The sequence below is a fragment of the Nycticebus coucang genome, chromosome 7 (assembly GCF_027406575.1).
Source record: "Nycticebus coucang isolate mNycCou1 chromosome 7, mNycCou1.pri, whole genome shotgun sequence".
Lineage (NCBI taxonomy): Eukaryota > Metazoa > Chordata > Mammalia > Primates > Lorisidae > Nycticebus > Nycticebus coucang.
This window is the reverse complement of record NC_069786.1, coordinates 125,800,379-126,287,965: the sequence shown is the minus strand read 5'-3', so window position 1 is coordinate 126,287,965 and position 487,587 is coordinate 125,800,379. Positions and strand designations below refer to the sequence as shown.

At 40.4% G+C, this 487,587-nt stretch overlaps 1 protein-coding gene and 2 non-coding genes across 5 annotated transcripts; 2 read left to right on the top strand and 1 right to left on the bottom strand.

Moving 5' to 3' along the window:
* The first annotated feature begins 10,461 nt into the window (after positions 1-10,461).
* Positions 10,462-283,283, top strand: PID1 (phosphotyrosine interaction domain containing 1). 3 transcript variants are annotated; one of them, XM_053597382.1, is made up of 3 exons: positions 10,462-10,482; positions 133,891-134,037; positions 282,621-283,283. In XM_053597382.1, exons 2-3 carry the CDS (start codon positions 133,903-133,905, stop codon positions 283,095-283,097), a joined length of 612 nt encoding a protein of 203 aa, XP_053453357.1. In that variant the 5' UTR covers positions 10,462-10,482; positions 133,891-133,902; the 3' UTR covers positions 283,098-283,283. The 3 variants fall into 3 exon arrangements, with proteins under 3 accessions (XP_053453357.1, XP_053453356.1, XP_053453358.1); XM_053597381.1 differs by lacking the exon at positions 10,462-10,482 and adding an exon at positions 20,242-20,565; XM_053597383.1 differs by lacking the exon at positions 10,462-10,482 and adding an exon at positions 25,487-25,605.
* LOC128590936 (U6 spliceosomal RNA) lies at positions 122,204-122,310 on the bottom strand. The gene has a single exon (XR_008381396.1). It is a non-coding gene; the product is annotated as a U6 spliceosomal RNA (small nuclear RNA).
* A 126,707-nt stretch (positions 283,284-409,990) lies between the features above and the next one.
* Positions 409,991-410,094, top strand: LOC128590980 (U6 spliceosomal RNA). The gene has a single exon (XR_008381437.1). It is a non-coding gene; the product is annotated as a U6 spliceosomal RNA (small nuclear RNA).
* Positions 410,095-487,587: the final 77,493 nt, after the last annotated feature.

Sequence of the window (487,587 nt, the reverse complement as noted above, 5' to 3'; positions counted from 1 at the left end):
TCATTTAATTCTGCTCTAATTTTGGTTATTTCTTTTCTTCTACTGGGTTTGGGGTTGGAATGTTCTTCCTTTTCCAGGTGCTTGAGATGTCCCATTAAGTTGTTAACTTCCTCTCTTTCCGTTCTCTTGAGGAAGGCTTGCAGTGCTATAAATTTCCCTCTTAGGACTGCCTTTGCAGTGTCCCAGAGGTTCTGATAATTCATGTCTTCATTATCATTTTGTTCCAAAAATTTGGCAATTTCCTTCATAATCTCATCTCTGACCCAACTATCATTCAGCATAAGTTTATTTAACTTCCATGTTTTTGTATGAGTGTGCAGATTCCTATTGTTACTGAGTTCAACTTTTATTCCATGGTGGTCTGAGAAGATGCAAGGAATAATTTCTATTCTTTTGAATTTACTGAGGTTAGACTTGTGACTAAGATGTGATCGATTTTGGAGTATGTTCCGTGGGCTGATGAGAAGTATATGTATTCAGTTTTGTTGGGATGAAATGTTCTGTAGATGTCTGCTAAATCCAATGTTGGTGGTTAGGTTTAAATGTAAATTTTTTTACTCAGCTTCTCATTGGAGGATCGATCCAAGACTGCCAAAGGAGTGTTGAAATCTCCAACTATTATGAAGCTGGAGGAAAGCAAGTTACTCATGTCTATTAGAGTTTCTCTTATAAATTGAGGTGCATTTTTGTTAGGTGCACAGATATTAATAATTGATATCTCATCATATTGAGTATTACCCTTAACAAATATGAAGTGAGCATTCTTATCCTTCCTTACTTTTGTTGGTTTAAAGCCTATTGTATCTGCAAATAGAATTGCAACACCTGCTTTTTTCTGATTATCATTTGCCTGAAATATGGATGACCATCCTTTCACCCTGAGTCTATATTTGTCATTTAAGGTAAGATGTGACTCTTGTATGCAGCAAATATCTGGCCTGAGTTTTTGTATCCAATCAGCTAACCTGTGCCTCTTTAGAGGAGAGTTTAAGGCATTCACATTAATGGCGAATATTGATAAGTCCAGTAAAATTTTGGGTATCGAGTTTTTTGAAAGTCCAGTAGACATTTTTAATCCTTTCACCCCTGTGGAAGTTGGAGTTTGATCAAAAGTTTCTGAGTGAGTTTACTGTTGTGGTAGAGGATTGGGCTGGTCATTATGGAGTATAGGTCTGAGAATATCCTGAAGAGCTGGTTTGGTTATGGCAAATTTCTTCAACATATGAATGTCATTAAAGTATTTAATTTCTCCATCATAAATGAAACTCAGTTTAGCTGGATACAGGTACCGGGGTTGAAAGTTATTTTGCTTTAGGAGATTAAAAGTTGATGCCATCTCTTCTGGCTTGAAATGTTTCAGCAGAGAGATCTGCAGTCATTCTAATATTCTTCCCTTTGTAGGTAATGGATTTCTTATGCCTGGCTGCTTTCAGAATTTTCTCCTTATATTAACTTTAGTGAAGTTAATTATGATAGCCTGGGGGATGTCTTATTGGGATTGAGTTGTGCTGGGGTTCTGAAATTGTCTGCTATCTGAATTTCAGAATCTCTTGGCATGTCTGGAAAATTCTCTTTCATAATTTCGTGGAGAAGGGCCTCTGTGCCCAGCGAGGTCACTTCATCAGTTTCAGGGATTCCAATGAAGGAGATATTAGCCTTCTTCAAATTATCCCAGAGCTCTCTGAGAGAATGGTCTGCTTTTGCTCTCCATTTGTCTCCCTCTTTGAGAGTTTGGGAGTGTTCAAAGGCTTTTTCTTCGATGTCAGAAATCCTTTCTTCTGCTTGCTCCACTCTGTTACTGAGGGATTCTACTGTAATTTTCATATCTTTGAGGCCTACAAATTCTTGCTTCAGTGTGTCAAAATCTTTAGAGGTTTTGTCTTTAAATTCATTAAATTCTTGAGACAACTTTTGAATTTCTCCTCGAATTTCTAATTCCAACTTTTGAATTGCTCCTCGAATTTCTAATTCTAAATTTTCCTTCATTTTATTAATCTTGTTTGCAATCCAAATTCTGAATTCGATTTCTGACATCTCGGCCAGCTGTTTATGAATGGGATCTTTAGTTACATCTGCCATATCTTTCCTTGGGGGGATCGATCTATTCTGGTTATTCATGTTACCAGAGTTTTTACACTGATTCTGCCCCATGATTGTTTTAACGTTTGATTTTTTCTCCTGGAGCTTTGTCGAGGCCCTGTACATGCTATGGCCTGAGAAACTGGGGCCCTGTTTGGTGTGGTGGGGCTAAGTGGTTCTGTCTTGTTTTCAGTGAAACAGTTACTCTGTGTTGAAGTCTCAGTTGTGGAGAAATACCAGCAATTCAGTCACCCCACCCCCCACAGGCAACAATTGGAAAAGGAAAATCAAACCTTCCTACAACCACACACCCAGGGCAGCACCTGAATTGTCCTCGGGCGATTGGCTCAGTTCAAAAGGTCCAAATCAGTTGTCTCAGTCAGCACCTGTTTCAGGTGGGAGAGTTTCAAAGGTCTCTGGCAACTGGATCGCAGGGGTCTGATGACTACTCTGATATGGCTTGCTCCAGTGCTGCGTGGAGTCAGGAGGAGCCACTCAGCAAATAGATTAGTCTGGGAAGGTTGATGCCTCCTTCCCCACCTTGGAACTCTATTACACCCAGTTACTGATAGTCCTGCAGGGCTTTGACTCAGTTGCCTGTAGTGAATAGATAGTCCAGGAGTTTGCACCTCCCTGAATCACAAGGAAATCTATTTCTCCCTCAGCCAGGCTGCTGTGCTCTGCCTCTATCTATCAGGGGGAAGTGGGGCCTGACAACTTCAGGCCCTTGATGGAGGCTGAGGGTGTTCACTCAGTTCCAGCCCCGCCCCTGATTGATGTTACTGACAGAACAGAACAGAACTACTTTGCAGGAATTTGTTTCTGTCCCTTCTAAATTCCCCTGCAGAAGAGAAGCTGTTTTGAGTTCCCAGAGCCTGCGCCTCAGGCCCTGTCTTTGCTCCTGCAGGTTTTTATTCAGTTACCTGTCAGTTCTAGCCACCTGTCTTCCTATGTCTATAGGCTGACGATCCCCTGAGGGCCGGGTATATCTTAGGCTCAGTAAAGCGGTCCTCTTGGTCAGCCCCACCCTGGGAACTTCCCGGGTCTGCGAGTGCATTTCTAGTCCCTGTGCTCCACTCAGGCTGCTACTGCCCCTGTTCTCACGGGGCCTGTGTTTCCGTCCCAGATCTGTTCCGTGGTGGTTGCCACCTGAGTAGATGCCTGGCCTCCTCTGGTTGCCCAGGGAGACAGGTGGTGTGGCTTCAGAATATCCAGGCGTGAGCCCTATTGTTGCTAAAAGACAGCTGCTGCTCTGTGCCTTGGGGCGCCACTGCTCCAGTGTGGTTCCCTCTCAGCTGACTGTCCTCTCCTCACTCCCATGCCCCAGAGTCAGCACTGACCAGCTGCAATTTAGACACTGTCCACACCCCTCTAGAAATCACCCAGGAATCTGGACTCCTGGGGGACAGGCCTCTAGACCTCAGAGTGAGAGTGAAGGGGAATGCTGGGAGCTCAGAGTTGCAGGTAGAGAATATATACAGTTTTATATAGTTTTATGCCTGGCAGGAGAATGACATGGCACCCTAGTAGGGGAGGTAGGTCCAGTTTTTAGAAAGTCTCTCCCATGGAGTGTAGTGGGAGGACCTGTGAACTCTGCTCGTTTGTTTGTGGGGCACTCTGAGCCATTCTCATGCGGGAGGGGACTCCTGTCTGCCTGGTGATGGATTTTGTACCTTTTGTTTGTATCCTTGTGGTCGCAGCTCGCCTTAGCAGGGTTGATGTGCGTTCTTCAACTTTCTCTCTTGGTGCAGCTCTAATCTACCAGGTTACTTGCTAAATTTCTGTCCTTTAACTCTCCTTCTGGATGGGAGCCTCTGTGGAAAGCTGGCTTTAGTCAGCCATCTTGTCACCATCCCCAAGACTGAACATCTTTTTACATCTTTGGGGTCATTTGCATTTCTTTTTCTGTGGACTTTTTGTTCAGGTATCCAGTTAAGTTTTCTCTGGGTTGCTGCTCTTTTTGTCCATATTATAAGTATGTACAGTGAGAAATACGAACATTTTCCTGGGGTTGATTTTCACTTATGTTGTACAGTTTTTATTTTTCAATACATATTTTTCTTATAAAGTTTTTTGCTGTGAAAAACTTTTTAAAGATTTATATCTTGTCAAAATTTCTTTCTATTTTCTGAGTTTCGAATCACAGAACATTTTTTCTATAGTGACATTCATCTATATTTTCTTCTATACTCACATATACTTTGTTTTACACATTTAAATATCTCATGCATTTTAAATTTATCTTGATGCATTGGAAAGAAATAAATCTAGTTTTGATTTTTATTCACATGGCTATTCAATTATCCCGGTACCATACTATTTCAAAAACGTCCATAGTCTCCCCACTGATTTAAGATACTATCTTTATTATACACTAAATTTCTCTATACTTTGTGTCTGTTTCTGGAATTATTATTTTGTTCTACTGTCATTTTTGTCTACTTAAGAGTCATTGCTGTGGGGCTTTATAATATATTTTATTTTTCTATTTTTTTTAAAGGTAGGAACAACATCAGTTTAATTGTCTAACTTTGAGTTTATTTGCTTAAAAATCAATCTCTTTCCTTAAAATAGTGGAATCTTACCATGAAGTACAGATAAGTATTACCTATGAGTCAGAATTTAAAATATGCTATTCTAAGAAAAGTTATAACTTGCAGGCTTACAATACTATATAGTTACAAAGGTCTTTCAATAATCATAGAATGGATTTTTTAAAAATTATAGCTGTGTACATTAATGCAATTATGGGATACAATGTGCTGGTTTTCTATACAATTTGAAATGTTTTCATCAAACTGGTTAACACAGCTTTATGGCATTTTCTTAGTTATTGTGTTAAGACATTTATATTGTACACCTAGTAAGTTTCACATGTACTCTTGTAAGATGCACCATAGGTGTGATCCCACCAATTACTCTCCCTCCACCCATCCTCCCCCATCCCCTCCCCTCCCTATCCCCTTCTTCTTGGGCTATAATTGGGTTATAGCTTTCATAAGAAAGCTATAAATTGGTTACATGGTAAGACTGAGTACATTGGATACTTTTTCTTCCATTCTTGAGATACTTTGCTAAGAAGAGTATGTTCCAGCTCCATTTTATAATATATTTTAATAACGGCAAAGGCTAGACTGCTCTCTCTGCCTTGTACTTTCTCAGAGTTTTACTCTTAGTATTTTCTTTTTTTTTTACTCAAATGATACTTTATTATCTAATGAATACCAGGATGAAAAGTGTAATCCTAAACACTAAATTTCTTGTCCACCATTAATGGAATGAAATTTATTTCTTAAAGAGAAATAAATACAGGTTAAAATGTACCCCCCCAAATTTATTGAAATTGGTACTAGAATTAAAAAGCAATATGGCTATATATTTTTTTAAAACTGAGAATTTACATTTCTCAATAAAAGAAGTATCTGCAACACATTATTGAATGAGAAATTAAGTATCAGGAGACAAGCTGATAATTGAATGTACAAGAGAAAGACAAATGTAACTATTACAAAACTAAGTATTTACTAACTCTATGATAAAAATGTAAGTTTAATATTTAAGGAAAAAGCAAAAAAATTATATTGAAATAATAGTAGTAATGGTGTGTATTATATCAGTAAATATAAATAATAAAAGCAAGAAATCAACATAAGTAAACAGAAACCAAAAAGATACCTTACTTTCAATAGAGAATTATTTTATACTAAAATAATCAGAATAACTAGTCAATAACTATAGTATTGCAACTGCCTGATCCAAGTAATATACCCACAAAATTCATGTCTTATAAGATGTCAAAAACATATGGAGAAAAATGACACAAATGTGATAGAAGTGGGGGATTTTGATAGTAAAAGTCATTCTGAAAGATCAAATAAGGGAAAAGTCATTCTGAAAGATCAAACAGAGAAACGAAATAATTACAAAATAAGAATAAAACTCATGTTAAACTTTATGTTCTCAAAAGCTAGAATATATTTATTCTGAAGTATATATGAAACACTTCCAAAATAGGCAATATACTTACATATATATATAATGAATTACAATTTGTTATAATATACAGTAATAAAAACTCCGATTATAGTGCAATAAAAATAGAAACAAATAATATGAACTTTAAATATCTTGACAACCTGTGCAACAAAAATGCTTTACAAATATGTTTTATAGACTTACAAAGAACATTCTAGTAAAGACGTATGAGACTCATAAAACACACAATCAGAAAACAAGTATGACCTTAAAGGCTTTTGGCATTCAATAGTAAAAATGTATATGAAACTATTTTTCATACAGAGGAATTTTAAAACAATTAAATTGCTCCACGCAGTAAAGAAATGTTCTTGTCAGAGGATGAGAGTAAAGGAGGTAAACAATGGAACCAACAATACTCTGACTATTCTAATCAATAAATAACTCAATTGAAATTAGAAGGTGGAAGGAGAACAGGATAGAAAGGTTAGAGATTTAAAATATGTATGTATGAAGTAGACAATTACATTGAAAAGAGGATGTGAGCAGATAACTTACAAAAGAAGGAATACAACTGAAATACATGTATTTCTGAATATAACAGAAAATTATTCAATTTTACTTATAAGAAATACAAATGAAAATGATAAAGCATTTTGCTTTTCAAGTTGTTAGTAGGCTAATGGAAATGCCCAGTGCTCAGTGTTGATTTTCTCCCATCTTGTTGTTGACTATATATTTTCATAATCCTTTTTGGAGACAATTAGGCAATATGTACCAAGAATCATAACGTATGCATGTGTTTTGCGTAATACTCAGGGAGTGTTTTCTAAGATTTGAATACATTGAGAAATGATAGGATGAGTCTTCTTGCACTCCTTCCTGGGTTTATGTTAAGGTAGTTGCAGAAATTGCTCAAGTGGAAAGGGATTCTGTACAGTCACTCAGGAACTGGCTGAGAGAACACTTTGGGGTCAGTGCCAAACCACGGAAAGAGAGTGAGATCAGACAATGATAGAAGAAAGCCCATTGCCGAGACCCAACCCAGGGATGTGGTGGGCAGGTCTGAGGAACAGAGGTGCCTTGAGAACCACGCATTCAGCCGGTTTCCTTACCTGGGCCTTTATGGACAGCAGTCTGAAGCCTGTGCTTTGCTGACTGACCAGCTTGCAGACTGGCTTTTTAGTTGTATGACTGTGTATAATCTTATTGTGCTTTAATTTTCTCTTTCATAAGTAGACACAAAAATAGTGCCTGAAGTTGTTGACAGGACCAATGAGATTATAGACCTTATGTGTGCATAGCTCAACACCAGGTACATTTCAACCACTAAATAAACATTGGCTCTTATCCATTGCAATGGCTCTGCCAGAGACTCTGGAGGTCTTGCCCTAGTGTACCACCTAACTAGCCATGTGAGTTTGGACATATCAGCTAATCTCACAGGCAGTTGGACTGGATTAGATGATCTCTCATGTAACTCCAGTCTTAGAAATGTTCTTAGGAAATAGTCCTGTGTAGACAAATGATTAAAAACTTACACTAGTGGAGATAGACACACCTACGTATAAATCCCAGCTATGTCTATCGCTAGCAATGTGACTAGGGGCGTGTTTTTTAATCCCTCTGTGCCTCAGTTTCTCATTTGTAAAATGAGTCTAACATGAGTATCTACCTCCTAGGGTTGTTGTGAAGATTATAAAAGATGGTAGAAATAAGGTTCGCTCAGAGTGGCTGGCAAAGATAAGGTTGCTATTGATATGGTTTGGACATGGTAAGAATTACATTATCTCGGTTTTTGGCAATTGGTAGGAATGTTAGAAATATATTAATATTAGACATTCTAATTTCAGATAGTCTGTCCACATGAACTATAATTTGTACTTGGAATTCAAATACTATTTCACAGTAACATTTCTTGCTGCTTAGGTGGGTTTAGAATTCTGAACTTTTATTTTTGGCTCAGGAAATAAGGTTAATGTGCTTAGAGATTATTCACTGTGCATTTAAATCATGGCTAGAGGAGGAGTGGATGGATGCTGGGCAGCAATGAAAGTCAAGGGTGAAATTTTGGGAAATACTGCAGGATAAATGGAAATGGACTCACTAGTGGAAATTGTCAGGTAGAGTTTTATTGAAGTGGGATTGTGTATTTGGAATTAGACAGTTCTAGGGAAACTTGTTGGGAATGATACTACCATAACTAGCAGTGATTAATGGTCTTGGCAACAAAGGATTCTTACTTTATTGTATGAGATTTCCAGTTTTAACCCCTCATCTGCCTTACACCAAGATATTAGGATATAAAACAACGTCCAATTCCACTCTTCTTACCCCTCCCTACCCTTTCTGACTCTTTCACACCATATTTGGTGATGGGGATAAACAAAGGGCAAATTCCATAGCCACTCTTATTCTAAAAATAGATTTGAATAATGTTGAAAAATTTGATTTGGTCATGAGTTTTAAAAAAATTCCATTAGTGTTATTGATGTATCACATTATGTGCTTTTAATGGGTTCATTAGCCGAAGAACAGAATAATAAAATATTAGGGGTTGAACAAAGCATAGAGGTAAAGCAATGCAAATAATTTATTTTACAGTTGAAGAAAATGAGACTAAGAGCTGACGTGCCTTTCTCAGAGTCACTAGGCCAGTTAGTGGCAGGGTGTGACTGGTACCCAGTCGTGAACTCTGAAAGTGTTGTTGTTCTCAGGGATGTTCATGATGGCAGCACAGGGTTCTGATGATCCAGGGAGCAAGAGTGTTAATGAAGTTTATGAATTCATGTGAAATATATTGGGGGTAAAAAGTCAAGGGCTCTCTGCTAATACACTCTTGCCACTATTAATGAACATTTGGGTAGGTGGAGGAGAACGTCAAAGTTGTGGAATAAGGGCTATAAGCCCTGAAGCTTAATACTGAAAAGCTCAGCCAGGTGTGGTGGATCATAGTTGCTGTAATACTAGCATTTCAGGATTGCTTGAGCCCAGGAGTTTGAGACCCAGTCTGAGCAACAGAGCAAGATCCTATTTTAATAATTTCTTCTTTTTTTTTTATTAGCCAGATGCAGTAGAGCACACCTGTGGTCCTACCTACTCAAAAGACTAAGACAGGAGAATCACTGAGCCTAGAAGTTTAAGGCTGCCGTGAACTCTGATCACAGCAACACACTCTAGCCTGGGTGACATAGCGAGAGCTGCTCTCTCTCAAAAAAGAAAAATTGAAAAGCTCAATAACTCATCAGAGACTAAACCCATCAAAACATTGCTACTATATCCCTTAATTTAACACAATGTTCAAAAATCTTATTTCCAGTTGCATTGAAAAATTATATATCAGAGAAAAGGAGATGGAAAATGTGACTCACTCTAGGACGGTAGTCCAAGAAAAGCAAAGGTAGATGGCATGCTGTCTGCAGCAGTCTCAATGGGAACATAGAATGCCCCAAGTTTAACGTATTGCCAGTGACAGAAAATGTCATCTTACATGAAAATACTCAACATTTATAGAAGTCCCAGAATGTTGCATTTATTTACAGATGTAGTGGGGCCAGCCATTTCTGTGATTATAGTTTCGTGTGTAGAGTGTTTGAAATTGTGATTGAACCCAGGTTTGTCTGACTCTGAAGCCTGAGCTATAACCTATTAGAAAGTTGAGATAATTATACAACAAGTGAGAGACACAATTAAAACTCACATGCTGAACCATCAGCTAGATATGATTGTTATAATTATTTGGTAGATTCCCTGCTTTTGATATTTCTTCTGAGACTTTAAGGTAATTTTTGCTATTTCTTCCTCTATTTATTACTATCCTCATTCCTATACCTATGCAAGTAAAAACAAAAACAAAAACATAGCTACGAATGAAGGCCTAGGTAGAGATCTGGAGAGAGATAGGTGGTGTGTGTGTGTGTGTGTGTGTGTGTGTATCAGGTGGGCTGGAGGGGGTGCAGGGGAATCCTTGAAACCTGAACGCTTTTGAAAGTGGTGCTTTTCAACCATTGTTCAGACTAGGGAGAAAGATGTTAGAGAGTGGCTTTTATGATATAGTAAGAATGCATTTTGCTTCATGATAACTTACAAACACACGGAGCCAAAACAAATACCCATGGAGCAACACTCACCTTCATTATGCAGGGCACACTTTGGTTTGTTCTGTTTTTCTCTTTTCTATCCAATTAAATATTTTTTTTTTTCACAATGCTGATTATGACACACTGAACCGATTTCACAAACTGTTAAACATGGGTTGAAAATGAGTTAGGGGAAGTAGAGAAACCTGAGTGGTCAGATGGAATGGGGGAGGTTGAAGTACGCTCCCTCTTTGGGGTATCTGTTTCTTTGCTGAACAACCAGGCAAGCCTTGTTCTAAACAGACTTCCCAGCAACCAGGACCAGGCGGACCTTAATTGAGACCCTGTGGTATGTTCAATTTTGGTTTTGACTTTTTTTTTTTTTTCCACATAGAGTATGGGCTTGGTATTAGCTATAAGAAATAAATATAGAAACATTTTGGAAAAGATGAGCAGATAATATTGGAAAAATATTGTTATAAGTTAAAATTATGGAACTATGTTCATCGATGGACCAGGTCTCCAGAAGTAAACTGTTAAGGCCTAGAATGGGATTGCACTTTTCCATCTTGGGGGTGAGCTCTGCCAAGAGTAGCTATTCTGTTTGTCCCGTTCACGTTCACCCTCTGTGAGCTTCGATCAATGAGAATTTATACACACAGAGAATGTAGCAAGGAGGAAAAAGGGAAGAGTATAAAATTGGAGTTATAGTATAATCTAAACTATGTGCATAAATATTTATATGAATTATTTCTGTTTGTTTATCAAAACATCTAGAAAGAAATATACCAAAATGTTAAAAAATGATTTCCTTTGTTTGACCAGATTATGCAAAATATTTATTTTCTTCTCGATAATATTCTATATTTTCCAAGGTTTTAAAATTCAGGATGTATTACTTTTTATAACCAGGGACAAAACTATGAGTTGACTTTTTGTTAATGGATGTTAATGCTTCATTGCTCTTATGAGAAGAGGAAATTCTCATAATTCATCTTAAAACATCTCTTAGTATCTTTGGAGGTTTGTACTGGTAATAGTTTGGGGATGGCAGCTACCACACAGCCCCTAGTGTTCGCAAAATTGGTCTCAGACCCTAAGGACTTGGAGGCTGTAACTGGGGAGCATCTCACAATTTCTCTGCTTATGTCAAGAGTGAGCACCAGAAAAATTCTCTTTCATAACTCAAATCTAAAATGTTCTCATCACATAGAGAGCATCCCCTAAAACGTCTATTAGTGACACTAACTCTTTTCTATCTGTTCCTTCTACTATTTCCTTTGATGATCTTGAAAATTAATGTATTTCACAGTAAGGAAATAACTCAGATAGATGTTTGCTTTCACAAGAAAAATCCCCAAGCAGTACAATGTTTTCAAAAACACAGAAAAGGACAATGTTAGAGGAATATCACCATAAAAATTTAAATTTCTGGATGCTTCCAGAAATATCCCCTGTGAAATATTGAGTGAGTCCCGGGTGCTGGTTACTGAGTGGGGGACGGGAGCAATAACTGTGATGTCCAGAACAGGAGTTGGTGATGCCACTCCAGCCATAAGGGCTGACACCTATGCTGTCTGAGCAAGAGGCAAGGTCTTCCACTAAATCCACATTGCACCTCCTGTAACTTCCAAGTGCCCTTGTGTCTCAGGGCAGATTCTTTGGGAGGCAGTCTCTGAGGCAGAGGGGTATGTGCAGGAGGTTATTTGGAAAGTTCTCTGGGGAGCCACACCTATAAGCCAGGGGTGGGAGCAACACTGGGCAGAGGATGAAGCTAAAGAGAGATGAGGCTGTAAAAAGGCCCTGGCTGGCCCTAGAGGCACCTCTGGAGCTGGCATGGCTCCCCAGAAGTGTCCTTCATTGAGACAGGCCTTTGTATCCCAGAATCAACCAGTCACTAGACAGAAACAGACCCCAGGGAGGGGACATAAATGTGGGCATGTCAACTTCCTTTTGCTGAGGGCAAAGCATTCCTGGATGGGATTCAGCCAGGCACTGTTGACAGTCAACATTCAGAGCTGAGGGAGCAGTGAGGAGGCACCCGTGCGACCCAGTGCCGACCACAGTCTACCCCTGCGGGGCTCAAGATCCACATTCTACATCCAGGAAGTTCATCCATCAGGGGGTGGTGCCTCCAGATTTCCAAAAGGTATTTTTTCTCAAAGAAGCTTGCAAGAGAAAGATTAATGAGATCAAGTACAGCTTCATCCATGCACTGACACGTGTTATTGCTCCTCATTCCAGATTCCATGCAACCTCGGCTGGCAACTCAGCTGGTTGTGTGTGTGTTAACTTGGTGAAACAACCCAGACCACCATACCTGAAAGGAGCTCAACTCCTGGCCACAATGTCCTTCTCACCTCATGGCTGCTACATTTATCTATTTACTCTTACAACTGAGCAGGGGAGTTCTGAGAGATACGTCAGGGTATCCCATGAATGGCAAAATAGATCCTTCCCTGCCCCCATCATGTAAAAGCAGCCTTGCAACCTCTTGACATTGCAGGTCAATGACTTCTGTGAAAGACTAGTCCTCTTCTTAACCACTGACCTCTTGGACTGTGAAATGAGAAGTAACTGAGCATAGCCACCATTTACAATTTTTTAAAATGAATTAATTTGAAATACAATTCACATAAAATGAAATGCATGTGTATTAAGTGTCCAGTTTGAGTAGTTTTGGCTCACCACCATCACAATCAAGAAAGAGGATATTTTTATCATTTCAGAAAGCTGCTCTTATCTGTTTATGTTCAATTACCCTCTGTACCCTCCATCCCACCTGCAATCCTAAGAAATTATGAATCTTCTCTCACTATGTGTCATAGACTAGCTTTGCCCCTTCTAGAATTTACCATTAGTGAAACTATACATCACAGAGCTTTTCATGTCTAACTTCTTTGGCTCTCAGAGTAATGAGTTCAAGGTTCACCTGTGTTGTTACATGGAACAGTACTTTGTTCTTATGGCTGAGAACTATTCCACTATAAGGATATACCACAATATGTTCAGCCATTTACCTGTTGATTATTCTTTAAGTTTCCAAGCTGTCTTATGATTAATAAAGCTGCTGTAAATCCTATGTTTTTATGTGGACATTTCACTTTTCTCAGGTAAATACCTAGATGTACAATTGCTGGGTAGTATGATAAGCAAATGTTCAACTATAAAAAACCACTGAACTATTTTCTGAAATGGCTGTGCCATATATTATTCTAAGCAGCAATGCTGAAAAGCCCCCGTCAGCGGGATGCAGCTCTTATTTTCTCTCATTTTCTAGATTCTTAGATGGTTGGCATCCTTTCTTTTCCAAATATGCTATAATTCTTCTACTGATTTTTCTGTATGCAGCAATTTTGATAGTTTGGTGTTTATTATTATTTCACTAAAAGTATTTTACAATTTCTTTTAAATTTCTTTTTTTTTTTTTTGATCAGGAGTTATCTTTACAGTATGGTATTTAATTTCCAAGTATCTGTGGATTTTTCAAGGTGTCTCTGTTATTGATGTCTCGGTTAAATCTGTTGTGGTCAGAGAACATACTCTGTATGATTATAATTCTTCTTCTTTTTTTTAATGACACTTTAACTTTCTGGAGGTCCTAGCCAGAATAATCAGGCAAAAGAAATAAATTAAGGGCATCCAAATTGGGAAAGAAGAAGCCAAATTATTGCTTTTTGTTGATGATATGATCTTATACCTAGAAACCCCCAAAGATTCTATCAAAAGACTGCTGGAATTGATAAACAAATTCAGCAAAGTCTTAAGGTACACAGTCAATGTACACAAATCAGTATCACTCCTATATGCCAATTAATAGTCAAACTGAGAATCAAATATTGGTAAAAGACTCAGTACCATTTATAATAGCTACAAAGAAAATAACATACCTATTACATACTTAATCAAGAAGATGAAAATTCTCTACAAAGAGAACTATGAAACATTGAGAGAAGAAATTTCAGAGGATACAAACAGATGGAAAACATATTATGCTTATGTATCAGTATAATCAACATTGTTAAAATATCCACACTACCCAAAGTGATTTATAGATTGAATGCAATCCCCATCAAAATACCAATGTCATATTTCATACATCTAGAAAAAAATAATTCTATGCTTTGTTTGGAACCAGAAAAAAGCCCCAAATCCAAGGAAATCTTAAGTAAAAGAAGAAAATCACACTACCAGATTTTAGAGTATCCTACAAAGCTATTGTAGTCAAAACAGCATGCTACTGTCACAAAAACAGAGGCATAGAACAATGGAACAGAACAGAGGACTCAGATGTAAAACCATCCATGTACAGCCAACAGATCTTTGACAAAGCCAACAACAACAAAAAATCACTCTAATTCTTTTAAAGTTACTGAGACTTGAGCTATGGAGCAGTATTTGGTCTGTACTGGGGAATGTTCATGTGCACTTAAAATAAATGTGTATCTGTTTTTGTTGTGGCAATGCTATGTAAAAATCAAGTATGTTTAAAATAGTTATCTTATAAAGCAGAATTTGATGATGGAATGGGCCTCTTCTGTGGGTTCACAGGTCAGAGAATCTGGGAATTCAGAATTTCCAAGGGCATCAGCCTGAGCTCTCAACCTAAGCCTCAGGGTCTCACTCCTTACCAGTAAGGGTTCTGAACTTGCCATAGCACTTTTTGGAGTGGTGAATTCAAGCTTGTCTGGTGCTCCATTCTCTGGATAACTAATTCCTGGGCTCAATCCTCAGCTTCCTTCACCATTTAGCTGTAGAGGCAAAAGCCTCTGTACATGTTGCAAGGGATCACCCTGGCTTTCATGCCTCACCTCAGTGAGCAGCAGCTTTTCTTTGTTTTTCTCCAATGCATCTGTAGCACTGGGCAACAGCCATCTGATCCCCCCATTCTTATAATGACTATCCCTACCCCCACGCCCAGTCTCTCTAGTGCCTGGGGACATTACACCCATCAGCACATTCCCTTCCATTTGTGTCTGTGTCAGTTCACCACTGGTGAAAGTTTTAACAATTGCCCTGCTACCTTACTACTAAGGTAAGTAATCAATACTCCATCTGCTGCCATCCAGAGGGTGGTCTGGTTCCAAAATCCCTATTGAAGAGTCTTTAAGTAAGAGTAAGAAGAGAGAGAAGCAGGTTTGAATGAAAAGAGACCTTGAACTGTGAGGCTGCTGCAGCTGAGCTTTGGATGACACAATAGGAAGTCCTAGAGCAGCTCTGCAATTGTCATCCCTCGAAGCCTTTGCACTCCCACATTGACCAGCCTTTGGAACTGGACTGCATCAAAGGAAGCAATGTTGTCCGCACTTTAAGAGGTCATTGATGATTTTCTGCTCTTTTTCTCTCCCACTTACAACACGACCAATAAAAATAGATCACAGAATATATAGCCATAGTTCCTGCAATACTTTACCTGCAATTCAGAGTTTGTTGAGGTGAAGATTTGATTTCTTCTTATCTTTCTCCTAATTCTTATCCATAAGGCCACTGACTTTATGTCATTCCCTTATGATTTTATGATGGAGTAGTCCCACGGGTGTCTGAAGAAGGTGGTATAGCCAGGAATACCATGTTTAGCAGTGTAGGTTGTGGACTGCAGAATTGTACATGGAGGGTCCAGTTATGCAAAGGCCAATGTAGATCAAAAAGCATCTTTCTTATTATGCAGATTTTTTTCTAGATAACCTAATTTCTGTAAGTTTTGCTCGACATATTTTCTACAGGTTTTAGGATAAGTAATTCTTGGCTTTGATAATGGAAGTGGGAAGAAAGAGAAATAAATAGAAGCAAGAAAGATTGGTTTTGTGTGAAATTGGCTCAGACGTAGAAGTGATGAGGCGGGAAGATTGCATAAGGTGTAGCTTCACACAAGTTCCCAAGGGAATGTATTTGGGATCATACAGATAGTGAGTTGGTTAGGAATACAGCTGAGGATAAGAAGAACCCTTAGAGACTAGTCCACTAGAGAATAATAGTATAGAGTTGCCGCTTTCTGGGTTAACTATGATGAAAGTAGATCTAAGTACTACCCTGGGAGTCAACTCCCCAGACTCTAACTGAAACTCTAACTTTTGTCCCGGCCTCCCTCTGTGTGGTGCTTATCTTAAGGAGGCCTGTGTAGGCGTCTTCATGGGCTGATCTCATGTTCCAATAAGACGAGAGCAGAAGCTGCAGGGTCTTTAGTTCAGAAGTGCCACCATGTCACATCTGCTGCATTGTATTAGTGAATAAGTCACGAGTCCAGCATAGATTCAAGGAGTGTGGACATATTCCATATCATGGGAGAAGAAGGCCAGTTACAGTGCAAGGGGGCCAGACTTCTTGGAGGAGGGGAGATTTTTGCTGCTTATATTTGAAAATAATCTATCACATGGCTAAGGTTGTGAGGGTATCAGGAATTTGTGATTAAGGGAGTCAAACACATATATGAACAGTCTGGAATGATTTAAAATAAAGTTTGCAAAGTTGAACTGTGAAAATTTCCTTTTAAGGGAGGAAAAGTGTCATCTTAGCATCTCCCCACCCCAAATCCTATCTCTATGTGGAGACAAAAGCCAGAAGCTCTGTCACTACAGGAAGGCTTGATGAATTTTAGACTTTTCTGTATTGGTTATCGACACCTCTTTTGGTGATTTTTGAAATAAGGATACTGATATAAGGGATATCTAGTGCTCCCTGCGCTAAGTATGCAACCATAGTAATTTCTGTTGGCCATTTGCTTAAATTACACTTGTAAGTGAGCTTTAATATGGTTTGTCACTTTTATTTGACAAACTAAATTAGATAATTGAAGTCTACAGATATTACAAATGGAAATAACATAACCACAGGAAGCGTGGGTCACTTTGTGAGAATTTGATCATTTCAACAATACAAAAAGAGGGAGAAACAGGATGGATCTGAAAAGTAACGTTTCCTATACACCTACCACCTGCCGGGCATGCTATGCCTATTAGCTCATTCACTGCTCCCAACAATCCCAAGTGTCAGGTAATATTACTCTTTTGAAAGGTAAAACATCTGAGCTTCAGCAAGAAAAAGTGACTTGTGAGAAGTTGTCACCCGGATACGCAGTTTTAAGGCCAGAATTCAACCTGGATCTGTTCATTATTTTAGCTTCTTCCTAATATCTGTTGAGATGGATATATATTTCTTACATCTATTCAAATTAAACACATTTTAGCCTACTTTCTGTTCAGCAGCAACACAAATTCATAATTATGCTCTTTAATGCCTGCATAATATACTAATATTTCCTTAATATGCTGGACCAGTATTTAATTCACTATTATCCTGATTTGGATTTGGAGGTTCGAATGTTAGGGTTCAGAACCATGAACTATATTAAATCTTGCTTCATACAATTTCTAGGGATGGTTGTAATTATTTTTCTGGACCAAATGTTAGTTCATAACTCATCTGGGCTCTCCCAATCTTTTTTTGTTTTTGTCATTTTCTTTGAAATGGAATCTGCCTAGATAATGGTAGGAAACTAAGCACGTGAAATTAGGCACACGCTTATGTATCTAATATTTCTATTTATACCACGAAGACACCTCTTGTTTATTTTAAGAGTAGTTCCTTGCTTGGACCAAACCTGTTTACCTATGTAAGGCAGCATTTTCAGATGCACCAGGAAGGGTGAGGTTCCAGTGTCACGCACCGAAGAGGGCTGGGAGAGGCCAGAATGCAGGTCCCATCTCCAGCCAGTAGATGTCTCTATTTCATTCACCTCCATGGCAGATTCCTCCTGAATGGGAAGACTTGGGAGCAAAACACATGGGTGGGAGGTTGTTCCATCCCTTTTGTCACCTCCCACCAGCCTCCACCTGCCCCTTTCCCCTCGCTTCCCGATTCGTGGCATAAAGGTAATGGAAACGGGAGTGCCATTTGAGTTTAAACGTGTTCTCGACTTTCCGAATCTGTTTGCAAAGTGGAAACAGTAACTGCAAGCAATCTCTGCAGAGCCAAAGCCTTTTCTCTTTAAATAGCACCGTGCTCTGAACTAAGAGCTGTATTACTGAGTCATAACAATTAATTACATTCGGAGGTGAGAAGACAGGATTTAACGCTCTAATGCGATTTGAATTTAGGCCGTTATCTCATCCCACTGCTATTTAAAACAAAATCACTTTTCCACAGAAGCATCTGCAACTAAGGAAGGTTTCAAAGCTTAAATCTGAAGACATCCCTGGCAACTGAATATTCCTGCTCTAGCTTCCCGAGGGGTTTAATATGCATATTTGGATTTTCTAGATTTTTGTTATGAAGTGCATTTTTTTCCCACTTTGGGGTTTGATAAAAGAGAACGAGGGGGCTGGGAAGGTCTATTATTTTTGTCAGGAATTTTGTAGGTGTGGGAGGTGTGCAGGATGAGTTATCGGAATAGGAAAAGTACCTCTAAATAGAGAGAGAACACATCACCGGCATCCCAGGCGCACAGCCATGTAGGACTGACCTCCCAACACCTCATGAGAAGGATTTATTGATGGGTCCAAGTGAGGAGCAGGAGAAGGAGCTGAGACCGTCCCCAGAGGTGTTTAGGCAGAAGTGGGAGGGTCTTGTGGACAACCTAGTCGGAGACCAGCCCTTCAGAAGCAGTTCCGTGGGTCTGCCAGAGGCTCTTGGAGGCCCGGAGGTCCTGGGCCTGCCTGGGTGGCTGGCACCAACGTAGGGACCCAGCGGGAACTGCGTGAAGCCCCACGTCTGAACCGCTACTGTGGCTTCCCTCCATGTGCTCCCCAAGCCTTGGGAGATGGGGGCCTCTGTCCCTTGGAGAGTCGTTGGGAGGGGCTGTTGAGCTGGGAGCTGGATTCTGGATGCTTCCAAATCTGGAAATCACTGTCTCCACGTGGGATGAGGAACATGGGCAGATCCTCCTCCCAGACACCGAGGGTGCGTAGCTCAGGACCCAGTCTCGGTATGAAATGCTCTCAGTATCCTCTCCTGGCAGCCCTCGTGTTCTGGGGACCTTGGGCTCCCCACGAAGACGTCGTTCTGTGTGCCCCTGTCCCTGTCCTTCAGTCTTGTACTTTCTTTCCATCATGTCCTGCCAACTCCCCTCTGTCCCAGCGCAGGCAGCTGTGCTTTCCACCCTCAGAGCCCGCGGAGACGCGAGGCGAGAAGTGCCACCCTGGAGTCATCTAAGTGTGCGTGCTCTCAGCCACTCACGGACCCGAACCCCACAAAACTCATTTGTTTCATCCACACAGTGGAAATATCAGTACTTCTCTTGCCGAGTTGTCAAGAGGATAGGAAGAGCCGCGCTGTTTGGAAAGGTTCTTGTTTCACGGTGGTGGCCAGGTACCTTTGGGTTTTCCCAGCCTCCTGCGGCACCTGGCAGATCTCAGGGTGAATAAGTGGCGCGGAGCATAGCATCTGAGTGGTCTGCCCGGCCTGTCAGGGGCACCCCGACCCTGCGCACGTTTTAGGTCGCGCCCCAGACTTCCCCGGGGCCCTTGGCGAAACTCGCCTCGCCCCTTTTGCCGCACATCAGCCGTGTTTTATTTTCTTTTCCACCACCTCCTGATAATAGCATGGGCTTGTTCATATGTTTTCTCAAGCATAACTGTCTTCCCTTAACCAGGACGCAAGCTCCGGCAAGGACGAACGTGTGCTCTGCGCCACGGCCCCTCAGAACCCAGCATAGGGGCTGGAGCGTAATAGGTGCTCAGTTAAGTGGAGTGGGAAGAATGAATGGGGGTTTCTCTCCAGCTCAGTGCCCGGAACAGCACCAGCGCTCGGAGATGACTGCTGAAGGGAAGCACCGGACCCCGGGGTTACGGTGTCTTTCGTTGGGAAGGGTCCCCTCACCCGCGTCTCTAAGGACCCTCCCGCGTCTCTAGGACCCTCCCTCCGCAGCCAGTCTGTCCCCTTTCCAAGACCCCTATACCAACAGGGACTTCGAAAGGACCAGGGACGGCGGTTCTGGCCTCCCCACCCACCCCTTTTTGGGATCTGGGGGTTGCCGCGCCGCGACCCCAGCTCCCCGATGCCCCCGGGCGCCGGTCCCCGCGCGGGCGCCCGCCCCGGGCATGCTCAGAGCGCGCAGGTCCGCGCGGCAGCGGCGGGGGAGGAGGAGAGGAAGGAGGAGGGAGCGGCCACCGCCGCCGCCGCCGCCGCCGCCGTGCGCTCGCCGGGCCGGGCGGAGCTGCGCAGTCCTCTCGCAGCTGCGCCAGGACAGCCGGCGCGCGGCCGTGCCCACAAGTTGCCGGCGGCCGAGCTCCGCGCCGCCGCCTCCTGCTCGCAGCCCCCTACGCCGACCCCGCGGTGGTGGAGGGCGCCAGGACGCACATACTGAGGACGCCGACCCCAGATGTAAAGCGGGACAGCGGTGCCTGGTCACCTGGCGCGATCTACAGAGTCTGGCCAGCCTCTCTCTGCCAAACCCCAGAGCTGAAAGATGTGGCAGCCGGCCACAGAGCGCCTGCAGGTAAGGGGCACCCGGGAGACTGGGGGCCAGCCTGGAGGAGGAGGTTCCCGGGCTGGAGCAGCCAAGGTGGTGCCTCTGCCCACTTGCGGAGATGTGCCTCCCTAAAACCCATCCTGTAAGACGAATGTATGGGACCAGGATGCTGTTGACTTAACCCACAGCCAGGCATCTGGCAGGGTTAAAGGGGCTGATGAAACTGAGGAACGCAGGAATTTTGGTGGTACAACTTTTGGCTTGGGCATATTTGGCTGCGTGTTGATGTATACAGTATTGGACTTACTGCCCGGCCAATGAATTCCACTGATACAATTTACTGGTCTGAGGGTAGGGTTTTTGAATCCAGATTTTTTTTCCCTTTCTGTCTCCAAGAAAGACAGAACAAATGATTTGTGAAAGCATCCATTTGCCAATATAATTTGGAAGTATCAAGCTTGGTTTGGCTTGGTCGTGGTATGCTACTTATTTTATTTTTCCTTATTCACTAGATCTCCGTCTTTATCTCTCCCCTCAATCCAAGCTTCTCCAGATATTTGAAAATCAAAAGTTAAGGTTATCCAGGACTAGTTATGTCTGGGGTCATCCCTTTGGAAGTTTTTTACTGCTGCCTGGAGAAATGCCAAACTGCCGTTGATTTGGACTATGAAAGTGGGGAGATGGGGGAGGGGGCCAAACAGAGAAAGAGGGGTGTTTCCCAAAGGAGCTCATTCAGTAACACTTTGGGCCCTGGAGTTGCCCTGGCTGCAGGGTTTGGTGACAGCCTTTTGTTGGCATATATTCTCAAGAGTGACAGCAGCTACTCTGCCAGTTAAAATCCAAATCCACAGAATCCTGCAGTTTCTAACTTTTGGCAGGCTCAGAGCCACATTGTTTTATAGTAAACTTTGAAAAAGTGTTTAAGTGGTAAAATACAGCACCATTGGAAGCTGAGCGTGTCTGAAGACTTAAGACAGTCAAGCCAGGAGCCCTGGCCGACTTGGAGGTTTCTCAATGAACATTTAAAGCCCCAAACACAGTCAGTCCCTCAGATGCTGGGAGAGGCTAACCTTTGCCTAGGAGTCCTTATACTGAGGATTAATCTGCAGAAGGCATTGCGATTAGCAGAAACAGATGCCCCATAGTGCCTTTCCAAGTCTCCCTAGGCTGCGACTTTTGGGCAGTGTATTCGCTTTAATAGACCCTGTGACACCAAGCCAGTTCCCCAGGGTCTCACACAGAATAAACCAGAAAACTTGGATTTAGCCTTGCAGATGGGAAGGTGGATGACCAGCCTCTTAACCTCCCCCCACCCCAATCTTATTAAGAGAACATCAACGTTGGGCTCTGAATGATTGGCAGAAGGTGATCTAAAGGTATTTTGGCAGTGGCCCCAGATATCAGTGGTGCGTTTGATTCCTCTCTCAATTCAAGGCATGAGTTCTGTTCTAAAGGAGCAGAATGATTGGGAGAAGTTGTCAGGTTCCCCATCTCCTCATGCAGGGAGTAACTTCTGGAAATCTTTAAAGAGGTGTCATCAAAGTTCCTAGAGGTGGCTCTCATGGCCTGGTGATCTGCTCCTCTGAAGAGTTTCCGGATTTCTGTCTGGTGAAGTTATTCCTGCTGGCCTGTTTCACTTAGGGAGTCGTGTTTTCTGCAGAGCACGTGTCCCTTGTAAGGCAGGCGCTCTCTGCTTACACTCCCTACGGGGAGTGTTCCTTGCTAGAAAAGTCTCCTCACTCTTCTGTGAGATGTGCACAGGAGCGTTTGGGCATGGGTCTGGCTGATTGCAGTTTGTGTTTGCAGTGTGTTTATTTTATTTTATTTCAGGGTGTTATGTTGAAAGAGCCTGGTTTTAGGCTTTCAAAAGCTCAGGTAAACAAGGCTTTATCACTAAGATAAAGTTACTGTCAGACGGTACTTCCCAAGGGCTCGACTTCACGTTTCCCAAATTTAGTCAGTGGACCTGGTTGTCTTTTAAAAGTACGTGGATCTCAAGCCTTGATATTATAAAAGTGAGACAAATGGGGAATAATCTTCGTATTCATGGCTTCTTCCGAATAGCTCAACTCTTCTTTAACATACAATTTGTATGTTGTTACTTTTAGCTTCTGAAGGAGAGAGATATTGGGGGGTGGGGTGGCGAAGGAGCTGCTTATAATCATGTATTTCTGTTCCTTGTGATTATCTTTGTCATGGTTTTGCTGTCTGGGACTTTTTTTTTTTTTCTTTTTTTTGTAGAGACAGAGTCTCACTGTACCACCCTCGGGTAGAGTGCCGTGGCGTCACACGGCTCACAGCAACCTCTAACTCTTGGGCTTCCACGATTCTCTTGCCTCAGCCTCCCGAGAAGCTGGGACTACAGGCGCCCGCCACAACGCCCGGCTATTTTTTTGTTGCAGTTTGGCCGGGGCTGGGTTTGAACCCGCCACCCTCAGCATATGGGGCCGGCCCCCTACTCACTGAGCCACAGGCGCTGTCTGGGATTTTTTTCTTCCCATTTTTGCTCTTGAGGGATCATGCAGCTCCTTAGGAACTAAAGAGGCTGTTTTTACCCTTCCAGGTTCTGTGGCCATGGAGATAGTCATGGCAATCAAATTGGGTGGGGAAATAGAGGATGAGCCCTATCCCCTCTCTTTACAAATCTTTTTAGCCTTCTCATACAACCTCATTACACTTTTTTTCTCATTCCTTTTTTTTTTTTTGCAGTTTTTGGCTGGGGCTGGGTTTGAACCCACTACCTCCGGCTTATGGGGCTGGTGCCCTACTCTGTTAGCCATAGGCGCCAGCCACCCTTTTCTCATTCCTTTTTAATACAAACATTATAATTTGATGAGCCAGAGTGAAGAAAATGCTTCAAGGAGACATTCCCAGAGTTTCCCAATAGGGCTAAGGTGTAGATTTACTGTATAAATACCTAGAAATAAAAGAGGCTAGGGAAGAGAGGAACTAGATCCTTTCCTAATTGATTTTATAGTTGATATTAGAGGATGCCAATTTGAAAGGTGTGTGGTCCTAGGAGTGAGGCAGAACTTTGCTCAGAGCAGTCACTCTCTAACTAAGGGACTTGTGAGGGCAGCAACCGACTTCCTTGCTCAGGCAGTGGTATCTTCGATCAGGTTTGATTATCATCATTACCCACTTCTGTGCCCCCCCAAAACATAATGCTGATATTTTCTGATTTGAGGTTTAGCTATTTGACTCAAATCCAGTACAGAAGGGACCTAGTGCCCCGAGCAGGACTGAGCTGGGTAATTTCTCATTCAGTCGCACCAACTGTGGCAAGTTCATCTGCTCCCTTGAATGTTAAAACTTCTGTTGGGTCCCTCTGGAGCCCTTGCTAGGAGCTTTTGCCATTAAAAATATAATGGGATCAAAAGGGATGTGGAGCTTTAATTTACCACCTTAGCTTTTAAAAACGAATAAATATGAATTCTTGTTTTTTCACCTTTTCCTCTGCACAGTGGACTTTTTTCTTTTTTTTTCCTGGAGAAACTTAGGAGAGTTATACATTTTATAAGAAGCAGATTTGAAACAGACTTTTTTCCAGAAAAGTTAAAGGGGAATTTTCAGTAGAAAAAGGCAAATATCAGTTTTTGAAGACAGAGATGACATTACTTCTGGCCTTGATATTTTAAAATTTGCACTGGTTTCTGGATTGACTTAATTGTTGTGCCAGGTGGGTCTCCTCTGAGTGACAGACCCCTCCATACTAGAGAGTGGTTTGACTTTGCCCTAAGGAACATATATTTTCTCGGAGCGGATGTCTTCAGGGAGGTACAGATACATTTTTCTGGTAGTCTCAAGATTGAGTTCAAAATGAGAGAGGCCAAATACATCCTCGACTGTGGTGTACTTATTATGCTAACAGAGTGGAATATGATAGTAGACATGTAGAGGCATCAAATTCTAGCAAATTCTAACTGGGGAGTCTCCAGCTGACATCTTGTCTCATAAGGCATTCTGTGAAAGTTCCACAATTTAATCAATTGCCTGCTTCCTTGGCCATTACAATTTCTTCACAGAAGGTTCAGAAAATTCAGAACTTTTTAGGCGGCGCCTGTGGCTCAGTCGGTAGGGCGCTGGCCCCATATACCGAGGGTGGCGGGTTCAAACCCGGCCCCAGCCAAACTGCAACCAAAAAATAGCCAGGCGTTGTGGCGGGCGCCTGTAGTCCCAGCTGCTCGGGAGGCTGAGGCAAGAGAATCGCTTAAGCCCAGGAGTTGGAGGTTGCTGTGAGCTGTGTGAGGCCACGGCACTCTACCGAGGGCCATAAAGTGAGACTCTGTCTCTACAAAAAAAAAAAAAAAAAAAAAAGAAAATTCAGAACTTTTTAATTTATTAATCTGGATTTTGGTGTCTCAGCCTGAGCTGTTTTTTGGCTCTACCATCACTTACATGGGTACTTCTGAAAGAGGGAGTTGAAGAAGGGTAGGGAGGAAATTGGATCCTGAAGAACTTTTCTTTGGGTTTCTTTTTAAACTTTTGGCTGCTAGATAAAGAAGTTGAAATTTTTAACTAAATGCTATTTGGGGATTTTAGGCAGTAAAGTTCTCCTTCCCCAGGAGCACCTTGCCCTTACTCTGCCTTGCAGACCTTCTCTTGACTGGGAGTGTGGATTATTCTAGATTTTTTTCTCTATTATTATGCAACATCACTTATGTCCTAAAAAGTGTGACCAAGGAACCTTCTGAAACATCAGCTGGCGGCCATTAAGGTTGGCCTATCAGGAAAGACTGAAAATCCTGGCAAGTCTGACTTTCCTGGCTGACCAGATTGACAAAGGGAACACAGAACAAGAAGGGGGAGGTAAGAACAACCTGCTTTTCTGCAGCAGACGCCGTTATGTGTGGCACTGCGCTGTGAGTTTTATTGGAATTCTCTAACTCATTTCCTTCCCACAACCACTTTTATCCTTATTTTATAGATAGAGAAATGAAGGCCAGAAAGTTGAAATGACTTAACCAGGGTCAGACGGCGAGAAAGAAACTGAGCAGGGATTGGAACTAGGTGGTTTGGCTCCTCACTTTGCGTCCTACACACTTCCCCGTAGTGCAGAAGCATCAGGTAAAGCTTGAAGCCCTATTCACGTTGGTGCTATTGTTAGTAATAAATACTACAGAATTAGAACAATGGGTGTCTTGTGGGCTCAGAGAGGCTGCTGTCATAGTTCTTGTTGAAACAGTATATTGACCAGGGGCTACCCTGTTTTTGGTGACCCAAATCTCTGGGGGAAATAAGTTCCTCCTGTGTCACAGTGAAGCTGAAATTCACAAGTGTCATTTATGAGTCTCTCCAACTACAGTGCATGGCATTTATTCAAACTGGAGACCTTGAAAGCTGGTAATCAGGCCTGATTCCGTAGGCAGTCATTCCAAGTTTAGACAAAAAAACAGGGGGATGGAGGGAGGAGGTTGGGACGTTTCAGAGCAGTTGCTTATAAACAAGCAGCAGCTCTTCCTACAGAGGCACCGGTATCTCACGAAAGCCACACTAGATTTTGCTGTCATTTTCCTCTCTAGTAGTTGAGCAGCACGAAGCATTGGACCTTATCATTCATAAAGAGAACTTGGAGTTAGCGTTAATTTAAAGACTTAGACTCTCTTAAAAGTAAAATAATGTCTGACATCATTGGGTCTGTCTCCAATTTTGCCAGCAAAATATCTACCAAGTGATTTGCAAAATGCTAGTTTTGGGAACAACTCCGTCCCCTTAGTTACTCATTGCCTAATGCCTGTTTAATGTTGACGGTACTGAGTTACCTTCAAGTGTTAGGCAACGTTCACTTTTTGTTTGATGTTCCAGATTAGGTCTCTCCTGCCTTCCCTCTGCCCTGACTCCTTTCCGCCATGTAAATTGGCCTTGGAGGGGACTCTGGGAGAGTCAGCCTGAAAGCTTCCAGCCCCCTAGAGATCAGACCGCCTCCTGTGGGGGTACTTCACTCTGAATAGCAGCAGTCAGGGACTTGTTAGTGGTTGGCAAATAAAACCAACCCCGAAATGCTCACTGGCCGCAGTGTGCTTCTCTCAGCCCCTGCGGCACTCGTGTAAACGGAGGCTTTATACCTGTATAAGTAGAGCAAGAAGGAATAGGTGACATGTTTGTGCAGAGGCCTCCTTAAAGTCTGGTGGGATTAGTTTACTATCAGTTTGTGTTAAACTAAAAAAAAAAATCTTTTGATCTCAATTTAGCTGCTAATCAGTGATCGAGCTTCCCAGAATTTACCGGGTCCAACCTCTGAGGTCAAGGACCACACAAGGAAGGTGTCAGGGAAGAGGCACAGACTTGCTTTGTGCCTTCGGCATAACCTCGACACTTGCAATGTCTGAGCGAGCTCTTCCACTTGAAACTGATGCCCGTGGATGTCGAAGCTTGCCAACGTCGTCTTTTTCATATTTGAAGGCCCATGACTCCTCTGCCCTCCTGTGTTTTGACTAAGGTCTTACTTTGATAAGCGAGATTCCAGTAAAGGCCTTGGTAGCCAGGTTGTGTCCAGAATCGGAAATCACTTGGATAAAAAAAAACTGAAAAGAAAGCCAAATATTCTCTTTATAAATAATTTTGACTCGATTGCTTACTAACAATGTTCTATTTGGTTTTGTGACTCCTCTGAGCTTTGCTTTCCTCATCTATAAAATGAAGAGAAATTTTGGTAAACGGTAGGTACTCAAGAAACAGGATCAATTCTTAATGCCATCCGGGTTGGTCATTCTCGGAACAGAGTTTTGAGTTTATGTCTGAACTCCTGTTTTCTTTCGGCAATCTTTATTGTACATCCACTGTGTTCCGACGCTCTCTATTCCTTGTGGTGTAGGTATCCCCCAAATTTCAAATACTGGGACAGAACGCAGGCGTCCCAGTGTGGAATGCTCTTTTGATAATGAGTGCAGATTTATCTACTGTGATTTGAGAAAATTAAAACAGAGAAAAACTAAACTATTGCTTCTTTTTTCCTTTGTATCCTTCTGGTCAACATCCTAGAAGAAGGTGGCAAAGCCCCCGAGTGTAATATGTGCTTTGTTGTTAAAGGGAAGTCCTCTGGACAATATGGTAAATGAGCTTCAGAACGGAAGATAGTTCACTTGGAAATTCAACTTACGGGCTTCGGTGTGAAACAAAGTCATTTTAGGGTGGATCCTGTGAAACTTTTCTAGACACTTCAAGATCAAGGGAGGATTAGGATTTAGGATTTGGTCCTCAAAACAATCCATGTTGTCAGAGTTTTTTAGGGTGTCTGGTTAGCAGCCTCTGTGGTTTGCCTCCTTCCCACTAGGAAAACGTGTAGGTTGACAAAAGAGCGTATTTCAAATTGACCTCCAGTAAGCCTCATGGTATGTCACGTTGGTTATTTGTGTCTGGAATTTTGTTTTGTTTTTAAATTGGGAACTATGTAAATTCTTTTAATGAAGAACCTATTCCTGTGGCCTCCTCCTTAAGATGAAAAGATAAATGTCATTAGATGTCATAACACTTGCTTGCTTGGGCAAGCTCTCTTTCTCGGTACTGTAGCCACAGTGGTATGATCGTTTTCAGTCCTTATGACAGGAGGACAGGCGTCTGACTTACTGAAGAATTGCTCTTTCGGTTTTTATGTCTTGGAGTGAAGGGTCATTCTAGTTCTAACATGCTGTTTTTCTTTTCATCTTCTTCTTCAGAAGGGAGTAGTACCTTGTGTGTGGGAGCAGGTGGGGTGTGGGAGTTATCAGGAGAAAGAGGCTCCTTAATTGTCATCCTTCCTCAAGACTGTGCCCATCCTGATCCTTTCATAACAAGTCTTTTCTCATAGGGCTGTTATAATTGCAAGTCTGAGGATAAACACACAGGTTCCATAGACCACCACATGCTTCGGTGCCTTTGTATCAGGAATGGACTGGCCTTCCCTGAGCTGTGAGTGGGATCGTGATGAATAAGCCACCTAGACTGTGGGACAGTGGCAGTATCTCTTTCCTCTCTTAAGTCTTCTAAGGTTCTTTCCTAGGGACTGAGCTGGAGGCTTAAGACCTGCTACTGATGGGCAGCTATTAACTTTGGGGTTTAAATTCTTACTAGCTTAGTGTATTACCAATAGTTTCCCAGGGCTGTGGTAACAAAGTGCCACAAACTGGTGGCTTCCACAATAGAAATTTGTTGTTCTCATGGTTTTGGAGGCTGGAAGTCAAAAGAAGGTGTTAGAGGGGCTGATTCCTTCTGGGGGTGACACAGCACGCGTTCTGTGACTCCCTGCTAGCATCAGGTGGCTTCCTGGCAGGCTTTGGCTTTCCTTGGCTTGTGGCAGCGTCACTCAAGCATCCCTGTGGTGTCCTCCCTGTGTCCAATCTTCCCCCTTTTATAGGGACAGCAGTCATATCAGATGAGGGGCCCCCTTTGTGCAACGTGACCTCGTCTTCACTAATTACGTGTGCATGAGCCTGTCTCCAAATAAGGTCACATTCTGAGGTATGGGGCTTTAGGGCTTCAGCATATGAATTTGTAGATGGATACAGTTCAATGCGTAACATCCATAATTAGTGTAGAATTTTCTTTCGGGTGTCTTCCATGTACCAATATATGTGTTCCTATTTGACCAATCACAAAATAATAATAATAGAAAGAAAGCAGCGAGAATTTTTTTTTCTAAATGGCAGTACAGATGTGAAATGGGGTGCTGTATCTACTAAGTATCATGACTACCATTTTATTCTTGATTGTAAAAAGTTACAGACTATTATCTGCTTAGGAAAACAGTTTACGTTTCAAGTAGTAGAGAGGTTAATAATCTTATCTCTTTCCCATTCCCAGTTCTACCCATGAAGGAAAGTCATATGATCTACCTAATGGTTATTTTTCCACCACTTTACTCAGGCTTTTGCAAACATATTCAAATATATAAACTTATATTTGGGGTTTTTCTTCATGTATTTAAATAATATAATCCTACAATGTCTATATACTACCCTGCTACTTTCCTCCCTGCTACTTTACAGTGTTTTATGGGTATCCTTCTGGTCAATACGTGTAGCTCCAATTCATTCTACTTAGTACCTGCGTAGGCTTTTGTGGTGGAGCCGGACTGTAATATGTTAATTACTCTCCTATGAGGGAGTATTTGGGTGGTGTTCATGTTCATATTCTTTTGTTTTTACCCTATAAATAATACTGTTACAAGTTTTCGTGCATATCCCTAATTATTTGTGCTTGTATTACTTTGGCCTGAATGGCTAAAACTGGAATGGCTGCGTCAAAGAGCATGCATGTTTTAAATTTCAGTAGCTGTCAGTAAGGGCCTTCATTGAGAGTTCTACTTTCTGATCAAAAATTTGTGGGTACAATGTAGGGGTGTGTGGCACATCTTTTGGGTGCTGGGTCTAACTACAAGATTACCTAACAAATTCAAATATTGTGACTTGGTTGTTTATACTCTCATATTAACCTGAAATAAAAAAAATAAAAATAAAATGTAAAAAAAAAATATGTGATTTTGACAAAGGTGCAAAGAAGATAGTTCACTGATGTCTTAGTCTGCCTAGGTTGCTAAACTGGGTAGCTTGTATAAACAACAGAAACTTATTTCTCATAGCTCTAGAGGCTTGAAGTCTAAGATCAAGGTGCAGGTACATTCAGCTGCTGGTGAGGACCTGGTCCCTGGTTGATAGAAATGGCACATCTTATGGCCAGGCACAGTGGCTCATGCCTGTAATCCTAGCACTCTGGGAGGCCAAGGTGGGTGGATCATTTGAGCTCAGGAATTTGAGACTACCCTCAGTGAGAGTGCGACCCTGTCTCTACTAAAAAAACAAAAAGAAAAACAAAACCCCCCAAAATACAGAAAAACTAGCTGGGTATTGTAGCAAGAACCTATAGTCCCAGCTACTTGGGAGGCTGAGGCAAGAGGATCACATGAGCCCAAGAGTATGAGGTTGCTATGAGCTATGATGACACCATGGCACTCTACCCAGGGTGACAGACTGAGAAATAAAATAAAGAAGACAAATGGTTCCTTTTTGCTGTGTCCTCATAGTTTAAGGGGTGGATGAGCTCCCTTGGGCTTAGTTTATAGGGGAACTAACACCATTCATGAAGGGCTCACTCCCATAACCTTGTCACCTCCTGAAGAGTCTACCTCCTCATACCATCACCTTGGGAGTTAGGATTTCAATAGATGAATTTGAAATTCATAAATATCCAGGGGGAGTAAATGTCCAGACCATAGCAACTGGAGAAAGGGTAATAGTGTCTTAAACAAATGATGTTGGAGCAATCAAATATTTATATGCAAAACAACAGCAACAACATCAACAACCCAAAATATTTCAATCCATACCTCCTCCTATGCACAAAAATTAACTTAAATGGATCCTTGACCTAAATACAGAGAGTACCAAAAAATACATGCACATTTTAAGAAAGGAAAAGAAATATGTATTAAAATTATAATATCCAATATGTACTGATAATAAAAGATGAATGGAAGTTATGTTTGGGTACCTGCTATGGTTGCAGAAGTCAGATGTGACTTGAATATTACAATTTTAATAGAATTTTTTTCTTTCTTTAAAATATCTATTCATTTTTTGGTACCCTCTGTATATAACCTAAAAATCTAAAACTTCTAGACAAGAACAAAAAAGAATATTTATAGCTTTGTGTGCATCTTTAAAACATTACTACAGTCGAGATAATGAACATATTCATCACATCCAAAAGTTTATTTGGGTTGAGCACAGATATCTCATAGCAACGAAAGGAACACAATCAGTAGGGAAAAAATTGGACTTCATAAAAATGAAAAACTTGTGCTTTTGTAATGATACTGTTATGAGAATGAAAAAAATAAGACACAGGGTTGGGGAAAATACTTGCCAATTATATATGTAGTAAAGGACTTGAATCCAGGATATATAAAGAACCTGTTAAAACTCAATAATAAGATAAAAAACTCAATAAAAAAAAAACAGGCAAATGATTTGAGCAAAGAAGATATATGAATGGCAAATAAGCACATGAAAAGATGTTTAATATTATTAGTCACTAGAGAAATGCAAATTAAAGCCATAATGAGATGTATCACTACACAACTATTCAAATAGCTAAGATGAAAAAGACTATGACAATGGCAAATGTTGGTGAGGGTGTGGAGGAACTGGAACTCTCAGCTACTGTTGACGGAAAGGGAAAAAAATGACTGAATGCAGGTTAGTACTGCAGGCCTGCAGATGTGCTGGAGGAAGGGAGTGGTAAGGGGCTTGATGGAAGGTGGGGTGTGATGGGTGTGTTCAACATCTCGCTTTGGTTGTGGTTTCATGGGTTTATACATGTGTCAAAACATATCAAATTGTGTAGTTTATTATGTTAAATAGACCTCTATAAAGCTGTTAAATAATGCATATGTGAAATACTCATTATATGCCAGGTACAGTGCTAACTAAATAATAACTAGTTCCTGCCCTTACTCCTGAGAATTCTTTGTAGCATTCATTTTCTTTTAACCAGGAATTGAAATTCTAACCCAGAATATAAATAATGAACTCTATAACTTTTCTTAGAGTTCTCTTTTTTCCTTTTAAAACATTTCTTTATTTAGTTCTTGAAATGATGTTTTTCACCCATCTCGTTTTGCCTAAGGATCTTTATGAAACCAGTGCTTGAGCAAGAGAACAAATCTAAAACAAGGGGTGGGCTCCGCGCCTGTGGCTCAAGCAGCTAAGGCGCCAGCCACATACACCTGAGCTAGTGGGTTCGAATCCAGCCCCGGCCTGCCAAACAAAAATGATGGCTGCAACCAAAAAATAACTGGGTGTTGTGGCAGGTGCCTGTAATCCCAGCTACTTGGGAGGTGGAGGCAGGAGAATCGCTTAAGCCCAGGAGTTGGAGGTTGCTGTGAGCTGTGATGCCACAGCACTCTACCAGGGTGATAGCTTGAGGCTCTGTCTCAAAAAACAAAACAAAAAATAAGGGGTGAAGTTCAAATTGGCACCTTATTGATCCTTCCTTATCCTGGAGGGCCCTGTTTCTCATTCATGCTCCCAGTTTGTACATTTCTCACCTCTTTCTAACATGTTGATTTTCTAGCTGACCATCCTAGCTGGCTCAGTCTTTTTTTTTTAGCTCTTTATCCCAGTGCCCAGTTCCAGCCCCCAGTAGACTCAGGAAATGTTGCTGTAAAGAGGATGAATTTCTGGGATGGTGGCCCTCTGACCGGCTGGGCCATCTTCTTGTTATTCTTCCTTCCGTGACAGCACAGAGGGAATACATCACGTAAAACCATTACTGGGCCTTGGTTTTAGTTTGTGGAGCAAAGTAATATGCCTAGCAGATGTGGGGCCTGGTTCATTGTGAAACAACTGTTTTACTCAGGAATACGGCAACTAGAAAAATTGGACAGGAGCAAACAACTTTACCAATGGCCACTGACCCTTCAGTGAAAGAGTTTTGGGAAACATTCACAAAAACGACTTTAATATTGTGGTTTAAAAATGTTTTTCTCATCAAGGAGGAAAATTTAAGGCATTCAGTTCAGCCTCTTTGAAGGTCAAGGCCAAGCAAGGTAAGACTTTGTTTGATGCATATGTGAAGAGACCGTGGCATATTGTCCAATCTGGGGTTCTCTTTGGTGATGGCTGTGATTCACTGGATCAGCAGGCATGCACCGAGAGGTCTTCATAAATGGCCTTTGTAAGACGGCAAGTAAAATGCCAAAATTCTGTTCCTAACTGTATTCACTTCTAGGGGGAAGGAAAGAAATGAAATAGATTGAAGTGATGGATGGCAGAGGGACAAGAAATCCAGGCAGAAGGAAGATTGGGGTGTCAAGGAGGAAAAGATGCCCATCCAGAGAAACAGGAAGGAATGGAAGGTGCGGAAGTTCACAAAAGCAGTTAGCATCATCCCTGGGACATCCGTGTGCTCCACAAGAGTGAGCGCTCACATATTAAATGCAGCTGTGGCTATTCATATATTATTACTTTGAGCAGAGCCATCACATGTTAACACCTGCTGAGGGGCTGAATGCTTTGGTGGGTTATCTGGTTCTGTTGAGAAAACAATGTCCTTCAGAGGAAGAGTCTGGAAATGCTGAGGGATAATTAGAGCGGATACAGAGCCACAGGGGTAAGGCAGTTTGGGGCAAATGGGGAGTGATTAGAATGTTTCTTTAGGTTGTAGGTCAGGCCACCCATAACCCATGCAGACTATTGAATAGTGGGAAGACCATCATTTTGTTGTTGTTTTGTTTTGTTTAGGATGGGGTCTTACTCTCGCTCAGGCTGGTCTTGAACCCTGGCCTCAAGCAGTCCTGCCTCAGCCTCCTTCCAGAGTGCTTGGATTACAGTCATGAGCCACTGTGCCTGGCCGGGTTTTTTAATGTGACACCCATGGATGCAAATCTTGGTTGCTTCACTTCCTGGGGCCTCTGATTTATGTCTTGTATTTGTATTTTCCCAGTTTGCCAATTGGGATAGTAACATTTAGCTTTTGTGTTTTGTGTTCATCGAGATGGGGACTACAGAGAGGTTAGCATAGTCTCTGGTGTGTCTTTGAGAGTCGTTAATACTAGTTTTTCCCCTTATTTCCCATCCCAGGGTAAACTAGGAATAAAAGCACAGAACTTTAGAGCTGAATGGGTGATAAAATTGGCATTTCCCAAAGTGTGTTCCCTGAGTTCAGAGAGTTGCTCTTCCGAGCCTTGTTACCAAGAGTGCAGTCCTTGAATAATTTTGGAAAGCCTCCGGTGAAACAAAGTGAGTCTGATTTCTTAGTGCAGGACTTCTTGTAGCCTTGAAATTCTAGTCCCCTGGGGTATCTCAGTGACAGGAGAAGAAAGTCCTGGCTCCTCCGTCAACCCCTGTTTCACTACCCAGGGCACTTCTGTACAGAACTTGAGCTCCTTTAAGTTAACAAACGATGGGGCTGAGGTTTGGCTCCTGCTTGCAGAAATATTTCCTTTGGCTCCTTCACTGTATATAAAAACTTCACAAATTAGTTTCCAGGATTTAAAAATTAGAAGAATTTATAAGAATATCTAGACTTCTTGGTTCGTTTGAAAAAATGGGAGGGTCAGCCCATAGAGGGCCTGGATTTTCATTTGGCGACAGTCGGGCAGCTGCTGTACCGTTTGGAAGGCATGTGGCCTCCAGCTTTCCCTGGGCCTTGCTGGGCACGTCTCAGTGATTCACTCAGCCTGCTGGGCCCTGTGGGAGTTCAGTGCTTTCATTTGGACAATGAGAAAGCTGAATCCCCATTTCACCTGGTGTTAGAATCAGGACCAGGTCCTTAGTCTTCTGACGCTTAAAGGGCGAGGTGATAACTAATTTTGTAACTGAGTTTATTGGTTTGTACCATTCATTGCTCTCCAAGCACATAGCCCACTTCAGGGGCCAGTTCCCCTCCCTTTCTAGGAGCTTCGTGATGAGTCCATGTGGTTGGAGTGGAGGGGCTCTGTCAGGCCTTCTTTTCTGGGCATACTGATGCACAGGCGCTAGAAGTGTTGCTGCTCATCCCATTTTCTAATCTAGAGCATCTGGGAGGGATTCCAAGCAGAAGTGGGAGGCTTCTTCTACTTTTAACTAAATGCAGAGATCACTGTTTCCTACATCTCCCACGCCAGGCAACTAGAACTTCTCATTGTTACGGTATTGGCTGATTTTTACTGCCAAATATTGGAACCAATTACTTGCCGAAAGCGGGGAAGTTTAGAGGATGGAGAATACTTTTTAATTTAATGGATTTGAACATATTCCTCACAGATTGTCAGTCAATGAACTATTCAAAGGCTGTTGCAGAAAACCCAACTGAAAGATAGCCATAATGATGGTAATACCTTTATATTTAGAGAATCTCCTTTCCCCTACAAGTGCCCAAAGCCCTTTGCAGACATTTTCTGATCCTTGTGGGAGCAGATCTGCAGCTGCCTTCACTTACCTTTCCCAGATGTGTCATCGTTCTGCTTAAGGCTGCCTGTTTCCTGCACAGTTATGGGATTCTGGTTATTTTCAGTATTAAAAGTAACTTGGAATTAACTCACACAGTGGCTTGAGCTATCAAATAATGAATTCGACCTCCTACCTTCAGCCCATCTACTTGGTTCATGAAAGTGCACATGGTGTGTGCATCCTGGTTCCTGAGGTTTCCATCAACCATCTGAGTTGAGTGAGCTGGTTTATCATAAATTTGAAACAGTTGCCTATTACTCCTCCATCTGTCCCCCTTTGAATACAAGGTGAACTTTATAGATAACTATTCCACATAAGGGGTGCCCAACCTTATTGTTTTTCTATATGTTGCTTATTGGAAGAATAAAAGTTGTCTTAGGCCACACATTAAATACACAGACAAACAAAACAAAGGTCCGTGCATATGTTTTTTGTGATATGTGATACTATAGATAATAAAAAAAAGTCCTCACAAAATTAGCATGTGGCCTATAGTGGGACACCCCTGCAAATTAGACTGAGATTTAGGACACACTGTCTCTCTCTCATCTAATACTTTTTTCCTGAAGCACCTTTTAAAACCAGAAATTCACCTGAAACAATTTCTATGGCACAAACTTATTTTTGCAGTAGGAAAAAAAAAAAAGGCAATTATGTTGCTCACAGAATACAAACGTTCTGGCCAAGCTACAAGCTCACAAAATACAAATATACATTAGACCCCTATATATTGATAGTTCGAAAAGATTGGCTTTTGGTTAGTAAAGGGAAAAAATCAAACGCTATTGTAGTAGTTTTCAATAAATGATAAAAATGTCCATTAAAATATTGAAACAAGACCAGCACAACCCCCCTCAAATACCAGTTATATAATGAAGAGAGGGATTTAGTTGTATTTGAAAATGAAGATTGAGGTTGTAATAGAGTGTAACTTTTAGTTCAGAGCTTCCTGGCAGCCCCAGTGAGAAGAGAAACATGATGAGTTACTTAGCCCTCATTACCTAATGGAAGAATGTACATCAGCTTTCTGGGGCACCAGACTTTTTTCTAACTTGAGACCCTAGAATTTATCATGTGGTTCTTTATATGGGGTGTTGTAACTCAGACTATTGTGTAATAGCTTTGGTTGTTGTTTTTGCCAACATTGTCCTTGAAGTTGAAAAAATAAACAATTCAATAGGAATGCTAAGATTGTTTGTGTAGAAAGTAGACATCTGTGGTTTTCTTTTTCTTTCTTTCTTTTTTTTTTTCTACTCAGCTTCCTTTCCCATCTTCTGGTAGCAGCACCCTAATTTTGCTTTGGGAAACTATTCTTCCTCCATTCCAGTGGGGAGATTCCATTCAGTTTTGGGGGGTGGTGTCTGCTAACCAATGTGCTGTCTTTTAGCCAGGGAGCCAGTGTGTAGCCCAAAGTAGATTAATTAGACGCTTCCCCCCAGAATCCTGAGCAGGGTGACAAAGAGGCTGAACGTACCCAGAGCTGATGATTCTGTCAACTGTTTTCTGAAGACAGTCTGTGGTGCTTCTGCATAGACCCAGGAGATTCTCCATCCCTCTCCTTTCTGACCTTGGTTCTTTTACCCTCCGTTTAACTTAGTGTCAGCCAATGTGTATATATATATATATATATTTTTTTTTTTTTTTCTGCTTAAGTGAGTTGGTATCTATCACTTGCGACCACAGGACTCTGATATACAGGCACAATTTTCCTTGAACCCAACCATGATGTGTGGAGGAAAGCAAACGTTTGGGGAAAAGTAAGGAAGCCCTGCTTAGACTCTCTGAGATACTAGAAACCCAAGGAGGCACATACGTCCTGACACATGGTTACACTTTCTTTGTGAAAAGTGTGTATGCTTAGCTGGAGATTGAATAAATGTTGCAAATATTTTTTTATTTGGAATTTCTCCTATGTACACATCTTCACTCCATTAAATGACTTCAAGCAAAGATAATCCTAATTTTACCATAATCCTGGCCCACAGCTTCCATGTTCTGGCCCATGTTTGGAAAAACATCTTTGTCCTTGTTGTTTATAAGGGTGTAGCCCAGCTATTGGCATCTGCTATAAATCTTAAGGTTTTTATAACTTGGATGTCACTCTCACCTTCCTGCCAAATCTCTGCACTGAAAAAGCAAAGTGTCATTTTAAGTAATGATGCTTTTACCACATCCAAAACAAATAAAGTAATTTTAGTACACGTTATAAAATGAATTCATCTTATCTCTGTGCTTGAAGTGGAAGGGGTGTCAGGGATATAAACAGCTGTTTTGGCCAAACAACCAAAAAGGCATTGTCTCCGGCTGTCTGAGCTTCCTTTCTCAAGAAACATTTGTAGTTGTTGGTTAAAAATGTGAATGGCTCTGTAAGTTCACTCTAGGACAGTGTGGAATCTCTAGTCCAGAAAGTTAAATACCTCCAGTTTGGCAGTCCTGACCTGCTGGGTAGAGAATGTAGTTCCCCAGTCTTCAAGACCTGCTTTGCTACTTTGATTTAACACAAGGCGGAAATCTTCACAAGAAAGCCCTCTGGATCCAGGAAAGTTCATCTGGCATTAGTTAGTTTGGCATCCCCGCCCCCTTCCCCACCCACCTCCTTGTCTTTTCTCTAGAGGCTTGATGCTTTGTAGAAAATGAATGGCTTTGCAAAAGTGCAAATTTGGGGAAATGTTGTGCAACCAAAGAAAATTCAAATGAGTATTCCTCTTGGGGAAATTATATTTAGATATTCAGGTATAGAGTACAGCCAATGTCTGTTTTAGGAAGTTGACAGACCCAATGCTACAGCTTGGTGGTTTTCTGGAAGCAGGGTAATCTAGGGAATGAAGAATACAGAGTTAAAAAAAAAAACTCTACTAATTTATGTTTCCCTCTGTCTGCTGTGTCAGTGGTAAATAGCACAGGCTCAGTGCTGATCTCTTCACTCCTGGGCCCAGAGAACTGGCATTTTTCTCCATAACATAATTCAATGCCCTTGTCCAATAGGGCCTGACCTATGAGATATGTTTGCTATGAACTGGAGAGGGTGTGTGCTGGCAGGTACCCCAGAGCAGAGCAAGCATTTAGTGAAAACTTGGAGGGCATCTTCGGGAAATAAACATTTGTTTGCATCTACAGGGATTCTAACCTTCCAGGTAAGGTGGAATTGCTCTTTGACTTGAGACCAATCTGTGTCTCCGCACCAGGCCCCACTTTTTATTTTTACTTTCTTCCTTTCTCCCTTTTCTTCTCCTCCTTTCCCAGCAATAAATGAGAGTGAGGTTCTTTCCATTTCTGAGTTTCTTTGAACTCTCTTGCTAGCTACTGAGTCTTTTAGTCATTTTTTAATGTTTTTTCCCAAGGGGTGATCACCATCTTCCTTTCTCAGTGGGTAGGAAGTTACAAATGAATGGAACAAAAACAAATTTGGCTATTGTTTCAAGCTGTTTTTTTTCTTTCATTTCATTTCTTTCTTTCCTTTTTGGCTTATGATAAAAGGGCATTATCTTTGCATTAGATGGTCCTCAAAACTCATTTCCTGGGTTATAGATGAAGAGAACAAATGGATTTGTTTTGATACAAGGACTGGAAGAAATTGATAATAGTGCTGATTTCTTGTCAAATGCACTGAAAGTCTGCCTTGGAACTTAGCAGATGCCTGCCTTGGTTAAGTTAAGGAACTGATGTTATTTATTTCAATCGTTGGCCCCTTTGTAGAAAATTTAACTTTCATTTGAAGCTGTTTATGCTACTAGTAAATAAGAAAATATGTGATGGAACAAATTATTTTTCTTCTCTTGAATTTATTTGGGCATATCAACCTCAGGGGAATTTTATGTACTGTAACAATTTCATAAGTGTTAACTTTTTTAAAAACACACATTACAAAGCTGAAGCTGGCTTTAGAAATTTAAAACTTGGTTAAGGTTGGCAAAGCAAAGGGTGACATCATGGCTATGTTAGAGCTTACACCTTTGGAGATTTGGGGTAGAATACTGACAGTGAAACCTCAACCAAAATTCCTAGGTTACCTGTATTGATTGTGTCTCAGAACTCAAGAGGGTCGTGAACTATTTTAAACCCTCTGTTAACCTTCCAGGCAGTACACATTTCCCAAAGACTGAAAAAATATACAGTGCCTTGCAAATATGTCAACTACTTTTGAAATCTTGGGTACTTGATGAAGAGAAATATTTATTTGAAATCATTGTTGATTCATCGTGGCTTTTGGACTTCATTTTCATTTAGTGAGCACCAACAGACTATGTGTGTGGGGGGGCAATATTTTGGATTTTAAAAGGATCGTGATCCTTGGAAGAGTTGGACACTGTCAGATTAATCAATGCAGATCGCAGTGTGGTAAAAATACTCCGAGGCTGCTTTACATCTTCATTTCCCACAGGCTTTACTTTGAACGTGTTTCTTGACCTTTTGTTTTTGGCTGAGGAGATGAAGTAGGTTCTAAAGTGGATATAAAGACGTGGTCCCCGTGCTTGAGAAGGTTTCAGTCAGTGAAATGAGAAGTACACTGTGGTCATCATGGAGGCAATTTCCATCCTAAGACTCTGTGAAAGGCAGAAATGAGGGCCTTCGTAATCATTCCCTTTTTCTTAGGAAAACAAAAGCTTTCCCTCAAGTCCTATGCAGGAGGCTACTGAGCTCTCAGGCATGAGGATTGTGGCATGTGCCGTATGTGTCTTTTTGGTTGGCTCTCCTAACAGAAGGGGCACATTTTTGCTCCCAAGCAATTCAGGGTTCAGTTAGTCAGGACAGTGGGAAAAATGGCAGGCAACACTCGGGCCATCTCTACCTCAGGTGCTGAATTAAAAACAATGGCCGATGTGGAAGGGACACAGTATCCCCAGACTCCATGAGTGTCTTTCTTTGTCTTAGAACCTTTGTGCTTTCTCCCTGTAGTTGGGTGCAGTAACGTTGAAACTCACACAGTCCTCTGATTTAAATAGCTAGCTGATAGTAGATCTGATCTGGTATCAGGTGGTTCTCTAGCTCATCTTCAAATGAGAGCATTTTGTCCAATGGCATGAATTGAAAATTGCTTAGAGTCCTGAGCAAGAAAGAATTCTTTGTGATTAAAAAAAGTCATGGGGCGGCGCCTGGGGCTCAGTGAGTAGGGCGCCAGCCCCATATACCGAGGGTGGCGGGTTCAAACCCAGCCCTGGCCAAACTGCAACAAAAAAATAGCCGGGCGTTGTGGCGGGCGCCTGTAGTCCCAGCTACTCGGGAGGCTGAGGCAAGAGAATCGCTTAAGCCCAGGAGTTGGAGGTTGCTGTGAGCTGTGTGACGCCACGGCACTCTACCCGAGGGCGGTACAGTGAGACTCTGTTTCTACAAAAGAAAAAAAAGTCACATCTGAGTACTCAGAAGTTTAGAAATCTTACGTTTGTTTGGACAGATGCTATTTGACTAACTTTTTATTTGGGAAACCATCGTTCAGTTTATACCTCTTTTCCTTTTTTTCGTTTTTTCTTCAGTCTTTTGCACATTGGCTATGAGCAGATTGCACGGAAGAAGGCCAAATGAATGAAAATGTTAGTGATTAAATGGAGCCCTCCCTTCTCCCTTCTGTGGTTAGTATTTGTAGAGAAGTTGCCCTGATGCTTCGGTTCAACTTCATAAACCATGTTCTTTGTCTCTCTCCACATCCCTCTATCCACCCCAGACTATGCTGCACACTGTGTGTTGTGATGCCTGATGCTTCTGCTAATATTTTTCTACTTTGAAATACCCTTTTTCATGACCACCCTGCTCTGCCTGGGGAATTGCCCTCTTCTCATAGCAGGTAACGTTGCTGCTGTTCTGCTGAAGTCTTCGCTGCTCTCCATTTGCAATGAGTCATCCTTTCTCGGTGTCCACAGATTGTTCTTCTAAGTTATACCATGGATCCCATCCTGGTTTTTATTTTAATTACAATTATATGTGGACTTTATTTCTCTGAAGCATACAGGGTGAGGGCCGAGCCTTTGGTCCTCACTGAGTGTCCGTCCCACTGCACCTGGTATAAAGCCAGGAATAGAAGGCAAGTTTGGTTAGCCTCCTTATATGGTGCCTCAGTAAACTAATGATATAAAATATAACTCATTTTTGGCCATTTCTATAGAAGGAATGAGGAGAGGTAAAATGGCTTAATGAGGATACAAAGTGTAGAGTTTGAGTTTTCCATTGAGAGAGAGAGAAAGTTTTCCTTTTTTTATTTTTATTTTCGAGACATAGTCATGCTCTGTTAGCCTGGGCTAGAGTGCATTGGTCACTGCAACCTCAAACTCCTAGGCTTAAGCGAACTTCCTGCTTTGGCCTCCTGGCTTGGCCTCACCAAATGCTAGGATTACAGGTGTGAGCCAGCACACCCAGGCCCGTATTTATCTTTAGAGCCAGCTGTTAATGGGGAAAGCACACACTTCTATATGCCTGTATTAAACTCTGAAATGTGTCCTGGATTTCCTTGGCTTTTAAATAAAAATATTATATATTTCATCTAGATTGTACCCAAGTCATTGCTTGCTTACTATTAGGGGATGTTATCTTCGTTATGTGTAATTTCAGGAATGAAAGAGATGTCAACAGTTTGAGTTATTTGTAATAGATGGCAACTAACTGAAAGTATAAAATTGAACTTTCTTGTGTAATAAAAGCTTCCTTCTGGTGAGCTTCTAGACTGGGCAGGAATTTCTAGGCTTCTTTTCCTTGTATAAGATTAAATGAGCTTCAGTTTAGTATCATCAAGAAACAGAGAGATCTCCAGAATTCCTAAGTAGGGAAGTGCTCAGAGGAAAAAAAAGGCATCAGTTCACCAAGACACAGAAGCCGGCTTGGCTTTCATTGGTCAAATATGGTACAACTCAACATAAATAATAACTGCTACAGATTATAGCCCATTGAATGAGAGTCTGTGAGTTCAGACTAGCGTAAACTTATTTAAACAAACAAGCAAACAAACAAAAAAATAAGTAGATGAGAAAAGAAAGCTCTTCATTACCATAAGACGTTAGCTACTAAATAAAGCAGGAATGATAGAGTTAGAAAATCACCATTTTGCAATCATCATAGTAATAATTGATCTAAGCAAGAATCGTTAGTGAATACCAGACCTACTGTGTGAGCGTTTGATGTGGAATAGGCTATTTACAGAATCTCAAACTATCTCCCCACAAATTATGAGTCAACAAAGGGAAAATAGTAACTCTTCCCAGTGGAGAAGTTAGGCGTACATCACATTAGACAAATGATCAAAGGTGGCATCACCCAAAATGGGACAAATTACGAACATATGCCTCCTGATGTGATATACGGAGAAGGATTCCTGCCCCAGGAGCAACATAGTCTGCAAAAAAACTGGCTCATGGTCTTTAAAAATATCAATACCATGAAAGACAAAGTAAGGCTGAGAAATTGTTCCAGATTAAACAGACATTATGACCAAATACGGTTCAGAGTTATGAGTCAGATCCTGGATCAGGATTAAAATTGCTATAGAGAACTTCATTGAGGTAGTTGGTGGTGTATAATTTTACTATGGTTATGCAAGAGAATATTCTTGTTCTTAGGAAACATGTACTGAGGTATTTAGGAGTGAAGGGGAAGGATGTCTGTATCTTACTCTCAAATGCAAGTGGGAGGAGGGAAAGGAAAGGGAAGAGGAGGAGGAAGCAGAGAAGGTGAAGGGAGAGAAGGAAAGGGAGAAAGTGAATGGATGAGAAGGACAATTTTTTGCAAGAAAATCTGCTCGAGTGTTGATGGTTGGTAGAGTTGATGAAACTATAACTACTTTCCCTGTGTTTTGGTAAGTTTTAAATTACTTTTAAATAGAACGGTAAAGCAGAATGCATTATGTATACACATTTACAGACGTCACTAATCATTGTTTTGGGGGAGCAGTGGCCCCTGAACGGCCCATGTCTCGGGGCAGGGGTTGTCCTACTTTGTTTAGGCCAGTGCCGGGCAAAAGTAGGTAATTCCTAATATTTGTTTGACGATGGTGTGAACCTCAGGGTCTAGAATTCCTTTGAGCTATAGCATCTTTATCTTCCTACAATTGCAAATGCCAATTGCAACAACATACTCTGCTATTTCCAAGTTCCCTTGCACTGGTTATGGTCCCATAACAAGTTAGTTGTACCCAGGAAGATGTGAGGAGAGGGATCTTAAAGGCAAGATGCCACCTTCTTCTTTTATTCTGGCAGGACTACGAATGTGATTCCGACTTTAGAGGCCCCTTTAAACCATTTGGGGGGAACCATGTGCTAAGAACCATGGAACAAAAGGAGGAAAGCTGGTTGAGTCCCTGATAACCGTGGAGCTGCCGTACTGGGCCTAGCTGCTTACTGGAGACTTCATTTATGTGGGAGAGAAATAAACATCCATCTTCTCTAAAGCGTTGTTACTCTGCATTCATCTGCAGCCAAAGCCCATCCTCAGCAATACACTGTACTTCATAAATATCATTGCTGTTGAATTTTTGTTCCTTTCTGGAACTTTATATTCTGCTGGACTCCTGTGCATGCTAACTGGAGAAGCTGTCTGGCTTTGCTTATTTGTTTTCGCTTTCTGTTTTCCCCAAGTAGAATTTTTCTTCTTGTGATACGGATTCTCTTTCTGTCCTTGAGCCGGTGGGTCACACCCGTGGCTTTGGGTATTTTTCACACTGAGGATACCTTCCTTTTTTTCTTGGTCATGGCAAACCTTCTCCATTTTGCAAAGTGCTAAATTGGTTTGAAAGATTGTGAGAACCAGCTTTTTGAGGAGATTTCCTTGTCCTGACTAGCCCCCTGGGAGACCGGGTGTGCAGAGGTCAGCCCTTGGGAAGAATCAGAAAATAGGAAAATTTAACTCTTTGCAGTGGCCAGAAATGTTTTACTTCCGTTGTAGTAAAGGAAGTAAAACTTTTTAAAAAGCTTCTTTTGCCTGGTGAGTTTTGTGAGGCAAATCTTCGTGCTTTTTGGAATCCACTCATGTTTTTACTTGTTCAGCAATGGTTCTTCCTTTGAAACTATTTATTGTCACTAAGGTTTGCGGCCCAGTCAGTCCCACAGATAATGAATGGGTGTGTGTGCCCACAGCTTAACATAAACAGAGTAGCTGACTTCCCGAGCTTGTTAGTCCTTAGACTGGTATGTAAGGAAGGGAGCTTAACTCCTCAATTATGCGTATGTGTTTCTGTGCAGTGAAATACAGGAACCTGAAAATGGGCCTTGGCAGGGACATTGCGTAGTGTTCCGTTATTTCCTTTAAAGTATTTATTTTTTAAATGTTACATGAATGAAGATTGTAACTTGCATGATTTCCATAGTAATGTTGTTTTCATGGCCTGAATGCTGGCAGCTCTGTAGTTTGAAGCGTGATTTCTCTCCGGTGGGCTGTCTACATTGGTTCCCTGGCCAGTACAAATTTGGAAGATAATTGATAGTTACTTAAATGTAAAGGATTGTGTATGAAATGCTATGGGTGAGGTCTTCCAGCTCTTTAAACTGTAGCTAGCGTTGAAATGATTTTTTTTTTTTCTTCTGGGTAGATGCCCAGTAATGGGACTGCAGGATCAAATGGGAGGTCTAGTTCAAGCTATGGTCCATGTATACCATGGAGTACTATTCAGGCACTAAAAAAGATGGTGATTTTACATCTTTTGTATTAACCTGGATGGAGTTGAAACACATTCTTTTTAATAAAGCATCACAAGAATGGAGAAGCAAGAATCCAATGTACTCCGTTCTGATTTGAGGACAGTTGATGCTAATACGTGGTGGGGGAATGGCTGAGGGGAGAGGGGGTGGGGAGGTCACAGTGTGTGACACACCTCTTGGGGACGGGGCACAATTGTAAGAGGGAATTTAACAAATGCAAGCAGTATAACCTGGTTCTTTGTACCCTCAATGATTCCTCAGCAATTAAAAACAAAACAGGGTGGCGCCTGTGGCTCAGTGGGTAGGGCCCTGGACCCATATACCAAGGGTGGCAGATTTGAACCCAGCCCTGGCCAAACAACTAGCAACAACAACAACAACAACAACAACAACAAAATAGCTGGGCGTTGTGGCAGGCGCCTGTAGTCCCAGCTACTCAGGAGACTGAGGAAAGAGAGTCGCCTAAGCCCAGGAGTTGGAGGTTGCTGTGAGCTGTGATACCATGGCACTCTACCAAGGGCGATAAAGTGAGACTCTGCCTCTTAAAATAAACAAACAAGTTCTAGCCAGCCTACACAGGAGTCAGTGATTGCTATTCTATGCAAATTTTATTTTTATTTCTATAGAAAAAGAGAATAAGTAACTTTCATTTGTTCAGGCTAATGAAAGAGGTCCCTGTCACAATTTGATTAGCAAAACAAAATGAATGAAACACCAAAGACAGCCAACAGTCAAACAAACTAAAAGCAGAATGTAGAGGGATGCTTTGTAAAATATGACTTAAATATTAAGGATTCCCTTGGCCTTGGCCTGTTATGATGGTAACAGTGCAGGAACAGGAATCGGGAAATTTTCGTGAAAGTTTGAGCCCTACTAGGTGCTTCCTTTATGACTTTGGGCAAGGTACACAAATTTCTGAGTATAATGAGTCTAATGAAATCTACCTCCTGGAGGTCTTCTGAATGTGAAATGGGATCATAATGGTGGCTTATGTCTATAATCCCAACACTTTGGGAGGTCGAGGTGGGAAGATCTCTTGAGGCCAGGACTTTGACACCAGCCTGGGCTACATAGTGAGGCCCCTATCTCTATTAAAAAACAAAACAAAACAAAAATTAATTGAACTTGTAGATGTGGTAACACACACCTATAGTCAGAACTATTTGGGAGGCTGAGGCAGGAGGATCATGTGAGCCCAAGAGTTTGAGGTTGCAGTGAGCTATGATGACACTGCTGCACTCCAGCCTGGGTAACAGAGTGAGACCTTGTGTCCAGGGAAAGGAAAAAAGAAAGACATTATATATGTAAAAGTATTTCAGAAACTATAAAATATGCTCAAGTACTTTTTAGCAGTCAGCTAATAGAAGCAGTGGCAAGCCCTCCTCAGGCCGCTAATGCTGATTTTCCTGTAAGTAGCATTGTAATTTGTATTCTAGGTATAGTGATTGTTAAGAATTTGTCAAAATTTATTATGTAATGTGCACAGATCTATTCTGATTAAGATGAGTAGCATTTGCATATCTTTGCAATGTTATTGATAGTCGGTGAAAGGGAAAGTAGGCAAGGTAATACAAGTTGCTTGTCCCCCCTTTGACCTTGGGAATGAGGGGTAAGAAGTACTTGAACATCTATCGACTGCATCTTTTACCAGGAGGCTTGGAGTGTTACAAGAAGCATCACTTTCATCTTGGCCCTGTTGGAGAATAGAGGCATGTGTCCAAGAGGCAAGCTTTATAAAGTCGTGTGCTCCAAAGAGAACACAGGGAAAGCAGAGCGCAAGAGACTTAGTCATGCAGAAGAGTTTCACACAACAGGTGGGCTTTTATGAATGTTGTCAAGGAGAAGATGCAAATGCCTTAATTAGTTTGGACAGCTCTTTTAAGTGTAAAGAAAAACATGCCTGCTGGTGGAGATGAGCGTTGTTACATGACAGACCTGTGTGTGGGATTTTGATCTTAGGCAGTTGAAAAGCAAGTAACATTCCCTGTATGTTACCTGAGTCTTCTGCGTATGGCGTTTTGAAGTTCTCCTGTACGGTTGCCCTATTTCTCTGAGTACCGAAATGGCTAATGTCATGGCAGATGTCAGCCTAATGTTGCCAGAAGTAAAGCATAAATTGAGGAGGATTTCGTAGAAACCTTCTGATGGGAATTCAGAGAGTGCAGTCTGGGACGCGAAGCCCTCATAAGGAGGTGAGAAGAGAGGAGTGTGTGATTTTACTGTTACAAAAACAAGGAGTTGCTTTTGCAGATGAAGCCACATGTGGAGGTTGTGAGGATAAAAGTGATGTTTTATGTTTGAAATCAATGCATTATTTGGAGAATACAAAATAAAACCCAAGATAATTGGTCTTCTTGTGAGAGGTTGCATAATTTTGATTGAGTTAAATGAAGAAAAATTAAAGGATTTGGATGGATGGAGTCTCTTAGTTTTTTGTTTTGTTTTGTTTTAATATATGAAGTGGTCTGCGGAGTTGGGTCTGCGGAGTTGGAATTTCGGGAACAAGGATCATGAATATTTATTGATGAAAACAGTCAGCTTCTTAGTAAAGTATCTCAAGAATGGAAGAAAAAGCATCCAGTGTACTCAGCCCTACTATGAAACTAATTTATGGCTTTCACATGAAAGCTATAACCCAGTATTAACCTAAGAATATGGGGAAAGGGGAGAGGGAGGGAAGGAAGGAGGGAGGATGGACGGAGGGAGGGTGATTGGTGGAATTACACCTGTGGTGCATCTTACAAGGCTACATGTGAAACTTAGTAAATGTAGAATGTAAATGTCTTAACACAATAACTAAGAAAATGCCAGGAAGGCTATGTTAACCCGTGTGATGAAAATATGTCAAATGGTCTATAAAACCAGTGTATGGTGCCCCATGATCGCATTAATGTACACAGCTATGATTTAATAATAAAAAATAAATAAAAAAAAAGAAAGAAAACATTCAGCTTGGTAGCTTTGAGGGGGCTCCCTGTAGACAGTCTCTATTCGGGATTCTAGTTTTCACAGCTGGTTACAGTTGTTTGGATGATGATAAGAATCAGTGATACTTGGTCCTGTATTTGGAAAAAGTGATGCCAGACTGCTTAAATGTTTGGAAAAGGGCTACTGAACATGGGATTCTTTTGGACTATGCTGAAAGCTTGACATAGGAGCCTGGTTTCTCTGCCTTACATTAAAATCCCAAGTCTCATCAAAATTGTGGTTAAATGAGGTCGTACTAATTTTCTGTTGAGAACTCAAAAGTGACATATTTTGTTTACACAATTCTGGTTTTTGCTTTATTCTTATGTTTGTGTTTTAAATGAGTAATTTAGTTCCAGAGAAAGTACATGTGGGGCTTTCTGCCAAGACCCAGTGCCAAACATGAATTTTGCGATTAAAGTATCCAATATTAATATTTGCTTGACAAAAACCAAGTTAGGATTTTTCTTTCTGTAATTTTAGACGATTTGAAAAGAAAGTATCATAACCAGAATGTATGAGCTAGGAAAAGCTGAGAGGTACTGACTTGGGCTTTGACTGGTGTAGATGTGACCTTGATTTTGTAAAAATAAAAGATTTTCATTCCTCTTGGTATTGGAGGAATGCAGATAAAGGTGATTGAGATTAATACTAAGCCTCCTTATTTTTTGTTTTCTTTGATTATTTCCCTTGGGTGGTGGAATTTGCTGTGAGGCAAATATTTTGTTCCATTCTTGTTTTTTATCTCTGGGCTTAATATTCAAATGTCACATATCTGTAGAATGTTAGCTACGGAAATTTAAAAAAGGTGGTATTAATTTGTTAATTTGACAAATGTTTCTTGAGTACCTTCTTTGAGCAGATACTACACTGGGCATTGTCTTTGTCTTCTGGTTGCTCACAGACTTGAGGATGCAATGGACATACACGGTGTGGTTATAGGAGGATGGAATCAGGATTGTAAAAGATAGAGATGGGGGAGTTATGAGCTCTGTCTTGGAGGGACAGTTGAGAGAGGAGAGGAAGTGAGCTACTCAAGGATGAACGGGCACTTGCTGGGTGGAGGAGGTTACTCTTGGCTTAGGGAAGAATTTGCACAGAGCTATGAACTCAAGCTTGACCAGGTAAGAGTGAATCTACCACGTGAGGCTGGGAGGTAAGAGAAGAATGGGGCAAAGAATGTGGATGTGGAGGCTGCACAGTTTGGAAGGTCTTTATTGGGTATTTCTGAGCATGGATTTCATCTTTTAAGCATCGAGAAACCACTGGGGCTTATGTGAGAGAAGGGGCTCAGATATATTCGTTTTAGGGAGATCATTCTGGGGGTGGTATTAAAAGCAGGGAAACTTTTTAGGACTCGATTGGAAATGGTGCAGGCAAAAGGGGATGGACATATCATGCAAAGCAGTGACTGTTGGGATTAAGGAGCTGGCAGAGATTTTGAATGAGATTTAAGAGAATGGATTGATAGCTGAGTACAGAGGAGAAAAATGAGGTTCCTAGTCTGGGCAGCTGAGTTGGACACGATGCCACGTATGGAGTCAGCCACGTTTTGTAGTAAAAGGAGCAGATTTCAGGTGGCTGTGGCATAGATTCGGCACAGAATCATGGGGTTTGCTTTCTTTTTTTCTTATTTTTTTTTTTATTAAATCATAACCGTATACATTGATATGATCATGGGGCATCATACACTCACTTCATAGACCATTTGACACATTTTCATCACAATGGTTAACATAGCCTTCCTGGCATTATCTCAGTTACTATGCCAAAACATTTATATTCTACATTTCACAAGTTTCGCAAATACCTCTGTAAGATGCACCTCAGGTATGATCCCACCAATCCCCCTCCCTCTACCCACCACCCCCCTCCCTCCCCTCCCTTTCCCACTTCTCCCTATTGTTAGGTTGTAACTGGGTTATAGCTTTCATGTGAGAGCCCCAAATTAGTTTCATAGTAGGGCTGAGTACATTGGGTACTTTTTCTTCTATTCTTGAGATACTTTACTAAGAAAAATATGTTCCAGCTCCATCCATGTAAACATGAAAGAGGTAAAGTCTCCATCTTTCTTTAAGGCTGCATAATATTCCATGGTGTACATATACCTGAGTGGTGTGAGTTTTGATTTTAGCTGACCTCTAATTAGGCAGAAAAGGAAAACTATATTTTAGTTGTCGAATTAAAGGTATTTTCTACTTCAAAATAACTATGTGAAAGCTCTGTGCCTGGTATTGTGTTTAAAGGGTACCTGGTGTTATTAGTATTTTACAGGGGAGAAAAAGAATCTGAGGTTAACAAATTTGCTAAAAATAGTGAAGATGGGATCGTATCAGTTATGTGCGCTAATATAATTCAGAGATTTGATTTTCTTTCTTTTTTTTTTTTTATTAAATCATAACTGTATACAATGATATGATTATGGGGCATCATACACTCACTTCATAAACCATTTGACACATTTTTATCACAGTGGTTAACATATCCTTTCCGGCGTTATCTCAGTTACTGTGCCAAAACATTTACATTCTACATTTACCAAGTTTCGCAAATACCCCTGTAATATGCACCACAGGTGTGATCCCACCAATTCCCCTCCCTCTACCCACCCCCCCCTTTCCCACTTCCCCCTATTGTTAAGTTGTAGCTGGGTTATAGCTTTCATGTGAGAGTCCCAAATTAGTTTCATAGTAGGGCTGTGTACATTGGGTATTTTTTCTTCCATTCTTGGGATACTTTACTAAGAAGAATATGTTCCAGCTCCATCCATGTAAACATGAAAGAGGTAAAGTCTCCATCTTTCTTTAAGGCTGCATAGTATTCCATGGTATACATATACCACAATTTATTAATCCATTCGTGGATCGATGGGCACTTGGACTTTTTCCATGACTTAGCTATTATGATAGAGATTTGATTTTCTAAATGGATAACTGTTATAGGAAGGTAGCTGAAAACAAAAGATTGTATCGTATGAATTGTAAAGTATTTGGTGTTTTAGGTTGGTCATTAAAACTTTGCTGTCCATATGGGAAAATAAATTTTGATTTATATAAGATGTGCTTTTTGTACTTAAAAGCTTACCACCTTTCAGGAAAAGATATAGTTTGAATAGCCTTCAGAATTATAAAGGAAGAATTGGACACTGAAAAAATTTGTGCTCATATAAAGAATACTTTTGCATTCTGTTTTATTTGTGCAATAGTCAGTTTCCTATGGCTAAGTAAACAGCATTTTATTGTCTTTTATGATTAAAATAAATTTTTCTCTTAGATTGGGGGAAAAACTGAAATAGACCCAAACTACCAAAGTATAAGAGTCAAGCCTTCATGTGCAAAGGTGCTTAGTTAGTCACTCCTTTTTAAAACACAAATCAACAGCTGTGCTATTGCAGAATGACAAGAGAATCCAGAGTCCTAAAATGCTTCGTCCACCGTGATCGGTGTGAAATAAAAATATTCTGGCAAGAAAATGAAACATATAGACAAGAGGAAAAGGAGGCAGTAAGATCAGACCCCAAGAAGACACAGATGTCAGAATAGCAAATTCTTTAAAGAAGCTACTACACATACATATTATGTACAAGGAACTAAAGATTTTGTCATGAGGAGTGTTAGCAAAGTATCTCAGGAGTGGAAGAAAAAGTATCCAATGTACTCAGCCCTACTATGAAGCTAAATTATAGGTTTCACATGAAGGCTATAACCCAACTATAGCACAAGACTATGAGGAAAGGGCCAAGGAAGGGGGAGGGAGGGGGGAGGTTTTGGTGGAGGGAGGGTAATGGGTGGGGCCACACCTACAGTGCATCTTAGAAGGGTACAGGCGAAACTTACTAAAGGCAGAATACAAATGTCTACATACAGTAACTAAGAAAATGCCATGAAGGCTACGTTGAACAGTTTGATGAGAATATTTCAGATTGTATATGAAACCAGCACATTGTACCCCTTGATTGCACTAATGTACACAGCTATGATTTAACAATAAAAATAAATAAATAAAAAAAAAAAAAAAGAAAATTTCAACAGAGAAACTGAAAGTATACAAAAGAACCAAATAGAACATATAGAATTAAAAAGCAAAATATCTAAAATGGAAAATTCTGCAATATGGCCTTAACAGCAGATTGAAGAAGAAAGAAGAAAGGGCCAGGGAACTTGAAAAGGGATCAATAGAAATCAATCCAGTTGAAGAAATAAAAATGAAAAGAGTTAACGGAGCCCCATACGGCACACATGAAGCAGTAATGTGATTGGAGTCCCAGGAGACTAGAAAGAGTCTGGCACAGGGAACAATGTTTTTAACAAATGATGGATTTAAAAAATTTGAAAAATTTTAACTTAAAGAGCTAGGAACATCTATGAACCCCAATAGACAGAACTCCTCCAAAAGGATAATTAGGCAAATCATAGTCAAAATGCTAAAAATCAAAATGATGAGGAAATCATGAAAATAGCAAGAGAAAAGCAATCCATTCCACACCAAAAAGAAAAGATATGAATGGTCACTAATTTGTCAGAAATAGTGGAAAGCAAGAGGCAGTGGGAATGATTTGTTTTAAGTGCTGAAAGAAAAGAACAATCTGTCAACCCAGAACTGTATACCCAGGGAGACGTACCAGAGCCATGAAAACAGAGTTTTCTCTTTACTTAGTTTGGGAACCTCTTAGTAAACAGATTTACATACTATGTGGCTTGTTAGTAATTGAGAAATTCTATGAAAATGATATCACATTATTTCCCAATTTATAAGTGTTTTTGGACTATAACTTGTTTATTCATAGAACATCTCAGAGGATTAGCTTTATTTGTAAAACACGTCTGGAAATACTAAGCTTCAGAAATGGAATTGACTGTTATTTATCCTTCATTTTTATTTTCGTGATCTCGCCAACATGAAGTGATTTTGGAAAATAATTAACAGTGTTTCTGTTTGGGTCTGCAGTAAAGAAAATGTGAAGTCTTACCTACATTGCTTTTTCTTTTTTCCAATAACACTTTTGGAGTTGAATGGCTTTGGATTATTGCCAGGTGAAATATTTTCCAGCAGGGCTAAATTGTTCAGTTTTGCCTTGTTGGGACTGTTTAGACCCAGATGAAAATAGAACTTCTGCCTAGAGTTTTCAATGCATATTCAATGAATACCACAGTGCCAAGAATATAGTTTGAGTCGGATTACTATAAAATCATTATCTTTTGTGTCTTACTTGTAGTTTAAACATGACATCTTGCAAATTAATGCTACAAAAAGCAAGTTGTAAAAGTATTCCAGAAATATCATGCATTGTAAATGACTTGAGCCATCTAATTAATATAAAATTTTAACTTCTTGAAGTAATTCAGTCAAGGACTAAGTGACTTAAATTTCACAACCTTCACTCTGTATATTAGAATATGGAGCTTAAGAGATTATTATTCAAAAGATTATTTTGCACTTTTTTATTTATTTATTTATTTATTTATTTTTATTAAACCATAGCTGTGTACATTAGTATGATCGTGGGGCACCATACACTTGGTTCATAGATCGTTTGACACGTTTTCATCACATTAGTTAACATAGCTTTTGCAGCATTTTCTTAGTTATTTTGCTAAGACCTTTACATTCCACATTTACTAGGATTCACATATACCCTTGTAAGATGCACCGTTTTGTTTATTGTCTTCATTGCCTGTTGCTAATAGCTCCCTAGAGTCTAAAGTATTTCCTTTCTGAGGCTGAGTTTGAACTCTCTGCGTGGCCCACAGTAAGCTTTGCAACCTCCCCTTTCATTAGCATTGAGGGCCAGAGGGCGTCGCACTTTGCCTTCTAGCTTGTAGCTGTTAAGAACCAAGTGGACATTTGTCTCTGTTTTTCCCTCTCTCATTTCTTCCAGGCATTTGTGAGTTGGAGTCCCTTTTCCTTCCAAACCGAAGACTCCTAACCAACCACTGTAAGCTTCTTTTTCAGCAGTGGTTCTCTTAATTGGTGGTCCCAAGATCTTCAGCAAATGTCCCTTGGAAACTTGTTATAAATGTAAATTCTTGGCTCCTCCCACCAACTTATTAAATCTGAAACTCTGGGAGTGGGGCCCAGAAATCTGTGCTTTCACAAGCTTTCCCAGAGATTTGAAGCTTGATGAAGTTTGGGAACCTGTTCTCTACAGTAAGGAAAAACTTGTGAATAGTTTTTTTCCCACCCTATTTGTTATTTAACAAGACAGGTGAAGCAGAATCTGAGAGTTCTTGGTGCCGGTGGTGGTGGTAGTGGGGTGTTGAACAAGCCACTTTTCCAGTTAAGTGAAGTATTTTAAATAATAACATGAATAATAAATAGTAGTCATAATTAAGAAATATGAAGCCTAATATTTACTGAACATTTTTCTGTGAGCCAAGTTCTTTGCATGCTTTGTCTGAATAAATCCTTTATGGTATTCCCGGGGTTGGTAACGATATTGTTGCTGTTTGACAGTGAGGAAACAGGCTTGGGGGGAGCTGGCCAAGGTCAACTTGTTTAATACTGGAGCCAGGATTACAACGCTGGTCTGACTAATAATATAGTGCAGATGGCACGGCCCACTTGGTAATACTGCCTGAGACTTCAGACAATGTCTTCTCCCAGCCCTGCTCTTATCTCCCCTGTGAATCCAGAGACTTGTTTCTTTTTAAAAATGTGAGAAGTAGAACTAAAGTTCTTGTCTTCAGAGGTAAGCTTCTGTCTTACTTACCTGGCTTATCTCCCCTCTCAAATTAACATTCAGGTTAATTCAGGGTTACATTCAGTGTTACCTTCATCAAGAGAGAGAATGCAATAGTGTGTTCCCTGTGCAAAGAAATATTCATGGCCTCTTCCCTTTCAAAAATTTATCTCTTTCTGGAAGTAATGATTTCACTAACCTTTTATCTTTGGGCTCTGGTCTGTGGTTTTCTAAGCTTTCCAAGATCAACTGAGCAAGGATGTGGTTTGGCATTTTAAGCAGCTAATACAGAATAAAATTGGATGATTTTGAAAGCAATTAATGCTTGAATGAAGTCCTCATTCTACTGAGTTATGGTTCCCCCTCTTTTAAAAATCTTTATTGGATGATTAGAGTCAGCATTTTAAATTCCCTCATGATAATTAAGGGGTTGATTTTACCTCCAAGATATTTGTGTTTGCTTGACTAATAAGAAAATATGATGTTTTAAAGAAGTAAGAAAAACCATATTAAATGGAGAGAGAAAGACTCCCTACATTGAAATTTCATGTGATCATATTTTCGCATAAAAGTGAAAACTTTAAAGTTACCTTCAAAGTTTCTAATTGGTTTGATGCTAGCATGAGATTCCACCATGAGATTCCATTTAGCAGAGGAGAGTAAAAGAAGGACATTAATTAAAATTGAAATGGTTAATTTCATTATGTGTTAAGTCAGTATAAATTAGTTCCAATGTCAGTATAAATTAACTCCAGTGTTCGTAATTCCATAGACCTCCTTTCTATGGTTTCCTTCAATACTTGAGAGTTTATGAGTCATGGCTAAGCATTCAGAAAAGGATTTGTATGTGCATGTAAATATGTGTGACGGGAGTGAAGGGCATGAGGATGTGTAATCACTGAAGGAATGTCACTTATATTCCAACTAAGCAAAGTATGTGTTGAAATAATGAAAGTTTCTCCTTCATCTCTCTCTCCACATCCATTCCCCTCTTTCTCTCTTGCAGTGCACACAGTTGGAAACGAAGGAACAGCTTTGCACTTGCCTGAGATTCAAAGATTTTTCTTTTTGCTATTGCACAGTGATTTGTTTTCTTTTTTGCAAATTTGCTATGTTTTCCATGAAAACAGTGTGCTATCTAGAGAATAATGTTTATTAGGGGACACTCTTAAATGAATGGAAATGGTAAGTGGAATGTTCATATGGCGTTTGTTTTCCTTTTCTTCCTGTCCACCCAAGTAAATCAGGATGGTAGTGCTCTCTCTCTGAATGTGTTGACTGCCTCACTCTGCATCACTGAGAAGTGGGGGTGACTGCTTATTTTTTCCCTAAGTCCTTCAACATAGTCACAGAATAAATAAAAGTTTAGTTTGGGTTTCTAGTTTTATTTGCTGGTTGCAAAAGCACGCTCTAATTCCCCAGGTGGATAATTTTCTTGATTGCACATGACCTATCATGTAGTTCTTCTATTTATTTTAATTTCTTCATATTAGAGTGAGATTTTGCAGAATTTCAAAAATAGTGAGCTCATCCTGTGTATCAGGGGTCAGCATCTGTGTGTGTGTGTGTGTGTGTGTGTAAATGGCCAGGCAGGAAGCATTTTAGACTTTGTGGAGCACACTACTGTGATCTAGTGTGAAAGGGCTGTAAACAGTACATGAGCAAATGGGGGTGTGGCTGTATTTAATAATTCTTTATTTATAAAAATAGGCAGTGGGCTGATTTTGCATGGGCTGAAGGTTGCCCACCCTGCTCTGTGTTAATGACTGTAGACAGATCTGTCCTCTCTTACCCACCTTCCTCCCTTTCAGTCTACTGGTCCGTTCCTTCTCCCTGAAGAGGGTCATGTATTTTCTTTTTTTCTTTTTTTTTTTTTTAATTTTTTTATTAAATCATAACTGTATACAATGATATGATTATGGGGCAGCGCCTGTGGCTCAAGGGGTCATGTATTTTCTTCGCCCCCGTCTTTGCTCGCGCTGTGCTCTCCTCTCCATTTTTGCTGCCTTATGTGTTCTATCTTTTGCTGTTCCTTAAAGTTTTTTTTATAGAACGTGAAGGTGACTTGGTGCGAACTCTTTTCCCACTGATAACCAAGGTCTATTCAGGTGGTGACTGTCTGCACTGGGCTTCTCTGTTCTCTGCTACCTTTCCAGGAAGGTCCCTCCTGAAGTCACACTCCCAGTAGACAAAGGTGACCTCTGATAAAGGAGGCTCTTTTTCAATTAAGGGGCAAAGCAGTGGCTTTGCTTCCTGCCACCACAGGGGCAGCTCTGGTGAAAATGGCCTTCCCAACTCTCAAAATCCTCTACAAGTTTTCTGACCCACCATCATGAGGTGCCCTCTGCTGGTCTCTTCCTCTTCCTTCTGTTCCTGGCTTTTCTTTGGGGTCAGGGAGACCTCTGTGCTCAACAGAGATCCTCTTTCTTAAAAATGTATACCCCAGTTGACCTTATGAGTGACCGCTAAATGTAACATGATTTTCTCAAAAGCTGAGAGTCATTACTAACATGATCCTAGAGTTAATCATTTGCAGACTTGATGCTCATCTGGCCTCCGTGGTCATCTTTGGGGTAAAGAGTTGCCTCTAGCTCTGATGGAGTCTTGTTTCAAGATAATATTCATGCCTTTTTCTCCAAAATATAGGCTTTGGTTTTCCACTCCATTGAAGAACTACTGAAGAAGAAGTGTCTTCGTGTATTTTGCCAACTTTGCCACAAGCTGCATCTTTTGTCCAGCTGGCATTCGTCCCCCCACTTTTTTTTCTTGCCTTGAAATGCCTGGAAACTGTTATTGCTGATTCTCTTTCCGTGGAGGTCTTTTGGCCTATGTCTCCTTGCTTCAAACTGAAATGCTGCTTAGTCAGTTTCCTTGAATGATTTTAATCTCTTGTCACTCCAGCCCATCCATTCAAAGTAGCTAATAGGCCCACAATGTCACTGCATGGGCTCTTCCCCTTCCCTGCCCAAGGACAATGATAATACTTGTCAGTTATTGCAACAGTGGAAGAAAATGTCAAAGCTGGTGTTCTAGTGGCTATTTCAGGGATTAATTTCAGCATTTCTAGAAAGAAGTGCTCAAAGTCATAAAAAAAATCAATGGAAATAAATCTTAGACAAATTTCTAATGCAAAAAAGTCATCCGTCTGGCCCTCTGTTGACTCCATCGTGTCCTTTCCACCCTCCTGTGTCTCCCTGGAAGCCGCTGCCCTCTGAGGTCTTCATCAACAGACTTCAGGCTCCTCCTGTTCTTTTTCTCCCCTGATAACTTTCAGGACCACAGCCTGAAGGTAGTTCCTCAGCTCTGCCTGAGGCTTCAGATAGAGTAGTGGTAGTTTTGATTGATTTCTCCTCCTGAACTGGGACTTTCTTTTATTTTTATCCAGTAGAAAAACTCATTGTGTCTGAGAGCTCCTCATGCCACGGATGTCAGACTTTTGATGGCTTTGAGGGGTGGTGGGGACAGCTACACCTGTGGGAGCTAAGTGGTGAAGAGGAGCAGAGAGCAGGGAAGGCTGAGGAGGAGGGTGCGGGGCGGCACCTGTGGCTCAGAGGAGTAGGGTGCTGGCCCTATATACTGGAGGTGGCGGGTTCAAACCCAGCCCCGGCCAAAAACTGCAAAAAAAAAAAAAAAAGAGGGTGTGGAGGGTGGGAAAGAGAAGCAAAGACTGGGGAGGGCCAAGAGGAAGGAAGAGAAGCTGTTGATCAGAGGCTGAAATTACAGTATCATAACTGGTGTTTCAACTTAAAATAAAATATGATGTTCTGGATTATCAGAATGCAGACAACTGAACGTGGAGTCACCAGGGATGGAAGAATAAGAGTTAATATTTATGGAGGGTTGTTATGCCAGGCAGTATGCTAGGTGTTTTGAAACCTCAATCTGGTAAGGTGACAGTGACCTTTCAAAATACCCTGTTTCCCCCAAAATAAGACATCCTCCAAAAATAAGACCTACTTACAGGAAAGATAAGATGTCCCCCGAAATTAAAACCTAGCGCATCTTTGGGAGCACACCTTAAAAAAAGACATTGTCTTATTTTCGGGGAAACAGGGTACGCTTTATTTTATTTTATTTTATTTTATTTATTTTTTTTTTGATTTCCTTTATTTATTTATTTTTATTGTTGGGGATTCATTCAGGGTACGTTTTTGTTTGAAGGTAACGTGGCCATCAGAAATCCCAGGGTTGCCTGCTGGTCCTGTTAGCTTTAATCAAGGAGATAAGTTTAATCAAGGAGATAAGTTTGTCTGGTAAGCCAAGTGGCCCCCTAAATTGTTCTCCCCCTGATGCCCAAAGGCAGGGGTCCTCAAACTCCGGCCCGTGGGCCACATGCGGCGGTGTGATTGTATTTGTTCCCATTTTGTTTTTTTACTTCAAAATAAGATATGTGCAGTGTGCATAGGAATTTGTTCATAGTTTTTTTTTTTAAACTATAGTCTGGCCCTCCAACAGTCTGAGGGACAGTGAACTGGCCCCCTGTTTAAAAAGTTTGAGGACCCCTGCCCAAAGGCTTTGGTTTCCCACTCCTTTGAACATAAGGAATTTACATTTGTTGACTTTCTTTTGCTGCTGTAATAGATTATCAGGAATTTAGTGGCTTCAAACAACACAGATTTACTGTCAGACCGCTGGTGGTCAGAAGTTCCAAATGGGTCTCACAGATTCTAACAGAAGGGGAGAAGCTGCTTTCTGGTCCTTTTCAGCTTCTAGAAGCTACCCACGTTCCTTGGCTCAGGGTCCCTTCATATACTCAAAGGCTGTCAAGTCTATTTTTGTGGGGCTTCACGAGGAAACTGACTATCCTGCCTCCCTCTTCCACATTTAAAGCGCCCTTAATTAAATTGGAACCACCTGGATAATTCAGGCGCTACCCCCGCCTCATTTTAAGGGGTAACAACCTTAATTGCCCAGCTTCCTGCACCTGAATTCTAGCCGTCTACTTTTTGTGTTTCTTCCAGGGCCCTCCATGGTTTTAGGTTCTATTCGTATTCTCCACCTTTATTACTTTTCTGGCCTCAATGTCTCTAAGTCTGCTTTGTCTTTCAAAGTTAAATTCAAGTCTTACTCTTTCCTTAAATCTTCGGCAACTCTGGCCAACATGCTTCCTTCGCAATAAGGACTTTTAAAAAAGATATCCCAATATGAGGTACCATTGTTGATAGTTACATGTTGGTTGACTGATGGACTAAAAGTTAATTCTGCAAAAATAAATGCTGAGAAGTGGAGGTTCCTTATTGTACAATGACCATAAAAAAAAATCCATCACACTGGTACTTTCAGTCACCTGGATTTCAGAGCCTCTATTCTTTCTTATACCTCTTCTTTCAGCTTGGTCGCCATCTCTGTCAGCCTTACCTTTACCCTGCCCAGGCACCTCTACAACTATTAAGTGGTTTTTTGAACCCTCATGATGGCATGCCGGTTGGCCTTTACCTTCTGAAAGTCTCTATATCATAAAATTTATTTTTATTCTGTTGTTCTCTGTGAACATCTAAAATCTCATATTCCAGCTTTGTACAAGTAATCTGATTAAAATAATTCACATTGTGTTATGAAAGACTTACAGGCAATTTTAACCATGTTAGCCTTTTGTTTTGTAGCAAAGATCTTATTAAAAAAATTAAGCTGAGGAATTTATGTGGTTTATGAAGAAATCCATTGCTTTTTCCTCTTGCCCTTTCTGCTCATAAGAGTGTTTTGGCACTTCCTATCTAAACAGCCCGAGATGAGCTTTTCTGAGAAATGGAACACACATTTGCTTTCATGGCCATATTATGATGTTGAAAAGCAGACTTGGGAAAAATATTCTCTGATCTCACCTCAGGGGGATTTTCTGTTGGTTTCATTTGCATTTCGTATTTCACATATTTTCCTCAGCAGTTTCTTTTCCTGTAAGTGTGAGTACACACACATAGGTATGTATATAAGAATATATATGCAAATTTATATGATTTCGGTAAAGGGGAGATGGATGAGGTTGAATTAGGAAGGGGACCTAGGAGGTATTACTTCCTATCTTCTTCTTTTTTTTTTTAATATATATATTTTTTTATTAAATCATAGCTGTGTACATTGATATAATCATGGGGCATCATTCACTAGCTTCACAGACCGTTTACCAAGTTTCACATATACCCCTGTAAGATGCACCGCAGGTGTAATCCCACCAATCCCCCTCTACCCGCCTCCCCCCTCCCTTTCCTCCTTCCCCCTGTTCTTAGGTTGTAACTGGGTTATAGCTTTCATGTGAAAACCCTAAATTAGTTTCATAGTAGGGCTGAGTACATTGGGTACTTTTTCTTCCATTCTTGAGATACTTTACTAAGAAGAATATGTTCCAGCTCCATCCATGTAAACATGAAAGAGGTAAAGTCTCCATCTTTCTTTAAGGCTGCATAATATTCCATGGTGTACATATACCACAATTTATTAGGCCATTCGTGGATCGATGGGCACTTGGGCTTCTTCCATGACTTAGCAATTACGAATTGGGCTGCAGTAAACATTCTGGTACAAATATCTTTGTTATGATGTGATTTTTGGTCTTCTGGGTATATGCCCAGTAGAGGGATTACAGGATTGAATGGCAGATCTATTTTTAGATCTCTAAGTGTTCTCCATATCTCTTTCCAAAAGGAATGTATTAATTTGCATTCCCACCAGCAGTGCAAAAGTGTTCCCTTTTCTCCACATCCGTGCCAACATCTCTCTGGTCTTGGGATTTTGTGATATAGGCTAGTCTCACTGGAGTTAGATGGTATCTCAAAGTAGTTTTGATGTGCATTTCTGTGATGATTAAAGATGATGAGCATTTTTTCATATGTCTGAAGGCCACGCGCCTGTCTTCTTCAGAGAAGTTTCTCTTCAAATCCCTTGCCCAGCCTGCGATGGGATCCCTTGTTCTATTCTTGCTAATGCGTTTGAGTTCTCTGTGGATTCTGGTTATTAAACCTTTATCAGAGACGTAACCTGCAAATATCTTCTCCCATTCTGAGGGCTGTCTGCTTGCTTTATTTACTGTGTTCTTGGCTGTGCAGAAGCTTTTTGATCAAGCTCTCTGAGAGCTCTGGGATAATTCGAAGAAGGCGAATATCTGAATCATTGGAGTTCCAGAAACAGATGAAGTGGCCTCGCTGGGCACAGAGGCCCTTCTGCATGAAATTATGAAAGAGAATTTTCCAGACATGCCTAGAGATTCTGAAATTCAGATAGCGGACAGCTTCAGAACCCCAGCACGACTCAACTCCAATAAGACATCCCCCAGGCATATCATAATTAACTTCACCAAAGTTAATATGAAGGAGAAAATCCTCAAAGCTGCCAGGAGAAAGAAAACCATTACCTTCAAAGGGAAGAATATGAGAATGACTGCAGATTTCTCTGCTGAAACTTTTCAAGCCAGAAGAGGGTGGTCACCGACTTTTAATCTCCTAAAGCAAAATAACTTTCAACCCCGGATCTTGTATCCAGCTAAACTGAGTTTCATTTATGATGGAGAAATTAAATACTTTAATGACATTCATATGTTGAAGAAATTTGCCATAACCAAACCAGCTCTTCAGGATATTCTCAGACCTATCCTCCATAATGACCAACCCAATCCGATACCATAAAAGTAAACTCACTCAGAAACTTCGGATCAAACTCCAATTTCCACACTGGCGAAAGGATTAAAAATGCCCATTGGACTTTTGAAAAACTCGATACCCAAAACTTCACCAGACTTATCAATATTCTCCATTAATGTGAATGGCTTAAACTGTCCTCTAAAGAGGCATAGGTTAGCTGACTGGATACAAAAACTCAGGCCAGATATTTGTTGCATACAAGAGTCGCATCTTAACTTAAAAGACAAATACAGTCTCAGGGTGAAAGGATGGTCATCCGTATTTCAGGCAAATGGTAACCAGAAAAAAGCAGGTGTTGCAATTTTATTTGCAGATACAATAGGCTTTAAGCCAACAAGAGTAAGGAAGGACAAGAATGGTCACTTCATATTTGTTAAGGGTAATACTCAATATAATGAGATCTCAATTATTAATATCTATGCACCCAACCAGAATGCACCTCAATTTATAAGAGAAACTCTAACAGACATGAGCAACTTGATTTCCTCCAGCTCCGTAATAGTTGGAGATTTCAACACTCCTTTGGCAGTGTTGGATTGATCCTCCAACAAGAAGCTGAGCAAAGAAATCTTAGATTTAAACCTAACTTCCTATCTTCTGATTTCCTTCTCTATGTACGTGGGTGAATGTCCCCTCCAAAATTCAGGTGTTTACACTTAATGGCCAATGTGATGGTATTTAGAGGGGAGCTGTTATGAGGTGATCAGGTCATAAGGGGTCCTCCCCTGGTGAATGGGAAGGCGGGCCTTGCAGAAGAGGCTTGGAGCAGTGTTCACCTTGCCCTGTTATGTTCCGCTAAGTGAGGACACAGTGTCTGTTCCTACCTCACCAGAGAACCAAAGCTCCCAATACCTTAATTTTGGACTTTCTATCCTGCAGAACTGTGAGAAAAATAAATTTCTGCTCTTTATGAATGAACTAGTTTGTGGTATTTTGTTAGAGCAGCACAAAGGGCTAAGGCAAGGAGGGTAAAGAAGAGATGTGGGAGATGGGTTCTGTGAGATGGTGTCGCACATCTGAAAGGAGGAGACACATTGGTGGTGGTGTGAGTGACAAAAGCCTTCCTGAGGAGAGGTCCGACCACAGTATGCTGCCCTGATGTGGTGCTCCAAGTCGCTCCAAAGCCACACACGTTTGGATGTGTTTCTGGCTGTGCAACTTCACGGGCAGGTGTCTCAGAGTCCCTGAGCTCCGTCCTCTACATTTGTGACATGGGGCTCATGATACTTGCTTTGAAGAGTTAGAGAAAATGTGGGTTAAATGCCTGGTGGATTTTAAGTAAGTGGCAGACTTTGTTTCTATGTGACATATTCACATGTCGATATATTTCTGGGATGACTTTGTGGAAAAAGAGATTTGCTTCAAGGAAAACAGGGACATCTGATCGTGGAAGTTATTGTAGAGGGCCCCACTGGGTTCTTCAATGAAGATGAATTCCCCAAAGGTGTGCGTTCCTCGGGTTAGGGGCGTGTGCTCTATGCGGAGCAGACCTGGACAGCTCCTCAGTTAGTGTCAGGGGGTGCACTGGCTGCTGGGGACGGCGATGCTGGCTGGGATCTCGGTGGCCTCTCAGTGTTCAGGTGGACAGAGCTGGCTGAGGGGCACACGTGCTGCCCTTTGCTCCTGAGCCTTGGTGGTTGGGCTTCCCCTGGAACACTGGTTGGGGTGAGAACTTAGCACCTCATATGGTTTTCCCCTTATTGTCAAAAGGATAAGCGGAATCTCCTAATTTCCATGATTGTCTTATGAGGAGGCATTGAGGAGACTTTTCAGTTTAATAAACATTGCTAAGTGTTACATGAAACAAATCAAGAGGAATGAGTAGGGTAGACTATATACTTATTACTTATTTTGTGTATATAATACATACACTTAATATTCAAACATATACTCTATAAATGTAGTTTATACATGTGTGTATAAAATATATTTTTTTGTAAATTATAGTGCATTGTATTTTGAAAAACATATTGTATTTTGAAATTATAGTGCATTGCATTTTGTGATTTGATACAAACAATGAAAAAGAAAACCCTAATGTTTTGTTATCCCCAGTAACTCAGACAAACCTTCACAAACAGATATTACAAAAGCCCCCCAAAGCAGCAATAAATTCCTCTTGTTTTAAATCCCATTAGAGTTCAAGCTTGTGAACCAAATGCTGAAATTGTATAGCCGACTTGAGGGGGCTTCATACTAAGGGGCTTATAGAGTTATTTACAGAAAAATCTTCCCACTGCAAATTAGATAAACAAGCTTTGGATCTGAGTGGTGTTTAATCTGAGTGTGTAGTAAGGGCCAAGAAGGGTTCATATTGCAAAACACAGGACTTACTGAAGAATCTCAGTACTTTAAAACCCAACTGGTCTCTGCTTTACTGATCAAAGTTTATTGTTCTTATCGGTCAGTCAGTCACACTCTTTCTTCTTTCTGAAGATGGAGTACAATATGGCACCAGCTTTTGGCACCAAATTGCAATTCCAACACCTTTAATTTACCCATGGATACATCTAGAACTCTTTGATGATGTATTAGAAACAATTAGTCTCTTAGATTGGCACCCCTTCTCAGGCCAACTTTCAACCCTGCAGTTAGAGAAGTACATAAGCAATGAATTAAAATGTCAGAAAACTATCAAACTGGGACAGTTGTTTTATTTCATAAAGTCTTAGCAGAGCTTTCTCCCAGCATGCCTTATGTCTTCATAAAAGTCTTAACATGTACCATATGTGTAAATAGAGGAGCGAAATAAAACTTAATAGATCACCTGAGTCTTAATAGATTCAATAGATTGAATACAACATCTGCTGTAAGTCAAGTTCAAATGTACTTTTTGTAGGATCAGCATGTGATGATGTAGGATAGGTGGAGCAAAGATGGCTTCTTACTTTTGAAAATTTGAAGGCAAAACCAGGAAAGGCGGGCAAGAGGCAAAATTCAGGTGGTGGAGAAGAGACACACATCTCTAAGGCTGTAGATGTCTTAAATTTGCGTTGTCTCTGTGTTGAAACTTTTTATTTCTTTTTGAGACAGAGTCTCACTCTGTTGCCCCAGGCTAGAGTGCCGTGGTGTCAGCCTAGCTCACAGCAACCTCAAACTCCTGGGTGCAAGTGATCCTCCTGCCTCAGCCTCCTGAGTAGCTGGGACTACAGGTGCCTGCCACAATGCCTGGCTAATTTTTCTATTTTTAGTAGAGATGGGGGTCTCACTTTTGCGCTGGCTGGTTTCAAATTCCTGAACTTAAGGGATTCTCCTGCCTCAGCCTCCCAAAGTGCTAGGATTATATGAATGAGCTACCACACCTGGCTGTTGGAACATTTTGATATAAAGGAAATTATTCAATTGTTTTTAATCACTACATAGTGATTGCAATGTTGCTTTTAAACTTTCCCTTTGTTTGGGATAATGCAGGAACATCCAACCACCTTACAAATTGGGCTAAAAATAAATGTGATGCATAGCTTCAAAAAATGCAGTGTGGGGTGAAGTCTCCGAGGCCACAATGACTTTAAGGTTAGATTGCTGGCAGCATTCTAGATAAAGTGGTGCCTTGGCAGGAAGTCTGCATTCCAGAGCAAAGGGGGGCTTTACCGGTGGTCTTCCCTCATTCACTCACCAATTGTTCCCCACCTCCCACTATGACTCACAATCATTAACTAACTGATAGACTCAGAGATGAAATTGGGAAGATTGAAAAAGGAAGTCAGCAGACCACATCGCTATTATCCATTTTGATGAGACTCTAAACCGTAGTCCTTCAGGTGTCAGCATTCTTTGAGAATAAGGTATTATGTCTAACTAAATAATGTAAAGAACCAATAGGGATATATGCTCTCCTCAAGGAGAGTTGTATTTTTCACAGACTTCAAAACTCCTATTTTGCTTAAGCAAAAGATATTTCTTAAGGTGGGATTTCAGACACCAAAGAATTGTATTTTTGTGGATAAAGGGATCTTTCCAATAACCTCTAAGATCATTTCAGGAAAACTACTACCAATATGGTTTTAGCAGATAGCTTTTTGTTTAAAACTGAAAGAGTGTTAAATAATCTATCCACATTATGTTTCTAGATGTTTATAAATTACACCTATATACACAAAAAAGGAGTCCATGTTCATTAAAGAACATCTTGAAGGCAGAAAACATACCCATATTCTTACACTCAAAGGTGTTTGTTAAAACCCTTCAGTATATAGCAATTCAGCCTGTAATTTCTCACCCCTGCTTAAATTTTCTTTTTCAGCTAATAAAGATCAATTTGTATTAAAAACATAAATGTATGCATTTTCAAGATATATATACATATAAATGCACAGGTTAAGTAGTAAGTGTAAAATTTAATTAATCAAATTCTTTTGTGATTATGTTATCTACTGAAATATATGTAGTTTTGATATGACAGTGAATGTAAATATAAATTGTTATTGGCAGTTGGTTCGTTTTGGATCTAATGATTCCAGTGACTTGGATTAACTGAGATCTTAGCATATTTACTTTACAGAGCCTCCCTTTGTGAATTAACAACCGTGGCTCATACCTGTATCCCTAGCACTTTGGGAGGCTGAGGCGGGTGGATTGCTTGAGCTCATGAGTTTGAGACCATCCTGAGCAAGAGAGCGATCCCATTTCTACTAAAACAGATAAACTAGCCAGGCATTGTGGTGGGCGCCTATAGTCCCAATTACTGGGGAAGCTGAGACAGGAGGATAACTTGAGCCCAAGAGTTTGAGGTTTCTGTGAGCTATGTTGACAACATGACACAGCAGTCTACCCAGGGTGACAGAGTGAGACTCTGTCTCAAAAGAAAAACAAACAACCAACCAATTGTACAACCATGTGACTGTACCTAATAAAAACCTGATAATGGTGGTATAAACGAACAGGGATAAAATTCCTCATTTTTAGAAAAGTCTGTAGAGATGAGTAATTTCCTGTGTTGGTTTTGTTAGCTCCCCAAGTATTCCATCACAACTGCAGGTTCTTTCTGTCGTTCTATCCTATGGAATTTGATGTGCTGAGCTTTGCATTTGCGTTTTGCTTGCAGAATGGCTGGTGCACCTCTAGTCTCACTACAACTGTCCCTCTGTATCCTTGGGGAATTGGTTCAGGACATTCCACCAATGCCAAAATGTACAGATGCTCAAGTGTCTGATATAAAATGGTATTGTATTTGCATATAAACTATTCACAGCCTCTTGTATTCCTTACATCATTTCTAGATTACTTTTAACATCTATTACGATGTAAATGCTATGTAAATAGTATACTGTATTGTTTAGGGAATAGTACAAGTAAAAAAGGGTGTCCGTGTTCAATACAGATATAATTCCCCTCCAATATTTTCAGTCTCTTATTGTTTGAACCCACTGATATAGGATAAAAATGAAGGGCTGAATGTGTTTATGTTCAAGGGTGAAGAAGTGGCAAGGTGCAGTACCCTTATGAAGAAAATCTGTCCCCAGTAGTATTTTGTTTGCGTCCTATTGGCCAGAGCTACGTGGCAAGGGTGCCAAGCCTGTTCAGCTTTTCTGCCTCTGAAGGAAGGCGAGGTTAGGGGAATGAATAACTGCTGCCCCTGACAAGGTCTGTAACTTTGTCAGTTGTAATTACGGACCTGCTGCCAGTGAAAATGTAGATGGGCATGGAATGAAGTGGTTTGACCCAATGGTGTCTGATAGAATTCCTGTGGGGATGAAAATGTCTGATAAACGGCATTGGTATGATAGTTACTGGCCATAGGTGGTTACAGAGCACTTGAAATGTGGCTTTTGTGTCTGAAGGACTGAATTTATCATAAATTTAAATAGTCATGTGTGGTGGCTACCATATTGGGCAACACTTATTTGAATAATTGTGGGGATCAAGATTGACATTTGGGTAAGTCATTTTATTTTTATTTTATATATAAAAAGAAACAACAACAAACTTCAACATAGATACTTCCTTCACGTATGTGTCTTTATTTTGTTATTCATTTTTGCTTTAAAAAGTCAACCTGCACATCAATTTCTTTGCCCAAGCATGGATTTCTTTGGAAGAAGATATCTACTCTGGAGATTGCTCTTTTATAGTTATGAAAATTTGACACTACTACCAATTAAAACAAACATCTAAACACTTCATTTTCTTCTATAGTACTGTTTGGGTGCTGTTACAATGACAGTGGGGAAAAATTATTTTTAAAAGGGATTATACTGTAACAGTTTACCTCCTTCCTGTCTGTAGTTATATAAGCTGCAACTGCATTTTTCCTCTGTGAAATGGTCCCAACCTCTGGTATGTGTGAGTTTATCTTGGATTTGATTTTATTTCTGGCAAGTTTCATGAGAAGAAATAGAAGAAGATCAGGAACTTTCAGTATTGTGAGCCTTTCCAGGCTCTGATTTCCTAGTACACTTGGGTGCTGGTGAACATTCTGGCAGGGTTCTTTGGCCAAAGCTCTGATGGAATGCACTTGGCCAAGCTGGAAGAGGACAGATCTCAAATGTGCATTTAATAGGAAACATCACTGGAGCTAGGAGGTCTAGCATCTTGGGTGGTGTCACGAGGATTTGGGAGGTGTCATCTTGTGCTAAGTTTTGTCAAGAGACGTTACATCAACATGTCAGATTAGAATCTTCATGTTATTTTAGGTTCAATAACGTGTCCCTTGATTTATGTGATTATTCTGAGCATAAAGAATAAAATTCTCTAATGGGAAATTCTGTGTCTTTTCTTTTTTTTTTTTTTAGAGACAGAGTCTCACTTTGTTGCCCTCAGTAGAGTGTTGTGGCATCACAGCTCACAGCAACCTCCAACTCTTGGGCTTAGGTGATTTTCTTGCCTCAGCCTCCCAAGCAGTTGGGACTACAGGCGCCTGCCATGATGCCTGGCTATTTTTTTGTTGCAGTTTGGCTGGGACTAGGTGCGAACCCACCACCCTCAGTATATGGGACCAGCGCTTTACTCACTGAGCCACGGCGCCACCCCAAATCTCATGTCTTTAAAAGTAACTATTAAACTAATTTAGAAAGTTGGGCATGAGAAGTGCTTACTTTTTGACCAGGCTGCAGACCTAGGTGGGATATGGACGTTGCCCCTGAAGTACCACACCTGTAGTACTTGAAGAACTATGAAGAGTTGGCTCATCAATTAAAATAAGGACTAAGACTCACACCAGCATCCTGGCTGGAAGCAGATGACACACTCAAAGGATCAACTGGCGTGACTTCAAGAAGAGCCTATGCCCAGAAGTGTGGACAGGATTAAGGGAGCTGGCAGGAGGTAATGGAGCACCAAAGGCAGCATCCGTGGCAGGTCTGGCAGAGCCCAGTGGAGTCCTGGCTTTGGAAGAGAGGCCACCACACGGGAACTTTGTCCTTGGGTGCAGGAGAGACAGCCATTGCGAAAACTCTGGCCCGGAAAGAAGGGTGGGAAAGCAAATAATACCCTTAGATCTTTCTCCAGTTGTTTCTTTTTCATGCCTGTCATTTAGGGCCACTTCCTTCCTTCAGAAGCCTGAGAGCAAGTGACAAATGCAATGACTCTTGAGGGTTAAGGAGAATAAGCAACACATCTCTGTAATTTATCCAGCGCTGCTCTGTGCGTACAGGTTGCCGTATGCTTCTGCATACATCAAGTAATTCCATCCTCACTACAGTCTCCATTTTACTGACAAGAAGACCAAAGCTCAGGGAAGTGATGCAAATCTCCCTGAATCTAACAGCTGGTCAGTGACCAAGTCATTAGCCTGAACTGTTCTCCTGTAGCCAAGCTCTTAAATTCCATGCTATGAGAAGGACATGGAGGTGTGTCAAAATTAGAAAGAATATGGACTTCAACCTTATGGTAACAATCATAGTCGTAGTAACCAGAAGGATACCTCTGCCTTGCATTTTACTTGAGCCTTGCAATATTTTTAGGAATTCAAAAGGGTAGCTATTACTATTCTCACTTGACTGATGAAAAATACCAAAGGTGTTGGCCAAGAAACTCCTTACAAAAGTATTTCTCATAGCTGGCATTTGAATATAGGTTTTGATTCCAATTCCATTGGTCAGTCAAATATAACACATTGCTAATTAGAAAATGCTGGCAATGGGACGGTTTAATTAAAGTAAAAAACCAAAACAAAATAGAAAGCAAAAGTCATGTGACGTAGATATTCTGCTGAAAGATGGATGTCTATTTTACCTTACAGATCACTGTTTTTCATTTTACTCATTTTGACAGTGATCATTCATTGTAAAAGAAGTAGATAAATAATGCATAACTCAAAAACAAGAGGAAGGAAAATGTTTAAATAAATGGGTACAAGTTCTTTAAAAAAGTGAACTTAAAACTTATGTGATTTACCCAATGCCAAAATTAATTCTAAGTAAGCTACAGAGTTAGACGTGCTTGCTTAATTTATGGAGAGACATCAAGGAGATGACATGAAAAATGCAGAGAATATGTTTGACTTTGTTAGGTGTTCTGTTTACTGGATGTTGGGTACAGCATAGGGCTCACCACAGCATTGGCTGGAGGTTATTATCCCTTCACAGGTGGGAAGAGCAAGGCCCAGAAATTTGTCTAGAGCCCCATGGCAGACAGTGGTGCAGTCTAGTTGGAACCTTCCTTGTTGGGGTTCCAGTCTCAGAACAGCTAACCCCTGTAAGGACCTAGGCTCATTTCCACCCTGACCCTTAGAAAACACAGTGAAAGAGGAAATTAGCACTCTATTTTATAGTACTTACTCACTTTCCATAAAATGAGTAATAATGTAGCTGTAAACAAATAATAAAAGAGACTGGGAAAATATTTGCATCAAATCTGATGATCAAAAGGTCACATTTTATGATGAATAAATATTTTAATGGATGGATAAGAACCACCATGTTGATAAATGGACAAGTGCTACGGATGAACATTAGAATATGCCTAGTGAGCACATTCGAAAAAATTAAGCTTGTTAATAACAAAAGAAATGCACATTAAAATGATAGTGAAGTGGCATCTTATATGCTTCAAGTAAATAAAAGGTTTTTATTTGTTTATTTTGTTCTTTTAAGCCTATGCTGGGGAAATTATTAGGCCCTTGACGTGGTGGCCATGGAATTTGTACGGCCTCTTTGGAAAAGCAATTTGGCAGCAATTATAGCGAATCATAAAATTTCTGCACACTATTACCCAGCAATCCTGCTTCTGAGACTTTATCCTGAGGCAATTATTAAACAGAAAATGAAAGCCATGTGTAAGGAAATGCTCATTGCCGTAATATTTATAAGAGTAAAAAATTGAAAGCCGCATAAAGGTTCCATAACAGGGAAGTAAGTCAGTAAATTATGGGTCTGTGTATTAGTCAGGGTCCTCCAGGCCCTGTGTGTGTGTGTGTGTGTGTGTGTGTGTGTGTGTGTACGTGCGTGTTTGTGTTTGTGTATGGAGATTTATTATAAGGAATTGGCTTTGTGGTTATGGAGGCTGAGAAGTCCAGACCCAGGAAAGCTGACAGTGTAGGTCCCTTTGGAGTCCTAGTCTGGGGTCAGGAGAGACTGAAGTTTCTGATGGAGGGCATAATTCTTTCTTATTCAACCTTATATTCTATTCAGGTTTCGCCAGGTTGAGTAAGGCTCACCCACACTAGGGAGGCCAACCTGCTTTGCTCAGAGTACTGACTCAAATGTTCTCATCCAGAAACACCCTCGCAGACATGCCTAGAAATAACATTAAACCAAATATCTGAGCACTCCATGGCCCAGTCAAAATGACACGTAAAAGTAACCATTACAGTCTGTGTAGCCATCAAATTAATTATGAAAGCCATATAGTAATAGGAAAATGGTAATGATATTAATTGAAAAAGGAAAGAAAAATTATATGATGCCTTTAATCACAAAAATAAAAGTCCACATGGATTTGCATTTAAGAGTAAATACATAAAAATAAAAATGATAGGTGTAACAGGATGAGTGGTTCCAGCTTATCTCAGACCCGCTGTGTGTAGCCTGTGGTCGGGGTGGGGGAGCAGGTGAAGTGCGGATGTGTGAATGGGAGTGTCCCAAGATCGGGCTGAATAGAACTTGGAGCCAAGTGAGGAAAAGTTGTCCTTAGATACATTGGAAAGCCACCGAAAGTATCATAGCTAAATTCATGTTTGGGGAATTCTGATAGCATTGAGGACTTCCCAGTGAGAGAGGAGCACTTAGAAAGACTTTGTGATGGTGTAGGCAGGAGGTGGTGGGAGCCTCAGCTAGGTGTGGAGGCAAGGGGGTGGGGAGGGATGAAAGCAGTAGAGGACTGTGGGAGGGGGACCCCAGTGTTCTTCAAGTGCTCAGATGTGTGCGTGTGGGAGGGGGAGGACAGGAAGAGGACTGCTACACTCCTAGCTTGGATGGGGGTGCACTTGAGAGGAAAAGGGAGAAAGGCAAGATGCTGGGACCCAGTTGGTACTGTTGGAATAAGGTTCTAATGAGGCTGTGTTTGTTCCAGGAGACAGTTGGGATATGGATCTTGTGCTCAGGAGAGAGGAAGTGCTGAAAGAACTTGGGCTTGTTGGCTCATGGGCATAGCTGAAGTTGGAAGAGTAACAGATGCCCAGGTGAGGGCATTTCAGGCAAAAAGGGCAGAGCCTTGGGAGTTCCAGGCCCCGAAGCTCAGAGATGTAGAGAGGCGTTGATGAATGGCTGGAGAAGGAGCAGCTCAGGCTAGATGTGGACATGGACTGAGGGGAGAATGTCAGGAAGTAGGAGGTGGATAGGGCTTCAGATCCAGTGGCCTTAGGTGGGCCATTGTACCTTGGACAGTCCAGGTCACAATGGAGCAGGGGACAGGGTCAAAATGGGGGGAAGAAACCAGAGACTGTGGTGAAAAGCCAGAGGAAGGTGATTCTCAGGACTTCAAAAGGTTCAAAATAGGGTGACTCCTGTCCCACTTTGCCTGTGATTGAGAACATTTCCAGGACATGGCACTTTCATTGCTCAAATCAGGAAAATCCTGAGCAAATTGTGACAGGCTGGTCACCCCACTCAATGACGAGTAAGCTGAATTATCTGTTCTCTAAGATTAGAGACTGAAGCTGGGCCGGGTACCAGATGTAGGTGCCTGGGCAGTTGACTAGCAAGGGACAGCGTCTACCCTGAGCTGCCAATTTAGTGGGACAGAGAGTTTGGGAATGTTTTTGAATATATTTTTGGGTTGAAGCAAGCTGATGAGATTTGGGGAAAATGAGCTGCGCATTTTTAAAAAGGCTTTCTTAGCTAAAAAAAAAATCAAGACAGAGTAGCAGAATAAAACTGTAGCAAGTGAAGTGGAGGTATAAACACTAAATATAATAGCTTCCTTACTGAGCTTTCTAATTACTGTTTTATTTATTTAGTTTTATTTTCACATGAAAGAAAGTAAAGACCTATAAAAACACCTCATTAATTTGCACTACTGGGGAGGTGGAGTGCTATTTGATTCATGGAGACACTGAGTTTAAAGACATAGAATGCTAATAGCCCCATCATCCTAGAAGAGACCCGAGTCATGTAGTGGAGCTGACCAAACTCGTGGAATCAGTTCAGACATCTTTGGCAAGCTGGCCCTGCCCACCACCACCCCTGGGTGTTGGAGCTGCCACTCCGGGTCTGGTGCCCTGGCACGGGCTCCCTGTTGCATTGCCAGTTGGTTGGCTACACAGCATGGGTCCCCAGAGTCCTGATGTCCAACCTGTGTAGGCCTGGGGCTGGCTGCAGGCTCTCTGTGACTCATTTTCCTCATTAGTTGCACAAGCCTTTTGCCAGAATTAAAGACAATGTTTGTGAAGTAAGCATGTCCCTCTGTTTGGGGCTCTTATACCTGGCTGTGTGCTACTTGGTAATTCTGGACATGTCACCTAACCTTCCTGTCTTTAAAAGACGTCTAAAGGTGTTGAAAGTTGATCAGGAATAATCAGGAATAGGGGGTGCTTAGCCCAGCATCTGTCCCATATTTTTATTATTAATTCTTTTCCAACCGCTTACTTGCCTTGAGACCTTAGGTAAGTCTGGGAAGTCTCTTGCCCCCAATTTCCTTATCTATAAAAAAGGCCCCTGAACTAGATGATCTCCATAAGGTCTTGTCCAGTTTTTGAATATTATGTTTTCTTTACCATTGAGTGAAGCTTGGACTGAGGATTAACATGTGTGTTAACGTGATAGTAGAGAAGCTGACGTCAAGAGAAGGATTCAACTTCATGTACCTGACAGAATGTAGTTGAGAAGAAAAGCTTGAAGAGAATGTACAAAGAACAGAGTGTGGGTCAAGGTTAGTCTGTCTCTGTGCAGATCTGTGCAGAGGGTCTTTGTTGAGTAAATCAATTAATTGGGCACATTTTGGGCTGCCTGCATCCCAGTTATTCCTTTTCATTTGTTACTGTGCTCCATCTTCCCTATCCCTGTCCTCGGCCTTTGGAATTTGGCCATCTGTCCTCGGCCTTTGGAATTTGGCCATCTGTCTGCTGAATTCCAGGTTTCCCAGTGGCCTCGGGGCTCGGCTTATCTGCTTTCTCTTGCATTCTGGACATCTGCCTATTTACTTCCTATTTACTTACCTGTCCTTTAAGACCTGTCTGGACCATCCTGCCTTTGGTAGACCTTTCTGTTCCCCAGGTCTTAGTGACCCTGACTTTGGCCTCTACTCTGCCCTGTCTGTTCACTGCCAAAGCCTCAGTTTAGCTCCACTATTGATCTCTGCAGTATGTGCAGCGAGAGTTACCCTATGATTACAGCTTGTACTACTCAGCAGCAGATGGACGTGGGATGAATGGGAACAAAGGAAAAGAAAAGAAGTGAAGATTGTCAGTGATTTTCTTTTATTTTTTATATTTCTTTTACTGTCATAATCCCCCCTCCCCCCCGCCAAGAATCAAAATTGTGGAGAAATTCACTTACTGTGTTGAATCATTTTAACCACCTGTTATATTCTGGATGTTGTCTCCGGTTCTCTTTTGGCTACTGAAAAAGAATTAGTACTTTAGTGGGGAAGAAAAATAATAACCAGTTCATCAAAATAAAGGGCTATTTTAAAGATATGTACAAAGACTCGGGGATACCCAGCAGAGGAGACAGCTGGTTGTCGGGAGTGAGGTGTGGGGAGCGTTTCCAGCAGGAGTGACTGTCGGGCCAAATCTTGACGGGCATTGGAGGTGGAAAATACAACATAGAGAAGGGCTTGGAGGGATGAAAGACATGGGTAGAAAATGGACTGGTTGGGGGCAGCTGGAAGGTGTGTGCTAAGAAGCAGAAGATAAATCTGGAAAGATAAAGCTGGGACCATGTTTACGTTTAGACCTCTCTTGGAATCCTGTGAAAAGCAGGTTGTCTGAAGGTGATGAGGGATTTTTGCAAACTCTGAATGGACTGAGTTTACATGAATGAGGTTTTACTATGAAGAACTTGGGAAATAACTATTGTTAGATTCACACTGGCTTTTTTGTATTATATGAAGATCTTTAGAGATATTGCTTGTAAGACTAGCAAACCTGGCTCCTTTTCATCAATTATCAACCAGACACCAACCTTCTCTAGCTGGCCTGGTATTAGGGATGGCCTTATGCTCTCCGTGAAGCCTCCATGTCATCAGGTGAAGCCACCTGCACCCCTCCCTCTCACCCACTCTCCCCCACTTTCTGACTCTGAGTGAGATTAACAAATCTCATTTGCTTCAGAGCCAGGGCCAGGGAGAAGCTTTGAACGGATCCTTTCTGAATGTATTTTTTCTTGATGCTGCCTTTTATCCAGAAAGGCACTATCATTAATTAAAGCAAAGTCAACAAAGCAAATCCGAAACAGCTGAGCCTCATATTTTAAAAGTCCCACAAACCTCATCAGCATAAAATAAATTAAATTTGAGCTTACCTAGTCCACCCATTCATTTTGCTGGAGTGTTTCATGCTCTGCCTTACTGTCTGGAAGGCATCTCCTGGAGCCATCCCAGAGCCCCAAAGGGTTGCCCTGCCATCCAGGACAGAACTTCACTCTGTCCCCAGGAGGCTGCTCCAGCTTAGAAGCTAAGGGAAAGTAAAGCACACTTGTGGCCAGCCTATTCCAGCAGCTTGGAGTATGATCTCTGAGCCACAGTTATATATTGGGTTTATCTATGTATTTATTTAAGTTGCATCTCTTTGTAGCTGAGATCTTAAGTTATATCCCAATAGAAATTCTAAATTAAAAAGAAGTCGTTGATTAACAAAATCTTCCTTCTCTTTACTTTTTATTTTTTGAAATGATAGCTCTGAGGTGCCTTTTTCAGAAGAGAATTTTGAAAATTAAAGGAACAAAGGCAACATCAGTATCATGTACAGCTCTGGGTGGGTTATTTCCTTCTGTGTACCAGTTTCCTTATTTGAGAAATGGCTTGCCAGGTTCTTTTATCAGTTTTGTTTCTTGTTTATTTTATCCTCATAGGAGAGGAATATGTAATAAATGGTTTGTAAAAAGCAGTTTAAAATGTCCACAGCAGCAACAGTTGTAATATTTTACTTGTTGAGAGTGTGCAACTTGAGGATTACCTGCACGTTTTAAAAGATTGAAATCTAAGGCCTTACTCTACTGATCCTTTCCTTCATAGCATCTCCTTTGTTTTCCTGTTCTGTCCTCCGAGGTGTGGTCATTTGGCCTCCGGCCATAGTATATTCTTCTTCCTCCGAGTCCCTGTCTGTGTTCTTTCTCCCCCATTGTTTTGGGGAGGAGGAACTGTAAGCCACAGAGGTGGTGGATGTTGGGGTTGAGGAGCAAACTGGCAGTGTCGTGCTGTGAACTGGAGGGAGAAGCCTTCCAATGAATTTGCCTGTCCACATATACATAACAGCCAATGCACATGTCCACTGGGCATTGCTGTTAACCCCGGGTGGGGGGGGAGGGGGCACATGCATCGGCGGCTACGTAGAAGCTGACATTCAAATAATCCCTCCTTACCTTCAGATTGTTTTTATTTGCTCTTAGCCGTTTAGAAAACCTACCTTTGCATTTTGCTCTTCTTCTACCTAAGAGTCTGCAATGAGGGCCACCAGACCAAGTTTAAAGGCGTCCCTTTCCAGAGCCTTTCTTCTTAAAAGCCAACGGTCCACCTGTCATACTTGAAAGGAGATGGATCACTGAGGGGGACATCCTGCCCACAGGAAAAGCGAGACTCTTCTGGCCTCGGGGTTTTCTGTGACCTCAGATCACAGAGGTGATTCTGGTGTCTCATGAAGAATTTGGGTTTTGACTATATTTTTAAAGTATCTTTTCATTACCTAGAAACTGTAATAGTAAGTACACATGGGGGACTATGTTATGCATTACAGTTTTATCAAGTTGGCCAGTGCCTTTATCAAGACCACCAGTGCCTTAACTGGAGACCACAAATAGATGTTGAAATCTTTTATTTATTTTGATTTTATAATAAAATTTCTCCTGCTATGTCCTATCTTTGGACATATTTGAATTTATGATAAGATGTGTCCCTGATTAGACATGAACTTGACACAGTTCAGTTTTTAATTCAAGCATGCACCTGTCCTCATGCATAACTTCCCTTTGGAACATCCTGCCATAGGCACCTTTGAGCAGTGAATTGAATGCTCAGAAGGCCCAGGTGTACCCGAGCACGCCCCAATCTGCTCATGGTCAAGTGGTTTTCTAGGAATGAAGAAGCATGCTGAAATCTAGTGTGTCTGACTAAGTAAGCATTTAACACTTTGAGGGAGAACTACCCTAAGCAGTGCCAAGAGATGAATAAAATATTGGGGAAAATGTGGTGACTGAAAGAGCATCTGTTTTGTTAATACACAATGCACTTTCACAGTCAATGTGGAAAAGATAAGCAATCCAATAGAAAAATGGGCAAAAACTCAAATAGGGTAACAGAAAGAAAGTATAAACTTAAGATAAATGTGCAAAAAAGATGTTCAGCTGAATTTAGTTAAGGAATTATAACAATAGTAACAATAGTAAGAATCTCCCCCAGCTCCCACCTTGCTTCTACCGTATACCCAACCATCAGTATGTGGCGGTTAAAACGTCCAGTGACATTGGACAAGGAGTAATAGCGACTTTCGGATGTTGTTATTTGGAGGAGTGCAAATTGCTGCAGCCCTTTGGATAGTTTGGTGATATGTATAAATAAAAAAAAAAAGCACACTCTTTTTACACAATGGCTTCCCTTCTGCAAATTTATTTCCATAGTTGTTGAAGACATGTACTTTTGCACAGCGTTTATAATAATAACAGTAAACCTAAATTGTTAAAAATAACCTTAATCTTCATATGTGATTAGTGAAATTGTGGTACCATAATTTAATGCAACATGAGAGAGGCTAGGGAAAGGGGAGAGAGTGAACACGAGATAGTTATTGTCTGTTAGGGAAAAATGTTCAGTATGTAGGGAGAAAAGCTATAAAATAGTACCTATGATAGGATCACATTTATATACGTAAGAAAATGGAAAGAAAAAATCATCTAGTGCTTACAAGTGCATTAAAAGTTTCTGGAAAAGAGATGCAAAACAAAACCAAAACTAAAATAAAAAATAACAAAAAGAAAAAAAAAAAAAAACCATGCCGATGGAAGCTGACTGGGATTTGATCTTGAGCTCTAGGGCATAAGGAGATCATTTATATTTCACTACTATGTGCCCTTCTGTATTAATTCGATTTTCTTTTTACCATTGTCTTTTACGATGAATAGTTAGATATTTGGTGATAACAAAACTAATTAATAAAAAAGCACTTCATTCTTTCTCAGTGATTTTCCAATAATGCCCCCATCCTGCCTCATAAATGATTCTGGTATTCTGTTTCTTAAAATCTAAATACTTATAGATTTGTTTTTAATTGATCAAAGTTTCAATATCCTTAGGATATACTTATGCTGATGATGTTTAATGGACTTTTAAACTATGAAGCTCAGCTGTTTCAGATTTGCTTTATTGAGTTTGCTTTAAGTGTGTGTGTGTGTGTCGACTTTGCTTTAAGTATATATATGTGTGTGTGTGTATTTTTGAGACAGAGTCTCTCTCTGTTGCCCAGGCTGGCGTGTCGTGGTGTCAGCTTAGCTCACAGCAACCTCACGCTCTTGGCTGGGTCCGAGTGATCCTCCTGTCTCAGCGTTCCACTTCCCTGACTTGCCCTGACAGCTCACTGGAATCTCAGCAGCAGGATAGGTCAGGGTGGAAGAAAACCAGGCCTACTCCAAGTGGGGAACCCTACATTTCAGGTTCTCAGTCAAGAGCAGTGGTTATGAAGATGGACTCCCGATTCGGATGATTAGGGTGTAGATCTTTGCTCTTCTACCTGGTAGAGTTAACGCTGTCAGGCAGGTTAGTTAGCCCCTTACAGCCTCAGTTTCTCAAGACCAGCCACGTAGAGTTGTATGAATGAAAAGTTATACTACTCATAGCACACTCAGAAGGGAATCTGGAATGTCATCCTAATTACATCAGATATTGTTACTCTTTCATTTATTGTGGGCAGGCATGCCCACCTCCCCTCTGTGTTTCAGTTTCTTATGATTTAAGAGAGCTGGACAGGATAAAACGGAAGGTCTTCTTCCAGTCCAAGTTTTAATGATTTAATGCATAGTATTTCTGGCATGTTCTGTATTAAAACCCACGTGGTTTGAAGATTATGTACAGTTGCATGTGGTGTTTGATGGTGAATTTACTGCTTTATCTTTTTTTAAAACCAATGGTTCTTAGCTAGCTTAAATGAAGAAGCACATTGTGTATTTTGTTTCGTATACATCCACACCAAGTCAGTAGCATGTATTGTGGTGAGAACTCAGACAAGAAGGAAAATATGTTTATCTTGAGAGGCTCAAAGATATAATGACTTCCAGAAATTTGTGGGGAAGAAACTGCTCATAAAATGAACTGTGCCAATAGACATATTATTGCCTGAGAAGGTGATTAGAGGAGGAATTAAGAGTAATGTGTTCTTCTTGAAAGGGGCCCTAGAGCTCAAAATAGGGAAATTGTCCTCTGAGTCAACACATACTTTAACATTCTAGAGTCTTTTAAGTTTTTCCTTTGTATTTGGTTCAGCTCCTCTGAAATTAATTTTTCTAACTGAGGAAAGGTGACCTTTGATGCAGATGGATGGTGTAGGTAGATGTATAACTTGAAAGAAATGGCACAAGACATGGCCAGAGGGCCTGGGGCCGTTGAATTAGGCTCATGTTGGATTGCGGGCAGGTGTGCAGGGCAGAGGAGGGCCACCGTCTGTGTGCTGGGCCCCAGGCTCCACTTATTTATAATTTTCACAGATACCTTGGAAGTTGGGCATTTTACCTGTGAAGAAGGAAGGCTTAGAGGAGTTCATTTACTTGCCCAAACAGACAAAGAAGTCACAGAGCTTAGACTGGAGCCTGGGCCTCCCTTACTCCTTATCTCACATATATATTTTTTCCTTCCCTTGAGTCCCCTTGGGCAAATGTGTCTTATTTTGTGAACCACAGATTATATCTTTAATCTTCTTTCCTGGCATCATTCGTTTGTGTTGTTGGTTACAAAGGGGATTGGACTTGAGAATGAGTTTGGAGAGCCAGCTCAGAGTCATGGGAGGGGGTGGTGAGAGTGTGGACTCACGGTGGGTTGTCTGGAATATAGGGGAGAGGAAAATGGCTGGAATGTGGGGTAAGAGCTCCTGTGTTCAGATTCTGTCTCTTCCATTCGCCTTCCTGTGCTTTGGGGTGTGTGACTGGTCCTCAGTTTTCTCATGTGTAAAATGGGAATAGTATCACCTGTCTTACAGTGCTGCGGGGAAAGTAAAAGCTGAAAGCCAAGTTCTCAGTGTAGTTTGTGGCATAAGTACTTGTGTCCCCACCTTGCATTATAAACCTTCAGATGGCAGGAATGACCACAAGGTCCAGCCCTTGTACAAGGAAGCTTTTGCCGTACCTCTGTGGCCTATTCCTGTCGGCCTTTTAGCATGGGAGTAAGTCTAAAATGGATATTGGAGAGGACACTTCTCCGTATCCAGCTCCCCTTAGTAGGCCTGTGTCAGAACGCAGAGGGCTGCTGCCAACTTGTCTTCATTTCTCGGTGACATTCTCGTAGGAGTGTCAGGAGGAGCAGAGAAAAATAAAGAAATTGTACAACATGTGACAGCTACAACATCTCTCTGTAATGACTTACTACTTAATCTCCAGGTGAACTTCAAAAAGGGAATAATAGCTTTCTCTGGAAGAAACTTCTGGATGCATGATTCAAGGGCATGGAGGACAAATCTATCTTAAACAGGATGTAAGAAGCACATTATTAATAGGGCAAGGAGACTAAATAGATAGAACCCTCAACTGGGTATTTCATCTTTCTTTTCTTTTCTCTCCCTACCCCTGGAAAAGTCAAATTCTAAGACCTAATTTTAAAACCACTTAAGTAAGTTAGGGATGTTATTCATGAGACCAGTCTGATACCTTCTATATTTATGAAACTATAAACTTAAAATTGATTTCAGAGGAATGACTTTGAGACTCACTCCAATTCTTATTCACTGCCGAAATCTGCAGTTATTTTCAGAATGGTGTCCAACCTCAAGTTGAGTAACAAGTTGAATTAACTAGAACATACAATTTTCTTAATGTTCTGATTAACCCAAGTTGCTAGTGGTGCCAAACATTTCACTGCATGTTGCTATTGGAAGGGCTGCAGAATGCGAAGTTGCGCTGTGATAACCTCACTCTTCTAGAACACGACCGGGGTTTGACCAGAGCAGGTAAGAAGGCCCTCTGCGACTCAGATGGCTACCACCAAGGCCGTGGATGCGACTCAGATGGCTACCACCAAGGCCGTGGATGCGACTCAGATGGCTACCATCAAGGCCGTGGGTGCGACTCAGATGGCTCCCACCAAGGCCGTGGGTGCGACTCAGATGGCTACCACCAAGGCTGTGGACACCCTCCTGTGGAAGAGATAGCTCACAAATGCATTTAGGCCAGTGTGCCCAGAATAGCTGCTGTCCATAAATATGTTGAATAAATCAACGCGTGAAGGACAGAAGGAACAGAAATGCTAGATTATGCAGGACGCTCTGCTTCTCAGGGACTTACTTAAGTGAGGGGTTACTGTAATTCTACATCTAGCAAACTCTCCTTTGCTCAACTTTCTGACTCAGGGATAACTTATTTTTTTCATGCTACTTGCCAGCCTCTCATATTTGTTTGTACATTGTTTTAGGTATAGTCTCTTTTATATAATAATTTTACTGTTCCCCAATTGATCTCCCTTTCTTACTTTGGAGGGGAGACTGTGACATTGCCATGATAAATACTTCTTCATTACAAGGCAGCTTTATTTGGAAAGGGGCTTTAGAAAATACTAGTTAATGTAGTTTTCAGCAATGGCTGTCTGCAGCCACAGAAAGCTTGATTAAACTTTAATTAAAGTATACTTAATTAAATCCTATTGGCTGAAAATAAATGGAAAAAGTGATTAACGCTTCATAACTTGTTTTTGCTAAGCTTTCACCAAAATTTCCCTAAGCTTTTAAGCGTGGTGCCAGGGACCATTGCTACTGGAAGATACCAGAGTTTGTCTGGAGTCTTGCATACAAGGTTCACTGCTGACTTCCAGCACCATATTGGCACATAGCATTCAGTCCCTTTTTTCACTTTTCCAACAAAATATGTGCATATAATGAAATAAATTATAGGACAGAAAAGTACACTCTTTGAATTTTAACTTTACTGTGTTGCAAAGGATACTGAGAAAAGTCCATGAAGTCTTCTGATTTCTCCCCTCTAGGGTTTTTTTTTTTTTTTTTAATTAATGTAAGGGTACATAGGATTAGGTTACACTGTTTGCATTTATAAGGTAGAGTCCAGGCTGTAGTTGATTCCTGTATCCAGGAGATGTACCATCTACCACATCTTTCCTTCCAGTCTGGAATTAATCTACCCCCTTCTCCTTCATATATTTTAAATGTTATTTAAGTTGAGTTTATTCTATTTCTGGTACTAAATTTCCTCAGGGGTCATCTCAAGTGAAAGAAAAAAACAATATGCAAAAATTTAGGGGAGGGGACTTTATCAAAGTAATTACTTTGTTCTTGGGAGATATTTCATGGTTAGAAAAAGTGATTGTGTGGGAGGATTTTCAAAATTTGTATTTATTTTCCCCAGTAGTAACCTTTCCTTGCTGGACCTGTCATGGTAGCCTGCATTCTGATCCCAAGTGTCTGAATTCTGAATGTTCTGGAGGATCATAACTTCTGTCCCTTAAGTGACTGACAGATTAAAAACTAAACTAATCTGAATTGGCATGGAGGACATAGCACACATGGATAACATGCGATCATAATTAAAGATAAACTTCCCTAGGAGAGAAAAATGAATAGCATTCTACTAACATTTGAAGTAAGGACATCTTACAGATGATGATGAATCATTATTTTTAAAAGCCAAAGGATCCCAGGCTAGGTTCGAGTAATTAACGGGCCCTAATATATAAAACAGGTAAAAAGCCATGGATGTTCACTTTTCTGAGTCACAATACAAAGTTGTGTTCTGGACAATTGGTGGCTCTCTTCCATGCGGTGATTCAGGGACCCAGGCTTCCTCTAGTAGAAAGACAGCATGAGCTGGTAGAGCTGCTTCGTTAGAGTCTTTCCTCTTAAAAGGCATGTGTTCCTTCCTCTCACGTGCCTCTGGCTAGAACTCAGTCATCAATTTGCACCTGATGCCAAGCACCCAGGAAGATGAGGGTTTGCACGTGGTGGCCAGCAAGCCACGTGCGTCTTGTGGCTGCATTTCCTTTGGCAGCACAGTGCTTACAGAATTTGAAAATTGTAGCAAGTGCCAAAAAATCAGATTTCACATAATATATGACCTTGTTAAAAAATGTGACAGTCTGATAGTATTGATTCCATATTCCCGCTTGGTATTCTTGTCTAGAAATGAGCAGCAACTCTGCCTTTAAAGGGAGCATGTGTTCTTCTGTTTGCCACAGTTCCAGCTACTCCTTATCACCCCCAATCCCCATTCCCCAGCTGTGAAAGCCAAGTCTTATTTACTGTGTATCATCTTACACTGGTCTTTTCTCTGATTTTCATTGCCTGCAGGACTCCAGGATTGGAAACCAGAGCACCCAGTCTTTCTCTCTCTGTTTCCGCCTCTCCACTCCCCCCTCCTTTCCCATCTCTCTCTCTCTCTCTCTCTTTCCGCCTCTCCACTCCCCCCTCCTTTCCCATCTCTCTCTCCCTCACTGTTTCCACGTCTCCAGTCCCCCTTCCTTTCCCATCTCTCTCTCCCTCTCTCTGTTTCTGCCTCTCCACTCCCCCCTCCTTTCCCATCTCTCTCTGTTTCCGCCTCTCCACTCCCCCCTCCTTTCCCATCTCTCTCTCTCTGTTTCCGCCTCTCCACTCCACCCTCCTTTCCCATCTCTCTCTCCCTCTCTCTGTTTCCGCCTCTCCACTCCCCCCTCCTTTCCCATCTCTCTCTCTCTCTCTCTCTTTCCGCCTCTCCACTCCCCCCTCCTTTCCCATCTCTCTCTCCCTCTCTCTGTTTCTGCCTCTCCACTCCCCTCTCCTTTCCCATCTCTCTCTCCCTCTCTCTGTTTCTGCCTCTCCACTCCCCCCTCCTTTCCCATCTCTCTCTCTGTTTCCGCCTCTCCACTCCCCCCTCCTTTCCCATCTCTCTCTCCCTCTCTGTTTCCGCCTCTCCGCTCCCCCCTCCTTTCCCATCTCTCTCTCCCTCTCTCTGTTTCCGCCTCTCCACTCCCCCCTCCTTTCCCATCTCTCTCTCTCTCTCTCTCTTTCCGCCTCTCCACTCCCCCCTCCTTTCCCATCTCTCTCTCCCTCACTGTTTCCACGTCTCCAGTCCCCCTTCCTTTCCCATCTCTCTCTCCCTCTCTCTGTTTCTGCCTCTCCACTCCCCCCTCCTTTCCCATCTCTCTCTCCCTCTCTGTTTCCGCCTCTCCGCTCCCCCCTCCTTTCCCATCTCTCTCTCCCTATCTCTGTTTCCGCCTCTCCACTCCCCCCCTTTCCCATCTCTCTCTCCCTCTCTCTGTTTCCGCCTCTCCACTCCCCCCTCCTTTCCCATCTCTCTCTCCCTCTCTCTGTTTCCGCCTCTCCGCTCCCCCCTCCTTTCCCATCTCTCTCTCCCTCTCTCTGTTTCCGCCTCTCCGCTCCCCCCTCCTTTCCCATCTCTCTCTCCCTCTCTCTGTTTCCGCCTCTCCGCTCCCCCCTCCTTTCCCATCTCTCTCTCCCTCTCTCTGTTTCCGCCTTTCCGCTCCCCCCTCCTTTCCCATCTCTCTCTCCCTCTCTCTGTTTCCGCCTCTCCACTCCCCCCTCCTTTCCCATCTCTCTCTCCCTCTCTCTGTTTCCGCCTCTCCACTCCCCCCTCCTTTCCCATCTCTCTCTCCCTCTCTCTGTTTCCACCTCTCCACTCCCCCCTCCTTTCCCATCTCTCTCTCCCTCTCTGTTTCCGCCTCTCCGCTCCCCCCTCCTTTCCCATCTCTCTCTCCCTCTCTCTGTTTCCGCCTCTCCACTCCCCCCTCCTTTCCCATCTCTCTCTCCCTCTCTGTTTCCGCCTCTCCGCTCCCCCCTCCTTTCCCATCTCTCTCTCCCTCTCTCTGTTTCCGCCTCTCCGCTCCCCCCTCCTTTCCCATCTCTCTCTCCCTCTCTCTGTTTCCACCTCTCCACTCCCCCCTCCTTTCCCATCTCTCTCTCCCTCTCTCTGTTTCCACCTCTCCTCTCTTCCTTTCCTTTCCCATCTCTCTCTCTCTCTCAGTCTCTCTCTCCCCGCTGTCCTCCCCATCTCTTTCTCCTTCTCAGTCTCTTTCTCTCTGTTTCTCTCTTTCCCTCCCCTTACTCCTTCCTCTTTTCCTGTCTCCCTGCTCCCTCCCTCTCCCATTATACCCGCAGGAGTTAAGGGACACATTTGCTTTGCCAGTAGGAGCCAAGAAATGGTATTTGGGTTGGTTAGGAAATGTTTCCACGAGTGTACAGAATTATAAATTCTATTAGAAAGAAAAAAAAGAAAGATAGGGAGGAAGGTAGGAGGGAAGGTGGAAACAAAGGAAGCTGAGCAGTGGAGGGGACACGTGCATTCTATGCTTTTGAAAGAAAAGCTCCTGGGTCTCTGCATAAAAACCCAGCTGTCTTTTGCAAAAATATGTTTTATAAACCCTATTCTATTCTATCTAAGATTTGTAATTGCAAATGAGATCATTATCCTCTAAAACCAAAGGGTCGGAATATATGTTTCTCTCTGTGACAGTTGTTACTTGGATTATATACATATCCAGGATAAACCAGACGGGAAGTGTTTAAAGAGGCAAGAGAAAGTGGTGATCGGAGGAAAACATCCTTCCCTATTGATTGCAGGGACTGTTGGCAGTGCCTGGTGAGGCTACTGCCCTAGTCAAGCGCTGAGATATTGGGTGGCAGCTGGACACTTGCCCTCCTACTCTGCATGTAAGTGATGGAGACGGTGGGAGTGCGGAGGTAACCACAGACCTGGTGGCTGAACACATAGGAAGGAAGATCCAGGGAATAGATGGGAAGAGTCAGTGAAGCCATCTTCCTATGACCCTGGAGCCTGGGCAGAGTGAAGGGATTACTTGATTAAAGAGAGGAAAAAAAAAAAATCAGGTGCTGGCGCTTGGAATTTTGGTCTAGTCATGGCTAGAGTTGTACAATGGAGAACAGAACCAGGGAACGGAGCATCTCCAGCTGAGGTGAGTCACCAGGTCGATCTTCTCAGCTGGTGTTTGGGAGTGGCAAAGGCAGGTTGGCATTTCCTAAGCCCCGTGGTCACAGCCCCATCATAGCAGGTGAGTGATTAGCACTGTTGTCACTGGGCATCATTACACTTAAGGTATGTGAGACTGTAAAGGTGGTGATTTCTAATCCTTTAATTTCTAATCCTTGAGGAAAGCTTTAAAAATACAGATTCTGAAGTGTCATCTTGAATCTGTTGTATGAGAATTCCAAGGCAGCAGGCAGAGAAATGTGAATTTTCGTCAGGTCATTATTACACAGTCAGCTTGGTACAGGCCTGACAACGCCTCTGGGAAGTGATTTGCCTAAATCTGAATAGCTAATAAGTAGTGGAACAAGGATTCCAACCAACCTACATCATTCACACCAGGTCGAGGTCATCTGACTAGACCCAGGGTCAACACTACGTAATGTCAGATGATAATCAAAGAAAGCAATGGAAGAAATTCACATTTGTTGAATTTCTATTGTGCTTGAGCACTTTTCTTACCCTTTTATTTCATCCTGTGCTAATACCATGAGGGGAGTCTTTTCCAGTCCTTTAGGTTTCTGCACTGCCATTCCTACTCTAAATGGAAAGTCTCGTAAAACTTGGCTTTAAAGCTTGTTTGTTGATTAAATTGATAATTGTATTAGCAAGAGGAAAAGCAAAAGTGAATGGAACAGGAGGCTTCTATTTCATGCCAAAGGAGAGGCAAACTGTTGGTTCACCAAGCCAAAACCCACATGTGGTCATGCGTCACCTTGCTTGTCTAAGAGTGGTCCCTGGAGAGCAGTATTCACATCACCTGGGAGATTTATAGAAATGTAACTATTAGTCTACTTGCCTAGAATCTGCATCTTATCCAAATCTGTAGGTGATTCATACACACATAAAGTTTGAGAAGCGCTGATCTACCCAACAGCTGTTAGAAGCCAGATACCTGATGGGGAAATAAACAGGCTTGGGGTGTCGCCTCTGCCAGTCCAAATAGATGAAGAGCTGGTTGCCAGTGCACAAGCCCGAGCCCCAGCCCAGCAGATGGTTTGTAGGTACAACCCTGGACACTCATATATAACATGAAATGGTCGAGTTGGTCACCTCTGTAGAGTTGTTAGTATATTTATTAACTTATATGATGTCAGGGTTAAAGAGCTACAATTGGATTCATTTAGCTTAGAGCACACACATGTACAGCAGGGCACTTCTGATGTACTAGTGCTCAGCCAAGGATTTTGCGATAGTGAGGAAAGAGGTTGATTATACACACTCTGTGGGGAGAATTTAGGGGACTTGACAAGTGATGGGGTCTATTTAACTTAAGTAAGTTTCTTCTGTCCTGATCATTGTTTTCCTTCATTTATACCCTTTCCTGATGACTCCTGGGTAGAATCTAGGAAACGTGGACTTGCTAGCAAACCATATTAACCAGTGGTCTTTGTAATTGTTAGAATCTTTGTTTTTTTGTTTTTGTTTGTCTTCTTCTTCTTTTTTTTTTTTTTTTGTACTTATACAAAGGTTTTGTTTGTCTGCTTTCCTTAAGCAATTATTGTTGATTTGCTTTTGTGAGGAATGTCCCCAGAGAGAACATTTTATTGCAGATGAGTCCAAGCAATAAAACTCACCTTGACAAATGGCTTTCTGTATACTTACACACACATATATACATATATGTACATATAGATACATATTTTTTGTCTGAGTAAGAAAATTCTACATTTCACCCAAAGCACACAGGATCTATTTCTGCATCAGCCAGATAATGAGACAGTAATTGGTGTGTAAGCCGTTCATTCTCTAAGTTTTCTCACGGGGCATAATTTGTCTCTTATTTGTCAGGGATGGGTTCTGCAAAACAACACGCTCATTCATGATGGGCAGAGCAAATGTACTAAAACATTATCATAGCTGGGATTAATGGTCCACTATGGATTTATGTCAAGAATGTTAATGATTTGTTTATGAATAAGCGGGCCTGTCGCATGGAGAAACAGGAGCCTGCAGAACTGCTGAATGGACAGTTTGCTTGCAGAGGTTTCTTGCAGGAAATACATACTCTTGCCAGGCTTTTTGCATCTCTTAAGTAGCTTCTGTGAATTGACTCTGGCATTTGAAATGGTGGCGTCTACCTCACAAAATCCTTGTTATTGCTGATCTCGTAACTTTGCATTTTATTGATGTAATATTTTAAAAAGACTATAATTTTAGGATTTAATTTTTTTTGATAAAAGGTTGTGAGAAAATAATAAATTTCCACTGAGCAGAGTCCTCCCTACTCTACCTACCAGATTTTGTGTTTTTGAAGTACATGTTAGCTTGTGAAAGCACAGATTTGCAATAGATTTTAACTGGTATATAGAAATGAATGACGGCTAAGTAGAGTTTAGGAAATGAAAAATAAATCCAGATTGTATAATGATTCATAAATGTACATAGATACATAGATAGATGTAAATATATCCAGGAGAACCTCCATAGTTGACCAGCACCTACATTGTCCACCTCCTTAAGGCGACCTAATTTTCATAGACCAGACATGCACCACATGTATGTTTCAATCAGTCCAGTAGGCCTAGTTCCTTATGTTGACCACCTCCTGTATTCACCAGTTTGTTATATTCCCTTGGGTGGTCAACTTACAGAGGCTCCTCTGTGTTATGCATGTGTGTGTATATGTGATTGTGTGTTACAACTTGGTGGTTTAAATGTTCAGGATGCTTTTTAATGTGTCTTCTAGCTGCTTTTTAAACATGTGCCTTTTTAGAAATGATGATGTTGGCTTTCTCTTAAAAAGAAATTTAAAGTTAAATGTTATTCTGTTTATGTAGAAAAGATTACTTTCTTCTTTTTACTTTGGGGTAGAATTAGTATAAGTCAAGTTTTTCTTGAATTGTATCCAAAAGTTCTTATTAACATAAATACCAAAGTCACTTTGTGTAAAGTTCTGGTTGTAGTTATAATCTGAGAAGTTCATACCACAGATCTGACGTAGAGGATGGTTAACATTTAGGCACCTAAATAATAAAAAAAGTATGACATTTGTTTAATAAAAATGACATCTCTATTTGCTGGTTGGAGACCATCCACAATGATTCACACACTTGATCCATGCCACGGTCCTCATCATTTGGTGTTACACAGCCACAGAGTCGAGCCTTGAGTCAGGACCACTTGGTCCAAATCCTATGTTTGTGCTGTTGTACAGACACCACAGAGCCAAAGCCTGAGCAGCAGTATCCCAGCGTTCCTCTCTCCTTGACGGAATTGTCCTCATAATCGTCCATGTGGGTAGACGTACATATCAAATGCTATTGAAACACAATAGTGGGTACAGGTGGCCTTCTAGGGAACTCCTTGACAGGATGTGAAAATTTCACATGAATTTTATGCATCTTGGGATTTAGCTGATTCTTCAAGGGATAATCTTTGCAGAGATCATTTTGCTGCATATCTTATTATTAAATTGGTGCATGTCTAATCATAGTGGAGTGGATTAATATGTGTTGTTTTTTCACCATCATCTCTTTTTGTGTGTGTGTAATAAACATGATTCTTAAATTAAGAAACAGATGTTTCTAAGTATTTATTTAAAAGTTGTTCTCACTTCTCACTGATCGTGCTCTATTCTATAAACTATCCTCCTCCCCTGTAGTAAATTCCATTTTAGTACTATAACAGACCTCAATGAAGCCCATTTGATCTCATTGGTCTCATAGGTTTAAATAGATCCAGTGGTATGAACATTAGGCCATTATAGTGAGGTCTAGTTATCATTCAACAAACAGTTGTTTTTGTAATAGAGTTGTCAGTAGAGACAGATTAAAATTAAATCCTAAGGGTATGTGTTGGTCATCTGCCACGCCTAGGACGCTAGTCTCCATGCTTGGAGAAGATAATATATACAAAGCCTGAGCCAGGGGCTCCAGGGGCTGGGTATGACCACCTGTGAACAGGTGCATAGGTTGTGATCATGATTCACCTGTGTGCATGACTTCATATTCCATGGCTCACATTTCTATCCTTTGTTGACACAGTAAACATCAAGATGAGAGCATTTTGCTAGAAATGATGTTAAATTACAGTGGCATAGCCACTGTCTGTGGCATAGAATGCATATGTAATTATGTTACTTATTTTCTTACACAGTAAACCCTCACCGATGTCATTGACAGGTTCAATGACATATACCAAAACAATTTTTTTTGGAAACTCACTTTAAGCAAAATGACATATACCAAAACAATTTTTTTTCTCATCAGTGTTAAAATGAAATGGAGTTGAAGGAAAGACTGAGGACCTGCTATCTATCTTTTGCTTGAAGTTGCAGTTTCCTTTGTTAAAAAATACAAAATTACCGCTACATAGGAGGAATAAGTTCTAGTATTCTATATCACTGTGGGATGATTATACTTAACAATAATATATAGTTTCAAATAGGTAGAGGAGGTTAGTGAATGTTCCCAGTACAAAGAAATGATAAATGTTTGAGATGATGGACATGTTAATTACCCTGATCTATCTATCTATCTATCTATCTATCTATCTATCTATCTATCTATCTATCTATCTATCTATCATGTATTGAAACATCACTATGTACCCCATAGGTATGTACAGTTATTATTTGTTAATTGAAAAATATAGTAAAATAATTCTTAAAAAGGTAGCCATTTCCAAGACTTTAAGTGAGGACTCAGTGTACCATACTCATGTATTTTGGTGTAAGGATTTCCTTCTCCAGCCCCTTCATAGATGGGATTATAATAAGATTCATTCTGCAGATGAGAGCTGAAAACCCTTCCCATTACTTTGTAGCCCTACCTTCTGTATCAGGAATTTTTTTGTTTTTGTTTTTGAGATAGGGTCTAACTCTGTTGCCCAGGCTAGAGTACGGTGGCGTCACCATAGCTCACTGCATTGTAAACTTCTGAGCTCAAACAATTCTCCTGCCTTAGCCTCTTGAGGAGCTGACAGTACAGGCACTCGCCACCACACCTGGCTAAGTTTTCTGTTTTGTTTTTTTTTTTTTTTTTTGTGTGTGTGTGTGTGTGTGGAGATGGTGTCCTTCTGTGTTGCTCAGCTGGTCTTAAAACTCCTGGGCAAACCAACCCTTGCCTCTCAGCCTTCCAGAGAGCTAGGATTTTATGTGTGAGCTGCCACGCCTGGCCTGCATCAGGAATTTCTTACCTGATGTCTGTCACCTCAGAGACACCCGTGATTCAGTAGAAACACCAAGAGTTTTTGTTAAAAATGGAGATGACTTTTTCCTACTCAAGAATCTTCTTTTGTAACCAGCACCTCAGAGGATCCTGACACATAATGGGCTTTGTTAAATGGACTTCATGGAGGGGGTGATGAGAAACACCTGAAATTTTCTAAATTTTGTTCCGATTCCTAGAGACACCTGAAATCCAAAAGGAGTTTATGAACTACCATTCTTGCAGCTGCACGAAGGACGTTGATTGTAACCATATACTTGTAAGGCATGGAGCTCAAGAGGCAAATGGATTGAATTCACCAAACCATTTGCAATATGTGATAAAAGCTTATTACGATTGTAACACTATGAGAATAAACCATGTTTGCTATAGACAAATAAAAAGAAATGCTTTTGAAATACTATTTTATACACTCTGTCAATACTATTTTAAAATGATGACAATAGTTGATGACTGGGTGACATGTACAGGGATGTTAAATTTTCACAGAATTATATTACTTATACTTTACCCAAATCTGGTGTAGTGGAATCTGAAGACCCCTTATAAACATTAGAACAGGCAACTGGGAAAACTCTTTGAGGCAATTAGCCACCCAGCGCACTGTTCCCGGAAGTTTTGAGTTCATGTCCAACCCCTCATCTACCCTTCATTTTCATGGGAATGGGGTAGTAAGAAGGTACTAATAACTGGGCCTAGACCCAGATTAAATGATCATGTTATCAAAGTAATTAATCTGCATTCTAAGAAAAATACTTTGAGGTTCAATGAGAGAAGTGAATAAAAGGCCAATTGCTGTCTGCTCTGGGTTCATAGCTGATTCAGTTCTCTAAAACTTCTTTACAAAAAGGACTTTTTGCAGAGTACTTATAAAAACCTCATCTGCTTCAGACACATTTTTTCATGCTTCCAGACACTCAAATTAGTAGGTAGTTTTTCTTTAGGGATTAGGTGTGCTTTTTTCTTGAAGAAGTGTTTGACAATTGTTTCCCAGAATTGTCAGAGTTCTCTCTATGAGTGAAGAAACAAATAATTTAGGTACTAACTTCACTTTTATTTCTTTTTACATAATAGCAGGTGGCAGGGAAAAAGTCCAGGCCTAAAAAAATATCGTGGGAGCTTTGGTAATGTGGTTTTCATGAGTTGAGACAGGAAGAGGTTTCATCCACACAGCTAGAAAAAAATTGAAGGAAAAATGAATATGATTTATCACGAGGGAAATGCCAATAAAAGTTACGGAGAGATTCCACCTCGTACCTATTAGGATGACTACTGATCAGAAAATAAGTGTTGGTGAGGATGTGGAGAAATTAAAAACCCATTGGTAGGAGTGTAAAATGATACGACTACTATGAAAACCGTAAGACGGTTCCTCAAAAAATTAAAAACAGATTTACCAGATGATTCAGCAATTCTCTTTGGGGTCTATATCCAAAAGAATTGAAGGCATAGTCTCAAGGAGGTGTGTGTCTGCCCACGTTCATAGCAGTATTTTCGCAGTAGCTAAAACATGGAAGCAATCCAGGTATCAATTGAGAGATGAAAAAGCAAGCAGGATATGATAGACCATACAATGAGATCGATCAGCTTTAAGTTGGAAGGAGATTTGACACATCTACATCAATGGATAGACCTTGGGGACATTATGCGCAGTGAAATACACCAGACACAGAAGAACAAATACTGTATGACTCCATTTTTTTCTGAAGTTCTCACAGTGTATGTGACAAGCTCACACAGCATGTGTGTGTCTGTGAAGTTCTCACAGACAGATACGCAATAGGGCTTCAAACCAGCACCTCGACAGCTAAGGAAACGGATACCGCGGCCTCAGACGCAGGCGGGCCCCTTCACGGTATCTCTGTGGTACGGGCCCCAGAGTAATGTGAATTCAGCTCTCTACTATTTTCTCAGTACCTTTTTGGTAAAAAGAAAAAAATAGGTGGTACACGTCTCCCAAACAGTTCTCTGTATGTATTCATTTTACCCTTCAGTTCCTGTAAAGAAGGGTGAGGAAGGCTGAAGTGCCTTCCTGAGAAGGAAGCATAAAAACTCCTTCCATGGCCACCACCTCCCTTTCCTGGAGTGGGGGGAGTGTGGCAGCAGAGCGACCGCTCGGCCAAATGGCTTCCCAAACGAGCCAAATTGCCTTCTCCAAATTCCCCTAGTGGCAGAATCTCTGTTCCCTGTCAGAGTAGGGAGATGAGGGCCTAAGTTTCAAGTTGACCTCCTGAAAGTGTTGATGATGTAAAATATGATTATTAAAAATTATTTGAAAAATGTGTGTGTATGTGCACACACATATATTGCCTATGTAGGAACATTCTGGTGTTGGTCAAAATTAAATCTCTTTCGTCAAACGATACGTGTTTTATTGTCCAGGTAGGCTTTGACTCACAGGAGTCAATACTCCAAAATAGTATTGGAAGACTGTTGGAATTGATTGTCATTAAGAGAAAATATCAACTTTTGTGTATATATTTTTAATTAGATGTTTCCCATTTGTCTCAATAGTAATGAATAGTAATAAACATGTGTTAGAAGTCTGCCGTGAGCTGGGCTCTGTTCCATGGTACCAAGAGGAACATGGTGGAGAGAGAGAGTTTGTGCTCTCAGGGGCTGATATTGCCATGGTCGGGGCATAAAGTACACGTGCTAACAAACTGAAAACATAACAGCGTATAGTATAACACAGTAGTAGAGCATTAGGCAGCGCTAGTGCTGTGTAGAAGATAAAATAAACAGCGTGATACTTGGGGCTGCTTTGGCTCAGGAGAAGGAAGATCTCTTCAAGAAGAAGCTCATTGAAATATGAATAATGATAAGAAGGTTTTTTCGGCAAATTTGGGGTTGGTATGTTTCAGGCAGAAGGAACCACACTGGCAAAGGCCTTAGATCAGGAGCAATCTTGGTCACAGTGTCTAGGACATTATGAAAAAACAGGACAGAGGCTGAGATGATGTTGCAAGAGCCAGGAGATAAATCGTGTCAGCCATGGTAGGGGGTTTGGAATTTTATCCCACGAGTTATGGGAAAGTTATGGGAAACAGGGATGGTTTTTTTTTTTTTTTTTTTGTAGAGACAGAGTCTCACTGTACCGCCCTCAGGTAGAGTGCCGTGGCGTCACATGGCTCACAGCAACCTCTAACTCTTGGGCTTACGTGATTCTCTTGCCTCAGCCTCCCGAGCAGCTGGGACTACAGGCGCCCACCACAGCGCCCGACTATTTTATTTTTGTTGCAGTTTGGCCGGGGCTGGGTTTGAACCCGACACCCTCGGCATATGGGGCCAGCGCCCTACTCACTGAGCCACAGGCGCCGCCCCAGGGATGGGTTTTAACACAAAGTTGCTATTATATGATCCACTTGTTCAGAAAGAGCGTGTCTGACTTTTATCTTGGAGGATGGTTGCAGTGAACAGGAGTGGAGGCAGGGAGGCCAGTTATGAGGCTGTCACACCAAGCCTGGAGGAGAGGGGATGGCGAGAGCAGGGAAGATAGTGAACAGTGGTTGGATTTGGGGTATGTTTTGAATACAGACCCAATAGGAATTATCCACAGATAGGCTGTAGCCTCTCAGAGAAAGAAATTAAGAGTGTCACCTTAATTGAGTCAGGCATCTAATTAAAAACGTGAAGAGGACAAGTGTAGGTACAAACGTGGGTTATAGGAGAGAGGAGAGCTCATCTAGGCATCTGTGTTTGAGAGTTATTGCAATCTAGCTGAGATTTAAAGCCATAGAGCAGAACGAGGTTACCCAGCAAAGTGTGTGAGCAGAGAACAGAACACCGGTGCTGGGTCCTCCTGTACCAGACTTTGGGATGCTGGATTATTGTATCAACTGCTTCCGAGGACAGTTGTTGAGAACAGATTATTGCCTTACAGTTGGTGACTGTATTGCACATATGACTCCCTATTAAATTATGAAATCTTCATGCAAAAACCTCAAGCGTTTTGCTTTGCGTCTTGCTAGCACAATGGAAAACATAATAAATTCGGAAAAGACTCCTACATAGTTTCCCGGAAATATTTGTTGGAAGAGCTGATTGCTTTCTTGATGTGCCAATGTTTTATAGCCTCCTGTTACTTTAAATCTGAAAGCTGTCAGCAATGTTTTTTTTTTTTTAGTTGCTTGGATTTTCACCAAGGATTCAGAAAAATCTCATTTCAGTCGTTCGTTTTGCTATCACTGGTTCGTAACTCTGGGTTTTGAGCCAGAATACTAATATTAAATTAGTTGAGTATTTAGAGCATGTGTTTTTGTGTTGTTAATAAAAGAGTTAGATATATTTTAAATGGTTCTAACACTATCATAAAAGGAAAAGTACAGTGATCCAATAAATATCCAATCTATTATTTGAAGAATTAAAAAAATGTCCAGTGTAGGCCACACATTGGTGTCATCAGCCTTCCACATGGTGAATTTCAGAAATAAAAACAAGATGGATTATATTTGTTGACTTCTGTTGGGGTTTAGTAAGAAGTTTTTACTTTATTATGGTATCAACTTATAATTGCTTACCATCCAATCTATGCTTAACACTAAACATATATTATTTCTATAAATGTAATTATGTTGCATATGAAATGTATGATGGGAAATTTTATCTTTACCATAAAAAAAGAAATACAAGATTTATAGTGTGCAATTACATAGGACAGGCAGCAAACAATCCTGAATCATTATTATTAAGTGATGCCGTGTTCTTATTATGTACCTTTTCTGAGTTTGTTAGAGTTGGATTAGAATGTTATTAATATCTAGTGATTTTTCTTTTTTTTTTTTTGTAGAGACAGAGTCTCACTTTATGGCCCTTAATAGAGGGCCATACAGCTCACAGCAACCTCCAACTCCTGGGCTTAAGCAATTCTCTTGCCTCAGCCTCCCGAGTAGCTGGGACTACAGGCGCCTGCCACAACGCCCAGCTATTTTTTGGTTGCAGTTTGGCCGGGGTCGGGTTTGAACCCACCACCCTCGGTATATGGGGCCGGTGCCCTACCGACTGAGCCACAGGCACCGCCCCAATATCTAGTGATTTTTCACTGGATAGAAGATGTGATTACCAGTGAGTGCTTTCAAACAAAAAAACTAATGTCTAAAAATGTTTTTTTCTTTCATTACCTTTTTGTTACATTTCTTTTGTTACTTTTTATGGCAAAGGTTCTACATATTATCAGAGGTTACCAATTTTAATTTGATTTATATCAATTAAATCAACTTTATTTATTTGTTTTTATTTATTTATTTATTTATTTTGAGACAAGAGTTTCACTTTGTCAGCTTTGGTAGAGTGCGGTGGCGTCATAGCTCACAGCAACCTCAAACTCTTGGGCTCAAGCGATTCTTGTGCTTCTGCCTCCCAAGTAGCTAGGATTGCAGGCGCCTGCCACAATGCCCTGTCTTGCTCTGGCTCAGGCTGGTCTTGAACCTGTGAGCTCAGGCAGTCCACCTGCCTTGGCCTACCGGTGTGTTAGGAATACAGGCGTGAGCCACAACCTTATTATTTATGTCATTCAAATTCTTCATGTGTCTTATTTTCTACTTCATTTCTCAGTTTCTGAAAGTGGTTTTTTTAGTATCTTGTACTATTATTATGTTTTCCCTTTATACTCTAATGTGTTTTGTGTTTTATACTTCGCTTGTATGGTATTTGGCACATAAACTTGTTACAGTTTAATTGAAAATTTTGTCCTTCCTCAATATACAATGATACACAAGTCTTCCTTGTGTCCTACAATTGATACTATTACTTTTGGCCTATTTTCCTGTCCATTTATGTTTTACTTATTTGAATAGTGGCACATCAATTGTTCCTTACTTTAATGTTCTAATAGTGAACCTTCAATTAAAGATAGATTTACATCAGCCTGAGGCAAAATGCACAATGTGCATTCTTTGTAATCTTTACAAAACTTAAGGGAATATTCACTTTATTATTAGTTTCATTATGCTGATAAATGAAGTGAAACCCAAAGTGGCATAAATATGACTTGCACAGGATCAAATAGTTAACAATTAATGGAGCTACGGATTTAAATCAGGTCTGTCTGACCTCAAAGTCAGTCCAGTCTCATCTCTGCAGGTAGTTTTACCAGTAGTGTGGCAATGACTCAAATGTGGCCAAGTCTGAGAAACTTTAAAAAAAATCTGATTCATTTACATGCATTGTTATAATTGACATACTTGGAACTATTTTGACCATCTTATTTTGAGTTTTGTGTTTCTCATACTTCTTTATAGTGTATATTTAATAAATTACATTTGTTTTCTCTAGTGATCTGGTAAGTATAGTAGCCTTTTACCTTTGAGGGTATAGATTTTTTGGTTATCTTTGAAGAATGCTTTGGAAAAATTTTATTTATTAAAGTTAACAATGAAACTAAATTTTTGCTTTAAGTATAAAATGGGATTCAGCAAACTCCTATTTTTTTCTCCCTCTGTGCTTTCCAGTCTCTGAAAATATAACCTAAGAATTTTATACCCTGATTATTTATTGTTTCTTATTTTGGGGTTATGTATTTCTCTCTCCAGAAATAATTTTGACTCTTGTGTCAGTGTTTTATTTACAGTATTAGTAACTGTTAGATTTCATGTGTGTGTGTGTGATGTTTAGGTGGTTTAGTGACCAGTCTTCCTGAAGCTCACTTTTATATTCCCTAGATTTTCAGTGTTGAGACTTCTCTCAATTTGCATCTTTCAGCACATTGATAGGAAAAGAAGGAAATATAGGTGATATATATTCTGAGCACTTGCAAGTTTTCACCAAAATTCTGTAATAACTCTAGCTGAAAACATAAAAAGTCATACTCTAGGGCTATTCATTATGACACCATACTAGCAAAAACCTAGGAATATCTTGAAATCGGTGAGGACGGGACCAGTTTAATAAATTATTGGACACCCATGCTCTGGGCACTGTGCAGTTATGAAAAAAGTCCTGAAGAATTATCTTTAGGACATATTGCCAAGCTCAAATAAAACAACGTAGGAAAGATTGTGTACAGTATCCAGTTGTTTAAAGAAAAATGGTGAAGTATGAATGGATAAATGAAAAAAATGGAATATATGTATGTATTGCAGTATTTATGTACATATGCATGTGTTATGTGTATGTATGTGTATTTGTGTGCACTTATATTTTCCATTCATATGTGCGTATATACGTACAGGTTAAACTAAATCACTAAAAAATGGGGCTATACGGGAGGAAGGAAGGGGCTGGGTCGAAGGGTAGAGGAGACATGGAGAGAAACTAGAATTTTCTAAATCTAGAAAAGTTTTATGGAACCATGTGTTTTACATCGTTATAGATAAAATTAATAATATAGTAATATGTGCTCTTTAAAAATTGAAAGTGAAGTTCAAACATGGAGGCAACCCTAAATTAAGCTGATAATTTAATCTCATGGATAAGAATTATTTCAAATAACTATAAAACATTCACTAACTGTCATTAGTGAGATACTACCTAACAACAAAGAAAAAAATCTGCAAAGCTGTCTTAAACTGGTTTTAGTTATCATTTGCTTTTAGTAATCTTTTTGTGGTAATGATATTGGCATTGTTATTCTGAATTGATTTTGTGTGTGGGGTATGTATGTATAAATATACATGCACATTTGCATATGTACATATTTATATATATGAATAATCATTTTTTGGTTCTAATACATTCTATTATACAATACTCTATCATCTATTTCTTATTAGCTTTATCCTATGTGTAAATACACACTTAATATTTTTATAGTAGGCTATGTATCCTTTTATATCAGCGGTTCTCAACCTGTGGGTATACGTATTGAAGGGTTGCAGCATTAAGGTTGAGAACCACTGTATGATATTATATGTATTCCATATGCATTATAGAATAACAAATTAGTGATTATTTTAATGTTATTAAGGAACCTAGCGTTTAGTAATATAAAACCCCGTATTTCTAAATTTGAGTTAGAACTAGCTCTGTATGTATTGTAATCAATCATGTTGTCATTTTAATTCATCTTCTCCTCAATTTTAAAATTCTGCTTTTTAGAGAATATTATTATCTTATATACTGTTGAACTTGCAGAACGATTTTCTAAAACTTGTTATGTTCCTACAGTAAACAGGTGAAAGCTTGCCTCTTTGTTCACATCTTTAGAATGACATTTCCCTTCTCTTGTTCTAGAAAAATTCTTAAAGGCTCTGTGTTGGTTTCTTCTTTTCTTTCTTAAAGAGAAATACCTAAATTCATAAAGTTCAAACTAGTAATAAATCTTAGGTCTTCTGTTGCTTCCATCCAATTAGTTAGGTTGTTTTTATTTGATCCGTGACTTTTTTTTCTCTTCTGACCTTGAGATTAACTAGCCATCTGAAAATGATTTTTTTACAACTCAGAAGGTTTAATATACCTTTGGAATAGTTGTGGGTCAGCTTTAAGCCCAGAACCACAAATTAAATTTAATTCTCTTCTAGAATTTTCATTAGGCTTTCTGAACCATAACTTGGTGGCTAGGGAGTGGAGATTATTCTTTTTTTTTTTTTTTCTTTTTTTTTATTGTTGGGGATTCATTGAGGGTACAATAAGCCAGTTACACTGATTGCAATTGTTAGGTAAAGTCCCTCTTGCAATCATGTCTTGCCCCCATAAAGTGTGACACACACTAAGGCCCCACCCCCCTCCCTCCCTCGGAGATTATTCTTGTTATACGTGGGGTAGTAAGTCCTCGTTGATGGCATCCCCATTCTGCAGCTTCAATACCTCTTTGCAATATCACTCGGCCTCTTGGGAAGCCATTTTGAAAATAACATGGCTTCCCTTTCATTCTGTGAAGCCAGTGTTTAATGTGGCTGGGAGCAAATTGTAGTTGACATCAGTTTTACTTATTTTTCTTTCTGCAAAAACTACTCAGGAAGGTAGTTTTATTTTTCCAACAGGGCTACATATTGTTTTCATTAAGTACATGCTATGTATTTATTACATGTCAATTCAGTTTCCCACATCCACACATACCCTCACTCACAAACACCCGCACACATACCCACGTGACAGGACAGATTTAAAAAAATAAAAAGCCCTCTTCTGTAATACCCCAAGGTCTTGACTCACAAGAGTATCAATATTATCATTTGTATTTACATGTGATCTGTATTGTAGACTAACAACGTATGCTGCTGTTTTATTGCTACTTTTCCCATTGGGAAATAGAGTTTAATTCCACCTCACTGGAGTGTGGCCTGGCTTCTATGATTTGACTCCAAGGAGGTGGCAGAAGTGGATTTCTGAGACATTTGAGGCTGGATCAGAGCAAGTTTTATAGCAGCAGTAGTAGCAGCAACTTCTGCTGGCTCAGTCTTTTGGAATAGGCTCTCTGGAAGCTCTGAGCCACCATGAAAGAAGTCTGGTTACCCCAAGACCATCCTGGAGAAGCCATAGTCAAGGACTCTGATTGAGAATCTGAGCTAAGTGTTATAACCATCCCTGCAAAGGCACTAGACCCGTGAATGAAGCCACATTGATCGGCTAGGTCACAAGTACCTTGTAGAGCAAAAGAGTCACCCTGCTGAGCCCTGCCAGATTCCTGACCCACTCAAGGATGCTATTTTAAGCCATTGAATTTTGAAGTAATTTTTTGTACAGTAAGAGATAACCAAAATGTTACATATGCTAATATATATGAATCTCTTAAGTGCCGTTTGAATGTGACTAAACATACTATTGAGGAAGCAGGATGGAATTAGGAGCTGGGAGATTTAAGCTATCATTTTGTTCCTAACAATGTGTGTGGCTATGAGCAAATTCCTCTACTTCTCTCAGTTTTTTTTCTAGATATATGAGAACTGATATAATAATACTAACAAAAATAGCAACAACAGCAACAACAGCAAATTTCAATGCAATAAAAGCAAACATTTATTGAATGTGATTGTGCCAGGCACTGATTTTAGTGCATTATCTAATTCAGTCACAAGGCCATACTTGTAAATTGTAGGCATTATTATGATCGTTACCAATTTATACATAGGCAAACAAGCTTAGGGAGCTCAGGAACCTGCTCCTGTATGTTCTATAAGATACCATTCTTGTTAACCTCTATCTTCTACTGTTCTGTGCCAGAGATTCTTCAAGTGATTGCTTATGGATTAGAATTTCCTCTCTGTGATAGCTCAATAATAATTTATTTTTTTTATTGTACCAAAATAAACTCCAAGTATGATTTATCTCAGTAGCTGATACATTGGGATGGTAGAAAGAACCAAAAATGTCGAAAGGTTCTTCTTTTGGTCTACAAGTCAGGTTGTGGGGACGTCACACTCAAAGTGTGGGGTGTACTTAACAAGTGCAAGCCTACCAGTTACAGCAGCTGACACATATCCCAAAGAAATGGATCTTGGCAGAGAGGGGTAAAAAAAGGTGATCGAAGAAAAATTGTTGGACTGTGTTGTATGTTAAAAGAACTATGTCTTCATTTCAATTACTAGAAAAAAAATGAATTGTCCTACATTTTAGAAATTTTTTTGTTTTACTTTTTTATAGCCCCTATTTCTCCTAATTGTTCTTTCCTTTTGCACTTGTAGTTATACCTAATGTGTGTTCATTTTCATTGAAAGAAAGAAGGAAGGAAGGGGTAGGGGAGGGATGGGGGAAGACAAAGGAAGCAGGCAGAAATGAATCCAGAAAATCACTACTGTTCATTAAGTGCCTTTAATTTGTGTGCACACACATACTATTTCAGGTTTAAATTTTTAAGCACTTAACACTTTATATTGATTTGGTTTTCCAGAGCCACATGGGTAGTCAAAGATGGAACTGGATTTTGAATTCATTTTCTAACCCTGTCTGTGATAATGAAAGTCCTCACTAAAGCTTACTCTTTGGTTGATGAGATTTATTTTACTTAAATTTGACTTACCAATTCTTTCAAAAATCTTAATCCAATTTAAGAGTGCTGATTCACATTATTGCATTGCATTCCCTGATGCTTTCAACCTATTAATTTTGGTTGAAGTATTAAGTGCGTCTAAATATAATCTCATGAATGAACTTGCTGAGTGGATTGAAAAATACCCCTAAGCCTTTTAGGGCTTAGTTGCAGGGTGTGTATTAGCTGTTGAACTCAGACTTATTCACTGAGATGATCTCTTTTAGGCACTGATGGATGTCTCATTCCATGTTATTTACTGGGAACCACTTTGTGAATGGAGCTGGGCTCTATGCTGTGCCAAAGGAGCCAGGAGAGAGGAACCTGCTTACATAAGAATTTCATTCAATTCTCTTGAGAAGGGATATTCCCATCCTTAGAAGCTCCCTCTTCTCAGAGCCATGGGGTGTGCAGCTGTGTTGCTGGTACCTTCAACAGTGAACAGTTTCTTCTAGCATGATTGGTCTCTACCGGAGGCAATTTGCCTCCTCCCAGAGATATTTGACATTGTCTGGAGACAACTGGGAGATTCAACTGTCATTTAGTGGATAATGGCCAGGGATGCTGCTATCACCCCCAAACTCCAGGACAGTCCCCATTATAAGAAATTGTATGACCCAAGAGACAGCAGGGCCAAGGCTGAGAAACCCCGTTATGCTTTCTGAGCTTTTCTTTTTTATTATTGCCTTCCTAAAGATCCTTTGCATAATTTTTTCCTTATTAAAACGCTTGTCAGTGAACTTTTAATATATTGTATAATAGAATGGTTTGGTACTGTAGTTATATCTGTGGTTTACACATAAAAAGAGTAAGGTTTTTTTTCAGACACCTAGAACCAGTTGTTGCCCCTTTGGGGGTGATAGGGGCCCCGGTGACAGTGCACGTACCAGTGGGTCACCCTGGGAAGTGAGAAGCTTGTAAATAACCCTGTGAGTAACAAATAGTTGAATTAGACACACACACACACGTACCCAAGAAGAGGCAACATGCTGGGGAATTAATGGGGATGCTAGGAAACAAAATGTCTGTCCAATGTATCAGCAACCAACTCTGAGGTGTAGCTGTAGTGGGGCAGATTAAACAGATTCTCACTTAACTGTTTCTCCCGTCACTCAACAGGAAAACCCCCTCCCCTGGACAAGCCCTCCACAAAAATAATGTGCAGACAGGAACGTGGTATTCATATCCTATCTCTATATACCCATCTCCTGTGTAGTTGACCAGTTAATGACCATTTTCTTATTGTATCCCAGCAATACTGAGCAATACCTGTTACATGTCTGGCTATGTCCCGAATCCCCGAGTGCCACTGGGACAGAGAGACATGGCCTTGTGTCTGCACCATAGCGTGCAGCCCAGGGCTGGTCCAACTCTATCATCTGCATAATGCCATTTCCAGTGTGTTCCACTGCCTCCAGAATGGTTATGTCAGTGTATGTTCACTGAAATGTTTACTCTCTTTTGTTATTTAATTGACGTACCTTATTAGGTAATCCATTTATTTCAAAAGAAATATTTATGCCATTGTCTTCTATGGGGAACCGATGACTTTTGCCATAACTAGAAAGACACAATAAAAATAGATATAGTGGGAACACTTTCATGAGCTAGTATTGCTTTCCAGGCTCTCTGAGTTTGGAGTCAGCACTGGTGGAGCTGAAAAGGGAGACAGGTATGTGAGGAAGGTGTGTGTGTATCCTGGATGAGGATGTGTGTAATTCTGTATCTGGATACTACGTAAAATCTTTTGTGAATTTTTTTATGTAGCACACAGATACAGAATTACACACATCCTCATCTCACCTAAATACTCTCATTTGATTTCTCTTTCACATGGGCATCAGGGATAGGGTCTCAGTTTGACGCCGGTATACGCCGCATACCTTTCTCCCATACGCATTCCCCTTCCCAGCTCTCCTACACTTCCAGGGTAAGCCCAGTTAACTTGGTGCCCCTCCCTCATCGGCCCCTCAACTGTCCTGGCCATGCACCTCGTCAACAGCTGACTATGAGCTGTCTGAGGCTACATGCTTCCCTTTGCATTTCTAGAGCCCAGCACCACACCAGACACAGAGCAGTGGTGTTACCTGTCACTCGTGTAGCTCCACAGCTGCGAGAACCCACACAGCCACACCAGCTGCCGCTGCATAATGCTAAATGAGATACGAGTTAATAGATAAGGGAAGACTTTAGCAGGTTCTTCTCCTGATTTAGGGGTAATTCGAGCAGTTCCGTTTTTTTCGGGTTTTCCCTGGATGTATTTATTCTCGTTGTTCAAAGGAGCATTTAAGGAACTGTTACCAGTAATTGTCATTGAAAAAAATTAATATAGAATAAAAATAGAGTTTACATAAATATTTTAAAGCATGCTTGCTAAAGACCAAGGAGATTCAAGAAGCAATTAGTTCATGGAATCATCTCCTGCTATAGCGTAAGGATATAACAATGAGTATTTCTTCAGTAGAAGTGTGTGCTGAATAGCGTCGCCGCCCTTTCTTCCTTCCATCCATCCCTGCCAATCCTTCTTTCACCTTCCCTCCCCTTCTCTCTCACCCTCCCCTCCTTTTTCTTCCTGCTCTCTCCTCCTTTCTCTTCTCCTTTCCTTTCCCTTTCTTCAGGGGAGAAGTTAATACCTCCCCAGGTCTCTATTCATGTGGATGTTTTCTTTATGGGTCACGGCCCTGTTAGAACATCTCTGGCCCCCAGGACATGCGTGGAAGCCAGCCGCACAGCAGCTCAGCAGGAAGGGTTCCGAGTCAACTTCCCAGCATCTCTGTGTCACAGACGAAGAACCCTAGAGACAGCCAATGACTTACCTTAGTCACACCCCTCGTGATTCCCAGGATGTGTATTTTGTAACACGTAATTTGTATCATGTATCAGAATGGAGGAGGTCACTATGAAGAGCATCTAAGGATAGGGATGTGAAGGATAAGAATATTCCTGGTAGTGGCAGGGTACCAGTCTGTCCTCAGTAACTATTTTTGAGTCATTTTAGTGGCGGGCTGGGGCAGAAGCCTGATTAGTGTGGGCTTACAGGACTGTGGGATGAGGGGAACTGCAGAGGAAAGTAAAGAAACTTGAAAAGTGAGTTTCGCTTTAGAGGGCAGGAAAAAAATGAGAAAATAACTATTGTGGAGGGGAGACTGGGAAGGGTGGGTTCAGGAGAGGTGAAGCCTGGGAAAGTTAGAGCATGTTGTATGTATATGGAAATGATCCCATAGGGAGAGAGACACAAATGAAATAAGGGGTGGGGGAAAAAGTGATGTAGTGGTGTCCCTGAGTCTACAGGAGGGTGCAGGGTCTGCTGAAGGGACTGATTCCCATGTGCTTGCCAATTGCCATGTACATGGGACATCTGCAGAGCATGGGGTAAGGCAGCTTCTCAGAGGCCGGGTGCTGAGGGTGCGAGCTGACAGAGGCTGCCTCTGGTGTGCATCCTCAGAGGAACAGGTGGTGTGTATCAGTTTCCCAGAGCTGCTATAACAAGGCACCACACACTGGGTGGCTGCTTTAGTCAGGGTTCTCTGGGGAAACAGAACCAAAAGAAACAAACAAAAAAAAATGTATACAGAGGAGGCCAAAAAAGTATACATACTTTAAGACAGGAAAAAACTGAATTAAATTTGTAATACTCAAGTCATGTTTGACTTCTGCAATTACAGGAAGTGCTCAGTGTGACTTGTATTCCTGTTTTGTTATGGGTATATATTGAGTATTACAATTTTAATACATACAGTTTTTTTCTTTCTTAAAATTATATATCTTTTGATGGCATCCTCTGTATATAACACACATACATGTGCGCACGCACGCACACACACACACACACAGATTTAAGAGATTTACCATAAGGAATTGGCTCTGTGATTATGGAGGCTGAGAAGTCCCAAGACCTGCAGGTGACAAGCTGAGTGCTGAGATAGCCAGTGATGTGATTCAAGTCTGAATCCACAGTCCTGAGAAGCAGGAAGGCTGACGAGGCAAGTTCTAGTCTGAAAGTCAGCTGACTGGCATTGGGAGGTTACCGGCAACTAACTTGGCCTTCCTTGGCTGGCAGACATGACTCCCATCTTTGCCTCTGTCTTCTCGTGATGTGCTCCTGTCTGTGTCTGTGTCCAGATCTCTGTGTACTTGTAAGGACAGCAGTCATTGGATTAGTGCCCACTCCAATCCAGTATAACTTCACCTTAACTGGATTATATCTGTGAAGACCCTATTTGCAAATAAGGTCACACTCACAGATTTCCTGATGAGGACTTCAGACACTATCAGAGATATAATGTAGCCTAACAGGAAGCAAGAGTGAGACAGCGGAGAGAAGGTATCAAATACTGGTGTAAAGGAGTGTATTAAGGAAGTGCAGGGAGCCCACCAAGCAGCCTGAACCGTCCACTTCATGGTCGTGAATTGCACAGGAGAATTGTGTATTACTAAGTCCAAGACACCAGTTTGAGAAGGCTGTACTAGGCTTAGCAGCCTGGTTGTGAACATTTCTGCCCCCATATGTGGCTCTGTGAATGCGTCCATGACTCGAGCAGAAAGTGGGCTTGACCAGGCTTGGTTTTCCGAAAGAGTTGATGAGGTAGTCATCACATGAAAGCTATAACCCAGTTACAACCTAAGAATAGGGGGAAGGGGGAAAGGGAGGGGAGGGAGGGGGGAGGTGGGTAGAGGGAAGGGAATTGGTGGGATTATACCAGGGGTACATCTTACAAGGGTATATGTGAAACTTGGTAAATGGTCTGTAAAGCTAGTGAATGATGCCCCATAAAAAAAAAATAAAATAAAATAAAAAAAAGAAGTGTCTGAAAGGGAGTTGTTAGGATGATTAATTTTGAAAATTAAGCTGAGTGAGAAACGCCAAAGGACATGACAGGTAAGTCACAGGGAGCAGGTGGCAAACGGACAAATGGGCTCAAGTGTCTGGATGTAGATGGTGGGAGTCCACGGTATTCATGGCAGTCAGCTGAAAAAGTAGGAGATTATGGTAGAGAGTTAGATGCTTAAAATGGAATTGTTGTAGATGCCTTGAAGTGCCCAAGATTTTAAGTAAATTTTCCTTTTAGGACTCACTGTTTCTCTAGGGAGGCTTTTTGAAAAAAACAAACAAACTATTTTTTAGAGCAGTTTTAGAGTCTCAACAAAATTGAATGGAAAGTACAGGGAGTTCCTATAACTCCCTACTGGTCCCCTCCCAGCTTTCCTGTTATCAGTATTTCCCCACCAGGGTGGGAAAGTGTGTTACAATTAATGAACCTGCACTGACTCATCTTTATCACCCAAAGTCCATTGTTTTACCTTAGGGTTTGTTCCTGCTGTGATATATTCTGTGGGTTTTAACACATTTGCATTGATATGTGCCCACCATCAGTGCATTGTACCAAGCAGCTTCCCTGCCCTAACAATCCTCCGGGCTCCATTCCCTCCTTTCAAGCCCCTGACAACCACCAATATTTTTAGTGCCTCCATAGTTTTGCTTTTTCCTGAATGTCACATAGTCAGAATCATATACTGTGCACAGCTCCTCAGATTGCTGTCTTCACTTAGTAATATGCATTTAAGTTTCTCTTTATTACTTTTCACTATGCCACTCATTGTTCTTGCCGCAGGCAGATTCAGAGTGTTATTAATTTTTGTTACAAAAAAGTAATCTGTTCACAGCCGTGGTGCTTTCTTAAGTCTTCATCACTTAGAAGAGAAACATCTCTGATAGTGGTAATGTCCACAAAGAGAAATAAAACAGAATGTCATTTCTGAGCTGTTCTGTTGCAGTTCAGTGGTTCAGAACCTCTAAATGTAAAATTAAGATACCAAGGATATTGAAGTTATACATTTGAATCTTCTGATTATCCATAGACATGCCTTACTCAGAGGGATATTTGGAGACAAGGTATCTCCGTGTAACCTCCTTCCTTCACTGCCACCGTTTGTTATGTATGAAGGTAGCAAGTCAGATTTCAGAAGATATGTGCTGATGGGTAGTTTTGATCTTGTCACACGCTTCTTTCAGACTCTCATTGACTTCCCAGGGATTGCAGAATGTAGTATACAGTTTTTCATGACATGACCTGTGTCTATTTTTTTCCAGCATCAACTTCTGCTATTTACCTTTTTGTATTGTGCATTTCAGCCAAACTAGGCTACCTGCTGGTTCTCAAATGCAGGCATTGCTTCTTGCCTCCTCCTGGGGCCTCATCTGTTCACATCCTGTTATTGCACCTAACCTTCAAGGTCCTGTTCCGAGGATTCCTTATTAGTGAGGCTTCCCTTTAGTTCTGTGGCTTGCAAACATTATCGCATAGAGAGTCACCTGGAGGGCTTGCTAGAAGCCCCATTTCCAGAGTTCCTGATTCTGTGGGTCTGAGGTGGGAGTTGGGAAGCATGTGGCCATGGTGTCCCCAGGTGGTGCTGATGCTGTGAGTCTAGAATCCACTCTTTGAGAACTACCATGCTAAAGGTTAAAAATCTTGTTCTTAGCTACACTGACATTTTTTGACACCACCCCCCCACTGCAACCTCTGGCAAAACTTCATTCTGTCGCACTGAAAACATAATATAAAGGCATACTTATTAAATAATCATTTATTTATCTAATGCCTTCTGCATGTACAAAGATTTGCACTTTAGATGGATTACTAATTTCTAGCAAGCTATACTATTTACACCACTTGAAATTACATTGAACATAGTTGAATCTTTGATGAGTCGACAGGTACCTCTGCTTATGTATTGCCTAGGGCATGTCATTATAAACATCAATCACTTTTGGTACTCTAGAAAAAATTGGGTCATTTGAACCGTATTAAGGAAGTGCAGGGAGTCCGCCAAGCAGCCTGAACCATCCACTTCATGGTCGTGAATTGCACAGGAGAATTGTGTATTACTAAGTCCAAGACACCAGTTTGAGAAGGCTGTACTAGGCTTAGCAGCCTGGTTGTGAACATTTCTGCCCCCTATGCGGCTCTGTGAATGCGTCTATGACTCGAGCAGAAAGTGGGCTTGACCAGGCTTGGTTTGTCCCTAGAGAAACAGTAAGTCCTAAAAGGAAAATTTACTTAAAATCTTGGGCACTTTGAGGCATCCTATCTACAAAATTTGGTCCTTTATCAGAGGAACCACTCCTGATAAAGCAGAGGTTAAAAATATGAAGGAGACTTCAGATTTGGGACATATATACCAAGTGCATGTGGTTGCAATTATTGGCATTTATTTGAACTACGGGGAAATTTAGCCAGTCTCCTTGACATGGCTGTGGTGTGTGATGCTGATTTGGGCTTGTGCTGGGTGGGGGGGGGGTGTATCTTAAGAGGGGCTCCACTGAGGACAAGAAGGACAAGGTGAGTGTGGGCAGATTGGACTGTTTCTGAGCAAAGGTCCATGAGGCCAAGGATACTCTAGCGTCTTTTTTCACTTTGTGCTGCTCAGTTTAGGGCTGAATCCAGGACAAACAAATGACCTACACGCAGCTGCCTTTGCTTAAATCAGCTCAGCAGACTGTGTTCTCAAACAGCCGGATAAAATCTGGCATTTACTTTGTATCTAGTGATCTTTGCTTTTAGGAAGGTTTTTTTTTTTCTTTTTCTCCCCCCCTTTTTAATAAAAAGCTGGAAATCTTGCATGATTGAATTTTATTACAATATTGCATTAAAGGGAAAATATAATTTCCAATGGGTTAATAATGAGATGGTTCAGTTTTTAAAATAATTGCTACCATCTCTTTATAAATGGTATAACAATTTAGGGATGTCTATTACTTAAAACTTCCTCTCATGTACTTTTTTCCCCCCCAAACCTTGTCTTTCTTTTTGATGTTTCCTACTCATCACTCCATTTTAAAAGTTTGGCTTTACCATTTTGAATGTGAAGCATTTTCTTGATGAGATGAAAGAAAAGCAACCAGAGCAGCCCTGACTTCTGCTGCTGTCCTTAGGAGGGGATAGGCGTGAACAGGCTCTTTTTTCTGTAGCCTCGGTGGGGACTGATGGAGCCATCGGGGCCCACTGGGGCCCCAGTCTGTAGGTGCTATCTGCGAGGACCTGCCATTCTTTGGCCGGTTCCCTACTCTTTGGCCTGGGCTTGTGGGAAACCTTCCTTGTATGAGGGAGGAGGGGTTCAGTGCTGAGGATGAGATCATAGGTGGTGAGATTTGCTAATGGTCTTGGGACCAAGAGGGGAGTGAAATTTTTACCCTCTCTTTTCAAACACATGCAGATCAGAGTATTGCGTAGTGAGTGAGCCAGCTGCTGATTCCATGTAATTTTTTTGGGACAGAGTTTTCTCATTTGACCTTTTCAGAGAAGTTCTAGTTTGGGACTGTAGAGCTTTACTCTCTGGAAAGTAAGATGGAGCCTGACCCTGGGGTCACTCTGCTCACTGCGTGGGCTGCCCACAGCCACTCGTCCCTCCGCCTCCTGACTTGTGCCCAGTGCACATGGACAGTCCTAATTCCTCTTTCACATCTTTTTCTGATTCCTCCACCTGTGAATTTTTTAGAACCCACATAGTCTCAACCACCTAGTCTGGGTCTATGATGGTATTCAACACTGAGATGGTAAAAATTAATTTCAATTTGTGTAATTTAAGATGCATCTATGAATAATAAAACACATTTAATTGGATATAATTAATAAACATACCCAAGAAACGAATGCACTATTTTCATCATGACATATTATAGAAGATGAACCATAAAAGTTAGGGCATAGTCGCAAGGAGGATTAGAATTCCTGACAAAGAAAGGTCTACAATCAGTATGGAAGGTGGGGAGATAATTTTTTTTTTTCTTAAAAGAAACCAATTGAAGAAAATAAGATAAAAAAAAATCTTGTATACAAGATGCCTTTTGAGAGCCATGAGCTTATTATTTTTTGCTAAACAGCTGCAAATACCAGCCGTGAGAGGCACACATAGAGCGGCCTCCCTGCCGTGATGGTTTGTTTGTTGCAGTTTGTCCCTGCCTAGAGGAAGAGGAGAGAGAGCCCCGAGGGGGAAATTGTAATTTAAATATGTTCACCTCAAATGTTCCAGCTGCTACCTTTTTTCCTCCACTTCTGATAAAATAGAAATGTATTAATATACATTAATCTGATTAAAATAATTGGTAGCTATTTAGATTAAGTGGACATGCAGCCTACGAAGGAAAGAGGAGAGAACACATAACTCTATTGCTAATTTGGGCTTCTGAGTTGACACTGGGGCTGATAAAATACCCTGGAAAGAGGAGCTGTTTCTCGGGAAGGACCCTGGACAAGGCCAAGGTCATTTGGGGGTATTGACTTTAAGTTGTATGCCTGTGGGCTAAATTATTTAGACACTTTGTTCATCAGTTTGACCTCTGCAAAGTGGGTTTAATTGCAGTTTCTAGCTCAGGGGGTTGTTGTGAGCATGTTCTGGGTCATTACACCACACACAGCTCAGTGAATGTTAGCCATGATGATGTCAATGACGAGGACCATGTCAGAGGCCTAAGGGGGTAGTTCTTCTCCTAGCTTCTCTGATCAATAATCCTTTTATATCCTCTCTTTATGAGAAGTCAGAAACAACAATCTGAAAAATTCACCCATGGATAAATATTTCCCTGATAGAAATAAATCAGCTGCTGAGATGAGAGGGATGGAAAGACGTGTCCATATTCAAGTGGGTGCAATAAAGAGGGGAAGAAAAGACATGTGATAAAGAATTAAGGGAATAAGAAAAGCAAACAGAAAAAAAAAAAAGCCAAATGAAGATGAGAAGAAAAGAACAACAAATTATGGAGTTACGATTCACTTTATGATTCTGGCTAACTTCTAAGCCTCGCTGCATTTCTTCAAGTGGTCAGGAACTGTGCTACCTGCCTGCTCATTTTACCCTGTTAATCCTTACTCAATTCCATGGAGTGTAGTTATGGTTCTTATCCCCATTTACAGATGAGCAAACTGGGGCTTGGAGGTTAAGCGATCCTCCAAGGTCATGCATTGGAACCAGGATTGACATACAGGCAGTCCTCTCTCTTGTGGAAGAAGCTTCTTATATTAATTCTTGACCTACTAGCAGATTTGTTCTGGCTCACAATAGATTTTTTTCCCTTCTTTTTTTTAAATGCATGATTAAGGAGAAAGTGCATGAAAATGTCTGTCCTATAAATAAAATATTTGGGAGCTTAGGGCTTATGCAGTGCCTTTTTCTTTTTCATGGTAGGGTTGAATAAAACATTAATGGCAACAAGCTACATAGTCGGTAGAGACATCCATCAACAATTGCTAAGAAGCAGGCATGACTAATCTGCAGACTGTATGTTATGAGAAAATATCTTATATTACTAAGTGTCATCAGTGCTATGAGTATACTAGTTTTCAAAAATTGCCAGAATGTAGGGTTTTGAATCTGGGGGCCTGGTTACCTAATAAAATCAACATATAGCACAAACAGTACAGGGAATGTGCACTGAATCCAGGAACTAAAAATCATATGCCCCCTGGGCAAAGTCAGCGGGGTGTGCGACTCCGAACTGACGTGAGCAGGGGAGGTTGGAGCCAAATGGAACTAATTAATGGATGCTTGGATGTGGACTTGAGGTTTGTTTACCAAGTCCATTCACTGGTGAGGAGTCAAGTTTCCATATCCTTCTTGTTTGTAATTTAATTTACTAATTGTTTTTTTTTTTTAAACGTTGTGGAAACTTTGGCCTAAACTGCAGAAATCCAAATTTTATGAGCATGTTGAATGCAGCTAAGGAAATATAAAGTTGTTCTACATTTACATGCTAGATATGCACCTGTTTTGAATTTGTAGCTTTGATAGATGTTACTTTATGGAATGAGTGCAGAGAGCCTGTTTTGGACCTGAGGTGGATCATGGGAGGCAGATGGGGACGGTGAAGTCTATTTTAAAGGATTCCCAGACATCCTCTCACTCTGGAAGTCCACATAGAGTCAATAGCAGATTTTATGGGAGAAATTGCACCAAACTCTGCCAACCTATCTTTGTGGTTACAAACACAGCAAAGTTCGTTTGGACTTTACAAATGTCTTTTCTTCAACTCTCTGAATTATAGTATTGAGTCAATATTTGATTAAATGTGGTGAATGGAAGCAATGAAAGAAAGAGTCTTATTTGTTTTAGAGTAAAAGATAATGTGATTAGCATGGTGTATGTATGAGAATTCCTCATTTACACCTCTCCCTCACCCCTCTTTATTTTGTACACTATGGTAGGGGTGGGATAGTTTGCCCACCACAGGTATTTGAAAATATTTTCACTTGATCTCTAGTCTGAACTGCTCTTCTCAGGGCTGGATCTTTATTTTATTTATTTTATTTTTATTAAATCATAGCTGTGTACATTAATGCAATTATGGGGTACAATATGCTGGTTTTATATACAATTTGAAATACTTTCATGAAACTGGTTAACATAGTCACATTATTTTAATGTGTTTAAGTATCTTCCTGCTTCTTGGAAATATGATAATATTGTTCATGGCTTGGGATAGTTTTTATTTACAAGCTAATTGATTCATAAGCAAGAACAGGCTTGCTTAAAATAAAAATTACATTTGACAAGCCATAAATGATCTCATTACCTTAATTAAGGAATCAGTGGTTTAAGAACTTGTTTACCTGTATTTACTTGAGTTTTTTAGTACACAACACAATCAAAAACAATGAACAAAAATTGGTTCAGACTGTGGGTTGTGAATAGGCAATGGACCTGCTATATGATTTAGAAGTTTTGAGTAGTGTCTATAAGCATGTTATTTACTTCTGTTATCACATATCACCCCCAAAATTAGTTGCTCATAACAACAGCATTTATTCTGTTCACAAGTCTCTAATTTGAACAGGGCTGTGTGGGCCAGCAGGAACAGCTCAATTGGTGCTAAAGGATCCAGTTTGATATGGCCTGTTCACTGGCAAGTTGATGTTGATTGTTAGCCAGGAGCTGGGCTGGGCTGGGCTGTTTCCTCTTCACATGCACCTTTCCTTAGGGCTGTTTGAGCTTCCTTACAACATGGCGGCTGGATGCTAAGACTTAATGCTCCAAGAAACAGAAGTGGAAGCTGCCAGTCCCTTAAGGGTTTAACTAGAAGAGACATAAATATCTCCTCTTGAGGTAGAAGTATCAAACAAGTTGTAGTCATCATTAATCTACCAGAGGCCAAACTAGACTAATTACCTTTGCCTCTGTAAGTTGTTTACTTTCACATCCTTTGGTATTTCTTTTCCTGTACTGCCTTCTTTCTTTTCTTTCCTCCCTTCCTTCCTCCCTCCCTCCCTCCCTCCTTCCTTCCTCCCTCCCTCCCTCCTTCCTTCCTTTCTTTCTCTCTTTCTCTCTCTCTGTTTCATTTTTCAGTGGGAGCAAAAATTAGTTCTTAAGTGTGATGGGGGAAAATATCTTAGATATTATAATGGGAATATCTCTTATCATGGAACATGAACAGATAACACAACATACCTGGCTGTGGGCAAAGGCAATTAGGATGAAAAAAAGAGTCTAAAAAGCCTCTTTGGAGGGAGTGATAACATAAAAAGTTTGAAAAAAACTGCTTTACTTCCAGGCCCTCTGGAAGTAGGGGGCCCTCTCTTCCATAAAGCCTATCCCAACCCAATCCCAGCAGTCAAACCTCATCATTCCATTTTTATACACTCATGCCAATTTCATCTGTATGTCTACAGTGTATTTAAACTGGTCACATTATGTCTTTCTACCTTACCTGCCCTTGACCCCCTTACGTGCATATAACATGTCCTTGTGAAATGCCTATAATCACTATGTAGTGAATTGAATTAAAATGGATTAAGAGAAAATTAAGTTTTCTCTTAGTTGGAGTCTTCCAGATACAGACCCTGAGATAAGGAATTTAGTGCAAGTAAACTTTTGTGCAGTACAGAAAACCCCAGTTGGAACTAGGGAAGTGGGACAGGGATGGGACACTCAGGTTTTAGGTGACATCATACTGGGAAGTAAGTGGAGCTGAATCCTGTGCAGAAATTCTCAGAAATGTAAACAAAGCAAAACACCCTCCACAACTCAGAAGGAAACCACTGGCAGGGCCAGGGAGTTGGGGTATTTATACTTTAACTCCACCACTCACTTATTGAGGACTCCTGGCATTGTGATTCTATCCCAGTTTCCTTCTGTGGATTTGCAAGAAGCCTCAGAACTCATAGTAGTGGGATAAAAGAAGGTCACCAATAGCACATGGGGACCAAGGCTTCCCTGTGACTAAAATAGTCCAAAAAAGGTGATGAACAGTCTTGGTTTGAAATAGTGAACTCTTAACCTTCTCAATATCCATATCTCTGGCTGAAGTTCAGTTCCATGAAGATGGAAAACATGCATTTCTAATTCAACTGTGGATTCAGCACAGTGCCTGCCTGAGTCATCAACTAAGAGGATTAGTGAACAAATGGCTGAATAAACCAGCACTGGGATTTAAGAGGTGTGTTCTTTACTGTATTTCAAGTCAAGGGAGGTCAGAGCAGGTAAGATGTGAGTCAGTAATGAGACTTGACAAGTGTCAGGTGCTGTTTGCCTTCATGAACTCTGAGAAAACAAACAGACTGCCCACACTGTAGAGTTGTGCCTGGTAGTTCCCTGACCTGTGTGTTGGATCTTTGGCATTTCAATGACTTTGCAGCCTTGAGTCAGGTCCACTGAATTCAGACATTTCCCAGGTAGGGTCTTCCCACTTACCAATACCTAGTCTTGAGGCTTTTAGCATCATGTTGGGTTCAGGTGAGGTGAAAAGAAATACTGATGGGCAGTGGCTAGTGGCATGTTCAAATGGGCATGGAGAATCTACATGGTGAGGACCTTTCTTTTCTGTTACGGGCTGTCCTCTCCCCCCACCCCCCAAAATATGTTGACGTACTAACTCTCTAACCTGTGTCTCAGAATGTGATCTTATTTGGAGATAGCGTCAGTATAGAGGTAATTAAGTATCATTAGGGAGGGTCCTAAACCAAAATGACTGATCTCCTTTCAAAGAAGAGAATTTGGGGGCAGCATCTGTGGCTCAAGGCGTTGGGCGCCGGCCCCATATACTGGGGGTGGTGGGTTCAAGCCTGGGGCCCCGGCAAAAAAACTGCAAAAAAGAAAAAAAAGAAAGAAAACAGAGAGAGGGAAAGAATTTGGGTGCAGGGACAGACGTGCACAGAGGAAGGATGTTGTAGAGGCATGCAGGTTGAAGTACCACAGGACAGGAATGATGCCGCCACAAGCCACAGAATGCTGAGGGTCACTGGCAACAACGGAAGCTGAAAGAGGCAGGGAATACTTCCCTGGAGCCGTCAAACCATGATTTCAGACTTAAATCTATCCTCTGGAAACTTCAGACAGAATGGACACAATGTAGAGGTGTATGACACCTTTTGGGTGCAGGACATAACTACAAGAGGGACTCTGTCTAAAAAATTTAAATATCATGATTTGGTTGTTTGTACTCTCACATTAACCTGAAATTTAAAAAAAAAGAAACTTCAGACAATAAATCTGTTGTTTCACACCACCCAGTTTTTGGTACTTGGTTACAGCAACTCTAGGAAAGTAGTACACACTCTCTCTCGTTTTGACAAGTCCCTCTTCCAAATAGTTGTCCTCCTGTCCTTTCCTTTCTTCTTCCTACTTCTTTTTTTCTCACTGATGCTTCATTGATTAATATTTCATAGTTACCTTTGGGTTTCCTTTGGTTAGAAAGGACATTCTACTCTTAATATTAGCAGGAGAGCCGAGAGGCAGAGGGGTCCTTCTGCAGGTGGAAGTGCCATTGGCTGTTACTCAGAAGAGAGCTGTTTTCAGGTCTTTGCCAGTATCCTGTGGGAACAAACTCTTTCTGCTGTTGTGGTTTGGTGGCTAAACTAGGAAAGGGCCTGTACCTCCTGCCTGAGGTGCCCCAGTGGTCCTGAGGGCATAGAGCTCTTTCTAAGGAAATTCACAGTATTCCAGTAGACCCAAGTGTGACCATTAGTCATGGTCCACATTGTGGAGAGTTATCAGCAACCTCCTAATGAGTTTGGGTATTTGGTTGTGAATTTAGACCAGAGAATGCTGCTAAGATGGTCTCCGGGACAGGGCAGTCTGGCTGATGGTGACTGTAGTGGTACATAGGCCAGAACAAAAGGGAGAGAGGCACAGTGGGAGCCATCTGTTTAGTCTGAAGGCATTATTTTCAAATTCCAGTAATGTTAGCTTTCTTCTCTCACATATTCATTTGTTTATTATTAAATGTTCTTTTAGTGACTACTATGTGCCAGGCATTTTCTTAGGGCCTGGGAATACAAAGAGACAACATATAAACAGTGAATTTAGATGTTACAGGTGCCATGAAAATACTAATTATCGTACAAGGCATGGTTCAGGCGTAAAGCGGGGGGAAGGGTTAGTTTCAGGGCAGGAAGTTGGGAGGTTCAGAAAGACCTTTGTAGATGTGAGGATAATGTCAACAAAAGAGTAGAGCTGCTGTCTCCCCTGATATGGACAATTTTTACCATTTTGTTTAACCTTCCTATAGATGACATATATAACAAGTAAATTATGTCCTCTCTAGATGGATTTTGCAGCATAGGGCTCTCCATTGAGCTCTCATCAGAGCTTGCCACAGCTCTGGCGTGTCACCTTCTTGACCATTTGAAGCCCTGGGCTAGAATTATTTTTAGTTTTCTTCCAGACTGCCAAGGTGATGTTCAATCCTGCATCAACCAAAACGCAATCCTGTAGAGAAATTTTGCCTAGCAAAAGTGAAATGGAAACAAAAGCAAATGTTCATGAACATAAATACATGCGTGTTTATAACATATATGTGCTACATTCTGATGAGCAGGACATTTATTCCCTGATACCATCAAGCCACACATGTGAATTGGGCTGTGAGGGGCCCTGGGGCTACACTCAAGGACTGAACCAAGTAACTTGGGGCAACATTAGAAACAGTCCTTGGAATCTTAAACTCATAGCATTTGGTCTGGTTTCCAACTCTTAACCTCGTTTTGTCTTTCTTCTTTCATTCTTTTGAAAGTGTATTTACTCTGTTTTGATTCTCTTCCCTGTGCCCTTGCTTATTACCCTGGGGAAGACAAGTGCTCAGGGCTATTTCTCACAGTGCACCTGTTTTGCTCAGTTTTCCAAGGCTACCTGTGTGTTCTGGAGCTCTCCAGTATGTTCATGTGCTGAAGAATGAAAAGGAAACGTGCTTCTTGAGACGTACCTCCTCTACTGTTTAATTACAAAAAACATACATTAAACTTTTCATAAAATGAAAGCATATTGGTATTATAAATGGTATAAAATACAAATTCACAAAAAGAGAAAGAAAAGGAAAGAGAGAAAAGCGTTATATGCAATTTCATGACCTCTAAATAGCTACTGTTAATATTAATACTTTCATATATGTGCTTCCAGAATTTCAAAGTGGGTTTTTTTATATTTATATGGCAGACAACAGGGAGAAAAAAGAATAAAGAATCATGGTGTGTATACATGTGCCCATTACTCTAGTAGATCTTTAACGTGCATTCTTGTGGGAAATATGGCAGGATGTTAGAGCTTCTGGTCCCTAATGTCAGAATGCCTCAGAATGAGTCTGCACTGCTTTTAAAGTGAATGATTGGAAGGTAATGAGGTCATCTTTGTAAGGTGTCAGGTACTAGATGAGAGGTGTGGATTTCATATTTATGTGTAGGTACATGCTGTCTCTCTCTCACACACACACACATACAAACACACACTCACAGACATTTATATCAATTTTACAGAACAGGTACTATTGACCCAGTATTTTGGCCACGAAGGCTCAGAAAGCATATACAACTTGGCCAAAGCCAAATATTCAGGTACATGATTGAACTTAGAATTTTCTGATTCAAAAGCCATTGATTCCATTATGTGCCTCATACCATTATTACAAAATCAGCTCCATCATTTCTAAAAGATGAGGTAGCATCTACATTGGAAGCTATAGACAAGGTATGTAAATGATCTAGAATGTAATATTTCTTCAAGAAGAGAGCAGGTCATCAGATGTCTGGGGTTGTGGACTTAGTTGTCTTTGAAGCCTATAGCTTTGGGTGACCTTGGACACATTGCTTCGCTCCTCTAGACTTTAGTTTCTTTAACTGTGAAGTGAGGAAATTGGTCTAAGTCACCTGGACGATTTTCCTTGTTCTTAATGTTCTATAATTCTGAGTAGTTCCTCCTGTAGAGAATTGCAGGGTTTGTGTTTCCACATTTATTTGTCATGGAGGACTAGGGATTACATATCTGTAAGTGGAGGTGACTGAGATGGGAGATAGGAAGCTCACTGCAACCAGAGAGTAGTCAGCATCATGGACCTATGAGCCCGCAGGGCCTCCACAGCCTGGGGAGATGTCCAGGGAACGAGCCCCAGCTACTTCTCCTCCTCTAACATTCTTTTCTACTCTGCTAGAAGTCACATAGCCCCTGCATACTTTCCTGTTTGTCGTGCCAGCAAGCAGGCAGCTTTTCCTTTTTAAAGTTAATCTTTACCCCATGTGCCAAGATTTACATCATTTGGTAGCCTTGTTTAAGATACTATATAAATAAAGCTAGATAGTTCAGCACTGGCTGCAGCCTTCGCTGCTCTAGTTATCCCAATCCCATCTTTGTCTTTTGTGTGTTTTATGACTCTTGTGTGTCTTATTTCCTCATTCCCACCATTCCCACTCTGTTCTTTCTCCTTCTCTGTGTTTATTTGTGAAAAGCATGATGAAGACATAAATATCTGGGTTGTAAAGGGGTGAGGTTTGTTAGAAAGAACCTTGGTAAATGACAGATAATGCTGCTGTGTACTTCAGAATATTTTATTTGTGTCTTCTAAACACAGAGCATTTCTCAATGCATTTAGTTTTTTACTGATTAGAAATATGAATTTCACTACTGGTTTTTGCCTAAGATATAGAAAGTTGGAAAGAGCATAAATTAATTTTATCAATAAGAAAATTCCAGATAATTTACAAACTAATAAATTCTCTTGAATGCATCAAACAGCTGGGGTCATGGTAAGTCAAGCTAGCCTGAAATGAAAAGAGACTACATATAAATTCTGACTTGCCCCTGGTGAATCTTAGGGTTGGCCTAAAATACAAGGGATTAAGGAAAAGCTAAAATTTTATACAAAAATTTAAAGGTCACTTGTGGGCTAGCATGAGAGTGTAGAATCCTTGGAGATAATTCAACTCACAGGTTCTTCTAAACACACTACTACTGTGGTGCAAGAGAGACTTTAAGAGCCAGAATAGACACCAGAGTAAGCCTCCTTCGATGGTACAGTCCCGTAAGAGAGGCATGTACCACACATGAAGTTTTACCTGGACGCTTCTTCCCTAAGGAACAGAGTTCACAGCAGGGGTTAGGTGGAAAATCTTGTTGCTCTGAGGGCAGAGGTGAATGTCTGTTACAACTTGTGGAGGAAGAAAGAATGAAAAAATCCTCTTCATTGGGGAAAAGGCAGGAAACCACCTTCATCAAGAACATTAGAGGTTCCCCATAGCTGGAGCAAAGTTGGGATTACTGAGAAAGCCCCACTCACAAGAGTGAAGGACACCAGACCTGTTTAAGACTGAGGAAGAACAGAAGAGAAGAATCCTTCCATGTCCCCTTCAGCCCCAAACCCCAGGCTAGAAACCACCTTGTATCAAGCAACTGCAGTCAGCCTTTGAGAACAAAGCAGGAGCGAGGAAAGAGTTTCTTGGAGTCACAGCCATACAGCCTGAAAACTGAGGGTAGAGCAGGAATAATAAGGCAATGATGGAATATTACCTTTCAGCAAAGAAGACCCCACCCCAAGGACAAACTAATGATAGATAAACTGTACAGCAGTACAACCCAAATTAAACCCAGTTCTAGACCAGATTGCATTGACATCTGACATTAGTTAACCTGAGCAGCAAAGAGATGTGATCATTTTTATGTATAAATATTATTTACCTGAACTTCTGTTGTATGCAATGTTCAGCATTCAACCAAAATATATGGGACATATACACATAAAAAAAGAACAAAGAAATCCATTGTGAAGAGACAGAGCTATCAATAGATCCAGACTCAGGTATGGCATTAAAAAAATTATTTGATTAACAGATATATTTTAAATATGGAACGCTTCACGAATTTGCATGTCATCCTTGCGCAGGGGCCATGCTAATCTTCTCTGTATCGTTCCAATTTTAGTATATGTGCTGCCGAAGCAAGCACTATTTGGTTAATATTTTAAATGCTCTAGTGAAAATCATGCAAACCAGATATGGAGAATGTCAGTGAGAAGATAAAACCTGTAAGAGATAGTTAAATATATCTGCTAGGAAAACAATAACAAAAGGAACAATAATAACAAAGTAAAAGAGATGAAAAGGGCCTTTAATGATTTTATTAGTAGATTCAACACAGCCAAGGGAAAAAAATGAGTGAAGTTGAATAGAAGTCAGTAGAAGTCCTGCATGGGCTCACATACATGTAATTGAAATTCCAGAAGAAGAGAGAGAATGAGGTAGCAGAAATATTGACAAGATAAAGACTGAAGAGTTTCCAAAAATAATGAGTGATATCAAACCAGAGATCTACAGATCTAAGAATCTCAGAGAACAAGATAAATACTGAAAAATGCTATGCTACTCTGAGGTCTAGACTCATATTCAAATAGTCGAAATGTTTGATGAGCCTTCTCCCTCCCTGCCACTTTCTCCTCCCTCCCTTCCTTTTCCTTCCTTCATTTCTTCAATTTATATCAGTATTACCTACTGATATTTCTTTTAGTCTAGGGTCCTAATCCATTATAGTCATTATTTATTACTGTTATTCACGTTGTCTAATGTTGCCTACCTTGAGAGGTATTTTAAGTCACTTTCACTGTTCGTTTGACAAATCCCTGTCATTTTAAGAGCACTTTCTTAGTTTCTGGCTCAATAAGCTACCCAAGGCTCATCTGATGCTTGTCTTGCCCTAGTTCTAGAATTAGCCACTTATTCAAAGAAAAAGACACTGTTCATTTTATAGTGACTCACATCAATTCAAGAGGTAGATTCTAAAGTCAGCATGGAGGGGTTAAAATTTTGTAGAGCCAACATTTTACTTGGGAATCTCTTAGGAAGGCAGGTATCTATTTCTTATTGTGTTCAATTGAGCAACTTTTCTCTAGCATTGAGCATTAAATGAAGCACTACAGATGAAAGGGCCATGTTCTGTGAAACATTTTTTCTCTGAAAAATGACTTTAATGAGTTGTGCTTGACATGCAATAAACTATGCATACTTAAAGTGCACATTTTGATGTTTAGATGTCTGTATATAGTCACAAAACCATCACCATAAAGCTGTCTTCATGTACCTCCCTCTCTTCCCTGTATTCCCCATCTATCCCCAGGCAACTACTGATTTGCTTTCCCTAGAATTTCATATAAATGAAATCATACAGTATGTTCTCTTTTTGGTTTTTGTTCTCAGGATAATTGTTTGATAATTCATATGCATTGTAGTGTGTATCAATAATTTATACCTTTTTACTTTGTTGCATAGCATTCCATTATATGGATATACTATCATGTGTTTATCCATTCACTTCATGAGAAACATTTGGGCTATTTCTAGTTGTTTGCTATTAAAAATATAATTGTTATAAACATTCGTATACAAGTCTTTTGGGGGCATGTGCTTTCATTGACTACTTTTCATTGCTAGACTACAGAAAAATGATACAGATGTGTAGATTTATCTTGTGATCTTCAACTTTGCTAAACCTGTTCATTAATTACAGTAACTTTGAAAAATTGTCTAGCCAGATGTTGTGGTGTGTGCCTTTAGTCCCAGCTAGTCAGGAGACTGGGACAGGAGGATCGCTTGAGTCCAGGGGTTCTGGGCTGTAGCGCACTATGCTGATCACGTGTCTGAACTAAGTTCGGTATCAATATGGTGACCTCCCGGGAACAGGGGGCCACCAGGTTGCCTAAGAAGAGGTGAATCAGCCTAGGTTGGAAACGGAGGAGGTCAAAACTCCCGTGCTGATCAGTAGTGGGATCACACCTGTGAATAGCCACTGCACTCCAGCCTGGGCAACATAGTGAGATCCTGGTTTTCTTTTAAAAAAAAATTGTCTAAAAATACTGTTGGATTTTCTATATAGATGATCACATTTTCTGTGAATAAAGGTAGTTTTATTTTTCCTTTCCAATATGGAGCCTTTTAATTTCTCTTTCTTTCCTAATTGTACTGGCTAAAGCTGTCAGTGTAATACTGAATATACATATAGACAGAGGGAGTTTTATTTTTTATTTTTTTATTTATTACTATTTCTTTTTTTTTTAAATTAAATCATAGCTGTGTACATTAATGCAATCATGGGGTACAATGTGTTGGTTTTATCTACAATTTGAAATATTTTCATCAAACTGGTTAACATAGCCTTCATGGCATTTTCTTAGTTATTGTGTTCAGACATTTATATTCTGCATTTAGTAAGTTTCACCTGTACCCTTCTAAGATGCACCATAAGTGTGGTCCTACCAATTACCCTCCCTCCACCCATCCTCTCCCTCCCCTCCCCTCCCTTGCCTCTTTCCCCATAGTCTTGTGCTGTAATAGGGTTATAGCTTTCATATGAAAGCTATAAATTAGTTTCATAGTAGGGCTGAGTACATTGGATACTTTTTCTTCCATTCTTGAGATACTTTGCTAAGAAGAATATTTTCCAGCTCCATCTATGTAAACGTGAAAGAGGTAAAGTCTCCATCTTTCTTTAAGGCTGCGTAATATTCCATGATGTACATATACCACAACTATCTAACTCCAGTAAGATTAGCCTACATCACAAAATCCCAAAACCAGAGATGTTGCGTGAATGTGGAGAAAAGGGAACACTTCTACATTGCTGGTGGGAATGCAAACTAATATGGTTCTTTTGGAGAGATGTTTGGAGAATACTTAGAGATCTAAAAATAGACTTGCCTTTTGATCCTAAATTCCTCTACTAGGTATATAACCAGAAGACCAAAAATCATACTATAACAAGGATATTTGTGCCAGAATGTTTATTGCAGCCCAATTCATAGTTGCTAAGTCGTGGAAGAAGCCCAAATGCCTATTTATTACTATTTCTTGAGACGGTATTTCTCATTGCCCAGGTTAGATTACAGTGGCATTATCATAGTTCATGATAACCTCAAGCTCCTGGGGTCAAGCAATCTTCCTGCTTCAGTCTCCCAAGTGGCTACAGGCATTTGCCACCATACCTGATTAATTTTTTATTTTATTTTTTGTAGAGACAGCATCTCACTCTGTTGCGCGGGCTGGTCTTGAACTCCTGGGCTTAAGGGATCTTCCCAGGGTGCTGGGTTTACTACACCCTGTTGGAATAGAGCTTTATTGTTTATTATAATTTCTTTTTCAATCCTGGATAGGTTTGATTAACTGGTTAATGACTTCATTATGGGTCTTATTTTCTTGCCTTTTTGCCTGTCTGCTGATTTTTGATTAGATGTCAGACAATTTGAATTTTACCTTTTAAGATTTGCAGGTGGGACTAATTAGAGCAACATTTAGTCAAGTCCTAATTATTTCTCACTACTAAGACTAGACTCTCTTGTGTACTCTACCCACCACACCAGGATGCATGAGTTTTTCCAGTCTGGTTGATGTGAACAGGCCCTCTGTCACCGGCCCTGTGCACTCGGAGCTCTCATGCCTTCTAGTAGTTCTTTCCTGGCGTTGATTGGTATCCCTTCATGCACATGCTGATCAGTGCACAGTCGAATATTTAAGGGTACCCTCTGAAGATTTATAGAATTCTCTCTGTGCAATTCTCTCTTCTTGTGTGTCTCTCTGTCTCCTTAGCTCAGGGAGTCTGCTGTGACCTGCTTGCATCTTTTCTCCATGCACAGCAGTCTGAAAACCCTAAAGCTGTGAGCTGAGCAGTCATAATGTTTGCCTCATTTGTTTCCCATCTTTGAGGGAGGCTGGTACTCAGTGCCTCACAAACTGTTGATGCCCAAGTTTATTTGGCTGTTCTAAGTAGGAAGTTCACTCTGGTCCCTAATTCATCTTGATTGAAAGATCAAACAGTGTTGATCTTTAGCAGGTGGATTATATTTAGTGCAACAAGATATACTACAGGGGAAATGGGGGAGCAGCTTCTTCAGAGAAGAGCAGACTCCTAAGTGCTTATTCCTGGCTCATACTCATTGAGTGGAATGACAGATGGACATAATGGCCTGTTTGTATTATTCTCCATTATTCACTGATTCACAATGTCTTAGCTGAATTTTTATAATTTAAATACAGATTTGACTTAATTTAGCTATGCTTGAAATTTTTTATGAGTAGGTAAATTTTTTGTGCTGTGCTTGAACACACTGGGGGTCGCAAATAAAAGTACCCACAAGGGTCAAGCGGATGATAGATAGGAATGAATCTGGTGAGGTGTAAACTGACTACAGAAATAGCCACTGGTGTTTAGTATGGAAGAGAAAGCTCTTGGTGGCAGGAGAGAACAAGGTCAATTGCAGAGGAACGTCTCTCACTTAGTGGGGACAGCTACAAGGATGAACTGGCTGGAGCTAACTGTTGCTGTGAGGCAATGCACATTAATTTTGCAGATCTTGTGATTTCTCAAAAGCAGAGGACATGCAGATTTTAAACATATTTTTTCAGTTTTTGCATATTACTTCCAATTTTCATCATAAAGCAGTGTGTGAATCAAATACAACGTATCTGTAGGCCAGATATGCCTTTGGACAGATAGCTTGCAACTCAGGTTTCACACTAGATTACTAACTCTTCACAGTTAGAAAAGCAGGAAGGATAACTATTTACATATAGAAAATAGTTTAGAAGAAGAAAGAAACTAGTTAAGCTAGGCATTCAGCACATCTGTATGTGTGCGTGTATTTCAGATGAACACACACGGGCACATGCACATGTATGCTTACCCCCCCCTCCCCCGCCCTCGCCCCCGCCCCCCAGTGCGTAAGCCTCTCCCAAGCCTGGGGGCTTTTGCCTACTCCCCAGACATGGAGTTATTTTTGTGCCTCTCCCACATAATCACTTGAGAGAATCTGTGATATTCAGAAAAAGTGCTTCCATGATCAAGGCTGTATGAATAAATACAACTGTGTAAACGTTGAGTATTTTCAGTTAGTTTAACAATAGCCATCTCTTTAATGGACACAGAGAGCCTTTTAAATTTCTGAGTGTCAGGATGTAGGCCCTTAAACTTACGCTAGGACTATTTTTAATAAGACAATTGCTGGGATGATTTGTAGGAAGTAGGTAAATGTCAAATCCTAGATTGACATTAACTGCATAAATACATTCTTGAAATCAAATAGTTTAATTTTGTGTATGATTGCCAGATTTGGGGAGTTTTACATTAAAAAAAAAAAAAGAAATAGACAAACTCTTTGCATTAAAAATATTTAAATAAAAGCTTAATTTCATTAAGTAAAATTTTCTTTTACTATTCATATAACTACTCTTAATTATATACAAATTATTTGCTGTTTATTAAACAGAAAAAGTTTTTTGCTTTTGTGTTATTTTTGTGAAAATATTGGAACAAATACTTAAAAGCAGAAATGTAAGAATTTATGTTAAAAAAATAAAATGATAAGCAAGATATTTTATTAAAGGTCCAAAAGAGTATCACCATTTTTTTTTTGCCTTCATAGTTGCGGCCTAAGTATACCTCATTGCGGTGCATCTTACAAGGGTATATGTGAATCCTAGTAAATGTGGAATGTAAACGTCTTAGCAAAATAACTAAGAAAATGCTACAAAAGCTATGTTAACTAATGTGATGAAAATGTGTCAAACGATCTATGAACCAAGTGTATGGTGCCCCACGATCATACTAATGTACACAGCTATGGTTTAATAAAAAAAAAATAATAAAAATAAATGCTATAAAAGATAAATAAACAAGTGAATTCAATGAATTCTTATGTACTCCCTAAGTAATAAAATGAAGTGTGATTATGAATGGGATCGCAAAGCCCTACTGATTTTTATGCACTTGTACAAATTAACATTTGTTTGGAGTACTGAAATTTTCCCTTAGTCTGATTCACCCACTTGTTCCTTGCGGCTCTGTTAGGATGAACATTTGCAATATTTCTGAAGCTTGATTAGGGCATTACTGAATCAGTAATTTGCAAGTTAAAACTGACCATTATAGTCAGCGTTCAAAATGTGAGGGTGTTCCAAAGAATAAAATCTTAATGCCTTCCCTCTGATTTAAGTGAGGATGGCCTTTCAGTTATCTTATAAAAAGAGGAAGCAGGATTTGCCTTCCAAAGATGCCTTATATTTTGGATACAAAATCAATACAGAGGTGAGATATGCCCAATTTGAATTGGTAAAATATGTAAATCCTCGCTTGCTAAACTGTCAGAGATTAATGTCTGAATAGGAGTAGAAAGCAAAGCCAACTGTAAAATTATACAGGGCATAGTGATTACCCCGTCCGCATAATGGGGCTTGATTTAGAGGCTCTATTTTGAGATCATGCAGAAAGCGCCACACGCAGAAAGCCGAGCATTGTTTAATTTGTTCAGGGAAGTGCCCTAATTTTCTATAACACTATTCACTTCCCTTCTTTAAGAATGAATAACACATTTTCTTTATGGAACTCTGTGCATCTTTGATTTGGGAGCAGTAGCTTTTCCAAGCTCCTCTGTTCAATCCTTCTTCTGTTGCCTTTTTACCTACTATAATGCTACTGGATTATGCTAATTTCTATTATCTTCATTGCACTTGTTTGCCCATGCAAAGTACAAGTGATATCATTTTTGACATGGTTAACACAGCGTATTAAGATTGACAGGTGAGATAACTGAGGCCCAGGACGTACAAGGCCAGGAAGCTCTGACACAGCTGGATACAGCATCTGGGTCTTTGTTGTCCAATGAGAGCACCTGCCACCTGAGTGAAGTGTCATTGCAAGTCCACTATTTGGCTATCTCTTGAGCCCAGGAATTCATCTCGTTTTGGCAGTAGCTCAGAGGCCTTTACCTTAGATATGAATGACCTGGGGACTATCATACCTACGTTAGATTATTAGTTGGTGCTTTATCATTAAAGTTCAGTCTATCGAAGTCAGTATAATATTCACTTAAAAAAAGATACTGGTACTATGCATTTCTGCAGTTTAAAATTGATGAAGTCCTTTAAATTTTTTGGTTAATGACTCCCTTTTATTTTCACACTTGACTTTTCATTTCAAAGCAATTTGTGTTGTAAGGCCCTCTTAGTTGCAAGGATCTGACATCTAACTCAAGCTTGCTAAAGTATGAAGGGGAATACGCTGGTTCATAGTCTAGGTGGCCCAGGGATGGAGCTGAGCTCGACACTGGCAAGGCTGTGTTTCTCCATTCTCATCTTTCTTTGCTTCTGTGTGGTCTCATTCTCAAAAGGACCATCTGGGGGACTCATATTACCCCTCTAGAAACCTCATATGTTGGTCTCCAGAAAAGTCTTTTTGGCCCTTCTTGAGTTTCCTCTGACCCAGGGCTTTTGGGCAGGGACATGAGATGCTTGAGATGATCAGTTTATGTCACCAATTCTTTGTGTCATGTCAGGGGGCAGGGATTCTGACCGACAACCTCATTCCACACAGCGGTGTATAATAGTATAGAAGTTTCCCCAAGGAGGAGGGTGGAAGAATGTTCTTATCAGAGACAGCTATAACTAGCACACTTACTGCCAGATTTTCCAAGAGCAACTCAGAGTGACATAAAATGTTCATTTGCCATAAAAACATGTATCCTTATGGATTCCGTAATGCATCAAGTAATCCACATTTTATGTCCCTCTTTTGCCTTCATCCTTTCAAAGTGGGCAAAAAGGACAAAACCATTAAAAGAAAAAGATTTCCTTTTAAAGGAATCATTTTCTCTATTTCACTTCAAATATTGTCTTAGCCTCTCTTTGGCTCTCCTAAAGACCTTCTCACATGGATTTGTAGTTATCATTTGATTCCTCAGTCTGCACCAACTGTGATAAACCCTTTTGCGCAGAGACTATGTGATTTCTGTTCCAGCTGTGCTTACCATAGGACTTGGCCAGACACAGATGTTTAGAGAAGGTGCGCGGAAAGAATCGGTGGGCGGGTCTGTGACACCTGCCTGCCTGGCTGCAGAAACCAAGCCTCAGAAGACTTGGGAAGCTGAGGTCACACAGCACATTGTTTTGTATTAGAAATTTGAACTTTGTTATCTTTCTATCCCCGACTTAGGCTTAAAAAAAATCTATTTATCTAATCAAGGAGGCAGCATGTGAGATAGTCCCAACTTTCAGTCCCGTGTCTGAAATTAGTAGCTGTGGTTTTTGGTTCTATGGTGGGGACAGGAAGGCAATCTTAGAATTTCCGGCAGTGTGGCTATTCCACCCCCCTGAGAGGAGGGCAGCTTCTAGAACTTGCTGTGTGGCAGAAGTCAGACTGAGATCACCTAGTCCTTCCTGCACCTCTCGTAGCACCTGAACCGAATGACAGGCAGGGCGACTCCCCCACTGCTTGTACCTTGGCCTCTGTTCTCTCCTCATCCTCCTCTTCCACTGGCCCTAGTTTCTCTCTCAGGGAGACAAAGCAACTTCAGCTCCCACTCTCCATGATCCGCTCCCCCCACCTTGCCAACTCCAAACCCACACCCTCTGTTGGACGGGGATTAATTAGGAGCAAAGACACAAATTTCCAGATGAATGTAAAGGCTTACCCTTACTTTTACTTCTTAAATACAAATCTCTCTGATAAAAGTAAGTCTCCTTCTCATTAAAAAAAAGTTGACCTCAGAGCTGGCAATTTTGTATTCTGTAAGGTGGCAGTTTAATCAAGGTTTAACCAGAGAGACAGAACTGGTAGGGTATCTATAGTCAGAGGTATATTGAAGGAATTCTTTTATGCAGCTGACTAGGAAAGACTGAAGCGGCAGGCAGGAAGGGTCGGCTCGAGCTCTCAGTGACGGGCTGAAGCTGACGTCCACAGGGAGTGTCTTCTCCAGGGAAGCCTGAGCTCACCCATTAAGTGAGGGCTTCCCACTGACTGAATCAAGCTCGCCCAGATTATCTATGATAATCCCCCTTACTTCAAATTGCTGATTATGGACTTTAATGACATCTACAAATACCTCTATCATGACAGGTAGACTAGCGTTTGATTTGTTTGATTGCATAACTGGGTGTAGCAGCTTAGCTGAGCAGACACATAAACTGCCCGTGTGGCCTGTTGGAGGGCTAGTGGACACTTGGTGGACTTGCAAACTACAAGCTTTGTGCTCCTACAAATTCCAAAGCCTCTACTGCCTTGTAGATTTTTTAAAGAATTGATTTTGGTGATTTAAACTTAGGTGAATGTACTTATGTGCGTGCTACTGTTTACTTCTTTCCGTCCTGTGTTGATTTCATAAACTGTAGGTGGTCTAGTAAGATCCACTTGGATGAGGTAGTAGCAGATAAAGTGTATGAACCCTGAATTAGACGTGATTATTTTTATATTTGTAATTTGTATTTTTCTTTCATTGCTAACTTCATTCTTTCCATATGTATTTATGAGACCCCTGTAACATGCTAGAAACTATTTTAGGCTCTCAGGGTACTTCCTTGAATAAAATAATGGCTTCTATTCCCATGGCTCTTCCATTAATTTGGGAGACAATAAAATAGTAGTGGTAAGTAGTGATACGTGATAAGAATAATAAAGCAGAGAAGGGGACTAGACAGTGAGGAATGTGTGTACACAGAGCTAGTCACATGCCTTGTGATGCCCAGTGCTGTGTCAAAATGCAGGGACCCCTCTCCAAAAATCAGGAAGAAAAAGTGCCCCTCAAGGAACTAAGACTTAAAACCTTTTCCTTTTTTCTTGAATCATTTTCTGGAGAAGTCATGGTGTTTTTAAAATTACCATTATTTGCTATTTAGTGCTGTTCTAAGCAAAGAAAAATTAAAAAATTAGATTCTGAGCTGGATTTATATTGTGCAGTGCTCACTTTAAATGCAAATGTGAGAATAAAATCATGGAAATTACACAATTTGCATTTTCTAGTTCATACTGTATTTTGTTTTTAATCAGAACAGCACAATGGCTTCACGAAATGAGCTTACCTGTCATCCTTTCACCTCTTGATGCCTGCGTGTTCTCCCAGCACTTCACCTTCAACTTCCTGGTGACAAGGGAGGAACGAGAAGAGCTGTGGTTGCCCTGACTTTCCCCTTTTTTCTAAGTCATCCTTTTCAGCCCACGTGGCTTCTCATGTAGGGAGTAATACCAGTGGGAAAGGGTGTGATAGGATTCCTTGATCATCCATGTGCAGTGAACACAGCTGAATTCTTTGTGCATTTGAAGCATGTTGCGGTTCCAAAATGTGGCCCTGAGGCTGGGCATGCCCCTGCTTACTGGGTCGTAGGCTTAATGTGCTTATCTCATATTCAACTTTGTTTCTTGTTGAATTCCTGCATATTTTGAATCCATCAGGATTCTGTGCTTGTGGGGCATCAGTAAGGCTCTGTGAAATGGGTGCTAAGGATGGGGATGCCCTACTCAGGCACGTGCTCCACTGTACCACCCAATGCCACTCACAAAGCACGGTTCAAGGATAAAAATTATTATTTCAAGATGAGGACATTAAACCAAATATCTTCAACCAAGCATGGAGCCCTTTTGAGGGTGGGACTGTCCTGAGCATAGGACCCTGTGTGATTGCACAGTCTGCACGCCCATGGAGCCAGGTGTGCGTCTATGTTTGTGTGTCTGTGTGCTGTTTGTGTGTCTGTGTGCTGTCTTAGATATTGATAAGAAGGATTGTCTCATGAAGTGACCTTTGATCAGGGTCCTCAAGAAGGCAAGGAAGCAAGGCTTGCGGGTCCCTGGGCAGGAGCAGTGTGTTCAGAGCTCCTTAGGCACCTGTGTCCTGGGCTTATTCTTGGAAGAGCAAGGAGGCTACTACAGATGGATGCTTAAGTGAGAGGGTCAGGGATATGGGATGAAATCTAATGGGCATGCATGACGTCAAAGGCCAAAGCCAGGTCTTGGAGGTTTCCTATGAGGAAATGGGAAGATGTGGCAGAGTTTGGGCATGGATGCAGCATGGCACAATTACATTGTAGAAGGATCTCTCTGCCCACTGTGGAAATACTCTGTAAGGAGATGAGTTTGGAAGTGATGGGATTTACTTTGTGTATTGTTATAACAAACCAAGCAAGGAGGGGTCTTGGGCTGGATGATAAAGATAGCAGTGACTAACTATGGTTGGACCTGGGTGTCTTTCAAAACTAGTGCCAACAAGAGTTGCGTGTGGAATGGATATTTACCCAGAGTAAAATGGTCCATTGAAAAGAGGTGAATTTCCCAGGGTTCTATAGCCAGTTCGGGAAAGAGCTGAAGAGATGCAGAGAACAGAACGCTTATGTCCTTGTTCGTCTGTTCCATTCCTTCCACAATATGTTTTCCCGAAATAACTTCTATAACATTCTCTTCCAAACATCTTTACTTGTGTGGCTGAATCCACTTAGATTACCCTGTCATAATTTCATCTGTGTATAGCACCTTGGACGAGCAGCTCAGAACATAAGGTCCTGGGTGAGCTGACTGTACCACTAGTCTAGATTTTCATGGTCCCTGCATGGGGACTGACTGTCTCCCACAGTTATAGCTCCCTAGCTGCCACCCTCCATTTCATGGCCTCACCTACTAAAACAGAGTTAATAAAACAAACCCTTTTTTCCTGGGTTTTATGTACAATTGCACCATAGACAGGAGCACAAGATTTAACTACATTCGACTTATTTTTTTGCTTTTCAGCACTTTCAGACCATGCTGAAGTCTAAATTGAATGTCCTAACACTGAAAAAGGAGCCTCTCCCAGCTGTCATCTTCCACGAGCCAGAGGCTATTGAACTATGCACCACCACACCGCTGATGAAGACGAGGACCCACAGTGGCTGCAAGGTATGGGGCACGTGGCTGGTAGGGGTTCTCATGGTGGGACAGGGCAAAAGGGTGTGTGGCTTCGAGACCTGTGTTTTACGATGGTAACCATTTTTAAGAATGAAAATATGAAATGGCTAACAAAATAAGCTCATTGAATGATAGTAGTATGAATTCATATGCAGTTTTATTTTTCTTGATGACATTTCATTCTTTATCATTTCAGGGCGCACATTAGAGATACAAGTTTTAGTAGGTGCGAATCAAACAGTATTCTTCCTGTATTTTCTATAGCTCTATGGAGCTTCAGGTATCACAAGGGAAGTTTTATCCTTAATACTGATTCCTCCCATTGTACTTGTGGTCTGAGTAAAACATACCTTAAAGAATGAAAAAACAACAACCAACCTCCCTCCCCCAACAGTTGTATTCTCGGAGTCCTTTGGGGGTAATTTTGCATTTTTGCTTTTTGCTTTGCATTAGCTATCAAAGTTGATACTAACATTCACTTCTCAGAATCCATAAAAAAGCATTTTTCATTTATGTAAACTGTAATGCCAACATAGAAACAAAGCTGGAAACGGAATGTATAATTTTGGTAAGATTTTTGGTTGTTTCTCACATGATACTCATTTTTGCTTGAGTTGATGAATATAGTAATAAGTTTAGAGGTCATAAAAAAAGATGTTTTATTCATATTTTGTTGTCAGAAATTTGTTTCAAGTAGAGAATAAAACAAGGGGCAAAGAAAACGCATGTTTGTGTCTGGGTTTATTTTGTGACCTGGAAGGTACACGCCTTTCCTTACTGCTTCCTGGACTCCCCCCTTTCCTCCTTACTCAGTGTGAGGGGAGCGGATCTTGCATAGCTGTGGTTGGAGTGGAGCCTCCAGCAATCTGGGTGTTGGTGGTATGCACGAAACCTCACACGTGTTCATTCATTCCACACATACCCACTCACTGGGTGCTCAGCACCAACCAGACACTGGGTCACAGTGTGAGGAAGACCCACCGGCGTGTTAGGGAATTCTACTGTCCCCAGTTGAGGGGACATGGAGGAGAAAATGCAGGTGGCCACACATTGATTGGTGAGGAAGCTGGTTTGTGAAGATCTTCTAGGAGAATCTTCCAGGCAGAAAGAACAGGGCATGCTAATTCTCTGAGGTGGGGATGGTCGCTCGCCATATGTTTTAGAACGGGAAGGAATGGAACATGTACCTGAGAAGTAGAGAAAGTTGAGTTGAGTGGTGGCGTCAGGGAGGGGAGAGCTCTGTGGTCATGGCAAGGAGTTAGACTTTGTTCTAATTATGATGAGGAACCATTGGTGGGATTGGGTGATTGAGCCAGATGACTCCATTTGAAAAAGTGATTGTGCATGTTCTTCTCAGTAAAGTATCACGTGAATTGAAAAGCAGTAGCCAACATACTCAATACTAATATGAAGCAAGTAGACAAACTAACACCAACCCACACAGGAGAAAAACTCAATTCAGTTCAAGCTGGGAGCAGAGAGGAGGAGGGAGGGAGGTGGTGCCATCTAACAAGCAGAATGGATGGTATGTGCCACAGCTCTTGGCACAACTACAACAGGCACCTTACCCAACAAATGCACACACTGTTACCTAATCATTTGTACCCTCATAATAGTCTGAGGTTTTGTTTTTTTTTTTTGAGACAGAGTCTCACTATGTCACCCTCAGTAGAGTGCTGTGGCGTCACACAGCTCACAGCAACCTCAAACTCTTGGGCTTAGGCAATTCTCTTGCCTCAGCCACTCGAATAGCTGGGATTACGGGTGCCTGCCACAATGCCCAGCTATTTTTGGGTTGCAGTTATCATTGTTGTTTAGCAGGCCCAGGCCAGGCTCGAGCCCACCAGCCTCCATGTATGTGGCCAGTGCCATAACCACTGACCTATGAGTGTCACCCTTAATCTGAAAATTTTTAAAAAAGTGATTCTAAATGATTTTAAAAGTGATTCTAAACTTCTCTGATAAGTTCAACTTCCGCCTTTCTAAGAGCAGTTGCCAGTGACTCAGCTGTAACTGGAGAGAGTAATTCGACAGGACTGGCCTCAGACTCGTTGTATGTATTTAGTGCCTTTGGTGAACTGATGATATAAAGGAATTATAAAAACACTGGTTACATTTGAAAGTGACCTGAGATCAAATTCTTTATACATTCTTTAGAAGATTAGCTAATGCTATTTTGAATTCTGTTTCTATTAGGGAAGATGGTGCCTCAAAGCAAGATGAAGTCAGTAGGGACAAGTATTAGGAAGAGAGCTGAGCATGATACAGTCTACAGAGGTTGTTTAAAATGGAAAGAAAAACCACACAGTTACAGAATAAAGGGACCCAGAGATCTAACAATTTAATCCAGATATAAAGAAGTGTGTGTGTGTGAGAGAGAAAATATTTGCTGGAGTAAAAACCATCACTTGTCTGAAAAGGAGTATAGGGTTCATGTTTCATGGTCCAGATTTTTCTGGGTACTGCCTTAGGTTGTGTTCATTTATTTTACTTCTTAAAAGGATGTGGAAAAAATAGTAGGAATTCAGAAGACCGTGCCAAAGAGAGCAAGGGTTGCACTGGTGTCAGTACACATGTGAGTGAGACAAAGGGAAATCGGCAATGATTTCAGTTGCATACAAGGAAGAACTTCTGCATTCAAGGTGAAAAACACATTCCATCGGGTTATACAAAATTTATGAACTCTCCTTCCCTAGAAATCATGAAGAGGCAATTCCAGGCATAGATAATCATAACCCTGGAGTCAGGGATCTGAGCCAATATCCCTTGAGGTCCTTTCCAGCAATGTCATTCTATGTGAAGGAAGTAAACTTGCACCGTGTAATTCTCCAAATTGTATACTATCATCTTTATACACATAAGTTTTAACTGTAAATGGGCTGGAGTTAACATTCTTTAATTCTCAAGGACAGTATTAGGTTTGTGTTCAGAATCATATTCTTTTGTTAAAAATGTTAGAATTTTGAACCTTGACATTTTTGTTTGAAATCCCCCACCACCTCTGGTTTCTTCTGATCATCTTCAAGAACAAAGTCCAGTGTTTCCGCGCTGAGTCCTGCGAGTAACGTAGGTCACAAGATGCCAGCTGCAGAAGGCACTCTCTCCGGCTCATGCCTCCTGGGAATAATGAGCACAATGTAGCCCGTGCCCAGCTGCAGGGCCCGTGCGCAGGACCCTCCGTCTTCACACAGTGGTAGTTCTTTTTTCCTAACTGCTCTAATAACTTTGGGTTCGGGGAGGGAAAGAAATGGGGAAGGGGGAACAAAGGAAAGGGGGAGTTGAAAGTGGGTTACGGCGAGTACCCCGGAGACCCTCGCTCCTCTCAGATTTCCCATTTGCCTCTGATCTGTATTCTCCGTGGGTCCTGACGGGGCTGCCTGGCCAGGCTATTCATGTTTCGGGCAGCTGGGTCTTTGTGTGTTCTTCTCTATTGCTGCCACTTTTTTTCTGGAGTGGAGTTATTTAACCAAACAACCCACTGCATACCATTAGGACTCTTGTTGGAGCTTCAGATGCTGTGTTCGATTTTTGCAGCAACACTGCTGGCTGGTTGCACCTCTCTCCTCCTGTCTAGCAGGGTGGAATTATGGGCGGCTTCTGCTTATTAGCAAATATGTACTGCGTGAGTAATCACCACAGACTTACTGTGTGCATGGAGCCGTGGACAAAGAAATCTAAGTAGGTGTTGTGGGTGACACAACATACAACCAACTGGAAGGAATAAGACAAGTGCCCAAATCAATAAACCAAGTGCTTCTGAAATGTGTGTGAGTGCAGCATCCCCTGGCAGGCACTTCCTGGACCTTTTTCCTGGAGATTTTCATTCAAGCACTCAGTTTAGGGGTGAGGCAGAGGAGCCTACACTTGAAAATACGTCCTGTAATTTACAGGAAGGTGAACCATGTTTGGAACTCAAAGATCGGTGCCACAGAGAGCAATGAGTGACATGAATGGGTACATCCCCTGGCAGGAGGGGGATGTGGTAGAAAGTGGTATTGGGGGCCTGACTTGCACTTGTGTGGTCAGAATGCATTTGCTACAAGCAAGCCCAGGGGACTGACTTCTAAGAACCAGGCTCCTGTGTGCGTCCTCATCGTCCATGGGGAGCCGTCCTGTTTTGTATTGATTCATTTCCAGCCCACTCACTCACGTTCTCAAAACCCTCACGAAACAGTGATAATAAATGATGATAACAATAAAAGACAGTAAACCAAACAAACTAACTAATGATACTGAAATGGTGATACCAAAGAACATATGTTTATTAATACATTAAGCACTTTCTGTGGTATAGAAACGTTTCATCCTCATTTCAATTCAATAGTTTACGGCCATGAGTAGCCCCAGTTTACAGATGGGATAGTTGAGGCATATAAAGTTCATCAGCCTGTCACAGGGAACCCAGGGAGTAATTGGCAGAGCCTACATTTGAACTTCAGCCTTCTGATTCTACAGTCTCTGCTCCCCTCACTAAATTCCACTGCTTGTTAATGACCCCTGAGTGGTTGTTTCCCTATTTATGGTTCTTGAAATGGGCTGTGATTTTGAGCAAATCATTTCTTTTTCACAGGCTTCAGATTTTGGACCCTTGATAATGCAGAATCAAGGTCAGTTGATCTCATAGACTCTTTTATCCAAATGTCCAAGCCTCAAGGATTTTCCTTGTTTAATTGGACTAGAATTTTATCTTTTCTTCCAGATTCCAGAAAGCATGGGGAAAGTGCACTAAAGATATCATATAATTTTACTCCAGGTATATCACTCTGTTTCTCAAATTTAGTTTACAGAGGAAAAAAGTCTACAATGAAAAGTCATATGCTTTATGATAATTATATTATAACAAAAAGTCACACGCCTCATAAAAACTATGTATGTGAGAGAAGAACAGAATGCCAGCAAGGTCCCATATGGCTGTGTGGATACTGTACAAATCCCATTCCATAGAGACCGCCTCCAGTTTCACAGTGCTTACAGTTTTAGAGCAAAGTAGTAACAATGCTGAAATAAATAGCTGATGCAAATTGGGGGTTTCTCAAGGATCCTATATCTTTAATTTAAAAATGAAGTTTGTGATTGATGGGAATTAGGGCTTTCTCTAAGTTGCAGAAGAAAAGTGACCCAGAGAAGAAATCCCACAGGAAGGTGTGTAGGAAGAGGTACAAAAAGGATCATTAGTAGTTATTGCCATGGGTCCCTTCTTGGGCCTGAATCTGTCTACCTTGATTTGGAATTGATCTGGTTGTCTTTTCATTGTACCCTCTTCAGACCATTGGTGGGGCCCGAGTCTGAGGCAGATCTTGCAAGGTGGGCTTGAGGTGGATGCTTCTTTTGACCAACAGGGTAATTCAGCTTATGGCCAACCGAGGTAACTTACTTTCTGGTATTTCCTTCTGCTCCCTTCCTTTTTGTCCCCTCCCTGCTCAAGCTCAGGATACCCTTGTCTCCATTCTGTAGCCTGTTTGTTTTATTATTTTATTTTTTAAAGACTAGTTGAGTGCAGTAGTGAGAAGGGAGGACAGAGCAGAACAAGAAGTTCAGTCTATAACTACGAACGGTGAGCCTCCCCCACAGAGGGGCATGCCCAGCTGTGTGCTCACACATAAAGCTCTGCGTTCCCAAATCTCACCTCTTTCCTGAGGGAGGTACTCTGCCTGGTGCAGTGTGAGGCCCCATCTAAGGCTTTTGCTGTTGTCTTCCCATTTGTGAGGACAGAAACCATCAAACAAACTAGTATCGAAGAAGGGGTTCATGAGTCTTAAACCATAACAATTTTCACATTGTTCTTCTTGAGATTCTTTGCATTCAGGAGGAGCAATAGTAGTCCCTAAGATGTCAGGAGGATGTGGTTGATTTACAGTTTCATGGGACAGAGAAGAGACATTTCTGAGCTGAAGGCTTTGCAGGTAATCCTTAAATCCTACCAGTGGCGCTTGTGTGAAGTGGCTGGTCTTAGGAGGGAATTCCAGCAATCCAACTTACCTTATAAAAGGGCTCATGATTTGCATTTAAGTATATTCAAAATTAGCATCACATGTGTCTGATCTCTACACTTAAATCCATGTTTATTTGAACAGTTACGTATTGAAGTATAAAAAGTCATGTTTTCTCATTTTAGACAAAAGTCCATTTTTTGCCCACTGACAGAGGTGGAAATGTTGATTCTTATGTTATCCTCACCACATGCATCTATGTGGCCTTGCCAGTCACTTTGGGCATTGCTGGAATCCTATTATGCCAATTATGCAGATTTTTTTCTTTTTAAAGTAAGTTTCTTATTTCAGTATCAGGACAGAATGAAAATAATGTAAATAATGGTAGTACACAAAATAATAGTAACATATAAAGTAGGTAAAGTAAGCCCATGCTCTTTATAGGTAATTTTTCGCCAAATTCAGAGTGGGTACTATCTAATTACTTTCCCTTTATTCCTTCTTAGACTTTCATTTCTGCTCGTCTCCTCACATGTAGGAAGCTAAAAATTAATATGAGCTAACATCTGTTGTTTAAGTGACAACGTTGTATTTTTCTGCAATTTTTATTCTTCGTAAATGTGTAAATTTTCACTCTTCTTTCCTTCTACCCTCACCCCTGTTTTCCCCCTCTTCTTTCTTCATTTTCTTTTTTGATTTCTTTTTTCATGCACCAGAATATATTATACACGCTCAAGAAGTTCCAGGAGTTTATAGGAAAACAAACATAAACAATAGTTTGGCTGCTTTAGTTTGAAATAACAGAACTAACTTGAATTGACTTAAATTGTTGGCATGTATATTTGCTCTCCACTCTGTAAATTCTAGCAGGAGGGTGAGCTTCAGATATGCTCCAGGGGTTCATCTGCAATCCTGCTCCATAAAATTTTGCTTCTCTCACTTCTGCTTGCCTCCACATCCAGCCCTGTTCTTAGAACAGCTTCTCTTACGTTAACAACAATTGGCTTTAGGGTTGTAGGCCACACTTCTACACAACACCGCAGCTGTGGGAGATAGGTTTGGTCCCAGCACACCAAGCAGTTATTGCAGGATTTACCCTTCCTGGATGGGATGTGGTCATGTACTCAACTCCAAGGCTGTTGTTTGTAGAATATGTTTGAATATGTTGGTCACCTTGGCTTAGTTGGGGTGTTCTATTTTCAGAACTGGGAGGGAGCTTGTTTCCCTAGAGCCTCAAATTCCCCCAGAAGAAATCAGAGATGTGTTGGAAAGAGGGAAAGAGATGCTAATGAGGCATAAATAAGATAGGTTTCCTGACTTTAGACAAACAAACACTGTACTGAAAAACAAAACAAAAGGCAGTCGGCGAAGGTGCAGCGTCCTCAGGTTGCAGAACAAGGGATGTCTTCTCCTTTCCTGTTACTGTCCAGTCTGATCCTGGCCTGGAATACTTACGCAGGAGTTTTGTTTTGTTTTGTTTTCCTTTTTTCCATCGGTGATTTTAGCCTAAGTTTGGTGAGCTCAGGCCAGGTCCCTAGGGCCTTCATTGCAGGCCGTTGTTCAACTTGGCCTTCTGTGCTTAGGAGCTTTTGTCTTACTGGTGAGAACGTTAGGAATAGAGGAAAAAAAGCAGAATTTCAGGACAGATAATGAGCGAAAGCTTGTGAAATATGAGATATCTGTGGGGCCACCAGCGGGCAAACCCACAAAGAGCCTTGCTCTATGGATTTGGAGCTTTACAGACATCTGGTCACTTGAGGGAAATGGGTCTCTGAGAGGAGGAAGGACAGACAGGCACTCCTGCACACAAACCTGCACAAATAAGCACACACCCACCCCTGCTGTTTGGAGGGCAGAATCATTGGAAAAGGGACATTATGGCGACCCGAGGAAGCTCCTCCCAGCTGCATCACGGTCACTACTCTCAGCCCTGTTCCTCCCACCTCATCCCCTCAAGGAGTTTCTCAGTCTCAGAGGACTTGGGAGAAAATGGATGTGACTTCAGGGACAGCTGAAGCTCCAGTGTGTTGTTTTAGCACTGGTCACAGGCTTCTTGTGCTACTGCTATGGTAACTGGCATGGAAAAATATTTTATCTGTGGTTTCAATGTAAACTTATTGGCCACAAATCCTGACTCGTGACTGTGAATTCCACAGTATGGTCTTTTCCCTGACAGCCCTGGTGGCTTCAGCAAAGCTCTTTGTCTTTCATGAAGTCACTTTTGTTATTTGTTGCCTGAGATCTTTTCATGCTGGGAATTTCCTTCACATCAGCTGATGAAGGGTTTGGAGTGAAGATGATCATTCTGCCTGATTTGTCTAGCCGTCCGCATGGAATTGACACTCAGTTTCTGCTGGTCAAGTTGAATCACAGAGTTCTTTAATTGTCCTCATATCAAAATTGAGTACATAGGATTCATGCTTCTCCATTCTTGTGATGATTTACTAAAAATAATGTCTTCCACTTCCATCCAGGTTAATACAAAGGATGTGAAGTCTCCATTTTTTTTTTTTTTAATAGTTGAATAGCATTCCATGGTGTACATATACCACAGCTTGTTAATCCATTCTGGGTTGGTGGGCATTTAGGCTGTTTCCACATTTTGGTGATTGTAAGTTGAGCTGCAATAAACAGTCTAATACAAGTGTCCTTATGATAAAAGGATTTTTTCCCTTCTGGGTAGATGCCCAGTAATGGGATTGCAGGATCAAATGGGAGGTCTAGCTTGAGTGCCTTGAGGTTTCTCTATACTTCCTTCCAGAAAGGTTGTACTAGTTTGCAGTCCCACCAGCAGTGTAAGTGTTCCCTTCTCTCCACATCCACGCCAGCATCTGTAGTTTTGAGATTTTGTGATGTGGGCCATTCTCACTGGGGTTAGATGGTATCTCAGGGTGGTTTTGATTTGCATTTCTCTAATAGATAGGGATGATGAGCATTTTTTCATATGTTAGCCATTCGTCTGTCTTTTTTAGAGAAGGTTCTATTCATGTCTCTTGCCCATTGCTATATGGGATTGTTGGCTTTTTTCATGTGGATTAATTTGAGTTCTCTTTAGACCCTAGTTATCAAGCTTTTGTCTGATTAAAATATGCAAATATCCTTTCCCATTGTGTAGGTTGTCTATTTGCTTTGGTTGTTGTCTCTTTAGCTGTACAGAAACTTTTCAGTTTAATGAAGTCCCATTTGTTTATTTTTGTTGTTGTTTCAATTGCAATGGCAGTCTTCTTCATGAAGTCTTTCCCCAGGCCACCTTCCAGTGTTTTTCCTATGCTTTGTTGGAGGATTTTTATTGTTTCATGCCTTAAATTTAAGTCCTTTATCCATCTTGAATCAATTTTTGTAAGTGGGGAAAGGTGTGGGTCCAGTTTCAGTCTTTTACATGTGGATATCCAGTTCTCCCAACACCATTTACTGAATAGAGAGTCTTTCCCCCAAAGTATATTCTTGTTTGGTTTATCAAAGATTAAGTGGTTGTAACGTGTTAGTTTCATTTCCTGGTTTTCTATTAGATTCCAAGTGTCTATGTCTCTATTTTTGTGCCAGTACCATGCTGTCTTGACCACTATGGCTTTGTAGTACAGACTAAAATCTGGTATGGTGATGCCTCTGGCTTTACTTTTGTTACTAAGTACTGCCTTAGCTATACGGGTTTTTTTCTGGTTCCGTACAAAATGCTGAATCATTTTTTCCAAATCTTGAAAGTTCGATGTTGGTATTTTAATAGGAATGGCATTGAATAGGTAGATTGCTTTGGGAAGTATAGACATTTTAACAATGTTGATTCTTCCAATCCATGAGCATGGTGTGTTCTTCCATTTGTTAATATCCTGTGCTATTTCCTTTCTGAGGATTTCATAATTTTCTTTACAGAGGTCCTTCACTTCCTTCATTAGGTATATTCTTAGGTATTTCATTTTCTTTGAAACTATGGTGAAGGGAGTTGTGCCCTTAATTAGCTTCTCATCTTCACTGTTATTGGCATATACAGATGCTCCTGACTTGCGGACATTGATTTTATAGAGACATTACTGTATTTTTTGATGACTTCTAGGAGTCTTGTGGTTGAGTCTTTGGGGTTCTCTAAGTATAAGATCATGTCGTCAGCAAAGAGGGAGAGTTTGACCTCCTCTGCTCCCATTTGGATTCCCCTTATTTCCTTGTCTTGCCTAATTGTATTGGCTAGAACTTCCAGCACTATGTTGAATAGTAAAGGTGATAGAGGACAACCTTGTCTGGTTCCAGTTCTAAGAGGAAAAGCTTTCAGTTTTACTCCATTCAGTAAAATATTAGCTGTGCATTTGTCATAAATAGCTTCAATCAGTTTTAGAAATGTGCCACCTATGCCTATACTCTTCAGTGTTCTAATTAGAAAAGGATGCTGGATTTTATCGAATGCTTTTTCTGCATCTATTGAGAGGATCATATGATCTTTATTTTTGCCTCTGTTAATATGGTGGATAGCGTTTATGGACTTGCGTATGTTCATCCAGCCTTGCATCCCTGGGATGAAACCTACTTGATCATGATGTATGACTTTTTGATGATAAGCTGTAATCTATTGGCTAGGATTTTATTGAGAATTTTTGCATCTATATTCATGAGTGAAATTGGTCTGAAATTCTCCTTTTTAGTTGGGTCTTTTCCTGGTTTTGGTATCAGGGTGATGTTTGCTTCATAGAACATGTTGGGGAAGATTCCTTTTTCATTGATTTTTTGGAATAATTTCGGCAGTAGAGGAGTAAGCTCTTCCTTGAAGGTTTGATAGAATTCTGGAGTGAAGCCATCTGGACCAGGGCATTTTTTGGTTGGAAGATTTTTTATTGTTTCTTTAATCTCAGTGCTTGAAATTGGTCTGTTCAGGAGCTCTATTTCTTCCTGGCTAAGTCTAGGGAGAGGGTGTGATTCCAAATATTGATCCATTTCCTTCACATTGTCAAATTTCTGGGCATAGAGTTTCTGGTAGTATTCAGAGATGGTCTCTTATATCTCTGTGGGATCAGTTGTTATTTACCCTTATCATTTCTGATTGAGGTTACTAGAGATTTTACTTTTCTATTTCTCATTAGTCTGGCCAATGGTTTACCTATTTTATTTATTTTTTCAAAAAACCAACTCCTTATTTCATTAATTTTCTGAATGATTCTTTTGTTTTCCATTTCATTGATCTCTGATTTGATTTTGGATATTTCTTTTCTTCTACTGGTTTAGGCTTAGATTGTTCTTCTTTTTCTAATTCCGTAAGATGGCTTGTGAGTTTGTTTATGTGTTCTCTTTCTGTTTTTTGAATGTAGGCATCTAAAGCAATAAATGTTCCTCTCAAAACTACTTTTGCAGTATCCCACAGGTTTTGGTAGCTTGTGTTCTATTCACCTTTTACATTAGAAGCATCTGTCCCAACAGAACTAAGTGTTAGAACAAGTCTATGGGCTACTCTAAGACTAATATACTTTATTGTTCTCTAAATGGAAAAATGAGCATTAAATAAAAAAGCATTAGACAACATAGACTGTGGGTGTAATCTCATATAAACATGGACTTTCTTTGCCAGTGATTTTTCCCCTGAACTTTTAAATTTTATCAAAGTAATACTTGCAGTGATTAAAAACCTCAAATAATAATGAAAAATGAAACAAAGTGTTTTTAGCTGTCACCTTCATTCCTTCTGCACACTCAGTCCTGCTTCAACTAGTGACCATAATTATGTATTTTGGCAGCTTCCTCTTATGTTTACCTTCTTATTTCCAAATAGATGCTGTATCCCATTTTAGATATTATCTTTTGGCTTTCTATTTTGGTAGATGAAGATTTAGACCTAAAATAACCCTATTCACTTTCTTTCCTCCATCTTCCTAATATGGTTAACTTCTGAAAGTTTAGTGAAATCAGTGTCTATGTAATAACTAAAGGGCCCATCATTGCGTTATATCTTTTATTTCCTTTCTTGTTCAATTAAATAAACGGTATTATTTTTAGAGTTGTGTAGTTTTATCTGTACCTACACCTAATTCTGTCCAGTGCTCCCTTAGATTTGGCTCATACCCGTCAACATTTACTTAACTACTCAGTCATAGGAAATAGTGTCTTCTGGTTTATTTCCTCCTGTGGAGTTCCTTCCCCTGGATTTGTCTGTCCTCCTGAGTAGATGCTTTGTCTTTATGCCACCTGCACTTCCTTTACTCCAGAACTTCTCTCTGTTGCTCTTCCCTTTTGCATAATTCTCTGTTTTCTTCCCCTTTTTTTGTTTGTTCCTTTATAATGCTCGGGTGCTTCTCCCAGAGTAAAAATACTGTTCCTTCTATGTCTGAAAATTTCATTTGTTTTTTGTTTCTGAGACAGGGTCTCATTCTGTCACTCAGACTGGAGTAGGGTAGCATGATCATAGCTCATTGCAATCTCCAACTCCTGGGCTCAAGCAGTCTTCCTGCTCTAGCCTCCTAAGTAGCTGGGACTATAGGTGTGAGCCATCACAGCTGGCTAATTTTTCTGTGTTTTGTAGAGATGAGGTCTTAATAAGTTGCCTGGGCTGGTCTCAAACTCCTCAGGCTCAAGGCCAACTACCACCTTGGCCTCTCAAAGTGCTGGGATTCCTGGCATATGACATCATTTCTAGCCTCTGAAAATTTCCTTATGTTAGCCCTATCTTTTTTGAACATTTGGCTGGGTATAAAAAGGTTAGAAATAATTTCTACTTGAAACTGTGAAGGCACTGTACATTGACTTCCATAGTGCCATGTTACTTTTGAAGAATCTGATCCCATTTGATTCAGATACTAAGGATTTTTTTGCGTGTGGCTTGTCCCCCATATATATCTTTTAGGACCTTTTCGGTCTTTGTCACTGAAATTTCAGTTACATACCTTCATATGGCATTTTCCGTATTCATTCAGTTAATGGTTGTGGGTGTTTTTAATTTGGAGACGCTTGTTTCTTGATAGTTTGGGCAACCTGGAGTAAAATCCTGACTTTTTCTCCTAATTTGGGAACCACTTGAAAAACACAGAGAAAAGATACAGATAGATTTGGTCAAAATATTAATTTTGTAAAACTTACTTTGGAAGATGTTGCTTACATGCGTAGATTTAGTGAACTTTCTAGAATTTCCAAATTTTGATGAAACTTCTCATATGCTACTGTGTCCTCTTCTCTTTATTTTTTTCCATTTTGTTTAGAACTTAAAATTTTCCATTATAATCAATTTAGTGGGCTTTTGGAAGGACATACGTATTTAAAGTCAACTTATAATCTATATCCAGAACTCTTGGCTGAATTGTTAAACCCTCTCTAAATTGCTAATTTTAGCCATTTGAACTTTCCTTTTTTGTGTGTCTTTATCTAAGTTGGAAACAGTGACACTTAAGTTACTTTTAGGTTTAGAGAAATATTTATAAAGTACTTTGAACTTTTCACAGGAGCAGTGCTATATAAATAAAATACTGCAATTCAAATACAGCTCCTCTTGGCTTGAATGTAAAGGTCAATGAACTATAGACAAAGGGGTGGCAGAGAATATGGCAAAAACGTGGTAATAAGTAACTCAGGGCCATAAAAATATTCATAATATGCTCTCTTAATAGGAGCAGTGGTTTCTTATTACATCTCTGGGTGTTTCATCTCCTGACTACCCAGCACGTAGAATATAAAAACCACTGTAACAACAGGTGCAGATGTGTTCCTTGGTGTTCTGGCTGTTCATTTCTTTGTTTTTATTGAAAATATCATACATTCATTTCTTGGCAAGGGAAATGATGTCTGGGCTTCTGTGCGTACTGAGTTCTCTAAATGAGACATTAGTCAGATTGGCGTTTATGAGTCACCAGGCATCTTCAAAAGCCAAATCCAGGAATTATAAAATTATTTACTCAGGAAGTAATGAGGATAAATGCAATTTATCATCTAGGGAACCCGGAAAGTTACCTTGTGAGCTAGAGATGCTACTGAAATTAGTGCCCCTCTTCCTACATCAATGCATCAATTGATTAATACTTTCTCTTTGAAAATTATTTTTGGGACACCTATGGGCAGTGCTAGAATTCTCTCTCATCTGTCACCATGCAGCATGCCATAATATTTGTTAGGGCAGGAGGGGTGCCATCTATTATCACAAAGGCATTTATCTATTAGTTTTTTCAGGGGCTGGTGCAAAACAGGTGCTTACTTTCTTATCAGAGAACTCACCAGTTCGTTCAAAGTCCAATATATTCTATCCCCAACATATGTGACTTTATTTTGTACCTTCTGGGGTGTACATAGTATGCTTTGGAGATGAAGGCCTTGGAGTACTGTGCTAAGCATGCAGACTTCAGTGTGGCTTTGCAGAAGAGGATGCCACGCTCATTGGTTGTGGATAAAAGTCCCTTCTATTCTGTTCTCCTTTATTCATTCTCTTTCTAGGGGTTTCCTAAAGCCTTTTTCTCCTTAGCCCTTCCTTATAACCTGTTAAGAGCATCTGGTTTGAGAGTAAGGAGAGCTCCAGGGGAAGAGTGCTTCAGGACCCTCAACATTAATCTTCAGTACGATAAACAGACCTTGGTCTTGATGAAAAGAAAAAAACACATCTGTTCTACATGTATATAGCAAAACCCGGTGCACTCATTATTATTATGCCAACAGAATCTTGGACCCTTTTTAGCAAGGGTCACTTCCCAGAAGGGCAGGAAGGGAGATGACTCACCCTGCCACGTGTGTACCAGTGTCATTCTGAGATAAAGAGAGTCCTTGGAAGGGGACATATAGATTCATTAGGAGAATGAAAAATTTATTTGTTAGTGATCAGAACAATCCTCTGATGAGACCCTACACATTGTTTTCTCTTTTTAAATTACATACCCCTTTAAGTGAAGTAAACTCTACTGATCATTATTAATATGTAAGTTAAATCTATGTATTGGTTACCAATTATGTGTGTCTCAAAAACAACCATAAACAGACATTTTAGAAGCATGTGCTAAGTTGTAAATAAATGATCTTCTGCGTACATCTTGGTAACTGTGATGACTTTATAGTGCGGTTACTTTAGCAAAGGCGCAAAGGCTCTATAATGATGGCAGCTGGAGAACCAACTTTCACCAGGCTTTGATCTGTTATCATGGTTTGGCTGACTCCTTGTCAGATCTGATTGGATCATCAGTTTTCATCCCAGAACAAGATAGAAAAAATCACATGCCAGGAGAAGGGGGTATCGCAGTGCCTCCGTTTTCTTGTTGTGGGTGTGTGTGTTGTTGTTATTATCTTAAGTCTGTCAGGTATTCACAGGAATCTCAGCTGGATTTTGTTAAACAGGATCACCTAATCCATAAATCATTGAACTGGGCAAATGGGAGCCGTAGTGCTGAATACACTGATCCTGTGAGGTGTCCCTGTCAACCCCTCTGCCACTGTAGGACTCCCACCCTGCCTTAGGGTATTTCTAATTCTGTACATGACACCGATTATATGACAAATGGTCTGGCGGAGGGTGCTGATACATATTACTGAGTGTAAGTAATGCTGAATTTATTTAATTTTCTTGAAGGTAAGAATAAATGTAAGTAGAAATTGTAACACAGTCTGTCCCCAGCATAAGCTACTTTATTATGTACCTTCTGGGGTGCACGGAATGTACCGTGGCACTGAAGGCCTGAGGACATGGAGCTGCTCTGTGGTCATGCAGAGGAGCTGCCAAGACCATCCATTGACATCTGCGACTGTCTCAGGGGAAGGTGATGGGCCTTCATCAGATGTTCTCATCTAGACCAAAATCGTCTCCCGGACCCCACGTGGTGGGTGAGAAGTCACATTATTAGCCAGTGAAGAGAAAAGCAGACTTAGCTTCCTTTGTTTGGGGTGAACTCTTCCCCCTTACGACTCAGGAGAGATGAGAAAAGATGTCCTAATCATTGGTATGGCTGTTAAAGATGTTAGAATGAAATGTAGAGTGTGTGGCTTTGGCCGTGGTCTAGGATTGATTGACAAGTAGCACTTGGTATGGTAGCCAAGGTTGTTCATGAGTTAGGCAGAGCAGACGCTTGTTAATCAAGGTTTCTGTATAGGGAGAAGAGGCTTTCTCAGTGTTAGAGTGTTTTGACTTCGGAGGTTTTGTTTTTTGTTTTTTAACTTTTTTTCCCCTTTGTTCAATAGTTCACAGCACACATTCCTGGAGGAGAAAGATGCTGAGGTCAGCACTGTTTGAAATACAGAAAATGTTGAACTCTAGGAGAGAAGCACAATGTATTTTCATCATAATTGTAGGATTCCTTGCTTAGCTCATTAATCCGTAGTGGTTTGTCTTTAGGTTTCAGCATTTGATTTATTAATAATTGTACCATCTCTGTGAAGAAAGTAGCATTTGGGATGCTGTATCCTCTCTTCTTTCTTTTAAGTGTGTCTAAAGATAGGCTAAGGGCCTTGACAATGATGGTGGAGCAAACTTAAGAGAACGTGTTTTCCAAGGGAGTGTTTGGTTGAGGGAAGCTACCCTTCTCTCATTTCTTGGCCTCACCCTTTTCTTTTTTATTTCTTCCTTTCCTTCGGTGCCTTTTTTCTCCCGCCACTTCTTCCTGCCCTGTGGTCCTTTCCTGCCCACTTTCTATTTTATGCTCCTACACTCTCTGTCTCATCGGTCCAGCTGAAGCACTGCAGAGCACCGATGTGAATTTGGCCCAAGAAGTGGAATGTACCAGCTTGCGAGGTTCCTCCTGTGATGGAGCTGGGTGTGGGGTCATCTCCTGCGGAGGTTTGTGGAATCCCAAAGGGAAATCAGGGATGTTGGGAATGTGGGAGGGGGCAGTAGACAATTCTGTTTATACCACATAGCACACTCTCTCTGCGGATGCCTTCCCCATCACACATGGCGAGAGGACGAGGTAGAACATTATACCTTGGTCCATAGGTAGGATGTCTTGTTTCTTCTCCAATCTTGGTTCCAATCTTGATCTCCCAAGAATGACATGGGCCTTCTAGTGAGCACTAAGAGGATATGCAGGGAACACTGAGAGAGGCTCTTGGCACCCATATTGAAGAGCCTGAGGGTTCTATGAACACAGTTTTACAGCAGCTATGCTAGGTTTTGTACTTGGGCACAGGAAGATCACCCCAGTTTTCTTCCTCCTTCTGAAGTCTGGGGAGGGCAGAGAATGCTCTCTGATTTGGCTGTGAAGTGTCAGGCCATTTGCTGTCAGTCACCCTCTACGGTTCTGGGAACTTGTTTGCCTTTCTCCAGGAATGTGATTTCTCATTTTTGCTGGCCAGGGTCCAGTGTTTTCTGTGGACTTTAATGTGCATTGTTTTCGTCTGTCCCTCTTCAGACAGCTGTACAAAGCAAAAGCCTTGTCTGCTGTATGTAGAGAAGAGTCAATAGGTTGACTTCTGTTCGAACAACATCTCTTCCTTGCTATATTCCTATTTCACAAACAGAATAAGGGAGAGTTTATCCAGTGAGCTTTCTGTGGCCTTGATATGTGTCTGTGTGTGTATGTGCCTGTGTGTAAAATAAATTAGCCAAGCCGAGAGCTTCATTTGTAGAAAGCACAAGTCTCAGTGCTGCTTTATAGAGCTTAAATTACCTGCATAATCGAGGTAGACACGTTTGGTATAAATTCACCAATTCTGTGCCCTTCTGAAAGAGTACATTTGCCTTTGTTTTTGTGAATCTTTCAGCACCTGCAGGCTGATTCACTTCCCCATGTATTGCTTGCCTTCAGGCCTTTGCCCATTTCTCTGCCTTGAGTCAGAAAATACTATATTTAAACCATTAACTTCTAGTTGGAAACCTCAGACTGGATTTAGTGTCCTTCATTTGAAATGTAGTCAGTCTTAAAAGCTGGTCCTCTTGTAAGAGATAAATGTCATCTTTACGATGAGAAATTAACTTAAATATCTTTTATGGTAAAGAATGATAAAGGGATACATGAGGATGGATTATTTTCCACATTCAGGACCTGAAGTTCTTTTTATTAAAACCCATGTGTCACAATTAAGCTGCTTACTCCCAGGAATATGCACAGTGCGTTCAACAGAAATCATTCTGTCCTCTCTACTCTTTTGTTCCTGGGATCCTCTCAAATGTACTAAGCAGAACCGCTATTTATGAGGAATCAGAAAAGGGCATTGCCTTGGGCAGTTTATTTTACTTGAAATTGATGACATGCAGAGATTTCGTGATTAAAAAAAGGTTCATAAACTTAATTCATTAAATCTCTTAAATGTATAAAAATTTTTAAAAATGTTCCTCATCTCCCCTTTACATTTTCCCCTCCCAGTCATGAGCAACAGAAAGCTTAGTGGTAGAAGATGCCCACTTGTCTCAAGGGATTTGAACTTTTCTGCACCTGGACTTTAGTTTGTGGCTTATTTCTCCAAGAGAAACGTGTTTACTGTAAAGACACACATGCGTGTTGGGCTGGGCTGTGTGAACTTGTTCCTTAATGTTCCCCATCACTGCTATCGTCCATTACTGCTGAGATTAGTTTTAAGTTGAGGGTAGGCTGAGAATTTTGAGAGAATGTTTGAATTTTCTTAGCAGGTCAAATAGCACTAAAAATTTTCTTTGTCAATTTGTGTCTCTGAGGTTCAGTAGATTTAAATCCAAGAAAGTGTCAATTTTTAATTGATTTTTTCAATGGAGAGTAAATAGTTCATTATACTTAATTTACATAAAGAGATAGAAGGAACTATTTTTGTATGTAGGTAATTTTTTTTAGGGGCATTAATATAAGGCTATGTTTAAGAGGGAGGAAAATTGCATCGTAAAATGATTCTCCTTGCTAGTGACCAGTGGAATATAAGAAAACCTTGTGCTTGTTATCTCTTGTTGCCTAAGAAAGGAAGCCAAAGTCAGTGGCTGAAAGCAACAAACATTTATCATATCACATTTTGTGTGGTTCAGCAATCTGAGGGTAGCTAAGCTGGCTGCCTCTGCCTGGGGGTATCTCGTGAGGTTGCTATCAAGCATTGGGCTGGGGCATTGGTCTCCTAGAAAAGCTCTACTCAGGAAAGTCCCACTTCTAAGCTCACTTCATGGTTGTTGACAGTATTCGGGTCTTTGTAAGTTGTTGGACTGTTGGCTTCAGAGATTTCTCGGTTCCTTACTCCAAGAACCTCTCCATAGGGCACTCACAGCACAGCAGCTGGCTTTCATCCCATCAAGAAAGCAGGAAAGAGCAAAAGAGGGAGACAAGACAGAAAACAGGCTTTTTGTAACGTAAACTTGGAAATGACATCTTCGAAGCAAGTCCCAACCAGACCTAGCCTATAGTCCAGGGGAGAGTAAAAAAGCATTAATTTAGGATATGACATTGATTGGGAGTCGTCTTAGAACCCGCTGCTACATTTGCAGATCTGATCTCATTCCATTTATTAATCAACAAACCTAAATTGAGTGCATTGCTATAAGAATAAACCAAGTCCTGCATTTCGCATGGCTGACTGTTCTCTCCTCTTTCACATACCCTATCATTAACTTCAAGTCTTTCTTGCTGCACTGGGTCTTCTTGACATGAGATGCTTTTATGCCGTACATCAGTCCCCATGCCCCACCCTCAGTTCAGTGCTGTTTTGGATGACTGGACACACTGGAGATTGCTCTTTCTACGTCCCTATGTTTTGCTGTAATTATATCCCAAGCCTTTTTTTATAGTACTTTGCATGAGTGCTGCGCAGAGTGGATGCCACCCCTTTTCCTAAGATCTATTGGGTATAAGTTTGCAGATCTCACAGTTTGCACTCCTAGGCTACAACATACCACTGCATTTCTGTAAGGGGAGCCCCCCTCATCCCGTAGGGTTTGGTAGGGAGGTGTCAATGTATTTTCTGATTGACTAACCCCGTTAGGAACCACATTAATAAAAGGGTTCTGTCCAAGTCACAAAAAGTAGATATTGGCACTTTATAGCTACCTAGTCACTGCTAGAGGCATTGGCTAAATTACTTTTCTGTGCAACAAAGACAAAAATAGGCAGTTGACTTGGACACTGACCCTCTGTAAGCCACTGAAAATTCTCTAGGTAACGCATGTGATTTATCCACCATTCCTGTGTGCTTGTGATTTCACTGTGAGCATCAAAGGAAAGATTATTTCTGAAGTCAGTCATATATATGTGAAACTCTTTGCATTATTTTTCCCAATGTTCCCTGACGGCCCAGTGATCTAGCTAGTTAATTTGTTTGATTATATCTCATCCGGCCCAAGTGGACAGTGAAGGCTTTCTTGTACTCTTGCTGACAGTTATGGATGAAAGAATTAGAATTGTGTGCTTTGTGTTATTTTGTTTCTTTTTCTGCTGAGAAATAGTGCCTCTTCTGAGACGAGAAATTTCAGGTGGGCGGCCAATGCAGGGAGTTTTCTCCTTTCTTTAATGACTGGGTGGAGGATCTGTGTCCAGGTAACTCACTAGGCTCAACAGCTGGAAGATCTGTGTGTAGGTAACTCACTAGGCTCACACAGCTGGAAGATCTGTGTCCAGGTAACTCGCTAGGCTCGTACAGCTGGAAGATCTGTGTGTAGGTAACTCGCTAGGCTCACACAGCTGGAAGATCTGTGTGTAGGTAACTCGCTAGGCTCACACAGCTGGAAGATCTGTGTGTAGGTAACTCGCTAGGCTCACACAGCTGGAAGATCTGTGTCTGGGTAACTCGCTAGGCTGACACAGCTGGAAGATCTGTGTCTGGGTAACTCGCTAGGCTCACACAGCTGGAAGATCTGTGTGTAGATAACTCGCTAGGCTGACACAGCTGGAAGATCTGTGTCTGGGTAACTCGCTAGGCTCACACACCTGGAAGATCTGTGTGAAGGTAACTCGCTAGGCTCACAGAGCTGAAAGATCTGTGTCTGGGTAACTCGCTAGGCTCACACAGCTGGAAGATCTGTGTCTGGGTAACTCGCTAGGCTCACACAGCTGGAAGATCTGTGTCTGGGTAACTCGCTAGGCTCACACAGCTGGAAGATCTGTGTCTGGGTAACTCGCTAGGCTCACACAGCTGGAAGATCTGTGTGTAGGTAACTCGCTAGGCTCACACAGCTGGAAGATCTGTGTGTAGGTAACTCGCTAGGCTCACACAGCTGGAAGATCTGTGTCTGGGTAACTCACTAGGCTCACACAGCTGGAAGATGTGTGTGTAGGTAACTCGCTAGGCTTATACTGCTGAGAGGCCGTAGTCAAGGGTTTTATTGACCTAGTTAACTTGGAATTGTTTCCTGGCTACCCGGCTTTTGGGTCAGAAGCAAATCCTAATTCTGCCTTTCAGTAGTTGAGCAAATTACCATTTGAGTGTCTCTTACAAATCCGTGAAGTGGGATTAATATTCAATTGTCAAGGTTGTTGCAAAGTCTAATATTGACAGGTGATGGTACTCAGTGAAATAATAGCTGTTTTCTCACTTTTATTTATTTATTTTTGTATTTTTAATTTTTTTGAGACACAGTCTCAAGCTGTGGCCCTGGGTAGAGTGCTGGGGCATCACAGCTCAGAGCAACCTTAAGCAATTCTCATGCTTCAGCCTCCCAAGTAGCTGGGACCACAGGTGCCTGCCACATTGCCCAGCTATTTATTTATTTATTTATTTTTGCAGTTGTCATTGTTGTTTTAGCTGGCCCAGGCTGTGTTTGAACCCTCCAGCCTTGGTGTATGTGGCCGGTGCCCTACCCACTGAGCTACAGGCACATCCTACTTTTAGTTATTTTTTTTAATTCCCTCAACTCAAATGCTTTTTAAACAGTTTTTTTTTAATTGCTTGTTTTATTCATGGACCCTTGGATACATATATCATAAAATTTGCCCTTTAAGCACCTTAAATTTTATTATTCCTTGGCCTTTAGTACATTCAGAAGGCTATGTAACCATCACTACAATCTACTTACAGGCCATTTTCATCAACCTAGAGACCTCATATTAAGCAGTCATCCCCATTCCTTTCCCCCAATCTTCTTCTCATCCTTATGAATCTGCCTGTTCTGTATATTTCATATAAATGGAATCATACGCTATGTGGCCTTTTATGTCTGGCTTTTCTCACTTATAATTTTTTAAGGTTTCTAACTTTTGTTTTACACTGGCATTTCAGCAGTGTGTGCCATCATGGGAAGAATTCAAGAGGACAAATACTCTGCTCTCCGTATGGTGGGCAAGAGCAGTGTCATCTCAGGGAGGACAAATCACAGGAGCCATGCTAATCCTAAGAAAAGGGACTCATGGGGACTGTGCCAGTCAAGTTCATTGCTAAACTAGCTTCTATGCAGCAAAGCCCTCCCCGTCTGCCCTCCATTTTCCCCCACCTTGCATCTTTCCCCCTTCCTTCTTTTCCTGGTCTTATCTTTGCCTTCTATCTCTCTTTCTTTCCTCCTGTGCTTTATTTTCCCCTTTCATTTTTTTTCTCTGTTTTTTCGTTCTTTTTTTGTGCTCCCTTTGTGTACTAAAAATTTCTATTTTGGGGGGATCTATCCCAAGTACATAGTAAAAGTGATGTACCTTTGAGATCAGGTATGAGATGGGTGAACAAAAGAAGGGCAGATCTCTCGGAGAGAATACTCCCTAGCCAGTAAATTGTGTTTAATAAAGTATCGAATGATATGGGTATATTTATTTTTATTTATTTATTTTTGAATACAAGATTACAGTGTATATTTAAGAATGGCTTCTAGAGACATCAGAACATTTTATAGACTCATTAACTTTCATAACACCTTTTATGTAGGAAAGAATTATGCCCATTTTTTAAACAAGGAAGTATTAACTGAGGGATATGGGTATATTTAGAGATAACACAGACTTTTTTACAAATACTGCTTTCACATAGTTATAAGATTTTTATAAATCAATTAGTTTCACATGTTGTCTATTTACATCTTTATGCAGGAAAACTTGAAATTATGAGGTATTAATTATCATGGTATGGGACATTTAGTTGTGGCTTTTATTTTTCTTAGTGCTTTTTATAGCTTTAAAAATTTTAACAATTCACATACATTACCTGTTTGAATCAGATTAAAAGGGCAATGCAAGCATTTATTGAGAGTATGCAAGCGGAAGAGTCCAGTCCTTGGCAATGAAGCCAGAGACATGTCTTTAGTATAAAGGAAGATCATTTGTTACTTGTGATGGCATGATCGCACCCCTCACCCCTAGCCCTGGGGGACATCTGGCAATGTCTGAAGCCATTTTTGGTTGCCACACAAGGGAGGTGACACTGGCATCTAATGGGAAGAGGCCAAGGAAACTGCTAAACTTTCCAGAATTCTTAGGATGCTCCCTCCTCTCCCCATTTAAGAGTTAGCCAGCTCCAGTGTCAGTGGTGCTTAGGCTGAGAAACTTGGTCTTTGGCTAATTTAAATATCTTAAATTAGCTCTTTGGCTAGTGTCAATGGAAGAGATCAGCCAATTGACTCATCTTTAATGGGCATGGAAGGTTAACTTACTTTCAAGTAACCTGTAACAGGGTGCTGACCTAATTACCTAATGATCTAAGATGGAATCAAACTGTTTTGTACTTGTTTACGTGCTACCGCACATAATTTTTATCTGGATTTTGTATGTCAGAGACGTTGGTATGTTGAAGCTAATTTAGGTCCCAGAATCCCATGGTAGAAATTAACACAGGTAATTGCCTTAGAAGGAGTACTCAAGTCACAAGGCATGAAGAGAGTTCTGGCTGAGGGAATAGTGCCACCTACTGAATCGTGTTTGTTGTCTACAGGTTCTAATTCATGCAGGTTTATGCCTGGAAGTGTTCCTTTCGTTTATTGATCTTGCACATCTCCTTAAGTAGTTACTGCCAGAACCTTAAACAATATTTAGTTATTATTGGATCAAGGTAATTAGAAACAGCTGTGAACAATTGCATGCCGCCCAGCTCCAGAAATACCAAGAGAAATTGCACCTGAAGACCTCGGATTGATTAATACAGATTGTGTCTGGCCGTTAAAACGAATCTGTCTCCAGATAGAATGCTACAAGCCATTCACATCCTACCAAGATAACCAGGAAGATTAAGAACACATTAAATGCGAGCATTTCTAAATGTCACCAAGTTAAAAAAAAAAATTAAAGCACATAGTGTTGGTTGCAATGTTGTCAGCGTTTTATGTTTTTTCTGAATTTCAGCTTTAAGCTTTACTCTCCTTATATTTTTAAAAACACATTCAAAATCCTCTCATTTTTTTGCCCAGGTATTTTTTAAAACTTTCTACATCCAGTGTATATATTATAACTGATATATCTGTTTGAGAATGACTGCATTTTTAGATAATTTGAAATATCATTTTGAATTACCTACTGAATTGAATGGGCCAGGTTATTTGTTGCCATGGTGAATCTCTTTATTGAGATTAAAGAGTTTGCCTCGTAAAATTATATGCCTCTGTGTAATATGTTAATTCATGCTCCTAATCAAACATTTAATTACACAATGAGCCTGCCTTAATTTGTAACCTGAATCTAAAAGCTAATTCACACAAAATTCAAACTGGTGTTTGTCAGAGAAAAACTAAAAACTTCTGGCCTTTGCACCTTTGTTTCAGACTCAGCAGTACATGCCAGGAGGAAGCGTGAGCGTTTACGGTGTTTTTTAAGGCCAGGAAAGTGCAGTGACAGTGACACCAATAGCTGGATGCCTCATGTTTATTTATTTGCAATCGAGTGGCTCAAAAGCCAATTTTATAATGTTCACGGTTCACTTAATCTTTTGAGAATTGTGATCACCCATCACATGAGGGGTACAGAGGAACCAGAGCTTGGAGGGGGGACCCTCTACTTGATGTCATACATGGGAAGCAGATAGTTGTGGTTCTCAGAAGAATCACTGGAGCCATGATCCTAAGAAGACGGAACAGTGCCTTATTTGGCTATTAATAATCCTTTATCCTCTGAGATAAGCATATCCTTTCTTTCCTACAGCCAATATTAAGTCTTCCATCCCATAGAAGAGAGCAGTCTATGTCCCTTTTAGAGGAGATGGTCCTACTAATTGTCATTCAGTCAATGAAAACAGGCCACCATCTGATGTTCCTGTTAACAAAGTGAATATTTAAGAGATTGGATTCAGGAACTATAAACACTGTCAATGCTTTGCTCTTTGCTAAGTTAGAAGAACCCTCTAACTTAGCATTTAATCCTCCTCTAGTGTTTGCTCCCAGATGGGAAGATGGTGTTGGTGGATCATAACGAGCCTTCTGCCCACTCTTACATCAGTGTGGCTCAACAGTGACCCAGCAAGATTTTGAGATAGATGAATATTTTGCCCTCCTTTCCACCTAGCCTGAATCTTGTCACCTCTTCCAGAAAACAGTGAGCCCTTTGAAGAGCTGAATGTTGCTTGGTTGACCACTGTCAGTTATTTAAAACTACTGAGTCCTGAGATCTTGGCTGTTAATCATAAATAGGATTAATTAGTGAAATTCATGTCTATTATGCATATTTCATAATAAAATTTGGGGAAATGGACATTTTGCCTAAACTATGAAGCATTTCTAAAATCTAGCTGAAGTGGTAATTTTTGTGTGTGAAGAGAGGATTCTTTACCCTTATCACTTGATTTTTTTTCATGTAGAAACATCTAGTTTTTACTTAAAGTTTGTCCCCAGAGTTCATGGGTTGAACTGTCACCTGGCAAAATTAATATGCGGACGTCCTCACCCTCAGTACCTCAGAATGTGACCTTATTTGGAAACAGGGTCATTGTAGATCTAATTACTTAAGATGAGGTCTCATTGGAGTGGAGTGGGTCGCTGATCAGAACCATGGTTCTCTTTATAAACAGGGGGAAATGTGGCCAGAGACACACACAGGGAGAGGCTTTGTGAAGGTGGGTGTTCTGCTCCCACAAGCCAAGGAACTGTCCAAGCTAAGAGTGAGGTCTACGGTAGGCCCTTCCCTAATAGGGGCTGCTGACACCTTGGCTTGTAGCCTCTCGAATTGTGAGACAAGAAACTTCATTCTGGCAGACCCCAGTAAACTCACACATCAGACATTGCAGGCATTGCCGTTTGTGGTTGAGTTTAGCTAACATTTATAAGCTTCTGCTTTCTGCCAGTATCTGAGCTAGGTGTTGATGATGCAGCGTGAATCAAGGACTCCAGGAACACAGTCCAGGGGGAGAGGTGGACAGGCATGGATTGGGAATTTTTTTTTTGAGACAGAGCCTCAAGCTGTCACCTTGGGTTAGTGCTGTGGTGTCATAGCTCACAGCAACCTCCAACTTGTGGGCTTAAGCGATTCTCTTGCCTCATCCTCCCAAGTAGCTGGGACTACAGGCACCCACCACAATGCCTGGCTATTTTTTGGTTGTAGTTGTCATTGTTGTTTGGCAGGCCTGGGCTGGATTTGAACCTACCAGCTCTGGTATATGTGGCAGGCGCCGAGCCATGGACTGGGAATTTTGATATCTAAGTTCATAGTCACCAACTTCAACTAGGCCCATAAAACCACCTGACAAGCCTACTAGCTCAACCATGTTCCACAATGACTGTTCAAATCACCACTTTCCACGTCACCACTCAGCAAATGACTTTCTACTACTTTTAATGTGGTAGTTCTTAAAGATGATTTTTTTGGGAAAGACTTTTATATACATATATTTTTTTTCCTCCTAGAAAAGAAAATTAGGACTTTCCTAAAGGGCAGACTTTCCTTTTTTTGCCATCGACACCCCACAGGCATCACTTTGTTCCACACTTCTTGTCTGTCAGACACATCGTGGGGACTCACCCACTCTGCGGGGACATGAGGATGAGTGTGTGTCTGCAGTTCCAGATGGGCTGGGGGCCTCCCAGCTATCGAGACAAACCCTTATCGTGCCCTTGTGACACAGGGAGTTATTCACAGCTGTGATTCACGGGTTTAGTTATAACCAAAATTCAAGTGCATTATGTTTAACAGCTTTGAACGCCAATTGGGAAAAATGAACTGACATTTATCCTGGTGGTAAACCTGAACAGAGACAGGGTTGCTGCTGGCTACTTAAGAGCAAAGTGTCCTTGAGAAATGTTTCCTTCTTTGTGTGATTGCTTTAGTTTCTGGGTGGAGCCGGTCCTAGTTTCTCTGCTGTAATTTGTATGAGCCATGTTGCTGGTAGGTTGCCATGGTTACTTGAGCCCATGGGGCAGCAGGACAGATTTTCATTGTAATGAGTTTGAACACCGCAATCGGGCCAGCCGTGGGTGCTGCTGTTCCGAGAAGCCGCCTCCCTCGTTAGCTCACACGGTCAGTGCACAGGGTCAGTGAGCTGGGGAACATTTTGTTTGCTTCCCTGTGCTCATCTTAGGGAAGAGACCGTAGCTAATTTGGGGTGAAAGAGCCAAATAAGATTGTTGCTAGAAATGTGCTTCGTAATAATACTTCTGCATAAACTACTATTCCAAGAAAGGGATAAGAAACGCTTTCTAAGTAACTGGGATTCAATTTAACTTAGTTATCCAGAACCCAAAATACTATCCAGTTGAGGAGAATTACCAGGCAATGAAATAAAAATTAAAATACTTACAACCACAGTGACATTTAAGTTTTGGTGTGTAGAAGTACCTGGGATTGTCAATGTGGGGTTTTCAATAAATGAATTTCCTGGGGAGCTGTTACAGCCTAGCAGGAAAATGGGACAAGCATGTGGAAGTTGGGGGCATTTGGGTTCAAATCCTGGTTCTGTATTTACCACGCTTTATATCTCAGAGCAAATCGCTCACCTTCTCTAAGCCTCAATTTATGCACCTTTTAAAATTAAATTATGACATAAATGCCTATTTTACAGGGTATTTGCAAAGATTGTAGATGAGGAACATAAACGCCTTGAGAAATTATAATAGACACTCAATGCATGGCAGTAATTATTACTTATTTGATCTTTAATTTTTGTGCATTTAAGTTTTAAAATAAATGGAAATAAAGAAAATTTCACCATTCTTACTATAGTGTTTGTATAATATTCATTAAATAGCTTGGATTTTCCAAGTATTGTCATCCTGGGGTAAATCCACTATATTCAAGTAAAAAGATTCTTTGGCTTTGAACAGATCATTTCCCCCTTATCAAAGGGGGACAAGTTGCTTCTTCTAGCAATAAAAGTAATAAATAAATGCCTTTGCACATTTCAACTTGAAACTCTCGGAACTTTGTCTAGTTATACCAACATTGGAGAGCCTTTCCCTAATTACTGAAATGCACCAGCTAGTTGAAAGGAGAAAAAGCAGTGTCCCTATTCTGACCAAGTTTTAGAAATATGTTTCTCTTTTCATTTTTAGAGGAAGCTTAAAGGGCATGCATTTTCTAAATTGGATTATACGTGGAGTGAATGCCCCGTGGTGAGGTTATAAATGGTGAGTCTTCTTCACTGCCTCTTTGGAAATAACCTTTTCTGTTGAGAGTATTTGAAGTTTGGGATATTGTGGCATAAAAATCCCAAACCATTTACCTTTTGTTGGAGGCTTACTTAGTAATTAACCTCCGAAAAAAGTGCAACATTGATGTCCTAGGGGAGTGGAAGATGCAGAGAGAGCCTTGCCGTCTCATTGCACACAGAGGCATCTAGTCTCATCAGCTGCACCTGCACATCGGAATCATGTGTCCTCAGAGGAGGATGACCAACCTGCAGCGGGGCTGGACAAAGGGAAGCCAAAGAACAGGGATTTAGCAAGTTTTCTTGTCTTCCCTAGCATTGTCTGAGAGTGAGCATGAGACAGGCAGGCAGAGAAGCTTAGACCTGGACACTGTCTCTGGCCTACAGGGGTTTTCCAGCCAAATATTTGATTATATCTTTTCATGAGCTAGAACAGAGGTTACCAAGAGGAAGCGGTGTGCTTTTGTTCCCCATGGAACATCTCGTGATGTCTGGAGACATTTCTGGCCATCACAACTGGTGATGTATAATGGTATCTGGTGGGTAGAGGCCAGTGATGCTGCCAAACCACCTTGGATGTGTGGGGAGCCCTCCTACAGAGAATGAGGCTGCTCAAAATGGCAGTGATGTCAGTGGTGTCAAGGTGGAGAACCCTGGGCACTTGGTCTAGAACAAAACACACCTTCCGGCTGTCCCATGGTTCTTTTATCTGAGCCTTTCCTGCTCACATTGTCACGTCTGGTAGGTTTTTTGGCATTTTAGAGGTCTTGATTCAAAAGAGATGCCACAGCTGGTGACTGATAAGGTATAGCCGCCATTGGAAATAAACTTACAGTCTTGCTGATACATAAATCTCTTTAAAATTCAAGTCAATTTTAAGTCTGGTCAATTAAAGATCCCTGGAAGAAATGTACGGATAATAATAAGTAGGTACAATTTGTATGCACATTTTATAGAAAGAAAACAGAGAGGTCATATCCTAACCAACAAAGCAGCAAAGGAGTCACCAAATCCTTTCTCTCCCAGAAACACAGCTCAATCACATTTCTTAGTGGACAAGTGGGTGCTCTGCATGGCTGAGATCTGACAAGTGAAGTGTGGGCAGAGAGGTGTATTCCTCATCTGAGTCTGGCCCAGTAAGCACACAGATGATCACGTGTTCTCTCTCTCCTCTGACATCCATGGGGATGGAACTTCAGGGCCCTGGAGGAGGGTGGAGCCACATGCGAGGAGGAGCCGTGGTCCTTGACCTGCTGCATGGAGGAATGATGCCTGACGGGGAAGCTTAGACCTAAAGTGTGTAAGCGAAAAGTGAACTGTGTTAAGCCACTAGGATGTTGAGGCAATAGTTAAAGAAGTTAGCTTGTTCTAATAAAGCAATAAAAGAGATAAACGTGGACATGAGGGGACATGGCTTGTGGCCATCTTTCTGGGATTATGTGAGAAATTCACTTTGACCAGATGTGGAAAGGCACAAAATTTTATGAAATTAGTGATGCTTGTGAATATGCTATGTGAATATTTGCATACACTCTCTTCAGAACCCTGTTTACGAACTGAAGTGTGCATTAAAATCCCTTTATCAGAACTTTACACGATGGTGGAATGCTTATTTATATCATAGGTGGTCATTTTAGTGATTTCAGGTTCCTAAACCCTACGTGAAGAGTCATAAATTCACATATTATCTCCAAAATGCTAAGTGTTGCAAGTTAAGTCTGGGCTTTCCCTGAGAAATGTGGACTATACGGGCTGGGTTTTCTTTGCCAGACCTTTCCCAGTTGGTTGCACATCTCAGGAGCCAAAGCTTATTACTTTCCAAATTGTAATTTAAACTTGTTAAATTGCCTCCAGACCCATCTTTTTCATGTAGCACAGTGAGAAAAACTCAGTGCCTTGGCTCCAAATGCATTTTTCTTTTGTTCCTCCCTTTCCAAAATTCTGTCTCCTTTGGGGCTGTATCCTCATCATTGTATAGAAATTTGGGGCAGGAGCATCTTTTTATGAAAACTTTTCTTAGTGTATGTGTGTATGTATTGTAAGATATTTGCTGTTGTATCTGGCAGGTGGTGTGGCTCTTTCCGAGAGTCTTTTCAACTCGTGATGCAGTCACATTTTAAGATCTTTGTGGGATGGCTTTAAAGCTATGTAGAGAATTGACCTGGTAAACACATTAGAAGTACCTAATTCCTAATTGCTCCCTAAATAGTACCTGAAGAATGTACAGACTATAGTCATTTCAGAAGCTAAGCAGGGACTTTGTTGCTGAGAAACAGAAAGTTCCAATTTGGCTCCACAGGCTCAATTTTCTCTAGTACAGAAACTTTCCTTGATACAGCTGCCTGTGCTCCCTGCAATCCACGTGGGAACATGCATCTCAAGTATGGCAACACTTACTGTTCCATATTTTAAAATTTAGGGAATATGACGACTTTCTGAAAAACTGTATCTTCTCAATAATTTCACTTGATTTTCATGGATATGAAGCTCTAATATGTGTATACATATATTTTTAGGGCACAGGAGGGGAAGGAAAGAGGAAATCACTTACACACTTCACAATAGTAGAACCTGTATTTTGGACAGTTTTTTTCTTGATGTTTTCTTTATGTTCCCAGAGTCAGGTTCTGCAACATCATCTCACCACATTAGATTTGGGTTTTCTGTTGTCTTATTAATTAGTTAATAGAGAAGAACTTTTAAGTGAATTGAGAACTGGGCCAGAAATGAAAACAGCTTCCTTTTGTTGTCTGTATTAGTCAGGGTGGAATGGTGTGTCACGGTAACGAACATCCCCAAATGTCAGTCACCAGAAAGGATGCAGGTGCATTTCTCATCATACTGCTTGCTCCTTGCTGGAGTGCTCCAATCCAGGGCATCCTCACTCTGAGACTCAGGATGATAAATGCTCCTCCATAGGGAATTCCCCAGAACACAGCAACCAGCAGGAAAAGTGCAGAGGAGCATGCATGGATTCTTCAGTGTTAAAGCAAGAAAGAGACATGTCACTTTTGCTCAATGTTTTGGCCACAGCAAGTCTTACAACCAAAGCTAACTTCAAAGAGTGAAGTCTGATCATCCTGAATGCCAGAAACAGGTGCTGGATATTGGTACACATTAGTGATATGTATTTCACTGTCCCATCCTCACAGATAGACCCTCCCCTATATAGACCATTAGCCCTAAGTCCAAAGACAAAATTGGCCCCTAGAGGCAAGAAGTGGAATTAAAGATAGTTTCAGAATTGTAGCTTGGAGCAAGAGACACACAACGAAAAAGTGCTTCTGCTGGTTGAGCACGTAGTGGAAAGGGACTCGGGGCCTTTCCCCTCCCCTCCCCTGCAGACTCAGTTAATAACTGGCACAATATTGTAGCTGAACCCTAATTCATTAACTTAGTCATCTCATTTTAAAACACATAGCGAATGCAACTTAGACTGGATTTTGTTTTTAAAAATTTCTCTTTTTGAGGGAAGGAGGGAGGAGGGTGGGGCCTTGGTGTGTGTCACACTTTATGGGGGCAAGACATGATTGCCAGAGGGACTTTACCTAACAATTGCAATCAGTGTAACCTGGCTTATTGTACCCTCAATGAATCCCCAACAACAACAACAACAAAAAAAAATTTCTCTTTTTTTCTAAACAGCAAATCGAGTATTAGTGAGAAATAACATCCACAGATGTAAGATAAAGTCACTGACTCTCATTTTCAGGCTCTATTGACCAGACTAAAGGCAAATATGAAGTGTGAAAAAAAGACTGTCCAATTCAATTAGAAAGAATTAAAGGGGATACTCTCAGAATTTATTGCCACAGATATCACCTCAGTTCTTTGTTGCTTGTAACTGTTAACAGCGCTAAGGCAATCTCATATGAGTGCTGTTTTCCTTTTCTCCTTATTTGCTACAATTTCTCTCTCTCTCTCTCTTTTTTTTTTTACCCAAAATAAGTCAAATGCCAGTTGCCTCAGAGAAATTAAAAGAAACAACAGAGCAATGAAATGGAGCCATCCCAAGCTGTGGGAGTCAAGACAGATGGACAGATTTTGATGAAGAAAATAGATTGGCTGTTATCCATCTAATACAGCCACCAACAAAAACAAAACTCCAGATCTCTCTTTTGAAACTCCTTGTTAGGTCAAAAAGAAAATAATAAAATTAATTCAGCATGACGCCTGAAGAGTAAACATTTCATTCTACTTTGTTTTTGCCTCAGGTTTTAATTTATCAAACATGTGCAGAAAAGATCTCCTGTGCTACCTTCTAGTCTCGCTGAGTTTTAAGATACAGCTGAGCCTCACAGCAATCTGACCTGAAGACACCATACCCCAGAGGAGGTTCATTGCTTGGCATTAGCCTATTTTGTGCACTAAAATATTGAAGAAAATATTTGCACATCATATATCTGATAAGGGACATGTGTCCAGCATATATGAAGAAATCTTACAACTCAATAATAAAAAAGCCAGATGACCCAATTAAAAAATGGGCAAATGATTTAAATAAACATTTTCCAAAGAAAATACATAACTGGTCAATAAGCACATAAAAGGATGCTCAATATCATTAGTCACTAGGAAAGTGAAATTGAAATCTGCTGTGAAATCCTCCTTCACAACCACTTGGATGTCTAGAATGACACTGCTGCTGGGATTGTAAAGGGATTCTTCTACTTTGGAAAACACATTGGCAGTTCCCTCAAAAGTTAAGAGTTACCGTATCACCAGGCAATTCTACGACTAGGAATATATATTCAAGAAAGAAAGAGATTCAAGACAAATGAAAATACATGCCTGCACCAAAACTCATGTATACACAGACTTACCCTGACACTGTTTGTAATAGCCCCAAAGTGCAAAAAGCACTATGTTGAAATCTAGCCCCAAAGTGCAAAAATCACTATCAGTTGATATCTATCAACTGTTAAATACATATCAAGGGCTAAATATCCATAAAGTGAAATGTTATTATAGACAAATGTGGCATGGATGCAGGCTTCAACAGGGTTGAATTTTGACCAGGTCACAGTAAGCGAAAGAAGCCGGTCACAGAAGACCATGTTATGATTTCATTTATCTGAAATGCCCCACATAGGCTCATCCACAGAGACAGACAGTAGATTAGTGGCGGTTGCCTTAGGCTGGGGTGGGGCAGGATGGTGGCGAGGAATTACTGCTAATGATTATGTGCTTTCTTTTGGGAGTAATACAATTATTCTAAATTTGAATTATGATGATGGTTGCACCCTGAATAAATAGAATGTTATTGTATATTTTAAATCCATGAATTGCATATTATGTGAATTTTATCTCCTAAGAACTATTTTTTTTTTTTTAATTAAGGTGGATTATACCAGGTCAAATACTGACACATAACCCTGCCTGGGAGGGTTTGCTGGCTCCACGGTCTGAATATAGTGCTGTGCCGTGGATCCTCTGCCAAGGACTGGTGACAGCTCTGAATTATTGGATGGTCACCTTATCAGCGCCTCTCTCTGCCTCCTTTCTACACTGCCTACACTGAGATATCTTGTTTCTTGCTTCAGGGCAGAAGTTTGGCTAAAGGTTCATCATATTTGCTAATGAACTTGCTTGAACTGTGTCATGCGGTCTTCACCCCTGATAACCTCTCGTGTCTGTGGCGGGCTTGTGTTCCTTCTGTATGCTCCCCAGATGCCGGCTGCCAACGTTAGCCGTGAAGACTGCCTGTGTGGTGGGACCCTGCGGCTTTGTCTACTCTACGTGACTAGGTCTGTGCTGCATTCCTTGTCATGGTCATTCAGAGTTCTCCAAGCACTTTGGCCTTAGGGAAAGTTGTAAAACCCTTTTGGAGAGAACAGTAATTCCTGCTTGGGATTCCAGTGGGAAACCACTCAGCTCTTGCCGGGGGCCACTGTGCTGTCTGTGCAGAGCTGGTGGACTTTCCCCTCGCAGAGCCCCACGTGATGTGACTGTTAAAGCCATGAGGCTGAAGATCGTATGGGCTACATTTAACGTAAATATTGGAGGCATAGAATATATTTTTGTTGAGTGAATTAGTAATTATGTAAAAAAATATCTCTCTGCCACTTTTTACAAAAGAGATCTGAATTCTTATCACCTATATAATCTTTGTTGTTGTTGGTTAAGACAGAGTTTCAACCTATGGCCCGAGTCAAGGGCTGTGGTGTCATCACAGCTCACAGAAACCTCACACTCCTGGGCTCCAGGGATCCTCCTGCCTCAGCCTCCCAGCTGGGACTACAGGTGGGCACCAGGATGCCTAGCTGTGAGCGTGTGTGTGTGTGTAGAGATGGGATCTCACTCTTGCTCATATAAGCCTGGAATGTCCAAGCTCAACAATTCTCCTGCCTCACCCTCCCAGAGTGCTGGAATTACAGGTGTGACTTACTGCACCTGTCCTTTGCCTTTTTATTGCATGTAGGTCCTCGTCAGATGAGATAATGCCTACCTCCACTGGGGAGGCTGTTTGCTTAGTCAGCCAATTCAAATGATTATCTCCTCCAGAAACACCCTCACATATACACCTGGAAATCATGTTTAATTAGTTATCTAGTTGTCCTGTGGCCCAGTCAATGCTTGAAATTAACCATCGCATCCTGCTGCTTCCCATTTGGGTTAAGGCCACTGGTTTATCCTGTATATACTATTTCTTTGTCACCTTGCCTTGTCCCCAAGTGTCCTCTCCAGATATTTTGCTAAACCAAAGGAAATAAGAGTGTCTTCCACGAGTGATGGCTTTAAACAAGGAATAGATAGCATAAGCATTTGAATTATTTTCACCCGCTGACTATGGCTATTTTAAGGAACTAACTTTTAAGTTATTTACACTCATTAGGCACTGTCCTGATCAAGTAATACATTGTTACTCTAGAGATGAAAGGTATGGTGAAAGCACCTAGAGTTTGTAATTTTATTTTATTTTTTTTCTTTTTTTTTTTATTAAATCATAACTGTATACAATGATATGATTATGGGGCATCATACACTCACTTCATAAACCATTTGACACATTTTTATCACAGTGGTTAACATAGCCTTTCCGGCGTTATCTCAGTTACTGTGCCAAAACATTTACATTCTACATTTACCAAGTTTCGCAAATACCCCTGTAATATGCACCACAGGTGTGATCCCACCGATTCCCCTCCCTCTACCCACCCCCCCCTCTTTCCCACTTCCCCCTATTGTTAAGTTGTAGCTGGGTTATAGCTTTCATGTGAGAGTCCCAAATTAGTTTCATAGTAGGGCTGTGTACATTGGGTATTTTTTCTTCCATTCTTGGGATACTTTACTAAGAAGAATATGTTCCAGCTCCATCCATGTAAACATGAAAGAGGTGAAGTCTCCATCTTTCTTTAAGGCTGCATAGTATTCCATGGTATACATATACCACAATTTATTAATCCATTCGTGGATCGATGGGCACTTGGGCTTTTTCCATGACTTAGCTATTATGAATTGGGCTGCAATAAACATTCTGGTACAAATATCTTTGTTATGTTGTGCTTTTTGGTCTTCTGGGTATATGCCCAGCAGAGGAATTACAGGATTGAATGGCAGATCTATTTTTAGATCTCTGAGTGTTCTCCATATATCTTTCCAAAAGGAATGTATTAATTTGCATTCCCACCAGCAGTGCAGAAGTGTTCCCTTTTCTCCGCATCCACGCCAACATCTCTGGTCTTGAGATTTTGTGATATAGGCTAGTCTCATTGGAGTTAGATGATATCTCAAAGTAGTTTTGATTTGCATTTCTCTGATGATTAAAGATGATGAGCATTTTTTCATATGTCTGAAGGCCGTGCACCTGTCTTCTTCAGAGAAGTTTCTCTTCAAATCCCTTGCCCAGCCTGCGATGGGATCCCTTGTTTTTTTCTTGCTGATGCGTTTGAGTTCTCTGTGGATTCTGGTTATTAAACCTTTGTCAGAGATACACCCTGCAAATATCTTCTCCCATTCTGAGGGCTGTCTGCTTGCTCTGCTTACTGTGTTCTTAGCTGTGCAGAAGCTTTTTAGTTTGATCAAGTCCCAGTAGTGTATTTTTGAAGCTGCTTCAATTGCCCGGGGGGTTCTCCTCATTAAATACTCACCCAGACCAATTTCTTCAAGGGTTTTCCCTGCATTCTCCTCTAGTATTTTTATAGTTTCATGTCTTAAGTTTAAATCTTTAATCCAATGAGAGTCTATCTTAGTTAATGGTGAAAGGTGTGGGTCCAATTTCAGTCTTCTGCAGGTTGCCAGCCAGTTCACCCAGCACCATTTGTTAAATAGGGAATCTTTTCCCCACTGAATGTTTTTAATTGGCTTGTCAAAAATCAAATAGTGGTAAGTAGCTGGATTCATCTCTTGGTTCTCTATTCTGTTCCAGATATCTACTTCTCTGTTTTTGTGCCAATACCATGCTGTTTTGATCACTATCGATTTGTAGTAAAGTCTGAGGTCTGGTAGTGTGATTCCTCCTGTTTTGTTTTTATTTCTGAGTAATGTCTTGGCTATTCGAGGTTTTTTCTGATTCCATATAAAACGAAGTAATGTTTTTTCAAGATCTTTAAAATATGACAGTGGAGCTTTAATAGGGAGTGCGTTGAAATTATATATTGCTTTGGGTAGTATGGACATTTTGATAATGTTGATTCTTCCTAGCAATGAGCATGGTATGTTTTTCCATTTGTTAACATTTTCAGCTATTTCTTTTCTTAGAGTTTCATAGTTCTCTTTATAGAGATCTTTCACGTCTTTTGTTTGGTAAATTCCCAAATATTTCATCTTCTTTGGCACTACTGTGTATGGGATAGAGTCCTTAACTGCTTTTTCAATTTGACTGTTGTTGGTGTATATAAAGGCTACCGATTTATGAATGTTGATTTTGTAACCTGAGACGCTGCTGTATTCCTTGATCACTTCTAGGAGTTTTGTAGTAGAGTCCCTAGTGTTTTCCAGATACACAATCATATCATCTGCGAAGAGCGAGAGTTTGATCTCTTCTGACCCTATATGGATACCCTTGATCGCCTTTTCTTCCCTAATTGAGGTGGCTAAAACTTCCATTACAATGTTGAAAAGCAATGGAGACAATGGGCAGCCTTGTCTGGTTCCTGATCTGAGTGGAAATGATTCCAATTTAACTCCATTCAATATGATATTGGCTGTGGGTTTGCTGTAGATAGCCTCTATCAGTTTAAGAAAAGTCCCTTCTAGACCAGTTTTCTTGAGTGTTCTGATCATGAAGGGATGCTGGATATTATCAAAAGCTTTTTCTGCATCAATTGAGAGAATCATATGGTCTTTGTTTTTTAATTTGTTTATGTGCTGAATTACATTTATAGATTTACGTATATTGAACCAGCCTTGAGACCCTGGGATAAAACCAACTTGGTCATGATGTATAATTTGTTTGATGTGTTGCTGGATTCTGTTTGTTAGGATCTTGTTGAATATTTTTGCATCTATATTCATTAGTGATATTGGTCTATAATTTTCTTTTCTTGTTGGGTCTTTTCCTGGTTTGGGGATCAGGGTGATGTTTGCTTCATAGAACGTGTTGGGTAGTCTTCCTTCTTTTTCTACATTTTGGAACAGGTTGAGTAATATAGGTACTAATTCCTCTTTAAAGGTTTGGTAGAATTCTGACGTGAAACCATCTGGTCCCGGGCTTTTCTTTTTAGGGAGGTTTTGTATAGTTGATGCTATTTCTGAACTTGATATGGGTCTGTTCAACATTTCCACTTGATTCTGGTTAAGTGTTAGAAGGTGGCGTGCTTCCAATTATCGGTCTATTTCCTTCATATTTTCATATTTCTGAGAATAAAGTTTCTTGTAATATTCATTAAGGATGTTTTGGATTTCTGATGAGTCTGTGGTTATTTCGTCTTTGTTGTTTCTGATTGATGATATTAGAGATTTTACTCTTTTTTTCCTGATTAGGTTGGCCAGAGGTTTATCTATTTTATTGACCTTTTCAAAAAACCAGCTTTTTGATTTATTGATCTGTTGTATTATTCTTTTGTTTTCAATTTCATTTAATTCTGCTCTAATTTTGGTTATTTCTTTTCTTCTACTGGGTTTGGGGTTGGAATGTTCTTCCTTTTCCAGTTGCGTGAGATGTCCCATTAAGTTGTTAACTTCCTCTCTTTCCGTTCTCTTGAGGAAGGCTTGCAGTGCTATAAATTTCCCTCTTAGAACTGCCTTTGCAGTGTCCCAGAGGTTCTGATAGTTTGTGTCTTCATTGTCGTTTTGTTCCAAAAAATTGGTGATTTCTTTCTTAATCTCATCTCTGACCCAGCTATCATTCAGCATAAGGTTATTTAACTTCCATGTTTTTGTATGGGTATGCAGATTCCTGTTGTTACTCAATTCAAGTTTTATTCCATGATGGTCCGAGAAGATGCATGGAATAATTTCTATTCCTTTAAATTTACTGAGGTTAGACTTGTGACCTAAAATGTGATCAATTTTGGAGTAAGTTCCGTGGGCTGATGAGAAGTATGTGTATTCAGTTTTGTTGGGATGAAATGTTCTGTAGATGTCTGCTAAATCTAAATATTGGATGGTTAGGTTTAAATCTAAGATTTCTTTGCTCAGCTTCTTTCTGGAGGATCGATCCAACACTGCCAAGGGAGTGTTGAAATCTCCAACGATTATGGAGCTGGAGGAAATCAAGTTACTCATGTCTGTTAGAGTTTCTCTTATAAATTGAGGTGCATTCTGGTTGGGTGCATAGATATTAATAATTGAGATCTCGTCATATTGAGTATTACCCTTAACAAATATGAAGTGACCATTCTTGTCCTTCCTTACTTTTGATGGTTTAAAGCCTACTGTATCTGCAAATAAAATTGCAACACCTGCTTTTTTCTGATTACCATTTGCCTGAAATATGGATGACCATCCTTTCACCCTGAGTCTGTATTTGTCTTTTAAGTTGAGATGTGACTCTTGTATGCAACAAATATCTGGCTTGAGTTTTTGTATCCAGTCAGCTAACCTATGCCTCTTTAGAGGACAGTTTAAGCCATTCACATTGATGGAGAGTATTGATAAGTCTGGTGGAATTTTGGGTATCGAGTTTTTCAAAGGTCCAGTGGACATTTTTAATCCTTTCGCCAGTGTGGAAGTTGGAGTTTGATCCGAAGTTTCTGAGTGAGTTTACTTTTGTGGTATAGGATTGGGTTGGTCATTGTGGAGGATAGGTCTGAGAACATCCTGAAGAGCTGGTTTACTTATGGCAAATTTTTTCAACATATGAATGTCATTGAAGTATTTAATTTCTCCATCGTAGATGAAACTCAGTTTAGCTGGATACAAGATCCTGGGTTGAAAGTTTTTTTGCTTTAGGAGATTAAAAGTTGATGACCAGCCTCTTCTTGCTTGAAAAGTTTCAGCAGAGAGATCTGCAGTTATTCTAATATTCTTACCTTTGTACGTTATAGTTTTCTTTCGCCGGGCTGCTTTGAGAATCTTCTCTTTCATGTTAACTTTAGTGAAGCTAATTATGATATGTCTGGGAGATGGCTTATTGGGGTTGAATCGTGCTGGGGTTCTGAAGCTGTCTGCTATCTGAATTTCAGATTCTCTAGGCATGTCTGGAAAATTTTCTTTCATAATTTCATGTAGAAGGGCCTCTGTGCCCTTGGCAACCACTTCATCGTTCTCCGAAATTTCTATAACCCTTATGTTGTTTTTTTTCGAATTATCTGAGAGATCTCTGAGTGAGTGATCCGTTTTTGCTCTCCATTTCTCTTCCTCTTTGAGAGATTGGGAGCGTTCGAAGACTTTATCTTCAATGTCAGAAATCCTTTCTTCTGCTTGCTCCATTCTGTTACTGAGGGATTCTACTGTATTTTTCATATCTTTGAGGGCTGTAAGTTCTTGTTTCAGTGTGTCTAAGTCTTTGGTGGTTTTGTCTTTAAATTCGTTAAATTCTTGAGACAATTTTTGAATTTCTCCTCGAATTCCTAATTCCATTTTATTAATCTTGTCTGCAAACCAAATTCTGAATTCGACTTCTGACATCTCAGCCAGTTGTTTATGAATGGGATCTTCAATCACATCTGCCGTATCTTTTCTTGGGGAGGTTGATCTATTCTGGTTATTCATGTTACCAGAGTTTTTCCGCTGATTCTGCCCCATGGTTTACTCCCTTTGGTTTTTCCCCTGGGGTTTTATCGAGGGCCCGTACAGTGTTGTGGCCTGAGAAACTGGGGCCCTGTCTGGTGTGGTGGAGCAAAGTGGTTCTGTCTTGTTTTCAGCTGGTTTCTGTTCGATCCTATTGCAACTTCTACTCTGGCTTGAAGTCTCAGCTGTGTGGAAAAATCAGCAATTAAGTCACCCCGCCTGCCCACCTCTGGCCCCAGTTGGAAAAGGAGAATCAAACCTTCCTACAATCGTACACCCAGGGCACCGCCTGAAAAGTCCTCAGTCTATTAGCCCAGATCAAAAGGTCCGAATCAACTGTCTCAATCGGCACTTGTCTCGGGTGGAAGGGTTCAAGAGGTCTCTGGGAACTGGATCACAGGGGCCTGGTGACTCCTCTGACACAGCTCACCCCAGTGCAGCGTGGAGTCAGGAGGAGCCACCCAGCAAACAGAGCAGTCTGGGAAGGTTGACGTCTCCTTCCCCACTTTGCCCCTCCGTCGGACCCAGTCACTGGTATCTCTGCAGATGGCTAACCCAGTTGCCTGCAGTGAACAGACACTCCAGGGGTTTGCACCTGCCTGAATCGCGAGGAAGTCTGCCAGGCCTCCGCAGACTGCCGCTATCTAGCAGGAGGAGATGGGGCCTGACATCTTTGAGTGTTTGATGCAGGTGATGGGAAGGAGGTGTTCACTCAGGCTTAGCCCCGTCCCTGATGGATGCTGCTAATAGAACAGAACAGAACAGACAACTTTGTGAGGTTCTGTCTCTGTTCCTGTCGTCGCCTACAGAAGACGGGCTGTTTTGAGTTCAAACGTCTTTGCTGCTGGAGAATTGCGTCTGAACACCTCTCTGGGTCGGCCCCGCCCTGGAAGCTTCCCGGGTTTGTGAGCCGTGTCGGTGGCCTCCTCTGGTTGTCCAGGGAGACAGGGGGTGTGGCCTCAGAATATCCAGAAGTGAGCGTTCTGCCGTTAAAGAAAAAACGGCTGTTGATCTACCTCCAGGGAACTGCTGCTCTGGTGTGGGCACTCAGGCGACCCTTTTCTCCTCTGTCCCGCGCCCCAGAGTCAGCACTGAGCGGCCGCAGTTTGTGCTGGGTCCACACCCCTTAAGAGATCTCCCAAGAATCAGAACTCTTGGGGGATGGGCCCCCAGACCCCGATTGGGAGTGCGGGTGGGAAGCTAGAGTTTCATTCAGTTTTACGCAATACTACGGTCCGGGGAGGGCTCCTGCACTGCACCGCAGGGAAGTGCCGCCAAGGCTTGATTTCCCCTCAGCAGAGTGCCCTCTCCTCGCTCACGTATCCCAGAGTCAGTGCTGACCTGACGCAGCTCAGGCACTGTGCACTCCCCTCGAGAAATCACCCAAGGAGCCGAACTCCTGGGGGATAGGCCCTCAGACCCCGAGTGAGAGTAGGGGCTCTCAGCTCTCAGCGGGGAAGCTAGAGTCTTATTCAGTCTTGTGCCGGGGGAGGGTTGGTGCACTGCACCGCAGGGAAGTGTCGCGAGGCGTGACTCCCCCTCAGCCCGGTGCCCTCTCCTCACTTGCGCGCCTCAGAGTCAATGCTGACCAGTCGCAACTCGGGGACTGTCCACTCCCCTTGAGAAATCACCCAAGGATCCAAAGTCCTGGGGGACAGGCCTCCAGACCTCAGTGGGCGGGAGGGGAGCGCTGGGGATTCAGGGTTGCCGGCAAAGGATTCCCAAAGTTTTATTCAGCCCTATGTCCGGCAGGAGAACGCCACAGCACCCCAGTAGGGGAGGTAGGTCCAGTTTTTAGAAGGTCTCTCCCATGGAGTGTAGTGGGAGGGCCTTTAATTTCTGCCCGCTTGTTCAATTGTGGGGCTCTTGAGCCGGTCTCATGGGGGAGGGGGACTCCCGTCCGCTTGGTGGTGGATTTTGTACCTTTTGTTTGCGTCCTTGTGATCACAACTTGCCTCAGCGGTGTTGATGTGCGTTCTTCAGCCTTCTCTCTTGGTGAGGCTCAAGTGCACCAGGATACTTACTAAATTCCTGTCCCTTAACTCTCCTTCTGGACGGGAGCCTTTGTTGAAAGCTGGTTTCAGTCCGCCATCTTGTCTCGAGTTTGTAATTTTAGACAAATTAATTTTTCTTAAGCCATAGTTTTTTGATTGTGAAACAGAAAAGATAACACTTTATAGGGTATTAAGGGATGATGTGGTCTGTGGAAAATGCTTTGTTATCGATGGCAATGTGCAAATAATATCACTATTTCAAGAGCATTTTTACAGTAGTTCTATTTTTTTAGAAAATAACTGTAGGTCTTCCCTGAGGTCCCTGTTCGATGGCATTTTTAGTAGCTGAAATCTTGAAAATGATATTCTCTAGAATTGAAAAGGCAGTTTTGTGGAATAACTTAGAAAGCAACTTGAGACATAGTCTGCCCAGCTGGAATATTTTTGAGTAGGTGAGATTCACAAAATTGGCTAAAGACTATTGAACTCCTGAGATGGAGCAGATTTCTTTTCATAATTATACTGATCAGGTTCTTGGTTTTGCTCTTTGGATATATTTAACTTTTAATTCTTTTATGTTTAATATTTTCCCCAAGAATAATATGTGAACATTATTGGAATAGCAGCAAGCACACAAGTGGCTTTTGAGTCCTGTCTCATTCCTGCCAGGTAGACAGTGGTTTCTTTCCCCCAGTAACCTGCCTCTGTTACTCTTACAAATTGTCACACTGGCATCTCAAAATGTGGGATCCATAGGCTTGTCTTTCCCCTTTCTAGAAGAAAGACTGTGATGTAGAGCTATTGAATGGCTCACCCTGGGTCTCAGAGCTGGCTGGTGATTGAGCCAGGACTTTTCCCCCTTATGTTACTAAGGTTACCATCTTGATAGTCTTCTGACACATAGGAAAGTGAATGGTAGAGATGAAAAACACTGTCACACCTAGAAAAAAGGGTGTGGGGGGGGTTATACTCTAGTGCTTCTCTGAAGTAATATCGTTTATTACTCCCAATCCTGAGTAGCCGGGACTTTCCAGATAAGCCGTCACTTTGCTTTGCTTTTCGTTATTCTGTGTTTATATTGAGAGGACAAATAAAAAATGTGATGGCTTGTTGAATTAGAGGGAAAACAGAAAAAGAAATTGAACAAGTATCTTTTTCCTTCTCACTGATTCACCATTTCCTGATTTACTCCGTAAGCATTTATTGAGTACTTACTGTGCTCTGCTTTAGTCACCAAGGATGCAAGAGTAAAGAACACAGTGACTGCGCCAGCCTCATGGAGTTTCCTGTCTATCAAGAGATTCACACAGGCAGTACATCATACACCATCGACTTACTGACTGCACTGAGGACAAACGATTGAAAGGAAAGGACAGAGCACTATGAGCCCCTATATTAGGACATCCTGAAAGAGTTCAGAAGTCCAGGGAAATCTCCCGAACAAGAACCCTTTAGCTAAGCCTTGAAGTATGGCAGGAGTGTGGCAGGTGGTGGAGGCTTGGAGGCTGGTGGTGAAGGCTTGGGGGTAGGGAGGGCGGGATGATCCTAGGCAGAGGCAAGAGAGTGAACAAAGATCCCAAGGCAGCAAGGATCTTGTTGTGTTTTAGAAACGGAGAGGTTTGAAGTGAGAGGGCCAGTGGAAGGATGTGATAGGGACAGGCAGGTAAGAGTCATTGGTGATCTTTGGTTTTGGTCAGGGAAGAGCCTTGGAGATTATGCAGAAGATTTTGACCTATATCCTGCAGTGGTAGCAAATTATTAGGAGCGCTGAAAGGATAGGAACATCTGGCTTCAGAGAAAGGAAGACTGACTTGATTGGAGGTGAAGCCTGAGGAGAGGAAGTTTCAAATGGTAACTTCCCAGATGGGGGCATGGGAGACTGGTGTCATTGAAATGATTGCATTTACTGATGATGGATGACTAGAAGGAGAAGAGGTTTTTTGTTTGTTTATTCATTTTGTTTCCTGGGGCTGGAACCACAAGAGTTATCTTATACTAAGTTTGATATGTGAATCATTAAAAGAGAGATATCTATCTTGGTTGTATTGACCCAAAGCTCAGAATAGAGAACTGAGCTGAAATGATGCAGATATGATCTGTCCGCTTATAGATGATGTGTCAAACCGTGTGGGAGGATGAAGTCGTCAGAGGGAAAAAACAGACAAGAAGAGAAGTGGGCCAAGGATGAGCCTCAGGGAGAAGTTATTGGCCTCCTAAAATGTGCATTTCAGGAGATCATCTCTGGCAAGGCTTAGGGTAAGGGCTGCAAGGTTGAAGGCTGTGTATAGAGATCAGGAGGAACCCAACATAGGAAACTAACAGAAAGTAACCCGGGGTGGGGTGGGGGGTGGAGAAGGCGAAAAACCAGGAAGGAGAGTGTGATGTTGTGGAGGGCACCGAAGATGTGTGTGGACAGTGCAGAGGGCATGGCTGGTGTGGTGCCACTGGGGTGAGGGATGGCCCAACTCCAGCTGGGAAATTAAAGCATAAAGACTCAGGATCTGATTTCACCTGGACAACTCAACTCAGTGGCTCATTACTAACCTGTGTGGGATTCTCCCTTCTGATCAAAATGAGTTCTTTTCTTTTTTTTTTTTTTCCTTCTGAATTTCCCTGGGAAGCCAGTTGGAAGGTAGAATGAAACATGTGAGGCAATTAAAAAGTGAACTCAGCTGACTCGCCTCTGGATTGGGGGCCAGCAGAAAACCCACAGAAGTAACTGTGAGTAAATACTGTTTCTGGTTTGTTAAGTGTAAGGGCTTAACAAAATAAAAATACTGAAAATAGCTTCTCTAGCATGATTTGATGATGTAGGGCATGCCTGGTGTGTCATTATTGTGAATTGATGTTCCTGTGGTTTCCCAGGAGATAGACTTGCGTGCTGGCTGTGAAGAGGGCAGAGTCTTAAAAAAAAAAAGAAAGAAAAGAAAACAAACCATTAGGTGAAAGATTTTAAAAGCACAGATTAGGAAGTTGTATTTCCTCTGCTTAAATTATTCTTTGAAATGTATACTAGACAGTAAATTGTTGAAAATGCTGACATTTCTGGTTGGTGTTACAGAATTTCCATTAATTGTTATTTAGGTGCTATAGACCTGAATGAGAAATGCAGCTTTTTGTTTTGGTTGATTGATTGAGTCCTTCATGTAAAAGAGCAGTGTATAATTGGAAAATTGAATCTGAAGTTGGCTATATATGCTAGGTGTTCTGTTATTCTTTTAAAACATTAAGATAACTGTAAATTTAAACTCTGATTTTTTTCATCGCTCAATAATACCATGTGAAAGATAGTATGAAAGGAAACAAAAAATACTACCATTCAAGGTAAATTAGGTCTATCGTTGAGTGAATAGTTAGGATGTTTGGTTTCTATAGCGCCAATGAAAGAGGACAGAAAATCCATGGTGCAGGATTCTGGAGATTCATGAGACATGGATTTTGGTTTCAGGGAGCTCATAGTTGAGTAGCGGAAGGCAAGTGCATTCTACAAATAATTGTAGAACAAGGAGGTGACTTCTATTACAAAATTACAAAATGAGTCTTAGGAACTCAGGAGGAATATGGAATATTGTGGGGCATGATTCACAGAGGAAATAATCACGTGAGTTGACACACATCAAAGTGGGTACATAGTGAAGACTTGGGGAAGGGGTTACTTGGTATATTTAGAGTGAAGCTGAATTTCATGGAGTGGAGGGAAATTTGATTTTGCCAGGGCAGGAAGAACCCACACTGAGAACAGCCTGTGTGCCAAGCTAAGGATTGCCAAGCTAGCCTGTCCAAGAATTGCAAGCAGCTGATTGGTAGGTATTTTATGTATTACAAGGGTGGGAGCAGAGCCGGAAGCAAGATTGCTGGTGAAAATACTCTAATATCACAGGGTCCAGCTGCAGGAAACATTCCAGTGACAAGACGGCTGTACCTCTGAGATAGAGCAGAAGTAAACCTGAAGAGGGGGAAAGAAATCTGGGTTCTAGTTTCAAGTCTGTGAGTGTATTCATCAAAACTCTCCAGAGAAACAAAACCAATAGGGTGAGTGTGTGTGTGTGTGTGTGAGCATGCGTGTGTGTATAGAGATTTTCAGAAATTGGTTCACATAGTTGTAGAGACTGGTAAGTCCACAATTTGCAAGGTAGGTCAGCAGGCTGAAGATCCAGGGAAGAGAGTTTGAGTCCTAAGGCTAGCAGAATTTCCTCTTCCTCCTGAGAAATCAGTGTTTTTCTGTGAAGGCCTTCAGCTGCTTTGATGAGGCTCAACCATGCTCTGGAGGCTCATCTGTATCACTCCAAATCTACTGACGTAAATGTTAATCCTATCTGAAGAACAACTTTACAGAAATGCCTGTTGTACCAAGTAGCCAGGGACTGTGGCTTCGGCAAGTTGGCATATAACATTAACCATTACCCTTCTGTGTCTGTCCCTGCTTGGCTAGTTTCTCTGAGGCTTACTGAGAACCAGAGTTTAAGCAAGAGACCCAGAAGGCCTGGCTTTGAATCCTACCCCACCGTTGGCCATGTGATCTTGCGCAGATGACTTAGCCTCTCTGCCTCAGTCTTCCCTTCTATGTAATGTGAAACTTAGAAATCCAGAGAGTGCCAAAGTATGTGTACACTTTTTAAGAAAGGAAAAGCTGTGTTAAAATTTTAATTCTCAGTACATACCAATAAAATGTGTTACCTTGTATATTGTGCCTCATATCTGTTATAATTGCAGAAGTCAAATATGACTTAAGTATTACAATTTTAATACAGTTTTTTCCTTTCTTAAAATGTGTGTACATTTTTTTGATACCATCTGAATATATGAAATAACCATGACAGTAGCTAGGAAGGCCTAGGTGACCTTGAACTTTCAGTGTCAGGGTGTCCTCTGAGTTTCCTCACGTATAAAAGGATGGCATTGGGCTATGTAACACCTAAGATCCATTCCAAATATGCACCAGAATGTTTAATTCTTTCTTTGTCACAGAGGGAAAGCATGTTGCTTATTTACTTTAGGACTGTAGAATTTGAGATCTGCAAGGCAGATCTACATCCCCACATTTGTAAAGTAGATGAGGAAGCTGGGTGACTTGCAGAATTCAAACTAATAGGTCACCCAGCTTCCTACATTGTTCTCATTTTAGAATCCCATCATGGGTAGTCAATATGTTCCCCCAACGTTAGTTAACCAAATCAAATTTCCATAGTTTAAATCATGTTTGAAGCATCCTAGGAGCCTTTCCTATTTAAAAGAACTCTCACATGAGATCTGGTGGAAAGTCAGATATGAATATGCATTATTGAATTTTTATGAACTATATAAAGATGGATTTTGTTGTTGTTGTTGCAGTTTGGCCGGGGCTGGGTTTGAACTCGCCACCTTCGGCATATGGGGCTGGCGCCCTACTCACTGAGCCACAGGCGCCGCCCATAAAGATGGATTTTTGATATGAGGTTCACCTGAACAGAGAAAAACTTCCAAGACCAAGGGCAAAGTGAAAATATTGTTCATGTTATGAGGCTGAATTAACTGAAGCTGGGAAGGCAGCAGTGACATTTTGTAGTTCAATCGCTCCCACTCAGGTGTGAGCCTTACAGAGAAAGAGTGGCTCATTTTTCTTAAAAAAAAAAAATTAGAAACACATTGCCCTGAGGTATATATATGTATTTCTATATACCTCCTAAATAGAACTTCTTTCCTGTGACGTTCACTGATGCAGCTGACTGTATTCCTAAGAATGGGTAGAAGTTTTAGTTGTGAATTCTCATGTTAGGGGAAGTTACTTGACAAAATAATCATCAGAAGCATTTTCTTGTTAGCAGAGAAACTATGAAAATGGCCATCAAGTTCAGAAATAGCATCAACTATACAAAACCTCCCTAAAAAGAAAAGCCCGGGACCAGATGGTTTCACGTCAGAATTCTACCAAACCTTTAAAGAGGAATTAGTACCTATATTACTCAACCTGTTCCAAAATGTAGAAAAAGAAGGAAGACTACCCAACACGTTCTATGAAGCAAACATCACCCTGATCCCCAAACCAGGAAAAGACCCAACAAGAAAAGAAAATTATAGACCAATATCACTAATGAATATAGATGCAAAAATATTCAACAAGATCCTAACAAACAGAATCCAGCAACACATCAAACAAATTATACATCATGACCAAGTTGGTTTTATCCCAGGGTCTCAAGGCTGGTTCAATATACGTAAATCTATAAATGTAATTCAGCACATAAACAAATTAAAAAACAAAGACCATATGATTCTCTCAATTGATGCAGAAAAAGCTTTTGATAATATCCAGCATCCCTTCATGATCAGAACACTCAAGAAAACTGGTCTAGAAGGGACTTTTCTTAAACTGATAGAGGCTATCTACAGCAAACCCACAGCCAATATCATATTGAATGGAGTTAAATTGGAATCATTTCCACTCAGATCAGGAACCAGACAAGGCTGCCCATTGTCTCCATTGCTTTTCAACATTGTAATGGAAGTTTTAGCCACCTCAATTAGGGAAGAAAAGGCGATCAAGGGTATCCATATAGGGTCAGAAGAGATCAAACTCTCGCTCTTCGCAGATGATATGATTGTATATCTGGAAAACACTAGGGACTCTACTACAAAACTCCTAGAAGTGATCAAGGAATACAGCAGCGTCTCAGGTTACAAAATCAACATTCATAAATCGGTAGCCTTTATATACACCAACAACAGTCAAGTTGAAAAAGCAGTTAAGGACTCTATCCCATTCACAGTAGTGCCAAAGAAGATGAAATATTTGGGAACTTACCTAACAAAAGACGTGAAAGATCTCTATAAAGAGAACTATGAAACTCTAAGAAAAGAAATAGCTGAAAATGTTAACAAATGGAAAAACATACCATGCTCATGGCTGGGAAGAATCAACATTATCAAAATGTCCATACTACCCAAAGCAATATATAATTTCAACGCACTCCCTATTAAAGCTCCACTGTCATATTTTAAAGATCTTGAAAAAACATTACTTCGTTTTATATGGAATCAGAAAAAACCTCGAATAGCCAAGGCATTACTCAGAAATAAAAACAAAACAGGAGGAATCACACTACCAGACCTCAGACTTTACTACAAATCGATAGTGATCAAAACAGCATGGTATTGGCACAAAAACAGAGAAGTAGATATCTGGAACAGAATAGAGAACCAAGAGATGAATCCAGCTACTTACCGCTATTTGATTTTTGACAAGCCAATTAAAAACATTCAGTGGGGAAAAGATTCCCTATTTAACAAATGGTGCTGGGTGAACTGGCTGGCAACCTGCAGAAGACTGAAATTGGACCCACACCTTTCATCATTAACTAAGATAGACTCTCATTGGATTAAAGATTTAAACTTAAGACATGAAACTATAAAAATACTAGAGGAGAATGCAGGGAAAACCCTTGAAGAAATTGGTCTGGGTGAGTATTTCATGAGGAGGACCCCCCGGGCAATTGAAGCATCTTCAAAAATACACTACTGGGACTTGATCAAACTAAAAAGCTTCTGCACAGCTAAGAACACAGTAAGCAGAGCAAGCAGACAGCCCTCAGAATGGGAGAAGATATTTGCAGGGTATATCTCTGACAAAGGTTTAATAACCAGAATCCACAGAGAACTCAAACGCATCAGCAAGAAGAAAACAAGGGATCCCATCACAGGCTGGGCAAGGGATTTGAAGAGAAACTTCTCTGAAGAAGACAGGCGCAAGGCCTTCAGACATATGAAAAAATGCTCATCATCTTTAATCATCAGAGAAATGCAAATCAAACCTACTTTGAGATATCATCTAACTCCAGTGAGACTAGCCTATATCACAAAATCTCAAGACCAGAGATGCTGGCGTGGATGCGGAGAAAAGGGAACACTTCTGCACTGCTGGTGGGAATGCAAATTAATACATTCCTTTTGGAAAGAGATATGGAGAACACTCAGAGATCTAAAAATAGATCTGCCATTCAATCCTGTAATTCCTCTGCTGGGCATATACCCAGAAGACCAAAAATCACAACATAACAAAGATATTTGTACCAGAATGTTTATTGCAGCCCAATTCATAATAGCTAAGTCATGGAAAAAGCCCAAGTGCCCATCGATCCACGAATGGATTAATAAATTGTGGTATATGTATACCATGGAATACTATGCAGCCTTAAAGAAAGATGGAGACTTTACCTCTTTCATGTTTACATGGATGGAGCTGGAACATATTCTTCTTAGTAAAGTATCCCAAGAATGGAAGAAAAAGTACCCAATGTACACAGCCCTACTATGAAACTAATTTGGGACTCTCACATGAAAGCTATAACCCAGCTACAACTTAACAATAGGGGGAAATGGGAAAGGGGGTGGGTGGGTAGAGGGAGGGGGATCGGTGGGATCACACCTGTGATGCATATTACAGGGGTATTTGCGAAACTTGGTAAATGTAGAATGTAAATGTTTTGGCACAGTAACTGAGATAACGCCGGAAAGGCTATGTTAACCACTGTGATAAAAATGTGTCAAATGGTTTATGAAGCGGGTGTATGATGCCCCATGGTCATATCAATGTATACAGTTATGATTTAATAAAAAAAAAAGAAAAAAAAAAGAAAATGGCCAATAGACTCAAACATTAAAAGAAAATTCTCTCTACCTAAGTTGAGATTTTGTTTAGTTTTGTTTTGCATATAAGGAAATAATAATAACGTATGTAGGCCAGTGTGAACTGAGAGTTTGCATGGATGAAATAGTTTTAGCACTGAAATGATAGACAAAAAGGTCTGAGCATGGCCTGTGCTACTCAACAGTTGGAACAATGTGCTGATTTTCTGCCCACATAGTTCTAATGGTTTTGTGACATTCAGTCGCTTACCTCCTCCCTCAATCACAGCCATTCAGATGTGATATTCAGCTTAGAATCTTTGGCTGGCCTTTCTCTTTTCTTGCTAAATCCTCTAGAATTTTGTCTCTGACATTTTCAGACAATTTTTGAAAGATCATTTCCTATGTGAAACTTGGTAAACGGTCTGTGAAGCTAGTGAATGATGCCCCATGATCATATCAATGTACACAGCTATGATTCAATAAAAAAAAAAAGAAAGATCATTTCCAAGTTATTTCAAATTGCCTTCATTCTTATTTTCATGTCATGGAACTTACATGATGAGAGCATTAGGCTCCCTTCTATGGTTGGGCAGGCTGTCTTAAATCTACTTTACTTCTCAATCAATATATTCTTTATTAAAAAGCTTCAATGGATTTATAATAAGTCCATTACAAGTTTTAAGTCTTATTTTGGAATATTGTTTTTATTGTTTTAATGATACTGACTATTCTATTTGAACAGAAAAAAAAAGATAAGAATTTATTTTCTGTTACTAAAGTTGGTATATAGGAAGTCCAAAATCATTGGTTGAATTCCTTAGACTTCATCTCATACCTTTCCCCCAACATTCTGTACTTTTTAAAAGGCAGATTTCAAATAAATACACAGTGCTTAACTTGTAGATTTCTGGGTCAGAAGATATCACTATATTAGTATATGCTTTTATGATTTGAGACAATAAAAGTTCCAGCTAATCTGATGTCAGTGTTGTCATGGAGATTCCTGGGTCGTTCCTCTGGACTTTTGTTTGAAACTTCTTTTCAGCTCAAGCCCCACCTGGGTCAATAACCAGACAGGATGGCTCTGCCCCTGCTGGTGGTGGCATCTGCTGCCTCATTAGCATTTCTGGATGCTTTGGGTTCTCTCCTGATTGTCCAGGTGAGTCCTGGGCTGGAGAACAGGGAAGGCAGGAGGGCTCAGGGCATCTGGAAGGGGATACCTCACAGCCCTGACTACCCATCCTCACAGTCTACTGTTCTAATTCTCATGTCCTACCTAGGACCAGACCATTCTAAACTGTTATAGGCTAGAGTGCATTTAAGCTGTGTGTGTGTTCTGTATTTAATTCCCAGGGAAAATAAACAAAATATAGTTATGAATTTTTTTAAAAAGTTGAACGTTCAAACCTCATAGAAATGATCAATCCTATTATTACATTTAATGTTTGATATTACTGTATATTATCATATACTGTATGTAATAATCATACTATTCTAGAACCATTTTCCTCCAGAGATTTAGGGTTCTTTATCTCTGATACAGTTAATGATTTTTTTTTTTTTGGTCTGTTACCATCTTTGATAGTAAAACAACTCTTGGTAACTCTTTGATTTCAGATCTTACAGGGTGTTTTTTTTTTTTTCTTCAACATACAGTCTGTCCCCATAAGAATATCCTCCCTGCTGCTACCCTGAGAGGTGCTCCATGGCTCTGCTCCCTGTTCCTAGGGGATCTCCTCACCCTCCCTCCTCCTCCTCCTTCCTACCCGCTTCCTTGCCTCCCCTGAGATACACAGATCCTTCCGTTTAGGTGAGACTCTTGCCCTTGAACTAGATATTCTTGTCCTTACCTGTCCTGCTTTGTGTCCCTCCTAGCTCCTCCTTCCCTGCAGTGGGAGCGTAGTCACTCCCACCCCAACTCTGGCTCCAAGATCTCTATCCTGGCTGAGTCTTGATTTACCCCCAGAGCCAGGAAGGTGTGTGGACATCCTTGGTATGTGTCATGGGGCATGGAATTAGGATTCAAAACACACAAAAGCAAAGGGTCTTGTTAACACAGTTATTGAGCCTTTTATATCAGCCAAAGTGTGCTGCTGTGTTCCAAAGGTCCTGGGGTCTGAGGTGGTCTTGGAGGGTGAGAGTCTAGGCACCTGCCAGCAGAGGAAATGAACAGTCTCAGAGCTCCTACCAGTAGACACAAGCAGGCAGAGTGATTCCCCCAGTCACCGAGTCCTCTTTACTATGTTCAATATGATGAGGGGAAATATCTCAAAACAGCTTGAGTGTGTTAAGAGGAATTGCATAGTTTATAATATGGGACAGATGCTGAGCCTCAGTCTGGTCTTCACTGCTGTCCTGCAGCCCAGCCTAGCTAGCACACGCAGCTGCTGTTTACTCATGAGCTACAGGTCTGTTGGGTTTGTTTTTCCTGTCCTTTAATTCCGCCAGGATGCCACGTCACGCTGCGGTGTGGGGCATCCCAGGTATTGCATGTGTATGCATGTGTTCTGATTAAAGCTGTGAAATATGGTCATGCCAAATAATCATAACAAAAACAGACAACATCTCAGTTTTCTCTGTATGAGGACTGCTCCAAGAGTCCTCCGTCAGGACCAGTGGTGAGATGGGGCGACATGGTATTGACAGCGTCCTAAATCCTCCATCTCCCCTTGCTGCATACCTTCCAGGATGGGAGCGTGCATTTGCCACTCAGCAGGTGGGAGGTAATGACGCAGTTTGTGACTGTGGACTGGCCCGTGTGGGATTCCGCACCACAGCCTTCAATGCATTAACACACTGACTAGTGTGGGCTCATATACACAGGCTTTTCTATTTCCTTAATTGCCTGGAAAATTTCATGTTATTTTTCTGACTCCTTGCCATGAGTGAACAAATGCACACTATATTAGAACTCAGGGGTTTCTGCTGCCTGAAGAGCTTGAATTTACATGTACCTCAAAAGGCCCTTTAGTGCCTTATCTGGAAGGGTCAAAGAATCTCCTCAAATAGGCGATTCTGCTGCCAAATGACCACAGTGGTTTTCATGAGGACTTTTTTTCAGAAGAAAATGGATTTTTTTTAAAGGATTTGAATCCACTCTCTGCATTTTTATCTATGTAATGACCGAGACCTTCAATGCTTGTTGTTAGCGAGCTGCTTCTCCTAACATTTCCCTTCCAGAGCATTTAACGCATTGAATTAACCGTATTACATGACTTAAATGTTTCCTGTGTTTTATACCTTGTTGTCATAAAATCTAATTGACAGAATGCATTGTAGAAGTGTCCAAATTTTTGCTGTTATATTATATTGAGAATACTCACAGCTTCCTTTTTCCATTATCTAGTCTGATTTGCAAGATACTCCAGAGAAATCAGGAATTTTTTTTTCTTTCCAGAACCAGCGGCAGGATGCTGAGCTGCCCATCACTCACACGACAATGTCCAAAATTGTTAGCATGGGCAAGGAGGCTCTCCCCATGTGCTAGCCGCCACCTGCCCCCACCCTGCCACATCAATTCCGTCACTTTGTGCTCCATGGTTGCTGGAGTTCTAGATTCTTTCATACCTCTGTGCCTTTGTTTATGCCATTCCTTCTGCCCAGACTGCCCTTCCCTGCCTCCTTTTCCAAGGATGGTGCATCTCCTTCTTTAAGATTTGGCACATTAGTAGGGGCAGTAGGGAGACCACACCTATGGAGCACGTTGCAAGTACAAGTGGGTTCTATCATGTGTAGAACACAAATGTCCTAATGCTGTAATTGAGTAAATGAGAAGAAAGCTATGCTGATTAGTATGATGTAAGCACTCCAATTTGTACAAATAATCAACACACTGAAATGGGCATAAATGTATTTATGATCTATGTACAAAAGATTTAATAAAAAAAAAAAAAAAAGGAAAAAAAAGTTTTGGTACAGACGCCATTTTCTCCAGGACGCGTTCCTTTGCCCTCCCAGGTGGGACGGAGTGAGCTTATTCCAACCCTGGCACTCACAGCCCACATCTCCCAGTGCTCAGGTGGCCTGTGCCTCTCTCTTCTGCTTTGTGCAGTGCTGGTCCACTATTGGCTCACCAGTGTGTCTGTGTTATCTGTCCCTCAGTGCTCTGTGTTCAGAGTCGGGGGGGCAGAGGGTGTGATGGTCACTAGCTGAGCTATCACCGGAGCATTGGGCTCTTCTAAGAAACTGAGTTAATGACAGACGGCAGCCACAACTGAAAATGATAATTTACAAAAAGCTCTGCATCTGATTCCATTGATTTCTAGGACTAACTCTTACATAGCAGTTAACCCAGTTAGAAAATATCATGTCCAACAAAAAGAGTGAAATTCCTGAAATGACTTTTTGCATTTATTCCTTTCCTTTCCTTTTCTTTTTTTTTAGCCGGGGCCGGGTTTGAACTTGCCACCTCCAGTATATGGGGCCAGCGCCCTACTCCTTTCCTTTTCTTAAATTAATTTTTTATTTTTGACTATTATGAGTACATAATGCTTTTTTTTTTTTACTTTTTCTAATTTTAAGACCAGGTACAGTTCTTCTTGTGAAGGTCAGAGAGATGAGAAAGCTAAATCATTCGTGTGCGTGTTTGTATTTTTCATAGATTTCTGGTCATTTTCATAAGATGGCATGATTTCATAGCTGTTTAAACAGTTGTTGAATGCTTTAGAGGAGAGCTTCTTAAACTTTAGTGTGCCAACCAAACACCTGGGACTCTTGTCAAAATGCAGAATCTGACTCAGCAGCTTTGACAAAGATCCTGCAGTTCTACATTTTCTAACAACCTTCCAGGAGATGTGGATGCTGCCAGCCTGTGGAGCATATTCAGAGTCAGAAGCATTAGCCTGTCTCAGTATTTTTATCGGGTTTCACTTTAAAGTAAAAATTTTTTTCCTTTTGTTTCAAAATACTCAAATAAAAAAGTACCATCGACAACTTGGTTACAAGAGATCTGGGTAACACTCGTACTGTTGTCTGTCAAGGTTTAGGAAGGACGCTTTTGGCGTCTGTACAAGTTTATGTTACATAAACAAGACGTGCTGCGTCCTGATTAATTTCAGCTGTTTTCTTGGTGGTCAGACTTAGAGTGAAAGGAGGCATGGATCACTGTTCTCTTGAATAAAAATTCACAAGACTAGCTGGCCACTTCATGGCATTCCCCAAACTGTTGCCTCCCATTCCAGTTGGGTGAAGAGTAGAATGTTTTTGTGGGAGAGCAGCCTTGTGTCCGAAGATTAGAAGGTCTTTTTCACTGGCTCCAAAATCCCCCATGCGTTCATTTCCCTGGGCTCCTCCAAGATACCACGAACTTGGTGGAATTTATTCTCTCACAGTTCTGGAAGCCAGAAACTGAGGTGTCAGTGGGGCTATGTGTCCATTCCCCCTACAAAGGCTCTGGGAGTGGGGGGGGGATCTTTCTTTGCCTCCTCCAGCTTCCAGTGGCCCCTGGCCTTTCTTGGCTGTGATCACACGACTCCAGTCCCTACCTACATCTCAACCTTCCTTCCTGTGTGTCTTTGTGTCTCACTTCTCCCTCTCCTGTCTCCTACAAGGACACTAGTCACTGGATTTAGAAGCCACCCTAAATCTAGAATAATCTTATCCCTGATCTTTAACTCAGTTGCATCTATAAAGATTTTATTTCCAAATAAGATCACCTTGGCAGGTACTGGGGGTAGTTAGGACCTTTTGGTAGGCACTGTTCGATCAACTGTACTCCCCTTCCCTAAATTCCTGATGCATCCAGAATATCAAGATTTGTGTCTTAGTTGGTTTGAGCTGGAATAGAAAAATACTGTAAATTGGATAGCTTATAAACAACACAAATTTAATGCCAGATAGAGGGAACTTCAAGATCAAGGCACTGGCAGATTCTGTGTCTGGGGGGCTTGCTGTCTGTCTCACAGAGGGTGCCTCCTCTGTGTCCCATGTGGGGAAGGGGAAACAAACGACCTTGGGCTTGTTTTACAAGGGCACTAATCCCACTCATAAGGGCTCCACCCTCATGACCTGGTCTTCTTCCAAAGCCCCTACCTCTTTATAGTCTTCAGTGGGGATTAGATTTCAACATATCAGTTTGGGAGCAGGGAGTGTAAACATTCAAATATAACAATTGGTGCAAAAGACTAATTCCTGCAAATACCCTATTTTGTACAGTTCACAGCAAAAGGTGCTTTATGTGTCAGGCGAGGTATTAGGAAGGTACTTATACCCTAGTCCCTGCACTAAAAGTGGTAATCATGATAATTAGGGAGGCAACAATGAATAGTTATTGGATATATGTGATGAGTTTGTGGAGTTATTGGATTTTTGTTATGTGATGAGTTTGTACAAAGGACTTTTTCGAGGTGTTTGTTTAATCTTTCCAACTATGAGATACCTATCACTGAGTGACAGAACTGATCGACTCTTTGGTTGTGAAGAAGTTTCCTTTAGATAATTGACCTCTTTTTTTACTTATTTTTTTCTTATTCCCCTTTAATCTATTTCTCTTTACTGTGCCAGCTTCTTTATTACTGTTTCCCCTTCCCTTTCTGACTACTGACTGACAGAGGTGACCTGTCTGCCCACCTGTCTGCTGATTAGTCAGTTATTGGTGTTTCTTCTCATTCCAGAAAGTACTGAGGCATTTTTTAAGAATATGAATTATTAGTGCCTGCAAGTCCTGGTTCCTTATTCATTGAGCACTTACATACAGAAAAATTCAAAGCCAACACTGATTAATGTGAAGGCAAAGTATTTCTGAGGCAATCGAAAAAGATCAATTGATCAGGAAATCGATTTCTATACAGCTTGTCAGTTGTGAGTTGGTTGCAGAAGGTGGGATGTTGTTCCCATGCATAAAATTTCATAGGTTTTACGTGTAGCTCCTGGGCTAGCTGGTTTTACAGGGGGCCAGATGGTGTGTGGAAGTAAATTTTTTGTTGTGTCACTTCCTCAGAGTTTCTTGAGGATGTCTGTGGTTATCCCACTGCTGTTTGCCGTTAGGTAGAGAGTGAATTTGGTCTTATCTTTCAAAACGATTGGCCAGTTAACAAATGACTCAATGGTGACTGGAAAACTCACAGAATTTAGTCCTCAGAGCCTTTTGGGATGGTTCACCGTGTCTTGAATGTAGAGTTCCCCACTTGCCTATCTCTCCCACAGTTTTAGTTTTTTTATTTCGGGCTTTATTCTCAAGATCTGGAGTCGGTTGAAAGCATATTTTCTAGAAACCAATCATCATTGCCAATATAGGATTCCAAAACTACCACTGTGTCCAAAGGAAAGAATCTTTTGATCTATTCTTTGGTGAACAATGAGAGCTAAATTAGAATACTGTGATTGTAAATGGCAGCTTTTAAAGATAAGAATATGTATCTTATGCCAGCTTTATTACTAATGGAGTATTTCATCACCCCCCACCCCCCCCAAAAAAATGCTACTTTGGTTCTTCAAATTGTTTAGCCTTGACATATGATCTTGAGTTTATGTGTAGGTAGTAGATCCTTCAGCGAAATATTACAGAAAGGATTTTATTTCTTTAAGTACTTCCCTACTTATTTAATTAACCTATACTACACAGATTGCATTGTATGGAAAATAAAACATATTGTACAGTGTGGTATTTAAGGGTAAACTAGGGTCTGGTCTGTCTAGAGCAAACCCGAGCTCCACTTCTCCCCAGTTCTGTGGCTGGGGCAAAGTACTTCCACCCTCTGTGCCTCAGTCATCTGATCTGCAAAATGGGGCTAATTAGAGTCTTCTTGTTATAGTGTTGATGGGATGGCTAAGTGGGAAATGAAAGTGTCATGTCTAAGAAGCCATAGAGATAAGATGCAGACCACAGACTTACCCTAAGTGTTACCGTCCAGTACAAGTATGATATGGCTACTAAGTCATTTTAAATTCTCTAGAAGTCACACCAAAACAGTGGAAAAAACATAAAATTAATTTTAACAATTTTTAAAATTTAACCCCATATATTTAAAATATTTTCACTTTGACATGACCTCGATATAAAAATCACTCGTGTGATACATCACTCTGCTGATCTCTGGCTGCCACCCCTGTGGATTCTGGTTCACGGAGTCTGGGGCCCAGCTGCAGCCTGGCTGTGCTTGTGGGACTGCCCCGCTGATTGCTGTATGTGAACCAAGAAGCAAACTGCTGGTCTGAGCAAATCGCCTTCCTGGGCCCACACAATGGATGATGCTATTGGCTAAAACCACTTCACAATTTTATTGGTAAGAATCAAATATAATGCCTGTAATGGAATATGTTATAAAATATGAAATGCCACAAAAGGAAAAGCATAGTAGTTGTTAATAATCATATAAAATGTCAAGGGCAGACAGGCATATTGGGAAGCAAGACCTCCTTGGAGTGCCCTCCTGGAGACATGCCAAGGACCCAAGTCATCTTTTCTTTGAATCCAATGGCTCCTGTGGTTTTATTCAAAGTAGGTACATTTTGCTGACAGTAATGCTCACTGCATGTTACCTCTCTGTCAGGCTGGATGTTTAACAGGGAGGGCGTGCTTTTAGAACTAATATCTATTAGGAGCAAGTGCCGACTCCAGCTGCTTCCTGGTCCTCTGAGTCTTGGTTTCCTCATCTGTAATGGGGATAATAGTATTTACGTAGCTGGCCTTTTCTGAGACCTGAGAAAAAATGATGGACATAAAGCACTTAGCTCAGTGTCTGACCTCCCTGTCATCCAGTCTGCTGGGCACTGTGCACATTACAGTTCTTGGTATTCTGGAAACCAACAGTGCTCAGCAGGTGAAGACACTAGTGGCCCTTGAACTGGTGAGTTCATACTCCTTAGCTGCCCTCTCACCCACTTACAAAGCAACTTATTTGTTTTAAATTTTCATATCCTAGATCATGGGCTCTAATCCATTTTCAAATGAACTGTATCCTTTTGTCCTGAGGAGAGGGATTGGGTTTAGCATTGCTGAATTGGTGATTCAGCTTTTAACTGCCGGTGGCCAAAAGGAGACCCGCTGTTGCTGATTGAATCTCCCTTTGGGAGGATGTGGTTCTTCCTTTGCATGTGGGGCTAGTCTGAGTGAAGTGGACCCAGATCAGATTGGAGTCCAGGATAAAGGAAGTGGCTCATGGAAATTCCTTCCTATTATTCTAAAACCGAGATAAATTAAGCCATAACATGTACAATGTGGTGGGCCATCTTGCATGAGGATGTTTCAAAAGTCTATTGGTCATAAAAGAAAAAGATCTTTGCTCCACAGAATGCAGCCTTTGCATTAACCACCTAGGAGGTCCTGGTGCTCACCTAACTGGCTCACCATGGATTCTGTTTACTGCTTGGGAACTTTATTAGAGCAGTGCGTTTGGTTCTGTGATGCTGGAGGAATGTTTGTGTCTGTGTCTGCTCTTATTTTTTTAGGTGAAGAAATTCAGACCTGTAGAGATTTAGAGACCTGCCTAAAACCCCACATGTATGTTGTTTATAGCTAGCACTGTGGTTAGCCAGGTGGGATGTGAAATGCTTCACGAGAGTTCTTGCTTCATTCTACCCTTATGAGTTGTGCACGAATTTTATATCTATTTTATAGGTGAGAGAGTCAAATCAGGGAGGTAGAAGCTCTGAAGCTATAGGGTCACTTCTCCTAGGTTCCAAGTCTAGGAAGCAACAGAGCCAAGATCAGGACCTGAGAACCTTAGCATTTCCGAGTGAGTGCTGCCTGGGTTGGGCTTTCATAAATTCAAAGCTCACTGTGACAGTTGTCAGTCGACAACTGGAGAGGTGACAAAAGATAGTCTGTGATTAATTCCTAATGAGTGACACAGTCAATACTCATTATATGAATTCAGAGTAATTTGAGTCAAAATATTAGTATTTTAAAAAATTGAATAAAACACATAGTTGATTATTCAAAATCAGCTTAACAACCCATGAAGAACTGACCATGAAGTCAATTGTTATTCTATTTTAGTTGTATTGTTGAATATATTGTTCATATTAAACATTTTCATTTACCCATATTACTTTGTCAGGCTAATTAATAGCAATTTAACAAGGGTATATGCAGTGGCCATTCACGGGCTATTTGGTTGAAAATAGCAACATAGCTGAACCAAATAAGCCAGTGATAATGGCCTTCATTCATCTTTGAGGCCAACTAATCTGGTAACATTGCTTCCGAGGCAGAGGTGGAAGATTGAATAGCTCCCTCTAGAAACTCAGGCTCTTGTGGAAAAGATAAATACATCAGTTAAGGTAGAATTACTTGCAGAATAAATAAACTAACAAGAAACCTAAGCCTGTTCTAACAGAGCAAGATTATCTTACTTTCTTTGATGATCCGAAGGCCGGCCATGGACAGACAGCAACAGCTTGTTGACTCACCAGTCTTAGAGCAGTTCTGGGTTTGTAAATTCCAGCATATAAGTTTACGCTAACTCCTATAACCTGTGGTCTTGAAAGCCCTGTGATTTCATTGAAGATGAGTCTTATTTCTTGCACACAGTGAAATCTGGTATGTGTTGTCAATGAGATACTCTTTCTGTAGGGTCCAGAGTCTGGGCTCTTGCCATCTGGTGACTGCACCCAGCATGTCCTGGGGCCTTGGCCTCCTCCCTGGGTCCTTGGCATCTGGTGATGGACAAAGGAAGAGAGTGTAGACCATGTGCCCTTGCTGAAAGTGACCACATCAGCAATTTCTCATCACATCAACAAGTGCCCGTTGCGAGACCCCACCTCAGAGCAGGGACTGGGGGCCATCCCTGAGCAGAGTGGGATGTGGGATGTTGTTGGCAGGCATTGGAGATGCCTCCCACACCCAGATCCTTTTTGGAGGGGGATAGAAGTCTACCTTTCTGGAGCACGTGGCAATTGCAAGGTGCTCAGCTCTTTGTACGCAGCTTTTTGTGACATGGGTATTATCATCCCGGATTGCCCCAGAGGAATCTTAGCCCTAAGGAGGTTAAGTTCTATTGACATTTGATGTCTGATGAAGGAGGATTTTTCTCCCTGCCTGTGATATCTGCAATCTGAATACTGGAGAGTAACTCCCTTTTTGTCAGGGTCCTTGGCTCTCAGAGACTGGATAAAGTTTCTGCTAAAATCAGGAGAGACCTTGAGATTTGTAATCCCCCAAGAGACAGCACAGCACTTTCTCTAAACCCTTATGGGAGGTGGTATTGGAAGCAGTCCTGGATTCTGAGCTTTATGGCAGATGGAAATCAGCAGTGCTGGCCCGGACCCTTCTGGGTGCCCTGTGCCCGGCTCTGCCGCTCTGACCGTCTGTCTTGCCTCACTCTAATTGTCAGGTAGGGGCCTTTCAGGACACAGCTATGTATAATGGTACCTTGAGGGCTCCTTCCCTGTGGCTTCTCTTAAGATGACAGAGGGATTTGATGGAAGGAGCCCTCACTCTGTGATAAGAACAAAAACATCTTTCTGCCTCGTTGTAGGCGCACCAGAAATGCCACGCAGGACAGCTTCTCTTGTCAGACTCGGCACCCCTTCCCTGAGGAAAAAGTGTAGCTCTGCGCCAGCGTGAGGAGAAAGCGTCATGGTCTCGCTCTCCTCCTTGCTGAGAGGCCCACTGCTTCTCCCTCCTGCTCAACTTCTGGCTGCAAGACTCTCATTACTGAGTCTTGGACTCTATTAAAGATACAATTTCCTGGTGCTGCTCTAACAAATGACCACAAACTTAATGGCTTCAAACAGCACAAATTTATTTATTTATTTTTGATGAGTCTGACCATTTATTTTTAAATGTGTTATAGAACAGTTCTGTATCGTGTTATGGAAAATACCAACTTATTACCATGCAGCTCAGAAGCTTGGATGCCTGAGATGAGTCTCAGTGAACTGAAATCCAGCTGTGAGCAGTTATGTTCCTTTCTGGAGGATGCAGGGGAGAGTCTGTGTCCTTGCTTTTCCCAGGTTCTGAAGCTACTTGATGTGTGGCCCTTCCTCCGTGCTCAGAGCCAGCAGTGGCTGGGTGAGGCCTACTCCTTCTGGGCCACTTTGATACTCCATATTCTGCCTCCCTCCCTACATTAAAGGGCCATTGGGCCTGCCCAGATAATCCAGGATAATCTTATTTTAAGGTCAGATATTCCATCTTCTACGTTAAGTCCTCTCTAGCAAGTAATGTAACATATTTATGGGTTTTACAGAGTGGGATGTGTACATCTCTGGGAGGCTGTTACTCTGCTTACCACAGGTTCTGCAAACCCCTTTGCTCATGGGCTTAGAAGGCAATTTTGAAATTAAGAGGAGGCAATGGAAGCTGGTGACCAGATGGCCAGAGACTCTGGCTCAGGTTTTTTTACTTCATAGATTATTATTGTGACCTTGGGCAAACTCTAGCTTTTCTGTGCCTCCACAGGGTGTGATAAGACTGCCCTCACAGAGTCATCTTGAGTTTAAATGAGATAATAGGACACACACATTCTGCACAGTGCTGGGCTTACACGCAGAGCTCAAACTGAGTCACTTTTGTTACTCCCCAGGGCGTGGCAAAGTCTGCAGTTCAGCCTAAGCAGGCACCCACTATTGGCTTCTTTGGGTGGGGACAGAGTTGTTTACAGGAGAGTGTAAAAGGCCTTTTGGAAATAAAAACTCTCCTTCTTTGCATTTGTTACCCAGACCTGATGCTGGCTGGATGCTGATGTTTTCTCACCTCATGTCCAGGAATCAAGATCCCTTGTCCTTCCTCCCTGAGCTCCTGAGTTTCTGTGTGGGGAGGAAGCCAGCCCCTTGTTATTCACTTTCACGAGCTGCTTAGATTGTGCAAAACACGTACTACCTCTTGGGGAACAGATCACTTGAGGATTTATTCGGTAGGAAGAGAGTAGTCGTATGTGCTGAGAAGTGTGGATAGTGCACTGTGTTATTTAAAGGAACAAAGCACTGTCTAGCTGCCAGATCTGCTGTGATGTCAGACTTCCCTGAGCATCTGGCTTCCGAGGAGCAGGTAAGTGCAGGAAAGGGCTTTTGACTTGGAACCTTTGTTTCTGATCATTGCTTGCGGAGAAGCCTGGCTCTGTTTCAACTTTAATAGGTCTCCACTGCCAAAGAAGGCCTGGGGTGGGTTTTATCTGAGCACTGGGACTTTCAGAGGACTAAACCATCTGAGGAGTCAAAGGGTCTCAGATCTAAACACATCCTTATGAGTGAGGGTAGAAAGTGAATTCTCTAAATTCTATTCAAGTAGTTGATAAAAGACCAGGAAACTGGTCTGTGCGTATATTTAAATATTAAACTGTTACCTGTACCAGAAACAAGAAAGAAATTAATGATGCCTTTTCTTAGGAGTTGCACCATTATATGTAAGAAGACTGGTTTTTATTCCCTGGGGGGAAAATGTACTGGGTCATTAGACAAGACAGTCATCCTTTCCTTTGTAGTTTTTCTAATTATTTCCTTGAGATGTTTGATGTGATTAAAAAAATTATTTTAAATTGTAAATTAGCACATGGAATAAAAATGTTAACCTATATGCCCTTACTATAAACTATTACAACCCTTTTCAAATTGAGTTTGAAATATAAAAATAAGTACAAAGTTGTCTTAGTCACTTTGGACTGCCATAACAAATCCCATAGATTGGGTGGCTTAAACAACATAAATTTATTTCTCACAATTCTGGAGGCTGGAGGTCCAAGATCAAGGTGCTGGCAAGTTTAGTGTCTGGCGAGGGCCCTCTTCCTGGTCTATAGATGGCCAATTTCTTATATCCTCCAACTGTAGAGATCAGAAAAGGAGCAAGCAAGCTCTCTGATGTTTCTTGCTAAAAGGGCACTAATCTCAGCATGGGGGGGCCGCACCCTCATAACTTAATTGCCTCCTAAAGGCCTAACCCCCTAATACCATCACATTGGAGATTAGTCTCCAATGTATAAATTTTGAGGGGACACAGACATTCCCTCTTTTGCAAAAGGTATATTCCAATTTTGCCATATGAGAAAAACTTCTATAAAGAGGAAAGGGGATGATTATTCACTTTCTTGGGGGGGGGGGGCGGGGGAACTATGTCCCTTGAGTCAAATTTTTTTCTTTTCTTTTTTTAAACAATCTTCCTACACTTTCAAATGCAGCTGAGATCATTGACATTTTCCCTCAGTCACTTCCTGCTTCCTTCAATTTGGTGCTTTTTGAAAAAAATTAAGATTAAGTTTTAAGGGTACATATGATTAGGTTACATGGTTTGTGTCTGTTGGTCAAGTCCAAGTTGTAGTTGAGCCCTTTACTCAGGAGGTGTTCCATATATCCAATTTGATGCTTTTAAGCAATTATGAGAGTTTTTGAGATTCTATTTGTTTTGTTTTGTCTTTACTAGTTCTAATTGTTTGAAAGATTGAGTTTTCTCTCTATCATACAGTGAAAGTTCTAAATTTTTAAACTTTTAAATTATCACTTTAGGTAAATGAATTACAACACACACACACACAGACACACACACACACACACACACACACACACACACGTCTTGGCCAAGAGAAAGGTCTTCCAGGGATGAATCCAATTTAGCTCCCATTAAATGGTACTGCTTAATGCTACTTCCTCTTGGGCTGCATTTCAGCTCACTGTTGGAGACTCATATTCAGAGCACCATTCTAACATAGGACTTAAATTTCACATGAATGTGCTTATTCCAACTTTCTAACTGAATAAACTCTCCTAGTTCATTGAATTTTTTGTCCATCTTTATACATGTTTCGTTCAATATTCGTGGAAGACTGCAGGAACCTGACCTGCTGGTCCTCTACCTTCTGGTATTGAGTTTCTTGCCTCAGTTTGGTCTGTGTCAAAGCCAATGGGTGCAAATTTGCCTGTGTAAAGTGGTTAATAAAAACCACATCTGCTGCCGACTGTGTGGGTACATAGGAAATAAAATAGGAATTACTTCTATGATTTTTACTCCCTCGATTGATCTCTTACTTCTCTTTCAGTTAGACTTCATTTTTTTCTCCTCTTGTAAACATATATTCTAACACATAATCTAAAAGATTATAAACACCTTATTTCTAACTTACAGATTATGCAGTGTGAGATTGGGTGGGCAGGGTTTAGGTTGGCCCTTTTAAAGACTATGTCAGTGGTGGAAAGATGCAAAAGTTATTGGGAAAGTTCTGGCCCTTGAACATTCCCAAGCATAAAGCAGGCTTTCCATTGCAACCACAGTGCACTTGGTGGGGTGCGGTCCTCTGACTGTTTGCTCTGGCAGAAGGGAGAGAAAGGTCCTCAGCATCCTTTTTGCATCAGAGAAATGCAGTGGAGCAGAAAGCCAAAAAATGATGATGGAGACTCCATCGGGAAAAGGAATCAAGAAAATTGGGAAAAAGCGTGTACATGGTGAAAGAAAATTTCTGTGGCTGCCAAAGCAAATAGTCTGATAACTCCTAACTCATTTTGAATATGAAATCTGTGGTGCAAATAGCTAGAGGGGAAGAGATGTTGTCCCTGAAAGACTGAAGAAGGAGCAGAGCTTTGGAAAGGCTGAGGAACGTCTTCTCAGAAAGGGGAAGAATTATGCAACTGAGGAAGTGTCAGTAGGAGCAGGACTGTAGATCGAGAAGGGAACATCACTCTTGCATATTAAATGTTTCTCAGGATGAAATATCATCCCAATTTCGTCTCCCACAACCTCAGGAATGCGCAGCTACTATTTGTTGCAACCACAATGACTATGTTTCTTCTGAAAGAAATAAAAACTTATGGGCATATAGTGGGCACTTACTTTGTAAGTGGAAACTACTTAGGAATGTTTTAATATGCTTTAGATATGCGTAGTTTAAACAAATAGTCTTTATCACAAGGTTCTAAGAGGTCTTGTTACTGAGAAACTACTCCCTGTTCTAACACTTTCCAGGTTTTCTTAACAATGCTATCCCTTTTCCCTCCCTTCTTTTGCTTTGAGCTCAGGCACTGGTAGGTGAAACAGTTTAGAAGGAATGCTTGTCTGTCTTCCCTCATTTTAGAAATGAAGCAGTGAGCCAAAAGAAAAGATAACTGTCCAAGATTCCACTTTCGGGAAGGATTGAGCTAAGAGAATAACCCCAATGTTGTGTCCAGGGCCCACCTCTTGGCTGTTTGGAGACCCCAACAGGAGCACTCTTTGAATATTGTATAGTATAGATTCAATATTCATGAACCTCCAAATGATGGTTTTGCATTGAACAAACTTAATGTTGGACCCCAAGTTCATGCCTGTGGCAAGACCCAAGAAATCCTGGCAGCATAACATGAGTTTGAACTCACAGAAATTTTTAGCTCTGGTTTTAGAACGATTCGGATGAACCTAATTCTCTATTTATTTATTTATTTATTTATTAAATCATAGCTATGTACGTTAGTATATCATGGGGCACCATACACTTGGTTCATAGACTGTTTGACACATTTTCATCACACTAGTTAACATAGCTTTCGTGGCATTTTCTTAGTTATTTTGCTAAGACCTTTACATTCCACATTTACTAGGATTCACATATTGCCTTGTAAGATGCACTGCAGGTGTAATCCCATTAATCCCCCTCCCTCCACCTACCTCCCCCCTCCCTCCCCTCCCTTTCCCCCTTCTCCCTATTCTTAGGTTGTAACTGGGTTATAGCTTTCATGTGAAGGTCCTACATTAGTTTCATAATAAGGGTGAGTACATTGGGTACTTTTTCTTCTATTCTTGAGACACTTTACTAAGAAGAATATGTTCCAGCTCCATCCATGTAAACATGAAAGAGGTAAAGTCTCCATCTTTTTTTAAGGCTGCATAATAATCCATGGTGTACATATACCACAATTTATTAATCCATTCGTGGATCTATGGGCACTTGGGCTTTTTCCATGACTTAGCAATTATGAATAGGGCTGCAATAAATATTCTAATACAAATATCTTTGTTATGATGTGATTTTTGGTCTTCTGGGTATATGCCCAGTAGAGGGATTACAGGATTGAATGGCAGATCTATTTTTAGATCTCTAAGTGTTCTCCATATCTCTTTCCAAAAGGAATGTATTAATTTGCATTCCCACCAGGTGTGCAAAAGTGTTCCCTTTTCTCCACATCCACGCCAACATCTCTGGTCTTGGGACTTTGTGATGTAGGCTAGTCTCACTGGAGTTAGATGATATCTCAAAGTAGTTTTGATTTGCATTTCTCTGATGATTAAAGATGATGAGCATTTTCTCATATGTCTGAAGGCTGTGTGCCTGTCTTCTTCAGAGAAGTTTCTCTTCAAGTCCTTTGCCCAGCCTGTGATGGGATCCCTTGTTCTTTTCTTGCTAATGTGTTTGAGTTCTCTGTGGATTCTGGTTATTAAACCTTTGTCGGAGACATAACCCGCAAATATCTTCTCCCATTCTGAGGGCTGTTTGCTTGCTTTACTTACTGTGTTCTTGGCTGTGCAGAAGCTTTTTAGTTTGATCAAGTCCCAATAATGTATTTTTGAAGCAGCTTCAATTGCCCGGGGGGTCCTTCTCGTGAAAAATTCGCCCAACCCAATTTCTTCAAGGGTTTTCCTGCACTCTCTTCTAGTGTTTTTATAGTTTCATGTCTTAGGTTTAAATCTTTAATCCAGTGAGAGTTTATCTGGGTTAATGGTGAGAGGTGTGGGTCCAGTATCAGTCTTCTACAGGTTGCCAGCCAGTTCACCCAGCACCATTTGTTAAATAGGGAATCTTTTCCCCACTGAATGTTTTTAGTTGGCTTGTCAAAGATTAAATAACAGTAAGTAGCTGGATTCATCTCTTGGTTCTCTATTCTGTTCCGGATGTCTACTTCTCTGTTTTTTGTGCCAGTACCATGCTGTTTTGATCACTATCGATTTGTAGTATAGTCTGAGGTCTGGTAGCATGATTCCTCCTGCTTTGTTTTTATTTTTGAGTAATGTCTTGGCTATTCGAGGTTTTTTCTGATTCATATAAAACAAAGTATTGTTTTTTCAAGATCTTTAAAGTATGACAGTGGAGCTTTAATGGGGATTGCGTTGAAATTATGTATTGCTTTGGGTAGTATGGACATTTTAACAATGTTGATTCTTCCCAACCATGAGCATGGTATATTTTTCCATTTGTTAACATTCTCAGCTATCTCTTTTCTTAGAGTTTCATAGTTCTCTTTATATAGATCTTTCACGTCCTTTGTTAGATAAACTCCCAAGTATTTCATCTTCTTTGGCACTACTGTGAATGGGATAGAGTCCTTAATTGTTTTTTCAACTTGACTATTGTTGGTATATATAAAGGCTACCGATTTATGAATGTTGATTTTGTAACCTGAGACGCTGCTGTATTCCTTGATCACTTCTAAGAGCTTTGTAGTAGAGTCCCTAGTATTTTCCAGATATACAATCATATCATCTGCGAAGAGCGAAAGTTTGATCTCTTCTGACCCCTTGTGGATACCCTTGATCGCCTTTTCTTCCCTAATTGCGGTGGCTAAAACTTTCATTACAATGTTAAAGAGCAATGGAGACAATGGGCAGCCTTGTCTGGTTCCAGATCTGTGTGGAAATGATTCCAATTTAACTCCATTCAATATGATATTGGCTGTGGGTTTGCTGTAGATGGCCTCTATCAGTTTAAGAAATGTCCCTTCCATACCAATTTTCTTAAGTGTTCTGATCATGAAGGGATGTTGAATGTTATCAAAAGCTTTTTCTGCATCGATTGAGAGAATCATATGGTCTTTGTTTTTTAATTTGTTTATGTGCTGAATTACATTTATAGATTTACGTATATTGAACCAGCCTTGAGACCCTGGGATAAAACCGACTTGGTCATGATGTATGATTTGTATGATATGTTGCTGGATTCTGTTTGTTAGGATCTTGTTGAATATTTTTGCATCTATATTCATTAGTGAAATTGGTCTATAATTTTTTTTTCTTGTTGAGTCTTTTCCTGATTTGGGGATCAGGGTGATGTTTGCTTCATAGAATGTGTTGGGTAGTCTTCCTTCTTTTTCTAACTTTTGGAACAGGTTGAGTAATATAGGTACTAATTCCTCTTTAAAGGTTTGGTAGAATTCTGACGTAAAACCATCTGGTCCCGGGCTTTTCTTTTTGGGGAGATTTTGTATGGTTGATGTTATTTCCGAACGTGATATGGGCCTGTTCAACATTTCCACTTGATTTTGGTTAAGTCTTGGAAGGTGAGGTGCTTCCAAGTAACGGTCAATTTCCTTCAGATTTTCGTATTTCTGAGAATAAAGTTTCTTGTAATATTCATTAAGGATTTTTTGGATTTCTGATGAGTCTGTTGTTATTTCGTCTTTGTTATTTCTGATTGATGAGATTAGAGATTTTATTCCTTTTTTTCCTGATTAGGTTGGCCAAAGGTTTATCTATTTTGTTGACCTTTTCAAAAAACCAGCTTTTTGATTTATTGATCTGTTGTATTATTCTTTTGTTTTCAATTTCATTTAGTTCTGCTCTGATTTTGGTTATTTCTTTTCTTCTACTGGATTTGGGGTTGGAGTGTTCTTCCATTTCCAGTCTCTTGAGATGTCCCATTAAGTTGCTTAGTTCCTCTCTTTCCGTTCTCCTGAGGAAGGCTTGCAGCACTATAAATTTCCCTCTTAGAACTGCCTTTGAGGAGTCCCAGAGGTTCTGATAGTTCGTGTCTTCATTGTTGTTTTGTTCCAGAAATTTGGCAATTTCCTTCTTGATCTCATCTCTGACCCAGCTATCATTCAGCATAAGGTTATTTAACTTCCATGTTTTTGTATGAGTATTCAGATTCCTGTTGTTACTCATCTCAGGTTTTATTCCATGATGGTCCAAGAAGATGCATGGAATAATTTCTATTCCTTTAAATTTACTCAGGTTAGACTTGTGACCTAAGATGTGCTCGATTTTGGAGTAAGATCCGTGGGCTGATGAGAAGTATGTGTATTCAGTTTTGCTGGGATGAAATGTTCTGTAGATGTCTGCTAAATCTAAATGCTGGATGGTTAGATTTAAATCTAGAATTTCTTTACTCAGCTTTTTGTTGGAGGATAGATCCATCGCTGCCAAAGGAGTGTTAAAATCTCCGACTATTATAGAGTTGGAGGAAATCAAGTTGCTCGTGTCTGTTAGAGTTTCTGTTATAAATTGAGGTGCATTCTGGTTGGGTGCATAGATATTAATAATTGAAATCTCATCATATTGAGTCTTACCCTTAACAAATATAAAGTGACCATTTTTGTCCTTCCTTACTTTTGTTGGTTTAAAGACTATTGTATCCGCAAATAAAATTGCAACACCTGCTTTTTTCTGGTTACCATTTGCCTGAAATATGGATGACCATCCTTTCACCCTGAGTCTGTATTTGTCTTTTGAGTTAAGATGTGACTCTTGTATGCAACAGATATCTGGTCTGAGTTTTTGTATCCAGTCAGCTAACCTATGTCTCTTTAGAGGGCAGTTTAAGCGATTGTCATTAATGGAGAGTATTGATAAGTTTGGTGACATTTTGGGTATTGAGTTTTTCGAAAGTCCAATGGGCATTTTTAATCCTTTTGCTATTGTGGAAGTTGGAGTTTGATGAGAAGTTTCTGAGTGAGTTTACTTTTGTGGTAGAGGATTGGGTTGGTTATTATGGAGGATAGGTCTGAGAATATCCTGAAGAGCTGGTTTGGTTATGGCAAATTTCTTTAGCATATGAATGTCATTAAAGTATTTAATTTCTCCATCGTAAATGAAACTCAGTTTAGCTGGATAAAAGATCCGGGGTTGAAAGTTATTTTGCTTGAGGAGATTAAACGTTGATGACCACCCTCTTCTGGCTTGAAAATTTCAGCAGAGAGATCTACAGTCATTCTAATGTTCTTCCCTTTGAAGGTAATAGTTTTCTTTCACCTGGCCGCTTTGAGAATTTTCTCCTTCATATTAACTTTAGTGAAGTTAATTATGATATGCCTGGGGGATGTCTTATTGGGGTTGAGTCGTGCTGGGATTCTGAAGCTATCTGCTATCTGAATTTCAGGTTCTCTAGGCATGTCTGGAAAATTCTCTTTCATAATTTCATGCAGAAGGGCCTCTGCGCCCAGTGAGGACACTTCATCTGTTTCAGGAATTCCTATGAGTCGAATAATTGCCTTCTTGAAGTTATCCCTGAGCTCTCTGAGAGAGTGATCCATTTTTGCTCTCTATTTCTCTTCCTCTTTGAGAGTTTGGGAGCATTGAAAGGCTTTATCTTCGATGTCGGAGATCCTTTCTTCTGCTTGGTCCATTCTGTTGCTAAGGGATTCTACTGTATTTTTCATATCTTTGAGGGCTGCAAATTCTTGCTTCAGTGTGTCTAAGTCTTTGGTGGTTTTGTCTTTAAATTCGTTAAATTCTTGAGACAGCTTTTGAATTTCTCCACGAATTCCTAGTTCCATTTTGTTAATCTTGTTTGCCATCCAAATTCTGAATTCGATTTCTGACATCTCAGCCAGTTGTTTGTGAATGGGATCTTCAATTACATCTGCCGTATCTTTCCTTGGGGGGGGGGGTGGGTTGATCTATTCTGGTTATTCATGTTACCAGAGTTTTTCCGCTCATTCCGCCCCATGATTGTTTTACTCCCTTTGATTTCTCCCCTGGTGTTTTGTCGAGGACCTGTACAGTGCTGTGGCCTGAGAAACTGGGGCCCTGTGTGGTGCAGAGGGGCTAAGTGGTTCTGTCTTGTTTTCAGCTGGTTTCTATTTGACCCTAGTGAAACAGTTACTCTAGGTTGAAGTCTCAGCTGTGGAGAAATACCAGCAATTAAGTCACCCCACCCACCACAGGCAACAAATGGAAAAGGAAAATCAAACCTTCCTACAACCACTCACCCAGGGCACCACCTGGATAGTCCCCAGGTGAGTGGCTCAGTTCAAAAGGTCCAAATCAATTGTCTCAGTCAGCAGCTGCCTCGGGTGGGAGAGTTCAAGAGGTCCCTGGGAACTGGATCACAGGGGTCTGGTGACTGCTCTAATATGGCTTGCTCCAGTGCTGCGTGGAGTCATGAAGAGCCACCCAGTAAATAGATTAGTCTGGGAAGATTGATGCCTCCTTCCCCACCTTGCAGCTCTGTCACACCCAGTCGCTGCTAGCCCCACAGGGCTGTGACCCAGTCAGTTGTCTGCAGTAAGCAGATACTTCAGGGGTTTGCACCTGCCTAAGTCACAGGGTAGTCTGTGTCTGCTCGTCTAGGCTGCTACTCTCTGTCTTTATCCAGCAGGGGGTGGTGTGGCCTGTCAACCTCGGGCACTTGATGGAGGCTGGAGTTGTTCACTCAGTTCCAGCCCCACCCTTAATTTATGTTACTGGGTGAATGGAACAACCCTGTGGGAGTTTGTTTCTGACCCTGCTCGATTCTTCTGCAGAGGAGAGGCTGATTTGAGTTCCTAGAACCTTTCCCTCAGGCCCTGTCTTTAGTCCTGTGGGTTTGTATTCGCAGCACGATCAGTTGTCGGCTGTAGCCTCTTGGCCTCCTTTGTCTATAGGTTGGTGATACCCTGAGGGCCAGGTGCATCTTAGGCTCGGTCAAGCGGTCCTCTGGATCAGCGCCACTTTGGGAGTTTTCTGGCTCTGTGGGTGTATTTTCTAGTCCCCGTGTTCTACCCAGGTCAGTGCCGCCTCAGGCAAACCCTTTACTCACGGGGCCTGTGTTTCAGTCCCAGGTCTGTTCCATGGTGGTTGCCATCTGAGAAGATGCTTGGCCTCATCTGGTTGCCCAGGAAGATAGGAGGAGAGGCTGTGGGATATCTGGGGGTGGGCCTTGTTATTGCTGAAGACGGCTGTTGCTCTGCACCTCGGGGCACCACTGCTCCAGTGTAATTCCCTCTTAGCCGACCATCGTCTTCTCGCTCCTTTGCTACAGAGTCAGCACTGGCCAGCTGCAGTCCAGGTCCTGTCTGCACCTCTCGATAGTTCACCCAAGAATCTGGACTCCTGGGGGGGCAGGTCTCCAGATCACGGAGTGAGAGTGGAGGGGAGTGTTAGGAGCTCAGAGTTGCAGGTCGTAACACCAAGCTCATTGAGACCAGATGAACAAATAAACAGATACAAAGGTTACCAGGCACACGGGCCCATAGATACAGAGACAGACGGAAACACATAGCCATACAGGTAACAGCCATGACAACAGCAATATAAGAACAACTGCAATAAAAATAGTGATAATCGTAAAATAATTGAAAGAAAGGAAAAAAAAGATAGAGAAAAGTGGTTAGTAGGAATGTTAAATGAGAAGAAAGAAGAAATTAAAATTAGAAAACATAGAAATAAAAAATATATCTATATAAAAAGTAATAATAAAAAATTATCGAAATCTCCTCTAAGAAAATGGTGAGGAAAAAACAGACAGAAACAAAACAAACAAACAAAAAAACCCCAACAAAACAAAACAAAAAAGGCACCAACTACAAAAATATTCTTGCATGTAGAAATATACCTATATATATCTGTATGTCTGCTGTAGGGATCAACTTTCGTAGGAATATATTCATACTGCAATATACTTTCTGGACACCAGGTGGCGCTGTGAGTGGTTCCGAGGCTTATACCTGATTTACAGTTTATACTGTTACCATGGTAACCACCTTCCATGGCCAATCGCCATTTTGGAATTTCTGCAAAAGTTTGTCGCCTAAGAATTGTGTAACCTCTGCTGTTCTTTTCTAGACAGCACTTGCGACCGACCTTCCCACTCAGTGCAGGTGTCCACGCTTCTCAAGTCTTTCCACTCTGTTCCCAGGTTCTCCTGCAAACTGGTGACTGCAATCGGCTGTAGGGGGAGTGGTGCTGAGTTCACGTGGTTGTTGGCGGGCTTACGGTTTTATCTGCTGTAGCTGGCTCCCGGGGCTGAAGCCAAATTCGCGGCCTCAGCAGCCAAAACCGGTCCGCAGCTTCAAGCCGGTTCCCGTGGTTGGAGCGTTTGGGGGACTTATTCTGGGTTTTATGGTTCAGAGTTTCCCTTTTGGATGGGCGCAGCCTAAACCGCCAGCCCCCTCCAACCGATGAACCTAATTCTCCATCAAACTGGAAGCAAGTGTGCTTATTAAAAGCAAATCTTCTGATAACTTCCTTTTGATTTCTTTTCTGTAGAATCAAACTGCTGTGATTTTTCAGTGCAAGATCTCTCCGTTACCCCTTCAGGAAAAGGAAGAAGAATGCTTCCAGTTGATTACATTAGGAAAAAATAGAGGGATTTATCTATGTTACTTACAAGAGAAAATGGTGATTGGAGGGACTTCTCCTGAATAACTCAAGGAGCATACACACCATTAGTTAGAAACTATTCCTAGTTATGCTCCATTCTTCAATGTGCTCTTTTGTTCTTCAGAAAAACTGTATTTGTCAACTAAATGAGTTATTAAAGGTAGAAAGGCTGTAGAGTTATAATATCTGATGCTTATGCTTTAGGTGCAGGTAATTGAGTAAGAAAGAATATAGCCTGAGACAGCCTTATTAGCAATGATATCCCAAGTTAATATGCTCAGATTTTTAGTCCAAATATCTTCTTCAATGAATTCAAAGCTCAGCATTCCCATTTGTGACAAAGAGCATAGGACACTATATGAGATGGGGACATTTTTGTTAACTTTTTTTTTTATGCTCTCCCACCAAGTCTGACTTTTCAATTTCAAGTTTTCAGTAAGGTGCTTTTATAGCAGCTTAAAGTGAGACTTTGCACATGAGGTCAACAGAACTTTGTTTTCATAAACACTCCATCTAGTTCTATCTTGAAAATTCCTCAAAGGCTTTATTTTATCTTGTAGCAGGGGTGGACTTCGAACATGGCTGTTTTTGTAGAAATGTTTTATTTTTTAATCAAACACAGGATGACTTTAACAAGCTATTTTCACAGCTGAGTCCCCAGTGCTGTAGATTTATGGTGTGTTTCACATGTTCCTACTTTGCTCTCTCCTTTTGACTTCTTTATTTTTCATGACACATCTGAATGCCTTTTTGTAAGCAGGACACTTGTCTTGAGATCCAACTGTGGGGTTATTAGGACAAGGACACATGCAGAGATCCTTAGTGAGAGGTTAAGAGACATGGTCCAGAAAGTATTTTCTTTACTGACCTAACGTGTGATGTTTTTCCTCCTAAGGAGATATGAGCCAGTCTTGAATTTCTGAAAGCTTTGAGCACTTAGGATTCTGATGTTTTTCAAATGACCCATCTGATCCTCCTCTGAGAGCCTCATTTCATTATCTTCCAGCTGAACCACTAGGTAGGAAAGATAAAGTCTTCTAAAGCTTAGGTCAAGGACTGTAATGCTTCCCTGAGTCAGAGCTGTACTCATAAACTTGTCTTCCTTATGTCACACAGTCAACCTGCAGCGAGATTAGCCCATGACATGGACCTCAGGTGGACGAGACTGAGACATCTTTCTTGATGATATGTTAAGGGAAAATTACTGAGTCAATGGACTTTGTTTTGAGGACAGACTATAAATTATCTTCGCTCCATTTAGTACGGATATTGTCTCCATAACAATTATTTAGACTAATGCTGACACCATCCAAAAAGTGACATACGGAGGGGAGACAAGATGGCGGACTGAAGCCAGCTTTCAACAAAGGCTCCCGTCCAGAAGGAGAGTTAAGGGACAGGAATTTAGTAAGTATCCTGGTGGACTTGAGCCTCACCAAGAGAGAAGGCTGAAGAACGCACATCAACACCGCTGAGGCAAGTTGTGATCACAAGGACGCAAACAAAAGGTACAAAATCCACAACCAAGCGGACGGGAGTCCCCCTCCCCCATGAGACCGGCTCTGTAGCCCCACAATTGAACAAGTGGGCAGAAATTAAAGCCCCTCCCACTACACTCCACGGGAGAGACCTTCAAAAAACTGGACCTACTTCCCCTACTGGGGTGCCGTGGCGTTCTCCTGCCGGACATAGGGCTGAATAAAACTTTGGGAATCCTTTGCCGGCAACCCTGAATCCCCGGCGCTCCCCTCCCGCCCACTGAGGTCCGGAGGCCTGTCCCCCAGGACTTCGGATCCTTGGGTGATTTCTCAAGGGGAGTGGACAGTCCCCGAGTTGCGACTGGTCAGCATTGACTCTGAGGCGCTCCGAGTGAGGAGAGGGCACCGGGCTGAGGGGGAGTCACGCCTCGCGGCACTTCCCTGCGGTGCAGTGCACCAACCCTCCCCGGGCATACGGGGCCCAAGACTGAATAAGACTCTGGCCTCCCCGCTGAGAGCTGAGAACCCCTACTCTCACTCGGGGTCTGAGGGCCTATCCCCCAGGAGTTCGGCTCCTTGGGTGATTTCTCGAGGGGAGTGCACAGTGCCTGAGCTGCGTCAGGTCAGCGCTGACTCTGGGATACGTGAGCGAGGAGAGGGCACTCCGCTGAGGGGAAATCAAGCCTTGGCGGCACTTCCCTGCGGTGCAGTGCACCAACCCTCCCCGGGCATAGGGGGCCCAAGACTGAATAAGACTCTGGCCTCCCCGCTGAGAGCTGAGAGCCCCTACTCTCACTCGGGGTCTGAGGGCCTATCCCCCAGGAGTTCGGCTCCTTGGGTGATTTCTCGAGGGGAGTGCACAGTGCCTGAGCTGCGTCAGGTCAGCGCTGACTCTGGGATACGTGAGCGAGGAGAGGGCACTCTGCTGAGGGGAAATCAAGCCTTGGCGGCACTTCCCTGCGGTGCAGTGCAGGAGCCCTCCCCGGACCGTAGTATTGCGTGAAACTGAATGAAACTCTAGCTTCCCCCCGCCCCACTCCCAATCCGGGTCTGGGGGCCCATCCCCCAAGAGTTCTGATTCTTGGGGGATCTCTTAAGGGGTGTGGACCCAGCACAAACTGCGGCCGCTCAGTGCTGACTCTGGGGCGCGGGACAGAGGAGAAAAGGGTCGCCTGAGTGCCCACACCAGAGCAGCAGTTCCCTGGAGGTAGATCAACAGCCGTTTTTTCTTTAACGGCAGAACGCTCACTTCTGGATATTCCGAGGCCACACCCCCTGTCTCCCTGGGCAACCAGAGGAGGCCACCGGTGTCACGGCTCACAAACCCAGAAGCCTCCAGGGCGGGGCCGACCCAGAGAGGTGTTCAGACGCAATTCTCCAGCAGCAAAGACGTTTGAACTCAAAACAGCCCGTCTCCTGTAGGCGACGACAGGAACAGAGACAGAACCTCACAAAGTTGTCTGTTCTGTTCTGTTCTGTTAGCAGCATCCATCAGGGACGGGGCTAAGCCTGAGTGAACACCTCCTTCCCATCACCTGCATCAAACACTCAAAGATGTCAGGCCCCATCTCCTCCTGCTAGATAGCGGCAGTCTGCGGGGGCCTGGCAGACTTCCTCGCGATTCAGGCAGGTGCAAACCCCTGGAGTGTCTGTTCACTGCAGGCAACTGGGTTAGCCATCTGCAGAGATACCAGTGACTGGGTCCGACGGAGGGGCAAAGTGGGGAAGGAGACGTCAACCTTCCCAGACTGCTCTGTTTGCGGGGTGGCTCCTCCTGACTCCACGCTGCACTGGGGTGAGCTGTCTCGGAGGAGTCACCAGGCCCCTGTGATCCAGTTCCCAGAGACCTCTTGAACCCTTCCACCTGAGACAAGTGCCGATTGAGACAGCTGATTCGGACCTTTTGAACTGGGCTAATAGACTGAGGACTTTTCAGGTGGTGCCCTGGGTGTGCGATTGTAGGAAGGTTTGATTCTCCTTTTCCAACTGGGGCCAGAGGTGGGCAGGCGGGGTGACTTAATTGCTGATTTTTCCACACAGCTGAGACTTCAAGCCAGAGTAGAAGTTGCAATAGGATCGAACAGAAACCAGCTGAAAACAAGACAGAACCACTTTGCTCCACCACACCAGACAGGGCCCCAGTTTCTCAGGCCACAACACTGTACGGGCCCTCGATAAAACCCCAGGGGAAAAACCAAAGGGAGTAAACCATGGGGCGGAATCAGCGGAAAAACTCTGGTAACATGAATAACCAGAATAGATCAACCCCCCCAAGAAAAGATACGGCAGATGTGATTGAAGATCCCATTCATAAACAACTGGCTGAGATGTCAGAAGTCGAATTCAGAATTTGGTTTGCAGACAAGATTAATAAAATGGAATTAGGAATTCGAGGAGAAATTCAAAAACTGTCTCAAGAATTTAACGAATTTAAAGACAAAACCACCAAAGACTTAGACACACTGAAACAAGAACTTACAGCCCTCAAAGATATGAAAAATACAGTAGAATCCCTCAGTAACAGAATGGAGCAAGCAGAAGAAAGGATTTCTGACATTGAAGATAAAGTCTTCGAACGCTCCCAATCTCTCAAAGAGGAAGAGAAATGGAGAGCAAAAACGGATCACTCACTCAGAGAGCTCTCAGATAATTCGAAAAAAAATAACATAAGGGTTATAGGAATTTCGGAGGCTGATGACGTGGCAGCCAAGGGCACAGAGGCCCTTCTACATGAAATTATGAAAGAAAATTTTCCAGACATGCCTAGAGAATCTGAAATTCAGATAGCAGACAGCTTCAGAACCCCAGCACGATTCAACCCCAAAAAGCCATCTCCCAGACATATCATAATTAGCTTCACTAAAGTTAACATGAAAGAGAAGATTCTCAAAGCAGCCCGGCGAAAGAAAACTATAACGTACAAAGGTAAGAATATTAGAATAACTGCAGATCTCTCTGCTGAAACTTTTCAAGCAAGAAGAGGCTGGTCATCAACTTTTAATCTCCTAAAGCAAAAAAACTTTCAACCCAGGATCTTGTATCCAGCTAAACTGAGTTTCATCTATGATGGAGAAATTAAATACTTCAATGACATTCATATGTTGAAAAAATTTGCCATAAGTAAACCAGCTCTTCAGGATGTTCTCAGACCTATCCTCCACAATGACCAACCCAATCCTATACCACAAAAGTAAACTCACTCAGAAACTTCGGATCAAACTCCAACTTCCACACTGGCGAAAGGATTAAAAATGTCCACTGGACCTTTGAAAAACTCGATACCCAAAATTCCACCAGACTTATCCTTACTCTCCATCAATGTGAATGGCTTAAACTGTCCTCTAAAGAGGCATAGGTTAGCTGACTGGATACAAAAACTTAAGCCAGATATTTGTTGCATACAAGAGTCACATCTCAACTTAAAAGACAAATACAGACTCAGGGTGAAAGGATGGTCATCCATATTTCAGGCAAATGGTAATCAGAAAAAAGCAGGTGTTGCAATTTTATTTGCAGATACAGTAGGCTTTAAACCATCAAAAGTAAGGAAGGACAAGAATGGTCACTTCATATTTGTTAAGGGTAATACTCAATATGACGAGATCTCAATTATTAATATCTATGCACCCAACCAGAATGCACCTCAATTTATAAGAGAAACTCTAACAGACATGAGTAACTTGATTTCCTCCAGCTCCATAATCGTTGGAGATTTCAACACTCCCTTGGCAGTGTTGGATCGATCCTCCAGAAAGAAGCTGAGCAAAGAAATCTTAGATTTAAACCTAACCATCCAGTATTTAGATTTAGCAGACATCTACAGAACATTTCATCCCAACAAAACTGAATACACATACTTCTCATCAGCCCACGGAACTTACTCCAAAATTGATCACATTTTAGGTCACAAGTCTAACCTCAGTCAATTTAAAGGAATAGAAATTATTCCATGCATCTTCTCGGACCATCATGGAATAAAACTTGAATTGAGTAACAACAGGAATCTGCATACCCATACAAAAACATGGAAGTTAAATAACCTTATGCTGAATGATAGCTGGGTCAGAGATGAGATTAAGAAAGAAATCACCAATTTTTTGGAACAAAATGACAATGAAGACACAAGCTATCAGAACCTCTGGGACACTGCAAAGGCAGTTCTAAGAGGGAAATTTATAGCACTGCAAGCCTTCCTCAAGAGAACGGAAAGAGAGGAAGTTAACAACTTAATGGGACATCTCACGCAACTGGAAAAGGAAGAACATTCCAACCCCAAACCCAGTAGAAGAAAAGAAATAACCAAAATTAGAGCAGAATTAAATGAAATTGAAAACAAAAGAATAATACAACAGATCAATAAATCAAAAAGCTGGTTTTTTGAAAAGGTCAATAAAATAGATAAACCTCTGGCCAACCTAATCAGGAAAAAAAGAGTAAAATCTCTAATATCATCAATCAGAAACAACAAAGACAAAATAACCACAGACTCATCAGAAATCCAAAAAATCCTTAATGAATATTACAAGAAACTTTATTCTCAGAAATATGAAAATCTGAAGGAAATAGACCGATACTTGGAAGCACGCCACCTTCCAAGACTTAACCAGAATCAAGTGGAAATGTTGAACAGACCCATATCAAGTTCAGAAATAGCATCAACTATACAAAACCTCCCTAAAAAGAAAAGCCCGGGACCAGATGGTTTCACGTCAGAATTCTACCAAACCTTTAAAGAGGAATTAGTACCTATATTACTCAACCTGTTCCAAAATGTAGAAAAAGAAGGAAGACTACCCAACACGTTCTATGAAGCAAATATCACCCTGATCCCCAAACCAGGAAAAGACCCAACAAGAAAAGAAAATTATAGACCAATATCACTAATGAATATAGATGCAAAAATATTCAACAAGATCCTAACAAACAGAATCCAGCAACACATCAAACAAATTATACATCATGACCAAGTTGGTTTTATCCCAGGGTCTCAAGGCTGGTTCAATATACGTAAATCTATAAATGTAATTCAGCACATAAACAAATTAAAAAACAAAGACCATATGATTCTCTCAATTGATGCAGAAAAAGCTTTTGATAATATCCAGCATCCCTTCATGATCAGAACACTCAAAAAAATTGGTCTAGAAGGGACTTTTCTTAAACTGATAGAGGCTATCTACAGCAAACCCACAGCCAATATCATATTGAATGGAGTTAAATTGGAATCATTTCCACTCAGATCAGGAACCAGACAAGGCTGCCCATTGTCTCCATTGCTTTTCAACATTGTAATGGAAGTTTTAGCCACCGCAATTAGGGAAGAAAAGGCGATCAAGGGTATCCATATAGGGTCAGAAGAGATCAAACTCTCGCTCTTCGCAGATGATATGATTGTGTATCTGGAAAACACTAGGGACTCTACTACAAAACTCCTAGAAGTGATCAAGGAATACAGCAGCGTCTCAGGTTACAAAATCAACATTCATAAATCGGTAGCCTTTATATACACCAACAACAGTCAAATTGAAAAAGCAGTTAAGGACTCTATCCCATTCACAGTAGTGCCAAAGAAGATGAAATATTTGGGAATTTACCTAACAAAAGACGTGAAAGATCTCTATAAAGAGAACTATGAAACTCTAAGAAAAGAAATAGCTGAAAATGTTAACAAATGGAAAAACATACCATGCTCATGGCTAGGAAGAATCAACATTATCAAAATGTCCATACTACCCAAAGCAATATATACTTTCAACGCACTCCCTATTAAAGCTCCACTGTCATATTTTAAAGATCTTGAAAAAACATTACTTCGTTTTATATGGAATCAGAAAAAACCTCGAATAACCAAGACATTACTCAGAAATAAAAACAAAACAGGAGGAATCACACTACCAGACCTCAGACTTTACTACAAATCGATAGTGATCAAAACAGCATGGTATTGGCACAAAAACAGAGAAGTAGATATCTGGAATAGAATAGAGAACCAAGAGATGAATCCAGCTACTTACCGCTATTTGATTTTTGACAAGCCAATTAAAAACATTCAGTGGGGAAAAGATTCCCTATTTAACAAATGGTGCTGGGTGAACTGGCTGGCAACCTGCAGAAGACTGAAATTAGACCCACACCTTTCACCATTAACTAAGATAGACTCTCATTGGATTAAAGATTTAAACTTAAGACATGAAACTATAAAAATACTAGAGGAGAATGCAGGGAAAACCCTTGAAGAAATTGGTCTGGGTGAGTATTTCATGAGGAGAACCCCTCGGGCAATTGAAGCAGCTTCAAAAATACACTACTGGGACTTGATCAAACTAAAAAGCTTCTGCACAGCTAAGAACACAGTAAGCAGAGCAAGCAGACAGCCCTCAGAATGGGAGAAGATATTTGCAGGGTATAACTCTGACAAAGGTTTAATAACCAGAATCCACAGAGAACTCAAACGCATCAGCAAGAAAAAAACAAGGGATCCCATCGCAGGCTGGGCAAGGGATTTGAAGAGAAACTTCTCTGAAGAAGACAGGCGCACGGCCTTCAGACATATGAAAAAATGCTCATCATCTTTAATCATCAGAGAAATGCAAATCAAAACTACTTTGAGATATCATCTAACTCCAATGAGACTAGCCTATATCACAAAATCTCAAGACCAGAGATGTTGGCGTGGATGCGGAGAAAAGGGAACACTTCTGCACTGCTGGTGGGAATGCAAATTAATACATTCCTTTTGGAGGGATATATGGAGAACACTCAGAGATCTAAAAATAGATCTGCCATTCAATCCTGTAATTCCTCTGCTGGGCATATACCCAGAAGACCAAAAATCACAACATAACAAAGATATTTGTACCAGAATGTTTATTGCAGCCCAATTCATAATTGCTAAGTCATGGAAAAAGCCGAAGTGCCCATCGATCCACGAATGGATTAATAAATTGTGGTATATGTATACCATGGAATACTATGCAGCCTTAAAGAAAGATGGAGACTTTACCTCTTTCATGTTTACATGGATGGAGCTGGAACATATTCTTCTTAGTAAAGTATCCCAAGAATGGAAGAAAAAATATCCAATGTACACAGCCCTACTATGAAACTAATTTGGGACTCTCACATGAAAGCTATAACCCAGCTACAACTTAACAATAGGGGGAAGTGGGAAAGGGGGGGGTGGGTAGAGGGAGGGGAATCGGTGGGATCACACCTGTGGTGCATATTACAGGGGTATTTGCGAAACTTGGTAAATGTAGAATATAAATGTTTTGGCACAGTAACTGAGATAACGCCGGAAAGGCTATGTTAACCACTGGGATAAAAATGTGTCAAATGGTTTATGAAGTGAGTGTATGATGCCCCATAATCATATCATTGTATACACTTATGATTTAATAAAAAAATTAAAAAAAAAAAAAAGTGACATACTCAGTAAAATGAGAATATAAAGGAATAAATTGGCAATGGCATGGTGATTCCCTTCCCCATTTCAAATTCACCATAGTGTTTCCAATGTAAAAGATGTAAGTACATAACGTTTCCTTAGATCCAACTTCCAAATGAACGTCTGCTTAAGTGGGAAGTGTAATTCTAATATAAATGTGGCTACTTATGGACAATTAGAGAATTTTGCTTATGGACAGGACTATAGATTTTGCTCATAGACATTTCTATGTTACTGGTATGACTATTCTCCAACATCGTTTGGCATGCTTACAGGTTTTCCTATGGGTTAAAAGTCCCACACATGGTGAATCTATTATATTCATTTATATATTAATAATTAATATTAAATATACATTATTTAATATATATTAAATAAATATTACATAATAATAATTAATATTTATAATAGTAATACATAATAATTAATTAATAATAATTAATAATTGATAATTGATAATAATTAATACATAATAATTATTATTTATATATAGAAAAAGTAATCTATTACTTTTTCTACATTGGCCTGATACAAAGATACCTTATTCTTTACAACCTCAAAGCTTGGAAATCGAATTAGGTAGGAGGACCAAATCTAGTAATTATCAGAAAAAGCCAGTAATTATTACATACTTAAGAATGAGCAATAACTTTATGGCTATAAATCAAAGACTTTTGATGCTTATGCTCACATCCCGAAGAAGGATTTTTAAGACTGTAGACTTCAGTGAAGGACTGATAAATCTATTTGAAATAGGGCAAATGATGGTTTCAGCATGATCAGTGCAATGTGACAGATTCTGATGTCTACAATGGGCATCTTTGTATGAATGGTTTCTGATGTGAGAAGAAATTTGCTTATCAATGCAAGGAAAACCATTGCTATGTTAATCGTATGCAAGCATCTTTTCATTTTTTAATTCACTCCACTGAATAATGGAATTGTAATTGGATTTCCAAAGGAATATACATGGAAAGCAATTGAAAAGCAACTTGATAATCAAAAATTACTCCTGATTTGTATAATAAAAAATTAGGCCCTGTAGACTTTGTCCCCAAATGCAAAATTGGCAATTTTCTCCTAAGTATTATAATTTGAGAGAGGCTTACCTACCACAGCATGTAAATCTCAATGATGTTTCAGATTCTACCATGAAAAAATTGAAAGTCTTATTCCTTTGAATCGAGCATTTTTCTCTCACTTTGGCCTTGAGATGCAGAAACCTAAGATAGAGGTAATAGAGCAAATCTTTGTTACCATAATCTTTCTCAATATTTCTATGTTATGTGTCTCTTAAGAGGAGAAACAAGGGTCTTTCTGGGTCTGCATGGTTTAAGGATTAGGGAAGAGCATGGAAGTGTATTTTTCTGTTCTTTGAAAGGGGAAGGATTTACAGCTCTGTGACTGATTGTGGAAGGTGACATGCCGTGTATTATCAGTGTTGTGGGGACAGTAAACATAATGTGTGTATCTATCACCTGGCCCAATCGTTAATGGTGACCTGACTAAAATCTTGCCTAGAAAGATAGAACCATTGCCTAAATGACAGCACTTGGGTCTTACTCATCACACACAGACCCTGCTAGTGTGGTTGAGTGAGAAACTGGACACATTGCCTCTCAGTCTGGACCATGGTGACAGTACCATGAGAGAGAGAAGATGGGGAAGACTCCTCAAGAAAGGACACCAGAGCCAGGGTGTTCCTCTTTCCCCTTTTGCTGGTTTCATGCCTTCACTGTTTTCTCTTTTGCAGTATGAAAAACACCAGAGATGGCAGTTAGCTGAGTTGCCTAAGCTTCCCTCATCCTTTCTTTGCACTTGTTTTGGACAAAAGCTCTCTTGTGTTGGTCTGTCAGGCTCTCGGACCAGACTGTGTAGTTCTTAAAGTCAAGCTGTTCTGTCTTCCCATCTTTGTACCTCCACCCCTGCAGGGGAGACCCTCAGATGACTAGGCACTAGGTAAATGCTCAAATATTGGACTAAACAAAAATATCAGTTTGTGGATTATAAACCCACTCTTGAACCAAGTCGGAAACACCTTGCTGGTGGACTTGTTGGTTCATATGTAATTGCTAATAGGCATTCATAATGACAGGAGATCAGCACGGGCCAAGAAAATTGGCGATTAGCTTCAAGGTGAGGTTGACCGTGCACTGCAATTTCAAGACTAGACATGATTTAGCTTGAATGTGCAATGGAGCATTATGTATCCTCGGAATTTGTTTTTACCAGGAGTAGCATGTTCATGAAGGATGGAGTAACTCTACAGGATAAGGATAATTCCTGGACAGCAGATACTCCTCATTGGTGCCAATGGACAATCCAGATAAAAGGCTACCACTGCCAGTCACGGGCAACATCTGGACTGGCCTTTAGACTGTATGATTTGACGCAACTGCCTGACTGAGTTTAAAATACCCTTACACTGAGGAGCTTGTAAACAACAGAAATTTACTTAACACTTTCTGAAGGCTGGGAAGTCCAGTGTCAAGGTGCTGGTGAGGCCCCGGTAGCTGTCTTCTTGCTGCAGCCTCATGTGGCAGAAAGGGTGAGGGTTTCTTTAGGGCTTCTTTAGTAAGGGCGCTAACACCATTCAGGTGAGGGCACTGCTCCCATAACCTGATTGCCTTCCACAGTCCCCACCTCCAAATACCATCACTTTGAGGGTTAGCACTTCAACACATGAATGTGGCATGGGGAGGGAGCCAACCTGCATGCCATACCAGGGAGTTTGATGATATTTCCTGAAAAAATTATAACTTACCAGCAATTTTTTTTTTTTACCAGAGAGTTTTTGTGATTCTTCCTTTGAATAAAATCTCTTACTTAATCATGTCTTCCTGAAATCTTTGCTGCTTTCAAAGAGAGTTGTGTGCCCTTTTTGTTAATAATTATTTAAATGAATTTCAAACATAGCGTGCAATAGAGGAGACTGAAGGAGAGGCATTAACATTAATGGATGTTCCCAGTTCTCTGTTTCACTCCCATCGCTATCCTGGTTCCTTAAAAGATCAAATGGTGATACCATAGTGCCTAGCACATGGTACATGCTCAGTAAATAATTATATGCATGGATCATGTAATGAATGCATGCTCATGCTCGGATGAATTAGTGATGACAACTCGTTAATTGCCTTTTCTTTCATTCCTTGCCTGGCTTCCATTTCAAGTCCAGTTTGCTGTAATAGAGCATCCATGCATCAGTTAGGAATAATTATAGTACAAAGAAAAACATTTCGTATTTAAGCAGAAAGGATTTAATATGAGAAATTGGATATTTAAAAATTACTGGAAGAATGGAGGGGAGTAGGACTCAGGCTTACTTTTATGACAGGATGTTCCAATTTTACCTGTAAAGTTGCAAAGCACAGGGAAAATGAGAAATTGTAGCTACATGTACCTTTATTTATAAAATAGTCCTCACAAAAAACAAGTGACCAACACATAGAGAATATTTTGTAAGATTTGGTCAGAAATATTTTGTAAATAAAGGTAGCTAAATGTGCCTTTTCCCTAAGTATGGTGACTTTATAGGTGACTTGGGGCACCGTGTAGTAAGTTTAAGAAAACTATGATGTGGAGATGAAGGAGCTGGAAGCTGGACGCCGTTGACAACTGCCTGCCTTCCATGACCTGGCAGGGAAAGAACAGCAGGAAAATAATCTCCAACTCCCCTCTATGTGTCGTGAGAGAGGGGAGACTGACGGGTCCTAAATCTCCTCCCTGCCTGGTGCATACTCAGGTATCGAATTAAAGGTGGTTATGATGAATTGAATTAAAGCTGTCTGCTCTACAGATTCCAGTTTGATCTTAACTAAACTATTCACTACAGATCCTGCTCTTTTATTTCTAAGTTGATTACCTTATTTGAATAGACATAAAATAACAAAGGGAAATATATTGCCGATAGGCTAACATTCAGATGCTCTGATTGGGGGCTGCGTGAACAAATTATTTGAAATCATTGTCTTTATTTTGGGAGATCTGAAAAGAGTCTGGACTGAGTTTGAGCTTTGCACGGTAATTACAGTTGAGATCAGATTTAACTGGGATAAATTAAATAATAACCTTTGACCAGGAAATAGCAGCAGGGATTGCTCACGTATGTTACATATTTGGTGTGCAAAATCATTTCAACCAAATGGGGCTTTTACTTACTTAGAGGTCACAATTAATCTCAATTTCAGTCTCTCTCTCATTTATTTCTCTTCTTTCTACCCTCTGCCCCCATTTATCCACCATGGAGTCTTTTACTGCAGTCCACACAGAAATACACCTTTTAGTTGCTGGTAACTGACATTTTCCATCTGGCAAAACAGAAATTACCGTTGAAGCCACAAATCTTTTATATGTTGTCTTTCTTTGGAAATAAAGGCTCCTTTCCTGGAGAAATTATCAAGAATTAACTCTTCAGTATTCAAGTATTAAGTGTATCACATGTGGTAATTAATTTTGTATTCCATATATGTTTAGCATTGCTGCAATTAATTAACATGCCTCCTGGCATTTTACAGAGTTCTTAAAATAAAATCTGCGAGAAGAGTTCCCTTGTGAAAAGCTTTGGGAAGGTCTTTATATTTTTACTTAATTAGTGTGACAATCAGAATTGCTCACTCGAGGGACATGCCAGAGTCTAGGGATCGAGGTTATTCCTATGACTTGATTATTGCTTTTTCTTTTGAAGAAGTCCAGATTCTTCAAGGTTGATACAACTGAACTCTTAGTAGAGATAAAAGCCAGAGGGCTTAAATGTTTGAGAACTAAATGTAATTCTGAGAATCAGAATATACCAGTATTACATTTTAACCGGTTCCTTTTAAAGTTTACAGCCAAACCAATGATCTCAGACATCTTAGAGCTTTCCTGGCATCAGTCAAGGCATAGTTGTAGGCAAGAAGCAAGTGAGAGAATTGTTCACGACCAGCTGTGGCTACGATGGAATAAAAAAGAACGGACGACTATGAGATTTCTCCTCCACTTCTTATTCCTCTGTGGGAGTTTCGAATGTCTTGAAGTACGGAAATAAGACACTTTTCCCTGTGTTCTGTTTGCCGACTTGAAGTTAGAACTGAAATATCAAACAGGCTTTAAATAGTAAAGATTAAACATTTCCTGAGAAAATTATGGAAATTACAATTGCAATACTTTCCAAGCAAAAGAATCTATCCTGGTAGCGCTAATATTAGAAGCTACTGTAGAACTTATGAATATAAATATAAAAATTGGAGGAACTGGACAAAGATGGTGAATTCCTGGGGCATAGTGAGTATTTGGCAGAGTAGAAACAGGGCTCTAGTATAGTTTCCCCTGATTTTTTGTTCCTTTGACTTTGACAATGGAGGACCACTGGAAGTAAGTGCTGGGCGTGAATTTGAAAGCTGTAGTCGGAAGTCAGACTTTCCCAGGTGTGGTCACCGACACCGTGAGTGGTTAGCCTCCATTCCAGGTGCCTGGTACCAGATTTCTATCTCTAATGATGGACAGGTGAGAACAAGAAAATGTTTCTTACCGTGCGTGTTTCGGTTTCTGCTAGGAAGATGTGCTCTATCCACATCTTTATTTCTTCATGAATTCACCATTGTCATTTTATTACTAGAACAGACTCCTGGAGTATAAGGCATTTGCCTCCTTTATTATCACATCCTCAGGACCTACAGTGAAGTAGCAGCTCTCAGAATGTTTTACATGCAAACATATGTCAGGAAAACCCCCAAACCAAAACTTAACCAAAATCTCGCTTGTTCCTCAGGCAGCAGTCCTCGCAGAAGGACTCATGTGTTTTGTTAAGAATCTTTCAACTCTTCAGAATATATCATGTTTTCTAAACATGTTTCTAACTCCAGAACTGGCTGGGCACATTGGCTCATGCCTATAATCCTAGCAGTCTGGGAGGCCAATGCAGGTGGATCACTTGAACTCATAAATTCGAGACGAGCCAGAGCAAGAGCGAGACCCCTGTCTCTACTATAAAAATGAACATTTGAGGCAAGAGGATTGCTTGAGCCCAAGAGTTTGAGGTTGTTGTAAGCTATGACATCACAGCACTCTACCAAGGATGACAAAATGAGACTCTGTCTCAAAAAAAAGAAAGAAAGAAAAGAAACTCCAAAACAATTTTCCAAAAGCTATTAGTGAGAGAGCTCAGTTCTGAGTCTTGGGGGTTAGTTCCTGCTCTTGGCTGTGCTTATCTTACAGACTACATGGAAGGAGAAGGCCCCTCAGAAGCTTCTCTGAATTTTGCAGGGATTAGAGACTGGGCTGATAGTCTTGGGATTCTGCAGTGCTGTCCTTGGCTGCAGGCCTTGGTTCTCCGTCTGTGCTTCCCACGGACTATCAGGTGAAACGCTGTAAAGGAGTTGGCTTCAGGGTCTGAAAAATCAAGTTCAAAATCTTTGTCTCCTCTTGGTTATGAGGCCAGAGCAATTTTCCTAATATCCCTGAGCCTGCCTTCTATGGCAGCAAAGCTATTGTTAATAAGAGGTTAAAGATTTAAAGCAAGAGTAAAAACTTGGCTTTTGAGTTGATCTCCACTGTAAATGTTTAAGATGATGATGACAACTTGAGAATTGAAGTCTAAAAGGCAAAACCTTTCTGGATACACTTGCCTTAATCTTTGCTTGCTGAGAACATACTGATGGCGCATGTGCACGTGTGTGTGTGTGTGTGTGTGTGTGTGTGTGAGATGCATGTACGTTGTATGGATGGGTGTGGTGTTTTGGTGTGTGGGATGCATGTGTATTGTTATGAGGGGGGTGCATGTGTGTATATAGGTACAGGTGTGTGTGGTGTGTCGTGTGTGATGTGTGTTTACGGAAAAATGTAGGAATGGAAAAACACTATAGAGTCAGTTGGCAAAGTCACTGTTTCTGAGGAACTTTTATTGATATATAATGTACATATTGATAAGCATGGAAATCATAATATATAGGCTTTTGGATTTTCTAGAAGTGACCACGCCTGTGCAGGCTTCACTGAGGTCCAGAGACAAAACCTTACAGCCTTTGCAAGGAGCCATTTCATGTCCTCTTCTGGTCCCTGCCAGTGGTCACACCTGGCGGGCACATCCTGATTTCTCACAGCATAGCTTGGTGTTATTTCTCCTTCCTTCCTTCCTTCCTTCCTTCCTTCCTTCCTTCCTTCCTTCCTTCCTTCCTTCCTTCCTTCCTTCCTTCCTTCCTTCCTTCCTTCCTTCCTCCCTCCCTCCCTCCCTCCTTCCTTCCTTCCTTCCTTTTTCTTTCTTTCTCTCTCTCTTTCTTTTCTTTCTTTCTTTCTTTTTCAGAGTCTCAAGTTGTTATCCTAGGTAGAGTGTCGTGCCGTTACAGCTCACAGCAACCTCAAACTCCTGGGCTTAAGCGATTCTCGAGTAGCTGGGACTATAGGCACCCGCCACAACGCCAGCTATTTTTTTGGTTGAAGTTGTCATTGTTGTTTAGCTGGCTCTTTGATGTTGCCAATGTGAGCAAACTGAACTGAGTGGGATAGGAGGCAAGATGACAACTAGGCCCTTGCATATCTTTTTCTAGTTTTTACCTTGCCTTCTATCTCACTCAGTTCAGTTTGCTCACATTGGCAACATCAAAGAGCTGCCCAATTTTCTGCCACATCAGCAATTATGTCATTTAAATTCTCTCCTTCTTGGTTTTACTTTTACAGAAACCTTTAAAAATAGAGATGAACCCAACTTATGCAGGTTTGACTTATGACTTTTTGCCTTCACTACGGTGTGAAAGCAATCACATGCGTAGAAACTGTTCCTTGAATGTCCTACGAGCGTTCTGTTTTACTCAATGCCCCACAATAAATTACATGAGCCATTCGGCACTCTATTATAAAATAGGCTGTAGGTTAGATGATTTTGCCCGAATGTGGCAAACTGTTTTAATCACGTTTAAGTTTCTTTGGGATAAGTCAGGATGTTCAATAGGTTAAGAGTGTCAACCACATTTTCAACTTAATGGTATTTTCAATTTACAGTGGGTTTATTGGTATCCCCATTGTAAGCTGAGGAGTATCTGTAATAGAATTTGAAGCTAATAGGGAATAGGGAATGATTAAGAAATCATCCAAAACAAATTATCTTTTGAAAATAAAGATAACAGTATTTTCCCCTTATCCATTGTAGTTTTGAATAGGCCCTGAATTTAAATATAATTAAAACAGTGCAAAATGGGGTATGTGTCATAAGATGTACAAAATAATTGACTCTTAAGGAAATACATTTGCCTTATTTTTAATGTTGTTAATCTGAATATAATTGTATATTTTGTGATAAGAGATAATTTTCCCTTGAGTTGATTATTCAGAACCTATAGTTAGTTCTCTTTTGAACGCTGCCTCAGGCTTCCAGTAATTTCCAGTCCGTCCCATTGATGGTTACCATATGGATTCATATCATTTGGTATAATGAGATTAACTGACATTGAATTGAATTTTGTAGTCAGATGAACCATGTCCTTGATTAACTGAAGGACAAAGCAGCACACGTGATTGGTGAAATTTACTTTTCCGTTTTGTCACAGGTTACTTCTGTTATTACTTATCACAAAACTATATAGTTTATCCATATATCATAAGCATTTAAGCAATGTTTCTTCATGGATATCGCCTAACTACCATTTTGAATGATGGTTTTACAATAGTTAATTACATGATCCTAAAGATTCTAAAATAGTTCAGAACCTGAATGCCATGATTGGTCAGTCAGCTCTGTGTTCAGTTCAATCCAACATAGCTTCATTGAAGGCCTCTGAAAGTCAAGGCCTAGGACTGATGGTGAGAATGCAGAGATGGACGACTTCGAGAACTCATTCTCTTGTAGCGTGGTCAGAGAACTCTAGAACCATTCCTTCAGATCTTTTAGACTTCCTGAACCCCCCCAAAATCACATCAAATTATATAATTAAGTTTCCTTCCTTTGCACAAAAACAATACCTGTATTTGCTCCCTATTTTTTATAAAGGAATATAGTATGAGGATGAGAGAGATGTGTGGGTAATAGGTTTATCATTTAAAAAAAGTATTTTAGCTAGTGTAATTATTAAAATACTTGGAATAAAATAGTGGTACTTATCATTTATTTAAAGATAGGGTACGTGATCTTATTTCGTTTTATTAGTTAGGAACCTTTGTCTTAAGTTCTTTAAGGAGAGATTTTCAGAATCCAGGCATGATAAGGAGAAAGGAAAGGAAAAGAATAAAATATCTTTTTTAAAAGGAGTGATTTGATTTCCTACTGGCATGAACCATCTCCTTTGAACTACTAAGGAAAATAAAGCAATATTTTTCTTGGGCCATATTCTAACAGAGAAATGAACTGCTTGCTTGCCGTGAATTGTGAAGCCTTAAAGCAGTGAAGAGAATGTGTGCTTTTCTCCAGTGACTCGAGAGTTACAGCTCAGCGTTTCATCTCAGGTGTAAGGTTACGTCTGCCTCACAGACCCTGTTTGCCCTCTTTTCTTCAAAGGTTTGTCATCTTGGCTGTGAGTTTAGAGAACTCTTTCTTTTAATGATCATAAAACAAACGTGGTGGTTAGAAATTGGTTGCCTTAGCATTGCTGCAGAGTCTGTGTCTCCACATTTGTTATTAATCAGAGACATAATTATATTTGGAGCAAGGAAAAGAACCCATTCATCATGGCAGGCCAGGGATGAGACAGTCCCAATTCATTTGCCTATTAGCCTACCAGCTGAGTCAGATCATTATTGTCAACTCAATCATTTTAGGTTAACCTGGAAGCAAAACAGAGAGCTGTCAACACCATTACTGGTTAAAAAGAAAATATTTTCCCCACGTATTGGCATTAGGAACAATTAAAATGTCCCATGCAGATATGCCAAGAGAATATTTCCACTTCATCTATAATGATGGCCATGTGGGCAATGAATAAAAATAATGATAACAAATAATATAGCAGGTGACCAATAGCTGAGGATAAGTATTCCCTGGTTTCGAGTGTGACCTGGTTGCAAATTTATCCTGGAGGCTTGGCAGGGGGCACCAGCGGCCCTTCGTGGTGTGCAGTTCTAGTTTGGAACTTGCTTGGAACAACCTCAGTAAGAAACATTAGGTCTGTATCAGGCAGCAGAATGTAAATATTTAAAGGGTCCGATTGGCAGGGAACTATTTTAAGAACCTTCTGTTTATAATCATTCACTATAGTAAATGTTTCTTATTATAGAGACAACATGTGGTAGGTTACTGAACATTGCTGTCTGGTTAAAGTAATGCAAAGAATGTAAATCTGGCAGTCATTGAACTCATTGGCTACTTTTTAAATATTCAGTCAACCCTTCGCATCTTTCTGCCATGAACGTTGCCCTTGTGGCAGGTCCCTTGTGGCAGGTCCCTTGTGGCACTGGCATTTTTTGAGCTACTGCACATGACCAGTTTGTAATAGTCCAAATTGCCTTTGACTGCTTGCCAAGGTTGTACTTGGAATAAACACGTTAACTCCAAACAGGTAACCTCTGAGTCCCAAGAGTTTCCCTGGGTCAATTTCATTCTCATCAAGAGATCTTTTCATAATAGAATCATTTCTGACAATCACCAAAGGACGGTAACACTCCTGTATATATCGGCTGCTTCACTGAAGAGCTGGTTCAGAACCAAGTATTTGTCTGCTGGTATCAGGCTTTTACATTTTACCCTTCAACTTAATTCTTCAAGTATGTTGGCTGTATACTAGTGGCCAACACTGGCTCAGCATTTGGGCAGAGGCTCCTGTTCCCTATCTAATTTAACATCCTATTTGTTGGTAACTTTGGATCTTCTTTTTGTTTATTTTTGCCTGGCATGGACAGTGATGAATTGTAGCATAGCCAAGTAGAATTTCTTGGTCTTGTTCTCTTGGCCTGGGTGTGCTGAGCAGTCTCTTGCTCCAGGGCATATTGGATTGAATAAATTACTGAATGGCTGTTCACTTGGATGGATGATGTTCAAATGGGCCACAGAGAGGAATAGGTTCTGTCAATAGCAGAGCAGAGATTATTCCTACAGGGTCACATTTCCTTCAGAATGCTTTTCCTACATTCCCCATTCTTTAATGTCGTCTCTTACCTCTTTGTTTTTGTTGCCTGTACTGTTCACCTGCTTTATAAAATTAAATTAGGATGAAGTATTTGTTCAGTTTTAAGACCTTTGGGTACACTAATTAATGTGTGTCATTTTGATACATTCATTTTTTCATTGCTTCCTGACAAATGGCTGCAAACTTTTGGCACAAAATGACATCCATTTATTATCTCACAGTCCTTTAGGTCTGGTGGATCTTACTGGGTCCTCTGCTTAGAGTCTTTACAAACCTGAACTCAGATTGTCATCTCGGCTGTACTTTCTTCTGGGCGATGTGAAGCAGTGCGCACGTGAGGTTGTTCAGGTCTTTGGCACAGTCTAGTTTTGTGGTTGAAGGACGGGGGTTCTTAGTTCCTCACTGGCCAGTAGCTGGGGGCCACTCTGTACGCCTAGAAATCAGTTACATTTTTTTTCTCTCTTGGCTTCCTCCGTCTTCAAACCAGCAACAGTGCTGGAGTCATTTTCATGCTTCCAATCTTTCTGATTCCCCCTCTGCCATTCTTAAGGAGAAAATCCTATGCTTGAAGGAATTATGAAGGAATTTGTTCTTAATTTGCTGGCAGTGGTGCAGATTTTTCCATACAACATCGTGCCTCTTTTTGTCATCCTAGCTGGGTTTGGGTTTCATCCTCTTTGCCCCAGAGTCTGAAGGAGGTTCTGAATTTGGCAGCCATGAGCTTTACTCACAGTGTCATGGCAATGTCTTCAGAACTCCTAATACTGACTCTGCAGCAGCTCTAGACTTGGAAATAGGATTTGCAGACCTATTAGAGAATACGGAGGCTTCATGCATGTTTTCTGTTAGGTTGATGTTATAATCTTGTATTTCTCTTATTTGACTTAAGTATTGCCAAAATTAAACAGTTTTCCCGAAACGCCAGCTGGAAGTACGAGCCTGAAATCTTTCGGGATGCACTTTACTCTCACTGAACTCCCCAACTGTGAGAATTCTGTGGTACGTACGCATTTTCCTGAACTGTTTGGCAAGTGCTTCTGCTTTACCTGGCTGCCCAGCAAATGCCAGCATGCACCATTCTCTTCATGGCCGTCATCTTTCGTTTGTCTGGCACTGAAGTCTTTGCGGCACGTGTTTCTTGCCTCCCCTCATGATGTGAACACTGGGAAGGCAGCTTTGTAAGTTAGGGGTCTAACTTCATGATTCAGGACAAGGAACACCTCAGGTGTCTCCTGCTGCACATTCTCCTTGGTCCAGTGATCTCACCACCCCATTTCAAAATGCCTCTTCTGCAAAGCCATTTGCATCAGCACGCCCTGCCTCTCCCAGGCCCACCAGTGGCTCTCTCCTAGCTGCTAAATCAGAGCGAAGCCTCCGGGCCAAATTTATTTATCCCTGTTGCCTATGTTAAAGCTTCTGCTATCTCTAGGTCGTGTCTCAGTATTTCTCTCACATCCTACTCCTGAGCCTACTCTGTACCTCAGCAGTGCACGTTTTTATGTTGCAGTATCATGACATCTTTACACATGTGGTCTTCCCTGCAAGACACTAAAATTCCTAAGCATAGTGATTATATTTTAACTACTTTTATAACTTTGGGGTCTTGTAGAGGTTGGCCATGCGGTCAGTGCCTTGAGTTGGTTCTTACTGTCAGGCGTTTTTGCATGAGAAGCCTCTCCTGGGCTTCCCTGGCCCAGGATGTTTCATAACAGTTTATTTGATAAATATAGATTAAGTCCCTGCTGCGTTCTTAGCCTGTGCTAATGACAGAGAGATGCGAGATGAAGAGGATGAGCCTTCTGCTCTCAAGGCGAGGCTGCCTTCCTGGAGAAAAACACGCGTTCAATTATTCTGTGACGAGAACTCTACGCAGAGTGTGTATGAGGAGTGAGTGCAGAACTTTGGATACCTGATTTCACCTGGCGGGTTAGGTATGCACCTTGGAGGAGGTGATATTGGACTATATTTTAGGATGAGGGGGAATTCTCCAAGTGAGAATTCCAGTCCGGGAAGAGAATGCTGGGTGTGGATGAGCACAGAGGTGTGCTGCTGTGTGAGCTGGAGGTGACGCATCATCTTGTCAGGGCCGGAGTGCCGGGGTGACAGTTTTACCTCTGCAAAAGTAAGTAGAAAAGCCTCAGATACTTAAAACTTTGTCCAGTAGATGATGAGCAGCCGTGGTAAGGTTTTAATAAGGGAACCTGATGAGACACTATTATATTTTTCTTTATTTGTTCTCTCACTTGAACCATGGAAGATTTGCCCGAGTCTGCTCCTGGCCAGGCAGCTGCTGGAGGGGCGTATGCTCTTTGGTTCTTCCCGTGCCAGGCCCAGGAAGGTAGACTGGAAGAGGTGGAGACAGCACGGCTTCCGTCCCCATCTCCCTTCACCGGTGGCTGGGCTCCACACGTCGCTGCGGCCAGCAGAATCCTAGCCAACCCTCCTTCCTGGACCCACCTGTGGCTTCCCTACCAGTGCTCCTCACCACCTCCTTGCTCGCTGGGTTCCATGTGCTTCAGCCTCGCTGCCCCTCCCGGGAGTAACTGAGATGGTTTCTTTCCCCCATACAGTGGAGGGACAGTAGACACTGGACACATTTGGCCACTTGGTTCCAGGCTCTGCCCATTTAACTTTAGACGGATTGATTCTTAAGAGGCTACAGACAGAGGTTAGTCCCTCTTATTTCTTGCCATACCACTATTTATCTCCTTAAACAGAATAACCTGAGATGCCATAAATCCAGTCCTTAAACTGAAAGCACGACAAGTGGGATGTCCAACCTTCCTCTGCGTGCCTTGCCTGCCAGGCATTCAGGAACGGCCTGTGCTTCATTGGAGAACTAGGGAAACACACAACAAAAGCCCCAAACGGAAGTATCACAAGAATGGAGAAGCAAGATTCCAATGTACTCAGTTCTAATATGAAGCCAGTAGACGATCTAATACATCCCGCATAGGAGAAAAACTCAAGTCAATTCAGGGTGGGGGCGGGGGAATGAGAGAGGGGGAAGAGAGGAGGATGGGGGATGGGGTCATACTGTATGGCACACCTCCGGGGGGCAGGACTTTACCTAATAAATGCAATCAGTGTACCCTAAGTCTTTGTACCTGCAATGAACTTGAAACAATAAAAAATAAAATAAAATAAATAGAAAAGGTACTACACAGCAACAGGGCAAAAGGGATTCAAAGGAATTGTTTTCATGAAAGTCATTTTAGAGCTTTCCTATCTTTTGTTCATCAGAGGGTATATGTTCTTGGAAAATTGAAAAATTATTTAAGAGAGATGCTAAATTTTTTATTGAAAAAATGTAAAATTTTTGAATTCCTGTTGAATAGAAATAAATAAAGGCAATGAATAAATATTTTGAATAAAACAAACCTTCTAGCAATCATGGCAAATAAGAAAATCCCAGGGAGGTTTTTCTGGAGCTGAAATACCATGTTAAAGTTGGTACCCTCACCCCTAACTTAGACTCATGCTCATCCTGAGCTTTGATTTGTAAATTTGCTTTGGTTTCTGATTTACATTCATCTGGAAAAAAAATAAAAGTGAGTCTTTTAAATAATCTACTTTTTGCTATTTCCAATTTATTTCTACCTTTTTAATTTAAACTGGTATTCCCATAGGCACTTGATATTGCAAACAAATCCGCCTCAGAAACGTAGCGCTGCTTGTTTTGTTTAAGCAATGTTATGCAATCATTTTATTTAAACTACACTTCACTCGGCATTTTTTCCAAGTTTCCCTATTATCTCTTAAAAGTAATTGTCTTCTTCGCAAAGAAGTTGAGGAACAAGTGTAAAAATTTATTATAATATGATAGCAATGCATATTTCATTCAGCAACCAGCCAGGAGGATGAATTTTTAAGTTTTACTACCCTGGAAAAACTTAGGTTCAGTATTATCATATTATAGCACATGAATTTGGATCATTTGATTATATGTATTGATTACAGATGTTCATGTGTATATTGCCTCTAAAAATCACAGCATTGTATTCTAATGATCCTAGAGTATGTGCTCCCGTCTGTGTTGCCCTGATGTTACATCCGTAGCTTATCTCTACCTGTAGGTCTCCAAGGGCAAGGTCTAAGGCTCCCTGGGTAACTGGTTGCACTCAGCATGTAACTCGGAGTGTTGTGGACACTCAGGAATACTGCTCTGAGGAATTCATCAGTGTATTCTTCTAGAGTTGCATACATATATTTCTCATTTATGATGAAGAAGAATCTAGATTGTGGTTTCCCATCATAAGTGGTCTATAGAGCATTTTTTGAGAAAAAAATAGCCGTGGTAACCCGTGTATGCTACTGCTTCTGAACGTGAATCAGGGAAAAGAAGGTAAGAGATAGTGTGGGAGGTGGAGGGAACAGGAAGGGGATGTGATGATCCAGCCACCACCTGGAAGAGCTTCGGACTTAAGCACTAAGGAGAAAGGACAGTGCTGGAAGACCAAAAGATCCTAGGGAGGGGATGGGGCCAGCATCCCTACAATACTTCTCAGGAAAAAAGGAAAAGGCGTAGGTGTTGAGTTGATCTTTCGTGACGGCTGGGGACATAGCTTCAGTGACAATTAATGGAGAAAAACATAGGAAAAAGTGCAGCAGACAGTGCTCCACTTCCCTGTGGCTGTTGTCTTTGTGACATTGTTCTGTATATAAATTCCTCTCCTTTGTAAGTTTGTGTAGCCCTGTGGCTGTCTTAATTACAAACATGTTTCGAGTTACTTTTCAGAGTTTCATTGTGTTCAGACTTAAACATTTAAACTTTTAAATCAAACTTTTAAATTCACACTTTTAAAATCATGGAGCTTTTTTTCCCTGTAAAAATCAATCAATTGATGTTCACTGATTGAACATCAGTTCAATGTGGTGGGCATGGCAGATAAGCTAAATTTTGTGAAAAAATATGAAAATAATATGACTGGAAATTATATGTACTATTAATAGTATATTTTACTAGAGTACTAATGTATATAAAATATCTCAATGAACCTACAGATGATCTCTGGCTTATAATGGTTGACTTATGACTTTTAGCTTTACCATGATATGAAAGTAATGAGCATTCAGTAGAAAATATGTTTTGAAGTTTGAACTTTTCCCGGGCTAGTGTTACGTGGTATGACACCCTCATGTGAACAATTCAACACTTTTTAAAAAAACAGGCTCTGTGTTAGATGATTATGCCCAACTTCAGGCTAATGTAAGTGTTCTGAACATGTTGAAGGTAGTCTAGGATAAGCTAAGATGTTTGGCAGGTTAAGTGTCTTCAATGCATTTTTGAATTACAATATTTTTGCCTTATGATACAGTGAGTTTATTGAGATGTACCTCATTGTAAGTCAAAGAGCATCTATATATTATATAATTACAAATTCTACCTTTTCAGCCAAAGGAACAGAAAAATAAAAAATAATATTAGTTGAAGTAGTTTTGTCCCTGCTTTTTTTTTTTTTTTTTGATATTCTCAACAACAAGCTCAAATCAACTTGAAATCTCAGTGTTTATTTTACCATCAACTTACAGGCTATTGGTCATTTCAAAGAAATAGAGTTGTTAATTGATTTTGTTATAATTCACTTACATAGTTTATCACCAAATGTATATTTTAGATAGCTATTTGATATCTGGGATATATTTTAGACCAGGCTAATCAAGTCCTTTCTACACTAACTGCTTAAAAATAGGTAAATGTCTTCTAAAGCTTGGTATCTATCTGAGCACATCGGACAGAAGAATAATGAGGAATTGTGGGATGGTATTTAATGTATACAATTATCATCATCTCCTAAGATCATCATTTCTGTTCACAGTTGCACAGTAGTTTTACTAATAAATAATACTACAGTTTTGAAAACATTATTAAAATCCCCCATGCATTTTGGTTTTGCTTCAGCTGACCCTTCAGTCTCTCCCCTCTGCTGTCTTCCTTTCCCCCCATGTCCACTTGCCAGTGGCTGCTGCCCCGTCCTTCTGTTGTTATTATTTCCCTTTTAAGGAATATTTATCCTTTGAAGTATATTTTGCACTGGATTTTCTGGGATGGGTCTGTTTCCCAGAAATCCTTGAGGAGTGGGTATCTGTTGACAGCAATCAAATATCTTCAACGTCATTAACTGAACAGACTGTAGCATTTGTGGAAGCTTCTTGTACTGTCTTTATAAACAGGTTTTACCATCTGACTTGCCATTTCACAAGCCCTGTAAAAACCTAAATGTAAATCTGACAGTTTGTCAGTCCGTAAGCTGTTGATTTATGCTTTGATGATTTCTATTTTGAAGAAGCCTGAACAAATACACATTTACTTTGGATAAGGCAGGAAGAAAAGTATGCTGCCATGATTGGAAAACATGCTGTTTCTTACAATAGTGTGAAAATTGTTTATGTATACTTAGACATACTGATCCCCGTAAGCCATTTTGCTGTCTCTAAAATAAGAAAGTAAGGTTCATTTTCATAGAAACTTTTTCTTTAATCTCCATTTGCCAGTAGCCAAAATCTCTAAGAACCTAAATGTCCTGGCTTCCTTCACTTTTGACCTGAATGATAAAAATTTATTCACCCACTTGGAGCAAGTCAGGTTAACTTTTATTTTTGTTAAATCATGGAATTTTTTTTTTTTGGTGGGGGGGTCTGTAGTACTGTTAACTGATTCCTTTAAAAGTTAGGTCTTCTTCCTACTGAATAGTGACAAGGTAGGCTAGTCCGTGTCCTCTGCCCGTCCTGAGGGTACGGTGTGGGAGCTTTGTTAAAGACAGCAGAATACTGAGCGTGAGATGTGTTTTCTCCAAACCTCTCCAGCAGATTGTGCCCTGGAGAAACAGCCATCCTATTGTATTTGCTTTATGTTTACCAACAATAGTCCTCAAAGCATGGTGGGGTGAGAGGAGCATTTTTACCATTTCTGTAGTGTCACAGGTGGTAGTTTCTGGAACTGTGACTCAGTCCCCAGGACAATATGACATCAGCAGCCACTCCCTCCCCTGTGCCCACCCATCTCTCCGCCTCACTGTCTAGAGTGCACATCTTGGAATTCTAAAGCTTACTAACCCTTGGGAGGAGGGAGATTTTTTTCAACGTCTTTAGCTGGATTTGTTACAAACTTGTCTACGATCCTTTTTCATAAAAGAAGAAAAACAGATGGAAAATAGGAGAAGGTATGTAATTTCCCCACCTGATCCTACTTCCTCCCTCATCTCACCTAAAAGAACCTTCTCATAAAGAGAAAGGAAAGAAAGTCTGATTTTGGTTATTTCAGGGATAAAATTTTGAAAATGTTTTCAAACTGGAGGTGGAGATGATTACAGTGACAAAGATACTCCTCCTCAAAGAGAGAAAAGACAGAAGGCGTCTGGCTGCCAGGCAGAACTTCTAGGCACTCTGAGAGCAGGTGTTGGGTGACGGGCTGCCCACACAGTGGGAACTCTTACACTTTAGAACCCAATGGGGGACGCTCAGGCCTGGCTGGGAGCACCAGCCTTTACTGAAAACACAGGCCCTCCAGTGCAAGTCACTTAACTTCCCTGGTATCTTTCTCTTCACCCACCAAAGGGATGCATTACTCCTCCCTTACAGATGTGCTGTGGGAAGAGAATTAGACAGAGCCTAGAAAGCCCCTGCTTTTCCCACAGTCTGGTCTGGCCTCTGCCAAACACCCCGCCACTTAAGCTGGATCCTGTGTCCATGCAACATAATTACTCTCACTCCTTCAGTACTGACAACATGAAGACCAGCTCAGAGTTCAGACTCGCTTTGGTCCTTGTAAAAGTCACAATGCTCTGCAGCTAAATTTCTTCCATAAACCAAAGAGAAATTAATACACTCACTCTGTCTGAAGACCCACAGCTGGCAAAATAATGTGGTGGAAAAGAGCCTTAATGTCATGATGTAGTTACTTGTCGATTTTTATAAAAGGTGCTTGTTTTCCAGAAGAAGCTGTCTCGAGTTGAAGACAAGTCCTGCTCTTCATTACTGTGTAATTTTGTGAAATACTTTGGTTTTGGCCCAGTGCTTCCCTGACTAATGGAGGTGCAGAGGTGGAGAAGAACCTCACAAGCCAAGCATCAATGACAAGCCTGAAAGCCCCAAGTTCCTGGCACTGCAGAGGCGAGTTTCCTCACACACAGAGCATCCCTGAGCCCCCCGGATGTCCTCCCTGGAAGTCCTCTCAACCACTGCTTCCTTCTCAACCAATGCCAGGGAAGCAGTCAGCTGGGATCTAAAGCTGGTTACACAATGGTCATCATGGTGGACAGCTGTGGTTGACCAGGGAACTGATATTTAGATGCTCCCAGTAAAATCCGAGAGAGAAACACGTGGACAGAGGCTGTCCATAGAATGTGCTAGGTGCAGAGGAAAAGTGCTGCCTGGAAGGTACAAGGCTGGGGAACTGCATCCCCTTCGGGATCTCAGGGAAGGCTTTGGAGCTGACCTTCGCTTCATAATGATGAATAGAGAGACCTCCTTGCACTGAATGGGGAAGGCCACCCGGCAGCTGGAACAGCATGTGAAGACCAAGAAGGTGGGGAACAGCAGTGTGGTGCCTGGAAGTGTGGAGGAGAGGCAGTGTGCAACCTTCCCGCAGGAGGCCACAGCTTGGAGGGCAGGTGGATGCAGGCTGTGGATGGGCTAAGGGAGGTCTCCTGTGCTGTGCCAGGGGGCTTAGACTTAATCCTACAGGTGCATTTTAGATCTGTCACTGGTGACGTCATGGAATACTGGTGATGGAAGGAGGCAAAGAAACCAATCACCTGTTAGGAGACCATTGCTGTCCTCCGGGTGAGGGCCACTGAAGCCATGGGGGTAAGAGGGTTGCATGAGCTACAGTGAGGGAAGTCAGTCGCCTCAATTTCCTGTAGGAAAAACAACCAAATATGAAGTTCAAATCCTCATCCTGCTTCATCTATACCTGACACATTAATTTTTTTCTTTTTTTTTTTCAGTTTCTGGCCGGGGCTGGGTTTGAACCCACCACCTCCAGCATATGGGGCTGGCACCCTACCCCTTTGAGCCACAGGCGCCGCCCCTAAATTAATTTTTTTGCGGGTCATTCCTGTAAGCTCATCATTTCTTTAGTGACTCTAAGAAATAGAATTATTTAAAGGTACAGTGTATATTTAAATAATTACAGTGTACTGTAAGGGTACAGTGTTTAAAGGTAACAGTGTATATTTTAAAAGTCAGAAGAAGCCTATAGAGAGGTTTGTGGGTGCTAACGAGCCTACTCTGGGTGGGGCAGCCGAAGAGCACTTTGTACTAATGCGGTGATTTTCCTGCTGGTTGCTGTGATAAAACTTTGGCTATTTGATCACGTGGTGGTGAGGGATTACAGTTTAATATTCAGGAAGCAGTCTTTAGTGTGCATGTGCTATCTCCTCAGAATAGAAACTTGCAATTTTTGTTTTTTTCAAATCTCTGTCTCAGAGAGGCCAGAGGATCAGGGGTGGAAAATTCTGCTCCAATCCCGCCCAGGAATCATCAGACTTTGTAAAGAGGATTCAGCACAGTGAAGCAGCCCCAGTGCCTCCGACGCCAGCCCTTCAGCCAGGGTACCAGGACCACTGCTATTTTGCCAGGGTTTGCAACTGTTCTTGCGTGTATAAACACCAGAATGGATTTCACAAGATGCCTGTTCTGTGTTCATGGCCAGCTCTTACCACACATCAGGTTTCAGCTCAGGCATGGCCTCTTCTGACCGAGCTCCTTTGAGCACCTGCGCTCCCACTGAGACACTTCCCTTCTTGTCCCGTATTTGGCAAACTGTATTGGAATTGCCCATCACCTGTCTTCCTCACTAGACCACAAAAGCTTTGAAGGCAGGAACTGCTGAATTTTTGTGCTTTCATCACCTAGATCCTTTGCTGGCATAAGTTGAGCAATAACAACTAGGTCGAATCTTGAGCTCTATCATATGCCAGATCCTACTGTGCTCATTTTGACAATTTAGTTCTGTTTGGTTTGTTGTTTTAGTTTGTTTTTTCCTTTTTTTTTTTTTGAGACAGTCTTACTATGTCACGCTTGGTAGAGTGCTCTGGCATCACAGCTCACAGCAACCTCCAACTCTTGGGCTTAAGCAATTCTCTTGCCTCAGCCTCCCAAGTAGCTGGGACTACAGGTGCCCGCCACAACACCCAGCTATTTCTTTATTGTTGCCGTTGTCATGGTTGTTTAGCAGGCTCAGGCCAGGTTCAAACCTGCCAGCTTCGGTGTATATGGCCAGCTCCCTAACCACCGCTGTGCTACGGGCACTGAGCCTGTTTCCCCCCCTCCTGCCTTTTTTTAAATGTGTGTGGCTTAAAACTCAATTCTATATGCTTGTTTCTTTTTGACTGCAGTGTTAGGGGTAGGAAGGTTGTTGATGAATCGTGTGGAGTTCCTTGGACTACATAAAGAAGTACAAATGACATGACCTCTGCATTCATGAATTGCTTTGATAGGGGTCTATGTGTACGTCCATATTTCACTGTCAAGTTACTGATTATTTTCCTCCATCCCTGGCGAATACATTTGACCACCGGAGCAAAACCCTTGGAAATGTGTTGGGAAGAGACTATGAATCGGTGGAGATGTTAGGTGCAGTTACTGAATTTATCACCCAGGTTAGTACCTTAGCGAAGTCACTGGTTTTTCTCCCTTTTTTTTTTTTTAATCACAAAAAACTTGTGTAGCTTTAGTTGAAAAAGGAATACATTGAGAAAACTTGCGTCAAAAGGAAACTATGACCGCAATAAACCTTGAAAGCGTCCTTATGGTTTTAATTCTTTACATTTAAAAACTGCTGTGCATGTGTTTGCCGCTGTTAGTGCGTGCAGCTGTGTGTGAGTGTATTTGCACTTTACGGGATGGGAGGTGCAAGGTGAGAAGCATTTAAGAAATTGTAATATAAATGGAATTACTAGTTCATATGACCACAGATCCTTCCAGCACACATCAAAGCCAATAGTTTCTACTTCTCACTTTCTCTTTGTGCAGGATCTAACTGGTCACAACAGTGGGAAAAATAATCTTTAGCATTGTTTTTTACATACGTCATATCTACTCTGCTTTGGAAAAAGGATTTTTTTTCCTACTGCACCTAAAACATAAACTAGAACTTAAGACTTATTTCTCAAAAGAAGGCAGCTCTAGAATCCTAGATTTGGCTGGTGGTCGAAAGTTCCCTTCCAGTGCTCAAATGAGTAGTTTAAGTTGAAAGCAAAGTTTCTTAAAGTCCTGGGTGCTTACCACTCAGCCAAGGTCTTTCTTTCCAAGCACCTTGAGAATGTGCTGTTCATCTGTGCAAGCTGTTAAAATAAGAAGCAAACTATCAGTGTGGGGCCGGTGATTGGCATCTGGTTATCGCTCTCTTGAGCCTGGCTCACTTAAAAGGCTACTCCAGGTTCATTAAATTTCACAGTTTTCATAGCCACCATCTGTTCACTACAAGGAATCGCCATGCCATCCTATGACTCCGGCACATTTTCCATTATGCCGGCTTCATGTAGTCTGCATTTTATGGGCACTCTTTGGAATTAGTATCCACGTACAGTAGGCTTTATTCTTCTTTAATTATACTTTCACTCCAAGGTTTTAGATTAGAAGATTCCAATATGATCATGTTCCACAGCATCCTCAAACTTCTCTTTATCAAAGAAAGAATGACCACAATTTAAATAATGGTAGGCCATTATACTAGTGGGCAGTTGCAGTGTGGCTCTTCAAAAACACCAAACAAATACACCTTTTCTCCTCCTCTAATGTGGCAGTTTTTCTTTATAAAAAATTAGAGACATTACAAATTTAAAGAATTAATCCTAAGATAATTACTTACGTTTTAAGGAAGTCAAAAGAAAGTCTGATGCTTACTTCCCTTTCAAAAAGTTTCTTGAAATATGTAATAATTTATATGCAGCCCAGGCCTTTCACCTGGAGACACATAAACTTAGTTTATCCAAAACTTAGCCCGTCCTTTCCCTGCCCCAGTTATTCTTTCTTCCGTGAGAGGCACTAAATCTCTACTCAGTCAAGTCTCCTAAAAGGTGGTGTCACTCCTCGCCCCGTGATCCCACCTACCCTGTCAGTCCTGTGTGCACCGGCTCGATTCAACTTTTTTTGTCCTTGCCTCCCAACTTCATACTATTGTCCTCTTCCTGCTGGACACTGCACTAGCCTCTTCTTGCTTGCCTGCCTCTAATCCCTTCGATCTATTTAACTTATTGCATTTAGAAGGATCTTTCTCAAATAAAAAGATCTGTGCATGTGGTTTGCTTGCTCTAATCTTTTGAATGGCTGCCACATTAGGTTCAGAATAAAGTGTGGGCTTCTATAAATGACTTAAAACTCGTTTCTTCTCCAGCCTTAACATTTGCACTTATCTTCTTGGTTCTTTAAGGCCTCAACTTTTTACCCTGTCTCCTATGATGCTTCCCTGAATCCCCAAGTCTGGGTTTGACGGTCTCCGTGCTCCCTGGCACACATTGCTTCCCCTAACACAAGATCTAACACAAAAACTGCAAAAAGAGATGACAAATATTGCTATATTATGATAAAGGGATCAATTCATCATGAGTATATTACAATTTTAAATATATGTGTATCCCACATCAGGCCATTTAAATATATATATATAATATATAGTATAAAACAGTTATAAGTAGATATGAAGGGTGAGATAGGCATCAATACAATATTGGTGACCAGTGCTCTGCTTTAAAGAATAGCTAGATCATCTATGCTGAAAATCAATAGGAAAAAGTGGGCTTGAACAGCACTTCAGACCTAATGGCCCTGACATGCATACACGTATCTAGAACATTCCATCCAATAGCAGCAGAACACACATTTTTCTCAGGCATAGGGAACATTGTTCAGGAGAGATCATGTGTGAGGCCACAAAATAAGTCTTAACAAATTTAAGAAGATCAAAATCACATCAGTCATCTTTTCTTATCATGATAGAATGAAACTAGAAATCAATTCTGGGAGGAATTTTGTAAAATTCTCAAATACATGAAAATTAACCAGCGTCTTCTTAGAAAATCAATGAGTCAAAGAAGAAATGTAAAGGGGAATTAAAAAGTGTCTTGAGAGAAATGAAGATAGAAGCATAGATACCAAAACTTTTGGGATGCATCAAAAGCAGTTCCAAGAAGGAAGTTTATAAACCACCTGATGTTACACCTCAAGGAACTATAAAAAGAAAACTAAGCCCAAAGTCAGTAGAAGAAACTGAACAATTAAGATGAGATCAGAAATAAATAAAATAGAGACCAAAAAGGCAGTAGAAAAGATCAATGAAACTAAGAGTTGTTTCTTTGTAAATATAAACAAACCCAGCAAACCTTCAGCCAGACCTAAAAGAGAGAAAGAGTGAGTGAGAGAGAAGGAGAGAGAGAGAGAGAGAGAGAGAGAGAGAGAGAGTTCAAATGAAATCAGAAATGAAAGAGGAGTTACTACAATTGATATTACAGAAATATGATGGCTCATCTACTTGACTGCTATGAATAATTATTTGCCAACCAATTTGATAGCTTAGAAGAAAGGAATAAATTTGTAGAAACATAAAACCTACCAAGAATGAATCAAGAAGAAAAATAAAATATTAACAGACCAGTAATGAGTAAGGAGATTATATCAGTAATAAAAAGAAAAAAAATCTCCTATCAAAGAAAAGCCCAAGGCCAGAATGCTTTACTGCCACATTCTACTAAACCTTTAAAGAGAACTAATACATTCTTTTTCAAATGCTTCCAAAAAATTGAAGAAGAAGGAATACTTTTAAAGTCATTTTATGAGGCCAGCATTACCCTAACACCAAAGTCAGACAGGGACCACCTTGTGCAAAAGAATGAAGCTGGACCCTTCATGCACGTCACACACAAAAATCAACTCAAATGGTTCAAAGACTTAAAAGTAAGGCCTGAAATTATAAAAATGCCAGAAGAAAATACAAAGGGAAAATCCCACAACATTGGTCTAGGCAAAGATTTCTTAGACATGAACAAATGAGATCTCCACAAATTTTAAAACCTTGTGCACAAGGGAAATAATACAGCAAAGAGAAGACCCACAGATTGGGAGAGAATATTGGCAAATTGTGCATCTGAGAAGGGGCTACCATCCAAAGTATATAAGGAATTCAAGCAACTCAGTAACAGGGAAACAACCCAATACAAAAAGGGGCAAAGGACCTACAGAGACATTTCTCAGAAGAAAACATACAAATGGTCAACAGATATATGAAAAATGCTCATTATTACTAATCATTGGAAAAAGACAAAATAAAACCCCAGTGAGCTATCACTCGCACCTGTTAGAATGGCTGCTCACAAAAAGAAAAGGTAGCAAGTGTTGGTGAGGGTGTGGTGAAGGAGGAACGCTTCTGGTGACTTCTGGTCGCGCACTGCTGGTCGGAATGTACATTACTAGGATGTTACAGTCAACCTTCTGTGACGGTTCCTCAGAAAACTAAACACAGAATTAGGGTTCAGCAGTTCCACTTCTTGGTGTATATCCAAAGGCATTGAAATCCGTGTGTCGAAGAGATGTCTGTGATCTCATGTTCTTTGCAGCAGCAGTCATAAGAGCCAAGATATGGAACCAGCCTACCTGTCCCTCCCCAGAGGAGTTGATAAAGAAAATGTGGTATATATACACAGTGGGATACTACTTAGCTTGAAGAAGGACGTTCTGGCACTTGGAACAACGCAGGTGAACCTGAAGAACATTATTCTAAGAGAAATAAGCCAGACACAGAAAGACAAATACCACGTGGTCTTACTCAGGTGAAATCTAAAACACTTGATTCCATAGAGTAGCAAGTCGAGTGGGGTGACCAGAGGCTGGGGGAGGGGGATGGAGATGTTGGTGAAATGGTGCAAAGTTTGAATAAAGAGAGTGACTGTAATAACAATGAGTTGTGTAACTCAAAATTGCTGTAAGAGTGGATTTTAAATGTTTTCATCACAAAAGAAAATGGTAAGTTGTGAGGTGATGGATTTGTTAATCAGCTTGATTTAATCACTCCATGATGTAAATAAACATATATCAGAACACCACTGTGTACCTCATAAATATATATGATTATTTGTTAATTAAAGAATAAAATATAAATAAATAAGTTGAAGTCAACTGGAAGGGAAAAAATAAGACCTACCAGACTGGCTGTGAGTGTTGTTAGCGTCTCTGTACCATCTGGCCACGTAGGCTCTGAGTGACCAGGGACTCTGCTCCCTGTCAAATTCTTAGCCCCAGGATAATGCCTGGCACATGGTTCGTGGTCTATAAGTAATTATGGAATGAGGGGAAGTTCATTTTTGGGGGGGATGTTCCAAGGATGTGAAAATGTTTTTCAACAGATTTTATAGTTGGTTTATCAAATTTTATTTTCTAGAATTCTCATGCAAAGCGAAGACATCACAGCACTGTCACAGTAAACTTGCTCGCTGGGACCATCTAATATGTTTTAGTGGTGAAAGTTTAACTCCTATAGAATGGTTGAGTAGAAAGTACCCTGAAATTGGATGCAGAAAATCCTGGGTTTGCGCCATGGCAGTGTCCTGTAGACTGTCAATTTACTTTTCCAAGGCTCCGTTGGTTGTCTCCTCTGTTAGGTGGAGGGGATAATGATCCTGAAATATGTACGTGAGGTCTTATGTGAAGACAGTTAACCTGGCGTCCGCCGCACACATAGTGAGGAGTCAGTAAATGACGGTGTAGGGATTGCTGTGAGCAGGAGCTAAGAAATACTGAATGTCATGTAGGTCAAGATGCTTTGGGTTTTTCCCATGAATTCAAGTTATTCAAATTGGTCCGTGTGAAACGTATTTACCAATCCAAATTTTGTGTCCTCGTTTTACTTCAAAAACTAAGAATACAACTGTAACCAACTTAGCCAAACACACACACACGGCATTTTCCATTGTTCCTTAACTTGTCCCTTCTTTCTCATCCATTTCTCCCTTTGTGCCTCATGTTATACAAAACACTCAAGGATAGAGATAACTGTGCCTCTAAATTAGCTTTGCTTTTTTTTTTTTTAATTTTGAGCTAAAGAATCTTGAAATAACTTTACATTTATATTTGTAAAATTTGTATCAGCATTGAAGAAAGACATTAGTATTGTTATCCTAGTAGGTAATTTCACATTTGTCTCCTTTTTGAAGAATCATCATACTTTTTTTTCTTCTGCATCACTTTTCATGGATTTCTGAAGCTTTCTAAGTTTTAATCTATGCTTCTAGCATTTTTTTCTGTAAGTGTATTTCATGGTTGACAAATATATCTTTTTTTTTTTGGATTTTGGCTGAGGCTAGGTTTGAACCCACCACGTCTGGCATATGGGACCGGCGCCCTACTCCTTGAGCCACAGGCGCCGCCCGACAAATATATCTTAAAGATACACTATAACCAGTGCTAAGAAAAAACTAGATTTTATCTCTGCCCCATGGAACTCACTTTTGTTTTTAACTTATTATTCTCAATTTATTTAACTTACTGTGATCAAAGGCACATTTATTTTTTATTATTATTATTATTTTGCAGTTATTTGGCCATGGCCGGGTTTGAACCCACCACCTCCGGAATATGGGGCCGGTGCCCTACTCCTTGAGCCACAGGCACTGCCCTCAAAGGCACATTTATTAACCCTCTCATTTGGTTTCCTTGAAAGTTCTATGGCATTAAGGTTGAATGAAAATGAGAGCTTAGTCTGCAGACACAGTCAGGAGGACTACTGAGAGAATTGCAGAGTGTGTGATGTATGTAGCAGAACGTCCATCACATGGGCGTCTCCACAGTGTAACCAGATTGTATGTTTGAATGTCTGTGCATCCAGAAGAGAATCCTTTCTGAGGATTAGCGCTTAACCTGAGTTGTGATCAATAATGACTCTGCTGAAACACAAACAGCTAAAAAACAAGGCACCAGAACAACACTCAGTAGAAGACCATCTACGGGCTGCCAGTGTGAACCTTTCGCTTCGCTCCTTGTCAAAATGCGATCTTTTTCATTAAAGAAGTAGGAACACTGCAAGTTGTAGGGGAGATAGTAGATGTGGTTTTATTGATTTTCTGACAGTATTTTATTGCATATCCATCCTAGGACGATGTGTGTGATATAGACTAGGACCCGAAATGATTCTCTATTACTCAGGTACCATGAAGATGCAGCCCCTTGCACGGCCAGTGAACTCGTATTTATTCTGAACGGAGGGCAGACACAGCGATTCACACAGGACACTTGACCTTGCTAACTATTTCTTGCCTCAGAGGAGAAAACGCCTTGCATTTCTAATGGTCTTTTAATTCTTTTGTAAACACGTAGGTCAGCAAAATATCATTGTCCCATTTCTGATGCAGTGAACGCTGATTTTAAGTATCTATCCAGCTCTTAGTGAATGTGAGTAGAAAACATGATTTTGAGAACATTGTTTTTATGTGTGTGATCTCAATATGTCCACTCAACAGCCCCTCTGGAAAATTGAAATAGACCTCCTGTGCAAGATAGTTCTTGAGGCTGTCAAGTTCTACCAACCAACAGAATTTTCTGAGTATTATTTTGACTAGATTCTCCTTCATTGGTGATATTTCTGATGTAATATTTAAATTTGTAAATTCTTATTCTTTCATAATTTTAGTTATCATAGGGTCAAACATTTCCTCAGTTTCAATTCTGTGAGCTGTGTGTATCTGTATTTTTTTTGCAGTTTGCCACTTCTAGTTTATGGGCGGGCGCCCTACTCCATTGAGCCACAGGCACCACCTCGTGTATCTGTATTTTGATGAAGCAATAAGCATTAAGTTGTTTGCAGGAGGCAGGGGAACTAGACAGAAATAAAGATGAAAAATAAGCTTTTTAAAAAAACTTCTACATTCTTCTGGGCTGTGGGGACTTTTGTTGTTTCTGGTGTCACAATGGCATTTAGCACATCTTGAGGTCAGCAAAAAAATAATGTCTGTCTGTCCTGGCAAAGCTGTGTGTATTACTTTCTATTAGGAAAAAAAAAAAATTCTGGAAAAATACTGTATCAGGTAAAGATGGCAGTCTTCTGTTAGAAAAGATGCTTTGTCTCATCTGCTACAGGAGGAACGAGCTACCCGGCCTCACTGCAGGGCATGAAAAATCAGGAAATCTGAATCTCTAATATTACAGTATATGTGAGGATGAGCCGTCCTTTAGCCACTAAGGACGTTGTGGTAAAATCATTTTAATCATACTGGCAATGTACTTTATTACCCCGGAAATTGGTTTTAGCAAGAAAAGTGTGAACGCTTTCATTATCAGATTGCTTTGTGGTTGTATTGGTAAGGAAAGAAAAAGCCAAATCAAGTGACATGATTAATTTGATTCTGGACTATACTTAGGAACCGATTTTTATTCCTTTGGAAAGAGGTTCATTTATACTACATTATGCTGAAGTCTTATTGTTGGCTACATTTAGCATTTCAGAGTTTAGTTTCCTAAAGACAGATCACTTTATCATTCGAATCACTCCTTACAGGAGGGAGATGTTCAGAGATCAAAGACACACAGACGTGATGAACAGAGGCGGTGTGGATCAGCTGTCTGTGGCCACAGTGTTAATCACAACAAATTACTCCAAAATTCAGGGGCTTGTTAGGCAGAAATGTTGTGGCCGTAAATAGCAAGGGTTTGACCATTCATCACGGACATGATTCCGTGAGTCTCCTAGAGATTGGGGCTTTCCTCCGTGGCTTTCATCCTCACGATATTCTTATTCTTTGGCTAATCTGGATTCAGCATCTTTGAAAAAGATCCCTGAGAGCAGCCACTGAGATTTCACTTGGAAATGAGGAATGGTATCCGTGAATAGGTGTGTTAAAGGACAATTTGCAGAAAAAGGCAAAATCCTGACTTTCATACAGATAAAAAGTGAACATATGTTAGACATTCGTTCTATGTATCAATCAATGAGGCAGTCAGGCCGGTGTTTTGAGAAGGTGTTCTTCTCAAAAGAAAAGCCCAAAGAACAGACTCATGGATAAGGAATATTGAAATGAATTTATAAATGGAGGTACAATTTCTCTCTGGGCGGGTGGGCATGGGAAATCACTCAAATTCTGTGACAGCAAAGAACAGCACAGAATTTGTACATATACATTCAAGAACCATTTTGCATTGCTATCATTTACGTACAACTTAAGGAGATGGAGGAATGATAAACTAGCCCCTTGGCACCACAATCAGGTAACGCTGAGGGGTTCTCAGAGTCAGGCGTCCTCAAGCTTTTTAAACAGGGGGCCAGTTCACTGTCCCTCAGACTGCTGGAGGGCCGGACTATAGTTAAAACAAAACAAAACAAAACAAAACAAAAACTATGAACACATTCCTATGCACACTGCACATATCTTATTTTGAAGTAAAAAAAAAAACAAACAAACAGGAACAAATACAATCACACCACCTCATGTGGCCCGCGGGCCGCAGTTTGAGGACCCCTGGGACAGTGCATAATTTTCCACTGAGGCACAACGTAACATTCTTCTCTGTGACCACTCGGTCACGTGGTGATGACTTTGACGACCACCACTGGGTGAAACTCCTGTAAATGCTGTTTCAACGTTTTGCTCACTTCTACCGTATTTTCCTTACTTTCCATAGCTGAGGCTGCCTAGCCTGAATTCATACCAGTCATCTGGTCCTTTCATAATCTCTTACGCCTTGAGGTTTATTTGTCACTTCTCCCAAAACACAAACCCTGCGTCCTGCTTCATTCAGGGACATTCTTTGCTCTCCATTTTTGTTTTTTTTTTTTTGCAGATTTTGGCTAGGGCTGGGTTTGAACCCACCACCTCTGGCATGGGGGCCTGCGCCCTACTCCTTTGAGCCACAGGCACCGCCCTCTCTGCTCTCCATTTTTATACTCCTCAGCCAGAGTTTATGCCGAATCTCATCCTTTAAACCTGTTCTTCATTAAACCCTGTCTTCTGTGACCTCCTATTAGGTAAAAGGTTGGACTGAACAGCATCACCTGGTTGCCCATCTGTGTCACTTCACGTTTGCTGGTTCGAATTTGATTGCAAACCTTTTAGAAATATCTCCACATGCCAATAACCGTTCTGGTGTATTTTAAGTGCTCAGTAAATACTTTTGAAGGAACAAATGCTTGTTTTTCATTCTCTAATCTGTGTAACATATTTATATCTAATAATAGTTTTCTGAATTTACAGTTTTTGAAAATTTTGCTGGCATTGAAATTGAACTGTTTTCCCTAATAGATACAGGAATTCAAATGAAAAACCCAATTACATGAGAAGTGTCTGGTCAAGAAAAGGAAAGTTAATATAATTTAAGCCCAAATATGGCAGGTGCATATTAACATATTTATATACATGTATATGCCTTATAGGTGTTTTAATTGATAAAAATCTGTCTTTGGCCTGTAAGTGTAACTTATAGTTTCTTTATGTTTACAAAGTTCCTATTAGATTTTTGTGGTACATGCTTTTAGTTGCTCTAAATCATAGTTAAGGTGACTTACGGGTCACTTAAAATGATTTTCTAATTGAAATATAGTTTTCACAATAATCATATTTAGCACATATAAAAGAATAAAAGTCATTTGAGACAAAGATATGCTTTCATGTTGAAGAGCCTTTTATTTTATACAATTTCTACTTATAAAGAAAACCTCCAAATGGTTCAGAGTAAAATCCTATTTAATTATTCTCAACCCACTATCCATAGTCAGACGGAGCAATCTCCTGAAATTATCCCGTGCCTTTGCCCCTCCGGCAGCTCCAGGCCCGGCAGCCTACAGGTAGTTTTCAGGTCAGTTTTTTTTCTTCCTGCTTGAAATGAGTATTTCCCATGGGTCAAATTAGACAATGGATTACCGAGTAAAATTTATTTCATGTATGAGGGCTTCTGGCAAGGAAAAAGGACCAAAACATAAATCTGTCGGAAAGGCAGCAAGTGCTTTATCGATCCCCATTTGCTGAAAAGGGGCTTTTTAACACGGAGGCCCATCTGAAACAGCAGTGAGGCAGGAAGGTCCATGGTAGCAGCAGAAGTGGCCAAGCTCTTCAGAGGAATAGGAACTTATTTTGCAATCTTATTCCCAAGCTTCTTAGTTAAAATATGACTATCTTTAAAATAGATATCGGAGAAGTTCCCCTCTATGTCCACATTGTAAAGGAGTCTGACATTTCTCTGGGATGGACATTCAGAGCGTATTTCTGTGGATGTTTCCTAGTACCCCCAAGAAGACGGTTTGTAGTCTGTTCGTTCTCCTGGATCCACAGGCGTAAATTACAAGGCTGCTTTTACAAAGAAACTGTTTACTACTATTACTGAAGATTTAGGTGTTATGATGTTGTTAAACCACTTTAGTGGAATTTGGAGGTAGGGAAATGGGGGGCAGGACCTACCACCTAGGGTCCTCTGGATGAATCCTCCCCCAAGAAAGTGCTGGGCATCTGTGGGACCCTGAGCCCACACATCTCCCTGAACTTCAGTTGAGGTGGAAACCAAAGGACACTCTGACCTAAACAGTAGGCAGCACGAGGTTTTCTGAAAGGAGATATTTCTCCTAGGTCTGGCTTTAGATAGGATATGAAGACTTTAAGCCGATATTACAGGAAAAATGTGTTATCTACCCAATTCCTTTGATGCAGGGAGAAACAAAACATCCAAGCTGGGCCATGCCAGGGTGTAACCAGCAGAAAGCTTTTATAAAGACTTGGTAATGAGGCTGATTTTGCACTGACCATTTATGCACCTCACCTCACTTACTCCCTGCAGCTGTCCTATAACATAAATACTGTTACATAATGGACCATTAGCCTCAACTGTCTGTTGTTGTTGTGTTTTTTTTGTTTTTCACTGCTGTGTTCTCAGAGTCTGACAGAGAGTAAGTACTCAAACATCTGTTGAATGAATCCTCCTTTTGTAGATAAGGAAACCAAGATTGAGGAATTTGTGCAATACCACATATCAACTCAGTAGCCCAACCAAAGTGGGCAGCTGCCACTTTTAAAAAGTCCATGAATCACCCCATCTTTACCAAAAAAAAAAAAAAAAGAGAGAGAGAGAGAGAGAATCACCTAAGCCCAGGAGTTGGAGATTGCTGTGAGCTGTGATGTCATGGCACTCTAACAAGGGTGATAAAGTGAGACTGTCTCTTAAAAAAAAAAAAAAAAAGCCCATGAATCAAGTAATAAGAAATCAGACACCTAAGGATCAAAAAGTTATATTTATCGGTTTTAAAGGATTAACATTTTCTATTTGTTTACTTTTTTGAATTTACTTTATTTACTTTTCTTTAATGAAATTCTATAGAGAATTTGAGTTTATTTCTTCCACTCAGCAGGAAAAAGGAAAGGAACAGGAGTTTGTAACGGAAGTGGTCACTGAGTCGGACCCTACGTGGTGGCGGGAGTTGCCAGTACCATGGAAAATCCAAGAAGGAGACGCAGAGACATTAGAGTCCAACTCCACTGTAACTGGCCCTCCTGTGTGGTGTTTTGCCAGCATTTCCCTCAACATTATACGCGTCACAGGCCAAACAGGTTTCTAATCTATTATGGGCAGCAAATGATTATTTTCATCATAGAAAATGTCTGTAGATGCTCAAAAGACAGAGAGTTTGACAAGCATTGATTGGCTTTTAAACATATTATTTATTTATTTGTCTTAAATTATGATACTCTACTATTAAGAAAGAAGGATGTTGTTAGGGCTCACTCACTCAAGGGTCTATGGTGACTTCTCTCTGGGCTGCACGGACAGCTTGAGATGGGACACCCAGTGACAGGATGGCCAGTGGTGGGACAGGTTTGCATCATCATAGTCATCCCTTGTGACTATCCTGCAGGCGCATAGCAGTTTACCCACTCCATTAGGGAGAGTGGCCTGGCTTTGTGGTGGGATGTTTCTAAATCTGGCAGCTACTAGGCTGTGAACTGTGAGTATACTTATTGTGTAAATATTTGGAAAGAAAGACTTTTTAGAAAGAGGATATTGGTAAGGACCCATGACTCCGTTCAGCACAGCCTATTTCAATTTCTCCAAATGTGTGCTGTCTGTCTCCCATCAGAATAATGGATCTGCTGCCACAGCAGTCCTGAGTCCCTGATTCCCAACTTAGGATGGATATAGCAGTGGAGTCCGCTGGAGAGCCTATACATTTTGACAGCCAGAGAAATCTCCATGGCTTTCATCAGTCATGGCCTTCATTTTGCACTGTGCTGTGTGAGAGAGAAGTGCACTAATGACCACACATTCTGAGGGAGGACGTTCCACTTAGGGCTGCAGCCCTTCTGTATGGTTGCCAATGATTTTACAGCCTTCCTTCAGGGATTGTAGTTCTGTTGAGATTCATGAAAAGATAACCTGAATAATTAGGAACTGTCATTTTTGGAAACATTGACTACACAAATAACTTATTTGAGCATTTTTTCGTATTTTTCCTCTTGCACAATCAATATTTATAGACTTTTGACCTGAGGTAATGTATGCATAGGTGTATGTATGAACATAAGTACATAAGTACTTCTGTGCACCTGTATATTTCTTGGCTTGTAAACTTCTCCTAAGACACTGATAAACTAAATTGGTTAAAAGAGAATCAGGTGTTTCTGGGGAAAGGCAGTTTAATATCAGGACATTGTACTGACACAGATTTTCTTTTTCAGAGTTATGTATGTGCTGTGTGGATGACTTTTTTCTCATTTACCCCCTCTGATTAAATTTTAAAACAGCATGAATATGGTGAGAAATATTTTTATGATCTTCTGAGTATATAGAAATTGACCTTCAGATTTCTGAGCTGTGAACTTGAGAAAGAAATGGGCACCCATCTCTTGCATCATTTCACGCTGTGGTAGGCTCCTAGTTTACCAGTTACCTGAGCTGGTAATAGCCACGAGGTAGCACAGAAGTTGTCGAAATGCATTTGGGTTGTTATACTTGCTCACGGTGTATTTCTGGAATTGTCTTGCATTTCAAATAAATCCAGGCTACAGACCAGAGTTGCTATTATTACTAGTATTCTACTTTGTCACTGTTCTAAACACTGTGGCCAATGGAGTGAGGTATAAAATAAAACCAAGTATAATTATTAGAAAGGAGATGAACAACCCTATGCGAAAACAAAAAACACTGGAGAAATTGAACCAGTCACTTACCAAGGAAGAAGTACAGATTGCCAACCAACATGAACAAATACAATCTTACTAGCAATCAAAAAATAACAGGGCATCATTTTTCATCTGTCAAATTGGCAAGATGGTAAAGTCATGATCACTATTGTTAAAAAACATCTGTCATGTGGAGTCTCCTGCATATCTAATGGAAATAAAAATGGGCAAAATGTTTCTGAAAGGCGATTTAATATCTACATTGAAGTCTTAAAAAAATGACAATATTCATCACTTCCACAGCTCTTCTTCTAGGAATTTGCTACAGGCATTGAGGTCTTTCTTCTTGTGCATTGCTAGCCCCTTTGAAAACCTCGTGAAAGTGACGAGTCCTTCACTTGGAAATATTAAAGTGTACAATCAAGTTTGCATTTAATTTCTTGAGTTGACAGTATCCAAGTAAAATGACAGTATCCAAGAAGGCAATATTAATTTTGCATAACACCCAAAATACTGTAACTTTAAAAATTGGAAGATGTCCATAAAATAAAGTCTGTGCAACTCCGTGTTTAAAGCTTTTATGTGTTAAGTTACAGAAATAAAGCATGAAATTTTACATTTAGAAAAATTTAAAAATTAAGTACCCACGATTACTTTAATATACATTGTTAGCACTTGGCTTCTGCCCCTCCAGAGCTGCAGCTCCATGGGGCTGGAGAATTTCAGTCCCTTCTTACCATGGTTAACACCCCCAAGTGGACCAGTAAGGGCCACCTTCGGGCCTCTCCTCTGCTCTGGCCAACACCTTTGAGTTGCAAATTTTGGGTTGCTCCTTTCCTCTACCAACAAGAGGGATTTGGGAGAGAATAAACAAATGCCAGCCTAGAAGAGATTCTCATTCCCCTTTGCAATAGAGACCTGCTCTTTCAGAGGGCACCGCTAACCGGGGTCAGGTGCAACCTTCGGTTCACTGTTTTTTTTTTTATTAAATCATAGCTGTGTACATTGATATGATCATCGGGCATCATTCACTAGCTTCAGAGACCGTTTACCAAGTTTCACATATATGCTTGTAAGATGCACCACTGGTGTAATCAGCCCTACTATGAAACTAATTTAGGGTTTTCACATGAAAGCTATAACCCGGTTCACTGTTTTAAGGAGTTGGGGCTGCAGTGAGGATGTGGGATGTGGGAGGAACAATGGGGTGAGCACAGTCGGTTGAGACGTGTTGATGGCATTGCTGCCAGAGGACTCCTGGGTTGGGGGAATATTCATGACTTAGGCCAATGAGGAGGGTTTTGAATGAGAGGAGGATCACTAGCTCCTGTACTGTGCTGCTTCAACTCATTTATTCACATCCAAGAAGAGATTATCTTAGGGTTAGAAAACAGCTCCTGGTATGATGCACAGAATGTATCAGGAAGAAATCTGCCACTATACTGCCCACCCTGAAAAGCAAAATCTGTTTAAATGGCAGTATTTTGTCATAAAAGGGTCACTTGGGTTTCTTTATATCCTGAGTCTACTTTTGGAGAGGCCAGTGCTTTTCTCCTTTTGTAATTGAGCCATCTCTGATTGACGCTTTGCACTAAGGCGTGGAACAGAGTCTGAACGCCCCACTATTCAAAACCTTTTGTTCAGGCACGTGAGCTAAGAGGGCGAGAGCTGAATGCAGGTCCCGTTGGGACTATAAGAGGTGATATGAGAAATGGTTAAGAGGTTTCATTCCAGAGTGCTGTGTGTCCTTAGACAAGTGACTTAACCTTTCTGTACCTCAGTTCTGCCTCTAAATTGGCGATGGTAACAATGCTTATTTCACAAGATCTTGTGAGAATTTAATGAGTTCACACATGATGTAAATAAAACAAGGCCTGATAGCACTCAGTAAATGTTAGATGCTATTATTATTTTTATATTTTAGATGAGTTTCATAAATAATTAGAAGTCCTAACAAGTGTATTATAATTCAGTTTCCTGGTGTCATAAAACTTTCATTTAAAGAAGGAAAGAAGTGGATGTGGTTTGTCTTATTTTTAGCTTACTGTGGGAGCAGTAGGTCATCCATCTGGCCTGGGCTTCATGCCTAGACTCGTGGCCTGGGGTTAAAATCCTTTTGCTAGAAGAGTGGGAGAAAAGATCAACTCAAAAAAAAAAAAATAAAATGGGGAGGAGCCCTTTTCCCAGCTTGAATGTAACTGTCTATCATTCTGGAAGCCTAGGGGTTGGAAGCAGGGCTGTGCCCTTGGTGTGAATGTTGAAGTCATTCTCACGGACATGAATTTACTCCAAAATGCAGGAGTAGCAGCAAATATGAACAAGTGGTGATCAGAGGCGGGGAGGAAGAAAATGATGGTGCCACATGGCGCTTGCAGACTTTGTGGGGCTTTAAGGGACATTTCCTTCGAGACATCCCCCCTAAACTAGCTATTCTTTTACTGGGAGCTATTTTGCAGCAATCAACATGATAGGATATCTTGCCACATTATTTGGGTGCATATAAACTAAGAGAGATACTATTTTTATGACCACACACTGCGGGTTTAGGGGAGATTTAAGTTTCATGTATAGTCAATCGTGAGTAGACATTTAGGTACAGAACAGAAGATTTAAATGGGTGGGATTTCCTATGAATTTTAAAAGCAAGATGGTATCGTCAAATTGTAATTTTTTTGTCTAGATCAAAATCTAACCAAGGAATCAAATGTTTATTTGAGTGACACTGCTTAGAAACTAAGCTTCTAATTCAAGGAATAAAAATCTCACCTATCTGATTTTGGAGGCTGATATGGGTTTGGGTTAAGTTTAATTAGCTTAGGGATGGTTTTTCATTAGGGATAAAGTTATATTTTTATTTCTTACTTTTTTATTAAAGAAAATTAAGATTCATGGAAAAGACATTAAGATTGTTTTTCCCATTAAAATTCAGCCAACTTTATTATTGCCCTTTGCATACCTCTACAAGAAGAAAAACTGAGGCATGTTTTCTTGTGCCACAGGTACATTTTCTGAACCCTCCCTGTACACAGATGCATATTCACACATATCCCTGATTTAGGGATGCTAAAGTGTCAGCATTCAGTAAAATAACAGTGGGAGAACTTTGGAGGGAAAGAGTTTTAAGAAGTTAGTATGGTGTGTTTGTCTGTGTAGTAAGAGTAAGATTTGACTGTTGAGAAAATGCAGCGTTCTTTCAGCTTGTTTATATTTTCAACTTAATCTATTTGTTAAAGAAGAGGAAATGCTGCCCTATTACAATGTAGTTCTCGGTAAAGTTGGTGGGTTCTTTGATGGAATGTGTGAGACGTTCCCAAGAGGCATTTTTCCCTTTAGCCACTGGATTGAATGGCTACCAGCCAGGAGCAGCAGAATGACCCTGGTCAGAGAGGGACTCCATCAAGCTTGATATGGGCTATGGGCACGTGAGGAGGGCAGCAGAGACCTTCCTGTCGCAGAATAACCCTCATCTATCACAGCCAATTTTGTGTTTGCAGGCTCAGGGCATGTTACGTGACTGTGCAGAGAGTTTTTGCTCTTGACATAAGACAGCAACAGTGACTGACAGAGATGTCTGTGAGGGGTGACCACGGACAGCCAAGTCGTGAGAGAACGTGCTGGGAAGGCAGGCTGAAGGCGTCTTGGCTTGGGGCATTTGCTCTTTATTCAAAGTCACCTGCTAGGTTCCTGAAAGTTGTCCTTGCAGCTGTGATCACAAAAGAAAGTTTTCCTTGTCACCTCGCTCTCTCACCCCCACACTCCTGTCTTTACTTTTCTGCTTTGCTGTATGGCTCGGCCCAGGTGCTGGTCACCATCACCTTTGGAACATACTCACAGGCTTTATGCAAAATAAGACATTACCATTACCTGTGACAATAGAAACATTGCAAAGGAGGCAGCTTGAACGAATCAACAGAACACCAAAACAAGTAGAACCACCATCAGCCACTCACCTTTTCTGTCCGTTCTTATTCCTTTGAACTAATGAGTAAGGAAAGCTAATTTATTAAAGGCCCTTAATTATCAGCTTGGTTACCTTTAAGGTATCATTGGTATCTTTATCAGGGCACTAGTCATTCATTTTATTAATTGAAATTATTATTCACCAATTATCATCCTTTATTGACCATTACAAATAGAACAGCATCTAAATAGAAAATAAACTCTTCACATAAAACTAGCCTGAATTTTAAGAGATTAGAGAGTATAACACAGACTATTTTCCTAAGCCTTTAAAATGTTGGAGGTTCAGGAGAATCAGTTCATTTTTTATTGATTTAACATTTATTGGACTCCACAGTGTGTAGTGTGCTGTGAGTAAGACTCAACATCTCTACATTGCAGGTGTCTATACACTAACGCAGGCTGTTACTATGAATTCCTAGATATATGTACACAGGCAAAGTGGAGGATCCTTGTGAGAAGCACAAGAGTCCTGGGGATGGGCAGGGTGGGGCTGCTTTCTATGTGGGGATGATGGCCTGTTTTCTCAGGAAACGATGAGCACAAAGACATATTCATTATCATCGTTCATAGAACTTGGTGTTGAAGGGAAATCTTCTGAGAAGTCCACTTCTCTCCCCAAACTGCACAACTTAGATTCAATATCAGTTCACAAGAACAGAGTCTGAGACAGGGGTAGAGCTGGGGCCTGTCCAGCTCCTCCCTGCCAGTCCCACCAGAAAGAAGGTGGGACCCAGCACTCTTTAGCCAGCCATCCCCTCTGCCCAGCTCCCCTTAGATTCAGTATGAGTTCACAAGGACAGAGTCTGTCTTCAGAGGATATAAACCAGGTGCTGTCCTTGTCCTCTCTTGCTGGTGACACAGCCGCTCCTTCTCATGTTGGTCATGGGACTGCACCTCGTGTCACCAGTGTGCGTTCTCTGCTTACCCAGGCGGTGGCTTCCGTGGGTGGCCATTTGCAGCTCTTTGCTTCTGAGTGAATCAGAAGGAAGCAATTCTGAATTTGTCTGTGGGGCAATGATTACACACATCACACTGCTGATAATGTGCTACTGTGGCCTCCAATAAGAAAGGAAGAGTCCTTTCTGGACGGCTGAGCAGGTGCTTCTCGAAAATAACGAAAGAGCTTCTTGCTCCATCACCATTTGAAACCCTGGCTCCAGCCCTAGGACGTGCTTGCCACAAAGAAATGTACTTGATGAACAGTCGCCCATCTCCAAGTCCCTTACAAGTCTACTTCATTCCTTATTCTTGTTTTCCAAATATTCAAAGATTAAAAAAAGCTTCTTTCTTTTTTCTTCTCCCGACAATATACTGTTCAGCAGTCACTTTAACCACACAGCCTTCAAAGGTGTAATGCATAAACCCCTCTTCATCCTCTCTTACTTTATTTTTTTTTATTAAATCATAGCTATGTACATTAATGGGATCATGGGGCACCATACACTGGTTTTATAGACTGTTTGACACATTTTCATCACACTGGTTAACATAGCCTTCCTGGCATTTTCTTAGTTATTGTGCTAAGACGTTTACATTCCACATTTACTAAGTTTCACATATACCCTTGTAAGATGCACCTCAGGTGTAATCCCACCAATCGCCCTCCCTCCGCCCACCTCTCCCCTCCCTCCCCTCCCTTTCCCCCTTCCCCCTATTCTTAGGTTATAACTGGGTTATAGCTTTCATGTGAAAGCCATAAATTAGTTTCATAGTAGGGATGAGTATACTGGATACTTTTTCTTCCATTCTTGAGATACTTTATTAAGAAGAATAAGTTCCACCTCCATCCATGTAAACATAAAAGAGGTGAAGTCTCCATCTTTCTTTAAGGCTGCATAATATTCCATGGTGTACATATACCACAATTTATTAATCCATTCGTGGATCGATGGGCACCTGGGCTTCTTCCATGACTTAGCAATTATGAATTGGGCTGCAATAAACATTCTGGTACAAATATCTTTGTTATGATGTGATTTTTGGCCTTCTGGGTATATGCCTAGTAGAGGAATTATAGGATTGAATGGCAGATCTATTTTTAGATCTCTAAGTGTTCTCCAAACATCTTTCCAAAAGGAATGTATTAATTTGCATTCCCACCAGTAGTGTAGAAGTGTTCCCTTTTCTCCACATCCACGCCAACATCTCTGGTCTTGGGATTTTGTGATATGGGCTAATCTTACTGGAGTTAGATGATATATCAAAGTAGTTTTGATTTGCATTTCTCTGATGATTAAAGATGATGAGCATTTTTTCATATGTCTGTAGGCTGTGCACCTGTCTTCTTCGAGAAGTTTCTCTTCCAGTCCTTGCCCAGCCTGCGATGGGATCCCTTGTTCTTTTCTTGCTTATACGTTTGAGTTCTCTGTGAATTCTGTTTATTACACCTTTGTCGGAGACATAACCTGCAAATATCTTCTCCCATTCTGAGGGCTGTTTGCTTACTTTACTTACTGTGTTCTTGGCTGTGCAGAAGGTTTTTAGTTTGATCAGGTCCCAGTAGTGTATTTTTGAAGCTGCTTCAATTGCCCGGGGGGTCCTCCTCATAAAATACTCACCCAGAGCGATTTCTTCAAGGGTTTTCCCTGTACTCTCTTCTAGTATTTTTATAGTTTCATGTCTTAAGTTGAAATCTATAATCCAGTGAGAGTCTATCTTAGTTAATGGTGAAAGGTGTGGGTCCAGTTTCCGTCTTCTACAGGTTGCCAGCCAGTTCACCCAGCACCATTTGTTAAATAGGGAATCTTTTCTCCACTGAATGTTTTTAATTGGCTTGTCAAAGATCACATAACGGTAAGTAGCTGGATTCATCTCTTGGTTCTCTATTCTGTTCCAGACATCTACTTCTCTCTTTTTGTGCCAAGCACCATGCTGTTTTGATCACTATTGATTTGTAGTATAGTCTGAGGTCTGGTAGTGTGATTTCTCCTGCTTTGTTTTTATTTCTGAGTAATGTCTTGGCTATTCGAGGTTTTTTGTGATTCCATATAAAACGAAGTATTATTTTTTCAAGATCTTTAAAGTATGACAGTGGAGCTTTAATAGGGATTGCATTAAAATTGTATATTCCTTTGGGTGGTATGGACATTTTAACAATGTTGATTCTTCCCAGCCATGAGCATGATATGTTTTTCCATTTGTTGACATTTTCAGCTATTTTTTTTCTTAGAGTTTCATAGTTCTCTTTATAGAGATGTTTCACGTCCTTTGTTAGATAAACTCCCAAATATTTCATCTTCTTTGGCACTACCATGAATGGAATAGAGTCCATAACTATTTTTTCAGCTTGACTATTGTTGGTATACATAAAGGCTACCGATTTATGAATGTTGATTTTTTTTTTATTTATTTATTTATTTTTATTAAACCATAGCTGTGTACATTAGTATGATCGTGGGGCACCATACACTTGGTTCGTAGATCGCTTGACACATTTTTATCACACTAGTTAACATAGCTTTTGTAGCATTTTCTAAGTTATTTTGCTAAGACCTTTACATTCCACATTTACTAGGATTCACATATACCCTTGTAAGATGCACCGCAGGTGTAATCCCATTAATCCCCCTCCTTCCCCTCCCTCCCCCTCCCTCCCCTCCCTTTCCTCTTTCTCCCTACTGTATTCCTTGATCACTTCTAAGAGTTTTGTAGTAGAATCCCTGGTGTTTTCAGATATACAATCATATCATCTGTGAAGAGCGAAAATTAGATCTCTTATAACCCTCTATGGATACCCTTGATCGCCTTTTCTTCCTTAATTGCGGTGGCTAAAACTTCCATTACTGTGTTAAAGAGCAGTGGAGACAATGGGCAGCCTTGTCTGGTTCCTGATCTGAGTGGAAATGATTTCAATTTAACTCCATTCAATACGATATTGACTGTGGGTTTCCTGTAGATGGCCTCTATCAGTTTAAGAAATGTCCCTTCTATACCAATTTTCTTAAGTGTTCTGATCATGAAAGGATGCTGGATATTATCAAAAGCTCTTTCTGCATCAATTGAGGGAATCATATGGTCTTTGTTTTTTAATTTGTTTATGTGCTGGATTACATTTATACATTTACGTATATTGAACCAGCCTTGAGATCCTGGGATAAAACTGACTTGGTCATGATGTATAATTTGTTTGATGTGTTGCTGGGTTCTGTTTGTTAGGATCTTGTTGAATATTTTTGCATCTATATTCATTAGTGATATCGGTCTATAATTGTCTTTTCTTGTTGGGTCTTTGGGGATCAGGGTGATGTTTGCTTCATAGAACGTGTTGGGTAGTCTTCCTTCTTTTTCTACATTTTGGAACAGGTTGAGTAATATGGGTACTAATTTCTCTTTAAAGGTTTGGTCGAATTCTGGCTCGAAGCCATCTGGTCCTGGGCTTTTCCTTTTATGGAGGTTTTATGTGGTTGATGCTATTTCAGAAGTTAATATGGGCCTGTTCAACATTTCCACTTGATTCTGGCTAAGTCTTGGAAGGTGACGTGCTTCCAAGTATTGGTCAATTTCCTTCAAATTTTCATATTTTATCTATTTTATTGACCTTTAGAAAAAACCAACTTTTTGATTTATTGATCTGTTGTATAATTCTTTTGTTTTCAATTTCATTTAATTCTGCTCTAATTTTGGTTATTTCTTTTCTTCTACTGGGTTTGGGGTTGGAATGTTCTTCCTTTTCCAGTTGCTTGAGATGTCCCTTTAAGTTGTTAACTTCCTCTCTTTCCATTCTCTTGAGGAAGGCTTGCAGTGCTATAAATTTCCCTCTTAGGACTGTCTTTGCGGTATCCCCGAGGTTCTGATAATTCGTGTCTTCATTGTCGTTTTTTTCCAAAAATTTGGCAGTTTCCTTCTTGATCTCATCTCTGACCCAGCTATCATTCAGCATAAGGTTATTTAACTTCCATGGTTTTGTATGATTATTCAGATTCCTGTTGTTACTGAGTTCAACTTTTATTCCATGGTGGTCTGAGAAGATGCAAGGAATAATTTCTATTCCTTTAGATTTACTGAGGTTAGACTTTTGACCTAAGATCTGATCAATTTTGGAGTATGTTCTGTGGGCTGATGAGAAGTATGTGTATTCAGTTTTGTTGGGATGAAATGTTCTATAGATGTCTGCTAAATCCAAATGTTGGATTGTTAGGTTTAAATCGAAAATTTATTTGCTCAGCTTCTTATTGGAGGATTGATCCAACACTGTGAAAGGAGTGTTGAAATCTCCAACTATTATTGAGCTGGAGGAAATCAAGTTGCTCATGTCTGTTAGAGTTTCTCTTATAAATTGAGGTGCATTCTGGTTGGGTGCATAGATATTAATAATCGAAATCTCATCATATTTAGTATTACCCTTAACAAATATAAAGTGACCATTCTTATCCTTCCTTCCTTTGGTTGGTTTAAAGCCTACTGTATCTGCAAATAAAATTGCAATACCTGCTTCTTTCTGATTATAATTTGCCTGAAATATGGATGACCATCCTTTCACTCTGAGTCTATATTTGTCTTTTAAGGTAAGATGTGACTCTTGTATGCAGCAAATATCTGGCCTGAGTCTTTGTATCCAGTCAGCCAATCTGTGACTCTTTAGAGGACAGTTTAAGCTGTTCACATTAATGGAGAATATTGATAAGTCTGGTAAAATTTGGGGTATCGAGTTTTTCAAAAATGCAGTGGACTTTTTTAATCGTTTCGCCACTATGGAAGTTGGAGTTTGATCAAAAGTTTCTGAGTGAGTTTACTTTTGTGGTAGAGGATTGGGCTGGTCATTATGGAGGATAGGTCTGAGAATATCCTGAAGTGCTGGTTTGGTTATGGCAAATTTCTTCAACATATGAATGTCATTAAAGTAATTAATTTCTCCATCATAAATGAAACTCAGTTTAGCTGGATACAAGATCCGGGATCGAAAGTTATTTTGCTTTAGAAAATTAAAAGTCGATGACCATCTTTTTCTGCCTTGAAAACTTTCAGCAGAGAGATCTGCAGTCATTCTAATATTCTTCCCTTTGTAGGTAATGGATTTCTTAGGTCTGGCTGCTTTCAGAATTTTCTCCTTCATATTAACTTTAGTGAAGTTAATTATGATATGCCTGGGGGATGTCTTATTGGGATTGAGTCATGCTGGGGTTCTAAAACTGTCTGCTATCTGAATTTCAGAATCTCTTGGCATGTCTGGAAAATTCTCTTTCATAATTTCATGGAGAAGGGCCTCTGTGCCTTGCGAGGCCACTTCATCAGTTTCAGGGATTCCAATGAGGGAGATATTACCCTTCTTTGAATTATCCCAGAAATCTCTGAGAGAATGATTTGTTTTTGCTCTCCATTTCTCTTCCTCTTTGAGAGTTTGGGAGTGTTCAAAGACTTTGTCTTCAATGTCAGAAATCCTTCCTTCTGTTTGCTCCACTCTGTTACTGAGGGATTCTACTGTATTTTTCAGATCTTTGAGGGCTGCAAATTCTTTCTTCAGTGCATCAAAATCTTTGGTGGTTTTGTCTTAAATTCATTAAATTCTTGAGACAATTTTGTATTTTTCCTCGAATTTCTAATTCCAACTTTTGAATTGCTGCTCGAATTTCTAATTCCAAATTCTCCTTCATTTTATTAATTTTGTTTTGCAATCCAAATTCTGAATTCGATTTCTGACATCTCAACCAGCTATTTATGAATGGGATCTTCAGTTACATCTGCCATATCTTTCCCTGGGGGGTTGATGTATTCTGGTTATTCATGTTACCAGAGTTTTTCCACTGATTCCACCCTATGATTGTTTTACACCGTTTGATTTTTCCCCTGGAGCTTTGTTGAGTCCCCATACAGTGCTATGGCCTGAGAAACTGGGGACCTGTTTGGTGTGGTGGGGCTAAGTGGTTCTGTCTTGTTTTCAGCTGGTGTCTGTTCTACCTTAATGAAACAGTTACTCTGGGTTGAAGTCTCACCTGTGGAGAAATACCCGTAATTAAGTCACCCCGCCCCCCACAGGCAACAATTGGAAAAGGAAAATCAAAACTTCCTACAACCACACACCCACGGCACCACCTGAATAGTCCTCGGGTGATTGGCTCAGTTCAAAAGGTCCAACTCAATTGTCTCAGTCAGCACCTGTCTCAGGTGGGAGAGTTTAAAATGTCTCTGGCAACTGGATCTCAGGGTCTGGTGACTAGTCTGATATGGCTTGCTCCAGTGCTCTGTGTAGTCAGGAGGACCCACCCAACAAATCGATCAGTCTGGGAAGTTTGATGCCTCCTACTCCCTCTTGCACCTCTGTCACACCAGTCACTGGTAGTCACGCCGGGCTTTGACCCAGTTGCCTGTAGTGAACAGATACTCCAGGGGTTTTCACTGCCTGAATCACAAGGAAATCTATTTCTGCTCAGCCAGGCTGCTGCGCTCTGCCTCTAACTAGCAGGGGAGGTGAGGCCTGACAACCTCGGGTGCTTGATGGAAGCTAGGGGTTGTTCACTGAGTTCCAGCTCCGCCCCTGATTGATGTCACTGACAGAACAGAACAGAACAACTTTGTGGGAATTTGTCTCTGTGCCTGCCAAATTCTCCTGCTGAAGAAAAGCTATTTTGAATTCCCAGAGCCTGCGCCTCAGGCCCTGTCTTTGCTCTTGCAGGTTTGTATTCGGTTACCTGTCAGTTCTAGCCGCCTGTCTTTTTTTGTCTCTAGGCTGACGATCCCCTGAGGGCCAGGTGTGTCTTAGGCTCAGTAAAGCAGTCCTCTGGCTCAGTCCTGCCCTGGGAACTTCTGGGCTCTGCACGTGCATTTTTAGTCCCCGCGCTCCACCCAGGCCAGTACCGCCTTAGGCAAACCCTTTACTCATGGGCCTGCATTTCTGTCCCAGATCTGTTCCGTGATGGTTGCCACCTGAGTATATGCCCGGCCTCCTCTGGTTGCCCAGGGAGACAGGGAGTATGGCTTCAGAATATCCGGGAGTGAGCCCTTTTGTTGCTAAAAGATGGCTGCTGCTCCGTGCCTTGGGGCATCGCCGGTCCGGTGTGGTTCCTTCTCAGACTGTTCTCTCTTCACTTCCGTGCCCCAGAGTCAGCACTGACCAGCTGCAGTTTAGGTCCTGTCCACACGCCTTGAGAAATTACCTAAGAATGTGGACTCCCAGGGGACAGGCCTCCAGACCTCAGAGTGAGAGTGGAGGGGAGTGCTGGGAGCTCAGAGTTGCAGGTAGAGAATATAAAACAGTTTTATGCAGGTTTATGCCTTGCAGGAGAATGCTGTGGCACCCTAGTAGGGGAGGTAGGTCCTGTTTTTAGAGGGTCTCTCCCGTGGAGTGTAGTGGGAGGACCTTTGAACTCTGCTCATTTGTTTGTGGGGCACTCGGATCCCTTCTCATGGGGGAGGGGATTCCCATCCGCTTGGTGATGGATTTTGTACCTTTTGTTTGTATCCTTGGGGTCGCAGCTCTCGTCAGCAGGGTTCATGTGCGTTCTTCAACCTTCTCTCTTGGTGCAGCTGTAATCCACCAGGTTACTTGCTAAATTTCAGTCCTTTAACTCTCCTTCTGGACAGGAGCCTCTGTGGAAAGCTGGCTTCAGTCAGCCATCTTGTCTCTGCCCCCTTGGAGCTAATCTATCCTGGATTATCTTGAGTGGGTTTTCTGTAATCCCAAATGTCCTGGGACAAAGACAATTCTTGATGTTCCATGGAGGTTTTTCTGTGTCGTGTTGACTCACCAACAGGAGAAGCAGCATGATGTTTCTTTTCTGGTTGTGGATGTCACATCCTGTCATATATTCATCTTCTGGACCAGTTTCACCGGTCCAAGTTCCCAGATTCCTCATTTGGGCTTTCCATGGAGAAGAGACCATCCTCTCCTACTTGATCCCACATTTCTAAATATTTTATATCATTCTCCTTCTCAAAAAGAAACCCAGCCAGAAACTCCTGTAGGATTTTTTTTTCGACATGATGATTCCAATATGGAGATGACTAGTAACAATATTATCAAACTGTCACAATATTTCCTTGGACCAGCTCATTAGTCGATAGCAGGAAAGCTGTGTTTCCAAGATTATTTTAAGGATATAAAAACATCGTGAGGCTAGTCATTAAATATTACCCTCACATCATGAATTGGGTTCTCCTTTGCACACAGAAGGTAGAATATGACATTGAAAGCTGGTGAGTGATCACAGATTTTATTGCCAGAGGTGTTATTATTTCATAAGGGCTGCTGCCTTGGTGCAGGATCACATTTAACCACTTAAATCCCTGGAGACACGTATACACACATGCAGGTGCCTGGACGATTAGAGTAGAATTTGTCACATATCCCTGATCCAGTCACAGGATGGGCTGAATTTCGTTTTTTAAGTTTGTTTTTAATTAATCTGAGGGTACATACAATTAAATTACATTATTTGTGTTTGTAAGGTGAAGTCACAGTTGAAGTTGAGTCCTTCACTCAGGCCGTGTACTGTATATCCCCACATTGCACCTGTTAGGTGGAAACTTACCCCAACCTTTCCCCCCTTCTTGCATTTGATTGTGTTTTTCTCCTGTGCAGGCTTGTAATTGTTGATCTACAGTCTGACGTAGTATTGAATACATGGGATGCTTGCTTCTCCATTCTTGATATACTTTGGAGAGTGTTCTCTAAATCCACCTAGGTAAATACGAAAGCTTTTGATCACAAACAGGCCTTTGACTAATGTTATCTTAAAACTCAATTTGCTCCTCACAGTATGAATATTGCTTACTCAGCCACACATGCTCATGAACCAGTCTTTTTCTTGTTTAAATCACCATTGAGCCAAGGGCAAATGTCTTTTTAATTTTTAGTATGAAATAATTTTAGACACAAAAATGTTGAAAGTTTATATGAAGTATTTCAATACAAATATGTACATTTTTCCCAGTCTCCAGATGCTAATTTATCTTTTACATTCTGTATTTATGTATCTGTTTTCCTTCGCTGTTTTCCTCTTTGATGCACATACACACACATCACTTTTTGAACTACTTGATGGTAAATTCCAGACGTGGTGTCTGTATACTTTAGAGCAGGGGCGTCTCATTTTGTAAGGACAATTTTGCTCATCTGTGATGTGGATATCATGAAAAGTAGCCATGGACCTTTTTTTTTCCTGATCAGCTTTCATGAGTGTTATGTAGTTACTGGGTGGCCCAAGACAACTCTATGCTTCCAGGGTGCAGCAGAGAAAAAAAATCTGGACATCCCTGCCTGAGGTTCCTAGGAATTAAGATGTTCTCTTAACCACAGTACTATTATCAGAAGCATAAAATTAATGTTTATACAATACTATCTTCTAATCTACAGACCTTTTTGTATTTGGATAATTGTGAACTTATGTTTTTATATCAGAAGATAATAAATGAAAGCCCGGGATCCAGTCCAGGACCATGTGACTGGTCTCTTTAGTGTTCTTGAACGTGATAAGGTTCTTCCTTCTCTCTCTGTCTTCCTGACCTTTGTACTTTTGAAGTTGAACAGTGCCCTTCTGTGTGGGTTTGTTCAGCACTTCCCTATGATGGTGTTCAGGCAGTGGGCAGGGAGATTCCAGACATGATGGTGCATGTATTACCTTACCATTTGGCTGTGATGTGATTTGTTAGATTTCTCCACTGAAAATTATTATTCTCCCCTTATAGTCGATGGGTGTCTTATGGAAGCACTTGGAGGCTACGTAAATATCCAGGCATTTAGTCCCTAGGTCCAGCCTCATTCATTGATGCTTTTCACCTGAAACACTTATGACTAGGGTGGTTGGCAAATGGTGGTTTTCTAATCTCATCATCTCGTCTACCTTTGTTTGTACTCTATTATAAGGACTTTTCTTTCACTGATTTATGCATTTATCTTTTTATATTGGCATTGACTATGGATCTTATTTATCCTGTGGGTTGTGATCACCACTGTTATAATTTAATTTGATGGTCACATCATCCCCAGTTTGGTGAACAGGAGCCCCTTCACACTGCACGTGTCCTTTGCACATGTTTCTGTCATTCTTGGAGTATTTTCCTTCTTTCTGATTCAGCATGAAGCTCCAGGACTGACTATAGTTTTCACGGAAAAGCCTCAGAGTCAGTTATCTTTAAGGAGGACTGATCTCTTCCAGTGGAGAATAATATTTAGAAATCAGATCTGGGCTTTAGGTCTGCTTATAGCTACTGACATAGTATTGCTCACGGGGTGCAGGGTGCTACTAAGAAGTAGATGTGTGTTTGTTACATTGTGAGAAATAATGTAGAAAGATCTCAGATACACTTCACTCCGTTTTCTCCCATGATAGCATTTTGCAAAACTATGGTATTATATCACATTCATACAGTCCAATAATCTTACTCAGTTTTTTCAATTTTATTAGCATTTATTCATGTGTGTGTTTAGTTCTATCTAGTTTTAGCACACTTGTGATTCGTGTCTCTACACAACAGGCAAGATTCTACACACACCATCACAACAGGGACTTCTAGTGTTTTAGGACCCTGCCTACCCCTTCCCATCCCTTGTCCCCAGCACTAACCCCTGCAAACTACTACTCTGTTCTGTAGTTATAACATTTTATTATGCCAAAAATGGTACATAAATGGAATGATATAGTATGTAACCTCTTTAGACTGACTTTTCTTTTCACTTACTATAATTCCCTGGAGAGTGAACCAAGTTATTCCATGTTTCAAAAGTTCGTCCTTTTCATTGCTGATTAGTATTCCGTGGTAGGGATGTGACACGATTTATTTAGCTAGATATTCATCTGGTTGTTACAAATAAAGCTGCTATGAACATTCACACAGAGGTCTTTATTAGAACGTGTCTTTATTTATCTAAAGTACATGGTAACTGCATATTTAGTCAGTATCCGTGCATCTCTGCATGGCAACTGCGTGTTTAGTCAGCGTCTGTGCATCTCTGCATGGTAACTGCGTGTTTAGTCAGCGTCTGTGCATCTCTGCATGGTAACTGCGTGTTTAGTCAGTGTCTGTGCATCTCTGCGTGGCAACTGCAAGTTTAGTCAGCATCCTTGAATCTCTACATGGTAACTGCATGTTTAGTCAGTGTCTGTGCATCTCTGCGTGGTAACTGCATGTTTAGTCAGCATCCATGCATCTCTACATGGTAACTGCGTGTTTAGTCAGTGTCTGTGCATCTCTGCGTGGTAACTGCATGTTTAGTCAGCGTCTGGGCATCTCTGCATGGTAACTGCATGTTTAGTCAGCATCCACGCATCTCTACATGGTAACTGCGTGTTTAGTCAGCATCCACACATCTCTACATGGTAACTGCGTGTTTAGTCAGAGTCCACACATCTCTACATGGTAACTGCGTGTTTATTCAGCATCCACACATCTCTACATGGTAACTGCATGTTTAGTCAGCATCCACACATCTCTACATGGTAACTGCGTGTTTAGTCAGCATCCACACATCTCTACATGGTAACTGCATGTTTAGTCAGTGTCCACACATCTCTACATGGTAACTGCATGTTTAGTCAGCGTCCACGAATCTCTGCATGGCAACTGCATGTTAAGTCAGCGTCCACGAATCTCTGCATGGTAACTGCGTGTTTAGTCAGCGTCTGTGCATCTCTGCACGGTAACTGTGTGTTTAGCGTCCGTGCATCTCTGCACAGTAACTGCGTGTTTAGTCAGCGTCTGTGCATCTCTGCACGGTAAGTGCATGTTTAGCGTCCGTGCATCTCTGCACGGTAACTGCGTGTTCAGTCAGCATCCGTGCATCTCTACATGGTAACTGCGTGTTTAGTCAGCGTCTGTGCATCTCTGCGCGGTAACTGCGTGTTTAGTCAGTGTCCGTGCATCTCTACACGGTAACTGCGTGTTTAGTCAGCGTCCGTGCATCTCTGCATGGTAACTGCGTGTTCAGTCAGTGTCCGTGCATCTCTCCTTCTTTTGTTTCAAGCCTCCCCCTTTCTGCCTGTTGATAGGTCTAAACTCGTAGCCAGTAGCTGCTTGTGCTTATTACCACTGAGCGTTGGCTCACGGTGACTCTTGCTAAATGTTTAGTGCCGTCTGTGGCTCATTCCTAATGAAGTTGTGCACTAAGGGAAAGCAACTGATGAAGTGCTGCAAGGATGGAAGTTAGGGACATTTTTCACCTGCTACACTGTTTGTCCCTTGAATTCATTTGTCAGAATTACTCTCGAGCAGCCTGCTTGATACGGACTTATCATTTAGGGAATTTTCTCCTTGTGATTATTTTAGGACCTAAAGATCTCTGCTGATTTCCTGTCTCTTTTCAGTACACTCCACTGACTAAAAAGATGGGGAGAGATATCAGACTTGTCATGAAATAAATTGCTCTTGTGCCACTGGGTGGGACAATTCCAGGTCTGACCATCCTAAGACCAGCTCAACAGAAGGGGCCAGATGAGGGAATGTGTGTTTCCATGTGGTGTTCTTTTTATTAAGTGACTGTCTTCAGGGGCACACTTCAATGCCTTCTAGATAAATTGCTTCTGTCTTTGACAGTGACAATGACAATATTTTCAAGATTCACACATCTAAGAGCCAGCTGACAGGACAGATTGCACATTGGGATTGCTTGATAAGTGCAAGATGGGACATGAAATCTCAAATCACTCTGCATGGTTGGGACTAAGTCATCACATGAATAACAGAAATAAATCTGTCACTTAAATCCTTAACATGTGAGATGCATGCTATATTTAATAGCTGAAACAATATTCACCTCTTTGTTAGAGTTCAAGGATTGCAAATATTTAGTTATTACTGGATATTAGGTCGTAGTAAATTTTCTTTTTCCTCCAAGATTTGATTTACATAATTAAAAGAAAGTATATCTCCTACTAAAATCTCTATTCATGTTTTTATAGATAACCTAAGCAAACATTTGGGAAAAAGTGCTAAATTTTTTTTTATGTATTCTCAATATTTTTGACCTTAGGAAAGTTACTGAAATAAATAAATATCACTCAAACAAGGCAGGTGCATTAGGTGCCCCCAGAGGTTGTGCACTTTAGAAAATCTGTATTTTGTATTTAATACTATCTGTATTGTTGATAGTATTAAAAAAATTAATACTGTCATCCTTTCTGGTCAAAATCATTCCCTGTGAGGGTAACAAAAGTGTGCTGTTAAAGGTTGAGGAAGGCCTTACTGGGAGTCAGGTTCATGCCCTGCCTCCTGTTCAGGCAACCAAGCCTGGCAAAGCAAATTTAAGCAGAAGAGTTTGAGTGGTGGTGTCACAGGTAATGGCAATAATTGGCCTTCATCCCCATCTAGCCACAGGACATCTGGGTCCATTCCTATTCTGATCAGGAGGAAGTAGATCTTCCAAGAAACTCACCACAGAATGGTACCCAGGACTCACTCTGGAAAGAAAAAATCTGATTTTGATTCAGAATCATATGGGCTTCCTGGGGATGACCTCAGAAGACTGAAGGGCTGAGGAGCAGGGCCCTAGGGTCATTGCAACCAGAAAGGATGCCCAGGTGTGCTCCTGTCTGAGGCTCTTGTCTACCCTCTAAACACAATTCTTCATCACAATCTGGCTAACATGGCTGGGTGCAGTAGCTCATGCCTATAACCCTAGTACTCTGGGAGGTTGAGGCAGGAGGATCCCTTGAGCTCAGGAGTTTAAGACAAGCCTGAGCAAGAATAAGACCCCATCCATACTAAAAATAGAAAAACTAGCCAGGAGCTGTGCTGGGCTCCTTTAGTCCCAGCTACTGAGGAGGCTGAGGCAAGAGGTTCAACCAAAGAGTTTGAGGTTACTGTGAACAGAGTGAGACGTTGTCTCAAACAAAGAAAAAAAAATTGTCTAACATGTTGGTCACAACCCACAAGGGGTAGGCTAGGGCCCATGCCAGCTCAGATTTAATATTTGATTTTTGAAATGATTTTTTGAAGTAGGGATTGTTTGCTTTGTAAAGCACCATTTCAAAATCTTTAGGAATGTGATATCCGAATTTTAAGTAGGTGTACTGTCATCTTTCAATAATTGATGAACTGTAATTTAAAGTCCTGGGCTGTGTAAACACATCTCAGGTGAAGGGCAGTTTAACTGCCTTTGACCTCAAATTCTTCTTGGAATGTTAAACAAGCCTTAGTATCACAGAGTGTCTGTCACATTGCCATGTCCCTGACTAGGCCTTGGTCTCAATGTGGACACTTGAAGAAATGGCCAGAGAAAAGGGAAATGATCTAGGAATGAAAACTAAAGCATCTGAATCCTCTTCAGGGGAAGAAATTGCAGCAGTGGGAAGAGCATTGGTGTTGGGATGAAGGACTCATGTTCTCACTTTTTCAGAGACCAGTTGTGGAATTTAGGGCAAGTGTTTTAAAATCTTTGGGTATCCAAATCACAGTCTCTGCAACAAGTGAGTGGTGTGAGGTTGGTATAAATAGCCCAATTTAGCTCTAAATAGTCCACAGTTGCTGGTGATACACTTTTGACACACCAGGAATTTGTTGCAATGTAGTGATCAGTACTTCACATTTAAATACCAGAAAAACTTGTTCAGGTCTCCAAACTAATGAAGAGACCAAAGTGAGGTAGAATAAATGCCAGGCAGGCTACAACAAATTATAATTTTACTACAGGATTTCAACAAAGACAAACCAATCTGATGTTCCAGGAATATTCTCAGAGTGGAGCCTGAGGTGTGGCGAGTGAGTGCAGACTCCCCGTCCAGGCAGTAACCACAATCAAGGCACCCGTGACGAGCTGGCTGCCAATGTTTTGCTGTGAAGGCAAAGTCTGCCTTGGGTCTTCCATGTTCCTGTCTTCCTGGTTCCCTCCCACCTTCCTCTCTCCACAGCACACATCCAGAGTGTCAGGAGAGCCTCATAGGATACAGCCTGTTCTGAGAAAAGAGTCTCACGGGGATCTTTCATCCCAGTTGTGCCAAGGGAGGAGAAAGACCTTTATGAACCTAAGGGAAGTTTTCTAGATTTGCTGAATGCTCACAGAGAAACCTTTGCATCTTCTTCTCCTTAAGGGCAGCCAACAGCACCATGTCCCGCTGGGTTCTGTAACTTCAGTAAGCCTTGTCTACGTGCTTGGGATGGAAGCTGCAAAAGACCCGAGATTTTTATCAGTATCCTACTGCCTAGTACAGTGTCTGGTTCCCAGCAGGTGGTCAATAAATATTTATCAAGTGACTGCATGCTACACAAATTGATTTTTAAGCCCAAAGCTTATTACTTCCATTTGCTTTTTTAGCACCTGTTTCTTGGAGGTTGATGCAATTAGAATTGGCATATAACTTTCCTCTCTCTTGTATCGACTTTCAAGGCCTCGTCAGCATTTTCTTTTCTTCTATGAAGGCGTGGCTTGAATAGGTATCAACCTGAGGATGGCGTGTTAGACCCGGGGTGGGAAGCCCTTCAGAGCAGACCATGAGAGGAGGGTAGACACCTCCTTTGCTGAGAAGCACATGGCAGATACACTTGTGAGTATGACCCCAACACGGGGCCATGATTTATGCAGTAGAAATACAGTAGGAGGACGCAGGAGTTGGTGCTAGAAGCTGCCTTTCTGCCTTCCCTCCATATCCTTCCAGACCTCCAAAATTTATTGTTTTGTTGATAGTAACTACATAGATTTCACTATGACTAGTGTTTGTCTTTTGATATCGTCTTCATGACTTAAAACTTGTAATATAGCTTGCTGGTCATAATTATCAAAGCTGTGTTTGCATTTTGGATTTTTAGGGAATTGGTGTGTGAATCTACCCCCATGCTTCGAAGTGCCTCCTCTGTGGCCAGTAAGGAAGGGATGGATTCAAGCTGGGGTCATAAATCTCTGTGTTACGTGCTTTTTCTTTTCTTTAAAAAGTGCAGGTGAGAATGGGTGTGAGGGAAGAAGAGCTTGAGTCTGGAGTTTTGCCCAGGGTTAAGAGTGGCTTCTCTTGTTCTCATCTTCTGCCTTCTAACTCTAGAGCAGTGAGGATTTCCGGTTAAGCTTTCCCCATCCTCTTTTCATATTATGCTATTTTATGTCAGCCAGGGAAAGAAAGCCTCAAACAGACAAGGAGAGAACAGTGATACCTCTTACATATCCAGAAAGGTCCCTAGGAAGGCTTTGTTGTTGACCTGACATTCTTGAGAAACCCAGCAGTATATTGTAAACCAAAGCCAGACCCTGACTCGTCCAGCATGGAAGGTTGTGTGGGTTCTTGCACGATTGTCTGTCTCCTCCTTGTTTAGGGGCCATGTTACTGCTCTTTCCATCCTCCTGCCCAGTCTAGCGTGAGGTGAGCCAGGTTCTAAATAGGGTTTTTTTCAGACCAGAATGAAGTATGAACTGGCCACCAAGCGAAAACAAACAGTGCCACTCAGCCAGAGGATACATGTTAGGCAACCATGGTTTGTTTTGCCACAGATGAGCAGGGAATGGTGATTCATAAATGAAAAGCTGGCTGGGCTGTTGGAAAACTTATGGGTCAGAAGAAGAGATTCTGAGGACACTGGTCTCTCTGGATCTGACACTGTTAACACTGCAGACACTGTGTCCAGCCCCAGGGCTCCATAGCCTCTCTGTCTTTTCACATGCTGTGAATATTCTCCAGTGCTTTCTGCAGTTGGGGTTGGACAAAGCGCATTTACACACACTGCAAACGTCTGTGTTTGGGACGTCAGTTTATGCCATTGAAAATGATGCATGGAGAAAAACTTTCTTTTTTTTTTTTTTTGATGTTTATTTCTCTCAGAATGATTCATTTGTAGTAAGTTTCTTGCCTAATGCCTATTTCTGCAACCATAGAAAAGATGCTGGTATTTACTCCAAGGCATTTTTTTTTTCCAAGGCATTATTACTTCTCCTGAAGGCTTCACTTGTCATCTCCCAAGTCCCTTTGTTCCAACACCCTGGGTGGTGAAGGCTTAAAAAAAATCCATGTACCATTTTGGACCAATTTTGTGAGCTGGTATTCCCCGACTACTCTGTGGCTCTGGAAGATTGCAACTCTTAAGATGGGGCTTAAGAAAGGACGTATTCATCAAGAAAGCATTCACCTTTCATAGGTGGGCAGGATAACGGGATTCTCATTAACCAGACCTGGAAAAACTGCCTGCAGTCACCTCACACATTGAGTCCTGTGCTCTCACTCCCAGGTAGGATGTGCTCACGGAGGAATCAAAGGGCAGTTTCCCACATGAGGAAAACTGGCAAGAAGGGATGTGTCTCTCTTTATAGTGTATTTAGAGTAAATCCCCGTAACAGTGTTGATATGGCAACATATGATGCCCCATATTACAGAGTTTCTGTTTTTCTGTTTATTGAGACATTTGTACTCCACGGCCCCATCTACACAGGGGAATGATTGCATGAGCAGCATCATTGAATCTCTGGTATTTTGAGACACTTTTTAAAAACTTTTTGCTCTGTTTCCCTTGAAAATCAGAGCAATCAGGTGCATTTCTGTTAAACTACATACTACATTAAAAAAAAAAAGAAATGGTTGGTTCACTATTTTTTTAAAAGTCTGAATAGTGTTTTCAGTCACTCACAGTCAACATTATGGTTTAATGCCAACTTCTGGATACTATAATGGGAGAATCAGGAACTATGTGGACAGGCAGTAAGTAATTGACTTTTCAGGGGAAAGTGCTTAGACATTGGTCAGAATTCCGGAACACAGACCACGTTGCATAATTAGCAGGGCTGATTTAAATGGTCATTCTGAGGGGAGACGGCCTGGATACGTCATTTTATCATTTTACATTCTGCTTTTAAGGAAAGCAGAATATTTTTGGGGGGGTGGGTGGCAAAGTCTTACTTTCTTGCCCCAGGCTAGAGTTCCATGGTATCAGCCTACCTCACAGCAACCTCAGAGTCCTGGGTTCAAGTGATCCTCCTGTCTCAGCCTCCCTAATAGCTGGGACTTTAGGTGCCCACATGTTGCCCAGCATTTTTTTTTCTATTTTTAGTTAAGACGGAGTCTCCTTCTTGTTCAGGCTGGCTTCAGACTCCTGAGCTCAAGACATCCTCCTGCCTCAGCCCCCCAGAGTGCTAGGATTGCAGATGTGAGCCGCTGCACCTAACTAATTTAGACAACTATTTTTCCTTCCATTTCTAGGAAGACTCTATGCATATAATCATTTTCCTATATTTAGGTGCCAATTTGTTAACAGTATTCTTTTATATTTACATAATCTCATGGGATTTCAGGCAATTTTATCACCTGTACAAAGGTTAACATGAGTTTCATTGACTTCCCAATATTTGCCAAGCATCACAGGTTTTACACCTTCCAACTCAGGTTTTGTGTTGGCCACACCCTGGAGGAATTCAGGGGCAGTTCGTTACTGGATCGAATCAGGAAAGTCAGAGCAGGGCTCATTTTACTCATAAAGAAGACTCAGCCAAGAGCCTTGCCAAGGCCCAAGGTGGGTGGACCTTTAGAGCAGGCATCCTCAAACTTGTTAAACAGGGGGCCAGTTCACTGTCCCTCAGACCGTTGGAGGGCCGGACTATAGTTTAAAAAAACAAACAAACTATGAACAAATTCCTATGCACACTGCACATATCTTATTTTGAAGTAAAAAAACAAAACGGGAACAAATACAATTACACTGCTGCATGTGGCTGATGGGCTGTAGTTTGAGGACCCCTGCTTTAGAGTATCAAGAAGTCGGGATGGAATACTGTAACCTGAGAAGTGGCCATTCTTTGGCATTTTGGGGGTACTTTGCTGATTCTGTGTTTCTAGGACAGGTGCATCTATTAACCCCAGCCCCTATGGCCTGTGTTGCAGATTCCAGTGGAGAACAGATTTGACCTGGTGTGCTCTCCCTAGTATCTGGGGTATCTGGTGTGACCTGGGGATGCTGTCCCCAGTATCTGGTGTGGCTGTTGGCCCTTGTCAATTTTGCAGTTGAGAGGAGTCGTCACATGATCCAGTTTCAGCTGTCCCCCGTTTGTAAGCCTTGCAACTTTGGGAGACAAAACCAGTGGAATGTTCACGATCAGAACATGTTTATACTTCCCCGCTCACAGAAAGCTTTTGGAAAAAATGCCAGAAGTTCACAATTCTTTTAGATTAAAAGATTTATTTTCTTTGATTTAGTGTTTCAATAGATTGCCATTTTTTAAGTTTTATAAGCACACTCTCCACACATGCATACACGTGTGTGCACAGAGGGTGCCAAAAATGTATACACATATTAAGAAAAAACTGTATCAAAATTGTAACACTTACAACAGTCAGTTGTAGAATGACATTTGTTATCTTGTATATTGAATCTGTTGTAATGGCAGAAGTCAAATGTGACTTTATTTTTTTTTAAGTTAATTTTTTTTAACTGGGTCACCTTGAATATGCTGATTTTTAACCTAATAGCAACAAAAGAACGTAGCAACAAATTTTTCAGTATCAATACATGTATATCTCTGGCATAGTTTGCAATGGCTTGACATTATGGCTGTGCTGCAACTTATTTAACTGTGAGACATTTACATTTTACCATTTATTTTTTACCATGGTAAAAGCACTATGTTGCCCACTTTAAAAATCTGAGTTAAATTTTAAACACAAATTGGAGTGCATTACAAATGTGACTTTAACATTACAATTTTAATAGTTTTTTCTTTCTTAAAATGTGTACACATCTTTTTTTGGCACCCGGTGTGTATGTTTGTGTTCCATTTTATCTGAGAATTTTAGATTTTTTAATCTTATTTTCTGAAATTATAAAACAAGAATAGCTATATAAAGCCTGAATTTCTCCTACAAAGCACTTCTTACCATAAAGTGGGAGCAAATATTAGTTATCGCTGCTCAGTCTCCTTGGGGTTTGATTTGGCTGTAGACAGAGGCAGATGATGATTTGCAGCTTTACACTCAATATTCAGCCTGCTAGTCACGTGTCACCAGGACAACGAGGCAGCTAAATAAGGTTACATTTATAATAAGTTTATTTTATTTATTTATTTATTTTTATGAAATCATAGCTGTGTACAATTAATGCGATCATGGGGCACCATACACTAGTTTCATAGACCGTTTGACACATTTTCATCACACTGGTTAACATAGACTTCCTGGCATTTTCTTAGTTATTGTGCTAAGACATTTACATTCCACATTTACTAAGTTTCACATATACCCTTGTAAGATGCGCCGCAGGTGTAATCCCACCAATCACCTCCCTCTGCTCACCTCCCCCCTCCCTCCCCTCCCTTTCCCCTTCCCCCATTCTTAGGTTGTAACTGGGTTAAGTGCATCTATAGTGTTATGCTATACCTTAGTTTCTAAAATTACTTTGTGAATGTCTAGAGATCATTGAGTAACTGTAACTGTTGCCCTATTCAACTCTTTGAGCTACTCATCTTCACTCCATTCTTCTCTCAAGCACACCTCCAAAATAAAACTTTATTTCCCCTAAAATCTTTAGTTTATAAGTAATAAATGGTTATAAAGAGGGACACATTGTCTCTCAGTTTTCTGATTTTACCACTATGAAATCGATTTCTGTTGAAGTGAATCCTCCGTAACTTCTACTAAAGTCTATTAGAAGTTTTTTCATTGTTCATGAATAAGTTATGTTTATTTATTATTTATTTTTCTATCGACTGGGTCATACCTTTCTGTTTCTTTGCGTTGGGTTCTTATTGAAAACTGTATATTTGAATCCAACAATGTGGTAACTCTGGAACTCAGATTCTCCTTCTTTCCCAAGGTATGCTGTTGTTTGCATACTGATTTTGTTTACAGTTTTTGGATTGCTGTAGCCTGTCCCCGAGCTGAGGTTCAGCCACAGGTTTAAGCTTAACGTCTTCTAGGTCTTTTCTGAGACCGTACCTTCTCCCGGGCATGTGTTATCATTTCTAAGTTTCCCCACATAAATTTCCTAATCTTTACTGTCTGGATCTTAAAAGGGGGGAAAGAGAGAAATTAACAAGGGGATATTGGTCCTTTAAATCCCTCGGAAGTTACTTCAGCCAGGAGAGGGGCTTGCGACCCTGGGAGGAGGTTGTACTGCCTCTGCCTGGGCAGTAGAAACAGCCATCAGAGAACAGTTCCGGATAATTGAAGAATGGAGGCCTTTTCTGCTTACCTTGATCCCACAAGATGAGTGTGAGTTTCACCAAGAAATGTGCACAGCTTCCTGCCATAGGGCTGTGTGGTGGAGATGAACAGCTACCAGGGCGCTATCCAGAGTACAAACAGACCAACGTTAGAATGTATCCTCTAAGCCTTCCCCCTGAGAGTTGCAACCTTCAGTAGATGCCAGAGTTCCCAACTAGCTGCGTCAGATTCTCTCCATGTGTTATTGTCTAGATGGGAGACAGATTGCTGGGGCTTTAAACGCCACCATCTTCCTGGAACCTCTCCCTCACTTTCTGTGCTTCTAAACTATCAAAGGTCAAAGCAACGTAGCTAAAAAGGAAGTCCTGACACATGCTACAACTTGGATGAACTTTGAAAACATTATGCTAAGAGGAAGAAGACAGAAAAAAGGCCATATGTTATGTGATGATTCCAGTTATGTGAAAGGCCCAGAATAGTCGTTCATAGAGACAGAACGCAGATTAGTAGCTGTCTTGAGGGAAGGGGGACAAGGGGTGGACTGTCTAATGGATCTGGGGTCTCCTTTGGGTGTGATGAAACTATTTTGGAACTAGATAAGCTGATAGTTGTACAATTTTATGAATGTATTAAATGCCCCTGTATTGCAGATTTGAAAATAGTTCAGTATGTTCAATTCAATATGAATTTCACTTCAATTAAAAAAGTATTAGAAAAAAATAGTAAAATAAAATAAAAAATATGGAATAAAATTAAAAAAAAAGTAAAATAAAATAGCATAAACAGAAAGCCTGTTTTCAGTAAGTGTTATTCAAGAAACCCGTATTGTGCATTTTCTCACAAACCCGTCTTTATATCCTGACTCCAGTGCAGAGTGACAGTAAGCTGTCCAGCTGGCTGCTCTCCTTGGGGAGTCTGGGTGCTGACAGTGTCTGAGTCATTGTCCTTGGTCAGCCTGTCTCTGAGGACAGGTTAAGCATCCCCAATCTGAAAATACAAACTCTGAAATGTTTCGAAATGCAGAACTTGCTGAGAGCGGGCATGAAGCCACAAGTGGAGAATTCCACCCCCGACCTCACGTGGTGGGTCGCAGTCAGAACGCTCTGTTAACTACATCTGTGGGAGTAGGTGTAAGAAAGTCATTGCTCATGGTAGCATATCCATTCAATATGGATGGTAGCAATCCATCCATTGGGAATGACGGGGATGCCAGGCACCCACAGATCGTCTGCATGGGTGCTGGGACAGCAATGCATTTGCTTTCTCCTAGCCCACTGTACACAAACATTGTTCCATGTTCCCTGTTGTTTAAGATCTTGTATAAAACTATCTTCAGGTTATGTGTGTAAGATGTAGATGAAGCATAAATAGATTTTGTGTTTAGACTTGGGTCCCCTGCCTAAGTTGTCTCATTATATGCAAATATTTCAAAATGTGAGAAAAGGTCTGAAATTTGAAGAATTTGAGATCTGAAATTCTGGTTCAGGGCATTTTGGATCCTCAGCCTTTTAGTCCTGCAGTGTCATTCCCATGTGTCCCACTGCCTCCTAATGTAGGACCCCCGGGCCTTGTGGCTGGGTTTCTGCTATCGGTAGCCCTCTCCATCCGCCTCTCTTCCGGGCACCAGGTCAGTCTTCTGAGTTTGCAACCTCGGTCATATTCAGATGCTGCAGAGACCCTGGACCCTTATTGGCATGTTATCAGGAGCAGAGGAGTCCCACTGATGCAGACTGCTTGCAAAGCCAACCCTGCACCCCAGAGTTTACTGTGTTTGTATCCAGTGGCTGTGGACCTCTCCCCATCTGCAGCCTTGCCTCTCCCCGGAGCAGGTTGGCTCTCCCCGTCTGCAGCCTTGCCTCTGCTGCTCTGTCCCCTTTAACCACACTGTCTGGGCTCCTACCTAGCATCTGAGGCCTGATGCCTTAAATCCAGTGACTCTAGGGGGCCATCACCCCTCTGCCAAGCGCTCATACCCCTTTCTGACTCTCCATAGTCTGCCTGATATCTGAGTCACCTCTGCACACATGCCAAGGGTTAGAGGTTTGTCCAGAACACCCACCTGCTGCCTCAAAGACTGTGCTGTGAGTGAATATTCAGTCACTTCCATCCTTTTGATTTTTGGCCCTCCCCTCTTTCACATCACCCCCTACCCCATGCTAACCAGGCTCACTCTCGTTGTGTTTAATAAGTTCCAATAAATATTTCTAAAATATACTGGGTTTGGACCCCTTTTCTATAGAAGTCATCTTTTTAAAGGGACTATTCAATTAGCTCTTGTTTGAGAGATGCCCAAAGCACAAAAAGATGCAATAGCACTTAATATCTATCTCCTGCACTTGGCCCCCATGGCCGTTCTAGTCCCACTGAACATGAACACTGATCTGGAACCACTGTGGCCAAATGTCCTCTTCTGTTCTCACTGCTTCCATGAACCTTTTTCTGGTCTTTCTCTTCTGATAATCATAGTAGGGTAAGAACCTCTGTAAGTCGACCTCTGTTAGGCTTACCGTACTGATACGCACATGGGGTGCATGTTTAATCTATGAAAATTCGGTCAACTTGAGGTGGTCGACTGTGGAGGTTCTCCTGTATTTATATACATGTCACTTGTTTTATATATTATTTTATGTTATTTCTTAGAGAATTTCTTATGTTTTATGCATTTCCATAATCCTTATTTCCTATTAGTAGAATTTCTATTCATTCTGATGGATTAAATAAATGAAAGAATGAAAATCTCTTCTTGTTATATCAGAAACAAGTTTTTAAAAAGACAATATTTAAATCACTTGGAAATCTTTTTCTTCCATTTAGTACTTCCTGTCTGGCTGTGTGATAAGCCAACATTCTAGTCTTAACCCATATGTAGATCTTTCATTTATTATCACAGAACCAGATGCTCATCAGTTGAAAAACTGTTCAGGTTGAAAAATAACTGGGCATTGCTGTATTTAAAAAAAAAAAAAATCAGGGAAGGAAAGCAGTCATGCTTTAGGCCATAATTTAAATAGAACAGTTTTTGCGTCCTTGGCATTAGAAGCAAGCAGCCTAAGTGAAATCAAACATTGTAAGATTTGGGAAGAGAACCAACCAGGCTAGGAGATAAGTTTAATAAAGATGTTGTTTTTCAGATGCAGTGTCCTTTTGATTCCTTCCTATTATTAAATTCTGGTGTGTTTGGCTGAAAATAAACTTCAAGTAACTTTATGAGTTTAAAGAAATGCCAAGTTATGTAAAAAGATCATGATCAGTCATTTGAATGGGAGTTTAACAGGCGAATAGGGAGAGAGACAGTAGTTCTCTAGAAATTAGAATTTTTCGAAATCCAACTTTCCTGAAAGAATGTCAATACATTTGCTAAGTAGGCCACTTGTTAGGGGAAGAAGGTAGAAATTCTGATAGCAGTTATTCTTTCAGGGAACAATAAAAGAGGCCTCTTCCCTTCCCAGTGTGGCACCGTGACTATTTGAGAACACTCTTCTGACCGTGTCTTTTTTTTCTCCCCCTGTCTTTCACCTGCAGGTTACCTACCTGGGGAAAGTCTCCACCACAGGCATGCAGTTTTTGTCAGGCTGCACAGAAAAGCCAGTCATTGAGCTCTGGAAGAAGCACACGCTAGCCCGAGAAGACGTCTTTCCGGCCAACGCCCTCCTGGAAATCCGACCCTTCCAGGTGTGGCTCCATCACCTCGACCACAAAGGGGAGGCCACAGTGCACATGGATACCTTCCAGGTGGCCCGCATCGCCTACTGCACCGCCGACCACAACGTGAGCCCCAACATCTTCGCCTGGGTATACAGGGAGATCAACGATGACCTGTCCTACCAGATGGACTGCCACGCGGTGGAGTGTGAGAGCAAGCTGGAGGCCAAGAAGCTGGCCCACGCCATGATGGAGGCCTTCAGGAAGACTTTCCACAGTATGAAGAGCGACGGGCGGATCCACAGGAACAGCTCGTCCGAGGAGGTCTCCCAGGAATTGGAATCGGATGACGGCTGAAGGAACTCAATGCATGTCAGTGATGGCGGCATGGGTCAAGGAATTGAAGATGACAGATGATAAGCAACCATTCAAATTTGGGATGAAAAGACTGCCAAACTATTGGCTGACCAAGCTTTTTAAATTCAGAAGATGAATTCTAAATCTAAAGAAATGTATCATTAAAGTAATTATGTTCCATTGAAATGTGCTGCTGCTGTGACTGTGAGGAGGGCGGGAGTGTGGAAGGGGAAGAAGGTTCTAGACTCTCTTCTTAGGGTTTCTTCTCACTTTCTGATGCCTCTCAGGGGAGAGCTGTGTGCCAGTTTTAACTCCTCTCAGGCAAATGCTCTGTGGCTGTTGTTGAATGGACCATTCCAATCTGCCTTATGAAATCCAACGAGACTGTTAGAGGTACCTGTCAGCTCTCAAGGGAGGGAGGGGGGACAGATGCTATCCTGTGTCCTGCCCTCAGGCTTGAAGGACATGTGGGGTGGGGATGACCCAGAGAGCTCCCCTTCCCCTGGCATGTTTCAGATTCTCTCCTCCATATGCAAATCAGCACAGCCTTCATTGAGCTTTACAACTAACAACCTGGTAGTTGGCAGTTAATTCACAGTTAAAGATAATGCTTTTATTTAGGTAAATATATCAAGTAGTACCCTGTTATTGTATTTACTTCATCTATTTTCTTAGGATACTTGCAACTACTAATAACCTCTTCCCTCCTCCAGCCCCATCCACCCGCTTTGCTCCTTCTAACATCCCTAGTGGGTTAGCATCTCAACATTCACTGCAGGACACCAAAAGGGAAGAAAATAACCAAGCAAATGAAACAAACAATCAAAATACCAACCAACCAGGAGCTTAAAACAACCACCACCACAACAGAAGCTCTGGAAAAGAGGAAGGAATAATCAGCAAGTGAAGAAACTTCACTCAGGCTGTCCTATTTTTTGTCAACTCTGACTTAACGGTAATTTATTTAATTAATGGTCCTGTCTGACGCATCCTTCATGGCAAGATTCAAAACTGATTTGACATCACCAAGGCCTCATTCAACATTGCACTTAAAGAGGGAATGAGTTAGATAAACTTGGCTTGTGTAGAGAACCTCTGTCCACCTTAACCTAAAGGGAAATCTTATCTCGTTATCTTAAAATTGGTCATATCCTTGCATCTGAGTTGCGTGGTTTTTCTTTTTTTCCTGTTGTTGTTATTTTTAAGGAGAAGGTCTCACTAAGAAACCCTGAGATTTCCCAGTTTCATGGATCTTTAAATATCATAAAAGCAATGAATCAAAATTGAATGAAATGGAAAATGTTTGTTAAAATACATACACTGAAGACTGTGAGCAGATGACCACTTTTCTAGGTGATTCTGCTCCTTTAAGGAAGTCTGTCTTTAATCCTGGTAGTATCAGGGGCACTGGGGCACCTAGGAAGCCTTAAAGGAGAGCTAATCCCATCCGGAACGTGACAGTGTCAGTATTTTGGTCTGGTATCTGTGTATACGTTTGCGTGTGTGTACGCGTGCCCCCACGTGTGCTGAGCCCAGTTTTCAGGCATGTAGGAGAAGCATGAGGTCAAACTGAGGAAGAGTCACCTCTTGAAGATATGCTTGTCGCTTTACAACATATGTAAACTGTTCTTTAGCATAAATGCATTCATTCTTTAATAAAAATATGTTTGCGTTAATAAAGCAGAGGAGTTTCATAATTGATGTCTCTTCATTTTGTAAGCAGTGAAAACCTGAAGAAACAAACAGATCACGTAATTGGACAGTTTTGTCTAAAAATATTCTTGCCATTCCTTGATTGCATTTCAAAATCTTGTTGTACTTGTAAACGCTCAGTTGGTTTTTAATTTCTGTGTGCCCCTTAGCTGAGATGGTGACAGGTTAGCAGGTGAAGTAGTTATTTGGGGTATTGGACTTATTTCAGTGTAGAGTCTTTACAAAAATCCCTTGCACGTCTTTAGAGACCCTGTGCAGAAATCCTAAAAGGTAAACATGGTGATTTATTTTTTCTGATGGAACTGGATAAAAATTGTCTCCTCCAGGCTATGATATCTCAGAATGACCTCATGAATCAAGCAAGGTGAGCGGCCGTGGAGTCTGTGTGTTTTGAGCAATGCCCTTCACGGAATGGGTAGCAAACATAAAGGCTTTTAAAGTGAAAATGCAGGTGCCGTTAAAGAGATGAGATGACCTCAAGCAAGAATTACAACTTAACTCTTCCTGTTGAAATGTTAAAAGTTGAACTTTTCCCAATTTCTTTTTTTTCTTTTTTTTATTGTTGGGGATTCATTGAGGGTACAATAAGCCAGGTTACACTGATTGCAATTGTTAGGGAAAGTCCCTCTTGCAATCATGTCTTGCCCCCATAAAGTGTGACACACACCAAGGCCCCACCCCCCCTCCCTCTGTCCCTCTTTCTGCTTCCCCCCCCATAACCTTAATTTCAATTGCTCTACTCTCCTTGAATATACATGTAAGAAAAAGAAAAAAAATCAACCAGCACATATCTCAGAAAATGTCCTTTTCCTGAGTAAAGGTTAAGTTGAATCCTGACCGCACACTTGCTTACTTACTGCAAAAGCATTTGGTCATTGTATTTTTTCATGTTACTAAGTATGAGGGGCTACATCATTGGCTCTGAGAGTATGGACATAAGGTTTTTCTTGGGATGACTGGTAAGCAATTTCAAGGTAAACACAATGTTATCTTTCATTTAGCTAATGAAGTCTTTGGGGATGGCAATCCTAGTTCCTCTCAGAGGGATAATTCAGCTTTGAATTATCATTTTTGAATGCGTGGTGCTGTCTCTGTCTCTAGTACATTGTCTGTGTTAATCTTCACAGAGCATTTTCACATACGATAACTGATAATGCTTCTAGGAAGAATTCTGTAGGTGGGCGTGACACTTGCTGAAGGTTATGTGCCTTGGCCGTGGTAGCCAGGATGTGTCTGATGAGACTAGAACCCTCTGACTTCTGGTCCGGGACTGTTGCTCTGTCAAGACAAGAACCACCTCCTTCGAATTGTTCATTTCCATTCCTCTTGAAACCTTCTAGCTTACTTTAAATTCGTACACTAAACCATTATAAATAAATGTTCTTTGCTATTCATTTTTGAAGTATTTGTAACAACAAAAGTATTAAAAGCAGAGGTCCAAGTAGGTTTCCTTGAGGACAAATAACATCCTATGAAGTTTTGCTCAAGTATTTCCCTGGCTACGAGCAATGGGCAAGATTCTCTACCTCTGCAAAAGATGCCTGATTCATGTTATGTTTTTCTCAGGACATGTTAAAACTCTAAATCAAGTCCTTCTGTTACAGGATTCTGTAGCATCCTGTATTTTTAATTTATGTCATTCACTGGCGTTTTTAATTATATAGTTAGTTGTATAAATATGTAAATGTCTGTTTAAACCTCTTGGGTGTAAGTGTCTTTAAGATGGGCGTTTTTGTCTCTTTTGTTCATGTTTTATCCCCAGCTCCTATGGGAGAAACAGGCCCCCAGGGGAAGCCTCCCTTCTGTTAGCTGGCTGGGAGGATGGATGGAGAGACAGACAGAAGGAAAAATCTCAGAAAAAATACAGAATCCCGGAATGCGGGAGGCATCCTAGCGACTCCCCTTCCCAGTCTCTTCAAAGATGAGCAAATGGAGAAAAACACTGCCCTTACCCAATTCCAAAAGATGACGGCTGCTTATAGATAGAAAAATAATGTTAGGTGCTCAGAGCCACACGATGGAAAGGGAGCAAACATTATCCCAAGGAAGGAGACAGACGATGCATTTTAAGACACCTGCATTTAGCAGGTTACAGCCCTCGCGTCATTCCTACAGGTGTTTCTGTTCATTTCTGTCACCGACAGAGAAAAGAGAGGATCTTCAGGGACACTGTTTTACTTTCTGACAATAGGAAGCACATGAATTCAGTTGGTTCTTTTCCACGTTTATACATGAGAAGACATGTTTTTCCTTTTGGTTCTCCTCTGCTTTTTCCCATTTCTCCTTCTCTGCTTCTATTCTTTCTTCCTTTCTTTCTACCTTCTCTCTCTCTCTCTTTTTGCCTTAACTGTTTTATATTTATATGACACATTCCAGACTTCCTCAGAATTTAGAAAGAAAGAGCATATGTGCTCTGAATCCTAGATTAGGTATCTTGGTTCGTGATCCATTGAATCAAAATTAGTTAAAACTGCGGAACTCTTCACATTATCCTAAATTCCTCATTTTCGGTTTTTTTTTTCCCAGTCAGATAGACATGGTGATGATCTAATTCTTCATAGCTTTCTATTTCTTAAGTATTCCAGAATTGTGCCATCTTTCCATCTTCCAGATATACCTTAAACTAATCTAGAATGAGAGTGAAGGCCCCGATAATTGCCAGAGGTGACTCCCAAACTCTTATTTTCAAGAAACTTTCAAGATTCCAAGATTTGGCTCTTGGAATAATTTTATGGGTTACATCATTCATCTGAAGAACTTTGGCTGCCCCTCCTGAAGAGCTGCCAACTGATAATAGTCACCAGAAGAAAACTCTGTGGTGCTTAAACCCAGGCTTAGAAAGAAAAACATCTGGATGGGTGAAGGAAAATTGCTAAGAGGAAGAAAAATCTAAGCCATCTTATTTTGAACATTTGCAAGTAAACCATATTTGCTGAAAATCAGTCTAAGACATGGTCTTAGACACTTGAGCAAAGCTGATGTTCACAGAGAGATCTAAGGAAATGTTTCTCTTGGAATGCCCTACTAAGATTATCTTGCTTTTTGCTTATGTACCCCAAACTGGATATTCAAAAAGAATCTGAATACATTTTGCTTTGGAAATGTTGGCTTTCATTGAAAAACATTCTCAAGCCACTACTGAGTTTTCAATAGCTTGGCTTAGAGCCTACTATAAGGAGGTACTCATGATATGATCCAAAAACAGAATTTCTAAAGTATTATATGTGTGTTCAACCTCTTCATAATACATTAGCAATGTTTACCAATACTTTAATGCCTATAGGTTTGTTAGCAATTTCATTCCTTTTTTTTTTTTTTAGAGACAGAGTCTCACTTTGTCACCCTCAGTAGAGTGCTGTAGTGTCACAGCTCACAGCAACTTTCAGCTCTTGGGCTTAGCCGATTCTCTTGTCTCAGCCTCCCTGTAGCTGGGATTACAGGTGCCTGCCATGACACCCAGCTATTTTTTTTTTGTTGCAGTTTGGCCGGGGCCAGGTTCAAACCTGTACCTTTGTACAGGGGGCCGGTGTCCTACTCACTGAGCCACAGGCACTGCCCCACAATTTTGTTCTTAAAAAGAATGTTTTATTCCTTTCATCTAAACATATATCAAAGCAAGATTAAGTCATTTGTAAATATCCTGAGATTTGTGGAGTAAAGCATAATGCCACATGAGACTTCTTGGAAGCCGACCTGTCATTAAGCGGACTTACTTGTTATTCCAGAACATTATTTAGGGACAAAGCTTAAAAGAAACATTGATACACTTAAGGAAATACACACTTGCAATGAATAGCTAAAAGCTGCCTGTGTTTCATGGTCCCTTCCTCCTCCTTTCAATGGAAAAATAAAAATGATATATATATTTATAATATAAAGCAAGATATGCTGAAATCTGTATGCATTGTTGAATGGCTAAATCAAGCTGATTGATATATTCATTACGTCACTCATTTTTGTGGTGAGAACAATTAAAATCTACTCTCTTAGCAATTTTCAGGAAATTAAAACCCCAATGAGATATCACCAGGTACCTATTATCATAGAAGGGCTATTATCAAAAAGATAGCAAGGGTTGGTGAGGATGCACAGAACAGAGAACACTTGCACATTTATGGTGGGGATGTACCATAACTTACCATGGTCATTGTGGGACCCAGTGGAAAGGTTCCTCAAAAAATTAAAAACACAACTACCTTATGATCCAGCAATTCTACTCTGGGCATGTATGAACTGGTATGTCAGAGACATCTGCACACCCATATTTGCTGCAGCATCACACACAATGGCGAAGATAAGGAATCAAACTAAGTGTCTCCCAGTGGAAGGCTGGATGAAGAAAATGCGTATAAACAAGAGAACGTTACTCAGCCTTAAAACAAGGAAATCTTGTTATTTGCAATAACATAATGAACTGGAAGGCATCGTGTTAAGTAAAATAAGCCACACACAGAAAGATAATTCATCACCTTGTTTTATGTGGAATCTAAAAAAGTTGAATCACAGAAGCAGAGAGAAGAATGGTGGTTACCAGGGGATTGGGAGTTAAGACAGCTGAGTAGGTGTTGGTCAAAAGGATACAAAATCTCAGGTAGATAGGAGGAGTGAACTATCGTAAAATATGCTGACTATAATTAATAAGACAGTAGAACCTTTGTAAGTTGACCACCCCAGGGACTGTAACAAAATGGTCAACATGCAGAGGTGGTCAGCGTAAGGACCTAGGCTGACTGTACTGGTATGTACATGGGGTGCATGTCCAGTCTATGAAACTAGGTCACCTTCAGGAGGTGGTCAGCGGAGCAAGGCCATCAACTATTGAAGCCCTACTGTATATGATATCCATCCGTGGTCATTTTTAAATGTAAATTTGGGATCAAGGAAGACTGAGGCTCATTGTAGGTCTGAACATAGTGGTTCTGATAACAATTTGTCACAGAAGACAAAATCTAACAAATTTCATTGTGCTCATATTAGGATTATCTTCATGCAGATGCTATTACGGGTATAGAAACATCTTAATTGGGGGTCTAGATAGATATAAGTTCAGGTTAAATAGAAGCTGGCATAACTGAAATTGCAGCTTTGATCTGCCAGTTTCAAGCCATTCTTCTGTATTTATTAAAGTAGGTTCTCCATTAAGCAACAGATGGTTATTAGAATTCTAGGATTCTGAGCCTTTAGAGTAATAAAATACCTCTTCTTTTAAAATATCCACCATTTATATATGTCTTTCCTTTAGTTAGTGTAAATATTTGGTTCTCTGAACCAAAAAACAAAGCCAACAACTTAAGTCTTCCTCTTTGTCATAAAAGCAGAGCTACTGAAGTAATTCAAATTATGTTTTGAACATGAAGCTTTAATCGTTTTTGCTGCTTTTTTTCTTCTTAAATTATGAAGACACAGAAATATTGTAGATTACCTTAAGAAGCTCAGTGATATATAAAGGTCATGCAGTAAATTAAAACAATTATTCATAGTAGTCGGTTTTCTATTGAAAGTTCAATAGTTTGCATTTTGTAGGTCTGTGAGTATAGCCATGGCTGATTGCCCCCGACCAGTCTGCTCTTTTGTTAGCCCAATCTGAACGATGTACAAGGTACCAAGGGTGACCCCATCCAGCTTGTGCCCTGTCCACAGTGAACAAGACCAAGTGACCATTGCAAGTCAGCGCAGGCTGCTCTAGAAAAGTCTGTGCCTTGGGAAGAGGAGCAGGGAGGCAGCATCAGACCAGAGGAAGGGGAAACTTGTGCATCCATCAGCCCCGAAAGGTGCTTTGTGTCATTATCTGCCCAGACGGTTCATTTTTCTCACGATTCACCTTAAAAATAGCAAGCCTGACTTTTACCCAGACCTCGGTTACTAAGACTATTTTTCAAGATTTTACTGGTTAATACTGACTCTTTTTCCTAGTGGGGAGCACATTTTGATCTCTTTTCCTCTTACCATTGTTGCTGGGCCCACATGATCTGTGCTTGAGGAATCAGGAGAAGGGAGGGAGGGATTGAACTTTAGCACATGTGCCACATGTGGTCCTGAAGTCTGTGAGTGACGGTGTCTCTGGCTGTCAGACTGAAGACCGTTGCCAGAGGATGAACTGCTAGTCAGCGACAGACGTGGCACTCAGGCTCAGAAGCACAGAACGGTCAGCGCTGTACGCTCCTCTATACCACGTGCTTCACAAAGAGAACAGCTAGGGACCCCCAGGGACTCTGGGGCCACTGATGGCTCTAACGACATATTCCAGAGAAAAACCAATGGTTGCTTGGTCTTTAGCCTCAGAATCAAAACCGCTTTGACTCATCACCTTTCCTTTTAAGGAAAGTTGCTTTTTAGAGAATCAAACGCATTGTTTCTTTACTGATATTTCTTCTGCTACTCTCAAGGGAAACAACCCACACAATAGGCAGCCTCAGAAAATGAGACAAAATCCATTCCTGGGGACCCCAGGGATTAGCCAGAGAGCCCTGGAGCCTGAAGCTAATACCCAGGGTCACTGTCAGGCCCTGAAGTGGGGTTCTGAGGCAGAGTTTCATCACACTTCTGTTTCATCCCACCATTGACCCAGGCTTCCTAGGCCTGGAAGTGTCACGGTGGGGACCAGCCTATGTAAGACAACAGCATCTCCTTAAGAAGCAAGGGAAGGGCCCTGTGTTTCCTACTGTTCAGTTGCAGCTGGACCAGCTCTATGTCCTCAGATAACTTCCAGGCATGGGACACTTGTCATAGGTCTGAAAAATGCTCCCTAAGAGGGATCCATCCCTTGAAGGTTTTAGGAACAGGAACCTCTCTGATTTACTGTTCGATTTCTGGGCAAAGATCCTGAACACACAACCTCCGACCTCACCAGTCTTCGTAACCTACAGAGTTCCTGAGGTTTTAAAACTCAAACTTGATTATCCCAGGCTTTTGCTTAAAATCCTCCATGGCCTTCTCATTGTCTTCCAGAGAAACCAATTACCCTGCCCGCCTTTCTTAATCTTACATTTCATTATGATCTACAAATTCTTTCACAAGCTGGCTTTCACCTGCTCTTCCAGGCTCTGTTTTAAACCCTGAGTAAACATGACCCTGGGAAAAAGCTTAACATCTTGGGTCTCAGTTTCTTTGTCTCTAAAATGGAGATAATGGTGCCTAACTCACAGAGCTGCCAGGAGAATGATTGAATGAAGAGAGTGAATAGACGAAGCATTTAGCCAAGGGCTGGTGCCTTAGGGGCCAGGGGCTTCAGACAATGCAACCATCATTAGGGTTTACGGTTTCTCCTTTCTCCTCTCACTCCTCCCCAGGGCCCTGGTGAATAACCTAAAGTGTTCGTTCCAACTTCCCTAAAGTGCCGTACCCAGGACCCTGGCATGCCTTGCTCCTGTCACATAAGGGGCCTGTCTTAGTCTCTTCCACTCCCCCTTCCAGGCTCCCAAATATATCTGAAGACAGCCCCACAACTACCTTGCACAAAGCTCCTCCTGCCCTGTTGGCTCCCAGGCCAGTCCTGTCCAGTCGGTTGCCAGTCACCCATGTAACTTGAAATGCTCTTGCAGCCTCATTCAAAAGTTAAAAAGAAATAGATGATGACACATGACCAATATAAAATATATTAATGAGACATTTTAATCTTGTTGCATTAAGTGTGAAATCCAGCATGTATTTCACACTCTGTGGAACATCAACTACTAATACCACATACGACCAGTGGCTGCTATGATGGGCTGCACAGCCCAAGAGGGTGAGGACCGCACCTGACCCTGTTTCGTTGCAGTTGGATATGAACAGCTCAGACAGGTGGAATCAAAAGGACCTAGAGCCAAGCCCTGCCCTGCCCCGCTAGGTTATGACCCATGAAGCAAGACTCAGCCAAGGTCTGCCTATCGCTCTGAGCTGAATTGTGTTCCCACCCATGTATTTGCTGTAACAAAGTAGCACAGAATGAGGGGATTAAAAAAACAGAAACATAGTATCTTATAGTTCTGATGCTAGAGGCTGAGCTTCAGGGGCTGGGGGCCTGGTTCTTTCTGAGGCCATGAGAATTCTGCTCCAAGCCTTCCTCCTGGATTGGTGATCCACTGGCAATCTTTGGTGTTTCTCAGTTGTGTCTGATCAGTCCAGTCTCTGCTTTCACCTTCACATGGTGTTGTTCATAGGCGTGTGTGTGTGTGTGTGTGTGTGTGAGAGAGAGAGAGATATCTGTCAGTCTATCTCAAATTCTCCCCTTTTAAAAGGACACCAGACATACTGGATTAGGACCTTGCCTTCACTAATTACATTTGCAACAACAATAAGTTCACCTTCTGAAATACTGTGGTTTAGGACTTCAACATTTGGTTTGGGGTGGGTGGGAAGACAATTCAGCTCAAAGCGATAGACAGACTTTGGCTGAGTCTTGCTTCAGGGGTCATAGCCTAGTGGGGCAGGGCAGGTCCAGCTCTAGGTCATTTTGATTCCATATTCAACACTTCCATTCCTGTTCCTTTGGGGACAGCCAAGGTTGGGACTGGGTTATCAAGGACAGAACAGACTATTTCTCTGAAGCCTATTTTTTTTTTTTTTTTTTGTAGAGACAGAGTTTCACTTTATGGCCCTTGGTAGAGTGCCATGGCCTCACACAGCTCACAGCAACCTCCAACTCCTGGGCTTAAGCGATTCTCCTGCCTCAGCCTCCCGAGTAGCTGGGACTACAGGTGCCCGCCACAACGCCCGGCTATTTTTTTGTGGCAGTTTGGCTGAGGCTGGGTTTGAACCTGCCACCCTCGGCATATGGGGCCAGTGCCCTGCTCACTGAGCCACAGGCGCCGCCCTCTGAAGCCTATTTTTATTTAATTTTCAAAAATTATTTATGAAGTAAAATTAATATGGTTGTTAAATACACATGTGTTACAAGAACATGAAATGTCTGTGAACTTGCCCTTTTCTCCTCTTGTGTTTCTCTATTAGAGTCGCTTCCTTTTACGGTGTTGGTGACAATCACTGACTTAGGTCTTCTGCTGAGGAAAATGAGGTTTTGAGGGGAAAGTAATTGGAGAATGAAAGAAATAAGGCAGTTTGAAGCAGGCAGGATGGGCCTTTTCTGTGTGTGTTACATTAGCCAACTAACTCTTTGAGGTAAAGTTTCCAGACAGAGCCAACCTGGTCCAAGCCAGGACTCACAATTCCCCTCCATGTGCCCTTGGTGTTTTCCAGGCAGTGCAGTATGATCCAGCTACAGTCTCCACATTGCACAGAAAGGAGGCTTTGAAGGCCAGATTTTGGGATTTGCCAATAAGGCAGGGATTGTGGTGCACTGTTGCTGCGTCTGCAGATCCAGGTCCTGTGGTTACGTCTGCGTCTGCACCGCAGGGAAGAATCCTATTCCTCTGCCTCTCCATGGACGAATGTCTTTCCCAGCATTTAAGACACCTTCACGCTACTTGGTATATGATAAGCCAAGACCAGCATTCAGTCGGCCTGCAACCAAGGCACTTCTGTGCAGCTGGGAGAATTTATTACCAAAAATTATTTTCCAGACTGATTATTCAATTCTTTCTTTTAAAGGTCAGACTTTGTTATATTATGATTAAAGATTCCTTTTTATAAATTGCCTTTGTTGCCAAAGTGGGCTCCCGTTGGAGGACTTGGAAAACTATTTCTTTCTCTTTTACTCTGAAAAATGAATAAGCTTCACAATTCCTTTCCCCTTAATAATTTTGGTAATACAAAAATTTGTCTCTTTGTTGTTAGGCAAACCCAACCAATACCATGTCAGAGCTGATCTCCACTGATGGCTGTCTCAGGAGATAGTGAAGCATTTAGAATATGGGATTTGGAGTAATATGTTCTAGGCTTTCTTTATGGGCTCAGGGTATTCTAGAAAAGAAATTCAGAAAAAATACATCTGTAGGACTTCCCTGGATATGTTTCTGGAGAGACAGGAGGTGCAAGACAGGACTAATAAGTCATGTCATACGGGCCCAATGCTACGTGCTCGCTGTCCCTTTGGGGCCCACCATGAGCAGAAGCTGGGTGTGAGGGTTAAAGAGAGAAGAGGGAACCAAAATAATATCTGATGCTTTTGAGCATATATATAGTAGGTGTATGACACTAAATATATCAGCTCATTTAATCTTGACAGCCTTATGCAGTTGAAATTATGACTATGTATTCACTTACTATGGGTGAAGAGTTGTTTTTGAAAAAGCTTAAGGCAGTTGACTGGAGCCCACAGTAACAAGGAAACACGGCAAGGTCTGAATTTGGGACCCTGATTCCAAAGCCTGTGATGTCCCTACATGCTCCACAGACATTCCAGAGTTTTCCTCCACCCTGAAACAGTCTTCCCACAGTCTCCTAGGTTGGGTTTCAAACTTCTCCAGCAGAAGGGAAAGTATCCCGCTCAGAACAGAGAACAATAGGGTTTCGATATGATCAGCTGCCGAAGGGCAACTTTTATAGCCTCACTCCTTACACAGGTGCTGCAGTGACACCCCAGCATGGCTCATTCCCATTACAGCCCCTTCCCAGGTAGTCACAATGTTTAACTTCCCCTACACCATTTTCACGGTTCTTTTTGGTCTCTTCCCTGGCGCCCGCTGTCTAATGAGAAAAGACATTTGAATTGAATCTTCCTCAGTGCATATTGAGAATCTGAATGTTGAGCCAGAATCATGAAAGATTTAAATGAGATAAAAACAGATGTGAACATCTACTGAGTGCTTACCATGTATCAGATTAAGCTTTTTGGTGTCATTTTCTAATTTTGTACTTCACAAAAACCATATGTGTAGGAACTATTATTATCCTTATTTTATAGTTGAGGGAAAACTAAATTACACCTTGGAACCTACTTCAAAGCTTTCATTCCTCCAGGAAGAAAGGAGAAGAAAAAACTAGTAAGCCAAGGAATGTCTTAAGCATCTTTATGTATCACCTATTTTAACAGCAGGTGGTGTTAAATCATTTTTCCGATAAGAATAGTGAAATTGAGAAAGACTCATTTCTCCCATCTTAACAAAGCCAGATGGGATTTAAGACACTTCTCCCAAGTCTTTGTGGGGAGGGAGGGCAGCTCCTACGATGCGGCGGAGATGATCTCTAAGCTATTTGGCGTGTACCTGTTTCATATACATCATTCTTTCTTTCCCTAAAACATTTTTTTTTTCTTTCCCTAAAACATTAATTTCTCATCCAGCAAATTTAATAGTGGAAACGTAGAATCTATCATGAATCAAGAAATCTAGGAAATCCAGGGCGTTCCATACACACTATTCAAATAATTAGAAGAACATACACGTGACAAAAAATAAAATAAAATAAAAAACACCAGACTGAAACTATCTGAGCATAGCTGGATCTGAACAATCGAATCTTGGACTGTTTCACAAACACTTTCATTATTAGCAATGTGTTATTTCACGCACTGCCATTTAATTAAATGTACCATTCATTCCTGTGGACCTGGAATGGTATAACCCTAATTTCCACAACATAACTAAAAATGTAGGCCATTATTTCATAATTATTTTCAATCTTTAAAACCATACCATTTTCAGGACCTATTGTATCTACCTGTTACCAGTATTCTTGTGCAAATGAGAATTCTTTCATATTATCTCCTCCTTATTATTTTATCTTTGGTTTCACAACTTTAAAAGAAGATGGTGACATTTACAATCAGGTTGTTATTTCAGGGGAAAATATTATAGCTCTGGGTTCATCTCGTGGCATACTCTTCTGTCACTTCATTTTGTAATCTAAGGAAACATGTTCATAATAGAGAGAAAATGAAAAACTTCTCCCATTTTATCACTATGTCAACAGTCAGTTTTTCAAGTTGGTGTGATTAGAGAATTATTTCTTCCTAAATTTTCCTCATTTGTTAATGAATATGTAGTGTTTTTCTTATATGAACATATATAAAATAATATATGAAAATTATATATAAATGTTTCATTTAAGTCTTCTGTTGCTCTTTAATTTTTGAAAAAAAAAATAGAATCATAACATTGGTTTTCCTGGCAAAAATTCTTCTCAGAAGACACAATATGGTCTGAGATATTCACTAACAGCAGGTACTATCCAAAGCTATTTCTACTAAAAAATATACCATCTGGAAAAAAGCGATTTGTAGAAATGAGTGTCAGTATGATTGTATTATCTTAGGTTAATGATGATGGTAACTGCATCATCAAAGTAGATCTGTTAGTAGGACATGGAAGAGCATTGGGAAAGAGTCATTATGGATAGCTTTTGGTTAAACTTTCTGGCTATGGCTTCATGCATTTCAAAGGAAGAGGAACCAAACCAAAACCACATGGCTGTTTCCTTCCATGTTCTGAATAAAATGTGGAAAGAGGGGTGGTAGAGGGAGACTTCAGTTTTTTTTTTTTTTTTTTGAGACAGAGTCTCACTTTGTTACCCTCAGTAGAGAGCTGTGGTGTCACAGCTCACAGCAACCTCAAACTCTTGGGCTTAAGCAATTCTCTTGCCTTAGCCCACCAAGTAGCTGAGACTACAGGTGCCTGCCACAATGCCCAGCTATTTTTAGAGATGATGTCTCTCTCTGGCTCAAGCAATCCACCTGCCTCAGCCTCCCAGAATACTAGGATTACAGGCATGAGCCACTGCGCCTGACCTGAGACTTAAGTCTTACTATGACTGAGAAAAGTGTTCCTTAGACTTGACCCGGAGTGCATGTCTTTCCCTGTGCCTCAGGGTTCCTTATATATTCACACCAATGGCTTCTGCACCAGTGGCTGCACCTCCCTGGCCCCAGCTCCCCAGTCTTAAACCCACCCCCTATGATATAGGTAATCCTTTTTCAGCTTCCAGACCAATAACCAAAAGTTCCACACTGTACCCCCCTTGCATAGTACCATGAGCATTTTCTTTCTTATGATGGTTGTAAGTGTGCTTTTAAAATCCATATCGGCATGATTCTGTGAATAATAACTATCTATATGTGCTAGACTTTAAGTTCCCTAAGTGCCTATGACAATGCCTGACACTTAGAAGGGACCCACAAATATGAATTAATGGCTTGACTTTGGAGTAGTGATGACAGTGGCTTTGGACCACCATCCTGAAGTTTGCCACTCGCTTTGCTAAGCAGAAGTGGCTTGGCTCGTGGGGCGGCGTGCTCTGCTGGTAGCATCCAGCACGGTCGGGGACTGTGGAATGGAGATTTCATCTGTTGGAAACTATCTGGGCTGGGTGGAGAACAAAATTGAAGGGATTAGAACAACTGATTCCTTAATCAACAGAGTCAAAATAACTTCAAAGGGATTTCTGTCGTGGAAAGATTGGGCAGGAGTCCAGAGGAGGGTCAAAGTCTGCATGTAGGAAACGGTAAATCTTCTGTTCCGACTTTAGGAAGATCTATTTCCATGATATTGTGAATGTTTCCAGTTAAGTTCCAGGCATGTTCCCAAAGAGAACAGTAACGACTGGAATTACCTTGGAAAATGGTTCAACACCTTTTCCCCAGATGGAGACTAGAGAAGGGCAGTGAATTGCCCACGATTCCTGGGCTTGGGGTCAGGTCTGGAATTCAGAGCTCTTTCTCTCAGGCTACATTCCTGATATCAGGACAGATCTGCTGCTTGTGTCCCTCAGATGCCACCTTGACGTGGGTGATCTGGGCAAATCACTTAAACTTGGGAGACGTAAGGCTTTTATTTTCAGCATGTGAAATGTGCAAAATATTTTCAGCTAGATAAAATCCCTTTGAGTTGTAGATTATTTGTTCTTCTCAACCAACTCTCTGATCTTCCCAAACTGTGTGATTCCCTGGACATAATTTCTAAACACAAGCCCTATTCAGCTCAGTATATGGAAGTTCAGCATCAGTAATAAGTGGTGCTTGTATGTAATATAGCACAACAATTATATTGATATATGCCAGACACAGTTTGAAAGTACACATATTAATAGTAACTAATTTAATCCTCACGATGACCTTATGAGAATCACTATTATTTATTCCCATTTCACTGACATGGAAACTGACACCCCCAAAACTTAAAAGCCATACTCGTGGTCTCACAGATCTGACACGGCAGGGCCCAGATTTGAATTCAAGTAATCTGGCTCCAGAGTCTGCCCTGACCTGATTGAAAGACAACCAACCGTCTGTGACAAGTAGACCTTGTCTTTTCTATTTATTTATGTCTTACTCCTTCTCCAAAAGGATTTGAAGTACTTTACTAGTGTGCACACTACACCACATATGAAATATATGAATAAACAGAGGGAAAAGAAGTTCAATGGATGAGATCAATACTAAAAAGCTTTGAACACTTTACTAAATGTGGGCTTAATACTTGGCTCTAAGTGCCCTAGTAGTGAATATATAAAACAAAAAACCACCCTAAAATAATACAGGAAAACCCCTTGCGACATCCATCTATGCAAGATAGAACTTAGAAAAAATATTTTTAAGAATTTCCACCCATAATTCTGATAATAAGCACACTAGCAATGTGGGGTCCATTATAATAAAAATAAATGAAACAAAACAAAAGCCAACTGGTTAGGAGAACTATTCTCTAAATCCTTAAAAACTAGAACCTGATTTTATTTTCATCCTTAAAGTATTAGTCCAGGAATTTCAGAAAAAAAGTATTATCTTCCACCCACATTTATTTTCTTTTATCTCTTTTTTCTCCTTTTGTTTTTCTTCTTAATCACATGAATTCAGCAAAACTGGAGAAACCCAGCCAATTATGAGCTCAGTCTCCTTTCATCCTCTGCAAGACCATCAGCTTTCTGAAGTTCCAGGCTCCACTGTGACTCTCTAGGCGAGACTGGTGTCTCTACTCACAAGTCTCAGACAGATCCAGGTGCCCTCTCATCCTCCTCCCAGATTCGGGTGTCACTTCTGGCTCTCCTGTTACCTTCTGCTCCTCTTTGTCCCAAGAAGAATATTCCAGGGCTCTCCCTTGAACCTGCAGCCTAACAATCCTCCTGGCCAAGAAGACTGTGTTTACCTGAGGCAATGATAGCTCACCATCATGCAGTCTCTTCCAACCTCGGGCCGCAGCCTTCCCCCAATCGCTACAGCTATTCATGTGTTGGTTTATGCATTTGTTGCTTCCTTCGTTAATTAATCAAGTATTCAGAGACATTCGTTTGTCCACCTTTGTGCCAGGCAAAGTGCTCATCTTTTCCTCAGGGAGGGATATAATGGAGGAACAAGTTAATCAAATAATCTCACCAATAAATGTGTATGTCTTTTGGTGAGTACTCAGAGAGAAAAGGCCAAGTTTCTAGAACCGCTCTACATCCTCCAATCTACTTCATACCATTCCTTTCAACAGATTCTCTCCATCTCTGTCCTACCAACTTTATCCCTCTTTTAAGTTTTCATTGTCTCTTGAACACTTCCACAAGGATTTGGAATGTTCACACATCTTTAAATAAAGTGATCACCTTCCCATGTTTTCAGATGCACAGTTGTTCAGTGTTTTGTCTCCAATACAAATAAAACCCTGGTCCCTGGGCTAGCAGCATCGGCACCACTTGGCTACTTGTTAAAAACACAAATGTTCTGGCCTTTGCATAAGCCTACTGACCAGGAACTCCGGAGATAGGGCTCAGGAGTCTGCGCTATAAGAAACCATCCAGGGATTCTGATGAATGCATTGTATAGGACAAACTCTCCAGCTTAAAGAACTTTCCAAACCGACTTTTTCTTGAAAAGTAGTGTAATATTGATTTCATGCATTTAATTATGAATGAACTGCTGTGCAAACTCTAATCCCAGGGGTTTAGCATGATCAGGATTTTTAGAAGAGGTGTCCAATTGAATATTGTATTCCACATAATGCCTTTTCATGTACGAAGACTGTTTCCCTTACCACCCCATCCCTATGCCTCACCTGAGTAACATTCAGCTGATTTGGAAAGCAAACCAGTGTCACACAGACTAAAGAAATTTAAACAAAAAGACAATTCTATTTCTTAAAACCATACAATTTCAAAAAGATGTGGAAAAAATACAAAGTATGAATAAGAACTGAAAAAGTATAAACAATCATAGAAAACAAACACAAGCACCTGTTCTCTGGCTGAGGTCAGCTGCTCAGCTCTGTGAGGCTGAGCAGATGTCCACTGGACGTAGGCACTCACAAGTGAGGCCATCCCATCTGACGGACTCCTAACTCCTGCTGACAGTGGGCGGACACAGGCCCTGAGAACTCCCTGACATTTTCCAGGAAATGGGAGGCTTGGTTTGAGTTAGGAAGACCAACCCACAACCACATTAGAATGGTTGAAACAGCCAATATTTGAACCTTTCCTTATTTTTATATGTAAATTAATAAAGTGAAGTCTTAAAACTGAGAAATGGTGACCACTCACTTCAGATAATTAGAAAAGTTTTGTGTGTGTCCATGGAGATGTGTTTGTGTGGTCAGGGATGGGTGGGGAGCTGAGGATATAACAAAGCTAGCTAAGCTGTTCCAGCTGGTAGGCATTTAATTTTGTCTTTTTTACATATTTCTTTATTTGTTCACTTTATCTTATTATCCAATATGAGAGTCTATTTTAATACGAAAACAAAGCCCATTTAAAGTTATTTACATTAGACTACTACGCGGTCTCAGTTCTGTCACTGAGTTGTTTTCAACTCTCCATCTCCAGTTCTTTTTCACACATTGTATCTTGGGGTGTCTCACTTATTTTATTCATTATTTATTGGAACTGTGCACAGGGGCATGAACTTCAGGGTCCTTCCTTTGTACCCTGTCCTCTTCCACAGTCCCGGGAAAGGCCGTGTATGAAATGTTAAGAGGGGTAAGACTGCAGCATATGAAATTTGGGGGGACCCTCATAACACCAAGTGGGATAGATTTTTTTCCATTTCCACTCCTGATCCTCTCTCCAGCCTCCTCTGTAATGAAGGATTGAGACCTTATGCCCACTTGCCCTCCAGCATCACCTGGAGTTAATGGGAGCCTTGGAGGAGGAAGAATGGGATGTCGCTCCCTTGACTATCCTCCTAAGAGTCATTCTCATTTAACATTGAGGGAAAAATGTCCCTTTTTTGTTTTTCATACTGTGATTTTCCGTATGTCAGCCTGTCAAATTTCATTTCTGTGTAAGTGATGAGTTAGGGGCCCATTCAGTTTTTTCTATCTAGTACTAGTTGATGCACCATACGTTATCTAGCTTTCTCCTATTGATCTGAAATGTTTCAAGATACACATTTGCTGTATATCTACCAAAAAAAGTTTATTTGATTTATTTTGCTTTTTTAATCTTTTGGTATGATAAAGTACTATGGATTACAGTGTGTCTCCTCCTCCAAACTTCATATATTGTAGCCTTAACCCCCAAAGGAGGGGACATTGGGAGGTAACTAGGGTTTGGTGAGATCATGGGGTGGGGATCTCATGGGGATTATTGCCCTATAAGAAGAGATTCCAGAGCTCTCTCTCTCTCTGTGTCCCCTCCCCTTTATCTTAGGACACAGTGAGAAGGCAGCCAGCCATCTGCAAGCTAGAGAGGATTCCTCACTAGGAATTAAATTGGCTCGTGCCTTGATCTCAGACTTCCTAAGAAGCCTCAAAACTATAAGAAATAAATTTATGTTGTTTAAAGCACTCAGGTTCATATATATATATATATATATTTTTTTTTTTTTTTTGGCAGAGTCTTATTATGTTGCTCTTGGTAGAGTACCGTGGCATCACAGCTCACAGCAACCTCAAACTCTTGGGTTTAAGCGATTCTCTTGCCTCAGCCTCCCAAGTAGCTGGGACTACAGGTGCCCGCCACACCCACCAGTTATTTTCTTATTGCAGTTGCAATAACTTATTGCAGTTATCATTTAGCTGGCCTGGGGTGGGCTTGAATCCACCAGCCTCTGTGCCTGTGGCTGGTGCTTTAACCACTGTGCTATGGTTACCAAGTCGGGTTTTACTATATTTTTTATGATAGTTTGTAGGGGAAACTGAGCTCTGATCTTTTGCATAAAACTCACTTCCTGCTTGAGAGACCTAGAGAATAGCAAAAATGGCATGTGAGTGGTTATGTACAGATCAGAAAACTGGCCTCCAAGAGAAAATGAATATGTAAGGTGCAGCAATACCCAGCCTCATGGTTATGGCAAAGATTCTCTAGATTCTGAAGGTGTCTTGATGCTGGAGGCAGAGATTGTGCTCAAAGTCTGTGGTTTTGCAAAAACAAAGTTGGAGACATTCTATCAGACCTTTTCCATGTCCTCCCTAATCAGCTTCTGTCGGACAAGCAGCTTTTGTCTACTTCTCCCTGTTTTATGATAATAAATACAGACCAGAGGTTGACTTGGGAGGGCTCCTCCCAGAGTTCCTCAATCTCCCGGCACAGACTCGGTGTCAAGCCTCTTCATTCCTTGTGCCAAGACCCCTTCATCCGGTGTCTCTACACCCCTTCAATAGTTTAAGCTAACTAGGCGATATTTTTTTTTTTTTAAATTTTTTTATTAAATCATAACTGTATACAATGATATGATTATGGGGCATCATACACTCACTTCATAAACCATTTGACACTTTTTTATCACAGTGGTTAACATAGCCTTTCCGGCGTTATCTCAGTTACTGTGCCAAAACATTTATATTCTACATTTACCAAGTTTCGCAAATACCCCTGTAATATGCACCACAGGTGTGATCCCACCGATTCCCCTCCCTCTACCCACCCCCCCCCTTTCCCACTTCCCCCTGTTGTTAAGTTGTAGCTGGGTTATAGCTTTCATGTGAGAGTCCCAAATTAGTTTCATAGTAGGGCTGTGTACATTGGGTATTTTTTCTTCCATTCTTGGGATACTTTACTAAGAAGAATATGTTCCAGCTCCATCCATGTAAACATGAAAGAGGTAAAGTCTCCATCTTTCTTTAAGGCTGCATAGTATTCCATGGTATACATATACCACAATTTATTAATCCATTCGTGGATCGATGGGCACTTCGGCTTTTTCCATGACTTAGCAATTATGAATTGGGCTGCAATAAACATTCTGGTACAAATATCTTTGTTATGTTGTGCTTTTTGGTCTTCTGGGTATATGCCCAGCAGAGGAATTACAGGATTGAATGACAGATCTATTTTTAGATCTCTGAGTGTTCTCCATATATCTTTCCAAAAGGAATGTATTAATTTGCATTCCCACCAGCAGGGCAGAAGTGTTCCCTTTTCTCCGCATCCACGCCAACATCTCTGGTCTAGAGATTTTGTGATATAGGCTAGTCTCATTGGAGTTAGATGATATCTCAAAGTAGTTTTGATTTGCATTTCTCTGATGATTAAAGATGATGAGCATTTTTTCATATGTCTGAAGGCCGTGCGCCTGTCTTCTTCAGAGAAGTTTCTCTTCAAATCCCTTGCCCAGCCTGCGATGGGATCCCTTGTTTTTTTCTTGCTGATGCGTTTGAGTTCTCTGTGGATTCTGGTTATTAAACCTTTGTCAGGTTTAATATGGTTTTTTTGTATTTATATGGTTGTATTAATATGGTTAATTTTTGTATTTCTTATACAAAAATATGGTTATTAAACCATATTTTTGTATAAGAAATGTATTGCCATATACCTAAAAATATGGACATGCTTTTCCACATTCTACACTATTACTAGTGTAGTATGTGGAATAGTGTAGAATGTGGAAAAATTATGAGGTGCGTATTAGAAATACGGGTGCTAAGGGTGATTCTGGTGAGGGCTTAGAAAGAAAGGACAGGTGGAGAGAAAGCTTTCATCTTCATAGATAATACATAAATAATCATAAACAGAATGGTGGTATAAATATGTGCTGGGGTCCTTTAAGACCTGTGGAGCTGGTGGCGATGTACTGAAGGAAATTAAAATTAGAAGTGGTGAGAAATAAAGAGACAGGACAAGCAGAATAGAATTTTCAAAGGTGGGAACACAGGGGGCCATCACCAGTTTGTGGGGTTTAGCAAATGGCCCTGAGTGTTTGTTCCACTCAGCTTTCATTGAAGGCTATTTGCTCATTAGCTCAGAGGGTAAGCTGAGGAAGGGAACAGAAATATCAGTGGTTTCTCTGAGTAAGCAGGTCAGCTCCTATTGTTTCTATAATAATTTACATTAAGGGTCTGAGCAGCCTTTAGAAATCTGAAGCCTGAGCCTTGTGTGGGGGCAGCCTCCTGTCTGTGGTCACACGCACAGATTCCTTGAGGGAGGTTAATCCCCACTAGTTCACTGTGTAGTAAAATGCCACTGGCTCAGTCTTTTCTGAAGAATCAGTGGGACAGAGGAATTTTCTTCTAATCTTCCCCCAGAAGCATCTTCCTCTGTGATAAGGGGGTACACAAGTCCTCCCATCCATATTTCAGGGCTCGGGCTGTTTCCTTGATCTCTGCCCTGGTCAAATACAAATCTCCACAAGGGTATTTGCTTTAACCATTGACAGGTTAGGGCCTTGCACGCAGCTTCCTCTGGGGCCATTGTTTCTTCAGAGTGTTCACAGACCCAGCAGGAGTGTTTGCAAGCTGTATCCACTATAGACCAGGCTTCTAGGAAAAGCAGGAAACTGCTCAGATAAGAAATTCAGTGGCTGGTTTAGCTAACCTGTTTTTATTCCACCTTGCTCAGCTTATTTCTCTGTTTTTCCTTTTTTCTGGGGGTGTTTTCCCTTGCCAAGAATGAGATCTTTGGCACCATTCTCCCTGCAAATATGGGTGTTAAAGGCCATTCTAGTGAGGTCTGATGGGAATTAGGAACATGTTTTGGACAGTGCAGAAAAGAATGTGGCTGAATGCTGTTCATGTTTTGGTGTTTTTTGGAAGGTAGAACTTGCAAGCAGTGAAATTGGATAGTTAGCTGAGGAGATATCCCAAGCAGAGTACTAAAGGAGTGACTGCTTGTAGTAGAATGCAAAAAAAAAAAAAAAAGATAAATGAATTGAAGAAGGAATTGTTATGCAGAAAGGACCCAACACTTGAGGATGTAGAAAATCTCAGTCTATCCATATTGCATAAAATAAGAAAGCTTTTTCTGAGGAGAGCATTTAGGGTATGGTGGAACCACCATGTGATGAAACGATTACTATTGATGTGAACCATGGATCTAATCAGCTAATCTCAGAGATGGCTAAGAATAAAGATGAGATTTTTACCAGAAGATACACCACCAGCTGGCACTAAAAGTAATAGAAAATAGGGTAGGATGAAAAGAAATTATCAGTCTTCTCGGATTTGACAAGATGGGATGAGAGAGCTATTTGGCCATGAACCTGTGCTATTCTTCAAAAAAAAGGAAAAATGACCATCGAGGCAATTCAGAGACCATCAAGGCCACCACCTTGGTTTCAATAGGCTAGACAGCCCACAGCAGGGCTTCCTGCTGGAGCCTGGGGAAACAACTCCTGCCCTGCAGAGCCTTGGAGACAGGACCCTCACCCAGCAGAGCTTTGGGGGTGTGACCAACCATCTAGCATGCAGAGGGTCAGGGTGGGACTGTTGCTCCAGAAGGCCCAGAAGGCAGGGCACAACCCAAAAAGGATGACCCTTAAGCTTTAAGATCTAATGGAGATTGTCTTAGTGGGTTTTGGACCTGCCTGGGCTCCATTATCCCTTCTTCCCTCTGATTTCTCCTTTGGGAATGGGAAAGTCCATGCTTTTTCTGTCCCACTACTATATTTTGGAAGCACATAATATGCCTGGGGTGTCACAGGTTCATAGCTGGAGAAGGATTTTGCTGCAGGGTTAATTGTATCTCAAATACCACAGACTGGGTGACTTAAATGGCAGAAATTAATTTTCTTACAGTGCTCAAGCCTGAGATTGGGGTGCCAGCATGGGCAGGTGCTGGTCAGGGCTCTTTTCCTGGCTGGCAGATGACTTTCTTTTCATTGTGTCCTAAAATGGCAGAGAAAGACAGACAGCACAGGCTCCCAGCTGTTCATCCTCTTCTAAGAACACTAATCCTATCACCAGGGTCCCATCATTAAGACTTCATCTAAACCTAATTAACCTCATCTCTAAATGCCGCCATATTGGAATTTAGGACTTCAATACATGAATTTTGGGGAACCTAGATAAAGGGGTTTTGGTGGGAGGAATGAAGAGGCTTGACACAGAGTCTGTGCCATGGGACTGAGGAGCTCAGGGAGGAGTCCTCTCAAGAAAACTTCAGGTCCATATTTATTATCATAAAACGGGAAGAAGTAGATAAAAGCTGCTTGTCTGACATTAGCATTGATCAGGGAGGATGTGGAGAAGGTCAGATAGAATGTCTCCACATTTGTTTTTGCAAAACCGCAGACCTTGAGCATGACCTTTGTCTTCAGCATAAAGAAGCCTTTGGAATCTAGAGAATCTTTTAGTTTTCGTTTTTTTTTTTTTTAAATTAAATCATAACTGTGTACATTAATACAATTGTGGGGTACAATGTGCTGGTTTTATATACAATTTGAAATATTTTCATCACACTGCTTAACATAGCCTTCATGGCATTTTCTTAGTTATTGTGTTAAGACATTTATATTCTACACCTAGTAAATTTCACATGTGCCCTTGTAAGATGCACCCTAGGTGTGGTCCCACCAGTTACCTTCCCTCCACCCATCCTCCTCCCTCCCTCCCCTGCCCTCCCTCTCCCCTTTCCCCTTCTTCTTGGGCTATAATTGGGTTATAGCTTTCATAGTAAGACTGAGTACATTAGATACTTTTTCTTCCATTCTTGAGTTACTTTGCTAAGAAGAATATGTTCCAGCTCCATTCATACAAACATGAAAGAGGTAAAGTCTCCATCTTTCTTTAAGGCTGCATAATATTCCATGGTGTACATATACCACAATTTATTGATCCATTCATGGGTTGATGGGCACTTGGGCTTCTTCCATGATTTAGCAATTATGAATTGGGCTGCAATAAACATTCTGGTACAAATATCTTTGTTATAATGTGATTTTGGGTCTTCTGGATACATACCTAGTAGAGGAATTGTAGGAGCGAATGGCAGGTCTATTTTTAGATCTTTAAGTGTTCTCCAAACATCTTTCCAAAAGGAACGTATTAGTTTGCATTCCCAGCAGCAATGTAGAAGTGTTCCTTTTTCTCCACATCCACGCCAACATCTCTGGGTTTGGGATTTTGTGATGTGGGCTAATCTTACTGTAGTTGGATGATATCTCAAAGTATTTTTGATTTGCATTTCTCTGATGATTAAGGATGATGAGGAGTTTTTCATATGTCTGTAGGCCGTGTGCCTGTCTTCTTCAGAGAAGTTTCTCTTCAAGTCCCTGCCCACCCTGAGATGGGATCACTTGTTCTTTTTTTGCTAATACATTTGAGTTCTCTGTGGATTCTGGTTATTAAACCTTTGTTGATGTATGGAACAGAATAGAGAACCAAGAGATGAACCCAGCTACTTACTGTTATTTGATCTTTGACAAGCCAATTAAAAACATTCAGTGGGGAAAAGATTCTCTATTTAACAAATGGTGCTGGGCGAACTGGCTGGTGACCTGTAGAAGACTGAAACTGGACCCACACCTCTCACCATTAACTAAGATAGACTCTCACTGGATTAAAGATTTAAACTTAAGACATGAAACTATAAAAATACTAGAAGAAAGTGCAGGGAAAGCTCTTGAAGAAATTGGTCTGGGCGAATATTTATGAGGAGGACTCCCTGGGAAATTGAAGCAGCATCAAAAATACAATACCTGGACCTGGGTCTATTGTTAGACCAAAAAGCTTCTGCACAGCCAAGAACACAGTAAGTAAAGCAAGCAGACAGCCCTCAGAATGGGAGAAGATATTTGAGGGTTATGTTTCCGACAAAGGTTTAATAACCAGAATCCACAGAGAATCTTTACTACAAACATTTGGCCTGGTATTGCCACACCTCACATATACGTTCTCTTGTGGAGGTCAGTTTCCTGCCCTCCTGCAGCACGCAACTCACATACCATTATCTTGACTCTTTAGGTCTCTCAAGCAGAAAGTGAGCCTATGCTTAAGAGCCTATGCACAATTCTCTCTATACCTGTCATTTTGTCATATCTTTATATATACACTATACTATACCCGTCCCTTTATATGACATATTAAAGGGTCTCAGTATTTCCCAAGGTGTGGTTTGCAGATTCCTAGTGTTTCCTGCATGCTTTTTTAGAGGGTATTCAAGGTCAAAACTATTTTGGTAATACTAAAACCTTACTTGCCTTTCACTGTTTTGACATTTGTACTGATAGTACAAAAGCAATGATGAGTAAAACTGCTGGGATCTTTGCATGAATTAAGGTGTTGGTAGCACTAGGAGTGATTACAGTCTTCACAGCTACAAACTCACAATTTAAAAAAACTCTCAGCTTTGGTTTTCTGTAAAAATGTTCTTACTAAAGCTGAAATCATGGTTATTTTTATTAAATCTTGTCTTTTGAATACATATCTTTAAATTATTCTGCATAATTAAATAGGAATTTCACATAAATCAGTTTTGCTTGGTATGAAAGTATGATGGTCATTAAGTAAAATGAGCCCCTTTTCCACGGAATATCATCTCTACTTGAATGAAAACTACTGTTCTTCATATTTGGGTATTTAGCAAATATTTTCTCAGAAATAAATCAAGTGAGCCTGTCAAGTTAAGAAAGATAACTGACAATATTTGTTACCAGTGAATCAAAACTATAATTTTGGAAACATTTTGCCATCATTCTGAGCCTGACTTCTTCCCAACACTTACTAACTTTTCCAGTAAGTTAAGTTGTATGTTTTCTCAATATTTTCCAATGAAATGTGTCAACACTTAGAAGATCTGCATCACCCAGGGGACTAAATGACCAGTGGGTGATAGTACAAAACCAGGTGTGGGTAAGATACATCAAAAGTGCAAGTTAGACCAACGGATTTTAATGTGCTATAGTAAGAAAACTCCACCATTGTAGCTTTGTAATATTAAAGAAGACTATCACAATTTTTTGAAAAAGATTATATTAAAATACCATTTCTTGTCTAACTACATTATATTAAAATACCATTTCTTGTCTAACTACATGTCTGTGTGAGGCCAAATTTCTTTCACATACTTTTACCAAAACAATGTATCTCAACAGATTAATGCAGAATCCAACTTTATTCTATTGAGGCAGAGATTAAAAAACTTAAGAATGTAAAACAGTGCTGCTTTTCTCACTAAATTTCTCTTTGGTTTGAAAAACATGGTTATATTTTATTAAATTTTTCCTATTCATATTACAATTGAATAAGTTTATTATTATTAATTTTGAATGAATTAATAAATATTTTAAACCCCCTGGTTTTGATTTATAATATGATAAATATCAATAGACACAGCTTACAGAAACAAAAGTCCTCTAGTATCCTCCATAATTATTTTATGTGTGAAAAGTCCTGAGACCACAAAAATGATATTTGTCGATGTAGTAAAGAGTGTGACTCTGGGGCCAGATGGCTCAGATCCAAATTCAAGCTGAATGACCCTGGGAAAACTTACTCCACTCAGTTGGGTGATGTAACCCCTCTGTACCTCAGTTTTCTCTCTGTTGAAGGGGATAATAGGAACACTTAACTTGCGGGGTTGTTTTGAGAATTAAGTGCATCGTATGTTTAGAATTTTTCCTGGCATATAGTATGAGCTGCAGCCATTGCTGTTAGATTCATGATGCTGATAATCACATCATCGTTATTCAGATCTGGCTGGCACTGTTTATCCTTGAACAGCTATTTTAGGAAATTTATTTATGGAGGAAAGGCCATGCCGTACGCGAGTGGGTTACACGTGTGAGTTCCTATAGCTTCACTCCTTCCTAGCTGGGGTGAGCTGCTGCAGAACCCCCCAGGACTAGAGACTTTCCCCCACCTGGTCTCCTGGGTGATGATGTGATTTACCGACTGCTTCCTCATTCATACCTACTTGAAATGTGCCGTCATCCTTGCTGTGTCCAAGAAAACAGTTTGGATTTTTCTACCTCCTTTCAAGAACTGTCATCTTCTGGCTTGTCTGCCATGAGGGTCTTTTCCCAGCCACGCCTCTCACTCCTGTTTGATTTTTCCGGGATTGAATATGCCTTCTCCTGATAATAGGTTTCAGAGAGACCAATTTTATCTGCTTTCATCAATGATGGATTTAGAATTTCACCCTAACACCCATTCTCTTATTCTTCTTGCCACTTTAGGGACATTTTTAAGAGGAAAATTGAAGACAAACGGACAAACAAATCTTTATTCCACATGTAAGACTAGGCATCTGTTTTAATATTAGCAAATTCTGTTATTTTCACACTTCAAATATGTGTTTTGAGCTGATAAAAGACAAAAATGAAAAGAGAAGTGTGCTGTAAGGCATTCTCTTATTAAATTATGTTTATCACTAAATGCTATTCTCTCACTGAAGTAAGGCTAATGTAAGACTGAAGCTGGTTTCCACATACATCACTGTGCTCTAGTCTAGGTACGTACATTCAATGGCAATTGAAAAGCAAAACAACCTTGAACGTTGGGAATTTCTCCTGATCTTCACACCGGGGTACCAAGCATAAGTTCCATGTTAGATGTCTCCTTTCCTTTCCCAGAAATAACCCACTCATCTGACCTCAGCCACATCTCTTCCAGGAAGATATGTATAAAGGATGGGAAAAAAACGTAACTTAGAAATATTTAAAGGGGAAAAGAAAAACTGGACGATTTTAGAAAGGTATTTCATCAAAATAGCTTCACTTTATTATACACCTTTGCTTTCCTGGGGTGTTCCAGCCTTAGCAACATGGTTTCAATTTTGAATACTACCTGTTGTTAAATTATTTTTCTACCAAGCCAGAAAAGAATATATAATGGATTCCAGATTTTGAGAAACACGAGATATTTCAGAGCCCTGGAGGATAATGAAATGCTAGAAAAACTTCAAAGAAAACCCCCAGGAAGAAAGATTCAGATTCGCATCTTGAGTTCTCTTGGCTATTTTTCTAAGCACGAGAGACGAGAGAGGTCAGTGTTACTCAACCATAGAAACAGGTGAAAAAAAAGATAGTTAACAGAGCAGAAAACTTTCCATTGCTACACTTCGAGTTGCTTTTGCCTCCCCTCTAACAAATCTAGAGCTAGAACATGATTAATTATAATTCTTCTGCAGTGGATGCAGAATGGGCGCCACGCTGAGGTCATACTTTCAATCACTGTTTTTTTCACGTGGCAGTGACGCGTGGCGTGGTCTAGGACTGCAAGGAGGGAGCGGCCAGGCCGGGGCAACCTTATTCATGCTTCTTGCTCCTAAGGCTGGGCGGGAGCTCAGGAGAGGCTGATGGCTGTAGTGATTCTGGATTTTCTTTTTTAATTGCAATGGATGTCAGTTAGGCACAAATATACAGCTGATGACGAACTATGCTGCTGTAGGTGATAAAATAAACAATCATCCCAACATGTAGAAAAGCCAGAGAAACCAGGTTAACTGGGAGAGGGAGATGTTGAGAGGAAACTGCGCGATCTCTATAAGGATTCACTCAGAGATAGAACATGATTTGCCCCTATTTCTAAAGTGACCTGCCACGTTTCTTTTCATAGGGGATTTTAGAGATGTTTGGAGTTTTAAAATTTAAGGTTAGGAAATCCGGCCCTCACTGGTAAATCCAACATCCACTAATTTTTTTTTTTTAGAAATCCGGCCAATACACATAATGAACTCCTGCGCTGATGTGCAGGTGACAATGGGCAAAGAAAACAGCTTCCAAAGGCAAGAGTGAAAGAAAGGAGAACAGCATGTGGAGCTGTGGAAGGAGGCGGAAGGAGGAAGCTGAGCTAGGGGACCCTCAATGGGACCGAGACAACCAGCGACATACCCTGCCAATGTCCTGGCTAGGAAGAACACAATGGCTTCATCAATTTATGTGATTCCTGGGACCTCATGAGCTTGGGTTTGAATTCCAACTTCATCATTAATTGACTAGGTGGTGGCTGTTTGAGACCCCTCTGTAAACATCCTCATAATTTTTTCACAAATGTAAAAATGTTCTAAAATCTTTTTAAAAGTTTATTTTAAAATACAGCTTTCCTTGTTCAAAGAGCAGGGGGAGTAAGTGATTTTTCTATTTATCTGCAGTCTGCACTCTCTCTTGACCTGTCAGGATGTTATTTGCTATTTAAATGTCCTGCCTCCTTGAGTACAGGATCCCCTGAGGCAGGAGGGACTCACCCCAGGACTCAGCAAAGCTGAGCTGCCAATCCTACCTGAACCTGCGGCAAAGTCCCAGCTCAGGGCATGTTCTGGCAGCAGTCTCTGTGCAGAGCTAGGGGAACAGATGGCTGCCACTTGCCCCAGGGAGGCTGGAAGGCTGGGCGGTGGGAGGAGATGGACTCAGCATGAAGCAAGTCCCCACACCCCATGCTCTGATCTCCCAACAAACATATTTACAAAACTAGAATTCAAAGAAAGATGTTTAAGAATTTTAAGATGATAACCATAGAGCATTAACTCTAAGCATGAGGTCCTCTATTGAGTGTGGGGCCCTGTACCACTGCAAGGGCCATATGGCCATGACATTGACCCTCTTCCATGTGTGACTTTGACCACATCAGCCCTTCTACTATTACCACAAGGAAAAGTGAAGGAAAAACCACTGTCTGTGATTTAGAGCAGGACTTGATAACATCAATATTTCATGGACTTCTTCGATAATCTGGTGAATCCTACTGACCTACTGATGCCCCTCCACATCACAGTTTTTCATGAATATCCTTGGGCAAGGAACCAGCCAACTATAAGCCCAGCAGTCCTTTTCCATGGTTGGATCACATGGTACCATATTAGGGACTCAAACATCTATTATACATTCCAGTATTTCTTACCTAGAACCTTGTGTTGATCAATATTTGAATAAATCATTGTCAAAGACCATTCCACAGAATTACATTCTTTTATTTATTTTTTTAAATTGAACATGACTCTGAAGGCTTGCAACATGAGTTGTTTTGGAGAATGCAAAAGGGAATTGAGTTCATAACTGTCTGGGTTCCTTCGGGTTGGCTGAAAAACGTGACGACAAAAGAAGAAAAAATATAAAAGAAAACTAAAATAAAATAGAGGAAAACGTTTATTTTGTGAAATTCCTAGAATGGTATTTTAGGGATGAAAATAAAATCGAATGAAATGATAGATTTCAGATAGACGTTGGTGGGGTGGAGAGCAAGTCAGACAACTTTTTCCCATCCAAATTAGTGGAATTATATGCATGCATATCCAAGGTTTGAGGTTCCTCCTGTAGCAAGTATATAATAGACAGTCCCACAATGGGCAGGCACGGGAAGTCTTATCCAGCCTCCTTGCTCCATGTACAATGGCACCCTTGGCTGATATATCCAGCCATAGTAGGCTATTAGGTCATCAGCAGTTGGGCTATAATTGCAGGTGGCAATGGAAGGGCCTAAATTTCTCCCTGGCAATGTGGCACCAAAGAACTGGGAGCAAAATGCACTGAGTAAGGTGAGCATCACGAACACTCCTTTGAAGTACCCGGTAACATGTGGTTATTTGATTCATTACAAAAGCACCAGCCCTGTTCACTTACGTGTGGGCTCTGCTATCAAGTCCTGAACCCATTTTGTTGGACTTAGATGAGGACCAGAAAATGCATCTAGGAAAGAAGATAAAAACTCATTTTCAAATCTGTCTTTTGCTGTCCATTGGAGGAGCACCATTATTTCTCATTCCTGTCAGTTCTTTCACCTGAGGATCATGAAGTAGGACCTCAAATGCTTTCCAGGTGCCTAACGGAACGTGTGTTGGAGGAAAATAACTTATTTTTGTTTGGTGCACATATTCAGCTCTGTCATTTATGTTACAGCAGAAAACAAATAAATGGATTCTGAGAGCGTCCTTTCTACTGTATACCACCTTAAATAAAAAAATAAAGTGGGAGATATATAGTAATACGTAGTTGAAGTGAAAAATGTTATGCAGGCAAACCCTTTTATTTATAATGCTCTCTCCGTGGTTGTTTATTCAAAGCATAGCAAGATTCATTTTCACCCTTTTGAAGTCCTTCAAGTCATTAGTTTATTTCTGAATTGATAATAATATTTTCTTTTGGGCTCCATCCTAATCTGCCCAAATACTTCAGTGTAACTTAGTTACTTATTGCTCAGCTATGATATCTAATAAATTTACTTCTCATAAAATTAAAGAGATTTACAACCTACTCACTTTTAAAAGGGGTCGAGCTCACTAGGAACCTTTCTGAGTGTAATGAGGCCATGGTGATTTTATTTCCCTGCTCGTGACACATCATTCTGTCTGTCTCCATGTGTACAAATGGCCTCCCTCCTTCTTTGGGCAGCTGACAAGGAGGCTGTGAAATTTAAAGGAAAATTAGTTCCTCGTTTTTCAAACTGACATCATTAATTCCTTGTCTCTTGGAAACATGGCAATCAAGGTCCAAGGTATAAAAAAGATCATCCCGTTAGCTTTCTACTTTGCCGTGATATGACATAATGATCCTCCAATTCATGAAACACTTATGAGTCTGCTGGCTCCTTGTTTACTCAGTGAATCCCAAGTGGATATGACGGGTTGTCTGAGAGATCATTTATGGGGAAAACAATGACTTCATGTCCTAAAGACGCTATATATTTTAGGCTTCGGGTACTGAAAACAAATGAAAATAACACATGTGAAAATGGTCCTGGCCAGTACATTGTAGGTGTTTCCTTGCTGGGTTCCCCTCAGAGGTTCTAGCCCTGTGCACTCACTTCTGCCTCCTCTGGTTCCTTGCTGGGTTCCCCTCAGAGGTTCTCACACTGTGCACTCACTTCTGCCTCCTCTGGATCCTTGCTGGGTTCCCCTCAGAGGTTCTAGCACTGTGCACTCACTTCTGCCTCCTCTGGATCCTTGCTGGGTTCCCCTCAGAGGTTCTAGCACTGTGCACTCACTTCTGCCTCCTCTGGATCCTTGCTGGGTTCCCCTCAGAGGTTCTAGCACTGTGCACTCACTTCTGCCTCCTCTGGTTCCTTGCTGGGTTCCCCTCAGAGGTTCTCACACTGTGCACTCACTTCTGCCTCCTCTGGTTCCTTGCTGGGTTCCCCTCAGAGGTTCTAGCACTGTGCACTCACTTCTGCCTCCTCTGGTTCCTTGCTGGGTTCCCCTCAGAGGTTCTCACACTGTGCACTCACTTCTGCCTCCTCTGGATCCTTGCTGGGTTCCCCTCAGAGGTTCTAGCACTGTGCACTCACTTCTGCCTCCTCTGGTTCCTTGCTGGGTTCCCCTCAGAGGTTCTAGCACTGTGCACTCACTTCTGCCTCCTCTGGATCCTTGCTGGGTTCCCCTAAGAGGTTCTAGCACTGTGCACTCACTTCTGCCTCCTCTGGTTCCTTGCTGGGTTCCCCTCAGAGGTTCTAGCACTGTGCACTCACTTCTGCCTCCTCTGGTTCCTTGCTGGGTTCCCCTCAGAGGTTCTCACACTGTGCACTCACTTCTGCCTCCTCTGGATCCTTGCTGGGTTCCCCTCAGAGGTTCTAGCACTGTGCACTCACTTCTGCCTCCTCTGGATCCTTGCTGGGTTCCCCTAAGAGGTTCTAGCACTGTGCACTCACTTCTGCCTCCTCTGGTTCCTTGCTGGGTTCCCCTCAGAGGTTCTAGCACTGTGCACTCACTTCTGCCTCCTCTGGTTCCTTGCTGGGTTCCCCTCAGAGGTTCTAGCACTGTGCACTCACTTCTGCCTCCTCTGGATCCTTGCTGGGTTCCCCTCAGAGGTTCTAGCACTGTGCACTCACTTCTGCCTCCTCTGGATCCTTGCTGGGTTCCCCTAAGAGGTTCTAGCACTGTGCACTCACTTCTGCCTCCTCTGGTTCCTTGCTGGGTTCCCCTCAGAGGTTCTAGCACTGTGCACTCACTTCTGCCTCCTCTGGTTCCTTGCTGGGTTCCCCTCAGAGGTTCTAGCACTGTGCACTCACTTCTGCCTCCTCTGGTTCCTTGCTGGGTTCCCCTCAGAGGTTCTAGCCCTGTGCACTCACTTCTGCCTCCCCTGGTTCCTTGCTGGGTTCCCCTCAGAGGTTCTAGCCCTGTGCACTCACTTCTGCCTCCCCTGGTTTCTTTTGGGTTCCCCTCAGAGGTTCTAGCACTGTGCACTCACTTCTGCCTCCTCTGGTTCCTTGCTGGGTTCCCCTCAGAGGTTCTCACACTGTGCACTCACTTCTGCCTCCTCTGGTTCCTTGCTGGGTTCCCCTCAGAGGTTCTAGCACTGTGCACTCACTTCTGCGTCCTCTGGTTCCTTGCTGGGTTCCCCTCAGAGGTTCTAGCACTGTGCACTCACTTCTGCCTCCTCTGGTTCCTTGCTGGGTTCCCCTCAGAGGTTCTAGCACTGTGCACTCACTTCTGCGTCCTCTGGTTCCTTGCTGGGTTCCCCTCAGAGGTTCTCACACTGTGCACTCACTTCTGCCTCCTCTGGTTCCTTGCTGGGTTCCCCTCAGAGGTTCTAGCACTGTGCACTCACTTCTGCGTCCTCTGGTTCCTTGCTGGGTTCCCCTCAGAGGTTCTAGCACTGTGCACTCACTTCTGCCTCCTCTGGTTCCTTGCTGGGTTCCCCTCAGAGGTTCTAGCACTGTGCACTCACTTCTGCCTCCTCTGGTTCCTTGCTGGGTTCCCCTCAGAGGTTCTAGCACTGTGCACTCACTTCTGCCTCCTCTGGTTCCTTGCTGGGTTCCCCTCAGAGGTTCTAGCACTGTGCACTCACTTCTGCCTCCTCTGGATCCTTGCTGGGTTCCCCTCAGAGGTTCTAGCACTGTGCACTCACTTCTGCCTCCTCTGGATCCTTGCTGGGTTCCCCTAAGAGGTTCTAGCACTGTGCACTCACTTCTGCCTCCTCTGGTTCCTTGCTGGGTTCCCCTCAGAGGTTCTAGCACTGTGCACTCACTTCTGCCTCCTCTGGTTCCTTGCTGGGTTCCCCTCAGAGGTTCTAGCACTGTGCACTCACTTCTGCCTCCTCTGGTTCCTTGCTGGGTTCCCCTCAGAGGTTCTAGCACTGTGCACTCACTTCTGCCTCCTCTGGTTCCTTGCTGGGTTCCCCTCAGAGGTTCTAGCACTGTGCACTCACTTCTGCCTCCTCTGGTTCCTTGCTGGGTTCCCCTCAGAGGTTCTAGCACTGTGCACTCACTTCTGCCTCCTCTGGTTCCTTGCTGGGTTCCCCTCAGAGGTTCTAGCCCTGTGCACTCACTTCTGCCTCCCCTGGTTCCTTGCTGGGTTCCCCTCAGAGGTTCTAGCCCTGTGCACTCACTTCTGCCTCCCCTGGTTTCTTTTGGGTTCCCCTCAGAGGTTCTAGCACTGTGCACTCACTTCTGCCTCCTCTGGTTCCTTGCTGGGTTCCCCTCAGAGGTTCTCACACTGTGCACTCACTTCTGCCTCCTCTGGTTCCTTGCTGGGTTCCCCTCAGAGGTTCTAGCACTGTGCACTCACTTCTGCGTCCTCTGGTTCCTTGCTGGGTTCCCCTCAGAGGTTCTAGCACTGTGCACTCACTTCTGCCTCCTCTGGTTCCTTGCTGGGTTCCCCTCAGAGGTTCTAGCACTGTGCACTCACTTCTGCGTCCTCTGGTTCCTTGCTGGGTTCCCCTCAGAGGTTCTCACACTGTGCACTCACTTCTGCCTCCTCTGGTTCCTTGCTGGGTTCCCCTCAGAGGTTCTAGCACTGTGCACTCACTTCTGCGTCCTCTGGTTCCTTGCTGGGTTCCCCTCAGAGGTTCTAGCACTGTGCACTCACTTCTGCCTCCTCTGGTTCCTTGCTGGGTTCCCCTCAGAGGTTCTAGCACTGTGCACTCACTTCTGCCTCCTCTGGTTCCTTGCTGGGTTCCCCTCAGAGGTTCTAGCACTGTGCACTCACTTCTGCCTCCTCTGGTTCCTTGCTGGGTTCCCCTCAGAGGTTCTAGCACTGTGCACTCACTTCTGCCTCCTCTGGTTCCTTGCTGGGTTCCCCTCAGAGGTTCTAGCACTGTGCACTCACTTCTGCCTCCTCTGGTTCCTTGCTGGGTTCCCCTCAGAGGTTCTAGCACTGTGCACTCACTTCTGCCTCCCCTGGTTCCTTGCTGGGTTCCCCTCAGAGGTTCTAGCACTGTGCACTCACTTCTGCCTCCCCTGGTTCCTTGCTGGGTTCCCCTCAGAGGTTCTCACACTGTGCACTCACTTCTGCCTCCTCTGGTTCCTTGCTGGGTTCCCCTCAGAGGTTCTCACACTGTGCACTCACTTCTGCCTCCTCTGGTTCCTTGCTGGGTTCCCCTCAGAGGTTCTAGCACTGTGAACTCACTTCTGCCTCCTCTGGTTTCTTGCTGGGTTCCCCTCAGAGGTTCTCACACTGTGCACTCACTTCTGCCTCCTCTGGTTCCTTGCTGGGTTCCCCTCAGAGGTTCTAGCCCTGTGCACTCACTTCTGCCTCCTCTGGTTCCTTGCTGGGTTCCCCTCAGAGGTTCTCACACTGTGAACTCACTTCTGCCTCCTCTGGTTCCTTGCTGGGTTCCCCTCAGAGGTTCTAGCACTGTGCACTCACTTCTGCCTCCTCTGGTTCCTTGCTGGGTTCCCCTCAGAGGTTCTCACACTGTGCACTCACTTCTGCCTCCTCTGGTTCCTTGCTGGGTTCCCCTCAGAGGTTCTAGCACTGTGCACTCACTTCTGCCTCCTCTGGTTCCTTGCTGGGTTCCCCTCAGAGGTTCTAGCACTGTGCACTCACTTCTGCCTCCTCTGGTTCCTTGCTGGGTTCCCCTCAGAGGTTCTCACACTGTGCACTCACTTCTGCCTCCCCTGGTTCCTTGCTGGGTTCCCCTCAGAGGTTCTCACACTGTGCACTCACTTCTGCCTCCTCTGGTTCCTTGCTGGGTTCCCCTCAGAGGTTCTAGCACTGTGCACTCACTTCTGCCTCCTCTGGTTCCTTGCTGGGTTCCCCTCAGAGGTTCTCACTTGTGCACTCACTTCTGCCTCCCCTGGTTCCTTGCTGGGTTCCCCTCAGAGGTTCTAGCACTGTGCACTCACTTCTGCCTCCTCTGGTTCCTTGCTGGGTTCCCCTCAGAGGTTCTAGCACTGTGCACTCACTTCTGCCTCCTCTGGTTCCTTGCTGGGTTCCCCTCAGAGGTTCTAGCACTGTGCACTCACTTCTGCCTCCTCTGGTTCCTTGCTGGGTTCCCCTCAGAGGTTCTAGCACTGTGCACTCACTTCTGCCTCCTCTGGTTCCTTGCTGGGTTCCCCTCAGAGGTTCTCACACTGTACACTCACTTCTGCCTCCCCTGGTTCCTTGCTGGGTTCCCCTCAGAGGTTCTAGCACTGTGCACTCACTTCTGCCTCCTCTGGTTCCTTGCTGGGTTCCCCTCAGAGGTTCTCACACTGTGCACTCACTTCTGCCTCCCCTGGTTCCTTGCTGGGTTCCCCTCAGAGGTTCTAGCACTGTGCACTCACTTCTGCCTCCTCTGGTTCCTTGCTGGGTTCCCCTCAGAGGTTCTAGCACTGTGCACTCACTTCTGCCTCCTCTGGATCCTTGCTGGGTTCCCCTCAGAGGTTCTCACACTGTGCACTCACTTCTGCCTCCTCTGGTTCCTTGCTGGGTTCCCCTCAGAGGTTCTAGCACTGTGCACTCACTTCTGCCTCCTCTGGTTCCTTGCTGGGTTCCCCTCAGAGGTTCTCACACTGTGCACTCACTTCTGCCTCCCCTGGTTCCTTGCTGGGTTCCCCTCAGAGGTTCTCACACTGTGCACTCACTTCTGCCTCCCCTGGTTCCTTGCTGGGTTCCCCTCAGAGGTTCTAGCACTGTGAACTCACTTCTGCCTCCTCTGGTTTCTTGCTGGGTTCCCCTCAGAGGTTCTCACACTGTGCACTCACTTCTGCCTCCTCTGGTTCCTTGCTGGGTTCCCCTCAGAGGTTCTAGCACTGTGCACTCACTTCTGCCTCCTCTGGTTCCTTGCTGGGTTCCCCTCAGAGGTTCTCGCACTGTGCACTCACTTCTGCCTCCTCTGGATCCTTGCTGGGTTCCCCTCAGAGGTTCTCACACTGTGCACTCACTTCTGCCTCCTCTGGTTCCTTGCTGGGTTCCCCTCAGAGGTTCTAGCACTGTGCACTCACTTCTGCCTCCTCTGGTTCCTTGCTGGGTTCCCCTCAGAGGTTCTCACACTGTGCACTCACTTCTGCCTCCTCTGGATCCTTGCTGGGTTCCCCTCAGAGGTTCTACCACTGTGCACTCACTTCTGCCTCCTCTGGATCCTTGCTGGGTTCCCCTCAGAGGTTCTCACACTGTGCACTCACTTCTGCCTCCTCTGGATCCTTGCTGGGTTCCCCTCAGAGGTTCTCACACTGTGCACTCACTTCTGCCTCCCCTGGTTCCTTGCTGGGTTCCCCTCAGAGGTTCTCACACTGTGCACTCACTTCTGCCTCCTATGGATCCTTGCTGGGTTCCCCTCAGAGGTTCTACCACTGTGCACTCACTTCTGCCTCCTCTGGATCCTTGCTGGGTTCCCCTCAGAGGTTCTCACACTGTGCACTCACTTCTGCCTCCTCTGGATCCTTGCTGGGTTCCCCTCAGAGGTTCTCACACTGTGCACTCACTTCTGCCTCCCCTGGTTCCTTGCTGGGTTCCCCTCAGAGGTTCTCACACTGTGCACTCACTTCTGCCTCCTCTGGTTCCTTGCTGGGTTCCCCTCAGAGGTTCTCACACTGTGCACTCACTTCTGCCTCCTCTGGTTCCTTGCTGGGTTCCCCTGAGAGGTTCTCACACTGTGCACTCACTCCTGCCTCCTCTGGATCCTTGCTGGGTTCCCCTCAGAGGTTCTCACACTGTGCACTCACTTCTGCCTCCTCTGGTTCCTTGCTGGGTTCCCCTCAGAGGTTCTCACACTGTGCACTCACTTCTGCCTCCTCTGGTTCCTTGCTGGGTTCCCCTCAGAGGTTCTAGCACTGTGCACTCACTTCTGCCTCCTCTGGTTCCTTGCTGGGTTCCCCTCAGAGGTTCTCACACTGTGCACTCACTTCTGCCTCCTCTGGATCCTTGCTGGGTTCCCCTCAGAGGTTCTAGCACTGTGCACTCACTTCTGCCTCCTCTGGATCCTTGCTGGGTTCCCCTCAGAGGTTCTAGCACTGTGCACTCACTTCTGCCTCCTCTGGATCCTTCCTGGGTTCCCCTAAGAGGTTCTAGCACTGTGCACTCACTTCTGCCTCCTCTGGTTCCTTGCTGGGTTCCCCTCAGAGGTTCTAGCCCTGTGCACTCACTTCTGCCTCCTCTGGTTCCTTGCTGGGTTCCCCTCAGAGGTTCTAGCCCTGTGCACTCACTTCTGCCTCCCCTGGTTCCTTGCTGGGTTCCCCTCAGAGGTTCTAGCCCTGTGCACTCACTTCTGCCTCCCCTGGTTTCTTTTGGGTTCCCCTCAGAGGTTCTAGCACTGTGCACTCACTTCTGCCTCCTCTGGTTCCTTGCTGGGTTCCCCTCAGAGGTTCTCACACTGTGCACTCACTTCTGCCTCCTCTGGTTCCTTGCTGGGTTCCCCTCAGAGGTTCTAGCACTGTGCACTCACTTCTGCCTCCTCTGGTTCCTTGCTGGGTTCCCCTCACAGGTTCTAGCACTGTGCACTCACTTCTGCCTCCTCTGGTTCCTTGCTGGGTTCCCCTCAGAGGTTCTAGCACTGTGCACTCACTTCTGCGTCCTCTGGTTCCTTGCTGGGTTCCCCTCAGAGGTTCTCACACTGTGCACTCACTTCTGCCTCCTCTGGTTCCTTGCTGGGTTCCCCTCAGAGGTTCTAGCACTGTGCACTCACTTCTGCGTCCTCTGGTTCCTTGCTGGGTTCCCCTCAGAGGTTCTAGCACTGTGCACTCACTTCTGCCTCCTCTGGTTCCTTGCTGGGTTCCCCTCAGAGGTTCTAGCACTGTGCACTCACTTCTGCCTCCTCTGGTTCCTTGCTGGGTTCCCCTCAGAGGTTCTAGCACTGTGCACTCACTTCTGCCTCCTCTGGTTCCTTGCTGGGTTCCCCTCAGAGGTTCTAGCACTGTGCACTCACTTCTGCCTCCTCTGGTTCCTTGCTGGGTTCCCCTCAGAGGTTCTAGCACTGTGCACTCACTTCTGCCTCCCCTGGTTCCTTGCTGGGTTCCCCTCAGAGGTTCTAGCACTGTGCACTCACTTCTGCCTCCTCTGGTTCCTTGCTGGGTTCCCCTCAGAGGTTCTCACTTGTGCACTCACTTCTGCCTCCCCTGGTTCCTTGCTGGGTTCCCCTCAGAGGTTCTAGCACTGTGCACTCACTTCTGCCTCCTCTGGTTCCTTGCTGGGTTCCCCTCAGAGGTTCTCACACTGTGCACTCACTTCTGCCTCCTCTGGTTCCTTGCTGGGTTCCCCTCAGAGGTTCTCACACTGTGCACTCACTTCTGCCTCCCCTGGTTCCTTGCTGGGTTCCCCTCAGAGGTTCTAGCACTGTGCACTCACTTCTGCCTCCTCTGGTTCCTTGCTGGGTTCCCCTCAGAGGTTCTCACACTGTGCACTCACTTCTGCCTCCCCTGGTTCCTTGCTGGGTTCCCCTCAGAGGTTCTAGCACTGTGCACTCACTTCTGCCTCCTCTGGTTCCTTGCTGGGTTCCCCTCAGAGGTTCTAGCACTGTGCACTCACTTCTGCCTCCTCTGGATCCTTGCTGGGTTCCCCTCAGAGGTTCTCACACTGTGCACTCACTTCTGCCTCCTCTGGTTCCTTGCTGGGTTCCCCTCAGAGGTTCTAGCACTGTGCACTCACTTCTGCCTCCTCTGGTTCCTTGCTGGGTTCCCCTCAGAGGTTCTCACACTGTGCACTCACTTCTGCCTCCCCTGGTTCCTTGCTGGGTTCCCCTCAGAGGTTCTCACACTGTGCACTCACTTCTGCCTCCCCTGGTTCCTTGCTGGGTTCCCCTCAGAGGTTCTAGCACTGTGAACTCACTTCTGCCTCCTCTGGTTTCTTGCTGGGTTCCCCTCAGAGGTTCTCACACTGTGCACTCACTTCTGCCTCCTCTGGTTCCTTGCTGGGTTCCCCTCAGAGGTTCTAGCACTGTGCACTCACTTCTGCCTCCTCTGGTTCCTTGCTGGGTTCCCCTCAGAGGTTCTCGCACTGTGCACTCACTTCTGCCTCCTCTGGATCCTTGCTGGGTTCCCCTCAGAGGTTCTAGCACTGTGCACTCACTTCTGCCTCCTCTGGTTCCTTGCTGGGTTCCCCTCAGAGGTTCTAGCACTGTGCACTCACTTCTGCCTCCTCTGGTTCCTTGCTGGGTTCCCCTCAGAGGTTCTCACACTGTGCACTCACTTCTGCCTCCTCTGGATCCTTGCTGGGTTCCCCTCAGAGGTTCTACCACTGTGCACTCACTTCTGCCTCCTCTGGATCCTTGCTGGGTTCCCCTCAGAGGTTCTCACACTGTGCACTCACTTCTGCCTCCTCTGGATCCTTGCTGGGTTCCCCTCAGAGGTTCTCACACTGTGCACTCACTTCTGCCTCCCCTGGTTCCTTGCTGGGTTCCCCTCAGAGGTTCTCACACTGTGCACTCACTTCTGCCTCCTCTGGATCCTTGCTGGGTTCCCCTCAGAGGTTCTACCACTGTGCACTCACTTCTGCCTCCTCTGGATCCTTGCTGGGTTCCCCTCAGAGGTTCTCACACTGTGCACTCACTTCTGCCTCCTCTGGTTCCTTGCTGGGTTCCCCTCAGAGGTTCTCACACTGTGCACTCACTTCTGCCTCCTCTGGTTCCTTGCTGGGTTCCCCTGAGAGGTTCTCACACTGTGCACTCACTCCTGCCTCCTCTGGATCCTTGCTGGGTTCCCCTCAGAGGTTCTCACACTGTGCACTCACTTCTGCCTCCTCTGGTTCCTTGCTGGGTTCCCCTCAGAGGTTCTCACACTGTGCACTCACTTCTGCCTCCTCTGGTTCCTTGCTGGGTTCCCCTCAGAGGTTCTAGCACTGTGCACTCACTTCTGCCTCCTCTGGTTCCTTGCTGGGTTCCCCTCAGAGGTTCTCACACTGTGCACTCACTTCTGCCTCCTCTGGATCCTTGCTGGGTTCCCCTCAGAGGTTCTAGCACTGTGCACTCACTTCTGCCTCCTCTGGATCCTTGCTGGGTTCCCCTCAGAGGTTCTAGCACTGTGCACTCACTTCTGCCTCCTCTGGATCCTTCCTGGGTTCCCCTAAGAGGTTCTAGCACTGTGCACTCACTTCTGCCTCCTCTGGTTCCTTGCTGGGTTCCCCTCAGAGGTTCTAGCCCTGTGCACTCACTTCTGCCTCCTCTGGTTCCTTGCTGGGTTCCCCTCAGAGGTTCTAGCCCTGTGCACTCACTTCTGCCTCCCCTGGTTCCTTGCTGGGTTCCCCTCAGAGGTTCTAGCCCTGTGCACTCACTTCTGCCTCCCCTGGTTTCTTTTGGGTTCCCCTCAGAGGTTCTAGCACTGTGCACTCACTTCTGCCTCCTCTGGTTCCTTGCTGGGTTCCCCTCAGAGGTTCTCACACTGTGCACTCACTTCTGCCTCCTCTGGTTCCTTGCTGGGTTCCCCTCAGAGTTTCTAGCACTGTGCACTCACTTCTGCGTCCTCTGGTTCCTTGCTGGGTTCCCCTCAGAGGTTCTAGCACTGTGCACTCACTTCTGCCTCCTCTGGTTCCTTGCTGGGTTCCCCTCAGAGGTTCTAGCACTGTGCACTCACTTCTGCGTCCTCTGGTTCCTTGCTGGGTTCCCCTCAGAGGTTCTCACACTGTGCACTCACTTCTGCCTCCTCTGGTTCCTTGCTGGGTTCCCCTCAGAGGTTCTAGCACTGTGCACTCACTTCTGCGTCCTCTGGTTCCTTGCTGGGTTCCCCTCAGAGGTTCTAGCACTGTGCACTCACTTCTGCCTCCTCTGGTTCCTTGCTGGGTTCCCCTCAGAGGTTCTAGCACTGTGCACTCACTTCTGCCTCCTCTGGTTCCTTGCTGGGTTCCCCTCAGAGGTTCTAGCACTGTGCACTCACTTCTGCCTCCTCTGGTTCCTTGCTGGGTTCCCCTCAGAGGTTCTAGCACTGTGCACTCACTTCTGCCTCCCCTGGTTCCTTGCTGGGTTCCCCTCAGAGGTTCTAGCACTGTGCACTCACTTCTGCCTCCCCTGGTTCCTTGCTGGGTTCCCCTCAGAGGTTCTCACACTGTGCACTCACTTCTGCCTCCTCTGGTTCCTTGCTGGGTTCCCCTCAGAGGTTCTCACACTGTGCACTCACTTCTGCCTCCTCTGGTTCCTTGCTGGGTTCCCCTCAGAGGTTCTAGCACTGTGAACTCACTTCTGCCTCCTCTGGTTTCTTGCTGGGTTCCCCTCAGAGGTTCTCACACTGTGCACTCACTTCTGCCTCCTCTGGTTCCTTGCTGGGTTCCCCTCAGAGGTTCTAGCCCTGTGCACTCACTTCTGCCTCCTCTGGTTCCTTGCTGGGTTCCCCTCAGAGGTTCTAGCACTGTGCACTCACTTCTGCCTCCTCTGGTTCCTTGCTGGGTTCCCCTCAGAGGTTCTAGCACTGTGCACTCACTTCTGCCTCCTCTGGTTCCTTGCTGGGTTCCCCTCAGAGGTTCTCACACTGTGCACTCACTTCTGCCTCCTCTGGTTCCTTGCTGGGTTCCCCTCAGAGGTTCTAGCACTGTGCACTCACTTCTGCCTCCTCTGGTTCCTTGCTGGGTTCCCCTCAGAGGTTCTAGCACTGTGCACTCACTTCTGCCTCCTCTGGTTCCTTGCTGGGTTCCCCTCAGAGGTTCTAGCACTGTGCACTCACTTCTGCCTCCTCTGGTTCCTTGCTGGGTTCCCCTCAGAGGTTCTCACACTGTGCACTCACTTCTGCCTCCTCTGGTTCCTTGCTGGGTTCCCCTCAGAGGTTCTAGCACTGTGCACTCACTTCTGCCTCCTCTGGTTCCTTGCTGGGTTCCCCTCAGAGGTTCTAGCACTGTGCACTCACTTCTGCCTCCTCTGGTTCCTTGCTGGGTTCCCCTCAGAGGTTCTAGCACTGTGCACTCACTTCTGCCTCCTCTGGTTCCTTGCTGGGTTCCCCTCAGAGGTTCTCACTTGTGCACTCACTTCTGCCTCCCCTGGTTCCTTGCTGGGTTCCCCTCAGAGGTTCTCACACTGTGCACTCACTTCTGCCTCCTCTGGTTCCTTGCTGGGTTCCCCTCAGAGGTTCTCACTTGTGCACTCACTTCTGCCTCCCCTGGTTCCTTGCTGGGTTCCCCTCAGAGGTTCTAGCACTGTGCACTCACTTCTGCCTCCTCTGGTTCCTTGCTGGGTTCCCCTCAGAGGTTCTCACTTGTGCACTCACTTCTGCCTCCTCTGGTTCCTTGCTGGGTTCCCCTCAGAGGTTCTCACACTGTGCACTCACTTCTGCCTCCCCTGGTTCCTTGCTGGGTTCCCCTCAGAGGTTCTAGCACTGTGCACTCACTTCTGCCTCCTCTGGTTCCTTGCTGGGTTCCCCTCAGAGGTTCTCACACTGTGCACTCACTTCTGCCTCCCCTGGTTCCTTGCTGGGTTCCCCTCAGAGGTTCTAGCACTGTGCACTCACTTCTGCCTCCTCTGGTTCCTTGCTGGGTTCCCCTCAGAGGTTCTAGCACTGTGCACTCACTTCTGCCTCCTCTGGATCCTTGCTGGGTTCCCCTCAGAGGTTCTCACACTGTGCACTCACTTCTGCCTCCTCTGGTTCCTTGCTGGGTTCCCCTCAGAGGTTCTCACACTGTGCACTCACTTCTGCCTCCTCTGGATCCTTGCTGGGTTCCCCTCAGAGGTTCTCACACTGTGCACTCACTTCTGCCTCCTCTGGTTCCTTGCTGGGTTCCCCTCAGAGGTTCTCACACTGTGCACTCACTTCTGCCTCCTCTGGATCCTTGCTCGGTTCCCCTCAGAGGTTCTACCACTGTGCACTCACTTCTGCCTCCTCTGGATCCTTGCTGGGTTCCCCTCAGAGGTTCTCACACTGTGCACTCACTTCTGCCTCCTCTGGATCCTTGCTGGGTTCCCCTCAGAGGTTCTCACACTGTGCACTCACTTCTGCCTCCCCTGGTTCCTTGCTGGGTTCCCCTCAGAGGTTCTCACACTTTGCACTCACTTCTGCCTCCTCTGGATCCTTGCTGGGTTCCCCTCAGATGTTCTACCACTGTGCACTCACTTCTGCCTCCTCTGGATCCTTGCTGGGTTCCCCTCAGAGGTTCTAGCACTGTGCACTCACTTCTGCCTCCTCTGGTTCCTTGCTGGGTTCCCCTCAGAGGTTCTCACACTGTGCACTCACTTCTGCCTCCTCTGGATCCTTGCTGGGTTCCCCTCAGAGGTTCTCACACTGTGCACTCACTTCTGCCTCCCCTGGTTCCTTGCTGGGTTCCCCTCAGAGGTTCTCACACTGTGCACTCACTTCTGCCTCCTCTGGTTCCTTGCTGGGTTCCCCTCAGAGGTTCTAGCCCTGTGCACTCACTTCTGCCTCCTCTGGTTCCTTGCTGGGTTCCCCTCAGAGGTTCTCACACTGTGCACTCACTTCTGCCTCCCCTGGTTCCTTGCTGGGTTCCCCTCAGAGGTTCTAGCACTGTGCACTCACTTCTGCCTCCTCTGGTTCCTTGCTGGGTTCCCCTCAGAGGTTCTAGCACTTTGCACTCAGTTCTGCCTCCTCTGGTTCCTTGCTGGGTTCCTCTCAGAGGTTCTCACACTGTGCACTCACTTCTGCCTCCTCTGGATCCTTGCTGGGTTCCCCTCATAAGTTCTAGCCCTGTGCACTCACTTCTGCCTCCTCTGGTTCCTTGCTGGGTTCCCCTCAGAGGTTCTAGCACTTTGCACTCAGTTCTGCCTCCTCTGGTTCCTTGCTGGGTTCCCCTCAGAGGTTCTAGCACTGTGCACTCACTTCTGCCTCCTCTGGTTCCTTGCTGGGTTCCCCTCAGAGGTTCTAGCACTGTGCACTCACTTCTGCCTCCTCTGGTTCCTTGCTGGGTTCCCCTCAGAGGTTCTAGCACTGTGCACTCACTTCTGCCTCCTCTGGTTCCTTGCTGGGTTCCCCTCAGAGGTTCTAGCACTGTGCACTCACTTCTGCCTCCTCTGGTTCCTTGCTGGGTTCCCCTCAGAGGTTCTAGCACTGTGCACTCACTTCTGCCTCCTCTGGTTCCTTGCTGGGTTCCCCTCAGAGGTTCTAGCACTGTGCACTCACTTCTGCCTCCTCTGGTTCCTTGCTGGGTTCCCCTCAGATGTTCTAGCACTGTGCACTCACTTCTGCCTCCTCTGGTTCCTTGCTAGGTTCCCCTCAGAGGTTCTCACACTGTGCACTCACTTCTGCCTCATCTGGTTCCTTGCTGGGTTCCCCTCAGAAGTTCTCACACTGTGCACTCACTTCTGCCTCCTCTGGTTCCTTGCTGGGTTCCCCTCAGAGGTTCTAGCACTGTGCACTCACTTCTGCCTCCTCTGGTTCCTTGCTGGGTTCCCCTCAGAGGTTCTAGCACTGTGCACTCACTTCTGCCTCCTCTGGTTCCTTGCTGGGTTCCCCTCAGAGGTTCTAGCACTGTGCACTCACTTCTGCCTCCTCTGGTTCCTTGCTGGGTTCCCCTCAGAGGTTCTAGCACTGTGCACTCACTTCTGCCTCCTCTGGTTCCTTGCTGGGTTCCTCTCAGAGGTTCCAGCACTGTGCACTCACTTCTGCCTCCTCTGGTTCCTTGCTGGGTTCCCCTCAGAGGTTCTAGCACTGTGCACTCACTTCTGCCTCCTCTGGATCCTTGCTGGGTTCCCCTCAGATGTTCTACCACTGTGCACTCACTTCTGCCTCCTCTGGTTCCTTGCTGGGTTCCCCTCAGAGGTTCTCACACTGTGCACTCACTTCTGCCTCCTCTGGTTCCTTGCTGGGTTCCCCTCAGAGGTTCTAGCACTGTGCACTCACTTCTGCCTCCTCTGGTTCCTTGCTGGGTTCCCCTCAGAGGTTCTCACACTGTGCACTCACTTCTGCCTCCTCTGGTTCCTTGCTGGGTTCCCCCTTGACATTCTAGCACTGTGCACTCACTTCTGCGTCCTCTGGTTCCTTGCTGGGTTCCCCTCAGAGGTTCTAGCACTGTGCACTCACTTCTGCCTCCTCTGGTTCCTTGCTGGGTTCCCCTCAGAGGTTCTAGCACTGTGCACTCACTTCTGCCTCCTCTGGTTCCTTGCTGGGTTCCCCCTTGACATTCTAGCACTGTGCACTCACTTCTGCGTCCTCTGGTTCCTTGCTGGGTTCCCCTCAGAGGTTCTAGCACTGTGCACTCACTTCTGCCTCCTCTGGTTCCTTGCTGGGTTCCCCTCAGAGGTTCTAGCACTGTGCACTCACTTCTGCCTCCTCTGGTTCCTTGCTGGGTTCCCCTCAGAGGTTCTCACACTGTGCACTCACTTCTGCCTCCTCTGGTTCCTTGCTGGGTTCCCCTCAGAGGTTCTAGCACTGTGCACTCACTTCTGCCTCCTCTGGTTCCTTGCTGGGTTCCCCCTTGACATTCTAGCACTGTGCACTCACTTCTGCGTCCTCTGGTTCCTTGCTGGGTTCCCCTCAGAGGTTCTAGCACTGTGCACTCACTTCTGCCTCCTCTGGTTCCTTGCTGGGTTCCCCTCAGAGGTTCTAGCACTGTGCACTCACTTCTGCCTCCTCTGGTTCCTTGCTGGGTTCCCCTCAGAGGTTCTCACACTGTGCACTCACTTCTGCCTCCTCTGGTTCCTTGCTGGGTTCCCCTCAGAGGTTCTCACACTGTGCACTCACTTCTGCCTCCTCTGGTTCCATGCTGCGTTCCTCTCAGAGGTTCTAGCACTGTGCACTCACTTCTGCCTCCTCTGGTTCCTTGCTGGGTTCCCCTCAGAGGTTCTCACACTGTGCACTCACTTCTGCCTCCTCTGGATCCTTGCTGGGTTCCCCTCAGAGGTTCTAGCACTGTGCACTCACTTCTGCCTCCTCTGGATCCTTGCTGGGTTCCCCTAAGAGGTTCTAGCACTGTGCACTCACTTCTGCCTCCTCTGGTTCCTTGCTGGGTTCCCCTCAGAGGTTCTAGCACTGTGCACTCACTTCTGCCTCCTCTGGTTCCTTGCTGGGTTCCCCTCAGAGGTTCTAGCACTGTGCACTCACTTCTGCCTCCTCTGGTTCCTTGCTGGGTTCCCCTCAGAGATTCTAGCACTGTGCACTCACTTCTGCCTCCTCTGGTTTCTTTTGGGTTCCCCTCAGAGGTTCTCACACTGTGCACTCACTTCTGCCTCCCCTGGTTCCTTGCTGGGTTCCCCTCAGAGGTTCTAGCACTGTGCACTCACTTCTGCCTCCCCTGGTTTCTTTTGGGTTCCCCTCAGAGGTTCTAGCCCTGTGCACTCACTTCTGCCTCCTCTGGATCCTTGCTGGGTTCCCATCAGAGTTTCTAGCACTATGCAATCATTTCTGCCTCCACTGGGTCATACCTCAGCAGTGACCGAGAAATGTGTCAAGGATTTATAAGGATTTTTTCATAATAGACCTCCCATTTTTAGGGCAGGAACCACTGGGAGGCAAACAGGGAGAACATGGTGAGAAATGCTTCACTCCTGGGCTGGCTTCAGTAGATCCCAGGTATTAGGCCACCAGTGGTTGCAACTAACCCAGTTATTTAGAGATAACACAAGGGGTACAGCAGGGACACTTAAATAATGCTCACATTAATATCTAATGCTCAAAGTAGCCCAAGAATGATTTTGTGGGAGACTGATTTAAAAAATTCAGTAATAAATAATGGTATTGTTATTCTTCAGAAGAAACGTAACTAATTGAAAAAAACTGTTTATTATTATTATTATGATTACTAGTTGTCTACGAAGAGAAAAATTCTAATACGTGTTACTCAGTGAATGTCTGGAAGGTCTGTGGCTGTTTTCACCACTATTACAACAGCAAGGACAGGTATACAAGTGAGAGTTTCTGCCACTGACTACCTAGCTTGTGTAGACTCTGCACTTTATGCAGCATTTGTTTTGTTATCTTGTTATGTAAACACTGGAATAAATGCTCAGATATTCTGAGTGCATTGCCAATGCCATCTTGTTAATGGCAAAGCTGGGACTTCAACCATGTGGGTCTGGTCCACTAAGGCTGTTTGCTCCCTGCCATGACTACTTTTTGGTATGTTTTTAAGGAATGGTCAAGGAACACAGTGTAGGTATCAAGCTTCCAAGAAACTATTAAAGAAACAAAAAATAGGAACAATAGGGTATACGTATACCAGTATGCACACACATACATGTGCACACATGCGTGTACACAGCACCAACATTAAGGAACTTCCATGCCTCATCAGAACTTAATATTAAAGGAAACAGAAGAAAGAAAAAAATAGCACACTTCCTTAAGAGAGAGAAAAGTCGTGAGATCTGGTTCAGAGAAGTAGAGAGAAAGCTTTATAACAGGTTTTCACATACTGGAGTATGACCAGTTATTTTCCATTTTCTCTGTGAGCAGGAAAAAAAAGAGGAGCTTGGCTCAAAATATACAGCAAAAATAATAAGAAAAATAATAACTAACTGTGGAATTAAGACCTTGGGTAAGATATTGATGGTGCTTGTGGAGTCATCAACTCTCTAGGTCCTAACAAAATAATAGACCTCGTCGTTTCCTTGCAATGGCTCTTTAGTGCTTTAGAAGTTGGGCCCACTAGTGGGTAGGAGTGGGGCTCTGTAATCTGATGGGCCTGGTTTTACTATATTTATGAGCTGTGTGAATTTGAGGAGGTTATTTAACCTTCTTAAACCTTATTTTTCTCATTCCTATGTAAGGGACATATTATCCACAATAGAAGTTTATGTCATAGTTTTAATGCAGTATTTGGTGCAGAGTTAATACACATTAGCTATCACTGCTTCTATTGTAGTATTTAGGTATGAAATGAAAATAGGACTATGAGTTCCATCACACTTCCCTCCAGAGAAACCATTCCTGTCCAGGCAAAAAGACACAGAACACACACTTGTCATTTTATGGCTGCCCATAATTTAAATACCTTTTATATTTGGCAGGCAGTACAAGATGGGTATAATCCACAGAGAAGCAGATATTCTGTCTCTCGACTTTCTAGCAGTTAGAATGGAGACACATGACCTTGGCTAGCTGATAAACTGGGTTTTGAACATAGAAGAATGGACAATAAAAGCAGAGGCCTCTAGTGATTGTTTTCTGAGGCTATGATTGGAATGATGGTAGAGTGGACTCAGTGTGTGCTGGGGATTGTGGAATATGGTGCGGCAGTCCCTAGCGGTAATGCCACCACCCATCAGCTATATATATACATATTTAGAGAGAGAAAGAGAGAGAGAGAGAGAGAACCTACAGGGTCTGAAGAAGTTAGTTCTTTGCTAATTTGTATCAGCAAAAAAAAAAAAAAAAAGAAATCTGAGCCGTGTGTGGAGGAATGGATTCCAAGGATACTGGAACAAATAGGGAAGAATATAAATGATATAAATATAGATCACACTAATTTATTTTAAAATCTGGAGGGCTTATGAAATTCTGGATTCAATATGCTAACTAAAGCAGTGGAAGTAGCTTTAAATGTTTGCCTGGTCTACTCAAGTGACACATTCTAAATTAATTTGAGATGCCATAAATTCTTCATATTCCCAATAGAGAAAAATGCTGGGGTGGATTTTTTGGGCGTATCTATTTCCCATTCAGCTATAGTCTGTAGGAAGTCACAGGAGACATGCCCTTTCCAAAGCTTTAAGGAAGTCATTTGTGAAGGGAACATCAACATTTCTTGAAGCTGTCTTAGTGATGCTCTCTGTAAGCTGATGATGCAGGGGGAATTTGAAGCAGCTGAAATGGGCTCTCTGATTCCAATGATATTAAAGCAAGTAGGACATCAAACATTGATAAATAGTGTGTGATCAGAGGAAGCACAGTGAAAAAGGTGCTCACATGTTAAGACAAAGTGGTGGACTAAATTTCCTGACTTGAGTGAGCTTTGATTATGACTTTCTGACCATGGACTCCTGGGGACGAGGAAGATAAGGAATAGCTTACTAAGCAACTATTTGACACAAACAGAAACAAAATGTGAGGTCTCCTTAAGAATCCCAGTTCATTATCAAATTCACAGATGTGAGTCAGTTCATGGATCCAAAGCCCTCGTAGGAAGATGCCCAGGCACCCAGAAAGAAGAGCCTCCCAGTAGTCTTACACATGTGGAATATGACTCTTCATTCAGTCTTCCGTAGAAACACTCACGGCCCTTTAACTGAGTAATGCTTAGAGGCATGCATTTAACATTGTCTTAGAGAGACACGGAAAGAAACTTCAGTCAGATTTGCAGCTTAGCAGGTCAAGTGACAAAGGACAATTTGAACTGAGTCTACTTCACTGGAAAACCTCACCTTTCTACTATTTCCCTCGTTGATGAATGTGGACATACCATCTTCAGCAAAAATGACTATTCCCACACTCATTTGCTGACCCACAGAGTAAGTACGATGTTTGTAACAAAAGCTCTCATGTATTATAGTAAATATAACATTCCAGGTAGTGGAAGCAATGTAGGGCGTGCATATCCACCACTCCTAACCTCTCAAACAAGCAGAAACTACGTAAAACTTACACCAAAGCATAACTAGAAAACAGAAAAGATCCAAACTTCAAATTACTTGTAAGAAGAAAAATGCACACCTAATCCTGGCAAATTATCTCCTATTATTCTTGACATAAATTTTTGGGTTATACAAGAAAAGCTCTAGAAAAACTGCAAAAACAAAAAAAAAAAGAGAGAGAGACAGCATTTATGGCAAGCCTAAACTAAAATTGGATCAAAAATCACTACCAAGAAAGGAGGCACGCACAAATACAAAAACAGCACACTGTTTCAGAGCACATGCTATGGGGAAAACATTAAAAATGCCTTCAAGACCTAAGGAGTCAGTCTTGGAAAAGCAATGTGTAATGTTTCAAGGTATTTGGAAGGAATGAAGTGGTGCCTTTTAGAAACTAACTGGAAAACTAAAACAATAAACATGAGGAAAAATTCAGTATCCTGTAAAATTAACAAATCTTTGCATACCTTTTTTTTTTATCTCTCATTTTTAAAAATCTCTCACCCCAAATCCGAAAAGAAAAACATGCTTTTCTATACTGACCAAAGATAAACTTTTGTACCTGGAATCTCGTGAACTACACTGAGCCACCCGTCCTATTTATTGAATGCAGATGTAAAAACAGCATCCATCTATCTATCTATCTATCATCTATTTATATATCTAAGTACTTAGAAAAAAAGTTAGAAAATTACAACCCAAACAATTCAACTAAGAAAAGTTTTCCTAATAAAATAAGAATTGATCAAACTCAAAACAGAAATTTAAAAATATGAAATGACAGTCATGAAGATTAAATTACAAGTGGCCTGAGGAAGATGAATATAATTTAAAACAATATAAGTGGTATTGAAGAAAATTGGGAAAATATAGCAAATAATGAAAATTATATTAAAATAGGAAAAAGGTGTAAGAAAGAAAATAGTTAAAATGAAAAACGTAAAGGAGAAACAAAATATGTTTAACTAGAGTCCTGAAGAGTATTGTTTAAAAAATCCACCAATGTAACAGAAATACTGTTTGAAAGAATAATCTGTTACTTCTTCCTCCAGTAACGGCCAATCAGACAAACAAACCACACTGAGGATAACAACTATAAAGTCAGATAGATACAAAAGTCAGTTACTGGAGAGAGAACGGAAGTGGACAGATTCTAGCAGAGTTCAGGCTGGGAAGCAAGAGCGGTGTAGTATAAAATCTCTATTTTTGTTCTAACCTGAGGAAGGTGTAGCTGTCAGAAGCACTAGTGGAAAAACTGTAATATTTTTGGCTAGAGTAATCAGAAGTTTTAAAATGGGACAGCCATAACCATTGGAGAGGGAGGTGCACTCTCTGATGAGAAAGAGCCAGAGAGGGACTGTGTGATTTATGTCTGCCCACATCTCTGGGTAACTTATGAACCAGGCATAGTCAGAGAGTACTCAGACGAGCTTAGCCAGTTTTGCTTAAATAGCTCAGTAGGGAGAGCATTAGACTGAAGAACAGCTTAACTAAAAAAATGAAAGTTCTTATTTGAAAGTTGAGTTAACTCCCAGCAATATATTTGCAGTTCAAGCCACAGTTCAAACTAAGTGCTCATTAAAACAAATAATACCCCTAAAACTCAGCAATTATCAGATTAAGAATAACTACTAAATCTAGAATATCTGAGACTTAATGTTAGAATGTCTAGGATATAGTCCAAAATTAATTGATATATCATTATTACATATAAAGTATATATATATACTCTCTCTCTCTCTCTCTGTATATATATATATATATAACACCAGGAAAATAGAACACATGCTCAAGAGAAAAAAACAATCAATGGAGACAAAATAGGAGAAAGAATAGATGTTATTAAGCTTGCATAAGTAACCTTGTAATATAAAGGAACATAGATTTGCAATGATTTTAGATATGAAATTTCACCAGAGAAATGGATTTTAAAAAACTGCATCAAAATTTTAGAACTGTGATAAAAAATTTCCAGGTAGCAAAACATAGAAGACAGAGGAGAGACTTGGTGAACTTTAAATCAGAGGAAGTATCTAATTTGAACACAAGAGAGGAAAACAATTAAAAAGAATAAGCAGAGCATTAGGACTTGTTAGATAATATAAAAAGGTCTAACATACATGTAGCCAGAGTCCCTTGTTATATGAAGACAGGGTATAGAGCACAGAAAAGTACTTGAAAATAATAATGGCTTAAAATTTCCCAAATATAGTGAAACATACTGAAATATAACATACATAGTCAAACACACAGATCAGAGATACTCACCAAACTCCAAGTAGGAGTTGGGGAGATAAAAAGGTCATAATTTGGCACATCAAAGTTAAGCTGCTAAAAGCCAACATAAAAAAGAACCCTTGAAAGAAGTAAAAAAAAAAAAAAAAAAAAAAAAGATGAAAAAGGTAATTTGACTAAGAGATGACTTCTCATCAGAAATTATGTAACTTTAAAGAGAGTGGAATTTTTATTATATGCTAAAAAATCCAAAACAAAGCAAAACTATAATCCACTAATATTTTCTGGAAATAGAAGCCTAGATGTAAAAATCAGAAGGGTTCACTTATCACTAGGAAAATTTAACAAAATGTAATAAAGTGATCAACTCTGAGTCATATTCTTGAAAAATGATTAAAATTGAACCATAAATGCCCCACGACCTCTAGGGAAAAGATCAGATAATGGGTAAGGGAAAGAGAATTAGATTGTTATCAGCTGTTTTCAAAACAACATATAAAGTTAAGAAATAACGGAGGAGAATTTTCAAGAACCTGGAGGTAGGACAAAAATAAATCTTTGTTTATAAAAATAAATTGATAGATCCTTTGGGACATGGCATATAGATATTGATTTGGAAATTTTTTTTTCTGCCAATAAGGACTGGCTTCCAGAGACAGCAATGTGAATGATTGTGTTTTCTGTGGGTTATGTAAATCATCTTGTTTTGACCTAGTAAACATTTTCAGCAGCAGGAATGATGTTTCAATTCAAAAGGAATATGGAATGGGTATTGGAGGGTGGGAATCTTTATAACCAATTGTGGTCTTCTAACTGGAGATGGGAGGACTCTAGCATAAACCGTTATTACCTTCTTTACTGTGTCAGATAAATATATATATAGAATCAATTCTGTGTGGAGGAGTGGTAATAAAAAGGAAGTTAGTTAAATATACAAATATATATATAATATTAAATATATATATAAATATATATAATATTTATATAAATATTATATATATTTATATATATATTTAATATTATATATAATATTAAATATATATAATATATATTTAATATAATATATATTTAATATATTTAATATATATTTAATATAATATTAAATATTAAATATTATATATATAATATTTAATATATATAATATATATTTAATATAATATTAAATATATATAAATATATATAATATTTATATATATATATTATATATATTTGTATATTTAACTAACTTCCTTTTTATTACCACTCCTCCACACAGAATTGATTCTGAAGTGAAAAGGGTCACTGGACTTTGAGCAGGATGCAAGAACCCATGAAACTTTATAATTAATTATCTTCTTTGAAAGGTGAGTATATTTTCAGTTGTGTCACTGATAGCTGAGTTTTAGTGGGGAATATTCTTTTCTGAAAGTTAAGAATAGGAAGCAGAATGTGTAGAATTATTCCATGTTCAAAAGTAGACTACAGGGGCATTCGTCATTCCCCTGCTCAGCATCTAATCTTCGGATTATGTAAGAGTGATTAAAAAAAAAAAAACCAACAACAATATTGTATTTCACAGACACAGAACAAATAATCCTGGGCTTTATTTGGAATCCCCCTACACACCCTCCCCAAAGAGACTGAATAGCTACAGAAATAATCTCAAGTAAAACGGCAAAAGGAACAAATCTAGAGGTATCATATTATACCGCAAGCCTATAATAACCAAAACAGCATGGAATTATTTTAAAAGTAGATACATAGACCAATGGAACAGAATGGAGAACTCTGAAATAAATCCATATATCTATGAACACCCAGTCTTCAGCAAAGCAGACAACATACACTGGGGAAAGGAAACCCTATTCAATAAGTTGTGCTGGGAAAATCAGATAGCCACATTCAGAAGAATGAAGCAAAACCCCCAACTCTCATCACACATGAAAATTAATTCAAGATGGATTAAAGATTTAAATGTAAGGAATGTAAATATAAAATTCTAGAAGAAAATGTAGGAAGAATTCTTTTAGACATAGGTCTAGACAAAGAATCTATGATTAAGACGCCAAATACAAATATAGCAACAACAAAAATAAATAAGTGAGACTTAGTTAAATTCATAAGCTTCTGCACAGTAAAGGAATCAATAGAGTGAATGGGCAATCTACAGAACGGGAGACAATATTCCCAAACCATGCATACCACAAGGGATTAATATTTAGACCCTATAAAGAACTCAAACAAATCAGTAAGATAAAAACAAAAGCCCTATCAAAATGTAGACAAAAGACATGAACAGAGTTCTTTTAAAAAGGAGAGACAAATGGCCAAGAAACATGAAAAATGTTCAATGTCTCCAATCATCAGGGAAATGAAAATTAAAACCACAAGCAGATTTCATCTTGCCTGTCAGAATGATGTTTATTAAAATGTAAAAAATAAAGGCCAGGTGTGGTGGCTCACACCTGTAATCCTAGCATTCTGGGAGGTCAAGGTGGGTAGATTGCCTGAGCTCACAGGTTCAAGATCGCCGGAGCAAGTGTGAGCCCCCCATCTCTAAAAAATAAAATAGCTGGGTGTTGTGGTGGACACCTGTAGTCCCAGCTACTTGGGAGGCTGAGACAAGAGAATCACTTGAGCCAGAGAGTTTGAGGTAGCTGTGAGCTGTGACACCAAGGCACTCTACTGAGGGCAACAAAGTGAAACTCTGTCTCAAGAAAAAAAAAAAAAAAGAAAAGAAAGAAAAGAAAAAAGAAAAGGAAGAAAGATAAATGTTTTCCATCTCTTCAAAACTCTCTTATCCTTTTTTTCTTGAGAACTAAAACCTACATCACTGACTTAGGCCAGTGCCTTGGAGGGGCAGAGGAATATCTTTTGTTTTTTGAGCCACAGGAGATAGCTGAAAAGAATCATCTGGGTGGAGGTCACAAAACTGTTTTAGTTTAAGATGGGATTATGAGATCAATCAGAACATTTAAAAGCTCTGTGTTTCTGTTCAGAATGGGGACACTGGTATTTTTGAGACAGGAGTAGGCCAGCCTCCTCCTTTGTCAGAAAATTAATAAACTTCTCTTTCCATCTCCTCCAAAAAAAATCATTTTATCAAAAAATCATCTTCACTCAAATGTTTATTACAGCACAACACACAATTACAAATATAAGGAATTAATTTAAGTGCCCATCAATTCACAAGCAGATAAAGAAAATGTATGTATGTATGTATACACACACACACAGAGAGACATGCATACACCATGGGGTGTATACACACAGACATGCACGCACCATGGGGTGTATACACACAGACACAGACACACACACACACACACAGACATGCACACACCATGGGGTGTATACACACAGACACACAGACACACAGACATGCACACACCATGGGGTGTATACACACAGACACACAGATACACAGACATGCACACACCATGGGTGTATACACACAGACACACACACACAGACATGCACACACCATGGGGTGTATACACACAGACACACAGACATGCACACACCATGGGGTGTATACACACAGACACAGACACACACACACAGACATGCACACACCATGGGGTGTATACACACAGACACAGACACACAGACATGCACACACCATGGGGTGTATACACACAGACACACAGACACACACACACACACAGACATGCACACACCATGGGTGGTATACACACAGACACACACACACACAGACATGCACACACCATGGGGTGTATACACACAGACACAGACACACAGACATGCACACACCATGGGGTGTATACACACAGACACAGACACACACACACACACACAGACATGCACACACCATGGGGTGTATACACATGGACACACAGACATGCACACACCATGGGGTGTATACACACAGACACACACACACACACACACACCATGAAAATGAAGGAGATAGTATGTTTAACAGCAACTTGGGTGGAACCTGGAGACCTTTATCCTAAGTCAGTGAGAGGTCTTAGGTGTGCCTTGAAAATTTTTAAAGATCATTAATTAAATTATTTTTGAAAGAAGTTCAAAGCACAGTAAGTATATTCTCTTTTTTTACACTCTGCTTTTTCCCATCAACATGATTTAAGAGTTCTGCTATATGTTCAAGTGTGCTGTGAGATGAAAAAGGTTGAAAAACACTGCTCCTAAGTGGAGTCTCTCCAGAATGAAAAAACAAACACCACATGTTGTTCTCACTAAAAAGTAGGTACTAAACGATGGGTACACACAGTCACAAGGACATAAAGGACATCGGAAACTAACACAGGAGGAGAGGAGAAGGGTCAGGCATAAAAACTTACTTATTGGTTACAATGAACACTGTCCAGGAGATGGCACACCCCAAACCCCGATTTCATTATACAGTGTATCCACATAACAGAGACGTTTGCACCCCCTTAACATTTTGAAATAAAAGAGACTTCTCAGACTCTAAACTTTAAATCAAAGAATGATTTTAAAAACTGAGCCTGTTTAGGGATCATCTTGGTTGGCCGCTGCAGAATCACCATTCAGAGGTGTGATCTCAGCAGACCGGGGCAGGATTTTGCTCATGGACCATTTTCCAAGCCTGGCTTTGAACATTGCTGATCACTTTGTGAGCTACCCAATAAATTCCAATAAAATTCCAATAAATCCAGTCTCTGATTAAATTAGTAAATTGTATAAAATACAAACAAGCTGCTGCAGCAAGGAATTCCACAAATGCATTATCTTTATGTCAAGTAAGAGTTGAAATACTTATAATTCAGAGCTTCCAAGGAACTCAACTCCCCAACCTCACCCAGGGAATCAGCTTTCTGCTACTTTTGCTCATCACTTTTAGGATGTGGGTCTGACCAGAAGGACCAGCACCATGTCCACATTCCACCCCAGGGAAGAGGGAAGAGAGTCGTAGAGAGCAAAAAATTTCTTTTTAAGGAACACTGCAAATAATTTTTTTCTTGCATTTGATTTTCAAGAATTTAGTCACATGACAACTCATACTCTAAGGGACACTAGAAAATAGTCCTTAGCTGGGATGCTTTGTGCCTCAATACCAGTCAGGAGAGGGAAAATTTCTATTACTCAAGTGAGAAGGGAAAAACAGATCTCAGGGGTTAATTGTAAGGCTGTGCTCCATTGGGAGAGAATCAATGTCTGTTGCAGCTGTGTCAACTTCATGTTAACCTGTTCAAGTGTCTGAAGCTACAAGGCTGTTTTGGTAGGGAGTGATGATTAATATTTAAATGTTCTCTATCTCCTCCATCACCTGTGTTGTCTGTCCTTAATGCATTTAAAAGATGCTGGTGCTTTAAAACATTTGATTTTCTCATAATCCAAATGTGTAAGAAATTATTTCCAGTTTATGGAGGGTCACTGCATAGTCAAATAAATTACAGAAGGAGAAAACAGACTTGCCTACATAAGGAATTACTTAAAGCAAGATGTATTCTTTGCTTTCCCCTGCTTACAATAGTTTGCTCACATACATAGGCATATATGTGTGTGATGCCTACTCCCAAAGGACCTGAAGTGGCGTAAAATATAAAGTCAAGTAATGTTAAAACAAAAACTACTTGCACTGGAACAGTAAAAAGCAAAACAAAATTAACGAGAAAGTGGAAATTGGGATGACGCACAAAATCACATAATAAGAATTTGAGGCCAAAGAAAACTGCAAATGAGCACAGAAATTCACACTCACAGCTAATCAAAGAAAGATGCTCAGATGCTCATGTGGTTAATGTGTGTGCACGTGTGTGTAGTTCTGAACGTAGAGGCCTGAACTAAGTAAGCCATAGAAAGTCAACCAATTACTAGAGACATCTTAAGAAATTTCCCAGATTATTTAAAAACAGAAGTATTTTTATTTTAATAGTAATTGCTATGCTACACTAATAATGTAGCATAGCAATTAAAAAATTAGAATGTACTAACACTTATTTATTTGTGTTGATTTGAGGCCCTCATCTATACATCTGACATGGCCTGTTGTCAATCAAACCACCTCCCCTCATCACTGATAAAGCAGCTCAATCCTCAGGTAGAACAGCTGAGGAGCTTCCCAGGGGCCTGAAGAATGAGAAACCGCCTGTGCCTGTTTGGTGTTAGTATGGGTTTGGGTGTGGACACATGCAGGCCTTGCTATAGAGCAGGGGTCCTTGAGCTGCGGCCTGTGGGCCACATGAGGCGGTGTGATTGTATTTGTTCCCGTTTTGTTTTTTTACTTCAAAATAAGATATGTGCAGTGTGCATAGGAATTTGTTCATAGTTTTTTTTTTTTTTTTTTTAAACTATAGTCTGGCCCTCCAACGGTCTGAGGGAGAGTGAACTGGCCCACTGTTTAAAAAGTTTGAGGATGCCTGCTATAGAGAGAGATCATTGAGAAGATCTGTAGGTTATTGAAGGAATTATGAGGAAGGCAAAAAAGAGATCATTATATTTTCATCTTAGTGCTATTTTTTTCTGGTTAAGTCACTTTTAAAATTGAGTTCCAAATTTGAACTTGTGTTGCTCTGATTCCACCAGTTTGTCAGATGAGGCCTCCTGACTGCAACTCTGAACTGAGCCATTCATTTTCCTAATCCGTTCTAAAACAAAACTAGGAGTGTCACAGCTTCAGAGTTCATTCATCTCCATTCTAACTTACTCCTTTCAGTCCCATGGGGAAGTTTCTGGAAGGAAGGGAACATCCAGCTCTTGGAGAGTACAGATGGGGCTGTGACCACACACAAGCACCCCCAGAAAGTCTTACTGGGAACTCTTGGATTGCAACAAGGTCCCGTGTGTTTTGATTGTGTTGTTGCCATTTTGTGGTTGAGGAAACTGGTTTTAAAAGAAAGTCTGTCTGATATAGCATGAAATCAGGTTATTAAAAAAGCAGACGGGCAAAGACGCATGAATACATTCAGTTTTTTTTGGATGACTGATAAAGTGAAAATGCCTTTCTGGAGTAGTTGGATTGTCCATTGCTAAACATTTTCAGCTTGGTCCTTAAAACTTTGGCAAGAATAATCAAGAGATTACTGCTCCTAGGAAAAGTTCATTGAATGCTCAAATTTAAAATACAGGGCTATCACTGAATGGGCACAATGTAGGGGTATATGGAATAACTTTCAGGTGCAGGACATAGCTACAAGAGAGGCTTTACTCAACAAATTCAAATATTATGATTTGGTCGTCTGTACCCTCACATTAACCTGAAATAAAAAAATAAAGACAGATATTGGATTAAAGATGGCAACCGAGTAACAGCTTCCCTGCAACTGGGCAAGATGAGCCTGGGCAGATAAGACTCCAGACATCTCTGGCTGGTAATATCTGCCTATAATCATCCCTTTGAGGATACAGGGAGTCAGCAAGGGACTTCTGGACCCCAAGAGGAGGACAAAAGCAGTGGGAAAATGGCAAGTGGTTGCATGTGTTCGATTGACCTAATCACGCCAGCAACCATGAGTACAAGCAGCAGTGAGACTGCAAACCAGAAAGGCCTTACCTGTGAACTGTTTCAGTATTTTTGGACTTGGCACTCAGTTGAACTGCCTTGGGGAGAGCTTAGGCAGGAGTGCGGAGAACTTTGGGCATTGTCTGGGGCCCAAGACAGAGCCACTGAGCTGGGCTGCAGGGAGCCATTGTGTGAGAGAACTGCCCCGGCAAGCTCTGCCCTCAGGGTCCCAGAGTAAGGAGCAGGCGGGACCTAGTAACCTAGCAACTTAGCAGCCTAAAGGCGGGGACTGAGCTGCCTTACAGTCTTAAACTTAGGGGCAGAGTGAGACGGTTTTGACACACTGGAGGCTCGGGCTGTTGCCCTGGGTAGAGTGCCATGGTGTCACAGCCCATAGCAACCTCAAATTCCTGGGCTTGGTGCTGCCTGGACCTCCATAAGATCTGTGCCACGACCCTGCACCAACCGGGCCTCCGCATGCCCTGACCAGGAACTGCAGGAGCCCTGCAACCCTGCATCCTCCCTCCTGTGTCCTCCCAGCCTCCACACTGGCCCAATCATCTGGCCAGGGATACTGGTAGCTGCGTGCCCTCTGGAGCCCTCCCTGCCTCTACGCAGAGCCCTTCTCCTGGCCAGAGACTGCTGGAGCCTTGGGCTCTCTGTGCCAAAGTCACTGGGTGCCAGGCATTCCCAGAACCATGCGGACCACCTCCTGCCCTGTTGCTGGATCCAGGTGTGTCACACGCCGGAGCTGCTTCCACAACCAGAACTCCCTAGCTGGAGCAGCCCCACAGGAACTACACAGGGTTGCTCCTTACAAAGATCAAGCAACAATAGAGTGATTCTGCTGGGATCTAATCTTGGAGAGACTCCTCCCAAACTCTGAGGACAGTCAGAGGCAATGGTGAAAAACAATCATGAGGTGAAATCTACAGAAAAACTCTGGCAATATGAATAATCAGAGTAGATCAACTCCCCCAAGGATCAATGGGACAGACACAGCACAAGATCCCATGCACAAACAAATAGCTGAGATGTCAGAAATCAAATTCAGAATCTGAATAGCAAATAAGATTGAATTAGAACTCCAAGCAGTAACCCAAAAGATATCTCAAGAATTCAATAAATTCAAAGACCAAATGACCAAAGATTTTGACACATCAAGACAAGAAGTTGCAGCCCTCAAAAATCTGAGAAACACAGTAGAATCCCTAAGTAACAGAATGGAGCAAGCAGAAGAAAGGATTTCTGACATTGAAGACAAAGTTTTCGAATGCTCCCAAACTCTCAAAGAGGATGAGAAATGGAGGCCAAAAACAGATCACTTGCTCAGAGAGGTCTGGGATAATTCAAAGAAAACTAATATTCATCTTATAGGGATCCCCGAAAGTGACAAAGTGGCTTCACAAGGCACAGAGTCTCTTCTCCATGAGATTATGAAGGAGAACTTTCCAGACATGCCAAGAGATTCTGAAATTCAGATAGCAGACAGTTTCAGAACTCTAGCATGACTCAACCTGAATAAGAGATCCCCCAGACACATCATAATCAATTTCACTAAAGTTAATATGAAGGAGAAAATTCTGAAAGCTGCGAGACAAAAGAAAACCATTAACTACAAGGGGAAGAATATTAGAATAACTGCAGATCTCTCTGCTGAAACCTTTCAAGCTAGAAGAGGATGGTCATCGACTTTTAATCTCCTAAAACAAAATAACTTTCAACCCAGGATCCTATACCCAGCTAAACTGAGTTTCATTTATGATGGAGAATTTAAATACTTCAATGACACTCACATGTTGAAGAAATTTGTGATGACTAAACCAGCTCTCCAGGATATTCTCAGACCTATCCTCCATAAAGACCAGCATAATCCTCCACCACAAAAGTAAACTCACCCAGAAAATTTTGATCAAATTCCAACTTCCACAGTCACAAAAGGATTAAAAATGTCCACTGGACTTTCGAAAGGCTTATCAATATTCTCAATTAATGTGAATGGTTTAAACTGTTCTCTAAAGAGGCACAGGTTGGCTGACTGGATACAAAAACTCAAGCCAGATATCTGCTACATACAAGAATCACATCTTACATTAAAAGACAAATATAGACTCAAGGTGAAGGGATGGTCATCTATATTCCAGGCAAATGGAAAGCAGAAAAAAGCAGGTGTTGCAATCCTGTTCGCAGACGCAATAGGCTTTAAACCAACCAAAATAATTAAGGACAAGGATGGACACTTCGTATTTGTTAAAGGTAATACTCAATATGATGAGATCTCTATTATTAATATTTATGCACCCAACCACAACACACCTCAATTTATAAGAGAAACTCTAACAGATATGAGCAACTTAATTTCCTCCACTTCCATAGTAGTTGGAGATTTTAACACCCCTTTAGCAGTGCTGGATAGATCCTCCAAAAAGAAGCTAAGCAAAGAAATTTTAGATTTAAACTCAACCATTCAACATCTGGACTTAACGGACATCTACAGAACATTTCATTCCAACAAAACTGAATACACATTCTTCTCATCAGCCCATGCAACATACTCCAAAATCGACCACATCCTAGGCCACAAATCTAACCTCAGCAAATTTAAAAAAATAGAAATTATTCCTTGTATCTTCTCAGACCATCATGGAATAAAAGTTGAACTAAATAACAACAGGAACCTGCATACCCATATAAGAACATGGAAGGTAAACAACCTTATGCTGAAGGACAGATGGGTTATAGATGAGATTAAGAAGGAAATCACCAAATTTTTGGAACTAAACAACAATCAAGACACAAATTACCAGAACCTCTGGGATACTGCAAAGGCAGTCCTAAGAGGGAAATTTATAGCACTGCAAGCCTTCCTCAAGAAAATGGAAAGAGAGGAAGTTAATAACTTAATGGAACATCTCAAGCAACTGGAGAAGAAAGAACACTCTAACCCCAAACCCAGCAGAAGAAAAAAAATAACCAAATCAGAGCAGAATTAAATGAAATTGAAAACAAAAGAATTATACAACAGATCAATAAATCCAAAAGTTGGTTTTTGAAAAGATCAATAAAATAGATAAACCTTTGGCCAACCTAACCAGGAAAAAAAGAGTAAAATCTCTAATTTCATCAATCAGAAATGGTAATGATGAAATAACAACAGACCCCTCAGAAATTCAAAAAATCCTGAAAAAATACTACAAGAAACTCTACTCTCAGAAATACGAAAATCTGAAAGAAATAGACCAATACCTGGAAGTACAACACCTACCAAGACTTAGCCAGAATGAAGTGGAAATGTTGAACAGGCCTATATCAGTTCTGAAATAGCATCAACTATACAAAATCTCCCTAAAAAGAAAAGCCCAGGACCAGATGGCTTCATATCAGAATTCTACCAAACCTTTAAAGAAGAACTAGTACCTATACTACTAAACCTCTTCCAAAATATAGAAAAAGAAGGAATATTACCCAGCACATTCTATGAAGCAAACATCACTTTGATCCCCAAACCAGGGAAAGACCCTACAAGAAAAGAAAATTATAGACCAATATCACTAATGAATATTGATGCTAAAATATTCAATAAGATCCTAAAAAACAGAATCCAACAACACATCAAAAAAATTACACACCATGACCAAGTGGGATTTATCCCAGGTTCTCAAGGCTGGTTCAATATATGTAAATCTATAAATATAATTCAGCACATAAACAAACCAAAAAATAAGGACCATATGATTCTTTCAATTGATACATAAAAAGCTCTTGATAATAACCAGCGTCCCTTCATGATCAGAACACTTAAGAAAATTAGTATAGAAGGGACATTTCTTAAACTAATAGAGGCCATCTACAGCAAACCCACAGCCAATATCATATGGAATGGAGTTAAATCGAAATCATTTCCACTTAGATCAGGAACTAGGCAAGGTTGCCCATTGTCTTCATTGCTCTTTAACATTGTAATGGAAGTCTTAGCCATTGCAATTACGGAAGAAAAGGCGATCAAGGGTATCCACATAAGGTCAGAAGAGATCAAACTTTCACTCTTCGCAGATGATATGATCGTATATCTGGAAAACACTAGGGATTCTACAAAACTTTTAGAAGTGATCAAGGAATACAGCAATGTCTCAGGCTACAAAGTCAATACCCATAAATCTGTAGCCTTTATATATACCAACAATAACCAAGCTGAGAAAACAGTCAAGGACTCTATTCCTTTCACAGTAGTGCCAAAGAAGATGAAATATTTGGGAATATACCTAACAAAGGATGTGAAAGATCTATACAAAGAGAATTATGAAACCTTAAGAAAAGAAATAGCTGAAGATGTTAACAGATGGAAAAACATACCATGCTCATGGCTGGGAAGAATCAACATTGTTAAAATGTCCATACTACGAAAGCAATATACAATTTTAATGCAATTCCTATTTAAGCTCCATTGTCATATTTTAAAGATCTTGAAAAAATAATACCTTGTTTTATATGGAATCAGAAAAAACCTCAAATAGCCAAAACATTACTCAGCAATAAAAACAAAGCAGGAGGAATCACGCTACCAGACATCAGACTATACTATAAATCGATAGTGATCAAAACAGCATGGTACTGGCACAAAAGCAGAGAAGTAGATGTCTGGAACAGAGTAGAGAATCAAGAGATGAATCCAGCTACTTACCATTATTTGATCTTTGATTGATCTTTGACAAGCCCATTAAAAACATTCAGTGGGGAGAAGGATTCCCTATTTAACAAATGGTGCTGGGTGAACTGGCTGGCAACCTGTAGAAGATTGAAACTGGACCCACACCTTTCACCATTAACTAAGATAGACTCTCACTGGATAAAAGATTTAAACTTAAGACATGAAACTATAAAAATACTTGAAGAAAGTGCAGGGAAAACTCTTGAAAGAATTGGCCTGGGTGAATATTTTATGAGGAGGATGCCCCAAGGAATTGAAGCAGTGTCAAAAATACACTACTGGGACCTGATCAAACTAAAAAGCTTCTGCACAGCCAAGAACGTAGTAAGTTAAAGCAAGCAGACAGCCCTCAGAATGGGAGAAAATATTTGCAGGTTATACCTCCGATAAAGGTCTAATAAGCAGAATCCACAGAGAACTCAAATGTATTAGCAAGAAAAGAACATGTGATCCCAGCTCAGGGTGGGAAAGGGACTTGAAGAGAAACTTCTCTAAAGAAGACAGACGCACAATCTACAAACACATGAAAAAAAGCTCATCATCCTTAATCATCAGAGAAATGCAAATCAAAACTACTTTGAGATACCACCTAACCCCAGTAAGAGTAGCCGACATAACAAAATCCCAAAACCAGAGATGTTGGCATGGATGTGGAGAGAAGGGCACACTTCTACACTGCTGGTGGGAATGCACACTAATACATTCCTTCTGGAAGGATGTTTGGAGAATACTTACAGACCTAAAAATAGACCTACCAGTTGATCCTATAATTCCTTTACTAGGTTTATACCCCAAAGACCAAAAGTCATAATATAACAAAGACATCTGTACCAGAAATGTTTATTGCAGCCCAATTCATAATTGCTAAGTCATGGAAGAAGCCCAAGTGTCCATCGACCCACGAATGGACTAGCAAATTGTGGTACATGTATACCATGGAATATTATGCAGCCTTAAAGAAAGATGGAGACTTTACCTCTTTCATGTTTACATGGATGGAGCTGGAACATATTCTTCTTAGCAAAGTATCTCAGGAATGGAAGAGAAAGTATCCTATGTACTCAGCGCTGCTATGAAGCTAAATTATAGCTTTCACATGAAGGCTATAACCCAACCATAGCACAAGACTATGGGGAAAGGGCCAAGGAAGGGGAAGGGAGCGGGGAGGTTCTGGTGGAGGGAGGCTATTGGGTAGGGCCACATCTATGGTGCATCTTAGAATGGGTACAGGCGAAACTTACTAAATGCAGAATACAAATGCCTACATACAGTAACTAAGAAAATGCCATGAAGGCTACGTTGAACAGTTTGATGAGAATATTTCAGATTGTATATGAAACCCGCACATTGTACCCCTTGATTGCACTAATGTACACAGCTATGATTTAACAATAATAATAAAAAAAAAAGACAAAGCAATCTTACAACATGGAGAAGAATAGGAAAGAATTATCTTCACAATAGAAAGTGATATGACCTTACAAGGAAATTCAGTTTTGTAAGCAACTAAATAAGTTAATAAGTAAATTTAAAAAAGATATGGGAACAATAATATGAGGACCTTAGAATTTCAGATTTCTAGAATGTGTTATCTGAAAACTCTGACATGTTCCCATCATTTAACTTCATGGAGTTTGTGAATTTGGGAAAGATAGATTTTTGACCAAGGCCATTGGGGAAAAATTTGAAAAAAGCGATTTCATGTGATTTCTGATGAATCTTTATTTGATATCTTATAGTTTATTACCTATAAAGTTCTCAAAATTACAAAACTAATTTTTAAAGGCAAGGATTCTCCTCTCTTGTTCTCCCTAAAGCAGTCGTACAGATGGTGGCCATCTATTTTCAAATAGAATCTAATTCAGTGGTTGGATTCTTGAACAGAGCATTTGAAATCTGAGTGGTTTGGGAAAATCCAGGATTTTCGTTAGACATGAAGTTTATGCAATATGAAAAAATGACAACATGTTAATTTCTGAAGCTGAATTAGTGAAATAGATCAAGTCCCATGGGCAAGAACATTTATTTTTGGCTTGAGTAATGGTACAAAAAAAGTTCACATCCTTTGATGCTTGTGCAAGGATTTCTCCCCTCCTTTCCCTCCATACTCTGTGTTTCTCTATTCATGTCTTTTTCTACACTCCCTCCTCTCCTCTTCCCTCCTGCAACTTTTCCTGTTCTATTTCCCTCCTTCCTTTCTCCATTTCTTCTCTTTATTGATTCACATTCTCTCTCTCTCCCACCACCCCTTGCTCTCCATGCTTAATGGAGAGAAGATAAAAATCAAACTTAGCTATTAGCTTTACTACATTTTTTGAGTTATAAAAGTTGGTCTCTAGGTGCTAGAATTGAATACTGAGGCTGGTAGCTTTTAGATAGATCGTGATGTGCATTCAAAAAACAAGCAAACAAAACCAAACCAAAACAAAACCAAACCTAAGTAAGTTGAGGCACAGAGCATTTCATATCCTGATAGACTCATCCTCCCTCATTATGTAAAAACAAAATGTTATTTGAGCTTAACTTGGATTAATAAGAGTCAGATTTTTCTATCAATTATAAGTAATATTGCACATCTAAGGTTATTTTCATAAAATAAATAACAGATAAAATGACTCTCTTCAGGCTATGCAGTGACAAGAACGTCTTTTTCTGAGCATATCTTCACCACATTCACTAATGGGGAAACTCAGATCATGCCTTAAGACCTTAGAGCCCAACTAACAAGAGACAGGATATAAGTTAGTAACATTTTGTAGTGGATATCAAACTCTTATGAGGATGACTTCGTGGTTTCATTAAAAAAATTCTATCTTTGGGAAAAGTAATGAAAAAGTATAAAAACCATTCTTTTCTGAGGAATTTAGTTAAAGTTTGTGAAGACATTAGAGCTAGTCAGGCAAACCTAGAAGCATCCTAAAATGGCAGCAAATTGTCACACTATGACATTGCCTTTCAGGAGTGACAGCATTACCATTACCATTCTACCAATATCCAGCTAAGCATAAAGATGACGTTCTTATCAACAGAATAAAAAGAATTGAAATTTTACCTTGTATCTTCTCAGACCATAAGGCACTAAAGGTGGAACTCGACTCTAACAAAAATGCTCAACCCCACACAAAGGCATGGAAATTAAACAATCTTCTGTTGAATAACAGATGGGTGCAGGAAGAAATAAAACAGGAAATCATTAACTTCCTTGAGCATAACAACAATGAAGACACAAGCTACCAAAACCTGTGGGATACTGTAAAAGCAGTTTTGAGAGGAAAATTTATCGCTTTAGATGCATATATTCGAAAAACAGAAAGAGAGCACATCCACAACCTCACAAGACATCTTATGGACTTGGAAAAAGAAGAACACTCTAAGCCTAAACTCAGTAGAAGAAAAGAAATATCCCAAATCAAATCAGAGATCAATGAAATCGAAAACAAAAGAATCATTCAGAAAATTAATGAAACAAGGAGTTGGTTTTTTGAAAAAATAAATAAAATAGATAAACCATTGGCCAGACCAACGAGGAATAGAAAAGTAAAATCTCTAGTAACCTCAATCAGAAATGATAAAGGGGAAATAACAACTGATCCCACAGAGATACAAGAGATCATCTCTGAATACTACCAGAAACTCTATGCCCAGAAATTTGACAATGTGAAGAAAATGGATCAATATTTGGAATCACACCCTCTCCCTAGACTCAGCCAGGAAGAAATAGAGCTCCTGAACAGACCAATTTCAAGCACTGAGATCAAAGAAACAATAAAAAATCTTCCAACCAAAAAATGCCCTGGTCCAGATGGCTTCACTCCAGAATTCTATCAAACCTTCAAGGAAGAGCTTATTCCTGTATTGCAGAAATTATTCCAAAAAATTGAGGAAGAAGGAATCTTCCCCAACACATTCTATGAAGCAAACATCACCCTGATACCCAAACCAGGAAAAGACCCAACCAAAAAGGAGAATTTCAGATCAATCTCACTGATGAATATAGATGCAAAAATTCTCAACAAAATCCTAGCCAATAGATTACAGCTTATCATCAAAAAAGTCATTCATCATGATCAAGTAGGTTTCATCCCAGGATGTAAGGCTGGTTTAACATACACAAGTCCATAAACGTTATCCACCATACTAACAGAGGGAAAAATAAAGATCATACGATCCTCTCAATAGATGCAGAGAAAGCATTTGATAAAATGCAGCATCCTTTTCTAATTAGAACACTGAAGAGTATAGGCACAGGTGGCACATTTCTAAAACTGATTGAAGGTATTAGTTTCAATTAGCTGTGACAAACCCACAGCTAATATTTCACTAAATGGAGTAAAACTGAAAGCTTTTCCTCTTAGAACTGGAACCAGACAAGGTTGTCCTCTGTCACCTTTACTATTCAACATAGTGCTGGAAGTTCTAGCCAATACAATTAGGCAAGACAAGGAAATAAAGGGAATCCAAATGGGACCAGAGGAGGTCAAACTCTACCTCTTTGATGATGACATGATCCTATACTTAGAGAATCCCAAAGACTCGACCACAAGACTCATAGAAGTCATTAAAAAATGCAGTAATGTTTCAGGATATAAAATCAACGTCCACAAGTCAGTAACCTTTGTATATGCCAAAAACAGTCAAGATGAGAAGCTAATTAAAGACACAACTCCCTTCACCATAGTTTCAAAGAAAATGAAATACTTAGGAATATACCTAATGAAGGAGGTGAAGGATCTCTATAAAGAAAATTATGAAATCCTCAGAAAGGAAATAGCAGAGGATTTTAACAAATGGAAGAACACACCATGCTCATGGATGGGAAGAATTAACATTGTTAAAATGTCTATACTTCCCAAAGCAATCTACCTATTCAATGCCATTCCTATCAAAATACCAACATCGTACTTTCAAGATTTGGAAGAAATGATTCAGCGTTTTGTATGGAACCAGAAAAAACCCTGTATAGCTAAGGCAGTTCTTAGTAACAAAAATAAAGCTGGGGGCATCAGCATAACAGATTTTAGTCTGTACTACAAAGCCGTAGTGGTCAAGACAGCATGGTACTGGCACAAAAAATAGAGACATAGACACTTGGAATCGAATAGAAAACCAAGAAATGAAACTAACATCTTACAACCACCTAATCTTCGATAAACCAAATAAGAACATACCTTGGGGGAAAGACTCCCTATTCAATAAATGGTGTTGGGAGAAATGGACGTCTACATGTAAAAGACTGAAACTGGACCCACACCTTTCCCCACTCACAAAAATTGATTCAAGATGGATAAAGGACTTAAATTTAAGGCATGAAACAATAAAAATCTTCAAAGAAAGCATAGGAAAAACACTGGAAGATATTGGCCTGGGAAAAGACTTCGTGAAGAAGACTGCCATGGCAATTGCAACAACAAAAATAAACAAATGGGACTTCATTAAACTGAAAAGCTTCTGTACAGTTAAGGAGACAAGAACCAAAGCAAAGAGACTACCTACACAATGGGAAAGGATATTTGCATATTTTCAATCAGACAAAAGCTTGATAACTAGGATCTACAGAGAACTCAAATTAATCCACATGAAAAAAGCCAACAATCCCATATATTAATGGGCAAGAGACATGAATAGAACCTTCTCTAAAGAAGACAGATGAATGGCTAACAAACACATGAAAAAATGTTCATCATCCCTATATATTAGAGAAATGAAAATCAAAACCACCCTGAGATACCATCTAACCCCAGTGAGAATGGCCCACATCACAAAATTTCAAAACTGCAGATGCTGGCGTGGATGTGGAGAGAAGGGAACACTTTTACACTGCTGGTGGGGCTGCAAACTAGTACAACCTTTCCGGAAGGAAGTATGGAGAAACCTCAAAGCACTGAAGCTAGACCTCCCATTTGATTCATCAATCCCATTACTGGGCATCTACCCAGAAGGAAAAAAATCCTTTTATCATAAGGACACTTGTACTAGACTGTTTATTGAAGCTCAATTTGCAATCGCCAAAATGTGGAAACAGCCTAAATGCCTACCAACCCAGGAATAGATTAACAAGCTGTGGTATATGTATACCATGGAATACTATTCAGTTATTTAAAAAAAATGGAGACTTTACATCCTTCGTATTAACCTGGATGGACGTGGAAGACATTATTCTTAGCAAAGCATCACAAGAATGGAGAAGCATGAATCCTATGTACTCAATTTTGATATGAGGGCAATTAATGACAATTAAGGTTATGGGGGGGGGAGGAAAAGCAGAGAGAGGGAAGGAGGGAGGGGGGCAGGGCCTTGGTGAGTGCCACACCTTCTGGGGGCAAGACGTGATTGCAAAAGGGACTTTACCTAACAAATGCAATCAGTGTAACCTGGCTTATTATACCCTCAATGAATCCCCAACAATAAAAAAAATAAAAAAATAAAGCCTTCTAAATGAGCATAGAAAAGCACCTTTCAGAAATTCTTGTGAAGGTATATAGTTTCAATCTCTTACTGTTTCTGTGTGCGACTTTCCATTGACTTTTTTTTTTTTTTAGAGATGGGGTCTCACTATGCTGTCCAGGCTGTGAGTGGCTATTAACAAGCATGATTATAATGAACTCTAACCTTGGCCTCTTGGGCACAATCAATCTCTTTGCTTCAGCCTCCAGAATTACTTACCTGCTCATTTTCTTCTTGAGAAACCTATTTGAAAATGTCATAATTTGAATGAATGCCATGATTATTCATACTGTAGAGTCTGTGTTGCCGCTCAAGAAGTGTTCCTATTTTGTGATTTCACCCACACTCCTGAGAAATCATCAATGTAGCTTTCAATCATAGTAGAAGGTGGGGCTCATTCACCGAGTTGGCTGGGTTGGCTGCAGCCCTTGAAATCCAATGTGGGATTGGTAAGCACAGTTATGAAATTGCTGTCTGGACCCTGATTTGAGAGATTTCAGAACATTATGCCTATGAAGGATGAAGCCCTTATGTGTCATTAAAAACCTTTGATGATTCTGCAGAAAAGTTATTGCTGAAGACTGACAGGATGCCTCCATTTTGTTTGTGATTCAAATTTTTGTTTGACATTTATTTTATTTTAAACACTTGCATTTCTCGTATTTAGGCAGATGACATTTTTTAAAATAAACTTCATTTTCTAGAACAGATTTAGATTTACAAAAAAAATAGTGACAGAGTGTTCCCCCATATTTCCAGTTCTATACCAGGACTATTTATAGTTCCCCTACACCCAGATCCCTTATGATTAACATCTTAAATTAGATGGTACACGTGTCATGATTAAAGAAAACACCCTGATGCATTATTAAATAAAGGCCATATTTGATTCATATTTCTTCAGTTTTCACCTAATGTCTTTTTTCTGTTTGGGGATCTCACCCAGGTCACTATATTACATTTAGTCATCAGGTCTTCAGAGACTTCTCTTGGTTGTGATGGTTTTGTCACACTTTCCTTGATTTTGAGGACTTTTATAGTTTGAGGAGTATTGATCATATATTTTTTAAAATCCCAGCTGGGGTTTGTCTGACGTGTTTCTCTTGATTAGACTGGGGATATGGGATTTGGGCAGAGAGCTCACACAAGTAAAGTGCCATTTCGTCACATCATAGCAAGGGTACACGCTGTCAGCATGGCTTATCCCTGTTGACGGTGACCTTCATCACAGGGCTGAACTGGTGTTTGCTAGGTTTTCCCCCTGTATGGTTATCATTTCTGTGCTGTCCTCTCCAGAGAGAACTAACCACACAGAGCGACGTTCCACCCACTGAGGGTAGAGCACCTAAATTACTTTCAATTCTTTTCCATAGGAGACCTACTACTTGTCTCTTCTTTCTATTTATCTGTGTACAAATTTACTTATATATGTAGAAACACACAGATATTTATTTTATGCTTTTGGGTATAACTCAACACTAGGGAGCTGATACATTTTTTAAATTCAGTTGCATCTTGTGATTTTTATTTTATTTGTATTGTAGCAATACAATAATATTTCAAAGATATTTGGGGAGCTCAAAACTAGGATTTCTAACTCAGTACTTCCATTTCATATCATAAAACTGTTCACAGTGACAAGCACTGCTTATATACCAACTAAATTTTTCTATATCTGCACAATATGTTTACATATTTTGTAGTATTAAGATTATACAAAATTTAAAGTGTCAAACATACATTGATGTTTATTTTAAAACATGTAAAACATTTATTTTAAGAAAACCTATGTGGCCATTAAAGCATTTGGAAACAAGGGCATTGCATTTCAACTTGTAAACTTTTTTATTTTTACCTCTGCTGCGTTACTAGCAATGCTTTGTATAATGCCAAACTGTATCTGAAGAAATAAAGCTTAATAACTATTCAATAGATTCTCTATATTAAACTTAAAAAAAAAGGAGAAAAACCTCAGTCCTTATTCTCTGGGACCATTTCACAAAGCCCAGATTGTCATCATCTCAGGCAAAAGGGCTCTCTAGCTTTTTAAGATAAGCATAATCTCATCCATATTCTATGTGCATCACTAATATTCTAATAATTAATTGTAAATCACAGAAGAAAATGGGCCATGCCCAGAAAGAACTTAAAAGGAGGGTTGTCTTTGAAACGATCCAGGTTCTAAATGCATCTCCTTATAGTCTGCTACCCTGCTTCCCCGAAAATAAGACATCCTCCGAAAATAAGACCTACTTACAGGAAAGATAAGACGTTCCCTGAAAATAAGACCTAGCGCATCTTTGGGAGCACACCTTAAAATAAGACACTGTCTTATTTTCGGGGAAACAGGGTAATATAATGTATCAGCCATCTCCCAGAATTTGCCTATGAAGTGCAGATAAGAGAAATTAACATATCATCATTTATAAATCATCTTTATTTATGTCTTATTAGCATGGAACAGCAAGGCAGTGACTCTTAAACCCTCTCAATATTATGAGCTATTTTGAGGCTATGAAGAAATCTATGAAGACAGGGTCTCCCAGGATGAATACTCAAAGCACAGTGTCTATAAGGACCCCTCCTAAGATTCATTTTTAATATGACTAACATATTAAAAATGATTGGTCTAAGTCATCTGCCATACCTGAAGTAAGCAGGTAGCCAGGGAGAGGGAAGGAGCTTGGATTTACCTCTTTTGGTCTATGAAAGACAAACCCTCATTCTGTCCTGCCCCATCAGGCCTAGTATTTATCCTCTTATCCTCCCCCAAAGGAGCCACTGCTGGCACTGAGATAGGAATTCCATGAAGACAGGGATGGAGGTGTTTGTAAGCCTAGAACATTGTCTAGTGTGTGGCAAGCACTCAGTAAACTTGTTTGGATAAACAAATGTATCAATGGATGTGTGGATGCAGGTGGAGTCAATACAAGTTTTCTTATTAGATCCTTATTGACAGCGGCAGTAATGAGGGCATATCACATACAACTTTTGAATTATTCTTCATAGAAAAATCAAAATTAATGTACAATAGTGAGAAAAAATGAAAACCCTACAGTTTCTAAGAAGTTATAGAATGAGATCATGAAGTATAATTTGGTAATATTGCTTTTCACAAAACTTCCCCCACTCGTTGTATTGGTTCTGTCAAGTAAATTATGAGTTTTGGTGGGTCATTGGAAGATCCTTAGTAATACTATGGAAAAAATGTCAGTTGGTTTTAGTACTCCAGGCAAAGGGATGTGAACAAGAATAAATGCTCTTTGGTCACTCCCCGCAGTTGTCCAGGGTCACAGTGTTTATGCTTTTCTGACTCACCAAACTTGATTTAGCAACTCGTAGTGTTTACAACTGTTCAAAAACTCATAAGAGCTAATGTAGTCCCTCTTACCCAAAATCAAAGGAGATTTATATTGATCCATTCATTTATCTGAACAAGTTTATCTAGTGCTTACCACACTCTAGACAATGTTTTCAGCTTACAAACACCTCCACCCCTGCCTTCATGGAATTCCTATCTCAGTGCCAGCAGTGGCTCCTTTGGGGGAGGATGAGAGGATAAATACTGGGCCTGACAGGTCAGAACAGGATCAAGTCACAAGTACTTTCTGCAAGTAAGACAGACACCAGTGTAAAATTTTCCTGGGTTTAAGAATATACAGTCCAAATGAAATATTTAGTTTTTTTAATAAATAGGCTCGTATCCAGTCTATCTGCAAACATGTTATACCATCATAGTAGCTTTTGGAAAACATTATGCCAACAGGCAACTTTTTTCACCATATGATTAGAAAAATGGAAAAGGAAAATTTCTAACAGAACGAGACTTGCAGTGATTATTAAAATCAGTTTCACATGCATTTATGCAATATGAGAATATAATAGTTACAAATGTTGTTAAAGTGGTAATTTCAAAAATATATAAAAAGGGAGGAACAAAAAGCATAACAACTCCCATGCGCCCCTTGCTTGGCTTCAACAGTTACCAACCTGGGTCCGTGTATGTTTCCTTTATGTTCTAACCCACTCCCTACAGCACTGCCTCTGTCACAATTGCTGCTGTAGCTCAGTAGCTGGGGCACCAGCCACATACACCAGAGCTGGTGGGTTCTAATCAGGCCCGGGCCTGACAACAATGACAACTGCAACAACAACAACAAAGTAGCTGAGCATTGTGGTGGGTGCCTGTAGTCCCAGCTCCTTGGGAGGCTGAGGCAAGAGAATCACTTAAGTCCAAGAGTTTGAGGTTGCTGTGAGCTGTGATGCTATGGCACTCTACTGAGGGCAACAGCTTGAGACTCTATCTCAAAATAAATAAATTAATTAATTAAAAATTAAAAAAATAAAAGCAAATCAGAGACCATACACTTGCATTAGTAAGTATTTTAATATGCATATGTACAAAGATAGGGAATTTTAAGGCAAACATAACAATGATAGCAAAATTATACTACAAAATTAAAAGTAATTTCTTAACCTTATCTAAAAACCAAGCAATGTTCACATTTGAGAAGAATTATTTATTTTTAATTTAAAAAATTACGGTATTATATAAGCCCAATCAGAAGTACCAAAGTACCAAAAGCACTTAAGGTACTTGATTTTGAAATGGATATCAAAATTTGTTATATTATTATCCATTGTGTGTGTATATATGTAATATATTTACACATATATGTTATATACGTGCACACACATATGTAAAAACGTATTTTTAAAATTTAATGTTTCTGTTTGGACATGGATGTCAAAATTAATTGTTTTATCATATATATAACATTATGATTTTTTAAAATTTCAGATTAATATGAGGGTACAAAGGATTAAGTTACATTGTTTGTCTTTGTTAGGTAAAGTTCAAGTTGTATTTGAGCCCTTCACCCAGGGGATGTGCTGTATACCTTTATATTGTGCCCATTAGGTGAGAGCTTACCAATTCTCCTCTCCTTTCTTCTTTCTCTCCTCTCCCCTCCCCTACCCGAATTTAATTGTGTTTCTCTCCTGTGGGTGTATCGTTGTTTATTTCTTGGTTTCAGATTAGTATTGAGTACAATGGATACTTGCTTTTCCGTTCCTGCGATAGTTTACTAATAAGAATGTTCACACTTTATGGGGGCAAGACATGATTGCAAGAGGGACTTTACCTAACAATTGCAATCAGTGTAACCTGGCTTATTGTACCCTCAATGAATCCCCAACAATAAAAAAAAAAAAAAAAAAAGAATGTTCTTCAACTCCATCCAGGTAACTATAAAAGATGTAAAGTCTCCATATCATAAGGTTGTTATATATGTATTATAATGTTGTTTAATTTGAGAAATTATAATGGAAACTACCAGTAGAAAGTCACTTTTTAAACTTTAATTTTTGCAGAAGATAAATACAAACAAAACACAGCTTTATTACAAGAATAGAATGAAAATGGACATAAGAAAACAAAGATTGAGGCGGACACAGGAAATAGTGGACATTTCTGTCTGTTGATTTCTTTTTTCTCTGAGAAGTAGGAGATAACTTTGCTAAGCATGAACGGGAAGGTGAAAACAGATGAAGGCTGAAGAGGGAAGAGCTGGCCTGGAGCCGTCTTCAGCAGATGCCTGGTCAGAAATGTACTCTCACCAGCAGCCTCTAATGCAAAATTTCCATAGAATCCCTGATGATATATGAAAATACCAACTTATAAAAACCAAAGCCTAAACATTGGAGTCTAAAAGGAAGTGACATTCATTTTAAGGAAGAAGAGTGTGGGTTAAGAAAAAGACTCTTGAAAACTTTGAGGACATAGTAATGTCATGAAACAAAGGTATATTCTATTTTTTTGTGTGTGAGACAGACTCTGATTCTGGTGCCCAAATTAGAGTGCTATGGCATCAGCCTACCTCACAGTAATGTCAAACTCCTGGGTTAAAGCAATCCTTCTGCCTTAGTCTCCTGAGTAGCTAAGACTATAGGCACCTACATAATACTTGGCTATTTTTTTCTATTTTTAGCAGAAATGGGGTCTCGTTCTTGCTCAGGCTGGTCTTGAACTCTTGAGCTCAAGTAATCCACCCACCTCGGCCTTCCCAAAGTGCTAGGATCACAGACATGGGCCACTGCACAGGGCCACAAATACATGTTCTTGATCCAAAACTTCAAATGGATTAATAGATGAAGGAGAGTAAAAATGCACTAAAGTATTCAACTCATAAAGAAGACTACAAGTGAACATTTCATTTTGGACTTTGACATTTAGAAACACGTAAGTCAAGGAAAGCTCCTGAAAAACTTACAGGGAACTATAGGAATTATCACTGGCATATATACATTTGAAAACACCATAAATGTAAACAAAACCACCAACCACAAAATAGTAGCAAAAAGTTTTGTAAGACAAGAGAAAAGTTATCCATGAAAATTAAAAAAAGAGGAATGCTTAGAACCAAGTGATTGTAATTAAACAAGTAAATTAATTAATTCTTCGATTGAAAGTCAAAGTCTTTGAGATCAAAGTATAGCAATTAAGTGCTGGTTACAAGAGAAGAATTTATGCTAAAGAGATTGAAAAGTTAAATGTGAAAAGTAAGGAAAGCTATCCCAGGAATATCTAAAACAAAAGAAATTATAGTGTCTTGGTATTAATATTAAAAACTCAACAAATATATAAAATCAATTGGAAAATTTCACTTGAACTAATTTTAAAGAGGTCCTCATAAAATTAAATGATTAAATTTACAGTAAATATGTAACTACTAAGAAACTTTTTACAAAAAATACATCAAAATTTGTTCAAAATCAAGGTTAAAAATATCTAATTGTGAGAGAATTTTATCAGGGCACACTCAGTTGAAGATGAAGTAAATAAAACATAAACAATATTATGTGAGGTTTGAATAATGTATTTTATCAGATCAATTCGTCAAACTGGTATCATAAATGTGGAGACAAGGCATTTTTTCAGCATTTACACTATATATACAAAATTTGATTATATAGTATGCTATAAATGAAATTTTAATAGGTCCTAAATAGCTAGACTTGTGTAAACTCAACTTCTAATCATAAAGTCCTTAGAAAAGTTATGATACAAGAACAGTGACAAAAATAAAACAATGGCTGCACAGTATTACACGGTGTATGTACACCACAATTTGTTAATCCATTCATGGGTCGATGGGCACTTGGGCTGCTTCCACGATTTGGCAATTATAAGTTGGGCTGCAATAAATATTCCGGTGCAAATGTCTTTGTTGTAAAATGATTTTTGATCATCTGGGTAAATACCTAGTAGGGGGATTGCAGGACATATTCTTCTTAGTAAAGTATCTCAAGAATTGAAAAAAAAGTCTCCAATGTATTCAATAGTACTATGAAATCAGTATATAATCACCTACACATTCATAGGAATGGTCAAACATAACTATAGTCCAGAAAGAAGGAGGGAAGAGGAAAGAGAGGGGAGGGGAGGGGGAGGCTGGGAGAAGGGACGGTATTTGGGGGGATCAACCTAGTGTGCATAATGCAATGATCATTGCTAAACTAGTAAGAATAGAGTATGAATGTTTTTACCATGACAAATAAGTAAGCAAGGAGACAGTTATGTTAATCAGCTAGATGTAAACATTCCACATTGTATATCAAATCAGCCCATCAATGCGTTAATGTACACAGTTATGATTTAATAAAGAATTAAAAAAATTAAAGGGTTCTTTCTCTCTCTCCCCAAATCATTCTGAATCCAGAAAGTTTTATTTGATTTATTTTATGTACTCAGTCAGTTGATTTTTCTGTGCTATTTAACCTGTCCCAGGACATTGAAAATATAAAACAGTTCAAATTAAATTTGGAAAGCAAATAAAACTCAGGTATCCAAATAGTGAGGGCAGAAAACAGTGTTTGTTTATAATTATAAATTTCAATTCCATATCCTGAATGATACTAATACAATAGTGGTGGAAAGACAATAGGAATTTATTGGACTATTAAAATCAATTCAGCAGTTATCTTCTTATATAAGTGAATCCAAAACAAAGAGTACGGGAGAGTCAAAGGGAAAGAAGGGACAAACTTCACACTTCAGACAGGTAAATATAGACAAAAACAAAATAAAATTAAAAATCAAGCACATTTAAGCCAATAGCATTAAAATTGAGCAAATGGAGTTCATTGTTAGAAATAGATTTAACAGGAAAAATGAGGAAGTCATGTTTTATTAATCAAAGAAAAATACAGTAAAGATATTTTTGTCTCATGACCTGAGCACAGAGGCTCCACGACTTGTAGATGTAGGAGAACGTTGACAGCAACACTATTTACAGCAGTTTTGTGAAGCAATTCAGTGATTATATTTTGTGAATCTCTGACATGTTATAACTTCCTGGTCCACTTACTGTACTTCTCAGAAAAACTGTTCTAAGAAAACAATCTTAAGTAAGGTGAGAAAACATTTATGTCCAAGAGTAGTATTGCAAGCAGTGACTCCCGCCCGTAATCCCAGCACTCGGGAAGCTGAGGAGAGTGGATGGCTTGAGCTCACAGGTTCAAGACCCATATGAGCAACAGTGAGACTCTGTCTCTAAAATACCCGGGCATTGTGGTGGGTGCCTGAAGTCCCAGCTACTCGGGAGGCTGAGGTAAGAGAATCGCTTGAGCCCGAAAGTTTGAGGTTGCTGTGAAATAAGATGCCATGGCACTATACTCAGAAGGGTGAGACTTTGTCTCAAACATAAATAAATAAATAAATAGTACAATTGCATAATGGTTAAAAACATGGACTCAGGTGCCAGACTGCCTGGGTCAGAAATAATCAACTGCTACAGTACCTGGGTGAATTCTCGGTGTCCCAGTTTCTTCACCAATAAAATGAGAACAAAAGGCATCCAATTCACCCTGTGGAGTCAAAGAGTTGATGTACGTAGAGTGTTACATACACAGCACACGTACACAGTGCACAAACATACACAGCGCACGTACACAGTGCACAAACACACAATAGCTCACATAACGGCACACGAACATACACAGCGCACATACACGGCCCACATACACGGCACACATACATACACGGTGCACATACATGGTACACATACACGGCGCACATACACGGCGCACATACATACACAGTCCACATACACAGCACACATACACAGTGCACATACATGGTGCACATACACAGTGCACAAACACGGTGCACATACACAGTGCGCATACATACACGGCCCACATACACAGTCCACATACACAGTGCACATACACGGTCCACATACACAGCACACATACACGGTACACATACACAGTCCACATACACAGCACACATACACGGCGCACATACACGGCGCACATACACGGTGCACATACACAGTCCACATACACAGCTCATGTACACAGTGCACATACACAGTGCACATACACAGTGCACATACCCGGTCCACATACAAGGTGCACATACACAGTCCACATACACAGCGCACATACACGGTGCACATACATACACGGTGCACATACACGGTCCACATACACAGCGCGCATACATGGTGCACATACGCAGTCCACATACACAGTGCATATACACGGTCCACATACACGGTGCACATGCACGGTGCACATACATGGTCCACATACACGGCGCACATACACAGTCAACATACACAGTGCACATACACAGTGCACATACACGGTGCACATACACGGTGCACATACATGGTGCATATACACGGTCCACATACACGGTGCACATACAAGGTGTACATACACGGCGCAATACACGGTGCACATAGACAGTCCACATACACGGCGCACACAGATGCATACACAGTACATCTCATTTGCTATTCATTATATGTGTGTTTGTTTTTATTATATTTATTATCACTATTAGAGTGGGAAAATGACAGGAAAGGAAAAGGGATTACCCAATAAGATAAGAAGGGAATTTACATATTCATTAGAAGAGTGCTGTGCAGCCATTTAAAAATAATGGCTAGGAAGACAACCTGGAAAATTTGTTTGAATACTAATGATATGCTATTAATTAAAAACTACAGACACAAATGATAATGTATGTTACATTACTCCCATCACATACTCTAGATTTCCTATGCATGTGAAGAAATGGAATTTTATGTGAATGTTAATTAGGGAGTGCTGCAAATGGGTAATTTATTTTCTTTTCTTTTTCTTGCTTTTTATTTATTTATTTATTTATTTTTGCAGTTTTTGGCTAGGGCCGGGTTTGAACCCACCACCTCTGGTATATGGGGCGGACGCCCTACTTCTTTGAGCCATAAGTACTGCTCCTCTTTTTTTTTTTAATTTTCTAAGTTTATCTTTTTTGAACTATAAAACCCCCACGCATTTCTTTTTACAAATGAGATGGCCAGATTGGCATTTGAAAAGGGGCAAATTGTTGGGCATTTCATTATTCTATTTTCTCTCTCGCAGTTAAGTCCATCAATATGATTGGAAGGGAATTCGGATTGGGATTTGGAGTTAATAAAATCGCCATTTCATGTCCTTTATGGGGGACTGGACTGGCGCTGGACCCTCAGTGCAGGATCAGCTTGTCGTGTCAATCGTGATTTCTGGCAAATATGTATAAGCTTGCCCCATTTATTTTCTGTTATGTTGTTATAATTGAATTACTCAAACTTATGACTTTTTGAAGTCATAAGTCTGGATCATTTTTGAATTATAATTTTGTGGAGATGCTTTTATTCCCATATACTTTTTGCTTTCACTACAGTGAGGAAAGGCTGCTGGCATCCTCTTTGTTTTCCTTCCTTATGTTTATGTTCAACCCCATCACCTGTTCAGACACGGACATCCATAGGGATGCTTCTGAGACAGTCTCCGCTGCTGAGCTACACTGGGGAAGGTTGGTGAAACGCACATCTGTTTAGCGTTGGCCACTTCATTGACAGGAAAGCTGCAACAGGAGCAGACAGCTTACTGTGAGCATTTCATAAGGCCCCTTGATAGCTCTGTTGAGCGATATTGGCCAAATGCAGATACAGGGACAGTTCTGTGTCATCTGTTAGGTCACTTCGGGTGGGTGGTCACTCTCCCCTGCTGGCTGGTGCAAACACAGAGCTTTTCTATATTCAGCAGGCAGAGCTCAGCAGACTTCAGCATGTCTCCTTGAGATGAACACTTGCAACCAGGAGAAAATGGGTTTCCTGGGTACGAAGGACATTTGACTTCACATGGAATGAGGTTTCATGCATTTCTTGAGGTGAGCTTCAATTTGGACACAGAGAGTTCAGACCCGTGGCTCATCTCTTCTTTTATTGATCACAGGCTATTGTGAGTATGTTATAACTCTTCCCTAAAAATTGGCTGTGAGTTTCAACAGCTGCTGCACATGTAGGAGGGTGACAGAGTCTATTTGGCTGCCTGGGAAGAGTGTTAACCTGTTTTGTGGAGCAGATTAGAGAAGCATGTCTGATCAGTGGTCTCTCAGTAATAAAGTTGCTCTGAGACAGTCTTCTGTAGTGGAATTTGTTCCTGGGTCTTTACATGTGTGTGCTAGGGTGCACATCTCCCTTCTCTAACACGCTGCTGTTTGCTAGAACTGCCTTTGGTTCCTTAGAAGTTTTCTTTGATTTGGAGTATTTCCCAACTCCTAAATTTATGGGGAAACCATTAATCTAAGACTGGTCCTGCCTTAGTTTCTTCCTTGGCTCTAAAAGCAGAATGGAATTTGGGGCAACTAATTTAGTCCTCTCTTCCTAGAATTAAAAGTTTGAGTTTGATTTCAAGTACTGCTTCATGTTGGCTTTGTCCTCTGAAAAAAAATGTATGTATTTTCCTGTTTACTAATACCCAAGTGGCCTGTATAGGGAAAGGTGCTTTTTTGTCTATAATGGATCTCTGCCTCAGCTATAACTTCTTAAGCTTACGAAAGGCTGGCCTATATTTATAAGTCAGGCTATAGTCCTCTTCCTATCCAGCATCTGGCCTGGTTCCTGAGATCTACACCTTTGCTAAAGAGTTTGAGATGCTTCAGATAGATAAGGCCTGCAGGCTACTTACTTTAGGCCTCAGGTCCACACCCATGACCCTCTCAAGACAGACACTTGCCTGTGGACACAATCACCATCCAGTTACGGTGACTCCAAAGCCTCTAGGAATGAGTGGCACACCCACCAGGTATCAGGAGTAAAAGGTCAATTGCAGACTCAGGTTACAGCCACCCTCCTCATTGTTTTCAAACTGCAAAGTCCAGCCATCCACTCAGTAGTCTGCACTCAAGTTCAAGGCCTAAAGCTTGAACTCACCTATGTCTATCTCTCCATGTGTTATTTTAGTCCACAGATGCCATTCTTTTATTTTCAAGGGTCTGGCTTTGCACATAAAAGCAGAGCTTGAGAGGGCCCTGGTAAGTAGCACAACTCCTCTTCTCATGGGTTTTGAACCAACTGAAAAATATGATGAAATGACATCTTAACTTCCAATAATGCTGATTCTGAAGAATGTGGCATATGCCTGGGGGCAAGTGAGCTTTGTGGAAATGAAGCTCAGAATGAGCTGTTCTCACTAGTCACAGGAGGGCTGGGCTATCACAGGCTACACCATGAAGGTGGACTGTCACCATAAGACTTAGGACACAGTGGGACAGACCAGGATTCATGCTTCTGGTCATATCTGGTTCTGAAAAACAACAGGAGAGGAAGAAGCAGGGCTCTCTGTGCCCAGTGACTCTCTGGACCCCACCAGTGAGAGTTTTACTCTCCTAGGCAAGAGGAAAGGGGGAGATGGAGATCCTTGGCAACTGCCCTACCCTTATCCCTACCAACAGCAAACCAAATACATGAGATCAAACAACCTTGTTGGTGTGACAGGCAGAAGCAGAGCCACAGTGTGGTTGTGGCTCCTCTTTTTTTTTTGAGACAGAGTTTCATTATGTCACCCTCGGTAAAGTGCTGTGGCATCACAGCTCACAGCAATCTCAGACTGTTGGGCTTAAACGATTCTCTTGCCTCAGCCTCCTGAGTAGCTGGGACTATAGGTGCCCAACACAATGCCCCCCTATTTTTTTTTTTGTTTGTTTTTGGTTGCTGTTGTCATTGTTGTTTTTAGCAGGTCTGGGCTGGGCTCGAACCTGCCAGTTTTGGTGTATGTGACTGGCTCCCACTGAGCTACAGGCACTGAGCCAGTGGCTCCTCTTAGAGGGCAGTGATATTTATTAGAATATGAGGGAGAAAAAAATAACAAAAATGGCAAAGACAGAGAATCTTGATAGTAACAAATTACGTTCATATTTTAAAAAATGAGACAAAATTTACTTACTGACTTTTAAGTAAGTGGGTTTTAAAGAAAGTTGCTCCTGTCACTTTGATCTTTTCCTCCAATATCTTTGGGACACATGTTCACTCTCTGTTGGGTGTAGAAGACGGGTCTCTGTTGGTGTGGAGGGGGGTTTATCTTGGTTCAGCATTGGGAAAAGCAGGAATAGGGTGGGTAAAACAAGAGCCTCTGAGTCAGGTGAATCTTGCAAGCAAAGTTCATTTTTTGCCAGGTGATATTTTGCAAGTAATGGAGATAAACTGGGGCTTAGCTCTATTAATTATAATAGAGACACAATTACATTTTCCTGTCTGCCGGGGTTTTTGTCAGGAGTCATTGAGACAATATTCATTTAATATTCATTCATTCATTAACGCAGTGAAGGGCACAGACTGTGCCCTGAAGAGGTGACGCCATCATTTATTTGTTTATTCATTCAGCTGACGATGCATTCACTTCATTCACGTGTTTGCTCATTTACTCATAATTATTACATAATTTTATTATATAAATATACGAGTATAGATATTTTATTATAGAAAAATTATAATACTAGATTATATTATTGGAAACATAAGCCCCTCATTTTTAATTTGACATCTTCACAGATTTAGCACAAGTTAGATTCTTCAAACTCTAGATGCATTAACTTGAACTGGGAAATATAGAAACAGCTTTCATGACAGGATGACCTCTACTGAGCCTCAGTACACAAGATGAATGAACTTAATGATTAAAGACAAGGTGAAGGGAAGGGAGGTGGGTAATAAAGCCCAGAAGTCATGGGGATGGAGGGTGAGGTCTGCTCAGCACAGTCTCAGAGGGGCAACAGATGTGAAAGCACGCAGAGTCTAGGTTCTCCGAAGTGCTTGTTTATTGCCTTTGCAAAGATACATTAAATAGAATAATTAAGTGACTACAACTCTGTGACCTGTAAATAACTCACACAGGAGACCGTGGGAGGGGGATGTGTGGGTGTCAGCAGGGATGAGATATTACAGCGGCAGGTGGAGGATGGCACGTGATGTCCCCTCCTTGTGTGTCTACTGGGCTATCACAGATGCAGCCAAGGTTGCCTCAGTTTATTCTGAGTAGGTTATTTTGTAGTTTAGTTCTTCCCTTAGTGTTCTGGCTTTAAGATGGAGACTTAAGGTACATTATACTCTATATGGCCTTAGAAAATTCACCTGGTCCAGTTTCCACAATCTGTACCTGGAGGGACTGAGCCAGGTTGGGGATGACCAATTGAGTCAGTGAGGTGGACCACAAGCCCCAAGAGAAGGAAGCATGTTGGCTCTGCACAGCAGGGCTCCTTGTTTTAGCAGTGGGGAACATTTCCGGATGGCTACTGAGGAGTGTGATGGTCGGGTCCTCAGGACATTCTTCTAGCAAGTGACAGAATTTTCTTATGATGGATAACTGAGATGAGAAAACTTGTTTAGTAGGATTCAGTGAGAAGTGAACTTATGCTGGTCCAAAGTAATTACTGGTATGGTGGACACTCCTAGAGAGGTGCAATGTGCACACGGTCCCAGCCCTGATGGTGGCCTTTGTGGAGCTTTGCTGTGTGCCAGCCACCGTGTGCTCTGTGCTTTGTGTACATTAGCTTCTTTGACACTTGCCACAAACCCTTTGAGGTAGGTAATAATCTTATGGCATTTTTTTTAGAAGAGGAAAATGAGACACAGGTCCAGGTAATGCAATTAATAAAGTACAAAGACAGAGTTTCAAGCCAGATCTGAGGAACCCTAGAGCGAACGGTCCAGCTGTTCCCTTACATTCCCATAGATACTGTAGGAATGCATTTGCAGAACACATGTGTGGAATTATTAGAAAAGTTTTGCCACTGAGCACTGATTCTTGAATTTCTGGAAAGAACCCAGTGTTTCAATGGCACCCCAGAAGGCCAATTTGCATAATGGCTACGAGCAGAAGGGATTTCCACTCTGAAATTGATGAGTTGCGTGAGATTCTACATTTTAGCACCTCCCTGCATGTCAGATAACAATGGGGGTAATAATAGTGTTTACTTTATATTTTAAGGTATAAGTGATATTTAAAAGCTATATTCCTGCCTTGTCTTAGGTAAGCCTTTTTCTTACCACAGCAGAGTATAAAGCATGAAAAAGAATATGGTTTAAAGTAAATGTTATAGCTCCATAATTGTTGCACAGCATTTAATCTTTACTTATTAGTTCATATTTACTTTTGATTGCAAGTGATAGAAGCTAAACTCAAACTAGCTTAAGTAAGATAAAAAAGGTCACAAGTTTCAGGGAAGGCCAGATTCAAAAGGTCGAATAATACCACCAATTATTTCTCTGGTTTCTCTTACTCTCTCTCTCATTTTTTTCTTTTTTTTTTGGGAGGGGGTTGGCTTAATTTTCAGGGAAGTTTTCTATACTTGATCCTATATTAAAAAGAAAAGATCTTTTCCAGTTTCACAATTGAGCTAACAAAAATTCTAGGAAAAATGAATGGATTGGCCTGACAAGCTTAGGTCAGGGAACTACTCTGCTGAAGAGGGATTAATCATGAGATCATTGGTTTGAAAGCTCCACCTCAGCAATGGGGAAAAAGGAAGCTTCCCAAAAGAAAATATTCTAAGCAGGCAAAGACTAACTCATAAAACGGGACCTGAGAGTTGGCATTATATGAAGAATAAAAGCCTTTTACCACTCGGGACTTTCTTTTTTCATCCTGAAGTGTTGAATATGTGATAAATGGTGTACATTTAGATGTTCCAGATATGCAGAGGTCTGACGACTAAGTTTGTGAACTTGCCACAAAAGTTCACATGTGTCTAGGTAATGTCACATAACCTTGATATGTCAGTGCCTCATAGCTGTGTTCATGTAGATAAGGAGGCAGTATCTTGTCAAGTGGCGTTCATTGTTTTGGGTGTTTTTGTGCGCCATCCCGAGAATGTCAGAGCTTGAATTAGAGCAATGAACAAACATTAAATTTCTTGTTAAACTTGGAGAGAATGGAAGTGACATCAGGGACACGTTAGTCCTAGTTCATGGGAATAATGCCATGAAGAAAAAGGCAGTGTACAAATGGATTAAATGTTTTTTTGAGGTGAGAAAATACGTCCCTGCACAGAGAGTCTGGGGGTGTGGGGTGGGCAGAACTGATAAAAACACTGGAAAAATTCCTTGAATTGTGTGTCAAAATCATTGGCTGATTGTGAGAAGCCTAACAGACCAAGTAAACATTGATAGAGAAAACAGGAAAATCTTAACTAAAACTCTTAGCATGAGAAAGGTGTGTGCAAAAATGGGCCCTTGCATCACAACAATGCACCAGCTCACACAGCACTGTCCATGAGGAAGTTCATAGTCAGTAAACAAGTAGCTGAACTGGTACACCCTCCCTACTCACCTGATTTGGCCTCTAGTGACTTTTTTTACCTGAAGATAAAAGAAAGGAAGACATTTCAATGGCATCCAGGATAGCAAGGATAAGGCAACAGCTCTAATGGTCATTTTAAAAGAGTTCTAAAAATGCTTTGAAGAGTGGACTAGGTGCTGGCAGTGGTGCATAGTCTCGTAAAGGGAATATTTCAAATGTAACCATGGTGATATTTGCCATTGAGATATACATCACTTTTTCTAGAGAGTTCATAAATTGTCATATCTCATATCACCAGTTGGGGAAAAGTTTGGGGGAGGAACATCTGCCTACAAGAACCCACTTTATATGCTTCATAGCAATCAATAGCCATCACATTTTTTTTCAAGCGATTCCCATAACCTAAGACTCCTGTTTGCACACAGCACAAATCAAATCATAGCACAGTCAGCACCATGAAAATGACAATTCTTCCCAGGAGGCAATGCCTGGGCCCCTACTGCAAGCTAACACTTGTTCCCGTGGCATTCAGAGGAAACCAAGAGCGTGGATCATTTTTGCAATCTATGTGGGGAAGGTCCCTGGGATGCTTTTGTTTTTAACTTTGTGTCTTTCCTTTGGGTGATTTTACTATTTATCAGTGATTTCTGGAAGCCAAAAAGGAACCTAAAACTCTGACCAGTCTGCATTGTTACCACTGGCTTGTTAGAGAGAGGAGTATAAACTCTAGGATGGATGAGAGACTTTCAGAGGGTCACCATCAGAGGGATTATAGCTAGAAAACCTCCTTTTCCTACAGAAAATAACATTACGTATATGGTAGTCTGTACGTAACAGCCAGATTTCAAGCTACGCTTGGTTTCAAATCATATACCAGGATGGTTTAGTCTAGAGAGTTAGGCAGGGCCTGATCAAGCTTTCTAAGGAAACCAGACTCATCCTAGCTATGAGAAGCATTTAAAAGGTTTTGAAAAAGGGATAAAATAAGATTTGCAATTTAGAAACAAAACAAAACAAAACAAAACATCCTGGCAGTTGAATGAGGAATAGATAGGAAGAAAGCAAGAATTTTATTCTGTCCAGAGTATAAGTCATGATGCTGTTTACTTAACATGGAACAATTGATCCCCTTGTTATCTTTAGTAATGAGGGTGTGAAATTAGAAAATATAAAGTTACAGTAAACATATCCATGGTAGATGAGGCTTGGAGCAAACTGCATATATTTGGAGGGCAACAGGGGAGGGAGAGAGCTGAGGAGAAGGGGTGTGGAAGGAAGTCTAGATTGGAGAGGGAGCTGTCATGATGCTGGGCAGGATGTGGCAATCAGCTGATGGACTGATCCTTCTGTCACCCTCCTCCTCTGAGTCTTGGCAGATCTGCCTCAAGAAGCAGCTGCCTTGGGACGGCAGTGGTCCCCGCATTGGAGAGGGATGATTGTATTTTGCAGTGTGTTTTGTGATTCCCTGCACAGACCGCCTGGTCATCTGGTTATCCAGACACTACACCCAACGCTCCTTATTTTACAACACAAATTCGGAGAAGTTTCCTTTACTCCCCTGAGTTAAAATAATAGATTATCTAACCTACCTGCACACAAACGTGATTTCAAACATCAATAAATGCCCTAACTATACTTTGAAGCAGATGTAATTGAAAATTAACTCAAAGTATTATGTATTGCAGTATGTAATTCTTGTGAATGACTGTACTTGAAGACAATTTTTATTTATTTTTATTTTTTTTTCTTTTTGGCCAGGGCAGGGTGTGAACCCGCCACTTCCAGCATATGGGACCGGCGCCCTACTGCTTGAGCCACAGGTGCCACCCTGAAGACAATTTTTAAACAACCCCTCCAAAACGTGATTATAGATCTGTAAAATGCTCCCTGGGGACCAGTATTACTCGCAGAGGTTGTGTCTTGGAGTACCTGCCTCGGGGCAAGCAGGTAAGCAGATTCTGGAATCCGTCCAAAGCTCAATGTCAGACCTGCCATCAGACACATTTCCCCTGAAACAGACTCCCTCAAGCAAAGCCCAACCCAAGCTCTGCCCAAATGGAACAGTCCCCAGAGTAGGGGTGAGTAGCACTGGTGTCAGAGCATCTCTTTATTCCAATGTTGTGTGGAGAAGGGCTTAAAGAAAAAGGGAAGAAGTAAGCAAAGGTATAATCAACCATGTCTAATGACCTTAATGGTTCGTTTTCTTGTGATTTGCTTATTCACTCATTCACCTGGGCTTTCAAGACTGTCTCTGCTCTTTGGAGTTTGTGCATCAGCCCAGCATCCAATCCGTCAAGTGCTGATGAGTACAATGCAGAAAATAAGGGAGAATGCAGGGAGTTGGAGAGTGGCTGGGCATATTTGCGTATGCAGGGGATATTTGTGATAGGATAATTAGGAAAAAAACTTGGGAGGACATTTAGCTGAATCTTAAATGATGATAAGGACACAGCTAAGCTAAGATCTGCATTTCAGGCAGGGAGGCTTAGGAACTGTAAAGGCGTTGTGGTGGATGGGAGTTGTCACTGATCAATGCAAATGCCCGAGGAAAGGAGATGGCACCACTGCCTGTTGCTTGTCCTGCGAGCTTCTCCCCCTCCCTCTTCTGATAATGAAACCTTTTCTCCTTTATGGTGGAGGTCACCTCTGTATCTTTTTCTGGGTCTATAGGGACTTTGAATTATTTTGAATTCCAGGACTATCTCCTCTCCTCCTCCCTCCCCCAAATTTGAACCTAAGACACTAGTTTAGCAATTTTTATCTTCTTCCTCCAGATTTTTTCACCTAAGACCTTCTCAGATCCCCTGGAGCCTGTCCATCCCAGCTTTCTGTATGATTAAATGAATACCCTAAACTCGAAACTATCTTAATCATTTAATTTTGTGTTTTGGTAGCAAGAACTGGTTTCTGAGTTTTTTTGTTTTGTTTTTGCAGCTGATTGCTAAAAAATTAATTGGCTGCTAGGTTCAAGTTATACCCATAGATAACTGAGACTTAACTTCATCATTAAACAGGAAAGAATAGTTGCATATGATATTGTTGGGTGAGATGAAAAATAGGTATAACAAAAATCATCAATATCATCATAACAGTTGAAAATAATAATAACCAGTTTCCTAGATTTGCTACCACTTGCCCATAACATGGGCAGTCTGTAAATATTGCTCTTTGTCAGATGGCAAGAATCTTTTCAGAACTATGTTATCTGTGCACTTGATTAATTTTCTATGAGAATGCCAGCCAAATAATAATTTTTAAAAATGGACTGAAAATGTATAATAGGCCATATGTATCCTAGGAGGCCTGTTGTATTCAATAAACAATTTGTTTGTGTCTTAATTGGCAAAAAAATAATAATTTTTGAGATCATACAACAAAATGTCAGATGAATACTCTCTGGTAGCCACCAAGCAGCCAAATGCTGGTGACAATATATTTAACAGGTGGAGTCCCTTGTAGTCCTGGTACACGCTTAGAGTACTTTCAAGGAAAGCCACTCGATAAGTATCAAGGGACTTTTAAAAAGCACATTTCTAAATTATTGTTTAAAGTAATATTTAAGTTATTGTATATATTTTGGGAAGCACGAATTTGTATACTCATAATTGTCTTTTAAATTCTGTTTTCTTTTTTTTTCTTGCTTTCCTGACTTTAAAGTTCTCTCTTTTCTACTTCCTTATAGTTTTCATTTGTTTTCTTAGTTTTCTATTGTGCTCTTGGTTACCTGGCTATAAGGTTGTTCTCAGGGAACCTATATGTCAATGATAGAAGAATGAGTGATGTCAACTTTGTAACACTTGGTTTCCACTTTCCTTTAATTTATGAAATTTCAGTAGTGTAAACTTTTCCCTTGCTAATTTTTAAAATTGGTTTAAACATTTCTTTGAAAATAAATATATTTTCCCTGAAATAGGTGTTATTGTCTTATATGTAATTTTATGCCCCCATCAGCCAGTTTTCTTGTCTATCTCTTTTTTCTAAACATTGTCTTGTTTTCTATCCATATCTTTTTCATCATTCACTCACTATTTAAAAAAAAAAAGACTTTTCTGACCAATAAGGCAAAGAAGTGGCTGGTTATTGTGAAGGTGCTTCTCTTTGCAACACAAAGTCCTAAAGGAAGCATAGATAAAGGCTTCCTTAGAGAAGTGTTTTGCTGTTGTTATCACCAAGAGCAATACCGTTCAGGTCATTAAGCTCAATGATCATGGTTTGGACATGTGCAGCACTAAAAGAAATTCAAAGAAGTTGCACGTAAGAATCCTCAAAGTAGACCTTCCATTTGATCCTGAAATCCCATTATGTGGTATCTACTCAGAAGAAAAAAAATCATTGTATCATGAGGACATTTGCACTAGAATGTTTCGTGCAGCTCACAATCACCAAGATGTGGAATCAACCCAAGTGCCTATCAACCACAAATGGATTAATAAACTGTGGTATATGTATGCCATGGAATACTATTCAGCTGTAAAAAGATGAAGACTTTACATCTTTTGTATTAATCTGGATGGAGCTGTAGAACATTCTCTTTAGTAAAGTATCATAAGAATGGAAAAGCAAGTATCCAATGTTTTCAATACTAATATGAAGGCAGTAGACGATCTAATACACAAAAGATCCCACTCGAGAGAAAAAGATGATCTAATACACAAACGATCTTACACAAGAGAAAAACTCAATGTAATTCAAAGTGCAGGAAGAAGAAGAGAGGAGGGCGAGAGCTTGGTTTGCTCTTCCTTATGGGCACAGGGGCAGAACTGCGACAGGGACCTTACCTAACAAATGGAAATGTTGTAACCTAATCGTCTGTACCCTCATATTAATCTGAAATAAAAAAAACTAAAAAGAAGTTTAATATATAGTTTCTAGAAAAATGAAATAGACATGCATTTTTATATCCATTGCATAGTGTTCAGACTACAGTTCGTAACGGATAACTTTTGGCTGAGGCCTTTCAAATGGGTAATAGGAAAGTTTAGCCTCCGACTCAGGGCTTCAGAGTCATATTGCAGTGCAGATTTGGGTAAGAATGGGCATGTTGGGCAAAATCAGTAACTCGCTTTTATGCATCCTAATACTTTCTCAAAGGAACTGATTTAGACATAATAGCAACAAAAATACACATGGCATATGCTCTGAAAATCATGGCTGTTATCGTTTTTACTACCAAAGTTATAATTTTGATAATGTTCTCCATCACTTGGGATTATGCAATGTTTTCACTTAACAATAGTAGCACAACCTAAGTTGGTTGCTTCCTTAGCCTTGAGGAAGTTCAGCTATCTTTAAAGATACTTAAACAATGATTTCTAGCTATTGAGGTGACTAAGAAAAGAGAAAATACAGTGAGGCTCAAACTTAAGCAGCATCTGACTTCTCAAATCTCTACCCAGATATTCACTAAGCATATGGAGCTCAAGGTAGCCTGAGCCGAATCTCTGGTCTCTGCCCCTCTCGCACCTGCTCCATTATGTTCTTTATCCTGCCAGTTTCCCAGACTAAAAACCTTGGAGTCAGCCTTGATTCCTCTCACTCTCTCATGCCTCATCCACAATTTATCAACAAATCCTATTGGTTCTCCCTTGTTGCCTGGATTATCTTCTAGCCCGCTATCAGGTTTCTTTGCATCTATCCTTGGAAAAGGCCTTGGACATCAATACTATCCTTTTAGGCCATGCGCCATGGCTCATACATATGATCCTAGCACTCTGGGAGGCAGAGGTGGGTGGATAGCTTGAGCTCAGAAGTGCAAGAACAGCCTGAATAAGAGACAAGCCTGTCTCTACTAAAAATGAAATAAAATAATAATAATAATAAAAACACTAGTTGGGAGTGGTAGCACACACCTGTAGTCCCCGTTACTTGGGAGGCTGAGGCAAAAGGATTGTTCAAACCCAAGAGTTTGAGGTTGCTGTGAGCTATGACACCATAGCACTCTACCCAGGGTGACGAAAAAAAAAATATATATATATCCTTTTAAAAACATGATTGAGATCATGGCTCACCTACCTCGTATACATGCAGTGTTCCCCAGCATCTTTGCCAGGACCTACCAGGCCTACATAGGCCAGCCCCCTGTCCTCTGCACCCCTTCCTGTTTTTCTGTTCACTCCCTTCTACATCAGCCACTCTGGCCACCCTTCCTCTTTTTTTTCTCTCCGGACTTGGGTCTTTGAAATCTTTGAACTAGCTCTTCACTCTGCCTAAAACACTCTCTTCTCATCTTCTGAAATACCTACCTTGTTGATTCTGAACTACGTACCATGTTGCATATACACATGTGACAGCTTTATTGACATTTATTATGCCTATCTAAAGTGTACAATTCAATGGCTTTTAGCATATTCATAGAATTATACAACTGTTAGCACAAAAGGAATTTCATAACCTCTAGCCATCACTCACTGATCCCTCCAGCTCACAGCTCTACAAAACTAACAACTTACTTTCTATCTCTCTGGATTTGCCTATTATGATCATTTAATATAAAAGAAATCACATAATATTTGTTTTTTGTGATTGGTTTATTTCCTTTGGCATAACGTTTTCTAGATTCATCTATTTTAGAGCATAGGTCACTGCTTCCTTTCATTGTCATATAACATCCTCCTATATTGATACAACAGATTTTATTTATACATTCATTAGCTAATGGACACTTAGGTTGTCTCCATTTGTTGATTATGGATACTACTACTATGAACAATTGTGTACACGTTTTTGTGTAGACATAGGTCTTCATTCCTCTTTGCTATGCATCTAAGTGAACTTTGTGGAACATGCAGAGTTTGTGTTTAACTTTGGAGGAGCTGCCAGTTTTCCAAAGAAGCTACACAATTTCACATTCCCACCTTCAGGTAACTGAAAGTGCCTATTTTATCTCATCTTCGTCGACACTTGTTATTGTCTGTATTTTTGATTATGGACATTCTAGGGGGTGCAAAGGAGCTTCTCAGGGTCGTTTTGATCTGCATTTCCCTGACGGCTAATGACACTGAGCATCTTTCCACTTGCATCTAATTTACTACCGACCCTTTGAATCTTTGTTCTACTTTCCCCTTCTCCAACCCCTGCATGTTCAATGACATTGTTATTATCCTAGATACCAGGTGGGCTGTTTACTTCATTTATGTTTACTGTTGTCTTGCTCCCTTTACTCAGATCCATTATAAATACTCAGTGAGAACTGGATCTTTTGCTGTCATCATTGATTATATCCTGGGTGCCTAGAATGGTGTCTGAAAAATAGAAGACATTCAATAAATATTTGTAGAACAAGTGAATGAAAAGAGAGACAATCAGGTGCTCAAGGGACCAGGCGGTTGTTATGTGAACTAAAAACGTCACGACTATTGAGACCAGCCACCTTGCTCTGTCTTCATAGGTAGAATGCTGGAAGCTTTGCTACTTTGGGGGTAGGCACGTCTTAGGCGGGGTTTCTAGATTACATTATCAAAAGACAATTAAGGACACATTTAGAACACATGCTTGTACTGGGATGATTTTAAAAGAGTCTGTGCAAATATTGCTGAGTCTCCTTTGTGCCAGAAACATAAATCTGGAACCATTATTTCTACCTCTGACGTGAGGGATTTGATGGCAATAGTAAGGACCAGAATGCAGATGGAGTTGAGGAGGGCAACACTCACAAACTAGCAATGAATATTAGAGCTGATAATAAAATGCTGTTCACAGGCCAGTATCTATATCTGTAGGACCTGAAAGAAGCTTTATCAAGTGACACAGCCCTCACAGCATTTAGTGAGTTTAATACCTTCTTCCACTCTCTTTTCTTTCCCATACCTACTCCAGTAAGCATTAGTGTAAATATTGGAACGTGTGCATCATAAAAATAATGATCTAGACCTTGTGGATGCTAACCATTTTCTTAATAAAATTTTCAGTGACTGTTGGATGCAGTTAGGAATTAAACATTTTCTTCCCTTATAACAGAGAATGGATTATTTATAATTAGTTTATTGGTAAGAATGCTTTTGATCTGCACACATTTATGAGGATATTAGCTTTTTATTTGGATATTATGTAGTTTTAAACATTTTTTTTGGCATATTCATGCTTATGTGCTGTTTGAACTTGTGAACTCAGCTAACTTATCTGTCTGGCATATTTTGTTAGACTCTTCTGTAAGCATTTCAGTTTTGGCATGGGAATCAAACAAAAATACAGCCGTAATCTCAGAGATGTAATGCTCTATGGAAAAAGAAACAAAGTATTATGGAAAATACTTTCCCCAAGGAAAGCTTTGGGATTCTGGCTATTTCTCTATATCCACACAAAGCATACAGTTTCACATTTCAGTGGCCAAATTCTCATTCACCTGTGGTTTTTACTCTAATCAGCATCGCCAACTTTCCAGTATAAATATTCAAGTAGGAACTATACTGAAAGGTAACAAATGGAGAAATAGGCACTGATGGGGCATTCTCACCATGTGGCCAAGAAAAATGAATCCCATAAGTTTGAAGTCGGACATCATTAATCTGACATGAAGCAGAAGACTCAAGGACTGAGGACTGGCTGAGCTTTCCCTTTCAGATATAATGTAGGTCTAGATTAAGAGGTACCATCTGACCTCAGTTGTGTAACCCCACATTTATCCCTCGTGTTCAACGAAACCACCAAGTTGAGAAACACCGGATACATAATTGAATAGCTAAGTAAGCACTAAAGTCACAAAAGGCACATTTAGCCAAACTTCTCCAGCGTTGGGAATTTCTTACCACTCCCCGGTACTCCTTTGCCATCTGGTTAGCCTTTTAAAGGCGTTTAGTAGCACAAACAAAGAAGACACTTTAGGCCATGTTTAACTGAAAAGTGTGCTGGCATGCTTCATGATTTGGGTATCGCCATGACTGACGACCTTTCCCAGCATTTCCTAGACCTCAACCTTGCAGAGTTTTATCCTCATTTTGCAGCTTCCTGACCCAACTCATGCCTGGTAAATTTGTTTTGTTCTTCTTTTTCCTAAAGACCTCATCCTGGTCTTGCTCGGCTCCTTGTTCTCTAAGTGTGACATGCCTTTTAAGTGGAGGACAAACCGGCCTCCTCTTCTCTGATCAGTGGCAGTAGAAAAAAAAAATAATAAAGGAATTGACCCTCCCCCAGGTCAATTTATATTTCCTTGTCTCTTACTAAAGGCAAAATCTGCCTAGTTTTGTGAGAAATAGCATGTCAAGTATTATTCTGTGGTGGCCGTAATGTGTCATTGTATCTTAAAGGCATTCTTGTTCTCTAGGGTTAGAATATTGTGACAGGTAATATGAGTCTCTAAAACAGCTTCTTTTCTAAGCTTCCTTTTAATTTCTGAGAAGCCTTTCTTCTCTTCATATGCTTGTGCCAAAGTCACTTTTCTCATATTTTATCCTTGTCCAGTAAGGTAAATTAATGGTTTTCTGTGACATATTCCCAAATATGTCATCTTCCACCCAATATTTTTCTTAATGATCTGATCTTCATACTTCCTCATAAAGGAGTAGAATCTAATTTACCTCCTGGAGAAGGCTGGACTCCGGACTCTCTTTGAGTTCTATTCACAAAATAAAAAATCTACAACATATGCACAGCTTCAGAGTATAACAGGCAACAGAGTGTGATGGAAGTGAGGCCACATGACCTCCAAGGCTAGGTCAGAAGCTAAGAGTTCCCGCCTGGTATCTCCAGGTGATTTTCTTGAGACGCTTCTTCTTGAAACTTGGTAAGAGGCTACCTGGACAGACAATGTGTAAATAGTCTGCCAAACCGTTTCAGCTTGCCCCATTTACCTGCCAGGGGTTGAAGTAGTCTCCCAATGATGCCTGTTCCCACACATTGGAGTTACTTTTAGTTATTTGAATATTCTCAGCTGTGGCTGAAAATGACTACAGTCCTTGTGAGAAGTGACAAGCTTTTCTTGCTGTGTCCCTGATTAAATTAATTACTGATCCACAGCCAGGAGAAAGACTGAGGAAACTATTCCCTTCAAATACAGACTATTTTTGAAGGCCAAGGTAGGCTGACTCAGAGCTTGGAAACCAGGTTCGAGAGGACAAAGCCAAGAGGCAGAGGAATAGACTTGGAGGAATTATGTTTGTGTTGGGGAAATTTCCACCTGATATACTAGACAGGGTTCTTATTAAGTGGTTTTGATGAGCATAGGAATTTGTTCATAGTTTTTTTTTAAACTATAGTCCGGCCCTCCTATGTTCTGAGGGACAGTGAATTGGCCCCCTGTTTAAAAAGTTTGAGGACAACTGCCAGAGGGCCACAACTCACAGAGAATAATTTAATCACCCAAGGGCAGACTCACATTAGCCAACCCTATTTGACTAATGTATGACATCAGAATTCTGATTCATCTAATTATAATGAAAAAATCAGTGTCACCAGAATTTGAACACTCAAGGACTCTTATGATCAGAAAATCCTCTCTGTATGAACAAATCATTTCTTATAGTAATACAGGGAATGATTTTGAGATCTCCTTAATAAGTTGGCGTCAGGAAAAAAAAGGTGTGTGGGTGGACTGAGTTAATTGGAAAATCTGAATGCGCAGGGGGCTCGAGCTTCATCTCCTGTAGTAATTGAGGTGGTTTTTCACTGAGCCTTGGTCCTCAGTTCCTAGCCACTACCTCAATATTGGTAACAACTTTCAAAAGGACTAGAAAATAAAAAATGCTGGGTTAAATCTCCGTTCTGCCTGTGCTGTGCATTAATGAAGGCTGACATTGTTTTCCTCCGGTAACTTTTGTTTACTTTGCTTCCACGGCTCACCACGTTTCCCTACTGATTAAAACATCTTCCTTTAGATCTGTCAGTGAAGTCAATCAGGCAACATTGACGTCTTCATATCTGGGAACTGTTCTTTATTCTTATTCTGTCTTGGACTTTTTTTCCCTTTACATTGTGTGTACTTCTAAAATACTTCAAAAGCATTTTCTCCCATCCATAGAATTGCACTACACTGGGGGTGATTCTTTTGTCTGTGATCCATTGTGTTTGTGAAGTAGTCTTTGCTTTTTAAATATTAATTCAGACGCTGTCTCATGACATGCTGAAGACTTTTTCTTAGTAACCTAACATTCAGTAATTTTTTTCTGACAAGCCCATGCCCCCAGTGACTCATTATTTGCTCCTTAATCGAGTCAGCCATTGATCCAGTTATGATAGTGGCATGCTTTACTTTTTGAAATCACCTGATTTCATTGGAATTTTGCCAAATTCAGAGTAAAATTTTGTTTTTCTAACCCCTTTTGTTTGCCAGTCTTAGAAATCCCTATTCAACTGCAGTAGGTTTTTAAAAAGGGAGATTATTTTTGCTTTTATAAATGAAGGCTTGATTCTGGGCCTCAGATTCCATCATCACAAAGCTGTCAGTTCTTTCTGTCCTTTGATCTCGTTTCATTGGTCTCATTTATGGATACTGTAGATCACTTCATTCATGTATCCTTGGAAGGTGACTCTGGAGTCCCAAGTTACAACATGTGTATGGTTTGGCATTTTAAAGGAAGTACAAACTTATCTCTCCCAATACTACTAATCAAGTCTTTGTATCTTGGTCTAGTCCAGGAGCTAGTGTGCTTGTGTGTGTGTGTGTGTGTGTGTGTGTGTGTGTGCGCGCATGCGCGCACTTGCTGGGAGAATGGGACACTTTGATTGGCCTGTGGAGGACATTCACAGGGTATGGGCAGACAAATTATGACAGCCACATTACGATGCATGTCATGAGTAACTTACCCAAAGCCAAACTGGGAGACTTCTATGAGACAAATAACAAAGTTATTTTGGGAATGATGTAAACGGACAAGCACAGATTTACATAAATGACTATGCCCTATAATAACTGAAAAGGACTTATGATTCCAAATTTTGCCCTATGTGTGCATTCTATATATATGCAATATATATGTTATATATAAAGCAATTATATATTTATAGTGTATATTAATGTATAAATATATATATAATACTTGTGAAATTATGTGAAAACATAATTAAAAACAAAATAGTGGTCTATTACAGGGATTGGAAAACCATAGCCTCTGGACCAAACCTACCCCTTTGCGTGCTTTTGTAAGTAAAGTTCTATTGGAAACAGTCACATCCATTTATTTGACATATATAACTACTTTCCTCAACAATAATCAAACTTAGTAATTGTGACAAGGATATATTTACTATCTGTTCCTTTACAAGAAAAATATGCTGACTGCTTTTCTATTAGAAATATTTTCTTGCTCCATTGAGCAACCTCTATCCAGTAAGAAGGACCAGGAAGAGATGGAGATTAGTCTGACGGGCTGGCTCTACAGAGGGAATTGATGTGGGCTTGCATCTTGGCTGGATAAACCAAGACTAATTTATTGAGATTAATATTTGTGCTTTCTGCATCATCATTCTCAGAGACGAAATCTGGTCTGAGGCATTTTCAGAAGTAGAAGTAGAGACTAATGTGTTTGGAGTAGAGATTTTTTGTTTTCTCTAATTTTCTTCTTGTTTTTTTTGTCTGTCTCTGCCATTCAGGAGAGCAGTGGGACTATATCTTCAATGCAGTAACGAGGGAATGAAGGAAAGATTAAAATAGCATTGCCCTCCCCCCTAGATCTTTCTTTTTAAATAGCCACCTTTTGGGAAGTTAGTTTAATTGAGTAATTAATACATATTCTGAGGTGAGGCAGCTTGAATTCAAATCCCATCTTTGCACTAGCTAACTGTATAACCTTAGATTCACTCCTGAAACACTCTGGGTCTTAATTTTCTCATATAAAAAAGGTGACAATAATATTATTATAGTTCATTTTAATTATTCAACACACACACATACGCTGATGTTCTCATTAGATTTTTAAAGTTTTTATTCTTTACTAGAACACATCTCTTGACCTCAAAATGTGCAAAGTAAAATTTAAAATCTTCCGAGGCCACATAGTGCTTTCAAGGAATGATACACCTGTTCTCTACCTTATAGAGTTGTTATGAGCCTTCCATGAGCTATTATAAGTAATGAACTAAGAATACCATTGGAAACACTGTCAGCTCTCAGTATTTATCATTACTATTGTATTAATATTTCTAAGACTATATATTAAAATGAACCCAACAAAATTACATCAACAAAATAGCTGAGCATTGTTTACAATGTAATTACCAAACTCCAAAACACTAAAATGATGTTCTTCACATTTTTGCAAAATTAGATTAGAGAAGGATCTCAATTCTAACTAAAATATTAAGACTTCATATTTGCATAATTCTGTATCATTGATAAAGAATACACCCTTGTAGCAAGTCCGATCACACTCTCAGCATCTCTAGCAGTAGATACTATTATTTGTTTAAGATGGGAAAAGGGAGGTGGCATGAAGTTCACAGGCTTGCCCAAGGCTGCTAGCTCCTGACCAACACAATCAAATATTGAACACAGGTATTTGAAGTCTAGATTCAGAACTATTCCCCTATTCTGAGTCTCACCTGTCGTTGTTTTAATCCTGGGTATGTGACTTACCTGTGCACATGCTTGGGGCATCAGCAGGGCAAGAATCCCCCATCCATGAGAAACTCTGTGGAAATTATTAGATATTTAATTTTGCATTGAGTTTCGTAATTTGTTAAGCTTTCTGGGTTTGGTAAACAACATACTTGCTGTACAGTTTTGTCTGTGTTCATTTTGATCGATACACCTGGCACTGCGATATTCTTCTGTCTTTTGGCTCTAAAGATCCAAATCTGACCTTGCAAGTACCAACCCACAAGTTTGGTGGGAGAAAATTCTCTGGACTTACATACCAGTGATAACTGTTAACGAATTCTGTAAGACTTAAAGTTATCTCTGAAAGATAGGACCACACAAGGAACACAATGAATGATTTGGTTTTTATCGCAACCCATTTCTTGGCTTTGGTGCTGCTGAGGGCAGTGGGAGATGGAGGGGCGGGGGTGAATGATGAAGCATTGATGCTAATGACATTTGACCCACACGGTCCTGCAGCCCTACACGGAAAGGCGTCAATTCCCCTCACCTACCTCATTCTGGCAAGCAGACAGCCAGATAATAACTGAATTCTTCCTCGTCAGAGCCAATTCTGAACTGGTGGTCTGGAGAGCAATTCTGTATTGAATTACATTAGTTCCAATAGAATTGTCTCCAACAGTAATTAGGGCTGATGAAATGCTCATTCCTTAAAAACAGTACCAAATTCCAGATTTTCCAAAATGATCATATCTCCCTGTTTTAGAGAGTGGAAAAATCTGCAAAAGAGTGAGGCATGTGCTTAGGTGCAGGCCAGGTGCGTCCATGCACTCTTTTCTGCTGCTGTGAGTGTCTCACGGTATTCAGAATCCTGAGAGGGACCAGTGAGAGAGCCAGAGGGCTACTGCTCTTGATTAGAGGATGCCTGTAGCTGGGGCTTCGTCTCGGCTCAGTAGACATAGAACATGGCATCTTGGCTGTGTGGTTTAATGGCTGCCGCACATACCAACATTTTCTGAATCTGTATTAAATTTTTTTTAATAGAGAGTCATCTCAAATCAATTGAGAGGAAAGGCAATGCTATCTGCTGGAATAAGATACTTGGCACTATTTTCATCAAAGGAAGAGACAGCATTCTATTTAGACAGGGTGAGGTAATGGCAGTTGTTTGTAATGAGAAGGCCCATTCTTAATTGCTAGCGTATGGCTGGGCAACGTTTTAAAGTACAGCTCCGGCTGGTAATGCCTTGAGCCTCAATAACCCTTGGTGGGAGCCCAGAGTGATATATAAAAAGACATGGCAATGTATCACTTTTTAAAAACCAATCCTTTCTCCTTTGGCTTATATCTTTCTCCTTTTCATAATGCTAGGGTAATTCACAGTAGCGCCCGGATATACCTTATAGCATAAGCACCAAAGGGGACCTGGAGAAGCAAGTTGAAAACACATGTGTTTGAGAAGCTGATACTAAGATTATGAGCCATTTCTGCTGGCTTGAAAAGAGACAACCACAATTACCATGTTTCTGAGCCAAGTGTCGCATTAAGTAATTTCTTGAAGAGATTGGATCCCTGCTATTTTACTCTGCTTACCAGTTAAGTTCCAAATGAACATCCCATCCCAGATTCTTAAAAGTCAGAAACGCTATTATCATATAGCTCGTTTAAATAAGTCTGAGGTTCCTATTTTCTTATTCCAGGAGTAAAAGCACTACTTGAGTTAATAGTTTCTGTCACCCCAAATTGGTCTTTCCCGCCTCCTTATTTTGTGCCCTATTAACCCTGTTAAGAAAAAAAGTGCTGAGGATTAATTGCAATTATCATATTCAAGGCTGAAATGCCACTTCAAGAAGCGCTGATAATGGGTGTTTATAAGCAGTTACTTGCAAATGCATGTGCAAGCGTGATATCCTGTGAGCAGGAATGACGACTTGAAATCTTCCCCGATTGTACAAATCAAGTTTATCCCTACCCCTTCCAAAACTTTGTCTGTAGGCAGATTCTCACTTTTAACAACTCTGGGAGGCCACACATTGGCTTTGTATGGAAGTGGGGAGGGGTTGCCAATGCTAACTCATTAAGGAGTAATAAGGAATAAAGAATAATCTTCTGGAGGGAATTTGGCAATATGGGCCCTGGCGGTGCTTACTCAGGCTTGAGTCCAGGTTGGCTCTCTTTGCAGCCACGTGGCAGAACACTTGCTTAACTTCTCTGGTGCTCTTTGGAGAAGTGAGGAAACTAAGAGGGAAACATGAATGCTGCCTCTGGAATCCACCTGTCTGCCCGCAAAGCCTGGCTCTGCCACGGACTGTGCCCATCTGTGGCATCTTGGGCCTATTGTTTCATTGAGGTTTCCTGGGCCTCAGTTTCCTCATCTATAACCTGGGGATGATAATGATACTTATCCCAGAGGGTCATTGTCAGAATCATGTCCCTGAATGAAATGTTGTTCGTCAATGTTTATAACAGTGTCTGGCCCTTAGTAAATGAGTCATCCGTGGAGACTGGCTCAGTTACTTGACCTCCCAGACTCTATCTTATCAAGGAAGAGAGAATTAAGGGAGACAATCTGTTCATATCTGCAAAACCCTTTTTTAATTTTTAACTGACCAAACCTGTGAAGTTTAAAGCACTGTTTGGAAGACAGATTTTATAAAACTGCCACTCCAGTGAGGTGGCCTAGAAGCCAGGGAATGGGAAGCAGTTTTGAAGGGGAACTGGCCTGAGGATTTCACAGTTCATTTTCTTATTGAAACTCTGAGGTTCTCTAAGGAGAAGTGACATCTCCCAGGAACACCAGAGTGGTGATTGCCTGGTGGAACTGATTAATTGGGCCATTCATTAATGCTACAGTAGTAATTGACATGTATTGAATATAGATGTTTCTGATTCTGGGCTGAATTTCTTTCCCTTTACCACTTAATCTTCACAGTAACCTTTGGAGAGACAGCCCTCCTTCAGGGAGGATGAAGGCTAAATTCATTAACTCAACTGTGTGGCCTGTATGGTTTGCCCACTGCATCTTCCCCTCACCCAGCATACTCCTTTCATCCATCCATCCATTTGTTTACTCATTAGCCTTTCATTCACTTATTCCAGAACTATTTACCAGGCACATGTGATGGGTCAGCTAGTGCTCTAACAGTGGACACAGTAAGTTCACATCCCTTGGGGGCTTATGTCCTAGTAGAGGAAACAGAGAACAAAAATAAATGCAGGATGTTATGGAGAAAAAGACTTCACAATACTGGGGATGGGAAGAGGTGTTATTTTAAATAGGTTAAGTGATATTTGGACAGAAATCAAGGTATGGGGTTAGTGATGCTTGAGGCTCTCTGGGTGGTGAACATTTCGTGTTGATGGAACAGAAGAGCAACAGCTCTGAGGCAGCGGTTACTCGGCACATTCGGGAGTGGGTGAGTGACAAGCAGTGGGGTCACTGATACTGTTGTCACCCTCATTTTATAGTCTGGGGAAATGAGATTCAGAGAGGCTCTACAACACAGCCTGGGTCACCCACCCAGAATGTGGCAGAGCCAGGGCAGGCCACCCACCCACCTTTGGGGTCTGTGCTCCTAAGTCCTGTGCTGCCAGCTGCTCACCATTGTTCGCCTCCTTGACCTTGAGGGCTGTCCCTGCAGCAGGAGGCAGCACAGGGCAGCCCTTTCTTTCCCCCTCAATCTCTCCAGCTAGCCAACTGGTCTGATTTACTACATGTCTTTCTTTTATGCTGCTCTGTATAATTTCTTCTTTACTTTCACCCTCATTTTTATGATTCTAAACACCAAGTCTCACATTGATTTGTTGTCTGGGGAAAGAAATTATGTACTTATATGCCTTGTGGTGGTGGATTTTTTACCCCCTTTTTACCTGTAGCACAGTTTTGACTCATTCACTAAAGCAAACAGTTTTCCTTTCAACTACCTCATTGGGTGGGAATAATAGTTCATATTATAACGTAGGGTTGATTTTCATCCCTATTGCATGAACAAATTCAACACGTACTAATTTCTTTGTGTTATTTTCATAAGAATTTACTGTATGGAACAAAAGAGAGTTTTCATTTTCTTGTGCCTCCTTTTCCCACAGTTAAATAACTTAATCTACCTGTGACTATTGTCATATTAAAAATGTCCTATGAGATCAGCCCACTCTGTACATTGGTGTGTACATTATCCAGAAATAATGTGTGGGGTGAGTAAGTCAAGTTGGATGTTTCTCATGTTGCAACACCATTGACGAAGGCTGCACAACACTTGAGAGTGACTTAGGTAGTTGGAGACTAGAGGCCCAGTACCCGAGGAGAAACAAAGGAGGATATTTTAAAAGGGGAGAAATTTACTAAGACAATGGTATAGTTACTTCACACACACACACACACATATATATATATATATACTTAGCAAATTTATTTATTTAGTTAGTTATTTAGTTATTTATTTGAGACAGGGTCTTTTTCTGCCACCCAGGCTGGCATGCAGTGTCAGGTCCACTGATCACTACAGCCTCAAACATCTGGGCTCAGGGTATCCACCTTTCAGCCTCCCATATAACTAGGACTACAAGTGTGTGTCACTATACTTAGCTAATTTTTAAATTTTTTGATAGACACAGGGTCTCGCTATTTTGCCCAAGCTGCTCTTGAAATCCTAGCCTCAAGTGATTCTCCTGCCTAGGCCTCCCAAAGTGCTGGGATTACCAGGCATGAGCCATCAGGCCTGGCCTTAAAATTTTAAATGGGTAAAATGGTCAAGCAGACGATGAGAACACAAAGGAGGCCTCCTGAAGACCCTCTGATGTCAGAGGCAGAGGTTTTCTTTCCGTTGTGTCTTACAAATGGCTTCCTAATGATTCGGCTAAGCAGATCAATAAATAAATTCACTGGCTGCTTCTTCTCTGATTCCTGAAAGTGTAGCTGATGACAGGAAAGTATTATTATACATTGTGACTGAAATATGGACATTACTAATATTTCCGAATGGCCTAAACTATCATGCTGGGATATAGCAATTTCACCAGTGCCAGGTTCAGTTACAGTAAGCTCTTCTCTTGACAACAAGGACGTTTTATTTATTCTGCACCACCTGGCATAAGCCATGTGTCCAAATACTATACCACCATGAAAAGCACTGCCATTTCTTTTATATCATAAAATATCATTCCCCAATCCCAGAAGATCTGTGGTTTATACAATTCTTTGCAGAGGCTGCAGGTGGTTCATATTCTAAAACTGTTCTTTAGGTGAGATTCTATGAAAATCCAAAGCTCCTTCACAGAAAAAAGGAGCATGAGACTCAGCAGACACACAAAGAGCAAAGTTTTAGATCTTGTTTTAAGACTATTTACACATTCCAGAGGTAATTAAAATACAAATGAGTATAAAGTCTTTAGTAATATATATTGGTTTTTCAGAGAACAGACATTTAAAGTAATGGGGAAGATGATGGCTTATTTTATTATAGAGTATTTAGACTCACTCTGATATAGAAAGACAGAAATGATGTGTTTGCTATTTCACTAGCTTGACTAGATCTAATTAGATATTGATTCTGAACTCTGTACTAAGTAGATTCTGCAAGAAACTAGAGGAAGGTAATGAGCGAGGGAGCAAATTTCCTTCAGCTTCTCCTCAACGAATTCCTGATTACAAGAAATTAGTGAGTAGTCATGTCTTAAAGAAATCAAGCCATAGTGATGTAGCAATGTCAATTAATGAAAGCTCACAAAGTTATGATCAGTTTAAGTTTATAAGACATTTACATGATAAAATATCTCAAAGAATTTCCAATTATTTGCTTCTAGATGCTAAGTCATATTCAGATTACCACAGTTCTAAAGGAAGAATGATTAGGGAAGAATGATTTACAATTAGCATATCCGTTATTTACATGTTAAGCTCTCAAAGAAAATGTGTTTTCCTATAAAGTTTGAAAATTGTCCCTCCACATTTTATATCTTAAAGTCACTTAAAACTATTCCTGAAGTATAAGAAAGAAGAAACACAATGCTAATAACTGTGTATTCATCAAATTCTTTAATGATTATAGGCCAGATAAATGGGGTTTTGTCATATTGAATATAACTTTAAGCCATTATTTTACTTTTCCTAAAATTATAGAATTCTCTTTGTGACTGAAGAATATATAATCTTAATAGTAAAAATTTTAAAGAAAATTTTAAGAGAAAAATTATATCCCCCAAATTCTAGTTTCTGTCTGTGTGGCCACCAACAGTGTCATTTAAAACTATTTACATAAAGACATGGCACAGACTGGGATAGAAGACTGTAACATTTTCCAAGCCCTACTCTAAATTTGATCTTATTTGAAGAAGGAATAAAACCCAAAGGGAGCTACAATTTTGCTTTAGAAATATGCTGCCTGTTTCAGTACATATTTGTGAAGAATATTCTGTTTCATAAAGAAAATCCTACATCAGGGTGATACTTCCCGTACATTGAGCTGTATTTCAAATGGCACCCTGGACTTTTCATCAGGGTTGGCCTCAGAAACAGGCTTTAGATTCCCCAGAAAGAGTGGAACAAGTAAGATCCTTAAACGCGCCTGCTTAGAGGAATTCTGAAAGGAAATGATATGGTCTGTAAATATGTTTTTAATTTCCTGGTTGCAAAGAATGTTTATCTGAAATCAATTTTATGGATGCTTTTTAAAAGTTAGTAGGTTCATTAAATTCGATTTGACCTCCATTGTTGGCATTGGGCCTACCTACACTTACATGGGGCATCCTCTTTTCCTTTTTAAGATATACTATTTATTAGATATGGTCGATATACAAAAGGCTGCATATCAATACATGAGTTCGAACAATTAAGTTTGTGAACTCATCCCAGAAAACATGTTACATCCCCATTACTGAATATCATTATAGTCACCTGAATATCATTATAGTACTTCCCTTGGCCATCTGGTAGCCATACTGATAATCAGCAATGAGGTATGTAGCATTTTTTTCTAGGATAAATTCACAAACTTAAGTGTCTGACTTTGTAATTCATGTATACAACATAATAAATTTGAAGATAAGTATGTATCTGTAATGCCATCACCACAATCTATGCTATAAACCTATCTATCACCTCCAAAAGGTTCCTCATGCCCTAGTTACTTATTTTGTTGTGTGTGATAAGGACATAGCATAAGATCTACTCTCTTTTAAGTCTGCAACACAGTGTTGTTAACTATAGACTTTGTGATTTGCAGTAGATCTCTAGAACTTATTCATCTTTATAACTGACTGATATCTTCCCATTTCCTTCTCCCCACCCCAGCTCTTGGAAACCACCATTCCACTCTATGCAGCTTGAATTTGACTATTTTAGATTCATTGTGTGAGTAGTATGATGAAGTGCTTGTCCGTCTGTACCTCACTTATTTCACTTAGTCAAATGTACTCTACTTCATCAGGGTTGCTGCGAATGGTAGGACTGCCTTCTTTTTTAAGTTAGAATATCATATATTGTATATTTACATATTTTACATATTATTATATAAATATATTATATTCTCTTCTATATATTTTCAGATATTATATATTTTACATGTTATGTTATATTTATATATTTTTACATTTATATTATATGCATAACAATTATATATTCTGTATTATATATCCTATGTATGCGGTATATGGTATATATTATAATTATATAACTATAATATTATATTGGTATATATTATTAACAAAGGTACATATGTTATGTCAGCACCACATTTTTTTAAATCCATTCATCCATTGATAGATATTTAGGTACTTTCATAGCTAGGCTATTATGAATAAAATATTAGTATCATATCCTTTTGTGTTTCTGGTTAGCATTCTTTAGTTTCGACTTGAATAACTCCTGTAGTGTACAGTTTTGGCCAGGATAGTACCTTGTTGGTAGTGGTTTTGTTTTGTTTATTTTTTGGCTCTTGAATCTCTTGTTTCATTCTTTCCTGGCTTGTAATATTTGGCTGAGAAATTTGCTGATAGTCTTATAAAGGGTTTCTTGTACATAGCAAGTTGTTTTTTTTCTTGCTGCTTTCAAAAGTCTCTCTTTGTCTTTTAATAATTTAATTATAATGTGTCTTGGTGAAGATTTATTTCATTTCAACAAGTTAGAATTTTCTGATCTTCGTAAGTCTGAATACCCATTTTTCTTGTTAGATTTGGAAAGTTTCCATTCATTATTTATTTAAATAAGCTTTCTATTCTTTTTTCTGAAGATTTCATGATTTCTATATTGGTTCATTTGATGGTGTTCCATAATTTCTGTAAGCTTCCTTTACTCAATACCTCTCTGTTTTCTTTTTGTTCTTACGACTGGATAATTTTAAATGACCTGTCTTCAAGTTTATGAATTTATTTATTCTGCTTGACCAAATCTGCTATTGAACATCTCTAATGAATAATTTAATTCAGTCATTGTATTCTTCCTGTCCAGAATTTGTTTTATTGTTTTCTTTTTTCTTTTCTTTCTTTCTTTCTTTCTTTTTTTTTTTTAACACAAAGTCTTACTCCATCACACTGAGTAGAGTGCCATGGCATCAGTCTAGTTCAGCAACTTCAAACTCATGGGCTTAAGAGTTCCTCTTGGCTCAACCTCTTGAGTAACTGGGACTACAGATGTCTACCACAATGGCTAGTGTTTCTATTTTTAGTAGAGATGGGGTATCACTCTTGCGCAGGCTTGTCTCAAACTCCTGAGCTCAAGGGATCCACTTGTCTTGGCCTCACAAAGTACAAGGATTATAGGCATGAGCCACTGTGCCTGGACTGTTTTATTCTTTTTTATGAAATTCATCTCTTTGTTGAGTTTCTAGTTTTGTTCATTTTTTAAATCCTGATTTTGTTTAGAGGTTTATCTGTTGTCTCTTGTAGCTTACAGAACTTCAAAGGAATTATTTTGAATTGTAGATCTTTATTTATTTAAGGTTGGTTACTGGAGCATTATTTTGTTTCTTTGGTGGGGTTGTATTTCCTTGATTATTTGTAATCCTTTTTCCTTGCATTGGTGTCTGGAAATTTGAAGAAACAGTCACCTTTTTTCAGTCTTAACAGTCTTGTTTTGGCAAGGAAAGCCCCTCACCAATCAGCCAGGTCAAAGATTCTGAATATACCTGATTCTGGGGCTCCTGGTCACTGAGGCCTGGCAGTAGGTTGGAGACTGGAGACTGGGGTAGGTTGAACTAGTACTGGGGGTTATGGGTGAATGGGCCCAATGCCAGGGTTAATAGAAATGGGCCACTCCTCTTTTTATAATTTCAACCACACTGGGCCAAGCACATATATACATCATACAAACCTAGGTTCCAGGGAACTCAATAAAAAGTAGCATAATTGTCTTCAAATCTCCCACTTGATTTCCACTGACTCCATCCAAGTCATTATAGAATGTTAACAATATTTGACCATCTGAAATAGTAATAAGTGTATTGCTAGCCAAAGAAAAAATATTATATAAATTGGAAAAAAATTCTACTTTCTACCACATAGTGATTGAGTTAACATACAACTATCTCCTACAACACATATATAAAAGTTATGGATAAGTTATAACAAAAATGTGTGTGAATTTTATTTTAAGGCAAGGAATGGAGAGAGACCAAGATACCACAGGTGAAGAATAAAGCAAACCCAGGATAATGGAGAGAATGTGTAGTCTGGCGGTTATGGACATTGTCCTGGGGCCAAAAGCCCTGAATCCAAATCCTGCTTGTAATTTGCTGACTCACTCTAATATTAACCATCTCAACAACAAATCAAATTTCTAAATGATTGATTGGTAAATGTAGATATAATGAACATTGGAAAAATAAGTAAAAATGAATGCAGTACACACCAAATTGAGTGTTATATAGCCAAAGTGCTACACAGAAAGAAATTTATTTTCTTTAATCTATGTATTAGAAAAAAAAATTAAAAGTTAACAATCTAGGAATCCAGGGCTGAAAAATAACAGTGCAAAATTATGGGAAAAGAACAAGAAGTAATAATTAAAACAAAAACAATAATTAATGAAATAGAAGAGAAACTGTAGAGATGATCAACAAGGCTCAGGTGTATAAAGCCTACTATTGAATCTCTCTACTCAATTATTTGATTCATTTGTTGTATTCTTCAGTTCCAGAATCTCTGATTCTTATGACAATATTATATAACATTATAATAATATATATTATTAATAATTGCAAATATGGCATATATTTATTCTATATGAATTTTATATGAATCCACATTCTCCATGTGGATAAAGTATCCATTGTCTACTAAGATCGATCTAGGAAAAAGAAAGAAGAAAATCAGGAAAGTACAGGGCATAACAAGTGGTAATGTGGCCACATTTGAATATTTTGAGGGTGTCCTAAAGAATTCTATGCCAACATGTTTGGAATTGGGAGGACATCATTAATTTTATTTAAAATGTATATATTTATATATGTTACTACAAATGATTTAGGAGAATCTAATAGTATACAAGCCTTGAAAAATAAAATCAGTGGTCCAAGCAGCACCTATCACTCCTCTTATAAAATGCATACACACAAACATATACATAAACTAACACAGCTAAACCAAAAGAACACTAGCTCCAGATTGCAAGTCAAGTTATAGAAGATGTTCAAGGAATAAGTAATTCAAGTTTGATAAACATTCTTCAAAAGGATAAAGAAAGTGGAGATTTTCTCATTTCATTTTATGATGCTATTATGACTTTGGACATTGATAGTACTAGAAGTGTAATTACAGAGCAATTTAACTACTGAATGTAGACACGAATGTCTAAATGAACAACCAACCTGAATCTTAGATGTTATAAGATAACATATGAATATTGGGTAAAGTGTGTGTGTTCTGCCATGCAAGAAGCCTACATGGGTAATTCACTACATGTTAAGATGTTTTTTTTTCAAATAAGATACAAGATAATAAAAAAATGCATGTATTATTTTATAAAATAAGAAACCCAAAGTTGGAATGGTTTTACAGTTGATTCAGGAGCACAGCTATGTCCTCGGGCACCCAGATTCCATTTATCTTTCCTTTCTGCAATGCTCAGTGTGTGGATGTTCCCCAGGATAGTTGCAAGATGGTAGCAGGAAATACTTAAAACATCTGAAGTTAAAAAATAAGTGATTTCCTGCAGTGTTTTTTTTTTTTTTTTTTACTGGAACCCCTCAAGCAGAATACATTTTATGTCTCATTGGCCAGGTTTTGTCATTAATTGAGGTTTAAACCAATCACTGAGAAAGTTTATAGAATTACTGTGGTTTTTTTCAAACTAATCAAAATTCACCCTTGGGACTGGGGAGTAGTCCAACCCACCCACTACATGACATTTCTCTACCTGAAGAAAATCAGTGTTCTCTTGGTCAGGTAGGCCTGAAATAATGCCTTGAGTATAGCCTAAAGTGTTGACATATAAAGAGGAAAATATGAAATCATTTCTATGTATACGTACACACACATATACACACCCATATATATCTCACTTGCATGCCCTTTAGTTATGTAGCCAAGTTAAAATATACTTAAATTGTAGAAAGGTATATTTTATAAAGTATAAAAAGATATGCTTTATAATAGCAACAAAAGCAGCCAGCAATAAAATTTTTATAAATCTTCATGAGGAAAATTGTAGAACCTTACTGTTAAATTAAAAGTCCTATTTTCACAAATTCCTAGGTGTAAAGGATATAAACATACTAATTTAGTAATACTGTTTTAAGAATTAAATGATGCAATACACATAAATCATTTAATAGTTTCTTGTATAACCATCACTCAAAAAGAGATGGTTTTTCATAATTTTTTTAATAGAAATACTTTATTATTTTAAGAACTTGTGAAATATCTCTTAAGAGTTCTGGAATCCCTCAAGGCAATTATAAATCACAGAATGTCACATATTTTTCAGCTAATTTAAATCCAATACCATTTTTCTGATCTAAATCAAACCTAGGTCTTCACTTGGCTATGAATTATCTCCATGCTCACAGTGTGTTCCATTAACACAATTCAACTTAACATTTTTCACCTTTTGTTGTGTATTTATGGGAAATTTTTGTGCTCCCCAAAAGGGGAAAATTTTTCAAAATGTGTGGATAATCCTTTCCCATTCTTTTCTATCCCATACAACATGTGGTTTTCATTCATTTATTGGACAAATATTTTTGAGTGACTACTTTGTACCAGGAACTAGTCCAGGTTCATGGAATAAATCAATAAACAAAGTCTACAAAATCTCCTGTACTAGTGGATATTTCTGTTTAGTGGAGGAGATAAATATTAAACAATAAACACAAGACATCAGGAAGCTATTGCGGCAAAGATTCAATCCAACCTATCCCTATACATCCTGGGAACACAGCTAGGCTCTGTTTCTCAAGTTTTCTTGAGGTTATGGTGCTCTGTGACTGAATTCTTGCCAACATTATTTCAAGTGGTAGGTGCCATTTCCTGGCCAAGGGTGATATCTGTCTTTTGACTGGATGCATCACAGGGTCCTTGGAGATGCTGGATTAAAAGGATGAAAAAGGCCATTCAAAGAATCACCATGTAGAGAAAAGCTGCCCTCTGACCAGAAACACAGCTTTGAATTGTTTCATGAATACAGATAATTTTTATTGTGTTTGGCTGTTAAATACTTTTGGTTTTATTTATTTTGCAATCTTATATTCCTTGAGTAAAACAAATATGTAGAATGTTTGAAGACATTGGTTCTAAAAAAGAGAAATGAAAGTGAACAAGTGGATGGATGTACCGAGGTGTGGGTGACAGCGATCTTAATTAGAGTGGTTAGAGTTGTCCTTATTGAGAAGGGAGTTGTATTTGCTTGCTATGGATGTCCCTACAAGTACCACAGACTCAATGGCTTAAACAACATAAGTTTAACTTCTCACAGTTCTGGAGCTGAGCTATCCAAGATCAAGCTGTCAGCAAGGTTGATTTCTTCTGAGGTCTCTCAGAGTCATTTGTATCTGGCTTTTTCCTCCCTGTTTTTCATACAATCTTTCCTCCCTATGTTCTCAGATCCCAAGGACTAGGTGGATTAGGGACTCAGTCCGCCCGCATGAGGGTGTATGGTTTGCCAAGCTAGGGTAATGCAGTACCGCAAACTTGTGCTTAAATGACATGTATGTATTGATTGCCTCACAGCTCTGGGGACTGGAATCGCTAAATCAAAACGTTAGTGTGTGGCATCCCTTCTGAGAGCTGAGAGAAGGGTCTGTTCTAGCCCTCACTCCTTGGCTGATAAATGGTCATTTTCACATTCTTATGGCCCCATTTGTGTCTGTCTCAAATTTTCTCCTTTTTATAAGCTTATTCATATTGGATTAAGATCCCTTGATGACTTAATTTTAACTTAGTTACCTCTTTAAAATTCATATTTCAAAATGCTGTCAGATTCCATAATACTGGGAGTTAGGACTTCAGCATATGAGTTTAGTGGGACCATAATTCAGTCCAGGACAGTGATATTTAACAAAGACTTGAAAGAAGTGAAAGAATTATTCAGGCAGATATCTCAGGGAAGAATATTCCCTTCCCAACACAATGACTGTAAGGCAGGAGTGTGTCTGGCATGTTTGAGTGCCAGATGGTGCAGCTTTTATGCTAACTATAATGGGCATCCACCTTCTGGTTTTTAGCAGGGCAGTGACATCATATGACTCAATTATTTAAAGCAATTCTTCTGAGTGATCTGATGAGAATAACTCCAAGGGTAGAAGTACAAAGACTAGTTAGGATGTACCACCATAAAACAGATGCAAGTTGGTCGTGGCTCAGTCCAGGATTGTTAGTGAAACTTGGCACAAAATGAATAACACCTACTCAGTGAGTTTGCATTGAATTGAGGGACCTGAATTGAGGCTGACACTAGCAAGTACATCATCACGAGAAATAAGGGTGCGGCCCCCTCCAACGTTCCTCACTGGCTTTTGTTAAAGTCTCAGGCATGAGAAAATACAGCACAAGGAAAAGGTTCAAAGAGACAGTAAAGGTTCATGATTAAACTCTTAACACATTCTGTTTACTGCATTTATGTCTTGCTTAAATCTTATCACTGTTAATATATGACTTAGGGCTGGAGCAGTGCACTGTGCCTAACGAGTACTCTTTTCAGTGCTGACAGCCAGCAGTGATATTTGGCTTTCCCCCAGACTATTCTGTTCCTGGTGCCTAGCACCTTTACCCTATGCTCTATCCTACACAGGATGGTGATGAAAGTGTCATGAATGATGAAATTTTGCACATATTTTGAAAATAGAGCCAACAGTATCTGCTTATACTTTCAATACAGGGTGGGCAAAGAGAAGAGGCAGGGACAACTCCAAGGTTTTAGTTCTGAACAACTAAAAGGTGTGAAGATGTCATCAAACTGAGATGGGAGCCTTGAAGTAGTTGATGAAGAGTTTTGTTTTCAGCCTGTTAAATATGAGACGTTTATTAGTTTTATGTTAGTGCTGAACCACATGCAATTGCTGATATCTAATAACGTACAACTACAAAAATAGCAATTCCTCCTCATCCAACCTAGTACAGAAGCCCAAGTACAGGGCTGAGTTTAGCAGAAAAAATCTGGGAATGATCAGCATGAAGGTGGTGTTTCAGCCTCTTTTACTAGATAAAGACATTAAATTGGTCAATGTCTAACCAGGAACCAGAAATCATATCAATTATGATTAACTCGACGATGTAACTTTAACTCGACGATGTACTTTAAAAGATGCTAACCCATTATTACAGAACCCAAAGGACAACAAGATGATAAGACACTAAGGTTTTATCCTAGCGTCTTAAGATGTAGTAAATTCCAAAAGCCATTATCACACAATGGCTGGGGAAACAAAACGAAGAGTTTGGGATTAAAAAGACTTACATGCTTGGAAGATGGGTCTGTGGGGCTGGAACTCAAATTTCTAGAAAAGAGCATCCTTTGCCTGACATGGCATAATGAGACTGATTCTTCTCAGAGAAAGTTTGAAAAACTGTCGCTTTTACTGGAATCAGCTATGTCTTCCAGTATGATGAGCCCTTGTGTGGTTCAAGTCTCATCTTCCATCCTGAGTCGTCCAGTTTGCCTCTCACGCCCCTGTTAGCAGAACCGAACTGGAGTAGACAGGGACTCTGCACATAATATTTCCAGCTGAGAAAAGTAGAATATAAAAGGGTGGGTAGTTTGAAAGTGAGACCCGGTCACTAAATAACCAGCAGATTCACCAAAGAGCAAGTGTATATGGTGCCCAAAGTCCCAGGACACTCTAGAAAGGGTTTGGGGAGCAAAGAAGATACAGAAGATACAATCAGTGAGGTTAGAGAAAATCTAAAAAAACCCCAGACACCCTCGTAAAAAATGTGCTTCCAAGGCAGAACTGTTTACCAATTGTGTAGAATGTAAAAGATCAAGTGGGGGGCAGCACCTGTGGTTCAAAGGAGTAGGGCTCTCAAGAATGAATTGATACATTCAGCAAAATAAAGTCAGTGGTGACTTTGACTAAAGGGATTTTAGTGGAGTGGTGGGAATGAAAGTTTTTTGGGGGTCAGTGTAAGAAGAAAATGGTATAAGAAATTAAAACTTCATTATGTACTACATTTCTTGGAGTTTTGCTGAAGTAGAGAGCAGAGAAATGGGGCCATGGTTAGGAGAAGCCAAGAGGAAAGATTTTTTTTTTTTAATGATGGGAGAAAGGGTAACAGATTTGTATATTAATAGGAATGATCTAACAGAGAGGAAAACATGGATAATAGAAGAAAGTGGTGAACAATTCCTGAAACAGCGCCCCTGGGGGTGTGTGGCAAGCTGGGATGGAATCAAGGGCACATTTGCAAGGATTTGCTCAGTGTTGGAGCATGGATAGCCCATCATTAATGACAGGAAGGATGGTGAGTTCATGAGGACAGATGCTAAAAGTCATAAGAATGCGGTAGTGGAATCTATCAACATTCTTTCCTGATGGATTAAGAAATTGCTTAAGTTTTCCATGTCATCAACGGAGAATGAGGATGGCAGAGAAGAATGTATGTAACAGTGAAGAAAACAAGACTGTGAACAGATGAGGGCAGGGACTTAGACTCTAACTCTTTGGGCCTCAGTTTCTTTACCTTACCACTACAGCTAAATAATAAGGCTTTGTGCAAAACAAGAGCTGTGAAGTACCTTCACCTAATGAAGAAGATGATACAGATGTTAGATATTATTAATCATACGATCAACATAAAATAAAGTCTAAATACCTTCTTAGGAAAAATACTCATGCACACACACACACAGACACACATAAACACATACCTTGAAATTTCCACCAAAATATTTTAACATGAAAAATCACTGGACTTTCCAATGAAAATGCATTTTATATTGATCTATCATACATGTATTCTTACAGAAAAATCTGGGTTAAAAATGAAACCATTAAATTGAACACTCCTTGAAGTTAGAAATGATACCATGTTATGTCTTTAGTATAAAATGATAGCATCTCACCTGTAGTAGAAGTTCAATAAATATTTTTGAGCAACTTAATTAGCAAAACTAATCAAATACTATTTATGAGAGAAAGAGGGAAATGATGCATCACATAAAACAACATTCTAAGTAACCTTAACGCCTCTTTTTTGATTGATAAAAAATGTATCCTCATGCTTCTTAGTTATTTAGGCCCTTAGGTTATAGAAATCTAGTAACAAGATGTCTGACAATCGGATGTATAGGGATGTTCTTTCTTCTTGGAGCTATCACTGAATTTAAAATTATGGGCACACAGGCAGTCCTGAATAATTACTGGCATGTGTACTAATACTTCAGGTTTTATTTTCTCTTTTAGAACCTCCTCACAGGAGGACAGATTATTTGTATTGATAGGTCTTAAATTAGATTCTAACAGAAATGACAGCCAAAATTAATGAACAAATAATAGTCTCTGTCCAAGAACTAATCTGGGAAGACAGCATGACCCTTCTTACATTGAGGACCATGTTAAGCCTGTCTTTTCTGCTAATTGAGAATTAACTGTCCATAAATTACATACTCAACTTGGAGGTAAAAGGACTTTTTGTGATTCGTTTGTAATTCTTGCTATTTTTCTTGTCAGATGTCCGACGCCATGACTGCGTCAGATCATTCTTTGGAAGACAAGTTTTTCCTCTCATGATTTTGAGGGGTAGGGTGAAGGAACTAAGGAATCATTTGTAACATGTCTGACCTACTACATGGTATCAAAGAAAAAATCATGTCAAATATATTTTATTTTTTAATACATTTATTGAGGTATAAATTTATATACCATGCGGTTCACAAGTTTTAAAGTGTATAATTCAATGAATTTTAGTAAATTTTGAATTTAGTAAAATGACAAATTTAGTAATTATGCAACAACCACTTCAATTTTAGAACATTTCTATCATCCCTTGAAGCCTGTACATCCCATTTGTTGTCAATCCCGCTTCTCATTCTCAGCCCTGGGTAACCACTTAGTTTCTGTCTGTCCAGATCTAGTTTTTATAGACATTTCATAGAAATAGGTCATGCACTGGGTGGTCTTCTGTGTTGGGCTTCTTTTACTTCACATGATGTTTCTGAGGTTGATCCATGTTGTAGCATGAGCCAGTAGTTTTTGGCTCAATGGTATCCCATCGTTTAGATATATTACACATCATTTGTCCATTCAACAGTTGGTAGACATTTAGATTGTTTCTAAATTTGGGCGCTGCTTAAGTTCTACATGTGCCAGTTCAATATTTCCCACCTGGGCTTCCTCCTCCACATTAGATTGCATTCCGAGGAGGAGCATGGCGTTGGCTGCGTGAGCCTTCCTGCTGACTGCCAGCACCCTGGGTGTGGTCCATCCATCCATGCCATGCTCTTGCTTTGGCCCAGCTGTTGGAACTTTCTCTCTTCTTCATCAGATGAGGCTGATGTGGTCTTAGATCCTCTCAATTTTGACTCGCTTGTCTACCTGTCATCCTAGGCTTCATTTCCTCACTGCCAGTCTCCATTCACTCAGCTCTGTGTGTCTTGACCTTCACTTTGTGTGTTTAGCCTCTGCTTTTTAGAAGGAGGCAGCAAAAGCTCCCCTAGACCCTGCTGGCTGCCTGGGTCTAGGGGAGCTTTTAGCATGAATGACTTCCTACCCAGAAACTAGCTATCCCAGAATATTCCCAGTTCTTCCCTCTAGCCTGGATCAGTAGCTTAGAACTTCTCCCAGCCCATTTTCCTCAAAATAACTCTATTTATTAGGAGCCCAGATTTCTCCTTGCTCCCTTGTGTTAGTTAGGATCTCTCTGATTTGCACTGTCATACTTTCTTAACCATATTCCTTAAGAATGAATGCTTGGAATGTTACCTTATGAAGAGGGTCTGGCCACCTCTCACTGTCAGCTAAAATGCAGAGACGGGGATAGGTCCACCAAACTTGGTCAGAAGGCTGGGATTCTGAAGAATGGTGAGAGTAGACTATTATATCCTGTTCTGTTCTTCCATTTCCAAAATTATAGTTTTATACAACAAAAGTTCAAAGCAAATAGCACACTAACCATTCTTCCAAAGAATAATCAGCATAACTTAGTGACTTATTAACAATATTCCAATTAAAAAGTTAATCTCCAAATCAATCCACCTAAACTACTCCAGATAGGCCTCTTTAGGGTGGGAGCTAAATTTACAAAAGAATGGGACACAGGAGGTGAAGGTCAGGCTGGACCGAAGCTGACCAGCTGTGCTGTGTCTTTTCTGCCCTAGCCTGCCTGACGCCATCTTATTCTCACCACACGTGCTGTCAGGAACACAGATTTCATGCCTCCTACTATGCTGTGAGCTCTAGTTTTGCATACTGATGAGACAGTCAATGTTTGCATGCTAAGTATCCTCGAACACATTTCAAAAGGTTGTTTACTTACCTTATTCCTTCCAAACAAGAAGGGCAGCATACAATTAAAACACACAAAAAAGCAAAACTATGCCCACGTATGCTGACCATAAAAGATTTCATAAAGACCTCAGGAGCCAAAATCATTCCCTTCCTGGGCAGAGGCAGAAATTTTTTGTGATATAGTTCACTTCGTTTAACCACTGATTTTAGGCTTTGCCAGTGCAAAACTTATTTTAAATTCTATTGGTATTAAAATGTCCATTTTCTGATGAGTAGGAAAGACTTTTTATACCAAGCATTGTGGCTTTTAGGATCCATTGTTCACATGAATTGGAGGATGGTGTATCGTCTCCTCACACAAGTGCCCCAGTGTTATCTTAGAATATAAATAAGGATGGGTACCATTTCCTCTGTTCAAGAGGAACTCTCTTTCCTGCAAACTATCACAATTTACTCTATAATTGGCACTCTATCAGTGCTTGATAAATTATTGAATGAGTAACCAAATGTTGAAAAAATTATAATTTACCTTCTACCATTTGCTTCTTGCTGCAAATTGTTTGCTTGCAAAGCAGATTATGAGATGAAGTTTAATAGACAGGGTGGTTATTTGAGAGCCATTGAAAGGTAAGAAGAGGAAGTGGAATTGGCCCAGACATTGTTAAGTTGTGTTATATAACCAGGGGTAACCTCAGCCAAGCCCACCGAAAGCTTTGAAGCCAAAAAAAGCTGGTCAAGTTGCTGAAATGTTGGGTTGAAATGGCCTTCGCACCCTCTTTCATTACTCAGTCATTGAGTGCGGGCCCACCTGTTGCTCTCTGCAGGGGGGAAATCCTGAAGGGGCTCACATGACCTTCTCTTCTGGTAGATCTGGGCTGTGTCCCAGTGCCCATCAAATCTCTGCTTCATCTTTTTGCTAAAACCTTATTTAAGGACATATCATATTCACATTCTGCTGTTTCTTCCAAATTTTCTATTTCTGTTACAAAAGACTGTTGTATGTTAAATTCTTAGCTGATAGTATTTTTGTGTATAAAAATGTTTTTAAAGTTGTATCAAATCTTAGTCAGAAATGCCCAATAGTTTTAGTTTTAAATCAAGAGTAAATAGGACTTTAGACGACAAATGGGCTTTCTAATCATTTTGGAAGGATCCTAAAATTATTCTGTTTTATCATTTTTGTAGATAGTCCTTCCACTGTCAACATATGTGGAAGAAGTTGTTTTAGATTATTGAAACTCTTGGATGAATGATTTATCAAATTGTCAGCAGCTGTTTTTTTCTAACAATAGATTTTGATGGATGAGTCCTGTTTCATTTTTCAAATTTAAAAAATATTTAAATTTGTTAAAAATACTTTCACAGCCTTTTTTTTGCAATTTCTTCTGTAATTATTTTCTTTTCCACAACTTCTGCTGGCAGTGATGATCTGTCTTTCTCAGTACAGTATGAAAGCTGAGAGCATTTTCTGTAGATATTTAATACTTTATTTTAGGATATTAATATTTCCATTTACTGAGAGCCTACTGACCAATTCTTTCTAATTTTAATGCACTTCTCTCTTTTCCTTATACACCACTATTCACTGTAAGGTTGAGAAGGGTTGAGTCCTTTGTTCCATTTCACATTATGCAAGATCAGAGATTACAGGTGGGTCTCTTGTCCCGCTGATGTTTGCATCCAAAGGACAAACCATCCTCACAGAGTGCTTTCCACATCTTGACTCTTTATCAGGTGGTTCCCAGGAGGCATAGTTAGCCAACAAAGAGAACTTTGCTTTGTGTCACCTGATGGTGTTAGCCATTTCCTATTTATTTCAAGGACTCATAAATTCTACTTGTTGAGGGATTAGTATGCACATGAAGTTTCATATGGATTATCTTATATTAATTCTTATATCATCTTCATAAAAACTAAGTGCTATCACCTGCTCTTTAAATAAAAGAAAAGTGAGGTTCACAGAGAGTACCAGTGATTTTTCTGCAGAATCCTATGATTAAGAAATAGCAGATCTTATATTTAGTCTTCTGAAGCCAAACTTCTATTTGTCAAGGTCCCCTGAATTAGGGTTGAATTAGTAGACTGCCACTTAGAAAAGGCAGAAGTATTATTCTTGTCACAGTTACAATGTAGGTCACAGAACTAGCACTGGTGAGTCCATTCATTGAAATTGAACTGGATTATAGATGGTTATAAGTATTATAGAAATAATTGTAAGTGCATTTTGATATTTATCTGGCCGTCTTCCTTCTACGGAGACCAAATAGGGTAATCGAATGGGGATGTGGTCAGTACTTCCCATGCTAGCAAGAAGACAGTATTGATTCTGATTTACTATTTTGGCAGAAAGAGACAATTCTACAAGCTTCCTGTTGGCTTTTCCTGTTATGCTTAAACAGGACAGATTGAATACATATCTTCCCCCCCCACTCTGAAAAGTTCACTACAAAGAGAGTGAAGGAATTGAAAGACAGTTACCTAATTTGTGAAAGAGAATGGGACAGCATTCCTATCTGCTATGTGCACCACAAGTCTCATTCATCTGCTAGGTCATATGGTGTAAGTAAGTGGTCCAGAAGCTTGCAGAGTGATCTGGACTGATCACAGGGATTTATCTTACTCTGCACACTGCTCACACATTATAAACTGGAATATTCATGGAGAAGTTGGCAAATTATTTGTTTCATACTCAACCCAGATTATTTGTTGCCTCTAGAATTCAAACAGGCTTGCTAGTTATTAGTGGTGGAAAATACCAAATGCAACAATCTGCCCTTCATTTTTGGAGTATCTATTTCAACTTGATTCAGAACTCTAAAGCTCCAGAAGTTTCACGGATTTGCCAGGTTGCTGGCAAATAATTTTTAAAATTTCAAAATATTAAGGGGATGCAAATGTTTTCATTACACAGATTGTTTTTATAATGCTTAAGTGAGGGATATCAGTGGGCCAATCCCCATCGTCCCGTGTTTATTGTCCCTGTTAGGTAACATCTCCCCCCTCCCCACTTCTTGATTGCTAGGAACTTTCACTTCTCTTCATGCCCACATGGGCCTATTTATTAGTTCCAAATTATTAGAGGGTACACGTGGTGTTTGTTTTTCCATTCCTGAGATACTGAGGATAATGGTCTCCAGTTCCATCCAAATTGCTGAAAAAATAATAATTCATTGCTTTTTATGGATGCATAGTACTCCATGGTGTGTATGAATATCCGCATTTTGTGCCATCATCAACATGACTGAGTAGCATGGTATCTTGTGGAATGGCGGATGATAAAGGAGTCTCTGGACCAGATTATGACCTAGGACTATAGATGTGATGTATTCCTGAAGTAGGACAGTGAACGGGTATTGCTGCCTTTGGTAGTACATACCAATAGATATAGAGAAAAAAAACCACTCAGACCAATAGCTTCCTAGCTGGTAATAAAGACAGGATTATCTTCAGCAATGAAACCATAACCAGAGAATTATTTACAATTGAGGCTGTCACCTGATCAAATGTACAATAATTTATTGTCATTCCTCAAGAACCATCTCTCTTCTACGGAGGCCAAATAGGGTAAGAGAATGGGGATGTGGTCAGTATCTTCCCAATCCTAACAGGAAGGTAGTATTGATTCTGATTTACTATTTCAGCAAGCAGAGGCAATTCTAGAAGCTTCCTGTTGGCTTTTGCTCCCACAGTGTCTCCCACTTTATGGGTCAGGAAAACAACATGGGGATCTGCCAGTTACTGAGTATGTCTCTTCTGACTATGCTTTCTAAAACTATAAAAATAATCACGCAGTACATGAGGAACCCAAGAGACCCATTGTTAGCTGGATCAAGGGGAAACTCCATCAGTCACCTGGCTTTCATAACCCCTGCTCTGACTGGGGGACCTTGATCATGTCTGAGTCTCTGGGAATTAGCGTCACTTAAAAGACAGTGTTTGCTAATCTTCCAATTTTAATATTTTCCTTTCTTTTAATTTACTACCATGCTAAGTGATCCCAAGTAAGGTCCCATTGGAGAAAGTGAAGAAGAAAATGCACAGTGTAAATTTTTAGCTTCGTATCAGGTTTCTTTAAGGGAAGCCAGCTTCTTTCATGTAACTGGCTGAGGCAGTGAACTGGGCAAAGTCTGAAAACTACCACAGGAATCTTGATTCTCTTGTAGTGAGTGATTCACATCAGATTTCTGTTCATGAGACTTACAGTTCCTCACTCGTAGAAGTAAAGCTTAAATGGACTGCTCATGTATTTCAGGCCCAGGGACACACCAATAATCTTGTGAGACAAATTATTCTGATTATTGCTTTGGTCCTGCTACTTGTTAGGGTTACCATGCCCACCTTGAATCTCCACGTTAAGTCACACCACGTGGGCTCTACCATACTGGAGTACTATCAACATCATAGAAAGAACAATACGTAAACTTATTTTACATTCTTAAATGATAACTGTCACAGCTTGAAAAAACTTACATAAACATTCTTTGAGAGGAGGTATGTTTTGGAAAGGACGTTCGAAAATCGACAGATCATACATTAACCTAAAACGGTCTAATACAGAAATTAGAAGCTTTCCCGAGAAGCAGAAATACACACCGTATTAAGAGTACATGCCTCAGATGTAGACCCACCGAGTCCATGTTCTTGTCCTCCCTTTTGATGTTAAATGTCCCTTATTGTCCTAGTTTAGCACTGGTTTCTTTCTCTGTAAAATGACATCAATGCTATTCCTACCTCAGGGTGTTGTTGGGAGTATTTAAAGAACTGATAGAATGCATGTGAATTGTTTAATACATTTTCTAATACATGCAATATTAGCTATCATCATTATAACCAGATTCTGATTATTTTTTTCAAAATATATTATACAAAAGAATATTTATAGAATGTGAGGGAGCACATATGTGTATATGTGAGAGCTTAGGAAATTTAAAATCATGAAATCATATTCATACTCACCTTTCGGTATGCTTTAAGAGGTAGGTGTTGAAAGGAATAAATGAAATCAGGTAAACAAAATCTCTTTGTAAAGCTGCAGAGGTTCTTTTTTTTTTTTTTTTTTACCTTCTCCAGTGGAGGATACCCTGAGTTTAGTGACACTTTTCCCATTTATGCTGATTTTTCAAATCTATATTAAGTGGGGGGGGGTTAAAATATTTATGATTCTTCCTGGAAAGGGGGAAAACTTCCTGAATGGAGAGGTCTCCCATTTCTACCCCTGTAAGGCAATTTCCACAAATTGTCATAGTATTTGTAAACTATGATAAAAGTGGTGACAATTTTACCGTGTTGAAAATGGGTCACTTGAGGCTACTGTCACTTACAGGCATGCTGCAAAGATCCCTTTTTGTGGCCTTGGCTGTATCTCCACGTTGAGGCCTCTCCACTTCTGAGACTCATTTTTATACAGCAAACATCAGTTCACTTTTTGGAAGTCTTCTTGAAATGCTGTTCTTTCTTGGCAGCCACTCTGGTAATTTTGCTCCTCTTTATTATGAACAAGGGATGGCCTAGAGTCATCTGCCCCTGTCTCTCCTTCATCCTACCTAACAGAATAAACACAACTTTAACACATGATTCACATTTGTAGTATTTCTTCCATATGAATGATGATTAGAAAAGCATGAGAAATATTTGAAGACATCATATATTCTGCACATATATAGAATTTCCCTATGAATTGTTATGTACTAAAATGTGTGAATACTGGTTATAGAATGACACTGCCTTCACATTTGTAGGGGTTTTCTCTGTCCTAAATTTGTCCTATATGGAATGGTTTGAGCAGAAGTTAAACACTTTCACATTCTTCACTTTATAGCATTTCTCTTAACCCTGAATTCTCCTGTGTACAGAAAACTGTGACTGCTGGCATAAAGCTTCACCACACCTTCATATGATGATGACTTTTCTCTGGCATGATTTCTCTTATGTTTACTAAGGACCAGGGACCAATTAAAACCTTTGCCATAGTGCTTGCTTCGGTAGCACATATACTAAAACTGGAATGATACAGAGATTAGCATGGCCCCTGAGCAAGGATGACATGCAAATTCATGAAGGGTTCCATATTTTAGACATACCTTTTGGGGAAAAGACACAATTATAAGAGGGGCTTTACCTAACAAATGCAATCAGTGTACCTTGGTTTCATGTATCCTCAATGAATCCCCACAAATTAAAAAAAAAAAAACCTTTGCCGTATTATTCACATTTGTAAGATTTCTCTCCAATATGAATTTTCTTATGTATAGTAAGTTTTGACCTCTGGTTTGAGTGCATTGCCACACGGTTCACATTTGCAGAGTTTCTCTCCAGTGTGAATTATTTCTTTGCTTAGTAAGTTATGAACACCAAGTAAAGATACCACCACCTTCGTATTTGTAGGATGTCTATGTTGTATGATTCCTTTTTTATGGACTGGCCGGTTTCAACCTCAGTTAAAGGGTTTGGTACACTATTCATAGTTATAAGTTCCCTCCAGAATGAATATTTCTGTTTAGAAAGATTTGAGTACTGCTTAAAGGACTTGCCACCTTGTTGACATTCATAAGGTTTCTCTCCAGAATGAATTCTATTATGCACAGAAAGGGCTGAGTACTGGTTAAAGGCTTATCCACACTCTTGACATTTGTATGGTTTTTCCTGAGAATGAATTTTTTCATGTACAGAAAGGGTTGAGTAATGGATAAAAGCTTTGCCACAATCTTCACATATGTAGGGTTTCTCTCTAGAATGAATTCTTTGATGTACAGTAAGGTTTGAGTACTGGTTAAAGGCTTTGCCACATTGTTGACATTTGTAGGGTTTCTCTCCAGAATGAATTCTTTTATGTACAAAAAGGGTTGAGTAATGGCTATAGGCTTTGCTACCTACGTCACATTTGTAGGGTTTCTCTCCAGAATGAATTATTTGATGTTCAGAAAGGGTTGAGTACCTGTTAAAAGATTTGCCACATTCTTGACCATTTGTATGGTTTCTCCCCAGAATAAATTCTTTCATGTACAGTAAGGGTTGAGGAATCCTTAAAGGCTTTGCCACACTCTTCACATTGGAAGGGTTTCTCTCCAGAATGAATTCTTTGATGTCCAGAAAGGTTTGAGTTATCATTAAAGGCTTTTCCACATTCTTGACATTTGTATGGTTTCTTCCCAGAATGAATTCTTTTATGTAGAGAAAGGTGTGAGTACTGGTTAAAGGCTTTTCTACATTTTTGACATTTGTATGGTTTCTCCCCAGAATGAATTCTTTTTTTTTTTTTTGATCAATATTAAATCATAGCTGTGTACATTAATGTGATCATGGGGCACCATACATTGGTTTTATAAACAGTTTGACACATTTTCATCACAAGCTGCAGAGATTCTAATACAATGTAAACAGATCTTGCAGCATTGGAGTCGATAGGTCAGTGCAATAGCCTTTTCTGTTCTGCAGGCTTGGAAGACCCTGAAAAACAGTGCTGTAATGCTGCTGGTGGACGCTTGGGGGAGCTATAGTTGGCACTGGTTTCAGTGTCCTTGAGCCAAGAAAAACACTGATAGAAAAAATACTTGCTGGGCCCATAGACAGCCTCAAATAAATGTTATCTCTTGTTATTGTCATTGTCCTTATTACGGGACAAAAGAACAAATACCAGAGTTCTCTTAGGTACGTTTTTAATCTTAGTGATAAACACGGGAAGTTCATCAAGGTCAAAAACAAGCCATTTCCTGGGTCTATAGGAGAAGGAAGGACTCTGGGTTCCAGGTCCTCCCTCCACCCCAAGTTGATGCTAACCTACTGTGTTAGTTTGCCAGGGCTGTCAAAAATACCACACACTGGGTGATTAAAGAACAGAAATTTATTTTCTCACTTTTCTGGAAGCTAAAAGTCCAAGGTCAAGGTCCCCACAGGGCTGATTTCTCTCGAGGCCTCTCTCTGTGGGTTGCCGGTGCCACTGGTCTTTCTTCTCACATGGCCTCTCCTTAGTGTGAGCACATTCTTAGCGCCTCTTCTTAAAAAGTATCAGTAGAACTGGCTTATTGTACCCTCAATGAATCCCCAACAATAAAAAAAAAAAAAAGTATCAGTAGGATTGGATTGGGATTCTACCCTAATGACTTCATTTAACCTTAATTACCTCTTGAAGAGCCAAATACGAGTTTCAACATACGAATTTAGGGTAGGATACAATTCAATCCATAACACCTACCCATGACATTGTTGGTAATTGTTCTAATGTTGGTCTTCTGGGTTGAAACTTGCTAGGTTTGGATCTAGAACAATGCCTGTAGGCACATTCGTTAAACCTAGTGATCTAATCTTGGTGGTTAGGGACCTGGGCAATCTGCCAAAGAGAATATACAAAAGTTACATTTCAGAGCAATTCAAAATTTTAGTTTCATTGAAAATAACCAGAAATTTTTAATTGGTAAATTAAAATTGCATAAACCTATAGTGTACAATATGGTGTTTTGTCCTACAGACACACTGTAGGCTACCTTGATCAAGCTAATTAACACATCCATCTCACACACTTAGCATATTTTTGTGGTGACAACATTTTCACTTTACTCTTTTAACCATTTCTAAGTATATCTTGTCATTAGCTAAAGTAACCTTTGTGTTCCGCAGGTCTCTTGAGCTTATTTCTCCTAACGGAAATTTTGTATCCTCCCCAATTTCCCTCCCTTCCACCCCATCCCCTGCTAAAACCAGCATTCTACTCTCTGTTTCTGAGAGTCTGACTTTTTTGAATTCCACACGTGTGTAGAAGTGATGTTATTGAGTATTTGTCTTTCTGTGCCTGACTTTTTTCATTTAACAATGTCCTCTAGGTTCGTCCATGTTGTTGGTAATGACCAGATTTCCTTCTATCTTAGGGATGAATAGTATTTGTCATGTATAAATATGCCACTTTTTCCATTAATTCAAGCCAAGGTTGAGTCCACATCTTGGGTATTGTGACCCATGCCAATGAACATGGTAGTGCAGACAACTCTTCCATATAGCAAGATCATGTTCTGTGTCTGTATACTCAGAGGTAGGGTTGCTGGATCATTCCATAGTTCTGTTTTTAATTTTTTGAGGACCCCCAATACTGCTTTGCATAATGGCTTCACTAATCTACATTCCTACCACCTGTACAAAGACTCCCTTTTCTTCACATCTTCACTAACACTGTCATCCTTTGTCTTTTTGATAGTAGTCACCCTCGCAGGCAGAAGGTGATATCTCGCTATGATTTTAATTTGTATATTCCTGATGATTAGCGATGTTGAAGGTTTTGTTTAAGATATCCATTGGCCCTTTGTATTCTTTATTTTGTAAAATACCTATTTGGATCCTTTTTCCATTTTTAAATGGGGTTATTTGTTTTTTCACTGTTGAGTTGGTTGTATTCCTTAAACATTTTGGATGTTAACTCCTTGTTAGATGTAGGGTTTGCGAATATGTTCTCCAATTCTGTAGGTTGTCTCTTCACTTTGTTGAGTGTTTCCTTTGCTGTGCAGAAGCTTCATAGCTTGATGTAATCCCATTTATCACTTTTCTCTTCTGTTGCCTGTGCTTTTGGAGTCAAACTTAAACAGCAATCTTTTTGATGTTCATGTAAGTGGGAAATACATTTCAGGTTAAATGGAAAATGTCATCAGTTACATGACTTGTCAAGGGTTTATCTTTTCACTGGCAGTGAAAAATGCTCTTACATACTTTTATTTTCTGCATTCCTAGAGCTTGATTTTCCAGGTAGAGCCTTTGTCATCAATGGAAAAATCTAAATGTAAGTGTGGTCTGTGTGCTTTAATGAGTATCGTTAGACATAGAATCATAAAAATAAAGGCAGACACAGGAATATAAACAGAGATATTCATGCAGGTAGATATCTACCTAAGGATTTATAATTTTTCTTTTACAAGACATCTTATTCTTATTCAGGAACACACATACAGGCAAGTTCATCTCTGTTTACAAACTTACATCTGCAATATAAGACAAGCCACCTAGAGAGACTGTTGAAGGCACAGAATTTTCAGGCACACTTAAAAAATAAAAAAGAAGAAATATAAGTGAATGGTCTAACTGCTGAGAAGCATTTTTTAGAGTGAAAGAACATAGAAAGCATTTTACATATCAATTTAATATGATCATTTTATATCTTATAAAGATATCATAATAATTTTTCATTGTAGGTGAATATGTACAGGTTTTTGTCATTTGACCAGAGCTCACACTGGACAGACCAAAGCTGGGAATCAGAGGCAGTATGTAGTTCAGTAGAATTCCTTCTACCACAACACTTGGCTCCATTTTACAGAAGAGAAAATTGAAACCCAGAAAGATGAGTGATTTTGTTTGCATTCAATTAAGGGGGATGCTGAACTCTCACTGAATGAGGTAGAATTAATTTTCCATACAGACTGCTGGGCTCTCATCACTGTCGTTCATTGTTAACTACCATGGAGAAAACAATAAGCTATTTTTGAATAAAATAAGAATTCCTCGGAATTACCACACTCACATTTCTAGCAGGCTTGTAACCATCCTATGGAGAATAAGAATATCTGAGGACACCCCTGGGGGTTTGGAACTGTCAGCCAGCGAGCCTGGTCAACCAATGTGAATCTAGTGAAGGCCGCACTAAAATGTTTGGTCTGGAGATTAATCATCAGTCCTGGGGGATAGAAACTAAAGGGAACATTCATGGGGTAGCCAGCCAGCCAGTGGCCACTCAGGTAAGAGACAGAACACTTCTGATTACGGCTTGTAATAACTTATTTGTACTGACCAGCATTGGGTTCCACCTGAGCTATAAATTATCACTTTTTTCTCACATTATACAATTCTATCCCATTGAAAATAAGAGCCAGGCAACAACTAGTAATTTCTGAATCTGGAAATGCTACCTTAATTTGGCTATGTTAAAAACTTTGAACATGTTCTTTACTCAGAGCTGCCAGTTGTCACAGTTTCCCTTCTTTCCTTGGGTTCATCATATGCCGCTAAAATGTAAAACTGAAACCAAAATTAAATTCTTCACATCTTTCCCTGAAATACCACACAATTAGAGTTTGGATGCACTGATGCTGATTTCTGTAAGGCACAGAAGACAGGTCTCTACTTACTAAGTGGACAAGGAGAGCGAAGACAGAGCAATTCAGAATCTTTGATCATTCTAAGTTGCATTTTAGCCCTTGGGTTTAACATTCTACAATCAAACATCACCAGAAATGCAGCCCTTCACAAGAAAACATAACTGATTTTTTATTCTTTTTTCCCTCCTTCCTTCCTTCTCTAAGCCATTAACTCTTGTAAAGACGCTGGCAGGTACTGAGATCAAGATCATCACAAGACTTAGTAGCCATAAGAAGAGTTCTGGATCAACTATAGATGAGGGCAAGTAACACCCACACAGACTGGTCTGTCGAACTTGGATGTGATTTCACTAACTCTGCTGTTTGTACCTCTATGCAGGCCAAGTGGTGTTTATATGCTAATGTTATGCTAACATTTTCTTCATTAGTTGGATGAAAGAAAACCTAATGAGATATTTCTAAGCCTGCACATGAGTTTCCATAGCAATCCTTGCTTTGGAATAAAATTAGGATAAAGGACTACACAATATGACTTTAAAATCTCAACTAACCCCCAGCAACAGGTTTCTACCACAAGACAAATGTTACTATTGGGAACACTGATTTGATTAAGTGTCCACAACAGAGAACTTTATTTAATGGTACCATCTGTAACCATAATTACTTTGAACTTGTGAAAATGAAGATTTGACAGGAGATACAACATTAATTTCTGAGAAAGGAGAACTTCCTTATTTTGCATGGATGAAAGCACAGAAATGTAATGAGAAGCCATTCACAGAGATGCTGAAGGAGCTCACTGGGAGCTTTTAAAGGTCAACATGAAGCAGGAGAAAAGCTGGAAGATTACCTTTCGGCTGAAAGTCGAATTTGTAAGATAGCCAACTGACTTAACACTTCTTCTAACTTAACTTCTAGCTCACCACATGAATGTCATTCATGAGAACTCAGAAACCAGATGGATATAGAGGTGCTAACCAATTGCCTGAGCCTCTTTGGGCACCTGGGTCCCCAACATACAGAGAGCTGAGCAGTGCCTCAGAGAAATAACTAACAGAGCAAGCTGGGAAGTCAACGCTTAAATGTTAGTCCCCCAGGGAATCTGTGAAAATGCAGATTCTGACTGGTGAAGTGGGGCTGGGGTCTACAGTCTTACCACGGTGAGGCTGGACTCTACTTTGGGTAATCGTCTAGACCACTACAAATAGAAGAATCTGAAGACTCAGCCGCACCTCTCTGCCCCAGCCTCACCCCAACATGAAGTGGGCAAGAAGGAATTTTTCCCTTTCACCACCTTCTTTCCCTCCTATGTGACTTTCCTGCTTCTGCCTCATTTAATGTTTAAACTCCTCTGAGGTTTCGCAGGCTTGGGGATGAAAGGGCAAGGGAGGCATGAAACTATCAAAAGTGGTGATTTCTCCAAGGCTTATAAAACCCTCCCTGGTAATTCTCACAGCCCCTTTCTTGCCCTTCAGAAAGCAGACAGCAAAATGTGGCTTGGACGTGTGTCTGGGGCCATAAGTTGTCGTCTTTGGGTTAAATCTCACGTGCCTAAAAACATCAAGACAACAATCTCCACCACTCCCAGTCTTGCTCTTCTTTTAATACCAGGCACTAAAGTTTATACATAGTCTGCATTAAATTTAGTGTTTGTTGTTAAAGGAAATTGCTGTTTTAAGAAAGACATACCATCCTTTTTTTTTTTTTTAATGGCTGAAGTTCTTATCCAAGATCCTTATGTATCAGAAACTGTTTATCTAATTGACTTTCTACTGAAATGAAATTCAAGAGATCTGGCTTGTATTCTTTGCCCAACCTGTCTCATACTCTGTGAACCAGGGACAAACCATTTAACTTTCTGGGACCCCATTTCTCTGTTTTACAGGTGGAGGTTGGACAAAACGATTACTTTGGTACCTTCTAAACTTGCAGTTCTAAAGTTCTAATAAACAGTAGTTGAGTTAAGATGCATATACTGTGTAAGTAAATTTTATGTTTTTCCACCATTTTATTTTTTAGAAAATTATTTAATTTTTGACTCCTTTAGTTTCCACATCCATGTTGAGGGCTTAATTAGCAATTTACATAGCTCAATAAAGATTGGTTAATTCTGGTGTTATTACTTGGTTATTTCCTAGTATATTAGAATTCTTTCATTTCAGGGAAAAATGTGCAAATATAGAAATAATATAGTGTAAATGTTTTGGCACACTAACTGAGATAACGCCGGAAAGGCTATGTTAACCACTGTGATAAAAATCTGTCAAATGGTTTATGAAGCGAGTGTATGATACCCCATGATCATATCAATGTATACAGTTATGATTTAATAAAAAAAAAGAAATAATATAGTGCAGTAATATAGAACTTTTACTTTCTTAAAAACAACTTTATTGAGATATAATTCACAACCTATGCGATCATATTATCCATATTTTACAAGTGTACCGTTCAATAGCATAAAGTATATTTACAGGACTGTATAACCATCATTGTAATCAATTTAAGAACATTTTATCACCCCACAAATAAACTCTGGTCCAATTAGTAGTCATTTCCCATTTCCCCTCATCTCCCCCATCCCTGGGCAAGCAGCGATCTGTGTCTCTGGAATTGCTTATCACGGACATTTAAGTTACGTTATATCATGTATTTGGTCTTCTTTCACTTAGCATGATTTCAATGTTCATCTGTGTTGTAGCACGTATCAGTACTTTATTCTTTTTTATTGCCAAATAATATTTTGTTTTATGGATATACCACATTTTATTGATCCATTTATCCACTGATGGACAATGGAGTCATTTTCCCTTTTGATTATTGGAAATAATTCTGTTATAAACATACATGTAGATGTTTTTGTAGGGACATATTTTTGTTTTCCTCGGGTAGACACCAAGGAATGAAATTGCTGAGTCATATTATAACTCTATGGTTAGCCTTTTAAGAAACTGTTATACTGTTTTCCAAAGCACCTGCCCCACTTTCCATTCTCTCTAGCGGGGTGCGATGGTTCCAAATCCTTCACATTCTTCTGCCTGGTAATAGTCACCTTATAAAGTAGTATCTCCTTGTGGCTTTGGTTTTTACTCCACTGATGGCTAGTGATGTTAAGAGTATTTTCATGTGGTTATTGGCTGTCTGTGTATCTCCTTTAGAGTGATGTGTGGTCAGATTCTTTGCCTGTTTTTAAATTGGGTTATTTATCTATTACTGAGTTGTAAGAGTTCTTTTTACATTTAAAATGCAAGGTTTTCTTTATTCAGATACATGATTTGCAAATATTTCCTTCCAGACTGTGAATTGTTTTCTTCCCTTTTTTGATTCTTCCCTTTATGATGGTATCCTTTGAAGCATAAAAGTTTTTGATTTTGATGAAATGCAATTTATCTATTTTTCCTTTTGTTGCTTATGTTTTTGATGTCACATCTAAGAAACCACTATAATAACACTTATAGTCACTTTAAAAACTCTAAAACAGTCAGAATTTCAGAGACTTGTCTATCATGCACAAATTACTAAACAATGTGGAACAGTTTTGGCAGAGGGACAAGGGCAGGTCACTGACAGAATTTTCATATCCATAGACCATATGACACTTTGTCCATTCTCCTTGTCACATCATTAGGCCAGATGGCAATAAGACATTAAAGATGTAAGTGCTCAATTATTTGGGGGGAATAACTTATCTCCTATGGAGTATAAGTCAGCTGGAAAACATGCTGAGCTCAAATTCATAAAGTAGGGATCTTGTGTGCTATTTCTCTGTGACTGATCCCTACCAAGTGTCTTTATAATAGTATCTGATACTGACTATTTTAAGGAACTCAATTAACTGTTGAACAGCTGGATATTCATTCAATCCTGCCCCTTCTCGTGAAATCTCTTAGGTTTCTATAAAGTGATACCTATTAATTCAAATTACCAGCTCTCTATCTCATGGTGTTTTATATTACCTAGATCAAATAAATACTTTGAAAAAAAATCAAAGTTACTTTCTATCTTTTAAGCATTGAAAGCTTTTCTGTATGGTTGAGGATGTCTGCTTCCATACCCTAAATGCCAAAAATGGATTTTCTTTACTATAAAAATGTTATTATAGCAACCATAGAGAAGAAAACTAAATATTTCCTGATCTCACCATCTGAATGAAATGTTTCACTTCACACATCCCTTCCCCCGGTTTGCTTCATACATGTGTATTTTTACTCATAACCCCAAAGACTATATTATTTTCAAACAGTATTTTAGGATATTGTCCTTCCAGAACCCCAGTGCGTGGAGAAACTGGCATCTACTTGTATAAGATGGTTCCAAATTTGCAAAGTGACTTTGCTCAAGGAAGCAACACCCTATTCTTGGAGATAGATTCAAAGTAGGAGCTGCATCTGATGACCTCAGTTTCCCTCGGAGTTGCCTGATCCTTACTCACGTTCAGACTGTTAACTTTTCCTATGTACTGAACTTTCTCCCTTTCCACCCGTTCATAAACAGGGAACGCTACAGCCACATGCTTCCCTCGTGCTATGCGATTTGATCCTGGCTCAGTCTCAGATTTCTCCTGACCCCCTATCTTCTTTCCTTCAGACCCTTTCCCTCCCTGTCCCTTCCACTGCGACCCCTCTGTGCCTTGACTCTGCACATTTGGTTCCTTCATAACCTTTCACGGCCCAGCTCTGTGTCGTCTCAGGGAGAACTTCACTGACTGTCTTGAGGGGAAGTTCTTCTCCTTCCTCCTTTCCCTCATATCACGTCACTCTGTCTTACTTTCTATAAGACTCTACAGTGTAAAACTGGTATTTTCATGAATTTATTTGCTTATTGTCTCTTTCTGACAATAAGCAGAAATGAATGACAAATGAATACCTCATGAGGCGGGACTCCTGTCTGCATTTTTCTCCATTGTAAACCAGTACCTATCACTACACATGGCATAGTGGGCCCTACACAAATATTTCTGGAATGAATAACTAAATAAATGCAATTGTATGAATAAGCAAAACATTTTTTTTTCCATAGTAGTTTCCTTTCTTTCCTCACTTTCTCTTCTGAGCTGAGTGGGAACAGATTTCTGTTTTTATATTTTGTAATAGGTGTGAGAATCTCACCAGGAAGGAACACAAGGTTAAGTGCATAATTTATTTGAGAAGAAGCTCTGGAATTATACACAACCAAAGAACATTCCCATAGAAAACATTTTCTGATACCTTTAGTCAGTCAAAACCACAGCATAACAGCAACATTTTGAATGGATGGTTTGCCTCAATACTGCTTGTGGTATAAGATACGAAAATGCAATGCAATATAATACAATCAACATAATATTCTGATATAATATACATATAATATGGTATCACTTGATGCCTTTTCAGTCTGCTTGAACATCTAGAGGAAAATTGCCAGTGGTAAGAAGGTAAAAGCAGACACCCTAGTACTTCTGTAATGAAGGAAAACCTGTTGTGACTGGGCAGGCTGGGGAATGAAGATCTAAGGATGAGGTAAAAGGCTATGGTTTCTAAAAGTTTCAGGCAATGATCCACTTAATTCTGAGGTTAGGTTTCCTGAAAAACTGAATTGCTGTGTCTGTGCTGATTTGAAAGTATAGATAAATGTGTTGTCATCCTAGATCAATAAGGTCTGTCAGAGAAAAAAAATTAAAAAAAATAAGAAATGGAAGAAAGTGTCTGACCTAGTCAAATAAAAGGAAAAAAAAAAGTCAAAAGTGAAATCTTTTTTCTTCAAAGAACTGGGTCTTCCTCTGGGGACACAACTGTCCTTTGAACAAAATAATCATCCAGGCATTCACCTCAGGAGTCCTTTCTAGCACTGAATGTTATTCTTCTACAATCCCCCAAAGCCTTTGCCACTGTCCTAGTCAGTCTCTTCCCCAGATGAGGGGCCAGTTGTAAGAGAATCTGCAGGTGTCTATTTCATGTTTCATTTCCAAGAATGAAATCCTTGGCAACAGGAAGCACCTCACTGAGAATGAAAAATAAAGTTGCAAATTATAGGTTTGGATGCTAGGCTCTGACTGGCAGTTTTTGACAAGGTGGCCACTGGGGATCAGGGGACAATTTAACTGGGGGTGACAGGGGTAGAGCCAACAGTAAGAGGGAGGAGGGGAGAAGGCGAGCTGTCAAGTGACTTTAGGGAGGGGAGAAGGTACAGTCAAGAGGCAGCCTGGTGGGGGAGAAAGTCGTGCTATCACGAGGCTGTTGGGGGGAGAAGTCCACTCTGTCGTGAGGCTGGAGGGGAGAAGGCTGCCCTTCACGAGGCTGGAGGGTGGGGGGAGAAGACGGCCACACCATCATGAGGCTGGAGGGGAGAAAGCTGAGCCCTCATGAGGCTGGGGGGGAGAAGTCCATGTCTTTGAGGCTGGAGGGGAGAAGGCTGAGCCATCATGAGGCTGGAGGGGACAAGGCCGAGCTGTTGTGAGGCTGACAGGGAGCAGGCTGCACCATCACGAGGTGCATGGAAAGCCTTCAAACGTATACATTTTATTATGCCTTTGATCACATGGGGTTTAAATTTTAAAGTAGCATGTGCAATAGAAATGTTAAAAGAGAGAAGATAGGAGAAGACTAGGGGAGAGAAGGAAAGAGTAAGGTATCTGGTGATCATTGGTAGAGTGCAATAGTCCATATTTACAAGAGTTATTTATTTGCAAAACTATAAAAAATAGATATTCAGAGCATCCTGTGCATGGTCACCCCCATTCAAGAACAAATTGAATAGCTCTTCATTTTAGGGAAAAAAGCATCAACTTTCCCACAGGTCCTAACTCAGTAGCCTGAATGAGCTTCATCACTCATTTATTCACCAAGTAGTGTTTGGACATCTATTATGTGCCAGGCATTCTGCTAGGCATTAGGAATAAAAAGATGAATAAGATAAAAATATTTATTATTGTCATAGTATATTCTCTTAAAGAGTTCAGTTCACTGAGTAGGTGAATTTGGAAGGAGAAAATTATAGTACAAATTGGCAAGTGTTGTTACAGAGAAGTCCTGGGATATTGAAGGGGAAATGAAGAACATTTGACTTTCCCAAGGCAGTCGGAATAGTAGTGCAAGGCAGGATGCATCTCAGATGGTCAAGACACTCTGGGGAAAGGCACTGATGACAAAACATAACTGAGCATTGAATAGCAAGGACTCAAGGTGACTTTGGAGGTCATTCATTGTTGACACAAAACATGATATTCTAAAGCCCCATCTGCTATTGTCTTATTACATCCCAACTGTATTCAACACATCTTCCTTTCTTCCAGTATCCCCATCACCAAACAAACAAATCAACAATAATGCTGGAAGCGCTCCTTCCACTGTCCCCAGCCCCTTTGGCTGCAGTATGCTGTGTTCAATAAGGGATTATTATGAGTCAGGCACAGTTCTGGGGATGTTCCTTCATTATATCATTTCTCTTTGGATATCCTCTGTGAGGTGGTTTTCATTATGATCACTCTTTTACCATCCCTAAGAGGTTAACCCTCCAAAGACCACCTAGTTGACAAGTGGCACAACTGGCACTCAAAACCGGGTCTATTCTATTTAGTGCAGAGGTCTATACTCTTAAATCGACAATCTTCTTCCCTTCTTTCTGTCGCTTCTTTCAGTTTCTACCATTGTAAAACTGCAAACTACCAATTGTTTTAGGTGAACAACTTCACAGGGTGAAATGAGTAGCCTGAGAGTGGATGCTTGAAGAGAGCAACAGATTCTCTCCTTTCAACAATAAACACATTGGTTATTTTCATGCAATTTCATCTGATGAAAATAAGAGAAAGTAATTACAGCATAAATATCTTTGCACAGCACACTTCCACCAATGAAGAAGGCCCCACTTCCCAACAGTCCTCTTCTCCCACAAACAGACACAGTAGGACAATTATTATTATTATTATTATTATTGCAGTTTTTTGCCGGGGCTGGGTTGTTTTTTTTTGTTTGTTTGTTTTATTCTTGTATCCCTTTCTTATTCTTTTTATTTATTTATTTTTTTATTAAATCATAGCTGTGTACATTAGTATGATCATGGGGCACCATACACTTGGTTCATAGACCGTTTGACACATTTTCATCACACTAGGTAATATAGCTTTCGTGGCATTCTCTTAGTTATTTTGCTAAGACCTTTACATTCCACTTTTACTAGGATTCACATATTCCCTTGTAAGATGCACCGCAGGTGTAACCCCATTAATGCCCCTCCCTCCAGCTACCTCCCCTCTCCCTCCCCTCCCTTTCCCCCTTGTCCCTATTCTTAGGTTGTAACTGGGTTATAGCTTTCATGTGAAGGTCCTACATTAGTTTCATAACAAGGGTGAGTACCTTGGGTACTTTTTCTTCCATTCGTGAGACACTTTACTAAGTCTGGCATATGGGGCCAGCATCCTACTCCTTTGAGCCACAGGTGCTGCCCGGACAATTATTATCTCTGTTGCATGGCCAGTGCTCTGTATCATCTGAGGGGGTAGAATGAGGACAAGGGGGAAATTATTCATCTCTGCATACGATTCTGTCCCAGGCTGATCCTGAACCTGCCACTTGTGAAACTACACTTGTTTTCTTGAGTAGCCAGATAGGCAACAAGCAGATGAATTTATGCAGCAGTGGAGATATTAAGGTAAACTTGTGCATAGAAAAATAAAAGGAAAACCTAATTTTGTTGAAATAGGCAAAGCTTGCTTTTTATGAAGGAGTTGGAGGGAAGGTAGATATCCCTAGGTCTCTGAGTCATATTCTGAAGGGAGGGATATGTATTGTGAGGGAAGGCAGAATTTCCTATGTTTAGACTTTGGGAACAAAAAGCAACGCATATGAAAGATGAGTTTCCTTTCTGTCATGGAGATATATGCTACAATTAGCAGAAGTTGATGAGAGTAGTTTTAAAGAAGTTATAATTGACTTGAGCCAAGGAACATAAACGCAACTCCAGCTCTCCTTCCACTAAGTAATTACTTGATAAATTTCAGGCTTGGTGAACAGTCTTACGGACCATAAACAAGTATTGAGCACAGTTTCACTTACAGCAGCGCCACAAACTGGGTTTATCTCCCCTGCATAAAAAATGTTAGGCATGTTTTCTTGGTACACATAATTCAGCAGCCTGAGAATGCCTAAAACTCCGGCTGGTGGCAGATGCTTAAGCAATTCACAAATAGTATCACAAATCCTCCATTACATTGCAGCCTTTGCGTTAAGGCAGGATCTTGTTATTTTGTTATGTTTTTAGAAAGTGATTACCATTTCCAAGTTAAGCTTTAAGGAGTACACTGGTCGATCATTTAGTTTAGAGTTCACATGCAGAGAAACGAAGAGATTTACTATTTCACAAACATTTGCACATCATAGGTGAAGGATTTCATCAAGTTGAATGGACAATCTGAGTGTTGATGTATTGTGAGAGCAATAAATTCTCTCTTTCCATTTTGTGGAAATGCTTTGGTAAACAGGCATTTAAAAACATTTTCTTTGTATATACTAACAATAAGTATTCTTTTTATTCAACATCATTTGAAGTTTCTGGCATAAGAAATAATCTTAAAATGAATATTACAGAAACAGAAAGTGATAATTAATGGGAAAAGAAAACCCAAATGTGTCAACTTAAGGAGTAAGTGTTAACTTCACGTCGGGCACTGAGCTTCCTGGCACGTGGGCACCAGTGTTTATTCCCTGCCTACATCCAGCTGCGTGTTGTCTGCATCGCTCAGGAGAAGCTAGAAGCTGGTAACAGTCGTTTGGCTGAAGCTTTCTCTCTTTGCCTGTGTGCAAAACTTTGCCATTTTACTTTTTAGATGCATTTCCATTACAAAGTGAGTGTTTGTGATAAACCACACATCGCAGTAAGCATTAAGTACGTATTATTTTAGAAAGAAGATTTATTTTTTTCAAGAAGCAGTACACTCCATGGCAAAACACGCAAAAGACACAACCTGGTGTGCAGGGAAATGCCCCCCCTTGCTTGAATGTGCCCCGGCTACACAATTATCTCCCCAAGCACCACATTTCTTGGGTATACTTTCAGGATACTCTATGCATAATCAAATATATACATATGCTTATATATGGCCCTTTAAATATTATCATATTTTTATTTAGTTATTGTTAGTGGAATTCTATATACTTTGAACCCTGCCTTTTTCATTTGAATTTTCGTTTATAATTTAGGTAGTGTTTTATAGCATTACCTGGAGAGCTGCTTTCTTCCCATTATCATGCTTGTTATTCTACTGTGGCAAGATAGCATATTATGGTAGTCAAGCTGATGGTCTTGAAATCAGCTTTCCTTTGGTTTGAACATCAGTCCTGCCCCTAAATCTGTGCCATCTTGAGCATATTGCTTAAATGTTTATCTCAAATGTAAATGGGAAAATAGCAGTATTGCTCGGAAATTATGTGAGATAAATACGTGTAAAACACATAGAATAGTGTGTGGCACAACCAAACACTGTGTGTGTGTCACTCATCATAGTAATTCATTGTAGTAAATTCATGTGCTAGTTGTAATTTAATTAGCTTCTCATTGATGGGTGCATAGCATTTTCATTTCCTCTGTTATGACAATGTTGCAGTCAATATCATTGTATACTCATTATCATTGGCCCTTGGTGTAGATATCTATAGAATAGATTCTGAGATTTGGATTTTATCACTTAAAAATTGTGTGGACTGTTAATTTCAATAAGCGTTATAGGAATTTACACTTCCCACAACTAGCTAATGAGTCCCCATAATTTACCTCTGTCAATAATATACAAAAATTCCTACTCTTTTTAACTGTAGCCAAAGTTGTATTACATAAAGTTTTATCTTTACAATCTGTTAGAAGAAAAATAATATCTTACTATAATCTTTTTCCTTCTTCTTTTTCCAACCTTCTTATAATCTTAATTTCCATTTTTTCAGTTAAAAAGGAGACTAACAAAGACCCATTTCCACTAATCATATCATAGCTCATATCACATCAAAATATCCATATATAGCAAATACGAACTCTAGGCAAAATAATTATAAAAAATATATATAAAATAGTAACTGTTTGCAGATATTGGATTATAATAACAACAGGAAGAAGCTGGAAGTGAGGGGACTCTTAAAAGGAACGTATGACACTGAATGATTATGCTCTTTTTAGAGGTTCTGTGACAACTGGCAGATCTTAGCACCACACAAGGTGGTAGAACTAGATAGGAAACAAATCAAATCCCACTACAGCTAAAAAGGGAAAAGGAAAACTCTAGAAAGAAAGATATCATAATATGGAAACTTCTAAATTCTGTGTACAAGCTGTTTTCAAATGTCTGGCTGACCTCTGAATTACATAATCTTGGGAGAGACTCCAATTAGCCCAACTAAGGCTAAAAGAAGTGAAAAAGAATATTGGCCATAGTCCAACACAAGGAAAACAGAAAATACAGCTTAAGTTTAGACAAGTTAACTGTCTACTATTCAAAAAATTACCTCTTCTGAGAGGAAATAAACAGAAGCTATAGTTTCTAAAATCTTAACTTGAAATGTATAAAACTGAGTTAAAAATTACTAGACACCTGGAGAAACAGTATAGTGTGATGCATACTGAAAAGAAGATCAACTCCAAGATGATACAGACATTGAAATAAGCAGGTAAGGATTGTAAAGCAACTATTATAACAATGTTCAAGGATATATAAACTATATTCATAAAAAATAAATAGGTGGTCAAAATGAATGGAACTATATGGTCATACAGTACCTAAATTTTACTTGAAGTACTATGATATTAACTCTAAATGACTGTGAAAAGTTAAGAAAGAGTATGGTAACCTCTCAATTTACTACTAAAAATAAGTAAAAAAAATCTAAAAAAGGCATGAAAACAGAAATTGGGAAGATATTCAATTAACTCAAAAGAAGCCTGAAAAAGAAGACAGAAGAATAAAAAAGGACAGACTGAAAATGAATAACAAAATGGTTTACTTTTGTTCATTTTTCTTGATTATTACATTAAATACAAATGAACTAAACACCCCAATTAAAAGGCAGAGATTTTCAGACTAAATAAAATTAAAAAGCGAGATAAAATTATTTGTGATCCACAGAAAGTAAAGGCAGGAAAAGGTACACACTACAAACACTTATGTAAGAAAGATGAAACAACATAAGACATGTTATTTTAATACATGGAAAGTCACCAATAATACATGACAATCAGGAATGTGGATGTGCTGTTTGATAGAGTGTCAACATTTATAAAGTAAATATTGAGAGAATTAAATGGATAAAATAAAATCCCTGTGTACTTTTGTTTAAATCTACCTTCATAGTTGAAGGTTTTAACATGTTTCTCTTAGTAATTAATGGAACTAGGAAAAAAATCTTTAAGAGAGTAAATATTCCTAATGACCCTATAAATCAAGTAGATTCAGCTAGTATCTATAGAATGTAACACACAACACAGTCTTTCCAAAGGCATATAGTGTTCAAATCAAGATGGAATATATCCAGATCTATAAAATGGGACTCAGTAAATTTTGAAATATTGACATAAAATCAAGTAGAAATTAATAACAGTGAAAAATCCATAAAGTCCCACAAAATATTTAAAAATTATACATGTATAATTATACAAAGACCATGGGTTGAAGAAGATATTGCATGAAAAGTAAAAACATTTTAAGTCACCCATAATTAAATCAAAATATATAACAGGATGTACAGTATTACTACAGGGAAATTTATAATTTTAAATACTTAATTAGAAAATAAAAAGCCTAAAATTAATAATATAAGTTCCACTTTAACAAAATGGAAAAGAAGAGCAGACTAACACTAACGTAAGTAGAAAAAAGAAAATAATAAAGTAATAATCAATGAAATAGAAAAGTGTGGTTTGAGGATCTTTCCAGTTTGGGAAGTGTAGTTTGCATTTCCTTTTTAAGGCTAGGTTATTCACTCACCTCAGCATTTGATAATCTTTTGTTGAATTGTAGTGGTGGTATCTTTTAAACATTAAAGACTGCAGTGTTGTGCTTTTGAAAATGTTTGTTTCTTTGTCTTTGCTTTTGTGATTATTTTCATCTGTGCACACATCTGAGGGTTTACGTAGTGCAAGTAATGAGCCCTTCCATGGATGGGTCCCGGCTTTTGCGCCTGTTTTAGAAAGGCCTTTCTGCACTGTATAATCATTCTATAGATTTATATTCTTCAGAATTTAATTTTTGATCCATCTCAATTTGATTTTAGAGTGATATAGTGATTTAGTGTTTGTTTTTTCTAGATGACTATGTAATTGCCTCATTACCACTTACTGAATAAACCACTTTGTTTCTAAAGTTAGTAATACCCTGAAATAAATCCTCACATGTACATACTCTCTCTTTAATCTAACCTTCCATACACAGTAAGGCACTGTAGTAATTAATTGGGGTTTATCATAGGGCTAGTCTTAACTCAGTAACTTCTTCTTTTAGATATTGGTATCTCCTGCTTGTGGGTTTTTCTTTATCAACTTTAAAGTCAGCCTGACTATTTTTTATTTATTGATTTATTTTTATTTGTTATTAAATCATAACTTTGTATATTGATGTATTTATGGGGTTCAGGGTACTGTTTCAATATACAATGCGAAGTGCTTACATGGAACTAAGTAACACATCCATCACAATTATACTCATTTCTCAATAGTTTTGAAATGTACCATTGCATCATTCACATTAGGTGAGGTCCCCCCAAATGCCCTCCCTCCTCCCATATTTCCCCTTCCCTTCCTCTCTCTCCTCTTCCCTTCTACTTTCTGGACTATAGTTATGTTTTGCCATTCATATGAGTGTGTAGGTGATTATAGATTGATTTCATAGTAGTATTGAGTACATTGGATACTTTTTTTTCCATTCTTGAGATACTTTACTAAGAAGAATATGTTCTATCTTCCTCCAGGTAAACATAAAATATGTGAAGTCTCCACCTTTTTTATGGCTGCACAGTATTCCATGGTGTACATATACCACAATTTTTTAATCCATTCATGGGTTGATGGGCACTTGGGCTGTTTCCATGTCTTGGCTATTATGAATTTGGCTGTAAGAGCACAGTAAGTAAAACAGACAGAAAACCTTCAGAATGGGAGAAGATTTTTGTAGGTTATGCTTCTGACAAAGGTCTGATAACTAGAATCTACAGAGAACTCAAACTAATCAATAGGGAAAGAACAAATAACCCCATTTCTATGTGGGCAAGAGACTTGAACAGAAAATTCTCTGATGAAGACAGGCACAAGGCCTACAAACACATGACAAAATGCTCATCATCCTTAATCATCAGAGAAATGCAAATCAAAACAACTTTGAGATACCATTTAACTCCAGTAAGATTAGCCCACATTACAAAATCCCAAAACTATAGATGTTGGCGTGGATGCAGAGAGAAGGGAACACTTCTACACTGCTGGTGGGAATGCAAACTAATGCAACCTTTTTGGAAAGAAGTTTGGAGAACACTCAAAGAACTAAAGTAGACCTACCGTTCTATCCTCCAATTCCTCTACTAGGTATATACCCAGATGCTCAAAAATTATTTTACAACAAAGACATTTGCACCAGAAAGTTTACTGATTACTTTTTTTTAATCCCAATCATTTTACTATGGATGTAGAAATCATAAATTTGTAGTATAACTTTAAAAAAGCTGATAGATTTTATGTAATGTCTTTTATCTAAAAGAAATTGAGTTTTATCTAAGATTGTGGCATAGTTATTGACCGTTTAAGGTATTTTGGGTACTTCATTAATGCTTTAGAGATTTTCTTTATGGAGAATTTTGCACATTTCTTATAAGATTTGACTTTGGTAATGTATTTTATCTTTTGTAATTGTTTCTTTTATTGAACCAATTGATTCTTATTTTATATATAGATGCATGTGTGCATGTGTTCAGATACAGATATATAAGGTATCAACCCATTTTACTGATTCCTTTTATTACTTGTAATAATTTTCTAATTGAGTCTCTAACTAAATGATAATATAACTTGCAAATAATGATACTTGTATTCCCATCCTTTGCAGATTTTATACTTCATTTCTTTTTCTAATTGATAGTGGACATCTTAAGTTTTCAAAAGGTCATCTTTCACTGCTTTTCATTTTAACTTAATTCCGGCCTTTAGTTTGATAAAGATATATTAAAGATGTCTATTACTAAGTTTTAAAGAATTTTTTCTCATAGATAACAGATGTTAATGTTTGTACTGTTAAACTATTAATATAGTGAATTATACTAATGGATTCCTAATACTGAGCCATACTTATATTACTAAATAAAGACTGCAGGATTATTTTGTATTATTCTCTAAATGTGCTACTGAATTATATTTGGTAATATGCTGTTGAAAATTTTTTGCATAGGTTTTTTTTTTTTAGTTTTCGACCAGGGCTGGGTTTGAACCCGCCACCTCCAGCATATGAGGCCAGCGCCCTACTCTGTTGACCCACACGCGCGGCCCTCTTTGCATAGGTTTTTATAAGAAAGAACTAGCATCATTTCTATAATTTCTTGTATTTTGTTAGCAATGTTTTATCACATTGATAAAGATAATTTAGAAGATTATCTGTTCCTATGATCTAGAACAGAGGTTGACAAACCATTATCTGCTGCCTATTTTTACAGACGAAATTTTACTGGAACACAGCCAAGCAAAAACATTCATTTATATACTGTATATAGGTGTTTTCACACAATGGATATGGAGTTGAATAGCTTGTTGAAGAGACTAGGCAGTCCATAAAGTCCTTTAGGGAAAAAGTTTGCAGGCCTCTGAGCTGGAATAACTTAAACGGCATTAGAACTATTTGTTAATTAAGATTTGGTGGGATGTGTAAACCTATCTCAGCTCATCACTAGGTCTCCATGTTGGTTTTTCTTTCTGTTTGTGACTCTATGGCAAACATTATTTCTGCAGTTTAGTACTCATTGACATTTTTCTTTGTGACCTAATGTATTTTGAATGTTCCAAAGGTCTTTGAAAAAATATGTGCATTTTCTACATTTGAAGTATAAGGGTTTTTATATGCATATTAGCTTGATTTATATTGTTAATTTATTATTTATAGCTCCCATATCCTTATTTCTATTTCTCTACTAATCATTTTCCGTAGAAAAGGAGAAATGAGTTATGAGTTTCCATTTCTCTTTGCATTTACTTGCTTCTTTGTTTTTAAATGTCGGTTGTATAATATTTTGCTTGTACATAATCAAGACAGATGAATTTTATGAAGTGTAGTTATTTTGTCAATAGAGTGTTCCTATTTAATTCATTAATTCCCTTTACCCTAAATTCAGTTGTGTCTGAAATGACGATTACTTCTTTTACTTCCATTGGCATTGTATTTTCAGGAATTATTTTAAATACTTTTTTATATTCAAATTTTTGCTGAATTTTGTTTCAGTATTTTTTTGCATAAACTGAGCGTTGACTATAACACCAGTTTTTTAAAAATATAAAATAGTTTTACTTTGTGATTCACTCAGATATATTATTTATTTAAATATATGACTTTAGCCAGCTCACAGTTGTATGACATGCAAGATTTGTTTCGTCACAGAAGCATATTCTATTCTATTCCTTCTGTTCTAATTGTGTTTTTAGTTCTTGTATCATTCTTTATGTTAGTGTACACAGCCTTTGATGAATAATTTTCATAATTCCACCATCAGAAAATAAAAGTCATTTTTCATTAAAATCAATCACTAATTATTCTTGTGACTCTTCTCCTTTCTTCCAATAAATTGATTTTAGTATATTTTTTCCCTCGCTGATTAGTTTTATATCTTTAATGGCAGTCATAACAATATTATAACAGTGTACTTATCTATTTAAAGTCCTGCCATTTCCTGGTCACTGACATCAGCAACATTGTTTCTTTCTTCACCAATTATTTCAGTTATATTATTTGTACATTATCAAAGTAGGTAAGTTTTTATTCAGTTATTTAACCTCTGAGTGCCCGTAGCTGTACATATACGCATATGTAATCAGAATAATAATAGTACTCACTTCACAGAAATTTTATGAGGATTTATAGCAATAACTGAGACTTATCAAAACCATAGTAATTTTTTTGTTAATATTTTATTACTAATCACATTCCCTCAATATATTTGTTTTATTCATAGTGCTAAGTGGATTCAATGGCATTCCATTTATCTTTGGTTTGGTTGGAAGTAATTCTTTAGTTTTGTCGGGAGGACTTACAGAAACTGTATTTTTTTATTTGTTGTATGTCTAAAACATATTCATCTTTTGCTTTTATACCTGGATGGTGGCTTGGACAGACATGGGTTGCCTGGAGGACTTTGGGAGTGCTACTCCCTGCCTGGAGGATTTAATGTTGTGAGGAAATGTCCAGTCAGTGTGAACTTTTTTATCTCAGCGGAAACTTGGTCAGTTAGACTTGATGCTTCAAAAAATTTGTTTCACATATTTAAAGTCTAATAGATGTAGGTTTAAAAAAATTCTGGAATGTTTGCTTGAATTTTATTTTTAAATATACAGGTGTGTATATGTATTATTTTCATTAATTTGGTTCTGTCTATTAAAGAATCAAGGAACTGTTTGTCAGGGTATCTCTGCATAACTTTTATAACTACCATTTTTCTTTTTACTTCTGACTTTGTTCCTTTCTATTTTATTTGTCTTGGTGCTTTTCACGACCTGGGCCATCACATTCTCCACTAAGAGTTTTGTCATCTGAATTTTCCTCTGCTGCTTCCAACGACTTTTGTTTCTGAAATAGTTTTCTGTCTCATCTATTGGATTTAAGTTCTTATCATAAGTCAATATTTGGCTCATGACTTTTATTGATTATGTTTTTATAGCTTGTGGTGATATATTAATCGTGATTTCAATTTGCTTCATTTTTACATTATATTGAATTTCCTATTTGTCATTGTCCATTTTTTTTTTTCCCTTTGAGGGGGGACATGCAATATCTTTATTAGGAGTGGGAAGTTTTTTTTTTTTTTAACAGCACATATTCAGATAAGTTAAATTCCTCCTCCTATTTTTTTTCAAGAGGCTATGGCAATGAGGCTCATATGTTAGGCTAGTAGAAATTATTTTATGACATGTAGTTGTGTGTGGGTGTGAATTTACCTTAGCACTGTCCTTCCCAGCCAGGTGGCATCAGGGTTGTTCGCAATGCAGTGTTTCTCTTGCCCTGTATCTTCACTGGCAAACTGCTTCTTGCCAGCGTGACACGTCTGTGTGGTGACCCTGACTGCATCTCACCGAGGACTCAGGGCACCCTCCCCACCAGCCTGCTCTCTCACTGCCATTACTCTAAGCAAGAGAACTGTTTGTTCATTTTCTCAAGATCTGTATTTGATGCTCTCTTGGCTCCTTTCTGCAATGCTGTGTGATGTGACCACCTGGTGGCCCTCTCCTCATTGTTTTTTCATGTGAAAGATGTTTCTGTTTCCTGAGACTTGAGTCTGTGTACTGATTCTGTTCTCTTCTCTTGCCAATGTCAGCTTTTACCACCGTGGTAAAGTCACAAGGGAGATATTTGTGTTGTTACTAATCAGTAGTTCTGGAAACCGAGTTTGATGTTGGCAAATGACACTTGTGAAAGCAATATTGCCTTTTTTCTATCAGTGTGAGCAGCCAAGTCTCATCAGTTTCCCCAGTCATATAATACATGGAATAAAAGAATTGCTTCGTTAATCATTTAAACAGTTGGCTCTAGTTCCACATTCTGTCCTTTTCCTGTCGCTGGGCTTCTGCCTGAGGAGATGTCCCTTCCCCCGTCTTTTCCCCTACTGATCCAGCTATTTGTATCCGACATGTAATATTTATAAGGTACAATGTCAGTGGTTTTTTATCTAACTCACCTTTAAGGAATGTCACCAAAGACTGGACAAATACCTCCTCCGGCCCCGTCAGGCCGGCAGAGTCAGACTTGCCTGCTCTTACACTCCCTTCTCCAGGGCTTCCCTACCCTCACAGCTCAGCAAACATCCTGTCTTTTTATAAAGACTCCTTTAACTGCCAAGCGCACAGAGAAGTCTCTCTTCTCTGAATTCCTGAATTCTCTCTTCCCTTCCTTCTCTGTGGTGGTGTGTGGTGGGGGTTAAAAACGTGTCTCTGGAGACAGAGGCCTTACATAGAAGCCTGGTTCTGTGAGTTGCCAACTGCATGCATTTTCCAGCTTCACCTTTCTCTGTGGCTCACTGTCCTAACCCAGAGGATTCGTGGGTTTTATTTTTCTTAATTTTCAAATCGGTTATAATAGTAGAATTAACCTCATAAGCCTTTTTCGACTTAAATCACTATATTAACAAATGATGCTGGTACACAGTATTACCTAAATATTTACTATTATTTACAAAGATGTGTGATTCAACAAGGATGTATTTAACCCCTGATATCCAAACATGGTGCTGGGTGCCTCAGCTGGTGCTTTTTCTCAGGGTGAGGGGAAGTGCCAAAATACTTCTTGATAAATTATAGTATTATCTTATTTTTTTTTTACAAATTTGATGAGGTATAATTTTTTTTACAGTAAATTGTATATATATAAAAGGTATAATTTTATTTCCATTGTCAGAGGAATACTCTTGTAAAACACCACTCTAATGAACATAACAAATATTTCCATCACCCTGCAATATTCTTTTCTTTTCTTTTTCCCTTCCCTTCCTCTCCCTTCCCTTCCCTTCCATTTCTTTTTTCTGATCTATAGTAGCAGATATCAATCCTACAACATTTCCTTGAGCCTGCTGCATCTGTCCTTCCACACTCATCTCCCTGTTATGACTGATCTACTAGTTTGCATTTTTTAATAAATTACATAAATAGAACCATACAATGTATTTTTATATCCGTTTTTATTTTCATTTAGCAACACAACTTTGAGATTCATTAAAACTGTTGTATTATCTATGTGACTGATCAGTACTCTTCACACACTGCACATGGTGAGTTTGTTCATTCATTGAACTGTGACGGACATTAAATTGTTTTCAGTATTTGGATGTTAGTGGTTTAGTTCTTGTGAGTGTCTATGTACAAGTCTTTCTTGGTTCTTCCCATTTCTACTGGAGTTAAATTCCTGAGTCATATGGTAAGTATGTATTTAACTTTATTCAAAATAACCAAAGTGTCTTTAGCCTTCCCAACTTTCCTGTGCCCTTATTCCTCTTCCTCATATAACTTAAAATATTTGGAAAATAGATATAAGAAAATGAAGATTTCTGTAATACATGATCACAAAAAAGTGTCTGTAGCTGTTCCTTTTCTGTTAGGTCAAGGCCCAAGTACATGATGATCAGCTTTCTAAGTGCCAGTGATCTTTCCCTTCTTAACCACCATTGGGGCCTCTGTCTTTAGGGTAGTGCCTGGAACATGAGAGACCCACTGTTATGGACTGATGTTTGTGTGTCCCCCAAAACTCATATGTTGAAATCCCAACTCTCAATATAATGATAGTTGGTGTTGAAGCCTTTGGGAAGTAATTGGGTCATGAGGGTGGGGCCCTCATGATTGGGATTAGTGGTATTAGTCCCTTTAAAAGGGATCTCAGAGAGCACTCTAGCCCCCACTCTGTCATCTCAGGACATAAGGAGAAAGAAGGTGGCCCTTAGTAAGTAAAAGAGGGACCTCATCAGAACCCAACCATGCTGGCACCCTGATTTCTGACTTCCAGCCTCCAAAAACATGAGAAAAAAATTTCTGTTGTTTATAAGCTACCCAGTCTATGGTATTTTGTTAGAGCTACCCAAGCTGACTAAAGCATTCATTGTAAGCATTTCAAATGGATGTTTGAATGAATTATTTATTTTGAAATCAACCTGTGTGTTGACATGTCAAATTTTTCAACAAATGAATAGACTGAGACCTTGTTTTTACAGAATGGATTTCATGATCATGTATTTGCAGGTCTTATCTGAAAAGAAGATAGTGGCATAAATAAATATTATTTATATTTCATTTGTCATCTTCTTGTACTTTTGGGAATGTGGAAATATCAGTGAACAATTCAGAAAAAAATTCCTGCCCTTATGGAGTTCATTTTTATTTATTTATTTATTTATTTATTTATTTATTTATTTATTTATGACAGAGTCTCACTTTGTCACCCTCAGCATCACAGCTCACAGCAATCTCAAACTCTTGGGCTTAAGTGATTATTTTGCCTCAGCCTCCCAAATAGCTGGGACTACGGGCTCCTGCCACAATGCCTGACTTGTATTTTTTCATTGTTGTTGTAATTGTTGTTTGGCAGGCCTGGGCCTGGTTTGAACCTGCCACCCTTGGTGTATGTGGCACTGGCACAAGGGAGTGTATGTGACAGTGCCCTGTCAACTGAGCTACGAGCACTCCTGGAGTTCATATTTTAGTGGAGGCTGGAGAGCAATAAATGAAATAAATAATACCTCTGAAAAAGCACCATGGTGGCAAGGGTATTAAAGAAAAAGAAAATAGGAATGTATAGTGATGAGGAAGGATGCCACACATACAGTAGCAGAAGAACATCACAGGCAGTGAATCAGCATGTGCAGAGGAGGTGAGGTGGGAGAGTCCCTGGCAGGCAGCATCTTGCGTAACACCAAGGAAGCCAGAGTGACTGAAATCAGAAATCAGGGAAGAGGCAAGAGAGGAGGAGCTGAGGTCAGCAAAATCCCAGGTGATGAGATCAGGTCTTCTTGGCCAGTGTAAATACATTGGGCTTCATTTTGAGTGAGCTGGGATGAGAAGGGAAGGTCCTGAGGAGACCAGAGATACGATCTGTCTTATGTTTTATCAAGATCAATCTGAGGGTAGTGTCTGGACTATATGGTAGAAGGGAAAGAGGGCTGCCAAATTTGTTGGGAGTCTTACACAATGGTCCAAGGGAGTGTTGTTGATAGCCTGGGTAGGGATGGTGTCAGTGGAGGAGGTTAGGAGTGTGAGAAATCAGGTGATATGTAGAAAATGTATTGCTTGAGAGCCTTTCAGACACTGAGGTGATGAGGATTAATGGCTATTGGATACACAAGTCAGGAGCTGAAGAGGTAAATACAGGATGTAGTTCTAAAATTTGGAGCTGGTATGTGAAGACAGAATAGGGGCTTGGGCGATAGTACCAAAGGAATTTATAGTTAGTAGTAAGGGAAGGGGTCCAAGCCCTGAGCCTTGGAAGATCCAATACTGAGTAGTCAGAGCCATGAAAATAAATCAGCAAAGGAAACTGGAAAGGAGCAGCCAGGAGAAGTAGGAAGAATGCCAGGAGAGTGTTACCGGAAAGTAAAATGTGTTTGAGAAGGATAGATATGAGATCAAAGGTGGGAGTTCAAAAGAAGATGGAGGGATAATGGCATGGATGGACCAATGGTGAACAAGGAGAGAACCCACCTGTCCTCCGTGGCTATTACTATGGCACATCTAATGGATAAAACCAACCCACACTGTCCACTCTTAATACAGGTACAGGGGCAGCAGGGTCTGAGGAGAGGCAGGGTTTGGTTTTGGTTGGACTAAGAAGGTTCTAGGAATGCGGAGATAAGAAAATGAAGATATAGCGACTCCAAAGGCCACAGTTGAAAGGTTCCAAAAGTGGTAGCAGTGGTAAAAACAAGGGCTGAACTAAAGGGCTGAACATATCCACATGGGCTTTAGAGTGTGTGACGCAGACATTCACCTGAAAGGACAGGTCTTCTTGTGCTCAATGACAAAAACAGAGATGAAGGCATAAAGCGTCTCATCCTTATTTCCTGTAGGTGATTAGGGGAGGCAAGGTGCTAAGTGCTGGGGTGAAGGAGGGACATGGGTCTAGGGCTCCCCATTCACTTCAGCTGCCTGAGGTATGGATGCCTGGTAGGTAGCCCTGCTTCTCTGAGCAGGCAGGGGGATCCTTCCTGACCACACCCTCACCACCAGGTGAAAATGTAGAAGCTTAGCAGTTAGTCAGAGAAGTTCAGTTTCAATATAACTCACTTTTAATCTTCCTGTGCTGTATTTCCCCTGAGATGCCAGGTCAATCACATTAGCTTTGTCCTAGTATATGAAAGTGAAGATGGGTGCACATCCTAATAAGGAGTTAGGCGGCACAAATACTGATTATCGTAAGCAATTGAAGAGGAGAAGGCAGTGACCATGACTGGCCTGAAGGTCTAGCAATATGCTCTGTGTACCTGGTTTGACCTACATGCCATAGTTATTGTCATTGTGTATCTTTGGACATATAATTTAAATTCTCTGTGCTTCAGTTTCCTAAAAGTAAAAAGGACATCATACCCAGCTGGCAGTATTCTTCTAGATATTCATCGTAACCCATCTGTAACACACACCTTTTCCTCATTTTCTTTATTCAAAACAATCTCCAATTTTGTTTGGCAAGTCACAGTGCCCATCTGAGTGAGCTACTCACTGTCCCAGATATCCTTGCAGCTAGACTTAGGAAAGGCTCTTTTTGTTCTTGCTGATAATAGAGAAACAGGGTCCTTCTTTGTTCTTTTCCTCCTGCAAGAACATGGGAATGATGTATCTAGATGCAGGAGCTCTCTTGCTACTATGAGATGAATATAAAAGCCAATACATAAAATATTTTTTTTAGAGAAAAAAATGTTCTGAGCTTCTGATGATATATTTGACTTCTTCATCTATGGCTGGATTCCACGTATCCCTGGACTTATTATTTTGTTAAGAAAACTAGACTCCTATGTGTTTAAGCTACCATAATTTAAGTTTTGTAATTTTCTCAATGAAATATATCCCAACAAATAGGACAATTTGTAAAGTAAGTGCCAAGTATTTACATATGATCATCATTGGTCCATGCTCTGATATCTTTTTTTCTTTAATTAATTTTTTAAACTATTCATTACTGTGGAATTTTTTACCCTTTTAGTCATTCTTCATGGAAACTCACATGGAGGGATGATTATTCCTTTGATAGATCAATGTTTTGGTGGCATCAACAAGGACTTGATTTTTAATTACAAATTTCTACTATTAGAACTAGCTTAATAAAATCAAATATGAGTCTTATCATCTCCTACCATTATAGTCCTAGGAGAAATAATAGTGGTTCCCATGGTTACCCATGAAGTTTGATTTAAAGGGTACCATAAATAAGAATCAAGGTGTGCTTCAACTTCCAAATAATATGCATAACATGAATGCCTGGACAACATGTCAAAGGTGAGAAATACCGTTTTGCTCTCAGGAGTGTAAGTCTTACCTGTGTGGTCATGGACTTCACATGACCTCTCTTGTCTGGTCCACTGATTTAAGCTACAGAACCACAACTGATATGGGCATTTAGGCAGGAAAGGAGACTTAGAACTAAAGCTTTTGAGTATTTAGAAAGTATTTCCAAAATTATTACTGAGAGGTTTGGGGATGTTTAGTGGCTTAAGGATTTCATATCTGTTATAAGAGATTACTTTTGGAGTCATAATGATTTACCTATGGTCTTCTTCTTTTTTTTTTTTTTTTTTAATCTCATTGTGCTCTAGAAGATGTATTTATCTGAGCAGTATGAGAAGCTCTTTATTTCTTGGTTTCACAAACACTTATTTTGTAAAGTAGTATTTGGACAGAAATGGAAATGTCATCTAATTCCATGCCTTATGATACACATCTTAAATGATAAAGAATCTGAACATAATAGTGTGAGATGCTCTGTTGGTTTGATGAGTCATTTTTGTTCCACTTTAATTATTTTTGTTAAAAGGCTATGCACATCAGCTGTAATATTTACTTATACTTGTCTAAAATGTATTTCTTGTTTCTAATGTATTCTTCTTTAAATCCAAAATTTAGTTGTGAAAATTCTAAATCTCTATTACCATTCACAGTAAACAGATGTAATCCTAAATGCACACTAATATTGCTTTCAAGTGTGTCTTCCAGAATTTACTACTTAAAATTACGGGAGAAAAAGTAAGGAAAGAATTTAAGGAATTCCCAGAAATTGCACCAGGGTCTGCTTCTGTGCTGGTGAATGGCTCCTTGAGGAAAATCAGCTCTCTCAGTAATATAACATCTGGCTTGCATCTTGCATAAATAAAAACACAAGAGCAAGACAGAAGTAATGGAAGAGGGAAGTGGGAGGATGGGGTGTGTGTTTTTTAGCATAATAATTTCTAACAGCCAAGAAATCCAATTAGAAGAAATGTCATTATAATGAGATCCTGGTCAAGGTAATTCTGTAGGAGAAGGCAAAGTCCCATGAGACCATAATGAAAACAGCAAATTCATTACTTAATTTAAAAAATATGACAACAGTATGCATTGATGCAGGACTCCATTCAGTCAAAATGGAGATTATCAATGGCTTCTCAGGGGACCATTTATGATTTTAACCACAGAAATTGTGTGCCTTGGTTAATATGTTTTTAAGAAGCACTGCACTGTTCCCATCTGCAAAATCAGATTTCTGTCTTTTCCTTTGTGCGTTGTCAGTCTAGAAGAAGAACCCGCATCTGGTTAACAACAGAAACAGAAGCTTATTCTTGTGCTATTACATAAATGTGTGAAAGGGCTCCTTTTCTGCAGGAAACAACATTTCTGACAATTCCGTTGGACATCAATTTGATATTAAAACCATCATTGATTCTCCAAGTAAATCTTGTTTTTGATTTTTCTAGTTATGTAAAATGAAGGTCTGAATTGAAATAAAATATTATTGACTGGTACCAAATATTTTTTAAAAATCAAATAGAAAATAAGATACAAAAGAAAAATTAAAACTGGACTGAGAGCTTTTAGGGATGTTTTGTGGTGGTGATTATTGTTTTAAGAATCAACTACTCTGATATTGACAAAGGATACCTGATGTTGTTGTTTACCTTCCCCTGGTCCATAGTTTCTGGGAAGAAAGGCTGGGAAAGAAAAAGTCAACTTCTATGCCACTTAGTAAATCTCCAATATTCTGGAGACAAAAACAAGCCACTTAGTAGAATCAAACAAACTAGTTAATGCTAGCAAAATAGATACACAGAGGAAAATACTATTAAACTAGAAATATTATTAAAAATAAAAAATACAATCGGTGATGGAAAATATTTATGTCAGTAGGTTTTCCAAAATCAGATTCTTCAGTGTATGCTGATGAATTTTTTTCTCTGCCTTTCTCCCATTAAATATTTTTATTTATGACTCATTAAGAACTTTGCTGACATGAAAACCAATTAGCATTTTCAGTGGTATTTTGGCAACAAGTATTACGTTCTAAAATTAAACGTACCAATTAAGTTAATATGTCTTTGAAAATGCATAACTTTTGACCCGCTGTTTCTAAAGATTTATCCTAAAAGAATAAATGTGCAGGAATATCTAAAGAAGAATGTTTAAGTTAGCATTTTTATTACTATAAAATTGGTAACAAGCCAAATATTTTCCCGAGAAGGAATGGATTGCTGTAGGGTGGCATAGCCATCCTGTGAGCTCTATGTTAGCCAGCACAAAGGGATAGCAGAAAGTTGGGTCTTTAATTGTCTGCTTGTTTGTGTGAATTAGTCACTCCCCAAAGGAGTGCTTCACTCTAAGATATAATCACATATTAGATGTGCACTGGAAATGCATGTTTAGAGGATGTTAACAGGTGTGAGTAGAAATTTTAATAACTTATTTCCATCCTAACCAAGGTACTCTCTTCCCAGCGCCTACACCCATGATCCACCCAATTCTGGATGATCCAGCCCTGCACCAGTGATCCACCCATTTTATCCCCTTGTTAGTGTTAGTGAGCTTTACCTTCTCCATGTTATGGCCACCCACTCAAATTATTGTATCCTAGAAATTATGTTATCATTTAATTTCCACATTAGCCATCCTTTCTATTTCTCCTGGTGCAGCCAACTTCCTCTATGACTCCTAATTCTGAAATCTTCATATATCACCAAATAAGGTCCATCACTACCTGGTTTGAGTGAAGAAAACATAAATAAAAACAAAACTACATTGTGAATCCTCCTAACCTATTTATCGTTCTCTCTTTAACCTGAAAAAACACTAGTCCTGATTACTCAACTAGAGATCTAAACAGGAAGACTGGTCCCTTTTATCAAGTTTGAATTTTTTCTCTTCATTCCTTACTTAGAATGGCAAAAAAATCTATGAAATAGCCTTTCTGAGAAATGAGGTTTCTGCTCTTACCTAAAATCTATGTGAAATAACATTTTTTTGAGTATATGTATTTTGTACATATATCACATGTTATCCACCGTATTTTCATCATGTAAAAATAAATCTTTCTAAAACAAATAACCTTGAATGGGGACTGAAATACACACAAAATACAACAAATAAGTTAGTAGTTTAATGTCATTAAGAACCATGATATTTAGTGCAAGAGAAGCATATTACAAGATTGACGAAGTGAAACAAATGCTAAATTTGAATTGGAAATAATATTATTAACTCATGAAGTATTTTATAGCTCATGCATTTTCATGATTTTCTTTAGCTCCATCTGTTGAAAAAGCAGAGAAATAATGATCAATTTGTAGCAATGAGCTCCCTCTAGACCCTAGACTGTGATCTCTAAGTATCATTGCTTTCTACAAGAAGTCAGAGCACATTGGAGAAGTGGCTGATTCCAAGCCTGGAACAAGAAATGGACAAGATGATGTAGAATACCAGATGAAAAGGGCATTGTTAGAGACTCTGGGTTATATCAGGAGTAGCTGAGAGTCAACTCAAAGAGTCCCCCAGCCAAAATATGGAGCAATCCGGCACAATAAATACAGACAAACAGAGTAGCTTGAAATATAATACCTATGATAAAATGTGCGTGAGTCTATAATAATATTAAAAACAAAACCCTTCTTAGACAACCTTTGGGGGAAGTGAAAAATCACTTTCATACTCACTTTGAAAAGTGGTATGTTTTAAGGAAAGGATCAGGCATTTATTCTCTTTGAATGTTAACTGTCCTCAGGGTAATCATTATGAGGAAAAACATTGGTTATAAAAAAATATTTTAGCTAGTAAATGCAGAAATAATAGTGGAATTAGAATATGCCATGTGCTCTCCTGAATGCAATAATGAATGCAGATAACAGTTGTGTGCGGAAAGTGGATACAAATCTTTCTAATGAATGTATCCAGCTGACAACACCTGAACCCAGGCATCAATCTTAATGTTTAAAATAAAGAGCTGGGGGGGGGGAGTGAATGGGGACATAAAAAATGAAATATGAATTGCTCAGGCACATTAGCTCAGTATAAGTTTAGAGGAAATTAGGGGCCAGAGGAACATTTTTAAAAAAATCACTACATGGGTTCAAATGGGAAAATCTAAAATGTGAAAGTACTACCAGACAAAAAACACGTTTTCTTCAAAAACTAAATTGCAAGCAGGAAAAAGGGGAAGAAATGATCAATTAAAAGAGACGTATAAGGCCCATCAACCAAATGTCATATGAGAGATTTTCAGAGCATCAGAGATGAAGAAATAAGCCTGGGCATGCAGTAGATAACGTGTAATTTTATTTAAACAAGCAAATTAAAAACCGTAGGATAGTTTTAATTTATACTGGAGAAATACTTGTCTTGTAGTTGGTGTAAGAAATGGTAGAAAGCACAAAGCCACACTCTATCCCACTTGTTCTGTAACGACCATTTTCATCTCCAAGAGGGAAATGGCCTTCCATTTTTGGTGCTGCAGCCAGCACAAATGATGTTCCTTGTGATTAACAGATGATGCTATCTGTGCTTCCCAAGGCCTTGGGGCTACAAGTGTAAGACATTCTCATTAACAGTTACCATTGTCAACAGACTTCATACTCTCAAGAGAAAAACAACCGTTGGTCTCTCCATCATGTTAAAGGACAATTGCAATTACCTATTTTTTTTTTTTATATAAATACCTTTGAACTTTTAGTTGGACAATCCCTATGCTTTTAGATTGAAATGAAGAATCGCAGTTTTTACTCATAGCTGTATTAATTTTCTGGGGTTGCAAGAAATAATAAATACCACGGATGGGGTGGTTTAAACAACAAAAATATGTTTTCTCATAGTTCTGGAGGCTAGAAATACAGAATTGTATGTCTATATCAAAACATCACATGTACCCCATACATATAAACAACTACTATGTGCCCACAACAATTACAAATTACAAATTAAAATAAAAGAAAAAGTAAAAACAACCCCCCAAACTGGTGCTTTGAAAAGATTAATAGCACTGAAAAAGCCGTAATAAGAGGAATAGAGAGATGTAGTAAGAAGAACCTCACTACAAGTTCTGTAGATTTTAAAGGGATAATAAAGAGCTTTTATAAACAAGTTCCTGTGAATAAACTCAACAATTAGATGAAATGAGCAAAATCTTTGGAAAGCACCTTATAAAATTAACACAAAATGAAATAGAAGTGGAAAATTTGAATATCCATATACATTGTAAAGATATAACATTTGCAATTAACAAATATGTTAATATTTGTGAAATATTAGTGAAATCTCTGCCAAACATTTAAGAAACATTTCCCAGCAGGCAAAAACACACAATGAGAAAATAGATCTTATTCAATAAATGGTGCTGGGAAAACTGGATAACCACACAAAAGACTGAACCAGAATCCACACCTTTCACCATTCACAAAACTTAATTCATGAGGAATAAAGGACTTAAACCTAAGGCATGAAATTATAAGAATTCTACAAAAAAGTGTTGGAAAAACTTTTGTAGATAGTACCCTAGGGGAGAAATTTATGAAGAAGACCCCAGTGACTATCAGAGCAACAACAAAAAATAAACAAATGGGACCTGATCAAATTGAAAAGTTTCTTCATAGCCCAGGACACAATCAATAGAGTAAATAGACAGCCTACCAAATGCTAAAAAAAGTTTTCATGTTAAACATCCAATGAAGGACTAATAACCAGAATCCACAAAGATCTCAAGGAAATCTTTTGCCCACCAATAAAAGGTAGGCAAAAGACACGAACAGAAACATTTCAAATGAAGATAATCTAGTGGCAAACAGACACAAAAATGCTCAGTCTCTAATCATCAAGAAAATGCAAATCAAACCCACAATGAGATAATACCTAACTGCAAAGAAAATAGCTCATATCAGAAAGTCTCAAAGCAGCAGATGCTGGATGTGGAGAGAAAGGAACGCTCAAGTACTGTTGGTGGGACTGCAAACTGCTACAATCTTTATGGAAGGTAGTATAAAGGTATCGCAAAGCACTAAAAGTAGACCCACCTTTTCATCCAGCAATCCCACTACTAGGCATTTACCCAAAGGGGTGGGGGAGATGTTTTGTCAAAAAGACATTTGCACTCAAATGTTTATAGCAGCACAATTCACAATTGCAAAGACGTAGAATCAACCCAAATGCACATTCATATGTATACCATGGAGTATACTCAGCCATTAAAAAAAATGATTAATATCTTTTGTAATGACCAAGATTGAACTGGAGACCATTCTTCTAAGTGAAGTCTCACAAGGCTGGAGAAATAAATAATAATTGTGTTCAATCAATACTAAATTGGAACTAGTCAATCAACATGTATGTGCACACATGGAAATAAAACCAAACTGAAATTAGCGAGATGCGGAGTAAACTCACATCTGGTGGGTACAATGTGCATATGTTGATTCATAGGCACACTGATAGCATTGACCTCACATGTGCAAATGCAAATTATCTAACCAAAATGTGTGTACCCTGGTGATACTCTGAAATTAAAAAAAAAGAAGCATTTAAGAAAAAAAAAATAATATGTCATCAATAAACTTTTTTCAGAAATAGAAGTGAAAACACTTTGCAGCTATGAGCCCAGCATAAGTCTGATACTAAAATCTGTCTAGAATATTGCAAAGAGAGAAAATTATAGCCCATAACCATACAAACAAAAATTACTAAGAAATGCTATTAAATTGAATTTATCAACCCATAATAAGGTAGTACTTTATAGGTGATATTTAGTCCATCAATGCAAGGGTTTTTGTTGTTTTGTTTTTGGTAAGGTTTCCCAAAATCTATTGGTATTTGTCTCCATAAACACATACACTATAATAAATGAGAATGATAGATAGTCCTATAGATGCTGAAGATCTGTTTAACAAAATTTGACACCTGTCTATGTTGAAAATCTCTCAGGAGAGTATAAATAGTTTGGGATGCCTAACTCTGATAAAGCATATCTATGACATGGTGTCATCCCTGAGAAAAAAATTAGCACTTGTCCCCTAAAATATTAAGCAAGGAAAGAGTTTCTACTTTCACCAGTTTTATTCAAATTAGGCTGGAGGTCCTAGCTCGTTTAATAATGTAAGTACCATAAATAATAGGCATAGAAATTTAAAAGATTGAATTAAAATTGTATTCATTAGTAGATCACATAGTTGAATAAGTAAAAAATCTAAATTAATTTTCTAACAAACTATCATAACAAGTGGATTTCATAAAGTCATAAGCTGCAAGATTAATATCAAACATGTCTTTCTATGTACTAGTAATAAGCAATTATAAAAATAAAATTTGTAAACAAGACCACTTACTATAACATCAAAAAACATTAAATCCTAAGAAAAATATAGAGAAGGGTGTCACATCTCTATGTTGAAAACTATAACATTACAGGATTGAATGGCAGTTCTATTTTTAAATCTCTAAGTGTTCTCCATATATCTTTCCAAAATGAATGTAATAATTTGCATTCCCACCAGCAGTGTAGAAGTGTTCCCTTTTCTCCACATCCACGCCAACATCTCTGGTCTTGGGATTTTGTGTTATAGGCTAGTCTCACTGGAGTTAGATGATATCTCAAAGTAGTTTTGATTTGCATTTCTCTGATGATTAAAGATGATGAGCATTTCTTCATATGTCTGAAGGCCGTGTGCCTGTCTTCTTCAGAGAAGTTTCTCTTCAAGTCCCTTGCCCAGCCTGCGATGGGATCCCTTGTTCTTTTCTTGCTAATGCGTTTGAGTTCTCTGTGGATTCTGTCTCTTTGTCAGAGACATAACCTGCAAATATCTTCTCCCATTCTGAGGGCTGTTTGCTTGCTTTATTTACTGTGTTCTTCACTGTAAGTTTGAAGCTTTTTAGTTTGATCAAGTCCCAGTAGTGTATTTTTGAAGCTGCTTCGATTGTCCGGGGCGTCCTCCTCATAAAATACTCACCCAGACTGATTTCTTCAAGGGTTTCCCCTGGACTATCCTTTAGTATTTTTATAGTTTCATGTCTTAGGTTTAAATCTTTAATCCAGTGAGAGTCTATCTTAGTTAATGGTGAGAGGTGTGGGTCCAGTTTCAGTCTTCTACAGGTTGCCAGCCAGTTCACCCAGCACCATTTGTTAAATAGGGAATCTTTTCCCCACTGAATGTTTTTTTTTTTTTTTTTTTTTTACAAATGAACCCTTGCTAAGGCAGGGAATGGAGACAAGTCCCCAATTAGGGAAGTAACTTTTAATTTACAATCAGGAAACACACTATTTGATCATTAATGCATATGTTTGCATTTAAAAAGAAACATTTCTTACTCTCTTGAGAAAAAGCTAAGGAGGCATTTGGGGCCCCCACTGAATGTTTTTAATTGGCTTGTCAAAGATTAAATAACGGTAAGTAGCTGGGTTCATCTCTTGGTTCTCTATTCTGTTCCATACATCTACCCAGAAGACCAAAAATCACATCATAACAAAGATATTTGTACCAGAATGTTTATTGCAGCCCAATTCATAATTGCTAAGTCATGGAAAAAGCCCAGGTGCCCATCGATCCACGAATGGATTAATAAATTGTGGTATATGTACACCATGGAATATTATGCAGCCTTAAAGAAAGATGGAGACTTTACCTCTTTTATGTTTACATGGATGGAACTGGAAAATATTCTTCTTAGTAAAGTATCTCAAGAATGGAAAAAAAAAGTACCCAATGTACTCACCCCTACTATGAAACTAATTTAGGGTTTTCACATGAAAGCTATAATCCAGTTACAACCTAAGAATAGGGGGAAGGGGGAAAGGGAAGGGAGGGAGGGGGGATGGGGGTAGAGGGAGGGGGACCGGTGGGATCACACCTGTGGTGCATCTTACAAGGATATATGTGAAACTTAGTAAATGTAGAATGTAAGTGTCTTAGCCCAATAACTGAAAAACGCCAGGAAGGCTGTGTCAACTAGTGTGATGAAAATGTGTCAAACGGTTTATGAAGCTAGGCTGTGATGCCCCATGATCATATCAATGTACACAGCTATGATAACCTGGCCTATTGTACCCTCAATGAATCCCCAACAATAAAAAATAAAAAAATAAATAAATAAAAAAAAAAAGAAAAAGAAAACTATAACATATTGCTGAAAGTAATAAATACCTCAAGCAGTGGTTTCGAAGAATCAATACAGTTGGTGTCAATTGGATTCAATACAATTTTAGCAAAAGACTCAGCACTCTTTTGTACAAATTAATATACTGTTTTAAAAACTTAAACATACTTCCAAAGTTCTTGATAGATAATATATTCTTAAAGACAAAGAGCGAAGGTGGATTTACTGTATGTGATTTACAGAGTGACGACATTTATGTAAAGTTTATAAACAGAAAACATGAGAAATCAGGAGTTGTTGCGTAGAGAGGAATTTTATGAACAGGAATAAGAATAAGCATTATAGAAAGAACCATATAAATTTTGAAACTTATTTAACTAACATGTACTTCCTGCTGCTATCTTGGACTAACATGATAATTTAAAATAAAGTAAAATTGGCCCTTCGCATCCACAGGGAAGGATTCCCTGACTGCAGGGAAAATATTTAGGGGAAAAAAACCCAATTCAATAATAAAAAATACAAATTAAAAATGTATAGTAAAATGACTATTTATATAGCATTGATATTGTATTAGGTATTATAAATAATCTAAAGGTGATTTAAAGTGTAGAGGAGAATGTGTGTAGGTTCTACCATTTTATATAACGGACTTGAGCAGTCGAGGAGTTTGGTATCTACAGGGGTCTTGAAACGAATCCCCCTGCCCCCTACCCCTGTGGATACTGTGGACTCTCCTCTCTCATAAATAATGAACATAACCTAAAGGTATTAGTTCTGTACACAAATTTTTTTTTTTTTTTTTTGTAGAGACAGAGTCTCACTGTACGGCCCTCAGTAGAGTGCCGTGGCGTTGCACAGCTCACAGCAACCTCTAACTCTTGGGCTTACGCGATTCTCTTGCCTCAGCCTCCGAGTAGCTGGGACTACAGGCGCCCGCCACAACGCCCGGCTATTTTTTTTTTTGTTGCAGTTTGGCCGGGGCTGGGTCCGAACCCGCCACCCTCAGCATATGGGGCCGGCACCCCACTCACTGAGCCACAGGCGCCTCTGTACACAAATTTTGAATGGAATCTTCTTCTCTTGGGAATATATTTTAAGATTACTTTCTTAATACTTAATACTTTCTAACCCTAACCCTAACCTTTTATCTTCTTGTTTCCATATGAAGAAGAAGAGTTTCTTTACCTTTCAGAACCACTTTAGTCCAGTAGCTTCTAAAGCAAAGTAGGCTTTTGTAAATTTCCTGATGAATGCTCTCTTGAAGGTGAGTTTCACTTATAGAAGGCTAGTACAGTTATAATGACTAACTGATGCCCAGTGCGGTATTTAGAAGAGTCATTACTCATTCCCCCTCAAAGAGTGACCTAACTTACTCCACTCTCATGCATAGCTACACGCGCTCCCTCTCTGTTTCATGGAGCCAAACCTGAAGGTCGACTGGGAGTGAAGACAGAACTTTAAGGTCCAGAGGCTGTTGGCGAATCCCAGGTGGAAGAATTAGACTTAAATGAGAGCAGGAAGGTACACTGCTATTTTGAGCAAAATTATATTTGAAATTACCAGTTAGCCAGAATTATAGAGTGTACTGAAGGTTTCTTTTTTAATGTTTTGTTTTTAGAAAAGAGTTTAACAGAGTTAAAAATTTATATTGGCCTGTAGCTACAGAAAATGTCCTTGGTAACTGTTCATTATTTAATGCATCTCACTGTTAGTGGTCAGATGCTTGTACATCACCACCAACACTTTAATGCCTGGTCTGTGCCTATTTGAAGCAATGCCCGTAAATCATAGTAATTGGGTCTTTTAGGTTTTCCATCACAAATCTTTTATAAGGGAGGATAATTTCCTTACTTCTACCCCTGATTTCCTTTTGGCCATTCTTATCTCAGATTAAGCTAGATAACCATTTCAAAAGTGTCTTTTTAGGCTGGCGTGGTGGCTCATGCCTATAATCCTAGCACTTTGGGAGGTTAAGGGGCGGTAGACTGCTTGAGCTCAGAAATTTGAAACCAGCAAGAGTGGGACCCCAATTTCTACTCAAAATAGAAACACTAGCCAGTGTTGTGGCGGGCACCTGTGGTCCCAGCAAGCGGGGAAGCTGAGGCAAGAGGATTGCTCAAGCCCAATAGTTGAGGTTGCTGTGAGCTATGACACCACAGCACTCTACCAAAAGACTCTGTCTCAAACAAATAAAGAAACAAAGTAAATACATCTTTCGGAAATTTTACATTCCAATTTTTGAGCGGAGGAGAGGGTATAAAATATTTGCTTGGGTCATGGACAATCAGCCCTTTAGCCCTTTTACCCTGTGGCTCCCATTTTTTAAAAAAATTATCTAAGCCTATCTTTTAAATTAAGGATCATGTCTACACAGCATGATAGGCTCCAGCTGCATTTTTTTCATGTAGGATTAACATTGCTGATATGGAATTCTAGTGATCAAGTGAAAGGAAATAGCTATAGGAACAGCCTAAAATACTTCCTATCTTAAATTCTGAATAATGGGATCATTTGACAAATCCCATGTAATAAATTCACGCCCAGATTATGGGCTCAGAGAATGCCAAGAAGTATAATCCTTTATAATAGATACCAAAATAAGTGCTGGAGAGGGTGTGTGCCACAGTATGATTTCAGATTTGCATTTCAGCACCACACAGTTTATGCTCCTGATCGTGTGCTGTTTTCTCTCTCTGCACCTGCTCTACAGTAGAAAATCCCATCAGACAAGAGGCAAAGGGAGAAAGTTCACCTTGAGGATGCTGTAAGAAGAGGGAAGGAAGTAGGGCGGAAAGTTCAGATAATGAAATTATGAAGTAAAGCCCTGGGGGTAGCCCCGGTGAGGCCAAGTGTAGCCTGGCGTGGGAATATTCATTCAGTGTTTGCTGCACGAGGTGGTTGACTATGAGCCTGAGACAGAGCTGCCACTCCTCGTTGGCCTGCACAGGGAGATCATGGACTTTAAAGTTTACCGACTGCTCAGTGAGGAGGTGTAGACAGCTAGAGAGAGATAACAGACCCAGGAGAACCTAAGCTCAGGACAAAGAAAGCTCTCCTTGTGTGAATTTGCAAGTGGGCAATCAACTGGCTAGAACCACAGAATCTAGCAGTAGGGGACAAAAATTACTCAAAGGCCAACTCTGACCAGTTACCTTTAAGTGTTCACCACTCTAGAAAGCAAATTAGATCAGCTATTCCACACGCCCACCAGCGAGGCTTGGGAAGACTATCCCTGTTCCCCACCACATATAACCTCAGCTCCACCTGCCCCTGACAGCGAGGCATCACCTGGAGGGGCTGGGGGACAGAGATAGAGCCCTAAGACTGCTTTAGACTGAAAATAGATAGACAGATTCTACTAGAAGGTACTGAGAGGGCAGTGCACATAGGACTTTTTATTGTTTAGTGAGTGGGGACTTGTGAGAGACTCAGGATAGTGTTGGAAATAAACGAAGCTACATTTTCTTTGAATAGCTAAGTTAATGGGTTAATTTGTGACCTAAGTATGAATAGAAAAAAAAACTTCAAACTGAAAAGAACTTTCCCACATTATTAACACAAGGAGTATTTGGCCTGCAGGTTGTTGGAATTTTCTTAAATTGTCTTCTAGTGAGCGGAGTTTCCACATGTAGTGGCAATATGGCATGGGCTCTGAAGCATTTTCCATATTGGTAAATGAAAATAATAATGGTATCTACTTCACAAGGTGGTTATGAAAATTAGAGCAGTTAATGCACATAGAATATGAAATGAAAAACCACATAGTAAGCAGTCAATAGATATTAACTGTTGTCATTTAGGAAAGTAAAGAAAACTAAAGCTCTGGGGGGCAGTTAATGAGCATGAGGTCACTATAGCGTAGAAGTCCAGAAAGAGCTGGAGTTACTCTTCTAAAGTGAGGAAGACCCACGAGGGTGGGGTTGGAAGGAGGGGACTACTTCCTCCTACATTACAGAGTTAAGGCAGACTGGGGGGAGGGAGAGCAAACTGCCTTTTAGAAGAAAGAAAAATCACATGAGTATCTAGGTCTTGGACTACTTTAGGTACATGGCTAGCTTCTGGGAGAAATTTCTGCATTCTATTTTTTCCCACCTATGTGTCTCCAGAGGGTCAGAAAATAGGACAAATCCAGAGATATTTCATCAGGTTGATGGGGACTCCAGGAGCTGAGACCTCTGAAACCTTCAGAGTCATCCTGGATTTGTCCTAGATTGTCCTAGATGTCAGCAGTTACAGCAGAAACTTTCCTCTCCCTGAATTTTGTGGTGCTCACCACACCCCACACCTGGAATGTTATCCCTATACATGAGCCAGCAAGGCATGTCCACAAGCAACCGCAAGACCATCTTTCCTGACCACTCAAGGCATGCATGAAATGATTAGAGACAGAAATGGAATAAATACATTAAAAATAAGGTTAGGAAGAAAGGGATCTCTGTTGCCTCATGTTTCTTCCCCATTATTTTTAGTGTTTCAAATTATATGCTGGCACAACATAATGAATGTTTACTGAATGAGTGAATGAAGACATGGAAAAATAAGGCAGCAGCTTAGGAAACAGAGTTCTCACAAATCCAGTATATTAAATAGTTCTTACATTTATTTCGACTCAGATTCATGAATATGTACTGTGGACAAGGTTAATAAGATACACACAGTTCTGGCCATCAAAGCTCTTTCAGTTTGCTCTGTTTTGGTCTTGACCCTTTAAATGGAGGTTACCCACACTTCCAGCTCTCTCTCTCTGGGAAGCAGCTGGTGACCCTCTCATTAACCCTCCCATCTCACTGCTTCTTGAGTCCATCATGCTCCCTGTTCTGCAGTCATCTTTGGGTTCTGCTCTGACTCCTGAGTCACATCTGGTTGATGATATGTTTGGACATATTTTTTCCAGTTTTTGACCTTAATCTTTCTGCACTCAGTTGTTGACATTCAATGGTCACCTCCACCAAACTAATGGGGCACACGTGAAAGAAGTCATCAAAGACGGTCTTGACAGTGCCAACTGCAGGACTGGCACCAATGGATGTGAAATAAGAAGGTAAGTGACCATTCACAGCACGAAGGCAGAGTTTCAGAGCCTCGTTGGTGAGACGATTTTGGAAAAAAATAGAGTAAAATCATGGAGGTAGGAAGAGATGGTGAGAGAGAGAAAAGCTAATAATCTATTATAAAAAAATAATTGTCTTCTCCTCCTATCATAGTTTAGTTAATGTGTTCTTTTATCATGTATTAACTCATTTCATAATGTTAAGCACCATTATAACCACTTAATGAAAGGGTATACTAAATACTTTATACAGGAATGAAGTAGCATTTTTTTATTTAGATATGTCCAGTCATCTTAAATAACCATCTATGATTCCAAAGTTTTTGGTTCACCTTGATTGAGATGGCAAACTAATGCTAAGTCAACTACTCTACTAGTCAGATAAAAGGAGTGACCAGCTTATATTCCTATTTCAATATTAATTCAGGTATGCTCTCCAGCAATTCAAAGAGGCACAAGAATGTATTTGGAAATAACAAAGTCCCAAGTGTTAGCGAATCTGGTTTCTCCTTTAGGCTCTGACGCTACAACATGTGGTCATTTTACTTCTTGCTTTGAGTATGAGAATTCTAAATGCATCCTATAATATGACTGTTGTGGACTGCTATATCTACAAACCATTTTCTTGTTCTAATAGTCCAAGAATCATTAAGCAAGATGTCCAATAAAAGTTGTATGTAGAATAATCACCATGTAAGACAGAAGAAGGCCTCATCTCCAGGGCTGTAAAGGGCATCCCTCCAGTCCTAACATTGTCAAGACACTAATAAACGTCATAAATCCTGAAATAGAAAGAAAACTCATGACAGGTGAGTGAATTGCCCTGGATTATGCCCCATATCAAAGGAAGGACTTGCCACATAGCCAAGATCAGATTTCAGAGTCCCACTTGTAACCCCAGAACTCACTACTACTGATATAAAAATAAAAGCAGCTGGAATCTGTTGGACTCTGTTTGTAATGAATGCCTTTGTTTCTAATTTATTCTAAAAGTGGTTTTTGAAAGCTCTTAGTAATTCATGACACTGAGAATGTTTTCTGTGAACTGTTAGTAAATATGGGGTGTGGGACACACATCTGTAAACTACATGATGAAGTATTTTCTATTTTATGCCCTATATTCATCATCTTCTCAGTCTGATTTTTTGGGAAAAATAAAAAGGACTGTGTGATAGGGTCTCATGTGTTTTCCCATGGTGTTCAGCTTGTTTAAATTATCAGATGTTTTTACTAAATTATAATTATCTTTTATTAAATTCAAAGCAAAATTTGGCTTGCAGTGCACCTCATCTGGCTGGCGAATCGTGGGGACATGATTTTGATCCATCAACAGATTACAGAGATGACATTCATTTACGGTCATTGGAGGCAATAAGTTTTGGTATTTCTTACTAAATCTAAATTTGCAGTATTTTATGAGATGTTGATTTAGAAAACTTACTCCACCTTCAAATTATATTTGTTTTAAAAAATAGTGATTTTGAGATGTTCTTGTAGGAAAATGAATCCACTCATACTTCAAATGAACAATTGAAGACCAAAAGAACTCTAGTAGGAAGTAATAATGGAAAGGACCAGATGGGAACAGAGGAAAAGTCATAAGACCATGGCACAACCGCCAGTCGGAAGTGTGTAGAAACAAACTTTTTATTTTGGTGTTGGATCTCAATTCTTTTACAAGAGCTTATTCTTGCTAGGAAGTGAAAACTTTTAAGCACAGTCTTAGGTAAAAATTAAATTCCAAACACATATTTTTCCAGTCTAATTCTTTCCTGCTGTTTGATCCCCAGCTTGCTTGGACCTGCGCTGGTCCAGCTGTGTGTGTGCAGTGTAGTCTCTGGCTGGACCCAGGAGGCATATGGTTTTTACTTGGCACGGGGCACATGAAACGACCTCATAGCACTCAGGAAGCCTCCTACCAGCTTCCCAGGTGGATGCTACTTCAGAGGAAGAATCCCATCTCCCATCCCTCCACAGAGAGACCTCCTCGTGGCTTCCTGAAAGGGTGCAAGCTTGCTGCTCTTCCACTCCTTACTATTTTCTCTATCCCCCATCAGCACTGGCTCAATCTTGGCATGTCCCAACACTCTACAAACTTAAGACGTGAGTAATCCTGAGGCTCTGCTGCTCAGCCTTACCCTAGGAAGTCAAGTGAGATTCCCTCAGTTGCCTCCCCTGCTACCATCATTGCTGAGTGTGGAGAGGACCAGCGTGGTGTTCTCACCTTCTCATATTCTCCTAATCCTCTCTTGAAGTCTCTCTTACGGCATCTGTTCCATCGATGAAGGGAAAAATAATTTTTGCTTGTTTCACATTGCTGGACAAGTGTCTGTTAAATATGGTGTTTTCACTCTTTGTTAGCTGGTCTGTTAGAATCATGGTGGAGCAGGGTAAGGAGAAGGGATGGATGGTGGAGAGAAGGGATCAACCTGTATTACAGGGAGCTACAAGGGAATCCACATAGACACCTCACATAAATGTGTAACAATCATCACTTCTTGGGTGATTTTATATTCTGATTTGCTTGAGAGAGGCTTTATTTATTCCTTTAGTTCTAGTATATTTTTAATAGGGTTACTTTATGTTTTTGTAATGTCCTGGATTGGATGATTAATTAGATAATGACACTATTCAGGGAATAACTTCACGAGGGAAAAGGAGTTTGGCTATATATCAAGAGTAGCAAATTATTTTTGACTAAATGTGCCCCCTCTAAGCAAAGGAGGCCCTAGTGGGCTGGCTGTGGAAGAATCTGAGGCTGGGTTAGGGCTCAGCAGAGATGAGCAGAGCTGTCTTCCATGAGACTGGTGGAGTATGTAAATTATTCCAGTCATCCAACATGAAGCTGACTTCCCAGGTCATTCACTGAGCATCACAGCTCATAATTCACAAGACTTTGGTCCTTTGATGCCAAGAACCTGGCAGACTGACTCAAATGATATCATAGTCAAGTGGGGATTAATTAACCCTAGGTACCCTAAGCTCAAAATACCCTGTCTCCCCGAAAATAAGACATTCTCCGAAAATAAGACCTACTGAAGGGAAAGATAAGACGTCCCCTGAAAATAAGACCTAGCGCATCTTTGGGACCACACCTTAAAATAAGACACTGTCTTATTTTCGGGGAAACAGGGTATATATGGCTGAACTTTTAGTTTCTCTTTACTGTAGCTAGTTACCTCTCTCTCTCTATCTATCTATCTATCTATCTATCTATCTATCCCATCCATCCATCCATATATCATCTATCTCTGTCTGTATCTATATATTATCTATTTGTCTATCATCTATCATCTGCTATATCTCCTCTGGCTAAGGGAAATATAATTCACCCAGTTGTGAAAACTTAGAAGTCTGGGATTACTTTCCACTTTACTCTTTCTCTCACTTCCATGCCAAGAGAATCACTATGGCCTGTGGGTCTCTATTTCCTGACATATGTATCAAAAACACAACCTCTGTTATAAAGCTTCAAGAATACATCCAGTTCAGATCCTAATTATCTCTCACTTGGACCACTGGCAAAAGCCTTCGAATTACTGTATTCACTTATAACTCTTATTGCATCTTTTGAACAATCTGCCACTAGAGTGAGCTTTCTAAAACAAAAATCTTCTTGTCATACCCCTTGCTTACACCTTTTTAAAGCATTGCGATTGTATAGATCAGTGGTTATCAAAATATGGTCTCAGACCGGCAGCACTGGCATCTTTGTAGAAATGTGATTTCTCGGGCCCCACCCCAGACCTTGTCTGGATCTATATATTGGGAGCCAGGAAATCAATATTTCCACAAGTTATCCAGCTGATTCTTATGCATTCTCCAATTTCTGAATCATGGGTCTAGAAGCTAAAGTGTTCCTCTAGGGCAGTGGTTCTCAACCTTCCTAATGCTGTGGTGTATTTTCACTGTTACAAAGGGGTCATGACCCACAGGTTGAGAACCTCTGCTCTAGGCAGCTTCATTCAAATAGTTTTCCGGAATCCTGGGAAGCCACACTAATTTTTTCCTGTTCCTTCCTTCATATCCTAATCGTCACACCACTTGCTGTTCCTCCTGCACACAGTGTTCAGAGACACTTCTCTGTGGGTTTTCACATGCTATTTCATATGCTCAAGATGGCCTTTCCTTCTGGGTCTTTCATGACCATCCTTGAAGGTTAACTATAAGTGTATAAGTAAGATCTTCCCTAATTACGAAGATGGCTCCTCCTGCTTCCCCCAATAGCCTCTTCAAGTTCAGTAAGGTTGATTTCCCCCTCCCCTGTGCTTATAGAGTTCCTCACATGTACTTCTGTTACAGCATTCATAATGTATTGCTAATTTCCTATCTGTCTACCTCCTTTGCTGGAATATGACCTTCTACACTAGGGCAATGATGCTGTCTTAGTAAATGCATGAATGAATGAGGCAGGGAATTAGACACATTCACTATGAACTCTAAGGGTGGCTCTAATAATGCCTTGAGAGCAGTAGAAACGGGGACTCAGAGAAGGGGAAGAGTAATGAGTCTCATGTTTCTCTGCTTCATTAATTTCATGGGAGTACGTGTGTATATTATGCATTAAATGTAGATGCATTATTTTTAATGTCTCCATGGTTAGGTATATTTAGGCATTACTGTTTTTAAATCCTACAACAAAGCTGGACTATTTATTAGCTCTAGTAGTTTTCTTGGGTGGAGTCGTTAGGATTTTCTGTACAAGATGGCAATTCTGTTTTAAATGCAGATAAATAGGTTGCTTTGGGGCAGGCTGTAATCAGAACCTCAATTGTGCTACCACAAATTTCCAAGGAGAGGATATGTGATTCTGTCAAAATTATTTCCTCTAATAAACATGTTCTTTATGGGATATTTTATGAGATTATTATATAGGGGAAATATGCTTTGTGAAATATACTTTGCTTCTCTACATAATGGGTTTGTGCAGTGGACATTGGGCCTGTCCCTCTAAACTCTATTCTTCCCTTTCTCATTTTGCAGTAGGTATATTAAAAGGTAGGTACTGGAGAGGAGAGGATTTACCCAGCTCTGTTACTGAGAATAGCTTAACCAAGAGCAGAAGAAATTCTATCCATTAACATTACTTAGGAATACCTGTTCTGCCCAAATTTTTGCCAAACATTCTGTTCTTTATTGATTAAAAAAGTTGGGCATAGATGATTACATACACTAGGGTTAGAAGGAAAGGAGCAAATGTGAAGGAATCCAACAAAATGGGTGAGATGCCTAAATGGCATGACCTGAGGCTGAAGAGCTGGAGGACCCGGAGCTAAGGAGCTCATGGACCCTGGAGGAAAGATGGATTGAGGAGTGAGAGGCAGCATTTAGACAATACTTTTTAAAAATCCTATAGCATAGGATTTGGAGATGGCAATGCTGTTGCCATCAAAAAGAAAAAAAAAAAGATATATAATTTAAACACTTATTTCTTAAATTGGGAGATATCTTTTTTTATGCTAATGTTTATTGATCATTACATGTTTTTTCCTGAAATATCTGCTTTTGCCCAATTTTCTGTTGGAGGCATGTGTGTGCATGTGCATGTACAGTATACACTTGTAGGATTTATTCATTTTATTGTTTTAAATAACTATACTTTTATTCCAAAATATTAAGGGAGTAGGAATGTTTTTGATACATGTGCCCATCACTCAAATAGTGTTCACTGTGTCTGTTAGGTGGGTTTGTAACCCTCACCCCCTTCCCCTTCAGCCCTACTTGATTTGCAATGACTTTTACTTCCCTCTGTGCACTTGTGTGCCTATCGGTTAGTTTCAATTTCTTAGGGAATATATGGGATATTTGTTTTTTCATTCTTAAAATACTTTACTTAGGATAATGGTCTCTTTTTCCTTCCAAATTGCTGTAAAATGCATTAATTTAGCCAGCCTTTTTATGGCTGAGTAGTTCTCCATGGTATGCATAGACCACATTTTGTTAATCCACTCGTGGGTTGATTCCACATATTTGCAATTGTGAACTGAGTTGCAGCAAACAATTGAGGGCAGGTGTGTTTTTGATAAAATGACTGCTTTTCCTTTGGGGAGATACCCAAGGAGAGGGATTGCTGGGTCAACTGATTTTTTTAGTTCTTTGAGAAATCTCTATACTGATTTCCAAAGTGGTTGCTATAATTTGTCATCCCACCAACAGTGTGTAATTATTTCTTTTTCTCTTCATCTGTGCTGCTGTCTGTCATTTTTGGACTTTTTAGTAAAAGCCATTCTACCAGGAGTAAGGTAATATCTCATTGCAGTTTTAATTTGCATTTCCCCAATGGTTAGTGATGTTAACCACTTCTTCATGTTTTGGGTCATTTTTCTTTCTTCTTTTGAAAAACTTTTGTTCATGTCTTTGCCGACTCCTTTTTAATTTTTATTTATTTATTTTTTTTGAGACATAGTCTCACTCCATCACCCTTGGTAGAGTGCTCTAGCATAATAGCTCACAGCAACCTTTGGGTAGTATGGGCATTTTAACAATGGTGAGTCTACCAATCCACAAGCATGATAGGTATTTCCATTTGTTTGTATCACTGGCAATTTTTTTTTTAGTGGTTGTAGTTCTTTGGGTAGAGATTTTACTCCTCTTTGTGTCAGTATATTCCTAGGTATTTAATTTCCTTCATAGCTATTGTCAATCATATTGAATCTTTGATTTGACTTTGAGCTTGGTTGTTATTGTTATATAGAAATGCTACTGATTTGTGAAGTCTGTTGTGTTTCCCAGATATTAGATAATACCATCAGTGAGAAGTGATAGGCTGTCTTCTTTCCTGATTTGCATACCCATTATTTTTTTCTCTTGCCTGATTGCTCTGGCTAGGACTTTCAGCACTATGTTGACTAACAGTGGCAACAGTGGTAACCCTTGTCTTTTTTTTTTTTTTTTAATTTCAGATTAACATAAGGGTACAAATGATTGGGTTACAGGGTTTGTATTTGTTACATAAGGTCCCTGTTATAGTTGTGTCTTATTCCCAGGAGGTGTACCATATACCCTAGGTGGGAGCACACCAAGGTAACCCTTGTCTTGTTCCAGTTCTGCATGGAACTTAGAATGCTTTCAGATTTTCCCCATTCAGTATGATGTTGGCTGTGGGTTTGTTATAAATGGTTTTTCTAATTTTGAGATATGTTCCTTCTATGCTTGCTGAAGGTTTTTATCATGAAAGTGTGCTGGATTTTGTCATATGTTTTTTCTACATCTGAGATAATCTTACGGTATTTGTTTTTGCTTCTGTCTATGTGGTGAATCATATTCATTAATTTATGTATGTTCACGAGTCCTTGAATTCCTGGGATGAAACCAATTTGGTCATGGTGAATTATTTTTTTGATGTGTTGTTAAATTCAGCTTTCTAGTATTTTATTATTTTTGTATCTATATTCATAAGGAATATTGGTCTGTAGTTTTCTTTTTCACTAAGTCTTGTCTTGGCTTTGGTATCAAGGTGATACTAACTTCATAGAATGAGTTGTGGAGGATTTCCTCTTCTCAATGAAATAATTTTTGTGATATGGATACCAGTTCTTTTTGTAGGTCTGGTAGAATACAGCTGTGAATACAACAGGTATGGGTATTTTTGTTGTTGTCGTTACTAGATTTTTTATAACTGCTTTAATCTCATTGTCCTTTATTAGTCTGTTTAGGAGTTCTATTTCTTTCTGAGTCTTGGAAGGTTGCGTGTTCCTGGGACGTTGTCCATTTTCTGAGTTTTCTAGTTTATGTGCATGGTACTCATAGATGATGTTTTGTATGGTACATTTCTCCACTAGATCTTTTAGAATATATGCAGATACATTTTCTCACTATTTTTATGGCTTACTTACTTATTTTTAAACTTCAATTAGAATAATTTGGAATGTAATTGGAAATGAGAAATAAGTTCAAAAGTTCATCTGCCACTGCTTTTTCTCCTATTCCTCTTCCATCTTCTAAATAGCTAGACATTGTCCCAGCTTCCCATATTTAACAATCTGTTTTGCCTATTGATTTTTCAATACACACTTGAAGATATACAAAATCCTAGCTGTATGTCTAGAATCAATTCTGCTCTATTGATTTCTCAGTGTATTTCTGTAAAAATATCTGAATTGTAATTTCTAGTTTATTTGAATAATGGTTTGTACCATGTGCTTCTCTCTCTCCCTTGTTAGATTTTTTTGGGTTATTTTTATCACCTTACTTTTTAGATAAACACCAATATTATATTGCTAAATACTGTATGAATTCAGTAATTTGTATTTAATTGCATTCTATTCATAAAATAATGAGAATTTGAAGAATTGACATTTTTATTTTTTTATTTTATATATATATATATTTTTTGCAGTTTTTGGCCGGGGCTGTGTTTGAACCCTCCACCTCTGCCATATGGGGCCGGCGCCCTACTCCTTTGAGCCACAGGCACTGCCCCGAGAATTGACATTTTTATAAATGGTGAGTTTTCAGATTTGAGAATAAGGTAATCCTTTATATATATATATCTGTATCTATCTATCTATCTATCTATCTATCTATCTATCTATTTTTTGAAGCAGTCTCACTCTATCACCCCGGGTAGAGTGCTGTAGTGTCATAGCTCACAACAACCTCAAACCCTAGGGTTTGAGCAATCCTCTTGCCTCAGTCTCCCCAATAGCTGGGACTATACATGCCCACCACAAGCCCTGCTAATTTTTCCATTTTTATTAGAGATGGGATCTCACTCTTGCTCAGGCTTGTCTCCAACTCCTGAGTGCAAGAAATCCACCCATCTTGGCTTCCCAGTGTGCTAGAATTGCAGGTGTGAGCCACTGCGCCCGGCCTCCTTTTCATATTCTTCTGTTTAAGAACAAGATAAGCCTTTTTTATGTTCTTCTGTAAAGAACAGCAACATTTTTCTGCCTTTCCCTATCTGCCCTAGCCCCCATTTTTTCTGTGATTTTAACAATATATTCATGGCTTTTCAAAATCTTATGTGTTGTAATCCATCACTGTCATTCTGTCTGATGCTTGTATATTCCCCCAGTTGGCCAGTGGCATTTTGTGTCCTTTTGACATGACTCCATTTATCTTTGAACACTGACCTCATTAATCCTTCAGGTTTCATTTCTACTCTGGATGGGAAGTAGAATTACATATTATTTAATTATAGCATGGAATAAAATGAAACTGGTTCTTCCTGTCACCTTACCTTATACCCTAGCATACCTAATACCCCATGCAATTCTCTCAAGGTTGTTTTATTCTCTTCTATCCTAATAGCATCAGCATACAACAGGCTTAAGAATATTTCTTCTCTTGTTATGAGTTAGTATGTCTGAAATATTCGACAATAATGCCAACTGTTCATTTGAAAGAACTTTGTGAGATTCACTTGCCTGGGATTTACCCTGATTTGGGGGCAACCTTTATTATCTGCTGACTCTCTAGGACATTTCAGCTAGGAAAAACAGAAAGCTGTAAGTTATTTTGTGCATTGTATAAAGATCTGTTCGACAAAAAATAATACTTGGTTACATAGGATTTGATCTAAAATGTTGACTCCCAAATATCTAGGAATGAATATTGTTTTTAATTCACTAAAAATTTAGTCATAGTAATATACGGCATTTCTTTAATAAACTTAAAAGTTTCTTAATAAAGAAAGGATTTTATTTAAAAGCAACCATTCCCCATTCTCTGCCTCATTCTTTCCCATCTCCAGCTATCTCCAGAGTAAATTAATTGTATTTGTATCTAATAGTTGAAGAAGTCCCATCTCTCTGAACATGTGTTTAAAACTGCTTTTTTGTTTATCAATTTTAGACATTATCACCTGGCCTCCTGCTTTGATAAAAGAAGAGTTAATATAAACCATTTCTTCTTTTACCTCCATTTTCCAATATAAAAATATCACTATTCCTGCATTCTCTGTTGAATTAATTTATAACATTAAGCAATAGGGTTATATTATTTTGCTTGCACTTCCTTTAAAAAGTTCTACAAATTGGGTGGCATAAATGAGAAAAATTTATTGTTTCAGAGTTCTGAAGACTGTAAGTTTAAAATCAAGATGGCACACAACACAGAGTACTAACCACTATATGATCACGGCAGGTGGGTGCTGGGTGTTGGGAGCCCAGTGATTAGGGCATTGGCCACATAATCTGAGGATGGTGGATTTGAACTCAACCCAGGCCTGTTAAACAACAACAACAACAACAACAAAAAAAAAAATAGCTGGGCCTTGTGATAGGTGCCTGTAGTCCCAGTTACTAGGGAGGCTGAGGCAAGAGAATCTCTTAAGCCCAAGAGTTTGAGGTTGCTGTGAGCTATGATGCCATAGAACTCTACCGAGGGTGACAAGGTGAGACTCTGTTTCAAAAAAAAAAAAATCAAGATAGCAGCAGGGTTAGTTCCATCTGAGGGCTGTGAGTAAAAGCTCTGTTCCAGGCCTGTCTCCTTGGCTTGTTGACAGCCATCTTTTCCTTGCACAGTTTAACATCCTCGTCCTCCAAACCTGTGTTTCTGTGTCCCGCTTTCCCTATTTTTACAGACAACAGTCATTGGGTGTCACTCAGAGAGCCTCGTTTTAACCTGAATACCTCTGTAAAGACCCTATCTCCAAATAAGATCACATTCTGCAGTACTGGGGTTGGGACTCCAAAATTTATTTTTGGGAGGAAACACAATTCAACACACAAAAGTTAGCATACCTTTATTTCCTGTTCCACCAAGATTCCCTCCAGACACTCTAATTTATGACACTGTTAATATCTCTACCCACCTTTAAAAATTCTTCTAAATTCTCCATCGCCTACACTCTGTCTTCTGCATTTTACTTTTAAATTACCAAGGGTGATCAAGTTTATATTCTGCTATAGAAGCATCTTTAAGCCTTTCATGCTGTGTCCATTAGCTTGATTTCAAAGTATGAAATTTCGTAACCAGTCTTATTATTATGATCACATAAAAGTTACTCACTACAGAAGCAGATAATATATTGTGTTTACATTTCATTTTTGTTTTTGCTGGATTTTATCATTGATCTTCCGTTGTGCGCCCTTACACGTTTTGCTGTGCTCTCTTGGGCTTCTAGCAGGATGGCATTCTGAGTGCATTGCCTGGCCAAGAGTCAGCTGCCTAGGTTAAAATTCCAGCTGTATCGGGTAGTAGAGATGTGACCTTGCACTACTTGTTTCATTTTTAAATTCTCGATTTACTCATTTGTAAAATGAAGACAATTATGATAGTAGTAACTGACCTTGTGAAACTGAATGAATGTGTGTACATATATGTGTGCATATATATATATATATGCACACATATATATCAAAGCAGGACCTGGCATACACTATATACTTAGATATATTATTATATAACTTTTTAAAAAATATATCACATTTCTAAAATCCCATTCTTGCACACTAAATTGTGTCCTCTTGGACTTCAAGGTATGAGGCCCTAACCCCTAATAAGATGGTGTTAGGAGTCAGGGCCTTTAAGGAGATAAAGGCTGAATGAGGTCACAAGGTCAGGGCCTTGATCCACTAGTACTGGTGTACTAGGAAGAGGAAGAGACACCACGGATGGGTTACTCTCTTTCTGTCTCTCTCTCCCATGCATGTCTAGCGAGCAGTTCATGTGAGGATACAGCAAGAAAGGCCCCATCTGCAGAGGGTGGCCATAAAGTTCATGTGCAATTTGCATGAACCAAATGGCCACTGAATATATGTCCAAAAGAAAGGCCTCAGCAGAAACTGAAGTTTCTGGCACCTTCACCAGGAACTTGTAGCCTCCAGAAGTCTGAGAAATAAACCTTCTAAGTGAAGTATTACAAGAATGGAAAAACAAACACCACCATGTATACCTCCAATTAAATTGGAACTAATCATTCAACGCTCCTGAGCACACATGGAAGGAAAACTCTGTGGAAATGAGGTAGGTTGCAGGGGGAGGAGGAAAGGGGCAAATTCACACCTAAGGGTACAGCGCCCACTGATAACTTTGACTCAAATGGTACAAAAGCAATTTATGTAACCAAAATGTTTGTACCCCCATAATATTCTGAAATTTAAGAAAACGTTCTGTTGTTAGGCCACCTGGTCTATGGTATTTGGTTACGGCGGCCCAAGATGGCTAATACACTTCTTTCCTTAGAGTTCTGCTTGTGAAAGCCTCCACCCCCAGCTCCAGGCTGGACCAGTCCTCCTGGCCTGTGGGTACAAGGGACATACTGAGATTATTTTGTCTTTGCTTTTCTGCATGGAAACTATCTTTCCTACATCTCATCTTCTTTCTTCTTCGTTTCTTCTCTAATTTGAATGAATTACATCCGCACACAGCTTCCTGAGAAAGGGCATTTTCTTTCAATGCAGAACATATCTCTCTTTTTCCTTTACATTTTATTCATAGTTTGGATGGATTTAACAGCTAAAGATTGCAAATATTTTTCCCTTAGAAATTTTCCTCAGATATTAGGGATTATAACCTATTATTTGATAGGAAATCTGGAGTTTTCGTTAATTTATTTTGTTTGCTATTGTTTTTAAATATAGAAGTTTTTAGAGTCTCTTTAATTTTGATGTTATTATCTCACAATAACGTACTTAGGTTTCTGTGAATTTTATTTATTTTTCTAGCTATTTATTGTATTTTCTTAATCTTTTATTCTCAAGACACATCCTTATTTTTGGTAAATTTGTAGGGGCTCCTAGAGGCCAAAGTTAGGGCTATTTTAGTATTAGAATAAAAATGATAATATTAAAAACATTATATTGACTAAAATGTAATAAAGGCCTGGAGAGAGAGAATGTGTCAGCTAATAAATGTAAAAGGAATAGTGACAGAGTTTAAAAACATTTTTTTCTCACTCTCAGTAGGAGGACTGATTTAGTCAATGATTATCCATGTATGTTATACCGTGGATTGGGTGGACGTGGCTGTGAAACAGAAACAGTGTTCACAGTCTCTAAGTACCACCTCATGGATTCTTTCTTAATTACATCAGGGAAGACAGATCTTCTTAATGGATATAGCCATTGTTCCTGCTTAATTGGATAATCAAACTTAGTATCATCAACAGTGGAAATAATAGTTTGAATTTCCAAGGCCTCTTTTCTTTTTTTTTTTCTTTTTTTAATTTCAGATTAATACGAGGGTACAAATGTTTAGGCTACGTTGTTTTCTTTTCTAAGGTAAAGTTCGAGTTGTAGTTGAGCCCTTCATCCAGGGGTATTCTGTGTACCCTTACGTTGTGCACATTAGGTGAGAATCTGCCAATACCCCTTCCCCCCTCCCTTTTTCCCTTCCAAGGCCTCTTTCTTATGTTCTGATTTTTATTTTTCCTTGACACTGTTTTGGTTTTTTTAATTAAATCATAGCTGTGTACATGTGTCCCATGATTGCATTAATGTACACAGCTATGATTTAATAAAAAAAATAAAAAAAATTTATAAATGTAATATCCTCTCAAATATCTCTGAGATGAGAATAGTAGTTGGAATTATTTTAAATTACTCTTCTGTTCACAAGTATTTTCTCTGTCCTGCAAGGATATGTTTTACCCATGATAACATTCATCTTTGTCATGCTTTTTTTGCAGGTGTAACTGAAATGATAAGTATTTCTCGGTAGCCATCAATAAAAACTCTATGGAAAACAACTAGGGGGAAGGGGGCAGGAGGGGAGGTGAATAAAACAACCTCATGGGTCAGTATGAAACCATTTGGGTGATGGGGACACCTATAGCCAGGACTCAAGAATTATAAAAATAATTCATGTAACCAGAAACATTTGTGTCCCTTTAATAATCAGGGGGAAAAAACAACCAATAAGCACTGAGTGCTGTCTGGCTTCTTAACCAGGAACTTAGGTTTAGGGTGATTCCTGGAAGGGGAGGTGAGTTGCTGCACAGGCTTTGAGCTCACTGGAATTTCTAGGTCCAAGTTCTCTCCAGGTTCTGCAAGGGAGATTGCTTCCCAAGCTGACACAGCATCCCTGCCTGTTTTGTAAGCTGTGGTTTCACAACTGGTCTAGTCAACACTCCTCCAACAGCTTTCTCCCCTCCAAAAATTGTTGAGACTTTTTAACCTCAGATGGCCTTTCTCTAACTTTTTTATTATTGTGGGTTTATAGCATTTTCCCACTTTATTCTTGTTTTTCAGTTAGCTTTTGCTGCTGTAACCACCAACCATAGTAACTCAGTGGCTTACAACAAAGATTTATCTCCCACCATGTTGTATGAGGGCTTTGGGTCAGCAGCTGTTCCGCTTGACAATGCTGGGTTTGGCTGGGCTTCCCATGTCCTCTCACTGTGGAACCCAGGGTCCTGTCTGGAACATGCTGTTCTCGTAACGGAGAATAGAACCACAGGAGAGGCAATGTTAAACCATATAAGTACATTTAGTTTCTGCTTGGCATCAAAACTTCTACCCATGTTTCATTGGCCAAAGAAAGTCACATGGCTAAGTCCAAGGTCAACAGGACAGTTAGACTATGAACATGGGAACATGTTCATGGGAACATGACCATGGTGGAACAAATAATAATTGTGAACAAATCATATAGCCTTTCAATGCCATTTTAGTGGATCTTTGGGGGCAGGGAGAGACAAAGAGTACTCAATGCATGACTCATGGAATTGGCCAACTTCTTTGATTTCAGTGTAGCTTGGTTTCTTCATCTCTACAATGAAGAAAATAGTATTCATATCAAAGCATTGCTGTGAAGATTCAATGAATATCTGGAGGTAAGGGGATTAGATCAGTGACTAGAACTGAGTAAATACTTAGGAAGTCTTAGTCATCATGGTTTTGACTAGAACCATGAAAAACTTGAGCAAGAATATCTTTCGGGGAATCTTTTGATATTCATGGAAAACATTCCTCTGAAGACATGAGTAAATTTTAATAGTGGAAAACCTTATAACTTGAAATGCATCTATGTATGCTCTTACTTCCAAAATGACTCCACTTTTCATCACCACCGAAATTACAGTGGGAAACATTCAAAAGAACTGGAGAAGATGGAGATTCATGTTTGTTTTCAGAATACACAATGATGAGTTAAAAATGATTCAACTTCAGAACTCCCAGTGTGAACTTCTTTCATTTATGTTGTATGAAACTTAAATATTAAACAAAGTTGACAGTTTGGCAGGGAAGCAAGGTTTCATCTACATCTGGTTTCCCTGAACAGAAGTATGTAAAGGAAAAGGCACGCGGTTACTTTTGCTCCATTATTCTTGGAAAGATACTATCATATAAATGTTTGCGAGTTTAAAGAGATTTTTCCCAGCTTGAAGTTATATTTGTTTCATGTCTTGTTTGCTTTTGTTAAATAAAATTTATTTATTGTATCATAGCGAGTTTACCATTTCTGGCATATGTTTCATCTTGTCAGAGCTTTGGTGTTCCCTATCTGGATTATCTGGCTTTGTGATAAGTCTCTGGGAGAAGGTGCGTTCTAACCAATGCCTACTACGAAATTCAGAAAACTCATCAAGTTCATAAATCCAAACTCAGCACCTTCTCTAATTCCTGCTCCAAAAGAAGATTCGTATTTCTAAACCTTTAATAATATATATGGGATTCAAAAGTATATTCAAAGTGCAGAGTCACTCCACGTTCCAGATTTGCTTATTATAAATTTCTCTTGGGAGAGAATGATAAAATGTATGTGTATATTCTAGGACAATAATTAAACCACACCTCAGTTATTCTGTCAGGGATGACCATATTCATTTTATAAGTATTGTAGCAGTATTTTCTGATTGTCCTACATGCTTTGTGGCTGTATTTTATTGCTTTTATTCCATATTTGAGAGTTTTATCTTCCAAGGAAATCATAAAGATATGCAGCCCCATAGTTTTACCTAATTCATAAGAATGTCCAATGCATGCCGTCCAACATTGCATCTTTAAATCTTTAATATGTGTTTCCTGATATAAAAGTGTGCACATAGCTGCAAACGGAGTCTGTCATAGGTATTTACACCAAGCTGGGATACAACAATGCTATCGTCACATTTTCTTATGCACACGTCAAAGACTCCCTTCAAATGAGAAGTTGCATATTTGAAGTATCAAGGAGATACCATATCCCCTTCGATTTTAAAACATTTCCTAAAAAAAAATAAAAAAATTAAACAAAACATTTCCTAGCTTCTAGGGACAGGGGAACACATTTGTGCTGATTGTTGACATCTGGTAATTTGTAGGTCCTTGGAACCATCACATTAGCCTTGTGGCAATGTAACAGAACGCAGGCAGCCATCTCTCACTGCGTAACTATGCATCCCACAGTAAAGTTTGAAGAGGAGGGCTCTGGCAGCTTCTGTCCCAGATGAAGCATTTCAGCTGCACTTGTCTCACTGCCGTGGTAATAATGACCTTAAACACAAGATGGCTGCCTCAGAGGCTAAAGATGGAAAGGGGGATAGAACTACTGTACTCAGAGAACGTGGACCACAGAATGCTTCTTGGGATGGAATAAATCAAAAAAGAACTTCTGGGCTTATTTGATACTCTGGGAGTTCTGCTTGAGAAACAGCCTGCTAGTGCGCTGTGTGGCTCACGCAGGACAAGGAAAGAGGCCGTGTGTCTATGCTTACAAAACATGCCCATATTCAAATACCCAAGCCTGGGGCTAGAGCTGCTGCAGGTAATATGTCTTTGCTGATGGCCTGCTGTGTCCAGACACTACGCTAGGCTGGGAAGGGCAGAGGAAGACATAAATAAAACATGATAACGTAAAGCATGAGACAAATGGCCCTGCTGCTGGAAGTATAAATTGGTGCACGTGGTTTTAAAAGGCTACATATGGTAAAATACAAAAGTATATATGTATAAAGGCCCAGATCGTCCATTTAAAAAATTTAATCTATTGCATAAATAACTGGGGAAACATGAACAAGGGCATTCCTTTTAGCGTCATTGCTATGTGTGACAGATCGGAAACAATTTAAATGTGCATCACGGGGAAGTAAGCAAAGAAGACCCAGCAGGAGACCACAAACAGCAGTTAAACAAATGTCCTGGGTTTATAAGTAGCAGGGTAGACAGATCTCAAAAGGAGGATTCTGAGTGAAAAAGAAGGTGGACAAACCCTTATGTGTATAAGGGAAACTCAACCAAATGGCTGCTTAGTATTGTATGCAGACACTTTGGGGTAAAATACAAAAACTAGCTGTGAAGATGACTGCCCACTTCATTATTTTGGTTGTCTCTGGAGGTGTGAAGGAGTTGAACAAGATAAAATTTAAAAGCTTAGATTATTTCCTTACGGTAAATTTATTTTAAAATTAACAGCACTTTAATACTTGATAATTCTGTGTCCGGTTCTGTGGTCATCGGTTCCAGAAGACTTTGTTCTTGTCTGTATTTTGTAAGCATTCATTGTCTTACCCTCACAGAATTTATGACGTAGGTTGGGATCCACAGCTAGTACACATATACACAAAACAACTGGAGAATGATCAAGTACTAAAATTTGTCCTAGAGTTTTTTAGCGCAAAAATATTTCAGGAAGAGAGGGACTCCTCCAAGTCGCCAAGATGCTTTTAGGAAGTGCACGAACCACTGTGGCCATAATACCCTTAAGAGAGCATTTGCCATTTTTGCCCTCATTATTTGAGAAGTATACAGTATAGTTTTCAGAAGATCCATAGTGTGGGATATTGCAACAGACTGAATGCAGAATCAGATAAGAGATCCCAGCCATCTTCTACAACCCCAGATATTAAAGAGACATGTGCCGGTCTGCTCATGAAATTTTTTTTAATTTGGCTTTTTAAGAAAAATGTATTACTTATATTAACATGCAATGGATTTATTAGTACTGTTTTAAATAAGTTAATAAATACTTATTTCAAAAGTTCTGTGTGTTAATTTCTTTTTTGTGTGTGTTAATTTCTTACATATAAATATAAATGATTATAACTTATGTAAAGAAGATATCTTTTGAATTCTTAATAATTTTTAAGCACTTAAATTGGTGCTGACATCACAAGGTTTGAGAACAGCTTGGGAAGTGATCCTGGAGGATTTAGCATTCAATTCATCAGGGAGAAACAAGGAGTACTTTCCAAATGGGGAAACAGCATAAGCAAAACTTTCTACCCGGAGGATTCCAATAATCAAATAACATTAAATTAGAAAGGTGAGCTAAAGATAATAGTGATAGAATTTTGCACCTGAAGTCATGTAGAATGAAGACGTTTAATCATTCAGTAAATACATGCTCTTTGAAAAGTTATGTGGTAGGCATTAGGGCATCTGGGAAGAAGTGAACTTTGTTTTTCTGCAAAACTCATCGTTTAATGCTGTTGTCCCCAACCCCAGGCCGTGGACTCTTAACCCCAACCAGGCTGCACACTGAATGGCAGGTGAGTGAGGGAAGCTTTATGTCCATTCAGAGCTGCTCCTCATCACTCACATCACAACCTGGGCTCTGCCTCTCGGCCACTCCATCTGTGGAAAAATTGTCTTTCATGAAACTGGACCCTGGTGCCTAAGAGGTTGGGGGCCACCCGTTTAATGCCTGTTTAAAAACAAAATGTTATAACACAATAGATATATTATGAAATAAGAGAATCAAACATTTTATATTGATCTTTGATATTGCCACCACCAGTGTTTTGCTACTTTCCAAAAACTTCTAGAAAAAGAAAACCCTGTGCTATAGTTTGGAGAAAGAAATCAATATGAAATTCAATGTTTGTTGCAGTCTATTTATTGTGACTTTTTAAACCAGTTCTGTTGTGCTCACACTAGTGGCCATGAGTGCTGTATTAGTTAGCACAAACCAGAGTAGCTGTGATAACAACCAACCCCCAAATCTCGGTGACTTAGAACAACCAATGTTTATTTCTCCCTCGGGCTATAGGTCTGTCCACTGCAGGTGAGTGAGAGGCTCTGCTCTGTCTAAAGCCATTCTGTGGACAATGATGATTTAGTCAACAACAGACCACATATACAATGGTGGTCCCATAACATTATTATATCTTAGTTTTACTGTACTTTCACTGTGTTTAGCTCTGTCTAGGTACACAAATACCTTACAATTGTGCTGACGTTTCCCATGGTATTCAGGACAATAACATGCTGTCTAAGTTTGTAGCCTAGAAGCAACAGGCTACCCCATGCAGCCTGGATGTGTAGCAAGCTATACCATCTAGGTTTGTGTAAGAACACTCTATGATGTTCACACAAAAGAACCTCCTGATGCATTTTTTGGAATGTATCTCTGTCACTAAGCAACACATCACTGTATTTATTCTATGCCACTTTATGGCACTGCAAATCTCACACACAGCATCAGAGTTCCTGAAGACAGGGGAGACAGGTTGCGAAGTCAAGCTCCAGCAATTATTTCAAAGCCTTCCTGGAAGGGAGACATACACCTGTTACTCATATGCATTGCATTAGCCAAAATGAGTCTCATGCCCTTGTGTAACTCCTGGACGCAAGAAGGCAGGGGAAGTGGTAGGGATACCAATAAATCATTCAATTGGAGGTAGAAGTGAACTAGGTATTGGGGAAATCTATGATTGCCTACCACAGCACTGTTTAAGATGAATACATGTCAGTAAACGTCTAATCCGAGAATTTCTCTAGCTGAAACAATTTCAAGAGGCATATTTCTCCCGCCAAATTAAATTTCTTCCAGCTGAATGGAACTTCCTGGGGTCCATTCCCCTGCCTCCCTCACCCTTCCAGATTCATCTCTGGGCTCCCTCTTGTGGTCTAACTGCTCTTCTATTTATTAGTCCTATTCAGACTATTTACCTTTACTTCTAATGGACAATTTTTTATGACACTGTTTATGTTAATTGTTAATCAACTGTATGAATTAAATTTGTGGGCAAAAGTAGTACCTTCTCTTGTTAAGCTCAACCCTGACCAGCCCCAGATTTGCCACCAGCCAGGCCCATGGAGCTCAGTTTCATCATGAGCCAGACATCAAAAATTTCTAAGCTCACTGCTGTGTATACGAATTCTGTCTGCAGGTATGGAAATTTAATTAAACACTTTCAGTTGTGGACATGAAGGCATATTCCATAACTAAGCCTGGCTTATGCACAGGAACTCCAAGCATATTTTGTCCTTATGGAGATAGAAAGCTTGGGGTTCTTGCTAAGTTTTGGTTAGTACTCATATACAGAATTAATTGGGCAGGCCAAGAAATATTACTTCCATTGCTATGCTGGGCCCATCTTGCCTGTTATTGGACAAACACAGCTGGAAATCTGTGCAGAGTAGAAACTCAAGGAAAGGGTTCTGAAGTCAGATAGATTTAGGCTTAGTTCTTGAACCTTCAGGTGAGAAGTAAAAGAACCACATAAAGCTCTCCATCTCTAATGAATCTATTAAGGTTGGTAGGAGATCAGAATGACATGATTCTTCTGGATAACCCAAATTCACATGCTTGAAACTTCTCAGTGGCAGTGATCACAATTGCTCAATGCTATTCGCTGTCTTTGGAAACTCTAGTTGCTAGAATTATATCTTGTGATGTGCTGATGTCTATAATTTAGTGGTAGGGATAGGCTTTCATGGTTGAAAAGAACTATGCTATTAAGAGTCCTGAAAGGATGTTGTAACTTTTTGTCCCATTTGCTTCCCACATAAACTCAAGGAAGAAAAGTATTATCATAGTTCCTATTCCAGAAATGAGAAAACTGAGGCTTGACAAAGTTAAGTGACTTGGTTTAGGGGCAGTAGTGCCTTATTCCTTGGGAATGAATGAGTGGTTATGCTTTCAACTAACACTAATGCAGAGAAAAATAATATCATCCACCCACTCTGCTTGAGTAAAGCCTGTTTTTATGTGACAGTTATATTGCTGGTTATATAAGATTTTATCAAAAATGCGTAACAACAATCTCAAGTAGAGTATCTACAGTTACCATTGTTGTTCTATCTCCTGTGCTATTTTTCATATTTCCTGTGAATAAATGCTCTGTCTTTCCAATCGTTTAGTAAAGCTCATTGTCAGGCACATAATTTCTCACAGCAGAATTGATGAAAGAGTATATGCCTGAAATAATCTTCCTATAAACCTTAACAAATAGACTATGAGTTTTGCAGAAGAAATTTGTATTTTAAGAAAATTGGAGCCTGCCCTTGTTTCTGGGGACTGTGTGTCACAGAGAACAGACATTAGTATGTGTGAAATCATCTAGACACAGGGCTGACTCACCCCTCAGGAGTCATTTCTCTAGCATAACATGTCCAACTAGCCAATCAAACAATTAACCAACCAACCAACAATAGCAAGAACAATAAAAAAGACAAACCAAGCTCTGAGCCAGAGGTGATGCACTCATAGTTCAATTCATAAAGGTAATAACAATTTGCATGTATTACATGTGCACGATGTTATTTTTGCTTTAATCTATTATGCTAAATTGACAGCACTATGCCAAAGATGTTAAAAAAGAAGAAGAATGGTGAAAAACGGAAACCGTGGCCTGCTGTTTGTGGAATAGTATCATTTCTCTCCCTACTATGACTTAGAAACTGTATCACTCTGGCAAATTTCCCAGGAAAGCAACAACAGGTGTGGAAGGGACCCACAGAAGGGGAATGTAATACTCGTCTACTTTATTCTGGAATGTAGGGAAGGTTCTGGGATTTTCACTTCATTTCTTCCTGTTTTATTACTTACATTTCAAATTCAAGATTCTGTCATGAATTACAAACTCTGCTCATATTTGGAGAGGTTTAGGTTTACACCCAGTTGAGATCCGAAGTTTCAGTTTCATCCAATACAATCTAAGCCTGGTGAATGCTGGTGTTGTCTGAAGCATTCTGAGCCCTTGAACGTCTAAGTAGAAAAAAATACCAGGCTTTTTCGTTGTTGAAACACAGTATCTAGTTAGTACATGAGGCCACAGCTAACTTCTTGAATGCATACCCTTTGCTTCCGGCATGGTTTACACTCAATACCTGTAAAGTCTTAGGGCTATGGGGGTTGAATAAATGCCAAGTGAATTAGAAAAGTACACAACCCAAAGGCCCATTGTGAAAAAATTGCATATTTATCAGCTTTCCAACTGAGGTGCTACTCACATACAGTTTGTAAATAAAATGATGAGGACTTGTTTTGCTTCCTTAGCCTAGATGCACCTTGAAGGCAAAAGGGATTAAGATGGAAATAGAACATAACAGAGAATTTCTCTGAAGACTATTGTTGGCTCTTGTGTCATTTTTTTTCTCCCTCCAGCCCCCACATTGAAGAGAGGACAAGCTGCTTCTCTCAAGCTGAGAGGAGCTTGATTATATGACTTTTGTCCCTAGAAAGTTTGGAAAACATAATAAAGGTTTTGGCAATTTTGCATTTTCCTAAAAAGGCCATAGTAATAGAATTTTCTTCCAGAACTTTACCAGCTTTCAGGTAGGAGAGAGTCTATTTCCTCCCCAACAGAGCCAGGGTGGGATGTGATCACTTTGAACACTAAGAGCCTGGAGGAATGATGCAGTCTGACTTCCAAGGGTACAACACCACCATGACACAGCCTCCCCTGCCTGACTTCCAAGGGTACCTCACAATCATGACACAGCCTCCCCTGCCTGACTTCCAAGGGTACCTCACCATTGTGACATGGCCTCTCTAGCCTGACTTCCAAGGCTACTTCACCACCATGACACGGCCTTCCCTGCCTGACTTCCAAGGGTACATCACCACCATGACATGGCCTCCCCTGCCTGACTTCCAAGGGCAAATCATCACCATGACACAGCCTCCCCTATCTCTTTCTCTTGGGATTCTTGCTCTGAGGGATGCTAACTGCCATGTTTTAAGGAAGTCTAACTTAGCCCCTGAGGATACAGAGAGAGGAGCAGAGACCCCCACCAAGAGCCTACATTACGCACCAGCCTATGTGTGGACTCCTTTCAGATGATCGTAGCCCTTAGGCTTTGAGTTTTGCTGCTGAGTCCTTCAGACATCACGGAATAGTTGCTTTATACCCTGACTCGGGGAATACCTGATTATCTCAGCCTGCTATAACAAATTACCACACACTGGTTGGCTTAAACAACAGATTTTCCTATGGTCCTAGAGGTTGGAAGTCTAAATCAAAGTGCAAGTGTGGTCAGGTTCCAGTGAGGGCTCTTTTCTTGCTGTGTCCTCACGTGGCAAAGAGAGAAAGACAAAGATCCCTGTGTCTCCTCTTATAAAGGAGGTCCTTATAAGGACACGAACCCCATCCAGCCAGAGGCCCACCTTCATGACCTCATCTAACCCCGATTACTCCCCAAATCTCATCTCCAAATGCCATCACATTGGATTTGAGATTTCAGCACATCCATTTGTGGGAAATACAAACCTTCGGTTCACACCATGCACGTGTACGTGCACACACACAGACTCTTATCAAGAATGGCTTTCGGATAAATAGTATTTGATCAGAGGGCTAAAGGACGTGAGATAGTGAGTCATGTGGTTTTCTTGGGGAAGAGCATTCCAAGGAGAAGGGGAACAAATTCAAAGACCATTGAGCTGCAGTGTTCTTGGTGCATTCAAGAGACAGTGCAGGGGCCAGTGTGACTGGGTGGAGTGGAGAGAGAACAAGGAAGGGAAAAATAACAGATGATAAGTTTTCACAAGAAATTAGTCACTAGATCACATTGGGCCTTACGTCTTAATCTGAACGAGAAGCTTATAGGGGATTTTTGAGTAGAAGAGTGAGGTAGTATAAGAGGTAATTTTTATACCATCTGATATGATTAGAAGCATAAATATTATGGTATTTTTGAAGCATTTTAAAATACAGAAATACAGGAGTTCCAAGTTAATCTACATGCTTATATACCCATAGTAAATATTCAGTGTTTTTGTTATAAATAAAGTTAGGGCTGGCATTTAGTCATTCTTTTTAAACAAATCTATAAATACATTCCCTAAACAATCTCTCTTCATTATTGTGAGACTTCATTATTTAAATGCTGTTTGTCAGAAGCTCAATACTTAGTTATAATAAATGAATGGTTAACATTTTAATCGATACTAACATTATAAATGGATTTGCATGTAAAGAAATGAAATATTTAATTTCATAATGTATTGCCTACAGAAAAATATTACGAGAGCTTGTTCACCTCGACCATGTTTTGGAATGAAACTGTGCCCTTCAGCTTTCTGTTTACTTTCGGTATTCACAGCACGGTCTTGGCCTTGAAATATCCATTTCTCGACATGTGTTGTAGGGAGGCAGTTGAAGAGGCAGACTAAAGAAATAAAACTGTGATCAGACAGAATTCTCCCATCTGAGCCCGGGAGTCAGGTGAGGAACTATGAACAAGCAACTATTCTTCAGACTACACCAGCTTCTAAGGAATTATGAAAACCTCTACCACCAATTCTCTCCTTTCTGGCCACATTCCACACGCATCCCTGCGGATACAATTTTTCCATATCATACAAACCAAGGAGAATGTGAAGAAACTATGATTCAACTGTGTTGAAAAATAAAAAAAAAAATGTAGTTTCTTACAGTCTCCTTCATTCTATAGTAAGAAATAAAAGATATATCAATAAGCACGTTTTATTGTTTCATTTTCTTATCACATTCCATCACTTTAAAACAAGTTTCAACATCATCTGACACCTTAGCTTTTAAAAATTTTAATACAAATTAGATGGTATGATTCTAAGAAAAGGATTACAAGATTCAGAATCACTCCTTCATTAAAACAGCACTGACCAGGTTAACCAATTTTTTCCAATAGCTGAGCAATTGTATATTATCCAGATATCTACTTCAAAGAGCCTATTATTTTTGTGAAGAGATTTGACAGCAGGGTTTTGATTATGTGATTAAATAGGCTAATTCCAAATAACAGCATCTCGGCCTCTCTCCTAAGATGGTATTTGCTCTCATGTCCCTGAAAACAACAGTTTTTAACACTGATTCTAAAGACTGAAATGTTCTTCCCTGCCCCATGGAGAAATGGGTTAAGTATATATTTTCTTTTGTTAAAATAGTAAATATAGTCAATTTAAGGAATTGTCCTTAAAGACATTCTATATTTCCTATATTTTTTGTTTTAAAATGTCTTTCTTTTTTCTCCTGGGAAATGGTTAGTAAAAAAATTTTTTTTTCCTGGAAATTTCTTTCAGTTGACTTTGCCAAGATTCTTGAAATTGCTGATATTGTCAGTGCCTGGAACCTCCTCCGTGAGGTGTTGTTCGGGCTTCCATTTTTATTTCCAGTCCCCTTTGCTCTACTTCACAACCCACGGTGTTTCACGTCTGCAGCCTCCAGGAGATGCACACAGGTAGCCTTCTCATCTCTCGCCACACTAGATTTCTCCTTGGAAGATGGTACTTCTCTCGGCAAAATGTTACCTTTTCTTCCCCTGTGTTATCCTCCCTTCAGGAGGTTTAGACATTTCTACCCACAGAATTCAGGAGAGGCCAAATGACTTACTAGCTTCGAGGAAATTTAGGTGGCAGTGGCATTTGTCCTTGAGAGCTATTTCTTGCTTCATCATCTCTTTCCCTCTTAGGAAAGTTGAATTTGTCACCTTATCTCTCTCCTGTTTAAGAAGCCTTTGCTAGAGACAGGGTGGCAAATACAATATTCTGTTTTCTTCTAGGAATGTTACTTTGTGTATCTTTACATGTATGATGCATCTCAAGTTTTGAAGTTTAATTTCACTTTGTTATTGTTTATTATGGTGGTGAGGTCATGTGCATTTTGAAGCAATGGCTGTAATTTAATGGCTATATAAATTAACAATACACATCTCACTTGAATCCTGGTGATGGGAGTTTGGAAGGGAACAAGAACGTTAGAAGTTGTGTTGATGTAAATATATTGTTGAATTAAGTATGAGAGGATAGTGTGAAGAAATAGTTTGGGAAAAAGAATCGTTCATGGGAGCCAGGTGTTGAGCTATAATAATGAGAATTTGGTAGTTTGGGAAAAAGAATCGTTCATGGGAGCTAGGTGTTGAGCTATAATAATGAGAATTTGGTAGGTAACATTTTAAATGAATAAAAAAGCTAGTATTATAAAGTTATCATTTAGAAATATATCTATGAAGTTAAGTGGCAGGAAAAATAGAATTTTAAGAATACTCCTGTTGCTTAGGGAAATGAGAGGCAGAATTTCACCTTTTTGCAGTGAAAACTTTACATTGACATTTTTGTAGGTATTTCCATATATTAGTTGCTTTTTCTCAAATATTGTTAAAAGTAAGAAAATCCACCTGGTAGGCTGTACCCCAGTCTGTTGATGAGAAATAATACGTTGTCTTTGTTAAATACATGTCGCTGAGGACTAAATTGTATCTTACCCAAATTCATGTGTTGAAACCTGAACCCCCAGTGTGACTGTGGACCATATTTGAAGACAGTCTGTGAGGTAGTAAAAAACTTTATGTGAGATTATATAGGTGGGACCCTGATTGGATAGGGCTGCTGCATTTATAATAAGTGACATCTCTTTCTCTAGCATATCAGTACAAAAGGAGGTGGTGATTGTCTGCAAGTTAGAAAGACAACTGTCACCAGGAACCAAATCTGCCGATTTTCCTCTAGAACTTCCAGCCTCCAGAACCAAGAGAAAATAAAATTCTATTGTTTACGCCATCCAGTCAATGGTATTTTGTTCTGGAAGCCTAAACAGACTAATGCACATGTCGTATTTTTTGTATTTTTCCCATAATAAACACATTTCATTTTATAATGAAAGTGTATAACTGTAGACAAGTGATGTTATAAAAACACCATCTCCATATTTTAGAAAATGTGGAAAATTTTAGTCCTTCATCCTGCATATTTATAGGTGCATATGATTAAAACCTGTGCTTAACTTACATTTAGTACTTTTCATGTCATATAATAAGGGAATTTTGTTATTATAAATAATTTTAAGTACAATTTAAAGCTGGTTGTACTTCGGGGAGCATCAGGTATTATTTATTATTTAACTATATCCCTATTTGTTCGTAGATAAAATTGTTTTTTAACTGTGCATTTGTTTGGCTGCTCCCAGTTGTTCAAAGATGGATTTTCTTAGAAATCAGACCTGTTGCAGTTCTCATGTAACAATACGGTTGTAAAATTTGGGCCACCAAATGTAAAGTTTGCGTTATGAAAGAGTGTTGCCCTGGTCAATAAATGAGTGTTGACAAAGATGTTAACGTCTCTAAATTAATCTACAGTCTTGTGCAAGAGGAGATCAGAAATTGTAGTGGAAATACTACTTTTCTTCTCGACAGTCCTTCCCTGGAATTGCCCGTAGCATCCATGCTAGTCAGTGTCACTCACTTCCCAGGTGTAGGGGTCGCTGGGTTTGTAGGAAGTGAAGGGTAAGGAAAACTGACATTGTAGATATTTTACACAGGAAAACAAAATAAAACCAAGCAACTTAACCCCAAGAAGTAGGTGTTTGCAGAACTGCTGGGTGAGTTGGAGAGGTGAGCATCAAGGAAATCCCTCATGAAGGTTTAGGAAATTAGGAATTATGGGGACCCTAGGGCGCTGCCTCCATTTACCTCTGCTGCCTGCCAGCGTGGGTGACTCCGCCAGTTCATCTTGCTGTAGCTTCTGCTTTCCACGGAGTTAACTCTCTTTTAGAGAATTTGTGCAAGTTATCTTATATGTGATGGCTCTTGTAAAATGTCATTACAGGATTTTAGCCTGTGGAATGTGGGGGAAGTTGGAGGGTCAGGGAGGGAGCCGTGCTGTCAACAGGTTTGAAGTGCGGTTGCCCATCTATCATCTTTCCCAGTTCCCCGCTTCGAAACAGAGCCCTCATTGTGATCAAGAGATCCAGCGTCTGCTGTTTCCCTTGCTCCGGAAAGAGGTAGAGTTTGTTTGTCATGGAATTAACTCAGTGATGGTGAGTAGTGGAAGGGAAAGCATATAATTTATAAACTTACAGCTCCCCGGCCTACGTGTGGAGGACATGGTTCTATGTCTCTGCCAGCTACTCAACGTGCACAGGGAGGCGTGTAACAGGTTTCACAGGCAGCCAGTTTGAAACCACGAAGACACCAGGATGAAGTTGATACTAAGGAAAAAATATTGAGGAGACAGAACAAGGCCCTCGTTTGTAAATTACATAGTTCTACAACTTTTCACATTGTGCCTGCAGACTGTGCCTCTTCTGAATATATGTGTAAAAATAAGTTTCATTATTGTTCAAGCTGGTTTCTGTCCTGGATTCTGTTACTTTTTGTAACTAGTAAATATGAATAAATTTCTGTGTTTTAAAATCCAATACGCAATACCCCAGATGACAAAGGGAGCAGGTATATAGGTATTTGTTTAGGAATTTCTCTGAATGATTATTTCCATGGTTGAAATATTACCCCATGCACCACAGCAAACTAAGACATGAGGAGAGTCATTGAGCACCTCGGTTCTATTCAGATTCTATCTCACAGGCAGCTCCCAGCTCTGAGTAGACCTAATTTCATGCCACCCCATGCTTCAGCTCTTAAGGAGTCTCTGTTATGAATCTCCCTGTATCCCTGCTGGGTGGACTAAGCTGGGGCACAAGAACAGGACTTCAAGGGCAAGATCTGATAATCAAAGGCTTAGTGGAATGAGACCCCGTCATTTATGGAGTGCACTCAGAGATGTCACCTGCCACCAGAGTGTTGTGACACTCTCAGCATAGTTTTACGGTACATTGTGGCAAAGACTCATTTTGAACAAACAGGTCAGGCTCCCCTGAGCCCTCTTTTCAACCAAGGGTCAGCCTGGGGCTTAAGGATCTGTCCTTACAGAATCTGTTTTTAGCAAGAATCCTGCTGACTTAGTTTAGAGAAAACCCTTCCACCCTTGGTCTCTACTCACTCTGGTCTGCTCGTAACAATAATCCTGTTTGATCAGCCTAGCAGGAATCTCTCCACCCTCCCAGTCTCCACTAAGTAGTTTCCCATTCAATAGCCCCCATCTCCACCACACCTGCTCCTTAGCTGTAAATGCCCACTTGTTCTTGTGTTTGAAGTACAACCCCATCTCTCTCTCCTGCTGGTACAGTCTTGACACTTGTCACCACAGGCATAGTTCTGAACAAAGTCCTCCTTACCCATAAAGAATAAATTTTCTATAACAATAGAAGTGGTTCAAGACACTGGAAAAAGGTAGCCTATGCCTAATATGGCCAATGCATCCTGGTGTGCCCAGAACTTTCTTGGTTTTAGCACTGAAAATCCACGCCTAATTGTGACTCAGCCTCAGTTTTCCAACCCTCAGGCTACCATTGTCTTGACTAAAAACTGTTCTATCTTTACATCATGTAAGGTTCAGAGTGGAATGCTTATTCCAGTGACAAATACCCAGCGACTTCAAGGTTATTTTTATTTTTTATTATTTTTAGAGAGAGAGTCTCATTTTATCACCCTGGGTAGAGTTCTGTGGCATCACAGCTCACAGCAACCTCCAACTCCTGGACTTAGGCGATTGTCTTGCCTCAGCCCCCGGAGTAGTGAGACCTCAAGATTATTGCGCTGAGCAGAAACTTCCTCCATTGTCTGGAACACCTGCTCTCCAGCCTGTTATGTGCAAGGTCACCAATCACATCTGCCTTCTGTATGATGCTACCCTCACTCCACATGTGGGCACAAACCAACTAAAGTCAATCCTATACCTGTGCGAAAAACTATTTCTTTCTCTCCAGGCTTCTTGTAGCTGTCACTTTGTGAAAACAGCAAGCAAACACACCTCGCATAATAATATGATTTTTACCTTCTCTGACTCCCTCAAGGCAGTGTGTACTTCCAAAATGTTTGATGCATGGGTATTTATTATACTTCATTATTTCTGATTTCCTTTGGCAAACATCACAAATATGATGCATTATACATGCATATAGTGAATTATTGCATTAGGACAGTTTTATTAGTCATGATTTACTAAGGGAATGGAAAAAGAAAATCTTGATCTTAGCTTTTCCCATTTTAACTTCAAGAGAAAAATGTATTCTTTTATTTTTTATTTTCTCTTAAGCATTCTTCCTATAAAGGCAAGAGATAATTGTCCACATTCGTGACCTATGTCCCATCTCCCATGTTTCTCTGCATTTTGTCCTTCAACATATGTCCCATAGGTAACTGTGTCAATGATTATTGGCCTTGGTGCAAGGTTTAATTCTCTCTGCTATGTGAATATCTCAAACATATGATATCGCTTCATAAAAGAGAATGCTTATATTTAATCTGAAGTCCAATAAGGATTTAGAAGGCTAAAATGAAGCACGTGAAACTTTAATCTTCAAGTAGTCTATAGTTTATTTAAAAATCTATACAATTTTAGGTATTTTTTCCCCTTATTTGTCACATAGGATTTTGTAAAAGACCTGTGAATATTATTCTTTATTTGGGGAATCAGTGAAATACTTTGGTGTTGGATAATGGAATATCTGACTGGTATGTCTTAAATAAAAGGTCTTTTTCTATCTCATGTACCGGGGCTATTGGGAAGAGAAGTTGGCCACCTGAGAGACACTGCTATCCAGGACTTGGTGTTCTCTGTCACCCTTTTCTGCCACCTTCTGTGGGTTATCAATTTCATGACTGCCGGATGGCACATGTTACATTATCCCGGGCAGTGTCCCAAGCAGAGAAGGAGGTAGTTACAAGAGGAGCTGCCTTTCTCCACTTGTTTTCTTATATCCCAAGAAAAACATCACCCAAAAACCTCTAGTAGACTTTCTCTTACATCTTTTCCAGCACTTGGCCCCTCGTGTAAACCTCGACCCAAGGGAAATAGATTCACCCCGACTGGGCTTGGGCTACATGCAACATGCAATTCTCTCCTGGCACAGTGAATAGTGCTAGCAAAATAAAATTAGAGGTCTATACACAAGGGGAAAGAGCAACTTTCAGAATATGCCCCTTTGGATTCAATTTTTCAACCTAGAATTGGCTTTCTGACCTTAAATATTGTGCTCTAACCTCAACAGGTAAATAGAAGTCAGTGTTTAAAATTCTGTGTGTTAAGGACTAAATATTTGTAGCCTCTGTAAAATTCCTATGTTGAAATCCCTAATGTGAGAGTATTGGGTGTTGGGGCCATTGGGAACTGATTAGGTCATGAGGGTGGAGGCTTCATACAAGAAACACAGAGAGCTTGCGTTCCTTCTCTCTGTCTCTCCACTGCAAAAATACAATGAGAAGACGGCTATCCTTGAACCAGGATGAGGGCCCTTACAAGAGCCTGACCATGTTGGCTGTCTGCTCTATAACACAGCCCACATTTCTGCTGCAGAAATACATCACTTATCTGAACTGTGAGTACCTCAGACTCTTGACCAAGAAAATAGAACTAGCAATTCTTTTTTTTTTTTGGAGAGACAGAGTCTCACTTTATGGCTCTCGGTAGAGTGCCGTGGCCTCACACTGCTCACAGCAACCTCCAACTCCTGGGCTTAAGCGATTCTCTTGCCTCAGCCTCCCGAGTAGCTGGGACTACAGGTGCCCGCCACAATGCCCAGCTATTTTTTGGTTGCAGTTTGGCCGGGGCCAGGTTTGAACCCGTCACCCTCCGTATATGGGGCCGGCGCCCTACCGACTGAGCCACAGGCACCGCCCGGCAATTCTTTTTTATCACCTCTCAGAATAGTAGTAAGAGGTGCCTAATAGCTTTGAAGAGCTATGTAAATGCTAATCAGATGAGGAAGTGGAGGGAGGCTTAAGCATCCAAAGATGTCATGAAGTTTGCATTGAAGTCAACACAGGTGATGGGCCAAGGGCTGAGATGTTCTGTAATGTGCAGTGGTCACTTTGCCTGGGCCACTTTCTCCCCCTCTGCAAGTCTGTGCCTGTCTGACTCATTTGCATTTTGAGCCCACCAGGCAGGTGGGTTTTCAAATCTGTGTTCAGCATAATCCCTAGTTTTTTTGCTATTGCCCATAAATGATCAATAACAACAATAATGAAAAGCACAACAGGAGGCTCTTTTTGGCGGCCATCTCTCTCAATTTCAGGATGCGCATTCAGCTGTTTGATACAAGACTGTGCAATTTGGGGAAACTGTAACACAGGTAGTGTCTCAAAATGGAATAATAAAGGCTTTTGAATATTTATTAAATGAATAACTCTAGGACTGGACTCTTTAGAAACACAAGCTCCAGATTCTTGCCAGCCTAGGAAGCAGTCAAACTAGTTACATTCTAAAGTGTTATCTAACAGGAATTGGAACCGTATTAACTTGACTCTAACATCTCTAAGGCAGGATGCTGCTTCCTGAGATGTCCTTTCAATGACTAAATCTGAATACTATATTTACTTATGAAAAGAGTATACATATAATAATACATGTACACCTTATTAGGTATATGTATTTATTAATTCCCAAACATCTGTATCAAAGGTAAATAAGCTCCTACTCTTTCATTTTCTCAGAGATTGCATGTTTCCTGACAGCCTGCTCTATTCAGAAGACTGAGTCACAGCTTAATAACACACCAGTTACCTATTTCTAAGTCCTCTTTTTTGCTTCTTGGATTTCCATGTGCGTCACCTGGACAGCTGGTTAGAACACAGTTTCCTGGCCCCATCCCCAGAGGGTTTGTTTTAGGTGGGCTGAAGTGGGGCCTGAGACTGATTTTCTAACATGTCCCACAGTGATGGTGACACTAACTGTCCAGGAACTAAAACGTGGGAGACACCAAAGTGACTTTCCTTCTCAGACCTGCAGAGATACAAGGCTGTGAATCCTGATCCAGAGGGCTGGGAAAAGCCTGTTTCAAGCAGCGCACATGGACAGCACTGCCAGACCAGTTTTCCTGGTACTGCCACCCCAATCACGTCTTATCCTGCAGGAGGCTACTGGCGGTGTTCAGTATCTGGCTTCCCATGGCACAGATCGTATAGGTCCCAAAGCTCGTGGTGAATTAAAGGTCTCACTGGGCTCATAATATCAATCAGGGTCACATTTTTATTCATTTTTACTAAAAAATTCCCTTTAACTCACTTTAAGTCACTTACCTTAACTAGGTTAGGGAAGTGGTCAAGTAAAAAAATAAGCTAGGGGACTTCTTATGATTTCATTTTTAAATGTGCCCATAGGAAGACTTATATTCCTATGTACAAACAGACATATGTATATACACACTCACAGACATATATACATATGCAGTCACATAAATAAATGTATCACATATACAATCATATTTAAAATTGTGTATATTGTTGTTTATTGCAAGTTCGAACTTGGGCTCCTGGGGACTCCGTTGCAACGGATCGGAGCCAGGAGCCCCGAGCTCTGGAGCAGGGGGTTCTTACGGTCCTGCGCAGCGGGTAGGTGGGCGTGCACAGCTTGAAACAAAGGGGGTGCTTCTGGATTGGTTAGGTGGGGGGGTCCCTGATTGGTGGGCGGTTGTTTCATGATTTCGGGAATTGCCTGGGCTTGCCTGGGCTTGTCTGGAAAGTGAAACTTACTGAGTGAAATGGTGGGGGTGGGGTGGAGTGGGGGGTGTGTGCGAAACTTAACTCTTAAGGTGGCGCTGGTCTGGTTCTTTCATATACAAGGATAATCATTGTGTATGATTATATAGCTACATTATAATCATTATTTTGATATATATATATATACAACTGTATTTGTGTGTACACATAGCCTAACAGAGCCAGCCCATTACGTACTGTCACATAGGTACACCTTTAAATCCCCCCATTCTCAGAATGCTCATTGTCAGTTGCATATTAATTTCTTCTTCAAAGTTGCTTGGATGTTCATTCATTACATTTCTTACTACTGTTCCCATTTGTAAAAAATGTTTCTCAAGTATATAGGTGCTGAGAAATGGGTGTTAGTGGTATGATTTTGCTGGCCGGGCACTCTCCACCAGGATGCCTGATACTGGCAGAGAGCAACTTCCACAATCCCTCTCCAGGGTGACAGGAAGGCACTGGTCAGGCACTCTCCACCAGGACACCTGACGCCTGCAGAGAGCAACTTCCACAATCCCTCTGTAGTGTGACAGGAAGGTGCTGGCCAGGCACTCTCTACCAGGACGCCTGATGCCTGCAGAGAGCAACTTCCGCAATCCCTCTGCAGTGTGACAGGAAGGTGCTGGCCAGGCACTCTCTACCAGGACACCCGACGCTGGCAGAGAGCAACTTTCACAATCCCTCTCAGGTGTGACGGGAAGGTGCTGGCCGGGCACTCTCCACCAGGATGCCTGACGCTGGCAGAGAACAACTACCACAATCCCTCTCCAGTGTGACGGGAAGGCAGGAGGAAGAATCTG

Coding starts and splice junctions, on each gene's coding strand:
- PID1 (XM_053597381.1), top strand. CDS start 20,536: ATGTGGCAGCCGGCCACAGAGCGCCTGCAG. Junction 20,566..133,890: donor CGGCCACAGAGCGCCTGCAG/GTAAGGGGCACC, acceptor TTTGCTTTTCAG/CACTTTCAGACCATGCTGAA. Junction 134,038..282,620: donor GGACCCACAGTGGCTGCAAG/GTATGGGGCACG, acceptor TTTCACCTGCAG/GTTACCTACCTGGGGAAAGT.